Source organism: Candoia aspera, chromosome 12 (genome assembly GCF_035149785.1).
Source record: "Candoia aspera isolate rCanAsp1 chromosome 12, rCanAsp1.hap2, whole genome shotgun sequence".
Lineage (NCBI taxonomy): Eukaryota > Metazoa > Chordata > Lepidosauria > Squamata > Boidae > Candoia > Candoia aspera.
In genome coordinates this window covers 12,751,663-13,270,469 of record NC_086164.1, presented here as the reverse complement: position 1 = coordinate 13,270,469, position 518,807 = coordinate 12,751,663, and the positions used below count along the sequence as shown (strand labels likewise).

Sequence of the window (518,807 nt, the reverse complement as noted above, 5' to 3'; positions counted from 1 at the left end):
CCTAAAAACAACCAAGACTATGTAAAATGAGAGCAAGTATGCTATAGTAGTGAAGGTACTTGGAGCACAGAGTCCTATATTCAAATCCACACTCCTCCATGGAAGCTTCCTGGGTGACTTTGGGTCTCTTTGTCCAACCTACCAGAGGGGGTTGTTGTAGGGAAAAATAATGGAAGAGGGATTGCAGGATACAAATCAAATAAACAAATAGCATCAAAGGGAAACTTTACTCAGATCTGATCACCATTCATTAGCTGTATCAGCAATGCTTTCCTAATTATTGTAAACCACCCGGTGGTGATATAAATTAAACAAAAAAACAAACAAATAATATTTGTACAAATGTCATTCTGAACAGAAATACTGAGTATGGTTACATAAAGTGTTTGTATTTCTCCTTAAGATCATATATGCATTCAAAGGGGTTATTTGTATGTGTGTATGTAGACACACTCTTATTTTAACATGAAGAATTATTTCTCCTTGCCTTTCCTTTTGTCCTTCATTTATTCTTCTGTGTACATTTCTGGGGTTTTAATGTTTGTTTTTATGCCTCTGTGTGTGAAAACTAAATTTTTAAAAAATCACAATATGAATTGACTTAAAAGTGCCATTCAGGATAGAGCTACTTGGAAATCTCCTTGAAATTCCTGGGAGTAAAGTAGTTATACAACTGCTTATTGTTTAAAAAAAGAAAGAAATCAGCCAGGTCCTTTTCTGGCTGCTATGAACCGTTTATATCGACACTGAAATAAAATAGCTAGGTCTGTGTTATCTTACATTGAAGGACTAATATTTGGCAACTTAGGACAATAATCCCCATTTTAAAAAGATCGACATTTTTAAAAATCCGAAGGTTTAACAGCATGCTTAGTTCCACACTGGATCTGGTGGTACAGATTATAGCCTGTCTCTCTGTCAAAGACACCCAGCATTATTTATTACTTGGACAGGTGGCTATAGTATAGAGAAGAGAAACTTGCTCATCTGGTCCATGTGGGTTGTACGTTTGATTAAATGACTTTCAGAACTTCCTGAACGAGTAAAACAGAGGCAGTGTTTTACCAAAAGTGTGTCTGTGTGTGGTGCGCCTTCGAGTTAGAGTTACCTTCTGACAATTGCCTGCATTGGTCCCTGCAATTTTCTTGACAGGGTTTCAAAAGTGGTTTGCCCTTGCCTTCTTCTTCCTAGGGCTGAGGGAGGGGGACTGGCCCGAAGTCACCTATCTGGCTTCATGCCCAAGGTGGCACTAGAACTCATGGTCACCTGGTTATTAGGCTAGTGCCTTGACCACTGCACCCCACTGAGTCCCAGAAAATAGGAACAAGGTTATACATGATTTCTGGTACTTGGTTAGCATAACAGAGCTCTGTGTTCCACAGAGATATTGTCCCTTCAGATTAGTTGTTCTCGTGCAAAACCTGAAAGTGCCTTCATGCCTTCAGAATATCATGGAGGACAAGAGGAAAAGAAGCAACAAGAAGATGCTGGGACTGTCAATTATCCCTTCCCCCTTCTTGTGTAACATTGGCAAGAATGAAGGAACAATCTGGCACACCACATGGCTCAGGAGAAGATTCTCTCTCTCTCTTTGTTCAAAGTCAGTGATCATATTTGTAAATCTGGGTACAAACTACAGGCTGTTGTAGTGTTGTTGATCTGAATATATTGGGAAGAACTACATGTTTAATTCAACTAACATTAATACATCGTAACACTGCTATATGGTTCCAAATTGTGGGTGTTAAGAACTGCACACACAGCCATATTGTGAATGGCAAGATTTCTTTTCTAAGAGAATGCATAGCTATTTTGTCAGAAGCCTAGAAATTTAGACTCTTTCAGAACAATAAAATACATACATAAAGGGCTGGTTGAGTCAGACCTGGACATAACCATGCCATTTTCTTGGCAACAGCATGAAAAAGATTTATCAATGCATTCTGCCAAGATCTTCTTCTCAATTTCTCAGCTGAGCCTATAGGGCTGATATTTTCAGGTCGTCTGTCATCAAAGGACTAATTCAGGCCTGATCCTGAACCCAGAAGAGGTCAGGCAGGCACAGCTTCCTCATGGGACTCTAAAGAAAGGCACCATCCAGTCGATATTTGCAGAGGTTGGCTAAGTAACACCCCTGCCTAGCATAAAGTCACACAGCACTTCCAATTGTCTCCTTTTGTACTTTTTTTTATCAAAATCCCACCAAGTACCTTCCCAGACACATTGAAGAAATTAATCCTCCTGTAGTTCTTTCATTCCTTCTGGCTGTCTTTTCTTTATGCCTGGGAACAAAAAAAAAGTCATTTTTCCAATCAGTAGGCACAGATGTAGGCTTCACACACATGGTAAACAAGTCGCACAGCCACTCCATGAGCAAATTACATCCGTACAGTGTGTAACATCTTTCCTCTCACACCACATCTACCTGCAGCTTTACCATCTTTCAGCATTCTCACAGCATTTATGAGTTCCTTTTCAACATTTCTGTCTCAGTAACATTTCTAGCCTTCATTTCAATTCCACTCTTCAGCAGATCACTGTGGTTCCCATGACTTCATCACTTGGGAGTTATTCCAAATCATTTCATTTCATTCAGCGTTTAATTCCATGCATCCTGCTGAAGGATTCTTGTTTAGACTTTATCACCCAGTTGCTCAATTTTTTATTTCTACCAAAATTGCTCAGAATCTTCTCTTCCTCTTTTAATCTTAGCTGTTTCTTAGTTTCTTGGACTGTTTAGAATTCTCTTTTTCTCTATATGAATATTCCCATGATTTCATCACTTTGGAGTCATTCCAAATAATTTCATTTCATTTCATTCAGTGTTTAATTCCATGCATCCTGCTGGAGGCTTCTTGTTTAGACTTTATCACCCAGTTGCCCAATTTTTTATTCCTACCAAAATTGCTCAGAATCTTCTCTTCCTCTTTTAATCTTAGCTGTTTCTTAGTTTCTTGGACTATATAGAATTCTCTTTTGCTCTATATGAATGTACAATAACTTTTTCTCAGCCTCAATTTTTGCAGTAGCAATTCCCTTTTATACATTTTTCCTCATCCAATGCTTCTTTCACTTCATCATTCTACCAAACATCCTTTTCATACTTCCCATTAACAGAACTCAACATATTTCTGTGGCACTATGTAACATAATTCCTTTCACTCTATTCCAAGCATCTTCTGATTCTTGATTCCTTATGTCCACTTTCCATTCATTCTTTTGGGAAATATATATTTTCTGATACTTTTTCAAGAGCCCTCATAGTTTTCCCTTCCTCCAGTTATTATACTTTCACTCTGGTTCTTTCATGTCTTCCCTTTTCTACCATGTCTATCCCATCTATCCACTCTTTCCTTTTGGCATTTCCAAAAATGGGCTGTACCACATTCCGAATCATTCATCAATGTTGTATCCATCACTAATTCTCTCTATTTTTAATAATGAACAAATCAATCATGCTTTTACATTTATATTTATTACTTTGCCATGTGCACATATGAATAGAATTATGTTTAAATCTCATACAGACGCAGACCTTCTTCCAAGCAGATACTCACCAGTCACCATTCTTATTTATTCACCATGTTTATCCTTGGCTGGCTTAGTCTCTTAGTATTCTTTCAACTCATTCCCACTTACCCATTCAGATCAACTAACAGAATTTCCCATTCATTCAGAATGTTGCATCATTCACCCCCCCAAGCTCATCCACAGTTATTCTATAGCCATCATTCACCAAAATATAGCATGTCAGTATCACCAATTTATGGATCACTGCTTTCATCATCCCAATAACTTTGATGACATCAGTGAATACTTTCTGACATGCATTTTAACCCTTCGACTCATAACTAAACCTACATTTTCAAATCCCTGCATGTACCTATCAACTACATTCCATAAGATCAGGCCACCTTTATTCAGATTTACTGCATCCTTCCCCTTCATTTCATGAACATGCACGATGTAGTGCTTTATGGAAAGAAACCGGTCAATAGCTACCCATTTTACCCCCTTGCATTTCTTGATTTTATTCACCTCGTATTGTTTTATTGACGTTTGTTCTTGATACCAGCATCTAAGAGAGGTTTATATATTTTTTTCTGACTTGATGCTCTTTGATTTTCTGTGCTCTTTCTTCCAATGCATTCATTAGCCACCTTGCATTCACTCCAAGCATCAATATTTTAGCAATGACCCTTTCCTGTCACTAAATATTTATAGACATCACATGTACTGTATACCCAAGCCTTCTGCTATAAAGAAGTTATCAAAAACTCTTCAGTTCTAAGGCATCAGCAACTACATAAGGGACTCATTTCCTCAACAGGAAGAATGTCCATTTGGGGGCATTTATCCTTGCCCCTCTTCAAACAGGTAATCATAATTTTTGTGGCTAGTTGCAACATCAACCACCTAATGGTAATTTCCCCATTAAATCTTTTGCCACTGTTAATTCACTTGCATTCACATGATGGTCAGTCAGTTGCTACTTATCATACTATGTCCAACTCTTCTCATTCTTCAAATGGCTAGTTTGAGCCCTGGCCAGATTAGCAGGCCAGATGCTGGTCATTCTTCTTCTATCATTTCTCCTATTTTAATAGAAAATGGTCCTGCACCGTTAGGGCAGAATGGCTGTAGTTGATGACTGAACACAGAAACCTACAAAACAATGTTCTTTTTTCTCTCGGTTTCTTTAAGCCTAGAAGTAACAGGAGATAAGATCTATTTTGATGGGTCAATGAAAGAAGAAATCGGCCCAAACCAGTTCTACATCCTGGTTTTCTTTTGTTTCCCTGAAGCTGTGACTGTAGATGGAGAGAGACTCGAAAAAATGAAGACTGGCCAACAGATGTTATTCTAGTAGATGTCGAATGAAACATTATCCAGTATTGTCCAGCCCTCCAATGCTGTTTGGCCATCTTTGGATGCTATATTATTAACAGTCATTTTTTTAAAGTACTTGTACTACATAAAGAACAATTGTTCCATTAATTGCTTTTCTTTTCTACTGGGCAAAGTGAGAGATCTCTAAATTTTAGAGAGACTTATTGCTCTAACTGTCAACAAGTGTGACTTATCGCTCATATATCTTTTGAGATTTACGGGGAGTCTCTTCTAAAATAATCATAATTAATAACAGGGTAGCAGATTGTATCTCTGCAGCATCATGGTTTTGGAATGGAATGGTAGGTTTGCAAATGACTTTGTATGGTGGAGGGATCCAGTTGTGCGCTATGGGAGAAGAACCAAAGGGGAGACTTCTTATTAGGATGGGCTTTCTGGGCATATTAAGTGTTGTTATGGGCTGACTCGGATGACATTTCTGAGATTGAGGGCCATCTAAAAAATTGCTGAATTTGTTGAGCCAATGAATGGGAGACATTTCATGACGGACGAATTAGGGGCCAAGGACAAGATGGGCAGAAGAGCAGGAAAGAGAGAGAAGGAAATGAAATAGAACATTGTCTCCAGGCAAAAAATAACCAAACAATTGAACCTTGCAGCCCTGGCTGATGCCTTTTTGGTCCAAGACTGCAGGTCATTCATTTTAAAAATATAAAAATGAAATATTCTTTTGATTTCATGAGCAAAAGCTACTGCTGCAAGAACTGAGAAACCACACAGACTTTTCCAGCAAATCTGATTTCACAGCTTCCATTCCTCTGCATAATTTACCTCTGCTGCATTTCGTTTTTACCATGAAGGCCACTTCCAAAAGTTCTGCTCAGTTCCCCAGGAGGCCCAACTTGATTCATCAATTCTTTATTTGGACCACATTTTTTAGCTTCATCAGCTTTACTCTTAGTGATGTCACCAGTTAATGGACCTTTAATCCTCCCTTCAAATCTCGGGCTCTCACATTGATTTACAGTCACAGGACTTTCTACCCAGAATTCTTGTTAATGCTCTATTTCAGGAATGTGTACTTTTTCCAATAAAGCATTTAGGAAGTTATATGCATGTGGTTACCCCTGATTCTGTGCTAAATGGATCTTAAACATACACAGAAAGCTAAATGTGTTTAGCAGAGTTTCCTCCTATGGAATAACCATTAACAATTAATGCTGTGCAGCTATAGAGAAATCATAATTTAAAAGGAGATATTTAATGGAGGTCTTAACGGGTATTGGTGGAAGGGTCTGGCTGGGGTCAGGGTCTAGTACAGTTCTCTGGAGGGTTGAAACAGATCAGCAAGAGTTTCTGACTCTGATCATTCCTCATCATTAATTATTACTGAAAGGCATTCCCCATAAAAGTGCAATCCTATGCATGATTACTGAGAAGTCCAATCGTATTCAATAGTATTGTGGTGTAAATAACACAATTTGAATGGACAAACCTGAAACTAGAAGTGGCTTTTTGAAGGATAACACTGTGAATTCACTTCCAGTACAAAAACAAATGCTGAATGCTGAACTAGGATGGGCTTTCGGTCAAGTCCAGCAAGGATTTCCCTGTGTCTTCACTCTTATACCATATTGGAACACAATAAGCATTACATCAAAGCTATTTGGATCAGTGGGCATATGGTCAACCTAGGACACAAATAAATTTATAGGAACTATGAATAAAGAATGCTTTTCACACTCTAGGGGGAAAGTAGTGCCCGGGAAGCTTTGGATCTACGTTAGGGCTATACATTGCTTTGGATTCAAAACCAAAAGGTACTTTGGAGTGCAGGAGGTACTCACATAACGCCTATCCCAAACTCCTCCCTTTTTTGGGATCACATAGATTTCTGCTGCAGTACTTCACTATCCTGGAAAAAAAGACAATTTAAGGAGATGTGCACCTGGATGCTGTATGTCTGCTTCCATATGCCCCAGAGCAGTTTCTTGAAATCATATCCAAAATGCTGCACAACCGTGATCTACATTACAATAAGTCAGACTGTTGGCCATGTAGTCTAGTCTTGGCTGGCAGAAATTCTCCAGGGTTTCATGGCCAAACTTGATGATCATGTAAGTGCAACATCAAAGCCAAATGGTAGAGTGGGTAGCTGATAATTAAAAGGATCTGAGTCCCCATAGAGAGAAATTATATATTTCTTCTTGTGCGGCAATTTTTTTTTTAAAAAAAGAAAAACTTTTCTGAATCTGGCATCTGTTTTCCTGGACAATCCATTGTTGACACTAGTAAGGACTTCTTCGAAGTGTTAATGACAACTTTGAAGAAGAGATTTAACTCAAGAATGCAACAGGGAAAGAAAGGATTCTCTTTGTCGCACTTCCATGCCTCATGTAATGCGATTTTTCAAAAATCAACATAATCAACATTGGTTATTAGCATGCTGGTGTCCATCTTGTGTTTACACACACGCACACACACACACACTTATAATATAAAAGTCTTTATAATGTGCTACTCAGCCAACCCAGTGAAAATCATGAAATCTTGATTTTCATGTAAGTTGTGAAGCCGTTCTAAAGAGTAAAAGTCTTTCATGCAACAATTCACGAACTATTGTTTTTGACAGAGAAATCTTGCAAAAAGAAAATAGAAAGAAAGATTAAATGCAATTATCTTTTAAACTGATAGCATGTGTTTCATTTTTCATCTTGGAAATGATGGTCAAATTAATGGAGGATAGAAATATTCCTGGCTAGTAGAACATACTTGTTCTTGACTAATATCTTCCAAATCAAGGGAATCTTTGTAAATGTGAGGAAGGAGAAGAACAAGGGAAAACAAATTTCGCTGAAAATGTTTTAACCACTGTTACTGAACTTCTCCTAAACTTCACATGCATATGAAAGTATTGGATGTGTTTTCTGAAAATGGTCATTTCACTGGAGGTGGAAGAGACCCGGAACATGTGCACTCCATTAGATTTAAGAAACTTCAGCATCATGTAGATTGTAGAAATCCCATGGCAATAAAATCTAACTGTAACGTGTTTGCTAAAAGCAAACCATTAAAGAAGAATTACCTTCAAAAGTCTGCTCTCAGTTTAAGGAAAGTATCAGAATATCTTGTCCTTTTCTACCACAAATTCAACTGTAGTCTAAAGTACTGGCCATTTTTTTAACTGCAATACTGGCTTATACAAACCACTGATACTACATTGTAAGTATGGATGTTACCATCTGAATGTCATTGACTTCCAGCTATTTCCATGATTTTTAGAGCAAATAGCTACTCTGAAGATTTTAGTAAAACTTTGCTCTACAATTTTTTTGGGGGGGGGGGCGTGTTGCCAGCAAGATTTCTATTTCAAGAACAATAGCTTGGCAATTTCTATCAATCTTCCCATCTTAGTCATACCTTGATAACAGGCTAATCTCAGTTCCTTTCCATTCTTTTCTTGTTCATCCTGAATAGTACTTTCAATAAAACCTTACGCAAGCATAGAAAATGATTAAATGCCATCAGAACAATCTGTTCAGATAAAGTTGGTATAGAGCACAGCTCACTTAGTCAAAATTGTTCTCAGCAAGATAGCACCACCTTTGTGAGTTCCTCCATGCATGTCCAAAGATGCATTCCCATACCTACCAAGTACATATTTATTTGTTGCTATTTTCTTTATTTTATATTGCTCTTCCTTCTAGAGGAAAGAGCCTAGAGGAATACAAACCCACCAAAAAGCAAAACAAAAAAACTTCACAGAAAAATTAGATAAAAGCAGTAAAGAATATAATAAATTCCCATAAATTAAGACAATTAAACAATGGGAATACAATAATTTTAAAAGGCAGTCTAAAAATAGTCCAGCCCTGGGGGTGTTGTCACTCGGCAAAAGCTTTAAGTGATGTTTAAAGTGAGACAGGGCGGGATCCATTGTAATTCCCTTGAGAGGGAGTTCCATTGCTGGCCTCTGCACTGCCAGGTGGAACTAAGGTAAGAGAACTGGTGAAGCTTTCCCTATTAATTTTAGCTCATGGGTTGGGTGACATTGGAAGAGGCAGTCTTTTAAGGACTTGGGGCCAGAGCCATTTAGAACTTTAGGGACCAATGTCAACCCCTTGAACTGAGTCCAGTAGCAGTGCTTTCAGGACCAATGTTATGTGATTCCATTTGGCTACCCCACTTCACAAGCCCCAACTGTGATTTCCAGACCCACCTCAAAAGACAAACTACAGTGCAGAGTATACTGTTGTACTCCAGTCATTATGTTCTTAGGGAGTGGATCCCTGGAACTAAACTATCCCAAATCCAGGCAAAATCATTGTTGGTTCGCTAGTTGAAACTGGACATAGGTTGTCCATGCCACTGAAGCCACCCATGTCTATCCTGGAATAAAGGAGAGAACCGACAAGATGCTTTTTCCTTCAGAGGAACTGCTACTTCATCCAACCCAAACCACTTTTGACATCCAGGGCTTGGGGCCAATCTTTGCATAGCATGATGCTTCTCATTCAGGCCGCTGGCTCCAGGCCAATAGCAAATATATTGATGGCGTTTTCTGATTTAAGTGGAAAGAAAGAAAAATTAAGTATCAGTTACTTACTGTATCTGAATGTCACCAATACCGCTAAACCTCTAGGTTCCTCTTACATACATACCTACCTACACACATACATTAAATTTGTGCATGTACAGTACCTGTCTCTTTACTTAATTTTTCATAGTTTTTTTTTTTTTTGCATTTTCTATAGCTTTTTTCTCTATGCAGCTTGGATTTATGTTAATTTCATTGCTTGATAATATTTGTTAATCATAGTTCAATAAAAAGTTTAAAAAAGAAACTACCATTAAGCTATGGTGTCTCTGCTATATCAGTCTAGCCACTGATCTGTACATGATGAATCCATAGCTGAGAAGATTTGGCCTAGATTTCTCAAGGCAAACAATAGAAAAATCTCTTGATTTTTTTTAAAAAATCAGGAAAAAATATAAAATAAAGAACACAACATTAATCCTGTAGTTATTTTTATATCGACCATATATGTACCATAAGTTATCTATGAAATGTAAAATATATTTACCACAAAATATCTATGAATTTGCAGTAGCAAAGAAATTAAGTCCCTGGATATAAATGTATATGCTAATAAGATGTATACTATAAAACAGCAGTTGGGTTAAAATCTATAAAGCTAAGAGCTAAAAATGAATGAATCTATAATTCTAAAATCTATGAGACATTGTAAAATGTATTGACTTAACATAAATTGAATAACATGAAGCAATCTAGCCTTCGCTCTAACCCTAACAATAAAACTTTTAGAAACTAAATAAACTAACATTGATCCTGTATATATAAATTGTCCACTATTATGCTTCCAAAATGGCAAAAAGGGACTAAGAATGAGACCAATAATCCTTCAAATGGCTCCTCAGATCTCAGACAGTAATTCAGGAATGTAATTCATTCCATGTGGATCAATATGGAGAACAACAGTAGAGCATTTTTCTTTCACCACTGATATCAGACTTCCAACTGATCACAGCGATGAAACCAGTTTACACCTGAGGATCTATGTTCAACATTACATTTTGCAGCTTCAGAAATGGCTCAAGCTGATCTTGTTTGAAATTAAGAGTGGAAACTGTCCTAAAGCTGTGCCTTGTGCTGAAACTGAGTGCATAAAAGAGACACCATTCATCTCCTTCTTGTTCTGCTCTTAGCTCTCAGCTCTCAGCAAGGCATCCATAAGGGTTGGGCATGGTGAGCAAAGGATGAGCCACCTTTGACAACATCAATGTGCAAGTGCCACAACTAATCTACTTGTGTCAGACATCAGAGGAGGCAAGCCCATAATGGCAGCATTTGAGTCATGATCTCAACACAGTATGTGCTGTGGACAGAGCAGAGTGGTCTGGCCAACATGGTCTGGGTTTTGAAGCTAAGTTGGGTGAGGTCCAGTTAAAATTTGGATGGGCGACCACTATCTGATTGGACAGAAAATGAAAAGATGAAGGCAGTGGCACCCCACTTCAAGAAATCTGTATAGATGTATTTATGAGGTCACCAGAAATGCAGCTCAATTTAAAAGAGACTTCTTAACTTACTCCGTTCTTAGAGGCCACATCCAAAATAGCAATTACTTTTGTAGTGTATTTTTAAATAATGCCTTTTCTGCAGAGAACGACAGCTCTGTGAATCACAGTTGATATAATTGTATTCCTCCCACTACTGTGAATTGTTTAAAGCCCAGAAACTATACATCCAGTAAAGTGAAAGGAAAACAGGCATTTCCTGATTCTTTTCATCACTTTTAATTACTTGCCCTAAACTGGAAATGCTATGGGTGCAAGACAGTAAAAAAAAAAAAAAGATTAATAAAGACAGACGGGTTTTACAGTTTACGTGCTTCCTTTTTAATGAAAACAGGAAAGCGCTAAATAATCATCTTGCAGGTTGCCACACGTTACTGCTTTTTCTTGAATATCGGGTTTGAACTGTACTCTGTGTAGTTGAATGGAATGGCCTGAGAGAGATTTTTTTTCTTCTTTCCTTTTCTTTTTTTAAACTGAGCTTTATGGATTGAGGCACAAAGAAATATCATATCGTCCCTCCAAAATATCAGCTTATACCTAACACTTGAATTTGAAGGAGATGGAAAGATGAGCAATAAACAGCATTGCAAGTGGGGACACACCTAACAGTGGTTTGTTTAGATCAGGGTTTCTCAACCTTAGCAACTTGAAGATGTGTGGACTTCAACTCCCAGAATAGCAAGCTGGCTGGGGAATTCTGGAAATTGAAGTCCACACATCTTCAAGTTGTTGAAGTTGAGAAACCCTGATTTAGATTAACAGGTATATATTCATAAATGATAAGTGTGTTTACAGTGTGTTCAGAGCCACTTACAATTAGAAATGGAAAAGGTTGTTGTTCATTTGTTTAGTCGCTTCTGACTCTTCATGACTTCATGGACCAGCCCACGCCAGAGCTTCCTGTCGGTCGTCAACACCCCCAGCTCCCCCAGGGATGAGTCCGTCACCTCTAGAATATCGTCCATCCACCTTGCCCTTGGTCGGCCCCTCTTCCTTTTGCCCTCCACTCTCCCTAGCATCAGCATCTTCTCCAGGGTGTCCTGTCTTCTCATTATGTGGCCAAAGTATTTCAGTTTTGCCTTTAATATCATTCCCTCAAGTGAGCAGTCTGGCTTTATTTCCTGGAGGATGGACTGGTTTGATCTTCTTGCAGTCCAAGGCACTCTCAGAATTTTCCTCCAACACCACAGTTCAAAAGCATCGATCTTCCTTCTCTCAGCCTTCCTTATGGTCCAGCTCTCGCAGCCATATGTTACTACGGGGAACACCATTGCTTTAACTATGCGGACCTTTCTGTCAGTGTGCTCTTAACTATTTTATCGAGATTTGTCATTGCTCTTCTCCCAAGGATTAAGCATCTTCTGATTTCCTGACTGCAGTCAGCATCTGCAGTAATCTTCGCACCTAGAAATACAAAGTCTTTCACTGCTTCTACGTTTTCTCCCTCTATTTGCCAGTTATCAATCAAGCTGGTTGCCATAATCCTGGTTTTTTTGAGGTTTAGCTGCAAGCCAGCTTTTGCACTTTCTCCTTCACCTTCATCATAAGGCTCCTCAGTTCCTCTTCGCTTTCAGCCATCAAAGTGGTATCATCTGCATATCTGAGATAGTTAATGTTTCCTCCAGCGATTTTAACTCCAGCCTTGGATTCCTCAAGCCCAGCTTGTCGCATGATGTGTTCTGCGTACAAGTTGAATAGGTAGGGTGAGAGTATACAGCCCGGCCATACTCCTTTCTCAATCTTAAACCAGTCCGTTGTTCCGTGGTCTGTTCTTACTGTTGCTACTTGGTCGTTATACAGATTCCTCAGGAGGCATACAAGATGACTTGGTATCCCCATACCGTGCCACAATTTGTTATGGTCCACACAGTCAAAGGTTTCAGAATAGTCAATAAAACAGAAATAGATGTTTTTCTGAAACTCCCTGGCTTTTTCCATTATCCAGCGGATATTGGCAATTTGGTCCCTCGTTCCTCTACCTTTCCTAAACCCAGCTTGTACATCTGGCAATTCTCGCTCCATGAATTGCTGAAGTCTACCTTGCAGGATCTTGAGCATTACCTTACTGGCATGTGAAATGAGTGCCACTGTTCGATAGTTTGAACATTCTTTAGTGTTTCCCTTTTTTGGTATGGGCATATAAGTTGATTTTTTCCAATCTGATGGCCATTCTTGTGTTTTCCAAATTTGCTGGCATATAGCATGCATTACCTTGACAGCATCATCTTGCAAGATTTTGAACAGTTCAGCTGGGATGCCGTTGTCTCCTGCTGCCTTGTTATTAGCAATGCTTCTTAAGGCCCACTCAACCTCACTCTTCAGGATGTCTGGCTCTAGCTCACTGACCACACCGTCAAAGCTATCCCTGATATTGCTATCCTTCCTATACAGGTCTTCTGCATATTCTTGCCACTTTTCTTGATCTCTTCTTCTTCTGTTAGGTCCTTGCCATCTTTGTTTTTGATCATACCCATTTTGGCCTGGAATTTACCTCCAATGTTTCTAATTTTCTGGAAGAGGTCTCTTGTCCTTCCTATTTTATTGTCTTCTTCCACTTCCGTGCATTGCTTGTTTAAAAATAATTCCTTATCTCTTCTGGCTAACCTCTGGAATTTCGCATTGAATTGGGCATATCTCCCCCTATCACTGTTGCCTTTTGCTTTCCTTCTTTCTTGGGCTATTTCTAGTGTCTCAGCAGACAGCCATTTTGCCTTCTTGGTTTTCTCTTTCTTTGGGATGTATTTTGTTGCTGCCTCCTGAACAATGTTGCGAACTTCTGTCCATAGTTCTTCCAGGACCCTATCTACTAAGTCCAGTCCCTTAAATCTATTCTTCACCTCCACTGCATATTCCTTAGGAATATTAGTGAGCTCATATCTAGCTGATCTGTGGGTCTTCCCTAATCTCTTTAGTCTGATCCTAAATTGTGCAAGAAGAAGTTTGTGATCTGAAGTACAGTCAGCTCCAGGTCTTGTTTTTACCGACTGTATAGATGACCGCCACCTTTGGCTGCAAAGGATGTAGTCAATCTGATTTCGGTGTTGTCCATCTGGTGAAGTTCATGTATAAAGCCATCTCTTAGGTTGTTGGAAGAGAGTGTTTGTTATGCAGAGTGAGTTGTCTTGGCAAAATTCTATCAGCCTATGTCCTGCTTCGTTTTGTTCTCCCAGGCCATGCTTACCTGTAATTCCAGGTGTCATTTGACTGCCCACCTTAGCATTCCAGTCTCCCGTGATGAAAATAACATCTCTTTTAGGCGTGTTGTCCAGTAGGTGCTGCAGATCCTCATAGAACTGCTCTACTTCAGCTTCTTCAGCATCAGGTTGCCAACAACAAAATAAAGCAGCATCTGCGGGTACAAGCCTATGGCCTCTTAAGGAGTACAGGACCATTGGATCCGGTGGATTCTTCCTTTTGAAGTTAGAACTAGGATTCTGAACCCAGGAGAGTGAAACCCAACCTTAATACTCCACTCCCTGTCAGCTTCTAAGGTCAAGAAATGTTTTCTGAAATTGCAGGAAGGGTCATCAAGGTTGAGATGCACTGAAAGTTTGAAGCCCACCCACCCCCACTTCTTTTCCATGTTTCCAAGCTAGAAGGCACTGACCAGTTGTTTGCCTGATCTCAAAAGTTTTTCTCAAATTGCTTGTAGTGGAAGGGAAAACGTAACAAGTAAACAGTCAAGTACATAATTCATAATATTAATTATGAAGAGAATGGAGAATTGCAAATCTCATCTGCATCACACTGCATTGCAGGAGGGAAGATAATTAAAAAAAAAGATTTCAGCAATAATGTTAGAAAAGAGGATTTAAAGGTTGGGGTGCCATAAGACAAATGTCTCTGCCATCACCCACTTCATTTCCAAAGATGGAAGGACTAGGGAAGAGACCTTATGCTGTCTATAAGACAACAGCCATCTTTGCAGCAGTGGCATCCACAAGGAGTTGTCAAAAAAGTCAAGGTGGTGGCTTCGATCCCACAGTGGTGGCCTCCACTTTCACTCTGTTGGCTTCCCCTGCAGATCCTCTTCCATCCCTTTCTCAACCAGGGTTCCGTGGCACCCTAGGGTTCAGCGAGAGGTCACTAGGGGTTCCCTTAGAGATCACGATTTATTTAAAAAATTATTTCAAATTCCGGCAACCTCACATTAAAGAGGTAAGCTTCGTTCTTTATTTTCAGTTTAAGAACATTGTTAATGCATATAGACAGGCCTACCCATGAAACAAATATAATAATTTTGTAACTTCTGGGCTATATTTGAGCCTGAATGTGCAGGGGTTCCCCGAGGCCTGGAAAATATTTCAAGAGTTTCTCCACGGTCAAAAGGTTGAGAAAGGCTGTCCTAAACTGAATACCACCATGGTTTTATTTTTCTAGAGCAATCTTGGGAGAAATGATGAACAGCAGAGAATGTGAACAAGGAAAGGACTTTTTGCAAAAGCTCTAAGCATCTAGGCACCCTGTAAAGAAGTACTTCCTGTTATTTTCTCCCCACTTCATCCAAATAAATTTCACTGGATGCTCTGAACATTAGCATTCGAAGCCCCCCCCCCTTTGTCTATTCATCTTCTTTGAGTATGAGTACTTTATGATTTATGAACATCTGTACACGTCACGATTTGGTCCCACCCACCCTCTCCAAATTAAAGGCTTCTGCTTTCTAACCCTTTCTTTGTTCAGTCCTGGATTGTTCCAACTGTCTTTTCTGTGCTGAAGGGGAGCAATAACAAATCATGTACAATGGCACATGCAGGGTGGACAAGCAGGCTGTGTTCCTAGCCAGGCCTGCACAGAAGAGATAATTGAGATCCAGTAATAATGGGCCAGCCAGCCTGCAGTGCAGAAAAGAGATAAAAATTTGAGCAGATTGGGACAAGTCTGATTGTCCAATTACCTGTTTTCTTTAAAAGCTTAGTGTTACACGATAGCATTAATATCATTACTGCTGCTAATATTCTCTAGAATGTCAGTTGGCTGATTCACATGGGGCCTTAGACAATTGTTGTCTTCCATTTTTCATGGCCTTCTCGGGAAATTTATATCATGGAGATCTAAGTCTTATAGGTAAAGCCAATATATGCTCCCATATACTTAAACTATAAAATAATGGGGAAGGGGAGGGGAGGGGAGGGGAGGCAGGCAGGCAGGCAGGCAGGAAGGAAGGAAGGAAACAAGCTTTACTAACCAAACGCTGTAAGAAATAGAATCAATTCTACTGGTCCTGAAAAATTTTTTTTGCAGTCCTGAAATATTAGGATAAGCAATGCAATCCTGTAGTGTATGTGTTGTTTCAGAAGGAAATCCCACTGAGTGTTCCAAAGTTTACTTCTGATTAAGTAGGCAAGGGGTTGCAGCTTAGATTACTAACAGCCCAGTTTGGTACACCATCATTGTCCTGCAAAAATCTGGATGGCCACTAGATAGTATCAAGAGGTAGAGATTTCTATAGCTTTTTGCTGCAGTCTAAAAGTCATCTAGATTTTTGGATCCTGGATGGTGGTGTGGCCAAACTCAATGAAATGTGAATTTGGGCTAGTTTTATACTGTATGTTTGACCATTGGATACTTTCAGCATATTACATTCCGCACAAGTTGGGATGAATGTGCCATATGGCTGTTCCATGATGGATGACTGCATAGGGTGCTGCTTGACAAGACCAGGTTGGTTGGCAAGCCAGAAAAGAGGGTTGTAGAAAGGGGGCCCCACTTTTCAAAATGGATCCAGCCCAACCCATTTGTATTCAAGTCTGGGCTGGAATTTTGTGGAAAACAAGAACAATTCAGAAGTCCTGTTATGGCAATGCCCTGTTGTCAGCCCTTGTTTCAGCTCTGAGTCAGATTTAAAAGCTCCTCACAAAATTACCATGGCTTAATGGCATTATGTGTCATGCACATGACATTGCGAAGCATGTATGGCTGTAATAGGTGTGTGCATGTAGGCAAGTAATACAGAGAGATAAAAATGGAAACTATCTGACAAGGGTTCCAGCCATGGAATGGGTGGACTTATTTGGCAGCTTGGAAAAAAGTGGCAGAGTTGCAGCTTTGAGAGGCCCAGATTAATGACATTCTGAGTCAACGTAGCCTCTCAGCATGGGAAAACTAAGCAATAGATGAGGTCAGCTTGTATTTTATTGTGCAGCCTGGATGGGCAACAATCACGAGGCAGAAAGAAACAGAGAGAACAAATTTTAACAACAAGTGTCATTGAGCACAGAGCTCCCCGAGGTTGGCCTGATGAGCAGCTCATTTTGCTGCCTTTAGCAGAGCTCGAGTGATGTGAATTTCAAAGGACAAAGATCAAAATGTAACATTAAAATACAAGATTGGCTTTATTGTTTTTCCCCCTGGAAGAAGGGAATGGCAAACTGCTTCCATGTTGCTACAAGAAAACTGGACGGGCAGAAGTCAAGCTCAACTCAGGGGCATCTTCTACTCAACAGAGGTGGCACCTCTTAGCTAATCTTGGTACTAAGTAGGGCTAGGACTATTTAGTACTTGAGACCTATAAAAAATTCCAGGACGGAAGGCCAGATTGGGAAGTCAGTCAAAGCCTCCTGAAAGAAAGCAAAGGCCAAAAACTTCTGTATAGCTGCAAAACAGCAACAACCACCACCCTCTTCCAATGTCTATAAAGTTGAGTTCAGCTCAGAGGAGATGTCCTCTTTTTAATTATTTTATGTGATGCTGGATACAAACAATAATGATACAAGCAATACATACAATGTACCACAGTGTAATGGCCTGTGGGAATATCCTTGAGAAACAGGAGGAGGAAGAGCTGCAGCCAGGGCAACGGTCAGATTAGAGACATCTCATCCCACAGAAGGAATAGGGGTGTGGAAAGCATCTCAGAAGGGACCCTCCCTAGTTCTCTGGAAAGTAAAGGCAAGGGGAGAGATGTATTTTCAGGCTTGCAAGATTCTGTTACTGTAACCTTACAATAAAGATAGTATTAATAGTCATGGTTTCTTGTCTGGACTACACGTGGCTACACACAAACATGTATATGTATATGTATATGTATATGTATATGTATATGTATATGTATATGTATATGTATATGTATATGTATATGTATATGTATATGTATATGTATATGGTAGCAGGAACTCTTTTGGAACAAGAAAGCATCCACAGTGCAGTCATCTTAATAAACCCCAAGCTTTGCTATTGGGACTTGTTGGTTGGACTAACAAGCAGACTATTTCATATATACTTTCATCTGCTGTAAGCCCTGTGTAAGCCCAGCTGCTTGTGCTCCCTCACGTAAATAAAAATTCCAGGTAAAGATACCCTTGAGTCAAGCTCAACTTCCAGGAATTCCATGAATGCATCCATGGGGCTTTCTTGGCAATAGAACAGGATGCTTTTTGACTTCTCTATCCAGCCTATCACCATGGGGTTTGGGGTGGTTTCCCATCAAAGGATGAATCAGGCCTGCCCCTGCCTAGGTTTGATTTTTTTGGAGATCAGTCTGGTTGGCTAGATGGTGCCATCTGCTGTCTGACATGAATATATCACAATTAAAACAAAGGGGAAAAAAATCACAAAGTGAAACTAAAAAAATGCAGAACACCCAAGCCAACTGCAAGCTGTCCCAAAGAGCAAATAAATCAAATCAAATCTGTTGGCCTAAACACAAGGGGGAAGAGAGGCCCTTGCTTGATGCCAAAATGGACATCAGGGTAGAGACCAAGCAAGACTTTGTAAGGAATGAATGCTTAAGTTAGATTGCACTAGTAAAACAATATTTTCTCTGTAGGTTCAGGTGCCCTTAGACGGGAAAGGAAACTAAAAGCAGTCTTCATTAGGGTTGATTTGTGGACAGATTTCCTTATTTACACATATGTCTTTAAAAATCGCTTAGTCAATTTTAGTAACTGTATATCTTTTTTTAAAAAAAAGCTCCAAACAAATAGCATTCAATATGAACTAAACATTTTTTTAAATCATCCAAGACCACAATGCTCCAGAGACAATCTCCAAGAGACAGCACTAAGAACTATAAGAAAATTAATTAAAAGGTTTGTGTGTGTGTGTGTGTGTGTGTGTTTACGTAAGGTCTTGGTCTGGTGCCTAAAAGAATTACAGAAGAGGAACTAGTAGATCTCTCTGGGGTAGATTATCAAAGCTGGGGGCCACTGCACCTGCCCTACCTGCTTGAGAAGGTGCTTGAGACATGGCTTAGGCTGGAATAAAAGGAAGAAGGTGTTCTACATATAGATGTAGACACAATCCAGACATGTTTGCTGATATGAAAAGGCATCAAACTACATAGCTTGTAGCCAATAGTTTCATTTGGTTGGGCTGTTGGGTGACTGTCTAGGCTTTTGAGGATGAGAGGGAGCTCCAGAAGAATGACAGCCCCCTTCCTTGAACAGGGCGTTGGATGTTGACATGCCAGCAGACCTTCTTCGTAATAGGAATTCTCTCCTCCTAGAGACACATCTGGCCCTTACTTCTGTTTGTGTTTCAAAACTAGGTCAGAAGAGCCCTTTCCCAAGATCCCTTTGGCCTGAGCTAATTGGGGGGGGGGGCAGTATGATAAGTATGTATGATTATGTTTTTTGACAATCTCTTGTTTTCTCTCTCTCTCTTTTAATTGACTAACATTGTATTTAGATATTGGTTCACCACCCAGAGTCTTTTGAGATTGGAACAGGCTAGAAATCCTGTCAAATCAAGTCAAAAATAAAACATTAAATTGAGCAGGGGTTCTGCCTCTTACTCATCTTTCTCTTCTCTGCCCCAAAGACCCCCTGGGGAGACTGGGAGAGTGCATAGAGAGAGTCCTAGAAGGTGAGGGGGGTGGAGAAAGGAACAGCACCAGCATGGGAAGTGGGGACTAGGAAGGATTGGGGTTCCCACAAATGTATTGGGGGTCTCGAGAAAGCAGTGTCTAGAACTCCATAAGTTTTGGCAGAATCCATGTTTGAAGGATGATCCAGGGAACAAGTTGTCTTCTCTCCCACCAGACTGGTTTGTCATCTTTGTTCCTCCAGTTTTGTATGAAATCAACCTTCACCAGTGTCTCATCCAGTTAACTTATTCCAACAAGATGGCCAAATGATTTATCCCTTCCACCCCAATGGCAAACCATCCTAATGTATATTTGAGAATATCTGAAACATGACAGTGAAGATGAGATGTCAAATCGAATAAATATCTCAAAGACTGACTGTAAATATTTGCAATAAAACTAGCCAAGACAGACAATGAAGTTGATGATGTTCTTTACTGTTCTACAGATCTAGAGGCCAACTCATTGATAAAAGATTATCTGCTAATGATAATAATCAGCATTAAGATAATTTTAAAAATCCTTCTAAGGGTGAATGAGTAGCCAATTTAACTCCCCAGTAAAGTTAGGGGTGCATTGAACATGAGGACTTTTTCCAAACTAAAAAAGATAGTTACAGACAATCTGCAGCTTTCCAGATATTCCTGGATGGCAATTCCTTTTACATCTTACCATTGGCTCTGCTAGCCATGGTTCATGAACATTGGAATTCAAAAGCTTCTGGAAAGTTGTATACCCACCCCTGGCTTAGAAGGGATCTGGGCCTTCTAAGCCAAATGATGGGGCTACCTGCCACAGGGCCTATCCTGGGCCAATGCTGAGTACTCTGCTGCCCAAAGTGAAGGAGAAGATGCAGTCTTCCTTATCTCTCATTCCTACACTGGCAGGTGACTCTTTCTTAAAAGCTGACAACAAGGTTGTGCATCCGATTACAATAAATTTGCTTAAGTGGAGAACACACAATGCTGTCTTCTGCCCTTCAGTTGTTCCTGCCCTATGGGGGACCTGAAATGGCTGATTTCTTCTAACTAATGGTCAAGCTGGGCCCAAGATTCATGGTTCTCTTGATTTAAAAACCAAAACCATTAAGAGCTTTGCGGTCAGGAAGATGATTTTCTATGAATTTGATTAGGCAATAACTCAGCAGGTTCTATAAAACATGTTACCTGATTTGATTGTCTGAGTCATCTACTACTTTGCATTTGCCCTGTGGATCCCCTTCTTGCAATGCCTTTATTTTTCTGGCTTGTGACACACTGTGATTATTAAACATTGAGTGGGTGATGTTCCTGTTTCATAGCAAGTTGACTGAGTTCCTAGTCTCGGTTCGCATTGTATATCTTGGCTGGAAAACAAAAAGTTAATAGGCCCACAGTATGCTCCTAAATCCTTAAGCTTTGGAACAACCCGAAAAATAAATGAAATTGTTGTCCCTTTATTCCCTGGGATTCATATTATGCTTTAGTGACAGCCATAGCGTAATATATGCTGAGATCAATGACCAAACTCAAGTCACAGTCAGAAAAATAGCTTTGGGAAGAGTTCCAAATCGTACAGATGAAGCTGTAGTTTTCAGGGACAGAGCTAGAGAAACCAGAGTCTGGACAAGCCATACGGTATGACAAGGAGAAAGCCATTAGCATCTAGTGCTTAAGCAAGAAAGGAGGGACTTCCGGGGAAGAAACGGGGAACTGAAGACGACTCTGCTAAAAGCAGAGCTGACGACTGCAGCAGAATGAAGAGCCGGCAAAGAGAATGCCTCTTCATAATTCCTCTCTGGACAAGGAGAGGACTTGAGATCACCCACAAGTGCTCCAGACAGTTGCTCCTAGTGTGGAGACCACAGGACAGAGGTATCTGGTGGGTTTAGAGCTCTGGGAGATGAAGGAATAGGCATCTTGCTCAAACCACGGCTGGTGCCTTTAAGGGCACTGGGCTTGCATATTTCCCTTTCTAATCACTTTCCAAAACTGCTTGTTAACAACTTTTCAGATATTGGGAACCTTTGGATTGACAAGTCTAAAAACATGAAGGTAAGTTTCCTTCAATTCTTAATAAAAGAAGTTTTAAATACAAGTTTAAGGACTTAAAAAAATGTGGGTGGGGTGAGGTGGGGGGGAATAAACAGCAAAAGGGTGATTAGAACTTTGATTCTGGAAAGTTACAAATGGACTAAGGGTCCAGATGGATTTGAAATAAGATTTTGGAATTAATTATAAGAATCCTTCCCATGGGAAAATGCTGCTGTTTTGAATTCTTTAAAAAGAAAATAATACCTGCTCCCATAGATCAAGAACTTTTAATTTACCATCTATGCTTTGGAATAGATTACTTATTCAAGAACATTGTTTTATTGTATTTTAATTAGTATTTATTCTTGTTTTATTGTAAACCACCCAGAGTCACTCTTTGAGTGAGATGGGCAGTGACTAAATTTGAAATATAAATAAATAAATACAAAATAGTATGAGATTTTGAAGGTTGGACACTAGAGGTAACCAGAAGGAACTGAAGATTATAATTAAAGGAGAAGAACACTTAACTTTGACTTACTGATACAGAATGAAGCAAAATATTCTAACATTGGACATATTGAAGTATATCTTTGAGCAATGGATCCAGTCATTAATTTTAAAAATGTCTACCTCTATAGATAAACTGGGTTTAAAAGATGTTATGGAATGGGAATAAGTTTTATCAGACAAGATTGAGACTGATCTGAAAGTGGATTTAAAAATGACAAGCCACAAGAATGACATGGAAAAAGATGCTACACTGGACATACAAAAGAAACTGGCTGATGTCTTAATAACTAAAAGGGATATACAAATAACAAACCAAGAGAGTGTCCTAGATAATTTTCCTATATTTGATTTACAAAAGAGGTTTGTTAAAGCTTTGAGAATTTTGTGAGAAGGGACAAAGAAAAAAAGGAAATAAAAGTTCTAGGACATTTGAAGGGACTAAAGATCAAGATTGTTAAAAGTATAAAGAAGGAATATAAAGTTGGTTTATTTGATCAAGGTTAAAATAGATATGTTATGTCTGGTAATGCTTAATGGACATTTGCTTATCAGGATTGAAACAATGAGGCTTTAAGGATTTGTTTATAGATAAGAAATGGGATATGGGAAGAAGAGATCATTTGTTGTATTTTAAGAGAAGGTGATAAGTTACTAAAATTGTTTATACTTGTTCGGATGAAGGGGAAGTCATTTCTTTATATACTTTTCTTTTTCTTTACTGTATTCTTATTTATTTCTTTTCTATTCTCTTTCTATTTTTCTTTTCTGCACCTTCTATTTTTTTATTCTTTTTGTTATTTTTTTTTTAGTTTGTATTAGTTTTTTATATTTGCAATTGTAATTTTTAATAAAATTACTATTAATTTTAAAAAAAGCAAGGAAGTATGATGGGCTGGAAGCATCTACGAGCAGCAGAATCCAAAGAGAATTTGAGCCTGGAATTGGGAATAGATCAGGCTTTTCCTGAAGCCAGCTAAAGCAACCTTCTACCCAGGCCAGGTTCGTATCAGCTAGGCAGCAACTTTCAAAACTAAAACAAATAAACAAAACATAGACTTTGGTCCACTGGTAGACCACAGTCTTATCAGAGGCTAACCGCCTGGTGCCTGCTAATATTCTTGCACAGAATTTTGTGCTGCGTGTATGCTGGACAGATCCAGCAAGGCAGTAACCAAGAATGCATATTTAAAGATTTGAACCTAGAATCATAAAATGTAAGAGTTGGGAGGGAGCTCGGAGATTGAGTAGTTCAACCCCCTGCTCAATGCAAGAATCCCCTATGTTAGCCTCCCCAACAGATGATATCCATCCCCTGTTTAAACACCTCCAGTGAAGAAGAATCCGCCATCTTCACCATCACCGCTGTTGAACAGCTTGTATGTAAGCCTTACACAGAATCCAGTATGCTTGCTTTTAAAAATCTAAATGGAACAATGGTTCTATTACAGGTTCACATGTAATATTAAGCCATAATGGTGATTGTTTGATGTAGCAGGTTTGGGTGAACTCAGACAACTGCTATTTATTCAGCAAAGTGGAGCTTAGTGAAATGTGCAAAACCAGCTTATAAGCGCATGTGTGTGCTTTAACGTATAGATCCTGGAAGCCTATGGTTAGTTCAGACTTGACTTGAGGGCTTGGATATTGTATGAACAATTCAATTTTGTGAACCTATCTTGTGAAAGCTAACTCAGGAGAACACCAGGATCTAGGAAATCATGTGAGCCCCACTTGACCATTTACACTATCACCTGGTGTGGTCAGCCATTTTCTTTGACCAATCTATAGGTGTCAGTCCTATACTCTCTGCCTACCTTCCAGTATAAAAATTGTGCTGGGACAATTTCCCACAGCATCTTATAGACGGGTGGATAGATTTATTTCAAAGGAGCATTATGAAGGAAAATTGGATTATCCATTAACGTTATTATCCTTCAGATCTTCAGAAGAAGGGCTTGTTCCAAGATGAAATCAACCATGGAAACAAAGGTAAGTTTTCTGAGCAGTAGCTTGTCGAAAGAGGACACTGACTGGCTGAATCAAACAGTTGGCAGAATTAGAACAACAAGCAAAGGGATTTGTGCACAGGAAAGGAGCCTAAATTCAACAAGAAATATTTGGCAGAATTATTCCAACATGTTTATAGTACAGATGGGAATGTGTGCATGATTCACTCTCTGCACACAGCTCTTGCTCCTTTTTAGAACAGGAGGAGGAGGAGGAGGAGGAGGAGGGTCCTTTGTCAATATCATGGATAGGAATGGGCTTAAAATTAGATACTGAGAATGTGGCATTTGCCTATTTTATGTATTTGAAAGCATTTCCATGCACTTCTCTAACAAAGATACCCCCAATGGTTAATGATAGGAAGTATAATGGTTTACATCAGGGTTTCTCAACCAGGGCCCGGTGGTACCCTCGGGTTCTGCGAGAGGTCACTAGGGGTTCCCTGGGAGATCACGATTTATTTAAAAAATCATTTCAAATCCAGGCAACTTCACATTGAAGAGGTAATTTTCCTTCTTTATTTTTAGTTTAAGAATACTGTTAATACATATATATGGGCCTACCCAGGAAACGAATATCATAATTTTGTAGCTTCTGGCCTATTATTTGAGCCTGTACATGCAGGGGTTCCCTGAGGCCTGTAAAAAATATTTCAAGGGTTCCTCCAGGGTCAGAAAGTTGAGAAAGGCTGGTTTACATAGTATTCCCACATTACAAATATCTTCTTTATTCTGCTTACACCTTAAACAAAGCAAGCTTTTGTAAAATGAGTGCCAAATTTGTCCTAGGCAGCCTCTTGTGGAGTTGTATGCCAGGAATGGGTGGGGCCACCCTAACTGGACGTGCTGATACACTCTCACACAAATTGTCTACCCTCACATTTCTTCCCTCTGTGCAAATGCACATTCTTCTCTAGTCCTTCTCCACAAAGCTGGTTCACTGGAAAGCCATCTTTGTTCCCAACACCAACACCTTTGCTTTTCCTAAGTCCACAACAGACAAGTGACTGTTCCTCACCTTTTCTACCTCACAAGTTGTTGGCCCATGTGCTGTTGGCCCCTAAAGAAAGAGCGAGGATGTGATTTCATAGGATGGCCAGGAACATCCAGATGCCCATGGTTTTGCCTCCTTCATCACAGGCATTTAGCTTCTGAGCTTATTTATTTCCAGCTGCATACCCCATAATACAGCCTATCAGGCATCCATTTACAACAATTATATACAGTATAAAGGTTCAACGTATCTTGAACCTTCTGACAGTTTAATCAAAACCATCAAAACAGAGGGATGGAGAATTAAAACACTGATCTGGCAGTCAATGCACTATAATTTAACGGCGTTCCGAGTCGTCATGCCGGCCACATGACCACGGAGGAAGTGTCTTTGGACAAACGCCGGCTCTTCGGCTTAGAAACGGAGATGAGCACCGCCCCCTAGAGTCGGACACGACTGGACTTTACATCAAGGGAAACCTTTACCTTTACTATAAAGTATAGTATAAAGTATAGTATAAAGTATAGTATAAAGTATAGTGCATTGACTGCCAGATCAGTGTTTTAATTCTCCATCCCTCTGTTTTGATGGTTTTGATTAGACTGTCAGAAGGTTCAAGACGGATACGTTATATATAATTGTTGTAGTAAAAATGATATTTATACTATAATATAATGAGAGCCAGTTTGGTCTAGTGGTTAAGGTGTTGGGCTAGAAACCAGAAGGCTGTGAGTTCCAGTCCTGCCTTTGGCATGAAAGCCGGCTGGGTGACCCTGGGCCAGTCCCACTCTCTCAGCCCAGCCCACCTCACAGGGTTGTTGTTGTGGGGAAAATAGGAGGAGGAAGGACTATTAGGTATGTCCCCCACCTTGAGTTATTTATAAAAATAATAAAGGCGGGATAGAAAATAAATAAAATAATTTAGTAGTCCGTTTAGCCAAATATGAGATCATCTGTGTATGTGTGTGAGAGAGAGATATCATGCTCCAAAACATCCCCAGAAGGTGCAAGTTTTCCTGGGAAGGGAGTTCCATATGTGTAGTGCTGCTAAAGAAGAGCCTGCACGACCACCATTTTAAATTAACAAGAAGAGACAATGGACCTTCCTTAGTTTAATTTGTCCTGTGCATTATCACCTATATCAAAAATGAATCTATCTACAACTCTTTCCTGGAATCCTCTCATCCAGGCACTTATAGTTTCATCTTGCTTAGGTTTCCCAGGTCAGCCAAAATTGAATAGGTGTTGCTGCAGGTAGAAAATAGTGTGGTATGTAATGGTAGACCACCTCTTTGTTCCTCTTGAATCCCCTTTCATGGTAGACAGGTGAGAGCCAATTTGATGTAGTGGTTAAGGCACCAGGCTAGAAACGGGGAGACTGTGAGTTCTAGTCCCACTTTGGGCATGAAGCCAACTGGGTGACCTTGGGCCAGTCTCTCTCTCTCTCTCTCTCTCTCAGCCTTAGGAAGAAGAAGACAAGAGTAAACCACTTCTGAAAATGTTACTGAGAAAACTGCAGGGACTTGTCCAGGCAATCCCCAGGAGTCAAGACTGACTCGTAGACACCAAAAAAAAAAGGTGAGCCACATAAAAAGGGGAGTGGCTTTGAACAGGCAACCACCATCTTGACTTTTTGGAGCCCCCCCCCCCCCCCCCCACAGATGCCCCTGCATTCTGGCTCATAATTTATGGCATAGTCATCACAAGACATTTGGGAATTAAGGAAGGCTGCTCTGTCCATTCAATAGATGGGACAGTTTTCCAGCTTTGCATGTAAGACCCAAATCACCCCACGGTGATTTGTTTCTTTGTGGCTTCAGGTGAACAGCCATACGGCCGAACCCATAAACCAGGAAACTGAAAAGATTGGGTTAGGCAAATATGGGGATGCGACTTTTCAACCAGCTATTTTCATTCTTGTCTTGGTACTTCTTTGCCACCAGATGTCAGTACAATAGCATGAATTATACAGAGAACGAGTTTACACATTGCCTTTCCTTCTAAGAAAGAACTTCACCCCTTAAGAGGACAGGTTGTGCTGCCATTTCTACTTCGTTTTGCACAAGAAATGCCTTTCCAAGGCTTTTCACACATTCTCTATTTCTGAAAAGAATCATTAATTCCTAAGAACTCATTTTCTGACGTTTATTTTGTTAAACCACACCCAGCTACAGTAGCTAGCTAGGTGCTGGGCTTCTAAAGATGAAGACGCTTGCCTGCAAGGAAATTCAGACAAAGATACGGACTTCTATCCAACTAGATAATCTTCTAAGACTTACTGCAGGATCCTTCTCATAGCTCTCTTCTCTGTGAGCTGCCCGGGGAAGTTAACAGCAACACTCCACAAATTCACAATCTAAGTAAGAGCAGAAATAAAGAACAAAAGTATCAATTAGCCCATCCTGACACAGGGTTCCCAAATGTTTTGGGCTGAGGGACACATTTGGAATTTTGAGAGAGGTTCAGGATGTTCTCACAAAATGGGTACCAAGGGTAGGTTTGCCCATTTGTTAAATGATTGCTGCAAAGGACGTGGTTCATCAAGAGGAGACAGGAGACAAGCAGCCATCCACCACATTGTCAGTGCGGTAAAGATGCCCCCAAGTTGAGCTGAATTTGACTTCTATTGACTTGCATGGACTGCATCCATGTAAATTTCTTGACAAATTTCTTCCCATTTTCTGCATCCTCCTCCTCCTGTTGCCTTTCTTCTAGAAGATCAAGTAGGTTGGGCTGAACAGGTGACTGGCCCAAGGGCATCCAGTGGGGCTCCATGGCTGAGGGTGCACTTGAACCTGGGTCTCCCTGTTTTTGTACCACATTGGCTCCAGTCTATAGTTCTAGCATATCCTAGTGGTCTCCTTTTCAGAAAGGAACCAGGTTTGCTTGGTGTTTTTTTTCACCCCAAGATCAGCCAAGCACAGCTAAAGGCTACCAGCTTGTGGAATTTCAGTGTTCCCAACTGAGCTGGACATGCATGGACCCTTTGTTGTTCTGCCTTCTAGATACTACCTGGTTTACTCTCTCTAGAGCAGCGTTTCTCAACCTTGGCAACTTTAAAATGTGTGGACTTCAACTTCCAGAATTCCCTGGCCAGCAAGGTTGGCCGGGGAATTCTGGGAGTTGAAGCCCATGCATCTTAAAGTTGCCAAGGTTGAGAAACGCTGCTCTAGACACTTCAGCTCAGTATTCATGCACACCAGCAGGCTGCAAATAGCTCCATCAATACTGCAAACCTCACGTAGCATTAAAGATTCCAAGCTAGCTTTCCCTGATTCACCCTGGTGTTGATACTGCTAATTAACAGCTTGTCGAGACGGAGAACAGCAGCAAATGCAACTGTGGCACTAGCTCCATGTAGGACTTTCATCTCTGCCCAACATAAACAGCTCCAACTGGCAAGGATCCAGAGAGGCTAAAAGGACTGTTCTCCCTTGTGCTGATGAGCAAGCAGCAGAGAGGGTGAAGAAAGGGATTTTCAAAGAGAAGCAAAAGGCTTCTTTTGCATGGATTTTATTAACCTTTATTTTTTAAACAGGGGGGCGGGGTTATATCCTGTTCCCTTCTGTTCACGTGAAACCAGCTTAGATCAGATCTGCCTCAGATATGATGGATCAAGACAGTCCTAACCCACTCTCTTTTCTGTGCTGGCATGGCTGGCTGGCTTCCAGGAGGCAAATGAGAAAGCTGTAGATCTGCCACCGACTAGAGATAAGCAAGCTTGGGCTTTCTTTTAGCTGAAGCAAGACATCCTTTGAAAAAGTCCTTTTGCATCGTCTTTGAGGATAGACTCTGCTCAGAGCCCAAGAAGCAAAATGGGGATCCAGTCCAGTAAACAACCAATCAGGCAATGAATCCAAAGGAGAAGTCTGATGAAATCCAAGGTCCAAAGCTTGGCAATACGGGCGATTCACAGGCCAGTGCTGCCCAAAGGCAGTGGGCACGATCAAGAAGCCATGCTGAGCCTCCATCCAGGGCACAGCCTAGAGCAGGGTTTCTCAGCCAGAGTTCTGTGGAGTTCTGTGAGAGGTCATTAGGGTTTCTCTGGGAGATCATGATTTATTTCAAAAATTATTTCAAATTTGAGCAACTTCACATTAAAGAGGTTTCATTCTTTATCTTTAGTTTAAAAGCATTGTGAATGCATCTAGACAGGCCTACCCATGAAATGAGTATCATAATTTTGTAACTCGTGGCCTATATTTGAGCCTGAATGTGCAGGGGTTCCCCATGGCCTGAAAAATATTTCAAGGGTTCCTCCAGGGCCAAAAGGTTGGGAAAAGCTAGCCGTGACTCATCAAACATAGCTGCTCTCCTGTTAGGGTTCACACACTTTTTGGCTAGCTTCTCAGTGCTCCGATCCTGGGTCTTCAGGAAATGATTTTGCCCAGGATTAAAACTCAGGAGTCTAATAGCACCTTTCCAGGTTAACTAGTATTATTTTAAAAAGCATCAGCTGTTGTGAGCTGCTGTTCATTTCATCCAATGCATGGCTGGCTGCTCATGCACATATGCTCAGTATCCCCTAAATCTCCTCAAATATTGAATCCCAGACATAAGGTGGCAAAATTAGGATGATTTTGCTTACTGCTAAATTGCTATAACTCTTAAATTTGTATGTGCATTTGTGTGTGTGTGTGTGTGAGGGAGGGAGGGAGACAGAGATGACTGAAAAAAGGATTTTTTAATAAAGGAATAAAGGATTGAAAAAATCCCTTCAATAAAGGACTGAGCAAAGGATTTTTGTTTTTTTAGTTTTGCTACAGCCCAATGCTCAATTCCCCCTCATCAAAGGAAGGCCACATTTTGCGACGTCTTTTAATTGGCAAGATATTTGGGTAATTAAATCAGCAGGATAGGACACCTGTAGTCTGGAAATGAGTGATCAATAACCCTTCTTCAGCCACACAACTAAATTCTTTGCTACCTACATAACAACGGTTTTAGAAGCCATACAGAGAAAGAACTTCTATTAGCAATTTCTGTTTAAGTGAACTAGAAACATATGCTGTTTTCCAGATAACCTTTTCCTATAAATGTGCAGATGTCAAAGTTCATTTTTAGAGACTGCTGTGTCACTGATTTGGTGCCCAACAAATGAAAATTAAACAAACTTGTTAATATCCACTTGTAGAGCGGTATGGCTGAGCTCACACATGACGCTAAGCCAGGGTTTGGGTGTTACTGTTGTTGTTTTGTTTCTGACTAAGCTTTGGTAAAAAAAAAAAAAAGTCATAGCAGCCTAGCTTGCACATTACTGCTAAGCTTGGTTCACACATTATGCTAAGCAAAAACCAGACAAGCCACCTTATCACCTATTTCTATCTGCCAACCAGGCAATATTGGTACAAAGATGACAAATTCACTAAGATAAGTAATGCAGTCACTCCTCTTTTTAATAAATCATCATTATATTTATTAGAATGGAAGGCCTTGGGCATCATTTTAACCCATCCTAATTTAATTCTGCCTGGTTGATCCACAGTGCCTAAGTTCATATATTACAGCAAGCTATAAACCACGGTTTGAAAACCACATTGGGTGGATGTGCATGACACCCCAAAACAAAGTTGGTCTAGTGCGATGTGTGAACCAAGCCAACATGTACCAGCTAGTTTTGGCACAGAACAAGTAAGCAGAAGGCAAAATAGAGTTTGAATGCAAAGTAGGGGAGCTTATGTTACAACCCTTAGCATCGACTTTGAAAACATGAAATCTAGCTTAAGTAGCAGAGTAAACTCTTCTGAATTGATGGTTATGAATACAGAAACTGGAAACTTCATGTAGGAAATCAACTCACTTCTCCTTTATTGAATTTCTCCAGTCTTTCAGATCTGGTAGATGTAGAAAAATATCCTTGAATGCAGTAGACAAAGATAGCAAAGGTAGGTAGCCCTTCACGCTAACAAAGTTGACCTAACAGTTACAGGGTTGTAATAAACAACTCAGTTTATTAAGGGTCTGTCAAACTATAACTGGCATACTCAGAAAACAAAATGACAATTCCTGAAATTATTAAGAGCATGCATTTCAGTGTGGGTGCAATCTCCACCCCCCGCCCAGCCCCAGCCCTCCCCTAAAAAAAAAGGGGGAGGGGACAAACATAGTAAGAAAATTAATAGATGTATATACAGGATGGATATCTGCAGAACCCTTAATGAAGACAGGAAACTCTGAAAGTATCCATTAGCCCAAATCCAATATTCACATTTTATTTTTTCAAACCAAAATTCTCAAGCTATCTGTTGATAAGTTAAAAATCCTATGGCACAAAATTTTCACAAAAAAAGTTAAGGCAGAGACCAACAGTTCATATAAAAATAGCTGAATAGGTTTCTTATGAATAACCTTCTCTCTGTGTTCTGGATTTTGATAATACAAGATTATAAATATGCTATATGTGTATGCATGTGTGCATGTGAGTGCATATAATATATACACACACATACACAGATACAGACGCACACACAGAAACAAAATCAGTACAAATGGGTGGAATCCCTTTTTCCAATAAACCAAGATTGTATATCCTGGGTTACAATGGAGGTACTCAAGTTAAATATCCGTCATAGACTTCTTGTTACACATACCATTTACATAGTGTAAATCTGCAGTATAAATACTGAGTTTCACAGAGAAATTCAGCTTTAAATCATACTAAATTTACAAAACTCACCCAAGTTGGCCAAACAGACATTATGTTAATCACTTCAACTTCAGTGGCACGTTTTAGTAAACCTGCTTACATTTTAAAGAAACAAACAAACAGACAAAATACTAAAATTTTCCAAAGCTTCAACAAAAATTTAAATCAAGTGTTACCCTCCCCCAAAGCGGAGAACTTCCGAAGGAGAAGTTTCAGCTGAGGTCAGACAGACAGTTTAATTTTAGGATCATTTATAGAGCTGCCACCTTATAATTCACAATGAACTATTACAGTGTCTTCACGTTTGATCCAAAACTTTTTTTGGGGGGGGGCATTTATCTTGCTTTGAAATTATGTAACCTAGAAGCCATACCCCTGTTGAAAGGTTCACTTTTGGATATCTGACCACTCAAAAAAGCATTAAAGTATATTTTTCTTGTTACATGCTTCACTCTTTCCATGCCTTGACCAGAAGGTGAATTCTAGATCCTTTGACAGAAGACCATTGCAGCAATACAAAAGAAGCAGAAGAGGACAACAATCCTCTTCATTCATTCATTCATTCATTCATTCATTCATTCATTCATTCCTACTGAAAGCAGGTTTAATAGCTGGAAAATGCAGCAAATTGCCATTCCTCCAGCTACCCAAAGCTTTTTGAGCAGGTCTTCTGTGGTATGCTGTGCAAATGAAATAGTTTTTCTTATCTAGGTGCCTGATTCCCAACACTCTGCTAATGGAACAAGGAATCTTACACACACACACACACACCTCTCTCACCTGTCTCTTTAAAAACTCAGCATGTCATTATTATTATGCTACCATAAGCTACAATAGAAGGATAAGGAGTTGGATGCACTGTGCACTGGAACACCTTAAACTGAGTTCTTGCGTATATGGGGGAAAAAAATCCTACTGTGCAATGTTCTCCCATCAACCTCAGCCATGTTTGCCATATCCACTTAAATCAGCATGATTAGGAACTTATGTTCCTAGATTAGCAGTGTCAAGGAAGAACTGAATTGCCCTCTTTTCTAATCGAATCTGTGATTTCCAAGTCAGCTCTAGCCATAGCTTATTTAACCTCTCAATTGAAGACATTATCTGCGATGGGTTCACACAGCAAGCCATAAACCACAATTTGAAAATCACAGTGGCTGGGTTAACACAATGTAGACTTAGCATGAATATAGGTAGCCATGTGCTTTCTCCGTGGGACAGCAAGTCATTTTCCTGTTTCTTTCTAGGAAATGGTATCAATGTGTTCAACTTGTAAGTGCCCTTTAGAAGCATCTATCCTGAACCCTGTGCTCCAAATGTTTTAGAACTGGGAGTTAATTTGCTTTCTGGAAACTGTTCACTGCCTGAATACTTTTTTTTTAATGATGGAATACTACTGGGAAATTAAAAGGGTCATTAGAAAAAGGAAACACTATTAAAATATATATGTTTTTAATTGTTTTAGCCAATTATTACAATATTAAGCATCCTGTCCCTAAGAGGGACAAAAAAGTTCCCATTCCCCAAATGGCAGGCTGTGCAGACAGATTGCATAAAATGTGAATTTCTGTAGAACCACACTGAATGTTTCAATTGTCCTATGGTTGTTCTGATAAAAAGGTACATTTTTAAGCATGTTGGTAAGAGATAGCTTGTTTTGGGGATGGGCCAGTCAGGACCCAAGATGTAAGTGAAGCCAACTGTAAAAGCCAGAAATAGAAGTGGCAGAAAAAGCCACTTCCAGTTGAAGTATCAGCTATAAGATGACTAAAATGGATTGGTTTTAAACTTATTTGCCTAAGCAACTGGCACCTGCAGCGGAGAGATGCCTGTTGTAAAGCCATAGCTGGGCAATTCAAAGGTAGGGCCAATTCGGAAACTGATCCAGTGACTAGGATCCAATTAAGGCACATTCCTGTGGGGAACCTCAATAACTCCCATTCATTTCAATGGACATCTTGCAGGAATTTTCCCCAGTCAGCTGTACCTTTATTGGATAGTGTTTCTTTTTCATAAGGTCTTTCACACATGTATGTAAACACATCTGCCTGTCACAAGGACACATCAACTTTCTTTTGAACTACGTTGGGAGCTCTATGGATATGTTGCCATGTTTATTTGGCAACACTACAGATGGGCTTTGCCACAAGCTTTTTCCGACGTCCCACACACATAATCATCAATTACTTTCATATTGCTAACATTAGATTAGCCAAAAGAGCCAACCAGCCAACCAACCGATGACCATATTCAGGACAAAATGACCCATTCCCCCCTTCCTGAACTTGAAAATATCAAGTGGCTGGAAATTATTTGATACACCAAGAAGTCACATTATAGTCTAGTGCACATCCCAGGTTGAGTCATCCTGCAGAGGTAGCCTGTAAAATGTGTGTGTATATGTGTGTTTTAAGTACCGGGTAAATTAAATAATTCAGTAAAATATTTTGTATTCCAGATGTTATTTCGCTGAAGCTCTTTGTCTATAACATCCCAAATTTTTTTTCAAACAAAACAGCACTCAAAGTGATCTAAGGTTGAAGTTTGATGCCACCTGGCAATCAAGATGGGGATCTTCCAATGAAAAGAGAACATCAGAATTTATGCTACAAAAGAAGGGTAAGTAATGGAGTCTATTCCCACATATAGTTTCAGTGTTCATATATAGTTTCAGCCCTTTCCCTGAAAATACTACCTGGGTTAAAATATCTTGATCAATGGAGTGCTCACACACACACACAAGATGGACATTATGAAGTACAGCATGCCTTAGTGTTTGAATCCTCAACCCAGTGAATCATGGCCCATGAATGGATTGCAGCAGAGGTATCACCAGATGTCCTTTTGTTGTGTTGTTTTTAAAAAAAGGAAGGAAAAAAGGATAGTGAGAGGGTGAAAAAGAGGAAAAAGAAGCTCAATGTATTAGTACCAAAGAATCTGATTCTATTAAATGTATCTCCATTCAGTGCAATTGTTAAAGGATACATGAGCCTCATCTCCCTAAACTCCTGAGGCTTGAAAGCAGGATAAACAAGGAGTATGAAAGATTGTAAAGTTAAAAATGGGTCCTTACAGAAGGTTCTGGTTAAAAAGTGGTTCTTGGATTTGAAAAGAATAAAAGCTACAGTCCCAGTGGATATGGGCTAGCTAGTTCAAACATATGTGTTCAGCTGTTTTATTATAAACTGTTGTGAGAAGGTTTTGAAGGATGTCATAGAAACTATTTTAATACAAATAATAAATAAAATGCATATTCTCATCATCTGATGAGCCTTAACTCAAATGAACTTCCGCATCAGTGAGCCATCACAGCTCAGCAAGACGTGTCATATTCTCAAACCAACAATTTTCAAAAGCAAATATTTTCATTGCAGAGTCAGATCATACATTCGGCATCAAATGATGCGTAAGCATAAAAGAACCCAAGCCCCCCCCCCCCAAAAGTTTATATTTATAATTTGCAGAGTTATATTTAAATTACACTGGAGGCCAGGGATTTACTAGCTGGGTCATGCCTTTAAAAATCAAAATAAGGGACTTGATGTTGGTGCAAGGCAGATGGAGAGATACACAGCCAAAGTGCTGCACAAATTACTGATAAAATAATGACATTTTTCCAGTTCACCAAAGAGTTGCCTAAACAGTATACAAGCTTTCCACTGAACTTCTGGCACAGCTGCAAAACTGAAAGGCATCTTTATAGCTTCGGAATCTGGGCATCTACATCCGAGGTAGCTAAAGGCAAAAAAACAAGAACAAAAAAACCCAAACTTTTTAATGAAATAGCTTTTCGGTTCTTTCAAAACTCTGCTCACCTCGCATTTCCACCGAAACTCACATTTATATGATGTCTGGATTCCTGCTCTCTGGCTACGCATCAGAAAGCAAAAACAAGAAGTGCCTAGATAATCATGGAGGTCTTTATTATACCCCCTCTTCTCCCAGTGACCATCAGTTGCAGTGCGTTTGGTTAAGCAAACATTACTGCAATGGCACCTGAAACGACAGGTGCTTACCCTAAAAATAACTTGCAGTGCAATTCAGATCTGTACAGACCTTCTCCACAGCCTTCTTTCTCCATTATGACTGCCTTCTCATGCATCACCTCGGCCTTCCCACCTTTTACATTCAGGTTTAAAAAATGCATCTAGCGCCGACTCTTACTGCACACACGCTTCAAGCTACATTTTATGACTCCTAAAAACATGTTGCAATGCCACGTAATGCAGACATAATGCTCAACGTGGCAGTGAGCGTGGAACAGTGTCTTGAGAACCTGATTTCTTCCTTTCCTTAGTTTTATTGCTGCTACGTGTGCTATAAAAACACTGAGGGAACGCTTGCTGAAAACTCAGAAGCTAGAGGTGTGGCTTTTAATGAGCTTCCTAGTATTTGGAGGTAGGGAACATCAGTCTCCTCCTGACCCCGCTCCAGAAAGCAAACCAGAGTAGTAGTAAGAAAGAGGGAGCCATAGTTATCCCATGTAAAATAAATTTGCATAACTTATACGGGCCAAAATAATACAGCCTTCTTTGGCATAAGGTTTTGATTTCTCAGATGCAGAACAGGGCCCAACCCCGCCCCCTTTCCGTTTTTCCTTCACAGTATGTACATCGCTGCTCATAGCCGGGTACATTCGCTTCCACACAGAGCTGCAGTCAGACAGGGACCGACCCTAATTCCTCCTCCTCAAGATGTGGAAGTGCAAAACCCGCCCCTCATGACCATTACAGAGATCTTCTTGGGCTCAAGGGAGTTGCAGTCCTGCTTCCCCTGCGCTCTTCATTCTGAGACAACAAGTAGGAGGAGAGCAGAGATAAAATGCGGAAGGGAGGGAGGGAGGGAGGGAGGGAGGCAGTGACAGCTATGGCAAAGAAGCTATGAATTGGAATTTAGGAAGGAAGGAAGGAAGGAAGGAAGGAAGGAAGGAAGGAAGGAAGGAAGGAAGGAAGGAAGGAAGGAAGGAAGGAAGGAAGGAAGGAAGGAAGTGAGTGAGTGACAGCTACGGCAAAGAAGCTATGAATTGGAATTTAGGAAGGAAGGAAGGAAGGAAGGAAGGGAGTGAGTGACAGCTACGGCAAAGAAGCTATGAATTGGAATTTAGGAAGGAAGGAAGGAAGGAAGGAAGGAAGGAAGGAAGGAAGGAAGGAAGGAAGGAAGGAAGGAAGGAAGGAAGGGAGTGACAGCTACGGCAAAGAAGCTATGAATTGGAATTTAAGAGTAAGATACAAGAGGACTTTAAAAGAGGGAGGACAAATTTCTTACATAAGCAGTTTGCTTACCAATGTTTCCATAAAATGTAAAGACTGTGCCTTCTATGTCTGTGCTATGGAGCATCAATAGCATCTCTTGTTTATCTTACATTTTCATGAATGCAGCAGTGAGAGACCTTAAAGGCCACACTGAGGACAAATCATCCTGGAGAAAGTCTATCTATGCGGTTGCTAAGAGTCAACATGGACTTGACAAGCACCTAATCAATCAGTTAAATACTATCCCAAAGAACAAAGCATACAAATTGGTAAGTAACATTTTCATTATCCTATTTAAGACACAACATACATAAGTTTAGATCAAAATTCTAAAAATGTTTAAGATTAAAACAGACTCTGTTTCCAGCAGAAGTTGAAAAAGAGGACAATGGTCAAATTATGCACTGGACTCTGAGACGTTATTCTGAGCAGGATTTTGATGCACACGGCAAAGACGGAGAACTCCAATGTATTTGTCACCGAGTTCTGGTCTAATTGCCTAACAAATCAAACAAAGTAAATTTTAAGCCAGGATGCATAAATGTGTGGTACATTTGCTAAATCCTATCCAGAGCTAATTCATAAATTAGTGTTTGATTCCTGGCTGGTTTGTTTTAATTATCTTAACAGGTATATGGACTAAGCAGCTGTTCCCCATTACAATTCCAGAAGAATTTCCCCTTGGGGGGAATTTTCATCAAAATTTCTCACACCACTTATGAAGTTTTTCCTTCTCTTGAGTCACTATTTCCACCAAACACACTTGAAGGGGAAATTTAAATTACAAATCTTTTTATATTTCCATGAAATTTTTATATGAGGCTTGCTCATGGACCAGTAGCTTGTATGTAAGCCACAAGCATCTACCAGAACTTCAAACAAGAGTATGGATTATTCCTAGGATTATTATCACCAATCTCTACAGTGTACTAAAGGGGAATGCTGTGCTGCTGGAAATGGTTTTTCTGAACTGTGCACTTACAAGAGTCAACTGTTTTTTTGGGGGGGGGACATCCATCTGCTGATATACACAAAATAATTTATTAGAGCTAAGATAAATAGATTTGCTTTTTCAGTAATGAAAATATTCCAGGATATTTCATCATTCCAAAATGAAGAGAAGATACAATGGTTTGCTGCTATATACAGAAAAAGAAAAAGACCAATACTACTTTGTTTGATCCCTGGTTAGAATGATTATTGTTTGAATGAAGGCCCAAATTATCCCCGCTGATCTCTTGAAACCCATAATTTCCATTGATCAGTCCACCTACCTGAGAAGGAGAAAAGAACAAGAAAAGGCAAAATATCACACTGTAGGACTGACGGATAACATTAGGAAGGACTGTTGAATTATTAACATAATTGACTACTGTTCTTCCATTCTTGGTGCCCTCATTAAGTCAGGAGCTTATTATTAAGTTCATGTTATTATGAAGGTACCATCATCAAGATATAGCTGCTAGAAGCAGCTTTCAAGTAGCTTTCACATTTGTCAACAACAAAACTCTGAATTTGCAGATACTATCAAAAAGCACTCAATATACAATTGGCTTGCCTGCCTTCCCACCCTACTTCTTCCTTCATATTTAAGGATATTGGTTAACAAAATGTAATTGGTTCAAAACATACACATTAGACAAAGTATGCTGTGTTGTTTCCTTTGTCAAAAGATCACAAACTGTCCAAAGCATTTTTTTCTGATGAAGATGACAAGCTGAATGAGGTATCATCAGGTTCTGGAGATGTATGATTGAAATCCATCTCTTCCAATTCTGGAGGTAAATCTGCTAGAAGTGCCTGAATTAAAATAAAATATAAATAATAAAAAGTTGCCATTCATTCTTATGAGTTTGGGGTCCTACCACATCATGGCTTTCTAGATTAATGGGGGAACAGGGAAGGGAATGTTCATTTTCCACTCTTCAATCCCTATTTCTACTGAAATTCAGTTATTTATTTTTATACTGCATTAATCCAAATGGCTTACAGGAAAAACATCATCAACAATATATAGATTGGCATCCATTATTGATGGAGTAGTAACATATGATATTTATACCACTATGTTATTTCTTTAATAGAAATACCATATGATACTAATCCATTAATAATTAAATCCCATATTATTAGAACAAAAATAATAATTTATTAAATTTATACGCTGCCTGACCCTCAGCAACTCTGCACAGTTTACTAATTATTACAAACATTTAAAAACAGGTAACAATACAAGAAACACAAAACAAAGGAAGGAAGATGGCAGAGAAAAGAAGCCCAGATGGGACAAGGAAAGGGAAGAAAAGAGGCTTCAATCTTCAATTGCCCTCACCAAAGGCCTGGCCGAATATTTAATTTATTTAATTTCTATCCTGCCTTTATTATTTTTATAAATACCTCAAGGCAGCGAACATACCTAATACCCCTTCCTCCTCCTATTTTTCCCACAACACCCCTGTGAGGTGGGTTGGGCTGAGAGAGTGTGACTGGCCCAAGGTCACCTAGCTGGCTTTATGCCTAAGATGGGACTAGAACTCTCCGTCTCCTAGTTTCTAGCCCAGCACCTTAACCACTAGACCAAACTATTTATGTATTTATTTATTCACTTATTTTCTATAGCTGTCCATCTCAACAAGTGACTCTGGGAGGCTTACAATCATAAAAATTATACAACAGTTAAAATAATTAAAACAACTAAAAGTACAAAATAAATATATATAGTCACCAAGTAAACAATGCATGTATGTTAATATAGACAAGAAAGGGGGCCCTTAACACATTCAGGGCCCCAGGCCTGGGCACATAACCAGGTCTTCATGGCCTTGCGGAAAGCCAACAGGGTCGGGGTCATCCTGATCTCTGGAGGGAGAATGTTCCAGAGGGCAAGGGCTATGGCAGAAAAGGCACGTCTCCTGGTCCCCACCAGCTCACATTCCTTGGCTGACGGGATCCATAGCATACCCGACCTACCAGACTGAATTGGATGGGCAGAAACAACTGGGAGAAGACAGTCCCTTAGGAAACCCTGTCCCAAACCATGAAGGCTTTAAAGGTGACAACCAGCCCATTGAATTGCACCCGGAAGCACACTGGCAACCAATGCAGCTCATGTAGCAGTGGTGTTACATGCATCAAATACCTGACTCCATTTACTACCCATGCTCTTCAAGGCAGCTCCAAATGCTCTTCAAGGCAGCCCCATGTAGAGCGCATTGCAGTAATCCAGATGGGAGGTCCCGAGGGCATGAGTGACTGTGAGCAAAGCCTCTCAGTCCAGAAATGGGCGCAACTGGTGCAAAACTGAAGGTGTGCAAAGGCCCTCATAGCCACGGCTGCCACCTGCTCTTAAAGCAGGAGCTATGAGTCTACGAGGACACCCAGATTGTGCACTCGGTCCGTCTGGGGCAGTGCCACCCCATCCAGGACCAACAATGGAAAAACCTTGTCATCAGAAGGCCCACATACTCAAAGCCACTCAGTCTTGCTTGGGTTGAGTCAAAGCCTATTACACCCCATCTAGGCCCTTCAACCTCCAGGCACTGGGACAGGACATCCACGGCATCACTCGAGCAGTCCAGGATGGAGATATAAAGCTGGGTATCATTGGCATATTGATGATACCTCACCCCAAACTGTTGGGTCATCATTCCCATAGGCCTCATGTAGATGTTAGAATAGCCACGTCTTTCAGGGCCTTTTGAAATACTAATAGGGTGGGGGCTGTTGAAATCTCAGGAGGAATCTCATTCCAAAGTGCAGGCACTGTGACAGAAAAGCACCCTCCCAGGGTCCCAAAAGATGGTATTGTTTAATCGATGGAACCCACAGCGCACCAACCCTGCCAGATCTAACCAGCCGGGCAGATACTATGTGAGTCAGGTGGTCCCTCAAGTAACCAGGCCTTATCCCATGCCATTGTCTACCTCATATACAACCATTCCTCCCTTCACAGTCCCAAATCTCCTTGGCAGAGCCAGGTTTTTAATAACTTTCTAACTACTAGGAATGAATGTGCAGATCTTATATCCAGTGGTACAATGCTCCACAACAGGGGAGCCCTTGCAGAAAATGCTTGCTTCTAAGTGCCCTCCTTGCATGGGTTGGGAAACCTCAGCAGACATGCTGTGGGTGAGCAGATCCTGTTTGGAGCAAGCAGTCTTGCAGTTAACCAGGGCCTGAGCCATAAAGGACTTTAAAGGTGACAACCACCACCTACAAAAACCGACAGTCCATGCTGCTCTTGCAGTACTGAAGTTCTACATCTAGACAAGGCAGTTCTATTTAGCCATATTCTGCAGCAACTATCATTTTCAGATGGTCTTCAAGGGCAATCCCATATAAGATATGTCACAGTAATCCAGCTTTAAGGTGATGAGGGCATGATAATCAGAAACTCCTGCTCCAAGAATGGTGACAACTTGTGCATCAGGTAGTTGGACAAAAGCACCCACCCCACCGGCAGTTTCTACTTGGTGATCCAGCAAGAGCTACAGTCCTGGAGAACCACCAAGTTGCACCCTAGATCTTTGTGGGGGAGCATAACCCCATCAAGAGCTGCAGTTGATATTATCCTGGACTCAGTTAGCTTCTGAGACAGCAACCCTTCAGTCTTTCTGTAGCTCAGTCTCTACCTGTCTTTCACCAACCACATGGTTATGGTCTCCAAGTCAAAACTTCTACCTTGTTTCTTTGGGCACTATCACCAAGTGCTCTTCAGAAAACTTGGGATTGGCTACTCAGGAGCAATCCTATCAATGACCCTTGCTGCCTCCACATTCCAGAGGATGACAAGGATCCCAACAGACCTGCCATCCACACTGTTGGGACATTCCAAGGACCCTTGGAAAACCAGTGGAATCTATTACACATTCAGGGAAGGCCATTCAAATTGGCCCTACCTCCCTGCAGAAGTTGATGCACCCAGTTAACCCCATGGTCACCAGAAAGTTATCTGTCCATTTCAAGGCAATAATTTTTCATCTCCCCACTACCTGTTCACATCTCAAATGCTCCAAGGCATAAACTAGGTCTAATGTGTGTCCCCCACCGAAGGGAGAGGGACTCAGCCAAGAAGAGACAAAATGATGTTGAGAAATTGAATGATGTAAGAATGTTGTGCTGGTGCTGGCTCAGGGGTTACATTTCTGAAGTTTTTCATTACTGTTATAAAGCACATACTTCACAATCTCTGTCATCCACATTTAAAAAGCTCTATGTTAAAGGAATATTCACAGACAATACCATCTGTGTGGGCATGTTGATGTGCATAACATTAATTGCAGAGAGTTGCTCCTATCCAAAGTGAACAGGGAGACCCATCACGGTTACTAAAAGTCATTTGTGTCTTCACGCCAGAGGCCTTCAGTTCTTTTACACGTGGCCAAACGTTGCTTCCTCTTTGTTTAGCCTTACCTGCTGCTGTTCTTTATCATCTGTTTTGACAGCAAGTATCAAGCTTCTCGTGAAAGCCTGAAGTTCAAAATATTTCTGTTTTTGATGCTCCAGTTCACTTTCAACGAACCTTACTTCCTCATTCTAGAGGGAGAAAAAAGATCCATGTAACTCTCAGAACAATGTTTCATTTTGTAAGTGAGCTAAACTGTTTCCAAAGGTATCTCTCTTTTTTGTTTTGTTTTGTTTTGTTTCTTTTTAAACAGGAGCTCTATTTGCAAAGATGTGGGGAAAACTGAATGGAGTTTTATGCTTGGAAAAAGTCAGTATTAAAATAAAAACAGGCAATTTTCTTACAGTTTTGAGGTATAAAACACGTAGCTATTATTTTTATAATAAATTTATAAGTAGTTTACAAAAATATTCTCAAAACGAGAAACGGTAGATAAAAAAAATTAAAGCCAAGCTGCACGATCAAATTAAGCACCAAAATCTACAAGCAAAATGCAGCATGTGCATAACTATGTCCTCTTTTTTAAAACAACAGCACAAAGCTATTCAACTGGAATATTTTAGCAAACAACCGCAATTCAAGTCATGCCTTGAGCGTCTAATTATTGCAGTCTCCAAAAAGATGGCTTAACCAGACTTAACAGGAGCAGAATAGGGACAAGTAAATGATTCGTGGAGATGGATCAGATCTTTATAACCCCCCTGTTCTGTCAGGCTATAAAATAGGTAGTCTGATGAGCTTCTCTTACCTGTCCTGTCCCCCCATTTTTTTTTTTTTTTTTAAAATATGTGTGGGTATACACACATGGAAAAAAATACTAAGGAATAATAAGAGGTTGATCAAAATTCAGATGACAGAATAATGGCATTCCATCAGGATCTCTCTGTAACTACTGCCGTAAATAAGATATGAGAAATGGTAACTGCAATGTCTTCCTTGACTCCTTATCTCAAGAGAGCTTGGTCTAGACTCCCAGCCCTCCCAAGCTTTTGAAAAGCTTTGAAAAAAGATGACACCCAGACAAAATAGTGAAATAAGGGACTCCTTTCTCCCCATTTATGAGGATGAATTTGCAAAGTGGAACTCCATGGCATTTTTTTCTGAGCCAATATATTTTGAGAATGGAATGGATTTATGGCAGGGAACTTTCAACAATGGGCTGTGAGAGGATTGCTTTTCCATTCCACATTGGGCAGAAAAATATGTATAAATGTGTGTCTATGTAGGCATGCCTGTGCACTTGTCAGCCACCACAAAAAGGTCATAAAATCGGTTCGGATTCGCTTAATGACCGCTTTGCTTAACAGCCAAAATGCTGGCTCCAATTGTGGTCATTAAGTGAGGACTACCTGTACATCTGTTGCAACATTATATCCCATACCTATACAGAATTTTAAATTAAGTTTCTAAGAAATTCTTATTAAAATATTTATTTTATCATCAATAAAATGACATTCCTTCCACACATGCTTCATTTAATTTTGTCAATAAGGGATGATGAAGTTTTGATAATCAGCTTCTATTGTCACAGTTTTTTCAAACTGGATAATCTGCATAAACTACCTTATTTTTAAATTATATGCAATAAAATGTCTACCTTGAAAATGTCTTAATCATGGCAATGTTTGACCATCTTAACCTTCTTTCAGTTCATCTCTTCAGTTCCTAAGTCATAAATCAAAAGCTATTTCTTTTTTTTTTTCAAATGATTAAAATTCCTTCCAAATCTATGAAATTTACCATATTTGATTAGCAAGGATAAAGGTGATGCCTGTTTACCCGATTTTTCAACATCTAGAGGTAGAATGGTAAATTCCTGTTCCTATGGACAATGCAAATTCAGCTTTGAAGACAACAAACTACAATTGCAGCCATGATAAGTGAGCAACAAAATAGCATGTCAAACAAGGAAAGAACAACCCAGTTTTACACTGAGGTGCTGTCATGAGCACTGATGGCGAGCAGGAGGGGGCCCCTATCCAGGGGGGAAAACGCACACGCAGCTTAGAGGCTGTGAACTGTCATTCAAAGAGACACAGAACAGACCCACCTTGACTTTTGGGGTTTATCTGTCTGGGTTTTCCCACGCTCTTTCAGTTTGTTAGGATTTTCTGTCTAATGTAGCAGTAATAAAACACTAGAGACCTACTCCTCGTCTCGGCGTGGTTCCTGCTTGTTAGGACAGGTGCTTATAGTTATCCATTTTACTCTAGTAGTTCCCTGTAGTCCACCAACATAAGTACTTTTGTTTTTAAAAAATGGCAATTTAGAAGCTGTAGTTTTAGCATGTTAACACTGGTTTTAAATTGACATTCACCAGTTTCACTCTTTAATTTCCCTGATTTAAATGAGCTTCTCTTTCTTAATCCAGATATATACCTCTTTCCCACGTTTTGCAGTTAGAAAATACTCTTCCCACTAATTTCAACAACAAGAACTGGAAGAGGATAAGAACTCCATTTAAAAAGTTATAGACAATCTTAGATGTTAGCTCAGTTAACCAAGAATAGCTCTTTATCAAAATTCAACAATAACAAGTTTCTGTAGGTACCACATCACACCATTCAGATTGGTGGCAAGTGATATTAAAGAAAAATCACTTTCCTCACATTTTTATCCATCTGGCACTGTACTTTCTCTTAAAGCAGGGACCGTGAAGTTAAAAGATTTAACTACATACATATTGTCTTTTTTCAAAGACACTCCACTTACTTTAAACCTGGCAACCTTCTAGTATAATATGCATTCTATCTTGTAACATCAACTGCAAGCCAAGTTAAAAGTGATCCACCTCCAATTCTTATGTATAGATATAACCTTTGCAAATTTGGCAAAAAGCAGCATTTCTCATAGTTCCCAACTGCTTTTGCTTATATTGCATCAAAAGCAAACATTAGCCTATAATCCACAAGCTGCTGAAATTGGAACACTTCGTCTTAAAACCAAAACCAAAAACTCATCCGACTTCTAAAAATGTTTGCTCCAGCACCATCTGCCTGTAGTTATGTTCTCACAGTCCCTGGTTCATACTCAAGACTTTGCCCCTATATCAGGACAAGGAGGTGAAGCAGAAAAAAGATGGTTATCTTAAAAGGTCTTTGCTGTTTCATAATAGAACAGAAGGGCTATATGGTGTGATTTTTCTTCTAAAAAAACTCCTTTTACCCTCCACACCCTTGATAAATTTAACCAGTTTATTAGAAGTATTAGATGGTGTTACCAAGGGGGGTCACGAGACTTCAAATATTCTGATTTGATTAAAATGCAATCTCTGCTTAACACAAGAGAGTGGGAGTGAGAAAGAGAGATGGAGGGAGGGGGGAATAGTAAAACAAATTTGTCTCCAACCTCCCTTCTTGCTTTAGACAGACTGGAAAAAACAAGGGGGTGGATCTGTTTGAACAGCCAGTTCATCTGAACAACAGTCTGACCTCTTAGGATTGTCCTGCCTTCCCGATCTCTAACAGCAGAAGCAGCAGCACCTTGTGTTGGCCTGGACTAACGTTATCCTTCATGTTCTTAATTTAATTATTTGACCAAAGTTTGCATTTTAGATAGTGTTGGTTTTTCTGTTTAAGTATAAATGCAAGGCACTTACTTTGTAGTCCAGAAGAGAGCTCATTTGATCCACTTCAGAATTACTTATCATATCACTTTCTTCATCATCTATTATTTCTATTTTCTTAAAAGGAAAAAAAAAGCAAACGGTCTATTTCGTTTTTTTAAACCAAACATTTTAACACTCTCAGGACCTCATGCCTCCACGAAAGCTTTCCAAGATATCATATTCTAGGTTTTGATTTTTCCCTTTTTTCTCCAGGTCTGTGGCTCAACACAGAGCCCTTCAGTCCATCGTGCTTTCTGGTTTTAATTAAATAAGTTGATTTTAGGGAGCCTTCTTACCACATTATCTGAAGATACAGTAGTGTGGTCCTCTTCTTTGTGGCCAATGTCTTCATTTGGAAGAACTTCATTGTGTTCTTCTGCAGAAATAAACAGTTATGTAGTTCTAAGTAAAGTGTTGGTCTAAGGACTGTCAGTAAATCCACTATACCTCAGGAAGGAAAACATGTGCATTTCAGATAGTTACATTAACTTCTTACTTAAGTATAATCAAATTTGTCTATATAATTAATAGAGTTAATAACAAAACAAAAAAAACTAAAGGTTCTTGGAAGTTCTGTTTCTCTCAAGATAAATCATCCTGTTTTTCTTCTGAAATAGTAGTGCTAGAACTAACTCTTTTAGCCCAAGGTAGTGAGAAGAATAATGAATCATCATCCAGACACTGAGCACCTCTTTGCTTTAATGGTATTTCTAGTCTGGCCAGCAGATCATTTGTGCTCATGGAAATGGGTAGCAGCTGTGAAGCAACTTGAGTGTCTAGGACATGTTCTGCAGATTTCTGGTCCATCCACTGGTACTGACGTGGAGCTAGATTTCAAGCCTCACAATGGCCGAACAAGACCAGATTTGAAAGATACCCACTGCCAAAACTAACCATTTTTATCAACCTCAGGGATAAAGCTACAGATACAAGATCCTAGCAAACAAATGCTAAAAGTAGTTTGCCTGCCATTAAAAAATGATCAAGTAAAACATTATACTGATGCTATCAGAAAGACAGAGTACAATTATTCCCTTTCTTGGTGAGACCCTGGAAGTAAAGGGTACTAGTTCAACATAAGACTACCCTTGGATGAAACAAAATTTCTGGATCCATGTTATTCTGGGTCCAGTTCTAGAACAGCATTGGTCTTTCTCCCAGACCTTCTTTAACAGGAAATTAAAATTAATTCTCCTAGTTCTCTCAGTCATTTTTGATATCATCAATCATAGCATTTTCTAGAGTAACTCTGCAGATTAGTGAAGGGACATACTGCAATACAGAGGTTCTGTTTCTATTTATAGAACTAGAAATGTGGGTATATTACATGCTAGGTGCTATTACATATTCTGAGGACTTCTATGTGTACATCTGTGCCTACTTTTCGGAGTAAATAGAAAGTGTAAAAGAAAACATGCACTGAACGATCCAGACACCTTCTAAATGAAAGGCTCTGGTGCTTCTTAGATAGATGTCACTTTGTTTAACATAGCATTCCTAAAGTTAGTTATTTTCATTTCAAGAAATATCTCCCATCACTCCTATGAGTTATTATGCTGTGGGAATAAACCTAATCACGTACTGTGGCAATTAGTTGTTGTGTACAATCCAAGTTTCCTTTCATTGCCCAGTTAAAACAGCAGACATGGTGATAACTTTATAATAGACACAATCAGAACCAGAAAATTCTATAGCAGCATGTTGACACAGAAAACCTTTCTTCTTTTCAGAATCATCTGTATGAAAAACAGATTAGCCTCTTAATTGTCGTGAAGTTTCCCCAAATCCTCCCAAAGGCAGGTAACTGAACAGCTCATGACAAACAGCAATCCATTTCACATCCAGGAAGCATTCAACAGCAAAGTTGATGTAGCTTTGTATTTTAGGGGGTGCACGGAATCATCATCGGGGATATGTAAAAAATCAAATCTTTCAGTCCTTGTTCCCTAAGAAAACCCACTATTTATTCTGCAGCTGTGCATGTATTGATTAGAGCAGTGTTTCTCAGCCTCAGCAACTTTAAGATGTCTGGACTTCAACTCCCAGAATTCCCCAGCCAGCCACGTCCCCAAGCTGGCTGGGGAATTCTGGGACTTGAAGTCCAAACATCTTAAAGTTGCTGAGGCTGAGAAACACTGGATTAGAACGATCTTCTTGCTGTCTTTCCCTGATGGTTCCATTGTAAGCTTCAGAGCGCCAGAACCAATTAATATTAAGGAAGTTTCTCGCTAGAGCCGCAGAATATTCTATTTCTCAGTCCTCTTGCTGTTGGAGAGTTCTTTCACCTCAGGCGAAAAGAAGATTTGCAGATTTTAGCATCCCACTCAGCTTTCAGTTACTTCCAGCCAATTTTGTGTTGTTATCCTATTCTCTTTGTAACTGAAATTCTGACAGGCTCATCACAAGTTCTCAAATTCTCAGGTATTTTTACTCTTTTCCTCTCCAAGTTGTTTAAACAAAATGATGAGATCAAGCCTGGCATATCTATCTATCTAACCATTAATGTGCCCTAGAAACGGGCTATTTTTGAAGTTCCCAAGGCAAAGCCTTTGCCAATTTGCTCCAGTCAAAAGCACCAGGAGCAATTAGCTGAACTGTGAAGTCGGTGACATGTGAACCCATGTTCACTTTTAACAGGCACAGTTACTGCTGCTCTTGTATTTTAAAACACACTTCCAACATCATAACAGCCTGCCTCTATCCCTTGTTGGGTTGCTAAGAATGGGCTCTAACACTAAAGGATAATTTCAGCCATATTAAGGGATCAATGCCAGGTCATGATTCTGTGCTTCTCTTCTACTGAAAGATGAATTATCCTTTTATAGTCAGCCTGAAAAACAAAATTTAACTGGACTTGTGTTGTCCAAATGAGCAATGAAACATTCAGACAGGATGTATAAGCGATGTTATGTTGGGCAGACGCCCTGGCCCAAACTGACTTTTTAGCTAGGATTAAGGTCTAAAGGTGGAGAATTTCTTGACACCATCCCAAGTGTGAGGCACATCGCTGTGAGCTTGACCCATGGAAGCCTCTTTCTTGATTTATCACCAATGCTTTTGGAAGAAACATTACATTGCATCTTCAATTGCACCTTTGTCAACTTGGAGGAAATAAAGCAGAATACACAGATACACAGTATGTTACTATGCAGGAGAGTTCAGATAACAACACAACATTTAATCCAGGGAGATGCCTGAGCAATCATCCCTGACCTAAAAAAATAACTAGACAACTCATTCCCTGAAGATGCCACTATGCTTTGTGTTTTATAAATATGTGCAAAGGGTCTTGATCTCTCCGATTTCTCCGTATGTCATATAAACCTGATTTCAACTTTATACACACACACACACACACATTTCTGGCCAATTTTATATTCTCCATCTTGGTTTTCCAACTCTTTCTTTATTGTTGCTTATTTTTAGTTGGGGAAGGACAATCACTCAGCAGAAATAGATGTAATTAGCAGGGTGAAGATCCAAATTTCAATCTTGGCATCTCCAGGCAGGACTGAGAAATAAATAAATGGTGTCCAGTTTAGGAAAGGAAAAGTTGGAAAACTGAAGGGATAAGATAGAATGACCATCCTAGAAGTCATGGGTGATTGGCTAAAACATAAATGAAGTGTTCCATACTGTAAATCCTGAAGGCCCCATATCTTACAATATAATACCAAGGGCAGCTTTCAATACCTTGGGAGCTTCCTTCCGATAAGCAGATGGATACTTCATCATTCCTGTCATTATCATCTCCTATATCAGTCAAAGTATCATCTCCTGGAATGGGTACTGACTTATCACTGGAATCAGACTGACTTGAAAAAACAGCAGGGCCACCTCGAGGAGGAGGGACTTCAATTCCCATTAGACGATACTTTCGTCTCCGGTTTCCAATCCAAGTCTTGTAATAAGAAAACAGATATGGAAAATATTAGAAGTTATCACTGATCCCAAAGCTGGAAAATTAAGGAAGCCCCCAGGTTTCTAAATCTAGGAGATAGATTACAGTTTCCTAACACAAAGAAACTGTATATGTCTTTCCTAACACTAAGCAACAGGAAGAATTTCCACAAATATACAAGCCAAACCGTAGATAGCTAGAAGATTCATACATGGGTCAACATATGTCTTCTTCAGGGACAAAGAAAAAACATGAAAGCCATGGGGAATTTCTGTTGTTAAGGAAATAGGGTTGCAACCTCTTTACAATTTTCCCTATTAACATGAAATGGTTAGAATAGTGGTAGACATCCCTGTTGTCTTCTGGATTGATGTTTAAAGCTCCAAGTTGCCTAGGACCAAGACATATTAGAGGCTGCCTCTGCACATATAAAGATCTGTTAGTATCTTATTCTATTTCCCCTTACTATCTAAGGTTAAGTGGAGAACTATGCAGCATAGGACCATTCCTTACAAGTTGGTTGCAAGGGACATATGCCGAGCCTTTTAATTTTTAGACATTACAGCCAAGCTTTGAAACATTTCTAGACAATTACAGTGAATTGTCTGAATATTGCTGAAATGAAAAAGTGTGTCATGGAAGTTTAAATAAATGCAGTTAAGCTACATTGCCTTCATCTCAATAACATGCTTAACAATGTAATGCCCAATTTTCTGCATTGCTAACCCCAAAATATAGAGCCTCTGAAACTTGTACCATTTGAGACAACAATAAGGAATAGGATATCTAAAGGCACAGAATGCCTTGTCCTTTCTTCCATTACTGCAGTACTAGTACAAAATCACAATGCAACCTGCTCCATTTTAAATATTTAATTCAGAAGACCAACAACATAAACTGTATGTTAATCTTTTCTGTTTTTAGAAACAGTGAATTGCAGTTAAATACAGAGGCCTCCCAACAGATATAAGAATTCAAGCCATTTTCCAAAATAATTTCTTAAACATATAAAAGGAAACCTGCCTTGTTCCCAACTCCTTTGGAATGTGTATTCCATACTACTGCTTCCACTTTTAGGAAAAGGGGATGATTTTCCCCTTTTCAATTCATTCAAAACATGATTTTGACCAGAGTCACCAGGTTTTAAGTTCCTCTGTTTTATTCGTTATTTGAAAGCAATTCTACTAACTGCCATCTTTGCAAAGATTTTTCTTACAGTGTGTTTGACCTGTTTCACATGTGTACATCCCAAGCTGAACTACAATCACTGAAGAAGAAACTCACTTGCATTACTGAAGTTTCTTTGGAGATGTGTGGATGTTCTACATAAGGATTTGGAATCCAAGAGAAACTAAATGGAATTTCAACATATGTTCCCATTCCCCTCTTCTAATTTTATCACCTCTAATCCAATTATCTTTGGATGAAAAGTGGTTTACTTGTTGATTATAAATGAATGAATGAATGTATAAAATGTATTATATTGAAGTACTAGAATTAGAGGCTCCTTAATGGTAATTAACAGATCTGGCAAAGAAAGGGAGAGAAATACAGGGACACACATTTGGAAGGAATCAGATGGGAAAGGCTGTCCTAATTATATCTGATTTCTACACTGAAATACTGAAAAGTATGAATGGTATGTGCAGAGGATTATTTATTCTAAAAACCGGTCTTGATGTAGTATTAGATAGGGAAGGGGAGATAGAAGGATATAGAACACTCAGAGCTCTGAATATTCAATAAATGTTTTGGCGGGGAAGGTTTTATTTGGATTTCATTGATCTTTTAAAGATACTATTTTTAGGGATAAAATGCTGGTATACTGATTAAGTTGCTAGACCATAAAATGGCATATCTGTGTTCAAATTGCCACTCACATTCCCTTTCAGCTATCAACCCCACAGGTCAAGATAATGTCAGGATGGTGGACAGTCATATATGCCATCCTGAGGTCTTTGGTAGAAGGGCAAGATAAAAATGTCAAAATTAATCATGGTTAGCTTTTATAGAGAAATCTGACATTGTTCAAAGCCCTTCATACAAATACTGCCAATAATCTTTACAATATCCCTATAAAGTAAGTTAGCATAATTGCCCTTCCCCTTATATTGCAGATGAGCACCTAAATCTAAAAGAGTAGCAGTTTGCTTACTTAATGAATTAGTGTTTTTTTTAAAAAAATCTGTTCAATTGTGACCGATTTTCAGAGACTGCCTGGACAAGTCCCTGCAGTTTCCTTGGGAGGATTTTCAGAAGTGGTTAGCCATTGCCTCCTTCCCAGGGAGAAGCGACTGGTCCAAGGTCACCCAGCTGGGGCCAGAACTCAGGTCTCCTGGTTTCTGTCCCGGTGCCTTAACCACTACGCCAAACTGACTCTCAGTGAACTTGTAACTGAGTGGAAATTTGAGTAACTCATATTCTCACGAATCCTCAGCCTTTCCTCCCCTCACCATTGAGGACAATGTACAAAATCGTTATACCATATCCTCAACTCCCCAGGTTTTCAAGCAGAGTTTCCCAATCTGCCAACTGGCAAGGTGACTCGACTGAAGATGCCAGGCACTATACTTGGGACGCCAGACATGGAAAGCCTTGCCCCTGTCATTTTTTTCTTCTTTTGTGAGGTCAAAAGAAAAGAATACAAAACAAAACTCAGCTTTTCTACTACATGAAGAACTGAAAAACAACTGTTACTCCTTTTCAGCTTTCAAGAGTGCCCCCCTTAAAAAAAAAAAAAAAAAAGCTGATATAAATCCCAGCACAGCTGGCGTATCAGACATCTAACATATAGCACCAATCAATAAATGTCTCACCTAAGGCATTTCATCTATAAATAGACAGGAAACAGAGCACTTCCTAATGTGACCATTCATTATGTAACATGTGCAATCTATTTCAGTCTCTGCAATTCAAAAAGAAAACTTTCATCAAGGCTATTTTAGTTCCTACAAACAGAAATGAAAGGAACGGAAGTTTCTTACCCTCACTATTTCACAGTCAACATTTAACTCTGCAGCAACTGCTTCAATTTTCTCTCGGCAAACTGATCCAAGACTGGTCATGCCTTTGTCCCAATATTTCTTAAGGGTGGCTAAATCTCGGTCACTGAATTGTGTACGGTCCTGCAACTGTAAAACAAGCACATATCCTTTTTTTTTCCCTTAATGAAGGGTGAAAAAACAGACAAGGGTAGATAATGAAAACGAAGGTCTTCTCTTAGATATTCCAAAGTCAAACATCAAGTTCTACTATTTATTATATAGTCCAATCAACATTTTTGGTTTCTTTATACATTGGTTAAACAAATTACTCTAAACAAATAGGATGAGGTATAAAATTGAGAAGACTTGTTACAAATTAGCACAAATTTAGTCACTTGTACTGAATTAAAACGGTTGCATTTAGCTGCAAAGTTTTGCAATTTTCTTTTACCTTACAACACAGAACGCACATCTGTTTGGAAAAAGTGAAATAAGGTTGCATATTAGCTCCGTTACTTTTCAGTTTATATCTAAATCCAATAATTCAAGCACTTGCTGTTTCAGCCCATCAGCCAACCATTTTGGCTGATCATGCAATTCCAGCACTACTGTATGCCGATGCTGTAGTTATTATGTCTACTTCACATGTGGGAATGAGAAAAGCACTTAGGGCATTGGCTTTATTTTGCGCAGAACAAAAACTATCAATAAATTATCAGAAAACTAAAGTCTTAGTTTTTGCCTGACACTGTCATAAAATTCACAAATGGCAAATAAATGAGACTCAGATTGAACAGGTGCGCACCTATAAATATCTTGGAGTGCAGTTCCATGCTCCCTTATCCTGGAATGCTCATTTTCTTTATCGGGCAAGTGTCGCACAGCATACCGCTATTGTAAGATTTTACCATTCAAAAGTAGCCCATTTTATCCCTCCAGCTTGCAAGTTCTTTCAAGCTAAAGTAGTCCCTCAGCTTCTCTATGACTTCCAAATTTGCTCCTTTGTGAAGCTTAATATTATTGAAACCCTTTAAAATAAAATTAGAGCCATATTGATGGTTCCAAAAATCAACAAAAATGCCATCCCACATGTATTAACAGGCAGAGTTTTGTTGGATGCTAGAGCATGGTTTCTTCTTCTTACCTTCTGGCTAAAGTTAATTCTACTTCCTATAGGTTTAGCCCCATTAGTTTTTAGAGATTGTTTTAAATAATCATGGCTTTTAAAAAGCCTTAGATAAAAATCAATTGCGGGGCTTCTCTATGGAAAGCCTGTGCTCATTAGGCTTTGATAATGCTAGAACTGCCCTTAAACAATGAATTTGGGATATAGATCTCCAAACAAATTTAAGTAAGGGTTTTTTTTCAATCTGCTCAATCGTGTCGGAGACTGCCTGGACAAGTCCCTGCCTGGCAAGGCTTTTCAGAACTGGTTTGCCATTGCCTCCTTCCTAGGGCTGAGAGAAAGGGACTGGCACAAAGTCACCCAGCTGCCTTCGTGCCTAAGACGGGACTAGAACTCCCGGTCTCCCAGTTGGAAGTGCCTTAGCCACTAAACCAAACCAGCTCTCAAGTAAGATGCTACACCCCAGTATGTATCATTTTCTTCCAGAATGGTTTGTTCTAGCCTCCTATTTATCATCCGTTACAATTTTGAAATTTTGTAAGGCCTTCACCTTAGCCAGGTTGGATGCTTTGTCCTCAGCAGTCCTTTTTGGATGTTTTAAGTGTACTCCTATGCACCTTCGGTTATGTCCATGTGGTGATGGCTCAATCGAAACTCTAAGCCATATGCTACTATACTGTTCCTGTCCTAACAGTCAGAAATCACACTGAGACAAGGAGTAGGTCTCTAGTGTTTATTACTGCTACATAAAACAGAATCCTAACAAACTGAAGAAGCATGGGAAAAACCCAGACAGATAAACCCCAAAAGTTAAGGCGGGTCTGATCTGTGTCTCTTTGAATAGCTGCTTAATTCCTCAGTACTACGCATGCGTTTTCCCCCCTGGATAGAGGCCCCTTCCAGCTCACCATCAGTACTCATGACAGTTCCCTATATAAGGACTCTAGACAGACCCTTATATATCCGATCTTGAAGAAATTTCCAGGTAGGGAGTGTGATTTCTATCTAATGCTACTTCTTTTGGACAAGGACTCAAAAATATCCTCCCAAGACACCCAGTTTTGTTCTACCATCTGTACCATACACAGCACCGTTACTTAAGTCTGGAATTTCCTATAATAGTGTTTTATTTTGATTTATTTTAGTATCTTTGTTCTTAATCAACTTTAGATCCCATTATATTTATTGTTTTTCTATTATATATAGATATAGAAGGATGTAATACTGCTATTATTAGATATTTTGATTCTATCTGGCCTTAGGGCTGTAATAAAATTGAGAAAAAGTGAAAAGAAGTGGTTGTGCATGCACAAGCATGCAGAAATTGCTAAACACAGCTTACTAAAAGCCTGGAAGCCTGGAAAAAGAACATAGCCATGTTCCAGAAGGATGCCACAGTCAAATTCAAATGTATTTAACTACAGTCAATGATCAGCAAGGTAAAAAAAAGTTCAGAAGCAATAACTGAATACAACATATACAGTATAGCAGTGATATAAAAAAATAAGACTTAATTTTCCATTTTCAGCAAAAATCCATAATGGTTTTCCAGTCTTTTATAAGAAATGATGACTTCTGGATGTGATGATTGAAAAAGGACTGAATAAGGGGCTTTGTTATCCATCAAAAACTTCTGTTCCTGACCTATTAACTAAATGATGCTATAGCTATACCTATACCTATTTGGGAACCTCAAGACAATGTCATTATGGAAGCATTAATATTGAGCTTTATACCATTGTAAATGAAAGAGAACATGGATAGACAATTTTGGGGGGATACCTGTCACAGCTGGAATTTTGAGAGGATTATGTATTAAGGTTACATCTAGAAATGTACAGTGAGCTCAGAGTCTCTTGTTTGGGGTAACATGTAAACATTGTCAAAAACACCTATTTTTTGACAAAATGGCTGTAACTTGGTATTCACAAAATAGCTGCTGCAGGGATAATAACTTACTAGAAAACTCCCATTTACCCTTCTGGTATACAAGAAATAGTTAGTGAGAAATCCATCCATCCATCCATCCATCCATCCAGTTTTTACAACATAGTACCTCAGGATCATCCCCCTGAACCTGACAGGCAATAAATGATATGTAAATAATTTCTGCAATTCATGACCAGTAGATGTAGTGCTGTCCAGCAACCTAGATAACTTCTAAAAAGGGTCAGGAAATTATGTCAGTGCCCACATAACTAAACAAAGTATCTGAGAAATGAGAATACAAAGTCTTGGGGCAGGGAAGGGAAGGGCAGGGAAGGGAAGGATTCATACTTCACTCATGAGCTTCTCAGAAGCACCTAGCTAAACTTTGTTCAAAACCCAATGATTAGTCGAATCTTTGATTTTTACACAAAGATCCTTAGGATATTAAAAAACAGGATTACCATACTCTACCATACTCTCCCCCAACAATGAAAAATGAAATTTAGCTTTGTTACCACAAATCTTTGGATTGTATTGATGAGAACTGGATGGATTAGTATGCCATAATCCAACTCATTCATAGACAAAATTATGTTAGAGACAAGCTCACCTCTTTATTAGTGGACATCTGTATTTATTATGGAGCCATTTACATACCATGGTTTAAAGCGTTAAAAAACTTTGCTCTGGATCAATTTTCAGTATGAGTCATTTAAGAATGGCACCCAAGATTATTCTGGTCACAAAACCAACTTAGCTAGTACTTTGTTATCCTAGCATAACTGGAGACATTGACAAATTACTTTATTTCTTTTTGCAAAACTCATTTGAATACAATTTCCCTGTGCAAATGGAGATTATATAAAAGTCTAGAAATTGGTGCCATTTGTTAGATTACAGCTTCTGCAAACAGATTTAAAATGGCCTTGAAAGCAATTTTAATTGCATAGATTCAGGCTATTCAACATCACCACAAATTAATAGTAAGATAGTTAACCAACAACACTAAAAGAGGATTCTGTGCACTACTTCTTTTTTCTAGGATAGATTTAGAGTTATTGCAGAACTAAAAGATTCACAGCTTTCTGTTGTTCTTTCCTTTTGCTCTGTGCCTGATAGCCTTGATTTCATTTGCTTGAAATTAAATAAATGAGAAAGAAAAAGGAAAGACAAAACTATTTAAAAGCAGACAGAATTTAAGTTCAAAGTTTTTAATAGTTGGTTGAAATGGACTATAAATTGAGAATAGGAAGGTTTTACTTTGAGAGCCAACAATTAAAGCTGTCTTCATTATTCCTGGGATCAGCAATGCTCATCTTTTAAAAGATTTATTCTGTGTTTCCAAGGGGGCTGCCATGTTAGCTTATCCCTCACCAGGTTTTCCAGTTGCTCTTAATAATACCGCTTCATTAGTACAATTATTCACCAGCAGATTTTACTTTTCAGTTTTTATTATTGTGATGCCATCACTGAAACACAACAACAAAAACCATTGATTGATATAATTACCCTTAGTATTAAACTGATTCATAACAGTCAATGGACAGGATTTCAGGATAATCACAATGCATAGAGAATAACAACTTTAATTGACTACTGCCTGCATTGATAGCAAACCATCAAAAAATTTACAGAGCTGCAAATTAAAAATAATTCAAATTGGAATTATTACATGCAGTGTTCTTTGGAAAAATAATGAATACTTCTCATTGTTAGCTAAAATTTATTATAAACTACAGAGCTCTGTAGTATATAAATATACATAATAAGTAAACACCCAATCTTAACCTGTAGTTGGTCCAGTTTCACAAGATTTACTTACTGCTCTTTTCCTGGAACATCCAGTAATCCAAGGCACAGTAAGGTTTCCTGAAATCTGTGGAAAGTAAAAAATTACCACAAAGGCATATTTGCATAGCTACATAGCTACAGATGAAAGCAATACATAGCCATTTGAAGAACAGACTTAAATGGAAAACCTGTGGTGGATTATTTTAAGATGAACATAAACCATTTCTTTCTCTAAAGAACCTGATTCAGATAGAATCAATCATCATTTATTGGCTCTGGAACTTGCTGGATGCCCCTGGCTCTGAATTCTTGTAAATTCAGCTAAGGTTCTTTTTAAATTCTTTAACCTGTTTAAATGTTTCTCTAAACCAAAATATGAAGCCAAGATGTAATCTTGGCATCATATGCTTCTGAAGGATTTTTCAGAACTACCATTTCCAAATTCATGTGTCATCAGAATTGTATTAAAGGAATAACATATCTGAAAAGTCAGGAATTTAAGAGGAAAAGGGGGGAAATGGGCATATATTTTTATCTATCTATCTATCTATCTATCTATCTATCTATCTATCTATCTATCTATCAATCACATTTCTTTACCACCCATCTCGACAAATGACTCTGGGCGGTTTACAAACAAATTAAAAGAATAAAAGAGTAAAATATCGTTAAAACAGATTCATTTAAGAATATATAAATATATATAAATATAAAAATGTAAAATATAAAATATAAAGTCCAAGATGGTGAAGCAATGGTCTCAATAAAATTTCCCAGGGCCACATCAGGATGCCAACCACCCCCATGATTGACTATGCCCCCTCCCGCCGCAAGCGAGGTAGCACAACCAAGTCTTAATTCCCTTTTGGAAGGCCGGGAGTACATAAAGAGGAAAAAAAACAGAAAATTTCCCTTATTTCCTGAGGCGTCCAACTAACCAGGAAAGAGGGCTTGGAATGGTTGTGGAGACCTTAATTAAATATTTGGGGCTTTTAGCTTACTTTTGAGTGAGTAAAACTTGATATGAAAGAATACTAAATTATTCATGTTGTAAAAAAATGAACAGGGAGAGAATTTTCAAGCATGCTGTGGTCCTGCTAACGAATGCCAAACTATTAGTGCCCTACATTAGAAATATGCACACTTTCCATTTCAGATTTGTGGTTTATCCACTTGTATTTCTTTACTTGTACCTGATTTTCTTATGTGCACCACCTCTTTCTTAATATTCTTTCAAAATTTATAAGAATAAAATGTCAAAAAAGTTCAGTTCGTTCTTTATATTTTAAATTCAGGGTTCAAAAATTAGACTTTGCACAAAGAACAAGGTTGTTATTGATCTTAATTTCACAAAATAGGATAGGAAATATAGCATTTAAAAGACCTAGTTTTCCGAATCATAATCACGTAACTTTGGGAAACTGCCCAAAATCTCTTCTCTTTCTAGTTATGGAATCTAGAAGTCTGAGTTAAGTATCTACTCTAGGAAGGATAGCAGAAATCTGTATGGGGGAGCTTCTTTGTATAGACATAGTCTAACTCTGTCTTGTTATGGCAGCTTCTCCAACCTGGTGCCTTCCACATATATTGAGAATTCCCAGCCAAAAAGATTGCTTACAAGAATTTGGGAGAAGAATTTATTTCAGCAGGGGAAACTAAGAAAAATGGGGTGGTTTTGTACATAAATCCAATTTTACAGCCTAAATTGATATTCGGTGACAAACAAGGTAGATATATACAGTAGGAGCGGAAATGATATGGAATGCTGTAAAGATTATGGTGGTGGCTGTCTACACCCCTAATAATAACAAATCTACTTTTTTTTTTTTTAATGAACTAACAAATGAGCAAATTGAGATGAGGCTGTACGTTTATTGTATTCAAAAATTCTCATGATAAACAAATAAATAAATAAAACAAAGATTGCTTACGATGTAGCAATTCACTGCATACCAGTTTACTAGCTAGAGTTCTCCATTTACAATTTAAAAAAACAGAGGTGACGCGGTTCAAAGCCTAGGCATTGGAACTTAGGAAGAAAAGCAATTACCTGATAATTATTTTGGTTCTGCGATAGCCTTAGTTGATTGGATGCTGCAAAATGAGAAGAAATATTACTTCTTGATGGGTAAGAACTGCTATAGAGTGTACTGGATGTGCTATGCAACGAAGTCCGTGGAGGCAGGCGGTAGTCTCTATTATGATACAGGATATTGTCATGCAAGTTCCTTGAGTTCAGCATGTGTGAACCACAACTGACGCTTCTGCCTGATCCAGAAAAACCCGATCCTGGATTCTCGACTCTGAGGGATGTACCACTTAACCTAGAGTAATTCTGCATCTGGGCACCCATTGATGCCAACTCTTCCTCTCTAGCATATTCATCATCCACATCCCCGGTTTCCATGGCAATAGACAAACAACTGCCTTCTCCTGAAGAGGCCAGGGACTTTTCTCTGCTTCCGCCCAGTGACTGATCAGTAACAGCCAACGAAAAAACCTCTCGGATTTCCAAATTGTGGGTACTGCAGGAAGGATCTCTAATGTTAGACCTCTGTCCAGATGGCACGGAAGAAGCAAGGATGGGGTGTTCGGGCTTTTGCAACCTTTGGCACCCCACCTGATCCATTTTGTATGGTCGGTGACACAGCACAGGCTTTTGAGGTAACACCAATTCTGCAGTCTGAACTGAAGACCCACCATAGCTTTTCTTAGTGTGATTATAAATAGAATTTCCTGAATTCAGCACGCTCGTCTGCCTCGAGAGGATAATTGTTTTTTCTCCCAGGAAAAGCGAGGCATTTTTACAATGGGGTGCTTGCCGTGCCACAGCAATGTGCTGCCGCTGAAATTCAGGATCGTTTTTCCCAGCTGGCCTTGAAAGAGAATTTTTATGCAGATCACTCATCAATGAGTTGGTCTGTTTAGTGGATACCAGTCTGCCAGATGAAGCAGCTGGATTATAGATACCAGTTACTATGACATCGTTATTTGAGGAGGTCCATGATGACTGCTGACTCTGGGAACGGGCTATGCTGACCACATTTTGAACAGCCACTTCTGGAGGCATCGTCAGCGTGCTGGTGGCAGTTGCCGATGGACTTCCTCCAGAATCCACAACATTCTTACTGCTCATCTTTCTTCTTTTGTTTCCAACCCACGTCTGCAAACAAAAAGGAATCTGTAAGCTAAGAATCTAGTCTAAATTCAGATCAGAATTCGCACAAGAGCTTGTGCCATACAGAGCCTAAACAGATGGCCTGCACCTCTACCATTAATTCTCAGCTAGCTTTCCAGGTAGTGTTGATGCATTCCATGCTTGAACTATAAACTAGTAGCCAAGCAGCAATATCTCCTCCCAGCAGTCTTTTCTAACATATATTTAATTATTATTGTTGGTCACACAGTCAGCCAGATGTTTAGACCAGGTTTGGCATTTTTATCCACCCATCGAGTCCTTCCCAAGGACCTGGGATAGGCAGATGTTGTTTAATAATATTAAAGGTATCATCACAGGATGTAAGCTGTTCCAAATAAAGCTGCCTTTTGCAATTGACCAATGGGGATTTTGTCAATGCTGATGATGTTCAAGTGTTGTTGCTGTTGTTATTTCATGACAACAGCAACAACTTTACCAACAATTGTAATTATGTAATCTTAGAAGGCTTTTTGAAACAAGCATACTTTAACAAGCTTTCTGAAGGCCATAAGCACAGGAGCCACCTTTTGCCTTGGGGCAGGGGTGGGGGTGGGGACAAGTGTTCTACAGGAGGGGAGTTCCCACAAACAATGCCCAAAATTGTGTCCCTTCCCATTACATTTCACAATTGGTGGGGATTTTCAGCAAGCATTTACTCTCTAGGACTAGGCAAGCACAACCCATCTGGGAAAGGGGGTCTTATAAATACTCAGGCCCTGAATCGTATGTTTTATAGATGCAACCAGCAACCAGCACCTTGAATGACACTTCAGCATTTTTGTAAGCATTTATATCATTATGTCAAAAGCTTTACACACTTATCTCTGCAAACTAAAACTTTGTTTAAAGTTCTGAGAAAACAATAAAAATTGAAATTTTCAACACTTGACTTACCTATATGGGAATGAAAGACAGATAAGTAAATAATGCTCTGCTTTGATTAAGAATGCAAGAGCCAGTTTCATATAGTGGTTAAAGCACCAGGCTAGAAACTGGAAGACCATGAATTCTAGTCCTGCCTTAAGGCATGAAGCCCCCTGGGTGACCTTGGGCCAGTAGCTCTCTCTCAGCCCTAGGAAGAAAGCAATGACAAGCCAAGAAAATCTTGCCAAGAAAATTGCAGGGACTAGTCCAGGCAGTTGCCAAGAGTCAGCACTGACTCAAAGCCATCTTTAATATAAAATAATATTTTGATTAGGAACCTGGCCATTAGAGAAGTTATAATATCAAGGATTGCTTTATATATTGAGCTTTATATTAAATATTATTATTATATTATTTTAGAAACTGGAAGAAAAATAATCACTACAGAGATATCGATTGCACTAACTTCCTTAAATTTCAACTGGTTTATATGTAGAAATGTCACTCCATCCTATTTATTTTATGATTTCTCTACATAAAATGTTCATTAGCTAGTTTTACGTAACTGAGTACTTTCTATTGTTCTAAAAGTGCAAGTCACTGTTACAATCTAGTAAGCGTATAAATATCAGTGGCAATAATCAGCATGATATAATTCATGAAGATAAAACACTGTTTATTTTTTTAAACACTACCATAACTCAGTATATATTACAATTGTAGCTCAATCAATGATGGGACATAAGTTTCAAAGTTCTTTTGAGATAGGGGAAAGGAAATTTTATTTACTGTAGGATTTATTTTGTAGCGTAAGAGACATGTGTAGCCATTATCTTTCCTCAGAAATATACAGTTCTGGTATGAAGACTTTCCGTTCTGTATGCCATAGGATGCTCCTGATAAGTGAGTCTTATAATGTGGCAACCATTTCAAGGAGGATCCACTATGCAAAAGCATTTCTAGCCATAACATAAGGTCATTAGTTTAAAAGGTAAAACCAAAAATAAACGAAGGAAAACTTGAGACCTCCACTCCCCAGACCTAGCAAACACAGGAAAAGAGCCTTTAAAGTACTGTATCAAACTGTGTACGTGTGGTTAAGAAGGAATGACTAATATATTAAGCATGATTCTGAGTATATGCTGTAATTAAGAAGAAGGCATGTCCATGGCTGTGAGAATTGATTGAGGGTCCCAATAAGTATATAGCAGGGTTCTGGAGGGACAGGGGGAAAACCCATTAAATCAAATCAAATCAAACTTTATTATCATCATAGACCAGGGTTTCTCAACCAGGGTTCTGCGAGAGGTCACTAGGGGTTCCCTGGGAGATCACAGTTTATGTAAAAAATTGTTTCAAATTTGGGCAACTTTCATTCTTTATTTTTAGTTTAAGAACACTGTTAATGCATATAGACAGTCCTACCCATGAAACGAATATCATAATTTTGTAACTTCTGGCCTCTATTTGAGCCTGAATGTGTAGGGGTTCCCCGAGGCCTGGAAAATATTTCAAGGGTTCCTCCAGGGTCAAAAGGTTGAGAAAGGCTGTCATAGACCAATGTAAAAAAAATATTTGGAAAGAGCAGACAGGCAGAGGGGGAGATCTTTTGTTCTGGTCCTCAAAGCACCAAGAAGTCACCTGGTTCAGTTCCGTGACAAATGTTTCCTGGTGGAAATCAACCCTGATTCCTCAGCCTTCCCTTTGGCAAAAAGTATCACCACAAAGGCCCCAGCTCTACCCTTTCAATGGAGTCACAACAACACTGCTCTGCTATGACAGCCCACAGCTGCCGTTTAAAGAAAAGGAGATTGGTTGTTGTAAGAGGACCGGTCCTTCACCTAAAGAACCCTGGGGCCACAAGAAACAAACCAAGAAAATGTAACGCATAATATAAAACACAGTAGTTTCTAAGCAACTGGCTAGCAGGCACTAATAATTTTCTTCACAGCCCACAGAACAGATACAGAAAAACTTGGGAACTCACGTGTCAATTAACAAGTAAGAACTGTAAAATTCTTCTGCCAAATTGGTATGACCAAAAAAAGGCAAGGCACGAGGTCATCCCAATCTTATTACACATCCTGCCTTGTTCATAGAATTTTATGAGGATGCACAAGGATATGTTTCTTTTCCCATTGTTTTTTTTACATCCTGTTCTTATAACAAAAAAAAAAACAAAAAACAAAAAACCAGACTAAAACAGAGGGAAAGACGAAATTACACAGTCTCTTTTTATCGTTAGTTTAGAAGTCTTCTATCTAGAAATACTTCAGTTTTCTCTATTGTAGATTTTCTGGCGAGACTTCATTGCCACACAAACATTTTCTCAAGGTATTTGGTCCCTTTTTGCATAGGTAAGCGATACCAAATGAAGCCTGATAGTCACCAAGTATGCCAAACAGAAGGGTTATAATCACTGCATTCTGGTCATACTATCAGACTTAAACTTTCAGGGTTTTTTTAACCAGGCATCATTTAGGCTACACTTCATCAATCCGATGCTCTTCAGATGTGTCGAGACCAGCCAGCTTTGTTGCTAACTCTAAGAATGCCATCTCAAACTACAAAACCCTTCCTCTCCAAATCAGAACAAGAATTGCAAAGTTCTGATGCTAAAATGTTCCTCTCTGTCCTTCTTCCTGGCCTTAGAAAAGAGAAACAGACAGGTTTTGTGACAAGGAACACTCTCTGAAAACAATTGCCATCCCTCAGATTATGCTTGCCAACTAAATTTCAGCTACTGTTAAAAGTGTATCTAAATTAAATCATAGCATTTAACTAGGCTTGGAGCACATAATTGCATTAACGAGCAAGGCATTTTTCACACCTTTTGCAAAGGCAAACAAAATTTTGCCACCAAGCATCCATTCAACTGGAAACTAGTAGGTTTGTTATGAAGCCAATTATAACAACCCTACTTGCCTAATACAGGTGTTTATGAATGCAGTATGTTGTATTTATGCTTTAAACTTGCAGTTGTGCACCTACAATAATATAAGTGTTCCTTCCTTCCCAAGTTATAGTACATAGAATGGCTCTTCTGCATTTCATACCATTTGCTTAAAAAAAGAAATCAATGATCCAGACTAGAAATTTGACAACAAAGATAGAAAAGTCAGGTTTGCAACCAAAACTTCTGAACACACATTGTATTGAAGCACAGAGCTACTGATTTAACAGCTCCATGCCCTGTAGATAGGTAAGCAAACACTTGTGTCTGATAGACTGTTATGTAAATTTGAGCATGTAAGACCTCAGTACTTACCCTGACTACACTGAAGTCCAGCTTAGTTTCTTGGGCACACTGTAATATGAGCTGAAAGCAATTTTTACTCTGATTTGTCATTCCATTTTCATAGTAACGCTGCAATATCCTCTGTTGTTCTGCAGTAAATACAGAACGCAGATTCATCTAAAAATAAAAGAAGATACTCTGAAAATAGGAATAATTTAATACTTACAGGGTTTTTTTAAAAAAAAAGCAAGCTCCCATTTATCTTAAGAAATAGAAAAAAAAACTACAGTAAACTGAGTCTAATTTACTCTGGTTCCTCTGTGAATATTCTTAAATATAGTTTACAAACACTCAAAAACAAAATGAACCGGTAACTAGTTTACATCCAGGAATTAGTGTAGCTGAACACAAACAGAACTCCAACACTATTAAAATAATTAACAGGTTTGTTTCCAAGCGAAAAATAGGCTCTGTCTCTTCTCAGTAACACTCGAGAAAAAGCAAAAAATGGGACACTGGGTGAAGCTACAGACAGGGAGATCTTGGTTCTCCATTGTTTCCAGAAACACAGTTGACAGAGACAAGTGGAGCCTAGTTCAGTCTTCTGTTAGGTAAGCCTCTTTCATTGCCCCTGAAGAATGCTACGCAGGCTGAGACTAATCTGACTTGTAGTCCCAGGTATCTGGAAAGTTGCAAGTTGGAGAAGACTGGTATCTTCTGAGCTTATGGTCTGCTATCACTGAGCTCAAAGCACTTATTTTCACTGGAAGAAAGTAGAAACATAGAAGGGAGCTTTCTAACAAGCAAATTACTGTAGATCCTTGGTCTATCAGGAAAATTGGTAGGGATAGCAACTTCACAGCAACTTTGCCATGTATAATGCAGAATGAATGAATGTGTGTGTGTGTGTGTGTGTGTGTGTGTGTACAACTAGCCAACTACATTTTGGCCTAGCATACTGTATAGACCCACCACGCACCTAACTGTGGGTCAGTGTCCTGACAGTCAGGAATCACGCTGAGACGAGGAGTAGGTCTCTAGTGTTTATTACTGCTACATAAGACAGAAAATCCTAACAAACTGAAGAAGCGTGGGAAAACCCAGACAGATAAACCCCAGTGGTTAAGGCGGGTCTGATCTGTGTCTCTTTGAATGGCTGCTTAACTCCTCAGTACTACGCATGCGTTTTCCCCCCTGGATAGGGGCCCCCTCCTGCTCGCCATCAGTACTCATGACAGTCAGCATGTCATGAGAATATAGAAAAATAGGTTGGGTAAGTCATGGTGTGTAGACAAACACAAGCAATATCCTTTTCAGGAGAGATTTATTTTAAATTAAATAATGGATGACATGAAAGGTTTACAGAATTTACCAATACATAAGCAAATGAAGTAGATTTTTTACTCTGAGAGTTCACAGTTTCAAAATGAATTGGGAAGGGCAAAGAGGTTAGTGGCTCAAAATGAAGACGACCCTGGGACTAAACAATTATCTAGTTACTGGGTTTTGCTGTAGCTTGTTGTATAAAACCAGTTACTGTAGTTTGCAAACAGTACTTGACACTTTAGCATGAACTGAGCCAGCTTTGAATTGTCCAGTAACTTATAATTAAGCATATCAGGGCTTAGAGTGATGAGTTTATCCAACCCATGGCAAAACGTGACTTGTCACATCATATAGAGCAGTGTTTCTCAACCTTGGCAACTTGAAGGTGGGTGGACGTCAACTCCCAGAATTCCTGCTGGCTAGAGGATTCTGGGAGTTGAAGTCCACCCACCTTCAAGTTGCCATGGTTGAGAAACACTGATATAGAGGTTTTAATATTGTAACCTTTTCATGATTCATGTAATATTAAATAGATTCTTTCATGCAAACGTATTTTTCCTTAAAATTGCCACTGATCTTGGCTAAGAAATACTTCAATTTTGTTGGATATTCAATAGGACTTGGGCAACACAAGTTACTTCAGGAACAATACGGACATTGCCATCTTAGCAGTTGCTTCCCCTGTTTTCTGGGTTATGTGCTCATTTCCCTAATAACAAAGGGGTGAGCAAGATCCTAATCTGTATTTGTAAGTCAAGATGTAAGTTGTTCCTCTTGAAAACTCTTTATCAGTATATTGGAGTTATTAATCAGGATCTCAAAGGTACTTATTGATTCCATACTTTAAACAGAGAAACATCAAGTTTGATTGAAAAGTCAATAACTGAAATGAAGCAAACACTAATGAAAAAAACTTCCAATATAGTCAGTGAACAAAGAAAGGGTAAAAATCAATGGTAAAAACACTTCTGATAAAGGCATTCCAAGACTGCTAGTTAGCTTTTATTTCTAATATGTGATATATGCTATAATTCACCAAAGTAGACATTAACCCACAAATCACACTGAGACCCAATATTTTTGTGCTGAGTGATAACAAACAACTATCCTTACAGTCATTAACTTATTTTAAAACGAATTTTGTCACATAAGATGTACCCATAACAGACCCTAAAAGTGTGTTGTGTGCTTTTCTATTTCAGAAAGGTTGACTGCATCATCTAAATGACTTATACCTGTGCCAGCTGAACCCTGTCACTCCACAAGTAGCTTCTAGTACATATAAACTAATGGCACTATAAATCTCTTTATCTTTAAGGTGCCACAAGATGTGCGTTACGTGTACTGTGAAAAATGCAATTATACCTTTGTGCTTCTCTGGCCCTATTATACGCTCAGGTCCAGAAAATGCTTAAATTGGTTAGAACAACTCTGAGGACTTTTTTTCCTGAATATGATGCCAAAAACACAAGAAGTGGCACTTCAGTACAAGTGCCCTTCTAAAACAAAAGCTTGGGTTTAATTGAAAAACCGTATAAACATATAACCACTTGTAATTTTCATGCCACAAAACAACAAATAAATAGAGCATTCTACTACATATCCATATACCAACCACAGGATAAATAGCTGTAGGGTGGAGTTTTCCTGTACTAATGCCATAAAGGAAAACCCAACGGAGACACAAATAGTCAACTCAATGCAGCCAATCAGAACCAGTCACGTTCATACTGTATTTTATGAAATAACACATTTTGTTCCTTGCTGGCAAGTTTGTTTATTAATTCATCATATTTATTTATTTGTTGCAAAGAAGATACAAATACTGGTTCTGAAACAGTGAGTGATTCTGTAGCTGTTCTCAGAAATTTCTATAAGCTAACTTTTAATGGAAGACTGCCACCTAAAGTCAACAGAAATTGATTCTGGCCATACCATACTTTCCCCATAAACATATTACTCTATCATCTGCATTTATTTGCGGAAGGCATGAACAGAAAAACAACAAGGGAAATTACAACAAACTAAGTAACTAATATAAGCCTATATAGTAAGTTCAGGATATGAAACTAATAGAAGAAATGCTTGTTTGCAACCAACATTGTTAAGTTCCAAGTCTGAATCCTTCTACAAGTCTGTTATAAGTCTATTACCTACTTTTGGATTCTTCAATAAATTGAACAATCTGTTAGTTGGTCTCATATTAGATCACCTATTTTTGAATTCTTCAGTAAATCAGATAAATCTGTTAGTTGGTCTCATATTCTGCACCAAACTAAGTAGACTGACAGACAGCAAGCAAATAAATTGGGACCTTATATACATTCCACATCCACCATTTTAGGATGAAGGCTGCATTCCAAGTGGCTATTAACAGTTAAAATTAAAGCAAAATTAAAACAATGTTAACAATAAAATAGAAACAAGACTATTTTTTAAAAAAAATAGTAAAAGTAGAGAGACACTGTGGATACAAATACAAATAAATTTCCTACTTCACAGCTCCTGAAGCTTCCCAGTTCAAATGCGGCCACCTTTTTTTCTTGTCTCTACCATTGCAACAAAGAGTCTATTAGATCTTATAGTGTGTTTAGGCTGAAATGGGGTAAGCAATTTCTAAGATATCTAGATGTAAGCCCATGATAGGTTTGAAAGTCAGAACCAAAGCTCTAAATTGTGCCTTGGAAGAAACAAATATCCAGTGTAGCCCTCCCGACCTGTGAGCATGCATGAATATTCTCACCACTGCACTTTGGACCAAGTGCAATTTCTATAGACTCCCCAAGTACCGTGCATTATAATAATAAAATTTAGAGGAAATAAGAGGTTGCCGTGACCAAGTCTGATCCCTTCAGGAGCAGATTCAGTTGCAATACCAACCTAAGGTGAGCATAGGCTCTTTAGCTGCCCCCTGAACTTCCTGGTGCAAAGTTGTTTCCTGAAGCATCCCTAAACTGTGAACCTACTCTACTACACCACCCAAAACAGATTGCACCCTTATTTCAGAATCTCTCAGCCTTTCTCAGCCTTCTTTCCATGGAGGAACCCTTAAAATAATTTTCAGGTGTCAGGGCACCTCTGCATAAAACACATTGTATCTACAGCTTATGGTATTAAGTTTTCTTGGTCCTTTTTTCTTCAATCACAATCTCTCACAGAACCCCAGGGTTTCGTAGAACCCCAGCTGAGAAAGAAAACCAGCCTTTTGTCTAATTAGAAGGACCTTTGTTTTGACTGAATTAAGCTTCACCTTATTACCATTCATCCACTCTATTATTGTGCCAGATACGGATTCAGAACAAAAAAACAACTACTTTGGTAGATAAAAGAGAAACAAAGGCATGGATTATTTGCAATATAATAATATGAGAGCCAGTTTGATGTAGTGGTTAAACTGACAGCCAAGAAACCAGGAGACAGTGAGTTCTAGGTCTCCCTTAGGCACGAAAGCCAGCTGGGTGACTTTGGTCCAGTCACTCTCTCTCAGCCCAACCCACCTCACAAGGCTGTTGTTGTAGGAAAAATAGGAGGCAGGAGTATCAGGTATGTTTGCTGCCTTGAATTATATAGAAAAAGGGCAGGTTAAAATAATAATAATACAATAATAATAATAATAGTAATTGTAATTGTAATTGTAATTGTAATAATAATCCCAATTATCTTATTTCAGTATTTTAAATAGATGTTGAACAAAATGGAAGACTGAACTCTGAAGAACAAAGTAGGCAAACATATAAAGGGCTGAATTTGAAAAAAAAAAAACCCGCTCCCCAAGACATGAATTAGAGACAGTTCAAAATGGTATCTCCCAAACCCATTCCGTGTCAGGAGGCCAGGAAGGATATAAGGCTTGATAGTAGTGACAGTGGCTGACAGATTTATTAGAACCAACAGGAATGCAATTCTCCCATACAGCTGCCAGCTTCCAGAGTGACCAAAGCAATCTCAGGCCTGAAGCCTGATTAAAATTAGACTAGATGAATTACTACATAACAGATTTCATGACTTCAAAGCACTTTATATATAACCACGTAAGCAATCCATCACTATTATCTCCATATTGAAGATCATGGGCAAGTACTGTGCTGAAGCCACATCTCACTCCCTGAAGTTACTAAGCAACACTGTAATTCAAAGCATAGGTCTATAGAACATCAGCTTCAGCTAGATTAATATGGCAGCAAGAGTTCATTGTAATAAAAGTGTCTTTCCTCAAACTGACTTACATTGAAGTGTCCAGAAATATGCTAAGAGACAAACAGTTTTTTTAAAAAATCAGTGAATCCACAAAAGGCCCAGGGGCAGAATTTATGCGTGAGAACCTGCTCTTTCACCAAGAGCATAATTGCCCTGTTCCACTGTTTTCACAGACTGGCAACAAGGCTTCTTTTGATGTGACATCTTGCCCTGATATATTCCACAAAACTCATCTGCCTCTTACGCGTCTGCATTTGGAGCATCACATTAAATCCATTTTAATCTCACAGATACCTGTTTGCCCTTTTATGCTTGACAGGGACAGATTTTTTTTTTTAGCGTCCTTTCTTCTGCCGTGACCTACTCTGGATGCATGTGTTGAAGATGCAATATATTAGCTATATGAAAACTTACCAGTTTATCACACTGTGCTGATTATACATTACTGTTTTCATTTCAAACTGTGAATGAACCTCTAAAGATGCATCAGTTCAGACAACAATACAGAGGGCCTATTTCATACATTCCCTAGCGGGAAATGCAAGCTCACTGTTACATGTAAATTTTTAAACTAAGCAAAGCTGTTTTCCAAAACACCACAAGCCTCCAATGCTGCCATTTCAAACCACAGATCAGATCGGTTACTAATGTTGTAGGAGAAGACTAGTATGAAATAGTATGTTTCTCATTAGGGAAGGTATTACTCAATCACTTGATTCCTAGAGAGAGAGAATTACTACAGTAGCCTAGGTGTAGACCTTTGACACATTAACTGGCAGAAGCTCTGCTTGCATAATAGACTAATCCAGTGTTTTTCAACCTTGGAAATTTTAAGACGTGTGGACTTCAATTCCCAGAATCCCCCATCCAGCATGCTGGTGGGGAATTCTGGGAATTGAACTCCACCCACCTTCAAGTTGCCAAGGTTGAGAAACACTGCATTAATCCATGGCTTAACAAACCATGTTTGATTGAATGAAATCGCCTGCCTGGGTTCGTCCGACACCATGAACTATACAGAAAACCCTTTGATTGGGTTCATACCCTGAGCCAATAAACTGTATTCTCTTTTTCTTATCGCATTCTAGAGTATGATGCAGAGACCCCAAAAAAGTTTGACATTACTTTTAAAACTACAATATCCTATTTCGATATTAGTTAGCAGAGGAACTTCAGGCCAATGGCTCGCAAACTGTCAAAAAGCAAGAAAAAGCCACCTCGCTGCTTTTCCTCTCGCATTTCCTCTCGAACTCATGCTTTGAGGAGGTAATACGAGATTTGGCCAACCACTTTTCAAAAGAATAGGCTGCCCCGGACCAACACCAGGGGCATTTTGGACCTCGCCGGCCGCCTTCCCTCCCGCCCATTGCCCAAATCGACTTTACGTACGAGGGCGCACGTCCCAAAAGACGAAGGCACGTAAAGTGAGGGCAGTCTGGCGACGGGGCATCTTTCTGCGCAGGCGCAACCTTCCTCGCGCTCCAGCCGACAACCTCAGCGTCTCTTGCCGCAGACCGAGTGAGGCGAGCGGGGCGCATGCGCGTCCCGAGTTCTGCTCCGCGAGCTCCAGCCTTGAAGCCCCGAAACTCGTCGATTCTTTCTCTTTTTTCCTCTCCTTCGCCCCCGTCCCCGCCAAGCCGTCACCCGACGAGGGGCCGTTCTTCCAGTCCCACCCCCGGCAGAGCCTGGCGAGAAGGCCGCCCGCCAAGCCCTCCCCTCCCCCACCGCCGCCCCTCCCCCCTCCGGGGTCGCGCGCCCTCCCCCCTCCCCCTCCCCCTCCCCCTTCCCCCTAGCCCACCCCCTCCGCCGAACCCACCGTGCTCTGCGGGGCAGGCGGGGCTGCTACGGGGGGCCCCAGGGCTCCGAATTCAGCCGGTTTCGGCTGGGTCGGTCCCGGCGTCACACAATGAAATCAGCGCCTCCGATCATTAATTCTCATCATGATCGTGACGTCACCGCAGACAGCGGCCAATCGCCGCTCGAGATCAGCGCCGGCCGGGACAGTCTCTGCCCCCGCCTCTCAACCTCGGGGGGGAGAGGCGCTCGCGAGGAACAGCCCCGGCTCGGAAGGCGGGCGCGCGGAGGGACCAGGGGCGCGCGCGGCGGGAGGGGGGCGCGCGCGGGCAGGAACAGCAGCAGCAGCAGCCTCGGCGGCGGGGCCACCCTTGGCGGGCAGCAGCCAGCCTGGCCGGGAGGAGGGAGGGGCGGCGCGTTCCGGGAACCGCGGCGTGGGGCTCGAGGCCGCCCGGCTTGCCCGGGACTTGCGGGGGGGGGGGCGGCGCTCCATCCCGCCTCTCCGCTTCCCCGCAGGCGTGGTGTGGCGGGGGGTCCCCGGGGGGGGGGCTTCCCACCTGTTCCCGTTGGAAGGCCCGCGGTGGGGGGCGACCCGGGGCCCTCTTTGCAAGGGGAGGGAGCGAAGCTGCCCTGCAAGGACTTCGCGGCTGGGGGGGCCGTCTCCCCCGCGGTGGGCTGCTCGGACCAGCCCGGGAGCGGCTAGGAAAGAAAAAGCGGTCGAGCGCTGCAGCCGCGGCCCCGTCCGTCCGGTGCCGCGCAGGAGCCAAAGAGGCGGGGGGAGGAGAGAGCGCGAGCCTGTTTTGTGCAGGTTACCTGTGACCGGGACACGTCGCGGGCCCCTTCTCCAATTAGCAATTGCCAAGCTGGGGTGCTTCCGCAAAACTGCGGGGGGAGCGTTCCCAAAATTAGTTTTGCCGGTGTGCCGAGGGCCCGCCAGAGATTGCAAGCGCCTTCTCAGTTTGCACTTGTTACCTGTTAAGTTCGGTGCGGATTGCTGGAGGGTCAAAACCCGGGTGTCCTCAACAGAACAGCGGAAAAAGTCGCTCCCTGAACTAACGTTGCTGTCCCGCAGAGGCAGGTTACATTTGGGACAGATTGCAAATATCTTCTCTTTTAGCAGTTCTTAAAAAATCCATCCTGTTTGGCCAGATGGCTTGAAACCTTTTGACGTGTATAGTGATCATCATCATAACAAGTTTGTGCCTTCAAGTCAGTTTTGGCTCCTAGTGACTGTCTGGAAAAGCTTCTGGCTATATTTATTTATTTTATTTATATTTCAAATTTGGTCACTGCCCATCTCACTCAAAGAGCGACTCTGGGCAGTTTACAATAAAGCAAGAATAAATACTAGTTAAAATACAAGTTAAAATACAACAAAACAGTATTCTTAAATAAAAAATATAATCTGAGACAGATGTTAAAAAATTTCTTGATTTACAGGAGTGTCTTCAGGGTGCTAACCACCCCTAGGGTTGGATATTTATTTATTTATTTCAGATTTTGTCACCACCCATCTTGCACAAAGCAACTCCACACACACACACACACACCCCATCCATCTCATATATGTCATGTCTCATTTCATAGTCTTCCTCCTATTATGGTTGGGTTCCTCTAATTTGCCCTCACAATAAGATCTGGAGGACCAGCTGCATTGGAGTCCACTGGAGTTGAGCTACTAAAAAATTCAAATAAATAAATATAAATTGGGAGTTGCTGTTCAAGTAGCGGTTGCTTTCCCAATCAGTATTTAAGAACTTTTATCCCAAATTTACCCTACCTATTCAACTTGTATGCAGAACACATCATGCGACAAGCTGGCCTTGAGGAATCCAAGGCTGGAGTTAAAATCTCTGGAAGAAACATTAACAATCTCAGATACGCAGATGATGCCACTTTGATGGCTGAAAGTGAAGAGGAACTGAGGAGCCTTATGATGAAGGTGAAAGAAGAAAGTGCAAAAGCTGGCTTGCAGCTAAACCTCAAAAAAACCAAGATTATGGCAACCAGCTTGATTGATAACTGGCAAATAGAGGGAGAAAATGTAGAAGCAGTGAAAGACTTCGTATTCCTAGGTGCAAAGATTACTGCAGATGCTGACTGCAGTCAGGAAATCAGAAGACGCTTAATCCTTGGGAGAAGAGCAATGACAAATCTCAATAAAATAGTTAAGAGCAGAGACATCACACTGACAACAAAGGCCCGCATAGTTAAAGCAATGGTGTTCCCTGTAGTAACATATGGCTGCGAGAGCTGGACCATAAGGAAGGCTGAGAGAAGGAAGATCGATGCTTTTGAACTGTGGTGTTGGAGGAAAATTCTGAGAGTGCCTTGGACTGCAAGAAGATCAAACCAGTCCATCCTCCAGGAAATAAAGCCAGACTGCTCACTTGAGGGAATGATATTAAAGGCAAAACTGAAATACTTTGGCCACATAATGAGAAGACAGGACACCCTGGAGAAGATGCTGATGCTAGGGAGAGTGGAAGGCAAAAGGAAGAGGGGCCGACCGAGGGCAAGATGGATGGATGGTATTCTAGAGGTGACGGACTCGTCCCTGGGGGAGCTGGGAGTGTTGACGACTGACAGGAAGCTCTGGCGTGGGCTGGTCCATGAAGTCACGAGTCGGAAGCGACTAAACGAATAAACAACAAAATCCCAAATTTATATGAGGATCTTGCCTTGGGATGAAATAAAGCCCACGTACATTTACATACTGTACGTCTAAAATATAGGCAAGCGATTGGACTTGAATAATAAGAGCTTAGGAATTAGAAATAGGTGGGAGCGAAGTAGGCAGACATCAAATTAAAAATATTATTTCCTAATGTATTCCTCAGATTTTCATCAGATATCCATCACCTAGAGTAATGTGAGGATTTTTTCCCCAATAAATAAATAAATTATAAAGTATTAACATTCCTGAGATGCAACAAAATATTTTTAATATAATTATTGGTAGGGAAAATTGTTCTGTATTTATGCACACTTTTGTATGTGAAATGAATTGGAATTGTTCCTACGGCATACATCATAATTTATTTTGGTTATTTTTTTTTAGTCCATTTCTATCCCCAAAGGCATTTAAAGTGCCTCAGAATGTAATAAAGGCAGAATGCCATAAAACATACCTAAATGAATTAAATAAATATAGCAGTAATATCGAAAATGCACTCCGTTGCTCACGAAATGCAGTGTGCCGAACTAACAAGTTGGCCGAAAATCAAGGTGAACTTAAGGGGAAAAAGAAAACGCAGGATGCATTGTTCCCTGAATGTGCACTCAGAAGTAAATCTTAAGAGATCTTACAGCATCTATTTTTTAAAAAAAGAAATAGCACAGAGCTGAGAAAGCATTTCCTTTTGCCTGTCATTACTGTAATTCTAACCTGTGAGCCAAGTCCAGCTGCAAAAAATGATTTAAAATGTAATCGCTTTTGGTTTAAGAGAAGATAAAAAGTTCTCAGCACCTTAACCCTAAGTATTTCGTTCAGCACGTGAAGTTAAATCCCTGAGTACTTTTCACGAATCTCCAATTCTGACATGTAGAAATTTCAACTTGAGTCATTGAAGAACATGAGGTGTGTACGTCGCAGACAACACTTTTCTCACAAGGTGGCATTACCTGAAAATACGTTAAGATAATGGTTCAGGGAGGTTTTTATTATTATTATTTTGAGTTCTCAGTGGGGTTCTGTGTAACTTTAAAAGCATGCAAGTTCTTTGCCTAAAAAAATTAGGTCATTTTAAATTATAATCTAGTGCAGGAACACAATCTTTAGGAATTGAGGTCAACATCTTCTCCATCAAGATCAAAAGTAGGAGGACAGCTGTTTCTTTGGGATTCACTAAAACAGAGAATTCAAATATGCATACTCCCTCATTGGGAATATATGCAAATTAGTCTTCAGATAGAACTTATTAAGCAAGAAAATAGTTAAAGCAGCTTGGTTAATATCTCAAACTCATAACTGCAAGTATTTTGTGTCTGTGAGCATCCTCTGAATGCTTACATGGATGCATATAATTGCAGATTATACCGCTGTAAAATGGAACAGTCACAACCATTTCAAATGTTCATGTTAACTAGAGGTTAATAACATCTCTGAGAAATGTGAAAAGTAAACTTTATTCAGAGGACTGACATGATCAATAGAGAGTCTTGAAGAATAGGAAGCTATTCCAGCAATATGCCAAGAATGCTTTTCCCTAGTTTGGTGCCTTTCAGAAGTCCTGAGACTCAGAATATGGGAGAAGATAGGAGCCAAGGATGCCAGATTGGTATGTATATCAACTGTTTTGCAGAATGTAAGAGGACAAGTGGCCAAAAATAACCAGATTTCTTTAATTTATATGACCCAACTCCTGGTAACTTTGGGCAGTTTACAAATTGATAAAAATGTTTAAAAACAAGGAAAACAAAAAAAAGAGAACAATGATGGCAGAAGGAAATGGAGACAGGAGTAAATTAAAGCAACATGATCTTGACTGAGCTTCAAGTTTACTTACAGACTGAGCCTGAGAACAATGACGATGTGTCAAAAGTTTTGTGGACCACGTAAGTTTGAGGAGAGTTTTGTGGACTACGTAAGTTTGAGGAGAGATTTGTCTGAACAAACAGCCATTTCCCTTGAATGGGAGATAGGATGATAGGAGAAGAGTAGAAATAAAGATCTCACAGGAGTGGAAAAAAAGGGCGGATGGCCAGAAGGTGAGTCAGGAAGAAGTGTAGGAATTCAGAGGAGAAACTTTGAGAAGGCGGTGGCAAAGGATGTCAGATAAGGTTTCCTTGGTACCAAGAAAACAATTTGAAAAACAATGAATGGACTTGATTCACACATTGCAAATTGCATAAATCCATCAAGTTCTGCTCTTTAAAAGAGAACATTTACAGTTCAGAGGGTTAACAGGCATTTAGCAGATACTGATTACGGTGATAGAGTCCATTAAACAAAGTGTCCTATGTTGAATAATGTAAACTGAGCTAAAATTTGTAAACTGAGCTTTTCAGAATAATTGAAAAGGATAGTTTTTAATCAGCATCTATAGGGATTTATGTGCATAGAAGCTACTTGATGCTTTTACTGTCAGAACTATCATTATTTTTAAGTACATAATTACGTATCTTTTGTTAGCAATAATCTTACTATTTTAATAATTTTTGAGCAGCTGTCAATAGCCCAGAATTAGTACTCAACCCCTGGAATGTGTTGATAATGAATCCCTAAAATATAAAGAACCTAGAAGGCAAGGTGCTTGTGTCGTGATCATGATCTGTCATCTTGGTATAGCAGTGTTCCTGTTTGTTTATTGCAAGTTGCTGGAATGCTACCTCTGTCCCTGTTTCATGGTACGTTAGTTGAATTGCTTAATTTGCCCACTGCTTTGAAATTATTAAACATAAATCTACAATATACTTAGAAACTGATTGGTATAACATTTCACAAACAATATACTTTGGAAGGTATTATTTTTTAAATACTTTTTGAGATGAAACAAAAGAGATTGCGTAAAATAGCATGCCATCTCCTGGTAAAGCTGGCATTATCAAGTATTTAAAATAATGTAAGTTTCATTTTCATGCTGTAGTACTTGATCTGCCAACTTGCTCTTCTAAAATATTCTGTGTTAAATACTTTTTAAATATATTGCTTGTTACGAAAATTGGTAAAGCTTGCTTTTGCATAGATGGCATAACTAAACATTTGCATACATCCTGTTTTTAACATACCAAATTTTCAGTGAAACCTATTTTAAAAAATGTAAACCTGCTATTATATAAAAACAATTTTGCACAGCCCAATTACCAAGAGAACTTTTAATGAAGTCTATAAAAAAAATAATCTGGGAGGGAGGGTTTTTTGCTTTAACAACTTAACATGTTGAGGACATTTCTAAATGCTTTTTGACCTCCCCACCCAAAGGAATAAAGAATTGTTGATTTCCGTAGCTCTGGACCGTTATGGTTGCTACTCTAAGACTTGATGGACTCTGTCCTGATTCAATAGGAATTTTAGATTTGGAGTACCCCCCCCCCCATTTATGGACTAATAGATCCAATATCTGACCCATTTCCTTATAGAAAATAGTTTTAGATTACCCTATAGGAGCTTGGTTACAATTTTATGGAAAACATTTCAGCATTTGGAATTTGAAACAAGGTGCAATGAAAATCCAATTTTCCCAGTTTAAATAGTATCAGAAACAGTGGTTTCTGCTACTGAGTTCTGTAGAGATGGCTAGTGAAATGGATAGTGAATCTCAGAAGTTGAGATTCACTTCAACGTAGAGGTTGAGCTTGAAGAACTTGGCCACGTTTAGCTAAGAGAAGACTTAGTTTTTCAGACACAGAAAAGGCTGTCCCCAAAATCCTTTCTGTTGTCTCGCAGAGTGGAATTAGATCTAAAAGTCAAGTTGGCAGAGGAACCTAATCCCTAGAAATGGTGGCAAGTTCTTTTTCAGTGGCTGTTTTCACACAGGGCAAGACCTCATCCTTTAAGGAGTTAAATTGCCCCACTTCGACAGATATAGGGGTAAACCAGATGCCTTCCAATATACTTCCCTGCTGTGAACGATTTTCTGTTCTATTCAAATGTATTTGGAAAATGTCTGGCCAACAGAAAAATCAAGGTGTGTGTTAAATTTATTAAATATATTGTTATATGAACAGAGTCTATGGCAGGAGAATAGTTACTGAGCGTTTAGTGATAATTGCTTGCCTAGAGGAAACTACACTCAGCTTTTAAGCTAGCAGTTTTTAGGGGCTGTAAGTAAAACACACAGAGAGAGGGAGAGAGTTTGCCAAAAGAAGATTGCTCTTTACCAAAATCTGCTCTTTCTATTGTTAGAAGCTCATTGTAATACAATATTTGTGTTCACAAAGTCAGTTTCTGATGTGCCATTAATATCTTCGCAATAGCCATAAAGATGAGCTTTTGACAATGTGTTACCACATTATTTTCCTAATCTAATAACTGTGTCATCTTTTTTTTTAATTTGTAGCAGCAGACTCCCTTCACGCTGAGACATTTTTATCTTTTTACAGAAGGGATCTGTTTTGCTGTGCTTTTCCAGTTTCATGTCCAACACATTTTAGTTAGTACATTGTTCAGTTTGCCCTTTTCATGTCGATATGCTTTGGATTGCTTTAGAATGAGATGAAGCTTCTGGGCAAGGGGAAGAATTTTGGGAAAGGCCAGAAATTATGTAATTGCAGTTGCCTAGCCTGTTCTGAAATTAGGATGCAATTACTAGACAGCTTCCCCACCCCAAGAATTTTGGATAATTGGAACTTTTTTTTTTAGACTGGACAAAAACCTCTACCGCTTCTTCTGCAAATGGTTAGCAATTATTCATGAGCTGCAAAGGGAAAATTGGGATATCAATATAGACAAATTTAGAGATGTGCAAAGGCTTATAGAAAGCTAATAGCATGTAGTGTGTTTCAAGGAATGAGTGTTGCAAGAAGCAAAAAATGACTGTGTAAAAGCATGCTTCTGCTCACTTTGTTACATTTATTTTTCATATTTATATAGCCACCCATCTCACAGAACATGACTCTGGGTGGCATACAATAAAAACACATCATAAAACTAACAACAACAATTCTATAAGGGAGACCACCAATCGGGATTACTAGTGACAGAGTAGCAGAGAGTTGTTGTTATAGGCAGTACAGCCAACTCACTAATTCACCACTTCCTCAAGATCCCCAAGCTTGATGACACAACCATGTTTTAAGGGACTTCCGGAAGGATGACAGGGATGGGGCCAGTCTCACCTTGGGGCGAATGTTGCACCGAGTGGTGCCATGGCAGAAAAGACCCGTCTCCTGGGTCCCGCCAGGTGTAACTCCTTTACCCTGCAAGGCCAACATCAATCTTGCAAGGCTGAAAGTAGAATTCTCCCCCCTCACCACCCTGTCTCCTTTACAGCCCAAGAGAATGGGGGACTTAAATGTGTGTTAAAACAAGAGGTATATGTACAGTGATTCTACATCCTTTATTATAAAGGGCAGTCCTTTATTTCAGCAAGCTGTCCTTTAGATTTATTTAATTATTTTCTTGGTTTTGCTCTTGAATTTGCAAAGTTATAAACATCAACAATATATATATATATATATATATATATATATATATATATATATATATATATATATATATATATATATCTCCTTATGAACCTCTTTCAGATTTGACCCTTTTTCAGGTTTGTCCTTTTATTTTTTCCAAGAAAATATGCTCCCGGTCGGTATACGTGTTATAGAAGAACAAATGGATGCCGAATGAATGTGGAACAAACAAAAAAGCAATGGCCAGCCTGAAAGACGTGATGTGAGATTGTTTGGTGACAAAGAGAAAATAAATGAGAATTGGACTGCCCAACCAATGTATGAGGGATGAGTGAAGGGGTGTTGGCAAGACCCTTAGAAGGAGAGGTGAGAAGTAGATGAATCGGTACGAGGGCATGACAGAAAACCAAGGCCAGCCTTTGAAGTTGACGTGTAGTTGTCATGAGTGAGGATGGCGAGCAGGGGGCTCCCATCCAGGCTGTAAAGCACATGCGTAGCACGGAGGAATTAGGTGGCCATTCAAAGAGACACAGATCGGGCCCACCTTAGCCTTTGGGGTTTATATGTCTGGGTTTTTCCCACGCTTCTTCAGTTTGTTAGGATTTTCTGTCTTATGTAGCAGTAATAAAACACTAGAGACCTGTTCCTTGTCTCAGCGTGGTTCCTGGCTGTTAGGAGAGTAGCTGCTGTCATGCTTCAAGGAAGGGTGTTTCTCTCCCATTAACACGTGAAACACTCATCACTTCCACATCCTTTGTACGGGTGTGAGAGCAACTTGGACACAGCAACTTGTGATGTGAACAGTGCCATCAGTGGTACAGGAACATTAACATGTTTTGATTGTATTTTATATGTTTATGGTTTTAATTGTTAATTTTATTGTAAACCGCCCAGAGTCCCCCTTTTGGGGGAGATGGGCGGTGATAAAAATTTGAAAAACAAAACAAGCCAGAAACTTTCCAGATTATAAGTACATAAACCAATGTTTCTCAATCTTGGCCACTTTAAGATGTGTGGACTTCAACTCCCAGAATTCCCCAGCCAGCCAGCCTGGCTGTCTGGGGAATTCTGGGAGTTGAGGTTGACATATCTTAAAGTGGCAAAGGTTGAGAAACACTGACGTAAACACATAGTATTCTATAGTTTAAAAATGTAGTATGTGTTGGGGAAAAAGCTGATCAGAAAAAGCAAGGTGAACAAGGTAAGGACCAGAAAACAGCCTTTCCCCTTAAATATCCGAAGCACGGCATCAGTGAAGCTTCCTAGTACTGATGAATTTGCTTTCTTACTGCCTGCATTAGGGTAATTGTCTGGGCTTTACAATTAATGAAGACTAGCGGAGCGTATTGATTTAAACCCTCGCTGTCCCTCTGCCTCTGTTTCTGCCATCAGCTCTGATTCCATCACCCTTGAACTTTGAAAAGAAAGATGCTCACAAAAATGCTGGTAATGGCTATTATACCACCATAATTAGCTGTAACACTAAAAGCCACACCATATAAAAGGATTGGAAAAGGCAAGACAATACTGCAACAATAACATTTACAGCAAGGTAAATTCGCTCTTCTGAAACAGGGTATTGTGTCTTGGTATTTGGTAAATGCACCTGCTTTGGCAGTGCTTTAAATACCTCTCAAGGGCACAAACATCTCATATTTTAATCTGCATCTTGACAAATTACTGCATATTTTAATCTGCTGGGCACAACTACATGCCTCTTTTAAAAATATGATTCCATAGAACTTTCTAAAGCCAAGGAAACTATATTTAGTGAGTTGTGTGACCCACACACACACACACACACACGGGTCATAGGAAAATAAAGAACATTCGGTCTTCGGTCTGAAAGAAAATGTTTTCCCAACATTCTGTGCTGGGTTTGCAAGTAACCAAAAACCATGCATAAACAAGATGGAGTGTTTCATGAAATGTTAAGAGAATACTCTCAATCATTTACAGATAGTATTTCAGAAAACTATGGCTCAGTTCATACTGAATGAAACAACATTCTATATTTATGTTGGAGATGAAGGAAGCTGTGGATGAAGGGAAAATCCATCCATTCTCTGATGGCTTAATTCATTATTTATGCTAGATACTTTTGAAGCTGAATATATGTTCCTTGGATGATAGATATTTGTCCATTTGGCTTTTAGATCCATTTGACTTTTTTTCCCCAAGCTAAACATCCTCCCTTGGTCATGAAGAACATGTCAAAGGCTATGCCCCAGAAAGGAGCAGATGGGACTACAGCCAAAACTACATTTCATTTCATTTGCCTTTAATTAACCTTAAATGCCATTAAGGGGATTACTCCAGTCACATAGCATTTTCCATTCTGTCACGTTAAAGGAGGTAACCATTTCTGGAGGTTTCTGTCTCCTAAGCTTATTCCCATGCAGGTCTGGGACTCCAGATTTAAATGTGTTGTTATTTATTCTGCTATCTTAATTGTTGTATTTTCACTTTTTAGGGTGGGTGGCTTTTGTGTACTTTGGTAATTAGTGTGAGCCTGTTTATGAGGGAAAGCAAAGCAGAACTGACATTTGAATAGAAACAAAATATAAACAAACACTGCATTTATTAGGGCCTTGTAATTTATACAGGAAAGAGATGTGGATATTTTTGGTGGAGAGGACACATGTCCTTGTCTATAGACATGATCCATTGTAGTCTATGTCTAAAACAGCTGACGGAAAATTGTAGATGATCTGGAGTATAAGATGACATTTTGCTGTTCTAAAGCATCACAATCTACAGCCAGAGAAAGTGCCTTTTCTGGGAAAAACAGCACACCTGCAAATATTTGTGGTACAAGATAGAGATTGTGGACTCAGCCTTTTTTTATATTTAGATTGCTCTGTAGTATTCCCATGGGCTTTAACAAGAAACCAGGAACATTTGTATCTAAAGTTACAATCCCCTGCACACTTAACTGGCAATAAACCCCATTACTTTGAATTACAATCTTCAGAGTTAGCGTTTGTGAGTATCTATTGCAAATATCGTCAGATAAAATACAGGAATTTGACTTAAAGAAAGGTTGATTTTCCTTCTGTGTACACATTTCAACGCACCAAATATTCAAAAGTAGTACCTTTAGTTTTATAAATTAAAAGAATGCAACTAATGAATATATACAATTGTTTCCTATTTGTGAGCTGCAAAAATGTCCACATGTTGACAGGTGGTGTACCTTTGTGGAGGTTTGATATACTGCAGGCTCTGAGAGTTGATTTTGAAAAGCTCAGCAGGATAAGACATGATTAGTACATGAATGAGAGACAATCCAGAAATCTTAGGACTGTAGGTCAGACTGGGAAGTTGAAAAACAACAAACGTTCCATAATGTTGCTGAAAAAATCTGCATGGATACATTCACAACATCACCAAGAATCAATCTTAATTCAAAAGTAGACTTTACCTTAGAGCAAATGTAAAGCTGCTCAAGATGTACTGTGATTTTCCCCAAAACTGATAATTATTATTCCTGTAGTAATGGACAAAAAGTGAGTAATTCACTTAGAGATAACATCAGAGTAAGGCCGTAGGTCTTCCTGTCCTGTTTATAAAATTGGCTTTTGCTTAACCACATCTCTGGTTGCAACCCAATAGCATTCAGGTGAGAATTGAGTCCATTTCCATAGACTTATCTTCTCAATTTTAGGTTTCCGCCTTGGCTTGTTTTTCTTACGTGATATCAAATTGTAATTCAGCCTCCAGTTTTATGGTCATGTGTCTTACTTAACAGAAGACAATGTTCTATTTGAAGTACCAAGTAAACTAGGCCAGTTTAAAGATAGGAGGAGGAGAGGGGAGGGGGAGGAAAAAGAGAATAGGTGCCTTGGCCTTGCTCAACCAAAGTTAGAACCAGAACAGCAACAAATGTGGCTTATAGGTTACCTGATCATTATCTCCTCCACTACTTGAGATGTATTTCTATTTAAATAGTAAGTCAATATTTCTATATGTGAATGCATAAAAATCATTACATGCACCTTGTATTCATACCTGCCTTTTTTGTGATTTCGTTTTCAATGCCAAACTAGCCACATAAGCCTTTAGGAGTGTGATAAGCAAAGAGAATGGATGGGAATTGGCTACTACCTGGAAAGATCATCACAGCAAGACTAACTGTGTGTTCTTTCCAAGTGCTTGTGCGTCTGAGATTTGGTAGCATATTTCAGCGGATTTAGCAAAAGGACCAATACTGGTCAGAGAAGCCAAAACCTGCTCTAGTTCTCCAGTAATAGTCCAGAAAACCTTGATTGGTTCAGCCATGATCTCCAGAGCTGGTATCTCGTCACTGCAGCTTCATTTGTTTGGGATATTGAGGCAGGAACTTGGGCTGGTTTGAGCAGATGACCGCTGCTTAGGGCAGAAGTATGAACTGGGAAAAGAGCACAGGTTCTTCACTTAGCTCCCAATTGCTCAGCAGTAGATTGAGAGCACGCAGCACAGTAAAAGGTAGACAAATCATACCTAGGCTGCAGAAATATAGACACCCACTAGTAGGCAGCAAAGAATCAAGAGTTTTCTGTATCTCTTTCTTACTATCCAATGGATTTTTGCAGCCCAAATATGGTAGGCCTACAGTAAAGGAAGTGAGACCAGGTGCTGGAAGTTGATAAGAGTAGCCATTGGCAGGAAAGCAAGGAAGCCTAGAATCAATGGGATATGGTGAAGGAAAACAGAGCAGCAGAAATGCATGAAAAGGAACGTGGCTACAGGCATTGAGGCTGCCAGTGATCCCGGTGGAGCTGTTAGGAATAAACAGATTGTACCTAAGAAAGCAATGGAGGTGTATTAATTTGCAATAACGGAGTACTCAAAATTTGTAAGAGTTCTTGATTCTGGGAAATTGGTAGCTGTATCTCCCCTGAAAGAACTGGTACTTGTTGGTGCATGCTCTTACGTCCATATAGCACTTTAATAAGTCTCCTGTGCCCTGGCATACTGCAATACATTATTCACGAGGCTGCCAGTGAAGAGGACTTGGAAACTTCAACTAGCATAGAAAGAAATGATTTTAAATGAGCTACTTCATTCTGGGTTCATTTCCAGGTGCCATTTCCTTCTAAAGCAGCCTTTCTCAACCTTTTGACCCTGGAGGAACCCTTGAAATATTTTTCAGGCCTTGGGGAACCCCTGCACATTCCGGCTCAAATATAGGCCAGAATTTACAAAATTATAGTATTTGTTTCATGTGTAAGCCTGTAGATATGCACTAACTGTTATTAAACTAAAAATAAAGTTACCTCTTTAATGGGAAATTACCCATATTTGAAATAATTTTTTAAATAAATTGTGATCTCCCAGGAACCCTGAGTGACCTCTTGTAGAACCCGAGGGTGCCATGGAACCCTGGTTGAGAAACCCTGCTGTAAAGTATAAACTGGTACTTGCTTACCTAATCTTTGCAGAGAAAAGGCTAGCTAGGTGAAATCCTTGCAGAAAAAAATTGTGAGATCAAACTCCTTCCACCTCTGTGCAGGGCAGTTATTGGTTGCACATTTCTCAGCAAGAGATTCTCAGCAAGAAACAGCAAGTATATGTGCTAATCCTGAGCAGAGAGAGAAATCTCTCTGGTTTTACTGACACAGCAAACCTGGTGGGAGAACTTTGAATCCTTCTATTTGACAGTTCTCTATTTGAAAGGACTGCAACTCAGAAGGGAATGTTTGTGGGTATCCACAATTATGCAAGCTAAGAAGAAGCCATGTATTTCTTAAAATCTGTAAAAGACTATCTAGATAGCAATCTAGGTATGTGAATGAATGAGTGTTATTTTTGTTCCTAGTCTTACCCACTGAGCTATCACAAGGCAATCTTGGGCAAAGCAGACCTAGAACAGAACTTGACAATTTCTGATACCCGCCATGGTGCTGTTTTTGGATTTTCCTTCCATGGGTTGCTTGTCATTGCAGAGCAGTAGCAAGCTACTCATAGTTTATCAAAGTCGATCCAGCTTCAAAATTTCTCTGCTACAATCTGGTCATTTCCAGCCATATTGCATTTTAACTACCAGCACTCCCGTTCAACCTTATTCATGGATGGTGGGAGAACAGTAACCCTACACATCTAGTATGCCTGAAGACAGAGGGCAGAACCTCCTGAAACTGCAAAGCAACTTGAAACTAACCTCTTTAGTCTGATAAAGCATCTGGGTAGTTGGTGGGATTCACAGAGCTCAAAGTTGACTTTGTTCCTACTGAACTACAGTTACCTGCATTCTCTTCAAGAGAATCTGTGGATATGCTTATATAACACACTAATCCATGGCTAAATGAGCCCCCGATGGGAGGAGATGGGCGGGGACAAATAAAATAAATAAATGGAAATAAATCACTAGAGTTTGCACAAAGATTAGCATGCTCTATGAACACCAGTAGTGCTGTTAGTTTATTGTTCAGAGTTCTTACAAAACAAGAAAAGAGGGCTATTTGAATAAATGATGGTTCAGTTAACTAGGGATATCCAGGTAAGCTAAACACCCCCAGCTGTGGGCTGTTAAAATTATACTTCAAAAATGCTGATCATGTAAAGCCATATTTTGGCCCTAGATGGTAGAGTGTATCACACATGGCTGTATTCACAAACACACTAAACAATGGCTTTGAAACTGCTGATTAAGACATAATGGCTGGGTTTGCCTAACCATGGTTTGCAAACCACAACACCTGAAGTCATGCAACTCTCCAAGCTATAATATAGTTAGCTGGGCTTTAGCGTGCTGTGTGGACTTAGCCAGTTACAACATCTCCCAGGTTTCTTCTGAAACAGCTGCAGCTTACTCCATTTTGGAAAGCCAGAGAAATAGGACAATCAGGAGTAATGGGAAACAGCTTGAGTGCTAGTTCTTGTGATCAGGTGTTAATTGATGATAAATAATGACCTTTCTCTTTCAATACTGTAATCCAGGGTACTCAGTATAGTACCTATGTGGATTAGATTACTCACTGATAATTATGTACTTTGTGCCTGGCCATGCCTGCCTTGGTGGCTCCTGGACATGTACCCTTCAAATACAGTACTTTCAGAGTCTGAAGTGTTCCCTGTCCAAAGAGTTTGCTTATGTCTGCAGTGAATAAATCCATCTGCTGCTCCTGGTTGTTCCAGTTTCAGGTCTCCTGCTTCGCCTTCTACCCAGAGGTAAGCAGTTGAGCAATTGTTTCAATAACTGGAATTGCATGATTGATGCTTTACCCAATATAATATTTGTGTTGTGCTTGGTAGGATGTGGTATAAGGCTTCTGTTATAGAGATCACTGGCGAGGAAGGAGGGGGTGCCTTCCGGGGGGAGAACGCACTCACGGCGTAGAAGACCTTGGGCACCTGGCCAAGAAGGTCAGGCAGGACCTGCCTTAGAGTATCTGGGGTTTTGCCCTAAGAGCCTGCTAGTTTGGCAAGCTTCTGTCTATATGGTAGAAACAATAAAGACTAGAGCTTCATCCCTGGCTTAGCATAGTTTCTTCGCCTTATTCGTGACAGCTTTTGAGTATTAAAAATCTTTTATTGAAGGAGGAATCTTTTTTGTTCAAACCGCATACTGTATGCATCTGTGTCCCCTCTGTGCAGCACACTGTGATTTAAAGAAGATGAAAGAAATAGCTCCCACTGAACCCTAGCTGGAATGGACAGGGGAAGGTGAATTTGGGGTGGGGGGCTCTGCATTCTTTTCCTGGTCTTTAAAGTGCTGCTAACTTCACAGCTAAATATTCTATTATTATATTTTGGGCTTTGACCTGTGTGACTGTGAGGTTTGGAGGGTCTTCTGGGGAAAAAAGATGGCATATATGAATATTCCTGTACGCTAAGAAGAGTGGGCAGGTATTTTGGAGGGTTTCCTAGTAGGGTAAAATTTAGCTTCCATTTTTTTCTCTTTCCTTGTAAACTGCTCTGAGCCATAACTAATTAAATAGGCTGTGCTTACACAAGATGGCTGAAATCTGACTGGTGATTAGTTTGTGGTTTACCATGTCATGCAAACGTCCCATAAATGAATACGGTGATCTGTGGCTTTCCTAATGTTCAATTAATAGCCTTAAAAACGAGATGGGGCAGCAATCGAGATAAAGGGAGTTCTTTTATCTAGTTTCTGAACTATCAAGTTCACAAACATTGACTGGACAGTGGTTTTCACAGCATCTTCTCCTTGCCAGTAGCTTTGACCAACAACCCTGCCTTGCTTTCCTGCATGCTCTCATGATAACAGAGCTGTCAGCCACTTACTGCAAATGTGCCCATGTCTACATTATTTTAACAATAAGTAGCTTACTCATTGAGATGTCCTGAGTATGTGAGGAAGGAAACAGACATGATGGTAAGAAAATGCTGGCTGTGCTCAAGGCTTGGATAAATGGATCTGCAGGTTTGATATTTTTAGAGCGAGGGAGTGCCAGCTAAACCCTGATACTAAATCTTCTGTTCTTATGACAAGCCCTAAAAGGAACTGAACATTGATTATCCAGCTCTTGAGCATTTTTGCCCATTGCATTTCTCAAGAGCTTTTTGGAACCGAGGTCTTGTTAGCTTTTAAAAAACTGTAGCGTCAGTGGTGTAAATTTTCAGGGAATAAATTTCAAAACAAATATATCTGTAATAAACTTTCAAGAAAGCTTGAAAAACCTGTTCTTTTAACAAGAATTTTATTGTATTATATGTCAAAGTATAGTTAAAAATACAAAGAAAGCTTGAAAGAACTGTTTTGGTCCACATTTGCTTCTAACCCAAGCAGCATGCCGTTAAACCTAGCCATGTCCAAGAACCTTTAAATAGGTAGGAAAACATGGAGAATGGTGAGAAGCTGCATGCATACTATATTCAAAGTCAATTGGGGTAACAGTTACTCAAGACAGTGATTGGGTATCGCGTAACATGCTATGAGCCACTTTGCCACTTCACATGACTTGAAGTTCTTAGGGTTTATCCCACTTAGTTCCAGGATCCACATGATTTGCACTGCCCACACCCAGCTCTTATGGCAAAGCTTATCAATGCATGAAGTGATGAAGGGGTTTGTTTTTCAGCTGGCTGATGCTCATTTGGGCTGAAAGGGAGATGCTGGCGCAAGGCCAGCCAGATGGCTTCCATGACTAAGGAAGAACTAGAGCCTGGGTCTCCCCATTCCAAATCCAGCACCTTCACCACAACACCATGCTGGCTGTCACTCTGGTTCTGAGTAAGCCAGAATCAACAAATGATATTCTGGCTAAAGACAATAAAGCAATATTTTTCATTTATGCTCTCTGGTAGGTAAAGGTAAAGGTTTCCCTTTACGTAAAGTCCAGTCGCGTCCGACTCTAGGGGGCGGTGCTCATCTCCGTTTCTAAGCCTTGGAGCCGGCGTTGTCATAGACACTTCCGGGTCATGTGGCCAGCATGACGACACGGAACGCCGTTACCTTCCCGCCGAAGCGGTACCTATTGATCTCACATTTGCATGTTTTCAAACTGCTAGGTGAGCAGGAGCTGGGATTAACAACGGGAGCTCACCCCGCCGCGCGGTTTCGAACCGCCGACCTTCCGATCGGCAGCTCAGCGGTTTAACCCGCAGCGCCACCGCGTCCCTTATGCTCTCTGGAATAATTCCTAATAAAAATATTTGTAATTTTAATTCACCTTTTATTTTCAAAATTCCCTGAATGTTTTTAAAATATTTTTATTATTAATTTTTCAAGATATAATTAAGGCACATAATGCACTGACAAAATTCCCTGAATGTTTTTAAAATATTTTTATTATTAATTTTTCAAGATATAATTAAGGCACATAATGCACTGACAAAATTCCCTGAATGTTTTGATGTATTCAAAATTTTTGATTTTTTTTCCCTTGGCATGGCCACCACATAGGATAGAATGTTCCTTCTTTTTTATGGCATTTCTAGCATTTATTGTTATATGATTTGCCTATGTTGGCCATTGTCAATGGAGTTATATATTTAGAAAATATTTTATACCAAATTTCTCTAAAATTATAACTTGGAATAAATTTTATTCAATTTTTTCCATAAACCCATTGAGCACTGTAATTACATCTTTGAAATCTGCCATTTTATCATGCAATTTTTAAAAAATTGTTCTGTCCCTGTATTGTATTTCAGTAACAATGTATAGATATGACCTAATAAATAATCTTGGTTTTGCATAAGTGTTTCAAATTCTGTTGTCTTAAGGACCCTCCTTCATTTTTAAGGTTGCTTTTTATCTTTCCAGGTATTTGTAAATAAATCAACCATGGTAAATTCCTGCCTTCAATTTTTGCTGTGTCTTTAGTCTGTTTCCTGAGTGTATATGCACAATGTTGGCATATGTGATTAAATCTTTCTTACTGTAGTTTTCCTCAGAGTAAAAATCTCTCGATGCTAATTGCCAGACTTATTGTTGCTTTTAAAATATTCCACATTTTTAATAAACTTTGTTTTATAATATGTTCCTTCAGATTACTTTCTTTTTTTGTTTCTTTATACTGGAGATACCTATGAAGTCCATTAGCTAGGCCTTGTTTATTCGTTTAGTCGCTTCCGACTCTTCGTGACTTCATGGACCAGCCCACGCCAGAGCTTCCTGTCAGTTGTCAACACCCCCAGCTCCCCCAGGGACGAGTCCGTCACCTCTAGAATATCATCCATCCATCTTGCCCTTGGTCGGCCCCTCTTCCTTTTGCCTTCCACTCTCCCTAGCATCAGCATCTTCTCCAGGGTGTCCTGTCTTCTCATTAGGTGGCCAAAGTATTTCAGTTTTGCCTTTAATATCATTCCCTCAAGTGAGCAGTCTGGCTTTATTTCCTGGAGTATGGACTGGTTTGATCTTCTTGCAGTCCAAGGCACTCTCAGAATTTTCCTCCAACACCCCAGTTCAAAAGCATCTATCTTCCTTCTCTCAGCCTTCCTGATGATCCAGCTCTCGCAGCCATATGTTACTACAGGGAACACCATTGCTTTAACTATGCGGGCCTTCGTTGTCAGTGTGATGTCTCTGCTCTTAACTATTTTATCGAGATTTGTCATTGCTCTTCTCCCAAGGATTAAGCGTCTTCTGATTTCCTGACTGCAGTCAGCATCTGCAGTAATCTTCGCACCTAGAAATACAAAGTCTTTCACTGCTTCTACATTTTCTCCCTCTATTTGCCAGTTATCAATCAAGCTGGTTGCCATCTTGGTTTTTTTGAGGTTTAACTGCAAGCCAGCTTTTGCATTTTCTTCTTTCACCATCATAAGGCTCCTCAGTTCCTCTTTGCTTTCAGCCATCAAAGTGGTATCATCTGCATATCTGAGATTGTTAATGTTTCTTCCAGCGATTTTAACTCCAGCCTTGGATTCCTCAAGCCCAGCGTGTCGCATGATGTGTTCTGCATACAAGTTGAATAGGTAGGGTGAGAGTATACAGCCCTGCCGTACTCCTTTCCCAATCTTAAACCAGTCCGTTGTTCCATGGTCTGTTCTTACTGTTGCTACTTGGTCGTTATACAGATTCTTCAGGAGGCAGACAAGATGACTTGGTATCCCCATACCACTAAGAACTTGCCACAATTTGTTATGGTCCACACAGTCAAAGGCTTTAGAATAGTCAATAAAACAGAAATAGATGTTTTTCTGAAACTCCCTGGCTTTTTCCATTATCCAGCGGATATTGGCAATTTGGTCCCTAGTTCCTCTGCCTTTTCTAAACCCAGCTTGTACATCTGGCAATTCTCGCTCCATGAACTGCTGAAGTCTACCTTGCAGGATCTTGAGCATTACCTTACTGGCATGTGAAATGAGCGCCACTGTTCGATAGTTTGAACATTCTTTAGTGTTTCCCTTTTTTGGTATGGGCATATAAGTTGATTTTTTCCAATCTGATGGCCATTCCTGTGTTTTCCAAATTTGCTGGCATATAGCATGCATTACCTTGACAGCATCATCTTGCAAGATTTTGAACAGTTCAGCTGGGATGTCATCTCCTGCTGCCTTGTTATTAGCAATGTTTCTTAAGGCCCATTCAACCTCACTCTTCAGGATGTCTGGCTCTAGCTCACTGACCACACCATCAGAGCTATCCCCGATATTGTTATCCTTCCTATACAGGTCTTCTGCATATTCTTGCCACCTTTTCTTGATCTCTTCTTCTTCTGTTAGGTCCTTGCCATCTCTGTTTTTGATCATACCCATTTTGGCCTGGAATTTACCTCCGATGTTTCTAATTTTCTGGAAGAGGTCTCTTGTCCTTCCTATTCTATTGTCTTCTTCCATTTCCATGCATTGCTTGTTTAAAAATAATTCCTTATCTCTTCTGGCTAACCTCTGGAATTTCAATCCAGAGTTCTTCCAGGACCCTATCTACTGAGTCCAGTCCCATAAATCTATTCTTCACCTCCACTGCATTTTCCTTAGGAATATTAGTGAGCTCATATCTAGCTGATCTGTGGGTTTTCCCTAATCTCTTTAGTCTGATCCTAAATTGTGCAAGAAGAAGTTCGTGATCTGAACTACAGTCAGCTCTGGGTCTTGTTTTTACCGACTGTATAGATGTTCGCCACCTTGACTACATCCTTTGCAGCCAAATCTGATTTCGGTGTTGTTCATCGGGGGAAGTCCATGTATAAAGCTGTCTCTTAGGTTGTTGGAAGAGAGTGTTTGTTATGCAGAGTGAGTTGTCTTGGCAAAATTCAGCCTATGTCCTGCTTCGTTTTGTTCTCCTAGGCCATGCTTACCTGTAATTCCAGGTGTCATTTGACTGCCCACCTTAGCATTCCAGTCTCCTGTGATGAAAATAACATCTTTTAGGCGTATTGTCCAGTAGGTGCTGCAGATCCTCATAGAACTGCTCTACTTCAGCTTCTTCAGCATTTGTGGTTGGGGCGTATATTTGGATCACTGTGATGTTTGATGGTTTGCCCTGAATTCGAATTGAGATCATTCTGTCATTTTTTTGATTGTATCCAAGCACTGCTTTAGCCACTTTACTATTAATTATGAAGGCTACTCCATTTCTTCTGTGGTCCTCTTGTCCACAGTAGTAGATCTGGTGGTCATTTGATGTGAAGTGGCCCATTCCAGTCCATTTCAGTTCACTGACGCCCAGAATGTCTATCTTTAATCTTGACATCTCACCAATAACCACATCCAATTTGCCCTGGCTCATAGATCTTACATTCCAGGTTCCAATGACCTGTTGATCCTTAGAACATCGGATTCGCTGTTCACCACCAGCACCGTCGGCCGCTAGCCATCCTTTTGGCTTTGAGCTAGTTGCGTCGTCATGTCTGGGGCTAGTTGAACTCATCCTCTGTTCCTCCCCAGTAGCGTTTTGACCATCTTCTGACCTGGGGGTCTCGTCTTCCGATGGTATACCGACATGTCTCTGGTTGTACTGATCCATTTAGTTTTCACGGCAAGAATACTGGGGTGGGTTGCCATTACCTTCCCCAGGGATCGCATTTAGTCTGACCTCTCTGTCATGACCTTCCCGTCTTGGGTGGCCCTTCACAGTTTAGCTCATGGCATCATTGAGGTGCTCAAGCTCCAGCACCATGACAAGGTAACGATCCTTTGCTGAAGTTAGCTAGGCCTGCTCCTTCTATAATTGATGTTCTACTATTCCGAAATGTCATTTATTCGGTTATGCATAATAGACAAGTTCTCTAATACAAGGCAGTGTGCTCATCCATTTCTTTCCCTTGAATCTTGTAAGGTTTTGAATTTTACTTTTTTTTTATCCATATAAATCTATTTTAGTTCTGCAAATTTTTATCTGAAATTGGAATTGGTACACTTTGGAATAAGAAGTTCTTGTCATGTAAGGTTTACTTGTTTCCCATAAAGTTGTCTCTGATATCCCTGGAGTTGTATTTATTTGAAGCAGCATTTTAATTTCTCTTTACGTTTCTGCAACATTCCTTCTTGTATTAATGGGGTATCCTTCACCTCTCCATCTAAAGGGCATCTTTTTTCTCCTTGGAACCATAATATTAAGATTAGATCTGCCTATTTCATTGAGCAGATCTGTACTTCCTTAATAAAAGGTATGAGAGCCTTGGAGATCCAATACATATCGATTCTTAAATATGTTTGATGTTTGAGAAAAGCATGTAACTTCTTGGTGCTGGATTTTTTTAGTCTCCTGGCATCTGATGAAACTTTTCAACCCTTTTCACTGCCATAGACAGAGATTGCAACATCACATTTGGCCAAAATATATTTTGTTGTTGTTACTGTTGTTTTGGCTTCATCTGTTGTGCAATCCCAGCCATTGCATTTTCCAATCCATCATTGATGGTTTAATATGTACTGTGAATCTAGTCAAATGTACTTGGTAAAATAAACCCCAGATAAATGAACCATGGTTTAATATAATGTGAACCCAACTGGAGTTTATTGAATTATGGTTTTGCACATCATAGCTGCCCAAACCAATAAACTCTATTAGGGCTAAGTGCAATGTGCAAATCCAGTTATACAGATGGACTAGATTTAGGCAATCCACATATTCCAATTTTAAGTAGTTGTATTAGATTGTGCTGTCAGGTGTAATAGCTTACTCTTAGGACAATATTTTCATACTGGAAGTGTGTAGCACCAATATATATTCTAAACCACAAAACGCCTTCCAATACTGTAAATGCCTGGCTGCTATTCAAGACAAGAGTGTTAAGTTATATTTCCCTTCCCTAATGCACATATTTAATGGGGGTGAAGTCATCTCTTGTTCATCTTGGGTTGCTCTAACACAATCCCCTCTTTCCCATATAATCCACAATTACAGCATGTTCTATCAGGCGTTACACATTATCTTTGATGCCTAGGTTTCTCAGTGGCTGAACAATGCAGCCCTCTTATCTTCAACTCCATCATCTTCTTTATTAAGAGGCGAAAGATTCCAACTACAACATAGATATTGAAAGCCAAATGTTTTTCTTTTTTAATGCTAGAGGAAGGTGATTAGTCACTCAGGAACCTGAGCCTGGATCTGGATCTGGACTTCCCACAAAGATCCTGATGGGCTGTGGTCAAAAAAAGTCAAGATGACAGGCATGATGGTGTGATTGAGGCTCTCCCCAATTGTATGTGCATCAAACATAAAAAAGCAGGTGGAGCTTTGATCACATCATCATGGCCACCATCTTGACTGTCATGTGCGCCGTTTCAATGTATTTGATGCATCGTAACGTTTCGCATGTCATTAATTGGATGCGTGTTTCATTTGCCTAGGGAGGATAGGAACGATTATATTTTGGCTTTGCTTTGGAATGTGTTTGTCTTCTCTACTGCGCTCAAGGTTACGTTCCCAGGCTAGCAACTCTGACGATTGCTAGCACCTGTGCCGGGCGGGGCTGTTACGAGGGAGGCGGGATACGTTTGAAGCAAGGGTTTAAGTTTGTATTTGGCGCGCTTTTGCTCATTCTCAGCTTTCTCTGTATTTGCTTCTAGTACTCTAATAAATCAGATTTCATTTAGCATCCTCTTGTGAGTCTGAGTATTTGGGGCTGGGGCAATCATTACATAAAGCTGAGAATCTCAGTTCCTAACTCCGCTGGCCCCTGTCCAAGGAAGACAAGCGTCTAACTTGTGAGGGAGAGAGCCCGCGATGACCGAGCCCGAAATCGTGATGATGGAGGAAGGGGAACCGGACTCGACCGTGAGGCCGTCCGGCCGACCGTCCCAAGGAGGGGAGCTGTCCGCCATCAGAGAGGAGGCGAGCTCCGGGTCGGAGAGCGAAGCCGGGGGGCTGAAAACGGCCCCGGAGACCACCGTGAATTCTCCGGGTGAGCTGCTCACCTGGGATGAGACCCGAGGAGATGCCACAGCAGCGGGGGGCCCATCCTGGAGGCAGAGATACCCTTTATCCCCCAACGTGGTGCAGGTGCAGCCAACGGAGGGCTCACCCACTCCGGATCGAATCAGAGTGCTGGAGTCGAAAATGGATTCGTTGGAGGCTATTCTGAAACAGCTGAGCTTGGATGTAACCTCGATGCGAGAGCTCCGGGAAGAATCCAGCCAGAGGCATTCAACCCCTTCCTCCCAGGGGCTGACCCCGGAACGGCGACGGGTGGTGCGGAGGCGCGAAGGGGACCAGTCGGTCCAGATGGAAATCGCAGCAGCGCCCGGGCGATCGCCCCGGGGCCCCGTGCCGCTCCGAGTCAGGGAAGCACCAGCCGCGGCAGCCCCGGTGGTGGGGCGCAGCCCGGCGGGAGGCGGTATGCGAGACTTCCCTGTCAAGTTTGATGGGGACCCGACCAAACTCTCGTTCTTCCTGACTAATGCGAAAGCTTATATGGAAGAATGGGGGGGGGGGGTTTTCCAATCGGAGAAGGCAAGAATCATCACCATTGCCACCAAACTGAAGGGGAGGGCGGCAGACTGGTATGTCCAGATGTGCCAGTCGGAAGCGCCCGAACTGGAAAATCTCGAGGAGTTCCTCTGGGCGTTGAAGCAACACTTCGAGGACCCCTTAGCAAAGGAGAGAGCAAAGCGAGCCCTGAAGGAACTCAAGCAGGGGTTCCGATCAGTGGCCGATTATGCTTTGGAGTTTAAAGCGCTAGCTGGGAAGGTGGATGACTGGTCCCAAGCAACCATTATCGAGCTCTTCAAAGATGGCTTGAATACCGAGGTGCTGCGCTGGTCCCTGGGGAGGGACGACCCATACACGCTGTATGAGTGGATCCTGCTAGCCGGAAGGGCTGAACATGCCCAAGAGGTCTTTGCCCAGCGGAAGACCGTCAAGTCGGGGCGGGAGATGAAGCCCAGCCGCACATCGACCACCGGAGGAAAACCGGGACAGCGACCCTGGGACGAGGAGCGTGAGAAGCGGTATGCCAAAGGATTGTGCCTCAGATGCGGTAAGGAGGGGCATCGAGTGGCAGCATGCCCGAAGGCAAAGGTGGAGGAACGGCCCGGAAAACCGCCGGCGAAGTCCCCTGCGTTGCCGAGGAAACAGAAAGCTGCGGTGGCGGAGACCGAGGGAGACGATGTGATGTTCTACGAAATTGAAGGGGAGACCGAAATCCCGCAACCGGCGGGAAACGCCAGCCACCTGCTCTAAAGGGCGCCGCTGGGCAGGTGGTAGAAGACGGGCGCGAGCCTCCAGCGGTGAGTGGCACTTACCGCATACTCATGGTGAAATTGAAATTGGGTTCACAAGTCAAGACGGTGGAAGTATGGGCCATGATTGATTCGGGGTGTTCCCGGTGTCTGATGCACCCCGATGTGGTGGCGGCTTTGGAGCTCCCCACTTTTCCCCTACAAAGACCCATCGCATTTACTCAATTGGATGGGTCCATGGCAGGGGGCAAACCGGTCACCCACTTTACAGGGCGGGTAGCCTTGCAACTGGGCAGTCACCAGGAAGGGTTGTCTTTTGTCGTGGCTCCCGTAGGGGGCCCATTGGTGGTGTTGGGGGTACCATGGTTGGTGCAGCAAAACCCCCAAATAAACTGGGTCTACCGGACCATCACATTTAGGGATGGGTTTTATCAAGCGGCAGAGGGGAAGGGTGCCCCAGAGGAGATGGTGGGGGTTGCGGCAGCTGCGACTCCGCCTTACCCGGCCTCTCCTCTGGAGGGCTTGCCGGCCGAGTACAGGATGTTTGCTGATGTATTCGGTGAAAAGGAAGCTGACCAGTTGCCCCCCCATCGAAAGACGGACTGTGCCATAGAACTGCTGCCCAACACTCAATTGCCTAAACCAAAAATTTATTCCATGACGCAAAAGGAACTGACTTTGTTGAGGGAATTTGTGGACAAAAATTTGGCGCGCGGATTCATTGAGCTGGCGAATTCACCCGTGGGGGCGCCGGTTCTTTTCCGCCCAAAAAAGGATGGGACATTGAGACTTTGTACGGATTTCCGCGGATTAAATGCCGTCTCAATTTCCAACAAATATCCCTTGCCATTGATAAAGGACATGTTGTCACATCTGGCCAAAGGCAAGATTTTCTCTAAACTGGATTTAAGAGAAGCCTACTATCGTGTACGAATCAAGGAGGGTGATGAGTGGAAAACTGCATTCAATTGCCCGTTGGGAGCCTTCCAGTATAAGGTGTTGCCGTTTGGGTTGGCTGGGGCCCCTGGGGTATTTATGCAATTAATCAATGAAGTTTTGCATGAACATCTGTTTAAAGGTGTATTGGTGTATTTGGATGATGTATTGATTTATACGGAAACCATGAAAGAGCATGTAGCTCTGGTAAAGAAAGTCTTGTATAAACTCAGATCTGCTGAATTGTATGCAAAGCTATCCAAAGGTGCTTTTCATCAGACCCAAATTGACTACTTGGGGTATAGGATTTCTGATAAAGGTATAGAAATGGACCCGGCCAAGGTACAGGCTATCATGGACTGGGAGAGTCCCCGTACCCGCAGGCAACTTCAAAGTTTCTTGGGGTTCAGCAACTATTACAGATTATTCATAAGGGGGTTCGCTGAGATTGCCTTGCCCCTAACGGACCTGCTTCGAACGAAAGGGGTGGGAGATACTAGGCGAGTCAAGAATCCCGGAGCGTTGTTGAGGTGGACGCCTGCTTGTCAAACGGCGTTTGAGCGGCTAAAAGCAGCTTTCGTCAAAGAGCCCATTTTACAACACCCTGATCCTTCAAAGCCTTTTGTTGTACAGGCTGATGCCTCCGATTATTCTATTGGCGCATTGTTGATGCAAAAAGACGAGGCAGGATGCCTCAAGCCCTGTGCGTATTTATCCCGCAAGTTCTCCGAAACTGAGAGGCGTTGGCATGTTTGGGAAAAGGAGGCATTTGCAGTGAAAGCTGCATTAGAGGCTTGGCGGCATCTGTTGGAAGGGGCTAATCACCCCTTTGAGGTATGGACTGATCATAAAAACTTGGAGGCACTTAGTACCCCTCGAAAACTGAGCCCTAAACAGGTTCGTTGGGCTCAATTTTTCAATCGATTCAATTTTCAGTTCAAATTTATTCCAGGGAAAAAGAACTTCTTGGCTGATGCCTTGTCAAGGCAACCTCAAGACTCTGGGGCGGCGCCAGATGTGGTGAGCACCCTATGGTCGGCGCGCCAATTGGGCATGCAAGCTGTGACGCGTAGCCAAACGCGCGCGCAACAACCACCCACCACAAGCGCTGCTCAGCCAAGCTCTTTGTCAATTCCCTCCCAATTGCAACAAAAGTTTTTAAAGGAATTAAAAACGGATACTTGGTTGCTTGCGAATAAAGACAATGTTACTTTTGACAGAGGCTTCGCTTGGAAGTCCGACCGCCTCTACGTTCCTGAAAGCCTCCGAAAAGACGTGTTAACACGTTCACACGATGACAAACTCGCGGGTCACTTCGGGTTTGTAAAAACCTTGCACCTCGTTCGGAGGCAATTCTGGTGGCCCACATTACGTAAAGATGTCAAAGACTACATTGCTTCCTGCACTGTTTGTGCAATGTCCAAGCGCAAGGTGGGCAAGCCCCAGGGGCTGTTGCAGCCGGTAGCAGCCCCCTCTTCCCCTTGGGAAGAAATCTCCATGGATTTTATTGTAGAGCTGCCACCCAGCCAACGCAAAACGGTCATTTGGGTGGTCAAAGATTATTTCTCCAAACAAGCCCACTTTATTCCCTGCGTGTCCATTCCGTCAGCGCGTCAATTAGCCCGCCTATTCCTTGTACACGTGTACAGGCTACACGGATGTCCCTCCCGCTTGATTTCTGACAGAGGTACACAATTTACCTCTCAGTTTTGGCGGGCGTTTCTCAAGCTGTTAGGCACGAAGCAAGCCCTCTCCACGGCTTGGCATCCTCAAACGGACGGGGCCACTGAGGCGGTTAACTCCACTCTGGAGCAGTACCTGCGCGCTTTTGTGAATTATCAGCAGGACAATTGGGTAGACCTTCTACCATTTGCTGAAGTGGCTTACAACAATGCAGTGCATCAAAGCACTGGACAGACCCCGTTTCGGGTGGCTCTGGGTAAAGACTTTGTCCCTATCACTGATCTCCCACAACCTCCTGCAGGTGCAGTCACTACAGATGATTGGTCAACACAACTGGCTGACTCTTGGCCAATGATTCAAAATGCATTGGCTGATGCTCAAGCGGATTATAAATTGTATGCTGATCGGAAACGGGCCCCCCAGCCTGCATTCCAAGTTGGCGACTCAGTGTACCTTTCTACCAAGTTTATCAAGTCATCACAACCTTCCAAGAAACTTGCACCCAAGTTTGTGGGTCCTTTCCCAATTGTAGCTCAGATAAACCCTGTGACTTTTAAACTTGATTTGCCTCATAACCTGAAACGCTTACACCCTGTTTTTCATTGCAGCTTACTCAAACCGACTATTCCTTCTGATCGCTGGCATCGGCAACCTCCACCTCCCACTCCCATCATGATTGATGGTCAGCAACACTTTGAAGTTAAAGAAATTTTGGACTCTAGACGCCTTCGCAATACTTTGCAATATTTAGTTCGTTGGAAGCATTTCCCTCATCCTGAGTGGGTCGCTGCACCAGATGTAGCTTCCCCGGTTCTGGTGGCCCGTTTCCACTCCGCTTATCCCTCGAAACCGGGTCCCTAGGGGTATTTTAGGAGGGCGGTATGTCATGTGCGCCGTTTCAATGTATTTGATGCATCGTAACGTTTCGCATGTCATTAATTGGATGCGTGTTTCATTTGCCTAGGGAGGATGGGAACGATTATATTTTGGCTTTGCTTTGGAATGTGTTTGTCTTCTCTACTGCGCTCAAGGTTACGTTCCCAGGCTAGCAACTCTGACGATTGCTAGCACCTGTGCCGGGCGGGGCTGTTACGAGGGAGGCGGGATACGTTTGAAGCAAGGGTTTAAGTTTGTATTTGGCGCGCTTTTGCTCATTCTCAGCTTTCTCTGTATTTGCTTCTAGTACTCTAATAAATCAGATTTCATTTAGCATCCTCTTGTGAGTCTGAGTATTTGGGGCTGGGGCAATCATTACATTGACTTTTTTTGGCCTCATACAATGGACCCCCAACTTCCCAGTTTGCCTGTGATGTAATATCCAAATCCAAGAGCTGGTGTGGGGAGGAGCGGGGGCGGGGGGTGATCCTCCAGCTATTGCTTAATTCAGAATTCTGCCCAGGTTAAATTGGTGGATATCTGGATCTATAAACCGTGGAGTGTTGGCTGGGTTCACACAACATACTAAATCAGAATGAGGTGAACCTGTCTGAAGATACATGCTTTAATTCAGTGCTTCCCAAACTTCATTACCCAAAACCACTTATCAGAAAGTCCTTTTTACCCAATGTAGGTAAAACACTAAGTCAACTTAAATGTCCCTGTTGTGATTGGGTAATGCGTTCATGTGTTGTTACTCAAAGAAAAACCACATTTACCCAATTAGAGGTAATTTACCCAGGTTTGGGAAGCACTGCTTCAAGATGTGTGGACTTCAACTCCCAGAATTCCCCAGCCAACAAGTCCACACATTTTAAAGCATGCTGGCTGGGGAATTCTGGGAGTTGAAGCCCACACATCTTGAAGTTGCTAAGGTTGAGAAACGCTGCCTTATAGCAGTGTTGGCTTTCTGCTTCTCCCCTTTCTAAACTCTAGTACCAAAGCTTTCTTAAGGGAAGCTGTGGGGGTGAACCTGTCATCAAACTGAGACATACCTGTTCAAGTTTAGAGAAATATGGAAGCCTCTTTCTGCGCATAGGCTTTGCCTGGTGCAGTTCCCATGCCATGATGGTAGCAGGAAAAGCAGAAAGTGGTTCTGTTGCTTTTCAGTGGCACCTGTCTGTTAAAGGCAGTTGGCAGCTTGTTTTTCTTAATCTGAAGCCTATTTATATCTCATGTATATTATGTATATTATAATGCTAATGAGATTTGTGTATCCCACTAGGGAGGTACATCAAAGAATGCAGCAGAAGTTGGTTTATACAGTAATTTGCATTATATTAGCATATTTCAAAATTCATCAGATTTACATGCCTTTCTTGGGTTTGGGATGACATTGGGTGGTTTCAGGCTCAAAATCAGGCACTTTAGATGTTTAGAGCTGAGGAATGAGAGTTATTTACTTTCCCGTGAGAAGTGTAAGCACTAGGATCAAATCCTCCTCCACCCAGTTATAACCCATCTGATTATATTTTGGTGATAATACGGCCTCATCTTTTTTTAGTAGCTGAGCTAAAAATGTGTTCATTTTACAGACTGGAAGTGTGTTTAAAGCCAAGACCAGAAGCACATGAAATGAAAAACACAGATTTCTGCCTTCCCATTTGGAACTGTAGCATCCTTTTAAAAGAGAACATCACAAGCTCTGAAATTATGGTTTGATTTACAATTATTCCAGTCATTGCAATTAGGGGCAAAATTAGAAGGGAAGGTGGAACATCATAAAAAGAAAACCCAAACCAACCCAAGGAAAGCAACACATGCATAATGCTGACATTATGGTTCTTTATGCAGCTGTGTTGCTGTAGGTAGCTCCCTGATACAGAATTAAGGATGGCACTGAGCAGTAACAATGGGTTTTAAGATAAAAATGGCAGATGGGTCTTACTGATCTACTAAAAGAAATCCAGAGCACTAGTAGTTGAACATCTTTTGTTAGACCCATCAAAAGGGTTCCAGAGTAGCAAGGAATTTATATCGCATTGAATGCAGAAAATCCAATTAATCCACTTTCTAATGAAACCAAGTGTTTGGAGTGAGACCAGCTCCAGGTTCTCAGTGGTGTGTGAGCAAAAGGTGCTCAATAGTCAAAAAATAAAGCTGAGTCCTGCTTTGTCTCAACTAGGTTCTGAAGAAGTCATAACTGGCTGGGTTCATATATTACACTAGGCCATTACCCATGGTTTACAACCACAGTGGCTTGCTGGACAAACTCATCAAGCCAAATAGCTCTATTATGGCTTAGGGTGGTGTGGCAAACTTAACCACTATAAAGTTACAGCATCTTTTCTTTCTTATAGGGGCTTTTATGAAAAGAAGTGGGGGAGGAAAGGCAAGGAAGCTAAGGAAAAATATGTTGTAGTAGCAAACTGAACAAGCAAAAAGGTTTCTGGATAGAAAGACTGGAACTCACAGGTGGTTCTTGGTATTACTGCAAATTCTAAAATTTCTTTCGTAGATATAAAACTCAAGACCTCTCATAGGCCAATATCACCTGGAAAATGTGCTGTGGGACTTTGGGACTAGCTTGTTACTCAGTGAAGTGGCAAGAATATAAATACAACTAAATTATTTCAAGACACTTAATGCAAACAAGATGGTTGTCTGGCTGTAGCCAGGCATGAGAAATCTTGCTCAATGAAATATGACAGTGAAAGAGCCATTCAACTTTTCAAAGAAATTGGTTCTACAGGATTCCCACCCTCTGGTGACTGCAAAAGGCAATTTTTGGAAGAAATCTATTGATTATATGCATGCAGCCTAAGGCTGATGGCCATCATAACCACCATTGTCTTTGTTAAAGATCTCCAACTGCTTGAGCATGTCCTTTGTCTGACAGTCATAACAGTTGAAAATGTTATGTCAGGATAATGGACATTAGACTTGCCACATATGAAAATCATCATGCCATTAACAACACCAGACAATGAATTTGGGAATGCTGGTGGTGGTGGTGGAGGAAAAAGCTTTCTGCCTGTCTGTTATCAAAGTCCAACCTCCATCAGACTGAAGATAATGGAGCTATATGTCCAAGTCAATGTACATACTTGAGGATATCTCCTAATACCCCAGTCTCAGTAGGCAATTCACTGGCACCCCATAGAGTCTCTGCCACAGCTGGGTTCTCACAAGCATTTTTGGCACTTCCAAATGGTGTGCTTACACCTTGATTGTGCAAGGAATGTAATAATATGTGTACGGTTCCTTGGAAAATACTGAAAATGTAGGTGGAGAAGAGAATGTATCCCTGATGAGCAGAGATGTAGCTGGTGCTTACCAATTGCCAGTCAGTCTTTGGATGGTGGTTTTGGTGCTGAAGTCAGCGAGCAACAGAAGCATTTTCTGCGTGGACAGTTATACTTCGATTTGCCGGAGAAACAACATTGGACTATGGATCACTAGGATCCAAAGATTGTAGAGGATTATTTGTATTGTTTAACAATAAAAAGTACAAGTGCACAGATGAGCCTTTCTTGCCTAATTGGGTTGCCTTGGCCACTAGCCAAACCCACTTCAGTCCATCTTCTTTTGTGACCATATCTACTGGGTGATCTTCACACTGCCTTGGTTGTATTCCTCCAAAGGCTGCTCCCTATTGTGTAGAACCATCTGCGGTGATGTGCTGTGCAAGATCTATTTTTCAAGGTTGTAGAACTGATACCTTGTCTGTTCCTAAGGCATGTTTAGCCATGCTTAGTTAAACAGCATGGCATGGTCATATCAATGGCAGGAGACACAGAATCAGAAACTAACCAGATAAAGTGGACTTGTGCAACAAAGTCAGCTAAAATGGGATTGGCTATTTTGTGGTTCAGCATGTTATATGTACACTACCTCCCCCCCCCCCAAATGTTAAGCAGAATTTTTTAAAAAAACAGGGTACCTGTGAGTCACTGCTGAGTGCAGGATTGTTTAAGTACCAGAACTAAGTGCTACTCTCAATCCTTCCCCATAATATCCATTCCTGGTTACTTTAAGCTTTCTTCATTGACTGGTTTAATTCAAGATGTGAGTGAGATAAGACAAAGGTGGTAGTTGTTACAAAATCTTCTTGTGCCTCCAGTTTCTTTCCAGAATTATTTTTTTTTCAGCTTCACAGTCTACCCTACCTCTCCATCAATTGGTGCCAGGTGATCCTTTTAGACTTCTAGAGCTTGTTTACCTTTATACCAAAAACTACAGCCAAATATTAAAACCAGCTCCCAGAAACAGGCTCCCTTCTTTCAGAAAAGCTCAAGCCATTCACAGCATAAGAAAGAGCTCAGCCATATAGAAAGAGGAGAGCTGTGATTAGGAGACAAAAGCAGTTCTTCTGGACTTTTTAGCTTAGGCAGAAATCTCGCAAAGGACCAAACAGAAGTACCTAAAAAAAAGTGTGGTGTGGCAACTTGAAGATAAAAAGAAAAAATTATTCCTTTTATCACAACATTAGGTGATCCATTGAAACCAAATGTCTTTTTTTCCCCCCCCCTACACAGTGTATAAAGCTGTGAAATTTGCTTCCATCAGAAACAAGGATGGCCAGCAATTTAGATTATTTAAAAACACAAGTAGAACATTCATGGCAGATGGAGCTATCAGAGGCTTCTAATCCTAATTGCTATACGTGAGTGCTGTGCAATAACTTGGATTCAGTTCCAAAAAGGTGCTTTAGAGCATATGGGGCGCATGAACATAGCGTCTGTTGCAATTTCTCAGGAAAAGATACAACTTCTTTAAAGATCTGTAGACAGATGCTATGTTCACATCCCCATGTGCTCCAAAGCACCTTTTTATAATTGAATCCAAAGCACTGCACACTGTCTTTGTATCTGATTCATCAGCCTGTAATAGAGAGGAGGGAAGGAAAGAGACTTGGAGCCAAATCTAGCAGAACACTACAGAAATAGCATTTTACAGGCCTTGACATGTTACCTTTTGATGTGCATCTTCTCACAGTACTAAACACATTGGGCGTGGTGAGAGAAACGTACAAAGGATGAAGTGTCTGGCATTCACAAATGGCTTGTGCCTTCCTCAACCTCAGGTCCCCTGCCAGAGGCCTGGGAGTTTGAGGGTTCTGCACGGTATCTTAGCTGTTCCTAGCACTGCATCTTCTGGACAGAGAGCTCTGAGGTTGCTCCTGGGATCTGTTGGAGCCACTCTCCCAGCTTGGGGGTCACAGCCCCAAGTGCCCCTACCACCACTGGGACCACTTTGGCCTTCACTTTCCACATCCTGTCTAGTTCCTCCTTCAGGCCCTGGTACTTCTCCAGCTTCTCATAGGCCTTCTTCCTGATGTTGCTGTCACTTGGCACCACTACATCTATCACCACTGCTGTCTTCTGGTCATATGCACAACACAATATAAAAGTCAGGCCCATAGGCCAATCGCATTAAGTTTTCTTAATATTTTTTTTCAGATAAAATATTACTAAGGAATGTTCAAAGGTCATGAGTCAAATGAGTAAGGAAGTGCTTAGAAGAAAATGGCAGCCAATTTGAACATTTAATGTAATGTAAATAATAGTCTATGGGGCCTGAGTTTTGATAGACTCTGTGTGTGTGTGTGGAAAGAGAGAGAGAGACTACGGCATAAGTGTGCATATATATCCTGTGTGTGTGTGTGTCTCAGCCTTTGTACTGGAAGTTCCTACAGAATGTGTTTGATTTATGTCTTGCTATAGTTAGACACCTACTCCCCTGAGTTGAAGTGGCTGAAAATAAAATGTAGGTCTGCTATTTGGTTTGAAGGAGACTTCACAGTAGATCAGTAAATCTTTCTACAGAGAAGACTGGAAATGGAGGAAGGCAATCTTATTTCATTTTGACACTGGCCAAAATAAAACTTAGAAAAAAAGGACACACAGAAGCCTATGATGTGTCCTATAAAGTATGTAGTGTGCCTGTGGAAAGGATGGATACCTTGGTTTGCCCTTGGGCTTGTTCATAGTCTGATTTTGAGACAACAGACACCCACAGGTTGCTAGGCTATACTTAGATAAAAACTAATTCATATAGACCTCTTTTGAGCTTGGTACTTGCTAAAAGAATGATTAAACAATTCTGGAATCTACACCCAATTTGCAACAGTGGATTATGGATATGCTTTTGGTGAGATTTGAATTAGACTTTTGACTGCTGTGTTTGGTATTTTTGGAGTTACCTTTTTCTATATCATTTCAAGGCCTCCCCCCAGTTTTTAAAATTGTTAAGCCTATCAGTTTTGAGTTTACGTTGACCCTTTAATATTGTTTTTCTATTTATATTTTTGTTTAATTTAAAATAAGTATTTTCTCTCAAGTGTTGGGGTGTCTGTGTATAGATTTATATCTGCATCAAAAATAAGCAGGACATATAAAACTCATCAAGCTCTGCTTTCCTCATCAATGATTTGGCCAGTGATATATACCTTACAAAACTACTTTTCCCCTGCGAATAAGCCCAGTTAAGGGCTTCTGTATTATGCTGTCCAAGGTCCTGCAGGTTTTTTAGATATCTAAGTTCAGGCCTTGCTGTTCATTCTTCCATTCCTGAAGAATGTTGAAGTTATAGGTGGATTCTACAAGGCCCTGCAGATTCCTAACAGGCTTATGCTTTATTCAGACAGTGTTACGTTCCTCTTTTTTTTTAAGTGTTCGGAGCCCAAATTGGTCTGCAAGCAGGATCTATATTGAATGAATTACCAGGTGAAGAAATATTTGCTGAATTGATTCATTAAGACCTCTATACTATATGTTTCTAGTGTTCTATAGAATTTTATGGTTTTTAGATGGTAATCCTATATATTCTTCCATAAGAAGTTAACAGGACTAATTTCTTAATGGGCAAGTGTATGATTGTGGTGTTAAAAATATTGAATTTATTGTATGATCCAATGCTGTCCCAAAGGGAGCTGTTTCTGACTCCTCAACTGCTAGCCTTTCTCTTCCTTCTCTCTGTGATTGTTGTCCATATATTTGCTCCCTCTAAGCAAGGTGGCCACCTATGAATCATTAAAAACATTAGAAAGAGGACACAGATGGGCATAATATTTGTATGTGCTAATTTATGTACACAGGCTCCAGTTTAGAATGACTTACTATAATTTAAATAGAAATTCAATACAAATCAGAGTGACTTATGTCTTTGCCTACCCCTTCTGCCTAAGTGCTGATGATCGCTGGTGGCTAATTTCATGGTCATCGCTCCCCTTTCTTAAGGTTCTGTCTTTTGTCAATTCTTCAAATAGAGGACTGCTTTCTGTAAAAATGGGGCACATGATTACCATATTATGCAGCATGCAGATAAGGAGAACCAGAAGGGGAAGGAGTAGCTGCTTTATGTTTTATCCACCCTGTATTCCTTATGGGAATTGGTAGGGATAGGTCTACTGGAACAGAGCAAGCGTAACAAGCAGAAGTGATAAGTATATGGAGGGAGGCTCACCCAGGACATTTTCCAAATTCTCTGGTTGGATCGTCTTTCCAGTGGCTTGTAAACTAACCCATTTAAGTTATGATAAACACATTGTTCTTTGACTTCTGCTTTGGAAACATGCTCTGTCTGACCATCTCAGGGCTAGCTAGTAATAACAGCTTGGCAACATTTTCCTTTTTAAAAAGGGAATTTGCCAACAAAATAAATTGCTTGAGTCCAACTAGATATTATAGTGATGGACATCATAAGACATGAAGCCAAACCAAATTTTGTTTTATGCTCTCTCTAGAGTCAAATGGTAATATACTATAAATGCATGGCTTGCCCCATTTGGGTTACTAAAGAACACCTTCCTGGTATAACCCAGACAGGATTTGCAATCATGACAAGTAGGGCAGACTTATGTGGTTAGTACAATCCTTTTATGGGAAAGTGTTTCTGCTCTGTATCAAGAGCAGTACACCATTAGAATAATGTGTTCCATGTTAACTCATCTCTTTCATATTTTTCATTAATGCACATCACATCCAGTAATGGAGCTGGGATGAAGACATAAAACATTTCTTCACTGTGATTGGGTTCCCACATCATGCTAAATCATACATGATAGCTGAGCAACTCAATACCTGGGTTTGCACAGTATGTTGAGCCTAAGCCAAGCAAACCTCATTATAACTCCCCCACACAGGGTCCCCCGTGTAGGGGAGATGGGCGGTGGTAAAAATATGATAAATAACTTTATTTATAACAGTATAGACTCTATACTGACTAGCTCTGGTTTATTGGTGTTTCAGAAGGTTTCTACTGAGTGATGGCAGGCATTGAATCTGGAATTGCTTGCGTGCACATAGTCTCCTCAGCTACTAAGCTATAAGTGTACCCAGTCTATGCCACTGTATTGATCCTGTTAATGTGAACTATATTTAGGAGGAAGAACTATTGAGTGTTACCATTTGGTATGAACCTACTCTTGACTTAATCATTTATTTATTAAACTGATTGCCTGGCTTTCCTTCAAGAGCTTAAGATGGCAAATATAGTACTTCTGTAATTTTAAGTCCATAGCAACAACCCATAAGAGTTTTTTTGCTTTGCTCTGGATCTATAAGGATCAGTGACTTGTAGGAACCAGTTGAACTCCTTGTTGATGGGGTGGTGATGGTTTTGAAAGTTCCTGGTAAACTACCAACTGTTGCAACCATGTTCTTTCCCTTGGGCATTTTAACATGATCTGGCATGTACTGTATGCACCCAAGCTCTAGGATTCAAGGGTTGGTGGGGTTACTGTAGCCCTTATTCTGCAAATTTTTGTCATCTAAAGTGTGTGACGCGGTGGCGCTGCGGGTTAAACCGCTGAGCTGTCGATCGAAAGGTCGGCGGTTCAAAACCGCGCGGCGGGGTGAGCTCCCGTTGCTCGTCCCAGCTTCTGCACACCAAGCAGTTCGAAAACATGCAAATGTGAGTAGATTAATTGGTACCGCTTCGGCGGGAAGGTAACGGCGTTCCGTGAGTCATGCTGGCCACATGACCCGGAAGTGTCCTATGGACAACGCCGGCTCCAAGGCTTTGAAACGGAGATGAGCACCGCCCCCTAGAGTCGGACACGACTGGACTTTACGTCAAGGGAAACCTTTACCTTAAAGTGTGTGAAAACCGTTAGAGTTAACTTTATCAAAGTTTTTTCCAGCTTCTGTTCAAAAGTCTTCCTAATTATTTGCTTGAGCTAAACTACAAAATTCACTTCCATTGGTGGTTAAGTTTTAGTTTCCACCAACTTGATACCTTCTGTATGTCTGGGACTTCAACTCCATCACCCCCAGCCAATTTGGCCAATAACCAAGAAGACTGAGGATAGTGTAGGCAGTAGACACCTTATCTGGAGGACAATTGCTTTGCAGATGGATGGAATTGGCCTTCCCAGACACTCAGCACAGCAAGGCTAGATAAGAATCTTTACTGCATGCTAGGATAAAGCACCTTTAAACAGCTGATTGATCTGTCAACATAAGAATGCAGCCTCCTCTTACATTCACTGCAGTTTAAGCCTGATCCTTCTTTTAACCACCTTTCCTTTGATTTAATGGATTTTTTGGTTTGCACTTTTTGGCCTTGGAGTGGGGCAACAATGGGCTGTTTACATAACTAATATCTTTGCCCTGAGAAATGTCCCATAATGAAACTCCTCCATCTTCTTCCCCTTGCATCTTATGCAAACGTAACTGTTCTTCTCCATTTATTTTGGTCCATCAGTGGGCTGGTAAATGGGAACGTGTGGAGAAAAATTGAACCCTGAAAAAATTCTTGCTCAGTCGAGCAAGAAAAGGACCTTTCCCTCTGACCATTCCAGATGTTCAAAAACATTTTGGATGGGAGCCCTTTCATATATGAGGTCTGGGGCAATTGCCCTTAGTGCCCCAGTCAAAAACTCTGGCTTTAACATTTCCCCACGGAATTTGTAATCCTTTTTACACAATTTGGGTTAAGGTCCCCCAGAATCCCTGTTGTTGCTTCCTCAGCAGACAGTGTCTGGAGCCACCTTTATATGGTCCTATGCCGCATTGGCCACCTACGAAATACAGATGTGCCTCAGGGGAAAAGACAGGGAATGCAAATTCTCTGCCAGAAATAGCCATTCCATAAGTAGAAGTGATGCTCTGGTTCTTGGCAAGGGAGTTATCTTGTGACCACAGAGCTTGGACAATGAAAAGCAGATCATCTCAGGGCATGCACTTGCTTAAGCTCATGATGGGGAACATCTGTTCTGTGAAATAATGAGAATTCCCACAGGGCAGCGGGAACACACCTACTGAGGCAATGGCCCGAGTCCTCCAACTGCTCTTTTCAGATTAGCATTTTCTCTCCATTCCCAAAGTTTAGCTTCAGCCCCATTTGAAGATATGAACCCAATGAGTTTCAAAGGAATTAGAAAGCTGCTTCGTGTTTGAATCATGGGCTCCCTCTGGGCTTACTCCACGACAGTTCATGCCCAATGAGAGGGAAAGTGAGGGCTGACATCTTCCATCTGACAAGCCCTACGAAGGAGGACAATGGGGTCTGAACTGGGGAGGGACAGACATACAGGAGTCTGCTTTCTTGCCACTTAGCTTTCTGCATGTGACACTCTGACTTACACTATTAAAGATTCCAGTGACATGCTGCATTATTGGGACTATGGAGAGGCTCTGCATCTCTCCCTTTTGCCAGCTGCCACACGCTAGCATGCTTTCTTTGAATCCATCCGTGACATTCAGCATTTTTTGCTGCTAAACTGAGAGACAATCTGCTATCAAGTTCCAGTTAGCAATTGCATTCTATTTATATTCGCTCTCTGTCTCTGTCTTCCACCTCCCTCCTACCTTCCTTCTCAATCCATGATCTAAGCAAATAATAATAATAACAGTTTAAAAAAAGCAAACAAACCCGGCTCTTCAGGCTTGACAGAGAAGGGGGAAGAGAGTCTCATTGGCAGAAGTGTGCACTGTAATTTCATATTTGTGCCAGCCTTAATAAGTAGATCATTGGGTGTAGAGGGACTGCCTTTTTTGGGGTGGGGGGAGGTAAGTAAGTAGAGGCGTACTGCACCATTTCCTGATTCAGTGAGCTCCAGAGGGTTGCTGGCTGTGTGCGGCAGGGGAGGTGCTAGAACTGATCAGGCAGAATAATTTTATACATTACTGAATCAGTGCAGGAAGAACCTGGAGGGACAAAGCATCAACTCATCCTCGGACTGCATTGTGAAATCCTCACGCTGTCTTCTCCAGCCATGCTCTGAGACATTTGGGCATTTCCTTCACATCCCACCCACCCACCATTTCTCTCTCCCCCCCTTTTTTTTTCTTTCCTGCTCCCCACTTCTCTCCCCCACCCCTGGTCAGTTCCCCCCCTCCTCCTGGTGTGAATGACACCTTCTGATGATGGCCCTTGTTATGGAACCTATTAGCAAGTGGACGCCGAAACAAGTAGTGGATTGGATGAAAGGTAAGGATGTTGCTTACTGATTTCCTCTCCCTGGCTAACCTGGGCACTTGGAGCAGGAGGCATTGTTCGGCCCCAGTCCCTGGGTCCTTTTGGGTGTGTGTCGATTGCACGCAGAGTTTCTCTGCTTTTTGGAGGAGCGGGGGTGGGGTGGGGGAGACGGGCTTGCGTGCTGTCTCACACAAGTGAGCTGGCTGGGAGACACAGCTAAACAGAAAGGCATATTTGACTCTTCAAGGCTGAAAGTGCCTCTCGATTCTCTTGTCTGGGAACTAATGGAAGCGTGAGCACCGGACTGTTAGAGATACGGGGGTGCTTTCAGAATACAACTCCCCCCTCCCCTTTAGCCATTGCTTGGTGTAATCAGCCGCTGTGCAGGTGGTCCTCTTCCTCTCTGCGTGTCTTTTTGTTTTAAATGTCCTGATTAGCCTGTTAGTATGTCACAAACAGGTGACACAATGCAGCTAGTCCTATAAGGCTGCAGCTGTTGTCTAGTTTGGGAGGATTTTTTTTTCTTTTTTTAATGTGATGAAAGGATGGGCACCCTTGATTCCTAAATCACTGACACATTGCCTGTAGCCTGGCTTGTCTTTCCACCCATCCTGTGGCTTCTCTGTTGGAGACCGAGCCTCCTAGGTGACCAACGATCAGCACCATGGACAGTTCAGCCACGGCCATATATGGAGGGCGCGATGGAAACAGGAGAGGGAGCAGCTCAGAGGAGGCTTGCTAAGGGAACTCTTTGGGGCAACTTATCAGCAGGGGTGATGGATTCTCCCCACACTCCCACACTGCTCCCATACATTGTGTGCCGTTGCTGACAGACTAGTGTGAGGCAGCGTGGCTCCCCACCTTCCCTAGCTGCACTCTCGACAGGTGTAATTTTGACCAAGAGGCTTGGGAGTTGCTTGTTGCTGATCACGCAGTGAGCATCTCTCCACATCCAAGTAGAGCAATGGAAGAAAAGACGACTATAATATAGTTAAAAACATGTCCATCCTAAACAAGCAACTCTCTGCATTTCTGCCATGACTTTTTTTTTTTTTAATGTGCCCTCCGTGGGAAATTAATACACCTCTGTGAACTGTATGAAATCACACTGCATGCATTTGGGGTGTGTCGTGCTTCTTAGTACATGTGGCATGTTCTTTCACTTCCTATCCTATTATACCAAAAGGCCTTCAAGTTTGTAGGTGTCATTTTATTTTATCCAGTGTAAGCCTGGGGGTGGGTTTTCTGCTGGCATGAAATTGAAACGTACGAGAAGAAAGGACGGTGCAGTCATCTTCTGTTAAAAGAAAGATTAAAAAGTCTCCTTTGAGTCAAGATCAACTCCTGGTGACTTTATCACTGTGGCTGCATTATTCTGAGGGGAGTAATAAGGAAGTGGTTTGCCTTCTGGGATATCTTTTTTTTTTTCCTTCCCAGCTTCTGGGTTTTCTGGTGGTCTTCCACCCAGGTACTAATCAGATCCAACCCTGCTTAGGTTTTTGGAGATTAGCCACGGTTAACTAAGTGCTGCCATCTGCTGTGTTTTGCTTTTAGGATACTGTTGTCCAAAAGATCCAGTGTTCGCTCAATTCATGATATTTGTGTTGGATTTCAGTCTCCAGATAGCTTTTATAGCATGTCACAGGAATAAAGGAAAACTATGTCCAAGAGTGTTCAAAAATGCATTTCCTACTTCTACCTCCAACCTTCAACCCCCCCTGCATACAGAATTTCTCTAAGTGTTTCTGTCAGCAACATACTGTGGCAGGAATCTCCAACATACATCCCAAATGCATGGCTTCAATCTGTACCCTATCCCATTGGATTCAATATGTAGGGGGGAAAAACCCTTCACAAAGTTTGTTTCAAACTTTAATTTGGGAGGTGGGGTGTCATTATCCCAAACTAGGTCAGCCAGAAAAAAAAATCTGACAATTACTTGCTGCATAAGAGAACAAGACACAAATATATTATTGGGCATACAATTTCAGACCACATATGTGTGCTTACTTGGGAGTGAACTTGAGTAGATCAACAGATATGTGCTATTTCAGAGTAAATACATACAGAATTGCTCTGGAAGGTAGTTCACATTTGAGAAAGTCTTGCTAATATCTCCAAAGCTAACTCTGGGGAAAATGGAAATGTGGTCTTTTCATAGCACAGGGGATGGAATTGGAATGCTCCCCCTCTGCCAGCTAAATTTTCAATAAGAAATATTGCTTACATCTGGATCATGACTAAATGGTTGCATCTTTCTTTCCATTATTCACACTTGTGTATCAGAAAATCCACTACTGAGAGAGAATGTACAGGTTAATTATTTTGTCCCTAAGCGTGCAACAGGTTCATGGGGGCTGAGTGGGGTTAGCTAATAAATATAAAGCTTTCATTTCTGTATCCTAAGTGTTTGTCAGTGTATCAGGTAAAGTAGTTATTGAATTGATTTCAGTCCAGGGTCTGAATGCAGACTCTGCTGAATTCCTATACATTATATAAAATGAGTGTGGGAAATCTCTAGACCAAGGGTCACAGACTTTTGATTGGGAGACCCTGGACTTCCATCTAAGGTTTGTGGGGCCAGGTGAAAGAAGTGAATAGAGGTAGAATGAGATTGTTTACTTTTGAGTTAATATGATTGTTTTCTATGCATGTAATCCTGCCCCCCTTCTGCCATTTTACAAATTACAATTTTGTGGAAACTTTTAGATGAGTTTTAGGAACCAAACCCAAGGTTTGGGAGTGGGGGCTACAAGTTGGTAGAGATGAAAGCCCACCCTTGCCCTAGCATTCCTCCATGGCTTCTAAGTGTGGCTTCTGATCAGAATTTGGGCAAGGCGAAAAAGAAAAAAAGGCTTGGATGTGTGTGATTCAGCACCCTCCCTCCCTCCCTTCATAGAAAATTAATAGTAGCCCAATTTTTATACCCTGGTCTGTCCCCATTGCGTATAGCTTAGCCCCGAGGTTCTCCACAAAATATGGTGTCATCTTTGGAACTCTTTGTCTTCTGCATTTCTTATGTCATGAGAAACAAGGGAAATTCCTTGAGGCATTCTGAGTCGATTTTTCAAAACTCTCTTTTACATAATTGAAAAGGGAGTGTGCTGTTCAGCCAAGAAGAACTGCCTTCAGCAGTGGGCCTTTGAAAGGAGACAATCAGGCTGGCTTCATTTTAAAACCATTTTTGTGCTATTTTGACAATAAAATAATGAGGTTTTCCCATTAGCATTTGCACTGAAAGAGAATACAGCTTTTGACCGGATTGCTACAGGCAAAGAAGGAAGACCATTGGGTAAAACGTGATGTTTCCACTGAAATGTAATGCTTGGCCCCTTGTCCAAATTAGGGGAAAGACGTGGGCTTTTTGGCATTTTGGATCAAATTTGCCCTCAGTGATATCACTCAGCATCCCATAAAGGATTGGTTGCATTGACCTATGTGGCTTTATTTTGAGCTCTCCAGTGACACTGTCATAGTTTCATTTAAGGCAGAGCATTCTGATTAATTCCCCTTTACTTTGTCATATGAGGTGAGGTGATGAGGTAGAGCTTTAGTTGAAATGAAGCATTTTTATAAATGAATATTTGCAGAATCTAAGCAAGGGTTGGAAAACCTGTGGCTCAACTACCACTCTCAGCAGCACCAGACAGCACAACCGTTGGGCAGTGCCACTTGGGAGTTCAATTCATCAGCGTCTATACAGCTGACCTTCCCCAATCCTTGGATTTGATCTTCCCTTTCTTTATGAACCTTCTCCATTTCATCAAAATTGCAACTTTCAAACTGAACCAGTCATGCGGTGTTTCCGATTCAATTCCAAGAATGTGCTTCAGTGTGCACGACAGTGCTAATATAACTGTCTGTGGTGGATTTCAGTAATGCTGCTGGTTCTCAGGTAGGAGGGAGCACGTTCCGAGGAGGAGGACAAGATAAGAGGAGACACTGTCCAGGGGTGGGAAGTGGGAAGGCTAAGAGGTTCAGAATAGCCCCATCCTATGGTTATTTCCTTTTAGGTTAGAGTAGCTTTAGTCTGGCAAGATTCTGCCTATACCGTGTGAGCAAATAAAGAACTGATGTTTGACTGGACTGATTCCTCATCGTTCTTGGGCTGGGCCTGACACTGCCTGAATTCTTGGAAGCAGCGAAGCCTTTTCCCAGGATTGTGCAGTTGTTCTCTAGAGCTGCCATGTAAATCCTGGGTAAGGATGTGACCATTTTCAAGTGTGGCAGACCAGGTGCTGCATTTGCACTTGGGAAATGCTCCAAAGCCCCTTTATGGAGTTGAATCAGAAGCATTTGCAGTCCTACTGAACATCAGAATTGATTAATATTCTGTGCTACTCCTGTCCTAATGTGTCATTCATTTTAGAAAAATAGAAAATGGTGATCTTATCCAGGCAGTGGGGGAATTATTTTTTTAAACCAAGTATTTAGAATGCAAATTAGGCATCATCAGCCTTTCCCAACCTGCTCACTGTTGCAATCCATCACATCTGGAGCATGTGCTTGGAGAAATTCACCCCAGGCCTAGCCCTCTTGGCATTCATTGTTAAAGACTGAACAAGACTTAAACTTAACTATTTGTAGTTAACACTGTGCCAAAACAAGTCTTGCAGTTTCTCAAAAGTTGCCTTTTTTGTTCTTTATCACAAGGCCTCCTTGGCTCAAGGCATTTCCTAATCTAAAGCAAATAATCCAAGAAGGGGAATTACTTCAGGATGTCAGGAGGAGCTTCCTCACAGCACAAGCTGTTGACCAGTGAAGCAGACTGCCTCATGAAGTTGCTGAAGGTCTTCAAATGGAGGCTGGATGTGTCACCTATTAGCAATGCTCTAGTATAGTGTTTTTCAGCCTTAGCAACTTTAAGATGTGTGGACTTCAACTCCCAGAATTCCCCAGCCAGCATGCTGGCTGAAGAATTCTGGGAATCGAAGTCCACGCATCTTAAAGTTGCTAAGGCTGAGGAACACTGCTGGGTCTGAGTAGTTGGTTAGAACAGATGAACTCTAAGATTGCTTCCAATGTTACGATTCTATGTCTTGTGGTTCATCTGAAGTGTGAGGAGCTGGGAAGGCTGCAGTGTGCTGATTGGTGTGCACGGGTGTCCGATCTTCCATTGCACAATCTCCTACCTGAAGAAATGCAACGATGCCACCTTCTTCCCATTTGCAAGAAATCTTAAAAGCAACTTTTTAAAAATCAAAATGAATGAGAATCCATAGGGGAAAAAGCAGGTAAGAAGGTACTGTTTATTTCACTCAGCTCCATTGGTTTTGTAGTATCACCTGATTTGCTGGCTCAGGAGGCAGAGCTCTAATGCAAATGGCCTTCTTTCAAGCAGTCCCATGAGAAAAGGAAGAGCCATGGCCCAGGGGTACAGCATGTGCTTTTCATGCACAAACTCCTTGGTTCAAGGAAGAACTTTGCCTAAAATCCTAGAGAATGAGTACCACCAAGAATAGATAAGCATGGAGCTACATGGAGCACTGTTTGACTAGACATCAGCTTTATTTATCTATATAAACAACAGTAATTCCACAACGTGCTGTCGGAGCTGTATAGCTCATGATTTTCCTTTATGACTTTCCTATTTTCCTTTTCCGTTGGCAGCTATAAAAGCTGATTCTCATATTGATAAGAAGTCTGGTAGCTGTTTCCAAAAGAATTGGCAGGTGCAAACTGCCCTACCTTCCCCAAAAAGGGAAATCTTCTCCCCTTTACAACCCCAAAGCACAAGAAAGTTGAGCCAGAATCTTGCCAACTTAATTTGCCTATATATAGATTTCTCATTTGGACCTCGCGTACTTGCTGGACTTCTTCTGTTGAAACTTTAATCTTTTTGCTAACAAACTACTAATCAGAGTGCCAAGAAATTTGCTTTTGGGATTAATCATTTTTAGTCCAGATTGCTACAAGAAAAGTTTGACACCAACCCTGAGAATCTCAGAACAGCCAGTGTGGCTCATGGCATTTATGCTTGGATTTCCTCTTTTAAACAAACAAAAACCAGTCTCAATAACAGTCTGACCAGTTTCCACATTGCAGATAACCTATGAAGGCTGCAAGTAACCCTGCCAAACTGATTTTTAAAAAGAGATTTCCAAAGGTACTTTGTATTACTGAGTGCATCTTTTGTATATGCATGAGAAACAAAATTTCATAAAATATTCATAGGTAAGGATGAAGGGGGACCATAACAGGAGAAAAAAGGAAATGGATCATAAAGACCAAGCCAAAAACTGCTAACCTTTTTCTCCCTTATTTCAATTTCTCGAAGTTCCATGTACCTTCTAGCTCTTTTTAAGCAGCATTCCTATAAATCTTCTGTCAGCCCTACAAGGTAGAGCAGATCAGGAACCTAACTCCACAGGAAGATTAGAACTGTACTTTGTTGAGATAGGTTGTAGTAAGTCTTACCAGCTTCTGGATGGTTTCTCCAAGATCATCTCCACGGCTTCTTATACCTTTTTGCTCTCCTCCTTTCATTAGACTGAAAGTACTGTTTGGGGTCAAACAAAAAAGTACATTTGAGATAGCATTCTTAGTCTCTACTCAACAGGGTTTTTTAGAATTAAAAAAGAAGAGAATGGCACATGATCAAGCTTACAATTCATAACATGTCAGGGAAAACAGCATCGCCTTGTCCCTGGATTCTTGTCTGTTTCTCCAATGGTCTCCTAGTCTGGTCAGGACTATCTAAAGTCAGGAATTTTTCATCTCAAAAAGTTTCTCCAAAAGAAAGTGCCAGAGACAGGCAACAGACAGCTGAGGTCAAGGATCCAAAGACTTTGGATCATCAGCCCATCCATTCCTGGTGCAGGACCAAATCGAGATCACGGTTTGGTTTAAATTACTTGCAACAGGAGGGAGAATTTTTTTAAAAGCCCCAAATTGGACGGAGATACAAGTATCTGTGGTCTGTTTTGCAGTTGCTCCAAGGTCAGACCATTCTAGAGAGACCTTTGGATTGCTTTGCTCATACTGTCATTAATATGTACACACCTTAATTCCAATTTGGTGTCCTGAATAATTCATCAGCTATGTTCAGAAGGGACATGGAAACCTGTGTAGGGTGATGGATGACAATTGTTACTTCTAATCAAATGTTGTCATTGCTCTGTGGGCCTCTGTGGGCCATAGTTCCATTGCAATGCTTATCATTAGATGATCTTCCTTAAATCTTGCAAGTTGCTAAAAGTGGGGATAACATTTTCTCCCCTCCTGGCTAAAAATGTTACCATCTAAGTTTCTGTGTGTAACTGATAATACATCAGTTGTTATAATATTTTAAATTAGACTTAACACAGATGAACATTTGCATACCTACTCAGAAATAAGCTCCATTAATATTAAGTCTGTTTATTCTCAGGTAATTCAGCATAGGATTGCTAAAACTTTAATGTGTTGTATTGCTTTATGTAAAGCTAGCCAACCAGTTACAACAAATGATGGTTAAGCTAGTTATGCCTTAGCAAGATGCATGAAACCAGTCTTAAGGACATGGGAGGAAAGCTTAGCTCAGGTTCTACAAGCTAATAACATTTTGGGCTTGGTGGAGATTTTTCCTATCAACATTTTAGAATTGTTTTTCCACCAGTGTATTTGTAAAATTAAACACAGCAAATTACTGTAAGCCTTTAGTTATTGTCTTTCAAAGGAGATCATCACTTTGATGAGATGACTGATTTAGGATAAGATGCTGGAACGAATTGCACAGGAGGGCTGAAGAAATAAATCACAGGAAATGCCTTAATGAAGGACATGGAAGTTAAACAAGATTTATCTTGGGTTTACATGTTGCATTAAGCCATGTTTTCTGAGTAAGCCACTATGGATGTGTTCATATAAGAAGCTAAGGTATAAAAGTGGTTCTGCAAATCGAAATGGCTGAGTTCCACAATGACTTAGGCCAAACCCCAACAAAGCCACATTATGGCTTGGTGTAAGCATCACACCATGCCAGAGTGTATTGCATAGAGGACAATTTTCCTAATTACTCCTAGCTGTAATGGTTGCACGGAGCTTTCAAAGTCAAGAAATGGAATAGCTACAAGAAGATTTGAAAACAGCCTGATCCAGAGAAGCAGCAAGTGAAAAAGGTGGGCAGGAAAACATTACTGAGATCTAGCCAGTGCAAGAATAGACAGCTGGGTCTGACCAGATAGTAAATACAGCTCTCGGCTTTCATGCTGGAGCCTTGAATTGCTCACTACAAGGGACTGCTAATGTTGTGATCATCCAGTTCTTGGCTTGACTCCTAGCTAGTCTTGAAAAAGGGAAATACAGTAGGGGTTAGATGATTTGTCCTGTGGACTTATGCTGAGCTTCCTAGTCTGGTAGGGCAGAAGTGGAAATGAAACTCAATTCTAGAGAGACCTGAAAAGTGGTCCAGCAAAGCAACTTTTTCCTTGGAGTGGAGAATTCTGAAGGAAACAAGAATTTATTCCATTGGTGTTTTGTGGTGGGTTTTGAGTACTTTATCCTAGATATGGCTGGAAACACTTGGAGATGTAGTCCCAACTCATCTGGAGGACAGTAAATGTCAGGCTAGGAAAGCTAAATGAGAATGGTGCTCAAAGCAGTGCTCTTGCCCTGGTTCTACTAGTTGATTTCAAGCTAAGTCAGAATGTGGGTTGTTTGTTTTTCTGCAATGTCTGGTGTGAATCTAGTCACTTTGGTTTATAAGCTATCAGTTTTGCCATTGTGTGATTTGTAAACCAGGTTCTGTATAATATATTACTGTTTAACATACAGCTGCTGGAAGTAGATTAGACCAGAGAGACCTCTTTGGCCAGAAGTGTCTCGAAAAGTGACCAGTTTCCTAAGACAGAAAGACACATTTGCACACTATGTGCTCTGTTGCCAAAGGAGTACATGGAATGGCATGCAATAGAACACAAAGACGACTAAAGCCCCAAACTATAAAAGTAGATTTTCTACAAGAGGCAAGGGATTGCTAGAATCTCTGTAGACTTTACATTAAACGCGACTTGGCATCTTAATGGGTGGATTTATAAGTAATGCAAATAGCATCAGCTTCGGGGCAGAATTCAAGACGACAGGAAAAGAAGATTTGACCTGTTTATCTCCTGCTGCAGTCATGAGAAAAAACCTTTGGAAACAAACATTTGCTTTGAGGATCACATCCCCTTCCCCTTGACAATCCAAGATATGTATCTGGCTTCTCTGTTTCCCCAGTAGCTTTTAGCAACATCCAGCTGTTGGCAATGTTTATACAAGCGGATTCTTAAATGAAATATAGTTGTATTGACGTTGTGTTTATTTCACACTCCCATTTCTGAGATCTCTTTGTGAACTGTGGGCAGCTCACCTTCATCTTTTGCGGTTGGGAGAATGTAGACAAGTGAATGATCTTTTGTGTGACAACCCAACAGTTTCAATAAAACTGTGATGGCAACAAAATTAGTCGCAGTCCTCAGGAGTCAAGAAAGTGATTAAACAGCTGGGGTTGTGAATGTGTATCAGATCAGTTCCTTCTTAAATGCACCTTTTTGGTAATAGCTTCACACAGAGACATTTATTCCAAGTCAGGTTGATTGATAACAGTGTTTTTCCTGCCAAAGCTCTGGAGCTTCTGATAATGATGAATGTTCAAATGTAAGTGCTCTGTTTCAGAAACGTAACCTCGTTTTCCATCCTGAATTTAAAAAAAAATTTTTTTTCCCCACTTCTCTTTTACTCATTCCCACCTAGGCTGTGGCCATGAACCAAAATACAAGCAAATTCCATTGGAAAATTGATCATCTAGGCTGCATTGATCTTGTTCAGAATAATTATATGTTCTCAGCAGAAAGTCTTTCTGTAATATATAGTCCCTCATTTTCAAGATGGGTTATGATAAAGAAGAAGGCTACAACAAGCAAAGATGCTGATGACGTTCATCAGCTTATTGACATTCAGCTCACAGAGTTTTCTGGCAAACCCCTTTTCAGTCTCTCTGTTTTGACTCTCATCAAGTCAGTACCTGCTTTGTAGCAATGTGTCATAAAGGGAGACTCCCAGATCTGCAGAAAGCAATGCATAAAAATGGGAAAAGGTTATGAGAACCCAGCATAAATTTTATAATCCAGCTAAGAAGCCTTGTAGCTCTTAGCTGGGCATTCCTTTCTTCCTTGTTCTTTCAAGATAACACTTCACCACTTCTCTAAGGGCATATCAGCCCAAGAGATTGAAAGGGGCTTCACAGTCACTCCTTGTCTCTGAAAATCCTGGGATTGGTAGAGTTTCTTTTTAAAGGAAATGTAAGAACCTATGAAAAGGAAGCATCCCACTGACATTAGTTTCCATGATTCTCTGGAGATAATTCCATGACAAGATCGATAGACAAATTGGCTTTATACTGAACAGAACTGTCCTGAATTTCCATTTCCCATTAGGTTGTATTTCTCATTTTCAGTCTCTCTGAGATAATTATTCTTTAAATGCACATTCAAGGAAATGTGAAGCACAGCTGATAGCGTTATGCAGGGATGGAGAATCCCTGGCCTTTCAGGTGATGTTAGATACAAGTCCAAAGATCTCTCACCATTAGCCAGGCTGGCTGGGGTTGTTGGGAATTGTGGCTCATCAAATCTGGAGGATCACAGGTAAATCAGGACTTAATCCAAAGACAGAAGGAAGTTACAAGGGGAGACTATTGGTCCAGAATGATGTGAACTAGAGGCCTAAATGATGTTGGCATTTCTCATGTGGAGTTCTTCTTAGCCCTACATATCTTTCCTTAAGTGCTTGTCTACTCTCACCATATTTTGTGGGTGTGTATACATGTATCTATTCTCCAAAAGGCAAGGCCCCAAAATTGTGAGATCTAAACCAGAAGATCATTGTTAGTTTAATCCAGTCATAAAATAACAAATATTTTCCTTTAAAAAAGTAATTTAACACAATTGATACAATAGTGATATGATAGATAGAACAAAGAATTATATATGTGTGTATGTGATATGTGTATATATATATATATATATATATATATATATATATAATCAATCACAAATATATCAATCGTGATTGATGTAAAACTTTAAAAATCAATGTAATATTAATATTCAGCTAGCTCAGTCCTTTAATATATTATTCAATCTAGATCATATAGAAACTTACTATATGAAAATAACTGACAGTTGCCACCTTTAAGTGGCACATGAACAGGCCAGTTGTCTAACTTTGCTCTGAGCCATGGTTTGCTTAATCATGATTTATCAGATAAAGTACAATTGTTGCTTTGTCAACAGTTGCTTTTTTTTTCTCTGCTTCTCAGTCTCCAAATCAAAAATCAAATCATAACCAACATGATACCTTACTCCAGTGTACTTAAGTGGTGGGATAATATTTTGGCAAGATTATGATAGGCGTAGACAGAGCAGAATCCAGCATCTTCATATGATACCTGAGCTATTTTTAGGCTTTGTCATTTCTGCTGCAGCCTTTTTAGAGCATCCAAATCTCAGGAGGAGGAGGAGGAGGTGCAGCCAAATATGTGGGTCCTTGAAGCAGGCTGGTGGCTGCTTAAATTGAATGTCTCTAAAAATATTTTTCTCCAAACCAGTCTCTGCAGAATGAAGTTTATGACTCTCAGCAGAATGCCTTCCCCTCAAAATAAAGTTTAAATGTCACATTATGCCCCTTAAAATCAAGGCCCTGAACACTAGAACTCAGCAGTGGCATGAGGACCGTATCAGTGTAAAATAAACATTTATGCATGTGGAAGGCTTTCTTATATTGATGAGGTTCACACATTGCTGGTTAGCCCTGTTTTATTGAATAAGCTAGGACTAGGTGTGTATTCACAGGATGCTAAGCCAGTGTTCTCCAATCTCAGCAACTTTAAGATGGTTGAACTTCAACTCTCAGAATCTGCCTGGCTTGAGGTGCTGGACTGCATTGGACATCATCCTTCACTAGGCTTGGTCCAATGAGTTTTGGAAGTCAGTGATCACAGGAAAGCTCCTCATTGCCTAATGTAAATGCTCCATAATGTGCAAGTTCTGATTTTTATTTTAAAGATGGCTTTCAAGGGATGCATGTTGTGCAGCCTTGGTTAATCAGGATGATAGAGAAGCACAGCAGGACACAAGGGGCAATAGTCAAAGAGACCTCCATTCTTCTGTTTAGTGGTGTTGTATTAAAAAATGGAGTCTCTGTTGTAGCCATCACTAAATCCTAGAATAATTGAGACAGAAAATGGGCTTCTCTACCCAGGCTACCTTTGCCAGGGTTTGGGACAGTCATAAACAAGATCGTTAGCAAAGTCCGGAAGTCAAAAAACAGAATATTCTGTGCTGAAACACTCCCATGCCAGCAGGAAGGACTACATCATTTTAACCAAATGATTGGAGTTTGCTTACTTTAACAGGTAGTGACATCTATGGTGAGTTTACAACTAACCAGTCCTGACTCTGCATAAATTGCCCTGGAGAACATGTGTCACTGGAAGAATCAGCAAAGTGCTGAGAAGGATTATAAAGCTTCAGCTGCTTTGATATGTAGAACTGAGTTGTTTTTCTCCTTTCATCTAAATGTGATATTTAAGTACTTGTTGCTAAGTATTTCTTAGAGTGTCCAGAGAAGCAAGATCCTATCATCTACATGGGCAATTATGGAAATTAGGCTTAATTTTAATAAATTGAAGGTTCATGGTAAAGTATTTGGAACATCTAACAATCAAGACATTGGGTTCCTAACAGGATGCAGGAACCTCAAACAGACAGATTTTGGACTAGAAATAGAATTTATAGTGGACTGAAGAGTTTCACCTTCATGTTAATGATACTACCAAGGAGTATGTTCAGGTTCATGCATTAGGCAAAATTCAAATGTGATTTGTCTGGGTTTGCCTTAGTGTGTTGTATGAATCCATCAGATTGTGATATTGTCAACAAACCATGGTAAATGAAATCATGGCTTAGGATAATGTGTGAACTGGGTCATAGTACTTATGGGGCAGATTAAGGAAATGTCTGAATTCATCATTCTGTTTTCTCCCTGGATTAGCCTTTATTCTTTGGTAGGTGGAACTGATGTATTAGAAATTCTCAGTTAAAATTCCCCTCCCCAGTTTTCAGGTGTCGTAGAGAATGCCTACACAGATAATTTGCCATAACTTTGTGTCTTCTTCCTGCTTCAGTGTTAGAGATGCTTCTCTACGAATTGATCAAGTACTGCCCCCCCCCCCCCCAAAAAAGAGCAGCTGCGATCATATTATCAAGAATTTGTGTGATGTTTTAACGTGCTGGAGCTCAGATGTGCTTCTGCTACAAAAAAAGAATCTTGTGGAGAAATACGGTCACATTAAGGTTGCCTCTTTTATGTGTGTGCCGCATCAAAGATGCAAATGAACTGAAGGGATGGGACTGAAAGCAGTGGCAAGCTGCATATGCTCCAGGATTAATTTTAGAATTCTCCTTTAGCAAAAGAAAAAAAAAAGGGAATGGAACACAGGGTGGAGTGAAGCAAAAGATAATGATAATAGAAATAAAAGAGACAAATTCTATCCATATGGTAGATACGGCAGAGAGAAACTTAACTCAAATGATGTAAAGCTTATTATACTGAAGAAGTCCATCTATCCTTTTCTGCACCAGTCACAATCCCAGCAGCACATGGTATTTAACAGAAAAATCCAAACAGCATCAATAAAACAGCAATAATCATAAAATATACTAAACTACCATAACACATTACATCATCTAAAAATAGCAGAAGTACACAGGCTCTAAAAATTCATAACTTATTATAAAATAGTTGGGCATCAATCCTGAAAGCATAGATTCTTAGTGGGACAAAAACTTGAACATAAAAATAAGTTTTTAACTTCTTTGTAAAACCAACCAAGGAAGGAGCAGTCTGAAATTCTGGGGCGGAGAGAATTCCATAAAGCTGGGGCTGCCACCAGAAAGATCCTTGTCTTAGGTCCATGTGGCCCTTCCTCTTGAATAGCACCCACAATAACTCTTACAAAGATGAAGACCAAAGCTATTGGTTTAGAAGAAATGGGAAAAGTTCCTTCAGGAAGCAGGACCCTAATCATGGAAGGATTTGGATATCAGCAGAAGCCCCACGAATTTAACCTGGGCATCCATGGGCATCAGTGCAGGGGTGTCATGCTTCTATTAGGAACCACCAGCCAGAAGATCAGTGGCTGCATTTTGGACCACTGTGTTTCTAAGTTTCCTTCAGGACCATTCCCCACATGGCACAAATTTCAATTGTCTAATCAGGAGTTTATCACTGCATGGATAATGATGGCCAGGTCAGCTTTATCCAAGAAGGGACATAGTTGTTAAATTATCCACAGCTGGAACTAGGCACTACTTGCCACCTTGTTAACCGGAACACTCAAAGACAATACAAGGTATTGTGTGTACTTTCTCATTCAGGGGAATTGTAGTTTCATCTAGTGTAGATAAAATGCCTTCCATACACAGTGAGTCTCACTCATCCACCAGTCTTGATTCAGTTTTAACCTATTACATTTCTTCTACTCTGCACTATGGTCCAAGCCAGAACACACCAAGGAGCCTACCAGATGGAAAGGAGAATTAGACCTAGAAGTCATCTAGATGTCATCTAGAAAACAATACCCTAATCAAAGAACTACCAACAGGAAACAGTCAAGCAGTAAACAACAGCCTGATCAAGGAACTGCCAAGGAGAGAACAACACCCCCACCAACACCGGCAGGGCAAGCTACTGCATATAAACAGGGAGCAAACCCCATACACACTTGCACCGATGATGTTACCTAGTTGGGTAATGAAGCATCTGCAAGCAAACAACCAAGCTCAGAGAGCACCAAGGACTTCACGGTTCAACCCTGAGCTACATACATTCTTTCCTATTGGTAGATGTCATCCAGCCCCATACTCCCTGACAATCGCTGCCAGCGGCTTCATAAGCATAAAAGAGAGAATGGAAGCCCAAAACTATTACCTGGAACCCAACCTCAAAGTAGGAGCTGAATCATAGGAACCCTGTGCTCCAACCCCATGAGGTGGTCCAAAAGGATACCATGGCATCAAACACCACTGAAGTTCTAGGGACACAAGCAGGGACACCTTCTCCCTGCACATACAGTAGTTGTTACAAAGGGCAGAATCTAAGGATGGTTTCTTCCGTGGGGGAATATCGACCCCTACTTCAAACCAGCAGTGTCTCCCCTTGTTTGAGGGAGATAGATCAGATAGCATATCTCTCTCAGTTGATCCATCCCGGTTAGTATCTACCAAGAGGGAGCTAGACTTGAAAGGACCTTTATTCTTTGAAGGATCTTATTCACAGTGTAAGGGATTGCAACCTATAAAACAGCTGGGTGTTCTTAGATTATAATGAAGCTCAACAGAAAAGCTCCATTTAAAAAAAAATACTGGTTCATTCCTGAAGATGTTAATAAACCTTCTTCTGATGTTGCACTGAATAATACTGTAGCTCTCCAAAGCATCACATCTGTATTCTTTGATCTTGCTTTGAACTGTGCATGTGCAAAATAAGCAGCTATCAGTATCCTCCAAATGAAATAGCGACAGACCTCATGCTTTTGTGCCTTAACAACATTCTTAACATTCAGCACCGTGGCTGATTAAGCTTTTTTTCTAAGAGTGGAGAAATCTAGAACAGCTTTATCACTATGTGTTCGTCCATTGCAAGCTTCAGAGGAGTGGGTCTGATCAGCATGATGGCACAAAGGGCATTCTGGTCTTAGTGAAGGATGGGGCTTAGGCCTGCAGGTGCAAGCAGCCATATTGGCATTTGCTCAAAAAATAAAAACTGGTAAACACTGTAGAACATTGGTTCCAATGTTTGCATTCAGTTCAGAGGCATGTCTAATCCAGAGAAGAGAAGCAGAAGATTTTTCTTTTTTTTCCTTCCCTCCCTAATATTCATGATTCAGATTTGATTTTTACTGTGCAAGATCAGCACTGGAATTTCTCCAATGGTTCCTTATTTTCAGAAGGAGGCTTCTTTTCTTCTACCTCATCCTCAGGATGCTTGAGAGTTTCTTTTGGATTTCTTTGAATAGCGTTTTTCAGCTGAGTTTAAATGGAAAATGGAAATTGCCACTGTTGCCTTCTAGTGTTGTCTTGTCTCTCTTTCCATCTGGGTTCCACCATGTTCTGTTTCCTCAGGGTTTGAATCGGGAGAAGTCAAGCAAACTGGAAAAAAGTTTGTGTAATGAAAAATGAGCACACCCAAGAACATGCACCCTGGCCACTTCATCACACAAATATAAGGACACCACACTTCCCACCCCCTGTCCCCAAACATTTCACTGAAATTCTACACCTGTATGAAATTTCAAAAGCAAAATCTCTTCCATCAAACTGAGCGAACACAAATAGCAAAATAATACCTGGTATTCCATTTGACAAAAAGTAGCTTTTCCCAACCTGATGCTTTGCAGATCTGTTGGGTTACAACCCTTAGGATATTTGGGGATGATGGTAGTTGTAGCCTGATACTCATGGAAGGCTCTAGGTTCGGGAAGGATGGATGCAAGGTTTCTACCAGTTTTGACACAGGATTCACATTTAGCAATTGTGACGGAGATGTGAAGTGTTGTTTTCCAGGAGAAGTTGTTGATACTGCTTTTTGCATTGTCGTCATCATTGCAATCAACCCTCTCTTGATTATTTTCCACTGCCATCTGAAGATTTATCTATGGGGGGCAGGGGGACATTGTGCAAAAATGTGTACAAAGGAAATGTAGAGGCAGTATTGAAATGGGTGTTTATGCATTTCTTTAACATTTGGAGAAACTGCCAAATAGTGAGCTGATGACTGAGCAGCTGTGAAACTGACAGTTCAGAATTAGAGTGGCTGATCTTCCCATCTCGATTTGACTTCGGCTTTTCTTAGCAAAGTGCCAGCACTCTGGCCAACTTCACGATTGGTGTGATGGTTTCTCTGGTCTGCTATGTTACCAGCCCCCTGAGTTCGGTAAATGTCTGGGCTCACGTAGTATGCTAAAGGATACAAGGCTGTTTGAAATTGGAAAGGATGGGCAGCCAGGGAGCAGCTGGAAAGGTGTGTGACCCAAAACAGCCCAAATGGTAGTACCTTCTATCAGCCTGCAGCCAAAAGAAAGTTCAAAAGCATTGCTAAGAGAAATTCTCAAGCATGGAAGAAGTGAAGTGGAGAAACAGAAGCTTTCCTTCCCATCCCTGGTGGGTGGGTGAATGGATGGACTTTTAAAATTGATTAAGAAATGAAGCTCAGCAGAACTTTGTGTCCATAAGGCTACATTGTGGCATGAGCTTGGTAGACATCCCTCAACTCCCAGACACTCAGCTCATGAGCTGATTGCAGAAACCTCAGTTCCTGCAGTTTACTCACAAGGAGCACCTGTCTGGAGTGCAAGTGGACAATCTCATGATCTCTCCTTTATCCAGAGAGACTTGGCCAGTCAGAAACCACCATCAGGCCCCCAATCTTGCTGCAATGCCATCTCTTCTCTCTCAGAGACGTCTAGTTCACCATGAATCCTCACTGGAAGTCCTGCTTGGGGGGAGGGGGGACTTTTGAAAATTTGCAAAGCAGATTTTCATATATTGTTTACAAAAAGAAAAAAAGGAATAGGTATGAGAGAGGAAACATGGTTTCGTACCAATTTTGTATTCTGAACCCACTCACTTCAGCCCTGTCCACCACACGGCTCCCAAGAACAGAGACCTTGACAGGAAGAGGGGGGAAAAATACCCACCACTGATTTAGGGGGAAATGAAAGAGATAAACTCTATACTTTGACTTATCCAGGAATAGATCTGGCACGGTGCAAGATAAATAATTTTTCATTTTCTGTTGGCAGCCTATCTACTCTTAATGGTGAACTGTTAGAGTTCTAGCCTAATTGGTGGATGAGATTAATAGAACTGGTGAGCAAGTCCTGATCCAAATCTGTGTGTGGACAGTCGTTCCTGTTTTGGTACCCTCCTTTCCTTTCCCTTCCCTCCCTGTTTTCAGCTCGGCACGCTAATGGACCAATCATCCATGGCAATAGCCTGCTTGGACCCCATGCAGAGGGCTTTTCAGATTAGACCACTGGTTGCATGCAATTAGTAGGGGCAAGTGAGTTGGGTTCAATATAGTGCAAACATTTAATTGATTTGGAAACTCAGCCAGATTCGATGTGAACGCCTGAACTGACACAGACCAAATCTCCAAATTGAAGCTGATTTGATTTGGACTGACTGAAACCATTAAAATGGATGTGGCCACATGCAGAAAACATCCATATCACTCCAAACTCTCCCTAATCAGCCCAAATCAATTTGGAGCAGCGAATATCCGCAAAGGCCTAGTAATTAAGTTGATGGCAGGAATTCGGATCTTCCTGAGCACGTATGCACACATCACTAACGCTCTTTTTGCTCCCCTTTGCTGCCACGGTACTATCACTTCCAATCTGAGAAGACATCACAATATTCAAGGATGCAGTTAGGGATCCTGAGAATAGTTCTTATAGGTTGGCTGGTTGGTTTTTGTAGCTTGGCAAATCCAGCATGGCTGCTATCAGAAATAAAGCAGGTAAGTTGGAACTAGTGGTTTCCAGTAGAGGACTGTTTTAAGTGTAGATCAGATGCCTGCCAAGGCCATCAATAGAACAGTCAACTATCAGTTGACTTGAAAAGTTGAGAGGAAAAGATCTAGAGCTTCACCTCTGAAGCATGGACCTATACAGTACGGCAGTAGGCAGATCTTCTGTACGTATGGCTTTGTTCTTGTCTGCAGACATGGCACGTCATTTCTGAAAGCTTTCTGCCAAGAAAACCAATTCCAGGCTAAAGATTTACCTTTGAGCCTGGTGTGAAATCTGACAGCTGCCATGCAAGGAATACTCTGAATTAATCAGCTATCAAGGAGGGCCTCTAATGTGCTTAGCCTCACTGGTTTTCACAGGCTTTCTTAAGGTTCAGAAGGCTTGATTTCTACAGGACCTGGTCTGCCTGCCCGACCAGACGCAGCTCATCCTACATTATAAGCTTGAACATCTCAGCTGGATTGCTTTTATAGAGGACCCATTTGATATAGAACCGAGCTCTGATTCTCAAAATGATCTCAAGAAATAGGTCAAAGAATGCTTTTTGAAGATAGCAATCAGAAATAGTTCTAGCATGGTACCTCTTGGAGGTCTGCATGGTTTGGGGTGATCAGAATATCCTTCCTTTAAGATGGAATTAGCATCTTTGGATGGGGGGGGTCTGCATTTGGGGGGGAAGAAAAGGCTGCAAAAAGTGGGCAGTGGTGCAAAGCAAATGGAGTAAGGTTAAAATTCTCGGTGGGATCTCCAGGGTCTGGACGGATGTTTGTTTTCCTCTGTTAGGCCTATTTCAGAGTTTAAGCTACTAGTTTTGTATGCTGCTTCCCTCGCAATGGAGAGAAAGCACACCACTGATTTTTGGCACAGAGAGTCAGAAGGAATGCTGAAGAAAAATTCAAGGACAATGTCTGGCTTGGAGCTGTAGATTGGCAACCTCTGCTCCAGTATAGCTCTAGGAGACAATTTCCTGGGTAGGCTACTGCATCGTTGTTAAATGTGTGGGTTCGCCAGCTTGATTTGCCAGAAATAGAGCAGAGGGAAGTTGGCTGTCTATCCCCCCCTTTTTTTTTTTGCAGTTTGTTTCCATCAAGTCTGAATAACCTTCAGCCCCAACAACCAGACTGTTAATCGTTGGTAATAGCCCTTGTTTGAGCCATTCTGAACCCTTACATCAGGTGCAGGGAAGGTTTTGAGGCCAAAAGGCACACAGTTCATTATTTTTTTCCACACACAGGGCTCCAGAGAATAAAACAGTGACATCATGACGTCATGCGAGCACATGGAGGCCATTTTTCAAGGTGTTGGGGAAAGGCTAGACCATTTTAAAAGCGACCTTATGTTTGTAAAAAGCCAATTTGTAGGCTCACACATCTTGCTTTCATGCATTTCCTGGTAGGCATGCATTTCTTCTTTTTTTTTTGACCAAGTGCAAGTATGTATGTATGTCCAGGTAGTCCTCACTTAACGACCCCAATTGGGACCAGAATTTTGGTTGCTAAGTTATTAAGTGAATCTGACCCAATTTTTTGTGGTGGTCGTTAAGTGAATCGGCACAAGTGTTAAATGAACCACATGGTTGTTAAGTGAATCATGCAATTCCCCATTGATTTTGCTTGCCAGAAGCCAGCTGGGAAGGGTCACTTCATGCGAGATGGACGGTGATGAAATTTGAAATATAAAATAAATAAGGTTGCAAATTGAAATCATGTGACCATGGGATGCTGTGACTGTCACAAATGTGAACTGGCTGCCAAACACCCAACTCAGGATCACTGCAATGGTCATAAGTGTGAGGACCGGTTATAAGTCGTTTTTTCCAGCACTCTGTAAGTCTGAACCATCACTAAATGAATGGTTGTTAAGTGAGGACTACCTGTATGTATGTTCTTGATTTACTTCCCACCTTCTTTTCATACAACTGAAGATGGTGTACATCATGCTCCCTTCTCATAATTTCTTCACAGCAACAACCCTATGAGATGGGTTGGGCTGAGAGACTGGCCCAAGGCTACCCAGCCAGCTTCCATGCCTAAGGGAGGATTAGAACCCACAATCTCCTGGCTTCTAGTCCAGCACCATCACCACAGGGACTCCTTCACAATTTGCTGTTGACCTTCATAGTCATAGGTTCACCAATAATTCACACGTTATGTTAAGTTGATTGAATGAACCACCATTGGATGCATTTACCCAAGCATCACTTCTAAACCACTGACCTGGCTTTTCACAATACATTAAAGCAAAACCCATCCAATCATATTACGTGGTCCGTAAAGGACCCTCTCCTTGCTTTCAGAAGTGGAAACTCCTCCATAAATCCATCCTCAGATTTTCTGCACTTCGGATCTCCTTCTGTCGTTTACATTAGAGCTGCTGCCATTTCCGAATTCCGTGGACGTCCCAGGAGCACTGTGGATGCTGAAAGCATTTCTATCCATTAGACTTTTGCCCCGGTCCAAGATGCCTTGTTATAGAATAAAGCAATGCTTTTCTTCGAAAAGGTCTTTCATCTCAGCTGCTATAACAGAAGGAGGAATTCTCCACCGTGCACAAGAACAGCTTGATGCGGAACTGAAGTAGAGTCAGCTTCATGTAAAGAGGTCAAGCTTTCACAAAGCATCGCTATAGACTACCTAGACAATGCAAATGTATAGGAAGAATAGAACATTCCCATTTCTTTGTATCAGTGATGGTATGGGCCAGAGCTGAATCTGGTGATCTGGTGCGTGGGCGGGGGGTGGGGGGGGGAGCTCCGAACACCTGCAAAAGCCTTTTTTATGGTTCTGGAAGAGCTCTCTCTATTTATTTAAAAGTGAAGAGATACAAGCTCCCCACACAATAACAGGGCTCGTTTTATCCATTACGTTTCCACCTCCGGTATCTCTGTTAACTGGTCATTGACTCCGGTATTTCTCAGCCTTGGCATCCTGGCTGGGGGAATTCCAGGAGAGGAAGTCATTGCCAAGGGTGAGAAACACTGGTTTAGTGAATGCGCAGAAGGGGAATGTTTAGCTGGACTCGTTTCTTGGCTACTTCAGGAGACCCTGTGCACATCGGGTCGTAATGCTAGGGATCTGTATTCGTTTGCTGCCCATAGATAGGAGGCTAGTGACCTACATTTGTTTGTTAGTGTATCATACCCTTCCAGGGATCCATATTTGTTGGTCTGTAGCATAAGATGCTATTGATTTGCCCTTTTTGGTTTTTGCTGTGAAGCATAGACGTCATTTTCATTGCTGCTAGTGGGGAGCTGAACTATCTAAAGGGGGAAGCAGAATGAAGGACACATACAGAAATACAGATAGGCTGCATCGTCTGGCAACGATATCCACCACTACGTTGTAACTGTAAGGAAGCAAAGAAGCAAAGAAGCAACTCCAAATCCTTTCATCAAGAAAAATTTGAAGGCACTCTAAAGAAGAAGGGCTTTTCCCCGCTAAACCAGTGTTTCTCAACCTTGGCAACTTTAAGATGTGTGGCTGGGGAATTCTGGGAGTGGAAGTCCACACATCTTAAAGTTGTCAAGGTTGAGAAACACCGCCCTAAACTTTTCTGCAGAGGAAGAAAACTTCTGGCAAGCAAGGAGACTAATTTGGCACGGTGTTGATATTAACCTAGAACGACATCAGAAGCCTCATAGAAGCTTTCTACCTGGATGTGGTAAAAGATTATGATTGTGCATGAGAACACTAACTTCTGCAGGCAATTATCAAAGATTTCACTAATCTATATTAGTAAGAGGGGAGGGAGTGTCATGAGTACGGACGGAGAGCAGGGGGCTCCCATCCAGGCTGTAAAGCGCATGCGTAGCACTGAGGAATTAGGTAGCCATTCCAAGAGACACCGATCGGGCCCGCCTTAACCTTTGGGGTTTATATGTCTGGGTTTTTCCCACGCTGCTTTAGTTTGTTAGGATTTTCCTGTTATGTAGCAGCAATAAAACACTAGAGACCTGTTCCTTGTCTCAGCGTGGTTCCTGGCTGTTAGGACAGGAAGGGAAGATAAAGTAATTTCTAAAGAGGTGGGGGGGATGAAGAGGAATGCCAAAATTTAGCCAGCCAGAGAGAGAGGCAGATTCTAAGTAGGGAAAGTATTTGTATATATGAGAGAGAGAGATACAGAGCAAGACTTATCCATAAAGTGGTTTATTTGGCTTTAGCTTGGCAAGTTGGGTAAACCTAGCCAATTGTGGTTTGTTCAATAAACCAGAATTAAGCGAAGTATGCTTTGCTGCTATATATGAACTTGGTCAGTGAGTGAATACCCTTAGCCTTCGGGCACTGTAGAAGAGAAAATAAGCTATTCAACAGAGAACTCAGAAACAAATGAACTGGTGGAAATGGGCTGAAAGCATATGTTGAGCGCATTTTCTTCAAAGTCTAAGCCAGCCTTGCGGAATAAGTGCTAAAGGGTTTGAAATTCTCTCAGAGCATTTGCCATCTTGGAAAGAAAAGGTGTTTCATTTGCATATCAGTGGTGGGAACCCTTTTAAAAGCAAAGCCAAGCAAAATTGCAACAAACTTTTTAAAAAAAAAAATACATCTGGTAAAAGACAAAAAAGAGAAGTGGGATACCCCCCCCCCCCAGCTGTTACTGTATGTCCTAAAATATTGCCTTCACCATTTCTCCAAATAGGAAGGAAGGGTCTCTCCAGTTCTACTTCTGCACCTTGAAAATAGTTTTTATCCGTTTTATTTTGCTTTAATACCACCACACTCCTAAAGAACTCCTGGTAGTGAATGAGATAATGTGATAAAAGCTTCTGTAGTCATCTCCCAGTGGTGGGAAGTCTGTGACGCTCTAGATACTGCTGGACCACAACTTCCAACAACATCTACTACCAATCCTGTTGGCTGGGCCTGATGGAATTGAATTTCCACAACCTCTGGAGGGGCACGTTTCTCACCCCGCAAGAACCATGAAGGCGCTGCTGAATGAGCACAGTTAAAGGAGGAGGACCAGAAAATGAATAGGAGTTGGGATAATTTTTATCTGCTTGCTATGGACATAAATCTCTCCCCTCAGGCTTGACCTTAATCAGAGGCTCCTCAAATCTGTGTTCCTTTCAGTAAAATTTTAATCTCTCCTCCTGTCTAGGGTTGCTGACTTCTTCTACACACCAGGCATCAGGTAAAATAAATAAATATTCTGTTTGCTTGGGCTTTTAATTGGCTTTTTAGTAGTTTTCAAGCAGCACAGTGGTTTTAATTGGCTCTTGAGGATTTCACCGCAGTTGGAAAATGTTGCTTCTTTTATTTGTTTTGATTATTCGGCAGCGTTGGTGGTGTTTAAATATGTTGTGAGCCATCTTGGGAATTTCAGCTGCTACAGTAGGGTGATATAATGTTCAAGTATCTTGGCCCACCAGGCAGATGTCTAAGCCAGCATGGCAGCAGATTGGGATGGAATCTAGAGTTTGGATAGAACCTGGAAGAAACTTGGATATGGGGTTAATAGAAAAAGAAGATTAGATTATTGATTTTTTACAAAGCTAGCTTTGAAGCTTACCAACTTTTCAGATCAGATATTTGCTGCTTGCCAGAATGTCATTTAGCAGTTGGCTTGGAAAAAATACCAGCCAATTGGCATCCCTTGTTCCTCTTCCTTGTCTCTAAGCCTCACTCTGCAGGCTTCAGGATAATGATTATGGTCCCAAAGGAGAAGATCTATGCACATAATCTGAGCTTTCTGCACCGCCTTTGGCTGCTATCAATTCCCTGCAGGGCTACATTGTTCATGCTGAAAGAGTCACTTTGTGTCTGGTCCTCCTCAAAAGCTGCTCCTGATTAGAATGACTCTTAATGATTCTTTGTTTTAAGAAAAATATCTTTCTGGTTTTGGGGGTGTGCACGTGTGGTGGGCTGGTGTAATGGGCGGTAGGAATCACCTTGAGGAACAGGAGGAACAGGCAACAGTCAGATAAAGGAAATCCGAGTCTGGGGCAGAAATGTAATTTGAGAAAGCATCTCAGACATGACCCTTCCTCATTCTCAGGAAGATAAAGGGAGGAAGGGGGGATGCTCATTCAGACTTGCAAGATTTTGTTATTGTAACCTTATAATAAAAGTAGTATTATCATTCATAATTCTGGCTTCCTAATCTGGTCTGCCTTGAAGGGCTGACAGCTGGTGACCAGTAATGATAGTTTCAGAGGAACTTGGACTGTCACCAGGTCTGTTCTGTTTGGTTCACATTATAATGTGGAACGCCTTTCCCCCTGAGATCCAGCAGGACCAGAATAGTTGGCTCTTCCCACAAGCATTGGGGCAGAACATGGCTGGAGCCCATGAGGGCAGAACTTTGATGTGTGGGAGAGTGTTGCCCAGGGGAAGAGGAGTTTTTACTGTGGTTGTCTGTTTTTTCAAAATGTTTCTATTGCTTTGTGAGCTGCCCAGGGTTGTGGTTCATAATATGGGTGGCAATGGAAGTCTTTTAAATAATAAAGAAAGAAATTGCTTGATTTTTTTCATTCTTAACAGGGAGGGTACCTAAAAAGGATTTCAGGGAGTGTTGTGCCCCCCTCCCTCCATCCCTCCCTCTCTCTCTCTCTCTGTCACACACACACAATTTTCACAGAGATCTTATTCTGTGCAGAGGATAATCTGCCATGGGAATATCTAACAGGGCAGCACTCCATTCTAGCATGCATTCTGACTGAACATGAATGGCTGTTGGGAGTTGTAGGAACTCTGTTCTCCCAGTTCCATGAGATGATGTACACTGGGGATGCTCAAGCATCCTAACTGAAAGGAGACGGATGGGTCTTCCAAAGTCCTTGCCAAAGCCAGCCAGCTCTTGCTGAGTCTCCCTTGTTAGAGTAAAATAACTTAGAATGATGGCTGGATTGAATTCCCAGCCAGCAATGCTGTAGGCTCCCCTCATCTCAACTTTTGGAGCTGATGAACTTGTTGTCTGCTTCCATCGCTGACCCTACTCTATTGTGAGACTAATTATTACTAGTAACTAACCACCTTTCCCATCAGCGAGCCCATCTTACCTTACTGGAATAGGGTAAACTATTTCAGATTCCATGCAGCTTTGTCACTATCCTGTCAGCTCTGTCTCAGCTGCAGAACTGACTTTGTCCCTGATCTCTGGGATTCTTTGTAGCTCTATTGTCCTTACAAACAAGGTTGGTTTTGGTTTTGCCAGAGTTTGATTTGCTCCCATTTCTGACAACGATGAGTGCTCCTTCCAGATACAGCTTCTACTCCTATTGGGAACTGCATTTAGTCCTTTGGGGCTTTCAGGAAAAAGGTCATGTCAGTCCTATGAGGAAGAGCAGACCAAGAAACAGACACTGCAGGGATTCCAGAATGCTACTTGATTGTTTGTTTGTTTTTAAAAAACTTCATTAATTTTCAAAGGATAGTTAAAATATGAAATATAGAATACAGAAGAGATAGAATACAGAACTAAAAAAGGAGAAACTATAAAGATGCAGAAAGAGATAGAAAATATAGAAAGAAAGTGACTTCCGACTTTCTCCAACACAGATATAAAAGCATATTATACAAATATAATCTTTTACCATTAAGTTAACCTTAAGTAACATTGTTTCTATAAAATCAAACCATTTAATTCTCAAAACTCAAAACTCAAAATTTCATTTTTTTTTCAGATACAAGCAAATAGTCCAAAAGTGGTTTCCAAGTAGAAACAAATCCAGATGTGGTATTTTCTCTTATCCATGTTGTTAACTTGGCCATTTGTGCCAATTCCATTAATTTAACCATCCATTCTTCCATTGAGGGGATTTGTGAATCTTTCCATCTTTGTGTGTATAAAAGTCTTGCTGCTGTTATCATGTATAAAAGCAAAGTCCCATGCTGCTTCTCAAGCTGTTTCTCCATCAAACCGAAGAGGAACACTTTACTGTTGTAGAATATAACAGAATTTTGAAAGCCTGTCTAGATTTCTCACTGTCCCATCTTAAAAGCAAGGTGGGGTTATTCTGAGTTTCTTTCTCATGCTCCCTTCAATCTCTGGAGTCTGTAATCTCTTCTCCAAGTCCCCTCCTTTCACACCTTCTCTAAGGTCAGCTCTAAATTCCTTTTCAGGCCAAGATCTTTCTAATCAGCTTTTGGAGTTGGGCTAATGGGATACTGTGCTTTTACTAGCTTTGCTTGTATTTCATACGCTATTATCTCGAGCACTTTGAATGTTGAAAGGCATCTTGAGTGCCCTGTTGTAAAAAGCCAAAGCATAATTGAACCACTGATGATATGGACAGAGGGGGTCAAGAGAGTCCCAATAAGACTAGACGACAGTGGAAGTCAAGAGAGGTGATAAATTAGAGGAAAGGGACAGGAACGAATGAAGGTTTTCTGTTAAGGCAAAGAGGGAAGAACAGAAGCAGGATGGCTGGGATTTAGACTGAGAAGGAAATATGAACAGGCAAAGCTGGGTTTCCAGCCAGATCGCAGCCCTCTTGGGTACCTCTGTCCTATAAATGTTTAATGCTAATAACAGACAGCGGGAATAGAGCAGAAATGTTGGAAAGCAAAGCAATGGCAACAACCAGGCCACTTCCCTGCTGGAGTGTTTAGCATTGTGATGGGGGGAAGATCTGAAAATGTTTGCTTTTGGCTCATCACCGCCCAGAGATGCTGGTTGCAGAAGAAGAGAAAAAGAAGCATTTTCCAAATGGAACTCTTTGCTTTGTGCATAGATACACATGGTAGAGCAAAGGGGTGTGTGTGTCATATTGCTGTTTGGGGTTAGGTGCTCCCCAAAGGCACACCTGAGGTTAAAGGCCAGGGAGGAAACAGACCCCAAAAGTTGGGGGGTAGGGATTGAACTGAGAACTTGTAGCACATTTGGGGACTTAGGTTAAGGGTCTTATTAGGAATTGGGGAGGGGACCAGATTGAAGATTGTATTTGGCTCTCCATCTGCAGGTTGCTCACTTCCCCCCGTCCCCAGCATGCATGCCCACACGTACTCGTGCACACACCTACCCCTAGCCTTTGAAGGCTGCGCCGAAGGCAGATTCAGACATGGTTTGATTTACTTACTTAGAGCTGTTATCAGCTCTCCCTCCCTTAATAGTTAAGGATGGCTGACAAAGTATACAGAAAACTTTCATTAAAACAGTATTTAAACAGAACAGTTGTAAAACCCAAAAGCTAAAACTGTAGCATGAGAAGACCTGGGAAAATGCACTTGTGTCCTGGGTTATGATGAGGAGAGAATGGTTTTGATAGCTATGGCAATATCGGTCCCGCTACAGAGGAAACCTGTTGATCCGTGACAGAGCTTGTCAAAAGTGCCTGTTGTTGATCTTGGAGACTTGAGTAGATTGTATGTGGAATGTGCTTTGTGGATGTTTCTTTAGCTGGTGGAAGAGGCAACCCACTTGCTGGGTTAGGCATTAAAATGATTAACCTAAAAAGCCATCTGCCTCTTCAGCTCTCCAGCACACGCAGAAGCTTCATTCCAGTTATTGTTCTCCTTTTTATGCACGTCGTTTGACTGTCGTGATCCAGGCTGGGCAACCTTGTTTGGCCCGTGTATTTGTTTGCAATCTTGGTAGCACACTGCAGATGCTATCACAAACGGTTGGGACTTGTGCACTCACAAAATAACTTCCAGCGATAGAGTAAGGAGGTTCCAGAAGGTAGTTTCACCAACACTTCTCTTCCTTCCACAAGATGCTCCCTATCACTATCAATTACTTGTTCGGTGGGCAGATGAGCAAATTTCCAAAGAAATCACTGGTCTGCAATTACCATCCCCTCTGCTTTATGTTCTCTAAGAATACATCTGGAAGTTTATGGTGGGGCCCAGAGGTTTCCTCGCATACTGTATAAGGATGATGCTATAGTTTGATGCTTGCTCTGTACATGCCAACTTCTCATTTTTTAATTAAAAGGGTGTTTTGGATAATTCAAGGCAGGCAGGGCTGAGAGTCTGGCAGATGTGAAGTATCTCTTGCCTCTCCCTGATGACAACAAAAGGAAATGCACAGTTTTAATCCAAAACTTCCTCAAGCATCACAACATTTGGAGTACATCCAGGAGGAAAATGTGACGCCATATAAAGCAGATATAAAGAGAGACTGAAAATCCTCCATACAGTAAAGTTTAAAGACAGTGATCCTCTGCATTATTAGCTAGTATAAGCATGCATAATTGAGAATGAATTGTGAATTAACTCTCAGAGGACCTTCCCCAACCTGATGCCATTCCAGAAGAGTGTTATGATAGTTATCAGGCTGGCTGATTAAACATGCATGTGTTTGTAATCTATCATGTCTGGAGGGATCTAGGTTAACAAAAATCAATAAATAGGGTTAGATTAAAGAGGGTGAGGGGAAGTAACTGTTATGTCTATCACTGCATGCAGATTTACCCACAGATACATTAACCTTATTTACTTAGTAATTTTAATCAGCTAGCCCAGTTTCATGCCTTTACATAACACACTGAACCATAAGCTGGATTCACACTTGGCTGTGTGTCACACAAAGTAGTCATTCCATCATGCTGGCCATGGAAAATCCGAATTCCTATTAAATCACCAAAGTCATAGAGTAGTGTCTCCTAGCCTGACGCTTTCTAGGTGTTGAAGATCAACTTGCAGAATGGCCATTGGTCACAGCGGCTTAAAGTTTGGGGAGTTGTAGTTCCAGCACATCTAGAGAAATGGAGGCCTCATTTGATAGATCCCATGAAAAGGACTGTATTTCATCATTTCACCGACCTCAGGACATTATTTGAGATGACAACACTGGCCCCCAGATAATTGGATTTGAATGGCTTGTGGTGGGCTAGATTAGACTTTTTATTATTATTATTTTGGAAGGTAAAGTGCCTTCCTAAATTCAAATCAAGAGAAGACTCCAAAAATAATTTCAGAAAAAAGATGCCCCGTTTATAACAGGACATTATTCTATGTAACTTTATAAATAAAACAATGTCCAAAGTCAGGAGCTGTGATGCGAGAATTGAAAGTTCCCCAGTCCTGTTGCTTCATAGGGCTTTTATTGTTTTTCCTCTAATTTTTTAAAAATTATTTCCAGTTACATTCATGGGGGGAAAAAAAGAATGAAGGATTACTTCAGGCTTGGTGTATCCGTGTACATTTCTCACATTGCTTGGGGGAAGGAATGGCTTCCTCAATCTCATCTCTCCCTACATCGGCCTTGAATTTGTCTGATTAATTGATTGATTGATTGGGATGAAATTTGGTGATGAGAACAATTCTTGGCAGTTGTTAGTGAGCATTCTAAAACGGTCCCTTTGAGAAGGAGAAAATGTGCCAAATTGACGCAGCCTCTGACAGCTGGTGCAGACATATGGGGTTGGGGATCATTAGCTAATAGCTATGAAAACATAGCAAAACAAACATTTTTAATGAGAATGCTAATACTCCTTAAAGGTAATAAAAATCACCTTAAGGACCTACACATTCTGACCACGAACACTGCTGACACATGTCCTTATGTGCCACTTCAGAAATCCATTCCTGGTTTTTAAGAAATTTGTTACACATCAAAAGATAAGCATGTTTGTCTTGATCCATAGAACAACAACCCTATGGAGGTATGATATCTCTTAGGTTTTCAGGGTTGAAGATAAAGCTGGATTTAGTTCTTCCTAGTTCTCGTATAATATCTTAACCACACAACACGCTGTTTTCAGATTATGCACTTCTGATTTAGGGGAAAGCAACATTTCCAAATTATATCAGCTGGGGCCTAAGCTGACTCCCTGTTAGGATTGTAATAGAAAGCTGTCATTGATTTCTTTTTACACAATGTGCTCTGATATGGGGAAAAAAAAAAGACCTTCAGAGTTTCTGATGGGTCATTTCCAGCATCCTTTATCTTTGGCCTTGATGGCTGAAACTGTTAGGAACTGTTAATTCAGCACTGTGAAGAAGCCATACAGGCCTCAGCTGTCATTCTTTGCTAGAAAGGTTTGTGAAAACAGTATTTATTGTGGAAAGTTCTGTACAAAACAGCACTTATCTGGGAAATCTGCAAACCAAACAATAGCTTTGTGAATGGTCCATAAATAAATTTGGGAATATAAAATCAGTATATAAGGGTTTTTGTTTTTGTTTTTGTATGGCATAGCAGTTCGGTGTTCATGCTGCTTTTTCTTTCTAGGAAATCCTGGTGAGGTCCAGCAGCCAGATGCGTAGACTATTTAGCTGTGACAAGTCATGTTGCCCGGGGTGTACCACGAGGAGGCTAGTCTACGTTGCACCGAGCTGGGCTGAGAGCGAGGGACTGGCCCAAGGTCACCCAGCCGGCTTTCATGCCTAAGGCAGGACTAGAACTCACAGACTCCTGGTTTCTAGCCCAGCACCTTAACCACTAGACCAAACTGGCTCTCAGTATATAACTGAGGAAGATACATACAAAATGTCTAGCTGCATTTAAACAAAATATATGTTAGAAAATCTGGCCAGAAGAGAAGTACATAGATAAAAACAGGTTTAAATTGTAGGTAGCTAGGTCATCCTAGAGGGACGCGGTGGCGCTGCGGGTTAAACCGCTGAGCTGTCGATCGGAAGGTCGGCGGTTCGAAACCGCGCGGCAGGGTGAGCTCCCGTTGCTCGTCCCAGCTCCTGCTCACCTAGCAGTTCGAAAACATGCAAATGTGAGTAGATCAATAGGTACCGCTTCGGCGGGAAGGTAACGGCATTCCGAGTCGTCATGCTGGCCACATGACCCGGAAGTGTCTATGACAACGCCGGCTCCAAGGCTTAGAAACGGAGATGAGCACCGCCCCCTAGAGTCGGACTCGACTGGACTTTACGTCAAGGGAAACCTTTACCTTTACCTTAGGTCATCCTATGTGTTAGCCATGTTCAAGCACACTATTTAGGAGGAAAAACTAAGTGCTTTAAAAAGCACAATTACATGTCACACCTGGCATGCACATTTTTAGAACCAAAACTCTTAAATTCTGACCTCTCTCCCCAAATTAGAACATCCAGTATCAAAGCATTTGTTCACACCATAATAATTTAATTGGTTTCAGCAGCATCCAAGTTTCTGGATATATTGACAAGGGACACTTTGATACTACAGTACTTGGCTCAACTTGGACAATCATAGATGAGTTCACTTTGGGCAGTTTCCTCCTAAATAGTTCTGCAGCTGCTTCATTACCATATCTTATTTAGAGTACTTGAAGAAGATGAACACCAATGTGTTCTGCTTTCCACCTGCTAAGTTTCATTAATTCCTCTAAATATAGATGTATATATTTTAATGATTAATCATGTCCTTTTCAGATCAGATTCCCATAAGTGACAGCATCTAGTTGACTTTGGCTGACCTCAAAAGAGTGAAGCAGGGCCCAGCTAGTTATTACCTGGATGGGAGATCACTAGGAAATGCTTTGACTTCCTAGCCTAGCTGCATGTTAGATTGGGAAGTCAAATTTTAAAAAAGAAGAAGAAAGACCATAGCCAATCACTTTTACAGAGCTGCCAAGAAAACTGTGTAGTGCCTAGGAACTGGGCTCAACTCAAGGGTGTCTCTTTCGAATGTGGAATTACCTTGCTTGAAACACTGATTGCTGTTTTAAAAATGCTCTCTTTTTCTGTGCATCTGCGCACACATGTTAGTACAAAACCAATGCTTGCATGTGCTAAGACTAGTAGCATTATGCTTCTTGAGATAGAGCAGAAAAAGACTATTCTCACCTCCATAAAAGCTATCCAAAGAAGTCCAAATTATATCTGCCTGTCAAACAGAACGCCCCCCCCCCCCCGCTTCTCATTAGAAGAAAAACTTCATTTTCTTATGTATGAAAGATCACCCAACTCATTTTGCCTAATGATAGGGCTGGTCCTGATGACCTGGAATGAAATGCATTGAGATTGATAACAAAGCAAGGAAAATGAAAGGAAATATATTTTTTTTTCCTTCATCAGAAAATAGGCATTTGTTTCTGAAAAATGAATTTAATTTGGGTTTGAAAGAGTTGTTTCTATTATGTCTCCCACTGTCATTAGAAAATAGTGACATTAGTTGCTTTATTGATTTTTATTTTCCATAATTTAATTAGTACCATGCTGAAAATTTCTCCTACATTTGTTCTATGGTTCTCATTAAATCCTGTGATAGCGAATTTGCTTTAACATTTCTTTCAGCAGAATAGAGAATGTAGATGAAATTCTCATGAGCAGAATGTGGAGTTTTTATATTTATTTAATGCCAAGATGGCCAAGAACCATCCTGCTGTTCATTACACACTCTTCCCCCTAGAGGAACACAACTGCCTTGATTTCTATCCTTCAATTAAATCTCAGGGAATTCCATGAGGTTCTTCAGCCTGGAAAATGTAAGTAGACAAGGGGTTCAGAATGATGGAGAGATGTGTCAGAGGAAACAACATACAGGTAGTCCTTGCTTAACAACCACAATTGGGACCAGAATTTTGGTTTCTAAGTGAAGTGGTCATTAAGTGAATCCAACCTGATTTTATTACCTTTTTTGTGGTGGTCATTAAGTGAATCAAACAGTTCTCCATTGATTTTGCTTGCCAGAAGCTAGCTGGGAAGGTTGAAAATGGCAACCATGTGACCCCAGGATGCTGCAGTGATAATTAAAGTGAACTGGTTGCCAAGCACCCAAATTGTGATCATGTGACTGTAGGGACACTGTGACAGTCATAAGTGTGAGGACTGGCTGTAAGTCATTGTTTTCAGCACCATCACTATATGTCAGAACCATCACTAAATGAATGATGGTTAAGTGAGTACTACCTGTAAGCAGATGCTCCTTCTGCCGCGTCCAACAGTCAAGAAAACCCAGAAATACCTCCAAAAGAAGTTTAAAAGAAATTCTGAAGCACCCTGAACAAGGCAGAAGAGCAGCTGTTTATTTAACAGGGAAGAAACCTTTTGAGAAATTGCAAAGCAGATTTTGGCATCCTAGAAAATATATGAACCTGATGGAAATATAGGAACCTTTTTTTTCCCTTTTATTATTCACATTGAGAGGAAATGTCCAGCTAGGAAACTCAGTGACATTAGAGGTATCAACAGATTTTCAGATAGCTGATAGTTTCATGTTTATAAGATTCTGATTGGGCTAAAAAGGTACCAAGCAAGAAACTGGGAATTGCTAGCAATGCCTTCAGCTCCAAATCCCATGTGACTCAGCCAGGAATAGCACCCCAAAGGAATATGTGATATAAGAAGAGGTCTCCAGCGATGATGTGAATCCTAGTGGTGTTTTAATTTCATCTTGAATATCATTATTTTTTTAGACAAGGTGGTAGAACTACATATCAGGAGATACCCTAGGCCTTCAGGAAAGAATGCGCCAAGAAACATGATGGAAAAGAGAATATGTGTCATTAGAAAGCTGGCCACATGACCCGGAAAGTGTCTACGGACAACGCCAGCTCTAAGGCTTAGAAACGGAGATGAGCACCGCCCCCTAGAGTCGGACACGACTGGACTTTACGTCAAGGGAAACCTTTACCTTTACCTAGAAAGCTGCAGCAGGTTTTGGGTGTGCTTTGACAGGGATTTAAGTAGCATTATAGTTGGAGAGTGTAAAAATATTTACTGTAGCTACATAGTAATCTGATCTGCATATTGTGCTAAGCAATCACGACTGTTGTTTAACTTTGGCTTAGCATTTTGTGTGAGCTTAGCCATTGTGAATTGTAAACTACGGTTTCTGGTTTATCATGTGAATCTAGCTCATTGTTGTTTATTCAACTAACCATGACCAAGCCAACTATGATGTCGTTCAAGGGTTGATCCTTATATTGACATAAGAATATTTAAGTGGGGAAAACTAAACTATCTGTTTCAAGTTTTTTAGTCCAGCCTTCTCAATCTTGTGGCTTCCAGTTAAAGTGGGATGATAGCACCCCAGATTCTTATGACCTGCCATAATATTCTGGGACTTGTAATACCAATAACCTTAGTCTGTTCTTAGCCGAAAACTGGTTTATTTCTGTGTTATCAACCTCTTAAGAAGGCTGCTTATAAACACAGTATTTTGAAAATGGTACAAAACCAATTTGTAACAGTCAGTGCAGATTAGACCGAGCCGAAGTAAACAGATTTATTTTTAGAGAACCTGACTAGAAGAACTCATTGCTCTTTAAGAATGATCTGCATAGTTCTGCAAATGCTGTGAAAAGGGATTAAAACTATTGTGAAAATAAATCAGACTCTTGAAACTTTGACCAGGCATCTAATAATATCTGGATCACAAGACTGCTGCCTTTCCTTCTAGGCAAGCGTAGGCTCTAGGCTGAAATTAAACAGCTACTTCTTTTTTCCAGGAAGTTCTGAGTATTATAGAACAGTCCTTCTCTTATGGGGTGAAGACATTCAATTAAAGGCTCTCATTCTTTGATCTGGGAAGGTCTCTGAATGGAACTCATACTGATCTGAAAAGCCATGTGATGACGCGGCTCATTGATCAATCATTTTTTTCTTACCTTGTGAAGCAGCTTCCCTCTTCCAACACCATCATTGCAGCAGTAATTCCAATTATGGATTAACCCCCTTCTTGCAATGGGGAAGGTAGATAGTATCAACCATAGACCTAACGGCTTCAAATGGGAATGGGCTTCAGATGTCCAGGGAAGGGCGATCATTCCCAAAGACTCGTTTGTCAGAAGAAGGAATCATATTTTTTTAAAGCAACAATAATATCTTTAGTAACAGATTATTTAGAGGTTTTAGAGGTAGTAAGATTATTTAGAGGTTTCAGATGCAACTTTTCGCTTCTGCAAGTACCAGGCCCGTGGAGAGAGGGCAGTGATGCAAAGCAGCATTAGGATTTTCTCTCTTAAGACTTCAGGAGAAATATTCACCTTGCTGCTTTTAAAAATGACACTAAGCCTTCCTTGAGGCAGGTGTTACAGATTTTTGGTGTTTTCCTGCCCGCGTGGCAGGAAAACATAAAGCCTATTTGCAGCAGTTGGTGTCAGAAAGATTTTTGGGGGCAGGGAAAAAATAAAAACAAGGGAGCTTGAGGGCTGCTTACCTACTCCTGTTCCATAACTACCAACTAGCCACTTCCTGGAGCATCTGGTTCAAGGAATAAATTTCCAGTTTATTCCAGAAATTGGACTCTGCCAATTCCAACAAGTTACTGTTGGTAAAACCAGGATCTACCAATGGAAAAGAGGTTGGGGATCTTGGAAAATATACTCAGCAACCATTTGCAAGATTTTTTGAGCTGCAAAAAGGATAGTACACAACCGGTTTCCATTTCTAATATATATATGGACTAGAATTTTCCTTTGGAGATGCTCAGCTGGGAATTAAAGTGACGAGGGCCGCAAACATTTGATTTAGGTAGTCATAAGGGAGTCTCTAGCTGGGCAGGTATTCATTTCCTTGGTAAGGGCTTGCTGCAAGGTGGTGTGTGTGTGTGTGTGTGTGTTTGACAAGGCAGCCCAGCTAATTATACATCAGCACAGTCTTCTTTGCCTCCCATTTATGAAGTAGATGTATTTATTTTAAGAAGTACTGAGGTGGCACTTGAAAGTCAGAAGTCATGTACAGTACAGCTGCTGTCTCTATGGCTGACATTCATCTCTCTAGGATCTAGACAGTGTCATTGTTCAGCCAATTTACATATTAAAAAGGGACCTTGTCAAGTTGGAAATAAATCACAAGCTAGTAATAAAGTGTTTTCTCCCCAGTTCCTCTCCTTAGTTATCATCCACGCTCCCAGCTCAGAGATAGTAAATGAATTTCTGTAATCAGACATGCTATTCACTATATACATGAGGGACTTTCCTGTTGATATTTCTTTTCTCCTTGATGCATTAACCTTGCGAAGGACCTTCTTCTTCAGCTGTAATACAACCCAGCTTGTTCATTTTTTGTTCCCTTCTTCTGCCACATCCTCTGGGATCATGACCTAGGAAAACATTTTTGGTGATCCGTTGTTGTTGTCCCATTCCAAGTTCCTGTAAAAGAATTAATTTTCTGTAATCAGGGAAGGGACCGTGCCAGATGCAGCCTGATGGTCATTTATCTCAGTTTTCCCGGTTTTGGTTCCTGCAGACAGTGCTTGACTTGAAACCCATCATTTACAACCACTGCAACCAAGTCATGATGTACTCATTTCTGTTTCCATGGACTTTCCAAGCTGTCACATCTGTCATAATGGTTCATGCTTCTTCCCCCAAAATACTGTCCTTGGAGCTTCAGAATATTGGAATCCCACCATTTGTTAGTATGGCTTTAAAATAAGGAGGTTTTTTTTTTTAAATAAGAACTTTATTCAGTTTCAAAATATATAGTTAAAATACAATATAGAAAATAAAGGAAAGCAAGAAGGGATACAGATGAATCTGGAAGATGAACACATCAGGGAATGTATGATTAAATGGGCTAGGAACTTAGGATATAATATTATGCTGGAGCAGTGGGAAAATATGTGGAACAAAGGTTTGAAATTTATGCTGAATTATAAAATAAGGAGGTTTCAAGGTACAGGAAACCTTTGATAGGCTTAATACTTCTATTCTACTAAAGAAGGCAAACTCTCCCCGAAATCTAATTGCAGCCCTATCCCCTGTTATGAGATCCCTGACATACATTCTCTGCAAACCTGAGATACAGCCTTATCAGCCAGAACTGACCACCCCGGGCATGTCCGAATGTTACATGTTACGCCACTGCTGCGGGAGCTGCGTTGGCATCCAGTTCCTTTCGAGCTGCGATTCAAGGTGCTGGTTATCATCTTTAAAGCCCTAAATGGCACAGGGCCAGGATATTTGTGGGACCACCTTTCCCTGGGGATATCTGCCTCCTCCTCTAGACCTGGCAGGGCACACACCTTCCCTCAAATGTTGCCACCTAGCATGATGTGAAGCTGGAGCCCAGGGAAACTGTACAGTCATGATATGTATCTGCATGTGTGCTGTGTCTGGGGTGCTGGGTATGTTCTGTTTCTGGTAGTTTTTTATGCTTTTTATGACTTTTATTCTTTTATTCCTGTTGCGAGGCACCCAGGGCTATGTGACAGAAGATGGGTGGCCATGGAAATCTTTTAAATACATAAAGGAACAGATGGTGCCATTGTGTAGCTTGTACTTGTCTCTGTGGACCAGCATTCTGCGCGGAGCTGGGTTATGTGATCCCCAGCATTCAGTGCATTTCAGTTTCCCTGAAACCAAGGAGGTGGTCTTTTGTAAGGCCCTCTTCCTTTACAGCCTCGTCTCCCTTCACAGAGAGCTGCAAAGAGGCATGAGAATAGAGCCAATTGAAGGCTTTGTGCTCCTGAAGGTGCTGAATGGCAGGCCCACTGAACAAAGCTGCTTGGAGTGTCAGAGCAATTATAGCTACTCAGTCCTGGCAGTGATGCTGTAAAGTTTCAGGCAGGCATCTTTCCCAGCTCTCTTATTCGAGGAACGTCTTGCTTTTTGTCATCCAGCTATTCCAGGGATCATTAAACCAGCGACTGTATTCATAACTCAGAATTAGGTCTGAGCTTCATTTGCCGAAATGCTCTAAATAAAGATGGAGCTATGCAAAAAGGCTTCTCCCTGCCTCTAGTTTTATCATGAGGGATCATCTTAGTATTAGTTGACGGTGAACTCTCCCCCCACACCCCAATTAAAAAGGAGATTCTGAAAGCTTGGTGTCAGGAGTTTGGAAATGCAATTTCTTCCCTTGGTTTTGTTCCAGAAGTTTCTCAGAGGAAAATAGGTCCTCCTCTCAAAAGAACATACTTGAACCATACTGTGCTATTTGATAGTTTTCAAAGCACCTTGCATTGGTTCATTTAATTAAGTGTTGTCAAATCAGCCACAATCCGTTGGGTTCACACTTTACGACAAGCCATAAGCCATTTACGAACCATGTTACCTGGATTCATGCAAACTGCTAAGCCAGAACAAGCCAATGGCATGGTGAAGTCCAAGGTCTGAAATACACACACACACACGTCTACTTTTGCTAGTGAGTGTGTCTGTTTTCTTCTCCTCTCTTCCTCCTCCTTTCCTTAAATCTCCAAAGGGGCACCGTGCATGAGACCAATTCATACATTCTCTCTCTTTCCACCAGGAAATACAGACAGGGCAAAAATAAATCCTAATTCAGTCAGTAAGCTCATTAACTGTGCTGTGTTGATTCTGTTTAGAATAATTATACATTTAGCAGAAGGGTTTTCCTTAGCATGTAATTCTGCTAGCAGATTTCAAGCTGGTTCACAAAAAAGAAGGCTGGCACGAGAGGCACAAAAAATGCAGGAATGCTGATGAAGCATTTTGGTGGGTTCTTATTAATCACATCACCAAGTGTCTGGCAAATCCCTTTTTTAAAAATCACACTTCCTTTCCTCTGTGGCTTTTGGTTAAGGCGTGGCAGCTGCTTGGTCACCAATTGGCTCAGACAATGGAATCCCCACATTTTGCATCAGGTTCATGGCCAGCTCTGAATTTCCTATCTTTACCAGAGCAAGCTTTCCCTAATCTTATTTCCCTGTCTTTGCATCTGTCACCAAAGGGTGGGGTGTGGTGTTATTAAGCAGATAGACAGGCATGTTCTGAACTTTCTCTTGTCTGTATGCAGAACATTTTGCGGGTCAGCCATCATGGATTGACTGCTGTCATTCAAACCTAGTCTTCTGAAATGCTCAGCACTCTCTGCAAGCTATTCTACATATTGGTTCAGATAGATATTGAATTTAGAAGGAAATTGGACTTTTCTCCTCCTCCTCCTCCTCCCAGTTGCCTGATGGAAAGTGGGTCATTTAAGTATGAGGATGCCAGTCAAGAAGGTGGGGAGAAATCTCCACAAGGCTTCCAAGGTTTAGGTTGTAACACTGCATTGCTTTCACAGTCCAAGAGAAACTGTGATTCAGTCTTAGAACATTTCTTTGTATATAGAAGGTCCCAGCTACATGTCCAGTGAAAAGGACCAGATACAGTGGCTTCCAAGGGGGGACAAGGACAGGTCAAGAAGATCCAAACAGTATTGCAGTACTACAGTGAAAGCTCTGGTTTTTTTCCTGGAGGTTTTGTGTCGTTGCACAACTGCCCAAAAGCAGTGGAGCTGCAGAGATAGTTAAAATAATAAAACAATAACAGAAGAGAACCCTGGCTGAAAATTTGGAGAACTACTCCTGATGATAGTCAATAACATTGAGCCCCAACAGGAGGGTACAACTCTTGTGAAGCCAGGGGCTGTCAATTTATTAGAACTATTACTTTGGCTACAGGTAATTGCAGGGGTATGGCCAGTGATGTCATAATGTCCCAGGAATGGGTAAGCCCAAAATTTTCCACGTGGACTTTTGAAGTGTGTGATTTTTTTTTTAAAGTTAAAGGCATCTATTTCCCTCCTTTTAATACCCCCATGGGAAATTTTTTGGAGAGGGTATGGAGAGAAACAAGTGCTTAACCTCTGAAAGGCTTAATTCCCAAACTCCACCCCAAAAATAGACAGAGCACATTAGCACTGTCTACTCCAGAAGTGGTCTGGGATTACCTAGGTTATGGATTCTTAACCTTGGGAGTCCATGGATAGATTTTGGGGGTCTGTTAACTTGGAGAAATGCAACTTTATTTTCACTAAACTCTAACTGAAATGTAGCTTTGTATTCAATAATGTATGTAATTTATGGCCTCTAGAAAGAAGCACATATGTTACTATATTTCCTTATGGTTATTTTTAAATATTTTGATAACTCTATTTGAGTGTAATTGGTCTACTTTGTAAAATGAACTATAACTACATATTTTATGTATTTAAATCTCTTTTTCTGAGAAAGGATTCATTGGTTTCATCAGACACTCAAAGGGTCCATGGCTCAAAAATGTTAACAATCCCTAATCTAGGTAATCCAGATAGCTGCAGAAAGAGTGCTGTATGCTATGAATTGTATGCTAATAAATAAAGCAAAAATAAAAGACATCCATTTTTATGCTACCTCATCCATGACTCTAGGTGGTATATGTTCATGTGAGTATACAGTTGAGCCCACATTTAAAAAAAAACAAAACTCAGCCACAACCCCCACCCAGCATCGCCTCCAATTAAAGGATTCTTCCCTGCTCCAAATTTTTCTTGTAAAGCATCATTTGAACAGTTTCCCAAAAGTCATCCCTATAAGGTAGACTAGATGCCACGTAGGCCTAAATTTACTTTTTATTAGAATGGTTAAAGTAACAGAATCTTGCAAGTCTGAATGTGCTTCCCCTCCTCCCTCTTCTACCTGTCTGAAACATTTTGGTAAATTTCTCTATTTGTATGGCCTTAAGCCATGTTTAGCTGTTCGTTTCCTTGGTAAGAGATCTTCCCTCTCCCCAACAAGGTCATCGTCTATATAGTCTACACCAAATGACAACAGAGAGGGGACCGTTCCAGAGTGAGGGGGCCACAGCTGAGAAGTTCTGCTTCTAGACCCCCACACCCTTAACACTTGGGAGTGGGGCAATGTGTAGCATGCCCTCTCAGTGAGCACATTTGCTGTGGGGAGATTGTTCTTGGAGTAGATAGTCCTGAAAATAAGAGGTCTCAATCCATAAAGGGCTTTGCAAGGAACAGCCAGCAACCTGAACTGGACCCAGAGCCAATAGTTTGATCTGACATAGTATTGGCCACAAAGTGTGGTAAAGTCTATAAGCCCAAAGCTCAATCCAGTAAGACTCTGGACACGAGAAAACTTTTCTCCGTTTTATTTGGCACCAAGTGAAATGGGATTCCTCTCCCAAAAGAGGAACCCTGAACTTCTCAAAAACTAAACATTTTATTCCTTTTCAAGAAGGACTGGTTACAAGCAAAAAGCAATAACTGGATAATTTTTCACTGCAGTGGTCTCAGGTATCTCTCAGGTATGCATACATTTGTGCTTTTTCCTAATATAGTCATATTTTCTACTTCCTAAAAATAATCTCCACCTTAAGGCAGGAAATTACCTAATGGCAGGCGTAATTTTTACCATGCTAACAATCTGTCCGGTTACTTTCGGACAAGATATTTCTTATATGCGCATGCTTGCACTCTTTCCCCAAACTTACTGGCTCTGTTTCATTTCAACCTTGTTATCTTTTCTCAATACCATGCTCTATTCAGCATTATCCTAAACTGTCAAACATAAATCAGCATTCCTGTACCACTGTACCATCTTCTTTAGCAGACATCAAACAGGCCTCACAATTGCAGCACTGGCTTTTCCAATCACCACCTTCAATAGCATCCTCTAGACCAGCCTTTCTCAACCTTGTGACCCTGGAGGAACCCTTGAAATACTTTTCAGGCCTCGGGGAACCCCTGAACATTCAGGCACAAATGAGGGCCAGAAGTTACAAAATTATTATATTTGTTTCATGGGTAGGCCTGTATAGATGCACTAACAGTGTTCTTAAACTAAAAGTAAAGAATGAAACTTACGTCTTTAATGGGAAGTTGCCTGAATTTTAAATAATTTTTAAGTAAACTGTGATCACCCAGGGAACCCCTAGTGGCCTCTGGCAGAACCCTAGGGTGCCACAGAACCCTAGTTGAGAAACTTTGCCCTAGATACTCACGTCAGTTCTCTCTTCTTCAAAGCATGCAACATTTCCTCAAAAGCAAGGATGAATCATTTCAGAGGGTTGAGGTCCACATTTTTGTTTTTTGCTCCCACAACCAAGTGCAGCAGTGCGCAGGACATTGATATGGCCCTAGAGAAGGCAGGAATGGTATTTGTTTCTTCTTGCAACAGCTTCTCTGCTACTTTCTCAGTGTGTTGAAACTGAATTCCAAAATCAGCAATCTTCAGGTCCACTAGATTCTAGGCGCTTAACCACCATCTTCCACACGTTCAAATGCAGCAGAATTTTATATCTGCTTTACGACTTTCCTATTATTGTTCTTTCTTCAGTGGCACACATGGAGAGAGAAACAAAGGGGAAAGGGGGAAAGAAAAGGAATGGTGAATGTAAATCAGCTTCATCTTTTCTAATAGTATAGAAAATACCATGTTTATGTATCGAATTGAATTATCCATTCAGTTGCATCCAACCCTTGGTGATTCCATAAGCCAGCTTTCTCCATGATTTCTGATCTTGTACAGCTTCTTTCAGTTACTTTATATTTTGGGCTGCGTCTGCCTTGATTACATCCAACCAGTGCGTTCTTTGGTGTCCTCATCACCTCTTCCCACTGACCGTTCCAAGCATAACGTCCTTCTCCAACGATGTTGATCTCATGACATGACCAAAGTAACCAAGTCTAAGTTTTGTTATTTTTCCTTCTAGTGACATGTCCAGTTTTATGCACTTCAATACTTCATTATTTGTTATCTTTGCAGTCCAAGGAATGCGCAAGAGCCTCCTCCAGCACCATAGTTCAAACGAATCAATTTTCCTTCAGTCCAACCTTTTCATCATCCAACTTTCACAGCCATATGTAGTTATGGGGAACACGATAGTGCGGTCTAGTCTACACTTAGTCGTCAAGCTGACATCCTTGTTTTTCCAAATTTTATTCATACTCATCATTGCTGTGTGACCCAGCATGATTTGGCATTTAATTTCTTGGCTGCATTTGCCATTTTGATTGACCAGTGATCCTAAAAAGGTGAATTCTTCCATGCATTCCACCTCCTCTCCATCAATTACTATGTTGATGTTTCCATTCCTTGCAGTTGTCATGAGTTTGGTCTTTTTGATATTCAGAAAGAGGCCAAACTTCTCACTTTCTTCTTTGAGTCTCATGATTAGGTGCTTTCTGGGTCTCATGATTAGGCCTTCCTGGATTTCTGAGAGGATGTTTATGTATAGTCCTGGACAAAAGGATGTCCCTACATAGTTTCCCCTACTGGTTCTCATTCAGCTTAAGGAGTCAGTGTTTGCTTTCAAAATTTATTTCAAAGGAAGAAAATTCTCATGGGTGGAATGTGGTGTTCTTGCATTGATTTAATGACTAGGTAACCAAGGTGTGTGTGTGAATATCCTGTCTTTCATACTGCAATATATATATCTAGTAGTCTGTAACCTCCCCTGTTTCCTATGCTAATATTAAATCTCAAATGAAGTATCAGGTATAAACACCTGCCATGGAGCTTTCACAACAGTGGCATCACAGTTTCCTGCTAACAGGGAGCTTGCCTTGAAGAAACATGTAGAAATTATTCACTCAATTTCTTAACCCACAAATGTAGTGCAGAATTTCAAAAAATCATGGGTGTCCAATTCTGGCTATGGTGCTTTACACAGCCCAGGAGTAAATCCAATCCAATCCAATACTGTTGAATATTAATTAGATATGTATTGGATTGCACTATAATCCCTCCCTCATTTTTATCATTCAAGTGCTTTAATGTGTAGCATTAAAAGTACACATTAATGTAGCAACACTCCCCTGAATCCACAGTAATTTTTAGACTGTGTGATGGAATGTCTGGCAGACTCTGGAAACAATGAGGAAGGAGTATGGCCATTACAGAAAAGATTTCTTAGTCTAGGGGAAAGAAGAAGCATGTGAAAGAGACCCAGTAACTCTGCCTTAAATATCCTAGGTATAAATTGATCTGAAGAACTGTTTTGGTAGGCTTTCACAATCTTGTTACATTACTCTACTAGCAATAAAGATAAATCCAGAAATCTAAGTAGCTTTTGTTCCCTGAGTTTACCAACCTCAAACAGCTTGATCGAGCAGCATGTTGAGGCGGAATAGCCCCAAGAAGCCACTTTCTCCAAAAAAGGTCCTGATCAGGACTGTAGTCTGTCACTCTTCCAGATGCTGAAAACCCATCTCAATTTCCACATCTTTGCAGAGAACTGGACACATCTGGCTTGGACCCTGTCACTTTTCTTAGATAGCTTCCTCCAGAGTCTTTGCTTGTGCTGATGAAGGCTGGGTTAGTTCTCTGATTGGCTAAAGGCAGTTGACCCTGGAGTTCTTGATTCTAGAATCTCTGGCTCAATCAAGTCAGACAAATGTGGTATGAAGAACTTCCATGCATCTAACCCTATATTATTAATTATTATTATTCAAATTTAATTACCACCCATCTCCCCCAAAAGAGGGACTCTGGGCGGTTTACAATAAAATCAAACTACGGCCATAAACGTTAAAATCTCATAAAAATCAAACACATTACAATTATAAAATGCAATAAATAAATATAAAATCCAAGAGGCTATAAAATTCCAAGCTGGTGGGAGGGACTCTAGGGTGCAAGCCACCCCCAAGAATGGTTACCCACTTTCCCGCCCCAAGCGAGACGGCAGAATCAAGTCTTCAGGGCCTTTTGGAAGGTCAGGAGTGAAGGGGCTAATCTCACCTCTGGGGGCAAGATGTTCCAAAGGGCGGGGGCCACAGCAGAGAAGGCCTGCCTGCTGGACCCCGCCAGATGAAATTCTCTTACAGATGGGGTCCGTAACATGCCCTCTCTGCGTGATCAGGTGGAGCAGTCTGGTGTAATGGGGATGAAACGGTCCCTCAGATAACCTGGCCCCATGCCACGTAGGGCTTTAAAGGTGATAACCAACACCTTGAATTGGACCTGGAAGCAAACTGATACCCAGTGCAGCTCGCACAGCAACGGTGTTATATGTGCCAACCTACGGGCACCAAAAATGGCCCGTGCGGCTGCATTCTGGACCAGCTGAATCTTCCGGATACTCTTCAAGGGTAGTCCCATGTAGAGCTCAGTTATATATCAGTTATTACTGGAGTGTGTGTGAGAGAGAGGGAGAGAAACAGCCTGTTAATATTACAGGTTGCCAATCCAAGGCTCAACATTTAAAGAAGGCATCCAATTTTAGGGAAACTTCATTATCTGATTCTTAGTTTGGTCATATGGTAGTAATTAATTCCTTTTGACAATTGGTAGAGTCATCCTCACCTTATCCTCATAGACATTCTGATCTGTGGCAGAAATAATTATAGTTTCTACATAGATATGAATAACTGTGAAATGGAAAGACCTCAGAACACCTTTGGGTTACCAAAGGACTACCAGAAACATAAGTTGTTGATTGAATGATGGAACAATCAGTTGGTTTAAAGGCCTCTGACAGGCCAAAAAGTTACTCTGTGAAAAACTTACTGTGATTCTTTCACTAAAGGTTTGCAAACATCATGTGTACATATTAGCTGGGACATTCCGAATGCTGTGATATTTGCACAGTACATATTGTGACTCTCTAAATATCATTCTATTTATTTGCCTGGCTACAGTTTTATCCTACTGTGCTTGAATGGATAGCAAATATTTGACCGCAAAACTGGTGCCGAAAATATAAGCGATTCACATTTTCCGGCAGACCCTGGGATTGGCTACAGCTGCGATCCTATAAATATGTACTTGGAGTAAATTCTATTAAATTAGTGAGGCTTAAATCCAAGTAAATAAGCCCTGATCATGCAGTGCAGCTTCTCACTATTTCCAAGTTCTCCTCTTTGCTTGGCTGCAAAAGCCCAGCTTATCTGCTCATAAACTTGCAACATTTGCTGCTAGGTCCTGAGTATTGACATTCTGAATATTTAATCTCTCAGCACAATAAAAAAAAATGTTTATGAAGTGCCATCAACAAGCAAGGCACATGACAACTCGAATAAGCAAAGAAACCGAAAGATAGGTCTCTCCTCAATTTGAAGGTTTGCTAGTCTGAAAAAGAGTATCAGGATGATGTTGAAGATGGTTTGAATCTTTGAATTCCAAACCACAGGGACATGTTGGTGTTGCCTTATTGTCCATTTGCTGGTTTTTCAGGAGCATTCAGAAGGTTGGTGTGGGAAAACAACCCTTAGGGTCTATGGAACTTTGGTTGTTCTCCACTCTTTTGGCATTATATATTCATGCAAGTGGAACTTAATGTATTTATCATTTTGCAGTCAGAATCCTAGAGTTACAGAGTCAAGGACCTTGGAGATTATGTAGTCCAACTTAGCAGGATGTAACTTCAGCACTATCCATAGATGGTTGTCAAGCATCTTCTTAAAGAATTGCAGAGCTTACTGACACTCAGGACAATTTACCAATGTATACATGAATCTGCTTCCTAGAAATTTCAGCCCATTACCCTTGGCCTACCCTCTGGAGTGACACTGGGGGAAAAAGGCATTATACTTTACATGGCAACCCTTCAAGTAGCTAAAGGCAGCTATCATGTCTCCAATTAATCTTCTTTAACCCAGTTCTTCTCCAAGTCAAATCTTTTTTACATATCCCTCATAGGACTTGATGTTTGTCTTGTTCACTGGATGCACTCCAGCTTATCTGAGTCTATCAGGAATGGCAAACTTTTAGCTCTCCATAGACTGACTACAACTTTTCTGATCCTTTTCTTTAGGCCATGTTTTCTATGACTAATAGAACTCGGAGTTCAATAACAACAGGAAGACCACAGCTTTCATACTCTTAGTCTGAATCTTCTCAAAGTCATGCCTGTAGAATGATCGTATTACTCTAAAAAGATTATTAATATGAACAATACCCAATCACACACCAGATCTTATATGAGTAGCTGGCTTGTTTGGCATGACACATGCCATAAAATTGAATTTTTTAATATATGGAAATAATTTCTCAAGGGATTGGATATATGCCACATGGTGAATCCCATGCTGTTCCAGGATGTTGTACTTTGTTAATACATTTCAAATTACAATGGTAAGACAAGCGGCTCCAGAACGGTTGCTCAAATTCTCAGAAACTGTAAGAATTATGTGACTTAAGTAATAGAATGGTTAGTTTGAATAGAGTGCTAGGAGAAATTTTGTGATGACAAGGAATCTGACAAAAGAAGCATTTACTGTGGACAAGAATAAGCAACCTTGAGCATTTTAGTTGCTGAAATTCATCTTTCAGCCTCTGTCACTACTGGCCATGCTTTCCACAGATGGGGGAGTTATAGTTTGGCAAAATCAGGAATGTTATAGGTTACAATTGACTTAAGGCAACTGATAGGGATCACTTGAGAACTTCAAGCAAAGACTGACTAGGAGATGCCTTAAAGGTGGGTTTGTACAATAGACTAGGCTAAAATGAGTTGGATTTTAGTGGTTCAGCCTGTTATTGGAATCTACCCATTGTCTCAGCAAGTTGTATGAATGAAGGCAAACAATTGTTTCTTTCATTAGACACAGCACAGGAATTATATTTCATTAAGTTACACGTTTAGGTTAAATGTGCCATGTGAATATGGCCCAAAGGTTACATACAGGTTAGACTTCAAGCAAACAAAAAGAGAAAATGCACAATTTCAAGACACATTTATTGTGTTTGAGCCTATAAATGTTGGACCAGGGCCAGGGAGCTTCCCATCTCTACCAATGCAGTCATTTCTCAACCTCCCCTTTCTGGGGCTGATAAAATGGGAGCAGGGAGAACATCTGGAAGGAAAGGAGAGAAAGAAAGAAATATAATTTTTCATTGGCCTGAGAATCAATGCTCAGGAAAATCATCTGCTGCAAGCCTGATAAAAAGTCTATGAAAACGCTTCAGTAGGAAGATGCTACTAAGTGGAGTCTCTTCATGGTTTTGCCGGAGACTCTTAAAGAATTTAAATTAGCAAAGAACAGGGCAGTCAACTGGCTGATATTGCCACCTTCCCTTGCAGCCAAGCATGTGTGTGGGTTTCCAGTCTGCTCCACAAGGGAATAAATCCCATTTACAGCATCAGCCTCCTACTGCTGGCAAAGCAGCTGCACAAAACAAGAAGGACTATTAAAAAAAAATTCCATCCTCTATATATTTCAATCAAGCTTCCCATTTATTTAGGTGGCTCTTCTATGCCATTAACATTGTACTAGTCTCACTCATCACCGTCCGATTGGTCCTCTAAACGGGATGTTCATGCAAGAAATGCAGAATCTTCCTTTTAGTGAATGCAGACCCTTCCAGTGAGCAGATGAATGAATTCAGTTCAACTCCGTGCATTTGCGGTTGACTGAAACGCTGTGGAATGGTGGTACCTAATGGTTTAAGACAAGTATCTGAGATCTTAAAGCCTCATACACCCCCCATGCAAATCCTGAATGCCGTCCCCACAGTGCTACTGCTTTTAAGCAGAGCCACAGCATACCCTGCAAAAATTAATCGTCTCTTTCACTTTTAGTTAGCTAGTATAACTGCTTTAATTGTTAGATTTTAGTGGTGAAATCTTCGCAAAGTGCTTCGCACCTAGCACCATTAGGCAGCTACCTAAAGCGTAGCCATTTTCTCTCCCCCCACCCCAACCCCCATTGTATCCTGGGTCACTGGGAATGGATCAGAAACCTAATTACTATCCTCAGCATTCAGTGCTGCAAGCCAGTTGTTTGGAAAATGAAAACAGGAAAATGTACACATCATTTGCCAATAAAGTAAATGGAGGCAGGGATGCTGTGAACTGTGCTAGCTCAAGTCAACTCAGAGAGAAATAGGGGAATTTCTTAAGCAATGAAAGTAATATTGCTATTAGCTATAGGAATCTCCTTAATCCAAATCCTAATCACTTTTTGCTTGGAGATGTAAACATAGATGCCTAGTTAAGCATGCTTCTAATCTTTTTTTTTTTTTTTGGTTAATGCAAATATGCATTTTTTTCCAGATGCTTTAAAATGACATCCAGTTACATTTTATGGGTCTTTTAAGCACGCCAAATATTAAAATGCAGCCATTAACAATCTGTAAACAAATGCAGACCGGCGTCCAAAATCTTGGGAATAAAATGCGGCTTCTTCTGTCATGCTTTTGGGTACTCACTGATTTAGCATTTGGTTTTAGAAAATACAGGACGGCTGGGTTTTCACACTGCAGTAAGCCATAATGTGATTTGCTTGGCTTTGGCTTAGCAGACCAGGAGCTTGCAAACCATGATTTGTTGTTTAGTGAAGAACAAAAAGAAGGGAACCCACTTAACCAAAACCACAAAGTAAATGTAGTTCTGGGTAAGTTAAGACCAAGATAATCAAAATCAAGTAAGTGCATTGGCTGAGTCCAATATGCAGTCTGTTAGTTATGCTGCTTTTGACTACTGATGAAGGCTAATAAGCCAAAACACTTATAGTCAGCATTATATCTGTTAGGGAGCATTCCAGCTGCAATATTTGTCTCGGTTTATTGGTCTAGACATGTTGGCTGTTTTGGACCTTTTTATTGTTTTTGTTGTATTTTATGCATGCTTTTTAATTCCATACAAAATATTAGTAAATAGCATTGTATATTTTAACTTGTGGCCCACCATATTTATTTTTACTTGACCTTGTTGTTATTTCACTTATTGTTTAGTGAAGCCAGTCCATTTATTTAATACACCTTAGTTAAACAAACCATAGCTTAGGGTGATGTGTGAACTGAGTCACAAAATTTCAAGAGTATATTCTTAGACAGAAAAGTCTCTTCGAAGCTCATTGTCACTCAAATAGCTTAATGATAGGTCCCCACATTTTAGAATAATCTAAGAGATACTCTTTTATGTCTTTCACCACTATTGATCAATTGATTGGATTTATATTCTACCTTTTATTCAGGAACTTAAACGGGTACACAGAGTTCTCCTTTTTATTTCTCCCCAAAATAACAAGTCTGTGAGATAGGTTGGGATTAAAGAGTCTGGGCCAAAGTCAGCTACTGCAGTTGAAAGGGGACTTAGAACCTGGGCCTCCCTGCTTCTACTCCAACATTTTAACTACTATACTATACAGGATTTTTAAAAAAACACTACAAGTCAGTGCTGACTTCTGGCAACTGCCTGGACAAATCCCTGCAGTTTTCTTGGAAAGATTTTCAGAAGTAGTTTGTCCTTGTCTCCTCCTAGTGCTAAGAGAGAGGGACTGGCCCAAGGTCACTCAGCTGGCTTCATGCCTAAGGCAGGACAAGAACTCACGATTTCTAGCCTGGTGCCTTCACCACAACACCAAACTGACTGTCATACAGGATCTACTATACTATATCTACTATACTGGATTTTCCAAAGCCAGGTAAGAATATGAGTCCACAGAGTTTGCCACAGGCCTTTTTAAGAACCATATTTGGCACTGAATAGGAGTGAAGTTACTCAAATATCCTTTGGTGCCTGCCTTTCTGTCCCTGTCTTCTTTTGCAGCAAGAGGCTGGGACAATAGCTCTTAGGGACTAGGTAGTCCTCAACTTATGACCACAATTGGGACCAGAACATCTGTCACTAAGTAAGATGGTCTTAAGTGAGTCATGCCCAAGTTTCTGAACCTTTTTGCCACGGTCATTAAGAGAATCATATGGTTGTTAAGCGAATCCGGCTTCCCCCATTGACTTTGCTTGTCGGAAGGTTGCAAATGGCAATTCCATGATCCCTGGACACTGCAACCATCATAAATACATGGGGATTGTCAAGCGCTGCAATGGTGTATGCATGAGGACCAGTCATAAGTCACTTTTTTTCAGTGCCATCATAACTTCGAACGATCACTAAATAAATGGTCATAAGTTAAGGACTACCTGTAAAATAATAATAGTCCTGCCAGGATCATCTGCCCTTTGCTGTCTGTTGTCCTGACAGTTCCTTGCCTTTTGCTTCATAAAACAGAAACAAGAATCCAGATAGTCTAAATGCCTTTTTCTACTGCTTTAGCCAAGCCAAGACAGGAGACAGTGTTGATGGAAAATGTAGGGGTATTTATAGTTCTTCCTAAAATCTAGCTGTTAGGATTGTGTTCCTATAGATCCAGATCAAGAAAACAATGATGCTATCAGCAATTTTCTTTTGGGGGTGTGGAAGAATTGCTTTCTTTAAAACATGACATGAGTCTCCAGCATTTGATCCTTAGAGTATTCTATATCAATAGAATGAGCATACGGCAATACCTTAAGAGTTCTGGTCTAGAGTTCTATGTGAATTTCCCATTTAAGTTTCATAAGAGATCTGTTTTGTTCAGCACACCTCTGGGAATCTGTAAATGAGGCATAAAAAAGACATTCTTCCTCAGTGTTTAACTGTGTTATCTGACACTCAAAGATTGGAAATGAATGTATCTGTATTTTGTTCTGAAAGATGGCACATCCTGTATATTAACTATCGGGCACATTTTCTCTTAAAATACACAGCTTTTCCATATGCTTTGCACTGGAGAACTGCCCTGAAAAATTTGAAGAAGTAATTACAGGATCTTTGCACACCAGTTCATGTATTAGTTTAAGAGCTATGTATTAGATAATTCACACTAAAATGCAGGAAGGATTAATCCTCCCCACACCCAATACAGCAGTGTTTTGCTTCAGACCACAGGGGTCTCACAGTTTTCCTCTGCAAATCTGGCTAATCCTGAAACATCTAAGTCGCTTGCCACTACTTGTGCTAATGCATTCTCTAAGTTAATTACCCACTGCTTGATGAAGTCAACACTGCTTTAATTGGCAAACAAAATAAAACGTCTATATTTCTGTGTAAATCCGTGTAGTCGTTTCAGTGCTCAGAATCTGCATAATTGGAGGGGCTTTATCGAATGGAAGAGGAAAAGAGAGCTCCATTTGGAATAAGAAAGAAATTATCTGAATCAGATTGCTTGTGGCATCAAAATGCCAATCTCATTTGCTTGGAAATGGCTTCCTGTTTGTGATAGAATGAGAATAACCTGCCTGAAGAATCTAGTGAAAAGATGCACTTGGCCTGGATTGTAACAGTTTGTGAAATGGAAAGGAAATAATAAGGAATGAGAAAATGGGTAAGTAAATGTTCTCTGCCTGAACAATGGTGGTCCGTGCTTACGTTCAGCTAATGTGGATTATGACATATGTTGGTACAGTGGTGACAGTCAAGAAGACTCAGGAAGATGGGTTGTTTGCTTAATTGAGCTCATCATTTTCAGAACCTGGAGAGAAAATTCATATTCCATTTTTGTATATGATGCTAAATCTCAGTGGAAAAAACTAAGGTGTTATATTAGATCAGGACTTAGCACGGAGTAGGTATGCCACAGGCACTATCTCTGGGGAAAAAACAGAATAAATTGGAGCTCTTTATCTTAGCAAAAAGCAAAACTGGCAGGTAAGGTTTGATATAATTGAAGTGTGAATGATGGGGAAAAATGGATAGGTAGAAACCATAAGCGCTAGAACGCAGATGATCAAACAGGCCCTGAGCATTTTTATCCACAGAAAAGCAAGGTTTACATTTAAAGAATAAATAAAACTGACTGGAAACAGAATTAGGACAAACAAGTATTGCGGCAGCATTTAAATAATGGAGCTTGCGACAAGTAATAACTACTAGGTTGAAGAAGTGTAAAGCAAGTGGTCACGTTCACAGTTTTAATGGCTGTTGCTTACCATATCGGCCTATTTATTGATGTTATATACAGTAGATGGCTGCCTTGCCATTCCTCAAAATTTTCATCCCCTGTGAAAGAGATGTTTGGCTTTTCAAGTATATTCTCAGAGCGCCTAAGATTTTTTCTCAATTTCTTTTTGTTATTTTAGCTTTCCTGCCTTGTTGTTTCTAACATTGGGGGCCTCCTGGATATCCTCATTTCTGCACTTTCTGATATATTCCCTTGAATATTCAGTGGAAATGTGAGAAGCTGGATGGAGACTGTATGAGAAAAAGGATGCACTTTGGCCTCCTCCTCCTCCTCCTCCTCCTCCTCCTCCCATTCAGTTTTCTCTGATTCTTGGAGACTGCCTGGACAAATCCCTGCAGTTTTCCTGGCAAGGGTTTTCAGACGTGGTTTGCCATTGCCTCTTTCTTAGGGCTGAGCAAAAGGGACTGGCCCAAGGTCACCCAGGCTGGCTTTGTGCCTAAGGCAGGATTAGAACTCACAGTCTCCTAGTTTCTAGCCTAATGCCTTAACCCCTACACCAGACTAGCACTCTGGCCACTTCATTACTGAATATTTAAAAAGAACAATCTCTCTTTGAGAATTTCCCAACATTTTCTACTCCACTGGAAAAAAAAAATTCAAGGCAACTGCACTTTTGTCAGCTCATGTGAAAATTGGTTGGACTCTATCTGCATAGTGCTAATGTTTTCCTTCTAGAATGTAAAAAGTATGCTTCTGAAGCTCAGAGGAATGTGACTGGAAAGGTGCCCCCAACTTGTGAACTTCCCAGAGGCCTCCTGGTTGATCACTCAAGGAATAAAAAACTGGACCAGATAAGAATTTGGTCTGATGCAGCAGAGCTTGTTGACGGCTCTTGGTATCTGTCTAAACCAAAGTGATTCTTTTCCAAGCTTGATTCTCACAATCTCTCTAGCAAGGTTCATTGAGAGGGCTGAGATTACAAGAATTCCAACAACCAAACTATTTCCCATGCTAAACAATATATACCCAAAATATATTAGGACAGAGGATTTTGTGAACTGGGGTATTTCACTGATGACAAAGGAGATTGCAGGAGGTTGCTGAAGTAGCTGCCTCCTAAATTTTTAACAGTCTGAGAGCAAGCCATTAAACCCTAGTTCTGTTATTTATCTTTAATTTCAGTCCCTCTTTGGTAGATATATTGCTTCCTGGTATATGCTTGATGCTGCGTATTAATAGGATATCACTGCTTAATTGATATATTGTGATCATATGGATCTTTGTTGTTGTTTTTGCCTGCTTTGGAGGATCACCCTACAGTCATTCATGATGCCTAGGATGGTGTTTAGAATGTGGTGAAGTGAGAGGTCCCCTGTGCAAGCACCGAGTCATGTCTGACCCTTTGGGGGGATGCCGCTTTCGTGACACTTTCTTGGCAGGCTATAGAGCGGGGTGGTTTGCCACTGCCTTCCCCAGCCGTTGCCTTCCCCAGCAAGCGGGGTGCTCATTTTACCGACCTCGGAAGGATGGAAGGCTGAGTCGACCTGAGCCGGCTACCCAAGAGCGAATCCAGATTCCGGTGGGATCGAACTCAGGTCGCGGGGAGAGTTTCGGTTGCAATACTGCCGCCTGCCACTCTGCGCCACACGAGGCTCTTGTTTAGAATGTAGAAGTCTGCAATTTTATTTTTGCCTTGCATGTTTTATTTATTTACGTTTAAAGTCTCATCACTGCAACTCACAAAATTCTTGGCAGCAGAGTGTGTAATGAATAAATATAAATAAATCAAAGGTTCAATAGAATCTATTTTTAAAAAAAAAAAAAAAAGCTAAAAAAGTGGAATTAAGGAGATTGTAGCTTTCATGGAAATGAATGAAGTTTTGAGTCTGGGTATTAATAAGGAGGCAGCTAACTACCAGAGAACTTTGGAACTGCATAGGTTTCTTGAGCCCACTTGAATGGATTGCTCTCGGCTTCACTGAGAGCTGGTTGGCTTAATAAAATTCTTTACAAGAATGCAAGTGCCCGGTTGGCCAGGTGCAATCAAAAGAGTAATTTCTTATTCTACTGTGATGGAAGTGTGGAATGCTATACCAGTGTTTCTCAACCTTGGCCACTGTAAAATGTGTGGACTTCAACTCCCAGAATTCCCCAAGAATTGTCTCATCAATTTATAGAATGTTTCAAGACAGCCAGACCACTTCTATGTTTCCTCTCTATTATCAGTTAAGTTCTCAAGTATTTCAATATAACTGAATTGTGCCTTGCAGGGTGTCATGCTCCGTATGAGATAACAGTGGAAGCTAATCCATCTGGTTATATTTATTTATTTTATTTATTTATTAGTCAAATGTATATAGCTACCCATCTCATGGGAAGTGGTTGTATATGTGTCTTTAACAAAGTCACCATATTGATATATAGGGCTGTCTTCGTTTAGTCTGGCTGAAACAAATGTCTCTGGTCTCTGTAATAAAGTGTTCATTCATTCATAGGTGTCTTCTAAGATACTAAGAAAAATATATTATATTTTCTAATATATTGATCTGAGATCGCAACAAAACTAGGATCCAAATCTTACACACAACACTTCATTTTCAAATCTTGCACTCTGTTAATTGTGTTTACATAAGACAGCTTGTGTTTATGCAAGAATATGAAGAAACCAGACACCTTAAAAAAAAACTTATCGGGTTAATTATGTTTGAGTGGCACAGATATAAAATATCAATGGTGTAAGTGTCATGCAATTAAACATATGACGTTCTTTAAGAACCTTCTGAAGCTGTTTAATTACATGATAATTCTTAATATGTTGAAGTGGTTTGTGCATTTGAATTGTAATTAGCAATTTCTTCAAAAGTAACTTTCATAAGTGTTGGGCAAGCTACTTAGAAAATGTTGGAAGTGCTGAGAAGATTTATTACTTTCTATAAGAACAAATTATTGTAATGTTTAATTGTCTAGGAGCACAAACAATAGGCTATACAATATCTATGTAGCTGTTGAATCAGCTATACACCCTCTTCTCAATTTAAGTTTTTTTATTATTATTCTTTCCTGGATTTACTTATTTCTTATGTTTGCTAATTTACAGAGTTTATTAATTGCCTCAATCAGCTAGGATTCTAGGCTTCTTTTCTTATAACAGAGCAAGGCAATCAAATAGTTTTTATTGCAAGGTGGCACATATGTTTAGCAATGCTAGAAAATGTTCCCCTTGCATGATCACTTTCTTTACATAAGGTCTGATTGGGTGAGACAATCCAAAAAGGGAAAAAAAATGACTCAGGCTAAATCATAAACCTGGATTGTACCAAAAGAATTGAGAATAATCAACAATTTGGGACATTTGGAAAATAAGTTCTTAGTGAAGTTTTTAGCGTCTTGCTGAATAACAAAAGTAGAAACACGGGGGCAGCTGTCTGGGGGAGATTTATGCATGCATTTGCCAAATTGACTTTTTGACCTCTTGTGAGTCTCATAGAGTTCTCTTTTGGAATGGTCATTCTCTGTTGTAGAGCACATGGGGGAAAATTCATCTGGTCACCCAGGAGAATTGCTGAAGGTGTGTGTTAATCATATGGGTCTGGGATGGTCTGGACCAAGCTTTTTCAACCTGTTGACCCTGAAGGAGCCCTTGAAATATTTTCCAGGCCACAGGGAACCCTTGCACATTCAGGCTCAGATATAGGGCAGAAGGTACTAAATGATTATATTTATTTCATGTCTAGGCCTGCATATATGCATTAACAGTGTTCTTAAACTAAAAATAAAGAATGAAACTTACCTCTTTCATGTGAAGTTGCCCAAATTTGAAATATTTTTTTTTAATAAACCGTGATCTCCCAGAGAACTCCTAGTGAACTCTCGCGGAACCTGAGGGTGCCATGGAACCCTGGTTGAGAAACCCTGGTCTGGACAATAAGTAGTTCCTGATAGGTTTAACAGTACTAATTTTGTACTGTCTGCCTCCCACACTATCTCAGCCAAAGCACTGCAGAAGGAGGAACTTTCAGTACTAATTGTGAGCTGAATCAGCAAGTGTAGATTATTTTGTAGCCCAAAGTATTTCATCCACTTAGAGAAGGTTTAAGGCAAGTGTGCAAAATAGGTCCCTTTTGAAGTCACCGGGCCCCCCTTGATGTTTGGGTCCAAAACGTTTGACCCATTTTTTAGCCTGGGGAGGGGAAGTTTGGAGATTAAGTTATAGGGAGCAAAATGGATTAAGGCCTTTGAGGTGAAGAAGTGATGTCCCTGGTGTAGAATAAAAATCCATAACAGAGCAGTGGGAACTGAACTGTAGACCGAGCATGCTAAGTAATTATTGGGAAGGGGAAACAGAATAAAGCACCCTCTTTACAAATTGGCTTGGTTAGGGAGCGGTCCACATCCTGACACCGTGTTACAAATTTCACTTGTGTATGTAATTGCAAATTGCTTATTCATATAATGGCTGTTGGATGTGCTCTTTCTCATCTTTTCCCTGTTTCCTGCCAGGGTTCTGGAGTGTTTTTTTAACAAAAGCCATTGAATATTGAAGCAAAGACCAGTTATGTTAATAATTTAGACCTCTATAAAATTCCCAGTGAAAATGTGATACTGCTAATTATGACCTGTAGGAAGGGCACTGAACTTTTTGCTGTTTATTTCAAATTCGTTAAGTTCTTAAGCTTATAATTTTTTCTTTTGTTCAGAGTTGAAGGTAAACTCGCCCAATGAAGACTTTTCAAACTTGTCATTCCGAAGGTATGAGAGCCAGTTTGGTCTAGTGGTTAAGGTGCTGGGCTAGAAACCAGGAGTCTGTGGGTTCCAGTCCCACCTTAGGCATGAAAGCCGGGTGGGTGACCTTGGGCCAGTCCCTCGCTCTCAGCCCAGCTCAGTGCAATGTAGACTCACAGCTAAATAGTCTACACATCTGGCTGCTGGACCTCACAAGGATTTCCCAGAAAGGAAAAAAAAAGGAGCATGAACACCAAACTGCTATGCCATACGATTTAAAAAAAAAACACCCGAAGGTCTCTAATAGCTTTAAAATGGTTAATGGGCAGTTTCCAAAAGTGATTAGAAAGTGGGGTTTGACAACTTAGTGTCCTGTAAAAGGTTCTGCTGTGGTGGTGAGCAAGATGGCTGACCCCATTGTCTCCCAGCACTCAAAACAGTGGAAAACTATTGTCCTGAAGTCTCTTCACAAGGAACAGCTGTCTGGAGCACATGTGGGCGATCTCCCATCCTCTCCTTATCCAGACAGGTTCCAAGAAACTGGTCTACTCACCAGTTCCTTGGTCTTTTCCACAGTCTTCAGCTCCACTTTTGCTGAGCTTTCTTCAGTTCTCCATACCTCCCCCAGAAGTCAAGCCATCTTCAGTTCTCCATACTAAATAAGATTTTGATCTAAGAAAGTTATAAATGGATTAAGGATCCAGATAAATTTGGAATATTGACTTTTGCTATAAGATTTTAGAATTAATTATAAAAAAACAGTTTCTTGTGGGAAACAGACTTATTTGGGCTATCCTGGTTATTGTAGTCATAACTGTAATGAATGCCTATTCTAAAACACTCTCAGACTCGTGAGCAGGAATTCAAAGATGTCTGATTTATTAAAGAATAGTGTGCAGGATCACAAAGAAAGCTGAGAATGATGAAAGCGCGCCAAATTCAAACTAAAAACCCTCGGTGCAAATGAAATCCCTCCCCCCGTGGAATCTTCTCAAGTTCACAATCCCAGGTGCTCCTAACGGTTTCTGATGGTCTGCGGGAAAAGTCCTTGAACAGAGAAAATTACCCAAACGCATTCCATTGTACTGATTTCACCTACAGAGCTTGGCACAAGGTCTCACAGCAGCTCCCTCCCAAACAGAAACGTGCGTCAGCGCCATGGCATGTGAAACATTACGATGTACAGTGCACATTGAAACAGTGAACATGACAATAACAAAGATAAGTGATGATTTTAGAATCTGGACACTGGAGGGGATTAAGGATTCTAAGCAGAAGGGAAAAAAATACAAGCCTGTTCTTGATGTCAGTTAATACTGGGGCTTACAGAATGACACAAAATGCTATAACAATGGAAATATTAAAGGAGATCTTTGAAGAATGGACCCAGAAATTAGTGACTACAATATCAACACTATCAGTAATGATGTCTGATTCTATGGATGGACTGTGTCTAAACAATGTCAATGAAGGAATGACAGATGTGGAGTAAATTTTGTCTGACAAGACAGAGAAAGTACTGAAAGTGGAACTACAATGATAGGCCAAGAGAATGATTTGGAAAAGGATGCTTTGCTGGATATACAAAAGAAACTGGGTGCAGTTTAAAAAATTAAAAGGGAAATACAAATGATAAACGAAGAGAATGACCTGGAAAATGTTTTCTTATCGGATCTACAAAAGAGGCTTGTTGAAGCCTTGAAGAAATCCATGTGATAGAATAAAGAAGAATTGGAGAGAAATCAAATCCTATGACAACCTTTGATTGAATTAAAGATCAAGACTGTTAGAAGTAAAAGGATGGAATATAAAGTTGGTTTATTTGATCAAGGTTAAAATAATACATTTGTTTTTGCAAAGTTCCAGCAACCTTTATGGACTTTTTGCTGATACTAGGATTGAAAAGTTGTTGTTTTATGGATTTGCTTATAGATAAGGGATGGGATATGGAATAAAGAAATACCTGTTTGTAACCTTAGAGGAGTGAAGAGTTATTAAATTTGTTTATACTTGTTGTGATGAAGGTTGGAAGTCACTTCTTTATATATCTCTTTTCTTTTTCTTTTTTCTTTCTTTTTCCCTGCACTTTTTATTCTTTTCTTTTATTCTCTTTGCTTTCTCTAAGTTTAATGTGTATTAGTTTTTACCAATGTAATTAAAATTCTTAATAAAAATTATATTAAAAAAATAGAAAGGGCACTGAGGATTTTCAGAGTACATGTTTAATGGGGGAGATTGATATCTTTTTATTATAATTGGGGTAATGATATGTTATTGTTTCTTTCTGAGCAAGGTGTTCCATCTTTTATGAAACTGGGAAGTTGTTATGCATATATTTGTGTCTGTGTCTGAGTGTGAGTGTGAGTGTGAGAGAGAGAGAGAGATGGTAAGGTAACCTTCTCTTATCCAGGCCTCCCAGGTGATTTGAACTACAGTTCTCATTCCCAGACAGCATGAACATGCTGCCAATATACTACCACCAATACTCAAGGTGCTATGTAACCATCATTATTAGTAGCCATTGTTAAACCTATTCTCCACAAATGTCTTTAATCTTTTTATACAGATGGAAAATGCCAAAGCTGGCACTTCCATCCCTACTTCTCATGGTACCAAATTCTACTATTCATGTACCCACTGTGTGCAGAAGTAATTCCTTCTGACTTTTGGTTCACCATCCACACCTTCACTGTTCTAGAGGTCAGTGGTTTTCAAACTGCCATTCATGGGCAATTAATTTGGTAAGTAAGGATTCTGATTTGGGGGTGGGCAGATGGGAAGAATAATGACATTTGAGAAAGGTTATTTCTATTTGTCCTTCCTTCCTTCCTTCCTTCCTTCCTTCCTTCCTTCCTTCTTCTGTTTTTGGCCACTGTGTTTCTAAGACTTCCCTGAAAATATTAATGTCAGAGTTCCGTAGGGAAAAGTGCTCTCATAATACCCCGGAGGAAAAACAAAATTGTGCAGGCTAACCCCCACTGCACTAGAGTCCAACTGCTATGGATGACAAGGGTGAAGAGGAAGATGAACCGTCATGTTAATAGCAAGCAAACTGCTGAATTCCAATGTCTTATTGGGACTTCTGGTGTCAGTCTTTTCCACTAATAGGGACTGCTACAATTTGGGGCAATTGCTGTCCCAGCCCCAAGTATCTCATAAAGAGAATGAGCATGTTTTGAACTACAGTCAGTTTCATTCTTTCAGCTGCTGGTCTTCCTGTGGGCCTCAGTAGTGGTTGTGCAAAATCAGCCCGATCACTTCAGTATAAAAAGAGAGCTGGCTATGGAGATACGATAACATAGGGGTTAAGCAACTGCAAGTTCTAGACCCATGCAAAACTTCAGAAAGGTGTTTCAGCTGGAAAGTTTATGGGAAGGACCCCTTGAAGCTGCTTCAGGAAGCAGTGTGCCCTATTTTCTTCTGAAAGCCTAGAGACATAGAACTATTGCCTGTCCTCACCCTCCAAGCTTCAGTCAAGGCATCCAATACCCAGAAGAGGTTTCCAGTGGAAGCACTCATCAGCAGTGATAAGTGACATGAAGCACCTCAATAAGGCACCTTGGGTTCTCTCTTGGCCTTGTCAAAGTGAATTACGGCCATTTTGCACTCTTCTAGCTGTACCACTCCCATTCCAATTGCAGTAGGTTCCGGATACGATGTTCACTTTGCGCTCTTGTTTCCTCATTTTTTTCAAAACGTGAAGCTTCCTAACCCTGATGTGCTTTGAAGGCAGAACGTTTATTCATGGATCAACGGGTGGCATGGCTTGAGAGAAGATAACAGCCTTGCAAGTTTTTAATGCTGTCAGTTGAAGTTAGACTGAAGCAGGTTTTAAAGAAATCTTGGGAATGGATTCAGTAAGAAATTCAAGATCAAACAAAGGGCAAAATTACAGGGAGTGAATGGGAGGGGGGTCCTCCTCTTTCCCACACTTAGCATGCATTCACTGAAAACTGTTTAGTTTGTAGGTCAACACCATAAAGGTAAGGGTTAATTTTTAAAGGTATAATAAAAATTGGATTTGTGGCTGGGTCCATAGCTTATTCACTCTGACATAAACCCTCTTCATCTCAGTGGGATACTTGGTGGTAACCAGGCACAGATTGCAGCTCCAGAACTTAGGGTGGGATTTTTTTTTCCTCCTTGAAATGTTACTTTGTGGCATCACTGAACCAAACCAAAAGCATTGCTTTTACCTGACGAGGATCTGAAGTTCATCAAGTGTTGGGTAACTGAAAAATAGCCTTGCTACATCTACAGCAGAATATCATTCGTATGTGTGGGTGGGGGGGTGTAAATATATAAAAAGACAGGTAGGTTCCTATTACCTAAGTGATTTATGACTCTGCATAGCATCCCTTTAGCAAAAGAATGGATACAAGGTTATTTCCACCTGCTAAATTAGTAGAATTTAGAGAAGCTCTCTACCTTTTTCTTTTCTAAAAACCTCTTCCTGTTTTCTCATGCATCTATAAATAATTCCTCAGGGTAAAGCATATACAATCTGTGTTGCATGTTACTTTCAATACTACTCAGACCTTTTATACCACAAGCTATTCTTTCACCTTCTGGTTGCACTTTGGGTTTCAGGAAATGGCAAAGTAGTCAGAGTAACAACTCACACACATACCTGAACTTGTTTCCAATTGAAGGATGCTTTAATGGTTTTATTACTCCAGCTGAGTTGCTCATGATGTAGTGTTTTCTTCCAAAATTTCCTTCTGGAGCTGCAAAGTTACTTCTTGCAGATCTGGGGAAACTGGGCTTTGGAGTAGAGGCAAGTGTTTGCAGAAAAAATATTGTTTAAATTAGATGTTATTCTCCTCAGAACATTAAGTGTAGGGCCCTGTATCAATGGTCGCAGATCTTTGCTTTAAATATCTGTGGAAAGCTTTGGAGAATGGCTTTTTAATTTGCTGCCTTAAAAAGGATAATTTTGTAGACCAGGAGACCATTTACACACATATTATTATGCCATATTTTCCATATCTGTAGGGATGGAAAGTTATCTCCAGTTTTGCATCTATCTGCTTCAACCCATCCTATGTTTGCACTGCTTTGCAATTCTTTTAGAAGAATCCACATGAGAATTTGCATGTGTGTGTATATATGTATGTGTGTGTGTGTGTGTGTATCACACTTTAAAAGGCACATCGCTTTGCTTCTGAGATAAGGCTATATGGTGTAATTCAGAAAAGCTTGAGATCCAAAGTGTGGTTATGTTCTGAAGTGGACATGGGTTTAATCCAAAGGCTGAATTCCTTGAACATTCTGATTAGAAGGTTCTTTCTACCATCACAACTGATTTTCAGTAACTTAATTTCCACTTTGAAGTTCGTAGCCTCATATTTATTTTTCAAAGGCTGTTTTTGACATTAATATTGCAAGAAACAGAACATTAACAATTCACTGCCTTAACCTTTCTGGGTGAAGTGCTAGAATGAATAATCTTCCAATGATGTTGTCCCAATGCATATTTTGATAACATGACCAATGAAAAAGCAACTTCAGTTCAGGGCATCATCTCCAGCAAGAAACACATACTCCTTACTCTTTAATTTGCAACACAAATCACTCCGTTGCACCAGAAATGCAGAATTACGATTGATATGAAAGTCATCCTAGGGCATTACAAACTACCTTGTCTAGATCTGTGGCTCTCAGATAATATTTTGGAGAAGCTTAGTGTTCCTTGGAAATTTATTAGGCTGACCCTCATGGAAATAAATATTGGGGCACAATCTCCCTGGAAAGAGAGTTTACTATTGATCAGAAAAGAGGAGAAGATTTTCCCCTACCTGGCTCCCAGACTATGGAATATACAGTATTCCTTTGGGGTTTGCATTTAGCCCCCTGCAAATCTCTTTCTCCAGGCTTTTAATTGTTAATCAGGTTTAGTTTTAACTTGTTATCTTTTCTGTCTGAAAATTAATTGCTGCCTTGAATACTTGCTGGAGTGGGGCACAAGGCACATAAATAAAATTGATAATAGTTGAAAAGTGGCTCAAGGACTACATTGGTACTGATAGGAGGCAAACGTGGCCGGGGTCATGTCCCAGTTATGAGGAGGAACAGGATTTAATTGGGCAGGATTGGGAAATCTTTTAAAATTAACCTTCAGAAAAATTAGGGCTCATGGGTTTTAGGTGAATCTGTTTTGTTCTGTTTTCTTAAAATGGCAGGCAACGCTGCTGCTGGTTTTCAGCAACTGCAGTTGGAAAGACTTCTGGGCAGTTCTGTATGGGGCCCATGTGGGATGCCAACCTTCTTTTTCCTTTTTATAAGAACTTTATTCAATTTCAAAATATATAGTTAAAATACAATATAGGAAATGTAGGAAAGCAAGAAGACAGAGCTAAAAAAAGAAAAAAACTATAAAAGTGAAGAAACAAAAGATGGTTTCCAACTTCTCTAATACAGATACAAATACTATTTAAAATATAATCCCTTACCAGTAATTAAACCATATTAATATTATTTCTATCAATGCAAACCATTTAGTCACTAAAACCAACATTGGCCCAAATAGCAAAGTTAACAGCTTTAATAAGAGAGAATAGTGTCTCCAGATTTGTCTCTACTTAGCAACCACTACTTGCTTGTGAGGGATGCCAGCCTTCTGATGGGTAGGCCTGTATAGATGCATGAACACTGTTCTTAAACTAAAAATAAAGAATGAAACTTACCTCTTTAATGTGAGGTTGCCCAAATTTGATTTTTTTTTTTTTTAAATAAATTGTGATCTCCCAGGGAACCCCTAGTGACCTCTCATGGAAACCGAGGCTGCCAGAGAACCCTGGTTGAGAAACCCTGGCCTAAACTTTTGCTGAAAAAAGATAGATGAGCCACGTGAGAGCACCTTGACTCAGCCCATGGTTTTGAAATCAACTGCTGGGGGGCAGCACCTAAGCAACCTTAGCTGAGCCCCCAAAACTAAGCAGTGTGGATGTACTTCGTTGGGAGACTGTAATGGGCTATGAGACAGAAGGAAGAGTCGCAGCCTAGACAACGGTCTGATAAATGAAATCTGAGTCTAAAGGAGGGGTGGTGTGGAGAAAGTGTCTCAGAAGGGACCCTCCTTAGTTCTCTGGAAAGTAAAGGCAGAGTTGGGTGGGAAGCACTTTCAGACTTGCAAGATTCTGTTACTAACCTTAAAATATAGGTAGTGTTAGTACTCTTGGTTCTGGTTACCTGTCTGGACTACCTTGAAGGGCTGATAGAGACTGCCAACAAACCCTGAACTGCAGACTAGACTGGAAAGTCGAAAAACATTGTGGAAGGAAGAAACAGTGAACCACAGCCGTATGACCGCCCCGAACCCTCTATGGGTATGTCCATCATGTCACTGGAATCAGAGTTCAGTCAAAGGAGACTTGATCTCATAAATAAAATTAACTAAATCCTACAATCTGTTAGCTTAGAGATCCTAATACTAAAAATAAGAACACCTTACCTGCCTCATAACAGATGTGCCAGATTTTTTTCCCCCCCAAAGAAGGGGATGGGACATCATTGGGCAATAACATTCAGGGAATAAATAATTTCTCCCACAAGGTTGGTGACTTCTTATATTAATTAACTTCTCTGCTTTCTCTGCTCAATAAACTTCTAAGTGCTTCTTTGGATGGGCACTCAAGCAGCAACTCTTGATGTGATTCATATTTATGCCCGAAAGAGAAGAGGAAGCACAATAAAACTGATGGATCGTAATCGCCAGGAACCACAGATTTAATCATTGCTATAAAATGTCAGATTTTTGAATTGGAATGATTGCAGATTTCCCTGCTACCCCATGTTTTTTTCCCCTGAAGCAACTGAAATTGGAATGTCATCTTGCTGTCTATCAGGGAACTCAGTGCTTTGGGTTGCAAATTTTATCTATCCCAACCAGTACAGGCTTTCGATGACCACTACACTAAACAATGAAATCAGGGTCAGTGAAAAGTAAGAACATTTCTAAGTTCAGTTTCCTTCTATTCTTCAGGGGTGTGTTTTTCAGAACAGCTGCATGGGAAATTGGCATGTATTTCTTCATGTGCACTTTCTAAAATAAGAATTTTTATCAGCAGTTTTCCCTAATCCATTTTCAGGGCATTGTAACTTTCATTTGGGCTTCATATATGCACCTTGTAATACATGCTTTATTACAAAGTAACATAAAGTTTGGAAAACTGAATTTAGGGGATCCAGTGCATTTGGACTCTCCCATGGTTTTGGAATTGGATTTTTTTGTTTTTAACTCATCCTTCAAAAACCCACCTGCAGAGCATCTTCATTTGCAAAAATGTCCCTGGTTCCTCCTAAGACATTTTATGTTGTTGCATCTTTTAGCAACTTTTTTTAAAAAAAATCTTGCCATATTATAAGTGCCCCTGGTAACATGTGGATTTTTCTAAAGTATGAAATAAATCACAGCCATCTCTTAATACAATTGATACACTGCTATCCTCAAAATGGCTCTTGTGAGGCTTACAAAAGACATTTAAAACTTTCACAAAAATGACATTAAAATGTAACAGATCTAACATACAAAAGCTGAACCATTAAATACTTTTTGTGCCTTCTCCTAAAGTGTAGGAAGAAGGGGGTCACTTCAGTTTCCATGGCCATGTGTTCCATGCTACGGGTGCTTGAGGAAAGTTGAATCGATAGCATCCCTCAAAAGTACCAAGTGGCAGGAGTGATGATCTGTGAGTTTGGGTCAGACAATATGTCTACTAAGATCACAGAGAGATAGATTTGGAAGGATCTTCACTGCAAAATGCAGTTGCAACATTCCTATTAGTGATCCAGAGTCTGCTTAAGTCCTTTCAATGAATGAAAATCTGTCATCGCAGGAGACAGAGCTTCTCATCACCTTGAGTACTGCTCAGATGATATGAGTTGGAATCAAGCTAACTTCAGGACTCCATTTGCCCAGTATAATCAGCCCAACTACTTAGTCTTGCTGGGAGAAACAGCTGGTGGTTCCCTACTTACAGGAGGTGTGGGGGAATGCCACATGGGTGACTGCGGTTCTGCAGCAACCCTGCCCTCTGGCATGGCCTCTGGCTGCAACTCAGATTAACCCTCAACTTTGGCTGCCTTCTAGAAGTAAGTGAAGATAGAGGTCTTCTGTAGGGTGCTGGGACTTGACCTATACATTTTGGATTGCTTTTTTTAGAACTTCAGGTTGGTATGTTTCAGGTTTTATATGATTTGAACCAGACTGGGCATGTTTTAATGATTTTTGTATTCCTCTGAAGCCGCTGAGAGTCCCCGTGGGATTGTGGCAGGGTGTAAAATATAACTTCCTTCCTTCCTTCCTTCCTTCCTCTCTTCCTTCCTTCCTGTCTATCCATTTTTATCATGTCCCCAGTCCAAAACCGGCCCTGGCAACTGACATAACAAATACCACATCATTAAATGCTCGAAACGGTTGCTAATAAATATATTAGCTTTTCCATGAAAAAAGAATAAAAACACTTGTTACCTAATTTAAACTAAAATTCCAGTTCATACAAACACTTGTCAAAACGTGTAAGGACAGTATCTCTGGTGCACGTTTTTAAAAGATATTTCTTTATTAACTGTCAAGCATGTAGCAGTGCAAACTTCTTAATAACATAATGAACTAATAAAAAAGGTTGTTTGCTGCTGCAGTTTTGAGGCAATTATATTGCTAGTACCTTTTCTTCTGACATTCCTTTCTCCCCAGACCTTATTAAAACCTATATTTGGAAAGGCTTATTTGAATTGGTATAAATGAATGTCACCAGTTGGCTGGAGACCAAAGGAATATCCTGGAAAACAATATTCTTAACATGAGTCAACAATATTCATTAACTTGTCAAATGGAATAATTACATTGCCACTAAATATCTATAAAAAATGCAGTTCCTCATCTTCAAGTTGTACTATTAGATAACCATAGAGGGTTTAATTACTGAATAATAGTGTATTGCTAAATTCTTCCAAACATGTAAATGGGCAATACAGACCCCATTCTGCGCTAGGAAAATACAACACATGCACCCATAAAGGAAGAAGATGCAATTTTAGTTATAAAGCCCTCATCTGCATATTTCACAAGAGGGATGCTGGGGCAATTTGCAATTCAATTCAGTCTAGTGAAAAGCAGTAAACGATTAGCATAAAACAGACAAGTGGTCCTCCTGCTGGAATCAGCACCTCTGAATGGTTTCTGGGTCATAACTTAGTTTATACCTTCATGGACTCCTCCTCATCCTTTTTTCTCCTAGGTCTGTGATCCAGGTGAGACTAGTAGGTCTTAGAGCTTCCATTTTCACTGTCATCCATCCAAGCATGGTGGATCATTTAAATGGAGACTCTCCATAATCTGTTGCTGTAATGGGAGTGCGACTGCCCCCATAAAAGTCAATGGAGTCTTCTCATAGGGGAGTGGGGTTTACTAGAAGGTACTTGACTGAAGCTGCTTGAGTCTGCTGGGTGTGAAAGACGGGAAGGAAGCTGGAAGTGAATGGGAGAGCAGTCATAAAGAGACAGAGCATGAGTCAGTTGACAGCTTAGCCCAGGTGGAAGGAAACCTGGTGGTTTAGCCCTGGGTTTTAGCCCAGGTGGAAGGAAGAAGCATTTCAAATCAACAAGATTCCCCCTTAGTTAACTCACCATAAATTACAGTTGGAAATTTCTGGGATTCTAGCAGTAAAGATATCTTCTTAACATCTCTATAATCCTTGCTTACTTGATTTTGCCTAACTGCACAGGCCTGGACATTTGGCCTTCAGCGATTGTTGATTAGAGGTTAGAAGAGGGTTTCTCAACCTTGGCAACTTTAAAATGTGTGGACTTTGACACCCAGAATTCCCCAGCCAGCCATGCTGGCTGGGGAATTCTGTGAGTTGAAGTCAACACATCTTAAAGTTGCTAAGGTTGAGAAACCCTGGGTTAGAGAAATAGTTCTGTAGAAAATCTAAATCAGTGAGTAGCATCATATGGGAATAGACCATTATGTATTCATTATTGCTTATATCCCGCCTTTTTGCCCATATGGCACTTAAACAATTAAACTTGTTGAATTTATTTTGTTCTTTTCTTTGAATCTGAGCATCTACCAACTTGCACTAGGCAAAAGTGATGGACAAAGGCCTTGCCTGCAGAATTGAACAATAGGAGGCTGTATTTTTAATGCTGCTGAAACTAAGTACCTACTGTATATTTCATGCAAGAATCCTTTTTGGTTTACCTTATGAAACTTGCATGTAAGTTCCACTTCCATTTGTCCAAACAGCATGTTTGAGATGGGTCTGTACACTGACTTAAGCAGCAGGTGGCTTGTTTAGTTTGGCTTCGCAAATGCCATCACCAGAATTTACAAACCATCGCTTGTGGTTTATCTTGCTATGCAATCCCAGTTTCTTCAGTAAACTGTGAGTGACCAAACTAGAACTTAGAATCCACCAAGGGTTGGTCTAACATCAGGAGTGAAAGCAGAATTGGATTCTGCCCAACTCAAAAGATGATTTGAACAAGTGATGAGCCAGTCTAGCTAAGAAAGAAATAAAGAAAGATGTTGAATCCTGTCTTAAGTATACCCCACTGTAATGGTTGCCTATTCTAAAACACTATCAGGCTCATGAGCAGGAATTCAAAGATATTTGATTTATTAAAGAATAGTGTGCAGGATCACAAAGAAAGCTGAGAATGATGAAAGCGCGCCAAATTCAAACTAAAAACCCTTGGTGCAAGTGAAATCCCTCCCCCCGTGGAATCTTCTCAATTTCACAATCCCAGGTGCTCCTAACAGTTTCTGATGCTCTGCACGAAAAGTCCTTGAGCAGAGAAAATAACCCAAACATATTCCATTGTACTGATTTCACATACAGAGCTTGGTACAAGGTTTCACAGCAGCTCCCTCCCAAACAGAAACACGCATCAGCGCCATGGCATGTGAAACGTTATGATGTATAAACTACATTGAAACAGTGAACATGACACCCACTTGCCTTGGGATCCATTTTTAAAAAACAAATGTAAAGCTGCTAGCAATCCTGGGCTGTTGACATTATGGACTATATTGCCTGTTAGCCAATATTAATGCTGTCTTCCACAGTATCAAAGGTCCAGTTAAAACAGATTGATTGGGTTAAAACCAATCTAGGTACATTTGCTCTAGGGAACAATGGTTTCTAAACTGAATTAGTTATTCACATTGAGAACATAAAAGAAAAGCAAAGAGTAAATTTTTATCCTTCTGGGTGTTTAGGAATGAGTCAATGCACAATTTCGATAATGCTTGAGGCTGTTAATCAATAAATGACTATCTAGGAGATTGTCCATCTACCAGCCAATGAAAGGTGAAAGGTGTAACTAGATTGAATTTATGTGTGTCTTTCTTCAGGCTATAAAAGTATACCAGAAAGAATCCGAACAGTTTCTTATAGTGTTTGAACTTCCATCTCCTTTGGTATTTTTTCTTCCCCAATTTGACATTAGCAAAATAGCTCTCTTTCAAGACTGTCTCCAATCAGTGGTCAAATGATGGGTTTCTGTATCACAAAATCAATACACGTTTGTGAGACAGAGAATCACTGGAGCATATGTTCATTTGTGTTACTTACTTAAAAATCTCTGCTGGGGCTGTTCTTCCCAACGAGAATTGTATAGAAGCTACTGGTTTCTTAGAGATTCTTAGATGCCTCAAAACCTCTGTCTACAATACCTGATGGGATTGGGCAATGAGAACATTATGGGAAGAGGCTTGACTTTATGAGTGTGCCTTTGTGGTTGAGGAATTGGGTGCAAGAATCAAGCTTAGGTTTGTGAGATTTTGTGAAAGTTTTGTCGGTTTTGATCTGCTTTTGATCTGCACACTCAGAACTATGGCCTTCTAATTACTGGAGGTATTAAATCAAAGTATGCTGTCCTGGGGCCGCAAGATGACGTGTTGCTTCTGAGCAAAATCAAGTACACAATCTTCTCTGTAAGACTAAACTCACATTGTTAGTTTATCACCCAATTTATTGCTTGCAATGACTCTCATGCAATTACATCATATCCAGTAACCAAATCATGGGTCCATTTCAGAGTGCCACTCATACAGTGCTTTATATACAATAAAACTTTGAAGCAGAATATGAGCTGATGGTTATTAAATAAATGCAATCATTTTTCTTTCCATAAATATAAAGTGGAAAATAATATATGAACATCTGCATCCTTTCTCTTCTCTCAGATTGCTGAGGATGTATGTCTTTCTCTGCCACAGATATAATTCTACAAGTAAATGCTCTAAAAGTGTTTAAAAGTAGAGAGATTTGAATAGTGTCGATTTTGTTATAGGTGTTTCTGGGATAGTTCCTCTACTTCACTGAAATGCCTGCAAGCTTAAATCCCCATAACTATATTGAGAGCAAATCCTTTGCATGTGCTTTATTATGTATGTATTTAAATTCAGTCTTATCCTCTTTGGCAGAATGATATTCTGCTTCCCTGCTTCTTCAGGGAATTATTGAACCAGCTATAATTAGTAACACAACAGGAACAGATACACAAATTTGCTGCACCAGGGTTTTCCAGAGGACTTGCCCATGGCGGTTTTCTTTGCTTGGAAATTCTGCATAAATGGAGTTTGCACTTCATGGTAAACCATGGTTTGGCTAATCATGGCTTATTGAATAAAGCATATTTGGCTGGGTTTGTGCAGCACATTAAGCCCTAAACTGTGGTTTATTAAATACAGTGCTTGGATTTCTACATCCTGCTAAGCCAACAGCAACCAAATCACATTATGGCTTAGTTTGCATGCCACATATGCCCATGGTTAACCAAAGCAAAATTTGCTCAATTCAGTTTTCTGAGCTTACACAATGCAGAGCACCACCAATTATCCACAAGAGTTGGGTCTGCACAGCTGGTGGACATCTGAATTTTGCAGGCCATATATGTACAAGCTAAGTACAAGCACCCCTTATGACCTAGTATTGTGATTGAACTCAGCCTTTCTATGGTCTGACAAGTTCTTCTGATGTTCCAGGTGATAGCCTTGCAACCTGGTCTCCCTACTGTGTGCATCCAGCTATATAAAGCCTTTGGTTGGTGCGAATGCTGGACCTAATTTGCCACCGTGGCTCCAAGAAATGATCCTGACCTGAATCCAAGGGAGACTTCAGCTTTGAGCCTGAATTTCATATTTTGGATTCTTCCCCTTTTTTCAGGCAGAAATCAGGAAGCACAGACCTTGGATGATGTCAGCTTTCCCAGGTAGACCAGACAGGAAACATGACCAGATGAGTTAATTCTACTTTATTGTAAGGCTGCATTAACAGAATCTTGCAAGTCTGAAAGTACAAATCTCCCACCATCTCCTTTACAGCCTGAGAATCTAGGGAGGGTCCCTTCTGAGTTTCTTTCTCTTCCCGTTATGCAGCTGCGGGCTATGCCCCCTCTTCTCTGATCTTTCCCTAGGCAGTATCTACTTCCCCCATCTCCCAAGTTCATTCCCACATTCCATTACATGTTAAAGTAGGAAGATAGTCTCTGCAGCACCTCTGGCAGGAAAAGTAGTTTCAAAACCCAGCTGCTTCTTCCATTTCATGCTTTACCCAAGCTATAAAGCACTGGGTTTGGCCTTAGTGTTTTGTGCAAACTGCCAATTGTTGTTTGTTTGACAAATCATGGTTAAGGAAATACAACTCAATGTGATGCATCCCCTAAACTGTAACACCTCTTTCATTTGGAACCCTCTCAAAATTAAGATGCTGAACATTAGCTCAGAATTTTTGATCATTTGAAAATTAGGATCCGTGTCTATCCTTAGCTGTCAAAGATTGTAGCAGTGCAGAATAAATCAGTGTGGGTGGCTTCAAACAGAGTTAAAAAACCCCAAAATTGCTATGTCATAGATGCCTATTAGTGTTGCTATATATCCACTTTTAACTGTCTCAGACTTGCTGCTTTCATTGGTATTATCCAGCCATTAGTTGATAAGTTGTGCATGCATCTTTTAATTAACTTATTGTCTTTTACTGTTGGTTGTGGTAGGTGAACTAGCCTTTGGCTCCTCCCTAAAGAAATGAGTAACAATTATACACACAAGACAAGCAATTTGTACATCCTGTATATTTTTGTAGATAAGTCCATCTGCAGATAAGCCAAATGCAATTTTTGGGGTGTATTTTTGAACCTAAAGTTCTTCACTTATCCAGGAGTATATGTGGTAGCTGTCTGGGGAGAGATCTCTTTACAAATGTCTATTAAATATGAAATTATATTATTGCAGTGATTTATTACAGTTGCGATGACATCACACAAATGACCCAAATAACATCTATTTATGTCATTTGCAGGATGTCATGAAGAAGACATAAATCACTGCATAAATTTGGCCCATTGCATAAAAGTCCTAAATAGGTTTCATTATATTGGATATGAATTTGCAGAATGACTCTATTACATCTTCTGAAAAGCCATACTAAACCAGAATGAGTTTCCCCATTTTGCAAAGCTATTTATAAAAGTAATAAAGGTGGGATAAAAGGTTAAATAAAGAAAGAAAATATTGTTTGCTATGGTTTTAGCTTAGCATGTTGGGCGACCTAGCTAATGTGGTTTGTAAACTTGGCTTGATGTCTTAGCACAATGCAGAAGTTTAGCCAACAGTGGCTTGTTCAACAATCCATAGCTTAGTATGATGTTGGAATGCAGAAAAAAAAAACAGACATAAAAAATAGGGAACTCTTTCTAGACCTTCCACCGAACATAAATAACATTTGGCTCTGACAGGCCTTTGTCCAAGTAGGTGACCACCCACAGCCTTGGATGATCTTGAAAACTAAAGAAGATTGGTCTTGTTTAGTACTTGGATGGGGCACATTTTGGAATTCCAGGGCTGTTGACTGGACTGAGGACAAAAAAAATCCCACAAGGCAATGGGATACTATTTTCCAAGAAAACTGCATGGATGTGTCTATATAAGTCATCAGGAGCTGAGCTGGAGCTGGGGTAACTTGATTACTTAAAACACTTTTTAAAATATGGAGGTGAAGACCTACCTCCATTAAATTTAAAGGCAAAGTAATTTTCCCTTCTCCTGCATCTTGCTGTAGTAAGAATGTACCTGCATCAGGCCAAGTGGAATTAGCTTTCATCAAATGGTGATTTATTTTGAGGTTAATAGGACTCAGCAAGCCTATATTCTCCAGCAGAAGGCCTTTGCCTGAATTTAAACTGCATTTTCACTGTGAAGACATTTCAAATGACTTTTAAAAAATTGAATATGGATTAACGATTAGGGCTGATGATGCTAAGCACTCTTAATTAGAGGTGCATTCTATTAAAGTCAAAAAGATTTGCAAGATTTTTTTTTCAAAGGTGCATGTGTGTGCTTCATTAAATATTGTCTGTATTAACCTGTGTGTGTGTGTGTGCGCGTGCATCGTGTGTGCAGGCATGTGTACAGTTATTAACTGAAGATCATTTGGCCAAACAGTGCTGACAAGGAGATAAATACCTACAGAGGACATACCGATATGTTTTGCATCCTGGCAGAGTGCATTCAGAAGGGAAGTTTCTTCCAGTGGGCAAACTGAATTTTTGCTGGTCATTCTGACATTTTTTCTGTCTGTGAGGATTCTACTGGAATAACAAATGAACGTTGATCCCTGTTGATCCACAGCTGTTCTCACACACTCTAAACCAGTGTTTCTCAACCTTGGCAACTTGAAGATGCGTGGACTTCAACATGCTGGCTGGGGAATTCTGGGAACTGAAGTCCATGCATCTTCAAGTTGCCAAGGTTGAGAGACGCTGCTCTAAACCTATCCTGTGTGTGGCCCTCATCCTCTATTTTGGGCTGCCCTGTTGGCAGGCGAGCCACAGGTGCCAAGAACATCAAGTGGAACTTCTTGGGCTGAAAGGTTAGGGGTGGAACTGGGGACCCAAAATCCAGATCAGGGTCACATTTGTTTGGAAGATACATCTGCTAAAACCTCCTCCTCCTCCTTACTCAAAGTGAGAGGACAGAGAGGATAGAGAAGAAGTGGAGGATGTGGAGTTCCCAAAAATGTTTCCGGAGGAACGCCCTCTCCCCCAGAAGGCTTCTGCTCCAGGATTCCCTCATCCCTAGCAGCACCAGTGGTCCCCCAGTCCTCTTATTTTTTAAAATTATTTTTAATAACAGAAAAAAAGGACAAAACACAAAGATACATTCTATCTATCTGTCTGTCTGTCATTTATCTAAAACAGAACAAGTGCTTAAAAAATAAGTGGAAAAATGCAACAGAAAAAATAATAAAAAATATAAAGTATAGTATGTTGTTACAACAATAAGCAGTTACAATTCCATATAGATTTATCTAATGTAAGTGTGTGTGTGTGTGTGTGTGTGTGTGTATGTGTATGTGTTTTTTGTTGTTTATTCATTCAGTCGTTTCCGACTCTTCGTGACTTCATGGACCAGCCCACGTCAGAGCTTCCTGTCAGGCGTCAACACCCCCAGCTCCCCCAGGGATGAGTCCGTCACCTCTAGAATGTCAGCCATCCACCTTGCCCTTGGTCAGCCCCTCTTCCTTTTGCCCTCCACTCTCCCTAGCATCAGCATCTTCTCCAGGGTGTCCTGTCTTCTCATTGTGTGGCCAAAGTATTTCAGTTTTGCCTTGAATATCATTCCCTCAAGTGAGCAGTCTGGCTTTATTTCCTGGAGGATGGACTGGTTTGATCTTCTTGCAGTCCAAGGCACTCTCAGGATTTTCCTCCAACACCACAGTTCAAAAGCATCGATCTTCCTTCTCTCAGCCTTCCTTATGGTCCAGCTCTCGCAGCCATATGTTACTACGGGGAACACCATTGCTTTAACAATGCGGACCTTTGTTGTCAGTGTGATGTCTCTGCTCTTAACTATTTTATTGAGATTTGTCATTGCTCTTCTCCCAAGGATTAAGCGTCTTCTGATTTCCTGACTGCAGTCAGCATCTGCAGTAATCTTCACACCTAGAAATACAAAATCTTTCACTGCTTCTACATTTTCTCCCTCTATTTGCCAGTTATCGATCAAGCTGGTTGCCATAATCTTGGGTTTTTTGAGGTTTATTTGCAAGCCAACTTTTGCACTTTCTTCTTTCACCTTCATCATAAGGCTCCTCAGTTCCTCTTCGCTTTCAGCCATCAAAGTGGTATCATCTGCATATCTGAGATTGTTAATGTTTCTTCCAGCGATTTTAACTCCAGCCTTGGATTCCTCAAGCCCAGCATGTCGCATGATGTGTTCTGCGTACAAGTTGAATAGGTAGGGTGAGAGTATACAGCCCTGCCCTACTTCTTTCCCAATCTTAAACCAGTCCGTTGTTCCGTGGTCTGTTCTTTCTGTTGCTACTTGGTCGTTATACAGATTCTTCAGGAGGCAGACAAGATGACTTGGTATCCCCATACCACTAAGAACTTGCCACAATTTGTTATGGTCCACACAGTCAAAGGCTTTAGAATAGTCAATAAAACAGAAATAGATGTTTTTCTGAAACTCCCTGGCTTTTTCCATTATCCAGCAGATATTGGCAATTTGGTCCCTAGTTTCTCTGCCTTTTCTAAACCCAGCTTGTACATCTGGCAATTCTCGCTCCATGAATTGCTGAAGTCTACCTTGCAGGACCTTGAGCATTACCTTACTGGCATGTGAAATGAGTGCCACTGTTCGATAGTTTGAACATTCTTTAGTGTTTCCCTTTTTTGGTATGGGGATGTAAGTTGATTTTTTCCAATCTGATGGCCATTCCTGCGTTTTCCAAATTTGCTGGCATATAGCATGCATTACCTTGACAGCATCATCTTGCAAGATTTTGAACAGTTCAGCTGGGATGCCGTTGTCTCCTGCTGCCTTGTTATTAGCGATGCTTCTTAAGGCCCATTCAACCTCACTCTTCAGGATGTCTGGCTCTAGCTCACTGACCACACCGTCAAAGCTATCCCCGATATTGTTATCCTTCCTATACAGGTATTCCATATATTCTTGCCACCTTTTCTTGATCTCTTCTTCTTCTGTTAGGTCCTTGCCATCTTTGTTTTTGATCATACCCATTTTTCCCTGGAATTTACCTCCAATGTTTCTAATTTTCTGGAAGAGGTCTCTTGTCCTTCCTATTCTATTGTCTTCTTCCACTTCCGCGCATTGCTTGTTTAAAAATAATTCCTTATCTCTTCTGGCTAACCTCTGGAATTTTGCATTTAATTGGGCATTTCTCCCCCTATCACTGTTGCCTTTTGCTTTCCTTCTTTCTTGGGCTACCTGTAGTGTCTCAGCAGACAGCCACTTTGCCTTCTTGGTTTTCTCTTTCTTTGGGATGTATTTTGTTGCCGCCTCCTGAACAATGTTGCGAACTTCTGTCCAGAGTTCTTCCGGGACCCTATCTACTAAGTCCAGTCCCTTAAATCGATTCTTTACCTCCACTGCATATTCCTGAGGGATATTAGTGAGCTCATATCTAGCTGATCTGTGGGTCTTCCCTAATCTCTTTAGTCTGATCCTAAATTGTGCAAGAAGACGTTCGTGATCAGAACTACAGTCAGCTCCAGGTCTTGTTTTTACTGACTGTACAGATGTCCGCCACCTTTGGCTGCAAAGGATGTAGTCAATCTGATTTCGGTGTTGTCCATCTGGTGAAGTCCATGTATAAAGCCGTCTCTTAGGTTGTTGGAAGAGAGTGTTTGTTATGCAGAGTGAGTTGTCTTGGCAAAATTCTATCAGCCTATGTCCTGCTTCATTTTGTTCTCCCAGGCCATGCTTACCTGTAATTCCAGGTGTCATTTGACTGCCCACCTTAGCATTCCAGTCTCCCGTGATGAAAATAACATTTCTTTTAGGCGTGTTGTCCAGTAGGTGCTGCAGATCCTCATAGAACTGCTCTACTTCAGCTTCTTCAGCATCTGTGGTTGGGGCGTATATTTGGATCACTGTGATGTTAGATGGTTTGCCCTGAATTCGAATTGAGATCATTCTATCGTTTTTTGGATTGTATCCAAGCACTGCTTTAGCCACTTTACTATTAATTATGAAGGCTACTCCATTTCTTCTGTGGTCCTCTTGTCCACAGTAGTAGATCTGGTGGTCATTTGATGTGAAGTGGCCCATTCCAGTCCATTTCAGTTCGCTGATGCCCAAAATGTCTATCTTTAATCTTGACATCTCACCAATAACCACATCCAATTTGCCCTGGCTCATAGATCTTACATTCCAGGTTCCAATGGCCTGTTGATCCTTAGAACATCGGATTCGCTGTTCACCACCGGCACCGTTGGCCGCTAACCGTCCTTTCGGCTTTGAGCTAGCTGCGTCATCACATCTGGGGCTAGTTGAACTCATCCTCTGTTCCTCCCCAGTAGCGTTTTGACCATCTTCCGACCTGGGGGTCTCGTCTTCCGATGGTATACCAACATATCTCTGGTTGTACTGATCCATTGAGTTTTCATGGCAAGAATACTGGGGTTGGTTGCCATTACCTTCCCCAGGGATCGCATTTAGTCTGACCTCTCTGTCATGACCTTCCCGTCTTGGGTGGCCCTTCACAGTTTAGCTCATGGCATCATTGAGGTGCTCAAGCTCCAGCACCACGACAAGGTAACGATCCTTTGCTGAAGATGTGTATGTGTATATATATAAAATACAACTATCGTGCTTTTTCCTAACCTACTGTATTTTGTATAAATGAGTCCCATATAGATAATCTGCTCATTGGTGGCAAGTGTGATCAGGTCTTCGATCCATTGAATAAACGAGGCCATACATTTATCTTTCCATTGTTGCAATATTAGTCTTTCAGCCACAGTAAGGGAACGGAGAATCCATTTACGTTGTCCAATTGTCAAATTCCATGTACTAAGTATGTAATTCAATCAAGAGATACTTCCAGAATGAATTTTTTTCCTGCCAGCAAGTTGTTCACTCTGCTAAGAGGAAGACATATCACTGCTTCCAATGAACACCAGGCTGGTCTTGTCAATGCACAGAATTTCTCCCTTAGAATTTGAACCATAACAGCGAAGAGTAACACTGCTTACAGGATCACATATAAGGGCAAAAAAATGATTGAGCTTCACTCAAATGGAGCATCTCCAGGTCTTTTTCCCTTTACAAAGAGGGGAGAGCCTTTCTCTGTTTACTAAAGTGGGGCAAAACATGAAAAATTTGCTTTCTAAATGTCTAGGATCGGTCTGGGAAGCAGAATTTTTTTTTAAAAAAAGAGGCCATGTTTCTTTAATAAAATTACAGAGGCAATGCTAATTTGAATCAAAGTTACACTTCAGCCGCATGCTTTTAATTACTATTTTTAATTAATGGGTTGTTGCTGTGTAATTATGTGTGTATAACATTTGCAGAGGAAGATTGAGGCAGGCTTGAAATGGAGGCATTTGATCCAAGGGCCCTCTAAAAATAAATAAGTAAATGTGTGTTGCTATTTTTAAATCTATTCATCTAAAAGCAATTATTAGGGGCTATGAGAGTCAGGACTTTTTGTTTACAGTGGACTTGCAAATGGAGATGCACACCTATTATCACTGCCATTAGTTACAGACATAGGAGTCCCCTGCAAAAGTAACTTAAATGCAGCTATGATGAACGTGTCCACTCTTAAGAATGAAAGAAGAGGCCTGTGCAATTAACAGTCATGTGCAGCCAGTAAGTGGTGGCAGAAGCAAGGCTGATGGTCTTGCTGGAGTCATACAGAAAAGTGGCAGGGGGGAGGACACTGAACTAGGCACCTTCCCGCTGTGATAACTATGGAAGAACCACTGTTACCCCACAATTCTACCTAGGTTCTCCGGGGGGAGTACATACAGGTAATCCTCACTTAACGACCACAATTGGGACCAGAATTTTGATTGCTAAGTGAAGCAGTCATTAAGCAAATCTCACCCAATTTTATGACTTTTTTGTGGTGGTTGTTAAGCGAATCACCATGTGCATCAAGCGAACCATGTGGTCATTAAGCAATTCACGCAGTTTCCCATTGATTTTGCTTGCCAGAAGCTGGCCAGGAAGGTCAAAAATGGCAATCACGTGACCATGGGATGCTACAACAGTCAAAAATGTGAACCTGTTGCCAAGTGCTCAAATTGTGATCATGTGACCGCAGGGATGCTGCAATGGCCATAAGTGCAAGGACCAGTCGTAAGTTGTTTCTTTCAGCACCATCGTAAGTCTGAACCATCACTAAACAAATGGTTGTTAAGTGAGGACTACCTGTATCATAGCATTTCATATGCAGAGAACTCAACAAGTTGGAATTATAACTGGGATTGGGGTTTGCCTAAAATAAATAATCCCGCACTACATTCTTTCTGAGCAGGTTCTAGCAGTTGTGTTAAACCACTTGAAGGGTACAAAGCTGATTTTAACTTTAATTTCTAGGGGGAACAATATTTGAAGAAGCCACACTGTAGTGACTCATGGTTTGCTGCCAAATATGGAAGCATCATTGGCTATAAAAATGAGGCTGGGGAAGTCAAATGGATGACAGCGACTCTAAGCTAGAATATTAGACTAAGACTGCGGTGGAGAAATTTAGTTTCACGTAGATCTCCAGATGTGAAATTCCATGGGCTAGCTTACTGTAGATCGATTTCCACCTCAAACTAGCCTACAACATGGAATTATTGGATTTAGTGGTGTATGTGAAGCAGGCCACTGTAATTTCCTCAATTTACTCATAGTTAAAACAACGGTTACTTTAGCAGTGTGTGAACCAGGCCTATCTTTTGGCCAAACATCTTTGGAGAGTCATTGGGAGGGTCAAATAGTACAATAACTTACACGCCTCTGAGCTTCTAAAGGAAATGTGGAGTCGTAGTAAAGGTAAAGGTTTCCCTTGACGTAAAGTCCAGTCGAATCCGACTCTAGGGGGCGGTGCTCATCTCCGTTTCTAAGCCTTGGAGCCGGCGTTGTCATAGACACTTCCGGGTCATGTGGCCAGCATGACGACTCGGAACGCCGTTACCTTCCCGCCGAAGCGGTACCTATTGATCTACTCACATTTGCATGTTTTCGAACTGCTAGGTGAGCAGTTGTCCTAAATTAATTAATACTAGTGTCAAATAGGCAAATTTCTCTGTTGGCAGAGAAAAATCATATACTGTATAGCCCCAGATTAGGATATTATAGAGTTTTTATTAGCAGACAACTCCACTGAAATTTCTAAGAAAGATGCAAACTTTTGTTCTGCTGCAGTTGCCATCAGAAATTAATGGGTTTAAACTCATTTAAGCCTGCAGGGCCTGGGTGTTTGTGGGCTATAAAGATAGCAACCCGACACAATTTACTTTCTTAATATGTCTGTTTATACCCATATATAAAAACATTTTATTGTATCTTATTGGTTTTAACCTATCTACCTGTCCTTTTACCACATTTGTTCTCCTAATCCATTTTCTTTGTTTCCCAAATATTTTCTGTCTTGCCTTTTAATTTGGTCATTGCCTGTAAATTAATAAATCAATACACTCTTGTAACAAGCCAAGGAAAGGGAGATCTTTTCACTCAGTTCAGATGTTTTCAAGACTATGGACCAGTGTTTTCCAAAACTGGTAAGTTTAAGATGTGTAAACTTCAACTCCCAGAATTCCCAAGCCAGCTCTCAGTGTTGTCCTAAGCCTCCTCTGCTGTCCTAAGTCTTCCTCTGCCACATCCTGCTGCTTTATAGATTTCACATTGAGAATCCCGCCCTTAACCTCATCACCATTCTGCAGGAAAGGCATACTGATGCAATTCAAATCTGATCTGCCTTAGGCTGTTCAAATTAAAACCAAAAAAATCCATCTACCAGCAATGGCCTTTATGATCTGTAGATTGAAACTTGAAATAGGCCATAAAAAAATCAGGTTGTTTTTTTTTTTTGGAGACTCTCTATTCATTTACAGTTACAGCTTAATACATTTCCAGACTTCCTGCATCCTGTGAACAAGAAAAAAAGATGTTAAATAATTTAGGTGACAATAATGTAGGGCAGCTAGGCTTGTATGTGGATCCTTGGCTATCTCATTTGTTTAACCAATGCAGTCAGCAGAACAGCAGAACAGCAGCTTGACACTAAATATGAATCATTTCGTGCAGGGACTGAAAAATATTTCAGTCACAACTCAGTTAAATACTTTTGTTTTCCCACCAATTACCTGTTTCCTTCTCCGCTTTGTCTCAGCTCTCATTTTGAAGATATATACAAACATTGGGGTTTCCTACCTGCTTCTTGTTGAAGACTAATTGTATTTAATGCATTTAATACTGTTTGAACAAGTTATGAGGAATGTTTTATGCAATAATTCCTTTGTTTCCTTCCAACTATAAGAAAAGCCTGCCGTTCCCCAGTTAATTAGAATCTGTCCAGGAAATTATTTAAAATATCTCTCTTGCTAATAGTGCAAAACATTCATTATTTTCATTGCAGTACCTTCAGAAGTATTTAGCTGATAGGACATTACTCATGTTCTATCAACTAAATACTTCTGAAGGTACTGCAGTGAAAACAATGAATGTTTTGCTAAGCTATTTTCTACTTTTTTGAAGTATCAATGAGATCTTAATTCCTGCTGCATATTAAATAGTATGCTTTTAAAAATGGCTAGAAAAAAATAATAGTTTGCATGTAGATCTTTTCTCCTTAACCTATTTCACATAGACACATTAAGAAGGATGTCACCATCTCAACTTGAAAGGACTTTTCAAATCAGTCAAAAGTACTCTCAGAGTAAAATACTATATTTTATTTGAGATCTTGTACTGAATACGAATCAGAGCACACTGAAATGTCAGATTAAATTAATCTTTAAGACATCTATGAAATCTTCAACTTATGGAATTTTAAATGATGTGAACCTTGCTTAGGAAGGTGGAGATGTGAGCTGACTCACTAATCAAGGCTAGAATTCTGGGCTTTTCCCTTCTATCCAATCGTTGGGAGAGCCATTCATGTACATCCTCATAAACATATTTGGCTGCATGGGGGCATGGGGATCTCAAGGGGTCAAGGCAAAGGCAAACGATGAAACTAGCATTTCAGTGCATGCTCCACCCCTTTTGTATGTGCATTGTGAAACTGCAGACAGGTATGGTGGGGAAGAGCTTACATCTCAAGGGTGCCATGCTTTTGATCATTCTGACCAAACCATCATATTCTGTGGACACCTCTGTCTGGGTGTACAAACTGGTAGAAGCTTTGAGTTGCCTTTCCCTTCTGTTCTCAGCAGAAGTGGTGACCAAGGTCCATAAGACTTGATTGGTATGGAAAGCCACAGAGGACCTTGGAGAAACTATGCAGCAACAGTTACAAAAAGCACGTTTAAGTCCCAGGAATGAAAAACGCATGAGAAAGAATCTACAACTGACTGCACCTTAACTCCATGGGGTATAAGGGGGAGGGAAAGGAAAACACAGTCAGGCTTTCAAATTTCTATTACTGGGTGTATGTCTGTGTGTGCGTGTGTGTGTGCGCCTTCAAGTCAGTGTTGACTCCTGGCGACTGCCTGGACCAATCCCTGCCATTATCTTGTCAAGATTGGGGAAGTGGTTTGCCATTGCCTCCTTCCCAGGGCTGAGAGAGAGTGACTGGCCCAAGGCCACCCAGTTGGCTTTATGCCTAAGGTGGGACTAGAACTCATAGTCTCCTGGTTTCTATCCTGGTGCCTTAACCACTACACCAAACTGCTCTCTGTTACTATAGCCTACAGTATATTGATAAAGTAGAGTTCCAGCATTCCTCTGGAATCTGTTTCTTAACTTGATCTACCTTAAAGGACTGGCAGTTGGGTTAGTGCAGGGGCAGATAGCATGTGGCACTCCAGATGTTCCTGGGGACTCCAAGCAATCCTGTGAAACTCAGTTGACTTAGTGACTAAGTAGACCACAACTTGCTGTATGCAGATGATGTTTTCTCTGGAAGTGTCAGGACCAGACCAAGAAATGATGCTGTGCCAGTGTATTCCAACTCTAGTTCCTTACTGTTCTCCCTGAATAGAGAGAATCTTCCAGACTAAAGCTATCCTAACTAACCTAAGGGAAAATAACCTATGAGACTCTAGAGTAGGGCTACTCTAACTTTCTTTGTCCCTCTGCCAAGGCTTTCCAAACTGTAAGTCATCTTATCTCCCTGGAACGTGCTCTCTCCTTCCTGAGAACCAGCGGCAGCCTCAAAATCCATCACAGGAAGTTTAGATTGTTTGAGGGTAAAATTCAGACAGCCTTCCTGAGAATAGCGTGTAAAGTTTGATTATGCCATTAATACGTCTTCGGCTTTTTTTTTTCTGCCTCTTTCTTTTGCTTTGGAATGTTATTACTTCTGTCCCTGAACTTTTGCCAGCTGTTTCTAATTATAAGAAATATAAAAAGATGAATATTCAGAACTTAGTTTCATCTTATGCAGCCTTTTGAGAAAGGAGGCAAGCCCCAAGCCTTTCTAACATTACTGTGATATTCAGACATTCAGGTATTTTGCAAGCTGATAACCTTTATTAATCTCCTAGCAAACTGCTCATTATTGTGACCAAACTCACGATGGGCCTAAAGTAAGAAGTTGCAGAAATCCTTGAGAAAAGGTGGCAAGTTATCTGGACTGCATTGCTCCAGAGATGGCTGGAACCATGGAGTGATACTGTAGGGTGATCATGCATATATGGAGGAGAAACAGAATCATGCATTAGGCATAAGTTCTTGGTGCTCCTGAGTCTTGCACAGATGTTTAGAATCTCTGAAAGTGTATCCCTGGTTGAAAAGCAAAATTGCGTAATTGTCCTTGCTTCTGATTTTGTGTGTTCTTCTGAAAGTCTATGGACATGTTCTCTAACATGCCAAGAAACCCTTGCAATGCTTGATTTTAAATTCTAGCTTCTGCTCTTTGAAATTATGGCTGCTCCAGGTTTGGACGACTGCACTGTCTTGGGTTGGTCTCAAGCTTTGGGTAAAAGGCAACGCATCCAGAGGTGGAATGTGGAGATAAGATGGTAGCACAGACCCTTAACTACTAAAGGTGGATCATCATGTTTGCTGTTGAATTCTCACAGGATGCTAAGTCATGCTTTGTTGCCTGCCCTTTAATTTGCTAGGTTCACCCAATATGCTAAACCATAATTTGTTTGGATTTGTCGTAATAAATTATGAGAACCCACCTTCCCCAATCTGGCTCTTCCAAAATACATTGCTACACCTTGAAGCATGTGAAGACAGTCAGTCAGAACCCATCTGAATATGATATATTCATACATTTAATTTGCACATGTGTAAGGGTTTATTTAATCCAAGAGAAAGCAACCCAGTGCCATTAGTGGAGAGTGACATTTCTGAATTTGAATACCAAAGAATTATTGCACAGAGCAGTTGCCAGCCTGGTGAGCACTAAATTTGTACCATGGTCATAAGCAGTAAAAGGAACCAAGCCTCTACAAAATTAAGAATGGAGTCTAATAACCATGCAAAATAGAGCAAAATGAAAATAAATTATGAGCACAGAGTGCTGTTAATATCCATGAAATTAAGACTATGGGAAATCAGGGAAGGATTTGATGATGATCAAAATTCTTTGACCCATGGTTTGTGAATGCAATGTCCAGTAAATGAGAAAGTTTATTGGCATGGATGAAAAGACTAGAGTTAAAACTGCTGTAATTTTTTTAAGAAACAGAGCTCTTTTTTGTGAAAGAATTTTTAGTACTGGGGATGTTAAGTAGGAGTTATGGATATCCCTCTGTTACTGTGGTTCCCATTGCTATTTCTAAGCTAACATTGGATGGGATTTTACTCAAAGCTGGTTGTTGACCAGCTGGAGTACATTATTCAATTCTCAACATATAGATGAGCATTCAAAAGCTTCAGGCATATTCAAAGAGATTTTGTTCGCTTTTATCTCTTTGAATTATTTTGGAGAATAAGGTACAGATTAGTCATCTAAGATTTTTCTAGAATATCTGGAGAAGTCCTGGGTTGTACTACAGATTGGAGGTTGACTTTTGTTCAAGTCACATTTTGATCCAAATTTACCAAATTCATGTCAAGGCAATATGCAAACCATAATGCTGTTATCCTTCAATATTTGTTCTTGGAGTGTTGTGGTGAAGTTCTACAAACTAAACATACCAGAATACATGAAAATATGGAAATATTGATACTAACTTTTCAAATATCTACATTTAGAAACCAAAAGATGGAGTAGAACATTCTGAGAAAGAACTCCACTGCCAGTCAAAGGATTTGGTTCACACGACATGTTAAGCTATGCCTCATTTAACTATAGTACACTGGCTAAGCCACAGTTGGCTGTGTTTGCATAATGTACTAAGCCATAATACATAGCTTATAAACAACAGGGGATGGTTTATACAGCATATGAAGCTAAAAATGGAACAAACCAAATAATGGCTTAGCACAAGGTGGGAAAAACTTGAAGGACTGTGGGTTGTAGCTCAGTCTCTTAAACTTCCATGAGACTTTGTAGTTGCACTTCCAGTAAAGCATCCAATTTTCTGAGGTTTTGTGTAGCTTTTCAAGGGAGGGAATGGGAGGCCTTGGGGAAGCAAAGTGTTTCCATTCCTACTCTTTAACTAATCCTCCATGGCCCCAAATTTTGCTGCCAAATGACTTGATTTTAGCGGCATGGGTTTGGACTGATTGCCTCCCAGAGGCAAGCTCCATTTTTGTCCTTGTTTTTCACAAAAAGAAATGAAAAACAGTGCTGCTGGAAATCTGCCATTTTGTTGCTCAGTTCAGAAGTGTGATTCCTTTGGGGGGAGGGCAGTTGGAAAATGCTCATTCCCATGTGATGCCCAGCCCTGGTTTGGCACAAAACGCTTCCAACTCTTCTCCTGAAGGAAGGTGGTCCAGTAGTCTTTGGGAATGTTTCCCCATTGGTCTTTTGTTGTTGTTGTTGCTAAAACAACAAATATTCTTGTGGCTTCTTAAAGTCGGACATATTTACGCATTAACACATTGCATTAGCTTTCATGGAGCACAATCCACCATCTAATATCACTGCAATTATCATTATGGAATGTCTGCTTAAATTAAGCAGTCCCGTTGATTCTTTCCTTGCTCTTAGCAAAGTGATGACCCAAGATTGTCTCTATCTTATTTTCTTTGGACGATCTTGGGGAAGCTTTTTAAAAAGGCAGGCTGATTGAAGATAATTGATGTTGTTGTCCAGCACATCTGGAGGGCATTTGTTTAGGGAAAGCTGATATCAATCGTGGTGAATTTCAGAGGCTAAACTTCTTTGCTCACAGCCTGCCTGAAGAAGAGGCTTTGAGCTGCTTCTGAGCCAAGCCTTGTTAAATACCCCATGGCAGAGACACCCTTTATATTGGTCAGTGCCACTGTCAGTGGTTCACCGTCATCTTAAGCTGTTCTGTTATTAGAGATGGCTCTCAGTATTTGTGTGCCTGCTTGTCTTTGAGACTGTGCCAGAATGATTCACTGGCAGCATGCAAACATCCCAATAATCCATAAGGAGCAGCAAGCCAGGTTAGGAATCCCAAGCCATACAAATTTGAAGGAGGGAACAAGAAGAGCTTGAGCATAGTGTTTTCTATAAATTGTGTGTGCGTGTGCAAAGATATCTGTTGCTTAAAACAATAAATAGGCCAGCTCATCTCTTGAGAGGAGAAGCAGAATAGACATCGTGACTCCAGTAAAAAAGATTCATCAACACTGTTGGGCTGAGCAGCTTTTCAGTCCCACTCTCCCTTCAAGCTCATCTCATTTCTCACATCCCAAGAGAAGATGAAGGAAGGTTTTTTGTTTTTTTAAGAAAATGAATAAAGAAATAAATAATGCAACATGGTTTTGTAGGATGTGATCTGACACTAAAATGACTCTTTTGGATGGAAGCCATTTCAGATATTCATTTCGTTTCTGAATTCTCTCTGGTTCTGTAAATGCTTGGGTTCTTTTGAGTCACTCAGTGACATAGTAATTAGCAAGAGGGCAAATGAAGTAGACATTGTGCATTCTCACAACTGCACATAGGTTTTTACAAGGATCAAGGAATACCCATTCAATTATACAGTGGTCTGAAGAACCTACCTCTCTTTCGATATTTGAATAAGCATCCTATCACTGAGAGTCTCCAGAAATTTGATCTGCGTATACCATTCAACGGGTTTAATTTTCCATATTTTCTTTCTGTTCTAAAGTTAGATGAACTGACTCAAAAGTAAACATATTAATTGTATAGTATGATATTGTACTGTCAACAGTGAGACAGGTTTCAGAATTTGATAGGTAATCAACACACTGAAAACATGGCGTAGTTGATATGACATAGTGTTAAAACACTGATTAGATGAAGCAGCAGGACTGAGGTGTTATAAAATAATGATTAAACATGGAAAGAGAGAGAGAGAAAAATGAATAACCCGATGCTCCTTTTGTTTCTGGGATTCTAAGATGAATCCATTACCCACAGGTGTCTGTAGATTTCAGCCAACAGGGAAGTTTTTAAAAAAATCCATCTGCCTTCTTTTAATGCCCTCAGATCTGCTTTGGCCCCTGAAGACTGAGCTCACAGTATCTCTAGGAGATTTAAGGAGACCTTCATCACTTCCATCAGATCCTCGTGAATGTGTTTGCATCAAGTGCAAGGAAGAACAGAGCCAGACCATGACTCTTCTAGCAAAATTAGACACTCTCAATGTGTAGGAAATTCACACATGGAGGATTTATTCACAAACCATCGCAGTTATATGTGGACTTCTACATTTTTCTAAAAGTTGTGCTGTAGGACACAATTTAAAACATCATGTACAAACCTGCATATATTAGGGAACCGTGGTCACAACAACTGTGCGGATTAGAAGAAAATTAATATGAAAATACATCTAAGAAGATTATTCAGAAGAACCAGCATACTGCAAAATGCACATACAGAAAAATACATATAGAAGTGTATTTATCTTAGGGGAAAAAATACCAAAATGAGTGCAAAATTTCACATAGGTTTTCTTTTTTGTTTTGATTGTGTTCAGTTACCAAGCGATCTGGGAATGAGACACAGCAAAGGTGGAAAAAAAAGAAAAAAGAATTGGACGAGACAGAATCATCCAACCTTAAGCATGGAATGATTATCTGAGACATCTTCTTTAAAAAAAATCCTCATACCTCTTAGTATTCAATTGTCTGCTGGAGGATCTTTTTCAAAATCTTTCCATAAGATCTAAACCACTCCTTTAAAGAGTTTTACTCATAATTGCCTCTCAAGAGCTCTCTTTTTATGGTGACCTGGTCTTTTTCTGATACACAATACTTTTGTCTGCTCTTCAGGGGAAAAGAGAAGCTGTCTTTAAAAAAAAAAGTTTTTGATCTCAAAATTACTTTTGCGTTGATAGTTTCATAATGAAAAAGGTAATGGAAGGCTGTCCTTGAGTCCACCTGGACTATGAAGATTTCATCCATGCAAGTTTTCTGACTGGGTTGCAGAAATGAGTTGTCACTGCCTTCTGTTGGAATGGTCTTCCAATGTCCCACTCTAGGCGACAGCCATGGGAGTTCCAGGTGGCTCTCCCATCCAAGTACTACCTGGGCTAGCCTTGCTTAGCTTTGGAGATCATCCAAGGTTGGCTAGGTGCTACCACCCACTACAAAGCCCATGCCCATCCATCATATTGTGATCCCAATGCCTTCCTATGGTGAGTGCCTGGTTGTGGGGGCCAATTCCCACTAACTTGCTGAACCCCAAAGCTTGTATACAGCCCATCCTACTGCTCCTCCACTTTGCCTAAATTATACATTTTATCATATATTGTCTCTCAGGGAGTGACTATACTGCTTTGGTTTGAGAGAATTTGTGTCATCTGTGTTCATCTATTTTCCTGACTTAAGCAAAAAACCACGCTGAGACGAGGAGATTCTCTAATGTTTAATAACTGCTCTAATAGACAGAAAAATCCTACCAAACTGAAGGAGCATGGGAAACCCAGACAGATAAACCCAAAACTCAAGGCAGATCTGCTCTGAGTTTCTTTGAAGGACAGTTCAAAGCCTCTAAACTACGCATGTGTTTTCCCCCCTGGATAGGGGCCCCCTCTTGCTCACCATCCATACTCATGACATCTATATTAAAAGTCCTATTGCAATGTTAAGCAATAGTTTAGAGACAGCATCTTTTTTTCATGCATGTAACATAACAAGAAGGTTCCTGCTTCCCAGGATATCCATGGGCTCCTTTCTGAAAAAAGGGCGCTCTCTAGATGACCCCTTGTATCTCTCCTAGCTAAATCAAATGGCTTCTCTTGCAGTTTCTTTCAATAGTTCTCTCATTGTTTGAGTCTCTTGATTCAAAAGGGCTAAACTTGGAACCATTTTTTCCCATTGTTGCAATGGATGCCATTTATAAAAATGGCAAAAAGGAACTCCTGCAGAAATATGGCAAAGATGGGCCAAGGGACTTCTTCCTATTCATATTATGCAAACAATGTCTCCATAATAGATAAGATTATGAGGATGCATGTTTTTAAATTTAAAATAAAATCTGCATTGTTTTTTTAGCTTGGGGAGATAAAAGGAGTTTTCCTTTTTAATGTCTATTTGTATTACTTTTGCTTACTTCTATTACACTTCTAACATTCCTATTTTATTGTTACTGTTACTACTTCTACTTCTATTTTTTCTTTTGTTTCTCCTCTTCCCCATCTCCTCCTCCTCCAATCAGCCCTTTTATTCAAATGATTCTCAACATGCTTTACAACATCTTACAATAAATTTCCCCCCACCTCTCCAGGTTCGATCATTTGTAATTGGCCAGCGTAAGCTTTCAGTCTACAGCTGAGCTCTGTTGAGATCATGTTCTTGGAGGAACAGAAGGAAAGGCAAAGATTGCTTTGATCTTCCTCTAGCAATGACCAGGCTCAGACTGTTTCTTCTTGTGGCTGAAATGTCTCATTCCTCAGCATTACATGATGCGCTTGCATCTGTTTATAAAAATTGAGTCCAAGCAACATGTGCCTCATGTTTGGAGCCAGGTCAATTCAGCATCTTGCTTTGTTGTGGCTGGCAGTTGCAAGGGCAGTTTTCAGTGGGGATCAGAGGCTTTCCCCCTTCGATGTGCAATTTAAGAGAAAACTGAGTTTTGTCTCTGGTGCAGATGCTGCCTTGGTTTTCATGTGCAGCTTTCCTTGAATTTATGTGTCTCCAGCTAAGCCTGCACCAGTAACAGTAGCAGATGTCACCTCTCTTGGCTGTCTTCCTGCACAAATCCCTAGTCTGCTCTGCTCTTAGCATAAAACAGGAGCACCATCTTGAAAGGAAGATGAAAAAAACTCTCTTTCTTTAGAACTATTGTTTTATTCATATGCAAGCATATGCTGCTTTAATCAAAAATATGTATTTATCCAAGAAGTAGCCGGAGTGATAACAACATATCAAAATGCTAGCTGTTATATATATTTTTGTGAAGTGGGGAGAAAGAGAGAGATCTCAACCAAATCTGCAGAGCTTTAGTGCCTAAGCACAGAGCTGGAAATCCATTTTCTACATGCCCAATGGGGGACATATTGTTGCAGCACCAGAGCAGATCCCAGGCCCAATTAATCAAAGATTTTGGGGGTATTTGAATACCAACTGAGGTTTCCAGTAGTCACAGCCATTAAGAGCTGTGGTCTCCCTGTCTCTTGTACAACTGGAGAACAAGCTAAAAAGATTGCTGCACAAAGCACCTTGGATATAGAAGCACAGAAAGATATAGCCATGCTTAGTGAGGTTGGCACATTGAAATGGATGAGCTGCTACAAATGTACCTTTCAAACTGCTAAGTATTTAAACACAGAAATGCCTAAGCATCTTAGGGCAGTATTTACTCGAGCAAGACTCGAGCAGCTAGACACAATGGTTAAATATGGAAGATTTAACCAAGTCCCTTATAATGAACGTACTTGTATTTGTGGAGCTCCAGAGATAGAAGACATGTTATTTGAATGTCAATTGTGTAAGAAAGAGAGAGATCAGTGTCTAGGACTGCACATTAGATGAATGACCTATTGGGATCCCTATATTAAAACAACATGTTTCGTGTGTGGTCAGAACTCAAAAATTACATATAATACAGCCCTTTATTTGAACAAATCAGTACTGTTGAGATCTGCATATGTGAGTCTGATTGGGGTAAATTGTAGGCTGATACAGAAATACAATTTGCATTTTTATTCCTTTTCTTAATTTGTTTCTTTTATTCCTATATACAGTCTTATTAATGTTCTGTGTATTATACTCTGAACTTTGATATGGCCTAATGGCTAATCAATAATAAACTAATCTAATCTAATCAGTGGTCACAGCGGTGATTAATGTAGTTTTTGCAGGATCCCTGATATCCAGAACACTCCACTGTGATGTCCAAGCAGTATCAAAGGGATAATCTGAGCTGAAAACCGTTTAGGAGAAAAGGAGTTAAATTTGTAAATGAGGTTAGAGAGGCTTGATAAAATAAGCAGATTTATTTTCTGAATCAAGTAATTGTGCTTTTCAATGACATCACCAGTAGTTCCTATCAACCATTAAAACCATTTTCTCAGTTCATGCACTTAATTTCCCTACCTGTTGCCCAGCTAATGGAAATCAATATTAACGGTAATGTGCTCAAAAATGTTGGTGATTGCACCATTTGTCCATCCTCTTTCCTCTTCCTTTGCTGCCCTCCCAGACGGATGGTTGTTGAAGATTTTTAATGTGCTTTTTCTTTTCTAGAACAAAATTTGCTTTAAGCAAGAGATTAATCTCTTTTTGCTTGTAGTTTTCTTGTTATTCAGCTTGTGATTAATTTATTTAATTCTCAGCAGCATCAAGAGGCACATGGCAAGTGGAATGGAAGGATTGAAAATAGATGTAGTGCCCCCACCCACCCACTGGTGATATTCAGCAAATTCTGACACTCACCTCATTGCCAAATTCAATAGAAAGCAATTAACTCTGTTCTGAAGTTTGACATAAGAAGCTGAGTAATTCACCAGCTTGAGCAAATATTGTCATAAGTGCCTGCTACTGGATGGCCAGCTACAACATGCAATCTTCTGGTAATAATTTCCTCTGCTTTATTCAGTTGAGTTCAACAGTGTGTTGTGTCATGGCTTAAGGAGAGGTGGGAATTCTACAGCCTGGTTTTTGCTGAACTATAGGGTTAGGGTAAAAATAATAAATATTTCAGGTTGCAAACAGATTCATAGGCTTTGAATGCCCAACTTTTTTTTTTAATTGGAAAAGTTAAGTAGCAAAGTCGTTCTCCGAGGTAACCGAGAGATCAAAAGGAACTTTCATGGACTTTAGAACTCCCCTTCCATATTCTGGGAGGATGGCTAATACTAGGAGGAAAGAGAGGCGATTCAGAAAGGTCTGGGTGGACTTGAGCAGTGGGCTGAAATGAGTAGGATGAAATTTAACAGGGAAAAATGTAAAATTCTGCAACTGTACAGGTAAAATATAAGGCACAAAAATGTGATGGGGAAGACCTTGCTTGGCAGTATTACATGTGAAAGGGATCTGAATGTCCTTGTCAACCACAAGTTCAATGTGAGTCAGCAGTGGGATGCAGCCATTAAAGTAAATGCAAGTGCTGTCTTGAGCTGAGTTCAGATCATGGAAAGTAATTGTTCCACTGTACTTTGCCCTGCTCAGACCCCATTTGGAGAATTGTATTTCATTCTGGGCACTGTGGTTCAAAAAAGGACAGTGACAGTGACAGATTGGAGCAAGTTCAGAAGATGCCTACCAAGATGGCAAAGGGTTTGAAATCCATGGTTGTGTCCTGTTCAGACTATGAGGTGGCCAGACAGAATTATTATCAAAACTCTTTATTTAAAACAACTATTTACAACAGTAAAGTCCTGGTGAATAATTAAGGCAAGCAATTTCAATCAAGACAACCCAGGCAATGATGGATGAACAGGCAAGGCTGCAGGATCAGACTGTGGCGGAACAGCAAGGCACAATTCAGCTAACTCTCTAATTGAAGCTGTCAGGCTCACTGAAGCTATGGTGCATGGCAAGGCAGAAGCTGGAGGCAAGGTTCTGTGAGCTGGCATGCAGATAGGACTGGGCTGACACATGGAGGCTAGGCAAAGACTGGACTGGAACTTCTGGGCAAGGCTTGGCTCTGGAGGCTAAGCTTGGCTGGGCTGGAGAGTCTAGGCAAGGCTGCAGACTGGAAGCAAGGCTGGACTGGGCTGGAGAGTCTAGGCAAGGCTTGAATCTGGTAGCACACCTGAATCTCACTGGAGTGAAGCAACAAGGCTTGGAGCTGGATGTGAGGCTGCGCTCAGCAGGAACGGCAAGGAGAGGCTCGACTGGAGTGGCATGTGCAGAAGATGGTTCCGTGGTGGTAGAAGAGTTTGGTGTTGGTTCCACTCTGGCTGCAGGCAAGGCTTCCGACGCAGGTAATGGCTCTTCCACAAACGCTGTGGGCTCGAAGGATCAGTTGTCTCAGGCAGCTTGCTCCTTGCATGCCTGCCTTTTAAAGTGATCCCTTCCATGCCTTTGAGCTGCTTTCTGATTTGTACGCTTCTCAGCTCTCCTGTCTCAAATGCTGATTGAAGAATTCAAACCTCCCTCCAGAGTTTGTCCAATCCGTGTTTACAAATTCTCCCGTTCTGCTGAGTCACATCCTGGCTCAGCTTCTCCAAATCTCTCCTGGTGAGTTTTGGAGTCAAAAGTGGGCTCAAACCTCATAGGCTGAAGGATCTGGCCTACAGAAATGATGACTGAGGTGATAGCAGCCTTCAGCTATATGATGGCTGTCACACGGAATGGGGAATGGACTTATTCTCCATTGTTCCAGAGGAAGGACCAGAATCAATGGGTTAGTACTATGAGGAATCCAATTCATGCTAGACATAAGAAAGAACTGCCTGATCTGTCAGGGAGACTACCACATGAAAAGGTGAATTCTCCTTTGCTGAAGATCTTCAAACAGGCTGAATGGTTATCTGTCAAAGCTGCTCTAGTCCAGTGTTTCTCAGTAACTTTCGGACATGTGAGATTCTCAGTGTGAAATCTATAAAGCAGCAGGATATGGCAGAGGAACGCTTAGGACAATAGAGGAAGCTTAGGACAATATTGAGAGTTGGCTGGGGAATTCTGGGAGTTGAAGTCCACATATCCTGAAATTGCTGAGGCTGAGAAACACTGCTCTGGTGGATTCTGCAATGAGCAGAGGGTTGGACAAGGTGGCTTCTAAGGCCCCACCCAACACCATGATTCTTTTCTTCTTTGTGATTAGAGGAATTAGAGCCTCAGATAAATTTAGTTATGTAAAATCAGCTAATGGGTTTTTATCTGTGAGAAGACCTAACCACACAACCAGTCTTCATCATACTTCTGGTAGCCTCTTGCTAAAATTAACATACTGTACCCCTATAGTGGTTGCAGTAGGAGTTACCTTCTGTTTACGGGTTTCATTTGGAGCTGTCCAAGGTACTGCATTAGTGCCCACTGCAGTGGGGGGCAGGGGGATTTTCTCTGGAAGCTTAAGGAACCACTAAATGGGACAGGCATCAGATCCATCAGAAAGCTAGATAGGTCAATATTATTTGAATTCATCGTAAAAAAAGTACTGACAGGAGTACAGAGTGTGGGACATATTCTTACTTTTGGGATCAACACTTTTTATCTTTATTTTCCATCTCCAGGAGTCACAAAAGAATAGCCGGTGACATCGGATGAGGCTGAAAAAAAATATAATTTTGGGTTCTTTGGGGATGATTCTTGGGTTTCTTTGAAATAAGTGCATTACCTTTACTGTAGGTTTAATATATTTATTGTTATATGTTGTTCCTTTAAATATTGTGCAGAAAATCAATTTGCTGCTAAATTTCAGTAGCATAATCAGGATTTGTTCTGGGGTTGTAACAATGAAGGGGCCACCCTTGTCTTAAATGGACAAATGTTGGTCACATTTTTCTTTTGCCAGAAATAAATGCTAGCTTAGAATACTTTTCTCTGTGTACCTGTTTAAGAATGTTTTTGTGTGTGTCTTTCCAAAGTCAAGGGAGGAGGATCTTAAATGGGTCCTTAAGAAAAGTAGCCATGTCTATGTTGCAAGTTAATTGTTGCATATCCCAAAGTTTCCAGAGAGACGAGGACAAAGACTAGAGAGTCTTTTTTACGTCTACACACAAAAAACAGACGGAACTTCAACTGCATCACTGTGGCAGTCATCCTGACTTTTTAAACCATACCCTAATGATACACCTGGCCAGAAGTTTCAGTAAGGAGATTTGCCTGGATTAATAACTGATTGGCTTAAGCATCTTGTGGGATTGTGGCCGTTGCCAAAGTCCGACACCCAGAACAGTACGATTCCCATAATTTAAATGTCAGCGTTCCCTGCAAAACTCTAGCTATGATTTTGCAACTGGAAACATTATGAATGTTTAATTTGCTCAATTAATTGAAAGAAGTCACTAGATCTGATATTTGACACTATAGAAGAAAAATTAATAATACTAAGACATGATTAAGCAGGACACTTCTCATTTGGACCTCCTCTGTGTGTGAGTGTGTGTGTTTATATATACTTATCAGTTCATCAAAATCTGGCAACTTTTCTTTTTTATAATGAGGGACTGTATCTATCACATGTATGCACATTCCACTGAAACAAGCAGCAGGTTTTGAAAGCCCTTTATGATGCCTTATAAAAACATGCTTTGTACAGCTAATTATTTTTAAAACAAGAGACGGATAATGGCTGCTTGAGTGCACTTTGCATCAGCGTCTTTCGTTTTCACAAATTCAGCCTTTCTAGCCTTTCTCCTTTTGGGGCTGGGACAGCCTGTTTGGGGGTTTCAGTGCCTTTTGCAGAAAATCCTGTTAAGTGTTAATGAATTTCGAGTCTGGGGAGGAGAACCTTATCCCTCCCACAGAGAGAGAAGGAGGTGTTTTTCTTTATTGCTTTCTTTTGGTATTCTAAATGAAGAAACTGCTGATATCTTAGCACTGGAAATTGCCCTGGGTGAAGTCTTCCAGCAAATGCATTTCCTTTTTCCTTGGAAAGAAGGAAAGAAAGAAAGAAAGATCTTCGCATTACAGATGTTCATGAAACAAGAATGGAGGAAGCATGCAAATACATAGGCCATCAATTTCCTTAACTCAGTACAGTTGACACATGCAGTACTCTCTAGGGCTGAGTTAATACAATAACTTCAATATGATTCCTGGGTTAACCCATTTTCTGGGCTTGCACAACTCTCTAGGCCATGAAAAACCTAACCAAGATTAACAGTAACCAAGTTTAGCATGCTGTACAAATGCTAGGACAGCCTCGTGTGGCACAGGGTGGTAGGCGGCAGTATTGCAACTGAAACTCTCCCCACGACCCAAGTTCAATCCCACCGGAAGCTGGATTTGCTCTTGGGTAGCCGGCTCAGGTCAACTCAGCCTTCCATCCTTCCGAGGTTGGTAAAATGAGCACCCAGCTTGCTGGGGAAGGTGACGACTGGGGAAGGCAATGGCAAACCACCCCGCTCTATAGTCTGCCAAGAAAACGGCGCAAAAGCGGCGTCCCTCCTAAGGGTCAGACCTGACTCGGTGCTTGCACAGGGGACCTTTCATCTCATACACAAATGCTAGGTTTTCAGTTGACCTGCTTAAGCTTATTGTTGAACATAACCTAAGAGTTTTTTCAGATCTCTTTGGAATGCCTGACATTGAACCCATAACCTCTTGTAAATGTTCTACCATGGACCTATACCTTTCTCTAGTTTCCAGGTGTTTTCAGGGAAGTGTGGTCAACCTTAGGAACATAGGCTCCTCCTCCGATTTCCATATCTTCAAGGTCCTCCATAGGCATGGAGGACAAATGTCTACCATATCTTCAAAGTCCTCCATAGGCAGGGAGGAAAAATGTCTTTGCTTCACATTTTCACATAAATCTAGATTAAATTTACAGTTCCTGAAGCAAGCCCTGCACCAAAACTCAACTTTCCTTTGATATTTCTAGCAGAATATACTGGCAACACACTTGTGATATGACATAAATCACAAGTTCTATATTTTGTCAATTAGTTCTCTAAACAATAATGCCAAAATACATACTTTGAGGGAAAACATGCACTGAAATATGTTCATTACTGAAAATAACACAAGAATGTGTTACGCTAGAGGGAATTATCTTTAAAATATATAAATAAATATACTGTAATGGGCTAAATGGCATTCAGAAATGTATATATTTGGAGAAAGGAGCAGAAAAAATGCATGCAAAGATTTGCACAGAACTTTAAAAAAAGGCAAGTGAGCTGCAAATGGGACAGAACAAATTTAAGATTTATTAAGAGACTGCAAGAGAAATGGGTTTCTCCATCTTTAATTTAAACCAGAGTTGGCTGTCTATAGCTATCCCATGACGTAACGGACTATGAAAGTAACCTTGGAAAATAGGAGGAAGAACCATATAATGGATATTTATATTCTATATTTGTATCCTATATAAATGTGGATACAGGAAGCATCCTATTTATATTTGTGGTTTCTAGACGAAAGGGTAGACCCAGTTTTGGCATGAGCCGAGTCTCTTGATGACCAAATCATGTCATGCAGTTGTGTGAAATCTTGGTAGCACTCCATGGATGAGCAACTTCTTTTGAAGGCACTTGTTCACCCCAAAACTGACAAGCCATGGAGAAAAATAATGAAGCAGCCTGGCACTTTGCATACCAACTCATCCCCTGCCCCCCAAAATGGGGAGATATTTACTGCCAAGGAATAAGACAGGAAGCATGACCAGATGAGCTAATTCTACTTCATTGTAAGGCTACATTAACAGAATCTTGCAAGTACAAATCTCCCCCTGTCCCCTTTACCCCCCAAGAAACCAGGGAGGGTCCCTTCTGAGCCTCTTGCCCTGCCCACATTCCTGCTGTGGGCTAAGTTGCCTTTTATCTAACCATTCTCTTCGCCCTGTCTCCCAAGGTCATTCTCACTTACCATCACAGTGGCTTGTCCTTGCCAGTCAGGAAGGGACATTTCTCCCTCCTAACCTGCTTAGGAGAAAAGAGATAGTTACAGCTGGTTTATTGCTGAACAACTTTGCTGTATTTCCCCTAGTCTATGGGCACCATGCCATGCAGGCCTTTAAAGGTGACAACCAGCACTTTGAATTGTACCTGGAAGCTTACTAGTATGGTTGGTAGGGTGAATGTTTTTGGATTTCTTCTCTTTTGGCAAATGCTGTTCTTTTTATTTGATTGCTTTTTACCATTCCCACCCCCGCCCCCCTTTCTGCCTAGTCAATCTTGAGTTAGGCAGTTGAGAAATCTGATGAATGAACAGACAAAAAAGAACGAGGGCAAATGTCAGAGAAGATGTGTTCCAAGCTACACGTGGCTCTGGCCTTTCCCTTTCCTAACATGGTCTTCCACAGTAAAAAAAGGCAACACACCCTGCATTTGATGATATTTGCAAACAGATGCTAGACAATCGGGGAGCGAGTCCTTGCTTTATGAATGGTTGATGCTGAATTGCTTGGATCCCTTCTCATTTGTTACTGAATTTCCATGTGAAATCTGGACATTTTTGAAGGACTGTTTCAGCTACGTCTTGAATGCCAGTAAATGCAGGAGATTATGGGCCTGCCAAAACAGTGGTGGGATAATTGTTAGGTTTGCACTGGTTGCAGTGCATTGGCAGACACACAGGAGCCCTTCCAGTTGTCAGCCTGTATCATTGCTAGCTCAGGAGGCAATTGCATGATCCAAAGAAATCATAAAACAAAAACAAAAAAACAGGAGAGGATGTGCAACAAAGTGTCATTGTTTCCTATAGAAATAAAGCATCCTATAGAGATGATTGTGTCTGTCCTGAATCTATTGCAACTGTTAGAGATTGCTTGAGGCAACAGGAGGTGCAGAGAAAATCTATGTTCCCACTTCTATAGGCAGATCAGTGGAAAAACATAACCCCAGTGGACCTGTGTTTTCTCCATTTGAAAATATCTATTGGTAATTATAAGCTAAAAGTCTTCCCAATTCAGGTGTCTTCCAGATATATTGAGCATATGATGCCCAGGTGTCTTAGACAGCAAAGCCCAACCAAATTGTACTAAGATGGGGAAGGCTATTGTAACTGAAGCCTTACTTCCATGTTGTACAACAGGCCCTAAAGTAAAGCAGCAACATCATTATAAAGCACAGAAATGGTCAACCTGTGGTCCTCAGACTGTGTGTTGCCTTCAGATTCTATTTTTGTGGTCTACAGAGGCATCTCTGACAGTGGGAAATAGATAACCTAGTTTCCCATCCTTCTGAGATGTGACACATATGAAAACTCTAGTATAAATCCCCCAAAATACATATCAGGACTAAAAATAAGAACATCCCCCATGCAAACCTTGTCCATATGTGTGATGTGCACCCACGTGCAGCCCTCAGTTCTTTCCTCTCAACGTTATGTGCAGTCTGTGGTCACCCATGGTTGCCTGTCTCTGACCTAGTTATAGAGTCACACTGCAGTCAATTCCAAAACCACCCTGCTTAAACTGAGTCCAAGATCTACCCAACATCCTCAGCTTTCTTTTTTGCCCCTCAGTTGTGTGGTATATTTCAGACTACCGTCTATAAGTCTCCAAAGTCTTCAGAAATATAAGCCAGTACGTTGCCCATTGCAGACAGATTCATCCTGAGAGCTGTTCCATAGCTTTCTATTGTCTCAGTGCTCCCTGTCATATGATGTGACCGCCAAGTCTTCCAACAGTGACTCTTCTGTTCCTTCTATTGTCAGCTGCCATACTGTTTGAGCCATTAAGTAAATGCCTTCCAAAAAATACCCCAGGGAGCTGTAAATGAGCAGCCTTAGTCATAAAACCCACCAATTTTGCTTTTCATAATAGATGTCTCTGGCATAAAGGCATATTTAGATCAAACAGCTACACACAATTTCCTGATCAGCACATGGCATGCTTGCAAGATGAGTGCTCAGAAAGGGACTTGGGGAAAATTCCTTTTGAATATTTTAGTACAGCACCACTGTGGTGTTTAAAAAAACCTCTCTTCACCCGTGTTGTCTTCTCTCCTACTGCTTTCACATCTAGCATGCTTTATCAAGTTTTCTATGAGAGTTCTTTATAGAGATGGTGGCTTCTCATGCTAGCATTAAAACTGAGTGGTTAACATTTAGAGAGTTGCAATTCTAAAGAGTGTTATGTTCGTGTATGTCTGTCTGCTTGCATGATAGAGACAGACAGACAGACAGACAGACAGACAGACACACCCCAATACTTCACTTGACTCTTAGTGACTGTCTCAAGTTTTCTTGGTAGCATTTTTTGGAAGTGATTTGCCATTGCCTTGTTCCTGGGCTCAGCAAGCTTTGTTCATAAGGTGGGACTAGAATTCAGAGTCTCCCAGTTTCTAGTCTGGTGCACTTAACCACTACACCAACTGGCTCTAACACACACACACACATCAATGTGAGTGGTTATTGGAAGGCAGAGGGAGAATTCTTTTTCTCTTTGCTTTCTATATGTCTGCTCATTTTCAGCAATGGAAGACAATATTAAGAGATGTTGGTGATGATATCCTGGATTTATTTTCCTTCATAAAGCCTTCATACAGCATGCTGGCTGGGGAATTCTGGGGGTTGAAGTCCATGCATCTTAAAGTTGCCAAGGTTGAGAAACACTGCCTGGGAGAATAGCCTGGTCTTTAATAGCTCCCTGAACATCAGGGTGGGAACCATCTGGATCTCTGGGATTGAGTTTACACCCAAAGAAAAATGGATTCCTCGACACTCTTAGGTGTGGGCTACAGTTCTTCATTTCAGATGAGTGCAACATAAAAAGTACATAGCAATGCTGCAAGTAAATAAAAACAATAATCTTTACTGCATTCTTTTTGTAAAAAGGATCTGCTTTTCTCTCTTATCAAAACAAAAGTCTTCTAGTTCAAAAGGTGAACATTTTCTAGCTCCAGCCGAAGCTGCAGGGAACCAACTAAGAACTGTTCTTTCATTTCTAACTGGAGCTCCCACTGTCCCTGTCTTAAACTAGGGCTTGATGACTGCCTGCAGCAATACATTAAAAACTTTGAGAGAGAAAAGATCAATGGTGAGCAGCTGCTGCACATCACTCACCAGGAGCTGGAAGAATTGGGAGTCACTCGAATTGGCCACCAAGAGCTGATTCTAGAAGCGGTTGATCTTCTCTGTGCGTTGGTAAGTGGATCTTTGCTATGCTCTGAACTTTGCAGCAAGTACCTGGGAAGGGGAAGGGGAAGGGGAAGGGGAAGGGAAGGGAAGGGAAGGGAAGGCTGAGTTTACTGGATAGGGAAAGCAATACAATTCCAGAAAGATTCAGATGTGGGGAAATGCACCATGACCTCTTTACTGATCACAGCTAGCTCAAAGCTCGCTGCAACATAATTGTAGAGTCAGAATGGGAAGGAAGATGGATGGATGGATGGATGGATGGATGGATGATAGTTTATGGTCAACAACCAGCTTACAACTAAAATAGAACACAAAGACAAGACAATAAAAGACATATTTTACGGCCCAATAAGTGGCAAATGATGCTTGGAGAGGCATAAAATTTAGCAACTCTACAGATTATACTGTATCAAGATGGAGATCAGCTAATAGATCATACAGACAGCAGTCAGGCTCCCTGGCTGGAATTCTGTGAAGAATGGGATAAATCAGCTGAGCCCACCAATACAGATAAAAGGCACAATGAAACTTTATTTGACTCAACATTTCCTCAGCCTGTCCCACAAGGGCACAGAGATCACAAAAGACACATCCTATGCAATCTCCCCAATAGCATTGCAGAGCACAGAACATCAAGCCTTGCCAGAATGAGAACATTTTTATTTAAACCATTTGTACCTTCATTGATTGGTACATGTTCTGTGGAAGTGTGTGTGTGTGTGTGTGAATTGATTTTGTTGACATTTTATGTGCCTTTGGGTAAACATTTTTTTTAATTGCACTCTTGGTATCCTTTGTATGTTACTGCTGTTTAGTATATTTTAGTATTTGTTTTTTCTGTGATTGATAAGGGTTGCCTCCAACTTTAGCAATCCATGTGCTGGAAAGATGGGGTACCATGTCACAAATAAATTAAGCTCTCCACTCAAAAGCAAACTTACCACTTGGGCAACTAACTTGAAATACTGTGGTTAGGAATGCAAACATTGTTGGAGATCACAACTGAAACTGTGTTTTCACACAAGAGAAAAGTACATTTTTTATCAGAGATAGCATGATCCACTCCATTTTCTTTCTAGACAATTTCACCATTTGTTCTTTTAAATAAAATCTCCTAGGTTGTTGAAAACATAACCACAGTACATCTCCTTCCTGTTCGCAGTGAGGCACTCATACCATGTTGCTAAATTCAGTACAGCAGTGTTCAAACCCTGACATGAAATAACTCATAAGTCTCCATCGTATTCTTACAAAATTGGCATATTTTGTCAGATGTGAAACCTTTATATAGCGTGGTCTTTGTTTTCTCTTTGGCCTGTGCTGAATATTGCCAGCTTTCTGTTGGTAAAAATACTTATTTCAGGTTTGATCAAAAGGAGCATAAACCAGTCAAGTTCTTTTCAACAGATCTTCTCCCTCCTTACAGAGCTATTTCCAAAGCCTTGAAATTCTCACAAAAGAATCCTTTGCTTAAATGTGAAAAAAAATGCCCTTGAAAGAGTCTTTTGCTCTCTTCTCACTCAAGCTTCTCCTCAGAAGGGGATTGTTATGTATGTGTATGTTGGTGTGTGTCAAAGCAAAAGAAGATCTTTAGAAAATTTTCTGGCTTATGAAAGAGAATGTATAATATGTCAGGAAATGTAGACTTTTAGGGGACAATACACTATGAGCCAACTGTGCAAAAAGCAGCTCTTAAAACTAATTGTACAAATATGAATAGAAGTTACATTTTGCATTCTTCCTCTGCCTAATTTTATTCTTTTGTTGTTTGCTTGCTTGCTTGGAAAAAGGACCCCAATCCAAGAAACTATTTAAAAGGGATGAGTGTTTTCTCCATTTAGTCAATTTATAAGTCCTTCCTCCTCAAAAGGAAGATGCAAAACATAACTCGTAAGCTAAAGCTCACAAGACTTACATGATTTGCAAAAAGAATAATGTAACTTTAGGACTTACGAATTTGGTCAGTTCATACTGAAGTGCAAAGTAACAGGATTACGACCCCATCCCTTGAAAAACTCTGAACGCAGCCTGAGGTCCCACTCTGTCATGACATGGACTTTTGGTTAATGTTGTTGCCTAACCTACATACCTGTAATGTTGGCTAGGAAAAGATAGGTTGGGAGAGTTGGTTGACTGAACATTACTCTGAGGGAATTCATCCACTTGAGGAAACAGCATGCCAGGGAGAAAGCTAGAGTTGAGACAATAACCCAGTTCATTTATGGCATTAAGCCATAAGGTCATTTCTCAGGATTTGGCTTAATCTGTTCTGGTTTCTAATCGTGGTTTAGGACATGATGTTGTTGTGTTCAAACCCAGGCAATTTACAGCCAAGGTTGAAGAACCCCAGCTGACTACAAAGTCTGAATCCAATCACTTTGGCCATATCCCCAGGACACTTTAATCCTCCTGTATTTTTTTATGGATGCCTCAAGAAGATTGTTAGCTTTTTTGGAACTTAGAACCCACCTTCCCGTCTCTGTGTGACATGCTGAAACTCTGAAATGCCTTTGGAGTAAAGTTGAGATTCCACTCATGGGAACTGCATCATCTATCTTTCCCATTTTTCCTCTCACCATGCATATTTATGAGCCAAAAGAACAATTTGGCAGATCTTTTCAAACAATTGCTTTTTCCAGATGACTTTGACCTTGTAGCTCACTCTGAGTAAAGGCATTCATTCAGTTGTTGTTTTACATTATCCCAAGAACTTGGCTTCATTTCAAAAGCCAATTCTGTTTCATCATCCATGTAAGCTAGGCATCAAAGAAACTTGGTGGCTTTGTATCTCATTCCTTGATGGCCATGCAAGGATCATTTCTTCAAATGGTTTTCCTGAATGTCATCCAGGCTGCCTCCAATAATTTTGACAATATAGCAAGAAGAAAATACAGACCACAGGGGGATCTTCTGCTTTATAATCTGAGATAAAATAGGAGGAAGCTATAGTTAAGAAAGGAAATCATTATGCAAATCAAATCAGCATTTGGAGGACAAAGCCTGGGAAAGGTTGGATCATGGTTTAATTCATATATTTGCCAATCTAACTCCAGTCCATGCTTACTATTATAGACTATGATGTTGATTGGGGTTATTATGCATATGGCAATATATGTGCATATTTAGTTTAGCTTATCTTTGCTGGTTCTTCAATTAGAAATGTGGTTGCCCAATGCACTTATGAAGTTCATCTTTCCCAACATTCATTTTGCAGTCTTTTCAGTACCAGACATAGGCCATTTTACTTGAAAGCCTTTTAACCTTTGATGATTGGAAATTGCTTTTAATTGCTGTCTTTAGCCAGATGCTTATTGTTACTGCTTTCTTATTGTCATTGGCACATAGCCAGTCATTCTGAAAGCAAATCAAATTGAATGAGAGCAGTAAAAAAGAAGTGCAGAAGAATTTTTCAGCATAGTACAGAGAGAGAGAGATGGATGCATATGTCTCCATAAATATGCTTAAGGAAGTAATGGGGAGAAATTCATGCTTAAGTCAATCTATAGAAAAAGCACCACATGTTACTGTATATAAAGAAAAAAAATGAATTAATCTGTGAGTCATACATACTAGGGATGTGTAGACTGGCTCCAATCCAGTTCACATCTGTGATTCAATTGACAATTCATATAGATATTAAAAATTTAATTGATTTAGTTTAAAATTATAAACCAGTTCTGAGAGGTGATTTTATTTGGATATTTGATAGAACAGCCTCCAGACTGAATTTCCAAACTGAATTTCCTCTGCCCTTATCATGTTCATAATTTAAAACCTTATGACTATTAATATCTACATAGAAAATGCCATGGTATTCAAAGAAAAAATCAATTATATATGAAATAGGATTGATATTAAATTATCATCAGTTGAACTCAATCCTCAAAAACCTGTTCACACTGATGATTTGCCCAATCCTATCCCATCTCCATATTTTTTATTATTTAAAGTGGTTCAAGAATCATACCTATTAAAATTCCCAAGGAAATACAATAAAATATACCAAAATGATATTATAAATTAGCAAAGTCAACCATTGCAGATTATAAAAATGCTGTCATAAACTAAAATATCTGTATTATATCATGAAAACTATCTTAACATAACTTGAAAGTATGCCTGTTTATGTTTTTGAATGAACAATTATCACTAATATCTAAGTTGCTCTTTTATTCATGTTGTGGGAGGCAATACACATTAACCTCTTCATTTTTAACCCACCTCTACATCAAAATGTCTTCAATTCCAAGCTGTATTTTTCCTCCCTGTGGGGAGGAAAGAAGAGGACAGAGATGAGAGAGATAAGGAGGCTCCATTTCCAAAAACATGACTTCAATTCTGACCATAACTGAAGGGAAAAGATAAAGTCAAGTCTCCTTTGAGTTGAGCAAAATTGACCTCATAGATTTGTTACTGCAATTTCTTGGTTTAGTCTGAAAATAGTTTGCCATTTTCATGGCTTTTTTTTTTTTTTAAGTTTCCCAGTCTAGTCTCAGTCACAGATTTTTCTCATGAAACTCCAGGAAAGCAAAAGTTCAATGTTGAAAAAGCAGGATAGGAAGCATATTGACACTTTTGAACTCTGGTGTTGGATAAGACTCCTGAGAATACCATAGATAGCCAAGAAATTTAAAAAAAAATAGACTATGGAACAAATCAACCTAGAATTCTCACTTGAAGCACAAATGACCAGGTTCATATTATCATAATTTGGACAAATTATGTGAAGACCTAGTTCTCTGGAAAAGTCTATAATGCTTGGAAAGGTGGAAAGAAAGATAAGAAGAGGACAATCTGCATCAAGTGGACAGGCTCAATTACAGCAGCAATGGCTGTACACATTGGAAGACCTTAAGAATCAGGACAGATTGTCCTATCTATGTGGTCAACAACAATTTGATGGCACATAATCAGTATCTTCTAGAGCCTTCAGATGTTGTCATAGATTCCCATCTAAGAACAAAACATACTGGAACTTGTGTCCTATTTTAGAACAAAGAACCACACTGAGACAGTATCTTGGTCTTATTGTTTATTGTCCTATTCTAGTAGATAGAAAATCTGCCAACTGAAAGACCGTGGGAAACCCACCCAGATAAACCCAAAACTCAAGGCGGGTCTGCTCTGAGTTTCTTTGAAGGAAAGTTCAAAGCCTTTAAACTATGCATGCGCTTTTCCCCCTGGATAGGGGACCCCTCGTGCTCACCATCAGTATTCATGACAACTTGCTTGAGCTAAGTGTTGCCACCTACCTAGGCAATGGAAATGACATGAAGATCCAACTCACTGTATTCTTTCATTGATTGTTTGTAATTGTAACACATACTGAAGATATTTTGGCATTGAAGAGCATGGACTATGGAGAAAGATAAATGAATATAAGCCATGGAGTATATCTGTACCAAATTTCTAGTGGCAAAGCCTAGCTCAAGTTGTTTGTCAGTGTTACCTTGTGTACTCTATTTCTGCCCATGGCTCTACCAAGACTCAGACCGAGATGTTCTCTTCTCTTGCAGCTTCTCAAACTGGGCATGTTCTGTCAGTGAGCTGAGCAGTTATTAGTGCAAAGAGGGGCACTAACCCCTACACCAAACTTGCACCATCATCAAAATTCAATTACAAACCTTTCAGTAGATTTTCTTTTCATTTTTGCCTAGATAGCAATTCTTAAGGCCTGCAATGAGGTGAATGAAGTTTTGGAGGTTGAAGGACAAATTTAAAAAAGGGCAGGTTGAAAATCCTTCCTCATCCAGTCATATCATTTCATCATATTAATCCCCTGCTTCCATGCGGCTCTTAGCCAAGAAATGTATTTCATCTCCTGGATACAAGAACATTGTCTTTTTCTTCCCAGGTAAGACAGAGTACCTGGAGCAAAATTTTACTTTGGTTTTCAATGACTCGCTCATCAAGTCACCCTTGTGTGCTGGAGAAGAGAGCAAATTTTTATTAAGTCAAAAAGACTAGGAGCTGGAAATCTTCCACGAAAATCTGGTTGTGCCCCTTAGGTAGGTGAACTGTAATTTTCCCCATTAAAGATGGAGATCGTAGATTTTATTTGAGAAGATTAGGCAAAGCTTCATGCTATTGTCTGGGAAATATCCCGACAAGCATCAACATTCTTCATGTGACAGAAGCTCAGCATAAAACAGTTCTAGGAATCAGTAGGGAGGGAGCTGCCCTGAAGTAACAGTGCCAGTGTGACATCAGAGTAATTCTACAAGATGTTTTCCCTGCAAAAATAAAAGTGATAAGTTAAATTACGCAGAAGTGGATTTCTGTATTAAGACATTGTGAAAATTAGATCGCATTGGGTTCAATTGCTTCTTACTTGGATATCTTTATCTTCTGCCTATGGAGTAGATGATTATTATCATTACCCAATTAAAAACTGCTGTGGAATGACAAGGCTGATGGGGCATGAAAAACACCTGACATTGGAGGATTTCTTAACCAGCCTTTTTCCTGCTTATTTGACTTTTCTTTCCTTTTTACATCTCATTTAACAATGCAAGCAGTTGCATTTCACATTACTGTCACCTTATGTTTTGTTTTTGCTGAGGACTGCTGCTTGGCGTACCTGGGAGTAACTTTCCACATATCTTCATAGGAGGTTTTCAATTAGAGGCTGGAGAATGATCTGTCCATGCAGATTCATCCTGCATTGAAGATCCTTCATCAACTGGGGGTTTAAACAGATGGTCTTCAAGATTCTTCCTGACTCTGCGATTCAATGAAATCCTTTTAAAGAGAAGCCTTGGCTAATCTCCTCTGCCGCTTCCTCTAAGAAAATATATGGCATTAGAAAGCATCCTTAAATCATGTGCTGATGCATTTGGTAATGTGGACAGTAAGAACAACAAACCTTTAGGAAGATCCTAAAGAAAGGGTATTTCTCATATGCCAAGGCCAACTTGCATATTAATCAACAGATGTTGTTAGAAATTTCTAGAATAAGAATCTGCTTTTAAGATTCATCAGGACCAGGAAATACACTCAACAGTTAGGCATAGATGACCCAGGTGATTATTGGAGCATTAGTTTTGTTGTGGGAGTGATGTAGATTCTCAGTAGTGCATTTAGATAGTAGAACTGTGACTTTATTTGTACACAAATATTACTTCAACAGTGCCCCCAACCATTCTGTGATTTACAACTGCTTCTAGATTCTGAATATACTAAAGAAAAATGGAAGTCTGCTACTGCAATTAAAAAAATAAATCTGAACATATATAAGCTTAGTCATAGCACAATAGCCCTTCCAGATGACTGACTTAGTTTCCAAAATTGTCCTATTCTTGACAGAAGAAATATTTTGGAATCTTTTTTCCCCTTTATATGTTTTAAGAAATTTTCTCCCAAAATGCAAGTTCTTCAGGATAGTTTGCAATATGGTGGTGAGGTTTCTCAAGGTGCAGACCACAACTGTGTGTGCATTTGAGAGTGGGTAGGATGATGCAGGGGTGTGGTGGCTCAATGGTTAAGATGCCAGGCTTGTCGACCGGAAGGTTGCAAGTTCAGCGGTTCAAGACCTGAGTGCTGAGTGATGGAGTGAAGTCCCGCACTTGCCCCAGCTCTTGCCAACCTAGCAATTTGAAAGCATGCCAATGTGAGTAGATAAATAGGTACCGCTTCAGCAGGAAGGTAACAGCATTCCGTGACTGTCATGCCAGCCACATGTCCGCGGAAGTGTCTTCAGACAACGCTGGCTCTTCAGCCATGAAACAGAGATGAGCACGGCCCCCTAGTGTCAGACATGACTAACGGGAACCTTTACCTTTACCTTGCTAGTTTTACAGTGTTATTTAAAATACAAGCACTCACTTTAAATATGGTGAACTTTACATAATGATGAGTGAGGAGGTCGAGTCATTGGGAAAAAAAAAAATCATCATTCAACTGCACCTCTAGTGCCCTTTCCTTTTCATGGCATTGATTTCCTTGCTGAACAAAGAGTGTAACATTCTTAAAAGATCAAATTGCATCAAACCCAGTGGTGAAAAGGGCAGGAGAAATGCAAATTCTTGCTGATGGAAGAACTTTTGGGGACAGTTGATTGAAGTTTTCCATGCAACCTTAGCCATGGTTATCTCTGTATCACTTAAAAAAAAAATGAAATGGATTGTGCATGAAACAGTTCACACAATGAGCATCGTAAGTGCAAGAAACTTAGCAATATCAAATTACATTGACTCAGTCCAAAATTAAGACAAGGCAGCCAATCCATTGCCAACATTCCTAACCAACAATGCTATCCAATATTATCAATATTACATTAAGAGATCTAGCAGGGTGATTCCTTGAGCATAAAGAAAGAAAAATGAAGTGGAATAATGTGGTTCACTTAATTTTGGGCTTAGCTTAATGTTGAATCAAGACACTGTAGTTTGTAAATTGCAAGTTTGGTCTCGTATTGTTCCATATCTGAGGGTCTGTTTGTTTGTTTGTTTTTAGCAAGGATTTTAGGAGTTTTACTGAATTAGCTTTCATTGTTTCTCTCTTACTGTTAATTGTTCATTTTTAGCCAACAGTGGAATATTTACGTGTTGAAGCCAATTAAGATCACATTATAATCTTAATTGCTCTGATAATTTTCCTGCTTTGTGAACATCCCTAAATACACTTCTAGGAGGAAATAACACAGTTCCTTGTGAAGCAGCTTTAGATGTGTTTGCAGACCATCTCTTGAGTCCTTGGAGTCTTCCCCTTCTCAAGATCAGCTTGCAAGTCTCATTTCAAACATAAGAATGGTACCAAATTAACATAACAAAAAAGGTTGTGAGCAAAATAACTGTCCTTATCCTCTTCATGGAAATTTGTAGTAAAAGGTGAAAGTTTTATGCAATCTACAAAGAACCAGAGTATTATAGGTCAGTGTTGACTGGTACTGCCAAGGGTGGCATCACTCTTTACCTACATAGATAATACAGCATACATCCCAGATGTCTGTTCTAGAAATGACTGTGACACAGATGTGTAAATTTATTTATTTATTTATTTTCTATCCCTCCTTTATTATTTTTATAAATAACCCAAGGTGTTGAACATACCTAATACTCCTTCCTCCTCCTATTTTCCCCACAACAACAACCCTGTGAGATGAGTTGGGCTGAGAGAGAGGGACTGGCCCAAGGTCACCCAGCCGGCTTTCATGCCGAAGGCGGGACTAGAACTCTCCTACCAAGTCTGATTGGCTCTTGGGCTGAGAGAGAGGGACTGGCCCAGGGTCACCCAGCTGGCTTTCATGCCAAAGGCGGGACTAGAACTCTCCTACCAAGCCTGATTGGCTCTTGGGCTGAGAGAGAGGGACTGGCCCAGGGTCACCCAGCCAGCTTTCATGCCGAAGGCAGGACTAGAACTCTCCTACCAAGCCTGATTGGCTCTTGGGCTGAGAGAGAGGGACTGGCCCAGGGTTACCCAGCCGGCTTTCATGCCGAAGGTGGGACTAGAACTCAGAGTCTCCTGGTTTCCAGCCCGGAGCCTTAACCACTAGACCAAATCAATAAACTAGATACCAGACAGTTTTAATGAAGCTCTATGACTGACTATAACAAGAAAACACCATAGATGAGAACAGCCAGGAGAACTGTTTTAGAGAAACATCTACAATAGATCATTGAATGCATGAATGGGTGGATGGATGACTTTATTACTGGTCAGAGACTCAACAAGCATATCAAAATAAAAGAAAATGATCACTGACAGTGTTTTCATCCCATAGCTGAAAACTTTTGTTGTATTTGTGGATTTTAAGGCAGCATTTGATGCAACCTCCAGAGTCTAGTTATAGGGAAAATTTCATATTTCTACTATTGAAAAATGCTTGTGATGCTCATAGTAAGATGGAGCCAAGTTGGCCAGCTCTCCAACAGTTACAATTGTCCAGAGGGGAGAACAAGATTGTATCCTGGCACCATTGCTGTTATATAAATTCATTCATTACAACTTTACAAGTGTTAGATATGCATATTCTAAAGCTGTTCCATAAACAATGTAATATTCTCTTTACGAAGATGCTGTTGCTATGTTGTCACTAAACCGGCTTGGACTCAGGAACACTCTTAAGTCCCTTTCCCAATATTGTATGGAAGATTAGTTGTTATAAATGACCCCAAATTGTTTCAAATATCTCGAAGCAATTTTTCAATCATCTTGAAAGAAAACAGCTCAAATTAATTATGCCTCTTCTTTAGCCCCAAAGAATGTAGTAGACATTGTACGATATGACTACACACAGGGTGGAAATTTTCTCCAAGTTACTGTTAAATTATGCTTCACAAAATCAGTCACACAACTTTTACATAGACTGCCATCAGGCCCTTCCTCTAATTTTGGTCCTTAGGAGAAAGTAATGGGGTTTTTAAGATCCTGATCAGCCTTGAGACAAGAGGGTGGTCATTTAAAAACAGAAGCCAAGCTCAGTTGACTAAGAATTCACTTCATTCCAATGGTGCTGCTTCCATTAATAAAATTGATAGGTGTAGCTCTAATTGGTGAGGAAACATCACAAGAAAATTGTTCTTTCTCCAGAAATTCGGTTACTTTCTGGCTTCAAACAAGCTAAGGGGTTATTAAGCAGTGAAGATACAGAAATCAGAAACAATCTCAGTCAAACCACAAAAATTTACCAGCCCTTAAATGCTCCCCAGAAATGCAGGGTATCTATGCTCACTGCAAATATTGTTACGCATTCATCAGACCCTGTTTCAATGCCCTTCCCTTTGCAATTTTAGAGGGCAGGTAGGATATCTCACCTCTTCAAAGAACACCCCTGTGTGATGCAGAGAAAATTGAGTTGTGAGTTTTATCTGGAAGTCTGGACAAGACTAATTCCGCCCTTACTTTTTAAAAAATGACCAGGTCACCCTGAAGAATTTCATACTTTATTAATTTATGGGTAGAGACCAAGAGAACCAACTTTCTTATAAACTGTGTATTAGCAGATGGTCGTCTGGGGGCGGAGGGAGGAAGAGAGGTAACTACCACTGCAGTTTTCTGGGCAGCATTTTTCAGACATACCTTGCCATTGCCTGCTTCCCAGGGCTGGGAAGTACTATAACTAGCCCAAGGTCACCTTGGTGTCTAAGGCAGGACTAGAACTCACAGTCTCCTGGTTTCTAGGCTGATGCCTTAACTACCAAACCAAACTGGTTCTCAAGCAATATATTCAGTTGCAAAGTTCTGCTATTTGCCAGTGAGGATCCATCAGAATAGTATATCCTCATGAGGGTTTGGGATTATTTATACAAAGGGATAAAGTTTAATTAAGATTAGTTAAGACTGCATTATAAATAACGATGGATTTTTTAAAAAGGTGCATTGTTTACTTTTATTTATATTCTGCTCTGAGGTTGTAATAAAGTGCCTTAATGACTTCCTGTTGCCTACCACCACCATCGCATTTGCTGCAATGCCTGGCTTTTTACATTTCCCCCCTGGAAATGTATTCTCTACTGTTTGCATCAACACTGAAAGGCACTTAACATTTCCCCATGTTTTGTAAAAGGACCTCCAGTCTTGTCATTTTTATCAGAGGAGCAAAGGAAAAAAAATAGTGATAGATAACAATTTCCCATCTATTCTCTCACTTCCTGTCCAATGTGCTTTATTCTCAGTGCCGAAAACAACAAACACAACCCCACTTTGGGAAAAGAGGCCGCTTCACAATATTATCTATTGCAACAGACTTGGCATTGCTTATCCTGTCACGTGTCTGCGTGTCAGTGGCATCTTAGGGAAGAGACCCCCAAAACATGCAAACTGAAGCTCATAGTTCTGAGGCATCACAAGCTGTTTGATAAGGTCTTCTCCAACATTGAAGCCAACTCTGTGAAATCACCAACAAAGGACATTGGAGAGAAATTCTCAAACATCCTCAAAAATGGTCAAAAGAGAATCTCTTTCAAAGGCTTTTGAGAAATTGTAAAGTAGATATCAGGACATTATGGGGTCCAACCTCAGACTAAGCTGTAAGTCATTGTCTGTGGTAACTATTTTGGCAAATCTAAACAGAACAGCCACATGCTGGTTTAGTAAAACATGTGACTATCCTGTCTCTGAGTTCCTACACAAAGGTGTTTTGGGTTTTTTTTAAAGCAAAGTTTTGGTCCCCCCAAAAATTATTCAGTTCCCTAAATCCCTTGTTAGAATCTTCAAGACTTAGGCGGCTTTCTATTTAAAATCCGTTGGCTAATTCTGTGGTTTGAAATAGGTGCAAAATAAAAGCCAGGTTGACTCGCTTGCAGTGTTTTGCCTCTTTCTTTTCTTTAAATGTGTCCAATTTCTCTCTCGCTTTCAGAACTATGGCTTGGAGACTGAAAATCTGAGAACTCTTTCCCACAAGCTGAACGCTTCTGCCAAAAATCTTCAGAACTTCATCACAGGTAGAAGAAGGAGTGGTCATTATGATGGACGGGCCTCCCGGAGGCTGCCGAATGACTTCCTTACCTCTGTTGTTGACTTGATTGGTGCTGCCAAAAACTTGCTTGCCTGGTTAGACAGGTAATTAAGTTTGAACACTATTGGTTTTTTTTAAGGAGCAAATGCAGTCTGTTCACTTTCATTCTCTCCTCCTGTCTTCAGTTCAGTTTCTCCTTTACCATTTTTTTCATGACTGGTGAACATCTTTCAGTATATGGATGTTAGGATGGCCTGAACTTTTGAAGTTGGGGGCTACATTTGAAATCTTGATTGCATATTGAGGCTATTACATCTGCCATGGGAGAGTGGTTGGCCTGTTCACAAAATGGCTACTTTGGAAAGTTTAATAATCACAAAGGCCGAATTTTCCTGAATGCTTCTTACCACCCTCTTTATCTGCAGTGTCCACCTGCAGGGGTCAACAAGTCCAAATGTTAAGAATGATCATGCAATGATCATGCACCACTCCTTTTTGATATGTGTTGCAGTGGTGCCCACCATCTTGATTTTTATGACCCCCACCTGCAGATTACTCTTTTCGTTAGCCTTCTATTCCCTTCTGTGCTGTTCTGTTCATCCGTGTCCTTTCTGGGCTTTAGAGCACCCTCCCCAGTGGGTGAAGCAGTGAGTTGCAGCCCAGCTATCATTTTTATTTCCTAAGAAAGCTAATGTGGTTGGCACTTTGCTCCATGTCACCTTCATATATATTTCAAAATTCAAGGGAGTATTCCTAGGTACCTAGGCATCATGTTGGAAATCTTAGTTATATAATTTGGTGTCTTTTACAGTATCTACTGAGTAAAGTTTTACTTGATACAGAATTGGCTCCAGGCTGAGACAAACCTTCCAGGAAAACACTGTTCAATGAACCTTTCCAATATTACCAGGTATCCTTCACAGATCACCACCAGTAGAAACTAAGGAAATGTTATCTACTGAGTTAGATCAACCAGTCTTCCCAACCATGACAACTTCCAGCTATGGGGATTCAGCCAGCCTGACCATTGCTTAGAATTCTGGGACTTGAAGTTCACATTTTTGGAAGTTACCAAACTTTGGAAGTTACCAAATTTGGGAACACAGTTCCTTAGGCTAATACTATCATACCTGCTTGGTACTCTCTGAAGTTTGAGGATGGAATTTTTCCAATCTTAACTGGGAATGCTATGGATTGAACCATACATCTTTTGCATGCAATGCTTTCTCTGAAAAACGGTGGTGGTGGAGATTTACTGGATTTATAAGCTCTCCAATCACAGTTCCAAAGGTATGCAGCAGATGTATAATCAGAAGTGGATAGCTATGCATAAGTCATAGCTTAAAAATGCTAATGGTTCATTAGAGAGTGAGTTTGGTGTAGTGGTGAAGGCACCGGGCTAGAAACCAAGAGACCAGGAGTTCTAGTCCCACCTCAGGCACAAAGCCAGCTGGGTGACCTTGGGCCAGTGACTCCCTCTCAGCCCTAGGAAGAAGAAGGCAAGGGCAAAGCACTTCAGAAATCTTGCCAAGAAAACTGCAGGACTTGTCCAGGCAGTCACCGGGAGTCAACACTGACTCAAAGGCACAAAAAAAAAATATTAGTGCATGTGGGAAGTTTAAAGTAGCAGTTGGATTCCCAGAGTAACTCACTGCCACCAGAGAAGCCTGCTTCTGGAGAAATCTGTAAACATAGCTTTAGGAGACTGTTCAGGGAGCAGAACTTCAATAACTCCCTATGGATACTGTCCATAAACTCCATTTCGGGATTATGTTACAGGTTCACTTAACTTCAGCATGTCAGTTGAAACCAACAATGTCAGTGGAGGTAGAAATGGTTTCCTCCCTCCTTGAAAGATTGTTCAAATACTTTGCCATTAATTCTCTAGGTTGCCATCCATTCAACGCTGCCAATTTTGACTGCAGCTCCTTTTTTTATCCTTCCACAAATCACCTGGAAAGTGAGTAAGATGATGTCATTCTTCACTGTCCAATACAATCTCGTCTCCAGATTTGGATAAACAATATAGTAACCAATCAGATTTGATTAAGCCACAGGATGCAAAAGAGGGCAAATGAGAAAGAGGGCAAGTGATGGTCATTGAAGAAAACAGGCATTTTCAGAAGACGATCTGGAAGAGGTTTACTCCTTCACTCTGCAGCATTGCTGGAACAAAATTAACGTAACAGGATATTTTTAGCACCATGCAGCTTGAAACTGCAAATCCAGACAAACCTGAAGTGGACAGATTTATAGGCTACCCAGAAGCAGCAGTGGAGCTATCTTATCTGCTCTTCACCGGGGTTGATAAGCTGTAATTGATCGTGGAAGGGCAACTGCCATTTGTTAAATTGAACAGGAAAAGAACCAGACTTTTTCTTGGTAAGCAGGTCCTTCCCTGTCCACCTCGCCCTCCAAAAGTACTTGACTTAGCCAGGTTAGAGGCTTTAGCAGTTTTAAGGACTGATCCAGCTCAGGGCTCTGCATGAGTCTTTAAAAGGACTTTGGTTGGAACCAAACGGAAATTCTCTGCATGCTTTACATGCTGTAATTTCCAGGTGAGGTGGAATCCTGATAGTGAAGGGTGGTAACTGAATTCATGTTTCCTTGTTGCAGACAGTTGTTCTGGAAGCATGAGAACATGTCTTCATGCCAGCAGCCCAACGTAAGTCAGGAGGGGCTGCTCGCTGTTCCTCTAACGACAGCTTGCATACCCACCCCCAGGAAAACAACAACTGCAATAATAATTGATATCGTTTTAAAAATGGCACAAATGAGTGAAACGTTAAGAAAAAAATCAAAACAATGCTCAGAAGCCCATAGTTCTGATGTTTAACTAGAGTTGAAACAGCTGACCAAACATCAGCATTCCAGAAAAAGAGGTTAACATAGGAAGATCTATCAACTAAGATCCACGGGGTAGTAGCAGAAGACTTTTTATTGTAACCCAGGCCAGCTGCTATGAACATCTGCAACTGAACCTGAAGAAATCTGCCTAGTGAGTCAGAGTCGGCTGATTTTCACCTGGGAGTTCAGGCCTATGCTCAGTGCAATGTTGTAGAAGACAAAGATGAACTAGTTAAGGGGCTTTTCTGACCAACTTCTTGATGGTGATTATTTTGACGTATTTCTATTGACAATCTACCAAGTGGAACAAATCTCTACTCTCTAGGTTCATTCCTCATAGTTTGTTGACTAGGACATATTCTTTATAAAGCTTGTCTTATTACAGGAATTATCAGTGATAAATGAACTCAACTTTTAAAATTCTCTTTTTCATAGATCCCCATTTGTCAGCGTGACAGAATACTCGCTGCTGAAAAATAATATTGTTCAGCTCTGCCTAGAACTCACAACTATTGTTCAACAGGTAAGAGTGAATTCTTCTTCCACTAAATCACTCTTAAATTATTCCCATAGTGGAAGAACCAGGAGGTTCCCTTTCCTTCTAATTGATGTTAAATCAACTAAAGAAAAATTGGTCATTTATACATCAGAAGCAACCCAGAAAAAGTCATTATCCTGAAAGGCGGCCTACAAACCTTTTAAGTAAATCAAATGTATTGATTGGTCAAAGCAAAACATTTTCATGGGCTGAAGGGATGAGTCCAGGTGCATCTAATCTGATGTATGGAGTGGATCATAAGCTTCTTCCATCCAACTTTTCTGTTTTTTAAAAACATACATGTGAAAAAAACTATTTTTTTCCCATGCAACTTACATACTCTTCAATAGAGCAGTTTTTCTGTGCAACTTTGCTTAAGAGTCACATGTTTGATAATTCTGTACACACTAGTTACTTCTGGGGTGGCTGTCAAATGAAGAAAACCTCACACCTATCTTACAATAATTCCAAGTACTTGTTATTCAAATTATTCTTTTTTTCCCCCCAGGTTTTTGCCATGTACAACTTGTGGATTCTGAAATTCTGTGTTTCAGGCCTGACTACTTGCTCTAAATTGGAAACAGGTCATTTCAATTAGTTGAAAAGCACCTTTCTAACTGGAGAGGTCATTTAGTTATATATCTAATAATTGTTGATGGATGATCCTTTCATCATCTGAGTAAACGCCTGCCTTTTAATTTAAGTACTTACCCATTGAAATACTCTTTACCTAATCTTGCAGCAGGAATTCCATAAATCTGTGAAAAAGTATGTTGTTCATGTTCCGATTCTATGGCCTGTGTTTAAATGGAATGCACTTTTCCAAATTCTAATGCAGTAGGAGAAAAAGGGGTAGAGACTTCCTTTATCTATCCTCTTAGAAACTTCCATTACCTGTCGTCTTCCCAGTAACCTTTTCTGACTGTTGGAATTTAAATAAAACAATTCTATTGTTTAATTGACCATCTGCTACTTGAATTTTGGCTTCTTTCCAAATCCCTTGGATGCTACATTTATGCTATACACCTTGGCATAAAGCTCTCTAACCAAATACTGTTTTAAATTAGGTTGATGTGGAAAGCAAATAGTTTTTTTTTTTCTTTAGTTATGCAGTATGAATTTTAATCAGTCCTAGAAAAGAATGCTTTGGAAAATCAAGCAGAAATAGTTTTCTTCTTTAAAAGTAATTTATTTGGCTCTACAAAACGGGTGGGTGCCTGGGGAACTGAGCCTCCCTGTCACTCAGTAGAGGATATAGTTTCATCCATGGTTTAGTCCTTCGCGTCTTTAGTGAGCAGGCCAGAGAGCAGATGATGATTAATACAACTTCCTGATCTTTTAACTTTATTTTTTTATGTTTAATTGATTTTTTTACTGTAATCTCTTCATTTGATTGTTGTGAGCTGCCCAGAGTTGTTGAGAGTTGGGTGGCATACAAGTTTAATAAGTTATGGTTGATTGCACAGTCAGCCAGATGCTTAGATTGGATTTTTGTCCACCTACCAAGTCCTTCCTAAGGATCTGGGATAGACAGATGTTGTTGTTCAAAAATATTACAGGTATCATCGCTGGAGGTAAGCTGTTCCAAGTAAAGCTGCCTTTTGCAATTGACTTATGGTTATTTTGGTATTCAAGTGGTGCTCCAGATGTTTTGGAATTGCACCCAAAACGCCTATTACTATTGGTACGATCTTTGCTTTCTACTGCCACAGTTGTTCTATCTGCAGGTCTTTATATTTTTTATTTTCTCCAGTTCTTTCTCTTCTGTTCTGCTGTCTCCAGGCATTGCAATGTCCACTATCCAGACTTTTTGTCTTTCTTATCAACAGTCGTTAAGTCTGGGGTGTTGTGTGGCAGGTGCCTGTCTGTTTGGATTCTAAAGTCCCAGAGCACTTTGGCTTCTTCGTTTTCTATTCCTTTGTCTATTTTGTGGTCCCACCAGTTCTTGCTTGCAGGCAAGGGGTATTTCTGGCAGGTACTCCAGTGCACCATTGTTGCTGCTCTGTCATGCTGTTGTTTGCAATAAGTCTGTGAGATCTTCTTGCAGCAGCTAACTAGGTGGTCCACTGTTTCTTCAGCTTCTTTGCTGAGATGGCATCTGCTGCCATCTTCTCAATTCTGGCTTTATATGCCATTGTTCTTAAGGCCTGGTCTCGTGCAGCCAGAATTAGCCCCTCTGTCTCTTTCTTCACTTTTCTGCTTTTAGCCATTGCCAAGTCTTGTTGTTACCTGCTTTGCCTGCTAGTGTTTTATGTACTGGCCATGTAATCCTTTGCCTTGCCATGTCTCTTTTCCATTCTTCATTTGGTCTTTCTTATAGGCCAGCATGGTCTCTTTGGTGTTCAGTAAGCCTTCATGTGCATCTTCTTCACTGTCCTTCAGATATTCTTCCAATGCCCTTTTTCTTCTTCACTGTCTGGTGTACTTGCAACATTCCACGCCCACTTAAGCTCCTTGGTAAATAGAGTCTGTCCACATCACTGCATGGATGAAGGGCATGATTATTGTCATTATTTGTCTGGTCTCCCTATGCTGGGCTTCTTGTTCAGCTTCAGTCCAGTCCACTATTCCACCTGTGTATCTCATGACTGGAACTGCCCAGGTGTTAATCGCCTTGATGGTATTTCTGCCACTGACTTTGGACTCTAAGATCTTCTTCACTCTTCTGATGTATTCGCTACTAACCTTCTTTTTGACTTCAGTGTGCTTAATGTTGTCAGTCTGAAGGATTATTATTTTAATTAATTAATTAAGGGTTGTTGTTGTTGTTATATCAGTGCCTCAGAGATGATGGTGTCTGCAACTTCTCAATAGACTGCACATATTTTCCTTAACTCTTTCAGCCTGTGAAAGTCTTAGGATGCTGTTTCCCCCCTTTACTACATCTGGCTGTGGAATAAATGCCAAACTAGTTAACACAGTTAGTATGGGATTGCAAGAGAACACAGCAGCTGGCCCTAGATGACAGAAATTTCTCCAAGTTGAAGAGATGTATCATTAGCAGTGGTGGGAAACAGCAGAGCCAGTAGGTAGTTTTCAACTCTGGATTTAATGGTCCAATGGAGCCTGATCTTTAGAAGATAATGCCTATTACATTACTGATTTCCACACGTTCTTAATGATTCCACAACCATTTCAAGACTGCCTCATTCTGTGGAACAGAACCCTAGATGCCTGCACCTCCATTTTTCTTAGATGGTCTCATTAGCAGGAAAAGAAGAGGCAGAAGCAAGGGTAGCAGTTGAAATGAACTTGATGCCCCTTACACGGTTTTAGCTTTTGCAGGCTGCTAATGAGGAAGAAGGCTTTGAAGTAAGTAACATGGCAGTTGAGTCAGCTCTGTTTAAAAATAATTCTGCCACTATTCAAATTAACTCCACTGTTAAGTTTTACAGGGGCAGATTAATAACAACAACAGAAACCCAATATTTTCCCACAGTAAGCATCTATTTATATTTGAGGGCATAGTACTAAGGTGGAGTGAGAAGGAAATCATTGTGTGTCTGTGTGTGTAAAAAAGAACCAAAAACCAAAGGATAAATCAATGCATTTTTTTAAATAAAAAAAAAATCTCACCAGATGAAAGTTCATTATAGAGAATTGCTGTTGTGAGACTCAAAAGCCATCCAAAAAAGATCATGTATCAAAAATTGCTGTTTTGAAAGTCAAAAGCCATCTGAAAAAGATCTTCTACCAAAGATTTTTCTTTATAAAATGCATTTCCATTCAAAATACAAAAGATGAAGATTGAAGGTGTGGAGCGGTCGGGGGTAGGGGTGGGGGGGCTTTTAATTAGTTTGCTTCCACACAGCCAAGTTCAACATCCATATTTGATTGCCTCCTGGTCACTGTGCAATTATATCAGAGCTCATCTTCCTGTTAGAAGCCACCTGACTGTTTTAAAAAGCCTTTTAAAGGGGGGCAGGGAGAGTGATTGAACCTAAATAAGGAGCTGTAAGGAAATCTTGTACAGTGTTAGCCTTGAAGCAGATAAATTGGCACAAGGAAAATTTTGTATCACTGCTTGGGGAGACAAGTCATTTTCCCCATAATAACTGTATTTCTGGCAAAAAAAATTTACTGTAGGGAAGGAATGCCACCATTGGTTAAATTAAAAAAAAAGTGGGAGGGAGAGATTTGGTAGTTAAAGCATTGTTTCCATTTGACTCATCAGATAAAGAATATACTTGGTTCATTTGCTTTCCTGTTTATTTTGCTTTATTACTAGTATATGGACCCAGGGTGTGATCTATTTGCCTTTATTGGAGTTTCTGCATAATGGAAAAGTTAGGGATCTTATTTTATGTTAGGTAAATAATTCACCCAATTTAAGCCCAAAATTCAGTCTTTTATCCCACATTGTGCAGATATCCAAAGCAATAAAATGTAATGGTTTGTGTTGGATGATGGTGTCCCTTCCTCCTATCTACATGCTATGGAGAAGCAAAGTTGGATTTGCCCACATTATAAAGATGTCCCTGTGTCCCATCTCCACCATTTTTAGGTATCCAGGTCTGAGAGTGGTAGAATGGTACATGTAGAATACTTGGCAATTTTATATATACAAAGATATTGGAAGAATATAATTGTGTAGGAACATTGTTGGGAGACAATTGTAGTTGAAGACAACAATTTGCTGGAAGGTTCATTGATCTGTGAGGAAAGATGGAACACTGCATTCACACAGATTAACCCATGGTTTGATTTAAGCCACAATAATTTGGCTTAATTCACACACAACACCAATACATCATTTAAACATCATTTAAAAAGGACCAAGACTTGGTTCAGGCAGCATGTCAAGCCCAAAGCAAACCAACTACATTATGTCTTAGCATGGTGTTAAGAGCTAATGGGAAGCATAGTTCAGCACCATGGACAGGATGCAAAGATCCTAGTACATCTGAGCTTAGAAACTGCTTTTTCCTCCTAAGGAATGGAAAAACATGAGATGGCTGCCCTTGAGTGCAAAGCCATGTGAGCCATCTCTTTCCTAATAATTCTCATCAGCAGGTTCCTGGAATTGTGGGAAGTAGGACTGAGGGTCGTGAGGCCAACAGGATGGAAGCTCACATGATCCTGGTCAGCGCCTGCTATCTCTGAGATCATAGCTCAACCCTATTCCCCATTCAAGAGCTCCTAGATATTGATTTGGGATTTAGCTCCTCTTCTCCAATTCAATTTATTAAATATGTTATGGCAGCTCACACCATTAGACTCTGGGTGGCTTACAAAATGTAAAAAACAATTAAAACAGTTAAAACACACATAAACAGGCAGCCTGGACTACCACAACCAGAACAATAAAAGTACAAATATGACAAATCCCTGAAAATACATTAACAAACACATTAACCCTAGGCCTGGGAGCAGAGCCAGGTCTTACGGGTTTTCCAGAACCCCAGCAGAGTGGGTGCTGTCTGTATCTATGGGGCATCTGTCGTGGGGGCAGCAACAGAGAAGGCACACTTCCTTGGCCCCACAAAATGACAACATTTAATTGAAGGAATCTTGACTGCATCCACTCTATCCGAACATAGCAGGCTGGCAGAAACAATTGGAGATAGGCAGTTCCTCAGATAACCAGGCCCTATGCCTTCCAACTTGGTTGGCTTCCCTCCCTCTGGGCTCAGTCCACACATCATGCTGAACCATATTATGATTTGGGTTTTGGCTTAGTGTGATATATAAACCCAGCCATTGTTGTTTGCAAACCATGGATTATGGCTTTGTGCTGTCAGTGAACCTGGATAGAATGGTTTCATCAATCAACCATGGTTATAAAACCATGGCTTCATGTGTAGGGTGAATCCCACTATAGCATGGGATTCAGCCGATCATATCAAAATTTTAGATGTTAATACATGCAGGAACATCTCAGTTGGCCAACTTTATATATGATCAGAAATTAAATAAGGTTGGACCTGGTAGGTTATTACTTGGCTGGGAAATCAAGGAATTCTAGGCCAAGCTAGAAAGTAGAAAACATACCCATGAGAAAATAATTACTTCCTTATGCCATGTGTGATGCAGAACATTGGATTAGATGATGCCTTGGCCTGATCCATCCCTATCTAATGATACGTTCACTGATGATTCCCCATCATCAAGAGTCAGTATGATCATATCAAGTCTCTGAGATGAAGGTGAAGCAAAAGATGAAGAGTGGCTTGGAGAAACTGAAACTTAACTCTCTCTTTCAGCATTGAGCTTAACTCTTTAACCAAGAGCCAGTCCTATCTCCCAGCCTAGCCTACCTCATATGATGACTAATGGGAAAACCACCCTTTCCAATAGTGCTAAAAAAGGCAGGATTTAAAATAAAATTGATAGGCAATCAAGTCCGCATTTCACCTGATCTTCTATTTCCATCTCTCAGAACGAAGGGAAACAAACTGACAGAAATAGTTTTTCAGTAAATACACAATGGGTGAAATTGTGCATAAGTGATGCTGGCTGTCACTTTCTGGATCCAATTAAAGCATCAGAAAACGTGCCTTTGAGACAAAAATGAAAGCAGTAATGCCCTGAGCTTTTCTGACTAATGATTATGCTAATGTGCATCAAGATAATTCTACAGAAACTTTATTTTAAAGTGAAAGTTCTTGTGAGCTACGTCTGTCTTATTTTTCCCAACTCCCTTTGACCAAATGCCATTTGGAAAAGTTTTCTTTCTCCCCAGCCCCCAACCCCCCTTCATGTTTGGCTTCCTCACTAAGTTGACCTGCAAATCAGCGGAGGTTTACAGCTGCGCAAACAAAGCCAGATACACATTGCAGACATTTCTGCCTGTAGCTGATGTCTGACTTGTGTGTGTGTTTGTGCATGCATCCATGCGTGTGCACATGTTGGTGAGAGACAGCCCGAGGGGGAAACTGTAGCTAAGACCAATTTTAAAAACCAACAAGAATATATTGACAAGAGTGCCAGCCATGCATGGATCAGACGTGACCCTGTCTTAAAACAGAGTCCCTATGGACTTGCACTGCTTGTTTCATTCCAGTGGCATTTGTGCAGAAGATTCTCAAAGGCCTGTGTAAAATGGAGAACATGCTAATTTTCACAGTGATATCTGCCTGACTTAGAGCAGGAGTTGGGCATTTGGAGGCTCAAGTTTGCTGACAGACCACAGCCCTCTTCTGCAATAGACACTCCCCTCCCAGAGCTCTCTCTGGAAACAATTGTTGAACATTGACAAAAGGAATAGTGAAAGGGGTGTAGTGAAAGCAAAATGGTCTTTACATCCTCTTCCTCATCTTCCAAGCTTTACCTTCCGCCCAACACCATGGGAAAAAATTCAGAATCTTGGTCTCACCAACCTATACCTCAAGGACAGGCAGATGTGACCCAAAAATTGAAAAGTCCAGTGGTAGTACCTTTCACCATCACCAACCGCTTCTCTTTCCTGGAAACACAAAAGCAAACAGTAGACATGAAAACTAAATGGATCAGTACAACCAGAGATATGTCGGTATACCATCGGAAGATGAGACTCCAGGTCAGAAGATGGTCAAAATGCTACTGGGGAGGACGACTGACAGGAAGCTCTGGCGTGGGCTGGTCCATGAAGTCACAAAGAGTCAGAAGTGACTGAACGAATAAACAACAAAAGACAAGCATCAATGGGGTGCTTTAGTTGGTATTCAGGCACTGAGTAGGGATTTGGACTCTGCATCCTCAGAAACTGCTTCCAACCTTATCATTAAAAAAAGCAGACCTTGAGCACCCTGAATAAGAAGAAAAACAAGAAACCACTTTCCCAGGGAAAGAGAACTTTTGAGAAACTGCAGACAGGTTTCAGCAGTGCATTAATTCATGAAGAGCCAAACCCTGAAAATCGGGGCCAGCTGAACAGAAAGGACATCATCCTGATGGTGCATGAAACCAAAGATGGCCACAACCCAACCCCAACCCCCTTTCCAAAGTAACATGCATCATTAGAAAATTGGTGGGGGGGGAGGCTGTCTTCTAGATGCATAGGTCTCCCAGCCTTGGCTTCGAAGTTCATTTTCACCTCAAAGAAACAAGTCAGCCAAGTATACAGAGGCCTGACCCCTTTTGAAGGTATCAGTAGCTCTGGAGTTGGATTGCAGCCATTATGATAAAGTTCTACCACATTTTTTGTGGCTTCTTGTTGCAATCTAAACCTTTTCTTGGCCCATTCCAAAAGACTGAGGTTGTAACTGCCTCTTCTTTCAGGACGGTAGAGCTGTCACCATCTTTAATTAGTCTATGTATTGCATCTTGTGCTGGTGAATTTTTTTAAAAGTCTATTTACAAAAAAAAAACAACTGATGCCAATGTTAACCTCTTTTATAGTGTCAGGACTTGTGGTTAGCCATTGCCAAGTTTTGCTTGTCACTGAGTTTGTCTGCAGACAGCCCTGACTCATCTGAGCCAAACTGAGATTATTCTTACAAGGTAGAGAAAAATAGCCTTAAAAAGAAGCTAAGCGGTCTTACTGGTAGATCAAGGACAAAAGCAGGTTGGTGGTAGCCAACCTCTTTGGGCCAGTGCATAATCCTTTGAGAGGACTATGTGAGAGCTTTTACAGAATCGCTGTTTATTTAATAACCCCATGGCTGAGTAAGTAAATAAAGTGGTGGGGCTTCCCTGTGGCTAGAACTCAGCCAGTTATGTAAGAGTGAAGTACTTCCAGAAAAATTGGCGCAGTTGCTCCCTGACATCCTCTTGATACCTCCTTGCGAATTTAATTGAGCCTTGAGAAACCACGGAGCCTGCAGATGGCCAGAGAACATTTCCAATGAAAAACAGAAATCTCACCCCTGTTCCTCGGGCTGCTTGCAATTCAGGTAACTACAAGAAATCTGCCTCTCTGCCATGAAAATTCTTTGGAATTTCTCTTTGGCATGGAATGAATGGCAGCAATTTCTTTTCCCATCTAACTGAAAGGGAATGCAATGGTCAATACAAGTACTGAGGAAATGTGTAGCATAGCTCTCTGATAACACCAATGCGCATAAAATGTACACTCTTCAAGATGCCAGGGCCTTCCTGGATAAATCAACCTTGACCCTCTGAAGACTAAAGCAGAAACTAATTACTAATCATGAGAAAGGGTAGAACAGGATGTAGACTGTACTGGTTGAATGTTTACTCTAATTTACATGGCAGAAAAATATCTGATGTACAGATGTTTCACTGACATTATTTTTATGCAAGTTAAACTGTTTTTTTTTCCCCCAGTTTAACCTTCTTTAGTAATGGAAGTTAGAACTGAAAGAGTTTAACTGAACGTAATGAGCTGGCACAGGCTTTCTCTGTCTCTCTTGCCTTCTTTCCAGAACTTTCCAGAAAGTTCGAAATAATCTTGAAGATATTTTTGCATGCCATTAGCAGTGGCAGTTTTTTTCTAACCTAACTATCCTCTACAAACGTTGACTCCAAGTATTAGCCATTCTAATTGGGAATCATGAGAGTTGTAATCCCACATTAGCAGATTGTACCAGATTGGGGCATATTGATGGACTGTCATCTGAAGCTGAGTCACCTGCTATTTTTCAGGGAGCAGTTAATATAACTGAGCAGAGTAGATTTCTGTAGATGTTTAAGAGCTGTTCCTCTCCCCCTTCTCTTTTACAGGATTGCACAGTGTATGAAACAGAAAATAAAATTCTTCATGTGGTAAGTGTCTGGTGTGGCTCGGGGTGGGTGCGCATTGTGCTTTCTGCAGTCTACCTCATTGGAAATCATTATTTTGCAAATCAAGACTGTGCTGCTGTAGACATTTAGCTTCAAGGAAGACATACTGAATGCAGGGGATTGATTGCTGGCTTAATAAGCTTTAGAAGAGATTTTAAGGTACTTCTCAGATGTGGAAGCCCCATTAAAAAAGAGTTATTTAGCCAAAATGATGATAGTTATTCCTCTCACATTTTATTTATTTTCATTTATTTGGAATAATTTGGCCTGAGATTGCTATCCAAAAAATCAAGGCAACTAACCCAAATAGGAGACTAATGCAAACCTACATAGGGTGAAAATCTCCCTCATCTCCCTTGAGAAGTGGATAGGCTGGAGGGAGGAGCAATAAAAGGAAGGGTGGAGCTAAGGAAAGGGAGCTCCTCCCATCAGTCTAGAGAGAGAAGGGAGGGATTGTCCAAATTCTCTCTAGTCTGAGCCCAGAAACAAGAAATAGTTGTGCCTAAGCCTGAGAAGGGGGGGAGGAGGAGAAGAGTGGGCAAGAACCACCATAGTTACCCACACCCTGTCCAGTGCTGGGATGGAGTAGAGATGCTGCCCTACCCAAAGAAAACTGCCAAAGGAACCAGATCCTTGGTGGCATATTTTCAGGGTGCAGCTTTCTGCCTAAGAACCAGAGAAGATGCTGGCTAGTATGGCTGAAGGAACTGTGTGTGCATGGTTTTAAGGAAGCCATTTTAGACTCACTCATTGTTTGCAGTTGGGGAGATCTCAGAATTCTTTTTTGCAGGGGAAGGAAATCTCTGCAAAATTAACAACTCCATTTTGACCTCCTGTCTTTGTAGCCTCCCTTTATTAGGAAATGATGGCCATTTCTGAAAGAAGAGACCATGCCCAGTAGGGAAGAAAAATATATATACTCTCTTTATATTCTCCTGGACAGATAGTACTGTCTTTCCCCCTAATCTAATGCAACAGTGGGCAACACTTGATGCAACTAAGCTGTCTTATTTATAACAAGTGTCCCTTTGTGAACACTCAGGGTAGGTTATAAATCTATGCTGACTGCCAAGAAGCTCCAGATGAATTATTCTAATCCTGCCGCTATTTATATAATTTTTTTAAAAAAAATGTGGGGAAGCATAATGATAATTGTGATGGCCTTTCCTGTCAGAAATTCACAGAGGGCTTTTGTTTCATTAAAGATTATAATAGCAATTATGGTTAGACATTTATCATACCTGGAATGTCATTGATCAATGGCAACGAGAGCTTAATTTTCCTACAAAAGGGTCAGTGATCAGAGTTTCTGAATTTATCAGGATGCTATATATTATGTGAGTATGATCCTAGTCAAACAGATGCCCCTTCTATAGTCACTTTATTTTATGCTTTCCTGGGGTTGTCAGATTTACCTCCTTGTGGTCTAGACTGGAAAGAGTTAATTCAGGTAACAAGAATCTCAGGGCTCTAATTAATATATTAGAAGAAAAATTAAGGTTATGCCACAAGAATTCCAGCAAATACCCCGCTTACAAATGAGTCAACTATATATATGCAACCTAGGGCAGCAGAACCCTTGTATGTTTCCTTCTCATTTTTGATTTAGGGGGGCTAGAAGCTTGCCTGTTTTCTGAAGGCAGGCAGCTAGCATCAATTTCCTGTTTTAATAACTGTCAGCCCTTTTATCAGGGAGAGGCGTAACTCTTACATCAATGTTGAATATTCCATATTATATTTTTTATCACTACATGGAGATACGATTGGGTTACTTTGGGATGCTGATGAAGAGTTCAGAGGGTCAAGTTCTACTGGTTGGAACTTCCAGGCTGATTATGAACTGGGCCCAGATTTGGACAATGTTTGGGTTCATCTAGAAATTGGCTCATTAACTGCACTAAACCCAGCACCTGCCTAACCCCAAATATCACATCTCTGTCTTGTATTTTTCATGGAAATGTATCTTTCCATGAAAACTCAAAGGTGCCATGACACTTATTAGGCACCATAGTAGACTGGTTTAGACTGCAAGCGCAATGTGGTGGCAAAAGGAAATCAGATAGTTTAATCACAATCTAGTTATATGAAGATATGATAGTTAGAGATAAACCCAAAGTTATTAGGTAATTTGAGCCTAATCTGCATCTACTGTATCTATAAACTACTAAAACTCTTGTGTCTGTCTGATACTTTGTAACCTTCAACTGGGTGAAACAGTGCATCATAGGGCAACAATTTTTGAACCAAGGCACCTCAAATGGGCTAACTTACAGAATGCATCCAAAATCCTGGACCCATGACTTCCATGAAATAGAAATTTGGCAAATTTTATAAAATATTTTATGATGTAAAAATTATCATAAACATTTCATGACATAATACAAAATGTCATAAAACATTTCCTGTGGTCAACTCTTGATGTTTGACTTTGCTATACAGTTCAACATGGGCTACTTTCTAGGCAGATACATCTCTCCCTGAATTTTTAAGAACTTTTCCAGTACGTTAGAAGCTCTGCCATTTCTGAAGGCACTGAGGAATCTGGTAAGGAAATATCTCTGAAACGATGACCCAGCAGGTTATGGGTTGTCTAGTATAGCTTAATTTTGTACCTTTCCAAACTGCACTCAAAAAATCTTTCTTCTCATTATGTATGAATTTTCCTGCCCAAATTTAATACTTAAAGTACTGTTGGTCAAAGGCTAAACTTTCAACACTAAACTCTCAGTAAACAAATGAAGAGTGCAAAATGTTCATGCTGAACAAAGCAGTTTTGTGCTGTTTCATTGAAGTGACCTAGTGAGCAATTCTCTGCACAACATTCAGGAAGAAAAGGTGGACAGTGGAAAATGTCTAATGCATCAGTTCAACTTTGGACATATTAGCTGATACGACAAGAGGAAAGGTTTTCCTGAAATATTAGGAGAAACCGCTTGACAATAGGGCAGTTTGATACAGAACCAATTAATAGAAGTTTGCTGGGTTCTCCTTCGTTGGAAGTCTCCAAGAAGCAACGGATAGCTGTATTTGGTGCAGTGGAGAAGAATGTTCTGAACATCTCCAGGTAGGCTGGAAAAACTCCTGCTCAAATCCTGGAGAACCTCTAGCCACCTTCTGCTCAAACTTTGTCCTAAGTTCTAATGGGATTTCTGGCTTAACATGTGTGAAAGCAAAGTTTTGGGTCATGGGTATGATTTAATGGGATGTGTGAACCCAGCCTACTGTAATTTATTCAACAACAGCAACAATATGCCTAAGCATGATGTGAATCCACTGTATTAGAACAGTAAGGAGAACAAGGCATCTTCAACTGTGGAATAGATAGCCCAAGAAAATCATGAGCTGTTGAATGCATCAAAAATGAGGCTGAATCTGGACCAGCCCTGGATCAGCAGCACTATGGATAGGAGGGGGAATAGGACATCCAGAAAAATCAAAGACAGGATTATCCTAGCTAAAGAGTTGCTATTGTGTTTGTTCCAGCTGTTGGCTTCCTGGGAACATGCACATGTCCACTATGAGGAACAAGATGCTGAGCTGGATAGTCTTTTAGCTTTATCCAGGAGGGCAAAGGCATTGCATATAAGCCTAGCTTTAGTTGTTCATTTTTTAAGCATCACTCACTTGGCCCTATGAAAATTGCTCCTGGTGGTGCCTGCTTGATGGTTCCTCACTTAAATGAGTCTTCTAGGAAGGATAAGAGTGATGCATCAATTAGCATAATAGCAATGTTCAGAAAGTTATGCCCAGCACTTGGGATCCTGGATTGTGCAAATTACTCCATGCTTAGACAAATTTGATAAAGGCATTGGTGCTAGCTTCCTCAAACCTTATTCAGAAGACACTGCAAAAAGTAGAGCGGTGGGTTCACAAGAAGCTTTGGAAAGAACCAGAGAACCAACTGGGCAAACAGGGCTGGGCCTCCTATTAGGCCAAAAGAACCAGCTGACTTATTATGGATGCCATGAAAAGGTAGCAAACAGATGTTTCCATCATGCAATTTGAAGCACATATTTCTAAAGCATGTTTTGTAAAACAAGACACAATTGGCTGGATTCACCCATCACCCCAAGCCCCAAACCATAGGTTACAAACTGCAGGGGCTGGGTTTACACACTGCACTCAGAAAAAAACACAAAACAAGAAAGGCTTTGCATGTTGGAAAACCCAGTCATAATCAGGGAAGTGGAGGAAAAAAAACGTTTGTGAAATTTTCTGGTTCGGATAGGTGCATGCTGAGCAGATAATTTTTGGATGTGAGTCATTGTGCTTCCATTACAATGTTTTGTGCTGAATTCTTTCTCTCTCTCTTTTTCTCTCCTCCTTTTCCACAGTGTAAAACGCTGTCTGGTATCTGTGATCATATCATCTCTCTCTCATCAGATTCTCTGGTGTCTCAGTCAGCTCATCTTGAAGTTGTTCATCTTACCAGCATCATGCCCAGTGAAGGTTTGGTAAGCAGGAGTGAAGCAGAAGAAAATCAGATTTCTGAAAATGATTAAGATCATTAAAGGGGATAGCAGCCATGCCATAGGCATAATGAAGTAGCTGCTTCAGAAGGCAGATCAGGATGGGTAGCAAATTGAGGTCAAACTCTGTCATGAGTAAGGATGGCGAGCAGGGGGCTCCCACCCAGACTGTCAAGCGCATGCGTAGCACTGAGGAACTGTTCAGCCATTCAAAGAGACACAGATCGGGACCGCCTTAACCTTTGGGGTTTATATGGCTGGGTTTTCCCACGCTTCCTCAGTTTGTTAGGATTCTTGTTAAGTACCACTAATAAATATTAGAGACCAAGTCATTGTCTCAGTGTGTTTCCTGGTAGTCAGGACAAACTCAGATGCCAACACAACCAGGGATGGTTCTGCCCACTTCTAATGTCTTTATATAGACCAGGGTTTCTCAGCCAGGGTTCTGTGGCACACTCAGGTTCCACGAGAGTTCACTGGGGGCTCCCTGAGAGATCATGATTTATTTCAAATTTTATTTCAAATTCAGGCAACTTCACATTAAAGGGGTAAATTTCATTCTTTATTTTTAGTTTAAGAACACTGTCCATGCCTATCTGCAGGCCTACCCATGAAACAAATAGAATCATTTAGTACCTTCTGCCCTATATTTGAGCCTGACTGTGCGGGGGTCCCCTGAGGCCTGGAAAATATTTCAAGGGCTCCTCCAGGGTCAAAAGGCTGAGAAAGGCTGCTGTATACTATACCATATTGGCGGTGGCGATGTTTCCGGTACTGAGCTAGTGTGAAGTTCTGCTATGTCCATGAACATTCCATGTCGTCAGTGAAACATTCATTGTTTGGCTTCTATAGGAAGAAGACTTCACTGTTGTGATGGGATTAAAATTTGCATATCCTGTATTTAAAAAAAAAAATGCAGGGTAAGTTGTAGAATGACAAAATGATAGGGAAGGATCCCTGGAACTGGGAGCCTGAGATAATGCCCTGAAGTAGCATGGCTGGAGAAATGGAGTGGCATATGAATCCGATGGAAGATTGAATCATGTGGGAGAAGAAGATCAGAGGAAAGGCCGTTGAAACTGGCCAGGGAGTGATGGCTTTATAGTGCTGTTCTGCCTATGTCTAGTTGTCTATGTCTTTAAATGTTGCATAGAATATAGGATCCAGTCAAAGGGGAATTCAAATAATCATTGCAGAATTGCAACTTAACAATTCCCAGTTAGGAAACTGAGCCCAAAATCCAGAGGGAAAATGTAACCCTGAATGTCACCTGTCAATTTCTCCTTTCTAGATAGTTCTTTGTATGCAAGCTGTTTTTTGTTTGTTTTTTTGTTTGATTGGGCTCATGACAAAGCCAAAATACATACCATAGATTCAGAGTCAATTGCTGGTATGCTTAATACCTAAATGCATATTTGGCCAACTTTTGGCCCTTCCTCTTGGTTATATCCAAAGAGCCAACCCAATTCTGCTCCAACTATTTCCTTTCACCCATGTGAGATCCTGAATATAACACTTGGAAGGAGCAGATCTAACTCAACATTCATGCTTCTGTCCTCTTCCCAAGTCTGTTGGTTTTTTTGCTAAAATTATCTAAGTTATTGAAAGCAGGGTCTTGAGTCTGAGTTTAAAACTGGCCAGGCACAAATATTGCTTCTTTGGTCTTAGGTGAGCTAAGTCTAAAACCCACCTAATCAGAGATCCTTTTAACTCCATCTTGCTTTACTCTTCTTGTTTCTTCACCACAGCAATCTTCACTTCCCTGTGAAGGAAGCCATTAGGAAAAAAAATCTTAACCTAAAAATAGAACTCTGTTTCTCCAAGAGAGATTAACCCACCCATTGCCAAGACACTCAAGTGACCACGTAGGTTAATATTAGGAGACTTGCAGTTCATGAGTAGACCCAAGTTCTTCAAGGTGTAACCAAAGAGCATCCCTACATCCCTCTCTGATACCAGTACTGAAATAAGAGGATAATAATATCCCCTCACCTTAAAAGGGTACAATATTTTGGTGGACAGATGTTGTGGTGAAGTTGTTGCCAAAAACAGAAAAGTATATAAGCATCACAGAAAAAAAAATTGCTGTGTGAATTTCTCTGTTGTGTTCTATCTTTACACTTCCTACAATACTCAGCAAAGTTGAGGACTGTAGAATGTGTTGCTCTAGACACTCTGGGAAACTTAAAGGTGTTCTACCAGCCCCCTCTTGTAACCAAGTAAGGGTTTGTCAGTGTAGGAGAAGGGAGGGTGCACCTTACCAAAAGTCCTCTCAGTTGTGGGGCAAGTAAATGTCAGTATCGGAGCCCACAGTCTGTCACATTGCCTTGTGTTTTTTTTTAACTGAAGACATACTCAGGAGATTACAATTCACCTATTTTTATGGGGAGAATTTCATCATCTGTAAAATACAAAAATATGCTTTCAATTTCTGAAGGAACCCATCCCAATGGAGAACAAAAGGAATGATAGAAGGAACAGTCTAGAATTGACATAGGCCCTTTGCATCTGAATTACAGAAAAAAATGCCTAAAGAAAAATGCTTTATTATAACTAATCTCTGGGCATTGCACAACTCTGCTAGGGATTTCTGTCAATTTGGATTTAGCTAATCAGCCTGACAGTGCTCAGCTTTAACTATAAAGCACTATGAGTATTGTTTTAGTTTTTTCAGATGCAGTCCCCCAAGAAGTGGTATTCTTCCTTTTTAGTTCCCTCAGAAATCTTCAGTTACCATCACAACTCCTGATTTTCCATTTCTAGTTAAAAAAACAGTGGCAAATCTACAGAGAAAATTCATTTGAGTTGAGCAGCTCAGCATTGCAATTCCAAACCCCAAAATTTTATTTGTTCAACTAAAAAGTAGTCTGAGAACTACATGAACCTGACTTTGTATAAAATCTTTAGAATGTGCAAAAAGCTTTGCTGGATAAGATTAAGAGTCCATCTAGCCCAGAATTTAACAGTGGTCAGGAAGGTGAGTTTTGAGAATGGGCTTAGAGGAAATAGGAGAGTAGGTGGCAATGAATGAGGTGATCTGCGAAAGGGAAGCAAAGAAAATCAAGTAATTTCAGGGATCAGGAAGTGAATATCTGGCCAAAGATGGTGGAGTTGGATGACTGAAGATCACATGGTGTTTCAGCATATAAATGTAATGAGATGATTAGGAACAAGGTCATGAAAGCTGGGGAAAAGACATGGACTCTGTGCAGGATCTAGAGAAGACATGGAAGTCAAAGAAGGGATATAAAGAGTTGGCACAATAGCATCAGATTTACAGAATAGGGCAACAGAAACAACAGAGCATGTGCTTCTCCTGTGTCTGTATTATAGAGACATTTGTATTCGCCTCATCTCACCATTACGGTGTAAATACTCAAGCCGCATAGGACAATTCTACACCTCCCTGCTGCTGTCAGATATCATACCATGTTGCCAGGTTCTTGTGCTTAAAGCAGTGCTTAAACCTTGTCAGATGATGACCACTGCCATAAAGTAGACCTAATGAGCATCTTGTTCATCATACTAAAGTGCTCTGTAATTTGATAGATAAAGTCTTCCACATACTAACCTTTATGCTCCTCTACACCCATCTAATCTCCACCCACCCATTTTATATCACATACATACCACACAGAAACACACACACAATTTCTGTTTTATATCTTTAGCTTTTTATATTAGTAGACTCTGATGTATTTTCTATGCTTTTTAATCGATTATACTCCCACCCTACTTATGCTGGTCTATGACTGTAATAAAGAGTTGATCTGATACAAAATAGGAGATAATTTTAGCAAGAGAGGGTGAATGAATAGGAGAATGGTGAGACATAAGAGGGCAAGAGAGAATAATCTGACAGTAGTTAAGGTAAAAGATGAACAGAGGTGGGACAATATTTGGCAAGTTGCATTTCTTTTTATGTTTAATGGCCTTCTACCTTAGTTTTGGGCTTTCTCCTGCTCCAACATCTATACTGCTTCCTCTGACATATTATCAGGGGGGGGGAAGAGTCAATTGCACAAGACTGAACCTACAAATTCTTAAGCACTGAAGTGCCTAAAATATGAAGAACTTACTTTGACCTCATTCAGTTTCCAGCCAATATGGTTGTCAAAATCTCTCCTCTTTAAGAACAATTTCTGCAAGCAAATACATACTGTATATGCTTGCAGAAATGAAAATTCCCTTGTGATCATAGAAATGTCTCTCTTTCAGAAGGATGTTCTATTTTTGCTCTGCTGCACCATTTTGTCACTTCAGGAGAGCAGTTCCTATGTGAAATCCATTTGCATTAATGGGACTTGCACAGGAGCATTGTTTGGTGGATGGACTCTGTGGATTGCAACAAAATAGATTGGATTATGTGATTTGTAGACAAGGGCAGGCATGTTCTATTTCTGAGCAGAGGTTTGCACATTTGATCCTCCAAGTTCATGAACTGAATAGAATAACTCAGTGTTCTTGCTTGTTTCAAAGCTTTTGAAGGTACAGTGAAGGCTTTTTCCCCTCCTGCAACAAGAAAGAATTGCTCCTGAGCCAAGTGCATATAGAAACATTTCTTAAGAGAATTTGGGGGCAGCTTGAAATATGAAAGAGTGACTGATTTAATTATAACTAAAAATGCATGAAGCCAGACATTTGTAGTGGTGGCCCCAAAACTAATGAGAAGTGAATGCCATCTTTTCAGTTTTATTTGAATTAGTTTATATCTTCAAATATTCATCTAAGTCACATCACATCTTTGGATCTTCAAAGGGTTTTAGGTTTTTATAGCAGCTGAAGTAGTAATTAAACAGAAAGAAACCCACTGTTGACTGTGGACACAGGGAAGGGTGGATTCCAGAGGATGGTTTGCTTCCGAGGTGAAATCAGCCTAGAAGACAGGACCTTGGATAGCTCCAGATAGAAAATTGATTCCAATCAAATATTATTAGTTGAGAATAACTCCCTCAGTGGTCTTAGTAAGTTGCAACTTTGAAGCTAAATGAATGCCTTTGAATTAGTAACAATAAGGCAGCTTTCTCTGTTCTTGTTTCACTAGAATAGCCTTGCAACAACCTGTTTCCAATCAGGGATTCCAGTCTAGATTCCTGCTTAATTGAAGTATCAGGTGTTCCCTGACCTTCATTGAGCAACAGGTTACATCAAGCTGAAATCATACTAGATATTGTCTTGCTGGGATGGAGGGAGACCCAGCTTACTGGCAGAGTTTGTGTTTTACATGAAGAAGTCATAGGTTCAGTATTTGGCTTTTCTCAAAAGGACTGGCAAAATCTTCTGCTTAACCTGCTGGAAGAACCCAACTAGTCAGTGTCTACATTACCAGGCTAAATCGATCAGATGTTCTCTGATAAAGGCTGAGTTCACACAGTCCATGAAATCCTGGTGTATTGAGTTATTTTAATCTGTTCTTGTGAGAAAGTATAAGCGGTGCATTGTGGCTACTGTTGAGAATAGCATTGAGACATCCACTCTTATTCAGGGATGTAACAAGATAGGAATAAATTGCCTTTAGTTTACATTTTAATGAAACCTGACCACATTTTCTATTTCTTAAATAAACATGAATGGGATTGCAGCTATCCCTTGACATTTCTCTGAATTTTGCACTGCATCAAAATAAATAATGTAGCCCCCAAAAAAAATCCACCAAAACATTTGCCTTAGGGGAACTATATACAAGAAAGGATGGATAATTTAGATTATATGAAAATATATAGTTGAAGGAAGCTTGTTTTTTAAATATGCATGAGAAATACAAGCAAAAAGTAGATGCAACTGTTTGTGTCTGTAGAAACGTTTACTGTCTCTTGACTGAACTTCAAAGGTAAAGATAGATTTATCCATTCGTATTACTACACAGATAAGGCCCTCGCATTTCCTACAATCTTCCCTTCCATTTTTTCATATACCCCCATCTTGTCATATGGATGGATGCTTCACTAACAATAAATTAGAAACCTCCTGATGTGATCAGGACTGCCTGTGGCAGCTTTTTGCTCTTCTACCCCATAACAGATGGCAGCAGAGGAAAAAAAATATCCTGCACAGGTAATTCGTACAGTTCAGTCTGCCTGTCTGATTGAACATAATACGGAACGGTCCCTCAAGCAGAGTCTTCATGACACAGGAAGCAATAGATTTCCTTTAGTGTCAGTAGCTTCTTACCATGAAGGATAAACTAGCCCTCTGAGTATCCTCCTTAAAGTGAGTGCCACAAATGTTAAAGTAGATTCATGCACATGTGGTATTTCTGGATACAAGAGGGAAGACAAATAAGATTTTGTGCAAAGACCAGCAGAAATTTGCATTATCTGCTTTATTAGATTGGTAAAAACTGCTTCCGAGTTTCCTGTCCATCAAGGGTGTTTCTCATCAGAAGTCATGGGTTGAAAAGTGCCCTCCATGGGACATTATGTATAAAAGGAAGCCAACTGATCATTTGATGTGTCTGAATTCTGTCCCATCTCCTCCCTCCAAAAGTAGTGAATTCTCCACCAAGACTAATACCGCATGCATAAAGTGTGTTCTTCTCTAACCTCCGTGATTTTTACAAATCATGTAACAAGATGTCTTTCATTTGAAGTATAACTTCCATAAATCAATTATTAAATCAACCAAATCTGTGCTGCAAAATCCAACCTAACCACTAGATGGCAGCAAAAAAGATACAGAAAACTAACTCATTGATGCATCTAGTGGCCATTCAGATTTTTGCAGGCCAGATCTGTAGCCCTAATTTATAAGATGTAGCTGTTAAAAGGCCCTTAAGCTGAGTCCTCATGGAGAGTGAGACAATGTCAGTTGAAAAGAACACAAATCCCATAAATGGTTTTGTGTGGTGGGTGGGTTTTTTGGAGGGGGGAGGGAAGATCAGATCTGGGCATATTGCTGATATGAAGCTTAGAACCCCTCTAATCTTCAGAACCTACAGTTCAGGCACCTAATCTGAAGATACTCCACAGCTCCCAAGCCCCTGAGAATAGTGTCATCACTGAGTGATGGATCAATAACTAGTGGCCATTCAGATTTTTGCAGGCCAGATCTGGTAGCCCTAATTTATAAGATGTAGCTGTTAAAGGGCCCTTATGCTGAGTCCTCATGGAGAGTGAGGCAATGTCAGTTGAAAAGAACACAAATCCCATAAATGGTTTTGTGTGGTGGATCAATAACAACAGAGAAAAACAAGCCTGCAAGTGAGTAAACTTAGGACATTCTTCTGAGTAGGATATTTCTGAGCAAAGATGGAGTCCTCTGCTATACCTCTGCATAAATACCTTTTTTACTTTTTACTCCTATTTATATTTATTTATTAGAATAATTTTATATTTGTATATTCTATTTTACTGTGAGGTTGTTGTTTTAATCGATTATTGCAAACCGCCCAGAATCCCCCGATGGGAGGAGATGGGTGGGGACAAATTGAATAAATACATAAATAAATAAATACATGCTTTGGGCAGAAGGTAGCAAATTCTGAAAACAGTGTCTCCTGCAGCCCTCTTCATACTTCTACATCCAAAACTTTGCTTCAGTTGCTCACCTGAAGTCCTTAACCATGGCCTTTCCTTTCATCATGCTTTATGCCAGATATTATTGCTGGTTTTGTTTTACACTCTGGATTGGCTCTGGATGGGGCAAGTTGCTTTCCCTTTGCTTTATGGGCCTTGCAAATTGCCGATCTTGGCTTGCCAACCTATGCTGCAGAAGGGATCCTGCAAAAGGTGTGACCTCAGAACATCTGTTTTCAGCCAGAGGAAGAGTCAGAGGAGCAGTCTAGAAAACAGAAGAAAATAAGCCAAGCAAGTTAATTAAGATAGGTTTTTGACTTAGAGTCAAAATAATAAAGTGGGTTATAATCCAGGAAATCAGCACCAGGATCCAGACTAGGACGCAAAGGTAATGGGTATGTAAGTGTTGCTTCTAGCCTTGTGTGGTGCAGAGTGGTAGGCAGCAGTATTGCAGCTGAAACTCTCCCCACGACCCAAGTTCAATCCCAGCGGAAGCTGGATTCTTGGGTTTGATCCCAGCAGAAGCCTTCCATCCTTCCGAGGTTGGTAAAATGAGCACCCAGCTTGCTGGGGAAGGTGACGACTGGGGAAGGCAATGGCAAACCAGCCCGCTACAGTCTGCCAAGAAAACGTCGCGAAAGTGGCATCCCTCCAAAGGGTCAGACATGACTCAATGCTTGCACAGGGGACCTTTCACCTTTCAAGTGTTGCTTCCAGCACTGGGTTGGGCTTAAGCAGATACCAAAGGTCTAAACTTGCCACTCCATCCAGCCAACTCATATCACTTTGCTCAGGATGCAGAGCAACTTGGGGCCAACCAGGCATAGATCAGGCACTTCTGCATCTTCAGCCTTTTGATAGTGTTGTTGACCCCATGGGCTCAGTCATGGCTCCAAAGCATCTAGACTAGAGTCCATATCAGACCTGTGAATTCATAACCTCCAGTGTTTGTCCTGGTTTCTCTTCAGCCTCTGGGGATGGCAGATCTGAGGAAGCTAGGACAAGGAAGGCAAAGCTCTCTTTTGTTGCCAGTAACAGCCATCCAGGGCCTTGGTGCCTCTAATCCTGGATGAGGCACACAATCATCATGATTAAGAGCCACTCACAACAGTCATTCAGCAGCTCCTGAACTGGCTCATTTTGATGAAGCCCCATATAGGTGCAGCCTTTATGCCTCCACCTGTTGTTCCCATTTTTAAGACAAGTTTCAAAGGGCAGTGTTTTCTAAAGAGAAAATGGAGCTGAACTGTTTTCAGTGCAGAGAAGTACACCCAGCACTTATTCAAGGATGTTGAATAAAAATAGCACATAAATCTTCAACAGGATTTTTTTTTTAATGAGTTAGTGCTCTGTATGGGGTGTAAAGATGACAGAAGTAGGTTCTGGTGATAAAAAGTATTAGGGGAAAAAGTACTGGGATCTTCTTCATAATTTGAAGTTCTCCTTTTCTCCCTCTCTGCCAAAATCCATTGCATTTCACACTCAATAATATGGGCAGTATTAATCCCTAAGTTTTCTATTTGTGGATCAAGAGTGGGAAATAAAGACAGAACTTCATTCAGCTCTCTGATAGTGTCATGGTGGGCTCAGATTCCCTTTCTGGGTTGGAAATCCCCCAGCCTCAATATTAACAATTCCTTTGTTGAAACCACAGTTTGCAGATCATTATGCATGGCCCCCATTGTACTTAAGAAAATATTATTAAGTTGGGAAAACTTATCAGACTGGCTTCTAAACTTTTACAGGGTTTATGTGACTTAGGAAAAATGTTTGGTGGCCACAGAATGCTGAACGGTAATTGGGAAATGGTGGGAAAAACAGGGAAGACAGAATGGAATGGAGTATTTTAGAAAAGGGCTTGGATGGGTGGCTGGCTAGTATCCTTAACAGGAGCACTCCACACACCAGTCTTTGTTGCAGAAACCACTAGTTTATATGCTGTTTGTATTAATGATTTCTTATCTAATTCTTTTTTAGGGAATGTATATTAAGTCAACCTATGATGGACTACATGTTATCACTGGAACAACAGAAAATGTATGTTTCTTTATTTTTGTCATTTTGTTTGTCCTTCTTGTCTCTGTGCATTGAATATGATAGGTGTCTCCTGGGTATTGGACATGGACAGAAAATCCACTGTGAGATGCTTATTTCGGTCAGGCTTTAATAGAAAATGTCCTCATGATGGTTCATACAAAATAGATCAGATAAATTCCATAAGTATTTTGAATACTTTTATAGCAAATAGGTATCCAGATTCTGGATATATATATATAAAGTACAAACATGTACTTTACTCATTCCCAGAATTACCAGAGAATAAAAGGAATTTACAATGGAAAGGTGTATCCTAAAGTTTAGGTTATGTTGAATATGACCCTTGGCACCAGGAGATGTGTTGGGATTGGACCAGGTTATTTGTGAGATCACCTGTCCCCCATTGTTGCTGCCCACCCAACCAGGTCTAGCAGGGAGGGCATGTTCTAGGACCCTTCCATCAAAAACTGCTACCTTGTTGGACTAGCAGTCATGCTTTCTTATGGCTGCGCCTGCCATGTGGAACAGCATCTCCTCCAGAGATCCAGAGGGCCCTGACCCTGTTTGCCTTTCATAAGGTTCTGAAGAGCTGACTGTTCCCCCAGACATTTGGGTCAGGAGGTTAGGTGATCTCTGCTGGTGATATGGCTTGTTGTTTTGGGACTTGTTTTAAAAAGAGCATCATGGGTAATATGTTGTGGTGATGGTTTTAATCTTTGTTCACCGGCCAGTATTACTGCTGTGAGATGCGTAGCTCCATAAATCATATAAATAAATAATGAATAAATATTTCTGTGGTCTAAGGTTGGAAAATGGTAGGAAGAAGAATCACCCGGTTTTCTTGTTGGGTTCTCAGACATCCAAATCACAGCATCCCTTTTTTCTTCTTTAATTGCTCACTTGTTTAAATAAAACAAGCATGTGAACAGGCAGTTACAGGGAAGAATTTGACAACCAGGGCAGACCCTCTTCTGGGGAGTAAATTTGGTCATGTTGGTGCTAGTTACTAAAACCAGCACTGGGAGGTTGCCTCTACGCTGAATCGCAATGGGAAGTCACTGTGAATCTTCTTGAGCATTACGTGTCTTCTAAAACAAAAACAGTGGTTTAGAAAACCATGATGTTATGTTAAATGAGAGCCTCAGGTCAATGCTGAAAGATGATGAAAGCATGCCCTCAGAAGCAAAGATGGAAATAGATATATGCCAATGGTCAGGCTCATAGTTATGACCTAGTTCATAATTTCCCATTTAAGAAAGGAATAGATTGGTTTCTACCATGGAGTTCTAAGCCAGTGAACTCTGTTTGAAAGGAATGGTGGAAAAGTCACCCAGTAAAACCAACAACCAGAGAGGATTCCAAATGATCATGTATTATCTTTAAACCAGCAGATTACAGTGTGTCACTGGTCTTTTGTATCCAGAAAATCCCAGAGCAAAGACTACAGTGTTACATTGATCTTATATAGAATGTCGATCAAAGAGATTGGAGCACGTGTATGAATTAGTAAAAGACCTCGGCTGGGAAAGAATTACTTTGCAGCTGATAAGGATACAGGGTGAGGGGAAGGGAGACCCAGGTACCCTTGATGGGCCGAAAACATTACGGAGCCATTCCTTGAAAGGCAACATAGCAGCTTTGACGTACAAGGTGTACCAAGGCCCTAACTGTTGAGCTTTACTGCAGGGAGATAAGGAAACAGAGCAGCATGCATCCCTCCTTGAATCCTCTGCTTCCTTTTGGGGCACAATCTTTAGAACCAGTTAACCACTAAGAGGCATAGATTGGCAAAGTATAAATCCCATTCTTAAAGATTCTTAAAAGATGTTGCCCAAGAGATACAGCAAAGGCAATATACACTATACTACACTACACAGTGTGTGTATGTATGTATGTATGTGCGTGTGTCTGTGTATACACACACACACACACACACATACTATGTATATATACTATACAGCACTGTGTATGTACACACAAACACACACACACTATACTGCGCTACACACACAGACAGGCTGTACAGCACAGAACCCTCAAACTCCCAGGCTTCTAGTAGAGGACCTGAGGCTGAGGAAGACACAGACCACCCAGAGGGGTGAGAAGAGACTCTATAAATCTATATCTACAGTATATCAGCAAGTGTATGATGCTGTTATTGAGTCACATTATTAATTCAACCGGGGTTCTTGTTTCAACTCTCCCCAATGAAGTAAATTCTATCTTTTTGTCATTTCCTTCATTAAAATAGTTTACATCCACCACAAGTCTATTTTGGGGGGGTGGGCAGTCATTAGCTAGACAGAAAAGCAATGGCAGGGTCTGAATTCTCAGCCAATTCACACAACTCTAAGGCTAATCTAGATCTTGTGGCTTCTGTACCAGATCTGGGCTTGAAGTAACTTTATCTAGCCTCCAGGAGCTCAAATTTAATCAAAGTGTGTGTGTGTGTACATACACACACACACACACACACGTATATATTCCAGTTGCTTTACATGTAAGAAAAGAAAGAAAGAATAGAGTTTGTAATTCACCCAGACTCAATCTCTCTTGAGATTTATTATGGAGGATCTTTGCTATGTCCCATTGATAGCTTTCACCTTCAGCTATCTGGTAAATGGCTTTTATCCTCTGGTCATTTTTTTGCCTACTGAGCTGAAGTTACTCTGACAGTGCACTGAGTTTTATGTCTCTAATGCCTGTCATGTTGGATATTTTTAAGTGTTTCAGTCAGGGTGTTTTATTTTAAAACACGTTACAAGAGGCAATGAGAGATTACAGTGGCGGGGGAGGAAAAACACAGTAAATGCATTTTTAGTGTGAAATGTATAGCCAAAAAATCTAGACCTTGCACTCTGAATATAATAGAAATTGTTCATACTCGCATGGACTTCACCATCTTGATACATAATTCATTCTGTTTCTTGATGTCTCCAGCTGTTTGGAGATCTGAACACCTGGTGTTAAGTCTCTAAAGTCCTGTTTCAGCACATGGCTTCTATGATTTAACTTGGCATATAATCTGCATCTTTAACTGACTTAAGAAAGAGTTGGGGGGAAAAATTAAGCAGAGAGGCCTTGAAAAAGATGACATCGCTGGAATCTTTCCGTCGAAGACTTCCCCCCCCCTAAGGTGGCATCTATAAATCTTCCACCACCTTCTCATTGCTGCCATCATGGCCTACACGTTTATTTTCTTCTTCTGGGCCAGCCCCACCCAACACAGAGCATAAGGCAGTTTGAGAATGTTTCCCTTCTCAGTTTTGCCAGAGGTTAAAGACTAAAGTGGTGATGGGAGGCAAAGAGACGGGCAGAACAGTGAGTTAAAGAAGATGGAGAGAAGGCTTCAGAAGCCACCAGTACTCAGAAGAATCTCCACCACTGACCAGTGATACTGATCTCTGGAGCCAGCCCTCTATAAAGCAAAGGCCATAAAAATGTTCCCAAAATGCCTCCTTTAACAAAGTGTTTAGTTGTACCCAACTAGATACTGTTGATGTTCATAGATTTTTAACTTTTCAAATGAGCAATCACAAGAGTAAACTCAATTTTCTATTACTCTAGCATTATATATATATATATATTTTCTCTCTCTCCCTTCACCACCCAGTTTTCTACTCTATAATTTCATTTTAAGTGTTGTAAAATCCCATTCCAAAGACTCTAGTTTAATTAAGCATATTTGGACCCAGGAAGTTAAATGGGCTTATAAAATAGTGATAGGTAATTAGCATTAAGCTACAGAATAGTAGCTATCTAGAGATCATACAAGCCTATCTAGTTCAAGAATTCATTCCACCATTGCCAGATCTGAAAACTTCTAGCATACAACCCCACACTGAATGTGTTGAACAGAAAACTTTCAAGAGACTAAGGAGGCAGCAAGGAAAAGGTTTACATCTTAAGAGTTTGCATTTATTTATAGGAAATAAATGTTTCTAAAGGAGGCTGGCCTTTCTTTCTGGGTGGTGGGTGTCTTCTCTTCTTTCTCATTCATTCAGAACCACTATTAAGAACATTTGTTGAGGCCAACACACGTGTTGTGGTTCTTAAAGAATGGTTCAGGCAGTGCAGTTGACCACCTCAGTCTATAAATATTTGCACAACTATTTTAAACATGGGGTTCATTCCAACTCCATAGACTATCTGATACGAGTGCCAGACTGAAAAATTCTCCTGTACTGTTTCTATCACATCTCATCCAGTGTGAGGAAAGAGAGTTGGGCTTTGAAATTATTTCAAAGGAGAAGGGAACTGCTGTGAAATTCTCAAGGATGGGATGGGGTGTACTTGCTTCTCCTGAGTCACAAGGTGACCAAGGGATACATATGGAAGTTCTGTCTTTCATTTGAGAAATCTCTCCCCAGCAGTTTGCAATCTCCCAGACCATTTATTTTTTTTAATTAAATCTCAAGAGAATATCCTTCTAGTGGACTTTTTCGAAACTGAGAAATGTAGACAACCAGGGAAGGTTCAGAGTGATGCCAAGACATCAGCAGTAGCCCCCTCACCCACTCCAGCTGTACAATAAGATGGTTTCAAGAGTTATTTAAAAAAAATATTCTCAAGGACCTGAAAATAGCATAGAAAAACAGAAGCCAGATTTCAGTATAACATTATTCAATGTCTTATATAAAGATAGGAAAGATTATCCACATGGTTGTTTGTTTGTTTATTTATCAAATATATATGGCTGCCCACCTCACAAGAAAGTGACTCTGGCCAACGTACTACAGTTAATGAAGACATAAAATATATTAATTAAAATATAATAAATACATAAAAACAGTCATTATTAAAAATATAACACAATCATTATTAAAATATAAAACAACCAAAGGCACAGGAGAGAGTGAATATTAATTGCAATGATGGAGCCATCTTAGAATGTCATCGGTCCCTTGGGACCCCCAAGCCTGATGACATAGACAGGTCCTGAGGAACTTCCAGAACTTTAACAGGGAGGGGCCAACCTCACTTCAGGGGTGGGGGGGATGTTCTATAAGGCAGGCGCCATGGCAAAGAAGGCCCACCTCTTGGGACCCACCAAATGTAAGTCCCTAGCAGACGGGATGTTCAGCTTGCCCTCTCTGCCAGTTCTAATGGGACGGGCAGATGTAATTGGGGAGAGGTGGTTTCCTCAGTGGCGGTTGGTCCCTCAGATAATCCTAAGAACCCAACAAGGAGGCACCATCTACCATCTGAAGAAGGCAGCAATCAGTTCAAGGGAACCCCAGGGTTTGTAGAAGTAATTTGTAAAACAAGGGGAAAGATAATGCTATGGAGAAAGGGGTACCAAAACAGGAGAAAGGAATGGAAGGGCATCTCCTAGGGAAGGGTGTGGCAACTGGCAAAAGGGGTGGAGCCCCAAACACTAGACTTTTAGAGCAGATCTCACTTGGGGAAACAGGCTCCAATGTGTAAGGATGGCAAGGGAAAATAAGCTCCATTCAGAAGAATGAGAAGGAAGATTTCAGTTCCTTTTGCAATGTATACCTCTGGGTAGGCAAACTTTTTTGCAACTTTTGTGCCTGCCATTAAATTATTTTTAACAGCTTGAGGCAAGAGGCATAAGCCTGACCCATTGATCAGAAAGGGTGGGATTAGAAATCTTCATCCTTTTCTCCTTCAGGGGAGGGTTTAAGATAATTGTGTTAAGCCTCTTGGAGGCCTCACCCCCTGATTTTACTTGGGGCAGGCTGCCAAAATCAGGAAAAAAAATGTGCAATGGATACTTGGTGGCTTGCCCCTGAATTTCAATTGCCTAGATCAAATTCCATATATGGCTATACCAAAGGATACTCACTATTTGAAATTTAAAGCAAATGGGCTTATATTTTGTATCAAAAAGGATGGAGAAGAGTAAATCCAATCTTCCTTACCTTACTCTTATTAAACTGAAATGCTTTCAGAGTTCCCCCCACCCGTCTTTCCCTGTAGCTTATTTCCAGTGTAAGAGATGGGCTAGGAAAGACTGGAATAAAATAATCCCAGTTTAACAAGGCAAAATGGAAAAGGGACTTAGCTTTCATTGGCCTTGTGATATAACAACCCTATCCCCTTTGGGGATATGTATAGATATAGATATATAGATATAGATATAGATATACAGTAGAGCCAGTCTGATCTAGTGGTTAAGGTGCTAGACTAGAAACTGGGAGACTGTGAGTTCTAGTCCCACCATAGGCACGAAAGCCAGCTGGGTGACCCTGGGCCAGTCCCTCTCTCTCAGCCCAACTCACCTCACAGGGTTGTTGTTGTGGGGAAAAGAGGAGGAGGAAGGGGTATTAGGTATGTTTGCCGCCTTGAGTTATTTATAATAATAACAATAATAACAACAACAGCAACAACAATGGCGGGATAAATAAAATAAATAAAATAAATAAATATGTGCCTGGTTTGCTCCTTAGGAGACACACTGCAAATTCTTTAAGTTAAAGCAGAATAAAATGAAGACAGGAAAAATGGCTTTAACTGATGTGGTGGTGGTGGTGGTGGTGGTGATGATGATGATGATGATGATGATGATGGGATTTCTGATTCTTGGAGAATGTAAGACAGATGACAGTGGGCTGATGCTGTCTCTGCAGATGTCTCCTAAATCTGCCTAGGATACAGGGCAACCGTTATTCCAGTAGAGAAATGAAGCACACTCACTAATTTTATTACGATATTTATATCACTTGATATTTGGCACACGTGGGCACCCTCTCCCTCCCTTTCTCTTCTCCTTTATAATCATGGAATCTGTTTAAAAGGAAAGATCTATTTTAAACTGTGAGAGAGAGAAGGAGGGAGGGAGGATGGGTTTCCCCTATTCTGCAAGGAAAGAAATAAGCTCCCCAGTTCTGAGAAGGTGGGGAGTGAATAAAGGCAAAATCGAGCTGCTTGAATTTAATCAGACGAGCAGGTGAGGGGATGCCTTTGGCAGCTTTCCTGATGGAAAGCAGATTTAATGGACTGGCAGTGCAGGATGGAAGGAAGATACAACTTTAAGACTGGATTCATTTGGGTTCTCCATATCTCTGTGACTGCATTCACAAATGCCCCAAGCCCTACAGTGCTTTGTTTAGTTTTGGCTAAGGGTGGGACATGAACACATGTTTGGTCTGGTGTCTGGGGCAAAGGGTGCTTTTGTTTTTAGCCATGCTTTTATGGATTGCTGTGAGCCAGCTAGAATCATTATATGAGATAGGTGGCCATATAAGTCCTGTAAATAAATAATAACACAACCACTTCAGCTTTGTTAACCATGGTTTATGCTTCAGCATGTTATGTGGAGCCAGCCAATTGTGAGTTATTCATCCAATCACCATGGCTTAACATGACCTGTGAACCCACCCAAGCAGCTTCCCATATGCTGGGGAGCTAAGATGGTGTAGCATTATGGCTAAGGTAGCCAATCAGAGGCTGGATTCACATAATATGCTAAACTACCATGTGGCTTGTGTGGTTTTGGCTTAGCATATTATGTAGACCACTCATTGTGGTTTGTAACCCACAGTTTAGGGCTTAGCATCTTGAGTAACCTCAACAAATTGTGGCTGATTGATAAAACAAGGTAGACACAGTGCAAACCAGGCTGGGAAGTCCTTTTCTCTCTCCCATGAAGATACAAGGTGGACTTAAGCAGATTGTTCTTTGTCACACTCAGTCTCCACAGCAACAGAGAGGCTGTTACACTGACTTATACCTAGAGAACAGCCTCCACCCTGAGATGCAAATGATCCCAACCCTGTTGCCCTTCTGTAAGACCTTGAAACTTGGCATTGGGCCAGGATGTTAGATGAGCCAGTTTTGTGAGTGTTATATGAATTACTGTGGCTGACCTCAGATGTATTGCATTGGAGGGTGGGGGGCAGGGTATTTTTTTGTTTACTTGCATGTAATGCAGTGCAAGCTGCCCAGAGTCACACTATTTGAATTAGGCAGCCATATAAATTTATTAAATAAATAAACAAAACAAAGAATGTGATACCCTTTATATATCCAACACTCCCCCATGGAAATAAACATGGTCAGGGTTAAAATGAGACGTGGAAGGTCTCGCCTTCCAGAACTTCTCTGCTGAATTCTTTGTTCTCCATAGACATATTTCCACTAAAACCTAGATAGGAAGATAAATACAGCCAAGGAGAAGGAAAATGCTGTGTGTCCCCTAAAGTTTGTTGTGTTTGCTCCTGTCCTTGGCTGAGATATGCTATTTCTGCCCTGCTAAGGGAAGAGCAATTCTGAAACCCAAGGTCAGGCACTGAGTGTTGTTGAATGCTGTTGATGAGATGTGGAGGATGGGGAAGAGTTTTGGCAGTGGGACACATGGAGACTTTTAAAGAATGGGATGCAACCAGAAAAATGGCTACGGGTTACAGAATATAGCCATTGACCAAAAAGCAAATGAGCAAGTTTATTATATCCTCTCGCCCCTAAAGATGTTGTACCATCTTACTGTAGCTTCCTTTCCCCTTTTTCCCCCATGGCACATGGGCAAATCTATACAGATCAGTGAACTTCAGCCTCCTCCACTTTTATTCCCCAAGGATCCCTCTGGAGCCTGTGTGTAACCTAGAGGCACCCTTGGAAATAAAAAGGATGTTGAAGGGAAGCAACCTAATAACATTTGTATTTATTTATTTAGCATGGTGTTTACTTTGGTTTGCGCTGTGACTTTTCCCCCCCCCCACCATTATATTATTAGTGGTATTAATATTAGTCTCTAAAATAAATAGATGAATAAATAAATAACATCTGGTGGGATCTGCTGACCATTCTTGGAATATATAACGAACTGAGCTGTTATCTGTTATTGATGAAGGATGGAGAGAAGAGAAAAGATGCTGAGGAGAACAAAGGAACTCCGTAACAGAACCAGGAAAAGTGACTTCAGCTGTACATGAATATTCTCCGTTTGTGTGTTTCTATAGGTGGGGGTAGGAATATGAATCTCAGTCAGGAGAAAATTAAAACAATGTTACATTAAAAAAAAACTCATTAGAGTAACAACTACCAGGACCAATAGAATTAATAAAACCAACAAGTTGTAAAACAGTAAGATCTAGACAGCAACTAAGATGGGGCCAAATAGGGCAAAAAAGAAACTAAGGGGGAAAAAAACCAAATACCACAATCAATGCCAATTTTAATCCTTTAGTCAAGCTCAGTTTATCCTGGAAGAATATTTAAGCTTCATAAGAAATTCTGAATGATATGGTATTATCTTACTTTAAATCATACACATCTACCAGAAAATCCGCTCAACGTGACCAAATGCTAGCTGGGAATTATGCAGTGGCATCCCAAGACGTCCATAGGGCACCCAGGTGGAGGGGGTAGTATAGACAGTTTAATTGATAGTCACACCATAAGAAAGACATATAGATCTACTAAAATGAATTTAAAAAAACCCGAAAAGCTATTTCCTTGAAAAGCACACCAATATCTCAGAAACTATGCCTGCTGGACTTCAGATAAATTTATTATTTTCTGCAGCCTCCATAATTGCCCAATTCTGAACAATGTTGTAGAGTGTTGTGCCTCTTTTCTCGGCAGTTGAGAAACTGGAAAGAAATCAAGTTTCCTTTGCAGCTGATCCCATTGTTTGCCTCGGTGGTTAGTTCTTGTGTATGCTTTAGGGGACAGATTTAATTGAAATGTGAACATACAAAAAACCTTGCCCAAGTTGGGATTCTTTTGTTAGTTTGGGCTGTATGGTATTTTCTCCCAAAGAGCTCTTTTCTTTCTTCTTTTTAAAATTGTTGGCTTTTGAAGCATGCCTGCACTGGGTACCTAAGATGTTGCTTTTTGTTCATAGCCAGTTTATGTTCAGGTATTCTGCAGGAGGTTTCCTGACAACCTGACAACATTTGGTATAATTCTCCAAATATGTTACATTAAAAAAAAGCTTATTAGAGTAACAACTACCAGGACCAATAGAACTAATAAAACCAACAAGTTGTAAAACAGTAAGATCTAGTCCCACCCTTCTGAAGTTGCAATGTATTAGATCGTTTCCCCAGATCCAATAATATACGGAGGGCTGTAGCCAAAATTAATTGTATGGTATTGTGTTACAGATGTTCTTCACCTTTGAATGTTTGCTACAGAAGATAAAATACTTTATTAAGGGCAAAACAAAGAGAGGAATGGGGATGTAGAGAAGACACATGTCTTGTAAAATACATACATTCTGTTCTTTAATAAGAGAAATTTGTCCAAGAGTCAAGATGGTGACTTTGATTATGCAACTGAAGTATAGAAAAAGGAGCAGCTACTGTCTTGGTTTATTGATGTCCTCACTGGATACCCCAACTCCAACCCCCAACATTCCTAATTTTTAGGGTGCCAATTAAGCTAACATAAGGGAGTGGAAACCTACCACAGCTTGCAGCCTTATTTCTGCTCAGAACAGGCCGTGAAAAAACACAACATCAAAGAGATTTCATTCCTACTACTTCAGCCAATTGATTTGGCTTCTCTTTTGAAGGCATAATTGACCCCATCCAAGATGTAATTGAAAAATATATTAGGGGGAAAAAGCTAGGTCTGAGTCAAGAAATGGGATAGAGGGGGAGAGAACTTGAAAAACTGATATGAGATTTCCTAGCCTGAACTTTTACAGATTGTATGGGTTAAGTTGTACAAGCATATTCTCAGATTAAATATTGTTGGTGTAGAATTGATCCAGACAAGCAGATACCCCACTTGATTTCAATATATTGAAGACCTCTTTCCACATTTCTCTCATGTTGAGACCTGATGTTTGAAGCAAGAATGGGGTTAATGTCCAAATCTCATCACAGCAAAGCTATAGCCCCACCTCTTATAGTCATATGCTGGTTAGTTAGATAGTTGTCTGCCAAGGAAGTCCTCCATGCAAACAACTACTTGTCTAGAGTAGTTCAGTATAATTTGGGACACCCAGTTGAGTAGCTATCCCTTTTGACTGGACTCCTTCCATGTCAACATCTGTTGACATGTAGGTGTTCCTTTACCAACATTTCTTTCCAGATATGACTGGTTAAGAGTGACGGGCTGCAGAAGGAGAAATAAATCAAGACTGATTATTTCTTCCCCAGTTTGGGGGATGTTTATTTGTTTATTTATTTGAAGGCAATTTGATTAGTTCAACAGTAGTGTTGTGCCCAGTGATCAATTACAGCTCAACACAAACAACTAAAGCTCTTATATTCAGACTGATTATACTGTCTATGGTTTAGTAGTAGAGTGACAAAAACCTGAAGAATAGCATCTTTGAACCTTCATATTGTCAAGCTTCTTTCCCCCTTGCCCCTTTCTCTTGCCTTTAGTCTCCAGCAGACCAATGTAAGAAAATCCATGCAGGAGATGAGGTGATCCAGGTCAACCATCAAACAGTGGTGAGTACACTTTTCAGAAAACACCAAGTGGTCATTTGTTTTAATCGTCTCCTTTTACTGAGAAGGCTTAACGTACCACATGTGGTCATTTAATGTCTTTATATTCCATTTTCATTGTGAATTTGTTTGAACAGATGCCTATGTAAGAGAAGTCGAAATGTATGGTTTCATCTCTTATGCTGGAAAGGTAAATACACTGGGTTGGACTGAGACTTAGTCATGCTTATATTAGTTCCACTGATATCAAGGAGACCTATGCTGGACACTTGTTGGACACTTGCAACTTATTCCACTGATTTCAGAAGGTTAATGCTAAGCATCTTATGTTGTAACTATCCCTCTAATGTCATCCATAAATAGAAGGGAAGGTCGTAGCTCCACAGCAGACCCCTTGCAGTAGTGTTATTGAGCTGGTTCAGTCTGATTTATGTGAATTGGTTGCTTTAAAGGTTTGATGAAATTTAATCACCAGGGAAGAGGATGTGAGTTGGGAGATACCGGTTTGATGGTGCACTAACTCAGGAATGTTTCTGATTCCCAATTGACTGTAAGACCTTGGTGAGCATTTGATGCTGAAAGCCCCAAAAGCAAGAGTAAGGCAGCGGCTCCTCTTTTCTCCTGGGGATGATGCCCCAGCTGACATTCTAACAGGAAACCGAAGGGTAAGTTGCCCACTGTTCTTTTGGCCTGTTTCTCACCTCTGTGAAGCAGATGCACGTTGGAACTTGTTTTCCACTGACCTTCCTGAAGAAGGTGAAGAAGTATTCAGAAGTATAGGGGCAACTATGGGAAGGAAGAAGGCTACAGTTAGGCCTGCAGAGGAGAAAACTCATGCAGAGGAGAAAACTCTTGGTGGGGAAGTCTGGGTACCAAGGCATCCAGTGAGGGAGGATTTGGGTACCTTTTGCCCTCAAGAATGGAGAGGAAGCTACCTTTACCTGCAGTCCTACTGATCTTTTCCTCACTTTAAATCCCCTGGTATCTCATAGGGTCCTTCACCTGAGAAAACCTGGGCAAGGTTGGAATTATTGTCAGAACTGGTTGTTGACTAATTGAGATAGCACTGCTAGGCCCTTGATTTGCCCATGGATCATTTAACTTCAGTCTGTGGCATCTACAGCTCAAGCAATTAGATAAAAGGTAATTCACTTCTCTCCCTGAAACTCTGAGGAGCACATCAACAAGCTAAGCTAGTTCTGATGAACCCGTTTTTTGTGTTCTAGGCATGAATCAAAGTAGCACAACTGAAGGGCTATAGTTTATCCTTGTTTTTCATGCAGAAGATTTCAGGTTCAGTCCCTAGCATTTAGGTAGGACAGAGAAAAACCTGATATTGGAGATTTGCCAACAGTCAAGATAAAAAAAAAACATGGGCTAGATAAGTGTATGCCAATCTGGCAGCTTCTAGATGGATGGACTTCGGTTCTCCAATTCTCAGCAATAGCTGTGTTGACTGAGGAATTCTGGAAGTTGAGGTCCATGCTGTATCTCTGGAAGTCGCAACATGATCTCCTTTGCAGATCTGCCTTGACTATGGAATTCCTTGTCCAGAAAGACTGACCTAGTGCCAGTTTTGCTGAAATTTCACACAAGTGTCAGCTGTTCTTTGCTCCTGAGCTTTCAGTGGGTTGAAGTGTTTGCTTATGCTGCTCTTCTAGAGGTGTAGTGGTTTTATTATTTCACTGTTCTATTTATTGTTTTAGTGTCCAGAGGTTTTATTATTGATTTGAATTTGGGCTGCTTCTTATTGCTTTCTACTCTGTTGCCTTTTCCTCCATGTGGATCATTCTGCATTAATACAGTATGTTTTGGATGCCACCTTGCCAGTCTTTTTGTGAGGTTGAAAGGCAGGATAGAAACCATCCCAAAGCTAAACTGAAGCTAATGTGTTCTTTATCAGGGCAATGTTGGATTTGAGTAACACATGGCCATGGAATCTCAGTTTAGCTTTCTTTATTGTAAGACAAGCCAACAATGTAAGAATGTAAAGATGAACATGTTGGTCTTCCATCTGGCCCCATATTCTCTTTTCGGCAATGACCATCATTGAGGTATTGGAATGAATTTCAGAAACTATTTTTTTCAGTAGGAAAAGACCAGCAAATATACTTCTTGCCTTTGTTGATTTGGGATATGCATTCATAAATTGGTTACAGCATATGCCAACCTCCCCTCTGTAAATTGTTAAAATAAGAAAAAAAGCAAAAAAATATGCACGTTTGGAAACAGTTTTGCAAAGCATATATTTTTGTATGCCTTTTGCTCTAAAACATGCATTTTTCTACTAATTACCCTTTAGACCCAGTTGAGCAGCAATCAAAGAATAGCTAAGTACAGAACCACGTGCAGTTTTACAATGAATAAAAAACAAACTAATGAACTGCATCAGTGTCATTCTAATTATTAAAGAAACGGGAATTCAGAAGCAAATCTCGATTCATTTCCCATGTGTTACTCATTCAGCTGAGAGTATGTTTTTCATTGGGACGGGGGCAATGGGACTTCCGGCATTTGTGTGCATCGACAGAAGACGCCTGATGTTGGTCAAGGGCATCTTCTCTCTGGATAAAATGAACAAGTGTCCTGCAATCACTCACATTTTGGTAGCCTTCATATGGCATAAGACCAGTCACCATGAAGAAGGTGGTTGCCATGCAACTCTATGCGTGGCTGTGGATCAGAGACATCTATTCAAGTTGGTGAGACATCTCTCCAAAGAGACTTTTCAGGAAGACAAGTTTAATCTTCTCTATATAGGTGTAATGTACTATATCTATAGATAATATGGTACTATAGCCTGATTCTTATTTAGAATCTTCATATGACTTGTGCCCATGTACGCAACAGAGATGCGGATAAATACTATTTAATTAAAGGCATAATCCGGTAACAGCTAGAAAGTATAGCTTTGGTTGAAAAGGATTGTTGAAGAAGGCTTGATTCGTATCTGAGCAATGCATTGAAGGGAATATAGGCCATGCCACAATAAAATCTATTATCTGATTTATTTTTGATCAAACAACTTTAACACTGCCTCCAATTTAATCATGAAAACTTCTAATTTATTACATAAGTGCTTGTTTCTGGAGGTAGAAAGAGTTTGTAGAAAAATAAAAGCTTTTCTGTTCAGTGTTTGTTTCAAAAGTCAAAAATCAGCTTTGCCCTGGTTATTCATTTGAATACTCAATTTGTTTCTCAGAATGTCTGGATAGTATGACATTAAGAGATGGCTTTCACTGCACTTGGTGGTAATAAGATGCTTGTTTTCTGGACCAAATTATTCCTGTTTTGTTTTATTTTTCAAATGGGAAATCCTTGAACATCATCCAGATTTCAACCAGAGCAGATTTTATCTTAAGTATTGGCTTACTAGATAAATCAATCCTGTAATCCTCGATAGACCAGTGTCTATATCAGCATATCTGAAGATAATTCTAAGAGCTGACTCCAACCAATCTGTAGTACTATTACCAGTAATTACCAGTTCCAGATAGACAGACTTGCCCTGTTAGTTTGCATCAGTTGAGTCATATAACACATTTCTCCCTATTCTATCGCACAGGAATATGAATCTTGTCAAACACAGTGATATATCCCTATATTGTATGAGCAACTGTAGTAGAACCAATAAGAATGCAACAACTTAGATAAGGATCACCTGCTTTATATAAATTTGAGGTCTCTTATACCAGACATGGTGCTAAAGTTCACACAATACGTTTGATAAGATAAAGACCTAGCAGATGCATTGACAGAACATGATACGCTTGCTTAGTGTTAGCTTTGGTTAGGTAACATGAACCCAGCCCCTTCAGTTAGCTTATGGTTCAGTGTGAAAAGTGGGGGCTAATAATCACTTTTCTGCTTGCACAGTTGTAAGGCTCATAAATGGACAAGTGAGCATATGGTTTCTCAATGCCAAAAAGGACTTGGTGGGATCAACAGAGATCCCTGCAGGATGGAGTTCTACACCCAGAAAGCCTGTTTCTCATGCTGTTCAGACGTGCAGATACCAGTGTGAGGGCAGAGGTATAGAGAACAGTACTGGCCTAAATCTGATATTGTGGTAAAAAGATTTAGTAAGGAAGGATTCTCTTTACTTATTAAAAAAAAATGCTTTAACAATGCTTGAAGTCTCAAGGGAGAGCCAGTCTGGTGTAGTGGTTTAAGGCACCAGTCTAGAAACTGGGAGATCATGAGTTCTAGTCCTGCCTTAGGCACAATGCCAGCTGAGTAACTTTGAGCCAGTGTCTCAGAAGAAACTGGCAAACCATGTCTGATAATCTTGCCAAGAACATTGCATGGACTTGTCCAGGAAGTTGCCAGGAGTCAGTAATGACTTGAAGGCACACACACAGGGGGGGGGGAAAACCTTTAAGGAGGCTTGCATAAATCAGAATATCATGAAAATTCCTGCTGTCAGTCTAACAGTCTTAAAAGACATGAAGGCAAGGAAAGAAGATGGGAAAGGCAGAAGAAGAGTAACAAGTTGAGAAACCCATCCTTAAAACTTCTCATCTATTCTTCTGCAGTCCACTATATTGATTGCTATTGGGTGATGGCTGACAATAGATCAAAACCCACTGGTTTCTTAGTTGAGATGATGGATCAGTCATGCTTTGCTTTCCTCTTAATTCCTGGGGAATACGAATCAATCACAAATGCTCTTTTGAAATTCTATACCAGATTTCTGGTGGGAAAATTGGGTAGCTTTTTTCTCTGAATGTTTTCCCAACGAAGGTGAATATCTTCATCCCATTTCCCAGAATCAGGAATCTCCCTTAGTGATGCCAGTAGAACTACTATTGAGGAAAGAAAAATGAGATGAATTTCCTCCTGAAGCCTTCCCCTACATTTTAAAGGAAGTAGGAGGAGCCATGGTGGACACAAATCACTGGAGACACAATTGTGCAAAGAATGACCTTTTACACACAACCTTTAGTCAACTCACCACCAAATAAACCTACTTTACCCATGATAGTTTCTCCAACATTTGCTTCTCTTTTGGAAGAATTTCTGAAACAAATCATTTTCATCACACTGGGTAAAAAAAAAATCAGAGCAATTTTATCAACCTAGCAGTAGTTAAAATGGCTTCCCCTGAAAATATGAACTTCTAATAAATACATCCAAAATTAAAGCACTTAAAATAAAAAGACAGCAATGCTTACCTATATAACAACGAGGCCTAGTTTAGCTTTGTCTAGACCAGTTTTTCTCAACCTTGGCCATTTTAGATGTGTGGACTTCAACTCCCAGAATTCCCTGCTGGCTGGGGAATTCTGGGAGTTGAAGTCCACATGTCTTAAAATGTCCAAACTGTCTTGGTGAGAGTCCAACTATTGGTTCTGCAACAGTGGAAATAGTTCCCCTTTTTTTGGAAATGGTTTGCCATTGGCTGCCTCTGAATCTAATCAACAGCTCTTGACTTCTCAAGTAGTCTCCCATTCATGTATTAACCAGAGCCAATCCTGCTCAGCGTCTCAGATCAGTCAAAGTTGGTAAGAGAGTGACTGATCCAAGTCATCCAATAAGGGAAGATGATCCAGTGCCCTATAGCCCACTGACTTTCTCAATAAATCCAAAATATACTGCTGGTTTTTACTATAACATGAAAATATATTAACTTTTACCAAAGAATCATGCACATAATGTGTTTATGCTTTCCTGAACACAGATTGTAGTGGCCATTCATTACTCAGCATTAGCTGATAACAACCTTTAAATTCAGCTTTGACTTTGAAACCTCAATTAATCATCCCAAATTATGATAAACTTCTGGTCTGATAGCAAAGTTGTAAAGCCCACTTATAGTCACAGATATTATCTTTTATCATGAGTTACAAGATTCATCATAGAAATTATCCAGAAATTAATCCTCATATGCATATAAGTTTAATACAGCTTTACCTAGAATTCATGTTGTGTATCTGTCATGTAATCTAAATACTATTTTATTTATTTTCTGTTGGCATTTCAAGTGCAAGACTATTAGCAATCAGACCAAACTTTTCAGATCTTCAAAATTAACTTGTACATCTGTTGCCCAAATCAGATTTAAAAGTCTTCAGGACTGATGCTCCCCAGGAGCTTAACAATGGATGCATTGTTAGCAATGAATTTTGCTTACCTTGAACTAAGGCCCCCAAAGAAATATCAAGTTTACACATCACTTGGAGGTTGTGTTTCTAAAATTATTCACACATTATCAGAGCCAAGTTACAGTCCCTGCAGTGAGATCATATACCCCGGAAAGGAAATTCCAATTTCACTGAATTTGCATCTTTTCAAATTCAGGAAGTAATTAAATACCATAATCCCAGTATTCCTAACCCCAGAAATATTATCCAGCTAAAAATGCCTTCTGATTTTTAAAGATTATTCTTGAAAGCCACTCAATTCTGATGCAAATTCACAAAGAACATATATAAAGTGCAATAATGCATTGAGGGCCTTCTGATCTCTGCTGCCTTTATGCAGAATGACTTGAAGGTATTTAATATGCAATTCAATAATAGATTTTACTTTTCAAAATCCGGGGGGGGGGGACTTCTTTTAGGAGTGGACAAGGACAGCTACCAGTGGCAATGTATTTATTCAAATCTGTGAAATCCACAAAAAGGCAAATGTTAGAATCTGCCTTTTTAATGACATCCTTTTATACTACAGGTAGTCCTCACTTAACAACCACAAATGGAACTGGAATTTTGGTTGCTAAGCGAAGCAGTCATTAAGTGAATCTGACTCAATTTTAAAACCTTTTTTGTGGCAGTCATTAAGTGAACCACCATGGGTGTTAAGCGAACCAAGTGGTCATTAAGTAAATCATGTGGTTCTCCATTGATTTTGATAGCCAGAAGCTGGCCGGGATGGTAGAAAATGGTGATCACCTGACCATAGTATGCTGCAACGGTCATAAATACAAACCGGTTGTCAAGCACCCAAATCATGATCATGTGACTGAAGGGAGGCTGCAACAGTGTTAAGTGTGAGGACCGGTTGTAAGTCCTTTTTTTTCAGCACCATCATAAATCCGAACCATCGCTAAACAAATGGTTGTTAAGCGAAGACCATCTGTATGTTCTTGATCTCTTTCATTGTATAGCATCACAGATGTTAAATGGTAAAGTTCATAACTGCAGTTGTAGAGATACCATTCTGCTGCATTTTATTTGCTCTGATCACCCAGCTCCACAGAAAGTACAATACGCATTGTAGTAATACCTAATTGGGGGGGTGGAGGAATCATCTGCCCTGACATTTGAAGCAAATGTAACTTTAGCAAGGACAAGAGAATTGGCACCTTATTTACCCCTCCCCACTGGGATGATGCCATCACCCAGAGCAGTTTGAAAACGGCTTTCTAGGGAATCACTGGAACATGGGGCCCGTGGTGGGCAACCAGCAGGCACATTTCAGGGGCAATGCACAGGCAGGTGTCTTGCTTCAGGCCATGAGCCATTTGCAATACTCCAGGACACCTCAGAGCTGCCTTGATCTTGTTTTCTTGGAGTGCACAGAGGAAGCCACAGGTCTCAGATGCAATTTTTTCCCCATGAATTTGCTTTCTGAAAAACAGAACACTCTTTCATATTCAAGGTGAGCAAAAGGCCATTGTTAGCAGCAAATATTTGACTATAGAAATTTGCTTCTTCAAATAGTGTACCAACTGTGATTTTAGCTTAATAATAGTTACATTACCAAAGTAATGCAAAGCAGCTGCTACAGGTAATATAACAACTGCTGAAGGAGTCTCCAGCATGGGTTTTTTTTAATACATAATTTTTATTAAAGAATTTTTAAAAGAATAAAAGCAATACAAATTTTGAAAGAGAGAGGTAAGGGAAGGAAAGGAATGAGTAAGTGAAAAAAGGGGCAGTGAAAGAAATAAAAAAAGAGAAAGAAAAGAAAAAGTTATAAAGAAGCAGCTTCTGATCTTAGCAGAAGTTACCAGCACATTTATATTTTACCCTTTCTCTACTAAAGTTATGACATAATTTCCTTCTTTCCGCAATCTCCCCTTTCTAATCACCAAACCTATAAATCACAAGCTCATTTTTTTCTTTTTTCAGCAAAAAGTCCACAAGGGGTTTCCAGTCACTAATAAATGTAGTTATTATCCTTTCTCTAATCAAACAAGTCAATTTTGCCATCCCTGCTAATTCTGCCATCTTCACCAGCCAGTCCTCCATGGTGGGTACTAGCATGAATTTAATATCTTTTGATACATCTGCAGCTTTAAAATATTCAATATTACCTTTTTTTCTGGGCTATATTTGGGCTCATGGTGCCTACTGTCAACATAATAACAATATAATAATAATAATAATAATAATAATAATGATGTCTGGAATGACATTATGTATATTGCAGAAAGACTATGACTCTTTAGAGTTGACGGTCCCATTATTTATTTATTAATGGTCCGAGTTAGCCAGCCTAAGTTTACTTGAGACTGTGAATGTGTTGGTTTCTTTAAAAAAAAGAGCATGGCTTTATTTATTTATTATTTATTCATTTATTTTGCTTGTTTCAAACAAAAGCCCTTTCCTTCCGGTTTAGAACCTAAAAAAGTATGTCACATACAAAGGAAAAAAAAAAGGGGGATAGGAAAGGAGGAAAGGGAAAATGCTCTTGGTATTTCCATTCTTCTCCCAAGCAAGAGTTCAGATACCACGAAGAAATGGCTGCCAGCTAATTTGACAGTTGAGAAAAGCCAAAGCAGCTGGTCTAACAGAAGATGCAATGGATTTTTAATTTTAATGAAGGCCATTAAACTTTGACTCTAGTGAATTAACAGTTTCTTCAAGCAGCTTTCTCTTTTAACTGTATGTTGACTGTGCTGGAGGATTGCTATGCAGGAGATCCACCAGCTGAACCACACATTTTTTCCCAATGAAACCGTCTTAAAAGTTGAATTCCCATTTCAACATGCAATGTTCATATTAAACTTTAATAACCACTAGGCAACCCTGTGACCCGTTGGTCATCCTTTGAGAGAAGGTAGTGCAGTCTGATGAGACCCGAATGAGCATTACATTTTAGGCTGACCGTATTTTTTGTTTTGCCCCAGTGCTGGACGGTCCCATGATCATCTAAGAAGAGTATATATCATATATAGAAAAATAATTATAGTGGCAAATGAACTTCAACACCAAGTCAGTATTTACTTACCTAAACAGAGCAACAGAACTGGGCAGGCAAAAGAGCACTGGGAGCGGGAGCGACTTCTGACTTCTTGCCAGCTTCCCCATTGACTTTGTTTATGGGAAGCCGGCAGGGAGCATCGGAAGTCGTGATCAAGTGACTGCAGGGATGCTGCAGTGGCCCCAACTTTGCAAATAAAAGTGGTCTGAACATCGTGGAGATTTCAATTCTGCAGGAGTAATGGGTCCTGGGTTTTTTACACATCCTTTAAGTCAGCAGATTTGAGGTACCTTGATTCAGAAATTGTTGTGGTATAATGCAGGGTTCCTCAACCTTGGCAGCTCTAAGCTGTGCGGACTTCAACTCCCAGAATTCCCCAGCCAGCAAAGCTTTGCTGGCTGGGGAATTCTGGGAGTTGAAGTCCGCACAGCTTAGAGTTGCCAAGGTTGAGGAACCCTGGTATAATGCACCATTTGGGCTAACTTGAGGATACAAACAGACAAACATAACCACAATGAGAGTTTTAGTAGTATATAGATATATTCCTTCAAATTATACTGAATTAGCTTTGTACATGCCAGTTGCTGCATGTACAGTATATTATATGCTTTGTACTGGAGAGGTCATTGATCCCCCCAGTGGAAGAATGGCTGATTAAGTTATGGAAGCGTGCTTCAGTGTCTCGAATAGCTTTGTGTCTTAAAAGTAAATCTGACACGGATTGGAACTGGAAACCATTCCTGGACTTCAACTTAATACATGGATTTTTAGCCCATGCCAAATTTTGGGTTCTCTGTGTATACAGTATTTTAATTTTATGAGATATCAAAAGCAGAACAGGTTTTTACTAATATGGACTGAATTCATTATATCCAACAATTTCACAAGATACAAACATATGATTTTCTTTCATATTAATTTTATTTTCTATTCCCTCTTACTGGGTTTTTTTTTAGACTTCTTGATATCTCTCTTTAAAGGTCAATCAACATATAAAAAGGAACCCCACATATTTTTCACCCTATAAATCTACACTCATTATTGGGGGGTTGATTAGTGTTATCCACTCTAAGTGGCAGCTGGCTTGTGTGGATCCTCCATTTCAAATTTAATACAATTTAATTTAATTTAATTTAATTTAATTTAATTTAATTTAATTTAATTTAATTTAATTTAATATAACTGCAAGTGTCATTCTTGTTGCTGTTGTTTTGTCAGTCAACTTAATCCTCACCAACCCACCTTCCAGACTGCTAGAATTACACCCCTTAATCCTTCATAGTAGCATGCATTGCCCTCTAGAATTTCCCATTTTCTAATCACAGTAATAGAATTGGCTATTTATCATCTGAGATGGGAATTATGTAAAATACATGCTTCATTTCAGCCCCCAATCCATGAATACAGTTAATTACAAGGGCCTTTACCTCATACAAAATATTCCCAATCTCCATGATTGGCACCATTATTACCTTTCTGGCAACAGGTCATGATACTTTGGATCCTGCCAGGCCTTTTAATATATTAATATTATAACCTTGTTTATAGCAGAGAAGGTTTTCAACAAGCTTATTTTTGCTCCCGCTGCATTAGTTGTTTTTAAAATCAGTTTTAACCATTGATTTATTTTTATTATTTATTAATTGCAAATAAAAAATGGAGGGAAAAAAGAAATTTGGGATAACTGGTCTGTTCAAGTTTTGGACATTTTCTGAATCATTCAGATATATGAAAATGTTTCCTGTCTTACATGTATAGATAAGAGATTTAGCCTGTTTTTGTTTTAAATTTCCTTCTCTGACTAACAAAACTGCAAATGTTAGGTCATGATTTAGAGAAGAAAAGCTGTTGCTACTAATTACTATCTCAATCATCATCCCTATAACAAACATTGTTAGTACTTTCTTAGGCCAATGTGTAGGTTCCCAGATAAGGTAATGAAACTACACACTTGCACAGTTTAGAAGCATAAAAATAAATACAGCTTCCACTCACCATCTTCCTCTTTCCCTCCCCATATGAGTTTGCAATCCTTGTCTTTCAGTAGCCACACAATTCAAATATAATTGAGTCCCATTTGTCCAGTTCCTATTGAAAGTGGTTCCAGGTTGAAATTAGGTTGAAGACAACCGCCTTATAATTCCCACTTTGGCCCCATCATAGGTAGCAACTCATAAGGTTGCTCCTCAGTTGACACCTTGGACATTGTGGATGTTGGAGCCAGGCAAGGAAGCTAACCTAGCAATGCCAGCATTCAGAGAGATCATTCTGAGCAGCAGATGAGCTGCCCCAGCCTAGAGGGGCTATTATATCACTATCTTCCAGATAGCAATTAAGAATTTAAGTGGCCATCCTGGTTGTCCCACCCGTCCTGGAGTCCTCCACCTCCTGACTTTGACTATGCTTCCTAGATTCCTAAGAAAGCCTTGGTCAGCATGAATCCATGGCTGTGCCTCCTTCACCTGAATAGGACTCTGATGTCTTGTGATGCCAAGTGAGTATCACATTGGTAGAATTAAGCTTCTCTTTGGCATTCTTGCTGCTGTTCTTCTTGAGCATTTGGTGGTGAAAAGCAAAAATCCCTGAATGCTTGAAGTTGTCTTGGTGCAACCTTGGCCTGGAAAATGGTGTTTGGACATATCTCTATGCCATCTGCTTCCTTGTGGTTCTGCTTTGTGTTGAGAACCATCAAAGTCCTGCTCTCATGAAGAAGCTTTGTATGTTTGTAGCATCAAGGTACTGCTATGTCTTAACTTTGAAGGTGGCTACTGAAATGCTTTTGAAGGCAGTGCTGGTGTATATGCCTAATTTTTCATTCTCTGTCAAGAAATCCAGTCCATCATGACGTAATCTTTCTATTTTTGCCCAAATACAATACTCAGCAATATCATCAATAACATTTTAAGAGCTTTCCATTTCAGTCTACTGACACTTGGGACAGGATGGCCTCAATTATATATATTTTTAGTTTTTAATGACTCCTTCATTAAGGTTTCCTCTTAGAGCACTTTATCTTTGAGACATTAATTATTTAGCATTCTTCTGCAAGAAGGAGCTAGTGAAATTTGCCGAGGCTCTCAGTTTTTAACATTTATATCGAGCTTTCAAAAGTGCAGCTGGTTCTCCAGGTTGTGATTAAATGTCAGGAGAATGAGACTTTTTTCAGGACCTCACTTAAATGCAGAGATGAGAGGGAAATGGTTTAGAAATAAACCCCAGATTCATTTATATCCAAAGACATTTTCTAGGTTAAAAGAAATCATCTCAGAAATTATCAGGGTTATGCCTAGAGGAAGAGAAGAGAACTTATGTGAGCAAAGTCAGTATTGATAATTGTGTAGGAATGCGCTCACTGACTCAGAATCCTACTGTGTTCAGTGTGATTTTCTCCCTGGTAAAATATATTTAGGATTGTAATCCAATTCTAAATGAGGTTAAATCCATCACAAAAGGACTGGATGTAAACTTGGTCCTGCAGAATATTACGTTTCTTGTCAATAATAATTTTACAAAGCAAGGGCACCCTTTGTAGAGTTGTCTGCATCTGTGTGCATGTTTTCTCTCTCCTGTTTTAGACTACATCTTTATTTCTCAGGAACAGGGGTGTGCAACATCCCTGAAACATCTCCTTCCTTCTTTTATTGCTTTGACAGGGCAGCTTTTTCCATCTGGCCTTATTTTCTAAGGAATTTTTTTTCAAGTAAAATCTGTCTGACTGGAAGGAAGAATTGCACTTGGCTTTTTATAAGATAAAGAGACAAGGATTTCCTCCAGCTTTCTTTAACCTTTAAAAATCTCAGTGCATGTACAGCACAGCTAGGCTATTTTCAGAGCATCTTCTTTTCTTCTTTGGCACTTCCTAAAATGACCATTACTAGTCTGTTTTCAAAAGAATTTGCAGTGAATTTTTTTTTTCACATCCCTAGTTAGGAGCATCCGTATTTCCAGCCAGTTCACCAAATCTGTATACTGAATTCTGTAGATGTTCATGTCTTTCCCCTCAGTGGATCAGCCAGCTTCTACCAGATATTTGCATGGTGGAAATGGCATGGTATCATCAAACCATAGATATCCTGGTTCACCTAGGGAGTACATAAAACCTTCCTGACAAGGGAAGGAGGACTGAAACAAACACTTGAGAAGGCTAGAAGAAATGTCTTTAGATCTATTGTGGGTATGAGATGAGTCACTCAGAGAAGAAGTCACTTGTGTCCTTTCCCAAAAGGACCTCACATAAAGAAGTTGAAGGGAGCCAAGAAGGTTTCCTTGGAGCTGATCTACCAAAGCGTATTAGGTTTCTTATGATGGCTCAAATGTAACATCCAGTAGGCTAGCCAATAGTGTCGTTGTTGTTGTTAGTTGCCGTCGAGTTGTTTATGACTCATGGTGACCCTATGTATAACAGAATGAAATGCTGTTTGGTCTTGCACCATTTGCCTGACTGTTCCAATGTTTGCATTCATTGTTGTGGTAATTGTATCAATCCATCGCATTGAAGGTCTTCCTCTTTTCCGCTGGCCCTCGACATTACCAAACACAATGTCCTTTTTAAGTGATCGGTCTTTCCTGACAATGTGCCCAGAGTCTGAGAGTCAGCCTAGTTATCTTTGCCTCTAGGGAACATTCTGGTTGTATTTCTTCTAAAACTGATTTGTTTGTTCTTCTGGCAGTCCATGGTATTTTCAATAATCTTCAACACCACAATTCAAATGCATCGATTCTTCTATCTTCCTTTTTTAATGTCCAACTTTCACAGGCATATGTGGCAATTGAGAAGACCGTGGTGTGAGTCAGATGCACCTTTGTTTTTAAAGTGACGTCTTTACTTCTGAAAACTTTAGATAGGTCTTTGATGGCAGATTTTCCTAGCGCAATACGTCATTTGATTTCTTGTTTACTACTTCCCTTGGCATTGATCGTTGACCCGAGTAGAATGAAATTGTTGACAACTTCAATTTCTTCTCCATTTATTGTGACACTGTTTATTGGTCCATTTGTGAGAATCTTCGACTTCTTCACATTCAGGTGTAGTCCATATTGCTGACTACAATCTTTGATCTTCATCAGCAAGTACTTCAAGTCTTCTTCATTTCCAGCAAGCAAAGTTGTATCATCTGCATATCGCAGGTTGTTAATGAGTCTTCCACCAATTCTGATACCCTGTCTCGAATTATTTGTTCAGCATACATATTGAATAAGTAGGGTGATCGTATACAACCTTGCCACACACTTTTTCCTATTTTCCAATTTTTCCAATAGTAAGGTATCTCCTTTTCACCCAGAACAATCATTGGCATGCAAACTCAGATTGAGAGAGCATTGTCTGAAACAAAGATTAACTGGACCTCTGCTTACAACTGGCATCTTGCAGTTTGTAAAATGGAACCTGATGAATTAGGACCTCTTCCTGGGTTTCAAAGGCAATGTGAAATGCACAGACTATATAACTCACCTCTCAAGCTATATTTCAGTAGGAAAGGTACAACACTGACATGGGGAACAAGTATTAAAAGATATGGCATGTTGGGGTCCTAGTTCACATATCGTGTTAAGCCAAAGGTTTCTTTTAAATTTGATTGTCAGAATAAATGAAAATGACCTTTTTACAACTAATGCTAAGTCATGGTTTTACAAGCAAAATGGCTTAGTTCATGCATTGTGCTAAGCCAAAACCAAGCAAACCACCTTCTGATTCAACACAAAGTGTATATCCACCAGTGTCTTCTAAGTTCTGTAGCAGTTCCTGTACCACAAAATTAAGAGAAAGCTTAGTCACTATTGATATATTTAAAACTCACAAAAATTAAATAGTAAGCCAGAGATACAAATTCTCAGAGGTATAAGTTCCCAGGGGTGACTATTTCCTCAGTATTGGCAAGATTATTATGATCAAGCAATATATCATTCATCTACTAATAATGAATTCATGACACACGCTTGAATAGTCCAAAATGATACTAGTTGTGTGCTGTATAAGAAGAATTGTGTTGGGAGAACCTTGAAGTGTGAAGAAATATAGAGAAAAAAAACAACACCTGGACATAGTTTGGATTGTTGAAGGTCTAAAGATCTTCAGGATAGCAGGTTCCAGTCCTTTTCCTGAAAGGAAGACCCCCAAAGAAGCTCCATGAAAGACAAAGAACCTTTGGCCACCTAACTGTTAGGGAGGGACAATAAAATGAAGAAGGAACATATAATGGAACCCCATCCAAATACCGATCAGGGTTATCCACTGTAATTCTCTTTAGTTCAGTGTTTCTCAACCTTGGCAACTTTAAGATGTGTGGACTTCAACTCCCAGAATTCCCCAGCCAGCAACCCCCAGCAATTCTGGGAGTTGAAATCCACACATCTTAAAGTTGCCAAGGTTGAGAAACACTGAACTAAAGAGAATTACAGTGGAAAATCTGTGTTTTTCTTGCAAGGATCCCAGAGTGAGCTTTTAAGTCAGGCTAAGGAGCTGCTGCTTCTTCCACCCCACATCTTTCCCAACTCAACCACTTGAACTCTTCAGTGGTTCTTCCGGAAATGTTCCGTGAAGAGTATTAATAGAAAAAAAATACTCTCTTTTGTCTGCTTGATTGATATGTTCCAACTGTTTGTTCAACAGGTCTTTCAAAACGTTGTTTAAACATTGCATTCTGCAGGAAGATGGAATGTTTATTTATGAAAACAAAGCAAGGAGATCTTTTCCCATTATTGTAAATTTAAAGGGTCCCCCGTATGAGAAAGTAAAGAGGTGAATTTCTTTTTTAAAAAAATGCTTCAACACAGAATACCTCTAAGTTTCAAGGCAGAAAAGACATCCATGTGACCTTTGTGTGCATTACTGGAGCTTTGATTGCGAATAGTGTTATCACTTGCAATAACTTAACAGATTCAGTTCCCTCTCCGTGGACTTTTCCGTAGCTCAAATAAATGATGTTTTATCTTTAATTAAACACCTTGAAGAAATTGCACCAATATTATTCTGCAATATGCAAGCACACTTCACTTCTGCACCCTCCTCATTCCATTGCCCCCCTACCCCCAAGTAACAGATTCTATTACAACAGCAAGGATTCATTTTGTAATTATTCTGAAGCTGCTGCTTAGAAATCCTCTAGTGAAACAGACTGATCCTTCAGTAGAAAAGATAATTAAAAGCAATAATTCAGTTTGTTAGAGGGTATAAAAATTAGAACAGTACATCACTGTCTTTGCTTTTAAAAAGTAATTTTACTGCAATTGATTGTTTATCACAACAGTGCCCTATTTAAAAAATTAAAATAAGTAAATATTACCTTTTCTCTTAAAGAGAAAGGAACAAAGGGCTTAAAAGACATTGCAGAACTCTTACCAAGGGTTCTGTGATCTATGACATCTGTATTACGGCTGTGCGTGTTGTGAAAAGTATTTAAAAGAAGTCGGGCCTCCTCCTATTTGTTAAAGCAACCCATTCCCACCCTCCCCCAGGCTTCTACACAAATCTGAAATAAAGCTGTGGCTGCTTTAAGGAGTTGACCAGTAAATATTAATGCAAGTGTTAAAACAGCCACAGCTCTTTTCAGGTTAAAAAGGAGTTGCTGCTTTAATAAATAGCAGGGGGGGATTCTGATCATGTCTTACACATATAACACAGATGCAGACATCTGCACTCATCCAAATGATCATCAGGTGTAAGCAAAGACATACAGAACCCTAATCCTGTGTTCCCATCTGGTGGCCATCTGGATTTTTGCAACCCGAACCTGGCTGCCCTACACAATCCCTCTGTAATGTCAACTCAATCCTAGAGAATCCATTGTTCACCATATCAAAATAAAAGCAGCCATGATTTCAGAGAGCTAAATAAAGGGAGAGGGAAAACCACCTTTCAAAATTCCATTATGGGATTTCCCTTCAGGTTGGCTGGCAATTAAAGAATCTGGTAAATGCGTTGCGTGAAGACCCCAATGGAGTGATCTTAACGTTGAAGAAGCGACCTCAGAATACGCTTGTTTCTGCTCCTGCGCTGCTAAAGAACGTCAGGTGGAAACCCCTTGCTCTCCAGGTAAGATGGCATTGGGGGCTGTTTCTCTTTGTGGTAAACGCTGAAAGGTGCGTCAACCTGCTCTTGTTTTCTGTGTCTCGGGGGTCACTTTTGGCAGTCTTCATTAACTGCAGTGGAATGTGAGAATGACCTTGGAAAATGGGGGGGAGAGATGCCACTTAGGAAACAGTCAGATAAAGGAGGAAGGAGCCTGCAACAGCGTAACAGCCAAAGGGAGAAACTTAGAAAGGGCCCAGCCTAAGGATGGATGGTAAATAGGGACGGCCAGAGATTTGTACTTTCAGACTTGCAAGATTCTTTTAATGTAGCCTAACAATAAAGTAGAAGTAGCTCATCTGGTCCTCTTTCCTGCCTGGTTTACCTGGGAAGGCTGACATCAACAACGGAGTGTAAAGAAGCAACAATGGAAGGGTGGCTTGTGGCAGAGTTGTCGAACCACACACCATAAGCCATACACTGACAGAGCCTCTGAATGAACCATCCTTATCCCTATCTCAACATTTGAGTTAGGGGAGTTTGTTAATGAGCGTAAATTGGTAACTCTTTTATTTATTTATTCAATTTATATGGCCGCCCATCTCAGGTTGATGACTTTGGGCGGCTAACAATGTTAGAAGTATGAAAAGCAGAAAGACAGAAAAGACAAAACCAAAATACTATGTTGTACTACTGCCAATATTGTTTTCAAAATCAGGAAGAAGTGTAGTTGTGTGAGTGTGTGTATGTGTATTGGAGAAAAATGTGTGTAAATTAGAATAAAAGATGATGCTATTCACTTTTGGAGTGGGGCCCTCAGTGTGCTACTCAAGGGCTGGTTGGACCTCCAGGGAGGAAAAATTATACCCTACTTCCTTGTGAGTGTGTACATTCCCTCCTGTGCTTTCATCATTTAGAGTTTTCCTCTTTTTTGCTACTTTTCCCCAAAACTTTATTATTAGCAAGAGCCTACTAAATACCTGAAGAATGACTTATGACTGGACTGCTAACACATAGCAAAGTTAGCCATTTCCAGGCACTCTTTTCCAAGTTCAATAAAGAAAAAAATATTTTGGAACAGCCTTCACAAAAAATCATGTTCGTTATTCAGGAAAATGCAGGTGGGTATGTTTCTCAACTCCTGGGAAACTGAATGGAATTGGGCCTATCTGAGCCACTTTGAATTTGTCCTGAAACAAATGGGTACATGTGAAAAGCTCATCAAATGTTCCCATTTGCCAATATGCTTTACTTGAGATGAGTTTAGGGGAAGGGGGTGATTTTTTTCTGTGGTGGCTCTTGGTCCTGGGGGGCGGGAAATGTTGTCTCTTGTGGCCACTGTTTGCCATAATTTCATTTTTCTTAGAAGGCCTAGGACAAATACTCATCCAGAGACATTCTAGAGGGGTCACAGAACACCAGATGACTAGTAGATGGCAGCAAGGAATGCCACAAAATTCTAACCTTTTTCTGGTATCTTTGCAGCTCAAGTTTGGTATCCCTGATTCTAGGAGGTAACTTTCAAGTCCCAAATCCCTGATTCTAGGAGGTAACTTTAAAGTCCAACACTTTGTATAGAATTCACATGTGACTGTTGACCCTTCCCAAAACTTACACCACCATGATAAATATCTTGATTAGAATTATAGATACCACAGTGAACTCCCTGGGGCAGAGTTTTCCAACCTTGGCAACTTTCAGATGGGTGGACTTCAACTCCCAGCATTCCCCATGCTGGCTGGGGAATTCTGAGAGCTGAAGTCCACACATTTGAAAGTTGCCAAGGCTGGAAAACACTGCTGTAATGTAATGGTATGTGGGGATGACCTTGGGAGACAGGAGGGAGAGCCGCAGACTGGACAACCATCATGTAGAAGGTATCTCAGCCCACAGAAGGAAAAGGGGCATGGGAAACATTTCCAAAGGGTCCCTCTCTAGTTTTCTGGAGAGTAAAAGGAAAGGAGGGGAGAAGTACCTTCAGTCTTGGAAGAGTCTGTTCATGTAACCTAACGATAAAGATAGAGCTAGTACTCCTGGTTGGTGCTTCTTTTCTGGACTTCCTCGCTGAGCTAACACCTAGAGAGTTTCCCAGATATCCACTGATATCCAGTAAATGTGTTCACATTTTTTCTTTGATTTTGGGGTGCACTCACTGTATCCTAAAGTTTCTTCCATGCTTCCATGACTTGCTTATCTGAGCATGACCTCTTCTTTATAAATCCTGTTTGCAAGAGGCCATCTGAGGGATTAATAAGGCACTCCTTCGTTTAACTCAAAAGTAAGTCCCCGTGTGTGCAGGCGGGCATAGGATTTGCAACCCCAAATGGCTACAGTGAGATTTGAAGGTGAAAGAGTCTTCTTCCCATACCTAACCCCCAGTTCTATCAACTCCAGCAGTGACCTGGAAATTGAGTGCAGTACATTTTCTGTTAATCGTCCCTCAGAGAGGAGAAGGCATAAATCTAATGACTTTCTTTTCATATCTTTTTTTATTACTGGGATTTCAAACAGAGGGACAATACAATTACAAGCCCGGCATCTTCAACTATCTGCCCTTGGCCAACTGCTACTCATCCACTCTTTGTCTCTCAGGCAAAATCAATATTATCAAACCATATTATTCTTCATTTCCATCATATCACAGCCTCTTCTCTCTCCTCTTGCTTTCTAGCTATTCTGTTCAAGAAGAAATTTTAAATCCCTCTTGGACTTCACAGCCTGCTTACTTTCAGGTTTTGGGGCCAAAAGCTTATGAGTTTCACGACAAATATTATTTATTTGTCAGTATAAAACCCATCAAAGCTATCATGAATTGCAGTTGACTGCAAGGTTGCTATAGCATCCAGAACAATTTGGAATCAGAAGCTTTCAGGGGTTTGATAGAGACAGAATTGTAACTTTGAGACCTGCTTTCCCCAACTTGAAATTAAATACAGCACTCCAATCCAAGCTGTTTTTTATGTTTTTCTTTATATTACTCAACCATGACTTTATGGAAAGGTCACCCAATATTTGCCACCATTTTTTTCTGCACAGTGGCTCTAAATGATTCTAGATCTCAGGTCTGTACAGTGCAAGGCTCCAAGGTTCAACATAACCCCCACCCCAAAAAACTTTTCAAAGTAGCCACTTAACAGTCATTCTTTATGCGTGGGGAGAACATTATATTAGACATATCTAAGAACAGAATAGTTAGCTTCTGAAAAACAAGAAGTGATTGAGTTTTCAATTAATTAAATGATGAAACTCATTGTTACATTATTCAGTTGCATTTAACACAATGGTGGGAGCAATCATATTAACTCTGTTAATTAAATAAAGTATTAGTGAAATTTAAATATTAAATGAAATCAAATCGCATTTGCCGGGGCATAGCCTACTTCATCTGGGCCTCGCCTCCTTATGGAAAACACAAACTCTTGCACACCATTCAGAGGTCAAGTGAGGCCTTTGTCCTGAAAAATGTACACCCTTCTTCTAGCAGGCATCCAAAGATCTGTGTATCTTGGATGCAGTGAACTTGTAGCTCCAAATAGCAAGTTAGGAGAGCAGTGGAAATTTTGCCCAAGTTGCTGCTTCCTTCTGACTAAGGATTGGACCAGCCCTGGGAAAAATTGGGCAGGCCATGAAGCAGCTGCTCTGAATGGTGGGTCAGAAAGAGAGCAGGAGATGTAATTCACTACCCATTCCAACCCTGAAGCATCAGCTTCATACACCAAATGCCCTGGGAGCATTTGGAAAGGCCACGAAACAGCCAGTCTGGATTCTCAGATGCTTGGGCCAGTCTTGGGATGATTTGAGGACACCATTTAGGCACATCTTTGTTTAAAACAGAACCGAAAGGAGAGCTCCTGTTCTGTGGTTAAGAATCCTGGAAAGAACGTTCAGCCTTCCTTTGCCCACAGATCCACTTCACTGAAAGTGATTTGTGTAGTGAGTCTATGGCACGGGTTCTCTTTCTGCTGAATGACTGATTGTGATGACAACAGAACAGTGATAGTTGGATGAGCGGGGGAGAGTATATTTAGAGAGAAATATTTTCTCCTCGCATGAACTGGTTTGTCACTCATCAATTTTTGCGTTTCACGAGGGTATCTGACTGGGCACATGGGACTGCTTTAAGCACTGCCTGAGCCATTGCCAGTGAATAAACGGTGTTTTATACACTTGTAACTGTAAGGATGTAAATCTCATTGCCTCATATGTGTGTGTTTGGGGAGGGGATGAGGAATTTGATGCATCCAATGCAGGTCCACATTTCTACTCTCTCACATGTTGGCATCCCAAGAGAAGAGGGCTGTGGAGAGTTTCAGGTGAGAGGGGACTCTCCCATCCTTTGGAGAATCAATGCCTTGCTGAAATGGCCCCAGCACCGTGCCAGTCTCAAAGGACAGCTGGGGTCATCTAGTCAAAGACCTTGTGGTGATCAGATGAGGTAGACTAAGCACTGCCTTGGAGTCAGCTTTGCTCCTCCATTTCACGTGAGGCGTCACAAGGCCAAATGCAATTCTATTGTCCCGTGAAGTTGGCAGATGGCTTCAAAGTCATCAGTAATCCATGTTAGTGCCAAGCAAAGAAAGTCTCCTGGCATTTTTTGCTATCGGTTCTTTCATTTGGTGAAAGAGAATTTGCTTTCCAATGTTCTTTCAAAAGAGAAGGATTTGGAGAAATTCTCATGGGTGGGGAAATTCTTGCATTTACTGATCAGGGAACACCCTTGTCCTTATGTAGTGATGAGGTGACCATGGTTGTGTCTAAATACTCTCTGTCATTGCCCAATCCTCTCTCCAGGAGTCTGCAGCCACCCAGATTTCTCATGTCTCCATTAAATCCCATCGAGAGAAAACTCCTCCCTTGTTTCTGCTCCCCCCCCCCCCCCAGTAGTGCTGTTACTGCCACTGCTAAGGTCTGTCACTGGCAAATTATTAGAAGATCTTTCCTCCTTCTGGAGAGATTCCAAAAAATCATCTGCACCATTTCTCTGTCCAATTCATCAATATCTGGTGAATTTTGACAGGTTGTTTGTGCTCAGCTCTAATCCTTGGTGGCTTGTACTATGAGGCACCAGAACTTTGGTAGTCTATAGGGTAAAGTGATGCAAAGAACATGTAGGAATCCTGAGTTCTAAATACACACAAGCATACCCCTTAAGTCTAAACTCTGTCTTCCACATGTGGAACAATTACAATAAGATCCAGCAATTCTTTGGTAGCTGTTCACAGCCATTTAAAACCTTGCTCTCTTCAGATTTGTTGGACTCCAACATCCATCATCTGGCTGGAGGTGAAGTGCTTTGCTGTCCCACACATCTAAGGGAATTGTATTGGGAAAGGCTTACTTGAAATATACTGGCAAAGAAACTGAACCACAAATTGAAAAGTTCAGGGTTGAACCTTCCCATAGCCATTCTATTGAGCACTCCCCTTGCAAGATGTGATAAAAGTATCCCTGCAGAATTAGTGAATCAGAGGGCTACCAAATAATGAATATGAAGTTGTCTGAACATTCCAAAAGCATGCTTAGAATTGTTCAGTTTTATTACACATTTGCTGTTCAGCTGAAAGGAACGTTGGAGACCGTCTAGTCCAGGGTTTCTCAACCAGGGTTCTGTGGCACCCTAGGGTTCCATGAGAGGTCACTAGGGGTTCCCTGGGAGATCACAATTTATTTAAAAAATTACTTCAAATTCGGGCAACTTCACATTAAAGAGGTTTCATTCTTTATTTTTAGTATAAGAACCTGTTAATGTATATATACAGGCCTACCTATGAAACCAATATAATCATTTTGTAACTGCTGGCCTCTATTTGAGCCTGAATGTGCAGGGGTTCCCCAGGGCCTGAAAAATATTTCAAGGGTTCCTCCAGGATCAAAGGTTGACAAAGGCTGCTCTAGTCTGCCTGTCCTGCTCAATGCAAAATCTATGATGCAAGATACAATTCCTGCACCTCTGACAGATTTAGCCTTTCTTGAGCTTTTCTTAACATTTAACCGAAACCTCTTTCCCTGTCATTTCCATCCCTTGCTTCTAATTTTTACCTTTTCAGTATATCCACCCTATGTTCTCAGTGACCACTTTCAGTAATAGCCATTGATGCTTTAATTATGAGCAACAGCCTTACATGGGTGACCTGGACTGGAGATTCTGGGAAATAATGACTTGATGAAGGTTCACAAGAATCCCTCCTGGGGATCTCCCAGCATTTCCCACCAGTGCTTTGGCCTTGCCATAATACTCATGTAGCAGCAAAGGGCCATTAACCTCTGGCAGCACTTTTTTTTTGCTGATGTCATCAGCTTTTAATTAGAAAAAATGGCCATTATGTTAGGGTTACAGCCTTCACCCCTGGTGGGGCCGGCCTGAAGTGCGTGAGCTGTTTTTATCCTGGAGGACCAAAATAGATGCTTGACTAAATCTCTTTTCATACCATTTTAGTTGTGTTTTTGTCACAAAAGAAGTTGTTTTTGTTTTTCCCCTCATCACTGAATTGCTATTGCTGGGCAGACTTCATAGAAAAATACTCCTTAAAAATCATTCCACTGTGGTATGAGTATTTATAGTAAGGGGAATTGGCTACTTCATGGACAATTAGTGCTCACTCTGATTTTGGGAAAGTATAAAAGCAACAGATTCCAAATTCAAGATTTATACTTGAATATATGGTGTGGCAGAAATACGTTTCCAAATTAAACCCAGTTGGCTACAGATACGTAAGGGCTTATTCATTAGTTTCTTGAAATGCTCAATATTAAAGCCTATCCACGCATCCCTAAAATTAAAGGCAATTACTTTGGCCCTCTCTAACTCTGTTTCATGGAAGAAAATTAGATGGACAAAGGCCATCTTACTAGTCACAAAATGCCTAGTAAAATCTTGTATTCTGGCTTCTGTGTGTTCAGACTAACTCCCTACTGAGGATAGAGGGGCCCTGGGGAAATCTTGCATCATCCGTAGTACTGTTAACCTTGGAGGGCAGAGGGCAGAGGAGGCAGTGTTTCTCCTGCCATTAATTACAGTGCAAAGAAAGAATGGCAGCTGCAGTGGTGGATCTGAAGGAATTATGAAACTGAGACTTAGAAAAGTTCATGCTCTAGAGCAGTGTTCCTCAAACTTGGCAGCTTGAAGATATGTGGACTTCAACTCCCAGAATTCTTCAGCCACATCTTCAAGCTGCCAAGGTTGAGAAATACTGCCCTAGATGTTTTGAGATCAAGAGTTGTATTCTGCTTTGCCAAGTTTGGCAGCATCACTAGCATGGGCACGAACATCACAAAATATGAGTGGATTTTCACTGGACTTCTCAAGATTTCTTCAATTTCTTGGTTTCATTCCTTCACCCTCTTTCTGATCAGGTGATGAGGCATTAATCTCTGCTGCTAACAATAGGTTTAATTGACAATATCACATGATACTTTAAACCAAATCAAAGATTACTTAGGAGGCCCAAAATATTTCTCTAATTCTGTTTGCATAGAGGCAACCTTGCCCAACTGGAATCCTTTTTCCATGTGTTAGCCTAGAATTCCAATTATTCAAAGCTAGATTAGTTGTTAACATGTTGATTGGAAATTATGGAAATTTTGCTTCTGGAGAATGCTCCTATAGTGCAACTATTCCCTGTGGATTTCATTCCCTCTCACAAATTCTCCCAGCTCACTTTGTAATTAAAATTTACAAAATTTCTAATTACAAAATACAGCAAAAATATGCACGCATACTTTATATCTAGACCAAAAGGTAAACATATGACCAACATTCAGTTTATATTAAAGGAGTCCCCCTTTTAGGGGGAGATGGGCAGTGATAGAAATGTGAATAATAAATAAATAAATATCCTATTTAAAAATTGGGATATAAGCCTTCAAGGAAAGTTCAGGTCATCCACTGAGAAGAGGAAGAAGTGAATCAATCAATTTCCAGGCCATGTCAATTTCACCCCCTGCCAATGTAAATACATCCTATCTTGTTTCCACAATTTTTTAAAAATGCACAGAAATTCACCATTGAATATATCTTCACTGGCATTTTATAAAGGTGTGTTAGCATCATGTTTTTTTCTTTAAATTTCTTAGCTGGTTTCCTTTTGGAATGTGCAGTTCTAAACACATCCTAGGACATGCATCAGTATCAATCAGAAAAGTACCAATTCTAAAGGAGAATCGCCATCCAGATCAGCCCTTTGATTGGTGCCCCCTCCAAGTTAAGTGAAGTGGCTCCAAGGAAGAAGGTTTTCTTGACTGGGACCCCCACTTGTGGAATGCTCAGCCCTAGGAGCTACAATTGCCGTTACAATACTTTGTACAAAATGTACAATACATTTTTCTTTAGTCAAAATTTAAGAGTTCGTGATTCTAAGTAGTGTTTTTTTGTTTCTTTGTTGCTTCGTTTTGCTTTTGGTATCATGCTGCACATAATTCCATTTTATAGTTCCACTTCTTTTATTTTTCTTGTAATGCAGTTAGAAATGTTTAACAAACCAATTCGTGAAAACTTTTAACAATAATTCTTATTAATTGTGATTGAATAAATCCAATCCATGTGCTAATCCCAAAGTCCCCCCCCCTTCTAAATATCTTAAAGGAAGATCTGTTTGATTGTTTGAAAAGGTCCCTTTCAAAATTAATGCATGGTATTTATGCATCTCTACTAAAACCTTAATGTGACCAATCCCCTTTAGGCGCTGAGTTCCAATATTACATTACTGTATGAATGTCTATAAACTGGAGATGACTTCCACTTAAGCTTCATCTTGAGTCACAGTGTGTAAGAGCCACAAGCCAACTCCTGCCTTCCATTATTAAGTCTCTGTGCATAGATGTGTATGTGTGTGTATGTTGCATAAATAATATTATCTGGAGGAAAAGAATAATTTGCTTCTATTACAGCTGTCTCTTCTAAATAACTATGGGCTTCCAGTTAATAAATAGTCAAATGGAATATCTGTTGGAGAGACATTTTTGCTATTACCAATCCAGAAGGTGAGAGTTTCCAACATGAGAACTATGCCCTTTGGGACAATGCATCAATTTTATTGCAGAAGAAGAAACTGGGAGAAGAAACATACAGCTAGTTTATTTAGTGTTTTCTCTTTTTCTTTCTGCCTCCCCCATTCCAGCCTGTGATTCCAACCAGCCCAACCAGCAGCTTCACCACTCCAACCAGCACAATGGGTATGAATTCCAAAATGGACAACTCGACTCTGCAAGATGTTTTCATCCTCTCCCCTATGTCAGGACTCTATGGCCCCAGGTACACCTTGCCTGTGGCTGATAACCCTGGCTGTTTAGAATGATAACTCCTTCCTTGAGAACAGAATTAATGGGTTGTATTCAACCCTGGCTATCTGTAGAGTTGTTGAAGTCAATGAGACACAAGTCACCCTTAATGTATAACTTCATTTCAGTCCTATTGAGCATACAGCAGAACAGCCCTGCTGGATTAGGCCAAGATCCAGCTTAGTCAAACATGTTGTTTCTCAGCAGAGGCCATCTGGATCCCTCTGGAAAGCTCAAAACCAGGTAATGGAGACCTACGCTTCTCCTGCACTTGGTATTTGGAGGTATGCTACCCCCAACCTGGAGCTATCATTGAGGCTTTAAGGCCAATAATCCTTGATAGACTTGTCCTCCATGAATCCATATGCATTTAAAGCCAGTCAGGTTAGTGACTTAGTAACCATTACTGCACCTCAAGGATAAAAATGTAAGGATAGCCTTAAAGAGTCAGGCTGTAGCCCCATTATGGTCCAGCATTTTGTTTCTTCCACTGCCCAAACAGAAGCCCCTGAGATGTTCACAAACAACAGATAAAAGCCTACCTGTCTCCCACCTTGGCTCCCCTCCAGTGGGACAAGGTCTAGACTAGTATTTCTCAACCGTGGCAGCTTGACAATGTGAGGACTTCTACCAGGAGTTGAAGTCCACACATCGTCAAGCTGCCACGGCTGAGAAACACTGGTCTAGACAGACTGTTCAGTCCAGGGTTATTGTTTAAGCTCAAATTGCTGCATTCTCTGGACAAATGGACTTAGTTTCTTTCTCCCTTAACTCACCGCTTCCTTTGCTAGTCACCTGAGTTTCTGTGAAGTGTTGCTCTTAGCGGGAGATAGAGTGTGAACTTTTGATTGAGATGGGTTTTAAAGCTTTTTTCCCCTTTGGTTGAGTTTTCAGTATTGTTTTACTGGTTGAATCCCACTTTGAATCTATTGATTCACCAAGAGTTTTAAAATTATAATAGTGGTAGCTTTCACTGTAAGCCGATGCTGCAATGCCTTTCACATCTACAATTTTTAGAGGATATTTTAAAGTTATTGTAGCATTTAAGTTTTTTTTTTACTGATTATGAATGTTGCTCTTGTTTTAACAGAGTACAAACTGTTTGTAATTAATTCTGCTCTGGAATTGTTTTCAATAATAAAATGGGAGAGCAACCTTATCATCAAATTAAATACAATTAGTAGTAGGAATAAACTCCCTTAACATAGTCAACTAATGGCAACCTCTGGCTGAGCTGAAGCTGCTGGGAAAAAAAATACAGATGAGCCATTTCTTCACCAGGCCTTATGTTCAAGGACCAGTCTGTGATTCTGGCTTTCCAGTTGTGGGTTGCACTTTGCACTGAATGAAGGACCACTAGCAGACCCATGTGAGTTTTCCAGAAAATAAGAAATCATAGTGCAATTATCCATAGTGGGTGAAGGCAGTCGAAATGCTTTGGATTACAAGCCCAATCAACCCCAACTTGCAAGACCCATCATCCCTGACTATTAGTGATAGAAGCCAGTGTCCAGTGTCCATCATGGTTCTTTTCAATCCTATTCTTCAGACATTCCTCTGGATAAAGCATCTTCTGGGGTCTTGGTCATTCCTTGTAGGTGCTTTGGAGCAAAGTCATTTTCTTGTAGTGTGAATTTCTAGCAGATTAACCTCTTCTTCTTGTGCTGGTCCTCTTTCAGCCACTACAGCACAGCCTGGTCCATTTGCAGAAGGAATTTGTGGCCCCATAAGTCAAAATGCAGATTCTCTATGGCAGAAACACTCCTTTGCAATAGCAGTATGCTATTCCAGTATTGTTCTGTCTCTGATAAGTTTTGTCTTAAGTATACAACCGGATGTTGGGCTCCTATTTGAATCAGAACTAGCCCACTGCTTCTTCCTGACACAGAAGGTCAGACATTGTAGTCCAATCAACTGCAGGGACTCTAACAGGTTCTGCCCTGAACCTATGACAGGCACATTATCTGCATTTCTTTACAGGCTGGGAAATTATGGCCAGCTTCTTTGGTACCAACATTGCTCTTTCTCTCTTTTCTTCCTAGAGATGACATTGGAATTGTGTCCTGTGATGAAATCAGCAAATACGGGATTGGGAAATCTGGGATGAAAGGTTCTGAGTCTCCAAGCTACTTCTTGGAACAAGAAAGTGGAAAGTATTACACGTTAATCGAAGGCGAGGATTATCCCATGAGTTCTGATTATGAAAGAGGCAGAGTGACAGGTGTGCGGAGAAGAGATAAGACCCCCACGCATGGTAGGCTTGCTGGATTTGACCTTTCTGAATCCTTGTTTCTATATCATCTTTTTTTCAATCTGGAAGTGTTTAGTTATGCTGGGTCTGCAGCTCTTCCAGCCATCATAACTGTTGATCTGGTTGCCTGGGAATTATTGGAGGTTTCCCAGCATGTCTGCAGAACACTAGGTTGACACTCATAAGGTTTCAGACAGGAATCTTTCCTTGACTTCCTTGAAGATTCTGGAAATGGAATATGGAACCTTCTGAATATCAAGCTATTGTCTTCTTCCAGTCATTTCTGGGCAGAGGAGTGCTGACAAAGACCTGGCAAAGGATTTTCTTTATCCAAGGCCTTAAAGCAAAAGGTTTATATTTCTACTCTTCAACCCAAATATTGAGAAGTAGTAAGGGTGTCAGGCTGGGTCCATGGATGATTTGCAGTGCATTGGTGAGGATTGCAAAACTTAGAGGTGGATTTCTAGGATTCCTCCCAAGCCCTTAAATATGGTGCTGAAATGAAAGAAGCTTAAGGAAAATCAGAAGTGGATTGTAGTGTCAAAATTCTGGTTTTCAAGACAGATTCCTGAGCTTAGATTCGTTCAGTTCGGAGATGTGGGTCTTTTGTGCTAAGCTCCAGTTGGTGAGGTTAGAGGTTCTTGCGAAACACAAAGTAAATATCTCAAATTTTCCATCTCTGAATGTTAGAGATAGTAATCAGGAAACATGATGTGCTATCATGGGAATTTTCCCAGTTTCTCTGGATTTCTAAGAGGGCAAGGATAGAAAGGAATCGTTGGAGCATGAGGATCCAGTATCATAACACACCAAGCAAATGAGAATATATTTGTTCATGAGAATGCAACTATTTGAGCCTCTTATTTATTTATTTATTGGATTTATCCCTGCTGCAATCAGAGAGACTCTCAGAGGTTTACAATTTTCATCAGTACAAAGATTAAAATGTCCACAGTAAAAACAAATCAAACAAAATAATCAAATAACAAAACCAAGCATGCACCACACTATAACCAACAGTGTCCATATTTCAAAGGCTGTCTGACAAAGCTTCATTTTTTATGGCTTACAGAATGCCGAGAGCAGAGGATTTGGGTGGGGGCTATTTCAAAGTTTAGGGGCACCAAGCCTCACTTCCTTCCCTTTGCAGAACTGGGGGACCAATAGAAGGCTGTCCTGGCATGTATGCAATGGGCGGGTTGAGACCTGGTGAAGAAGGCAGTCCTGTAAGTACTGCCAGGTCATTTAGGCCTTGAAAGGTTAGAAGTAATACTTTGAATTGTACTCAGATGCAAATAGGGAACCAGTCCAGGGCCAGAGGTGTTAATATTCATGTTGATGTGTACAGCCAGTATTCATTCTGGGTCAGCTGAAGCTTCCTGGCAGTCTTCAAAGGCAGCCCCATATAGAAAGCATTGCATTAGTACAAACGGATGATGATCAGAGCATGAGTTATAATTACAAGGTCCTTGGGGTCTGGGTAGGACTGCAACTGATGCATCAACAAAGCTGAGCAAAGGCCTCCCTGGCCACGGCCTCTAACTTTGTTTTGGGCTGTAGCCATGGGACCAGGAGTACCCCAAGTGACAGATCTGCTGTTTCAGAGACAGTGCTAAGCTATCAAGAGACAACAACAGAAGCATTATAGATGCCTGATGAGCAAACAGCAGCTCCAACCTGGTTGGGATCAGTTTCAACCTCTTTTGCCTATCCAGACACTGGATCAAGACACTGATGGCCTTTCCTCTATCACCAGGGGTAGCAATGTACAGTTGGGTATTGCCCGCATACAGATTACAATCCTTGATGACTTTGTGTGGATGTTAAAAAGCAAGGAAGAAAGGATCGAGTTTCCACAAGGAAGAAACCATCTGGTTGATCTCTCCTTGTTGTCATCCCACCAACTAATACCACTTGCTGAAGGAGTGGAAGCACTGCAGAACAATGCCTCCAACATCCAAACCTTTCAGACAGCCCAGAACAACACCACAATACCATAATCAATGATATCTAAGGCTGCCAAGAAGTCCAAAAGAAGCAGGAAAGAAATGCTACTCCTACCCAGGTCTTGACGCAGGTCATCCACAAGAGCAACAAAGCCTTCTCCATCCTATGCCCAGGTCTGAAGAGTGCAAATAATATGTTTCCTCTACGGTGTGATGTAGCTGTACACAGACCATAGACTCAATAATCTTACCCTAAAGGGAAATATTTGCCAAACCCAGATAGATTTGGGAAGGGTCTTATGAGGAAGGGGCTATTCACAACCTCTTTCAGGCTGCTGGTATCATCCCTCCCAAAGTGAGGCACTGACTACCTTCTAGATCCAGTTTGTAACACCCCCACCAAACCTCTTAAGGAATCAGGAAGGAACAGGATCAAGCCCAGAAGTCACCAGGGATAACAGCTAGAGCATCCAATCCACTTCCTCATAGTCCACAGGCCAAAAACCATTCCTGGTAATGTGGCAAGATGTTGTCCTAGTCAACTCAATAGACTCTGCCCATGAAGAGTCAACACTTCAGCAAATCTGAGCACTTTTATCAACAAAATGCTGCACTAACCAGTCACAGCAGCAAGGTGGGAGTTGATAATCTCAATCTAAACCAATGGCCAACAGCCTGCTGATGCAGAATAAGAGAGAGAGATAATAGGCTTTTTCCTCCTTTATTGCCATGGTAGGGTCTCAAACTTGAACTTGATAGAGGCTCAAACCTTACCTGAGCTCAGTCAGACTTACTTTTCATCTTCCTCCACTGGTGCTTCAGGTGTCTCATCAGCTGCTTCATCTCCCAGAGTTTCTTTATAAAACAAGGAACTATCCAGCATCCCTATCCAGCATCAACCAAAAGAGAAAGATTCAGAAAATTGGTTCCAGTGTAAATAGAACTCACATTTGATACATAGCAGTTACTGGAATTTTTTTTGTAATGTCTTATTTTACAGCAATCAGAAGGTTTGCATCCTTGTCAGCCTGCTTATCTGGTCCAATCAAGCCTACAATTATATTTTCTTGGAAACAATATAGAAATATTGTCTTGTCGTCTTCCTGGATCATTTTCCAAATTCCCAGTTTAATCTACAGCTCTGTGATTTCCTGGCCATCCCAAATCCAACTATTAACAAGTTATTACTTAGCTCTGGAAGATCAGCCAAGGTCAGAGACCTTCTCCTGAGCTTCTGCAGGAAGAACAGGATGCAGATGCAACATATAAGTAAAAAAGTAATGAGGAAATAGAAGTATGTCTCCGTGTCTTTGGAGAAAACATCTGCATCTTCTCCTTTGGCAGATGTTAAAAAAGCTTGTAAGTAGGTCAAGTCCAAGGTGCTTTCAAAAGTACTGTATATAGTTGGATGCAAAGGAAATGCCCAATAGCTTACAATGCAGCTAATTCTGCTGGGAGCAGAGATTGCCACCAGCTAAACCTGAACAACAAAACTGCACTTAGTATTGGATATTTCTTGTAGAATAATGTAGAATAACTTGGTGTGTGCATGTGTCCTAAAACATTCAAAACCAGCCTTTGAAATGAGAATTGCCTCTCCTTTAAATCCTTTGAAGTGTGAATAACCAAAAGATCCTAACAGGTTAGACAGGAGAATTGTTTCTCCAACATACAATACAGATTCTAGCAACTATTTTAAAGCTTATGGATTTTTTCCCAGTCTTTTGCAAAGGAATTAGACTTGCAAGCTATATAAATATCCCACTGAAAGTTTTAGAAGTGGACGTGCAGGTAATATTTTCCCTGTGACACTCTATGGAAGTGAAAGTTGGACTTTGAAGAAGCAGGATAGAGAGAATATTGATGCTTTCAAATTTTGGTGTTGGAGGAGACTCTTGAGAATACCATGGATAGCCAAGGAAACAAAGAAATGGATCACAGAACAATCCAGAGTTGAGGCACAAATGACCAGGCTCAAATTATTGTATTTTTTATTATATTTGGACATATTATGTGGAGACACTTGAGGGAATGATATTAAAGGCAAAACTGAAATACTTTGGCCAAATAATGAGAAGACAGGACACCCTGGAGAAGATGCTGGTGCTAGGGAGAGTGGAAGGCAAAAGGAAGAGGGGCCGACCCAGGGCAAGGTGGATGGATGATATTCTAGAGGGTACGGACTCCTCCCTGGGGGAGCTGGGCGTGTTGACGACCGACAGGAAGCTCTGGCACGGGCTGGTCCATGAAGTCACAAAGAGTCGGAAGCAACTGAACGAATACACAACAATGTGGAGACCTAGCTCTCTTGAGAAGTTGATAATGCTGGGAAGGATGGAACAAAAGTAAAGAAGAGGACAGCCAGGACTCAGTTACAGTGCTGATGAGTAGGGCTGAGTTGGAGAGAGATCATCCTAGAGTTGGACTATTTATATGGTTGCTAAGAGTCGACATCAACTTGATGGCACATCAACTCAATCAAAAGGCATAGACATCTATTTCTAGCCAGGATGACAAAGAATGCATTGCAAGCTCTGCCCTCTCATACTCATGTCGTGACACATGTTTTGTCACTTGCCTCATTTGTGCCACCCCAGCAAGAGGCTTCACTGCCAGCTAGACAGGATTGAATGTTCTCAAAGAAGTAAGTTTGGTTTTAACATTTGAGAAGAAGGAGCGAGAGGGTGGGCAAAGCTGTCTTCTATCTTTTCCATATTTAAGGGCAAAGGCAAAAAAAAAAAATGCTCAAGTTTTCTCAAAACTCATTCCAGAGTGGTATTTGCCATATTTATGTGTCAATATGAAGGTGCTCCATTGTCTTCTAGAGTATTCTTAGGAATATCCCTACATCCAAATGCAGAATATCCAAGGGGAAATACATTTGGAAGCTACCAATCTGAGAAGACTATGAAGGAATATCACTAGAACTTATCCCTCCTTGTCCTAAAAAGTCACTATACTCCTGAAAATGGTGGAAGTCTTCTCTCTCCTACATACACACGCACAGACAAACAAGCACACTCACATGCAGATACAAATGATTAGTGTGCACCAGACTCCTGCTCAAAACTGAGTTTAACTGATGAGTCCAAGGTTTCTCCTACCTATCCCATATACTTTGGGAACTGAAAAATGCTGGGGTTTTGTTCCCTCAACGCACCAAGTTCCTTCTGCGATTTTAATACATTGCAGTATTAATAGTTGTTTCACAGGCTAACTGCTCAATGAAGGAGAGAGAAACAACCCATCCTCCTGAGATTTAGATATTATAAGAAAATGAAATGCAGTTTGAGAAGGCAAAAAAGTGAAATAATTGATAAACTACCTCTCTGTAGAGTATTCCACAGACAATACTGTTCTCCAAGTCTGCACTCCTATCATCCCAGTGATGATTTTATTTCAGTAACAAAAGCATGAGAGGTAGAATAGCTCAAGTAGTTAAAGCATCTAGAAACCCTTTAGCAATGGTCCAAACTCCATGAGTAACTCAACACTTAAGAGCAAGACAACACATAAAAGGCTATGCTGGATCAGGCCATGTGAACTACTCTTCACTGGGTTTTGTGGAACTGAGTTCCATAGTTTAGCTGTGCCCTCTGATGAAGCTATATTTCCTTTGGTCAGTCTCAAATTTCCAATTCTTCAGTCTCATTGGGTAACACCATATATAGTTCTATATATTTCCTTACCTTTACCGTAACTTGCTTACATTTTTTTCCAACCAAAGATGGCTCAGCCATTGTAATACTGCCTCATAAAGGAACTTTATCTCTCAAAGAGGAGTTCTCCAGCTTATTATTTTGGCCCTGTTATTCTACTGCAACTGTTTTAACTTTCCAGATTAATAGCTGTGACCTGTGATTTTTTTTTCAAAAGAAAAGACCTTTAGTTAATTTCCCAACTTAACACCACCTAGATTTTCTGACATCCCAGGTACCTCACCAGTACGGGGGTTCATGTCAGCTGTAGACAGGGATTCTGTGAGGTTGGGTTGTCATCCACAGGCATGTCATTACCTGCACAGGTAATTTCTTCCGTGATCAAAAAAAGAGAAAACAGGACATCACAGTAACAACCCCCCTTTATCCTCAAACTGTTAATCAATACCCAGATAAGTAAGGGATGGCATTGCATCAGCATAACAACAACCAATAATGATGTGTCAATCACATAAAAGCAATGATGCTCAACAGTGTAGCCCACCCAATTATATACAAGTTTGATAAGATGGGAACTATGTGTTCCACAACTAACCAACAGATCTTATTTCTCCAAGGAAATAGAACTGAAGGTTTTACCCAGTCATGCAGTAAAACATCTGCCAATGAAAAATGCCAAGCTCAAAGAACCCTACATCCTAGGACTCTAATCCTGAATCAAATATGTTATCTACCATCATCGTTTCTGAGCTTTCTCAGAAAAAGAATGGGATAAATGAAATGATTTTCCAAGACCTCTTACAGAATGGCCCATAATGTTTTGAGTCGTTCCAGAGGAAGCTCATTCATCAGACTTTTTATCTTTGATTCCATCATATGAATGGAATCAGAAATGCATTCTAAGATTTCTTGCACTGCATTTGCCTATGTGAATAAATATTCTCGACGCCCAAGGCCTACTCGCTTTCAAGGAAAACTGAAGTGCAGGAATAAAAGGGGGGTTGAGGAGAATCCTGACCATGTATTCTATGGGGCAGCCCTTTTGATGGCTTTCCTTTTCCAAACACCTGTGAGCAATGCAGTAGCTGTGGAAGTCTTGACTATCTCAAAAAGAAAGTTGGCATTTCTGTATGCATGCAGAACCATTATGCATCATGAGACTTGTTGAGCAGAAGGATTGTCTTCAAATCTGCTAATTTGTTCTGCTAGCTCAGGGCTATCAAGATGGCTTAAAATAAGAGGGCTCCCCAGTTCTGTCTGGATATGCTAAGGAGTGAACGCAAGACCTTTTGCTTGCCAGCCCTGATTTGTGCCACTTCTGTATTTCTGAAGCTGAGAACAAACCTTCTTGCATATTTAGCAATGTGAAGCTTCTGGAATCCAGATTTTATTTTGCTAAATCCCCACCACCACACACACTTTATGAATATGTCACTGATTATTGCAAAGTTCATTTTAATAAAGCAACCAGATAAATAAATTATAATTGCTCTCATCACACACCATAAGACCGCAATCAGAATAGGGGGGGAGGGGGGGGAATCAAAGCACCCTGAACTTTTCAGAATGCATAATGACATTCTGAATTAAGAATGTCTTATTTAATAGGTAAAAGAATCAGTGAATATGTCACAAATCAATAAACCGCCACTATTTATGTATTGCCATAGCTGCAGCTTGAAATCTGTAGGGGGCAGGGTTGCCCTCCCCTTCTCCTGCCTCCTTCCCCAGCATCACCTAATAAGGAGGCCTATCACAGTTACAGAAATGAGCTAATGGGATGGAAAGAAAAGGAAAAAGAAAAGTCTTGGTTCTATTCTGCTGTTTTTTCACTCTGGGATCCAGTGTTTGGTCATAACTCTGGGCCTTCTCATATAGATTCTGTCCATCTGACCTGGAGGGCCAGAGAGCATCCACTAAATATCCCCATCTAACAGGAAGTGCCGCAGGAGGGGTTCAATTAAGGACTTTCTTGGCTGCAGTTTCCATCCTATGGAATAACTGATTGTAGAGTCACAGACATCTGTCTACCTGTCTTGTCCATCTGCCTGCCTGCCTGCTCTTCCATCCATCCATCCATCCATCCATCCAACACTCACACTCAAGCTTTCTCTCTTTATTGTTATTTGTTATATTTCTGTCACCATAATCTTAATTGTACTGTGCCTCTTTTATTTCAATACCTGTGAACTGCCTAGAGTCCATAAGTCCATAAGGACTGGAGCAGTAGATTAATTGCAAGAATACGTAAATAACTCTATAGTGTCCAAAACAAACAGGCTTCAAAGCCAGGGAAAGGTTGGAATTTGCTCCACATTGCTGTATGCTTATGTGTTTTATATATAAACTGTGTGTTACAGGTGGAAGCAGACTCATAAACTGCGATGTATTTTTATGGATGCATTGAGATAGATAGATAATATTTATTTCAGTCAGTGACCAGATAAAAGAGAACATATATAAACTAAATACAGCAAAGACAAAACATCCTGTCTACATAGCCATCAGAAAATGGACGTGCTAAGATTACAGTAACGTACACTGATGAGGTTAGGAAAATGATCCCGCCTAGCTACTTTTATAGATCTGTATCTCTAGCTTCTTCCTGGTCTTCTCTGAAGAAAAAAACAATGCTGAAGCACACACTGGATATAGTGACAGCACAGATGTGAACCATTTGTATACATAAAATACCCTTGTTAAGGTTTTATATCATCTCCTTGGTTTCCCTCCCAAGACACCATCTACATCCCCAACATTCATCTACAAGCATGATTCATCTCTACAGATAACATTCAAACTCATCCCTTCCTTTGCTGCTGTCCATATGAGCATTTGAAGGATGGAACTGATCAGATTTTAAGCAGCAGCAGCAGAAGACCCATTCACACCTTGTCTTTCTTAAGGAGATCATAACAAACGTTTGAAGGAGTGCAGGGCCAACAATGTCATCTGCAATTTTTCTAAATATTCTCCTCCAAGGCAATGAAAATTCAATGCTTTGCAAAATATCTTTCAAAGGAGAACAGGCTGGTGAAATGTATAATGTGATGGATGTGAGCATGTGAGGCTATCCTTTATATTAGTTGTAATCAGTGGAAGTGCATAAGTCTTCTTCCTTTCACTGCATAACCATCTCTCCTTTTGGTTTTCTGATTTCTCAGGCTTCTATTCCAATATTTCTCAACCTTAGAACTTTAAGCTGTGTGGATTTCAGCTCCCAGAATTCCCCAGCCAGCAAGCTGAGAATTGAAGTCCACACAGCTTAAAGTTGCCAAGGATGAGAAACACTGTTCTATTCAATTCCAGGGACAAGTACTAGAGGTCTTTTTTGTAAAGGAAGATTTTTTAAAAGAAAGTTAGATTGTAGTATGATATTATGTTGCCTTGGCCTTCAAGGCTCTTGCAAGGTGATAATGGTTCCAAGGTCACCAACTGCAAACTGAAAGTAGAGCTATACTTCTAGTCCAGGCCTCGTTCAAGATAAGCCAACAAAGTTGATTAGCAGCTGCAGCTTAAAGGGCAAGGCAGAAAGTATTTGTCAGATCCAGCCAAGAGGTTAAGATTTCCAGGGAGATACAGCAAAGAAGTTGGGCTGTCAACAAAGTTCAAATTTATTACGGTCATTGACCAATGTTTTACACAAATCTAAAATAATAAAACACCAGAGGGAAATTAAGAAGGAAAGGAAAAAGTAAAGTAAGTCCATGAAATGTATAAAAAGGGTCTAAGTGCAGGCCTTGAGATATTAAAAAGAGAAAGGGCTGTCAACAAAAATTTTCCCAGTGTTAGAATACTCCAAGACAGAAGGTAAGATCCTGGAAGCTCCCAGTCTTTCCCTGGGCACAGCACAGCCATCAATTCTGATGATAAGAGCTTGGTACCTTGGGAACAGTGATGTCTATTAGATGTCTAAGGTGTCTTCCCAAGCAACTGAGCAACTCTACCTTTCTCCCCTTTTGTCTTTCCATCCTATAATGACAATGTTCATACAGGATGGATACAGACCCTTGGAGTAGAGTGAGAATGTCAAGAGTGTCCAGAATCAGGAGCAATGGAGCCTTTTCCAACCTCACCATTAAGTCTGGATCCTGGACTCTCAGGATCAGGTTTACCTGCTGTCTTATCCTGTCCTAAAGATGATGCTAGGGTTGACTTGTGCCAAGGCTGCCTTGTGTCCTGAACAGGAGATGCCCCAATGGAGGAACATATGCTGTTTTCTGTTTTACGGTTTGTCCATTACAGCACATTTTGAAAACTGCAAACATTTATTAATTGCACCCAGCAGATGTTTCTCCTCCTAATTTAACTTGAATCCCATCTTTCTAATAGACATAATCCTCCTTTTAATGGGTCTCAGTGTGTTAATTGGTTTCTCTTTGTACTTTTCACAGGTGATCTGAGACCAGTTTCTATGCCAACAGAGTATAGCTGGATAGGAGACTCAAAAGAGCAAAATATGTATAAGAGAGGTAGTCGTGGTGAGTGTGTTTATTCCCAAATTCAGGAAGTTAAAAGGACTCTATTTTCTTCATACTATCTCATCATTTCCTGTGAACCAAACATTCCAAATTCATCATGTCATTTTGCTTGGGCATTTATTAGCTGCATAAGGATGGTGCCATATCATTACAAACCATCTCTTGGCTCCAAAGATGGCATGGCCATCTCCTCAAGTGATCTAGTTTTTATCCAAGTCACCCAGAATGGTAACTTGAGCTGAAAGACTGTTTTCCAGCAAGAGGAATAAATGAATGGCCCTATATTTGGACTGTTTCTGATTTGCATGTAATTAGTCTTAATGTCATGCCAGCAAATTTCTGCAAATGAAAATTGCATTTATTTTTCTTCACAATCTTTCATAATGTGTATATTTTGCATTTTTCCTTCCTTAATATTCACGTTTTTGTATGATTTCCTAAAGTACATGAAAAGGTGGACCCATGTTTTTGGATGGAGAACTGCACTGCCGTGTTTAGACATGCACAAAGTCTGATGAATATGTGGATTCTAATCCACAGAGAAGTCTGAAAAATGGGGATTTGATGAATTCACTTAAAACGAGGGCCCTAACATAGTTCTCTGACATCCCTACCTCCTAAAGTTTGACTAAAAAAATGAACCCATTAACAAATGAAAAATGCCCAACGTTCTGTCCTTTCCTGCATGTTGTCCTTTCTGTATAGATCAGTTCTAATCCAGTGTCCTTCAAGTTCTTCAGAAGTTGTACCCAACCTCTTTAAATTCATGGTAACCTTTGCTTCAGGTGAAATTCAGTAGTGGTTCATTGATGTTATTATGAAGTTTTGGAGACTCTCAAGAGTAAGCAATCAATCCATCACTATGCTGCTGTTATTTCCCCAGGAAAAGGTCTGAAGTCAGGTATATTTTGTAATCATTGTGCTCTGCAAAGTTGGACTTAAAATGGATTGGGGTGCCCAAAACATAAAGTTCTAGACATGGTACTCACTTGTACTCTAGTGGCTTGCCTACCTTCTGACACTGGTTTCTAAGGTTTCTTCATTCTGTTTCCCAATTAGCATTTTTTTTTTAAAATCAGCATAGGGACAAAGATTGATCCCCCCTTTAGCTCTCACTTTCCTCTTTTTCTCCTTCTCTGCTCTGACAAAAGATTCTGAGAACTCACTCCTGCGATACCTGAGTGATGACAAGATCTTAGTGATCCAAGAAGAGCCATTGACTCAGAAAGATAACAAGCGGGATACAGGCCGGCGGTCAAGGAAGAAGGGCAAGAACAGTGGAAGTCCTAATTATCCTGTTAGCTCCTCTGTGTTGACCTCATCTACTAATGTACGGCTTGAACCTGGACAGCAGGATGTCCTAAATTTCTCCTTAGCTGAAAGCAACACCGTCCCCCTCTATCACGTAAGTTGTTTGATGCTCTTCATTAAAACTAAGAAAAACATTCGGCCTTTTTTATGTTGAAATTGACTCTTGGTGACTGCATGGGGTTTTCTCAGCAATGTTATGGAAGTGGTTTGTGTTGCTGTCTTCTGGGATTTTTTTTCCCCCAACATACTCTTGGGATATCTTAGTGGTCTCCCATCGAAGTTCTATCCAGGTCCTATTCTACTTGGTTTTGTTTTTTAAGATTGGCCAGTTAACTTCTGTGAAAAAAACAGATTAGGAAGGCAGAAAACATTATTTTTATCATTATTACTATTACGCTACTACTATTGTTTTACATATAGTTGGGTTCTTAAACCAAACTGTGTTCATTTACAAACTGCCTTGCAAATTCTGTGCATCTCTTCTCTTTCTTTTAATACTAAGTGTGTATTCTACAGCTTCATGCCAACTTGCGCTTTGCTAAGCTGAATGCAAATTAAGCCACCATTGTTTGTGAGGGTTTTATTTGAATTGCATGTAAGTGTATTCACTGATTTATAGATTTAAACCCTTTACATCCCCTTTTCAACCTCAAAGAGACTGCGAGATAAAAGTTTGCTTTAGTTTAAGTGGATGTATAATATTATTTCGTATTTACTTGAAAGGAAGACTACATTTTTCTCAAATTATTTACGTTTAAAATGAGAGGATTGTTTTGGATTAAGTGAGGAGAGAGTAAAGGAGAGAAACTGAGTTTCTCTCAGTAGAAACCAGGAGTCTGTGAGTTCTAGTCCCGCCTTAGGCATGAAAGCTGGCTCGGTGACCTTGGGCCAGTTCCTCCCTCTCAACCCAACTTGGTGCAACGTAGACTAGCCTCCTCGTGGTGCACCCCGGGCAACGTGACTTGTCACAGCTAAATAGTCTACACATCTGTCTGCTGGACCTCACAAGAATTTCCCAGCAAGAAAAAGCAGCATGAACACCGAACTGCTATGCCATACGATTTAAAAAAAAAACTGAGTATTGACTGTGAAGCAAGTATCTGGAGTTATGCCATACGCACTGACCTCACTGAAATTGTCAGGGGCATGTTTTAGCTGGGGGTGAGCTGAGTATTCTGGATTTAGGAGCCTCTATCTGTGGCTATTTTTTCACACCTATCTTCTTCCATCTGAGATACATCAGGAATGAGACCCCTAGGTGAAGACAGGAAGTACATTCTAGTGTAAATTTGGCACTCTGCAAAACCATTTTATTTTATTTTCCCATTCACTCCATGTATAAAGTAACATTACTTTTATTTTTATCCTTCTGAACTGCATTTACTTCATTTATACTTCTTGGTTTTCATTTTGCCACCTTTATTGCCATGGGGAGATTGAATCAGCTTGTAACTTGGGTGCTTTTCATCCGAAAGATGTGACCCTCACCCCCAATCTACTACCTTGCTGAATTTCAGAAAGACAAGTAGTGCCTCTTCACTTGTCTCCAACCTACTTTCTCCACAAGATAAAGGGTGGTGGTGATGGTGATGTGCCATCAAGTCGTTTTTGACTGCTAGTACCACAGAGATGATCTGTCCCTAACCTGATCTTTCAGGTCTTCCAATGGTGCATTCATCATCACTGTAACTAAGTCCCTCCACCTTGTTACTGGTTATCCTCTTCTCTTTCTTTCCACCTTTCTCAGCATTACAGCCTCTCAAAAGAGCTAGGTCTTTGCATAATGTATTCAAAGTAGGATAAGTTGAGCCTGGTCATTTGTGCCTCAAGTGAGAACTCTGGGTTGACTTGTTCGATGATCCATTTGTTTGTTTTCTTGGCTGTCCACAGAATTCTCAACCATCTTCTCCAACACCAATGTTCAAATGCATTAAAACTCTTTCCATCCTTATTTCAATGCTTTCTCTCATTCAGTTCCCTGTGAGCTGGATGCTGCATCCCAGCTCATGTAATCAGTGTTTTCGCTCTTATGCACAGCAAAGTGAACAAATAGACAATGAAAACAACAGCATTTCACTTGTTGTTCTATGCAGGGTTTGTGCATGTGTGTATCTGTGTGTGTGTGTCATTTTTGGTCTTGCATTAATTTTCAATATAAGAGTGAATCAAAGCAATGGGTCACATTTGTCCTTGAATGCTCACTCTAACATGAATTAAAGTGGCCAAGCTGTGAGCTTAGGAAAAAACTATAATCTATGTACTAATCTGAAGCAAGTTTCTGAGAGAGAGAAAGAAGAAAGAAGAAAGAAGAAAGAAGAAGGGAAGGGAAGGGAAGAAACAGTAACTTATGTTTGAAGCACCTCCAAAGGCAGGAAATTTACCATAAGGTACCACCACGGCGTTCCGAGTCGTCATGCTGGCCACATGACCCGGAAGTGTCTATGACAACGCCGGCTCCAAGGCTTAGAAACGGAGATGAGCACCGCCCCCTAGAGTCGGATTCGACTGGACTTTACGTCAAGGGAAACCTTTACCTTTACCTACCACCACGAAAAAGGCTTTTGCGCTAGTGTTCACCTCCTTTGCCCAAGCAGAACCCACCAAGGGTACCATGAGCAAGAACAGAAGAACCATTCCAACAGATGATTAAGCCTTGAATTGTTTAGAATCTTATAAGTAAGCATCAACAAATCCAGTCGTGCATAGTGCACCGTATGTCTAAAACTTTAAGGACCCTTTTTTTCTTTTCTTTCCTTTCCTTTCCTTTCCTTTCCTTTTCTTTTAAAGTTTCAGCATTCAGATCTTGATAGCATGAAGTGACCTAATCAATAATATATCTTTTGGTTCATTCTGCAAGCTGATCTGAGCTTGTTTTAAATCTCAAACCTGGTGCACTCTATCTCAAAGGCAGAATAACTGCTTTATTGTCCATGAGATAATGTGCTAGACCTTTCTAGGGTATTTTGCATGGAAGACTGACAGCTGTTGGGTATATTTTATTTTATTTTATATTATATTTTCATCCTGGTTAGGCCAACTGTAGCCATCTTCCCTCAGTCAGCAAAGAGTTGGAGTGGTAGGGAGATGTAATGGTATATAGGAAAGACCTTGGGAGACTGGACAACGAGGTGCTACCAAGGGAATGGTCAGATAAGAGACAGCAGAGCCTGCAGCTGCCTAGTGGGCTGGGCAAGAGGCTCAGAAGGGACCCTCCCTAGTTTCTTGGGCTGTAAAGGGAACAGGGGGAGAACTGCACTTTCAGACTTGTAAGATTCTGTCAATGTTGCTTTACAGTACAGTAAAATTAGCTCATGTGGCTGTGATTCCTGTTTGGTTTGCCCTGCGAGGCCGACAGGAGATACCGTTATGCAATGCAATGTGCATAATCACTCAGCCAGACTGTCACAACAGTGATGAAATCACATGATTGAAAGAAGACTAGAGAACTCACATTGCCCATTCAAACTTCGTTATTGCAGTTTACAAGCTTTGTGTAACGACTCTGTTGCAAATCATTGAAACCCCTGGTCTGGAGTTACGTAATAGTAATCTGTTTGCTAGAAAGATCTCTGCCTTTCAGTGGGTCTTGTAATAATGAGCATAGCCATTCCATACTCTTTGGCAGGGTGTATTGAATGGAAAATTATTAAATAAAAAGGTGCTAGTAATTTGTTCAGGGTTGCATTATTGTGCGTTAAGAAGAGTCCCGATGGATCAGGCCAAAGGTCCAGCAAATCTAGCATTCTGCATCAAAGAAGCTGGGTTCATGTGACATGTTAGCCAGGATTAAAATGGGTTTGTGTAGATTAGGGTTCAGTATATTTTGAGAGTCATTCACTCACTTCCAAGCATTCATAACCTGATAGACTTCATTTCTCCAGGTTTGTCTGCCAGGATCTGTAGTTCTGGGATTCTTGTAAGCTCATTTTTTGCTATCAGTGATAGGCAGCACCTAAAAGTCCATGGTCATTAATTTCAAGTGCCAACAATTTAGAGAGTAGGGTTTTTAAATTATTTATATATATATTACTTATATTAAATTAATTATATTAAATTTAATATATTACTTATATTAAATTTAAATTATTTATATATATTACTGCTGTAGAATAATGTAGATATTTTTATCGTAAGTTTTAGGCTAGGAGGATTTTATGAAGTAGCTTTACGTTTTTCATTGTTGATGGTTTTGCCTGCATCCATTTTACTGTGGTCTCGGATAGGTCTTGGATGGAGGTGGTAAAAAACGATGGGAAAAAATTAAAATTAAAACTAAATCCTGGCTAGTAATCTCGAGAATCTGATTCCAACCCAGTGATGTCTTCAGGGTGTGTATGTCAAAATCTGCAAGATAGTGAACATGTTCAAAGCCCCACCTCTTTTGTATGTGCAATGCAGGAACTTTGATCACAATGCCACAGCTACCATCTTGCAGATTTTGACCTGCCCTAGTGGATATCCATGTCCCAACCAATCTGCAAGGCAACTAGTTCGGATTTATGACAGGGATTGCTTGTTCCTATCTTTCAGACTTCAAGGCCTTTTCTGAGGGACAGCATCCCCAGGAAGTTTTATCTGTACTCTATCTGTAATGGTATGTGGGAATCGCCTTGGGAAACTTACAAGATTCTGATCATGCAATGTTACAATAAGGATAGAGTTAGTATAATGTCTGGGCTATCTCAAAGGGCTAATGTCAGTCTTGCAAGTCTGAAAGTATCCCTCCCATCCCTTACCTTTACTCTCCCCAAAACTAGGGAGGGTTCCTTCTGAGACACTTTCTCTAGCCTGCCCTTCTTTTGGGCTCAGATTTCATTTATCAGACCATTGTCTAGGATGCAGCTCTTCCTCCGATCTCCCAAGGTCATTCCCACATACCATGACAGTATCTATGTTGACAGTTTTAAAGTAACAAGCTAAGCCATCATGCAAAAGATAGCTCAGCCCACAGAAACAGAGGGGACATGGGAAGTGTTTCAGAAGGGACCCTCCCTAGTTTTGGGAGTAAAAGGAAAGGAGCAATACTTTCAGACTTGCAAGATTCTGTTAATGTTACCTTACAAGAAAGGTAGTGTTAGTACTCATGGTTGGTGCTTCTTGTCTGGACTACCTCAAAGGACAACATCAGTGGATCAAGTGATTGATTTTATATTCTATGATCAGTAGTTTTCCCAACAGGCATGTCCCAGTCCTAAGATTCTGATGGCAGTCAAGCTTCCACCACCCAGCTGGGTGTTGTGATGGTATGTGGGAATGATCTTGGGAAGCAGGAGGAATTGCTGCATCCTAGACAATGGTCTAATGAGTGAAATCTGTGTCTGAAGAAGGGGTAGGGGTGGAGAAAGCATCTCAGAAGGGACCCTCCCTAGTTTCTGGAGAGTAAAAATACAGACTTGCAAGTTTCTGTTACTGTACCTTACAATAAAGGTAGCATTAGCACTGATGGTCGGTGCTTCTTGTCTGAACTGCCTCAAAGGGGTGACATGGGGAGACTTCCACAAACTTTCCTCTTTCCTAGTGAAGGAATACTTCTACATCAACCTATAGGTTTATATAGCCACTTCTTGGGGGCAGGAGGTGTCATAGAATCACTGCCTATCACTTACATAGTAACTGATCTTCCAGTGGAATTCAGCAAGAGGTTCGTAAGATGCTTAGCAATAAGACATGCTTAGTAACAATGACTCAGATGCACAGGAAGTTTAGCTTTCTGTTAATGACCATATCAGTTACCATGTAACTTGAGTTGGTCGTATAAGTACTTGCACTAAAGGCTTTAAGCAAAACTGTCACTGTGAGTTAAGTTGCTTTATATAGATGGCAGTTACTAAGGGAAGTGTCTGCTCAAAAGGTCCCTTCTATTCCAGCAGAGTTTCTTTTCTTCCTTGGTTTGTTCACAGTGGGCCATGCTTGGAAATTACTGTTTTCATTTCAGCTGCAGCAAGAAATATACTCCAGGTAGCCAAAACTGGACAGATAACATAATGGGTAAATGCACCAAGGGAATAACATTTATAGCTGTTGGTTGTTAAGAATAGCCATTGAGTGTATTTGGAAAATCAGGGCTTCTCCCTTACATGGGAAGAAAGTTTAAAAAAGCAATTTAGCTGGCACACGGCATATAATGTCTAGTGACTGCCTCGTACAGCGACTGTTCAGTTACAATGGTGATGAAAAAGTAACTTGCAACCCATCCTCGCATTGATGACCTTCACAGGACTGTAAAGCCAAGGAAATCTGAAGTCAGATCATCAGCACAGTTTCACTTAGCAGCTGCTTTGCTTAATGACCGAGTTGCAGGTCCCAACTGTGATCGCTAAATGAAGACTACCTGTAATGGGTAACCATTTTATTGGTTTTCATTTCTGTCTACTCTGATTTGAGCTGTGTGTGTGTCTTTAATCTGCTCCCTGATCCATCTGATGAAAAAGGGAGTCAATTTAGGTTTGGTGTTTTGAATTGAGTGTTCAAAAAAGGGCAATGGAGATTATCAGAGGACTGGAAATAAAATTGTTTTAGGAAAAATGGAGAAAGCAGGGATGTTTAGCTTTGAGAAGAGAAGGGTGAGAGGGGAGACAATATCATTTCATGCTCCTGAAGCAGTTTCATTGCAATGGAAGCTAACACATAGCATACTAAGGCAAAACCAAGTCAACTAAAGCTTTTTCTTGTTCGGAAAAAGAGTACACATTTATTGACATTTTGGAGGAAGCACTCATGCAGACCATTCTTTTTCTCTATTATATATAAAATCTTTTTAAAAACCCAACCATTATGGGTGTGCTACAAGGTTATTTGAAGTACTGCCTGTTTATGGCACAAACTTTCAGCAGGAAGATTCAAGCAATGCAATGTAACATTCCCACATGAAATTCAATATAGTGACCATTAACCTGAGCCCCAACCCAACCCACTGTCATATGGTTTAATAGGATACGTCAGCCACGTCTCCAGCTTGTTCAGCAGACAGTCTTAAACAAGCCATAGTTTAGCACATTATGAGTATCAGTGTGTTGAGATTCACTTAAAAAGATACATGGAATGTATTTTTCCCCCTCTGAGACTGGGATCACACCCTAAGCCAATGATACTCAGGATGTATGTTATGTGAACCAGTCATTGTGGCTTGTAAACCAGTGGTTTCTGGTTGAGCACAAGAACCAGCTAATGATGTGTAAATTAACAAACCACAATAAATTAACTCCCAGCTTAGTTTGTTATGTGGACTCATCCTGGCCCTGTGGGACCATAATGTAAAATCTGGAACAATTGTAGCATTTTCAATACCTTCACAGTTGTGGAGTCCTTGGGGCTCTCTGAGCCTGGTTGTTTCCTTGCAGACGTTTCATTGCCAGACTAGGCAGCATCTTCAGTGCGAAAAGGGAGTGGGCTTTGCTCTCTGTTTACGTACAGTGGCTTGTGTTGGTGGGGGTCAATCAGGGCAAGCCACTGTACATAAACAGAGAGCAAACCCCACTCCCTTTTCACACTGAAGATGCTGCCTAATCTGGCAATGAAACGTCTGCAAGGAAACAGCCAGGCTCAGAGAGCGCCAAGGACTCTACAATTCAGCCCTGAGCTACAGATATTCTCTTTGATTGGTACCTTCACATTTTGCTTGTAGAATGAGTTAGAGGCACAACAGCATTTGGTTGAAATATTATGAAATATTATGACTGGAGAGTTGAGTCAAAAAGTGCTTCCTCTTGACAACCTGAAATGTTGCTGCATCTGCCTCCTTAGCTTTTACAGAAGAAATTTGAAGTGTACTTCTAATTTATATGAGCAATGGGTGTCATGAGGTTAAATACCCCTTTTGATTTCAGATCTGAGCAGAATGTGTTTGATCTGTAAATGACAGAAAGCTTCAGCTCACACGGGCAGGTAATTGCACTAAGGTAAAAGCAATGCCAGCTTTTTGAAGTCTGTCCTGGGAGATTAGAAGATCAAGGCAGATTCCCCTCTGACTTCATCCCGGTTCCTATCATCTGCATCTCAGGCATTAATTTTCAAAGGGGAAAATAGTTCAGACACACTTGCACGCTGATTAATACAAATACCAGAAACAGAGTAACTGAAGCAGGTTTGACAAAGGGATTTCGTCAGGTGCGCAAAAATAAGGTATCCGTTGTAGTTGACCAGGGCTGCAGACCCACACATCTGAGAGAGGGTGCTGCAAAATTTAGAGCTGCCACATCTTGTCTACAGAAATCAGTATAACCACTAAATGGCAGCAAAGGCAAAGAGAAAAATAATTCTTTGCTGCCATCTATTGCTCATTCAGATGTTTGCAGCCTGGATATTACAAGTAGTCTTCGACTTACTATCTCAAATGGGATCGGAATTTCCATCCTAAGTCCTTGCGGTCATAAATCAAGTCACCCATGACCAGACCTGATTTTATGACCATTTTTACAGTGGTCGTTAAGCAAATCCAGCTTCCCAAATGGGCTTTTTCACCAGAAAATGGCAAAAAGTCACAAAATGCAATCATGTGATCACGGAACACTGCAATTGGTCATAAATGAGTACCGACTGCCAAGCACCCAAAATGCGATGATGTGACCGAGGGGTGTGTGTGACATTTTGTGATGTTCGGAAGTGCTTTACAGCTCTTCCATTCCAAGGCCCCCGTTCCAAGGCTGTCATAACTTTGGACCATCATTAAACAAACGGTCACAAGCTGAAGACCACCTGGATAGCCCTAGCTGAGTTACTACATTTTGCCAGTTGCTAATTCAGGAATTCCATGGCCTGTGGGATGCATGGCTGTATGAGTCCCTATTCTGCAGCCAGATTCTTCTGCTCCCAAGTCGAATGACCAATGCTGCTCTTGATTTAAAAGCAAGAAGTAGTTGGTAATGCATTTCCCCTATTTCCTTTGTGTCACCCTTAGACTGAACAGGAGCTTTTATTTATTTTGTTGGACTTTTGGAAATTTAGAGGATTATAACAGGCAAAATGGGGCTGTACACCTTGCAGTTTGCTAAGGCATCCATTTAATCTCTGGAACCTCCTCTCCAAATGGCCCCTGTCAGCATCCACTATTGGACTGCGATGCTCAATATACGCTCCAGGTAAAGTGAGTTAGGCATCCCTGATACAAGGTTACCAGATATGGGCTGCAAAACTTCAGATAACCACCAGATGGCAATAAAGTAGTCTGTATCTCTTTTCTGACATCAAGTGGTTGTTCTAAAACTTCCAGCCCATGTATGGTAGCCCAGCCGGGAAAGCTTTTTGCGGACCAAAGGCACACAGCTTTCATAGGTTTTCAAAACAGCATATTCTAACTGTGATGACTGATGCATTAAATTAAATGCAACAGTTATTTGGTTCTGTATTTACCGGTTTTCATAAGATCCCAGCTCATCCCTAATCATTCTGTTGGCGCTTCCAGAACTGGTCAGTTGACTTACTGATGGGTTGCAAAATGTGCTGCTTTAATTAAAGTAAGCACCTCCAAATATCAGCTCTAATCTCCTTTTGGATTGATTGTATTGGTTCCTAATGGAATTGTAGAGCAGCTTTAGACAATCTGCATATAATCAAGGAAGACAAGTAATCCAAAGATAATTTCTTGTTCTTTACAATCATGTAATTATCATTGTTAACACTTGGAAGATAGATGCCTACCATCGTTGATGTCCTTCCACAGCAAATTTAAAGAATATTTTGTGCTTTAAGGTTATAATTTTAGGGCAATTGCTGTAGAGCTGTCAGTCTAGTTAGAGAAGCAGCTAAAGTCTTCTCCTTGCCCTGAAGCTGCGGAAGTAGACTGAGATGATATCTTCATACAAAACTCCAAGGTGTAGTTCTACCCCCAGTTGAATCTTTCAAGTTCTTTTTGTTTGCTTGTTTGTTTTTAAATCATATATATGTATATGAAGTACTGAGCTTTCAGTCATACAGTAATTTCAGTGTACAGATTACTGGATGGATACATTAAAAAACTGATATTTTGCTGCCAATTTCAGCACCACAATGTTGGATACTTGGAAGACATGAAAGTTATGCTAAGGGCAATAGTACAGGTAATCCTCGCTTAACAACCATTCGTTTAGTGATGGTTCGGACTTCTGACAGTAGTGGAAAAACCGACTTGCAGCCAGCCCTTGCACTTACAACCATTGCAGCATCCCACAGTCACGATTCGGGCACTTGGCAACCAGTTTGCATTTATGACCATTGCAGTGTTCCATGGTCATGCAATCGCCATTTTTGACCTTCCCAGCTGGCTTCTGGCAAGCAAAATCAATGGGGAACCACGTGATTTGCTTAACAACCACCTGGTTCACTTAACAGTGATCTGGTTAACAGCCACCGCAAGAAAGGTTGTAAAATAGGGTCAGATTCGCTTAATGACCACTTTGCTTAGCAACTGAAATTCCAGTCCAATTGTGGTCATTAAGCGAGGACTACCTGTATCTGTGGGAGGTGGGGTTCAAAATCAGCAAGAGAATGAATGGAGTGTTGTGACACAAGGCCCACTCCTTTTGTGCATGTGTTGACATCACATGAATGTTCAAGAGGCTGCACCTACCATCCAGACAATGTTGACACCCTACCCCCAGGAGAGACTGTTGCCCCAGCACAGTTTTTGTAGACACAGCTGGCTAGGGGCATACATGTGGTCCATGTGTCCTGGATTACCCACCCTGTTGTAGATGGTCATCTTCCTAAAGTTATTCCTTACCTGAGTGAAGCTTGTCATGTTTTATCTGAGATGGAATATGATCAGCAAGGGAGTTTTATCAGAGGTTACTCAATAGCCCAGGCACCTTATAGTTCTACCGTTCTCCTACAATGCATTCTGAGTTTCAGGATAAGCAATTTATTGAGCTGCAGATGTCGAAGTGGCATCTGTTTTCATCACTTGCTCCTTTCATGCAGTACAAAAACTGTGTCTCTCTCCATCCCTCTTGTTGTGGCTTTGAAAAGTACAGACCTTCCATCCTAAGCACTTTTTTTCCCTCCATCAAGTACCAGCTTCAGTGCCAGAAGGCTTAACTTATCTCTCTAGTTCAGTAAGCTGACACTAAACCCATCATAAAATACAAGAAGGATGAGCGCTCTTCTTTTCCTGGTGTGCATGCACTCAGCTAAAAATAAAAGCTCTCTGTCAGACCCTTTTCTCCACTCCTCCCCCATTGGTTTGGTTGTGGATACTAAGGAGGGACAGAGGTGACTAGAACAATGTTTCTGTAAGTAATGTGCATGCCCTGTTCTTGATTTCAAGGCTGAAAAGCAGAAAAGCCAGCCAGAACTTGAACAAGAACAAGGTCCCCCCGCTATCTTTACCTGTATCACCTAAAATATATTCACGCTCTCAACAAATCATTTATGAGATCATTTTTAACACAGGCCTCAAAGTCAAGGGGCTCACAAAGCGCTGTAACAGTTAAGCTTGCTAAAAGGAACCCCAGACATATCATGGGAAAGGCAAATAGAAGGAAACGGAAAAAGAGAAGTTATGGTCAGGAAAGTCGATGGAATGAGAACATATATAGTAAATATAGATCAGCTTGGGCATCAAGACTGTGTACGTAATCTTAAATATGTTAAATACTGCTGATTGTGATAACATATTTATGAGAACTGCAGAAGGAGCAGTTGGCAGAGCACCATATATGGAAGGAATGTGGTCCATGGGAAATATACTATAAAAAGTCTGCTGAGCTGTAAGGTGAACAGATACGTTTTGAGAGAGATCGCCTTGTGTCCTCCTCCTGCACAGAATAAAGTTCTGCTTCAGTCTCCACCTCGGTGTTTCTTTGGGCGTTTAGCACACCAGGATCGAGCCCAGATTTGGGCTGGGACATCAGAGAGAGAGAAAGAAGCAAGGAAGCTCAATTTAAAAGAAGTACCAGAGAGAGAGAGAGAGAGAGAGAGAGAGAGAGAGAGGAGGAGGAGGAGGAGGAGGAGGAGAAGGAGGAGATAGACAGATGAGAGATGAGAGAGAGAGATAATTGAGAGAGAGAGAGAGAGAGAGAGAGAGAGAAGGTAGAGAGAGAGATAATTGATAGATAGGTAATTGATAAAGATAGAAGATAGAAACAATTGAGAGAGAGATAGCAGATAGATAGATAGATAGATAGATAGATAGATAGATAGATAGATAGATAGATAGATAGAGGTAGAGAGATGGAGGTAGAGAGAGAGAGAGAGATAGCAGATAGAGATAGCAGATAGATAGATAGATAGATAGATAGATAGATAGATAGAGAGATAGAGAGATAGAGAGACAGAGAGACAGAGAGACAGAGAGAGAGAGATAGCAGATAGCAGATAGAGATAGATAGAGATACACACACTCTCTCTCTCTCACACACAAATATTTAGAGCAGCAAAAATATTTTGCCGCATTGGATGAATCCACACTGGCTGTTCTAAGATCTCTTAAATTCTAAGATCTCTAGAAAACCGTTGCTCACACATTGCAAAGCAACTACTCCCAGATTAGCCACAAAATACCTATAAGGGGAGGTATTAATTTCCAGGAAACAAGAAGCATGTAGAAATCTTTTTTTTGTCTTCCCCCATACTGTAGGAATGTGCAAATTAATTTCTAATTCTTTCTGTTATAGACCTCTATTTGTTGAGGGTGTTCATAACACTGACTTCAGTAGCTGCCTGTTGGGGGCTCCCATTTTATTTGCTCTGGGTGCATTCTGGGCCATGAAAAAGCTACCTGCCTCAAAAAAAGAGAGAGAGAGAGAGAAGCAGCACCACCAGTAACAAATATTTGGCAGCAAATCCCAACATTTTATCCCATTAGTTTAAAAACATACGAGTGTAAAGGCTTTCTAAACTTAAACCCCTGTGGCCCTTGTAGTTGGGATTTTTTAAAAAAAGATCCCATACATGAGATACTAACACCTTGATCAGCAAAATGCATTGGGACAGCCCAAACCCGCTTCCTGGCCACACATTGTTGGCTAACTATTGGAGCAGAGAAAAATAAGGTAATAACGAACAGTTAAAAAAAGAATGGGTCATCTGGGAAGACAATGAGAATGGCTGGAATCTTGAGTAGAAACCCATCTCACGTTGCACAAAATGTTGTTGTGAACATCATTTATTATCTGTAAAACTGCACTACAGCAACTAGTCCACATTCTCCTCTGGAAATAGTGGTATTTCCCAAAGGAGAAGCTTAATGAAATTCATTACTCCTATTAAGCACATTTCGCCCTGTCTCTCACCTTCCCTTTTGGGGAAAGGTGGTTGAGAAAGTGGTTGCGTTGCAGCTCCAGAGAATTTTGGAGGAAATGGATTATCTGGACCCTTTTCAGTCAGGTTTCAGGCCAGGATATGGGACGGAGACTGCATTGGTCGCACTTATGGATGACCTCTGGCAGGAGCGGGATGGAGGGAGTGCATCCATCCTGGCTCTCTTGGACCTCTCAGTGGCTTTCAATACCGTCAACCATGGTATCTTTCTGGGGCGGCTCAGGGGGTTGGGGGTGGGTGGGGTAGTTTTGCGCTGGTTCACCTCCTTCCTCCAGGGCAGTTCCCAATCGGTGGTGATAGGAGAGGAGAGATCTGGCCCTCGACCCCTCCTTTGTGGGGTGCTGCAGGGTTCGGTTCTCTCCCCTCTCCTATTTAACATCTACATGAATCCGCTGGGTGAGGTCATCCATCACCACGGGATGAGGTACCATCAATATGCTGATGATACCCAGTTATATATCTCCATCCCGGGTGAAGTAAGTGATGCAGTCTCCACCCTTTCCAGGTGCCTGGGGGCTGTGGGGGCCTGGATGGGGAACAACAGGCTTCAACTGAACCCTGGTAAGACAGAGTGGCTGTGGATTGATGGCTCCTTGGGTTCCAGGAAGTTGTCATCTTTGGTTCTGGATGGGGTGGCGCTGCCCCATTCGGAACCAGTGCAGAACCTGGGGGTCCTCCTGGACTCGCGACTCCAGCTCGAAGAGCAGGTGGCAGTCGCAGCCAGGAGGGCCTTTGCACATCTTCGGGTGGTGCGCCAGCTACGCCCATTCCTGGACCGAGATGCCCTCCGAACAGTCACTCATGCCCTTGTCATCTCCTATATAGACTACTGCAATGCACTCTACATGGGGCTACCCTTGAAAAGTAATTGAAAGCTTCAGCTGGTCCAGAATGCAGCTGCACGGAGAGTTATTGGGGCTGTAAAATCAGCCCATGTGACACCACTGTTATGCGAGCTGCATTGGGTACCAGTTTGCTTCCAGGTCCAATTCAAGGTGTTGGTTATCACCTTTAAAGCCCTACATGGCATGGGACCAGGCTACCTGCGGGACCGTCTCTTCCCCATAACATCGACCCGTCCCACCCAGTCAGGCAGGGAGGGCATGCTACGGACCCCATCAGCAAAGGAATTTCATCTAGCAGGGTCCAGGAGGTGAGCCTTCTCTGCAGTGGCGCCCGCCCTTTGGAACATCTTGCCCCCAGAGTTGAGACAGATTTCCTCACTCTTGGACTTCCGGAAGAAATGTAAGACCTGGTTCTGCCACCTTGCTTGGGAGGGGCAGAATGATAGCTCCACCTGGGGATGGCTGGTGCCATAGTACCCCTTAGTGATCCATCTCCAGTTGGATTTCATGTTTGCTTTTATGTTTTTAATGTAATTTTACATATTTTAATGTAATTTTTATCTGGCTATGTTTTAATGCTATTTATTGTAAACCGCCCAGAGTCCCCCATTGGGGGAGATGGGCAGTGATATAAATTTAATAAATAAATAAATAAATAATGTAAAACCAAGGGGGGGGAAACCCTTCATTTCTAGCAAGAATGGCAAAACTTCTAAATTGCTGCCTGACCTTTTGGTGAAAAAAGTAGTGGTTCTTGACATTAATTTTCTAGTTTGTCCAGTGTTGTACCACAGTTTCCAACCTGGGCATCTGGCCAATCCTGCATTAGTTAAATATCCCATTTGATGAAGCAAAGTTTACATCCTTAAAGCAATTTATGAAATCACTCCAAATGTTTTAATTTTAGGTTTCAGTTGCATGCTACTTCCTAAACATTTATTTAAATAAAATGGCTGTGTGTAATTATAAATTGTGTGTGTGTGTGTGCGTGTGTGTGTGTGTGTGCCTTTCTGTTGCTACTTGCATATAATATCTTCCCCTCTTCTCTCATGCTGTGTGGAATAAATGAAGCAATGGATAAGTATTCCTAACGGAATCATTAGTAGGAGATTCTGTAGCTTCATTTCACAGGCAGACAACAGAACCAGCGAAATGATAGATGAGAGATGGAGGGGTCTGGACCTCATCCAAACATCTTAAAAGTGGTACAAAAATGGTGTACCGTGGAGGGAAAGAGTTGTCAGGTTAGACTGGGGTACTTAACCTTTATTCTATCAGCTGCCTGTTACTATACCCATTCCGTTCCCAAATCTTGGATTCCTAGAATAAACCCCTTCCTAGCAGCACATTTATTGAGGATGGGGAAATAAGGTTTGGGGAAATGAGTGAAGCAGTAGGAAAGAAAATAGTGAAGCTCTCTTAATGCAGCAGAAGTTGTAACTTATTGGTTCAAAGTAGGATATATACTGTATTATGAATACTGGGTCTTCTCCCCTTCCTGTTCTGCCACAGCCCTTCTCTCCTATTTGGAAAATTGCTGTAGTAGTATTTTAGAGAGCCAGTTTGGTGTAGTGGTTAAGGCTAGAAATCAAGTTCCAATCCGTCCAGCCTTAGGCATGAAGCCAGCTGGGTGGCATTCAGCCAGTCCCTCTCTCAGCATGGATGTATTCATGAAGTTTCCAGAAGCTTGACTCCAAAGAGTCATTCTTCTAACATCTAATAGTTCTAACCTCTAGCAGGAAAATGCAAGGATTCTTAATAATCTAAAAAGCTGGGATTTTAAAAAAAAATCATATGGCTACTTAGTACAGAAAAGGGGAAATGAGAGAGAAAAACTAAAGCTTATTCATCCGCTTGACTTGAGCTGAACTGATGTCTCAAAGGCCCATATTAAGAGTCTATTCTAATTTTCCTGTAGAAAATACTAATTAGCCGTCCCGGAGACAGACCTCTTCCTTTCAGTGATGGAACCGATAGGCATTTGTCATTCCAGTCCACGCGTGAATCAATCTTGCTCAGGACAGGCATCTTGAAGAGTTGGCAGAGTGTAAATCATTTCCTCTGGTTAACTTAATTGTGACCAAGCTGCCAATTAAGGCCAGCTGCATTGAGATGATTTCTCTGCATCCCATATCATTCTTCAGCTTGGAAGAAAAAAGCACTGGCTTCCAGGGAGCTTCCTCCCAGGGATTTGTGCCCAGCATCAGATCTTCAGGGTTCAAGGGAGGTGATGTGGTAGATTCTAAATAACAACTATGGTTGTGTCTCTGAAGGGGGAGGTGATGTGGTAGATTTCGGCAGTTCTGGGAGCACATACTAAGGAGGTGGAAGAGATAAGTGGAGGCACAGTCCAGAAGACAGTGGTGGGAAAACAGAGGTTCAGGATAGCCCTGCCCTAGAGCCTTCCCAGGTTATTTCCCCTGTTATAGAAGGTGATGTTCTATAACAGTGTTTCTCAACCTGGGCAACTTGAAGATGTGTGGACTTCAACTCCCAGAATTCTGGGAGTTGAAGTCTACACATCTTCAAGTTGCCCAGGTTGAGAAACACTGTTCTAGAAAGTGGAAATAGGGTTCTTGCACTTACATCTGTTACAAGTTGGCCCACGGCAGCATGTGAATGTCCTGTGTTTCATGCTATAATCCTCTCTCTGAATTCTAATGGAAGACCTCAGCAGTAAAGTACTTCTGTGGGGCTTCTTTCAGATCAGGAAGAGGGGCAGCCTGGAATGCTGGAGAAGATATATATTATGGGGGAATGAACTACAGCACTGTCCCAGGAAAGTGAACTCAACCACTATCCAGTGACATTTTAACAACATTTAAATGCACTCTAAGAACAAGGTAGAGAAACAGAAGCTGCTTTGTGAAAAAACTTTCAAATACGTTTATATTATATCTCACCCTTTTTCTGAAAGCTCAAGATGGCAGATCAACCCTACTTTTATCCTCACAAGAACAAGTCTATGAGATGGATTTGAGCATTGAGAGGGAGCGGCTGGGCCAGAGTTACCCAGCTGCACTGGGACTTGAATTTGGGTTGAGCTGTAGGTCCACATTCATCTCTTTAACCGCTGTGCCAGACTGATCCGGCCTTTGGGAAATTAAGAGAGAGATTTAGGCATAGTGCTTGTTAGAAGCCAATTCATCTGTGTCCAGTAATTCTACAGGTAGATGCTTGCTTAAAATAAATAAGACTTTTGCCTCTGGCCAAAACCAACTTACAGCAACACAGACAGTTCTCCATGTATCCATCACTCAAATACAGTCTAGCTTCTGTAGCACTCGTATGTACGCACACGCACACGCACACAAACACATTTTTTCTTTCTCTTTTTTCGGCCTGATACTATTGGTCAGATTGACGGGTTTTGTTTAATTCTCACAACAAGAATAAACCAATCTAATTTTGGCAAAGTGGATCTTGTTCCTTAAGACAGGGAATATAAACATTTAAAACAAATGTATAGGTCAAGATAATACAACTGGAATTTGACATGAAATGTGCATGACTGTTACAGGCTTCATACTGTATCAGTTCTATTTAGAAATGGTAAAAAGAAGAATGTTCAAAATGTCTAGGTTTGTCAGAGAGAGCTAGAACAGAATTCTAATCTTGCCAAACTGGTGGCATGAGGATGGGGGGAGAGAGGTTGATTTGGGAGACTGAACTATGTCAAAAGACTAGATTTTCCAACTTGTTTTATCTTAACACAGAAAAAGAGTTCTTTCAGTAACCAGGTTTAGTATGTTGTGAAATGTAGCCAGAGCATTTCTATTTGTAACACTCATAAGACAATGTGCACCGAGATACAAATGAAAACTGAATATTTGAGGACAGAAAGGCAATTTGCGTTTTTGAAAAGTATATATTAAAAATAGTGGCATTAAAAAAACGAAAACAAATTGACATTAAAGAAAGCCATTTGGCATTGGACAGGACAGTAAGGCTGATCTTAGTGTTTATGCCTACCTCTAGTTTAATTGCCATAAAATCATTACCGTTGCTATATCACTGTTTTTGCTATTATCCTTATCCTAACTTTCTATTAATCTACGGAAGGGACCTATTGTTTAAACTGTAACTTACTGAAGGCATCAGTTATGCTACCACAATACATTCCACGTGCCCATGGAGGGTATGATACAATTCCATAACTCTATCTCATACCATATGAGGCAATACTGATTCATGGGCAAAGCAGCTGATGCTCACCTAAAAATTAGATTTGATTGACTTTTTGAACTTCATTTATAGGCCAAGATCAAATAACAATAACAACAAAAATTCCAAAATAAGAACAGGTAATCATGGGAAAGATAAGGAAAAAAATAAAAGTAAATAAGATATACAGTATAACATAGTGCTAAAACATCAAAATCCATATATAGTATAACACATACTGGCTGGGGAATTCTGGGAGTTGAAGTCCACACATCTTCAGGTTGCCATGGTTGAGAAACACTGGTATAGCAGGTAACAGAATATGGTTAACTTCTATTTTTTTTTTTTTAAATGCCTTAATTTTATACGGGGTGTCAGAAGGATCAACAGAATGGCATTAAGCATATTATAACAAAGGTTCTAAGATGCTGATTTAGTAGCAATAGCAATTGTCCAAAGCTCAGCTACCCTGTCAGCCAAGAGAAACCAAGTTTTCTCTTCATCAGTCCAGCCATAACAGTTTAACAGTAGCTGTTGCCGTTGTTCTTGTTGTTCTTAGCATTTGTCCCGTATGGTTGCAGGTCTGCTTGTTGTTGCACTGTGCTTCCCTAGTTGTTACAGCAAAGCATGATGCAATGAGGGGTTGTTATTTATTAACAGCTTGTTGCACAGCTTGACACCGATTTGGGCTGAGAGGGACTGCCAGACCTGAAGTTCCCTATTGAACTTCCATGGATGAGAGGGAACTAGAACCCAGGTCTCCCCAATCCTAGTGTAACACCTTCACCACTAGCCCACACTCACTATGGGGCTGAGAGGAAAGAACCGGCCCAAAGTCCCAAAGGGGACCTCTGTAGCTGAGGGGGGTCTAGAACATGGTCTCCCCCTTCCTAGTTGATCACCTTCACTGCTACCCCCACAGTGTTCTCAACAGTTTAACAGTAAAGGGGAGTGCAAATTGGCACGTGCATCTATATGGAAAAAACAATACAGTAAAACTGTGTTGACTAACAGTCACCCCATTTGACAGGGGCACAACAGATTGTATTAAGATGAGTAAAAGCATTTCCTTAAACTGATCCTTGACCAATCTGCGAAGAATTGGTGAGAAAAGGGGACAATAAGTCTGGATTTTAGGCTGACAGCCACACAGAATTCAGACGTGCTAGTTATCTTTGTCGCAGAGGGAAAGATCTTGGAATGGGCATTAGCTTAAATATCAAGTGTGATATCAGCCTATGCTTTCACAAAGCAGGGGAAGTCAAGATTCATCTACATGGTGAAAAGCAGGCCTCAAGAAAAGTAAAATCCAGACTTATTGTCCCTTTTTGTCACCAATTCTTTGCAGATTGGTCAAGGATAAGTTTAAGGCAATGCTCCTTTGTAAATAAGGTATACTTGCACATTGATCATGCTGGGGCAGCCGCATTAAGTGCTGGCTGGAAACATTGTGGCTGAACCAGAGCTACAGAGCTTTTATATCATCGGACATTATCTTGAAGATGTGGTGAGCAATGTAACCCTGAATCATCTCATGCTGGTACGTCAAGGAATGCACATCAGTAGGTGACCTCATGGGTTCTTCCTGTCCCAGCTGGCACCTGTTTTGCAAAGACTTCCTCTGTATTCTATGCAATGAGATAGGAAGTTGGGGCTCTCCAAAAACTGCTAAAGTGCATCTGCCAGCATCTCTCACTGTTGGCCTTGCTGATAAGGCTGAAAGTTGTAGGTTACTAAAATCTGGAGGGCCACCAGCACTACACTTCTGCAGTTTAACATTGCTACAAACTCTCTGCTTTACACCTGTTGCATCCTTTAAATTTTGCTACAATCCCAAGCCATGATGACCCAGTACAATGAGCCAATGCACCGACCCCCCACTGATGTTTACAATAACCACTGAACTGATTATTGTAGAGACAGATACAGTCCTCTTTTATAGGATTGTATCAAAGGACCCTCCACAGGAAGTTGTTTGGGTGCAGATGCAAACAGTTCAAAGTCTTCATAGCAAATGTGTCAGCTGCTAAGGAAAGATTACCTAGTCCCTTTGATCCCTAGACTGTTCTCCAATCACGCGGATGATAAATTTCCCTGGAGAAAGAGAGAAATCCTTTGAAAGTCAGTGACCTTGTTGGGCTTTGTGACCATTAACATACAAATGATTAAAATCAGCTACCACTGGCTAGGGTTTGAAAACTTTAATTGTATGATAAGTAATAATAATGATATGACCCCTGAAGCTTGTACGATAACATGGTACTGATGAAAATCATATTCTCAGCACATTTTTGCTTGTGAAAGGAGGCTGGATGTATGCCTCTGTCCTCGGAGATGTACTAGAGACATGACAAGAAGAATAATTAAGAAAAATGGAGACTTTAATGCTACAGCAGAATAGCTTCCTAGAGAAATCTTTCAGATCTACCCAGGTAAAGCAGCCTAGTAGGAAGATGAATGAGGAGGGTTAGCACCCAACTCAGATAGATACAGTACCACAAATTCCTACGTGGAGTATCCACAGTATTGAACAAGCATCTTTTTTTAGATGATTTCAGATTAGCACCAGAGCATTCCTGGAGCATACAAAGAGACTCTCATGGGCCAACAATGTTCTTCCATGGGCTCAAAGCATGGTGTGTCTACCAGAATTGTTCTATACGTGCCTGATGATGAAAGGAATGGACTTAAACTTGAGATCTGAAGTAGCACCATCCAAAAAATCAGTGAGGAAAACACTTCAGCTTCCCCAGGATACTCTATTATTGACCTACATGTGGTCATTTGTGGTAAAAGAGTGGGAAGAACAATTTCATCAAAACAACTGAGCTAGTCTTCCTCAAGTCTATTTCTTCTGGATGAAATAGAGTTCAAGTTTTCTTATCACAATTCATGTGCTAATAAGTTTACTGACACAAAAATATCTGCCATATCTATGAACATCTTTGTGCATGGCCACTGTTAAGAACGTTGTTATCATTATTGTTATTATCTGCACCTTCCATGTTTCACTGCCTCACTGACCTCACTTTTTCTTACTGCCTCTCTGCCCTATAGATATAGACTAGGAAAGGTCCTACCATAATAAATGTTTTTAGGGTAATCACAGTTTGTTTTCTGCCACAGACCAACATGTTTCTGAGATTAAATTTAAATAAAATGCAATATTTTATATTTTAGACTTTGCATTTGTCTTTTTTATATATTTATATTGAATTGTTTTAGTGTCTTGCTATTTTTTAGCATTTGTAAGCTGACCAGAGTCATTGTGTGCGAGATGGGCGGCAGAGAAATTTATGAATGAATGAATGAATGAATGAATGAATGAATGAATGAATGAATACGAATGTGTTAATTTAGAAATCAGTGAAAAACATCAGTCTTCCATTGTGCCTTACTGCTGAGCTGAAATCTCATCTGTTTCAAAAAGAAACTCCAGTTTGCAATTATAGCAAGTAAGAATGAACCCATTACATTTGCTCTTCTTGTTTTCAGAGGAAATTGAAATCAAACTTTAATTTCCTGCAACAGGTGCTACATTAGAACAAGAAAACTAGGGAGATGGTACTGTTGTCTTAGATGTCAGAATTTCCTTCCCTCCACCTCACGAAATAAGATTGGAAGTTTTTCTTCTACTAAAGTACTAAAAATACTTCCTTAATGCATTCTCTTTCCAGGAAGTCAATTTTGGGGCAATGGCTTTTAAAGCAAAGGTTAACATGGAGAGTTTCAAGCTGTCAAGGTTCCTTTAGGCAACCAGCGGATGGAAGTAAAATTGGACAAGCAATCATTCACTATGTTGTAGTTTCAGAGAACAAGATGAGAAAAAGCCATTGATTTATTTGGTAGGAATACAAAAATGGGGGACCGTTGATAGATTAAACTGTTGGTCCTGAGCTCTGAGCAATGAATGCAAAAAAGATATTTTATGGGCATTTTGCAAAGGGATGGCAAGATGGTGAGAGTGTCAAGTTGAGTTGCAAAGGGAGAGTTTTCTTTTTATGGAGATAAGGATATCATGGGCTATCAGACACCCTAGCAACCTGTTGTTTCCAGGTTCAGTTGCAATTGTTAAAGTAGAAAGGTGCTGGCTCACTAAATTCTTGCTTGTGACATCTATGGAAGAGACTGCTGCATTAAGTAGGCTTTTGACCCATGGTTCACCTTATGTTCTTATTGATAATGCTGTCCATTTATCTGAGGTAAGAAGTGCTCTTTGGCTTAGGTATCATTGAAATCAATCCAGTGGGCAGCTTCATAGTGTACTTCATCGATTTCTGCAATTTAGAGATGACAAGGGTGTTGGATGTTATTGTTCCTGAGTGGTCTCTTTTTGTTTTATTGAGGAATTCCAGAGATGAAGTAGTAGAAACAATGCCTACAGCACCAGCTGAGGATGGTGAGGAGCAAATATGATCAGACACACTGAAGCACCCAAGTTTGGTCCTACACTGTGGGGATAAAAGGAGCAGTATTTTTAGCTCTTATTGCATCATGAAGCTGTCATCTAAAGACCTTGTTTAAGATGGCCTGCTAGACAGATGACCTACCTGCAGGCTGATGTGAAATGTTTGCTAAATATTTTGCTGATAAAATCACTCATATTTGCTCAGGTTTCACATGGGCAGGTCCTGATGAAGTAACTAGGGCAACATCTGGCAATGTTAGCTCAGATTTGTTTGAGTTTATGAACTTCAAGAAAGTAGATATGCATTATTCCCATCATATACCACTCTTATTGCATTCTACAACCAATCTTTCACTCTATATTCATGCCAAAAATTCTATAATTCAAGTTTATTCACTTTATATCAGCACATCTGCATACTTCCTACCTGGTATAAAACTGCACTGTACTTCCTAAATGTTGTTCATTGTCACCTCTTGTACCCTTCCAGTAATAATTCTGTCAAGCATCATCCTAAGCACCTGGAACAAACTCATGCCCCTTTAGTTCTCACATTCACTCTTGCTACTTCCCCTTTGTATAGGGCAGTGTTTCTCAGCCTTGGCAACTTTAAGATGTGTGGACTTCAACTCCCAGAATGCTGGCTGGGGAATTCTGGGAGTTGAAGTCCACACATCTCAAAGTTGCCAATGCTGAGAAACACTGGTATAGGGGAATAATAATGGCATTCTTCAAATGGTCTCTCACATTCATTAAACAAGTCACACATCCATTCCATAAGCAAACCACATCCATATTTTCACATCTCACCAGCTACATCTTCAGCTTTACAATTTGACAACATTCTCACAGCATTCATGGCTTCCTGTTCATCAGTTTTTTTTTCTCAACATCAACATGTATTGCATTCATTTAAATTACACTCTTCAAAACATCACTGTAATTCTCATACAAACCTCTAATGTGCTCCGGGCTACATTCCTTCACTTTAGTTTCAGCCCTGATCATTTTTATCACTTCCTTACTGGTATTCCTCAACTCCAAGATCACGCCAACATTATTCAGATCAATTACATCCTTCCCCTTTCTCTAAGTTTCACAGACGTACAATGTATCTATTTCTCTTTCTTTTCCTTCATGTGTTAATTCATGCTCTTTATCATTGATTCCCCTTATATTCCAAGTCATAAGTTTCCATACACTGCAAATATCAGTGGATGGGCCTGTTGACATTGACATCTGTAAAAGGGAGAAGATGTAGACTTGATCACCAGCCTTAACCATATCCGTACTACATGCACCTGTTGGCCAGTTTGCCACAAGCCCAACCAAAGTCTAATTTTGCCATGCAAGCTAGGTCTTTTATCTAGGGACTACCTTATAAACCAGCATATTGTTCATATTCCAGCATCTTGGAGGTACACACATGGTACTGTCACAAACCCAGAACAGAGTATCTAAAACCTGTGAGTAATCCCTAGAGTCAAATGCACCATGGAGAGAGAATGAATATATAAAGCTGGCATCAGAGAGAAAGGGAGATGAAGGCATCCTAACCTGTAGTTTGCCTGTTGTGTGTTTAGAACCTCAAACTATAGTTCTTGTTGTAAATTATGGCTTTCACAACCTATTATTTGGCTGTGCTGAAATCTCCCTTGCAATTTCTCAAATGTTTTCATTCCCCGAGAAAGAGGCTTCTGTTTTTCTATCTTATTCTCAAAAGGCTTAAGAATTCCTCTCTAATTTATTTTATATATTTCTGAGTTTAACTGATTATTGGAGGTGGCTTGAGTGAGCTTCTGTTGGGGCTGTTGCTGTGTTTTTCTATTACTCTGAAGTGTTTTTGAAGCTACATTTAGTTATCTGGGGGGGTGGGGAAATCCCATGGGAGGAGTTTCACCATAGTGTCTTTTCCTGGAAATATTGGAAGGCGGGGAGTTTGCAGATGGCTGGAGAGGTGACTGTACAATAGAAGACAGGCCATTCGCTTGTATCCCTTAGCTACCTTGATATTAAAATCAGTGCATGAACTCCAGCAAGGTAGATTCACTAAAATTAACTTCTCTCTTGAAAAGAAAATCCGAAAGCAAGTTCTCATTCATCAAACCGATGGGGGTGGGGGTGAAATAGGAGAATTTTCTCAACTTGACTCTAGGCAAAATACCTGAATCAACTGTAGCTTTTAAAGAGCCTATTCTTAGCAGCTAGTAAGCAGGCCTAGAGAACAGCAGAGCCAGCTGCCTGTGCAGTAAATCTACAGCTGTTCCTGCACCACAGGGGATCAACATCTTCTAAGCTGCTTGAATCTAGGGAGCCAGTCAGTCCATAGTATAAATTCCTTCTTTTGCTGAGGCAGATATCTGCAAATTAATACAGCTCGTGAAGTGCAGATTAATGGTTGGGATGCAGGAAGTGCTCAGGCCATTAATATGTTATTAAGAGGTAATGTAAAAAAAAAAGAAAGAAAGAAAGGACGATCATGGTAACTCTGAAGGACACTTTCTCCCTAGGAGAAAGAAGGGCTGCCTTGTGATGAGGAGCAACCCAAAGCAAGTGAGGTTTGGTTTTGAAACTTCATTAATTAGATCCAAATTTCATAGAATTTGGTGAAGAATCTATTAGCAATCAAGTTAGATTGATATTCATCATCTCCACAACACAGCTCGCAGTGCAGAGTAATTAAATCTGATAACTACCATCTGATCATTTCCCCCCTTCCTCTCCCCACTTTTAATTCTGCAGGTTCTAAAAAAGAGGTATGATGTTTAAATATTCCTCACCAGCACGTATATCCCTGATGGTTTTAGGCTAACCTAGGGTGTGTTTCTCTAGATGTGTTAGGAAGAATTCATAGCTGAGTGGTAGAAGGTCCTTGATTTGTTCCCCAACATCTTCAGGTAGTCCTGAAAAATCCCTGCTTAAAACCCTGGAGAGTCTTCTACTTAGCATCAACAATGCTTTACTTAAATGGACCAAGGATCTGATTCATTATAACTTCTCATCTTCCTTCTGCTTAAACCCAAGAACAGCTTGGTTTTGGAAAATGGAAACTACTAATAAGCAGTTAAATTAAAGACAATTAAGCTAATAACATATCAAGATGCTGACAACCATTACCAGCATTTTGTGAAATATGGAGAGAGCTGATGAGTAATCTTCCTGGGGCCTCTATTAATGATAACTCTTTAAAATAGAATGTGAGCAATATTAAGAATTCCACATTAATCGACTGAATTCTGAATTTCTAATGCTGGTTTTTTTTTTTAAGAAAGGTCTTGAATTTTATATCACAGCAGATTTTAACGTGTTTAGGATGTAGTCCTATATGTACATACCTGAGTATCAGAGGTAGAGTCTCTCCAATCCAAGAAAGCAGATCTGAGACAATCTACTCTAAGGAAGTAGATACCAAGAATTCTACTTTGCAGTTCTCCACAATGCAGAGAGTTCAAGTCAACTGATGGTTAAGCAAAGGCAGGTTCATTCATGAAAAAAATGGTCACAACTTATGGCTTTCCCAGAAATAAGACCTTCCTTGCAAGTAGGAAAACTCCAAGGCCATCTGCTACACCTTGGATGGGATTCTGAATTTTCAGACTTAAAGCTCATCTTCACATCCTCACATCCTGCATGCTGGGGCATGATGAAACTTTCTAACCATTTTTGAGAGACAGGTCCTCATGATGTCCTTCATCTCACCCCCAACCTGCTTCTGAAGCAGCCTGGAACTATATTTAGTTGTTCCAGCTTGGCAGTGGTGTTTTCCTCCTCCTCCTGATATAAAACTTCCCTTGTGGACAATCTAGGGTGCTCTGGGGACAAGTCGGGATGAAGTCAGGGTCAGTGAACTGGGCGGCTCCAATTGGCCTGGATTGCATGCATGTGTGCGTATGTGTTGAGAAGATCATAAGGAAGGGAGAGCATGTGACATATATACATGCAGATGCAAATGTGGAATGGAGGTGGGAGAGAAAATAGACTTTTTTTCTAACCAGGAGTGATTCATAAGGAAATCAGCTTTTGGGGGGAGAAAAGACAGACAGTTCCAGAGGCATAATGCCACCAAGACCTCTGTGGTTCAAGTTTCTCTGCTTTGTATTCTAATCAGGAGATTGATAGTCCTATCAGAAGAGGCCATGATGAAAAATAAAAATTAAGACCTGAATCCCCAAACTCTCCCTCCACATATGCAAGAGAATTACTGCTGGATGGTTTTCCTGCCAGTAGGTGACCCTGGGTGGGAGGGGAAAGGATAGCAAGAAATCTACCAATTGCTTTCCTGAAACTACCCTATATTAAATTGTGTGAAGGCAGCAATACTGCTGGTCCTCATGGCTGAGATGCAAGAAAGGTCAGCTGAGTCAGCAATACAATTTATGGCAGTATACTTTCTTCCTAGCTCCTGGATGGTGGGAAAGCACATTAATGTGGCCATGAGGAAGAGCCCGCAAAAACCTTTTGTTCCACAATGCTGTTTGCTGGAACAACATCTGTTGACTAGATGTTTGTTCAGCTGGTTCAACCAGCAGCCTGTTCCTTGTTTGATTTTAGATACTACCATATAGAACTCTAGCCCATCTCGAAAAAGAGCTCTTGTTCAATTCTGCTTGTGGCTAGTAAACTCAATTTACAGTTCTGCATCTTCTGTTAAACTTGTTTACCATTTCATTGTCACCTTATCTCTCCCTTTGGAAAATGGACAGGCTTGGTGAATAAATTGAAAGCTTAATTTCCTCTTTCAAAGGTTTATAAAATCAGGTGAACTTGGAATATGTTTGTAATTACAGACTTTGGGGGGTGGGTTTCTGTGTTGTGTTGTTGTTGTGTCTTTTTTTTCCATTTTTTGAGTGGTGGGTTGTTCATTTTTAATTTATGTGTATTTGTTTGGGAATGGACTGTCTTGAATAATGTATTTACTTAAATAGAATTAATATTTTTTTAAAAAAACTTGTTTACCGTATAGATTCTGCTTTTCACCATTAAGGCCAAGATAGCTAACAATGTAATGGCAAATAAATCATTGGATAATTCTGCCACAGTTGCTTTTGTAACCTACCCACGGAAGGAAAGATCTGGGGCATACAGAATGTGTGTATGTGTGTGTACAAGAGAGAGAGATGATGCAGTGAAAGCCCTGGCTCTTTTTTACATATATCACACCAGTAAAGGATCAGTTGTGTAAATCACACAGTAAATCATACAGTTGTGGCCACTATCTTGATTTTTTTCAACCCCTGCACAGACACCACTGGGAAAGACAATCAAAATTTCTCTTGAATAATTGCAAAAAAATAATAATCTTTCCAAGTTAGGGCCCAACACTTCTCTGAATGTATTAAGCAGCCATATGCCCCAAATTAGAGGGAAAAAAATAATTGCAATGAGATTACAAATGTGAAGTTTATAATATGAAAGCATCAGAGTCTCTGTTCACTTGCTGTTGTCATTGCTAATGACTGATGTGCCAAAGTTCCAGACTGCAGATCTCAAATCATTCACACTTGTTAGCAATGTTTGCAAATAGACAAATGGTATGACAATTTTAGAGCATATCAGCTGGGCCTTCAAGCTGTTTGATTGGCTTCAAAGCTACGCCATTTTCCTGCATGCTTAACTTGTGAAGAATAAGCAAATGTCTCCTTTAGAAGTTTCAGATTCTACGTAGCTACAGAAAACTTTGCTACCTACCAAAATGCTTTCTCTGGCAAATTTTCCTGTCCCTGATTTCATCTACCAAACACCTTTCTCTCATTAACGCTACAGGAAGCATGCACCCAAATCCCAGAAAGGATATTGATGCACAAAACTTCATCCATATATAAATACACATGGAAAGTACCAAGAATATTCAAATGCTAAGTCACATCCAGGTCCTATCAAAATAACTGGGTGACTTTCTTAAGCCAGTGGAATATAAGTCTCCATTTAATAAATTATCCTTTTTCCTCTGTAACTGAAATGTTGTGAACTTTCTGTGGCATCAATAGAGCCTATGAGAACCTAGGCAATATTCCCTCCCCCCCAAAAACAGAAAAATATCCAGTCTTAATATTAAATTTCTATCTTCAATTATATTTACTACTATATTGACAAAGAATATGGCTCAGTGTTGATCTTTTTGCCCCGGTACAAGATGACTGATTAGGTGCTCCTAGCTATTTCTCATCCTAAGCAAATGCCCACCTCGCAGCTATAAAATAAATACAAACTCTAAGGAAGCCTATATGCAGGTTTCCTGAAATTGTCTTTCAGTTTGTTGCAATTCCATTGCTCTATGCTAGATTAAAAAGTAAGAAGGAACGGTGCTATCCTAAAGGATTTCCAGTCCAAGCTACCACTTTGGGAAAAAGAAATTCAGTAATGGTCTCATAAATGCATTCCACACTGCAACTTCAGAATTGGTTTTTAACTTTTAACACCGTTATCCAAAGGGAGTACAAGCATTTAGCTATCATTGCCTTTGAACTACCCAGCTGCTAATCGGAGTGGTTTCTATAACTTCAGTATTAATCACATTAGGAAACTTTTCTTTCCTGTACGTCGTCTTAAACCCCAAATGCTAAACGTCACTTCTTTTTTTTTCTTCTTCCCCTTCTTCCTTTCTGCAGAGAACAGGCGATTCAGTTGGCGGAGATTCTGAAAGGTAACCAACTCTTTGTTTCTTGACTCCTTAGACAGCTAATTAGGACTTTGTAAATCTGGGCCTCATTCTGGGTCCTTGAGAAACTTTGTACTTGCAAATCTGATCTCATTTGCCAAATCACTGCTGGGAAATAATTAAAGGGTTTCATGATCTCTCTGGACTTGAGGGTGGTTGCATAAGAATGAAAAGATGGCAAGAGAGAAATCATTATAGAAGGCCATGTAATATGAAAGCAGTTTTAAGACAGAACAAAAATCTGCAATTACAGAGTAAATGAACATTCATTTTCATTTTCGTTTTCTCTTCCTTGAATTTTTTTTTAAGTGTTTCTGTTTTCGGTGGGATAACTAAAGCAAGTCCCAATGCCTTCTTTGGGACTTGGTTTTGCTATGACTGTCATTGACCTTGACCTAATAAAATCAGTATCCCATTCAAACATGTTGGATTACACCTGGAATAGATTAGAAATGTTTTGCAATAATTTAAATCTATGGGAAGTTCAAGTCATGATTTGTTCTCAATGGGAACAACTATTGACTGACTCTGGATCCAACATCTACACAGATTTTTATAACATTCTGAAAATCTGGGGCAGGGCATTTCATTCAGGCAATCGGAGCATTTTGGTTGTTCTTATTACTGTGTTTGGATGCCATTTTATACTTCGTATTTTATATTTATATAATGCATTTGTTTTAGATTATTTAGTTGTCTTTCTGGTTTATTGCTGGCTTTTCTGTTCTATATCCTTCAGAGTCATATTGTCTGAGTTGGGCAGCCTTGTAAATTTAGTAAATAAATAAATTTAAAATTCTTAATTTAACTCCATGGAAATATTCTATACCTTATTTCTTTTTTTCATCCACAATATTTTTGGCCAGCTTAGCCATGTTTCCAATAGTCATGGGAGAAAAATCTTGATGCCAGCTGATGCACAGAAATGCCCACAGGTTTTCCATAAAACTATCACATATATATTCATTATGATTTCTATTACGTAAATGTTTATGTAACATAAGAAAGCTGGTTATCTAGTCCATAATGTCTGACATTCTATCAGGGTTGACTTGGGGTTTGTAACTCAAGTTTTCCAAAGAGCAGAGGAATTCTTGCAAAAATCATTTGCTTTTAACACGAGCTAGGAAAAACGTGTTGATGTGAACACAGGGAGATAGGGAGCATTTTATGAAATGGGGAAATATCCATTTTGTACCAGAAAATAGCAGTGCCAGTCACTAGCTTGCAGTCCAGGCCAGCAAGTGGGGCACTACCAATAATCACCCCCTTCTCCCAATTCTAGTTATCAGTGTCCTCTTCCCTATGGACTGATCCTTGAAGACCAGTAAGCATTCAGCAGTAATGTTTTCTTAGCATGAAGAAAACTACTGACCCTGTAAAATCCTGAGCTACATTAGGGATAATAAATATTTCAGAGTTGGTTGTGAGAAAGAAATAGTTCAATGTACAGTACATTTTAGAAAGAACCCATCTAATTCACAGTTCCTGAACTAGCACTCAAGCCAAGATGCTATTCGTCAGCATTCACCCGTGTCCAATTATTTTCAAAGCTGTTTGCTCATTTTAATTTTTTTTTTTAAAAAATGGCTCCATTAAGAAAAGTGTGCACCCAAATATAGTATACACATCGCTATATACCCAGCATATGAAGAGCATGCTACAATGATGTATATGTTATGCAAAACTACATTTTAAAAGAGCATGTATTAGGAAAAATGTGTGCAAATTTTCATGTAGACGTTTTATTCTTTCAAAAGCCACAAATAAGATCAAGTAAAGTTGAAGGCTGGAAAATAAGAAATAAGGCCACCCCCAACAGAGTCATACCTCTGTTCCTAGAATTGAGGCTGTATTTTTTTAATTCCTATACCAAACCACAGATACAGCTGTAGATAAAATGTTCTCATTAGATGTTTGAATGTTGTATTTATGGCTGTAGATTTATGATGCACAGGCTGCCGCATACTCAGAGAACATAGCTGAATTTTGCAATCATTGTTACTATTTCTGCTGGGAAATGCAACCTTCCACTGAGCTAACTTATTTGAAAAGGGAACTTACAGATTCTCTTGGGTGAAAAATGGTTTGATCTGTTTTCTCACCCATCCTTGCCTGCCATTGCAAATCCAGTCTGAATGTAGCAAAAGTATGGCAAAACCCAATTCCATGGACAGGTTGAATACTAGATCTCTGTCCCCCTCCCCCCCCATAATATGCTGAAAGACTATGTGAGGTTTGCACGAGAGACATTTTATGTTCCAGGGTTTTAAGTATTCAGAAGGTCTTGGCTTACATGACATGGCTCTCAAACCTATTCACAAAAGGGAGAGATCTATTAGCAATGATTGGCAGGCACAGGTGAATTTTGGTGGCCAGGAGCTTCATTTTAGCAAGGATGGGGGCTACACAAGGAAGGATAACGATGAAAGGGGGGAGGTTTTCTCATGTATGTGAGGCAGGCTGGATGTTCCTGATTTTGCAAGACGAGCTGTGATTAGAAGAATCATCATGCAGTATTTCACATCTGTTTTAGGGCTATAAAAGTTTCGTGTTTGGTTCCTATCAAAATGATGGGAAATCATGCCAGTGGTTTTGGGCGGTGATCATAGAGGGAATCTCAGAATGGTTCAGGGGTGGCACTTCTTACCAATAAGGATAGCCAATTTAGTAGACCCAACTGTGTTGGCTATCAGTTGCCATCAATTCCAGTTAGAATTATCTCTGGCAAGGGATTCCTGGATTTATCATTCAACACCTCTGGAGGGCGTCAGATGGTCTGCCATCATACTATGGAACCTCCTTACTCATTGGACAGCACTCAATACATGTTCCTACAGTAGCCACCATGAAACAGCAAGAGATGCAAGTCTAAGAGGGGGCAAGAGTTGAAAAAATAGGAATTTTTCTATTCCACTGAACATCTTGGAGTTGTGAAATGTTCAGGGAAGATCTATTGTACTATTAACATCTGATTAATTCCAGCTTTCCATATGTTGTAAAAGAAATCTGGATCTTTTCGAGATTGCAAATACATTCACTCTAGCTTCAGCATTTCCCCATGGACATGCCCAAAGAACTGACAGGACGTGTTTTATTTATTTCTGCAGGAGATTTCATTTACTGCCTACCTTCCATCTTGGCAAGATGTGAAAAATGAAATTTGAGGTTGATGTGTTTCGACTGTTTGCTTGTCCTTCAGAAAGCCTGGCCTTGCCACTCCTTTTAAATGAAATGCAGTCAATCCTAGGTCCATTAACGCAGAAAGAAAAGCATTTGGGATCGAATGCTGCCAGCATTATGTTGCTTCTTACTCCCAGTGTCAGAAGATGAAACAGGGGAAAAAATAGGCTGTGATGGATAGTTTGTCAGGCCAAGTTTTAGCTTTATGACTCTATCCAATTTCTTGTCAGGTTTAAGTTCTCCGAGGGAATAACTGAGCCTTGTGCATTTCTTCAGGCACTTAATCAGATAGAATGTTAGCAAAATGAGGAGAGGGCACAGAAGCAAAGGTGATTTGATAGCAAAGTCAGGAATTAGCTTCAGTAGGAAAGGAAAGATAGGCTAGATAAGCTACAACCAAATCAGATCCCCTTACCTTCTCATAACCCATATAGGGAGGCCAGTTGAAGTGGTAAGCCATCCCGTAGAGCTGCGGATCTTACTTAGGTGGGAAGCCTAATTAAGGATGGGCTGGAGCAAAATTTGCAGAAGCTTAAGAGATCACTGCCAAGGCTGGTGGCTGGCTGACCTTGAAAAAAGCTAAGAAGGTTGCACTAGTTACTATGTGGATGGGGCAGAGCACCAAGGCATCCCAGCATTTAAACTGCATTGAGAAGTTGAAAAAACTGCCCACAAAGAAGGCACTGGCAAGCCACTTCCATATTGTTGCCAGGAAACTGAAATGGACATCCCACTGAAGTCATTGGGAGTCATCAGGAGTCTTTACTTAAAGTTCCATTGAATAAAGTTCATCACCCCCCAAATTAGGCTGATTCTGCCCGTTTCAATTTTTATATGGTTAACTCCCCCCCAAAAAATTACTAAACCCTCCAAATAGGCCAGTTTTTGGTTCTGTCCATTCTAGTGATGTCACAGTGTCACTAGCCAGGTCCTGTGGATCCCTCGCAAGAAACAAATGAATAAACACTACAAAGTGCCCCCCCCGCCAAAAAAGGATTGCCCACCCCTTTCTTAGATACAGTGTGGCTGCTAGGCTGACCAGGCATCTCAGAATTATGCTAGAGAGTCCAGATTTTTAAAAGACCACCTGCTCTCCACTTCCACGATCTGGTGGCCTTGCTTTTTCTCCACCAACTTCATCTGCTATGCTTCTGTCTGCACTCCAGTAGAGCTACCATAAATGGGAAAATCCCAGTGCATCTTCAGGATCACTTTGCAGCCATCTGTTGATCCTCAGGATCTTTGGAGCCCAGACTGAGTAGCCTTTCTCTCCTGATATCTGGTGGGGGAAGGAAGCATGCGAGCAGGAAATGGGACAGACTTGGGTGGCTTTCAAGGCGTCTGCCTAGTGGCAAGGCAGTACAGTCTGGGTAGGCAGGAACTGGACAAGGAAAACTGCAGAATTCAGAAGCAAGCTTCCAAGCCTTTCTTCCTTGCCTTGGTGGCAGCCAATGCCAATTTTTAAAAATGTACCATCAGGATAGCTTACACTCCAATAGAAGAGAATCTCTGTAGCTCAGGGTTGAACTGTGGAGTCTTTGGTAGTTGTTAGGAGCACCTGGGAATGTGGGGTTGTACTGGATGCGAAGGAGGGGGTGGGCTGATGTTTGAAACGGAGCTATTTAGTTTGAGTTTAGGCGCGCTTTTCTCATTCTCAGCTTTTTACCTGTTTGCACCCTATTCTAAATAAACCCAGAACTTGAATTGTGATTTTGAGTCTGAGAGTTTTATTTGGATTAAGGCAATCATTACACCTAGTTGGGTAATGACATGTCTGCTAGCAGACAACCAAGCTCAGAGAGCACCAAGGACTCCATAGCTTATTCTGTTATTACTAGTTAGTTAATCAGCTAGTGATGGATGGATGGATGGATGGATGGATGGATGGATGGATGGATGGATAGATAGATAGATACTGTGTTTGTGTGTCTGTCTGAAAGAAAAGGGAAAGAGTAAACAAATAGAGAAAGTTGTCAGTGTATGTGAGATAGAAGTATCTGTGTTTGGAGGCAGGGAGAGCTGCCCAGGTTTGGGGTATCTACGCTTGCTCCAGAGGTTCAGACTAGAACTAATAGGATGAAACTTCAAGAATGTAGATACAGATTTGACATTAGGAGGAACTTCTTGGCAGTAAAAGCTGTCATTCAGTGGAATAGGTGATCCCAAGGAAGGGGGTTCTTCCCCTTCACTGGAGCTTTTCAAACAGAAGTGGGATTGTCATCTAATGGGGATGGTATAGCGAATCCTGCAGTGTGTAAGGGGTTGGGCTTGATGTCCTCTTAAGTCTCTTCCAAGTCTAGCATCCTATGACCTAACTTTACTCTTTATTACAGTATTATATTTTTTTTAGTTGGAGGTACATTTGGTGGGAATAAAGAATCGCTTTCATCACTGTCCTCTTTCTTAAGGTATTTCAGTGCCCACCTACCCCTGGTAGATGCAAACAGCAGCTTGGCTCCCCTTGCTAGCTATATCAGCCTGCTATTCCAAGCCTCTGAATCATTACAGCCAACAACAAGGCCAATCCTGGCAGCAATTTTCTTACAGTCTTAGTGTTACCCTTGTGATCAAAGTACATGTGCGCACCTTTCAGTCAGGCTGCTTGCCCTGGAGTGGTGACAAAAGTTTCTGGCTATCTTGTTCTTGACTTCCTACAGTCTTGTGTTATTTATTTAATGGGAATTGTAAATTACCTTCTCAAGGAGCTGTGGAGACAGAACAACCTCCGCCTGGGATTATGAATGAGGTTGAGGGGGCCCGCTGTGTTATTTAAATGAAACAAGTTATTTTATTCTTTCATTTCCACCCTAATTAGAACTGTGCAAATGGAAGAAACCAGGCATAGTAATTATGGAAATGTTTACCTTTATTGATGACTTCATGCATTTGTTGAAAGGACCGGAGTGTGTCACCGGGTAGATGCTCCAAGGAATGAGCAACAGTTGCCCACTTTGAACATAGCAGTCAGATCAGTGTTAGATTTTATTGGTAAGCATACTTTGGAAATGTATCTGATGCACATACACTGTCTCCCAATAGCTTCTTGCTATCAGCAATGTCTCTCATTTGATCTTGCACTGAAAAGCGTTCTTTTCCACGCAACAGAGCCATTGCAGTATAAGCAGAGATAGTGGGTCTGATGCGTTGATCCATCATAGCCAGCTGGAACCCTTTCAGTTGGACCAGGCAAGACATTGCCTATGGAAGAGAATATCTGTAGTTCAGGACTGAATTGTGGAGTTCTTGGTGCTCTCTGAGTTTGGTTGTTGGCTTGGAGACGTTTCATTACCCAACTAGGTAACATCATCAGTGCTAGTGAGTATGGGGTTCGCTCACTGTTTATATACAGTAGCTTGGCCTTCCAGTTTTGGTGGGGGTGTGGCTGTCTCCTTGATGGTTCCTTGATTAGATCGTTTTCTGCTTGATTTTTTGTCTGGTGTTGATCCCTGCTTGTTTCAGTGTTGGCTGCTGGAGGAGATGTGTTGTAGTCTTCTTGTTTCCTTCCTAGGTTTTTTATTGTCTCTTTTGAATGGTCTGTAAATGTGGTTGATCTCTATGTGTGTATTGATGGCTGATTTGTCTGAATGCCAAGCTTCCAGGAATTCCCTAGCATTTTTGGATTCCAGGACTATCATATTGGTCTACAAAAATCCAGATGACCATTAGCTGAGAGCAAAGAGATAGTTCTATACCTCTCTACTACTGTGTTGTGGTTTCTGGATTTTTGCAGGCCTGATGTAGCTTAGTTTATTAAAGTATACATTCATCAACCAAATACCAGCCTAGATATAATAGCCCTATTCTTCCTGCTCCATTACTTATCTTCCCCTTGCCATGGTGGGGTAACTCTGACCTTCACCTGCTTTGGCAAAAGGAAGAGCTGGCTCAGAGTCAATTCCCAGTTGGAAGGATCTCCTTTCCAGCTGTGTTCCCTCTAATGGGACATCTGTTGGTTGGAGTTCTACACTGTAGACATATCTACTGGGAACAAGAATCACAGTGTTGAGATCTGTGATGAGCAGTTGTCCTGCAGTGCAATTACTGATAAATTCCCACAGCAGCATGTCGCTCCACATTTGTGTGGGTAATTATAATGGCATGCAGCTCTGAAGCTAGTGGACAACTGCCAAAGAATATTGATTGCACAGGTCTGCCTGGAAATGGGTGGGTCAACACTACTGGAAGAAAACTGAAAGAGACCAATTTATATTATATACAAATTTGTGTCACATATTGCACTCAGCTATGAGGTGGGGAGCAATGGATGTTTTAAGTCCATCAGTTGCTTATACATGTAGTCCTTGACTTACAACCACAATAGGGACTGGAAAATTTGTCGTGAAGCAGTGTGGTCATTAAGCAAGGCATGATTTGACTGCACCCAATTTCACAACCTGTTTTGCCATGATTGTTAAGTGAATCATGCATTTCCCCATTGATTTTGCTTGTCAGAAGCCAGCTGGGAAGGTCACAAATGGTGATCATGTGACCTCGGGATGCTGCAACCGTTGTAAACACACACTGGTTGCCAAGTGCCCAAATTTGGAGGACCGTGGGGATGCTGCAATGGTCTTAAGTGTGAGGACCAGTCATAGGTCACTTTTTTCAGTGCCATCATACCTTGGAATGGTCACTAAATGAATGGTCATAAATTGAGGACTACCTGTAATCCAACAATCCCATCAATTGCTTGTAATCCAGTTTATGCCTTGGCATATTCTAAGGGCCAAAACAGTCATGGTTTATCCAATATTGCATAGCTAAGCCCACCATGATTTAGTATAAGTCATGAACCAGGCTGGACTGTTAAGAATAAAAGTGCCGTCTCTTAGCAGCAAGCAGGCAAGCTGAGTAGATCTACTGGTAAAAACTGGGTTTAAGAGGTAACAATGAAATGAAATTCATGAATACATTCATACAATATATAGTATACATACATATATTAGTGAAGGTCCCTGCATTTTACTTCAGGGACTTGATTTACTTAGCTAGTAGATATGAATAAATAAAAATATCGTAATAGGGTAAGTACACATGGCTTATCTTTACTTGTATGTACCATGGATCTCTGAAAAGATTAAACATAGGAATGTACTTGGCTAGGAAAGTCAATCTGAGAAGAGCTCACCCAATTGTATCCCATGAAAAAAAGACTCTTGACGGAATCAGGTCTTGTACAGAGCCCCTTCCTTCATTGTGCTACTGCCCATTGCCCAAATTCTCAATGTAACCATCTGCTTTCCAGGATGGGTTCACACAAACCATGCTAAGCCATAATGTGGTTTTCCTAACCTTGGTTTAGCACATTGCATGCATCCTGGTACAGTATGTACACAGTACACACAGTTTATCTAATAGACCTTGGTGAAGCAACCTGGCTTCTTAACATGGTCCATGCTACGATTCTACGACCAGCTACTGAACATCTGATTTAAATGGATGCCTTGAAGAAAGGACCCAAGAAGGTGACACCAGAGTAGCTTCTGTTCCAGCCACATTATCTATGAATTTTGGCCACCTGCCACTTTAATTGTCCCATGACTCCATGGCCAGGATAGGGTGGCTTTGTCCCCGAGATGCCACCTTAAGTCATTCTGCTGCACCAGCCATATTATGCCTTCTACTTCTAATGGTTATCACTTCTTTCTTGAAACCTATCTTTACTTCTTTAATCAACAGAACAGCATGAGTTTTTAAATCTGCTTGATGAAAACCTGATCCCCTTCTCCTTTGTTCAGCTAGGGATGCGCTGAATCTTTGGTCCTTTTGCTCTGCAGGCCTGAGCCCCAAAGCAGCAGGAAGTAGAGAGAGGTCCTTCCATCATAGCTGTCTTTTCCATGGATGTCTCAAACCACTGACCCTGAAAGCAGGCCTGGCTATGCCAAATCAGCAGCAAGCTGGCTCTCCTGCTATGGCCTGCTGCTTGTGCCAAAAATGCCAGCAAAAAAGAAAGGGGGGGAGAAAGCTAGGGGTTCTTTCTGCCTTGGCCTGCAGCTGTGCCCTGCGCTGAAACTCAAACTCAAAGACCAGCAGCTTTCCAGATTTGATATGTATCCTGAAATGGCTTCTGCTGTTTAGGTAGGAGATGTGGAGCCCTGCAGATGCTGTGAAATGAAGCATGTGGGAGCCGAATTTCAGAGTATTAAGTTCACGCGCACTGAGCACGTTGAGGGAATTCCATCACTGGACGGTGCGCAGTGTTGTTTTGCCTCTTATCGCTCCGTTTCAGGGGCTGGCCTTGAATAACAGCCTTACAAAAGGAAAACAAAAACTTTATCCACTCTGACTCTCTCATGTACAGCTTTATAAATCTCCACCATCTTTCTTCTCACATACTTTGTTTTTCTAAACTAAGTGACTAAATACATGTCCTGATGTATTTCCATTTCCCAAATGGCCTGATCTTTTCTCATTCCTCTGGCCCTTTGATCATTTTTTTTACCTGCATCATCTTTGGCTCGTGCTAAACCTTGTTTTTAGGTGGATGGACTAGAATCATGCCTCTGTTCACTCGCTTTTTGTTTTGTTTTTTCGTTTTTTTAAATCCGTTCAGTCATGTCTGATTCTCAGAGACTGCCTGGACAAGTCCCTGCAGTTTCCTTGGCAAGGTTTTTCAGGAGTGGTTTGCCATTGCCTCCTTCCTAGGGCTGAGAGAGAGTGACTGGCCCAAGGTCACCCAGCTGGCTTTGTGCCTAAGGCAGGACTAGAACTCCCGGTCTCCCAGTTTCTAGCCTGGTGCCTTAATCTCTACACCAAACTGGCTCTCTATTCACCCTGTAGATTTGAATAAAGGCATTACAGTGTTGGTAACTGATTCATCCCATGGAATCAGCCTTTTTCACAGCTGCCTCCACCTTCCGCTGAGGTTTTCGTGAAGGGATCCAACACACAAGGGCAAGATCCTTGCACCTTGGGAAAACCCTCAGCAACATAGGTCACTCCTTTTGTCCTCCTACATCCCTGCTGCTTTGTTTAAAGTGATGCTTTCATTGCTCATCCTGCTAAACTTTTATAGGTCCTGAATCTGCTTTATGCCACGCTGTGATTTGAAACTGCTCCAAACAGCCTCTCATAGTGCAAGGGCATTAAAATTGCAGAGTAACACACAAAAGCAGAATAACCTAATGTGTATAAGTGTGAATGAGAGAAGCGGGAGGGGAACTAGGTTCAAACAACATGCCTACCCTAAACCCAGGATAACAAAGTACAATTTCTGTTTTCTATATTCTATATTCCCTTCTGTTGGACTTTCTGACTTCAAATAGTATGTCATATCTTGATAAATCAAGATGCCCTGTTTCATACAATATGGTAAGACAACAGCTGAATTTTCCCTAAGACTGAACCACAAAATACCCAGCCCCATTTTTACCTAGCTTATCACATTGTACAAAGCCAGTATAGTTCTACACATTTGTTTAAAACTTATAGTTTCCATATTCTGATCTGCTCCCCATGTGGGAAAAGCATGACATGTGTAATTATTTTCGGACACAATCTGTAGTTACGGATGATTAGGCCAACTGACAATCTAAGAGCCAAGGACAGGGGGCTCTATACAGGAAAATAAAACAGCCATGTGATTTTCCTGCAAGAGTTCAGTTCTGTATTCTGGTTTCATGACACAGAATCAACCTTTGCCTGAACAGAATTTTGTCCAGATGGGCACTGATCGTAAAAAATGAGGAAAAGCATTGGAACTGACAAGTTTCAGATTAGTTAGGGCAATGCTTAGAATTAAGAGAAACACAGAGCACCAAGCCTTGATGGTATGAAAAATTTCAGCAACTTTCATAGAGGTGAGCAAAGTTCACACTTTGTGGCTCCCACATTTGTCCAACATTAGTCTGCCAAAATTTGACACTGAAATCATTAGTTTTCAGTGATGTAGATACACACATGCACTGAGATACATATGAAATAAGATTCAAACTGGGCATATTGAGTCTCTTTGAGGTTCAACACATCCATATCACCTACTTTAAGCATTCCCTAGCTTGTCAAAAATCAGAATAAAGAAATACCTGTAAAAATGGGGCACCTCAAAGTTTCTTCTTTTTAAGGGAAAAAAAAGCATGTAAAAGAAGATCTGGTGGAGGTTTCTAAAATGATTCATGCTATAAATAGAATCCGGGTCATCCATGAAATTGATTTGTAGGTAATCCAGATAAAATACATATTTCTGTGGCAGATAACTTAATGGTGGACAACTTGAACAACTGTAAAGAGGGGCTGACAAATTCTTGGGATGAAGATACTGGTGTCTGCTAATCACAGTGTGTGTCTATGAACGCCAAGATCCCAACAACATGCTCTGGACACCCATTACTAGATCATAACAATGGAAAAGAGCTGTTGCCTGTATCCTCCTTGTGAGATTAGCATTTGGGTGACCACAACTGGAAACAAAAGATACACAAATAGAGGCTCTAGAGGTCTTATTGTTGTACTGTCCACAAACCAGTGTTAGAATCAAGAGCTATTCCCCCCCCACAGAACTCTAAGTTCCATTGTTCTAAGGTTTCATTCAGTGGAGAATTAATGAATGGCTATATGGCTTTCAGATCTCACCACGCCTTTCTCCTCTTTCTGAACTTGAAGGAGTTCTAATTTCTACTTCCTATCATATCCATTTTTCTCTGACCAAGAGGCAAAAGTCACACCAAACTGTGAAAAAGAGAAAGGACTTGATGGCCCATTTCAACATATGCCTTATTTATTCACTAGTTTTATTATTGTGGGAATACTGAAATATTTACAGGATGCTTTTGGAATAGCAATGTGCTCTATCAGAATGGTTGTCTTTGCAGTTATAAAATGGGGAATGCATTATTTAAGAACCGGCTCCCTTTCTAAAGTTCTTGGAGGGTTCTCTGCCCATGTCTGATGAAAACCAACTCCTATTTCCTACCATTTTGAATTATGTACTTCATCAGCACCTGAAACTGGTGCTGAAACAGGGACCGGGTGATAACAAAAGTCAAGAGAATTCCAAACAGTGGGCACTTAATCATTCAGGTATTTACTGGGGACAGGTGAGAAATAGGGATGAGAAGATAGGCACCAGTTTGAATTGAATGATTATCTTTATTACGGACTCTTTCATTATTATTTCTCCGAATCTTATAAAGAAAAACACACCTTCTGCATCTCCTTCTGTTTCTCTATTCTCCCTATTCTACATTAACACATATTACAGGCATAGTGTCATGAGTACGGATGATGAGCAGGAGGGGGCCCCTATCCAGGGGGGAAAACACATGCTTAGTTTAGAGACTTTGAACTATCCTTCGAAGAAACCCAGAGCAGACCCACCTTGAGTTTTGGGGTTTATCTGTCTGGGTTTCCCACGATCCTTCAGTTTGGTTGGATTTCTATCTACTAGAGCAGTTAATAAACACTAGAGACTAATTCCTTGTCTCAGCATGGTTCTTTGCTTAAGTTAGGACACATAGTCATAAGCCACCTGTAATCTCAACATCCTACCATAATGGGTCTTCTATCAAGTTTCTGGAATCCAGACTGTCATTGTGGGTTGCCCTAAGGACAGAATATAAAGACTGTTATTAGCCCATAATATTCAGATTACATTTCTCCATAGGAATGTGATTTATTCTTACTGGAAAGTGCCCTGTGTAGAGCTGAAGGCAGCCTAGAGGGTTCAACTAGTGCAGAATGCCACCACTTAATGATTACTCCTCCTCTGTAAGATGTGCTATGATTCAGCTTGAGAGGTCCATCCAGCATTTTCAGAGCTGCAGTTTCTCTTGTTACTAATGATATACCTGTTCAACCAACACAGTAATTCACAGGGAGAATATCTGGTGGTTGCTAGGTATTGTTTGTTTCGTTTTGGTAGCACTGTATTTTGTTATCTTCAATTTTATTTTAGTCTTGTGAACCTCACTACAATTTCATATGAAGGGTAATCATAATGATATGATCATAAGGTGATAGTGATGATGAACAATGATGGTAGTGTCCAGGGGTTGAGAAGTAGAAGGTAAGAGGAAGGTGAGCTGCAAATCAACTGCAAGTTATACCAAACTGGTCAGTGACGGGATGTGTTTTAGAAACTTGCATTACGAAATTGTAATTGATCAGAACACAAGCCAGTAAAAACATGGGGTACAACACTTCTGAAGGGTGGGTGAAACTGGCTCATGTTGGAGAAGGGGCATAACTCAGTATGGAGCATGTCCTTATGACATAGTAGATTCCAGTTTCCACTTTTGCCTGTTCAACAGAGACTCACTCAAACCCTATGGACTTGCAGCCAACAATACCAAGCTAGACATGGTATGGTTTGACATTGGATGTGGAATTTGGTTCTTCTGTTTTTAACCAGGTCATGGACCTCCCAGTGATCCCTGACAGTTCTGCCACCTCCTATCTCCACCCCAGTCCCTCATAGCTGCATTAATGGAGACCAGCTTTGAGCATTGTCAACTCAGAACCCTGTCTGTACCCAATCATGCTTCTGAGGCTGATTTCCCCCCACCAACCCAGTCCATGTGTGGTGCTTTTCAAGCTAGAATCTGAAAGACTTTAAAGATCCACTTTCTAACAACCCATTTTTAAAGTAATTGAATGATTTCAGTGATTCTGTTCATCTACTTCTTGCCAAATGATTCTGAACTGCTTTCTGTTTATTGATCCTTTTGGGATAACCCTTGCATGAATGAGAGACATGCCAGGCAGCATAGTTCATAGAGCCAGCAGGTATCTCTGCAAGCTGTCACTGTAACCAATATAAATGGCATTTATTATCTATCCATATAAATGGCATTTATTACCCATCCAGATTGTATGTGCGTGTTTATGAACTCTTTTCTCCCCCTGCTCTCTCTGCAGGTATGTGAGCTCTGCTGTTGAGCGCCAAGGAGGTACAGCTATGAGAAAGGTAAATCCTCTACATCACCCTAGTCTCCTTAGAGAAAGAATTCACTGCTATGACCCACTGTATGGTTATCTCTGGATTTTTGAATGAATGAGTCAGTCTGGCAAATCTCCCTGGCTTTCATGTGAGGCCTATGCATTTCCTCAGTTTATTGCTAAAACAGTGGATTTGTGAGCCTTGCCACATCTTCAATACGTAAGACGTTCCTAGATGGATTTACTAGGCAAACACCTATTTAGTCAAGCACCTAGTCAACTGAGGAATTCAAATGGGATGAAGCTGGTCACCACAAAATAAGAGGTGGAGTGTTCTATTTTGCTCACAGCTCCAATTTGTTCACCATGACTTGACTTCATGTTGCTTATTATAGAAAAGCTGCAGTTCACACGGACTTGGTAACTGGTATGATCTGGCCAGGCAACTGAAGAGCAGAAGGAGATGGTGTTTGGTGTCCATCTGGTTGCCTTTGGGTAAATGTGCCCTGAAGTCAAGCATGAACCTCTGTTCAAGCCTGATGTACTAGCTGTGTGTGCAGTAACATTTTAAAAGAATCTTCAACTTCTCCATAAATGTCAAACTAGAGACCAGAGATGGGTCTAAAAATAAGATCCAACTTTGGTAAATAGAATAAAGATGGTGAAGGGCCTAGAGATTCAGTCCTGTGCAGAAGCAGTTTGGTATTCTTAGTCCTGAGAAGGAACAGTGAAGAAGCAAAATAAAATATTATTTAAAAAATAAGAGGCCAGCAACCTTTTCAGATGCTAGGTACCAGCATGTAATCTTTTGCAATGGCAGATGCACCAAAAATATTAAAAATTGCCAACACTCATTAGATGTTAGCAAACTCACCCCTGACAAGATGTCAAGATTCTTGCTGAAAATTTCATGTGCTTTGATACTCTCATAAGATTTCAGCCATTTTTCATCCCTTTTTAAAGGGGAAGAGGGGTTTACAGGTGCTATCCTGGAGACATCACAGGTGCTTAACATAGGAAGGGACAATGTTCCCAAACCCTCACTTAATAAGGCAGAATTGTTCTCGGTTTCTGCAGAGTGCAGGACCCAAAGCATGAGGTTAAATCTGCAAGAAGGATTTTGAGTAAACCTTAGAAAAAGCTTCTTGTTAGCCTGAGACAGGTGATGGGTACAAGCAGGCTGCCTTGGTGGGTTTGTCTTTTTAGATATGTTTCAACAGAAGCTTGTCAGAGGTGCTATAGGACTATATCTTCTGTTTCAGAAGGAAGTGGGTGTAGATTATCCTGGTGTAGGCTTTCATGGCTGGTATCTACTAGGCAGTGTTGGGCTTCAGGGTTTAGACATGGTCTTCAGGGTCTAGACCATGGTCACTAAACCATGAAGCCCAACACTGCCCAGTGGGTCTAGATTAGTTTTTGGGTTCCTTTCAAATGTATAATTCTCCAGTTCTCAATTCATTGAAAGGCACATTTTCACATATATTACTACCTCTGGTAGTACTCAAAATAGTAATAGACTTTGCTGACTAAGATTGAAAGATGAGTTTTTATAATTTGATTGTTGCTAAGGGATGGGAAATGGGAAGAGTCCTTTTTTTTTCTTTGCTTTTTTATTGAATTACTAGAGAAGGTGTTAAGTTATAGTGATTGTCTATACTTGTCTGGAGGGAAGGAGGGGGAGTCATCTTTTATATATCTTTTTTTCTTTTTTCTTTTTTTCTCTCTTTTGTCTATCTCTTTTTACTTCTTTTTCTTTTTTATATTTCTTGTAGTTTGTATTTGTGCTTTATCTTTGTCTTTTAAACTGGCAATAAAATGATTAAAAAAAGAAAAAAGAAAGGCACATTTGCAGCCCTACAAGTGAAAACGAGTGTGTGCAATGTGGTGACCAAGGGAAAAACCAAGGTAGGGAGTAATCGTTGCAAATCTGCAAGAATGTTGATGCAAGAAGCCCAAGTTGGCTCGATTTTGACAAGCATTAATAAAATTGAATTAAATACAAGACAATTTTAAAACACTCTGTCTTCCGCTTCTCAGTTTTCCCAGTGATTTGACACTCATCACTCAAAATGCTAGAAAACATTGTGAGGACAGATTTATCTCTTAGCGAGAAATCAGTAGACTACTGTTTATTAGGGATGTGTGAATCAATAAAATACCATGTGTTTTTTTACTGTGCACACTAATAAGGCAATATTCCAGTCTGGTAGATTTTTCTGTAATTAAAAAATATTTACAATGGTTTACATTTCTAAAGTTCGAAGCCTTTTATAGGTCTTCCACTAAATTGTGTCATTGTTTGATATAATTTGCTCAAGGAAATTTCTCAGAGGTGCAAATCAACTGGATTTTCTTCTTTGACATGAAGATTTCTTCCATGTAGCCTTTTTCTTAATTCAAATTCCCCTAATGTAAGCTCTCTTGAATATAACTATTGCTAATTTTGAGTAGCATACATTATTTACAAAAATATTCATATGCAGATTTTTGTTCAGATAAAAACATGTGAGCTACATTTTGAGTGGTAAGGTTCATGCCCCTGCAAAGTCCAGTTACCTCCAAATATTCATATTTGATCCCAGTGAAATCTATGGGGGGATTATTTTATAGCCCCCGGAATGTTACATAGCCTTTTGGTCTGGTTTGTGAAAACTGGTTGTTGAGTTGTCCCTCATATTACAACTAAGCACAAAAATCTCTCCTATTTTGCCTGGAGAAGCTGGTTTATTCAGACAGAGCAGGAGGAAAAACCTGGAGTGCTTCTGGCAGGAATTGGACTTTATTTTCAGAGGGAATGCCAGAGCTCTGATGGGATTGCATTCCAGTCTTTGTGAGCTACAAGCTTCTCCAGGCACAGTGGGGAAAAATATGAATTTATATCTTAGCTCTAGCTGTATTGAAAATACTGGGACCAAAGAGTTTTGGTTTAACTTCAGTCAAATCATATTAGTCAAAACAATTCCCTGAATTTGTGAAATAAAGGTGATGAGAAAAGTCACCTCTATTTTAAATTTTTGTGGTTTGTGACTTTCCAAAGTTTGAGAAGATCTCTCATTGGCATAGTTGTGCCACACTGGGTTTATACCTTTGTCCAAATAATGCCAGTTTTTTAAAGATGCATTGGTATGTCCTGATAATTAACTGCTTCAGTTCTTCTTCCTCTTCTTCTTCTTCCTCTTCCTCTTCAACATGATGGATTATTATTGGCGTGAAGCTGTTGCCCAATTAATACGATACCCCTGAATAGCCCTAGTGTTTAATTTTTTTCCCTTGGGTTTTTTTTTAAAAAGGGTGGGGAGGCAAGCGAGGTTTGTACTGTATTTGCTTTATTAAATTCTACTTTTATAAACCCATTTATTTATTCATATTATGTCATTCTTCTTTATTTTTAATTTTATTTCTTAAAATGGTGAAAAACAAAAGAAAATAGTCTACATTACTGTACATGATTGTACAGTAAAGAAGAAGAAAAAAACCTAAATACATGATACTAATTAAAATGAACTAATGTAACCAAAAAAAATCCCAACGGAAAGAAAGATCTGTAATATAAATATCTATATCAATTTAATTCAACTGTTAAGCTTATCATTAAATATAGACCATACAGCAGCACAGTGTGCCATCTTCTCATTTTTAGAGGATAGAGACTTTTCAAAAATACATAACAAAACTCATATCCTAGATCCATTCCCTAAAATCAGAAGAAGGAATTTCTCTCCAGTTATGCAGAAGTATACTCTTTGCTGTATCCAGGCTTGATAGAGCCAGACATCTTCCTGAGAGGACAAATTTCGTGTTTTAAGACTAATTTACATTCTTAATTATAATATTTCTTCCCAAATTTATTTTAACGTATGTATTGATTTAAAATCAAAACAATGTTAGAACACGACCAAATCATGTGAGTTAAAGAAGCTTCATTTCTTCCATCACCAATATAAGTCTAATATCCATCCCTTTTAAAACATTATTTGGGGTGGAACACAATAGACCTGGGTGTCATCCTCATTTTCCAACAAATACCTTTGGTAGAAAATTAGGATAATAAAGGCAGGATATAAAATAAAATAAAATAAAATAAAATAAAATAAAAATTTGAAAACAAATGTTTTCTTCCCAAATATCCTGCTGGGGGCTGGTTTCCCCCTGGTAACAGATCAATGTACCGGTGCTATTCTATCCTACCCCCTAACCCAGATCAAAAATATACCTCTCCTTTGAGTTATGGATCATAAACGTGTGTGTGGGAGGGAGGAAGAAAAAAATGAGCAACAGGAAGGGTGAACTGAAGAGTTTCAGCCCGTTCCAATATGGTACCAGCCCCCTCCAAATGACGCTGATGTTTAGGTGTTCCTCCCCCCACCCCACCTCTTTGGATTTGCTTGGTCGTGGCATTTCCTGCAGGCATAATGCAGAAGCTTCGGCAGATGTTGCTGCAAAGAATGTAAGCGGGTTCTGTGCTTTATTGCGAGCTGATGTTGCCACTTGCCAGCCCGTTAAGAATTCTATCTTCCTTTGGCCCTATTCTTCATGGAGCGAATGCAGGATAATTAGCCTGAACTTTACATGTTGTGAATAGGAGAGCTGGCAGTTTCAGTGCTTTGGGGGAGCACTCCCTTTCATTTTAAGCGGCTTTCTGACTAACTGAAAGGAACATCTCGCAGCAAAGTGTACCATTAGGTAAGCATTCAAGATTTCAAACGAGGCACACGCTTTGAAAAGCAGCTGCTTATAATGCTCATTTTTTTAATTAAAAAAAAAAACCTTTCAGTGGCTTCTGCCTGGGGATGACTAATCGGTTAGATCAGCGTGCAGATTTGTCATTTATCAGACCAGAACCAGCTTGCGTACAAAATCATGTGTTTGTTGTTACATCGTTGGGTGGATTATTCTCAATAGGAACCTTTTTCAGTGCCTTCGGGTTTCTCGTGGGCTGTAATAAATCGCAAAGGTTGTTTGGGATATCCATGTTTTTAGAATTAAGTATACTATTTGTTCAGAAGATTGGAAGGTGGTAACCTGGATTCCCAAGTCAACAGGTTGCTTAGAACAAGGGTCGCATTTCAAACTGAGCAAGAACTAATCTACCCAGTCTCTGACTTCCATAGAAACCTAGACAATTCTTAAAGCACAAGAGGCCTTTAGCTGAATTTCAAAAGCCCTCTGCAAGGAATTAGTTCTGACTCCTGACAAGAAAATCCTGTTTTTTGCACAGCAAAGGGGGAGGAGAAATGCAGATATCTGGAATTTATCTTAGTTATGAGGAAGATATAAGGGGGTAAAACTAGGAAAGTGGGAATCACTTCTCAAACCCCTCAAGAGTCATTATTTAAATATTTACCAGGAGTCTCCCACACAGGAAAAAGATGGCCAAAACTCCATTGACTCAAAAGAGAGAGGAAGATACCAAGGATGTAAACTGGGTCTGAGATGTTTATATATATGCTATGGAGCAGTCAGATCTTCTGAACACATAGGCCTTCTTTCTTATTTGCAATAAAATAACTATCCAGCAGTGTTGAGTTGACTGTTAGCTAGTTCCTAAATGTGGGATATAGTTTCTGGAGAGAAGGGATTTATAGCCCTGCCTACTTTGAAGTCTGACAGTAGCCGAGAAGTATGTTTGAGCGCTCACTCTCTCCCTGTACAGAGCCTTTTCGATTAAGTCTATGACCACACCTGGATCTAGGAGAATTCATTGCCTAAGATCCAGTTTAGGATGTTAAAGATATTATTCCTTTCCCCACTTGTACCTAACCACCGTTCAACACCATGCGTTGGCAACTTCTTTCTTCTGCTGTGTCTCTATGATGTTGCCTTCATCTCATCCCCAGCCCATGAGTAGACAGGCTCAAACTATCCTTAGCTACCCTAATGTTAAAGTAGCATTTAAAATTCCTTTTATTCCAAAGTCATCCAAGGGCAGCCTCAAGGTGGACCAGACCAGCTTGGCTTTGTCACTCACTATTTTGCAGGGAAGTCAAGGGCTTGGCAACAACTAAGAACAGAGGTAATAAAGTGGACAGCAAAGTTCATGCTGGTATTGTTTGGGATGAACTCAATATTAAGTGGGTGGAAAGTCCTATAATGTGGCAATAGCACAAGACTCTGAGATGTGCACTTTAGATTGGGAGTGAAAATGTTCTGGGTTGTTTCAAACTAGATCTTTTATCTTCATGACATCTTAGACAAGGAGTAACCAACCTTTTTCTGACTGAGGACACTATATTATTTTTTAATTCTTAATATACCAATAGTCCTTGCTTAACAACCACAATTGAGACTGGAATTTTGGTTGCTAAGTGAAGAGGTCATTAAGTGAATCTTACCCGATTTTACAACCTTTTCTGCAGTGGTCATTAAGTGAATGACCATGGTTGTTAAACAAACGATGTGGTCATTAAGCAAATTACGCAATTCCCCATTGATTTTGCTTGCCAGAAGCCAACCAGGAAGGTCAAACATAGCAATCACATGACCATGGGATGCTGCAATGGTCATAAAAGCAAACCGATTGCCAAGTGCCCAAATCATGATCACATGACTGTGGGGACACTGAGACGGTCTTATGTGCGAGGACCAGTCATAAGTTGGGTTTTTCAGCACCTTCATAAGTCTGAACCATCACTAAATGGATGGTCATTAAGTGAGGACTACCTGTATTATTATTTAGAACTAGTATGGCTTTAGGGACATCGACAGATGATCAACCAGTCCCTATTTGATACAGTGAGGGATCACCCAGGTTCTGAACCAGGAAAAAAAAGGGGCAGGAAACCCAGCAGAAATGGCCGTCAAATTTCCAGCATTTACATCATAGCTGCTTGGCTCCAACATAGTTGATACATTTCTACCTGTAGGGGAGTATGTTATGATATGCAAACCAAACCACAGGTGGACCCCAAAATGCCTGAGAAATCTTTATTGGTGACCAAACACATTTTGAACATAGTTCTCTTACAAGAGCAATCCACTTAGGTTGGCTATGCCACAATCCTAAACACATTAGATCACCAATGAATTTTTTCCAGGCTCTTTGGAGTCCACCTCCTCTGTTTGCGTTGGCTGTTAGCCAACATAATACTTAGCTTGACAAAGAGCCCAGCTGCAAAATGTCTACATAATTCAGTAAGTCTGAACCATCACTAAAAGATGGAAAGAGGAAAGCATCAATAATGGTGGACCGGTTGAGTTGCAAGAGGTATGGGAATACAAACCACAGGCTCACTATCTTGATTTGCAGGCATTGGGTACCAACCTACTATCTGCTGTGGTTAACTGACATCAAGAACACACATTCATAGTTTCATATGCTCCTCTTCCTGTTTCCTGTAGAAATCTGAAGCTGCGCATTCTATATGCCTGCGTGAAGCCCATTCAATCCAAGGGTTGAAGCTGTCCAGGGTTTTAAGGAAATGCTCTTTCTCACCAAGCCTGCATTTTTCTGCAATCCAGTTAACTGGCCACAGCAGGAAGAGAAGCTAGGCCCATGTACCAAACATCTGAACTACTGTATGCCTCTTCTGCTGTTCTATGCACTTGTATTCATTTTGCATGAATTCCAGCATCAGAAGCAAAATACAAAGCCAACTGCTCATTTCTCAATGAACGGGCTTGGATTCTTCCCCTTAAACGGTCTTTCTTAATTATCTTCTTTTGAACAATGCAAATCCATATGCTGTTCAGAGCACAGGGAGGGAAACAAGAAGAATGTGCCTGATTGACTCCTATTTTTAGGCATTTATCCCTTCTGCTTTTTGAATCTCTTCTGCTTCCCTGATCACCATCTTCACAGCCTTTCATTATGCCAGGGAGGGGTGAGTTTGCTGTTGTTTGAACAGATAGCATGATCTGCATTTTCTTCAGCTGAGTCTTAAGGGGCTTGAACTCTTGAGTGCCGATCCTTTGCACGCAAAGGAAACTAATATTCCAAGTGTGGTGTTTCTTCTGGATTATATCAGCTGAGGAATCTCCTTTGCAAAGATGTAGAGGAGTTGTAAGGCCAAAACTCCCAGAGTTGCCTTGCAATGTTTTGTGAGATCTTTTTCAAAATGTAAATAGTATTTTCCCCCTAACTACTCAGAAGAAGCTGTTTTTATTTGTAGTTCTACTGGAAACAGAGGTTCTGTGAACTCTGTAGAACTGAACGAAGTGGAATATACACATCTGGCCTATCTGGGAGCAGAACCTGGTTCCTCCAACACACCGATGTCTTTTCTGAATATCAACACCACCAGGGTCTCAATCACAGAAGGGCCTTTCCCAGTTCAGCTAAATGGATTCATTTACAGGTAGTCCTCGCTTAACAACCCTAACTGGGACTGGCAACTCCATTACTAAGCAAGTGGTCATTACGTGAAACATCACGTGACTGCACTGACTTATGACGGCAGTTCCAGCAGTCCCTGTTGCAGTCGTTAAGTGAATCACCTGTGGTCATGTCCCAAGAATGGGCCAGCTTCCCCATTGATGTTGCTTGTCATAAGCTGGCTGGGAAGGTCACAAATGGCAATCATGTGAGCACGGGATGCTGTGACCATTGTAAGTGTGAGGACTGGTCGTTAAGTCACTTTTTTCAGCACCATTGTAACTCTGAACAGTTGCTAAACGAATGGTCGTTAAGCAAGGACTAGCTGTAATTAAAGGGTAATTAGAGAAGCTCTTCAGGGTTGTCTTCTTCACTTCTTCCTTTTCTTTCCAGCCTTTAGATAAGCACCAGGTTGTTGGCCATTGCCATTTTAACTTAATGCAAACTATGGCCAGTCAGAAAGGTGGATGATATGACTTCATATAAGCCAGCTTTCAGTGATCTTACATAAACAAGCTTCACACATAAAACAATTCTCTGCCCCAGCCTCAGTGTAAGGTAGGAACAGCCAATCCATGGTTTTCAAACCACATTTTTAGAACTGGACTCTCCCAAGAACACATTGCTAAAGTTTGGCAGGAAATTGCCATTTTTAGCTGCATGCATTTGGAGTACTTTAAAAAAGAAAAGAAGAGGTAAAATAGATGGGATAACCCTTACAAACTGACTGTCATGTTCATCGTTTCGATGTGCCTGGCACAGCGTAACGGTTCGCATGCCAGAGTGCTGATGCGCGTTCCTAGCTGGGAGGGCGCTGCTGAGATACCTTGCACCAAGCGCTCTAGCTCTGTGCGCTAAGCAGGAATGTGTTTGGGTTATCTTTTTGTGTCAAGGTCTTTTTGCCCGTTGATCAGCAGAACTCGTTACGAGCACCTGGGAATGTGAATTTGAGACGGTTGAAGGGGGGGTGGGACTCTGTAACGGGGCTATTTAGTTTGATTTTAGGCGCGCTTTTCTCATTCTCAGCTTTCTTTGTGTTTGCACTCTATCCTTAATAAAACCAGAACTTAAACTTTGTTTTTGAGTCTGAGCAATTTATTGGGAAAGGCATTCATTACACTGACAAAAAGGGGGCCATACATTTCAGCTCTCCTCCTCCTGCGATATCCCTGGTTCACTCCTGTTCCTTTTGGTTCTTGGGGATCTAATTAAAACACATGCAGACTTCGGTCCGAAGAAACCTGTCTCCTCTTAGTTTTTAAGGATAGTATTGCTGTCTTGTCAAATTTGCAGCTCCGTCTTCTGACCCAGCCCAAGCTACTTCGTTAGCACTGATGGAGACATACAGCGAGTTTATATTGCTGAAACTGCCCACCCAGTTGCTATTTTTATCTCTAATTTCAGGCTGGACTGTCAAGAAAGATTCTTTCTGGCAAAACAGAACAGTGCATATGTGCAATATATTGGTTTTGCTTTCTGCTTGCTTGATGGAGCCAGAAGGATACTGTAAAATGTCTTCCCAAGCAGAAGGATCCTCAACTGCTCTAAAATATCTCACAAAGGCCCAGTGTTGTTGTTGTTTTGGTTTTGTTTTGTTTTGTTTTGTCTTGCTAATTGTTAAAATCTCTTTTCAGAGTCACATTAACTTTAATGGTTGGACTTCTTAAAGCAGCTACATCTTTTCTCAGGCTCACACAAAGCTTAAAAGAAGAGTAGCTGCTTTCATTAATAGCAGGACGGTGTTTGTAAAGTCTGAAGCGTTTCTTCTGAATCGTTTTGAAAATGCACTGAGCCCAAATATATATGGCCATGAACTTCCACAGGAGAACAGGAAATAATAACACAAAAAGGAGGAGGAGAGCTGTCATAGGGGCAGAAAGGAGCAACTAAAATGAACAAAGATTTGGAATATGTCCTTCAAAGCAAAAGCTGCATGAGGGTTTTTTTTAGGTTAGAAAGAAATCAGATTTTATTTTCTGAAATATCTCATGATCTTAAGCAAGTGGGTGAAGAGTTGTGATTTCTTCTTCCTCTTTTGTAACACTGTAGTTTGAGGTCATTCAGAACAGCAGATTCAGGACCTAGTCAAGTCATCCTTTTTACAAAGCTATATTTAATTCAAAGGCAACATACTCACAGGATAGACAGACAGACAGACAGATAGATAGATAGTTTGTGGATTTATTAGTCTTACAACCGTATCAACGAAAATAAAATAAAGGTGAAATACAAAGTGTGTTTCCAAGATAAAATAGGTAAAAGAAAATACAATAATAAAATGCATATGTGCTAGATACAAAGAATCAACATTCATATAAATACATCACCTTTACATGATACCCCAATCTATTCAATATTCTTAGCTGAACTGCCTTGTCTATAAACTTAGCAGTTCTGCTAACAATGTATACATTAGAGCCCAGGAGGAAATAGGACAACCTGCAGTTCAGGTCCCGGTGGGCTGCTCTTTCAAGTAGGGATTTAAAATATCTAAGCCTACAAGGTGCAAACAGTTGACAAACAAAACATGAGCAATATCTTCGATGACTGGGGCACCGCCTATACATGTCCTCTCATGATATGGCAAGTAATGGAAATGCCCATACTTGGCCATGGAATCCAGCTACTCAAATCTTGTTCTAGTATAAGCCCTTCTTAGGAATTGCATCAAACAGGTTGATACAAAATACATTGACAGATATTTGGAAAGCAGTTTTGTTCTTAGCAATCTCAGGATGGGGAGAACAGCCACCATCTTAGACAGATTTTAAAAGGTGGTCAGACCTATTCATGAAGGACAGGTCTTTTGATGGCAATGAAGGACCTTCTTTCCAGAAGCCAGAATGCCATCTATGGGCATACATCTTTGGGCATAAACACATGTATATGTTTGGTTATGCCCATAGATATAGCTCCAATCATCACTATAAAAAGTGATGGCACAGTTTCTGGCCATTTGGGGGTGAGGATGGGTAGAAGATAGGTATATACAGAGAGAGACACAAACACACAAAAGGAACTTCCCTCCACACTCACCGTCCAAGAAAGGAATAGGAGAAATGAAAAATCCTGGCCCTGCTCATTTATAGGAGATAGACCCACCATCGTTCCACCCATTATAGCTTAACTCAAATCTCCCACCAATAAAAAGTTGCCCATTCTTTTACTATGGCATGCCATAACTGGCAGCCTGGTTACAAGATCTCAACTGAAGCTTTGTTATTCGTTGATTTCTCATTCTTTAAAAAGATTCTTGGGACTAAGCTGGTGAGGTTCTTGATGAACAGTGTCATGAGATCTGCAACCAAGTCCTTGTAAGGGAGCTGTTGAACACACACTCAGTTTTTGGGCATTTCAGAATCAAGTGCTCAGTGTACTATGGAAACTGGATAGCAAATTCAAAATAAGACCAACTGTTGGATTTAATCCAGAGGTGGTGTTTTTATGTATGTTTCATGCATGTTTTGCTATTATGTTTATCTCTGCTATTTATTTTTTCCCCCTATGGCTGCTGACCCTGTAACTGAAAAAAAAGGAAAGTGATCTAATGGAAGTGAAGAAATGTTGAGCTTAGAGTTGACTGTCTCATTCTCTTTCTATCTAGTTCTGATTTACATAAAGCTATATATTACTGTGGAAGTTCTGGGGGGCTTTCCCTGATGGAAACTGAGAATATTGTGTAGGCTGCATTTATACAGATGAATACCTTTGCTTACTGATTATGATGTAACATTAAAGATTTCACTGGTGGGGAAGAGAAAAATAATAAAATAAGGTCTCTGGTAGCTGTTCTGGTGGCAAATTTCATGCTGAGGTTAGAAAAATAAGTGGAACACATACACTAGCTTCTAACTAATGCAAAAACATTTGTTAGGGGATGATGAAAAATAAGCAGACTTTCATCAGTTCATAAACGCTGTCATGTTTCAATCATGCTCATTGGCTAGGTGCTTGAAAGATGGGTGAGCCCTTGCTTCTCATCTAATGGATTTTTCTGGTACACCTCAAATATAATGCTCAGCGTTCAACTGCTGTCCTCCATCAGAAGCATTCCTTCCTTCAATGGCCAACATCTGCTCAAAGTTGATTCTGATTGCCATAATGGCCATGGGAAGGAGAAGACCTGTGTTAAATTTTGAAATACTTTTCTAGCTTCTAATTGCACCTGGTGTTATTGAATTGGTTATTAAATATAGTAGGTGACTTCCATTGCGGCCACGACTCAGCTACTTCGTTTAAATTATTCAATTAAACCAAACTTTTTAGTCGATCTCTTCTAACCCTCCAGGATGGTTTTCATTCAACCTGAATAAAAGCAGTTGAAAGGCAACTGTGGATTCATTTTTTGATCTCACTGAGGCTGAGCAGAGCTAGAATAACCATTCAAGAATGGGTATTGGTCTCCAGAAAGATAAGAGCATAGAGTGTCCTTTCCTTAGGAAGACTGAGGATAAGAGAGGCTTATAACCATCCAGCTAATTATTTAATCTACATTACATTTACCTTAGGACCAGTAGGTACTTTACTCTTGGCATTTCCACTGCTGGAATAAGAAGTTGGTAGAATCCCTACCAATTAACATGGTTCTTTGCATGTGTGCTATGAGAAATAGAATCGATGGGCATTACATTGATTTTCATTCTACAGGGTATTCCAACCCATTTTTTGTAGCAGGTAGCACCCCATCACCAGACCTAGCTGACCTCAGAATGTGCAAACTAGCTATCTCCAATATGGGAAAGGGACCAATAGTATAATTAAGTTTCGTCTATGACTATAACTGACATAGGGTACTCAACATGTTTCAGAGTTATTCAGATTGCCAAATATTCAGTTAGGAATTATCCTCTATAATTTGCTTACACTCCCTTCACTTCTTTTGATTTTAATATTTCTGCCTGAGCTTGGATTGTAATAACTTTTTATCTTCATGGTTTGTTTTTTTTAATCTGCTCAATTGTGTCTGATTCTCAGAGACTGCCTGGACAAGTCCCTGCAGTTTTCTTGGCAAGGTGTTTTCAGAAGTGGTTTGCCATTGCCTCCTTCCTAGGGCTGAGAGAAAGTGACTGGCCCAAGGACTGACCCAGCTGGTTTGTGCCTAAGGCAGGACTAGAAGTCACGGTCTCCCGGTTTCTAGCCTGATGCCTTAACCATGTACTGAGCCAGAAAGCCCATAATATTAAGGAGAAAGATCACCATAATTAAGGTCTACACCTTGAGGTCTGATGGTACATGTCAACAGAAAAAAGTGGTATGAACCATATCAGTACCATATCAGGGTGCCAACTTTGAACACTGTCTATTAAGAAGAATGCAACTTCCCTGACACTACAAAATCAGCACTCTGAGGATACAGGGTTCTACTGTAGCTCCAGCTTGGGTTAATTTTTCAGTTTGAGAAAATGTTGCTCATGGGGAATCCCTTGAAAATGGGATTCACTACTTATTAGAGTTGCTTAGTACTTTGGAAGGAGAAAAAAATGCTTCAGACCACAGGTGTGCACACATGGAGCACCTGTTGGTAACTCCTAAAAGAGGCATGCGCTTGTCTAGAATTGCACTGCAGCTCTGGAAGGCAGCTGTGCAATTCAGGAAGAAAACAGCAGTGCTTTAAAGAGTTGCTGGCAGATGCTACAATATATGAGCCACCTGTGTGTTCCAGAGTACCATTTTCCCTTCAGATTTGAAGCCCAGCACAGCCCTATTGTCTATAGCAGTGTTTCTCAACCTTGGCTGCTTTCAGATGTATGGACTTCAACTCCCAGAACTCCCCAGCCAGCCTTGCTGGCTGGGGATTTCTGGAAGTTGAAGTCCACACATCTGAAAGCTGCCAAGGTTGAGAAACCCTGGCCTACAGCCTGAAGATCTCAACTTCAGCTTTCTACCACTTTATTTTGCTGCTTTTTATAGACTAGGGTAGACGTATGTTCTAAAAAAATATATATGTGAATATTTTGTATATACCACATCTTGAGAAATTTCCTGTGTAGGTGTAGTCTGTTTTGTCCTGACCGATAACCAGAATGAATGAATCTCTTTTGCTTTCTACAGGAAGCTTACTTGGTTCCATCTCAGTTCTGCTTTAGTTTGCAAATTCCATTTTTAATGCTTGCACAGACATCCTTGTGCCATTTTTGTACCCAATATGCACGTGTTTGTGATCTCTTTCCCTAATATATGACATTTTGTATGTGATTTTCCTCAATGCATGCTTTCCCCAGTTTTGTATGCTTAAAAAAAAACCTTGGAAATTTTTATCCCAACATTTCAGGGCAAAAAGTGAAGTTCACAATATATATATATATATATTGATTTCTATAGCCGCCCATCTCAGCGAGTGACTCTGGGCAGCTTACAACAATAAAACTATAAAACAATTAAAACAATTACAATTAAAACAGTTAAAATATAAAATAAATACATAATAAATATACATGGCTGCCAAGCGAGCAATGCATGGATGTTAATACAGCCAAGAGATGGGACCATCCACACGCTCGAGGCCCCAGGCCCGGGCACAAAGCCAGGTCTTCACGGCCTTACGAAAGGCCAACAGGGTCGGGGACATCCTAATTTCTGGAGGGAGGATGTTCCAGAGGGCAGGCGCTACAGAGGAGAAGGCACGCCTTCTAGTTCCCACCAACCGACACTCCCTGGCTGATGGGACCTGCAGCATACCCAACCTACTAGATCAAATTGGACAGGCAGACACAACTGGGAGAAGGCGGTCCCTTAGGTAACCTAGCCCCAAGCCATGAAGGGCTTTAAAGGTGACAACCAGCACCTTGAATTGCACCCAGAAGCACACCGGCAACCAATGCAGCTCATGTAGTAGTGGTGTTACATGTGTCGAGTACCCGACACCATTTACTATCCATGCAGCTGCATTCTGCACCAGTTGAAGCTTCTGAATGCTCTTCAAGGGCAGCCCAATGTAGAGCCCCATGCAGAGCGCATTACAGTAGTCCAAATGGGAGGTCACGGGGGTATGAGTGACTGTGAGCAAAGTTAATATCCAGGAACTGTGAGCAAATTGGTATGTATTAAAGATGAACCAAACAGATTTCCTCATTATACTGATTGGGACACACCAGAAAGTAAGAATGTGGACAGCTCCAAACAGTCACCCTGTTCTTTCAAAGGTTCCCGGAGACATTATAATTCTCTAGATCTCAATTATCAACTCTAGTGATTGTTCCCATGGGTGATAGGCAACATCATCCTTTCTCTATGGTTTCTATGTTACTGCTGTCCTTGCAACTTTGAGAAGGTGGGAAGTAATTGGTGGGATGAAGCTCAATTTCTTGAAGAAAGTTGGCTTAGAAGGATTTGTTTATGGAGTTCCTGATTCTACTGTAGGTTCTAGCCTGTTATTCTCAGGTCAAAATAAGAAGAATGGGTCTTATCCCTGTTCTGAAGAATTGGCAATCAAAGACAATTCAATTCTTCATCCCTTTCCATGTCCAATTCTCTACTGCTCAAAGAAAGACCCCTGGAAAGAAAGCATGTATTCTATTGTACTCTGTGTGTGTGTGTGTGTGTGTGTGTGTATGTGTGTGTGTGTGTGTGTGTGATCAGCATAACCATTGGTTAAATAAATAAAGGCAAAAGTTTTAAGAAGTGGTGGTAAATCACAAGGGGAAATGATACTGATGCGTCGTTCACAGGGCAGGGCATTTTCTCCACAATGCTGTTGTTTAACTTGTTCTGTGATAGAAACTGATCAATGTTTTTTCTCTTGTCTTTCATTCCAGTCTTTTCACTATGCTTCCTTGAGAGTAAAGAGCAAAAAGTGGCCCAAAGGTAAATGGTTGGAAAAATTAAGGATTTAATAATATGACATTAAAGCCACAGTTGGACGGAAGTACAACATTGTATTCTCATTACAGTGTACTGGTCTGGTGGGCCAGGCCAAATCCACCAATGGGCACAATCACCCCTATCTCTCTCTGCTTTTCTCCAATCTGTTCTCTCTCTCTTTCTCCTTCTCCTTCTCCTCCTTCCCCTTCTCCTTCTCCTTCTCCCCTCCATCTCCTTCTCACATAAAAATGGCAGGGAGCTATAGGTGCACAGCTGTTGAAAGTGGCCCAGTAGGCACAAAATGCCATCTTTGCTATAAGAAAGTCTTGAGGAAATATATATGAATGAGCTGGGCACAGCAAATGAGTAATGGATAATTAAGGAACTTTGATAAACTGTAATGAACTGTGATCATTCTGATGCTCTTGTTTTCTCTGCTGAGACTTTCTCTTAAATTCTGGTTTAATTAGGACAGTAATGCCTAGCTTTCAATTCCTCCTATTTGTTTGTATCCCCACCCCCAAAATATATACACAGACACACAGGTCCATACGAGTCACATACATACAAATTACCAGTGTGCAGGGGTGCAGCTGACAAAAGTTTGGGGCAAAATGTTATATAATTGTATGCCTGATAGCAACAGTAAATTTTGCTGCTATACCTAACTGCTGTATGCTTAAGTTCCAGCCCACTGATAAAACACTGCACAAAATTTTTTTTTTGATGCAATCATATATATAGGCACATTGGTAGTATTTTATAATTAAATTTGTATCTTGAAGATTTAAAAACTTGAAAAGATTCACTTCTGAAAATAGTCTTTCAGATACCATGGTCTAGAATCATATGGGTCATAGCCAACACTTTGAATTGTGCCTGGTTACAATATTTTGAGTTGTGTATGTGTACAAACTGGTAACCAGCAATATGGGAATCAGGTATCTCCCTGTAACTTGTTTCCACTCATAGTGCAAGGTTTCTACATCCTCTTCAAGAGGGGGCTTTGTGGAATATATTGCAGTACTCCAAAATATTATCTGTAGATTGAGCTGACATCTCCAAAAACAAGCTCACAGTTGGTTCCCTAGTTTCAACAGTGCCAAAGCACTTTTGATTCACTACTATAACTAGGATGTCCAAGTACATGTCTGGATCCAGGAGACAGATTTTCTGGAAATGCTGGACTTATGTATTAAATGCTGGACTTACTTATTATACTAAAATATGGTTTACTTAACACTTGAGAGCCAGTTTGGTCTAGTGGTTAAGGTTCTGGGCTAGAAACCAGGAGTCTGTGAGTTCTAGTCCTGCCTTAGGCATGAAAGCCGACTGGGTGACTTCAGGCCAGTCACTTTCTCTCAGCCTGAGTTGGTGCAACGTAGACTAGCCTCCTCAAGGTGCACCCCAGGCAACGTGACTTTGTCACAGCTAAATAGTCTACACATCTGGCTGCTGGACCTCACAAGGATTTCCCAGCAAGAAAAAGCAGCATGAATACCAAACTACTATGCCATACGGTTAAAAAAAAAACTTAACGCTTTTAACAGATATTATTTTTTAAAAGATATTTAATTGTTTTATTAAATAAATCACAATTGACATTGTTCCCTCAACATACTAAGCTATAAACCATTGTTTACAAACCACAGTGGCCAGGTTCATGCAATGCACCAAACAGCATATTTTAGAACTATATGTAGCTCATTTTCTAAACCATTTTTCCCTGATATCCCTTTCTACTGATCTGGAGAACCTTCTCTCCATTCATGATAGAAATACTAGTGAAGAACTTGTACAGCTTCCTTGGTTTTCTATGGAAAGGAGAGATAAAGTCGGATGTCAACTGGTGCATTAGTAATATCAAACCTCCAGCCCATCTCAAATTCTGTCCAATGCCTCCGGTGATTTCAGAGTGTTAATTAGTACGTGGAACACTTCAGTTTTTAAATGCCAGTCAGAATAAGTCATTATCTGACAATTTCAGTAAACTCATCCTGTAATCTGTTTGAAAAGCACAAGGTTGTTCAAGAGTATCCTATTTTTTTTTTATTACAGACTTATATGTTCCTGAGTTGTTCTACAATTCACAGAATTCAGAATATCAGTTCCAAAGAAATAAACTTTTTAGAGCTTAGCTTTGGATTGTAGAGAAGAAAGAATCATAATTTAATAGGATCTAAACTCTTGACAGTGTTTCGCAGCTGTAGGACAAATATAATTAATATAACAATGTAAACCCAATTTTTCACACTGCACAGTCTAATGTTTTAATTAAATTTCCCCTCGGCTTTAAAGGAAAAGTGATATGAATATTACAAGAAATTCTGTTTCTGGTGATAAAGGAAAAAATGGCAAGAAAAAGGCAAAGTAGAATCTCTGAATTATCCAGTTGTTTTGGAATAATGAAAGTAAAGTCTTTTGATTTCCTTGAACTTAGCATTGCTCCCACAATGCCCAAATGCCTAACCTCAGATAAATAAATAGTAGTAGTAGTCTTTATTGAGGTCATTAACCAGCACAAGGAAATTAGTATTCAACTATCCAAACTATCCAAAACTAAATTGATAATATCAGGGTAATTAAGAAAAGTACATAATTTTGGCTAAAAGACAATATTAAATCAAAATATGCTAAGAGGTTTGCTCAGGCTACACATGTATACAACAGCACCACCAACGACAGGAAAAGATCAAAATTAGCAATCTGGGTAATATGAACTTTAAAATAGCAATATAAAATGCAAACACACACACACATACACACACACACACACACACAAATAATAAAATAATCCAGAAGGGATTTAAAAATTATAAACTTCTGTTACAGACCCCTGACAAACCTGGGAAGGATAGAGTATAATAGCTAACATGGTGAGAACACACCAAAGCATTAAAAAGAAGAAGTTAAAAAGTAGGCAACGGTTAATGCTGAGCCTGATCCGTTTCTGGCTATTCATACTCAGGCAGGTTCAGTAGGCTGCGCTGCACCTCACTGTACTCCCTTGCTTTGTTAAGAGAGAAAAAGAATGTGCAATATTGCACCCATTGGATGTATTTTCTTTATAGGAGGTTCTCTGAACAACAGCAGCCGACGGCGGATCTCATGTAAAGACTTGGGGCATGGTGATTGTGAGGGCTGGTTATGGAAGAAGAAGGATGCCAAAGGTTACTTCACCCAAAAGTGGAAAAAATACTGGTTTGTCCTGAAGGATTCTTCCCTCTACTGGTATACTAACCAAAATGTGAGTACCTGCCACAATTACAAGGAAGACGGAAACTGTAAACTGGGTAATGGAATTTGTTTGGACAAAGGGGGGAAGGGGAGAAGGCAGAGAACCTTCCAATAAATTAATAGCGGGGTCACCAGTCAGAATGTTTATGCAGACAAGGGATTGAGCTGGTAGATGAGGGATAAAGTGTCTTGTCAGACTTCTGCACCTAACACAGAACTGGGCTGCTAGAGAATGAAGCTGCCTCCCCTTCACCCAGTAAGAAATACAGTTTCAGTCCTTCCGCTGATGAAGGCTGTTGGCATGTGTGGACAGTCTGGAGATGTAGCATCTCCGTGACCCATGGATTGACTCAAGTTGATATTCAGCCACTGCACAGATGAAGTAATGTGAGGGTTGGGTGTATTGCCCATTTGTGTGTCTGTGTGTGGATGGATGGATGGATGGATGGATGGTAGATAAGTAGATAGGTAGATCCATCCCTGATACTCATGTTTTTCTATCGTTTTTTTTGAGAAGGAAGGAATTGGGAAACCAGGGGTGCTGAGCACAAGCCAAGCCAAGTGTGAATTTCACTGTCCAAACAATTTCAGAGTAAACTGGCTTCCCAAATGGCAATGCTGAGCTGGTTTACGGTAGCAATAAATCCATCAGGCTTATAGCAAAGTTGTAAATTCAGTCAAGCTTCACAGACATATCAGCAGGCACACCACGCAAGGAGCAGGAAAGGCAGGGAGGGAGAGACAATCTGAAGGCAAACTGAGTCAAATCCCAAGGAAGTCTTGGCAGCCAGGAATTTTAGAGCTGGAACCTTTACAGACCAACAAAGTTCTAACCACCTTCTCCAGTGCAAGTGGCTTGTTCAATATCAGCAGCCTCTCATATCACCTAAACAAAGCTGGTCCTGATCAGATCTGGCTTTCATCAGCAAGTTGCTCCTAAGTAGCCCTGTCAGGTCCAGCTATTCTTCAACACATCTCCCATGTAAACTGAACCAATGGAGGTCTGCCAGGGTCTCACATGTTGATTCCCACATGATCATTAAAAAAAATTATTTATTTTCTAACCCACCTTTATTATTTTTATAAATGACTCAAGACAGCGAACATACCTAATACTCCTTCCTCCTCCTCCTCTCCCCAGAACAACCCTGTGAGGTGGGTTGGGCTGAGAGAGAGGGACTGGCCCAAGGGCACCCAGCTGGCTTTCATGCCTAAGGAGGGACCAGAACTCACAGTCTCCTGGTTTCCAGCCCAGAACCTTAACCACTAGACCAAACTGGCTCTTTTTTTTAACTCTGTAAACTGCCCAGAGTCTATGTGAATGGGTGATAAAAATGTTTGCTAGTAAATAAATAAACAAGTTGGTCTGGGGTTTAAAAGATTACATTGCCTGACTAACATGATTGATAGTGATTACATTCATTCAGAGCGAGAGTAACAAAGTCAATTCTGAGTGAAGTCAGTGATTCCTGAAAAGAGGAAAGCTTTCAAGAGAATTCTGTCTATGCCACATAGATTCACGGTTTTTCTCAGTCAGAAAACAATTGAAAGGTTCCCATCAAGCTTTGACATCCTGGCTTTTTCTGATTTGTGTATTGAAAAAGACATGGCAGACTCATCTGCACGTCAGAGCAATAAATCAGTGAGCTTAAGTGCCTTTAATTCTGGTTTTGATTGTGCTCTAGGCTGCCAGAAAGTAACATTAAATCAGCTTCAAAAGTCATATTCCTCACACAGGACTGAAAGAAGCTATGGTTGCATATTCCTGCGCATAATTTGATTATTAATAGACTGAAAATTAGCCTCCTTTTTCTGAAAGGGCTCAGTATTTAAAGGTCATCTACAAACAGAGTTGGCATTAGCTTAGCATGCTCAGTGATCTGGCAACCTAATTATCTGTAATGGAATGGGGGTGTGGGACATCCTCTTCCAACCTTTTGCTCTATCTCAGTGGTATTTTCTCTTTTCTCTGGTCACAGGATGAAAAAGCAGAAGGATTCATCAGTTTACCAGAGTTCAGAATAGACCGAGCAGTCGAATGCAGAAGGAAACAGTAAGTACAAACCAAAGTCACCTACAAAGTAGAGATGGGAGTGAGTAACTTTCAGACCCAGCCAGTCTGTTTGTGTTTTCTGTAAAATTGTGTAATGCTGCTTTGGAGGTGCAATTCCAGGATTCTCTTTTCTTATATAAGAACTTTATTATTTTCAAAGTATATTTAAAATACGAAGTAAAACATATAGGAAAGATAGAGAATAAAACTAAAGAAAAAAGAAAAAAACTATAAAAGGGTCAATAGATGGAAAACAGGAACAGAAAGTGACTTTCAACTTTCTCCAATACAGACGTGAATACATTTACAAATATAATCTCTTATATTTACTTTACTTTATCACTAAAACCCAAGGACAAAATTTCATTTTTTCTACCACAAGTGAGTACTCTAAAAGTGGTAGCAACCAATTCCAGGATTCTCAAATTTGAAGGAGTTTTGAATTCAGCAGAAGCCCCTGTTGGAGGATGTGCTCCTGAATGTAAACACCTTTTCATAATAATGGAGTACTTTTAAAATCCTGCAATATTGTCAATGAAAAAAAAATGGCCGATCACCCTTGCAGATAGAGTCACTTAATGTGGGAACTTTAGCTACGGATCTCTACACAGTGCTGGTGATTCTTCTTTGTGATCCTGCTCTGTTTTGCCATCTGCCAAGTGTTGTTCAGATCTACTGTGCCAGTTATCCCTGACTTAGATGGACCACCTCTGCTGAAGCAAAGCAGCATCAGAGGGGAGTAAGATGGGGAAGAACTCCATGACTCCGTTTCTGTCTTTGACTGCTAAAACCGTGTAAATCGTCTGCAGCAGGGAAGGAGTGCTGTAAAAGAGCAAGCAAAAACTGCTGAAAGAAATAATTGTTATAAAAGAAAGAACTTCTGGGTACTGCCATCTCTGGGACACCGTCAGTGTGTGATGACAGTCACCAAATTCTTTCCAGCCTATCTGCAGCATGAAAATGGATGGAGAAAATGGGATCCAGTTCTCCCTAGTTACAGACTGAAATCGTTGGTTCCACTCTGCACAGTGCATTCAAACACAGGGATGTAGAAATTAATTCCCATGAGACCCACTTTCCTTTTTCCGTGTACTTCACCCTAAAGCCTTTTGAACACATGTTCCTATTTGCCACTCCGAGATGGTTTTTGGAAAAAAAAGCAACAAAAATTTACATTTATTCTTAAGTGCATCTCTCTGGGATGCATGCTTATTTGTACGAAGATTTTTGTAGAAGACTCATGTTGTGCTTAATTTTGGATTTGTGTGAGTAGAGTACTGCATCACAACATTTGGGGAAGTGTGGAATCCAGAGGATAGTTGTCTGGGAAATGGCAATTATGGGCATGAAAAGAAGGGAGTCAAATGCAATTCTCTGATATCTCTTGAGAAAATCCCTGGTTTGCTTCCCTGCTTCTTGCATCATTTGAAGCGGTTCATCTGAAGCCTTTTGTCGGAGAAAATCAACCCGAGCACCAGCACTTGCAACGTATGCCTAACTTGGCAATGCCAATATTTATAAATTCGATTTCTGATCTTAGCTGCCAATCAGACCAATGTGCTAGTGCACGTTAGAGTTATGGGCTGCAGAGTCCAGCATTTGAAGGGAACAGCCTCAGTCCATACTAATGCAAGCACCCAATCTTCCATGACAGAGTGCCTTTCAAATCAGTGTTTTGTCTCACTTCAGTTGATTGGTCTTGTCTGCCATCTAGCGGACAATGATTGCTGAAGTCCTTTCGAGACCTGCATTTTTATCATGGCCTATTCCTCAGGGTCATGGATCACAGTGATTCTAGTCCATTCCACTTCCACATCTAATGATTCACTCGTCTGTTCTTTCCCACTGTAATGGTTTGTGGGAATGACCTTGGGATACTGGAGGAAGAACCACAGACTAAACAACCCTAATGAAAAAATACCTCAGTCCACAGAAGGAGAGAAGGCGTGGGAAGTGTTTCAGAAAGGACCCTCCCTAGTTTTCCAGAGAGTAAAAGGAAAGGAGGGGAGAAGTACTTTCAGACTTGCAAGATTCTGTTAATGTAACCTTACAACAGAGTTAGTACTCTTATTTCTGCTTCTTGTCTGGACTACCTCAAACATCCATAGTGGTAACCTACCTTCCTTCCTTCCTTCCTTCCTTCCTTCCTTCCTCCCTCCCTCCCTCCCTCCCTCCCTCCCTTCCCTTCCCTTCCCTTCCCTTCCCCCCTTCCTTCCTCCCTTCTCCCTCCAGGTCCTGTTAAGAGGTTGGAAAGAATTCCAGAAGCCATGTGCTGAATGTCTTCCCACTCTTCTTTATTTCAGTATTCCATTCAAAGCCACTGGAAATGCTGTGCTTCTCTGCACAATTATGTGCTGTGTCTGAATCTCACATGAGGAGCATAACTTGGGGGTTGTCCCTGACTAAACACCTCCTATATCAGCAAGGAAGCTGTGCCCTATAGACCATGTGAAAATCTGTGCTTGCTGCCTCTGGGGGCACCAAAAGTTTGCTAATTGGGTACATAAATCCATGCTCTTATTGTCAGCCTTCAAGGTAGCCGAGACAAGGAAACCAAAAGCAGAAATACTAATTCTACCTTTACTGTAAGGTCATAGAAACAGAATCTTGCAAGTCTGAAAGTGCTTCCCCTCTGCCCTGCCTTTAGGTTCCAGAGAACTAGGGAGGGTCAGCTCTGAGATATTTTCTTCAGCCCCAATCCTGTTTTGGACTCAGACTTTTCTTATCAGACCACTGTCTAGGCAGCAGCTCTCCTTCTGTCTCCCAAGGTCATTCTCACATCCCATTACACTTACAGAACTGCCTCTTAGCCACTTTTCCCAAGTCAAGACCAGGCAAGATTTCTCTACCATGGGGCCAATTTTTTTCTGACTTCTTAGAACATATGAGGCATGAATTGTTAGAACAGGGCTGAATTGTTAATTTGGGGGGGTGGGGTGTCTTTATTTTTAATAATTTCAATTGGTATGCTTCTTGGAAGTTTGACACTTCTATATTCCTGGTTACTTTGTTTTAAAAGGTTGCATCCTATTTGCCATCAATGTTAGTGGTGCAATCTCTGGTTTCCTATCAAATTTCAGTGGTGAAAACATAGGAGATTCCAGGGCTTTCAAAAAAAAAAGACCCCATGGACCACAGTTTTTAGTAGGGGGAAAAAACTTAGGAAGGATGAAGAGCTTTACATCTTGAGCAGAAACTCCATGTCAAAGAAGGGAAAGTTGGGGTCATATCAATACAGCTCTCAAAATTCCACCTGGGATAACTAATGAGGAAAAACTCTGTCAATTGTATTTCAAAACACCTGGAGATACCTGGTCGCCACCAAATTCAAACAGTAACTTTGGAAAATCAGTAGAACTGAATCACTTGTTCTGATACTAGTAGAAGCCAAATATTCCTTTTTCTTCTCTGTCCTCTACTCGTAGTGCTTTCAAAGCTTGCCACCCCAAAATCAAGAGCTTCTACTTTGCAACTGATTGCCTGGAAGAAATGAATCGGTAAGTTGCATCGACATTCTGCATCGGGTGAAAATGATTCCCTCTGATACATGGTTGGGTGTAGAGCAGACGAATGGAAAGGTAATGCTCTTTTATCTTCAGATACTTGTGTTGAGATTCTGTTGTATGAACAGATACAACATGAATATTTTGCTGCCCTTGAAATCAGGACTGGATTAAGGATGTTGATCACAAAGCAGCACCCAGGAATATTTTTTCTGGGCTGCCTCCAAATGTATATCAAAGAGTTGTTGTGAAGTGGATAACCATGCAAGTTGTTTGAATGGAAGAATGAAGGAACGAATGAATGAGCAAGCAAGCCTGTGTCCAGGATCTGCCAGGACGCTCATATCTTTTGGCCTACAAACCTTGTCATCTTGGTGCTGGCTTTGCATGATGGATGTTGTAATCCAAGCACATCTGGAGGGCACCCGGTTGCCATCTAAACAGCTATGGAGTTTGCAAAGTTGCCATCTCTGGCCACTTAACTCAGGAGAGCATACTACAGTATGCAGTCCTCCAGACACTGCTAAACCTCATCTTTCAGCATCCCTCAGTAATGCCTAAGGCTGCTAGGAAATAACTAAAGCAACATCTCAAGGGCCATATTTTATGCCCCGATGCCTTAACTCTTTCAGTGATCCCTTACCAGGGATGGTCTATTTGTAGAGGGCTACATGTCCCTGCAAGTAATCTGTTGGGTGCTGTAAGTTAGTGGTGAGTGGACTTTAACAAAGGAGTGGACACTCAAAGAAGGTGAGGCCATTCAGTTCCTTTCTCCGATCCCTTTCTTTCTGACATCCTGTCTTCCTGACACGCCCTTTTCTTACTTTCTCCCTTCCTCTCCATTTGCTTGCAAAGAACTGTCAAAATTAATCCAGCGGCTGCAAGAAATTATTTTAAGGGTTGTATGTCACCTGTCCCTAATCAAAATAGACTTCAGTTGCTAGGGAGAATAAAATGAAAGGGCGGGGGATACCTTCCAGAATCTTGCCTCTGTTTCATCTGCATGCAGAACAGACTGCTGCTATTAAGGCCATCTCTCTTCTAATCCATCCACGTTTTGTCATATGTTCTCACAAGGGGCTGGCTCTTAATTTATAAGACGTGATTTGCAGGGAAGCAGCATTATCTTGGTAGGAATCCAAGTCATCTGAATGAAAATTGTGATGGGAGATCTGGAGCTCACTGTGCAGGCTGGTATACTTGATCTTCCGACTGCTGGATTCTTTCTGGCTGTTTGTTGTTGTTTTTAAAGACAGAACTTGCAAAATTTATGTCCTCATGTTGCTTTCTCAGATCTGAAGCAGCTCCCTCGTGTCCTGTGCCATGAATTAATCATGAAAATTAATACAGTTGACTCTCGTTTGTCTTGGTCACTTAGAGCCCCATAAAGTGATAAATTGTGCATTGTTGCAAATATGCTTGGAAAAGATAAAAAATTTCCTGACATATCACTCTTTATGTGCCTGAAGAAATGGAGAAAATTATGGGCATGTATTCATCAACTCACTCCCATTTTTTAAAACGGGTAGTTTTTTGGTAAATTATATTCCTTTATTAAGCTTTCAAAAGTCTTTAAATTTCATTAATAATTACATGATTAAAAGTAACCATCTTATTTTTAACCCACAGTGTCCTAACTAAATAGAATAAAGGTTCCTCCCACTAATTTTAAATTATATCCTGGCTACAAAAATCTAGACAATCACTAGAAAATAGCAAAGAGATACAGAAAAATCTTAACTGTTGCTAACATCTACTATTCACCTAAATTTTTGCAATCTAGAGCTAGTAGCTCTCCTTTTATAACAATAGTCAATTTGAAGCACTACAGAATAGAACAAATCATCTCTGGATGTTTTGGAAACCATTCATTCATTCATTCATTCATTCATTCATTCATTCATTCATTGGATTTATAAGGTCACCCAACTCAAGGAATGTAACTCTGGGCAGTGTACAACAGAAAATATGTTTTTCTCCTAATGTATTAAAATTAACAAAGTATCAATAGAGGTATAGTGTCAAGACCATGGGAAGTAATAGTATGCTTTATGCTGCACTTATCAAAGCACATCTGGAATGTTCTGGTCCCCACAATACAAAAAGGATGCTGGAAAGAGTGCAGAGAAGAGCAATAAATACGATGAAGGGCGTGGAGGCCAAGTCCTACAAAGAGTGGTTGAAGGAACTTGGTATGTTTACTCTAAAGAAGAGAAGAATTACGGGAGATTCAATTGCAGTCTTCCAATACATTAAGGGATGCCATAGGGCAGAAGGTACGGATTTAGTTCCTACAGAACCCAAGGGTAAGAGAAGAATCAATGGATGGAAGCTCTATGGCAGTGTTTCTGAACCTTGGCAACTTTAAGAAGTATGGACTTCATCTCCCAGAATTCTCATGCTTGCTGGAGAATTCTGGGAGTTGAAGGCTACACCTCTTAAAGTTGTCAAGGTTGAGAAACACTGCTTTATACAGAGAGAACCATACTTGAAATAAGGAGGAATATCCTGACTGTGAAAGCTATTAGGCAGCGGAACAGCCTGCCTCCTGAAGTGGTGGGTGCTCCATCACTAGAGGTTTTCAAGAAAAGACTGGACAGTCATTTGTCCAGAATGGTATGAGGATTCCTGCACTGGGCAGGGGGTTGAACTAGAAGACCTCCAATGTCCCTTTCAGCCCTATGATTCTAAATTCTAAATCATTTTACCTTTGATGAGGCTAGGTTTTAAGGCTTTGTGGCAATATCAGACAGTGTTAAAAATGGCCTGGAATTATGGAAACATACCATTGATAGGAATTGTCAAAAGCGAGAGAGAGCTTTTATTTTTCTTCTCAAAGTCCATTCACGTGTTGAACACATGCATATAAAAATTAATTATTATGCATCACTTCAGCTGTGAAGCCATCATCTTGGACTTGTTTTCTCTGTTGTTGGCTTGACAAACCTAAGCAGACACTGTGTGAAATGAGATTAGCAGAATCATGTCATATTATCAAATCAGAGAAAAATACTTAGAGAATATTCTGCAAGTGTCTTTGCTTTTCAAAAACGCTGCAACAGTAATGGACAAATTGCTATTCTGAGGGGAAGAATAAAACTCAACATGTGCATGTCAAATATTTCACCCCTAGATAGACACAGTCACAAGTAGGCACACACTCTTACACACATCTCTTTCTTTGCCTCCAGTTTTCACATTTTCTATTTCTTAGATTTCAGGTTTTAATTTTACTTTTCCCCATTTGGGCTTCAGAGCTATCAATCTGCAGCCAGCCCTCCAAATGTTGTTGTTGTTTATTTGTTTAGTCGCTTCCGACTCTTCGTGACTTCATGGACCAGCCCACGCCAGAGCTTCCTGTCGGTCGTCAACACCCCCAGCTCCCCCAGGGACGAGTCCGTCACCTCTAGAATATCATCCATCCATCTTGCCCTTGGTCGGCCCCTCTTCCTTTTGCCTTCCACTCTCCCCAGCATCAGCATCTTCTCCAGGGTGTCCTGTCTTCTCATTAGGTGGCCAAAGTATTTCAGTTTTGCCTTTAATATCATTCCCTCAAGTGAGCAGTCTGGCTTTATTTCCTGGAGGATGGACTGGTTGGATCTTCTTGCAGTCCAAGGCACTCTCAGAATTTTCCTCCAACACCACAGTTCAAAAGCATCGATCTTCCTTCGCTCAGCCTTCCTTATGGTCCAGCTCTCGCAGCCATATGTTACTACAGGGAACACCATTGCTTTAACTATGCGGGCCTTTGTTGTCAGTGTGATGTCTCTGCTCTTAACTATTTTATTGAGATTGGTCATTGCTCTTCTCCCAAGGATTAAGCGTCTTCTGATTTCCTGACTGCAGTCAGCATCTGCAGTAATCTTTGCACCTAGGAATACAAAGTCTTTCACTGCTTCTACATTTTCTCCCTCTATTTGCCAGTTATCAATCAAGCTGGTTGGCATAATCTTGGTTTTTGGGAGGTTTAGCTGCAAACCAGCTTTTGCACTTTCTTCTTTCACCTTCATCATAAGGCTCCTCAGTTCCTCTTCACTTTCAGCCATCAAAGTGGTATCATCTGCATATCTGAGATTGTTAATATTTCTTCCAGCGATTTTAACTCCAGCCTTGGATTCCTCAAGCCCAGCTTGTCGCATGATGTGTTCTGCATACAAGTTGAATAGGTAGGGTGAGAGTATACAGCCCTGCCGTACTCCTTTCCCAATCTTAAACCAGTCTGTTGTTCCGTGGTCTGTTCTTACTGTTGCTACTTGGTCGTTATACAGATTCTTCAGGAGGCATACAAGATGACTTGGTATCCCCATACCACTAAGAACTTGCCACAATTTGTTATGGTCCACACAGTCAAAGGCTTTAGAATAGTCAATAAAACAGAAATAGATGTTTTTCTGAAACTCCCTGGCTTTTTCCATTATCCAGCGGATATTGGCAATTTGGTCTCTAGTTCCTCTGCCTTTTCTAAACCCAGCTTGTACATCTGGCAATTCTCGCTCCATGAACTGCTGAAGTCTACCTTGCAGGATCTTGAGCATTACCTTACTGGCATGTGAAATGAGTGCCACTGTTCGATAGTTTGAACATTCTTTAGTGTTTCCCTTTTTTGGTATGGGGATATAAGTTGATTTTTTCCAGTCTGATGGCCATTCTTGTGTTTTCCAAATTTGCTGGCATATAGCATGCATTACCTTGACAGCATCATCTTGCAAGATTTTGAACAGTTCAGCTGGGATGCCGTCATCTCCTGTTGCCTTGTTATTAGCAATGCTTCTTAAGGCCCACTCAACCTCACTCTTCAGGATGTCTGGCTCTAGCTCACCGACCACACCGTCAAAGCTATCCCCGATATTGTTATCCTTCCTATACAGGTCTTCTGTATATTCTTGCCACCTTTTCTTGATCTCTTCTTCTTCTGTTAGGTCCTTGCCATCTTTGTTTTTGATCATACCCATTTTTGCCTGGAATTTACCTCGGACACTGCCTGGACAAGTCCCTGCAGTTTTCTTGGCAAGGTTTTTCAGAAGTGGTTTGCCATTGCCTCCTTCCTAGGGCTGAGAGAGAGTGACTGGCCCAAGGTCACCCAGCTGGCTTTGTGCCTAAGATGGGACTAGAACTCACAGTCTCTCGGTTTCTAGCCTGGTGCCTTAACCACTACATCAAATTGGCTCTCAGAACATACAATTTTAAAATCATCATCATGTTCAGCAACTCCAGAGGGCCAAAAGCTTCCTCTCACTGCATAATATAAGAAGTAAGAGAGTGTTTAAATCCAACAGAACCCATCTTTTTTTTTTTTAATCTTTCAATAGATGGATGAACCGGCTGGGTCTGGCTGCCATTGGTTATACACCTGATGACAAGGATATCCGGCCAGATGAAGGTGAGGCTCCTTTGATCGATGGTAAGATGCACAAAGAGAGGCATCTGAAAATATCCAACTTATCTGCAGCCTCTGCCTAACAAAGAATACATTTCAGTAGAAAATGCAAACCTCTTTTTAGCAGATTATTGGAGTGAAAGTGACCAGGAAGACGTTGACAGCTCCTTAAAGCAAGAGGGACCCATTGTGCTTTGTGACACCTACCACCGGACCCCCTCGGTAAGTGGAGCAAGTAATGAAACGCAGCCGCAGCCTCAGCCATCGCTTTCAAATCTTGCCCTGCCTTTTCTGTTTTGTCTCTCTTTCTGGATGTGTATTGAGAAGCTCCAAGCCAATGGCCAACTGAATGGCTCAGCTGCATCAAGACAATGCTGCTCACTGGGAGCACTTGGCTGTGCTCTGGATTCAGCAGGCTTGGCAGCAGATGAGCCATCCTGGGTCCTTGGTGGCCACCCAACCATTCCAACCCTGGCCCTGGGACACTGCAATAAACAAGCCCAACCAGCCCAATCTGTGTGCTGAATTAGCTGCTGGGAAACAAGGAGGAGCCCTACTCAAGTAAAACCATTCATATTTTAAACCATCTTTACTGTGCGGTTGATACATGCACTGCTCATATATCATTCTCAACCTGTGTTTCTGCGTGCAGATAGGACTTTTTCTATTTTTCTTTCAGATTTTTCTTCAGCCTGAATGATGTGATCCTCACACAGCCAGAACCAAAGACAGCATGACGGAGGCCACAGCATCACATGGGTGAAGCTCAGGCTGACTTTCACCCATGTGATTCTGTCCCATCCCCTGGGAAACAGGTTAAGCCCCTCCGTTTCCTTTTTTCCCCACTTTTTTTTTCTTGCCTCCCCTCTGCATTTTTAAAAGTCTGCATTTAAGTGAGGCATTTTTAGGCTGCATCAATAGAAACCTGCTCCATTCTGCTCTTGTCCAACCCCTTCAAAGTCCAGGGTCCCACTTCTGGATGGCACCATTTCAGAAGAATGGAGACAGTGAAACAGATCCAGAGGTCAGCAAGAGTGATAGGGGAAGAAGAGATATTGAGGACTAAGTCTGCTTACCCATAAGAATTGAGGATTGAGTAAGGTGTCATGCCAAAGACAACTACAATTTACTGTCCCTGAGTACAGGATATAGAAGGAATGTTAGGGGAAACTGCCAAGAAGTCCTAACAGTTTGGCCATGGATCCCGTGATCTAAAGAGTTGCTGAGCTGTGGGCCAACACTGCTGTAAGATTTCACTTTAGACTCCTATTATCCTTACCAATCTTGCGGTTCAACAAGTTGATCCAAGGCATTAGCAAAATGCCCCAAGTTTTTTACTCATGTAGAAAGCCATCAAGGCATGTCATGGAACTGGGCATTTCCATTGCTACTGCCCATCCTCATCATGATAATTCACATAGGTGGGAGGCTTTAAAGCAGCCTTGCTCAACCTGCTCCTCTCCAGGAGTATTGGAACTACACGCTCCAGAATTTCCAGCCAGTGTGGCCACTAAGATTCGGAGCATTGTAATCTCAAGATAACTGGAGGCCACCAGGTTGAGGAAGGCTACTTTAGATGTTCTGTCACCAACATGGAAGCAACTCTGTAAGAAACAGTAACAGCCTATTTAGGGAAAGGAAAGGGTTTACCCTGAAGATTATATCTTGTATTTTTCCAGTGTGTTTCTGTAATCGTATCCTATAATGGAACGTTTCAATTATTTTTAGATGAATTCTTCAAGTCCATTCCCTGAGCCCAAGCATGGCCGTCACTTCTCCAGTGAATCGACCTATTCCCATTCTTCTGCAGAAGAGTCCCGACAGGATCCAGCAGGGAATACACACTCTGCAGGAGGCAGTAGACCTCCCTACAGAGAACGACGTTCATGGCAGGATCTCATAGAGACTCCTCTGACCAGTTCAGGCCTCCATTTTCTCCAGACTGTTCCTACTGATTCAGACTATGTGAATGAGAGATTTGGGATGTCCCCAGAGAGGCGGCGACAAGCAACATTACCCGTCCAAAGACGCCACAACCATGATCAGGATGGTCCTTTCCCACTGGTCGAGTGCTACAAAGGTCAGAGTTCTCACCCCAGGCCCCAGAAGCAAAGAAGTCAAAGCCTTCCACGAAATCGGGACGTCCGAGTGAAAGGGCGCGTAAAAACTAGTGAGATCACTGAAGAGCGGTCAGAAGAGGAACTGGCTATAAAAAAGCAAAGTAACTTGTGTGAAAATGGTAAGAGGTTAAAGCAACTGGACTTCTGATAATGTTCGGGATGGAAGTGAGGAAGCTCAGTGATCAGACTTCTGCTGTTCATGCAGAAGGTTCCAGATTCAAAATATGGCAGAAGAACTATAAGAGGTCCCTATATAAGATCTTGAAGAGTTGCCACCAGCTAGAGTAGACATTTCTGGATTAGATGAGCTCACTAGTCAGCATGAAATGATTTCTGGTATTCATAAAAGCAGGATCATCTTCACTAACTGAGTCAACAAAATACCTGATAGAAACCACTTGAAAATTCCCTAGCACAGGGGTGGGGAACCTATGGCCATATTGCTGAACTACAGTTCCCAGCATGCCTTATCATGTTGGTCATGCTGGGCAGTCAGCAACATCTGGAGGGCCAAAAGTTCCCAGCTATCCTGGAAAGTTTTGAATAGACAGTAGGACCTTAAGACTAGATCTATATTTCATGGCACTGGCAATGACTTCAGATAGAATTTTGAAATTTATTAGGAGTCAGCTATGCCTTTGCAAGGCTATTGCTTGAGCCCATATTTCAGCCCCAGAGTTCACATAGGTTGGGAAATGGCTTTTAATTTTAGTTTTTATTTTTGCATTTCATTGGGATGATAACAGGTTCAGGGGAGAAAGAGATCCAGGTGCACAATAAAGTTTATGTCTTTTGCCTGTTTCCCTTCACTATCAATACGTAACTTCTAAAGGACGTTTGCTTTTCTTCAGAAAACATAGAACGAAGGAAGAGCACAGATGGTCTTCGTGAGCTCTACAAGTCTCTGGAGCAAGCCAGTTTGTCAGCATTTGGAGAGCAACGTCCTTCTACCAAGCAGGAATTCCGAAGGTCCTTCGTAAAGAGATGCAATAACCCTGTTATCAATGAAAAGTTGCATCGCATCAGAGTACTCAAAAGTACTTTAAAAGTAAGCATTCGTTCTTGCTGTAGTAGGATCAGCAGAAGGGGCTGTAGCTTGTTGTAGTAACAACTGAGAGTCTTTCTACTCCCCAATCAGAGGAATGTAGATAGGCCAATTCCAGCATCTCTAGATTCAAGCAAGAGAAGACCAATTTGACCCATGTATGTCCACAAGATCTTGCTGCTCTCATTAAAATGGTGAAAGCAGCATTTCTACCATCACACCACAAGTTCTGCCCCTTTTGGACATGGGTGCAACATCACAACACAAAGATGGAAAAGGGCGGGACTTGAGTACGATGACATAATGCTGCTTTCATCATTCTGCCTGCTTCCCCCACCCATTCCGCCTCAGGCACTGTTGATTTGACCCCAACTGGATCTAAATGCTTGCATTCAACTCATCCTTTTGTCCTTGCCTTGTCAACTTGATCTCATTCCTCTACTTTTTTCCACCCTGTTTTAGTTTGCAAGGCTGAAAGGAGGGTCTTTCACACCTTGATTTCAATCAGTTACCTTTAGAGATAATATCAAGTCAAAACTGAAGTGAAAAATTAAATGAATAATAATAAACAATAAATCACACATATCTCAAAAAGCTGATTAGATCATGTATCCTCAAAAATGTGATTAGCAGGAGAGCTCCTAATGCTACTATTAGTCACAAAGTGATCAAGCGATTACAACTTTTCCTCTTGAATGGATTCTTTTTTCTGCTAAGGTAGAGATGGAGAATGTCAGGTCGGCTACAAAATCAAGGCAACTTCTGAAATCCTTGTGAAATTCCACAAATGAGGCAGTGTAATTGCATAACTGAGAGCCAGTTTGGTGTGGTGGTTAAGGTATCAGGCTAGAAACCAGGAGACCATGAGTTCTGGTCCCACCTTAGGCACAAAGCCAGCTGGATGACCTTGGGCCAGTCACTCTCTCTGAGCCCTAGGAAGCAAGCAAGGGCAAAGCACTTCCAAAATCTTGCTAAGAAAACTGCAGGTAGTTGCCAGGAGTCAAGTGACACACACAGAAAATCCTGCATAATTAAAACCCAACCTGAAAATACCTTAAAATATCAGTGCAAATATTGTATCAGTATTTGATGCACTCAAAAGCAAAGCCAGTTGGAAAAGACTGTAAATTCAGTGTATAGAACACATGCTTTGCATATAGAAATTTCAGGTTCTGTTCTTAACCTTTCAGTGAAAAAGATCAGAAAAATGATGGGAAGTGCCTCTTTCTTCTTGAGACCTTGGAGAGCTTCTGATAGTCAAAGTAGACAATAGTACTCAAAAATATTTGTTGTATGTCTGGGACCAAGGCCAGAGATTGGGTGCTACCACAGAGAAGGTCTTATTTTAGATGACCTCTTATCATACTTGAAACGGGATAAACATGGAGCTCAGCCTTCCACACAATAGATTCTTAGTGAACTGAGAAGGCAGTTCTTGAAATATGAATCCCAAATTTGGAATTGGAATTTTAGATTAAAAATTAATGGAAATCCATCCAATTAAGGGACACGGTGGCGCCGCGGGTTAAACCGCTGAGCTGCTGAGCTTGCTGATTGGAAGGTTGGCGGTTTGAATCCGCGTGATGGGGTGAGCTCCTGTTGCTAGTCCCAGCTCCTGCCAACCTAGCAGTTCAAAAACATGCAAATGTGAGTAGATTAATAGGTACCGCTTTGGTGGGCAGGTAACAGCGTTCCGTTTAGTCATGCCGGCCACACGACCACGGAAGTGTCTATGGACAAACGCCGGCTCTTCAGCTTTGAAACGGAGATGAGCACCACCCCCTAGAGTCGGACACGACTGGACTTAATGTCAAGGGAAACCTTTACCTTTACCTACCATCCAATTAAGATATCCTTGATCTTACAATTTTTTAAAAATCCAAGCTTCCATCAGCAGTCTTACTCTTGCATTTTGCATCAATATAGCCTTGGGTGATCTTTAAAAACCCCAATAGAATCAGACCTGGTAAGTACAAGTAGTCCTTGCTTAGCAACAACAATTAGGACTGGCAACTCAGTCATTAAGTAAAGAGGTCACTAAGTGAAACTTATGATCTTATTGTACTTCAGCATTCCTTTGCTTTACAGACCTGCGAAGGTCGTAAATACAAGAATTGGTCGCAAAGTTACTTTTTCATCACGTCATAACTGCGAATGGTTGCTGTCCAAGGCAGCTGCTAAATGAGGTCTACTTGTACTATGTTTGCCAAAAAGCTACACAGAGTGTCCATGAAATGATCAGGATTCAATTATGACTTGAGTTTAAAAAAAGATAAGGAACAAGGGATTAGGAAAACCTATAGTTCTCCACGGGCATGGTTTTGGTTGGGGAAGGAAGGCAGGCAGGCAGGCAGGCAGGCAGGCAGGAAGTCACAGCCCAAGAACTTCTAGAGACACGTCTAACTTTCAAGAAGGGCCTGGCTTTGCATCTGAACTGTTGTCTTTTTGGACAGGCAAAGGAAGGAGATCTGGCCATGATCAACAACTTGCTTCACGAACCTAACTTGACGTCCAAGAAATTCAAAGAATGGAAAATAAAGAACTATGAGTTTTTTCTGGACATTTGTGAGTACAGTGGTGCTCTGAAAGCCCAGAATGGAGCTTCTGAACTTGCAATTACAGCCTCCTTGCTGACACACACACATTCCTTCATTGAAACCCACGTCTGACAGAACTGGGGGTTGTTGGAGGAGGGCTGGGGAACAGCCAGGGGCGCTCCATTGTGACAAAACACTGCACGCTGTGTAAATAATGTATCCAGCTATATTGTAAATAGATTGGATAAGAAATTAGTACCACCGGATGCCTACTGCATTGCATGATGAGACAGATTTATTTATTTTACCCCCCTTTTGGAATAATTTTGGGTTATTTCAATTCTGCTTTAGTAAGAAGCAGTGAAGAAGGGTTAACAGGCATAAAACAAAACAACACAAGACTGCAGTATATTTATAACACCAGAATACTTACCAGGACTAAAGGCCAGGAGTGTCATTGACAGGATTTTCTCTTTCTTTTATATACGTAGATATACTCTGTGTACTCGTATCTATGTATATAAAATGTAACATGAAAGCTGAGGTTTATTTTTTAAATATTCTGAGACATCCATCCTCATAAATTTCCCCCTCTCTTTTTTTTAAGAGTGGAAATTTTAACTATGAAAAAGAAAAAAAGAAAAAATCAATCACTCCTAGGGAAAGTGTATTTAACCTTTCAGCATGTCCAATAAGCGACTGGTTTTGTGAACATAAAGAATGCTTGGCAAAGTCTAGAAATGGAAAAATTAACCCCCCTTTTGGCGTGCCTTAAAACATACAGCATTTATCCAGGAAAACACCTTACTTTTCGTTTTGCCTCTCCTGGCACAAACGGTACATGCTGATCAAATGCTGTGCTATTTTTACAATACTGTGCCTGCTTTTCAGAGGATTGACCCAAGACACATGAGGGGGTGCGCGCGCACACACACCCGCACATTAATGTGACAGAGAAGAAATTAAAGTACAAAACCGTTTGGTAGCAGGATTGCAAAATGCAGCTCTGCTCACCTCTTGGCCATCACAAACAGGGGCCGAAAACACAATCCACCTTTCTGGAAACCGGTAGCTGTTCCAGATGTCAGCAATTTTCCACTGTGAATTTAAGGCCACAGACCTACAAGCTGCAAAATTCAGAGCCTGTCTTTTGCAGCCTCAAGACAGAATGACAAAAAAGGCCAGACTGAACACCACGGCTTTCTATATTTACACTGTGCTATGAATAAAGATCCTCAGATTTATGGTTTGAGAACTGTTGCAATAAAAGAAACCTAAATCCTGTTAAGGCATTATCACTGAACAGGGAATTTGGTGCCAGTAAGAGAGATGGGTTCTCCTAATCATTCCTGATCCCTGTGTCCCTGCCTTATTGGCAGGAATTTTGCACCATCGCCCGTCTCATGCTCATTCAAAGGCAAGTGGAAGTCTCTATGTGATCAGGAATAATAATAATAATAATGATAATGATAATAAGCAAATCTCTGTCCTCCAGATGTTGCTGGACTGCACAGCATCCTCCAAAACTGGAGCTCACCAACATCTGAAAGGCTGAACTAAAGGTCCATCCTAAAGGTTTCTACTCAACATTCAAGCAGGTATGAGTAGAAACCCCTTGCGTACCTCTCTGCCCAACATGGAGAAGGAGCAGGCCTTCAGAGCAGAACTGCTGCTACACAGAAGGATACTAGGTGCAGCGTTATCATTATTTATTTCCACATGATTCTGAGGATTAAAACTTCATTGGAAATATTCTGGACTATAGAGGTTACATAGCCGCAGATTGGGGCCTGCAGAATTAACCTGCCCAAGAAGCCTACCAAAGCCTTTCCAGAGAACTAGAATACTACCAAAACTAGTATGTTTTTAGAGTATTGGAATGCTACCATAAGCTAATCGGAGCATTATGGAAAACTTCCAGAAGCCCACCAGCAATCTAGATAAGTCTTAGTAAAAAGTCAACTGCTAATCATAGCAAAGGTGGGGCAAGTGGTGCCTGAGAGAGAAGACCGAAACTACTACCCAGATCAATAAAAAATATTCTAGCAATTGGTTGTTTATTGTCCCTTTTTAGTAGCCCCTTTCCTTTTCCCCAGATATGCTTCCAGAAATGGGGCCCATTCAGATCGGCTTATTGTAAGGCCAGGCCTAAAATATGCATTTTAGGCAACACAGAAGGATAAATTAAGGGAAGAAACATTAACTTTAGGAAAAAGTCCTTTGGTGTATATTTGTTTACAATGGCTCCTTTGTAAGCACCTAACTGCACCGTGCAATGACATGACTGCTACTTATTTAGGAAGGACCTACATCAAATTCCCTAGTCTACCCAGAAGAGCATTTGGGAGTGCAATGCCACAGGCATGCCAAATAAGCTTTTGCACCCCTTTGGCAAAGCAGGTAAACTGAAAGCATAGGAGAATTGCATCTCTCCCCTTGCCACCTTTATGTGTTTACCTAAAAGGGTATTTTCTAAACTGGGCAACTTCCAGATGCAGGGATATCAACTCCCAGAATTCCTCAAACAGCATGGCTATTGCTAAGAATTTGGGGTGTCAAAGACTGGACATCTGGAAGTTCTCCAGGTTGGGAAACACTGATCTAAACAGGGCATAGACTCTTGCAAGTCCTACCCCCAACTTGCAATTCTTAAAAAAAAGTTGCATCTTAATCCATGCTAATGTTTGGTATATATGCAAAGTAATCTCTAAATGCTTATGTTCCGGGGTGAGGGTGGGATGTCGCTTTCTGAGGCCCCAGGGCTACCTGCAGCCTTAGAAATCTTGGGAAAGCCTTGCAAACATTGCCAGTGGATTTCATTTTTAATAGGCCAGAAGCGGGAAAATGCTTTAAAACACTGCAAGTATATGTATAAATTGGGTTAATGATTGCCAGTGACATTTGGCACACTCGTGCCTCTGCCCTGGCCCCACCTCCTTTTATGAATGTGATCCTGGTGTGCCTCTTGAAAGCTGAGAATGGCCCTCAGCCTGATAAAACCCTGCTCACCTGATGCGGGTCTGGCATCAAGAGCGGGAAGGCCAGTGAAAGGCTGATGGGCTTGCTTCATCTCTCCTACCTGAGCACTGATTGCAGCCACTTGGCTAAAGTTGCTGCCAAGAGGATTTGCACACTCCAGAACTTCCACAGGTGAATTTAACAGCTAATATCTGTTTTCCAGTCACTTTTTAAAATGCATTTCATTCTTCACCCCGATGTCACTGCTTTCCAGTTCATTTATCGAGGCAGATATTCCTTCCGGCACGTATCCGTGGAATATTACTTTTCTACCACAGACCAGGAATGGACAACCTTTGCGAGTGTGGGTGTCACTCCAAGAGTCTATCAAAAGAGAGAAGCTGCACTGTAATGTAAGGAGCAGGGGTATCTCCAGGGCATGGTCAAAAAAGTCAAGAGGACAGCCATGTGATGCAGTCAAAGTTCAGAGCTTTGATGGCACCATTGCTGCCACCATCTTGACTTTTTTGACCATGCCCTGAGGGTATCCCTGGCACATGAAAAAGTATAATACCCTGATTAGAGAGTCAGAGCCAACATGTTCAAAGCATTTCTAGGGCCAAGCAGAACTCTGTTGGCCACGCTTAACCAGCTAAGTGAAATTAAAGCGTTGGCATGTATGTCTGCCCTGAAAGTTAAGCCTGGTTGGTTTTAACCTTGGTTTGCTTTTGGTTTGAGATTGTGGTTTCTGTCTTTTGTGGCATAGCTTGTGTTGAAACCCCAGGCTAATTTTTCACTTACTAGATCATGGATAAACCCCAAATGGGTTAATTTACTAACCAGGTTCAGCATGACGTGTGAACATAACCACTGAGGGGAGAGACTAAGGCCTCCAGAGAAAAAATAGCAGCTGCAACCATGGTATGGTGAGGCCAGATACCAGGGTCCCCCAGATAAAGACTTCTAGGATTTAAAGAGACAAAGTTGAAAGTATGTGAAATTTAAAAAGCAGCATATTTATAATTCCATGGTGAAGCTTGGACCTGATTTGACAAAACAATCTTTGTTCACTGAACCATTGTTTACTTAGTTGGAAACAAGCATTATGCCCATGGGTTTTACTCTTGCCCTTTCCTTCCCTGAGCACTTCAACTGTGGTTTATTAAACCAGAATAAACTGGTTTAGCTTACAATACTAGCTTTATTCAATTGGATGTACATCCCATTAGACAATGTCAATTACTTTGGAGTAGACAGATAAAAGCCTCTGTTGTAATCTATGTCTGCAAGCCAGGATATAGTGGCAGTTTGACATTCTGGTTTTGATATTCTGGTAATCTGTAATGCTAAAATCACAATAGGATTATAAAAGGAAAGTATGGGGTAATAAGCCACAAAGCTGCAGATGGGGAGGCAAAGATGGAGTTTATAGGCTCCAATCTCAGTGTGGTAAACCGTGGTTTACTACTGGTTTTACTATGTCCGAATCAGACCTTTGACTCTGTTTATTTAACAATTACTTTCCCAAAGACATTTTTATCTCGAAGAACTGCTTTTTGCTCTTAGAACAAGAAAACATCCACATTTTCAAGGCAAGTTTAAAGGCAGTATTTGCTACACTGGTGAGAACATATTCTGGTGCTTCCGAAGAAGATGGTGAGGCGACTTCGCCCAAAACAGTGTGCTTCCCAAGACATGTTGCCAAAGGTTTTTAAGTCCAGTAAGAACTATTGTTTTATTTTTGTTAGTCCTCCCCAAAGTCAATCGCGGTAAATCTATGCAGATCCGCCTGTTCTATGTAGTAGCTGTCCAATTTGGCCTCTCCTGATCTCAGATTTTGGCAGCTGGATAGATTCTGCTTCTGAGCATCCTCACTAACTTGTCTCTTTGTGTTAAGAGCCTATGTGTAATACGCTCACAATCAAAAAATTATTTTCTCTCTCTCTGAAAATGGCGGTTGCAATGTCCCTAGGGTCCCTGGACATGCATATCAATCTAAATTTAACCCTGGTAAGGTAAATGATCAGCATTTGAAAATATATACCCTATTAAACATATTTGCCATGTGTCCCTACCCAAGAATGAGAGGTCCCACTTTTGTCAAAGACCACAATGTTGCCATTATATTAAGAAACACCATACAGTGGATCAAGCCTAAGGCTGTTGCATTTGGTTCCCACTGAAATCAATGGTTTCCACAGAAGAGAATACCTGTAGCTCAGGGTTGAACTGTGGAGTTCTTGGTGATCCTTGAGCTCGGTTGCTAGCTTGCAGACGTTTCATGACCCAACTAGGTAGCATCATCAGTGCATGCCAGAGTGGGGTTTACTGCCAGTTGGGGGGGGGGGGTCTTCTTGTAGATTAGAGTATTGTTTTCTGCCTGATTGATTGTCTGGTGCTGATCCCTGCTTCTCTGGAGGGGATGTGTTGTATTTTGGTTTCCTTCTATTTTATTGTCTCTTCTGAATGGTGTTTAAATATAGTTTATCTCTATGTGTCTATTGATGGCTAGTTTAAGCCCAGGGATTTCAATGGGGAATCAAATGCAAATGATTAGAGATGCAGCATGGTGCTATTTCATCTGCAACCAGTCCCATCTTCTGGGCAAACATTTTAATCAAGAGCCGCATTCCCCTGATACTCTGGGTGCATCTGAAATGAACAGGGTGTGAGGGTAGAGCCCAAATGGATGAAGCTGCTTGATTTCTTTTTTCTGATATTTTGTTTCCTTCTTTTCCATCACACCCTTCTCTTTCATCTTTTCCCTCCTCAACCACCAGGCTGGCAGGGAAAGACAGACTGCCCTGAGTTCTTTCTAAGCCCTCTTGTGCTCTTGTTCAACTTTCATTCTTAATGATCTTCCAGTAGGGTACTCCTGAAGAGCTCCGGAATCACTTAAGTGTCGGACAAGAGTGGCAACAAATGAAACTGTTACATTTAAAAAAAAAAAAACTGGAAGAGGCATTCACTTTGCATGGAGCAGTTAAGGCCCAACATTGTGTGCAATGCTAGGGAGTGGTAGAGAACTAAGATAAAAGTTGGTTGTGTGTTTTGTCACATCACTGGAAGCAAACATGAAGCTCTCTGATTAGTAGACCTTTCTGTGTTCTCAGACAAGGAAACCTGAAGAGTTTAGTTAGCTACATGCGCACTCAACGATAAATCATACTGCATCTGATTTCAGTGGTCAAAGTCTTCTTCCAAAGGATCCTGGGAACTGTAGTTTTGTGAAGACTAATTATTCTGAGGTTGGATTCACTCATCACACTAAACCATGAATCCACACTAAACATGACTAGATTTGCACAACACACTCAGGCTGTGTTCCATGTACACCTAACATCCCGTTTTTTGTTTTTACTGTGTCTCCATGACACTGCATTCATCTTGCCCCCAGCCCAGGAGTAGGGACATATGTTTGAGTCATCCTTAGCTGCACCAGCATTAAAGTAGCATTTAATATTCCAAACTTCTCCAAGGATAGTCTTAAGGAGGCTAAAATGTGTTCGGCTTTGCAACCCATTACTTTAGAGGGGCTGGGGGAGAATAGGAATGCTGGTGAACAAGCCATTAACAATAGGAATGCAAATTGCATGCTAATGTGGCTTTCTACTTAGGCTGACCATACATCCCATTTTGAATGGGACAGTCCTGTTTTTTTAACATTTCCAGACAGCCCCGTCATTTTAATAAAAATGTCCATTTTGTCCCGTTTTCTTAAAAACCTTACTTAAAAATTTGAAAGTTCCCGTGAACCTGTCAGAAGGCAGTCTGACTTTGAGTGGAAGGAGGGGGAGCTCAGCAGAAACGGGGGGAAAAGCCGCAGAGCTCAACCCGGCAGGAAACCTAAAAAGAAAAAAACAGGATCAGCTGATAGGCGGTGATCAAAGGGTGAGCCAATTGGCTCCTGCCTTGAAAGGGCAGGAAGAAAAGAACGTAAAAGCACAGCCAGAGGAGGAATGGCTTGTTGGGGACAACCATTCACTAGACTCTCCAGCCCAGCCTTGCCTCTGGCAAATGAAGGAATCTGAGGATTCCCAGCCTGAGAAAACTGGAGAAGTTCCTGCCTGCCTACCCAGCCCTGCCCCGTTTTGCCATCCCAATGTCCCGTTTCTGTCTCAAGGAAATATGGTCAGCCTACTTCTACTATGTTAAGGATGGGTGGAGAGCACTACAGTTCAGTAGTGGGGAAAGCCCTAAGCCATGATCCATGGTTGAGAAGATGCTGGCTTCTTGCAACAAGCTATAAGCCCAACCAAACCAATCACTCAATTGCTTAGTGCAAGAGATGATCCACATTCGGGTTAGCCTGGTTCTTTGGGAAGAAGCCATGACAATTGAACAGATCTGTCCTGAAGGAGTGACTTGAAAGTTGCTGGGAAAAGGAAGAAAAATTGGGAAGGGATCTCTTTGCTAGAGCTGTGCAGGCTTCAAAAATGTCTGGGAAGCATTGCTTTGGACCTCTCAAGAGCCCAGCACCTCTCTGCTGTTCATGAACGCAGCCCAAGTTTTTTCAAACTTCCGTGCCTGCCTGAACAAAGATACCACTGCTTTAAAAGTCAAAGGGTTTTTTTTAAAGCAGCAGCATCCTTTATTCAGGCTTCATTGTCAAAGTGTGCGCAGCCTTCCTATCTGCACTGATAATAAGCATCCTTCAACATTTGACACTGAAGCTGTATTACAAGGACAATTTCTTTGTAACACCATTCCTTGCTGATCCATAGATAAACTTGTCTGATTTATTAAATCGCAAATCAATAAGATTTTTTTTACAAATAGAGAGCTTTTTAAACAATATAATGCTTAAATGTGTGAAAATGTATGACACCATTGTACTACAGCCCGCACTTTACTTGCATATGAGCTTTGAAATAGGCTGTAGTCTTTTTTTAGTTAGTTCAGGTGGTGAAGTAGCAACATGCTGGTACTAAATGTCTGTTCTCAAGCTGTAGTGTTAAAAATGTCTCAGGAGACCAACATCAGCATTTTAAAGAAAGTTGAAGGTGGTAAGAGAGAGACATGCTTTCACTGTGGTTTCTACACTGATTTCTTTTGTCCCATCCATCTTGGGCCAAAGAGAAAATTTCAGGCTAAAGCTATATCAGTCTGGGCTTATATACCACTGATATACTTACAGTATCTTCAGTAATTATGGTGCAACAGGGCCATACAACGTGTGGCCGTATTTTGATGGCCATATTTTGCTAGACCTCTAAACTGTGGTTAGGGACATAATTCTTTGCTTTAACTTTGATATCTAACTTGGCCAACAATGGTTTGATTCAGCCTTCTGAACAACTTGCAAATCACAGTTTGGCCCTATTTAGAAGGCTGTCTCAAACCACTGTTTCTTAGCTTGGATGTCCCAGCAAACCAAGCAAAAAGTAAGGAATTAGGCCTGCAAGAGACAAGATAAGGGAAAAGAACTTGGTTTTAACAGTAACTAAGAGTAGGGTCTCCACCCTGCCAATTATTCAAAGTATTTTTAAATGAAAATATGGTAATGGAAGAAGAAGAGAGTTTTTCTGTTAAAACATGGGTTGTATTAAATGTAAAGTTGTCTTCCTTAGGGTATATACAGTACATTTGACACTTAACATTTTCCAAACCACAGTATGAAAACAACAAGGAGAACAATGCATGTTTTTTTCCCCCCACCACCTTCAAACCTCTCTAAAATAATGACTGATTTCCTGCCAGCAAAAGATCAGATAAATGTCTTTGGGGCAGAGATCTTCTGTGTTAATGCTAGTGTCTCTTGATGGCTGTGCTAAGGGATCTCCATAGTCTTTCTTTTGTAAATACTGTAATGAACATTCTTACAATTTCCATAGCAATAGGAGGTTTTAAGCCAACCTTCCCTTGGACTGTTTTCAGACAACAACTAAACATTCTTGAGCACCTTGTATTTAAGAAAAAAATGGAGAACCAATGTTTTCTGAACATGAGGCAGCACTGTTATTAATCCCACTTTATGATGTGCTTGTTTATTTCTAAGTCTTTTGCCACTGATAAGTGTGTTATTCATAGACAGAATGTTTCCATCGGATGTAGCCTTCCCACAAGATGGAAGAACCAATGGAAGCTTTCGGTGATGGGGCATCTGTAAATGTGATGGTTATTCTTGACACCAACTCACCTGTCTGTTTCCCTAAGAAGCTCTGAAAGAGAATTCAAAAGGGGATAGTAAGTTATGAACCAGGGGAAAATCCACACGGTCCCATCACACCTTTCATTTTGCCTTGTTGTTTGAAAACATCTGCTCCGTCACTTCCCAGCTGTCACTTTCCCAGCCCCACTGAAAATGGAGACAACGTAACCCAGCACTTGTCTATTTTACAGTAACTCCCGTTGATCTCAATGGGGATTTGTTTCCATGTGTAAGTGACTATGGGATGGCAGTGTCAGACAGATAAAACTAAATTTCGACCTCTGGATAATCCAGATTGTTCTGTGTTTGTTTATGTTTTCCAAATTCACAAGGGTCTTTTTAATTATACTCGCTCTATGTCAAGAAGCAATCATCAACTTGTTCCTTTTGTTTTGTCTTTATTTGTTTCTTTGTTTTTAGGAAAAATGATATTTTTTGGTGTGTACTTGGCTGCATTTCTTTTTCTACCACAGATTAATGTCAACTTTTTGTGTGTCTACAATGAGAATTTATGAATGGACAATGAGAATTTATGAATGGAAAAAATTCACTGTGTGTTTTTCACTGGGCATATACCTCATGGTACATTGCACAGACGTGTAAGTTGCACTGCAACATTATAAAAGGAACATATTGCTCTTTTTTCAAAGATATTAACTTATTTAAAAATATATAGAGACTGTATATTATTGAAAAAGGACATTTATTCTTCCTAAATTGAAAAGTAACTTTTGTTTTGGGGAAAAGTTGTAAAACTTCAGTTGTACATTGGACTTCAATAAACGGAATTCTCTGCATTTGGAAGGTTTTTCTTTTCTTACTTAGCACTTTGTGTCCTTGAAGAAGGAAAACTGAGGCTTTATTCCTACAACCCATTTGTAATGCACTATTACACAGGCCTCTAGAAGATTTACGATTTTAATTTTAGTTCATATGTTAAATGGCCACGAAAGAAGTGTTCTGGCTATTGTTTACATACCAGCTGAAAAGTAAGATCATTACTTTAAACTGGACTTATTCCCAGATATAAATGCATTTAAAACCCAGGCAGAGCATCCACTGCAATTTTTTTCATACATTCCGCAGACACCTCTGGTCCCAGGTACGACCACAGAGAATCTCAGCCAATCAAATATAGACTGAAATATGTACAGGCTGTATTTCAACTTCATCACTTACTTGAAGGTAGACCGGCTTTCCCTCCACTCAAAATGATCCATAAATATTATCAGGATATATAAAACAATACAGATACTAAACCATTAGTGAATTTCTGTCATTCCTCAGTATGTTGCCCTTCAACATATTTGAGCAGAACAGGATGAAATCCAAAATTGCTTTTAATTTGCTTCCCAAGAGCCCAATGAGCAGTCCCAGATTTAGGCATAAACTAAACAAGTCACTGCTAAGGGCTTCACAATCCATAGGACTGCAAAAAAAATAACTTTTTTTTTTTTTGGCTTTTAGAATTTTATCTGGCTTTTTATGTGTACTGTAATCTAGGAGAGAGAAATTATGAGAGAGATCAAGCCAGCCAAAAAAAATTTTTTTTTAGATTTTATTATTTTTATAAATAACTCAAGGTGGCAAACATACCTAATACCCCTTCCTCCTCCTATTTTCCCCACAACAACAACCCTGCGAGGTGAGCTGGGCTGAGAGGGAGTGACTGGCCCAAGGTCAACCAGCCTGCTTTCGTGCCTAAGGCGGGACTAGAACTCTCATACCACGCCTGATTGGCTCTTGGGTTGAGAGAGAGGGACCGGCCCAAGGTCACCCAGCCAGCTTTCACGCCTAAGGTGGGACTAGAACTCATGGTCTCCTGGTTTCCAGCCTGGAGCCTTAACCACTAGACCAAATTGGCAAATGATAAATATGTTATCAGTAAATGCATTCATTTGAAAATCATTTGTATTTTTCACTTTAAATACCTTGCTATTAAATAATTAAAAGGCATAGATATGTTTTCAATTTTTTTTGTGGCAACCCAAGGTCCTGTTTTGGTACACATCTTCGTGAGACCTTCTGGTATAACGTTTTAACAAGGGGCCTCCCCACTTTATACAGCTTAGGGCCTCACCAACTCTAAGTCCTGCACTGTAAATGAGTAAGCTTTCAAACCTCTAAGATATTTCCTCTGCATCTATATAATCATGAACGTGTCTGAGTATCACAGTTTACAGTTGCTAATCCATTCGGAAGGAAGGTGAGAATTGTTAACTGTTACTCTGAACTGACTTTGGGACATGGTGAGCGCTGGAAGAGCACCAATTCAGAGAGAGGGCAGGTCTGATCATCACTTTCTTTCCAGCAGGACTACAGGTAGTCCTCAACTTATGACCATTCATTTAAGGACCATTCAAAGTTATGACAGTGCTGAAAAGTGACTTGCGACTGGTCCTTGTACTTATGACCATCGCAGCATCCCTGCAGTCCTGTGATCAAAATTCAGGCACTTGGCAACTGGCATGTACCATATTTACAACAGTTCAGAATCCTGGGGTCACATGATTGCCATTTGCGACCTTCCCAGGGGACTTCTGACAAGCAAAGTTAATGGGGGGAGCCAGATTCACTTAATAACCATGGTGACTTGCTTAACAACTGCTGCAAAAAATTGTAAAATTGAGCATGACTCACTTAACAACCACATCGCTTAGTGACTGAACTTCCAGTCCCAATTGTGGTTGTAAGTCGAGGACTACCTATAATCAATTTTCCAACCACTGAAGCCAGTTCTGCCACCTATTCGTGGCAGAGGAGCCCAATTAACAGTTTCAGGAGAACAAAGATTTCCTGGGCACAGCAGTGATGCCAAATGGTAGGCTATGCCATATGTGCATGTTAGTAAGGATAGAATTCTCTATTTTGTGGGGAAAGAACTGAGTTTTTCCTTTGTTTAATTGTTCAGTTGGGTCAAGCTTATGTTAAGTATACACCCACGCTCATGTTTCCCACCAAAAATGGCAGAAAACTGACATCAAAGAGCAGTTAGAGGGACTCAGGGGTCAACAAATGTCATACTTGTGAGCTATCCCTGGCAGCAATGAGCTGACTTAAAGGTAAAGGTAAAGGTTTCCCTTGACGTAAAGTCCAGTCGTGTCCGACTCTAGGGGGCGGTGCTCATCTCCGTTTCTAAGCCGAAGAGCTGGCGTTGTCCGTAGACACTTCCGGGTCATGTGGCCAGCATGACGACACGGAACGCCGTTACCTTCCCGCCGAAGCGGTACCTATTGATCTACTCACATTTGCATGTTTTCGAACTGCTAGGTGAGCAGGAGCTGGGACTAGCAACGGGAGCTCACCCCGCCGCGCGGTTTCGAACCGCCAACCTTCCGATCGGCAGCTCAGCGGTTTAACTCGCAGCGCCACCGCGTCCCTCTGACTTAGGTTGATCTTTAAAAGCTAAGCAGAATCAGACATGGTTGGTACTTGGATGGGAAACCACTAGGTAATTTCAGGACTGCAAGCTAGACTGGAAAGTGGAAAGAACGTCTTGGAAGATGGTAGCGGTAAATGACTTTGGTAGAGTTGCCAAGAAATCTCCACTGACATGCCAGAATTCATGAGTCAAGCTCAACTTAACCACTCTTGCTGTAGAACAGAAGTCTGTTCCTTCTTATCCATGTCCATCTTTATGGAGAATAATCTAGAACAGTGGTTCTCAAAGTGTGACCTCTTGGGGTTTCCAAGACTCTTTCATGGGGTCTGTGAACTTGAATAAATAAATATTTCAAAATCTCTGAGTTTTAATTTCTAAACCAGTAAATATCAATAGATATAACCCCCCAAAACCAAAGCTCTTTGGGGTCCTCAATCATTTTTAAGAACGTAAAGGGCTCCTGAGACCAAAATGTTTGAGAACTGCTGATTTAGAATAATAGTCTAAATTTGCAACAGCAGATTAAGAAGATAAAGGTTCTGAGGTGGTGGAAGAACAGACTATTCGTTCAGACTGGGGTGGGTGGGTGTTTGATTCTTTAATGCTTCCCTGTATAAAATAATAATAACAATCCCTGCCAATCTGCATTAACTTTCTGAAAAGGGGTGAATGGAATTGTGGTCTAAAGAACCTGGTGAGTACAGACTGAACAAATCTGCTTTTTCCTCTTCCTGACCATTCCTGCTTCCTTTACATAGCCATGCCAGCTCAAGGTCTGCCCCTGTTGGATTTCTGCCTGTCATGTAGCTTTGGGTTAAAGTTGGTGACTAAGCTGGTAGTTCCTAAATTTAGATCCCCAGGTGTTGGACTACAGCAGTGTTTCTTAAACTCTTTGCTCTCAGGACCCCTTCCCACCTCCCCTTCCCGCCTTTTAAAAATTATGGAGGACCCCAAAAGAGCTTTTGCTTGTATGGGTTACATTTCTGGATATTTACCATATTAAAAATTAAAACTGGTGCATTCGTAGAATATGCATTTATTGAATCATGTAAACATAACAATATTAATCACATTGGATATTAACCTAAATAACATATTTTTCATGAAAAACCCTATTTTTTTTAATAAATAAAAACGATCAGGAGAGGAGTGACATTGTTTTACATTTTTGCCAGTATCTTCAATATGTGGCAAATAATTTTGATTTCATGGACCACTGAGAGGGTTTTAGGGGACCCCCGGGGATCCTGGGGCCACACACTGGACTACAGCACCCATTACCTGCAGGAGCATGATGGGAACTGTAGTCTAACAAGGCTGAGAAACCAAGACAGGGAACCACCAATGGAACCCCTATTTGCTTTTATCCCAAATACCACGAACTGGGACTTTATTTTACCCCAGTGTTTTTCAAAGTTGGCAACTTTAGAGGTGTGGACTCCAACTCCCAGAATTCCTCGTGGCTGGGGAATTCTGGGAGTTGGAGTCCACACCTCTTAAAGTTGCCAACTTCGAAAAACACTGTTTTAGTCCTACAATGAAAAAAGAGCATCCGTCCTCGGGGCACCCCATATGCTCCCTTCTCGTTTCTTTTCAGTCCCCCAGAGGTTGAACCACGTTCTCTGGGGATCATGGGAGCTGTAGTCCTTCACTGGAAGCTCTGCCGCGAAGGCGGCGGGAAGGGAACTCCGGATGACGTCACTCTGACGCCACTTCTCCGCTCCACCAATGCTAAGCTAGCTTCCCTATTGCTCCGCCCCCTTCCGGGTTGGGCACCTCCCACGCGGCTCGAGGAAGAGGTGGAGCCAAAATGGCGGCCAAGGTGAGTGGCTCCGTCGCGCCTCTCCGGTCTCCATCTCCGGGGGCGGGCGAGGCTGCTGCAAACCCCTTTCTCTTCTTCTCGCCCTCGTTCGGGATCCCCGGGGGGCCTCCCAGCGTTAGGGGAGCCCTTTTCTGCTTTTCAACTGAAGGAGTGGCTCTGGACACCAGAGGGTGCCTGAGCATGTGCAGAATTCCCCTTTCCTGCGGGGTCCCTGAGTCAGCCAGTTGGGCCCCTTTCGGATCTTTTCTATCCCGCCAGCCACAAAGTTGGAAATTTCGCCTGGAAAAGAGGCACAAAGGGGTGTGGGGTGCGTGGAAAAGGCGAGTGGACTTCTGAGCATGTGCAGAGGGAGCAGCCCCGTGCCCTTGAGCAGCCCCCTCTTCAGGAGACTGAATGTGGTGGGGATGTGAAAGAAATATGAGTTGCCGGGCAATGAGGAAGGGTTGGAAAGCAAAATTATACCAGCAAAATGCAAGGTATAAAAAAATAAAAGCCATAAATTGAAACCAATGCAGATCTCATTGGTTTTAATGGACAATGAAAGCCCTACATCGTTGCTGCTCTTAAAAAAGACAGAATGGGGCCCAAATTAGAAAGACTGTACATTTCTCTAATTCTGCAGCCTGGAAGAATTAACTACTAATAATTCTGCAGCCTGGAAGCTGTACTGGAGAAAAACTGCTGTGGGACAAGAGTTTGGCAGTGGAAGCCCCTTCAGAAAAGCATCTGCACTTCTTAATACCTGCACGATTTCTTCATTTAAGGCAGTTTTTCAAACTTGGCAAACTTAAGATGTGTGGACTTCAACTCCTGGAATTTCTCAGTGTTGGCATGCTGGCTGGGGAATTCTGGGAGTTGAAGTCCACCCACCTTAAAGTTGCCAAGTTTGAAAAAAACTGATTTAAGGAGAGGAAGGATCCTTAAAGCTGTCTGAAAGCATATACGGATATAAAAACCAATCCCAACGCTTGGAATTGTGTGTGGTGAGCAATTAAAAAAAATCAAGAGCAGAACATGCAGTTTAGGCATGCTATGTCCATATCATCCCTTTCAACAAAAACGAGTCCGCTTTTATAATAAATAGTTTTCACTAACTTGCACCTCTCCAATATATTCAGTACAATTCTGATAGTAAAATTCTGATAGTACAGGAGCTACCATCTAATAGGTACCAGATTGCTTTTAAAATTTAGATTGCAATCTGTTTTGTGGATCAATTGCATCATATACATTTGGTGGAATGTAAGATGAGGCCATATGGCTATTGCATAAAAAGTACAATTCAGTGTGGATTCTCTAGAGTTTCAAATACTCGGTGTGGCCTCTCACAGCCAGTACTGATGATATAACACCATCATCCCTGAGTTTCTGTGTTAATTAGCACCTTGTCACTCTTAAGAGCTTTTTTCTGCAGTTTTTCTCTAGCCAGGCTATGTCTGTTTTGACAAGCCTGTAGCTGAGGGATCTTTTAATAATTCACATTTTATTATGCAGAAGTCAACTGTTGCTATCCTATATCCATTCCTTGTTGAGCTATGTGTCAAACTAAAACCCTATTTTGCTTATTTGTTTTGAAACTCAGAAAATTAGTATTGGGCATTTCTTGGATCAGTACTCCATGAGTTCATAGTTTCAGTGATAGGGTATGATCAGGATGCCGTCCTGTTTTTTTGAGTCCTCTGGATATTCTTTTCCTTTTGAACCTTTTCTCAAAGATGTCGTTTATCAGGTTATTTGTTTAAATGTTAGTCGTTTTCAGTTGCCGCTTATGTCTAACAGGTCATGATGTATATTTCAGGCATACAGACTTTTTTTTTTCTGGTGAAAGATGCATTCTCTTTGTAAATCACTTGGTTTCATGTCTGCAATGGCAAAAAAGAATCATGGGTTCCTTTAAATGCGTATCAGTCACAATGCTCACTACAAATGCTTCCAGAGCTTCTCAGGAATCTAGAATGAAATGACAGATCAAAAGTAAAATGCAGCTGATGTTGTAATACTTGTATGACATCCTTCAAGTTGCTGTTATTGACAACAGTAGAATAATAATGGGATGGTGCAGGCAATTTGGTGCCCATAGATACCTTGCTTCGCACCTTGCACTTTCACCAGATGTTGCTTTCCTGCTGGATGATTTTAATCAAAAAATAAAGGGGAAGCTGGTCTGCTCCAAAGCCAAGCACTACCTCTGGGTGTAGTTTTGATTTCTGAGAATGCCTCTGGTGTACATGGCATTTTTAGAAAATAAAAATGCTAAGTATCTGTAACTTTGTCAATAAGCTCCAGTCATTACATCACAATTGGCTAGAGCAGAAGTTCTCAACCTTGGCAACTTTAGGGTGTGTGGACTTCAACTCCCAGAATTCTCCAGCCAGTATGATGGCTGGAGAATTCTGGGAGTTGAAGCCCACACACCCTAAAGTTGCCAGGGCTGAGAAACACTGCCATAGAGCTTCCATCCATTGATTCTTCTCTTACCCTTGGGTTCTGTAGAAAATAAATCTGTACCTTCTGCCCTATGACATCCCTTCATGTACTGGAAGACTGAAATTGAATCTCCCCTAATTCTTCTCTTCTTTAGGCTAAACATACCAATTCTGGGAGTTTAAGTGCACGCATCTTAAAGTTGCCAAAGTTGAGAAACACTGGGCTAGAGGGAATATGAAGGGACAAACACAGGCCTATCTTGCCATAAATACCAGGGTGGTATGTATCTATATCATGGTGGGCATTTTGTAAACAGGCAGCACGCACATGCACCCACCAGCAGTCATTTTATGGGCTGGCCCACAACAAATGAAGACTCCTGCAAGTCAAGCTTAGATGACCATGTTGCTTTCTTAGCCAGCCCAGGAAAGTGGCTCATCAGTGATACTTTTCAGGATAGTCTTTGACCTCCCCGTCTAACCTACGGAATGATTTCAAAACAGGAAGTAAACTCTGTTACACTTCACAGCTTGCAACACCTCGGTGGTTGTCCCTAATTGTAATTTAAACATTGATAACTGAGGAACTTTATTTAATCATATCAACTTAATTTCGTCTAAGTGAGAGACAATTAAACTTAATCAAACAACCTCCGTTTTTATCCCGGCCTAAAATATGCCTCCTCCTCAGACAGGAGTTGGCCGAGTCATGTGATTTTAGTAGGATATTGTTTGAATCAATCTTTATTAAGATAATTGCTTTGAAATAATTGCTGGGCAGTGAAATGTATTACAGGAGCATTTTGTTCGTCACTGCCCAGTTGCTTTCAGTAGACATCCCAAAGCAATTAGTGTCGTTCCTGGACTGAGCTAATTCCAGCAGTACCTTGCCGCAGTTCCTAGCCCTGTAAATAACACTGAAATGTGTTATTAAAAAAAGAGTTGCTTGTGGAATACATGGGAGAGGGGAAAAAAACTTCACACAGTTTACCAAATCAATGTTGAAGTTTCCAAACTTGTTCCTAAGGAGCCCCCCCCAAAAGTCATTTTGCCCTAAAGTGGATGAAAATAAAGGCTTCTTTTTCCTACCGAGTGTTAATGTGTGGGTTGCCTTTTGATACTTGTGCTTAACACATCACTTGTGTAAACACTGTTTTGCAAGTCCTCTCTGACAACGGCGGAGGAGAAACCAGGAAGGACTAGTTCCTTGGACTCCTGTTCTTTGTCCCAGTGAGCTGTTGCTAAAGTGGAAAGTTCAGTCTTACTTTCTCTCATTTCTATGTTCAAATCAAAGCAGCTCTTGGGTTCCTTCACCCAAGGAAGGAAAATGCCTTTATGCATACAGAGCAAGTGGAGAGAGATGCCCGTTAAAGATGCCCACTGAAGAGCCAGTGTAATGTTGTGGTTAAGACGTTGGACTGGTCCTGAGGGGACCCAAAACTTGAACTTGAAAACTCCCTGGGTGATTTTGGGCTAGCCACTGTCTCACTTCAACCTACCTCGCTGAGGTATTGGGGGAAACATGATTAGGGACCACCAGGCGTGCTGCCTTAATCTCCTATATGAAAGCCAGATGTAACTCTAGCAAGTAAATAAATAAATAATGCCTTACCATCATATTCTTCCAGCATAGAAAAGGGGTCTTCCCATTAAAGCCAATGTACAGTCCTTCCTACCCTTCCTTTACCCCTTTTTTCTTCTTAAAACTTCACACAGCTGATCATCCCAGTGTCTCTCCAATCCATCCATGCCATTTTACATTTGTAATTTGACCCCCCCCTCCCCACTTTGCTTCAGAAGTCAGCTCCCTGCCCTGTTCTTCCAGCATGGTAAATGGGTTTTCCTTACTACTGTCCCTTTTTCTGCAGTAGCTAATTTCTTTGTGGGTGGCTCTATCATGCAGTGCACTTAACCAGGTCAGATGCATTTGCTCGATGGGCAAAGTGTGGCCCGTTTTAAACTTTGCTTTTTTGTGTGTTCATGGCTCATGGTCTTATCTGTGTCTTGCTGATTGTTTCATGCATTGCGCAAACTGGGAGAGGTGGTAACAAGATTAAGCACGTTGCATAAGGAACTACAGATATGGGAAGCATTAGTAGAGCCTGGATAGGGCTAGAGTGGAGCTAGTAGAATGCAACCACAAAGATGGAGTTGGCCACAATGATGCATGGCTCTGTCATTTTTCTACTTAAACTACTGCAACATACTGCTGTTCCTTGAAGAGTGTTCAGCAAGTGCAGTTAGCGCAACATACGGTGTTTGGCTTGCTTTCTCTTGCACAATACTTAATATTCCATGTGCAGTGCATCAGTTGCAAGGCTTCCAATCTAAACATCAGCGGTTCTTAAACTGGGTGTAATTGTCCCCAAGGGTAATGGAGCAATTTGTAATGGCTTGTTTATGAGTCAGGAATTCAGTTTGGGACTACTGCTGCTGAAATGCATGTGTAAAACAGGAGATTCTGGGGGCTGGGGGGTAGGGGGATAATGAAATTATCTGAGATCGGGAAAAGGGGTAATTGGGTCAAACAATTTAAGAACCACTGCTTTAACTGGTGGCTGTAAAAGTGTTAATGGTGCAGTCTAAAGCAGTGTTTTTCAAACTTGGCCACTCTAAGATGTGTGGACTTCAACTCCCAGAATTCCCCAGCCAGCGTGCCAACACTGAGAAATTCTGGGAGTTGAAGTCCACACATCTTAGAGTGGCCAAGTCCAAGTTTGAAAAACACTGGCCTAAAATAAAAATCTGGAAAAAGCTTCCTATCATATTAGTAGTATATCCCTTTACCCAAAGACATTAAATTGATGATAAAAAATGTTCCAAGTCTTTCCAGTGGCAACTTCCTGATTATAGGACCTTGTTTTTTGCAGGCTGAGATTAGACTCATCATTGTTTAATTGCCAGCAATCCCTCCACTAATAATTTTTGGACTTCTCTCATTTTGGCTAACTGGTTTTATTTTTACAGATAATTTTAGTTCTCTGTTTTAGTCCTTCCTTGCGTAATTGCAGTCCTCAATTGTAACATGAGACTAAGTTGGTTTCTTTACCTGCTATTGTAAAAGGGAGAAACAAGGAGAAGCAGTCAGCTTCCTAATCACATCATGGATAAGCCAGGATTCTTGCTTAAAGAGAGACGTGAGCAGGACAGTCTTCTTGGAGTTAGAATGAATGTTGAGGAACAAAAGCTGCCTTTGCTGCATTCAAGTTGTCCCTTGATTTCTCTTGATTTCTGCTCATGACACCAGGTCACCAAATTGGCAGCCCTTCCTACAGTTCTAGCAGGGACCTCCACTAATGTGTTTGCCGCAGCTGAAGAAGAACAGAAATCCCGCCGAATTAAAGTGCGTCAGGTAAGATTTGTAAGATCTCTGTGGGCCTCTCATTGTGTGGGGAAGCTTTTCGTCTGAAGGTTACATTTCAGGAAAAAGGGCCTGTATAGTAGCATGGAAAGTTGGAATTATGTTAAAACAAAAGGATAAAAGATTATGTGGAGTCCTTGGTGCTCTCTGAGGTTGGCTGTTTGCTTGCAGACGTTTCATTACCCGACTAGGTAACATCATCAGTGCGAGGGAGTGTGGGGTTTGCTCCCTGTTTACATACAGTAGTTTGCCCTGCCAGTCTTGGTGATGGCGTGGTTTTCTCCTTGGTAGTTCTAGAAGGAGAAAACTTTCTACCAAGGAGAAAACCACACCCTGGTTAAGGGCGAGGGACTGTATATAAGCAAGGAGCAAACCCCACACTCACTCACACTGATGATGCTACCTAGTCGGGTCATGAAACATCTGCAAGCAAACAGCCAAGCTCAGAGAGCACCAAGGACTCCACAGTTCAAGCCTGAGCTACAGAGATTCTCTTCTATAAAAGATTATGCATCACAGTCCGTTATATAGCACCCCAGAGAACAAAGTAGTAGAAAAGATAACCAAAAGTGAATATATAATATTTCCACCTGTTTGGTTTGGACAGGTAGAACTTTCCATCTGTTTGGTTTGGGTTGTCATGGTTTATGATCAAACAAAATATGATTTCATCCAGGCTTCCTTATTCTCTGCACATGGACTTCAACTCCCAGAATTTCCCAGCCAGCACTGGCTGTAGCTCAGAATTCTGGGAGATAAAATCCATACATCTAAAGATCAGGTGGGTTACCTCCATACAAGGATTTCACTCCTGCTTGGGAGAAGCTCTGAATCCCAGAGAGCTATGCTGGTACTGTTTCTCCTTGGGGGGAGCTCCTGCCCCACCCCACCTCCAAGCTCCAGGGTCTTCTTGGGAAAATGATGGCTTTGCAGCTCAACCACTCAGGAATTCTTTTTCCATGAAACCAGATAAATGTGCACAGTGGAAGGGGGGGGGGATGGCTTGCTAGCGATTTCTTTGATAGTGTGGACTTGATGGACTTTTGTTGACTCTAGAACCTGTAGCAGATCAGAGTGGGTCAGTGAGTGACATTCCATATTCCCAGGCTGGCAGTGAGGAAAACAGTGGATCACTTTGGGAAGGGTGGTGATATGGCAAAGCCCTTAATATGACCAGGTAGACAGGCAGCTTTGGGCATATCCTTTGAGCCACTGGATTGAAACAACCATGGCCACTGTGTTGTGGAGCCCCATTCCCATTCACTCTAGTCAACAACCTGATGGGCAATTTTAGTTGGATGGGAGCAAAGGAATACCACCGTTAAGATAAGAAGGGAGTCGTGGCTCTGTTTTCATTTGTTTCTGCAGGCAAGCCTATTGTCACCATCCCCTCCCTTCTCTGCAGCTTCCTATTTACAGTGCCCCACCTCTGGAATCACGCTATATTGATGAGAAGCCCAGCCGGCTGCAGACCGGGATTTCATCCCTAAGAAAGTCAACAGGTTATTACCTAAAGGGATGCAAGGTAAGAACACAAGCACGCTTCTACATTTGTTTGAGGAACAGAAGTAATATATTTCAGAAGATTAAGTCACAACCCTGAACAAGGAGAGAAAAAAGGCACCTCAGAAATCAAAATAGCCTGGGAGATGCGGACTAAATATACCTTGGTCGCAACTCTTAAAGATCATTTGGTTTTTGCACTTTAGAAGTTTCTCCCTTGGGAGTGGAGGCGTTCTCCAATAAGTCCCCACCGTAGTTTCCCCTGACTTTTTTTTTTTCCAGCCTAGCATTTTGCCTTCTTATTTTTGTGATATTCCTAAGCTTGCTGGGTAGTGACATCTTGTGGGGTGAACTCAAAATTATGTTTAGTGCAAGATTCTTACCTTGCTAAACTGTGATAGAAACTGTAATAAACTGTCATGCAGATGCATAGCATGGGGATGAGAGAGAGAGAAAATGTGTGTGTTGTTGATTACCATATGGTCATTGTTAATTGCTGAGAGCCTGGATTGTGGTATGAATAAATCTAATAAATTATGCATGCGCGCGCACACACACATACACACCCTGATGTCCAAAACAATAGGGAAGATTCTTACGAGTTTTTTTGTTGTTTATTTTTTGATTTTGTAAATCTTTGACTTTGCCGGCTGGAAATTCAGGGCATTGTGGTCCCCACACATCTGCATTAAGTGGCATTGCCTGCCCGTTCTGTCCATGGATCCCTGTGGGACAACAAGGGGGGCCAATGATTTGTGCATGCCAATGTCATCCCACAAAAGCTGCAACTTGCATCAGACCGAGGGGTGCAAATACATAAGGGCAGCCCTTATGTGAAGACACTTGTCATCCCATGTATGTATCATTTTCTAATTGCAAATCACTTACACTGGGGTAGGTTTACATATTACATAAAAGAAGAGTTGTTTTTTTTCAGCTCTTCCTTTCTATTAAGTTGCATTCATATTTGTCAATGGGATTTTTTTTTACATCGCTAGAAAATGGCCTTTTGTTTGTTTATACAGGACGCTTACCTCTTTGTCAAAAATGGAGTAATATCTTCAGTGAAGTTTGGAAAAGGTGGGTGTGTCAATAGAGCCCTTTGCACTTTGTTGTGCTTTGTGTACTTCTGTCAGCCTTGCGAGATAGTCCAGACAAGAAGCACACCCAAAAGTACCAGCCCTAACTTTATTGTAAGGTTACATTAAGAGAATCTTGCAAGTCTGAAAGTACATCTCTCCCCACCTCGCCTTTACAGTCCAAGAAACTAGGGAGGGTCCCTTCTGAGACGTTTGCCACACCCCCATTCCTTTTGGGGGCTCAGCGGCCTCTTATCTAACCATTGTCTAGGCTGCAGCTCTTCCTCCTGTCTCCCAGGATCATCCCCACGTGCCATTACAATTTCTGACCATGAAAATAAGAAATGAGATTAAGAGGAGGCATAGTGATAATCCAGTAAGAGCCAAGCATGACTGTTTCGCTGTCTTTAAGATGCGTATGTTTACCTGAAGAATCCACCCCCAGAATTCCTTCCCAAAGTTGGTGTGATTACAGTTTCAGGACTGACTGGAATAGTCCTAGCCAGGAAAGGTAAGATGATGCTTATTCTTACAATACTATAGTTATGGGGAAACAAAATACTCCAGATGACAAGCCAATCTTACTTATTTATTAGAGTGATCTCAGTTGCTATGTTCAGACAACTTTCTTAACCAGCAGGCCAGTGGTGTCTACAGGGCATAGTCAAAAAAGTCAAGATGGCAACTGTGATGGTGCGATGGAAGCTCTGCCCATTTTTTATGGGTGACATTAAAAAATGAGCAGAATTTGGATCATACTGCCCTGGCCTCCATCTTGACTTCTTTGACCATGCCCTGGGGACATCCCCGCTCCAAGCTAAATTAATCTTTTGACCAGCCCCAATACACTGAACCCTAAATTAACTAAATGACCTTTCTAGCTCATTATTGCGCACACTGATCTGCAGCTCCTTCAACCAGAAGCATACCCCCCTCTCTGGAATTATGCTACAGCTGCAGAGAAAGGCTGCACGTTCCCAGGAAAAGATGCAGATGCTTTAAAGGGTCGCCAGCACATGTTACAGGTGCAGCCACATGCTTCAAAGTACCATTTTGCTTCCAGATCCCAACCACTGCACAGCTACTGAATATTGAGTATATTGAATATCCTCAATTAACTGTTAAGTAGTAGACATTGGTTAGGTTTTAGTGGCTTAGCCTGACCAAACCTAGATAATTTGGCTGGTATATGGTTCCATGTACTGTGTAAACCTAGGAAAGTTGGTTAATTCTGTAATGAGTTAAGTGATTTTTGAGAACACAGGCGATGAGATGTCATGTTACAGTTAGTTATGCTCTGTATTGTCACTTGTGATTTGATTGTTTTTTGCAGGATCTAGATTCAAGAAAATTGCCTATCCCATGTGCCTTGGCTCACTAGGCATATCTCTTTGCTATCCAGCACAGTCAGTGGTTGTTGCGAAAGTAAGCTCCTTTTAAGGTTTATATTTATCATTTTTTTTATCAACATTTTCCTCCTTTGGTTAAAGAAGTTTGCTGCTAGTTGATGTTTTTAAACGTCAGGTTCAGAATTTCAGATAGATTGCCGTTCGAAATTATGAAATTTTTCTTCCGTTATCTGAATTACCCAATTTGTTAAAGAAGTAAGATCATCGCCTTGTTTCTGTTGCTCAGTCGTATCACATTTCTCAAATTAAACCAGGTTACAGGTGGCAAAGTTTATGCTGCAAGCCACAAAATGTATTCAGCAATAGGATCACTCTGGACAAAAAAATCCTCCGCAGAAGTCCCAGTTGCCCAGGACCAAGATACTCAGGTATGTCCTCTTCCAAAAAGCAAATGTTTTGGTACTTTTTAAAATACCCACATTTTGCGTGGGGGTAAAGGATAAAATTAACTGCATTAATGAGCTGTATTGCTCGTTATAAGGCAGAGAGGCCCTAAGAGTGGGGTTTAATGTTAGTTACCTGTACTGTGGAGTCCCTGGTGCTCTCTGAACTTGGCTGTTTGCTTGCAGACGTTTCATGACCCAACTAGGTAACACCATCAGTGCTGGTGAGCGTGCGGTTGGCTGCCTGTTTATATACAGTAGCTTGCCCTGCCCGTGTTGCTAGGGGTGTGGTTTGCTCCCTGGTAGAAAGTTTTCTCCTCCTAGAACCAGGAGAAAGTTTTCTCTTCCTAGAAACTAGGAGAAAGTTTTCTCTTTCTTTATCCTTTTGTTTTAATATAATTCCAGGTTTCCATGTGACTATACAAGTCCTTTTTTCCTGAAATGTAACCTTCAGAGGAAAAGCTTCCCTGTGCAGTGAGAAGCCCACAGAGATCTTACAAATCTTACCTGATGCACTTTAATTCATTTAATTATGTATAGTTTTGGTGGGTGTGTGGCTTTTTTCTTGGTAGTTCCTTGATTAGGGTATTGTATAAACCCTAAACAATGCCCTAATCAAGGCACTACCAAGGAGAAAGCCACACCCCTACCAACACTGGCAGGGCAAGCTACTGTATGTAAACAGGCAGCAAACCCCACAATCACTTACACTGATGATGTTACCTTGTTGGGTCATGAAACATCTACAAGCAAACGGCCAAGCTCAGAGAGCACCAGGAACTCCATGGTTCAACCCTGAGCTGCAGATATTCTCTCCTATTAGTAAAAACTTTTCCATTGTATCCAAAATCCACTAAACTGAGATCCCTTAAAACTGAGAGTTTTATGCATAGAAATGGAAACTCTCTTCTTCAGCTTCCCTAATTTAAACCTTTGTGGGAAGAAATCAAAGGGGAGAGAAGGAACTGGGATCGCCATGATATATCAAGCCTGAGACTTGAAAATAATCCTGGAAAAATTATTGTAAATGCACCGAGCAATCCCTCAGGGACTCAGCAAAGAGAAAAGATTTGCCTGTTTCATAGCTTGTTGCCAATTCTTTTTGCCACAAGTGACCAGATATGAAGCTGCTTTAAAATGTGGCCCAAGTCTCTCTCTTTCTCTTGCTGGCATTTGATGACTTCTAATAAGAATTCTGTGCTAAAGACCAAGCAGAAATATTTTGGCAAATGCTTTTATTGAGCACGCTTTTTAAAATCCCTCCATCATTGGAAGTTGCGCTGTTTAATTGAATAGATTGCCCGACCCATGCATCATTCTGGATATTCTATAATTCCGTCTCTTTTTCAAGTACAGGAAGCTTCAAGAATAACTCACAGCCTCCCAAAAGCCCAGAAGGCCTCCCTAGAGTCGGAGGACAAGGCAGAAACTTTGGAGGAACGGACCCAGAGAGGGAGAACAAACATGCACAGGGATTATGAGGCTTTGATGAGTGAAATGAAGGTGCCAAAGGTCAGATCAGGTGAGAGGTTCTAATTGCCATCATGGACTTTCCCAACCTGGTGCCTGCTATCTGGATATGTCATTCCCAAATTGGATTATTGTTATTGTAAACTTAAAAACTTAAGCACTTTTGGAAGGCAGCTGGTTAGTGAAGGCTGTATGAGACAGGATTTTTCTCTGTTAGGGCATTTTCTATTTGTATTTTTTCCCCAGAGTTCCTTCCTAACCTGGTCTAGCCTGAAGTGCTTGATGGTGGGCTGTGGGTGGTGAACTCTGTTGGGTAGCTAAGCTAGCAACTGAGCTCCTTCAGCATCTCAGAATGTTACTGACATTCCCACAATGTGTGAGAAATTAAAATGGTGGCTGTCAACCAGTACAGCTTGAAGTGCCAACAGGAGAGAAGGTAGGATGTGAGTGAGTGAGTGAGTGAGTGAGTGAGTGAATGAATCTTAACAGCCTCAGCCCTCCTAATTCCAGACATGCATATCCTAAGATCTTTGTGTATTTGGCAGATGTATTGAAGGCATCCAAGTTTAAAGCAGATTCCAGCCTTATGGACCATGGCCAAGCCAGCCCAGAAGATGCAGATCTGTATAGTAAGAGAAGCTAATATCCCCACACACACACTTTCCATCATGGGACTTTAAAAACAGGTGGAAGCACCATGCAATTTGCACTCATGGTCTGTGTGGTGATACCGAGTTACGTACTTTCTTACCTCCTGTTCTTCTGCCAATATTCTTGTCAATTCTTATCTTTTTGTTATTGCTACTGCATATTTTGGAATTGTTGAAAGCACAGTGGGTCTCGGTGTGAAAAGCAAAGGGTTTCTAAAGAGCATACCGCTGTTAAACTGGTAACTAATGTAAATAAGATAGAAGAATTCTCTGCTGCTTCTAATCAAAAGCTGGAATGACATTCAATATAGAGTATTCAAACCACATCTTGCTTTGCATTTCTTTCTCATCCATAGGCTACTTACAAACTGTTCCGTCTTACTAATCTGCAGAAAGATGAGGAACGGAGATACTTGGTTTACAGAGTTGGTCGTGGGACTTTTACCCACAAACTATATAGTTTTGTGTGCATGACTTTAATGAGTATAAACACACCACTACATTTCACATGCATATTATTTCACATAACCTCCTTTACAAAGAGGGTCGTTAGGCCATTTAGAGGTGGAACACCCACCATTTTGGACTAACGGAGCCTGACGTTTCTGGAGTAGGATTGATTGCTGAGCAATCTCGCGTTGCCAGAATGCCTGTCTAGGGGCACTCTCCCAAAGTCCTTTGGTTCTCTGTTGGTTGTGCAACCACAAGAGTACTTGCGTGCTGCCATTTCCCCAGCAGTGTCTTCCTGCAAAGTGATGCTTGGTTGATTATACAGTGATGAATGATCAGACCAGTTGTTTTCAACTAGTGTGAAGGATATAGGGTAGCAGCAGTGCTGGCCCTCAACACCTAGGCTGAGCACTGAAAGCAAAATAGAGAAAAAGGCTAAAACGTAGAAGTGAAACAAAGGCACTTACATCAGATGGCCATCTTAATTGGAACCCAAACCGACTCAGTTTAGGAGATCTAGTGGGAAAAAATTAACGTGATTTTTTCTGCTGGTGCTAAGATCTGACCTCAGTTGTCCAGGCAGCTCTACCACAGAAGCATCATTATCCAAGTCTAGTAATGGCTGAAGACATCAAGGTCCTGGTTCTTCTGGCACAGCATCTTATGGTCATGAATTGGCACAGGCGAAGTTCTTCTTCTCCTGGGAGGAAAGCCTGAGGCTTCCTGCCCAGAATATTTGTCCCACCTCCAGCTTGCTAAAACAATCAAGCGGTCTTAGCAATCCATGGAATGTCTTAATGACGGCAGTTGTGCTAGCCTGACCGACTAAGGCAGACAGGCAGGCAAGCACTCTTGCGCATTGTACCATCTCCACTCCTCCTTCAGCTTATAAGCGGCTCTTCATCTGACGCTGCTGGGATTTAGAGAAACCCAACACCTGTAACCTGCAGAAAGCCTTGACTACAAATTCTGGTTTCAACCCAGAACGCAAAGCATTCCAGGACGCAGGATATCAGAGAACCTCTGACTGGTTAAGGAGCTCCCAACGACCAGGAGAGCCCATATGATGGTGATGGGTGTCCTTATTAACCAAACATCGGGGTTCATGACATACCAACACAGCTCACAAATGGAAAAACACAAGGATCCAATGATGTATCAAACTACTGCCAGTCATAAAACAGGCAAGCTTCTTTTTAATTTCTGTTGCTAGTATTTGCCTGCTTTAGAACGACAGTTTTAGCTAGATGTTTCCTTGTGGCTGATGAGCTGATGGCACTCCACCTGGGGAGGGATACTTCCTTTTTATTCTCCAGCAGCCATTCTGACTAGATGTTCTTTATCAAATCGGAAGAGATGCCATCCCTCTTCGGTGGAAAGATCGGACGCCCCATGCCTCATATAGTACTCGATCGATGGCTTGTTCCAAACCACAACAAGAAAGTGCATGCAGCTACAGTTGGAATCGATCGCGATCTGTTCAGACATAAACGCAGCACAATTCAGCGGTGTCCACTACACCTCAAACCTCTACCAATAGAGCGTATTTTAAAATAGCCAAATTAGCCTGTTGCTTAAATTGGTACAGTAACAAAACTTAGAAAGAACAGTTTTCTTTACAATAGTCATTGCATTCACTTCAGAATTGCTTGTTCAACGCTGGAGGTCTATGTAACTCTACAGTTGTAGATTTGCACTATATCACTGAACCTTCTGTTCTTGAATTCTTTCGTCCTCTAAGCTGGTGATTCTCAACCTTGGCAACTTTAAGAGGCGTGGACTTCGATTCCCAGAATTCCCCAGCCAGTGCTGGCTGGGGAATTCTGGGAGTTGAAGTCCACGCCTCTTAAAGTTGCCATGGTTGAGAAACACTGCTCTAAGCTATTCGGACAAACCAGTTTGACCAGAATGAGATCAAGTCATTAAACGTTTTGTTAAGATTTGAATGTTAGTGTGTACATAAATAAATGCATTTTCACACATGCGGCTCTAGGATGTTGCATCTGGGCTACAATTTTTCTGTCTTAAGAAAAGCAATATTGCACATAAAAATTGTAAGTATAGAGGAATATTCAGCTATGAAACCCCCTGTTTGCAATCTAGGAATTCATAAGCAGTTTTGTCATTTTAGCTGCTGGTTGCACATAAGCTCAGAGATTCTACCTGCTAAGATTCTGGGCAGAGACAGCTGTGAGGGAGGTCAAAAGAGTCAACATGCTGGCCTCCATTGCCATCTTGACTTTTTTAACCCTAGAGACACCCCTGATGCTGTGGATCCTTTCTTTTGCGGCTTTGAAGAACACAGCCACTGATGGTCCACTAAATTAGTGTTGTCCCATCTCAGAAATGGCCGTTTTGACTGAGGGATGATGGAACTTTTAGCCAACAACTCAGCTGGAGGGAATCAATTTTGGGAAGGCTGCAGTAAGTCAGTTTTGACTTTTCTGTCAGCTCTTTAACAATAATTGAGTTGAGCATCAAAGGAAAATGATGACTATAACATTGAAAATATAACTTAAAGTATGAAATAGTTACTTACCTGACTTAAATTTTTTAAAAGTTCCGTTCCAATGCCCCAGCCTGTCAAAACACAGTTGAGAAACTCAGTTGTCTGAATTGGGAAATTTTCCCTTGTTTTGTTCTAACCCAATAGATGTAGACAAAGGCTTTATTCTACAGACCTCTATCAAAAGGTACTTAGCTGGTTTTTGTTTCAGATCTCTCGAAAGAAAAAAAGTGTCACTGCTCGGCTGTGTCTTTGAGCACTGATCCACAACAAAGGGGACTAATCTATTTTTTTTTTCTCCTACCACGCTGATAGAACAATAGGAGTGGCTGCATTTGCTCAACAAACCTATATTGGGTGCTAACGAATTCTTGGAGTCACCAAAATCTTTTGAACCTTAAGCTAATTAAATGAACTCGGATCACACAATGTGCTCAAAACCAGGTACAATTCACGAAGTTCGATATTTGGGTGCAAACACAGCCAATGTTTCTGAAATACGGCCACCTCTGCCATTGCTTGAGGAACTGATAGGTCACTTAGAAGTTGCTGACCTCCTAGCAGAGAGGCAGGGTGAGAGGGTCTGCTGTTTCTTTTCTCCTTCCTGACTTCCAGGATCCTCTCCCAAGCAGGGACTTGTCTCAGAACTGGATGCAAGGGGTCCTGCTTTACATATTCCACCCTTCTAGCCAAGAGAGAGTTCTGGACAATAAATACAGGGTGGGGATGTGAATGTGGATCCAAAGCTAACTCTTCTCCAAGCCTGCTGCGATACCCTAACTCCACATCATCATTCTGCCTTCTGCTTTCTGGCTGTGTTAGAAACAGCGGTAAGGAAACACAGAGGTTGCTTACCTCTATAGGCATCCATAACATAGAAATCTTCTAAGTATAACAGCTTGCCAATCCAAGGATCATAGGTGTAGTAATACATAGCAAAACCTACAATGCCAGCATCTGTGGAGAGAGAAGCATCGCTTTAAGGAATTACGTTCCCAGGGTACACACGGCAAGGCTATCAAGTGACTAAAGAAACTCCGTTTGGTTTCTTTCAATTCATTAACATAACTTAATATTAAAAGCTTTTGACAGAAGTCCTTCTTGGACAGATGTGGATGTATGAAGATTTGATGTAATGACTTAACCAAGAACTAACTGCATTGCTGTAAGGATAGCCTTCCATTAAAATGGACCCATCATCATCACCATCATCATCACCATCCTACCAAGTCATTACAGGTAGTCCTTGGTTAATGACCATTCATTTAGTGGCTTATGATGGTGCTGAAAAAAAGACTTTGAACCGTTCCTCGCACTAACGGCCATCGCAGCATCCTGCAGTCATATGATCGCCATTTTCAACCTTCCCAGCTGGCTTCTGGCAAGCAAAATCAATGAGGAACCATGTGATTCGCTTAACAGCCACATGGTTTGCTTAATAACCACAGTGATTTGCTTATCAACTGCCATAAGAAAGGTCATAAAATCAGATTGGATTTGCTTAATGACCACTTAGCAACTGAAATTCTGGTCCCAATTGTCATTAAGTGAGGACTGCCTGTACATTTTACTCTGAACTGGGAAACAGGCAAACATGGGGTAGGAGGTGTCAAGTCACGACAGCAGCTTCAATCACACCACTGGCATCTGGACTTTTTTGAGCACTCCCCCACAAATGCCTCTGCTTGCAAACAATTAAAATTTAGCCACACTCTGCAGGCCAAATTCTACATGATACCGGAGAGTAGCTATTTGATGTTGTCAGGCCCCTTGAGTCTGGTAAACTCAGGAAACAAGAACCAATTGGATTTCTGGAATAATCTTATTGATAGTAACAGATTCTTGAAAGCCTACAAAGCAATTCTGCAGCTTAACTTACACCTAGCGTAATTAAAGCAGAGTTAGTCTGAGTCCCCTTCTATTGCTTCCTCGCTGCTCTGGATTAAAGAATATTTTCTTTTAACAGTCATCCTCTGTTCCCAGGATCTGTTAGACATTCCATCAGAAGTGTCTTTTTTAAAAGTGCATGCACACAGACACACACACACACACACGCCCAATTAGTTTGGCAAAACAACGCTGGAGAATGTGATGTTTAACATCTTGCTGCACAGTGAAATTGAGCTCCTGCATTTATTTATTATTTCAGCGCTGCTCCTTCCCAAAGGAGCTCGGAACAATTTACAGGGGAATAAAAGCAATCTTCAATAAAGCCATCAAAGTCAAAACCAGCAATGCATAAAAATAACAAAATGGAACACTAAAACAAATTTGATTTTAAAAGAAAAAAAGAAAAAGTCTGAAAGACAATCCGGTGCTTAATATTTTTTTTAATCTGATAAATGGCTGGGCAAATAGGTATGTCTTCAGTTATTTTCTGAATCATAACAGTGAAGGGCCCAACCAAACATCTCTGGGGAGACTATTCCAGAATTGGGATGTTGCATGGGAAAGGCCCTACCTTCTGGCCACTAACTGCAAGCCACGCCCACCAGTGGGACCACAAGCAGGGCTTCCTCCCCGGTGGGCGTTACGGGTGGATGGTATACTTGAGGTTCCGTAATTTCTTTGGACACAAAGCATCTCAGTCCCCTCGAGAAGGACAGAAAGTTCAAGGGTATCGTGTTTCGGTACTTTTGCAAATACTGGGATTTCCCAAGAATTTTGGTAATTCCCCTTTTTTTAAAAATAATGCTCTTTTGATCATCTCCACTTGTTCCTTTGAACCCTCTCTGTTTACAACTGAAAAGAATGTACAGTAATTATCTCAAAAACAAAGTGGGAAAAGAATCTTTGTGTGATCTGTTTTTCACTAGAGAGTGGAATATTAATTGGAAGATGGGTTAGGAGGAAGAATTGTGTAATACAGTGTACCTTTCTAACAGCCCTTTAGTCTTGAATCCACCTGACCTCCAACTTCTACTTTGAAGTTCTTTAAAAAGTGTCTGGAGTTTCACAACACAATTCTCTATATATTTGGGGGGGGGGGTGTCTCCTTGGTAGTTCCTTGTTTAGGGTATTGGTTTTTTGCTTGATTGTCTATTTGACCAAGGAGAAAACCACACCCCTAGCAACACAGGCAGGGCAAGCTACAGTATATAAACAGGGAGCAAACCACACACTCACCAGCACTGATGGTGTTACCTAGTTGGGTCATGAAATGTCTGCAAGCCAACAACCAGGCTCAGAGAGCACCAAGGACTCCACCATTCAACCCTGAGCTACAGAGATTCTCTTCTAGTGATACGCAAATAATTGTTATGTTTGTAGGCAAGATGGTGGCTTTGGAGTAGAATGTGACTTGAGCTGAGACAGCAGGGAGGAGTCTTTTTGGTTAATCCGATTTTTAAAAAAAGTCTCACCTTTGGTCTTCCCCAGCTACAGTTCTGGAGTAAGCCAGAGAGGAGGAGACTATTGAATTTCTTGGATACTGCAAGCCACGAGTAGGTACTTTCCATCCTGCAAGGATGGTTGGACTCATTTCACCAGCTAAAATCATACCTTTTGGGCTTACCTAGCATTACATTTTCCGTTGATACCTCTGCTACTAAACACTGGAAAAAGGGATGTGATCCAAAACCATCTCGAAGTAAATCTGAAAATATTCAAGCCATTGAGTGAAGGGAGAAAAGTACTACATGACACACACGCACGCACGCACGCAATGTGCCGCCACCACTGGTCCCAGAGCAGACTCCCTTGGGCAGATTTTGTACGTTCCACCAGAATGGAGAAGAGGATCAACTCTCCAGAATTAAAACTATAGAGGGTGGTTAGGCTTTCTTTCCCAGGCAAGACAAGTAAAATACACATGCATTAAAGCATCTAAAGGCTATATATTAACTTTTAGGGCCTCTTTAATGACATGTATATTCTCAGGACACGCAAGTAACAGATCACTTGGTAAAATGATAGGAATTGTCCTCCAAGAATCCAAATAGAAATGTATGTATGCAGTTACCTAAATTATTAGGGAGTAAGGTAAGCTAGAACTGTCTACTTGCTATCTTATTTTGAATTATAGAGTGCGCCTCTTGTTTTTTAATACAGTTTTCTTTTTTGATTGTGAGATTGGAACAGGCACATGGAAGGAATGTAATCCTTGAGGCCAAGGGAAGATTTTAATCAGGACCACACAAGAATGAGAGAACACCCTTTTCAACACCCCCTAGGTGATCCTGCATCTTCAGAGGATTGTCTTGCTGTTTTCACTGCCCTAAGCTCCATGGACTGGACTAAGCTTGGCAGGTGACAGCACCTAGGTGTTCTTGGTTGATTCCCAAAAAGTTGAGTAGGATCAACCTGGTTGGTACTTGAATGGGAGATTGCCAGGTAAATTCCCAGGCTGTAAACTAGACTGGGACCTTCCAGGAAGAAGGCAAAGGGCAAACTACTTCAGAAGTTCCCGAGAGAGGAGGGGACAGGCACAAAACTTCCTTTTCCCCAAGTGGAGGATGAACCTTTCCAGTGTACAAAACAAAACCCTCCAAGCTGCTGTTTTACCTGTTTCTGTTATTTTTACTGCTTCAGGCATGTTTTCATAAGCAGCCAGTTCCTGCCAAGAGAAGAAACCAGAATGTCACCAGGATAAAGGAATACATTTTACTTGTTTGTTTAAATGCAGCAGCAGAGTAGCATTCGTAGTCTGGCAAAGGGCAGCCATGAAGGCAGGAATGATGGGAAGCCTTCTCACGGGGTAAAGAGGGGGCAGCCTACAAGGCCAGAGGGGAAGGGCTGGCCCCAGGGAGCCAATGAGTAGAGCAGCCATCGCCAAAGCCCTCTATCCATGCAACTGAAAGATCTCTTGCAGCTAAATAGTGTGTTAAATGGAAGAGAAGAGAAACCTAGCTATACCCAGATAAGCAGGGATTAACACCAGACAAACAAACAGAAAACAATACCCTGATCAAGGAACTACCAAGGAGACAAACAATCAAGTAGACAAACAATCCATTAAGTCAGAACACTTCCACAGAACTTTTGAAGTGTGATCTTGTCTATCCAGGATGGCAGTGGTGGTTTATTGTTATTTAAGGCCAGTGTTTCTCAACCTCAGCAACTTTTAGACGTTGCCAGTTGGGCAATTCTGGGAGTTGGAGTCCACCCATCTAAAAGTTGCTGAGATTGAGAAACCCTGTTTTAGGCTATTCTTTGATGAAATAAAATAGAAACTCTATTTCTGTTTTATTTTGCATCTGTTGTGAACTACCATGTGTCACTTCAGGTTCTGTGGTATACAAATCTAATAAACCAGTAAAAAAGACCCCTTGTCCCACACCATGCTTCAATACAGGTTTTCTAAAACAAAACATTCTTATCCGAACTTGAAGCAGCCGCAGGTTTTGGTGAGCGGAACTTATAACCAACCATTGGCCACAACTTTGGTAACATAGCCTTAAGAGAGCATGGAACATGGTTAAAGGCCATAAGGAACACAGTAAGAAGGCAGCGCGCACAGTCCCATCAAGCCACAAAAGTGCGTTAGGCACCATAGTAAAGGTAAAGGTTTCCCTTGACGTAAAGTCCAGTCGTGTCCGACTCTAGGGGGCGGTGCTCATCTCCGTTTCAAAGCCTTGGAGCCAGCGTTGTCCATAGGACACTTCCGGGTCATGTGGCCAGCATGACGACACGGAACGCCGTTACCTTCCCGCCGAAGCGGTACCTATTGATCTACTCACATTTGCATGTTTTCGAACTGCTAGGTGAGCAGGAGCTGGGACTAGCAACGGGAGCTCACCCCGCCGCGCGGTTTCGAACCGCCGACCTTCCGATCGACAGCTCAGCGGTTTAACCCGCAGCGCCACCGCGTCCCTTTGTTAGGCACCATAGGAATACATTTAAAGCCCAGATGCAGCTTCTTTGCTTTTGACTTTGGTGGCTGTATGACCCTAGCCATTGTCATTTATAGACCATAGTTTGAGGCTGAAAGTGATTGATGAAACCAGGTACCCTAGTCAAAACAAGCCCTGCCTTGGCCTGCTGGGCCAACCCACTCACTTTCATCCATGAGTTCTGCCTCTGCATCCTATGTTTATTGTACTTCTTAACAGTGGATAGGTTAGACCAGATTCGACCCCATATCTCCTCTCCCCTTGCCTCTTCTTACTTTGATGAGACGCAGGATTTCAGGGCAGTCCTGCGGCTCAGCTGGACGCACCCGGAAGCGATTCATGGAGTTGCCAATACCCGCCATAATGAGAGCTTGAAGCAGCAGGGTGGCTGTTCGCTTCCCACAAAGGGGCTTGAGCGCTGCTGGGCCTCTGCTTGGGCTGCTTCATTCACCATCTCAAAGACTGATGCTTGGACAAGGCAAGAAAAAGAAAAAGAAGACAAGAAGACGACTTCTTCCTTCACCACCACTCTCCCCCACCTCCTGTTTTCTCCTGCCTGTTTACAAAGGTGGAGATTGGAGATGTGATCTCTGTTTCAGGCCAGCTTCCATCTCAGCTTGTACTTCACTTGGAGGGTCACCCGACAGGCTCTGATCATGCAAAGAGTCACAATGGGACCAGCATCACAATATTCCACCTCTCCTCTCCTCATCTTCTTCCCTATAATCAATTATTAAGATGAGCTAAAAGGGGGAGGGAAGATCTCAAGGTCGGCCAACTCTGATTCTACTTTTCAACGTTCAAAATTTCAGATGGGGATTTATTAATTCACTTGTTAGTCTTTTTCGCCCCTCTTCTGAGAAACACACAGGTAGGTGGATGTCCCCAACAGGGGAAGGTAGGAAAAATGTACAAGGAGGCCATCTTCTTGGAATATGTCTTCACTTATCATTGGAAAAAAGAAACTCTAATAGAATGCCCACCCTGCACTTATCCTTGATTTGCGTAACCACCGTTTATTGAATAAGGCACAATTGGTTGGGTATGTTTAATATGCTGAAGTCTCACACAGTACTAAACAACCAGTTGCTTAGTGTGAGGAATGAACTGACCAAAGTTTGCCCCTCTCTTGGAAGTGATCTAAGACTCTGGTGTCTATTTAGGGACACACAAGCAGAGGATGTTTGAATGAATAGGGAAAGACAGCTTTAAAACAGACATGTTGGCATTTTAACAGGGTGATCCAAAAATAAAAACGATAGTAATGGTAAATGTAATAGTGACTATTTGTTTACCATGTGTGCGTGTTGTATCTTCTATTTTACGTTGGCCGGCTGTGCTAGATTCAAGCTGTAGATTCTTACTGATATAATGCCATTCTCCTGAAATTCACGAGCAACAGAGATCAGGGAGAATAGCTCTTTGTGATCTAAAACAGTAATTCTACATAAAATGACCACTTATATTATAGAAAAAATTACAGATGTATCTTTCTGACCGTTGGGTGTAAGTTATGGTTTAGGGATTTATACAATGCAGGAGGGTTTGAGTAAGTTTGCATCACTCATGGCAATGCCATGTTTTCCACTAATAATAGCTTGAAACAAACCAGTGGTTTATATTTTTAGTCCTGCAGAGTGCTGATGGCATAGAAGGTGCCCTTGTGCAGAATTTCACGAATCACCCCCATCCAAAAACCGTTTTTTAAAAATATTCCAGCCATGTGCATGCACATTCACCTGCCACTGAGGATTTTTTTTCAATCTTGCACCTAGTGCTCCCCCCCCCCATCATGTGGCGCACAATTTGCACACTGGGTTGCAGCGTTCTTGCCTTCAGTAGTCCCCTTTCTTGACTTCTTTGACTTAATATTCTAGTTTTTAGATACAGGGGGCTCTAGAGGCTGGATAAAATCTGTAAAACATCTCAGTCCGTTCAAAGATTCTCTCAAACCCCATGTATCACAAACCATGGTTTTCAAACTCACTCTGAAACATTTCCATTGATTAGTCACAATCATTGCCAGTTTTAGGCATTGTGCCAAAAGGTAGTTAGGCTTTTGAACACTAAACAATGAAGCATAACAACTGAACTTCTGTTTTTTATTCAGTGCATCTTCCAGTCCACATTTCCCACTGTTGCATTATTAGGTCTGCATAAACAAGTCAGGTGGCGTAGCTTTTCAGCAGGTGGGAGTGTCTGCAGGGAGGGTCAAAAAAGTCAAGAGGACAACTGTGATTGAAGCCCCGCCCCCTTTAAATGACGCATGTCGAAGGGGGTGGGGCTTCAGTAGCACAGTCACAGCCGCCATCTTGACCTTTTTGATCCCTCCCTGGGTGGAACCCCCTGGAAAGGGGTGCATTTTGTCACTTGGCATATTGCTGGGAGACTCCTGTTGTTTAAAGGGGAATTGAATGCCACAGAGAGATTGAAGATCCCTTGAATTGCCTAACAGGGTAGCTTTTAAAAGAATCCTTGCCAATGCAATGCAACTTTGTTTTTAATAAGAGAAACAGGTCCTTCAGAACATTGCACTTGTAGATAAGGAAAAAGAGTTCTGTATAATCATACTAATAGGCTTTGTAATCAATAATCCTTCTGCTGACATATTTGTTTTAAAAAGTTTCTAAATTACTGAATAGCTTCATCCAAACTATATAAATTGATTTCCTCAAACTCAAGTACATCAGTCAGGAGAAACAATAAAGGGAAATCTTCGTTCTTTTAAGAATGTTTGGGGTGTCTGAATGGCACCTTTGTTAAATCCTTCATCATGGTGGCATAGTTTGTAATTTTGGTTTGGGATTTTGTCTTCTGTATAGAGGGGTCCCTTCTGGGCATAATTTGATTCACCCTCTTCAATTGTATTCCCAGCTATCCTGTCACATCAAAATGTGGTAAGCCAACCTGGTTTGGGACCACTTCATGCAGGGTGAAGGAATAGCTCTCTCTCCCAGCATCCAACCCAGAGAGCACTCCTTGTCTGTCACCACACCAAACTGAAAAAAAAAGGAAGGAATTCCAGAAAAAGCACTAAACTGAAGTCTAAAAAGAGCTTGATTCTCAGGTGACATCAGTTCATTGTCAGGCTCCGTCTGAACACTCCTGTGCAAAACACTTGTGCAAAATTCAAAGTGGGTTTTGACAGATAGCTCTACTTGCTGGTCTAACCATCTGTCAAAACATGCCTTGTTCCTGGGACAAGGTCCCAGCTGACATTAAGGAACATAGTGGGTTGTTTTGTGCTGGCTGGGGATGTTTCACAGAAAAAGGAGATAAGCAAAGCCTAGGGAATTCATCAATCTCTGTCCTTAATGTGCCCTATATATCATAAATAAGGGCATCACCACTTGTTAGTATACTGCGGTAATCTGCTTTTCATGGATATTATCATCATCTACATATAACACATTTAGAAAATGTTGTGGCCCTGCTTCTAGTTATTTATTTATGCATCTAATTGCATGGATATAAAAACAGTCTTGGAACCAATCCAAGAGTCTTATCTTTAGAAAAGTTAATTAAAAACCAGACATGATGCTGTAAATGAGTCCAAAATCCATGACCCTTAGTCTTGTGTAAATCAGAATTGCTCAGGCTGATATGAGAACTTCAGAAAGCTGAAAAGGGATCAAGTCTCTCATTCCAATGGAAAGCCATCATGTTTGCATCCAGTCTTCACCTGCTATTACTTCTGCTGTTATCCATCTCTTGGCTGACTGCACAAGCTACAAATCGTAAGAAAACCTTGGGGATCTTTTTAGATAAGTTCTAGTTCTCAAGCTCCTGCAGATGTCAGAATCAAGGGGAATCCTTTGGAACTTGGCCTTTTTTAAAGAGGCGGATGCAATAGGACTAGGATTAAAATCTACGATCATTTATGGATCTGTTGGAAACTAAAGACCATAGACTGCAAGGGATGTGCTTACACAACACATTTACCTAGTTCAGTTAAAGACCTAGACTTAACATGCTGAACTTGGTTAGTTCCTTTGGAGCTTAGCATATTGTGCAAATCTAGTCTAGTAATGGATGGTTCAATGGATGGTGTGAACCTAAAAACGGATTAATTTAATAGCCAGCATGTAGTATGAAAGCAGACAGTGAGCCAACTTCCAGACAAAGATGGAAGATTGTGTCACACAAGATGCAAATTGTCCACTATTGTACTTTGTTCTTATTCAGATGTGGGGGACCGGATCAAAATCAGGATTGTAGACTCTCCAGGGTCATCCAGATCAGATTTGAAGTCCAAATATTGCTGGGGAAGGAGGGAGGATCAGAAATTTCTTCACTGACTCAAGAAAAATTTCAAGTTGAGCTCTTCCCCTCCAGAAGCCGAGCTTCTGTCTTTCTGTTGAGAGGGATCAGAAACATTCTTTGGTCCTATGACCATGTGAGTGTAGCCAAAGGCAGTAAGAACTTTTAGAATTCTGAGTTTAGATATTTCCAGAAAGAGATAATTCTGGCAAGAATTCAGCATATTCCACCCTATGTTTCAGGGCAGAAACATAATTATAAAAGTGAATTATTACTATTACTATTATTATTATTTTGAGAGAAGGATTTAAAATTAAATGAATGCCTTTAAGAAGCCTCATGGTCAGCTGTTAATCATACAAAGCACAATCCAACCCTTCCTTTCCCAGAAAAGAAAAAGTAATTTGTTGGTGATTTGGGAAAAGGGAAGATAAAAAGGAAAAAAACAGTTAATAAGCAGCTTTTTATTTTGTCGCTGAGGGTTAAACCGCTGAGCTGCTGAGCTTGCCGAGTGGAAGGTCAGCAGTTCGAATTTGCGTGACGGGGTGAGCTCCCGTTGCTAGTCCCAGCTCCTGCCAACCTAGCAGTTCGAAAACATGCAAACGTGAGTCGATTAATAGGTACTGCTTCAGCGGGCAGGTAACGGCGTTCCGTGTAGTCATGCCGGCCAGATGACCACGGAAGTGTCTACGGACAAACGCCGGCCCTTCAGCTTTGAAACGGAGATGAGCACCGCCCCCTAGAGTCGGACACGACTGGACTTAATGTCAAGGGGAACCTTTACCTAATAGAAAGTGACCAGACTCATATGCTGCAGTAAGTCACGGTTTAACTGTGGCTTGTTGAGTAAGCCCTGTTTGGCTGTTCTGGCACCAAAAAGTCCATCTAGTCCAACATTCATTATAATAGAAATGAAGTTGTCTTTCATTCTGCTAACCATGGCTTGCTGTACTGTTGAACAAGCCATACTTAGCTCTGTTCTCATACCCTGCTAAGCCATAACCATGGCTTAGGAAGGACAATGGTTGAGCTGACAATCTACCACATCAAAACTAACCAACCTATATGATGGTTAACACAATGCACAAACCCAGCCAGAGATCCATGTATTTGACCTGTGGAAATCCAGTGAGGACTTATGTGGCCCAATAGCTGAACTGAAACTTGTTTTATTTTCCAGCTGATTGCACCCATGTTGCAGACTTTGGTAACTGTGTAGGTGATACAAGCGGTTTTTGCCCCAAAGGGGTTGCCTGTGGTTGTAAAAATCAAATTCCCTATTGCAAGTAAGTTACTTCCTTGCTTTGAGGATCGGGGAGGGGAGCTCTACTTGCAAAGTCCACTCTCTTCTTAAAAGTCTCCAGACATGGAGAACCCACAACCTCCATGGGCAGACTGTTCCACTGTTGCGTAGACCTTACTACCATCATGAAGTTTTTCCTTCTCTTCAAACAAAATCTAGGTAGCTGCATCTTATATCTGTTATTCCCGGTCCTAGTTTCTGTGGCCTGGAAAAGCATTCTTGACTATCTTCCCTGTAGCTCCCTTTATGTACCTGAACATGGCTATCACTTCTCCCCTAAGTCTCCTTTTCTTTGTCTCACATCCAAAATTCCTTCAGCCTGTCCTTGTAGGGCATGTCCTCAAGCCCCTGAATCACCTTTGTTGCCCTCCCCTGAACCCTTGTTGATAAAGAAACCCGGACGGAATGTTTGAGGTTAATAAGGTTGACCTTCCCAAAGGCCCTGAAGACCTGGTTTTGCCGTCTTGCCTGGGGCGGGAAAGTGAATAACCATTCTTGGGGATGGCTCGCACCCTAGAGTCCCTCCCACCAGCCTGGATTTTACATCTCTCTTGGATTTTATTTATTTATTGTGTTTTATCATAATTGTTTTATGTGATTTTAATGTTTACGTTTTATGTGGGATTTTATTGTAAACCGCCCAGAGTCCCTCTTCTGGGGGAGATGGGCGGTGGCTAAATTTGAGTCATAAATAAATAAATAAAATAACTTGCAGATGTTACTTTAGAACAGCAAGGAAGCCCTTGAGTCAGATCCCATGATCAAAGGTTTCACAGAAACCCTTATCAGAGCATCTTCAGTCATTTCCTTCTCCCATGTTGCCAGATGGGAGAGGTGTGTGAAGTTGGAGTGTAAAGTGATTTATTATGGCTATTGAGGACATCAAGGACATGAGGTCAAGCTATGCCAGGAATACCATCTGGATGGGAGAGGGAGTGACATGTTTCACGGGAAAGGGGACTAACTAAGGGAATGTTTTAAGTTAGGTTTGAGCGGGAAATCTTTATTTGCAGCTTGCCTTCTGTACCGTTCATTACGCTTCATTAAAACAGTTAAAGGAATCCCAGCCTCCTGACTGTGATTGTGTGAATGCTCGAATGATCAGGTGCTGACACCTTGATTCTAACACCCAGCCCCAGGCTTGTTGGGTGGACCAGCACCCATATTCATGATACAGAGGTAGGCTATGCTTTGCAGGGAAAGCAGGTCAAAGCTTCTTAATTTTGGTCTCCTCCATGTCTATCTCTAGGTGTCCCTCTTACCGAAACAAATGGCAAGATTATTGGTACATGGGGCCCAAATGTGACTACCTTTGGAGCACTCTGGACTTGATTTTGGTGATCGTTGCTCCTGCAGTAGCATTGGCTATACTTGCCACCACCTTAATGAAGTGGGTTGGCTACTTTAAGAGCAAGCCGAAAGGAAGCCGGTGAGTAGATTTGGGGCAGAGAGAAAAAGACTTCTTCTGATCAAGGAAGGCTTCATTTCTAACACAAGAGATTTTCACCAAATTCCTCCCCCCGACCAATGAATGTATAGATAACACTGAACTAGAAGTTTCAAGCATCTCGATTAATAAAGAGGAAGCTTAGAGGCATCACAGAGCTAATGTTTATATAATACACTAAGCCATAGTTTGCCTAATTAAGATTTGTTCATCACCTTACAATTGGCTGGGATTACTCATTTTAATGGTCTATGAGCCTAGCCTGTTTTTCTCCTCATTAGTAGCATGTTACATTTCCACTTTTAATAATTCCTTTTTTAACAAATGATATTCTGATGAATTTTCAGGTATCAAGCAAGGCAACCAAAGCTTCCGGTGCCTGTCACCCCACACAGACCTCAACCCCAAGGAAATCTGGTAAGCAAATATATTTTAAATTTATTTCATTGTTGTTGTTATGGCTTTGGGTTACATTTGTTTTAATTTAAGAAGTTTTTAAAGGAATTTGTTTGTTTATTTGTTTATTTATTTGATGGAATGTTTTGCTTCTACAAAAAAGGGGGGGGCTGATACAGGTAGCCCTCACTAAATGACCACAAGTGGGACTGGAATTTTGGTTGCTAAGTGATATGGTCATTAAGTGAATCTGACCTGATTTTACAACCATTTTTGCAGTGGTCATTTAAGCAAATGATGTGGTTAAGTGAATCACATGGTTGTTAAGTGAATCATGCAGTTCCCATTGATTTTGCTTGCCGGAAGACGGCTGGGAAGGCTGAAAATGGCAATCATGTGACTGCGGAATGCTGTGATGGTCATAAGTGTGAACCATTGCCAAGTGCTTGAATCTTGATCACATGACTGCAGGGATGCTGGGAGAGTCGTAAGTGCAAGAACTGGTCACAAGTCAGGTTTTAGTGCCATCGTAAGTCTGAACTGTTGCTAAACGAATGATCATTAAGCAAGGACTACCTGTAGTTATTTTTAGAAATCTCTTGCATCATTTTTTTAACACCCCATCTACCTTCCAATGGAAATTGATATGGGACCTCTGATATACAAGGTGCAATTAATTCCTATTACTGATATTCCCAGAATTATGTGGAAAAGTTTGGTCTAGTGGTGAAGGCTCCAGGCTAGAATCCAGGAGGCTGTGAGTTCTAGTCCCTCCTTAGGCACAAAAGCCGGCCGGGTGACCCTGGGCCAGTCCCTCTCTCTCAGCCCAACCCACCTCACAGGGTTGTTGTTGTGGGGAAAAGAGGAGGGGGAAGGGGTATTACGTATGTTCAATGCCTTGAGTTATTTATAAAAATAATAAAGGCAGGATAAAAAATCTATAAAAAATGGCATAAATTTATGTTCAGTATATAAATACATTCAATACAAGGCAACTTGCAAAGTTACACAAGAACTTGAGGCTTTCAGATAATAGTGGGACTAAGAGGAACAGGATGAAGATAGAAACTCATTAGCTAATGATAAAAGATTGGTTGCAGCAGGGAAAGAACACTAATACTGCCACCGTATGCACTGTATATTACTCTGGAAGTATTTTCAAAGGTAAATATAATAGCAATCCAGGAACTGCCCAGAAACTACATCTGTCCTGGGTTTTGGCAGTGTTGCAGTAATAGTTTGTCACTGCCTCCGCTTTCTTCTATTTTTTCTTTAGCTCCCTGTCTTACCAGCAGCCTCTGAATTCCCAAGTGGTCCCCATCCAGGTCTTAAACAGGGCTGGCCTTGCTAAACTTCCAAAATAATTCACCTTTGACTAGTTGCTGCCACCTGCTGAAGCTATGAACTATCATCCAATGGCAAGCATAGATCTGGAACAGGGATCACTTTCTAGATGTTGTTAAAACTACAACTCTTCGCATCCTCTCCTTTAGCCATGCTGGCTACTCAGTGGTCGAGGAAGGGTTCACAAGAGGATGGAGAAACTGCATCACTCGCTTGTTCGTTTGTTCCTTCCTGGAACAGGATCTGAGCTTAGGAGACAACAAGGGGAAAGCATGAACTTGATTAAGGGAACAAGGAAGCCGAGAAGGACCAGGGTTAGAGAAGGCAACAGCTAGCAATGTCCCAAAAAGAAAGAGTCCAAAACCAATTAAAAAATAAGAGTTTAGGCTAGCAACCCTGAGAGTGCAGTTTTCTCCGAAGTAACACCCACCCTTTTGCATGCCAGTACAGCACATCCTTGCCTGTGAAAGAAAAATAAATAAATAACAAAGTTATGACAATGGGCTTCTTATAGAGAGAGGGAAGGAGGAAGGAAGGCATGGTTCATACAGGAAATGAAAATGTGGTAATAACTACCTGTGCAATGGGAACAGTGATTAGTAAGCTTTTAGAAGGTCAGCCTAAGGTACAGTGTCCAATTTTGATTCCATAATGATAGAGCCATGGTTGATTTTTTTCCAGTTTTGTTTTTCCTCCATCGACATAGGCCTGGATCAGTTTCTTTTTCATAAATATTGTATCTTGGAGTGCTTTTTTTTTCTATTAAAACAAAAACAAAATCAAAGCAATCTGCTTATTTCCCACTCCCGATTTTTCTTACACAGGATGGCCTGGCCAACGAAACGTTTTTATTTCCCAGACTCCAACAGCAGACCCCATTTCCTGAAAGATTCAGGTATGACAGCCCTGGATAAAGGTTTGTGTTTTCCATCATAGGGTTTGAATCCGGATTGTTAGCTTTCTTTCACACTCAGTAACATCAGTGGAGCTCATGTACTCACAACTAATTTTAAACATTTATTTCAGTGGATGGAAATCAAATATCATCTACTGAACTGGACTGAATCTGGACCATATATGCATGTGTGTGTGTGTGTGTGTAGCATAAACACACTATATAGACTGTGTGTTTGTGTATACACACACACATAATCCACACAAAGAGGAGCTATTTCACATTACTTTATTCCATCTACAGCATTGTGTCTGAGTCACTTCAAAGAAAAAGATTTATTATGAATTCAGCCTTACAGTAACTTCCACATTATGATCATAATGTATACAGTATGTGACAACTGCTCTCTTTTCAACTAAGCAGAGGAAATTAGTAACGGGGAAGTTTTTTGCTTGCTTGTCTGCTTTCATTTCCTGGCCAATACAGTAGATTAAGCCATAACATGGTTTGTTTGCATTTAGCTTAACATGTTGCATGAATGCAACCTCTGGTTGCATTCCTCAGGCTACAGACCGTCTCTGTATGTAAATAATGCTCAATTTTCTTATGACAGCTCCCCACCCCAGAATACTACTTCAATAACAGAAGAGGGATTCATGGTCCCATCTGCCCTAGTTGGCCGGAATAGCCACTGGGTGAATGAGATTCCAGACGCAGATTATGAGCAACAAAACCCATTTGCAGCTATGCCCATGAGACAGCTTTCGGTATGTCCAAATGTTGGTTATGAACAAAAATGGCATTTTTCAGGGTGTTCCTTGTATCAGTGGAAGCCACCTCTGCTTGCATGAGGGAAATTGACTTCAGTTTCCACTGATTCCTGCTTTAGCCCTGTCATAGTTTCCTAGCCCTCAGGAGTAGCTTTGAAAGAGCTACAATGAGAAGGAAGTAATTTTCATCATTGTGCAGACAGAACTTTGCCCATGGTTCCCTAGATCTCACTGCTACCACATGACCTTGTCTAGATACATTCAACCATTCAGATATACCCCAATAGATACCTATAAGGATCTAATCAACACTCCCAACTTGAACTATCAAAGAAAAGAAAAGCAATAGACAATCGGCCAGAGACTGGAATAAAGCAGATAGTGTGTCTAGACCTCCAACATAAAATAAACAAAACTTAATGGCTTTTGCATAGAGTCCATGACCATCCATGGCAGAAAGGTGGGTTACAAATTGAAGCAGTAATCATTAGTTATAATAGAAGAATAACCATAATCTTGTAAGAATTCAGCTAAGAACATGTGATTTATTTATTTATTTAGGACATTTACGTGACAGCCCCATTCAAACTTGGATGAGATTGCCAAAATGTAGGTTGTGAGGTTTCAGCCAACTGTAGTGGCTGAAGGTTTCAGCCAACTGTAGTGTGGTTGGCCCTTGTACTGCTGTGTCAGATTGAGCCTGGGTTGGACAAGGTTGCCATCATCTGGAATAAGCCAAAAGATTGTTTATAGTTAAATGGAAAAGTGTTCCCATGGCCAGCCTTTATGCAGGACCATGAGTTACTTGGCTTATTTATTTAAAGAGATTACATCCAATATTTAGGTTGAAAAGGCCACAAATGGACCTTGTGGATCCATCCACCCACCCATCCATCCTCTCCTTGTCTCTCCTGGCTATCAGAATGGAATAGACAGCCCACTTCCTTTCAGCTCTCAGAACAGAAAAAGATACAGATGTTCCATTATGTCATGCCTCTTGCTGGTCAATGTAACCTGTCCCTACTGAAATTCTACCAACTCATAAACCAGAGGGTCTCAACCTTTCCTATCTTAAGTCTCACCATCACTCTAAAGAAGAACCAGGCTCACACCAAGCTTGCTGGTCTTTTGTTTGTATATTTATCAGTTACAATGCATTCCAAGGATCTAAAAATGCAGTTACAATGTTGACTTTGCTATAAATGTAAAATGGAGGGAGAACTGAGGATAAAACAGTATTAGCCACTGGGAGCAGTCTTTTCCTAAGCCCTAATCAAGAAATACTTCCAAATAATGAGAGAGAGCTGACTAGTTCAAAATGTTATTTTACTTAGGCTCCAAAGCCCAACTTTTCAGAGGCCATTCCAAAGCCAGAGTCTAGGAAACACTCTGCTGAAATACTCAGCTCTCTTTGCAGAGAACTTGATTACCAGTTCTGACCTGCAAAACTTTAAGAGAACTGCTGGATGGCATAAAATAGTTCTGCTACATTTGCTGGCACCTAGTGATTGTTCAGATGTTTGCAGCCTGGATAACGCAGGCCTACTTTGCTTCAGTGTATCCAGCTGGAAATGGCTGATCTGCCCTCTTTCTCTTCTGCAGACTTTTCAACTGGGGTAGAGGAGTCAAACATCCTACTTACATGACTGCATAGTTGAGAAACACTGCCTTAAATGACTTTTAATCTTGATTTTCCTTTACAGAAACCTAAGACACCGATTCCTCTTCCCGATTATGGCAAGAACAGCTCCCAGCCAGTGAATGATCTCAAGGCTAAAATACCTTCTAGATTTTCCCACCCACAGTATATGTATAACTAACTTGTTGTGAAGATGGGAAAATGGGCATGTTAGTCCATGCCCATTTTCCCCAGCATGCTGGCTGGGGAATTCTGGGAGCTGAAGTCCACACATCTTAAAGTAGCCAAGTTTGAGAAACACTGGACTAAGATAACATCTTCCAAGCAGAAGACTCAACAGGTCCTTGCTTGATAGTGGTTACGTGAATATCCAGGATTAAGGATATTCCTGGATTATCCTTCCCCGTTTCAATATTTGATCAGTAGAGGATTGAGAGCAGCCCATAAGTAATGTTTGTCTTCCACCCTCAAAAACTGTAGCCTGTGAAGAATGCTTTGTGATGAATGCTTTGCTCGTCCATCCAGATTCAATCAGCTGATTGGCAGGAAAGAGAGCACCAATCTGGGGGAATGCAAGGGTTTGGATTGTACTGTCCCAAATCTGAGCAGTTCTCATTATTAAAATACTGCCATCTGATGAGCTACTCGAAACGATTTAAGGAGGCCACAAATAGCAAAAGAGATCTAGGAAGTGTCAATGAAATCCATAACTTGCCATCCTGGGGCCCAGATCCTCTCAAGAAGAAACAGTTGCTCAGTCTTCCTCCACGTAAGCAGCCTCCAGATTTGTGGACTTGAACTCCCAGAATTCCCCATCCAACACGGACATTGCTGAGAAACCTGGGAACTGAAGACTCTACTCCCAGAGTGGCCATGTGGGTAGAGCATCTATCTTGCCCACGGCCCTAGGTTTGACCCATTTCTAACAGAAGGCATCCAGTAGAAGATGATGGGTAAAAGTACTGCCTGAAGCCGAGTGTCACGGCCAGTAAGATGTAAACCGTGCTGGACTAGATTGACAAAGTATATAGTCGGACATCTCTCATGGCTCCTGTATCTAATGCGGCTGTGTTATTTTCTTAGGGCACCAACAATGTTTGCTTCCTCACTTCTGCACACAAGGAATGCAGAAATGCATTATACCCTACTTTTGCTATTGGCCATATTTACGCAATAATGTAACGAACATGAAAACTAAGTAGTGCCTTATGGCATAATAGGCTGTAAAATAAATACTTTTGTCCCTTGGCTGTCTCTCTCTCTCCCCCCCTCCCAGTTGTGGTCCTCAAAATCATCTTTGGCAGTTCCATTCCTACCCCCTTAAACGGTGAAGCGGATCATCATCTTTCCTAAAGGCCCGTTTAAAATGCTGGCCTTTTTTAATCTGACGGCAGTTGTCCACGTTGTGGGGCATATGCTCGTAAAAGCAAGCAAGGCAAACGAGAAATAGGACTGACACTCAACAGCTTAAAGAATAGCAGCTGTGCCTGGAAGAAAAGTGGTACTTTATTGTATTTTATTGCAATGATAATCCGATAGAGATCAGTGCTTGTTTACTGTTAGGGTAAGAAAAAAAGCTTAATGAAGAGTTAGTTTCAAAACTGGACTTCGGTCACTCCCTTTAGAAAAATAACCCTGAAGTAGAGGAAGAAATCATTGCAAAATTGCAAGCACGAATTTTTTTGCGCGTTTCTGAAGCACCCTCTCCCACCTCCGGGGATGTCTTAGCCTGGGACGATACCCACAGAGCCGCCCGTTTGTTTCGCGTGCACCGCCCTCCCCTCCTTTCTCCTCCCGCCGGGTCCCTTTCGCCCCTGGCTTTTGTTCGCCCGCTCTCCTTCTCCCCCCGCCCGTCCCTTCGACTCAGGGCAAGATCCCGGCCCCGCTGAGCTTCATTCACCTCCTCGCGCATGCTCCCACAAAGGCAACGGGGGGAGGCCGCCCAAAGGACGACGCGCCTGGGTGACGTGTTCCAGCCGCGGCTGTTCGCGAGGACAGCGAAGGGGGGACAGGGAGGGGGGGAGAGGGGGGAAGGGAGCGCGCGCGGGCGAGGGAGAAGGCCGCGCGCGCTCCCGCCCGCCTGCCGTTTCCTAGCCCGAGCCTGTGATTGGTGCAGGCCTCGGACCTGGCGGACCTCGAATGCCAGGCCCCGAAAACGGGCAGCCGAGGCGGCCGAGCGTCCTCCGGCCTCCACCCCCGCTCGGGCCCGAGCCCGCCCAGCGAAGGTGAGGATGTGGGGGGAATGGGGACGCCCAGCCGCTGGTCGCGGCGAGGCGAGATGCCGAAGAAAGCGCCTCAGCAAGACGGGAAGGCGCGGCGGCGGCGGGAGGGACAGGCGCCAGGCCGCTTAGGCCCCGGCCCAGGCCGCGCCCCGAGGCCTACTCCAGCTGTCCATCGCGGCCCGCTTTCTCCTCTCCAGGAACGGAATTCGTTTTACCTCAGCCCGGGCGCCGCTCGGGGTGCCGACGGCCCGCCGGGGGATTAGTGCTGGTGGTGGCGCCTCCGCCGCCGCCTTGTCCGGCCCGGGCGCGACAGCCGGCCAGAAAATGGCGGCGCGCAAGATGGCGGCGGAGACCGGCCGCCGCCCCCCCCGCGGGCGCCTCTCCCCCCTCCGCCGCCGTTGCCGCCGCCCCGCCTCTCTCGGCGCGGGCTCCGACGAAGCCCCCCCCAGCGCGCCGCCGCCCAAGCCCCCCGCCCAGGCCCCCCCCGCGACGGCTTCCGGAGAGGCGGGTGGGGAACGCCGCGGCGGGGGACCCGCCCGCGCCGCCCCGCAGCGCTGCAGCCGCCTCCGAGCGGGCGGGCAGCCGAGCCGGCGCCGCCGCCACTTCCCGGGGAGCGCCCGTCTGGCTCCGGCCCCCGCGCGCCGCCGGCTTCCCTGCCCGCCCTCGGCCGCGCCACACCGCCCCGGGGAAGGATGGGTACAACCCCACCCCTTTTGCCCGACTCGGGCTGCAAAGCGCCGCTTTTTTGTTTGCTCATCACGGGCGCTGATTGGAAGCGAGAGGAAGAGGAGGGTGGCGTGGCGCTCGCGCGCGCGCGCTCTCCCCGCCCGCCTGCCCGGCGCGCGCGCGCTCCCGCGGGGTGGGGGAGCTTTACGGGCGGGCGGTGGGGGAGAGCGGGGGCAGCCCGTCCGCTCTACGCACGCGCGGTCCCGAGCACTCTTTGTAGCGCGCCCCCCTCGCAGAGAAGGCCGGCCCGGCTGGCCGTTCGCTGGCTGCTCAGTCGCTCCGCAGGGGGGAGCAGCCCTCCTGCCGCCCCGCGAAGCCCATGCGCCGCTTAAGACTCCCCCGAGCCCCGGGTTGAAGCCGAGGGACTTGTTCCTTCGACCCCCCGGGGCAGGGTTGAAAAGCCCCTCCGCGCCCCCCCCGGCATCCCTTCCCCCGGGGAGGAAGAAGGGCTGCTCTAGGTGGCCAAGGAAGCTAGGGCTCGCGTTTCCCCGGCGGGGTGCGGAATAAACCCTTAATGGGGGGACACCGAGTCAGTTACACCGGGAGCCTAATGGAGAGGCAGGAGCGTATGGGCGCCAAATTGTTCCATTTATTTTCGAGGGTGCGGTCTGGAGCATACACACTTTTTTTTTCCTATTATAAAATTTGGAACAATGGTTTAGCATGCAGGGCTGTTTAATCAATGGATTTGGAACAATGGTTTAGCATGCAGGGTGAAGAGGGCCAGTGGAGCAAAGCCATGCTGCTCAGACCCGACCTACTGGCTAATTGGTGGCAGCCCTGCCTAGTTACCCCTTTTTCTGGAACTCTGCAGTGGCAGTATAGATACAGCCAGACACAGTCACAGATGCAAAGGTCCTTTCCAAAAGCCAGCTGGATGCCTCAGAGCTCAACCACTTTAACTGTGGGGATGCTGTCTCCCCCAGTTAGGCACTCCATATACTTTATAGTAGTTTGTGCCTTCTTTCAGTTAATTATGTTCTCTTGTAGAATTTTAATACCTTGATGTGGAGAGAAGTTTTACCTATTCTGGCTGTGAACACCACTTACAGATGTATATTCCTAACTGGACTTTTATGCATGTTCAGTCAAGATCTAGGCTAGAATGAGTCCCCATGCATTTTTCTTCCAAAGAAAACAGTATACCTGCAGTTCAAGAATTCTTGCTTTGATTTGATGAACAATCCAGTCTTCCAGAATCTCACGCTTATTGGTGCAGTCCTGAGCTATCCTAGATTAACAGAACTAACAGTCCACACTTCTGCAGATAACCACAAACACGCATTGGAAGATCTGGGAAGAAATTAGTATATACAGCAAGACAGAGTGTAAGCAAACTTATGATAATTTATAGCTTAAAGCTGCTTATGCAAAATCATGCACTATAGCCCATACACAGATGCCAGTTGATGGAATTTATGTATGTATGCCTAAATTTTACATGTCAGGTAAGATCGCCACATAAGATAAAAGCTTGAGTTGATAGTGGTGAGGTGTGTGCTACACCTTTTCTTCAAGACTGTTTATTAGAAGTTGGCTTCATTCAAGCATGCTAATACATACCACCAGGCTTTTGGTGGTCACAGCTATAAATTTGAATATTGCAATGCTTTCCTTAAAAATTTTAAGTATACAAGGACTTGTCTTTATATACCACTCTGTTTTCCTGGACATACAGAGCAACTTTGGCAGACAAATAGTCATGAGGCCCAAGTAGTAAATCCCTATATTTGCCAATATGCCTGAGTAATAAAAGCAGGCCTTTGGTTGTTATATTCTGAAAAACAGAAATTTGGGTTGGATTTGACAATATGAATAACAATTGTTACCTAAAAATCTTTAAAATGTCACTGCAGAAATGTCAGCGTGTTACCTTGTTTTAGGCTTCAATCTTATGTTCACTTACCTGGATGTAAGCCCATTGAATAAATTGAGTTTATTTTTAGGATTTAATTATAAAACATTTCACAGCATAGTAATAAATATCTTGTATAAAATTAATTGCATAATTTGCAAATAATTTAAATAGCAGCTGGATCTACTGTCATATCCTTTAATTGTTCTGTTAATTTTCACTCCTGATTTAGAATTTTGGTAACTATGGAGAACCTTATGCTCCTGTGTTTGCATTGAATTTGCACAGAACAAGACAATTTAATAAGACATTTTATGTGGCATTAATGCAACTAGTAATTTCTATATAATTTCCTTTTCAGTTTGTGAATGAGCCTCAATGATTATGGATCCAGGTGGTGGAAGTCTTGGTTTGCAGACACAGGAATCCAAAATGCCTCACACTATGATTATGCAGGATTTTGGTAAAAACAATACAATGCTCTCACAAAATTATTATTGGCTAAAGTATTTGCTTATTAGTTGCACTATATTGTCAATGAATAATCCACAGCATGGGTGCCAAAACTAGTATGGGGAATAGGAATTTAGATTTTTGGATGGCTCATGGGGCTCACTTCCTGCTGCCTCTCCTGTGCTGCACTGTGATTAGCTGCGTGCTTCAGTCAGTTACAAACAAAACCACATCCAGGTGTGGAGGATGTATAGTGCCCACAAAAGAAATCCTTGCTCTGAATTTGACAATAAGGTGACCAAATAATTATTGTAAATAATATCACCATATTAAATTTCTGAAATCAGTTGAATTGGAATATACCAAACTTGGTACCAGAAGACAGGTAACATGAGTATTTAAAATTCTTAGTCCAGCCTATAGACCTGTTTTTTCCTGGTGGACTAGTCGGGTCCCAACAATTATGTGAATATTTCCATCCAGCTGCAGAATTCTGTTACTACATCTTTTTAAAATTAATGATAAATATACTAGAAGGCTGGAGAGTACTTCAGATAACTGTATTCCAGAAGATGCTGATGCTAGGGAGAGTGGAAGGCAAAAGGAAGAGGAGCCGACTCAGGGCAAGATGGATGGGTGATATCCAACTCGACCTTGGGGGAGCTGGGGGTGGCAGTGACCAACCGGAAGCTCTAGCGTGGGCTGGTCCATGAAGTCACAAAGAGTCAGAAGCGACTGAACAGATAAAACAATAGCTTCATTTCTTGTATTATGAAATATCAAAACAAGTATTAATACGCTTCCTCTTTCATTATCGTGTTACAGTGGCTGGAATGGCTGGTACTGCTCATATTGATGGAGATCATATTGTTGTGTCAGTCCCTGAAGCTGTACTGGTTTCAGATGTTGTCACAGATGATGGGATAACACTTGATCATGGCTTAGCAGCTGAAGTTGTCCAAGGACCTGATATCATAACTGAAACTGACGTTGTTACCGAAGGAGTGATTGTTCCTGAATCTGTATTGGAAGCAGATGTTGCCATTGAAGAAGGATTAGATACCAGTGATCATGTTTTAACTTCAGACTTAATAACGGAAACTGTTAGAGTTCCTGATCAAGTTTTTGTGGCTGATCTTGTTACGGGTCCTGATGGACATTTGGAACATGTGGTGCAAGATTCTGTATCAGGACCTGACTCTCCCACAATGGTATCAGAAGAAGTTCTTGTGACGAATTCAGATCCCGAAACTGTGATTCAAGCAGCTGCCGCTGTTCCTGGCTCCACTGTTACTATCAAGACTGAAGATGACGATGATGGCAAGAGCACGTCTGAAGACTATTTAATGATATCTTGTAAGTGAAGTAAAGATATATATGAAATTAACTTCTCAGACTAGAAGTGATTTAACAATGAGAGACGTGATTGTATAGAAGTACTGTGTTTGGCTGTTTCACGTTAAGGAAGACATTGTAAAGGAGTTAAGCGAAACTACGTGGTAAGAGAAATGTGGAAGAAACTGGAAATGTGTAGGCTAAAACAGCTCTAAGCCTCAGCATGCGTATATTGTCTCAGCTGAGCATAATGGGCGTAGTTCTTCCTTGGGCTGATTGCTTTTATTAGCTTCCACTTGAATTCCTCCTTTTCAACCCTCAACTGTATTTTACAAGTATGTTGGGTATTCCAATTAACTTAAAAACTTTGGTTAAAAGTAATTTCAGATGGCTATAAAAGTAACTGTGGTTGACCTCAAAATAGCTAAATATGCTTAATGCTAAAAAGGGAAGAAGAGGGTCATGGGGGCCAGGAGGAAAGAAGGATGAGAAAAGAGGTGTATCAAATCTCTTTGCCACGATTAAAATCAGCATGGAAATTAATTTCTTTTTAAATATGCCAAGAAAATGTTAGGAAAAAAATGTGCACCTCATGCTGCTGCTAAGTTGCTTCTCGTTTCAAGTTAAATGCATTTATTTAGCAATCTATTGTCTATTTATTTTAGTTGTTATTTGTTAATCAATTTATAGTCCACCACAATCCCAAAAGACTCAGTGGTTTTCAAGATAAAATGCACAATAAAAACTATGTACTAAAAATACACAAATAAATGGTCTGCAAGCCAATTAAAACACAGAATAAAATTAAATGAATATGGTATCATGGCCCAAATGCTCTCTGGAAGAGCTTGGTTTTGAGTTGCTCCTGGAAGGCAACTGGAGTGGGAGCCAACTAGATGTTCACGGTGAGGACATTCTAAACGATCAGTGCTGCCATAGAAAAGCAGGCAAAGCTGGTCATAGCCTCTCACCCCACCTCTGGCTTTAGTCTCCGCATGCTGTTCTCCTAGGACTGTGAGTCCAGAGGGACTCCCAACTTGCTCATTCGTGGTAGTGACACCCGCGTTCGGAGATTTGTTAGTAAACCACCAGGGAATCGATGGTTGATACCTAATACAAGCCTATTCATGAACATTTCCATTACGATTCAGGTATGTGAAAAAAAAAATAATTTTAGCTATTCAGGTTTCATTGAAAATGAAAATTGAGAAACTACTATGGAATTTTATTTCAAATAAGTATCAAACATATTACTGTGACTTGTTCGTTTATGAGGCTGTTTCTACCTTCAGTATGATTAGATCAACATAATGGTCAATAACATGCCAAATAAATTTAGAAAATAAACTAGCCTATGTTGTAATATGGTATCATTCTTCAGGTTTTTAATTGTCATAGTTGCTTAATTACTGCCGAACTATAGATGAATGATTTGGAAGTTGTATCTTCCTTCTCTGCCCTCAGGAGTGGGCATGTGGGAAGCACTAATATAACCATATTATTGCTTAACCATTTTAGGGTTAAATATGATCTACAGGGAATGTGTTTCTGTATTAAAGAATGAAAATTGTGATAAATTGAGGACTATTCCAGCAAAATATTTCATTCTGCTTGAGCATAATCTATCGACAGTACATGTTTAATTGCCTAGTATTTTATAGAAATAGGTATTTTACATATTATATAGAAATTACTTTTCTTCCTAAAAGTGAAGTGCTCTAAGTAGTTAATTTGTCATAACGATAATTTCTTTTCATCTTCAGTCAAAAGAGTTCATGGTAAGGACATAACATTCTGCATGAACATGAAACAGTGAAAAATCTGTGCAATTGTATCATGACAAATCTGATTGATTTTGAAGTAAATAGAATATTTTTCCAAATAAAATATATTAATCTATTTGAAAAGAAAGGGTTTAAAAGGCTACATTTTATAAACTCTTACCTAAAGGGTTGGACTAGATGATCTTGGGGGTCCCTTCCAGCTCTGCAATTCTGCAGTTTTATGATCTGGCATTTATAGTGACCAACGGCAGGAATTCAAGAAAAGTAAAAAGAGAGTGTACAAGAAAACATGTCACACAAAACATAAAACACCCTCCTTTGTTTTTGTTTTTCAGGTTTGTGATGTTCAGACACCCACAGTGGATTGCTAGCTTTTGAGCCATAGGATGATACTGCATGCACATGCTGGTGATCCTATACCCACTACAGAGCCACACTGGAGCTGTCCTTTAGGGATAAGGTAATATTCCACCACCACCTCCTTTTAAGCATCTGTTACAGTATAGCAGGGGTGGGCAACTTTTTCTCGGCACTGAGCCATTTCCCCCCGCTCCCCGGCTGGTCTTGCCTTCGCCCAATTGGATCCCACTGCCTTTAATCATGTCAGTCTAACCCTATGGCAAGGTGGTGGAGTATCTTGCTACCAGTCCAGTGCATAGAGTTACAGTGTGGTTTCTGGCCACGTACGCTGCAGCTCAGAAATGGACCATAAAACGAGTGGTTGGGCTACATTTGACATGTTGGCCAAAAGTTATTCACCCCTGCAATACAGCATTGCATAGTCTGCTGCAACTATAAGTACAATGCTATTCTGTTCCCTTCTGAGAGAGCAATTAGGAAAGTCAGATTTCTTTTAAAAAATTGCACAGCTATGAATGATGGCATGTATCTCACGGTTTCCATGGTGGGTGTGATATCACCAGCATAGTGCATGCTGAGACATCACATGAATTGGGAGCTGGCAATCCACAATGAATCTGAACATCTCACACCTGGAAACAGCTAAGAAAGGTAAGTTAGAGGTGGTAAAGATTTTTTTATAATTTTTGTTTGTCAATAGATATTCCTTCGTACATAAATACCTTTGTAGAAAATTATTCCTTATAATTGCCTGGGTTGTGAACAAATTAATAGAACTTTAATAACCTAAGGAAAGAAGTTTTAAATAATCGGGTTTTGTTTTTTTTTCATTTTGCTTGGTTTTATGTGCGGTCAGAAAGTAATATTCTGGAATTAAAATTTGAAATTTCTGGTAAGAAGAAGTTTGGAGTTAAATAATATTTTTTCTTAACTTATCCCATAGGTTTACAATTCTTATGTTAAAGTCTGTAAATTGTCTTTCTTTTTTTCATTAACAGAAAGTTGTTAAATCAAGGTGGGAAAAAGCATTGATGTATGTGTTGTGGGTGCGGTCTAGCTTGTATGCATTTAATTCTGGACTCCCTTGAATAAATGGTGTATAAATGTTTATCATATCATCATATTTATTTAATTTTATCCCGCCTTTATTATTTTTATAAATAACTAGAACTCACAGTCTCCTGGTTTCTAGCGCAGCACCTTAACTACTAGACCCAAGTGGCTCTCTTTATAAGTAAAAAATAAATAAAAATAAAATATGCAGTTAACTTATATTTAACAGATATCAAGCTAGAGATTAAAGGTACGGTGCGCTACTGCAGTATTCATATGTAAAAGCATTATTGACAAATACAGTACGTTTATAGTGATTTATAACCATTTTTATTTGCAGCGTTTTCCCCAGTACTATAGCATTTATTCCAGTATATTTTTCCAACATTTTCCTGTAGCCATATGGATTAGATGCATACTTTATAAAAAGTAAACTTTCAGCAATGATCAGAGACTGTGAATCTGGAAAGTGTATTTTCTTTCCATGTTTTATCTATAGTTATAATAAAAGTGAGTCATAACTAAAATAAAGTTGAAATCATTGCATTTTGTTAAATCATGCTAGCGTTATGTTCCTGTTATACTGAGAACTTTCAGTGTTAAAGAATTTTATTTAACAAGTATTGTTCACTGCAATGCACTGCACCCCTGAAGCCTTGAAGTTTTATATTATCCATTGCAATATTTCTGCTGCTGCCTTTTAGGCATGAGATTAATGATATTTAACAGATAAGTTTTGGAAAAATATATTTTAAGAGGTAAGGTTTTCCTCATGTCTTAAATACTGCAGTTTATACTAACATACGTTGTAGCCGGAGTTTTTATTTTGGTTGAAATTTTTCAGGGTCTTTGTTAACATAAGGATTATTCTTTCCAATAAGCCAGAATTTGAAACTAGGCTTTATAATTTGTGTATGAATCTTGACTTATCAGAATAATGGTAAGCTGGAATTCAGATGAAGTCGTAATGTTGATCTTTCCCATCCTTTTCAATTTCTGGTAAATTTAACTGTTCCTTTTTGAGGGAGAAACAAATGGGAGTGATTAGACAATTGTGCAGCATGAGACCTGCTCACGAATTGTATACCAGGAGTCTGGAGACTTTACTTTAGTGTTTTACAGTCATTGGCATACCTTACAAACCTTAAAAAGAACCTTGTTCTCTGTTAGTTTTATGAATAAAATTAAAGCAGTGGCTATGAATTTGCACAATTGGTTTATTATTCTTCAAACAGGGTACATAGAAAAATCAACTGAAACCCTGGAAGAAGGGAACTATCACAATACAATAGAGAAGTCACTTCCATTACCTTCCAAAATGACATATGTTTGTGTATGTTATTTCTCTTTCTCATTTCTTTTTACTACATCTTCAGTTTGTTGAATCTAATAGGTGCTTCATTGTTTGGCCTGCAGCATTTGCGCATTAATATTTAATGTTTAGATTATGCAAAGAATTGTTGCAACTTTTTACATCTTTCTGTGCACTCCCAGCTAAATAAATAAATAAAAATGTAACATTTCAAAGGCAAGAAGTTACTCCAGAAAAAGAATACTTTTTTTTGTAGCGATCTAGGCTTAAATGTTTTGGAGGGTCACATCACAAAGGACCGCTTGAAACTTTGTGATGGCTACTTTGCTATGGAATTTGGTGTGACCCTTTCCGCTGTTCTGAGTATGTATGTGAATGAGGAAAAGGTGTTTATGCCAACTAACTTGGCAGGTATGCCTTCTCTGTGTGCATCCACTTGCCAGAAAGTCAGCGAGAGCCTCAGAAAAACCAGACTGAGCTTTCAAGAGACAGAGAAGTATTTGAAAGAACCCCCTTCTCTGTGCTGGTAGCATAAACCATCTCTTCTGTCAGCACATAATGGCACACACCAGAGGAACTGTCCCAAAGGCAGTCCCTGCTGCTAGCCCACTTGTGAGTTAGCTTTCCTATTAAAATAACAGGTTTGTTACCTGTATATAAATCTACCAGTCCAGCATTTCCCTTCAATCTCAGCATGCAAGCTATTTGTGTTAATGTTGTCTGTGTGACCTGATAGGGAGGAAGAAAGATCCGTTTCCCTCTGTGAGATGGCCTTTTGCAAATTCAGATGTGTAGTTGCACGGGCCAAATGAGTTGAATTTTATTAGGGTTTTTAAAAATTCATTAAAAAAACACCAGCAACACTGAGTTCAGCCATAAGTTTAATTTTGCAACGGTTAACAGTAGCAGTACTGATAAATCTTTTTACAAAGTTAAGTGATTAGCTTTTTTATTTCTATTTAGTTCTGTTTTCAGTAGCTCCAGCATTGTTCTGACCAGTTCACAGACTTCTGAAATACAAGTTCATCAGTGACACCAAAAACTGCAGCAGTTTTAGCAGGTATCATTAAATGACATCTAGCACAGGCAATATGGGCACACATAAAGCAAAGATGCACTGTTATATTCATGTATTGTTTGTGTGTATAAAAGCAAGAAATTATATATGGTTTGCTTGCTTCCCTGAAAGAACTAACACCTCGAAAGGGGATCAGCTTCTAGCTGACTATTGCATGGAAGTGCAACCTTGGACAACCCTTTCCAGCTTCCACAAAGTGAATTATACTAAAATTGCTTAAGATAAACCACATGGGTCTTGTGGTGCTGTTATTAGTGCTAAAAGGAAGCTCTGATGATGATGGTGAGCGTAGAAGAAAGTCTAAAACAATAGTCAAAAAATGAAGAGCAGGGCCTGTGCATGCTTCCTTTCTCCAGTATCAACATATTCTTACTCTCCCCACCCCCAAGAGTTTACTTCAGTCCCTTCAGCTTTATTTCTGGATCATTCTGAAACAAGAGACACTTATTTGGAAATGGTTAACATACTTTGATTAAGAAAGAACTCTAAATATTCCCGTCCATAATTAACATTAGTTTGACATAAACCTAACTGATTAAGGGGAAGGGATTTCCATGCAAGAAAGGAGTGTTGAAAGGATTGAATAAATAATTGCTTTCTGACCCCCTAATGAAAATAGACCTGTCCAAGGGCTTGTCATGCAGTTCACTCACAATTTCAGTGTTCTGCATCAGTCATGATTTCATCCTGTGGAGTACCTTATTTTGGAAAGGAAGCTGTATCTGTGTGAATAAATACTAATACTTTATTTGAAATGTCGAAGATCTTTCAAAGATCAAGATGAATTTCCTAAAATGATAACATGGGTATCCCTCGCTTCTCGTATGTTCTAAAATGGGGAAAAAAAGAGCAATAAAAACGCAAAATACCCATGCCTTGTTTAATTGCTTAATCAGACATTATGATATTGAAGATATATTTCAACAGTGCACTTCCTGATTCTTTCTGGGGGTGAAATTAATTATTTTGATTTACTAAAATAATAAATTAACAAGTTACAATGAATATGTTTATACCATGTGCAACCTTCAGAAATTAAACAAGTGCAGAGTGATTGGTGTGCATGCCAGCTTCTAATGCAGTCATGTTGATACTTGCATAAAGGAGCTAAGATTCTTGGACAGTATTGTTCTGCTTCACATTCTACTTCAAACGTAACGGCAGTTCTTATTTATTTTTTTAGTGGATGACGTTGGGGAAAAATTAGACCATATCGGAAACACCCCCCTAAAAATCAGCACTGAGGTTTCCCATGGTGACGTATCTAAAGATGATGGGTTTGGTTCTGAAGTTATTAAAGTTTACATATTTAAAGCCGAAGCTGAGGATGATGTTGAAATAGGTACGTATCTCAAACTTACGTTCATGGGTCTGTCCATAAATGTTAAATAAAATATATCTGCCAACCTTCATGAAGTAAATCTTTCTTTATAATGAATCCAGTTAAATTAGAGCTTCCATCAAGGCAATTTAAAGTAAATGGACTCTTAATCAAACCAGAGCATAAAAGCTGTGCCCATGGATTTCAAACTACATGAATGTCCCGTTCTCCCACAACCCCCCAGCATCTCATGCACTTCTACAGCCTTACTGTTTTCCCAAGACTTAAAAGGCTACCTTTATTATTTTTATCTTCCTGCCAAATGTTCAGCTTATAAATTTGTCATACTACTTACAGACTGAGATTGCCTTGGTGTGTGATCTGCTCTCCCTAAAAAAATGCGTTGGTTTCTGTTATGCCCAAACACAGAAGAAAAACAGTAACATTTTACTGTTCCTATTAAAATTCTATCAGGTGGAAATTACTTTTTTCTATTCAAGGTGGAACAGAGATTGTAACAGAGAGTGACTTTCATAATGGACATTCTGTAACTGGAGTTCTGGAGCAAGGCAGTGTTGGTAGAGTTCAACGAGAGAAGATGGTTTATATGGCCGTTAAGGATTCTTCCCAAGAAGATGAAGATATTAGTAAGGACAACATTTCATTTTTGTTTTATTAAGTATATAATTTTGTAATTCCTCTAATGTAAATTTGGTTGGGTTTTACCTCTGAATTATTAAGTGATTATTCTAAGTTTCAGAAGGTAGAAATTAACAAGCCAACAAGCTGCTTCATCTCTCCCACCTCTAAATACTCAAGTCGCCAATTTTGCATGTAGAAAGAGTCATGTACACTTTTACACAACCTTTAATCCAAGCAGTTGCGAAACCCATTTTGACAAAGCTGTGGTCAAGTATTACGTTGCCTAATCAATTGACTTTGGTCTGCTTTGCACTTGTGAATAGCAGAAAATAACATTGGCATGTGTTGGCAATCCCAGATGCATTTTGTGAAATGTTGGAAAATAAGTATGTTGTTCAACGTGTACCAATGATAATACTTCCATGAATGCTTCACCAGTTGTCAGTATTCATTGTTTTTATTTTGCTTTTCTAATTTACCTAAAGCTATGTTAATGTCAATGTTAGTGTCAATAATTTCTGATTTAATAGTTATTCTGGATTAAGGATTGCATCAAATTTTACTTGTCTGTTCAGTATTTAAAATACATTAAAACCAGTGAGAAGCAAGATAACAGCATAAAACAATCACCAAGATATCTAAAAGTATTGTCTCTGTAACTTTCATTTCTTTTTTGAAAAAAAATTCACCCATTTTTAAAATTAAATATCTAAGCCTTATGACTGTTTCTATTTCAGATTTTACTTTAGCCATGTAACTTACTGGATAGATAAGCTAATGAAGAGCAAAATTTATTGACTTGCATTACAGTATTGTAAAGTGTAGATAAGATAATTTATATGAATTGTTTGAACACTGAGCATTCTAAGTGCTATATAAATAACTGTATTTTAAAAACTGCATAATTTTTTATGATGGTGAGTGAATTAAAAACACTCACTTTATTAAGGTATTTTTCTACTTAGGAATTACACTTAGCTTCTCCTCTCCAATATAAAACCATAGTGTAATTTTAAGCAGATCTGTTTAAAAGCATTTTTGGTTTTGGTTTTTAAAATGTTTTTAAATACGCATCGAGTAGAATCCTTAATAATAGAGTAGAGGAGGATTTGATTCAGAACAATTTTGTATTGTGATTTATTGCATACAGATCTAGATAGTGGGTTTAGTAGATGTTAACTGAGCAAGGATGAATTAGTTGCAGAAATAGAATCATTAATTTAGCCTCCTTTAAAATCAAATCTAGGCTGTGCTGAAATAGCAGATGAAGTTTACATGGAGGTAATTGTTGGTGAAGAGGAAGCCACGTCACTTCCTGATGCACAGCTCGAAGACTCTGGTGTGAATAAAACTTTTGTTCCGGTTGCATGGGCTGCTGCTTATGGTAGGATGCTAGATTCTCTTTATGACAGTCCCTTCTCCTCACTCAAGTTACTACTTCTGTAGCCTTGCTCATCTCGTAGGGTTTACTCATCTCTTTCTGCCTGAAGTAAAGTCTCCTTCAAGCCAAAGCTGACTCTTGGTGACTGAGAGAGGATTTCTGAAATGATATCTTTCAGTTTACTACTTGGAGGCCCCCTACTTTTGCTCAAACTACACATTTTGTAATGCATACTTAAATTTTCTAAATATAATTTCAGACAGTGATTAATTCCCCAGTTTCTTTTGATTCCTTGAAGACCTTCTTTCCTCTTTTCATATAAAATCATAAAAGCAACTGAACTTACCTGCTATAATTATAAGATATTAATAAAGAGGCTTGGAATGCAGAATATTGCCTGTTAAATAACCAGCTCTTCAATCTGCCCTACCACAACAAGGTGCTAATAGATTTTGCTGGACAGGCCATGTCATTCTGAAATTTCTTTTCAGTTCTTTTAGTCCTTTTGGTATCTGCTTTAATCTGTATATGCTTTTGCTCAGTCAACCTCATAAAGGACTGAAGTGAAAAGAGGAGGAAGACTTGCTTAAGGAACAATGGATGGACACATCTGTGTTCTTATGAGCAACAGATCATTCAGAGCATATTTCAGTTAAGATGTCTAGTTAAAAACAATCTCAGTTGAAACTGCTGGAGAAACAACATTGTCAGTACCTTGGGAGCTCTGTCAGAGTAGGTGATACTGGCTATGGGGGCCAGTGATCTGGTATGTGTGTCTGTGTGTGCGCGCGCACACACAAACATTTTATGAAAGAGAGACTGGACATCGCTAGGCAGGTTTGTTTAATTCATACACTGGCTTCTGCTTACATAGCAAGTATTTTTTATGATAGTATAAATTGAATATTTGAAGGCTAATTGCTGCTGCTTTGTCTGCCTGATAAAATAATGTTAATTGTATACAATGGGTTCTTGGACATCAAAGCATATTTGTAAATTTTACTTGGAAGCAACAGGCAGTAAGCTTTGTTATTAAATAGAAGATTTTATGTGATTATGTTTTGGTTTTGGTTGGGACTCTTTTGAGTGTTTACAAAAGAAAATTCTGGCAATTAGTAAAAACAGTTACTCATTGTTTTCTCTTTCAACTATTTCACAATATCCGTGCACAAACTATTTGTTTGCTATGTGCAAACCCTACTAATCTGTTTCTCTTCTGGACCAAAGTGATCCAGTCAACCATTCTAATGGCAGTCGGGCAGTGTTCCAGAGGTCAGCCTTCTGAATCGGAGGGGCCCATATTGCTCTGATTATAACAGGCCCATTTGGGGGTTGGACTATGTCCAGAGCACCAGAAATCACTTCATATTTTTCAAGGATTAGCTTCAGAAAACTGCTGATGAGCATGCTCCAGAAGAGAAACAGAACACAATGAAGTTCTTTGGAATGTTCTGTTCCCAGAACAATAGGTTTTGCACATCCCCACCATTTGTGAATTAAATCACTAAACTGCTCATTTCCTTAGGGGATGATAGAAGACTTCCCAGGAAATATGAAGACTGTCAAACACCAGGTAAGAAGATGAAGCATTATTCTACCCTTGGTATGAACAGAGCTCCCTCCGCAGTATAATACAGAGCAGTCTATGAATTTTAGAATAACTCAAAATTAAATTTGAAAAGGAGGAAAGGATATTGATACATAGAAATGCTACTCAAATAAAGCTATGGAGAATTGCAATCATTGGTGCAATTTATTACCAGGTAATAAATATGAGAACGGGACTTTATATGAGTAAAATATTCATTTTCCTGCTCTTCAGCTGAGAAAACTCCCAGAACATAAAGTAAACATAAGCGATAATAAACTATTGCTTTCTACGTGATGCAGTAAAGAGACGTTTGAAGTGCTTCTGGGGTCCTAGCATCATGAAGCAGAGTCCCATCGCAAGCCAAAGGCATAATAAATGCTTTCAGCTTTATTTTCCTAAATCAGGTGTCCTAAAGCATTCATTTGCAACGTTTTGATGTTATCTTCCATACCAGGAACAAACTTGGATGCAAGATTAGAGAACAAGAATGGTAATACAACTCAGTATCTGCAGATTTGTGATAGCATTAATACAAACAGATTGCTTAAGCAGAAGACCAAGAAAAGGAGAAGAGGTGAAGCGCGACAGTGGCAGACAGGTAAAACAGCCTTCTAATAAGTTATTACCCAATTAAATTAACCTTTTAAGGTTATTAACCTTTCTATTTCTGCTGGGAATTTTTTGGCAAAAAACGACTACTCTGTTTTGTACAGTCTCTTGGTTACTTGCTTGTATCTTCTTCCAAGCAAGTTTTGGAATCTACCTGGTGTAATCTACCACCAGTTGCTTTTGGGTAAGAACTAGTTTTCATGTCTGGAGACTCCCTCTTGGCGGATATAACTACTACATGTGTGGCTTGATTATAAGCCGTGTTTTCCTCCCTCATGTTTTTTTCCCTAGACTTTGAACCATCTCACCTGATGAGATGTTCTTGAAAACTTGGAAGTGTACAATTTTTATAAATTTTATTGGCCAAACCAAAGTACTGTTTCAAGGTAGACTTTGGATTTAAGTCAGAGGTGATTTCCATATAATACCCTTTCATTTGGTAAGCCAGTAATAGCTGTCATCCTGGTAAGTTAACATAGGAGGAAGTACAATATATATAAATGAAAAACAAAACATAACAAGTGTTTTAAAAAGTGTGAAAAATACAACAGAAAAAGTAAAGTAAAAATAAGAGAGATATGTTTCTTTGTGTATTTTTTTGTTTCTTTGTTTCTTTTTCTGTTACTATTTTAAAACGCAATAAAAAATTAATAAAAAAAAAACATAGGAGGAAGTACGTGGTGTTGGAAATGACCAAGAGGCAATTCATAAAGGTCTTTTCCTGTTCTGTACATACCAAGCCATCATTGAAGTATGTTTATTGTTCATTCCTGATAGCAGAAATAGAAGGCTGAACAAACCTGAGCTTTTTAAACAGCTTGTTTAGGAGCATTTATGATCCAATCATGTTGCAAATGAAAGAACAAAACATGCACCTTCTGATATCTATAGTAGGTGTGCCCAATTATTTAGAAATTATCACTTTATTATTGAAAATACAATACATATTGAATAGATGTATAATTTTAGATCATAAGCAGTTATATTTATTAATGTGTAGAAAAATATTTTAGAAATTCAAGAGATTTATCTTTTCTTGAATGTTTAATGAGTCCAGCAGCAGTTGAAACAGGCAAGATGGCGGTCATAGTATCACAATCCACACTGATATTGCAAGCTCTTACAAAAGGATAGGGCCTTGGCCACGATGCTGTGACTGCTGCCCTACTTGTTTGGATCCTTCATGGACACTCCAAATTGAATTAACAATTCTTTATGTCAAATATTAGAGTCATAATACACTGTGTCCATTGTGGAGTGGGAAAAGGATATAAATAACCACTCAGTTATAAAAAATTAACTCGATAAAGATTGAAGAAGATAGGTAAAGTAGTATTTGTTTTTCGGGAATTTGAAAAAGTAATTACTGGGTGGAAATGTTAATAGATCTTGATTGTTTAAATTTTCATTTTCAAAAGTTTGTTCCGAAATGTAAACCATACATCATCTCAGTAAAGGCTTAGAGCTGGGGATGTGCTGAATTGTTTAGCCGAGTGAGTTACTGGTAACATTTGCAACATGTATAACTATATAGAGCTATAGTTTAAAAAGTGACTCTTAGAATATTGTCAATTTTTATAAGGATTTTAATTATCACTTTTTGCAGTCTAGCACATACTTTTCCTGGGACTAAGTCTCATTTAATTCACTAGCATATTTACTTCTGAGTAGTTATATACAGGTTTGCATTGTCAGCTGTTGAACGATGTGCTTTAAGTTGATGCTGCGTTCTGTTTAGCTTCAAAATAGCTTAAACATAATTTACTTCATAATTCTTTCTGTTTATTTGAAACAGCTGTTATAATAGGCCCCGATGGACAGCCCTTAACAGTCTACCCTTGTCACATATGTGGGAAAAAATTTAAGTCCAGGGGATTCTTGAAAAGGCATATGAAAAACCACCCAGACCACATGATTAAGAAGAAGTATCAGTGCACGGACTGTGACTTTACGACTAACAAGAAAGTCAGCTTCCATAATCACCTGGAAAGCCATAAGCTTATCAACAAAGGTGACAAAACGCACGAATTCACAGAGTACACCAGGCGCTACAGAGAGGCGAGCCCACTGAGCTCAAACAAACTGATCCTGCGGGATAAGGAACCGAAGTTGCACAAGTGCAAATATTGTGACTACGAGACTGCCGAGCAAGGCCTGCTGAACAGGCACCTGCTCGCGGTTCACAGCAAGAACTTTCCCCACGTTTGCGTGGAGTGTGGGAAGGGGTTCCGCCACCCGTCGGAGCTCAAAAAGCACATGAGGACCCACACGGGGGAGAAGCCTTACCAGTGCCAGCACTGCGTCTTCCGCTGTGCAGACCAGTCCAACCTGAAGACGCACATCAAAACCAAGCACGGGCCTGACCTGCCCTTCAAATGCGAACACTGTCCGCAGGCCTTCACGGACGAGAAGGAGCTTCAGCAGCACACAGAGCTCTTCCAGGGGCACAAGACCCACCAGTGCCCGCACTGCGACCACAAGAGCACCAACTCCAGTGACCTGAAGCGGCACGTCATCTCCGTCCACACGAAAGACTTCCCTCACAAGTGTGAGGTTTGCGAGAAAGGGTTCCACCGCCCGTCGGAGCTTAAGAAGCACAGCGAAACCCACAAAGGTAAGAAGGTGCACCAGTGTCGGCACTGTGATTTTAAAACTTCAGACCCTTTTGTACTCAGCGGGCACATCCTCTCAGTCCACACCAAGGACTTGCCTTTTAAGTGCAAGCGCTGCAAGCGGGGGTTTCGGCAGCAGATGGAGCTGAAGAAGCACATGAAGGCCCACAGCGGAAGGAAAGTCTACCAGTGCCAGTATTGCGAGTACAGCACCACGGACGCGTCCGGCTTCAAGCGGCACGTCATATCGATACACACGAAAGACTACCCTCACAGGTGCGAGTACTGCAAAAAGGGCTTCCGGCGGCCCTCCGAGAAGAACCAGCACATAATGAGGCACCACAAGGAGGCCCTCGCGTAGCGGCCGGGCCGGGGAAGGCGATGCGGCAGGCCGGTTGGGGAAGAAAACTCCCGTGGACTGTTTCTCCTGGTTTCAAAGCTTGATCTTAAGTCATAACTTTGCATTCTTTGTATTAAAAGTCTTAAAAGCGTTAGGGTTGGCTGGGCATCTCGTACCCCTATGGTGGTTGCTTATCAGAACCGAAAGCGCGCGACGAAGGCCGAGAGGTGAAGGGACGCCTGAGAAGCTGCAGGAAGGGTCTCTGAGTGTCTTGCTAGGAAGCGTTACACATTATTAATAAGCTAAAGAAATATTAAGGCCATTTCCGTAAGCCCTTTATCAATAACGCCATTTGTCACCTTAACGAAAACCAGGGACAGAAGTTCTTTCGAAGGGTTTGCGAGAACAAATACACCATATGCAGTTTTGGGCAGTGAAGCAAGAGAGAAGTCAGTCACGCGGTCCTTACATTTTTTTTATTTTTTATTTTTAATTGCGCTGGGACAGAGTATTCGAGAACGGGTCGAATTTTAAGATCGGTCTTTTTTTGTTTGTTTTGTTTTTAAATTTTAAAGCAATCATAACATTTCATAAGTACACCTTGTTTTCCCCACGTGTTTAAATTTAACAAGCAATTTCCAAAGTTTTATTTCAGAGCTGCTAACCTATTTTTATTGCAGGATGTCGTGTTGAAAATACAGCATTATGTTTCTGAGATCACAGGTTTGGTGCTAGGGACAGAGACACGTATGTACATAATTTCCCCTTTTGCCTGAAACTACAGTTGAATGTTTCATATGGCACATGACATGATTAAAACTTAACTTTTGACCAAGATTTTTTAAAAAGGGGGGGGGGAATGATGGATGCAGTTATTGGGCACTGTTCTTTTTCTTCTCACTTCACAGCCGTCCTTGAGAGAGAGTATCACGATAGAAAGAAGTCAGCCGTTGGAAATTCCTAGTGAATCTTTCACAAGCAGTGTTTCTGGCAAGTTAGGATCCATGGTCCTGGCTTGCCATTAATTTTTTAAAAAAAATCAGTATAGAAATGGAAATTGCACCTTTTAAAGGATTCATATGAAACACACACCATGCTATAAACTCGCATTCTCAACCTGTACGGAAGTTATGTATGCAGTATTTAACCAGAACAGTAAGCCGCCACTAGAGGTCAGACATGGGTCTTCAGTTTACAGTGTATACATTTGAAATATGCATCCCTTTAAACAATGCTTTGTGTTAGCATGCTGCAAATCAAAATGGCGCTTAATATAACAAGCTGGTCTAGGGCTATTTAATAATTTAAAAAATCTGTTCATAAATGTTATACATGTGTCCTTTTTTAAAAACTTATATTTTAAGTTGCTTCATGTTTGCACACAGCTGTTCACACGATGAATTGTAATTTTAATTCATTCATGCTACTATATTGTGGCTTTGTGTTTCAGATAATGTTCATACTTTGTTTTTGCACCAGATGAGAATCAGTTCCTTGAGAATAAATTTTTTTTATATATATATTTCCAACCTTCAGAAAGTTAACTTTGGGAAACCTTAGGAAACTACTTGTGTTTTATGTGGCTGTAAAAATGATGTACACGCTGTAAAATAAGATTGTCACTGTTATGTGGGATTATTATTTCAAAATGTGTTACTCATTGTAATGAGCATACAATAAAATGCATCTCTTGCACTCCAAACTCAAGAACCTTTATATTCCTTTCTCATGCTGATAAAATTTATGTATTTAGATTTCTGGTTTACTGTGATTGTCGTTACACAAAAGCACAAGAAAAACCTGCCTTCAGATTTCTTTTAAATGCAAAACAACCCTGTTCATTTAATTTCAGCTGCATGAAACAATTGTTTATTAAATCTGCAGTAACTGAGAATTGTGCCAGGGGCATTTATTTTAAAATAGCAGCACTAGTACAACAGTGGCCTCGTAGAAAAATTCCAAGCATTTGGCATGTATCTCCTTGTATGGCTTTTTGGTGCTGGTGGGGAGGGCGAGATGCTAAAAGCCAAGTATTCCAACCATGAGGCCCATCTGGCAGATTACATGCAAAACTGGGAAATGTGTTGATTTTGTCATAAAATTTAAAAGCACGTCTGATTTAAACTGAATTTACACTTCAAGTTTAAACTGTCACTTAAACTCAGGCATGATAAATAAGTGGTATAGAAATATGCTTTGGGATCTGTAAAATTTGTTGGTTTTCCCAGCACTTTTCATAATCTTGAAATTCCTGAATGACTTGATTGCCCCTCCCATCAGTTAATTATAAATAATAATACAACCAGTTTGTTCTAGTGGTTAAGGCCCCAGGCTAGAAACCAGGAGACTGTTTGTAAAATTGCTGTTAACTCACAGGACACACTACCAAGAATCGTGCAGCTTGTTCCATGCGCTTGCCCAAAGCGTTAACGCTTAAGCTCTTGCCAGTGATTTGTATAGCTGGGCTACCAAATGTGGGCTGTAGTCCTTCAGATGACTGCTAGATGGCAGGAGAGAGAGGGCCAACCAAATCTGTATGTACCAGGTTGTGTAGCGCTAGTTAAAATGGTTAACAGCAGGTAAGGATTAGGGTGGGTGAGAAAATTACTTGCCCCTTATGTAATCGTTTCAAAAGCCAAAAAAGGCTTCCCAGGTTTTTTCTTTTCTTTTTCAAAAAAAGGCAACTCTACTAGTTTATGTATTTATTTTGGAAATTTATAAGGCCACCAATCCTACAATAACACACATTGTGTGTATAATCCTAACAGTTAACATCCAGTTTTATTTACACGGCAGCAGCCTAAAGAAACAGGAGATCTAAACCATCTAGTTTAGAAATGTTTATTTATTTAACTAAGAGTCAAGCATGTTCTTGTAGATTATCACAGATTTATTAAAGATTGTCCATGTCAATTCCAAAATGCCCTTCACCCAGTGGAACAAAAGGGGAAAAAGAGTGCCACAGCCACAAAGCAGAGCCTTACAAGAAAACCCACTGGCATTTTATTAACTGCAAAACCAGCTCTTGTTTAAAACATTGTAACCATAACATTCTTCTGTGCAATACTGAGAAATGGTTGAGACTATGTTGAGAACAGCCAAGTACGCTTCACTAATTCTCACCCATTTCAAATTCAACTTTGTCCTTTTGCATTTATTACTTCAATTGATTTCCCAACTTTCAGCAATACAACATATCAAGGAAGCCAAAGAGAGATGTGAATCTCAACACATTTATTCTGGCAAGTCAGAAAATAACGATAATTCCAAGTACTGTCAAATAAGGCTTTTCTTTTACACCGAGGCTTGTCTATGCCTTTGTCTTTAAATGGGCCTACCTTAGCTATGGCTACTCAAGACATATTTATGTCACCATTGTGAGCTGGTGCTTAAATAGATTTAGCTGCCTAAGAAAATGTCCACATGAGAGCTGATATGATTTATACATTGTGAATTTTAACTGAACCACGTTCTAATTTCAGTTACTTCGAAATCACATTAACAGAAGCCCAGAGTTTATTTTCTATTTCTTCAAAGCTATCTAAAAATGCATCTTGTATGTAGACCCAACGTGAAATGTAAATCTCAATGGGAATTGCTCCTAAGGAAGCTGGCACAGAACTGCAGCCTTTGAGCAGCTGACTGAAGTTTCAGATTTTCTGTGTGGTGGTGTTGTTGTTGTTATGGTTCATCTCACAGTCAGCCAGATGTTTAGACTGGATTTGGCATTTTTGTCCACCTATCGAGTCCTTCCTAAGGATCTGGGTTAGGCTGATGTTGTATAATAATAATAATAAATATTAAATACATAATAATATGTATCTAATATTTTTTATTTGGGTGTGTGTGTGTGTGTTTTTAAAGAATGTCATTAAACAAAAAGCAGATGTTTCCCAGGTCAAGGGATGGCATATGAAATAAACCTCTTAAGTGCAAAATAGGAAATAAAGTAACATCAAAAGCTGACTCATACATCTAAAAGCCATCATTGGTCACAACATTCAATAATAGTTTAGGATAGACTTATTCCTGAGAAATGATTTGTCTTGAGAGACGACAGTATAAGAACACAGCCTCATTGCTCCTTATCAATTCCCCTGTCCAAAAGTCCTGTCTGTGGCAAGATCTAACACAGCTTATAAGAGTCATACTGTAAGTAGGAGCTGCTTTATTTCTGTATTTTAGGCTTCACCAGGCTTCATAGATCTGTGCTGCAGAGGTAAAGAATTTTCTATGTCTTTCTCCTACCATGTAGTATTCTACAAAACTTCTCAAGTCCGTGACTGGTAGCCTTCCGCCCCTCAGTCTTGAAGCAAGTCTAAGCAGTTATGTCAACGTTAGCTGCACCACCAATAATGTGGTGTCACAAAACACGATGCTCTTTTGGGTAGACAGGTAATTGCAAGCTGTTTGGCATCAAATCCTAAGTCCAATTTTGAGACAGTGTCGTAGACATCTTTCTATGACCCCACTTCACCCTATTTTCATTTACAAATATGCTGCCGACAGAAAGCTAGTTGACTCTACAAGCCATCAAGAATAAGCAAGCATGTTGCATCTATACACAGCAGAATCTGACACGTATCTCCTTCAGCTGTGTCGTCTATTCTCCATCCCTCATTACTGTCTTCCTAAGTGGGAAGTGTGTCTTCCCCAGCCCTAGCTGGAAGGCAGTGCGGTGCGACCTAAACTTCTTGCTTGTGATGATGTGAATCCATGGTAATAACCATCTCAACACAGATACAAGCACAACTTTCAAATCTCAAACCCAATTTTCAACTTCATGCTGAAACAGTCCATAAGCGTTATCTGATTTTCTCTGGACAACATACAGCTCTTAACAAAGTGCAATAACAAAATTGCCTTTCTAATCAATTCTCCCTCCATTCCCCACATATTAGATTTTAGCTTCATACAACAAGTCAAAGCTTAGAAACAAATTGGCTATATTCAATCCAAACTTGCCTGTTCAAGATTTGACCCATCATCCAATGCAGGGACTACAGCAATAACAAAATCTAACCCTACACCCAAGTGCTACCAACTAGGTGCTTTAACTAAAGTTACTAACTGTGTCTGGTTTCCAAAAGGCAGAAACTGCTAGTAAGAAATATATGTATGTATGTATGTATGTATGTATGTACGTATGTACATATGTATATGTATATAAGAAAAGTATATTTGTCAAATAATTTTTTACTGCCTTCATTAATAGGCTGTGTTGGAAGTAATCTTAACATTTCTAGATAATATTGGTAATAGATTGAACATTTCCAGAAAGGAAAAACATTTATTCAGTAATTATTGGTCTCTGCAAACTGAAGCATCAGGCAGGTATTGGATATATTCTAAGATTCTCAGATCTTTGGAGTCAAAAGGGAGAAGACATGGGCTCAGCTAATACACACATGATTTCTGAATGCCCCAGCCCATGTTTCTTCCCAACACACACACACACACACACACACACACACACACAGAGTTCTTCAGTTGACCAGTTCAGCTTGAAGGTAGAAAACCACTGGTTTGAGTAACTTGTTCAAATGCTGCGTTGTGTGTGCTTTAACAATGCCTTCCAACCCTGACTGATAACAAAATTATTTCAGACTTTAAGTATTAAATGAGGGGGGTGGGGATGGGGGAGCAGAAAATAATGTAACAATATTTATTTTTATGTAGACTCTTCTCATCAGCCATAACTTGTCCAGCAGACTTGCTCATTCTTGAAAGAAGCCAGCAGTTCCTTAATTAGAAGGAAACAATTCCTGTTGCAAAAGAAGTAAGACATGTTACTCATCTCCACATCTTTGCTAAAATATGCCAAGAGATACATTACTATTTATCCTGAGCTCTTTGGTTTTGTCCAGCTAATGTAAGGAGTTGGCCTTTAACACCAAATAGCACTTACTAAAAACATTAAGGTTTCCCGACTAATCTGCAACATGCTATTTCGCCATTGCCTTAGGTAGCATGAGTTCGAGAACCAAGGATTGCTTTCGTAGCATTTTCTGCACAAGTGAATTTTCTCATTGGGGATATCTACTATAGGATGTGAAGATGGAAAATTCTTCAGCCTGCCTCTGATACCTTGAAATATTCAACACTTTTTAGCATTCTGAACACTTTGTTGAGGCTGTAGGTGTAGCAAATACCTTATCTGGCTACGAATTCCAAATAGTGCAATGCTCTGTTTCCATCTTGTCACAACCCAGCCAATGAAATGCAGGCAGAAAACCACTGTTCAGGAATAATATATCCTGTATTGTACTTATGTTGGCTTATATCCTGCTTTTCTGCCAACGAGGCACTCATAGGATTGAGTTGTATCCAAGGAGCAAAATACCATTATGCAACTAAAGTTATTTTGAAATTACTCCTTCTATGTAGCCTTAATTTCATTATTGCCCCACTATCTCCCATCTATTAAAACCCTAAGACTCAGATCCTGAAGCCCCTGCATGTCTAATTCAACATGGGAAGACATTCTGCCAGAGCCAGTTTGGTCTAGTGGTTAAGGCAAGGGGACCAGGAGTCTGTGAGTTCTAGTCCCGCCTTAGGCACGAAAGCCGGCTGGGTGACCTTGGGCCAGTTCCTCTCTCTCAGCCCAACCCACCTCACAGGGTGGTGGTTGTGGGGAAAATACGAGGAGGAAGCAGTATTAGGTATGTTTGCCACCTTGAGTTATTTATAAAAATAATAAAGGCAGGATAGGAAATAAATAAAATAAAGGAGTTACCTGCTTCCACCTTTCTCCAGTTTTTTCAATCACAATAGTCTGTGATTCCCTGACAGGTGATGTAACTTTGTAGTCATCTGACAATAGGCCAAGGATGGGGTACTGATTCCTGAATCTGGCAGGTGAAAAGCAGTTATCAACGATGACATTGAACGAGACCTTACATGGCATAATTCCATTCTTTAAAGTAGGACAGGACTATCATCTACCTATTGCAATAATTGCCACCATTAGATTGAGGAGCTGGTTGGTGTAGTGGTCAAGGCACCTGCCTAGAAACCAGGAGACCGTGAGTTCTAGTCCCACCTTGGGCACGAAGCCAGCTGGGTGACCTTGGCCAGTCACTCTTTCTCAGCCCTAGGAAGCAGGCAATGGCAAACCACTTCTGAAATCTTGCCAAGAAAACTGCAGGGACAGGGCCAGGCAGTCACCAGGAGTCAAAAACTGACTTGAAGCATGTGCACACACACACAAACACACACGATTGTAGAAAGATTCTAGGCCGCCCTATTTTTAAAAAACTCCAGTTTTGCAGAGTTCGATCTGATTAAATATAATTTTAGTTATCTACATTTAGAAGGAACAGGAAGATACATATGGCAGAAAAATTCCTGCACTGTGTCCATTCATTTTTTTTTCTTTTGATTTATTTCAGTCTTTCCTTTTTTTAAATTTTCATTTTCACCAGCTGGTTGGGAGACCACATTGAATGTTAATTATGATAAAATTACGATAAAATATCCTCCTGTTTGGGGGAGATGGGTGGTGATAGAAATTTGAAAAATAAATAAAATAAAAAGTGGTGAAACATTTTCTATTTTAATCTCTCGTATGCAATATAGTTGTCAATCTTAGCTAAGATATACCTCAGAGGGCAGTTACCGTGGTTTGACCTTAGGCCAGTCCCTCTCTCTCAGGTCAACTCACCTCACAGGGTTGTTGTTGTGGAGAAAATAGGAGGAGGAAGGAGTATTAGGTATGTTCGCTGCCTTGAGTTATTTACAATAATAATAAAGGCGGGATAGAACATTAAATAAATAAACAAATAATTGCTTTCCCAAAAAAAGTTATTCTGTATACTTTGTTCTCAATTAAGTTTATTTCTCAGTAAGTTTTAGTTTTTGCTGTTTTGTTATGGCCAAATGTCATTCTGTATTTGTTTTTAATTCTGTTGGCTTCTTGTGTGCTGATCAGGGCAGAAAGACTGGTACCAAGAAAATGAATACACTTGGGGTAGGTTTTAAAAAGAAAACACATTAAATAAATAGAAGAAGTGAAAAAGTATTGTATTACAGCAGTGTTTCTCATCCTCAGCAACTTTAAGATGTGGGGACTTCAACTCCCAGAATTCCCCAGCCAGCTGGGAGTTGAAGTCCACGCATCTCAAGGTTGCTGAGGATGAGAAACACTGCATTACCGCTTAATGCACCAGAACATGTGAATGAAGCTAATTCTGTATGTCATTCCCATTAATTCAGAGGTTGCATGATATAGAATTCATTCAGATAGAGCATTCAACAAGTCTCAGAGTAACCACCATTCAAATCCTCATTCAACTTGGATAATAATTAACCAGAATATTTTAAAACTGAATGGTTGCATTTGCCTAAGATAGTTTATTTAAATCTTTCTTTCTCTTTGGGTGGCTTAGATGTTGTCCAAATCCATCCCATTTGGTTAGTTTAGGATTTAATATATTGCAAATTCAAAAAAAGGGTTAATTCAGTATACACCTCTAAGGAAGTCATGTGAACACAGGCCACAGTGTTACTTTGAACACCTTTTTATGTGTGCATAAATGAAGCAAGCAGCAGATTATATTGAAAGCACCAGGAAGACCTGGGAAATTTGAAATGCTTATTTGCAGTGGACTCCTGTTTTCATCCAGCCACAAGCATTTAAAAGCCAAAATCACTGGTAAGTTTCCTTGGAAGCTGCTTCCAAGTCACAGGGAGTCAAAGTCTGTTTACTTTCTCCAACTTCCTTTTCTATAAAGTTTCTGGCAAGCCCAAAGTAATTTCACATATCCTAAGCAAATGCAACCTAAACACAACTTAAAAGCTGGTTCACACAACCTGGTCATCTAGAATAACATTGGTTGAGTATTTTCCAAGACAGTAAGAACACAGCCTGATTCTTAGCAACTTGCATGAGTCAGACCATCATGTTAAACCATTATGTAGGTTTTCATTGTGCAGGCATGGCACCTTATAAGAACACAGCAATTGAGTTTCTGTAACTTAGGTTCAGGCTGCATCTTTGTAAGGCCAGCCATGTTGTTCTTCCCCCATCTTTGGACTGTAAGCTTCTTATGGGCAGAAACCTGTTCTTCTAACTTGCCACAGGGGAAAACACAAACAGTAACAAGCAGTTGCCCACAATAGCTTTACTTTTTTGTGATGATGGTCTTTGTGAATTGATTGGTTAGATTTTCCTGCCTCAGTCTGAAGACTTCCTGAAAGATTTAAAAAAAAACATTTCAGGCAAAAAGACGTCATCACATGTAGACTATTCAACATTTCAAATCCTACAGTTCCTTTAGGAATCCAGAGAATTCCTAATGCTGATGAGGTTTGCTGGAAATAAGGTCCCTAGGAAAGGAGACGTAAATTAAAGAGTAACTAGGGTGAAATTCTGAGCTCCACTCATGGAGAGCAAGCCTCCCTGAGCATCCCAATAGCTAGGCAGACAGTTGGGAGAACTCTGTGGGATTGAGAAAGGGATACAGTTGGCTTCTTGGTGTTTCCTGAACTTGTTTTCCTGCAGACTTTTCATTACCAAGTGAGGTAACATCATCAGTGCAGGGGGAGGGAAGTTTTGTTGGCTGTTTATATACAGTAACCTGCCTTGCCAGTCTTGGTTGGGGTGTGTTTATTCCTTGATGGTTCCTTGATTCGGGATAAAGGCTGTGCAAGCCAGCAACCTGATCCAACCCTCATTGCAGCACTACTTACCTCCTCCTGCCGCTTGATACAAGCCTCCCTCTCTTCCAGCTTCAGGATCAACTCCTGCACTTTCATCTGAAGGTCAGCGTCGCTCCCTTGCTTTCTTGAGAAATCCTTCTGGAATTCGGACAACTGGGACTATGGCAGCAACAAAGCATGTATTAGCAAGTGCTCAAGAGACAACTCTGCCATTCCTAGATAGGCCTTGGAGTGAAGTTCAATCCCTGATGGATGTAACTATGCAGTTTTCCTGGTAAGAGTGTAGGAGGAGTTTACCACCATCTTATTCTGGACTGTTTTGTAACCTCCCAAGCTATTCTCCCCCTCTGGGATGTTCTGGTGGTCTCCCATCCAACTATTCAACCCAGCCTAGGTTCCAGGCCCAGACAAGGCCAACCAGGCACCATCACCTGTTGAGGCCCCAGCTCTGCAGAACAGAGATGGCTTAAGAGAGAGCCAAGCAATAAGGCACCTTCGATAAGGAAGCCAACTTACCCGCAGACAGCGGATCTCTCGGTCTTTATCCTCTCTGAGTTGATTGATCATCTCCACGTAGCGGCTGGAGAGTTCATCCGTGGTGGTCTGGCCCAGAGGATTGGTGGAAGTCTGAGCAGAGGAAATATTTTAGCTTCTGCCATTAAAAAACCACTAACAATTCTTTAAAGCAACCTCCCCATAATGGGCCTTATTTATTGTAAGGATTAATTTTCATTCATTCATTCAGCCATTCCCCCACCCACCCACTCACCCACCTACTGTCAGCCCCACCAGGTAGACCAGACCAGGAAATCAACTCCACAGGAAGACTAGGACAACCTTAATTGAGAATGGCTATCATAATAGAATCTTGCATGTCTGATTGTGCTGTGAATGAATGAGGAGTCTGCCTGAACCTCTTTCAAATATTACCTCGTTTCCCAGGGTTTAAAAAATGTTTCACCCCACTTTTGCCTAGGTAACAGTTCTTGCATATTTCCATTGAAATCATCTTCCTTACTCTTTACACCTACCTAACTCAGGGTGCACCAGACAGGGTACATAAGCCATCTCCCCTCATTTTATTCCCAGAACAGACTTGTGAGACAGGACAGGCTAAGAAAAGCTGGTCCTAAGTCCCCAAGAATGATTAAGGCATCAGGCTAGAAACTGGGAGACTGTGAGCTCAATCTCGCCTTAGGCACAAAGCCAGCTGGGTGACCTTGGGCCAGTCCCTCTCTCTCAGCCCTAGGAAGGAGGCAATGGCCAACCACTTCTGAAATCTTGCCAAGAAAACTGCAGGGACTGATCCAGGCAGTCCCCAAGAATCGGACACAATTGAATGGATTAAATAAAAGAAGTCCCCAATGAACTACATGGCAAAGAGGGCACTCCAATCTTAGAGCCCCTGCTGCTAGTCCAGCATCTTATCTACTAACCCAACTGCATTATCTTACACTGATCCAAATAACTCAGTGCAGTTTACGTTGAGTGACAGTCACTGTCCAAAATCTTTGCTAATGTCTGTTTTTCAATGGGTATCTAATTAATTGAATCATGATTCAAAAATTAAATTTACTTATGTTCATATATGTTCCTTCCCCCAGGTGCTTTTTCAGAGTACAACCTCCTATGTGCAACTTACTGAAAAAGAGTGGCCATCATATTTAATTCCCCGTAACTCCCCATAACAATGCTACTTCTGGATGCAAGGGACACTTGGAGGGACCAGAATGCTGCCATGAGGAAAACCATTTGGGGGACAGGATGGTGTTCTCTCACTTGCCCCTTTTTTACTGTGTTCCTCCTTTCCATTTTCAAGGGTAGCCCTTGGAATTCCAAGCATCAGCTGAGAACTAACCAAAGGAAAGACAGGGGGCCAGTTTACCTGGAGTCTCAAGTTCTGGATTTCCTGCTCCAAGGCTTGTTTGCTGTATTCCAAGTCTTTCAGCCGGAATTCCCGCTCACTGTCGTTGTGACGGAAAGAGAGGAGCTGTTCTTCCAGGGAACGGCACTTCAGAGTGTATTCACGGAGGGCTTGCTGCAAACACAGCACAGCCAGAAGGAAGCAGTCTTAGGTGACTTTGCCAGCTGGGAGAAGCTAATTCCTTATGGTTTAGCTCAATGCCCTTTCTGTACTTCACAATGCCCCCCTACCATTTTGGGCCACCGTTCCTACGTGCTTGTCACCTTTGAAAATACTGATCGACCATCCTATTGTACATGGATTTTGAATAAGCAGGATAGAAAGAATACTGACATTTTTTAACTTTTGTGTTGAAGAAGAGTCCTGAGAATACCGTGCACAGTCCAGAAAACAAACCAGTGGATCATTGAACAAATCAACCCAGAGATCTCACTGGAAGCACAAATGTCCAGGTTCAAGTTATCCTACTGTGGACACATTATGCCTCTGGAGAAGGCTCTAAGGCTGGGAAAGGTATAAGGAAAGAGAAGAAGAGGTCAACCAGCAGCAAGGTGAAGGGACTCCATTAAGGTGGTGATGCATGCACCACTGGAAGATCTGAAGAACCAAGTTAGAGCCAGATCCTCCTGGAGAAAATATATGTGGTTGCTAAGAGTCAACACCAACTTGATGGCAAATAATCAATATTGTACACGTTGTTCATACATCACACTAAGCCACCTTTAACTGTGGTCACTGAATAAGCCACAATTACCTAGATATACACGTAAGCCATAAAGCAAGACATGATGGCTACATTTGCCCAACAAAGCAGTTTTCTTCATACAAGATTTTTTTTCTCCTCTTATAACAGGAATAGGAAACATTTAACCAGTCTAACCTAACCTGCTGGTTGTATTTTTCTATTCTTCCCCCTTCCAACCTTCTCTTTTTTCCTTGGAATTTGATGTTCTCTCTTGACATTTTAGAAGAACATTTTGGTATTAGATCAACTGATAGGTCAATACAAAAATTGAACATTTGGACAAGAAAACAGTTTAAATCAGGGAGCACCATTTGGTACCACAAAGTGTGCCCACTCACCTGCTGCTGATGATTATTCTCTCGCACAGATGCCAAAAGCATCTCATATTCTTTTACTTGAGTTTCTTTGAAAGCCAGATCTTTCTCAAGCAGCATCTTGTCCATTTCCAGCTTCTGTAAAAACCCCAAGACAGTCTATTAAAAATACCCTATATGCTACATATAAACATACGTACTTACATACATACATACATATTTTTTTCTCATGGTGTACAAGGAGAAAGTACATTTCCAATCTAAAAAAAAGTGATGCTTGGATCTCCAAAGGCATGTTGAACCATAAAGTCAGTCCTAAAATATGCCTTTATTGTTTTGCAACACATTGACACTCAAAGCTAAACTTGCATCTCCTGATCTTAACTGGAAGAGAGGCAGAATTTCATGAATTAAAAGCCTGTAAGCTGTTGAAAAATAAGCATAGAGAAAATGAATAAAGGTACAAATCAGTGATTCCAATGCAGCTACAAACAATACAAAACACCTCTAATTAAAAATGTCCCAAGTTCATAAGATTCTCTCCCAACCTCACTGGACAAATACTGACACCTGTCCTGACCAACCATTTGAGAAGTGTTCCAACTCAAAACATTTTGAATATGAAATCTGTTGCACATCACAACTAAGTCAAGTCACCTCTTATCCATGGTTTGGTCTCAAAGGATGCTTTCAGATGTCCCATGAAAAAAGTAACGGAAAGCTGACTTACAATCTTTGAGAAATAGTGACAGACACAACCTTTGTTTCCACCATCCAAGAAAGTATCAGATATTTCTACCCAGAATTTGTATGCATGTCGATCAAAATCAAGAGGAGTTTCAAAAACAGGCAGTGACAAGAGGAAGATCCTGAAAATCTGAAGTCGCTTTATGAACCCTGGCCCTAGATCACAAGTGCCAAACGGGTGCAGCTTTCCCCATTCCGGCCTCCTCCAGATGTGTTTGAAATGTAATTTCCAACCAGCATGTCCCAACACATCTGGAAGGCACCAGTTCAGGGAAGGCTGACTGATACACCTGGGCACATCCCAACCAACAGAACTACGCACCCCTAAGTCATCCTGCAGATGGAGAAGTTCCTCTCGAAGGCCGTTGAAGGTAGCAAGGACAAGCCGCATCGATTTATCAGCTGTTACTCTCATCTAGGAAAGGTGGAAAGCAAAACAGACATTTTAGGATGGTTTTGGAGCAGCAAGATTTTAATGCAAAATCAAGCACAGGTTCAAGCATGCAACTGAGCTGTAGAGTTACAAGACCATTCAAATCCTCAAATCGCTCCAATGCCCTGTTGGTGAGAAATGGCCAGATGGAAATCTAGGAGAAATAGCATCAGTCTCCCACCATAACGTATCTACGGTTGCCCTTAATAGTGCTCCATTATACCACAAGGAATAGGAGGCAATATGGATCAGCTTTGGACCCAGTACATATTTACAGCAACTTTGGATTCAAAAATGTGACACCTCTATTCCAACCTTGTGAGTACCACCCTGGGACATGTTATTTGCTGCAACAGTTTAAGATATTATTTCATTTATCTTGGACTTTTTGTTCTTTTAATACCTCCTTTCATCAATATTAGTTTTTTACTGCATATTTTCTAATCATATAATTGCTATTCATCAACAGGGAATCTATCATAGGAAGGGCAGTAAGTAAATATGTAAACTACATCAATATTGTTTGTAAGTGTGTAGGGCTCTGGGCAAAATGGCTTCATAACATGAAATCAAACACAATTCCCATTGATTTCCACAAATTTCTTTACAACTCCCTACCTCCAGAAGGTAACGGATCTGCTGTTTTGTTGATTCCGAAAGCCCTTTAGGAATCAAGCTCTCAATATCCTCTGTCTATTGAAAACAAAACAAGAAATAGAATGCATATTATCAGAAGTGCTGTTATGGGTTAATCCAGTGTTTCTCAACCTTAGCAACTTGAAGATGTGTCAACTTCAACTCCCTGGCTGGCTGGGGAATTCTGGGAGTTGAACTCCACACATCTTCAAGTTGCTAAGGTTGAGAAACACTGCTTTACGGTCTGCTGAGTGTTCAAAATATTTAGAAGTAGGCCTGTTAAAATCAGGCTACTTGTTTGGGATCCAAATCTTCCGTGGTGGCACATTTGGGGATGAGAATCTTCCATGGCAAACAATTCTAAGAGCCACTATAAAACGGGGAGGGGGGGGGAACCCTACCATTTGTGTTAAGACCAGCATAATTTTCACTTGGGCAAGTTAAGACCAGTCTTATGCTATTACTTTTGGGTTTTTAACCAGAGTTAAAGACAGTTAACCATAGTTTGTTTATTAATGCACAAAGCCAGGGTATTCTTATTATTCTGGAAAGCTTTGGGCACTTACCTCATTCAGAAATTCCAGTTTGTATCTTCTATAAGAGAAATACAAGAAAACATTAGCACCATCGTTCACCTATCCACGGAGCACATTATAATTATTACTACTATTATCACGGTAATTCTTTCATTCTGACTTGGTTGATGAAGGCATATTCTAAGTTGCCTTTCAAAAAAATAGTGTTTTGCTTCTAGAATATAAAATGTAAATAATTAGATGAAATGCACATCCAAAAATAAGCACATCCCTCCAGTGCAGATCAACCTGTAGTCCAACTGGTGGCACCCCTCAGTGGAACACTGATGGCCCCTCTTTTATGGCTAAGAAAGTTGCGTGAACCCAGGCAACTGTGATTTATTCAGCAAACCATGACTAAGTTATGGTTTAGCATGACCTGGGAATTCAGTGCGTAGCAGATGTATACAGGTGGTCCTTGTTTAACAACCATTTGTTCAGCGACTGTTCAAACTTGCAACAGCGCTGAACGAGTGGTACTTACAACCGGTCCACAAAGTTCCGGCTGTCGCAGCTTCCCTGTAGTCACATGATCGCAATCGGAGTGCTTAGCAACCAGCCAGGATTTCCAACCATTGCAGGGTCCACATGATCATCATTTGCGACCTTCCCTGCCAGCTTCCCACATGCAAAGTCAGTGGGGAAGCTGGCAGGAAGTCAGAAGATGCTATTATGTGAGGTCCTCACTTAACGATGGTAGCCGGGGATTGCTGGCACTGCAGTCGCTAAGCAATGCAGCTGTGTGACACTGCACTTTACGACTGCATCGCTTAGCGACAGAAATTCTGGCATTAACTGAGGACTATCTGTAAATGAAAAACAGGAATGTTGCCACAACACACTCCTAATAGGGGGACAGGGATTATGTGGCTGTTCACAGAAATGAGCAACAATGCTTTAAGATAGTTTAAGGTTTCCCAAACCCCATTCAATCAACCCCATTTCTCATACGCAAGCAGCACTATGAAGACTGCTGCAAAACAAACGGTGGCGGCCTGCTGTTCAGGCATGCAGCTCTCCTTCCCTCCCAAGCAGGCAGGGCTGCCAGGCATTCCCCAAATTCTGAGCGTGCTGCCGCTAGGATGGGGCGGCCTCTACCTTCCGCCCAGCTTCTCGATGTGCTGGAGCAAACAGCTGTGCAGGTCGTTGCTCTTGCGGTGCAGCTCTGCAAGCAGCTCGCCGAAGTATCGGCAGTCCAGCTGGTCATTCATCTGCTGGGTGCTCTTTACCTAACAGGAGGTCATAAAGGACGTCATTAGAGGGGCCACACGCATGGGCCATGAACAACGTTCAACCCTTAGCGCGCAAATTGCTGATTTGGAGCCCTGCTCCAGTTCTTGACTGCACACTGCATTATTTGCTGTGCTGAATCTCCTGGACACACCAATCAAGTTTATCTCTCCAATGCCCTTATACTCTGCATTACCCATCAATAAACTGCATAAGCTTCTGCAGCAGCATTGCCAGATTTCTTCTTGCTGCCAGCGACCCTCTGCACTAAGCTGGAACTTGGTTTGCTTGCTTTCGGTTGAATGTGTGGTGTGAAGCCAGTCAGGGGGGGTTATAAACCATGATTAATGGCTTAAGATGTAGAGCAAGTCCGGCTTTTCAATAGAGCATGCTCAAACAAACCATAACTTTGCAAACCCAGCGGCCAGGCTGCTTGAGTGGAAAGTCAAACCAGAGCAATGTGTTACCCACTGAAAAGTTGGCACAGCTTTGAGATCTTCCTGCAATGGTTTAACCCATCATGGCTTATTTGTAACTTAATGCAAAAGGGTTGAAGTTGGGCTAAGATGAAGGAAGTGTACACTTAGCTACACCGTCTGTAAGATTTCAAGTACTAAATGTCATTTTTCTGAATGACCTGCCCCATTTTAATTTCTCTCAAGAACTCCCACTTCAGCTTCCAGCAAAAGATACTCAAAACACTCTGAATTGGTAAAGTTCCTAGTTTGAAACTGGCACATCCAAATTCAAAGGATGTGTCAAGATAATGGTTGGATGCGTTCCCGACTCAAAACAACCCTGGTTCAGGCTTGGAATACTGGTTTCAATCTCAAAAGACATCCCGTCAGGATAGAATCGCCTTTTCCAAAATTGAAATACTGTACATTTTCCACTTGCAAGGATGTTTGTTTGCAATTTACAGCATCTAATGCCCAGCAAACAACCCAAAGTGGGATATTTCAAGCTTTCCTAAACTGGAGCTTTCCAATGGACTGGACTTCAATTTCCAGAATCCCTGGCCTTTCACCATGCAGGGTTCTCAGTGATTTTGAGTGTTAAAACCAGAACATCCAGAGGCCCCTAGATAAGAGAATGCTGATATAGTCCATTCTGTCCCAAGAATCAATATGGGATTAATATTCACAGGAGTTTGGCAAGCAGGGAAGGACTTCTTTTCAAAATCATGAGTAGTTTTTTCCCTCTAATTCTCATCAGTTCTAAGATTTGAGTTTAAACTTAGGAAAAACAAAAAAATGTGTAAAAACGCAAATGCTCTGAAAACTCAGGCACTTCTTTTTTAAAAAAAATAAATTTTATTAAAACTTAAAGAGAACATAAAAACTAACACCAACTAATAGAAGAAAGAAGAAAGAAGAAAGAAGAAAGAAGAAAGAAGGGAGGGAGGGAGGGGAGGGAAAAAACAAAATTGCAATGCTAAAGAATAAAAAGAAATAGAAAGCAGCAGCTTCTGATTTTTTCTGCAGCAAATGTTAAGTATGATTACAAAATTATATCAGGCACTTTTGGGGGAAAAAATGGACCTGGTCAGTCCAAAACTTCATTGTTACAGCTAAACAGCACAAAGCCATTTATATTAGCTCCCCTTATTATTTTTCTTTCCATTGGTTCTTCACTCTCTTAAAGAAGAACAAGGGTTTGACATAAGCCACAGCTTTTTCTTAGATTTCTCACAATGTGCCTCCAGCTTCTCAAGGCATGGCAAAAAAGATGTGGCTGCTGTTTGCATAATTAGAATTCAACCTTCTTCTTTTTCCCAAGCACTCCACCTAAAATTATTTTGTTTCATAACTTGTGGTGAACAAGGAATGAATTTTCCTGCTGAGGCTTCTGCAAAATTGCCTGCCTTTTGCTAGAGGCAAACACAGGCACACTTGCTGATCTAACTCCTGATAACTTCAGCGCAAAAGCATTCTTTCCCGCCAGGCTGGGTGTTGGCCAGGTTGCAACTTTAGCAAAATGGTTCAGAAAACAGATCAGTCTGGTTATGCTGTAAACTAGCAGCCATTTCATCTGCAAAGGGTGGATCTTTATTCAGCCAAGAGGACTACTCCATGCACAAGAGTCCTGAGTTGGACAGCTGAGTTAAATGGAGCAGAAAATACCCACTTAAAAACCAGTATTTCTCAAACTTGGCAACTTTAAGATGTGTGGACTTCAACTCCCAGATTTATGGCTGGCTGGGGAAATCTTGAAGTCCACACATCTTAAAGTTGCCAAGTTTGAGAAACACCCATCAACAGATTAATGCTTACCAGTTCACACTTTATTACTTTATTAATGCTGCCCCTTCCAACGTCATTGGCACAGGCAGGAGTGGAGTTACAGGCATTGCCCGTGGTTTGGCACTGGGGGACCACCTGGACTCGTTCCACTGGCTGGCTGACTTGGCAATAGTCAGTCTGGTTTTGCTGGAGGGCATATTGGTACTGCTTCTCCTAAGAGAAAGAGAATTCCTTGAAAGTTCACATCTCATGTTCATACCCTTCCCATTAATAATCCAGTTAGTGTTGGGAAACTGAACACTAAAATGCAGATGCTGCGGGTGAGTGTCAAAAACGAATGGAGAGGGTGGCCACGGCCACACCGGAAGTCCCTTCCCTTTTCCTGTGTGTCGTGATAAAGGTAAAAGTGGGTGGGCTTCAGATAGGCATGCCCATCTTGACTTTTTTGACCCCCCCAGTAGAGACCCCTGAGGTTTAAATAAGAATTTTCAAGTCAAGTTATACAAATAAAACTTAAAAACAAACAATTTGAAGTCTAGACCTGTCCAGGTTAGGGTCTGTGAATGTTCTTTGAGAACTGAAGTTTGACACTGAAAATCTTTTACAGCAGTGTCTCTTAGCCTTGGCAGCTTGAAGATGTGTGGACTTCAACTCCCAGAATTCCCCAGCCAGCACCCTGAATGGGGAATTCTGGGAGTTGAAGTCCACACATCTTCAAGCTGCCAAGGTTGATAAAACGCCGCTTAACAGAGAAGCTTTCATCTCGGAATTCCCTGCCAAGGAACATTTACTCCAAGGTAAGCCCTGTGTGTGATGAATCATGAATTCAGATAAATTTCAGCTTTAAGCAGTTCTGAAGTTGACTTTGACCTTACAGACCTACTGTGTTTTGTTTACATACTGCAGCTCGTTTGCCTACTGTGGTTTGTAAACAAACCTAGGGACGCACAACTAATAGCTGAGCATGCCCTGTGTGAACTCAGCCAGCTATGCCTCGTCTAAGAAAGCAGCGGGCTCAACTCAGTGCAGACACAACTTTATGGACAAGATGAAGCAACTCTCCAAACTGGGCTCTCTAGCCAGATCTCCATTTCTCTTTCTTTCCAGGAAATCTGCCCCCTTCCTGTTTCTTTTTACAGCAGGTTGGAAACAAAGAACTTGTGTTTTGCAGGTTATCATATTACAAGCCATCTGCTTGCAAACCTCTGAGATCCATCTTGCAAAAGGAGTGCTTGGCAACTGGAGAATGTCCACAAAGGGCCGTTTTTAGTAGGCTGCACAGCGATCCAGATTCAGAAGGAAAAACTGATTTGGAGTACAGGGAGGCAGGCACACAGTTCCTGCAGAGAACCCTAAAACCAAACCCATCTTTACCCAGGATCACGCTGCAGCTGTGAAGCCCAACTGCGTGAACCCAGGGAAGCACTCCGTTGCTCTCAGGTATTCCTGAGAGGGGCTGCATCCATGCCCACACAATCCCAATCACATTTTGCATTTTGAATATTTAGATTTCTCCATTACAAAAATGTTTGCTGAGTTTGTCTGCCCTTGGGACTTTTGCATGGATTTCTACAAAATCCCATCCATGAAGCTAATCTTGGATGCCAAAGAATAGCAGCCTGATGGAGTTGGAAAGGACCACCAGGATCAATTCTCTGCAATATGCAGGAAAACCAGCTAAACCACCTTTGAGAGGCAGCTGCCGAGCCTCTTTCTCAAAACCTCCAGAAAACTTGTAGTCAACCCAGATGCAACATTTTTTTCCACCTCTGTAGTGACAGGAACAAGCCTGTGGTCACAGAATCCGTGGCTGAATGTCAAGACCCCCCAGCTTAATGTTGCTGGTCCTGTTCATTCTGATGGCCCATGCTAGATGTTCCTTTCCAACCGTGTGCTGCTCCACAAAGTGCCCTAAGAAATTCTACCTGGCTTTGCACCAGATTTGCAGCTCCCCAAACTGCTGATTTAGGCCTCTAGCTGAGTTTCCAGCCTTGGTCTAGCTTTCCATTCTGATCAGCTCCCTCCAAGCAGCTTGGCCAGTCTCATCTTCACCGAGATTTTGCAGGAAGAGAAGGCACTATTAAGAATGTCTAGTTTTCACATAGCTAATGCCTTTGGCTTCCTCGATCACCTGTCCTACCCCTTCCTCAACACACAGACTTGTAAACTGATCTTAAAATGCCTCTCCGGCTTGTCTGAGCCTCTGAAAAGGGGACGCTTTGGAACTTTATACACACAGAGAGATTGGGCAATGTAAAATAACACTCCATATTCATTTGCTTCAAAAGGGCCCTGTGGCTGTTGAATTGATAGCTTCGCTGCAGCGTCCAGCTTTTGTGCAACTGGCTAAGCAATTCCTTTTCATCTGTCCTCGAGATCAAATGACAACAGGTGCTTGGGTCCAAAGGTGCAAACCTCCATGGGAAGACAGAGAGAAACAAAGCCACCAAAGGGCTCGCACAAGCTAAAGATGACTCTGTCCTCATGGGTTCTTGGACTCCCCCACGCAGTAGTCAAGCTAAAACGTCAGAACGCTGGTTTCTCTTTAAAACAAAAAAAAAGAAGAGAAGCGGGTGGGGGCAGGGGAATCTCTTACCTCCTCTGGCTTTAGCAGCTCATATTTTCTTATTGTCTTTTCATAGATCACATTACTTCCTCCTCTCAGAAGTGGAGAAAGTGGCTCCTGTAATTATCAAAACAATCCCATGTTTATATACAGGCTCCTCTGGGCTGCAAAGCATCCAACTTTACAAAGTGGGGTTGGCTGAAACCCCACTTTTCCTATGACTGAGGAAAACTGCAGGCATGGACTGTCTGTTCCTACCTGATCCACACACACCACATCCCTCTCAGGAGTCTCAGTGAATAAACAATCAGAAATGGATTAAGAACAAAGGGTGTCTTTTTTTTCAAGCCAAGAGCCAAATTCCAAAAAAACAGGCAAGGTCAGGTCAAGAATTCAGTTAAGTAAATATTAAGATAACTTCCCCTGGACCATCCATCTTCACACTCCCCTCTTCCCAACCTTTAAACTAAATTGTTCATCTCCAGTTTACTCTCCTGGCTCCTTTGGAGAGAGGACTTCAGAGGCCAAATGGAAGACTAGGAGACTGATGTGACCCATGTGCTATATAGTATGGATACTGTCTTTGTATTCTTCCTAGATAAATCCCAGCATATGAAAGGGGCAATAACCTAGGATTTCAGGTTCAGAGAAGCATCGTTTAGCTCTCAGTGCCAGTGGGTTGAAGAAACAAATGTGCACACAATGTATTCACAATGTGTGAGGATCAACTAGAATTTGACCTGATCGGTCCATACGGAGCCTGTTATTCTAAGTGTGGTGGCATGAAGGATCCTCCAAATGTTTTCTGCTTCTAATGTTTGGTGAATGTAAGATCAAGTCTTCAAACCAATCTATGAGCTTGAAATAATTCCACTCTCCTTCCAAGTGTGTGTGTGTGTGCAATTGTAAATTTCTACATGCAAGTAACTCAAATAACTTTATTACAATAGAAGAGAATATTGGTAGCTCAGGGTTGAATGGTGGAGTCCTTGGTGCTCTCTAAGCTTGGTTATTTGCTTGCAGATGTTTCATTACCCAACTAAGTAACATCATCAGTGCACAGCTAATATTACTAGTTGGGCATTGAAACATCTGCAAGCAAACCATCAAGCTCAGAGAGCACCATGAACTCCATGACTTTATTACAGCCGTAAGGCCAGAAAAAAAGAAGTATGCCTGCAAGTATATATGCACATAGGCCCATTTATACCTAAACACCCATACATAAATACTTAAATCTACTTCCAACATCTTATGCCCAATGCCACTGTAACAGCAGTAAAACTTTGCTACCTTCTCAGGATTCTCCAATATAATCCTTCTTACACTGCTCTGGGAGTAAGGAGACAATTTCAAGGCTGGAGATGCCACTTCCTGTAAGAAAGCAAAAGCATCCTTAGCCTTATTTGAAGATAAGCATAATCTGGTATTGTTTTGTTAGAGAGGGAAATCAAAACAGAGCAGAAGAATGTTGACCACCACGAAGTTCCATTCTTCAGCAGAATGGTTAGACAGACTCCTTGGCTATCTAGATATTGCCGAACTACATCTCCCAAATCCTTCTCTATTGATCACTGCTGGCTGGGTCTGTTGGGGACTGTGATTCTTCGTAGACGGAGATGTTCTGCCTACATTGGAATTCTGAATGGGTCCCAGCCAACTAAGTATCCACAGGAGTTTGCCTGTCATGAGCACTGATGGTGAGCAGGAGGGGGCCCCTATCCAGGGGGGGAAACGCATGCGTAGTAGCGAGAATTTGAGCTGTCATTCAAAGAGACACAGAACGGACCCGCCTTGACTTTTGGGGTTTATCTGTATGGGTTTTCCCACGCTTCTTCAGTTCGTTAGGATTTTCTGTCTCCTGTAGCAGTAATAAAACACTAGAGACTTATTCCTCATCTCGGCATGGTTCCTGCTTGTTAGGACATTGCCATATTCAACCTGATGCTTTCCAGATGTATTGGATTTCAATTCCCACAATCCCCTAAGGTTCAGGTTGGGGGATTATGGGAGCTGGAGTCCTACCAAATGGAGAGGATCAAGTTGGGGAATGCCTTAAGTAGGTAACAGGCTACATAAATAATCTAACAAGTCTGACATTGTGCTACTTGTAACAGAGATTTACCCACTAGCAAATTAATCCATTAAATGGATTCCTTAAAACATTACCATACCTCCCTGTGTATCATTTCTTGCAGCCTTTCACTGCCTACCTAGGGAACGTGATGAAAATCTGTTGACATAACCAGAAAATGGGAACTGCATTCCCAAAGCAAATTATGAGACTTGTTAAGACAAAGTTGCAGATCATGTGACTTTAGGTGGAGTTGATTTCATTGCTAAAACTGTTTGGCAGTAAACTAGCTGATGAGATTGACAACACAACTGGACCACATGGGAAGTTCTGACAAACAACCAGTCTCAAGACTACTGCTTTTAGAAAGGATTTTCAAAATTTCCCTATAAGCTTGCATGAAAATCAATTCCATGTTGGGATTCCTTCACTGGAAACAATTCTACCATTAACTATTCCATGGAAAAACTGGTTTTCTCAATGTACTATAATAAAATCAGGGGATCAGTGTTAAGTATTTGCTTGTTTTGCAGAGATGTAAAGAATACACAAATGTGAATACTTTGGGGATTATCTCTATAGATGAGAAGGAGTCATCTAAAAGGAAGGTACTGTCAACAGAAGATCAAGAGTTTAGAGGTTATTTATTTAAAAGATTTATATGGCTGCCCATCTTAAGCAACTCTGGGTGGCTCACCACAACAATAAAACCAATAACTATATTGGTCACTCTCTCTCAGCCCAACCCACTTCACAGGGCTGCTGTTGTGGGGAAAACAGGAGGAGGAGGAAGTATTAGGTACGTTCGCCACCTTGAGTTCTTTATCATAAATAAATCCATAATAAAATCCAGTTTGGTGTAGTGGTGAAGGCACCAGGCTAGAAACCAGGAGTCTGAGAGTTCTAGTCCCGCCTTAGGCATGAAAGCCAGCTGGGTGACCTTGGGCCAGTCACTCTCTCTCAGCCCAAGAGCCAATCAGGTGTGGTAGGAGAGTTCTAGTCCCGCCTTAGGCATGAAAGCTGGCTGGGTGACCTTGGGCCAGTCCCTCTCTCTCAGCCCAAGAGCCAATCAGGTATGGTAGGGGAGTTCTGGTCCCACCTTAGGCATGAAAGCCAGCTGGGTGACCTTGGGCCAGTCCCTCTCTCTCAGCCCAAGAGCCAATCAGGTGTGGTAGGAGAGTTCTAGTCCCGCCTTAGGCATGAAAGCCGGCTGGGTGACCTTGGGCCAGTCCCTCTCTCTCAGCCCAAGAGCCAATCAGGCGTGGTAGGAGAGTTCTAGTCCCACCTTAGGCACAAAAGCCAGCTGGGTGACCTTGGGCCAGTCCCTCTCTCTCAGCCCAACCCACCTCACAGGGTGGTTGTTGTGGGGAAAATAGGAGGAGGAAGGAGTATTAGGTATGTTCGCCGCCTTGAGTTTTTTATAAAAATAATAAATGCAGGATGGTAAATAAATAAATAAATACAACACAATAATAAAACAGTACAAATAATAAAACAATAGATCAAAACTTTGCACCTAAATGTCCCCTTGGGATGTCCTGTAGCAAGTTCCAGTTGTAATAAACCATAGCAAACATTGCCTTTAATAACACTTTTGAATAAATCGTGCCCTAAATAATGTTTGATTGCCACTATTCATTTTGCTCTTCAAAGCATTTTTTAAACGAGCCACCTTTTGCTCATCTATTGCATACGTATTATGGGTGGAAGACCTTTTTACCCTCTATTAGGTAAAAAGGAATTCAAAGTAGGTCAATGGATCTCACGCAAGAATACTTCTCTTTCTTTCTATGCGAAATGCCTGGAGGGACTTCTCAGGCTACTTGCAATAATACTCTAGATGAATCAGGGCAAAGGCTCAGTGTAGAAAAGACACTGTCTCTCAGTGCCAATTATTATAAATTAGAAAATCCCAGTGTTAAAACTTGCTGCTGAATTGACACACAGCAATGCAGATGTCTTCCCCGTTCCTCCCACGGTGTGTTGAATTGTGATAATAAAAGCAAAAGTTAATCTAAATGGGGAAAAACAGGAAGAAGATGCCAGAGGAGATATCTATGGGAGACAACATAGCTCAATAGCAAAAGTCAGGCTTCCACGCCTTGCTACTTTCAACGAATCAGGCTTTAGATGTATTTATTTATTTTATTTTATTTATTCATACTTCAAATCTATTCACCGCCCATCTCACTCAAGGAGCGATGCTGGAACCAATGTGTTTGAAGACCTGGAGAACACTGATAGGCCATGGAAGAGTAGATAATCTAGGCTCCCATGAATAAATCAGTTTCCTGAATTACTTACTTGGAAGCACACCTCACTCTGTATTCACTCCCTAGCGTGCAGATTAGGTAATCTGATGTTGGATATTTTAGACTCAACACTCATCAGCTCCATCAAGCATGTTCAATGGCAAGGTTCTACAGCTTTAAGCTTCCAGTGGACATCAAATTGTTTCCCCCCGCCTTACCAAGTCTGTGACAATTGCTGCCTAAGAAGCGGGCAATTGTGCCCAGCTAAAAATTATGAATTATAAAAATTGTAACTTTCCATTTACGTCTTGAGTTTTTCCTTTAATTAAAAGATGGCAGCATTTATGTTAGCAGAATATACTGGATCTCTATCTCGATCCCTCCAAATCTGCTGCCAAAGTTAATAACACAACTAACAATAAGATGGGTCAACAAATGGACAAAATGGTTTGATTCTTCCAGCCAGAATCCTAGCTGCTCTGGATTAGCTTGAACTCACACTTCTTAGACCTTTGTTTCTCTTATTACCTTACCCCATTACTCCTTCTACCGTCTGGTATCTAAAATTAGATGTAATTTAAGTTAAAAAGGGTAGCATTCCATAGAAAACTAATTTAATTCAGTAACTGGTTTAAGGTATTGCAGTGGACTCAAAAAAAGTCTAATCACAGTCAGAAAAAATGGCAAGAGATATTAACCAATTCCTTCAGTTTCTTGGGGCACAACTAGAACACAGAGAAAATGCCAAGTTAGTGCCAAGCGATCACAAAAATGTCTACTGCAGGAGAGAACCCATTAAAATCAAAATAATCACAAAGACTTTGTGGACAAACTGCTCTGTCTTACCCAGCCAGGTACTAAAATGACCATTTTGGTCAGTTCTTTCAGACAGCTGCCCAGGAAGAAGTAAAAAGCATGACATTCTGTTCAAGAACAGCAGGTTTTTGCTATTTTCATTGTGGAAGCAAGACAGTATGGAAGGATGGATCCGAGACTCATTCCTGCTCCTTCTAATTCCTCCCATCTTCAGTGTGGTTGGGCCCCTATCAAGAGCAAAACCCTGGCAGCACAGCGAACATCACCGAGTATCCCTTGGCCACAAATCTGCTTCACCTAGCCACTGCATCTTACTACCACATCCACTTCTTTGCACCGGTGGTGGGAAGGGTGAACAAATGAATGAGGAGCAGCTGCAGAAGGTGGCCCACTATTTTCTTGTCCCTCACCTGACCCAGATGCAGGTGGTTGCAACTGACAAGGAACATCAGTTGGTTGACAATAATGGGAAGGAAGCAGTGGGGTTACACTAAAAGAAATGAAGGTACAGAAGACTTTTTAGGACAACTATCACCCCAAATCTGGTGGCACCACTAATTGGTAGTTCAGCCAGTAGAGGACAATCCATAAATCAAGAAAAAATGCAAGATCTCAGTCTTTGCTTTTCTGCTCTAAAGCTGGCCAAATTTCCAACAGCCATCTTAGAATCTGATAGGACCAGAACAGAAGAAGGTTCATTTATCTTCTCAAGGCAACTCTTCTCCAGCAGATTCTCAGACTTGTCTAAACCACACCCTGCAGCCTCAGGGGCCTGGAACGTACATAACTCATGTATGTATTTTCCAGTTTAAGCACAGTAAACTAAAAAAAAAAAAAATGAATTGGCCTGGTCCTGGCCTACAAACTCATATTGTTGCTGACAGTGAAAGAAGGTATGGAGTGGAATCAAAGACTGATCTTTCAAGACTTATTAAGGATGATTTTCCTAATCCTACAGAGAATAAGATACTTTAAAAAAAACCCACGAGTATTACTTTTAACTAGGATGGCTATTGGTTGATGCAAGTAAGATGGCACAGATTCTGCAGAACTGGCCAAGTCTTATATCCCAGGCAGGGCAGAGATCCAGGTTTCATTTAATTGGCACGTGTCAGAACATAGCAACACAGCCTGTAAAGTTAATGAAATCAGATGCAACAGTGCAGCCACACCAGCTTGATCCACATCTAAAATGGGATTCAGCGGTCAGTTTTCTTCCAGAAAAATAGCACATGTGTGTGATCGGGGATTGATGGTAGAGAGGGGAATGCAACTCATCTTTCTGTTGGAAAATACAAGACTCCATTTCCCATTTTAGACACAGAAAGAGCAGAATCACAAAATAATTATGATCTCTACCACCCAGAGTCACATCAATAGGACCACAAAGAACAGCTGGCTAAGAACCATGCCAACACACATCTCACAGATCATGGATATTCCAAATGTAAAGCCAAGTCTTCCTTGAGCGAAGCTCAGCTCCTGATGACCACATGGACCTACCTCTGCAGTTTTCTTGGAAATATTACAGAAAGGGCTTGCTATTGTCTTCTTCGGGTAGCCTTTTTTCCTACTTTCCAGGCTAACTTTAATCACTAAGACTTCCACACGGTCTCCTATCCAAGTACTAACGAAGTTCAACCCAACTTAGCTTCGTCAACCTCAGCCAAGATCAGCTAGTGCTGTCATCTCTATGACTGGTCTGCTAATGCCTCCTTCTGGGAGGTTGACGTTGATGATGATTTTACTTCCCAGTCTAGACTGTAGCCCCAGAATTTCCTTTTGGACTTGTATCCAAGTACACAAGCCAAGGTCAGCCAAGTCCCAGCACCAGATGAGATTCCAACCCTAGGAAACAAATTATGAAGACTTTGAGGGCGAATGCGACATAATGCTATACAGAGTTAACTGAAAAATTCTATGATGAGAAAGCCTGCATGAAAACATATTCAAAAAATATTATTCCTTTGTGTATGAATTATTCAAACACAGAAGCAATTCAAAGGTGCTGAGTTGAGAGACCCAATCCCTCTTTTTTTTAACCTTTCTTTTTAAAGCACACATTTACCTTTTCATTGCTTCTGATAGCTTTGGTTTCAAAATGGATTTTACATTTATTGTCCAGCACCAAAGAGAACTTGCTAGATAGCAACGCAAGATGTTCAGATGCATAAATGAAGTAAGTAACATCTGTGCAAACCAAATGTCTATTTGGAATGAACTTCCCAAGCTGCTAACATTCATATGGCATTTCAAGATGTTTCTGGATTGGACTTCCTAGAATGCAAGGGATCTTGAGAGGTAATGGGCACATTGTGATTCTTCCTGATTCCAAAGCAATCAGTTCAAACTTCACAGATGATTCTTCGCCCTTCCAGAAGCCTGCTTAGCAGGAAAATAATACTCCTTCGAGTTAAACTTGACTCCTGGTGATTTTTTGGCAACAATGCAGATGCAGTTTAGCATTGGGAATATCCTTCACCTTCTCCATCTAGCAACAACTTTGGTATTCCCTGGTGGTCTTCCATTGAAATATTAACCCTATGCAACCCGGCTTAGTGCTTCTGAGCCAGCCAAGTGCTTCCACTTGCTGAGGAAATGATATAAAAGAAAGGTGCCCCTCCCATGGGCTTCAGCTCCACCTAAAGTCCTCTGGACTTTAGCCCTATTCAGGTAACTGAGCAGAAAACACTCTTCCCCATTTCCACTGTAAAAGTTCTCCATGTAAATCATCCAAAAGTAGAAAAAGGAGATCAAAATATCCAATTTCCGAATTCAAGAAACTATAAGGCCCTGGCACACAATCATTCCACCTTTTCATGCCAACTGACTTTCAGCAGTGGCTGCATCACAAATTGCAAATATCAAGGAGGAAATGCCCCCCTCAACCAGCCTCCAAACATGTTGATCTCTGCAAACCAAAACATTTCCCCTTCCCAGAATCTGGAATGATGTTACATCAGCAAGGAGATGGGGAATTCGTTTATCCCTCACAATATTCATTTTTAAATAATCGCTAAAATCTCTGCCCTTCAAATAAATAAATAAATAAACACCACCCTAGATCCTCATTTGTCCCTTTTCTTCTTGACAGGCTACTTTCCACTGGTAAAATTTCAAATCCAGGAAATATCTGAACATGGAGCTTTCTCCTCGCTTTCCCAAGAGGATACTGTCCAAAGAGAACTTTGCTATATGATATCTCCAAATCCATAAAAACCCTAAGTTAAATAGTAATATAACAAAATGAGGAACATTAAAAGCAAGGAAACCAACTTACCTATTTTCAGACAGGCTTTTCTGGTATTTCCAGCTCCATAGCATCATGAAGGCGTTTGTTTTAATGCCCTCCAGGCATGACCTGGCTGAATAGTTACCAGTCCTACTTCTCTCTGGGCACAGGTCAGGATGGTCCCTTCCCATCCCCACCCAGTCCCAGCAAGTGGTTCTTTGCAGCAATTCAAGAAGCAGATGATGCCAACAGTGTTTGATGGGAGGAGCTGAAGAAAGCTTCACTTGAAACCTGAATAGTAACACAATCAATCTCTCACAGTAGGATTGACAGCAAGCTACATGTTCAGGAGATGGGAGGTGGGAGTTCTGGGAGTTGAAGTCCATGCCTCTTAAAGCTGCCAAGTTTGAGAAACACTGCTCTATACAGGTAGTCCTCGCTTAGCGACCACAATTGGGACAGGAATTTTGGTCACTAAGCGATGTGGCTGCTAAGCAAATCCGACCCAATTTTATGACCATTTTTGTGGCAGTTGTTAAGCAAATCACATGGTCATTAAGTGAACCACATGGTCATTAAGCAAATCATGTGGTTTCCCATTAATTCCGCTTGCTGGAAGCTGGCTAGGTCAAAAATGGCAGTCATGTGACCATGGGGATTCTGCGACAGACATAAGTGCAAGGACCAGTGACAAGTCAAGGTTTTAGTGCTGTTCTAAGTCTGAACCATTGCTAAGCGAATGGTCATTAAGCATTCTCCATTCAGGAATGCAAGAAATCTTAAGCTTCAAAGTAGAAACAAGACAAAGTTCTTCACATATTTTCACAGGGGTGGCCTGTGTTTGCATTATACCAAATTGCATTTAAAACCCAGCTCCCAAATTCTAAACTTGCTGGATAGTTTTTTCTTAAATGAACTACTGTCGCCAAAACATTCCTGGTTCTACTGCTTTCCCTTTCAGTTATCTTTATCTTTATAAATACAGTGCATATCTCTTAATTTCACTGCTAAAACAATGTTGCTCTTTCACTGCTCTTGGCATTCTTCTCCAATTTGGCTCTTTATAACGCAACACTGGTTAGTAGCCTTGGGGGTATTGTAGCAAAAAATGTGGATATAAGCTCTTAATTAATCAATCATTGATTAATGTGAGATACTCAAGCTAAGCATTCTTTGTTAGTCTGCCTAGCAAAGAAGTGAGTGCTAATTCAGAGTAATAATTCCATTTTTAAAAGCAAAAGTCTGCACCCAACAGCAAAAAGAAAAACCTTTGGAAAAAAAACCCCTTCAAACTGAAAGTAAAAAAGGCCTTAATTTGGAGATTCAGTACTAGGCTGCCATTTTGTTAAAGTTCATTGTCTCTCATTAAATCTAACTACCACCAGATTAACAGATTAACTACTGTTAAACCACCACCAGATTAACATGCAATTATGTAACCACCAAACATAAATGCCATTAATTTCAGTGACTCGGAACAATGGCTGTAGTGGATACTGAATTCAGAGGCAGGCTTGCTAAGATGCCACAAGAGAAGTAAAGTAGAACATTGTTCTCCCATTTTCTCTTTTGAAGAAGTAACAGACTTGACCCACACCTCATTCTCTGCACCTTTTGCGTGTGCCAAACTTCACAATTCTACATATAAGACTCTTTTATTTACTTGTTCTAGCTACACTCTACATTTCCTCCAATTTCATCTCCACAATGGCCCTACCAGATGAGTTGGGGTCCAAGAAAGCAACTGGCCCCAAATCACCCAGTGAAATCTAATGCTAAGCAAAGCTTTCCACCTGGCCCTCCCTTGTCTTATCCAACTCTACTTTGTGTGGCTGAAATTCTGCACACGGTTTTTAAGGGTGGTAGAATTTGTTCTGAATTGACCTGTATAGGATTACGGTGTGACCTTCTTAACAAAAAAGCCACATTCCTGTATTCTTTGACCCGAGAGCACTTTGGAGCAAGAATGCAGGGCAATCAATAATCACAAATAAATGACAAAGAGATAGCCAGTTTGGAACTTCAGGTATGTTAGAAAACTAATGAACATTTACTGGTATCCAAGGAAGGGATCTGATTACAAAAATGTTTATGCTGTAAAAAACATGTTCATCTTCAAGACACTACAAGATGTTTTGGCTGGATTTGAAATTCCTAAATTGACACAGAAGAGAGCCGTTGCGCTTTTGCTCCATTCAAAGGAGGACCCAAATCAGGAAACGTTTCTAACAGCCAGAGTTTATCTGAAATGGTTAGCAATTTGGAGCAAGTCAACAGATAAAGCAACAGTCCGAAATCAGCTTAGCCCAGCGCCATAAAGCCTAGTTTCCTATCTGGGGTGAAAGAGGAACAGACAACTAATCTCAAACACAGACCAGTGTGTTTACTTGCTTTATTTTTACAGTTTTCATCATTTGATAAGTTAAAGTAACAGAAATAGAAAACAATACCACTATGGTAATCCAATAAAAAAGAAAAGAAAAAAGAACAATGATAAACTAAGAAAAGAGAAAGAAAGAAGAAAGAAAGAAGGGGGGGGGAGAGAGAAGGTCCCTGTAGCAAGAATTAATATTTAAGACTTCAGTTATATATTAAATGTGTGTGGTCTAGATTGAATAACAAATTAAAAGCTGAGCTTGCTCTATACACATGGGGGGGGCGGGATGACAAAACTGATCTGGCACCATCGCAACACAAGCAAGAAAGAGGTGAAGCTTGCAACATGGCTTTTATCATTTTCACAGAAGCCTTTGATCCCACAGACGCCTGTGTAGAGACCAGTGTTTCTCAACCTTAGCAACTTTAAGCTGTGTGGACTTCAACTCCCAGAATTCCCCAGCCAGCAATACTGAGTCTAGTTGAGAAACACTGGTAGAGACTAATATGTCTAAGTGGGACTTGTTTCATGGCTTCTTGACTTGCTGGCACAGAGAAGAGCAGATGGGCTGCAAAACTCTCAGTTTATTAAGAAGCTACAATTATATTCTTTTTCCTCTTACGCAGAAAAGTTATAAACAGAAGGAATGTAACAGGAGTGATAACAAAAGTTAAAGCAATGCATGTTTCAGTGACAAATTCCAGCTGCAACCCTCAGAACACTGACTAGGGGGCATGGGCCTCTCCCTTCAGCGCATCCTACTGCTGAATCGACCCACAAATGCTCCCAACGAGCCAAAAATGTACTGTAAAGCACAGTGTTCCTTAACCTTAGCAAATTTAAGGTATGTGGACTTCAACTCCCAGAATCCCCCATGCTGGCTGGGGAATTCTGGTTGTTGAAGTCCTCCCATCTTAAAGTTGCCACGGTTGAGAAACACTGGTAAAGCACAACTGGCAAAGAGCACAATACCTAGGTTCACACCACCTCTGTGCCAAAAACAAACAAGCCACATCATGGCTTAAGGCAGCCCATCAACCTAGCCTAAGAAAACACTGCAAAACAGGAAAACAGTGCCATTTTTCAAATATTGTTAGCTGCCCAGAGTCATGCATTTGAGATGGGAGGCCATATAAATTGAAACAAACCAAGTGTTGCATATTGTCAGATATTTCATGGCTCACAAACAACTGCTACAAAAAAGCTTCTGGAATATTAAGCCTATTGAATAGGAAAGATTGCTACTCACAACTCCCCCCACCCCACCCCCCAGTAGATCCAATGTCCAGTGCTAACTGGTCCCTGAAGTGCTCTTTGGAAACATTTGCAACAAGTTTTTATTCATGCATGGCTTATGTGGGGCGGATTCTCTTCTGATCCCCAGCAAGCGACTCTGAACAGACTTTTCTTCCTTGGATCCATCAGGCCGAGTGGAATATTGATTTATTTAGCTGCTGGGGGGGGGGCAAAACTCGCTTCTCTACCACTGATTCACATACAAGATTATCCAGGGACAGAGATCATCTGAACATACATTCCTCTCTGTGGTTAATCATCTCTCCGCAGGGAATTGTTCTGTTTTTGCAATGCAGCAGCTAGGAACCACTGATGGTCCTACCGTTGCAAGGAAACAGAAAAAGGGGGCAAAGGAGCGAAGAATGAATTGCAATTAGACAGAGCCGGAGAGGGAACCCTAGGCTCCTACATCCTTATATTTTTTTTGCTCACTGTACCAACCCGAACTTCTTCGTTATCCATTATTCTGCCAGGAGGTCAAGATGCCCTACATTAGTCTTGGTCCTGGTCAAATCCCACCCTGGCTTCCGGTGGCAAAATACTAAGGACCTGTGTGCTTTGTCCCACGTTCCAATCCTTTAACAATGAAGATGGAGATAAATTAACTCTTCACCTCCCTTATAAAAGAAAACAAAAACGGGGCGGATTGTGGCTCAACTCACTTGGAGACACATCCCCGGCCAACTTGAGGCTGGGAAAAAAACAATTGCCCCAAATGATCCCAGAATTACATAATAATAATATTAATAATGGTAACAGTCCACCTCTTTAATAACCAAAGGAAAGCAGCAATTGTTCTTTTACTGAGATTTCTTCAGAGCTTATAACCACTGCGTGCTTCTGCCATTCCCTCCTTTGTTACTATTCCAATCCTCTATAATTCGATAGTCATAGAGCCAGAAAGACTCAGGGGCATCACTATGCAGCAAATCACATATCCACCCTACTTGGACTGCAGGGAGGTCAAAAAAGTCAACATGGCAGCCACAATCACGCAATCATTTTTTACATGCTTCAGTCGCATGGCCGTGGCTGCCATGCTAACTTTTCTGACCTCCCTCCCTGCAAATGTTTCTCTCAGTGGGACTTCATTCTGCCTGGATGCACATCCAAGTGCACCATTATAGCAGGACTTTCTCATCTATCACGTATTTCTTCTTTCAACCCAGCCTACCTCACAGGGTTGTTCTGGGGAAAAACAGGAGGAGGAAGCACTCTGTACGCCGACTCGGCCTCTTGAATGATAGGGACGATATAAATCTATTAACTGAATATTCCAAAAGGCATAATTTCCCCATCATCAAAAAGCAGAGCTACAGCACCCAACCAGAACAGAAGCCTCAACATCTAACCTTTATCTGACAGTCCAAACGTGGTTTCCTGAGCTGTTTACATGCACATCGCCAAGGAGACTCTTTTGAAACCAAGCATGGATTTAAGCCAAGACAGAAACATGATTTTTTTTTTAAACCTGCTATTTCCAACCATTATTCAAATTCCAGATTTACTTTGTTTCTACTGGCTGGTCTTTAAACTTCATAAATTCATAATTTTGTTATATGAACTGAGATTTGTGCATTTTATATTGCAAACCGATGCAGAAAGAGGGAATTCTATGAGAAGATGGTTAAGAAATGTTGAACCATTACAATCTCTCTCATTCACACCAGCTTGCTCTCACAACACTATACCTCTTTAAAAACAACACAATTCCATCATAAGCAAAATTATACCACCTTTGTTCCATAAAAACCATCTAGAAATTTGTATTTTTCTGTATATTTGTTTGTTTTGCAGGCTTCTGGCCCTAATAACATTGTATCTCTCTATTTCATCTAGAAATTAATCTTAAGAGGAATAAATGCAATTTGCTCATGATTTCTATACACACTTTCAGTGTTGTATGTGTACTGTTAATGATTTTTGTTTTATTCGTGTTTTTAATCCAGTTTACAGTCTTTAGGAGGTACGCCTTTCAGAGTCAACTGAGATTGGAATATAAGGGCAGTAAATAAAAATTAAAGAAAGCAAGTCCAATAAATGCTCAAGGTAAGCAAATATACATTACAGGTATAGTGTATCTATTTCACACACAGAGAAAGGGCATCAAATATGAGGAGGACGCTTTCTGCTTCAGCCAAAGGCATATTGGACTTTTGAGCGGAAGAGTAAACAATCTTTAAGGAACTAAGGGTATGTTTAGCCAAACAGCGCTGTTAGAGAGCTTGCAAAAAAGTCACACAGGTAAAGTTTCATTCTCATGCTCCCTGGCCCCAAATTATCGAACGCTTTCTTATCACACCCAGCTGTGTTTGCCAAAGGTGATAGAGACAGAGGACCGTAACGCTCGGGAATATGTTTCAATCGGATCCATCCCCGCGGATTGGGTGGCCAGGACGCAGATGCCCGGCTGCTTTGAAAAAAGACGCTCGGGCGCCCCACGCTTCGCCCGTGAACTCTGCCTGGGGAAAGGCCTTTCGAGGACAGGGGAAGCTCAGTCCAGCGACCCCCATCCCTGCCAAAAAAGGGGGCACTTGATGGAGAGTAACTACCCAGCCCCTTCCTCCTCGGGGCCATTCCACCCTGGCAGCGGGGGCATGGTCTGCGCGCAACGTGCGAAAGGGGCGCTCTCCAGGTGAGAGCAAAGAGGAAGCGAGGAGGCTCGGGGGGGAGGAGCGGGAGGGGGAGACCCCCTTACCTGCAGCGGCGGGTCGCTGCTCCAGATCACGTGCTGGTAGCCCGGGCCGGCGTCGAAGGGGGAGCCCGTCCGGGGCGAGCAGTCGCTGGGCGGGTCCAGCAGCGGCACCCGCTTCCCGCCGGGGCTGCTGTAGGTGCGGACGCGCTCGTAGACCACGCTGCCGCCGTTGCAGGCGTCCTGCGGCGGGAAGGGCTCCGGGCAGGCCTGGCCCAGCAGCGGCAGCGGCGCGGGCCGGCTCTGGCGGGCGCGGGGCAGCGTGGCGGGCAGCGGCGCCGGGTCGGCCGGCCCGCCCGGCTCGAACCAGGGCCGCGAGGGGGGCGGCGGCGGCGGCGGCGGCGCCGGGCAGTAGGAGCGGGGCGGCGAGGGGGCGGCGTACTGCGGGCGGGCGCCCCAGGGGGGCGGCACCGGCGCCGGCTGGACCTGCTGCTGGACGCCGAACATGCTGGCGGGCGCGGGCTGGCACTGGCCGGGCGTTGCGCCGGGCGGGAGGGAGGTTAGGCAGCGGGGCGCCGCCCAGCGCCTCACCTGCCTGCCTGTCGCGCCAGCGAATCGGGGAGCGGCGGGCGGGGCGCTGCCGGCTACCGGCGAACCCGGGCGGGACTGAGGGCAGGCGCTCCGGCGGCTGCAAAGCTCCGGGCGACCTCCAGAGAGGAGCTTCCTAACTTCTTGCCATCTCACCTGCCTTTAGGGTAATCTTGTGTGTGTGTGTGTGTGTGTGTGTCTGTGTGAATTTGGTTAAAAGTTTTGCAAAGAACATAAAAACTAACACAAACTCCTAATAAGGAGTGAAAGAAAAAAAGCGAAAGTGCAGAAAGAAAGAAAGAAAGAAAAAGAAATAGAAGCCGCTTCCGATTTTCTTTGGAGCAAACAAAAGTACAGTTACGAAAGTATCATTTCCTCCAGGATTAACCCCCCCCCACAAAAAGCTCACTTTTTTCTATTACCCAATTAGGGTAATCTTAATGCGCGCACCTCCCGCTAACCATCCCAACACCACAAGGAACACAAATGGAGAATGAAAACAAGACAACGAAACTCCGGGAAAGGTGGGTCGAGTGGAACCAGGCAACGCAAAGGTTTCTCACAGCTCCCCGCGACTCGGTCTGCGCCCCCATAGGGGAGGGACACCCCACCCCTCCGCTAGATGGGTCGAGGTCCGGGGGAAAAATCCGTGCGCGCCACTCCCAGGCAGAAGCGAAGCGCCGCCTCTTGCGGGTCTAGAGGTGGGCGCGCGCAGAGAGCGATCGATAATTCTCTGTGCTCTATTCTGCCAATAGGGTTTACCTTCAGGATATCCGTTTTAAATCAGCTGTCCCTCTGCTATTTAGGATGCGGCTGATAACCGTCCCGGGGCTGGGGTCTCCCTTAAACTTTTTTTTGGGGGGGGGGGCGAGAGTCAAAATGCAGCAAGGGCCTCCCGCACCAAGGAACTGGGATTTTACATTGTTTTCCCCATGTTTTGGTGTAGGGTCTTTTAAAAGTGTCTTTAAACATCATCAAGCCTGTTCTAGTGCTTGTACTGTAGTGTACTTTGGCCAACATCTGATATGAGATACTGGATTAAATGGGCCTTTGGGCCAAAGATGAAATAATTACCCTTTTACAGTATTCCATAACCCTGTTGCACCACTCATTGTCTCATCTTCAGGCTACAGGTAGTCTTTGCTTAATGACCACAATTGGGACTGGAATTTCAGTTGCTAAGCGAAGTGGTCATTAAGTGAATCCAACCTGATTTTATGACCTTTTCTGTGGTGGTCATTAAGGGAATCACTGTGGGTGTTAAGCAAACCCTGTGGTTGTTAAGTAAATCACACAGTTCCCCACTGATTTTGCTTGCCAGAAGCCAGCTGGGAAGGTTGAAAATGGCAATTACGTGACCACGGGACACCATGGCAGTCATAAGTGTGAGGACCAGTCGTAAGTCATTTTTTTCAGCACCATGCTGGCTGGGGAATTCTGGGAGTTGAAGTCCACACATCTTAAAGTTGCCAAGTTTTAGAAACATTGCACGATTACCCTGATGAATAATTTAGGGGACCCTGGAAGCTTGCAGTGTCTTGTGGCATTTTGGTTGGTCTTAAAAAAGTTGTGTTCAACTGTCAGAAAGACTTTTTCTCTTCCTCCCTGTCTGGTATGGTCCAGGATTAATCAGTCTGTTTTTGGAGGCCTCCCATCATCCATTTCAAGACAGGACAGCACAAGCTGAGGCAGATGCCAACTCAGCTGCTGTAAGGATTGTCTCCAGAAGAGGAAAACTATTACTTAAATGAGTAATCATCTTAAGGCTGTTTGCCACTTAAGTTAAACATCACTAAATTATTTAGTTTTTGAACCAGCTTCACCCGCTTCCTTTTCCTGCTACTACTGTTTGCGGCGTAATACTGGGCATGCCATTCAGACCCAAGGGGGGCTCTTTTGCTGCCCTAAAATTGGGCATTCTTGCCCCTCAAATTCTTTGAAGTCCTCCCTCCATCAAAAATGACTGCATTTTTGGTGCACTCCAGTTGCTGCAGTGAAGCCAGCAGCCTTCGATTCTACTCAACAGTAGAATCTGTTAACTCTTCCTATAGAACCCGATGGTACCCCAAATTCTGCAACCATTGATCAACATCTCAGTTCCCCAGCCCTTATATGAATCTGGGTATTTTGCAAATTCTTTATTTTCCAGCTAGGGGTAATATACAGGGCTATAATAACAGTGCCAACATCACAAACTGACATTATAAATGACGCCACAGTTGAGTTACTATTTTTCAGGAACTTAACTACCACCTTTAAACACTGTTGTGGGGTGGAGACATGGAAACTGTGATCAGTCTTCAAGAAGGCAAGAAAAGATGTTGGAATAATGGATTTCTTTGGGTTAGAATTAAGGTGGGTTTAGTAGGTTGGTTAAAATGTTCAACTGGCATCAGGGAGACCCAAGTCAGGAAATACAGCTGTTTTTATACAAAAACATTTCAGATGTTTTAATACAAAAAAGTTCAAGTGGGTGGAGTTGATTTCCTGTTGACATCTCCATGAAGTGGATAGAATGATTCCCTTTTCCATATATAATGGGGAAAAAGACATTTGCATTTCCATATATAATGGAGAAAAAGACATTTGCAAAAAGGACGTACTGTTCCAACCTGTATAGAGTCCCTTTGTGAATGGAAAAACCACCTGTTTTATCTGGCCACAGGCATTCTGGCTGCTAGATTCATGCATCACACTAAACTGTGGTTCACTTAACCATAGCTTGCTGAATCAACCACAATCGGCTGAGTCTGCATAACACCCTACACCACAAACCAGAGTTTGCAAATGGCTGTGTGTTCATAAGACTACTTGGAACCGCAACTGGTCCAGAGGGCAATGACCCGGCTTCTCGCTGGCACCCGCCATCAACAACATATCACTGTACTTTGCTTGGCATGCCATTTAAATCCCAGTGATGACCCTTTGGAGAAGGAGCCAAGAAAGACATCCAACCTCTTTTATTCTGTTCATTTTATGCTGACACCTGCCACGAATTGTTAACTCCACATTTAAGCACGTTCCCTGGTGGTTCCGATCAGTTTTATTTACAACTCCTACTTTCAGACTCAAGTGATTCTATCATGTAATATGTAGAAGCCAAATTCTATCAAGTAATATGTAAGACGCACTTCAGTTTGATTTATATGCTTGCCCAATTAATTAACCAATATTAGATTTACTGTATGTACACAGTGTGTTTTATGGACTGCTCAATGGCCATAATAAACAATCTCCTTTATTTGCTGTTCTTTGGGGCCTCCAGGGGTGCTGGCTTTAACCTACATGTCTGCATTATCCAGCCAGAATTGTCCCAACCAACAAGCTCATCTCAGCAGAAAATTCTGCTGACACCCACTTCCAAAACGTTTTGGGTACCATTGCCAGGGAGCTGTTTTTCCCTTGCAGTGCCAACCCTCTGGAACAGCCTCCCGTGGATTGCAGGTTTCCTCCTCCTTGACAACCTTCAGGAAACAGCTAAACACAGAGGCTCCTCTGTACGGCTTTTCCTTAGGGTGGAGATGCTACCAGCTTCTTCCTGATGTTTCACACATTAAATGCTTTATTTCTGGACCTACCCTGGATATTTAATTTGTTTTGAGTTCGGTTGAAGAGTACGTTTTATTATTCCTTTCTGTGGATAGTTTATGCTTTTGCTGTGAAGAACTGAGAGTCAGTTTGTTAAAATGTGGGGGGGAGGGGAGGGAAGGGAAAGAGAGAGAGTGAGAGGGAAGGGAAGCATGGGGGAGGGAAGGGACGAGTGGAGGAGGAGGGAGGGAGGGAGGAAAAAATGAACTAGGGAAGGGAAGGGAAGGAGAGGGGAAGAAGGAAGAAGGGGGAAGAAGAGGGAAGGGTTAGGGGTAGGGTTATACTGTGGACAAAGTATATTGAAACACTCCAGGGTTTTAAATGTCTGTGAGGCATTGTGTACAGAAATGTACTGCTGACACCTGGCATTCTTACAGTTGTGGAGTCCCTGGTGCTCTCTGAGCCTGGTTGTTTGCTTGCAGACATTTCATTACTCGGCTAGGTAGCATCATCAGTACTGGTGAGTGTGCAGTTTGCTCTCTGCTTATATAGAGTAGCTTGCCTGCCAGTGTTGCTGGGGGTGCGGTTTTCCCAAGGAGAAATGATCAAATGATCAAGCAGAAAACAATACCCTAATCAAGGAACTACCAACGAGAAAACCACATGCACACACCCAACACTGGCAGGGCAAGCCACTGTATATAAACAGGGAGCAGACCCCACACTCACTTGCACTGATGATGTACCTAGTTGGGTCATGAAACGTCTGCAAGCAAACAGCCAAGCTCAGAGAGCACCAGGGACTCCATGGTTCAACCCTGAGCTACAGAAATTCTCTTCTGTTGATTCTTATGGTTGTTGGATGGGAAAGAAAAGCATCAACAGCCCTGTTCATCTGCTTTTTACCAGTCCAGACACCCATCCACATTACCTGAAAGTCTGAACCTTAAGGAAATACAGGCATGTTTCTAAAACTGGGTGAACAACCTGAAGCCCCAAGGATAGACAGTCTTCCAGGGGTGTCTGGAAGTCAAGATAGCAGCCATGACAGTGTGATCAAAGCTCTGCCTGGTTTTTGTGTCTGTTACATATACAGACACCCTTAAAGACACCCCTGCAGTCTTCCTGTTACAAATTGCTGCTGATATGTAATTTAATTGTGACCAAAAAGGTAACCCTTTATGTCTGAGTAAATGTGAAGTCATCATCAAAAATTCTTTATGAGTCCAGTAACAGGCATTCAACAATGCTGGGATTAATGTTAGAGTGTTTAATTAATTTGCTAAATTTAAGACTACAATTATTTCTTCTTCTGAAGTTGTGAATCAATTTAAATTAAATGACTTAAGTCCAAAGACTGCAGGAAGATCTCTAGAGCCTTGTTAAAAGTTGTCACTGATTCATAAATTTAGATGAGGCAGAACAGAAAAACAAACATATTGGGCAGTGTTTCTCAACCTTGGCAACTTTAAGAGGTCTGGACTTCAACTCTGGGGAATTCTGGTAGTTGAAGTCCACACCTCTTCAAGTTGCCATGGTTGAGAAACACTGATACAGGGAGTAGTCCTATTGTGCTTAATTAATTATTGAAATGCTATTTGAATGAGACAAACTCAACTTTTGTTTGTTTGTTTGTCCTGGCCCCAGGAATTTCTTTGTTCTGGCTTCTTGGTTGGAAATTCCAGCCCTACATACATTTATTTTTAAACAATTTATATGGTTGCCCATCTTACCAAAGGAACTCTGGGCAGTGAACAGAGAAAAAAACCCATCACAGATGTAAAGAATTATCTAAATCACTTAAAAGAAAAACCAAGTCAAAGCCCCTATACAAAAACCCATGGTCCTTAGCCCTAATTTGGGTGCCATGTTGGGCTGGAAACTTGGCCCAAGTTTTCTAGGTGAAAAGTGAGATAGTTGTTTGAGTGAGTGGGTGGCAAAGTATAATTAAAACTCACCAGAAGAAAATGGAGGGCTTTAAGAGCCAAGAATCAGAGTCCATCTATTTAGAGGCATTCCATTTTGCAGATACTCATCATTGATCATCACCATCTTCAATTACAGGAAGGCAGATCCCAGCTGAATGTTAGGCAACGCTTTGTAGTAGTAAGATGTCAACAATGGAGCCAAACATTGATGGGAGTTGTGAACTCCTTTTTGTTGTGCTCAAGCTAATGCTGGAAATCCACTGTATCTGTTATGGATGTTCTAATTTGGATTCCTGTGCTGAGCGAGGGTTGGACTTCCTGATTAAGGGTGTATATCAATCTAGTGATCAGTTAAAGGATCACTGCCCAGATGTACATGCCTGAATGTTAAAGTCATACTTAAAAGTTTTGGATATTGCTCCATTTGGCCCAGTTGTTGATACCAATAGCTTCCCAGGTTTCAGGCAGGTAAGGATCTGGAACTTTCTTCATGTGAAGCAAAGTGTTTAACCATCATGCTATAGTCTCTCCTCCATCTTGAGAACATCAGCAGTTCTAATCTAATTAATAATAAGGTATCTTCTCAGATCTACTGTATATAAAGTCTGTTTCATTTACCAAAGTGTTGAAGATTCTATTGTGGCTTCCCCCAATTCCTTTATTGTAAATCTATTTATAATCAGCAAAGCAACATGTTAAATCTATGCATATCCAATAAACACAGTAAAAAAAAACCTTTTTGGATGAATTGACAGAGATCAGTTTCCAAACTAAGAGGAAACTTAGATTGAAATGAACGCCACACTTCCTTTTGGGGAGGCCTTGTTTTGTGAAATTGTGTAGCGGGAGATCGTTCAGCAGGAGACACAGGAACCAAAAGGAGGCATGGCTGTTAATTGAAACATTATGTTGTGGTTTTTCCTGATTAAAGTATACATGATCTTATGTTTCTTTCAGTAATAAAAAGAAGGTATTGAATAAATAGAAGGTTTTAATTAATGTCTCTGATTGGAAGCAGGCTGTAACGAAAGGAATATAACTGATACTTAACGTGTGACTCAAACCAAACCAAAATTTGGTTTGCATATACTATATGCATTTATTAAATTACCAACCACAGGTTTTGGCTTAACAAGCTGTGAAAACTGGGCCAATTGTGAATTTATTTAATTGTGGCTGGGTTTACACATTGCACTCGGCCATAAATTTCTTAACCATGGCTTCCTGAATATGCCACCATTTGCTATCTTCACATTGCATGTTAAACCATAAACAAATGAACCATATTATGACTTCCTGTGATGTGGAGGTTATTAAGCCTTTATATCTGAATAAATGTGAAGTCATCATCAAAAATTCTTTATGAGTCCAGTAACAGGCATTCAACAAAAACCCTGGTGAAGCTATGGCAGGCCAGAAGTAGCCCATAACTTGGAATTTGTATACACCTGTACACTAAGATTTCTGCTTTGAGATGTGTCCTTCATCTCAGCCAACAAAATGCCCACCAGTGGGCTTGGCCAGAGAGAAACAGAACAATATTGTATTCCTGGTGGTTTTCCAAAAAGATGTTGAATTAAATAGATGTTGAATGTGATTCAAAATGTGATTCGGTCTATCAAAGGTGTTCTTTCATGACAGTGAGCAGATACCTGGATGCAATGGTTGACACGTATCATTGTACTTTCAAAACTATCAGAAGAACTGTCTGGCATTTGAAGAACGAAATTCCTTTCAAAATAAAGTTTGACAAATATCTTCTCCCCACCCACAAATGCAAGAGAAAAGTGTTTTTAAAAATGCAATGCAGCAAGATAGAAAAGATGAGAACAAACTGGCCAATGTGACAAGCTAAAGAGATTAATTCTTCATAATTATTCTTTGACCTCACCACCAGTGGAGTGTGATCTGCAACTCAGCCAGGCCAAAAGCTAAAACAAATAGTTGTTCTTTAAACAAAACAAACAAAAAGAGATAAATTAATAAAATTTTAAAAGGGGGGAGAAGAAAGAAAACTGCATATAATTCCAAGGTTCTTTTTTTCAGTTGATAGTTTACTCAATTACAGCTGCCAAGAAGTCAGTCTTGAAGAAAGCGGGTTGTGAAAGCTCTCACCTAAAGTCATTGTCCCACTTGAAGGCAGGGATAAATCCAGGCATTTTCCAGAGGGGGAAAAATGGCACAAGGATTAAGCAATCTGCCTCCAACCTGAACTTCAAGCTGCAACCCTATTCCTGGTTCACAGATCCCACCAAACCCAGATTGGTTTGTGTGATTTCAGCTTCATGTGTTGGACTCCTTCTGCTATGGTGGTTGTAAAACCAGGTTTATAGCTTAGCATATCATCTGATCACAGCTAATTGTAATTTATTCAGTAAATCATGGTTAAACAAGCTATAGCAGAAGGGAACTCAGTAAATGCTAGGGCCAAAAGGAGGTAATAGCATAACAGCTGAGGAACCAGAGGCTAGCTTCACACACCACCCTATTAACCATCACTGATTAATACCCCAGACTGACAAATGATCCAAAGAATGAATTCCAGAAGTTGCATACCATACAATTTTAGACAGCTACCTTGTTTTATTCCCAGGAAAAGACTGGTTTGGCTTTAGTTGCAGACTCCAAAAGAAATAATTGTATAATTGAAAGTCAAACTGGTTTCACAGAAAATCCACCCACCTGGGATCAAAGAACTATGCACCAGCATCATAGCAAGAGCATTAAAAAAGGCCTACACCTTTATATAAGGAATGCTCATTGATTTCTACCTTGTAAAATAAATCACCTTAAATCCTGAGATGAAAGGGTGCTTATGCAGCATCGAAATGCAAACCTAATTTGCTCAGCTGCCATAACAATGGCTAGTAATTGGCCTGACAAGGGTTCTGCTACTGCTGTACGCTGGGATGCCCATCAAAAGCATTTCATCACCTTGCCTGGGAAGTGTCCAAATGATGGGCTGGTTTTTGTTGGTTTTGCTCAGGTGCCTCGACCTGTTTGCTAGGCAAACGGGTGTGTGCAATCTGGGAGAGGAAACGCTGTGCTCCCCAGTCACAGATGCCAGGCAGCCCCTGGTGGGAGTGGGAGGACTGGAAACGCATAGTGTCTGTATTCATAAATCACACTGAGCCTTCATATGGTTTGTCTGGGTTGGGCTCAGCACTGTGTGTGGTTTAGGGCTTATCGTTGTGTGAACCAGGCTGCCATCACTTTCAAAACTAGCACTCAGTGTGACGTGATAACCCAAAGATAATTGGAGATGTGTCCTTTTTAAAACGTGGAACCTGCTTATTCTATATTCTAAGCCTTGGTGTAGAAGAAGATTCCCAAGAATACCATGGACAGCCAAGAAAACAAACCAGTGGATCACTGAATAAATCAATCCAGAGTTCTCATTCATGACACACATGCCCAGGCTCAAATTATTCTACTTTGGACACGTTATGCAAAGACCCAGCTCCCTGGAGAAGGCGCTAATGCTGGGATAAGTGGAAGGAAAGAGAAGAGGACAACCAGCAGCAAGGTGGATGGACTCAGTAACAATGGTGATGAGTCCACTGTTGGAATAGCTGAAGAACCAGGTTAAGGTCAGATCATCATGGAGAAAATCTATCTGTGTGGTCGCTATGAGTCAATGACAACTTGGTGGCACGTAATCAAGCAAGCAAGCAAGCAAGCCTTGATGAACATATTACACTAAAACATAGCCTTGTTTGTCCAGTATTTGCTTATGATGTGTGAGCCCAACCAATGTAGTTTGTAAGGTAGGGATTATGGCTTAACGCACTACGTGAATGCAACCAAACTGTGGCTCATGAGCAAACCGTGCCGTAATATTCTGTGTGTGAACCCAATTACAGAGAGATACCTAGCAACACTTTTCCAAAGGATCAGAGTCCATTCTTATCTTTCAACTACCTCAACTGGCATGGCCCTGAAGAGATCCAACCACTCCATTGCTCATGTTAAACAGCCAGGTCCTGAATCATTAAAATGACTTGGTGCAACTCATTTTTTGAAAAAGTATGAGCAATGGTTGTTAGCATTATACATTATCCCGGTGGTCAGTGTCCTCACAGATGTGTGCAAAGAACAGCAATAAGCAACACTGAAGCTGGCCAACCAATTCCTTGGAGGTCAAAAGGCAACGTTTTGGTTTTCACAGGGAAAAAAAGAACAGGGACATCTGCTCAGCTGACACCTGCATCTTTTCTGCAGGATGGAGTGCTGCAATTTTAATTTGCTGGCATTCTGTTCTGCTGACTCAAATTTCTGGCCTATCCCACCTCCCATCCCTGAATATGGAGCCTGCACTGAGCTGGTTTTAGTGGGTTTGTTAAACACCGAGCTTCCCCCAAGTTTGCTGATATTTGCCTCTTGTCCCTGGGCATCTCATTTGGATTACATAAGAAGCTTCTCCCCCCATGCCCCCTCCCTTCTTCTTTTGCTTCTTTGCAGATTTGGAGCAGTTTAAAGGTGGGGAAGGAATTCCTCCTCTGCTCACCCGTAAAACTACTCCTGAACACCTGTATCGAGTGAAAAATTGCACCAGTAAAAGGAAGCCATTTGGCAGCTGAAATTTGGTGGCACAATTTTGGGATAATTTGAAGGCTGCAAACAGGGTGCTGGGGGGTCAATAGCACTGCAAGCTGTCTTTGCTCATGCAATTTAATCCTTCTAGATTCATTCATTCATTCATTCATAACTTGCATAGTGACATTCATAACATGCATAACTTGCATTCATTCATTCATTCATTCATTCATTCATTCGTTCATTCATAACTTGCAACCCATCAAGACTGCTGATGGTTGACAAAGTTCTATACACACAAAACATCCACAATAAAATACCTAAAATTGCTATGGTAAATTAAGAATAAAGCACCATGGTAAACAGAATTAAGATAAATGTAAAAATCATGTAATAGCCCAAAAGTCATAACCTCGTGGTACATTCAAAGCAAGACGACATCAGTCAATCCACAAACATTCTACAGAACAGCCCACTCTTCATTTCTTCTGAAGTGAAGTCACACCAGTCCCAGCTGGGAGGCGTTCCAAACAGCAAGCAGTGCTACGGAAAAGCAGAGCTTCCAGGCCTCAATGCCCCCGCTTCATGGAAATGGGATACTACTCACAGGGTCTCCCAGGATAACCTCCATTCAGCCGGAGATTAGAGTCTTGCAGATATGTAAGTACCAGGTTATATAAGGCTTTAGGTTCTTTTAAATGACAACCATTCAGGTATTATGCTTTTGAACTTTGGTTTTGGAGAAGATGCCTGAGAATTCTGTGGACAGCCAAGAAAACAAACCAATGGATCTTTTAACAAATCAACCCGAAGTTCTCACTTGAGACACAAATGACCAGGCTCAAATTATCCTACTTCAGACACATTATGCAAAGACCCAGCTCTCTGGAAAAGGTTCTAATGCTGGGATAAGTGGAAGGAAGGAGAAGAAGAGGATGGCCAGCATCACAGTGGACGGACTCATTTACAGTGGCAATGGGTGCACTGTTGGAAGTCCTGAAGGACCAAGTTGGGGACAGATTGTCCTGGAGAAGGTCTATCTTTGTGGCTGCTAAGAGTCAACACTTGATAGCACATAATCAGTCAGTCAGTCATTCACATACTGGAAAAGTGCTTTGATCATCCCTATCCCATCTTTCTCACAATTTCCTTTCATTTTTCCAGATAATCTTTACGTGAACTATCTACTTCAGGATCTAAAACCATACATTACGTGTACAGTTGCCAAATTCTGTGTTTCTGCAATGAAAATAAGACAAAACCAGACAAAGAAATAACTCCCTTTTTTAAAATAGTACTTCTAAATTTGAAATACCTTAATTAATAAATCGTCAGGGGATATATATTTTTACTTTTATTTTATAATTCCTAATGTTCTAGGTGCACACCACTAAGGTAACAAATGTATTAATATAGTAATAACAGAGAGAATGCCATGTAATTATGCGATATACCTTATTAGTTGGTAGTATGTTATTGTATTCCTTAGATTTTGCTGGTTATTGGCCGAATAAATATGATTTGATTTCATTTTTCCATGTTCTTAACTGTCTCCATTGCTCTCCTGCAAACTATTCCACTCTGTTTGAAAGTTATAGAACTATGGTAACAGTAGTGCTCCTGTCCCCCATACTCCTCTCTCATGAAAATGATGTCCTCCAAATTACTCAAGATAATGTGGTGTAAGACTTGCAATCACAGCGTTAGATGATTCTGTTTATTTTCTTAGTATTAGATTTTTTTTTTCAAGTATAAAAAAAGGCTCAACATCTTTTTTGTGCATGCATGTATGCACACAAACACACACAGTCAGAGCCATTACAAATTGCATTTCACAAATTATCCTCTAGGGACTTAGTTCTGTCAGTGAGATCAATTTTTGATTATGGTCCCCCAGAATCATCTTGCTTTAGTGTTCCTCAATGAAGAGACAACATTTGAGACAATAGTAATTATATCATTTCCTACGCTTAAAAAAACGTAGCATTTCAATCAAAAGGGTAGTTATCGTCTTCTCCTTTTGTTTCCACTGTAATAATTGAATTTTAAAAATTACATGATATCAAACAAGTAAATGAACCAAAAGTAATAACCATTTGATATAAAAGCAACATAGCATAAAATGTGCAAAAGGGGGGAGAAATGACCACTTACTGCAAATAAAATATGGCACAGGATAATATAACTGGGAAATTTAAATTTAATTTTGCACTTGAAATCTTTTAGCACCAAATTAAATGGCTTTTTTCTGCTTCTGATTTTCAGCAAAAACAAAAATGTATAGACTAGCACTTGGCAGGTTCACAATGAAGTCCTTGAAAAAGATATTCAGACACCATGTTGTGTCCATGTCCGCAAAGATCAGAATCATACAAACAATGGTTTTCCCTGTGAACCTCTATGGAAGCAAAGGTTTATAGTTCAGTGTGCTGTGCAAATCCAGAAAACTGGTTTGAGTTAATCATGGATAATGGACTTTGAAGAAGCAGGATAGAAAGAGCATCGACACTTTTGAATTTTGGTGTTGAAGAAGACTCCTGAAAATACTTGGGTAGCCAAGAAAACAAACCAATGGATCATTGAACCTATCCATTCAGATTTCTCACTTGAGGCACATATGACCAAGGTGGTTGGACTGGAATGCAGCAGTAATGGGTGCTCTGTTGGAAGCTCTCTAGGGCACGGTTGGGGACAGATCAACCTAGTCTATGCAGTCACTAAAAGTTGACACAAACTTGATGGCACATCATCAGCCAATCAATAATACTTTTTAAAAAGCCTTTGGTAATGGAACATTCCTGACTAATGAAACAAAGTTTAAGGCAGATCTGGACTTTACATACAAAGTAAATTATCTTCCTCTCCCTTAAATCACCCCTTGATTTATCCATCACATTTTTCATTTCCTGCTAGGCCCTGTTGAGGAGTGGAGAAAATATCCAATGACATCACAGTGCAAGGATTTTGATTCATCCTCTTGCCACAAAGAGAGAGGAGAATTTGATACTGTTTGGGGTCGTTGTCGAAAGTCAAGCATGAAGAGGTTACCCTGTTCTTAGCTTAAAATCCTACTTAACAAATTCTTCTAGCTAAAGTTCTAAGAATGCCTGTTAACTTCTCATTCTCCTCTAGCTTTGAGTGGCTGCTTAGGCATTGTGAAAGACCTGGCAATGCCCCGCTGTAAAAAAGAGGCAAAATATGGTACCTGTTTGTACAAATTAACACATTAATTTATGTGTATGGATGTTAATTTAGAAACGCAATAGTTCACACCATAACATAATGCATGACTTTGACTCAAGCTATTTACAGCTCTGCCTACTTCCTCCATTTTTTCCTCCATGGTTTGCTCATCAGTGGGGCAATTTTTCCATGTCTTGCAACATTTGATATCAGCAACCAACTTGGCTTTCTCTGTGATAAGGACTGTGTTATGAAACAAATTGCCACTGGTGACTGAAGAAACCCGCCTCCATATTACAGTTTAGGAGAATGTGCAGAGCAGATTTGCTTTCCTGGGTTGTTTGATGCTACTGTTTTGGCTCCAGTGTTTTAGATGTTTTTGAACAGATGTTAATGCTCTTACTGTACCTATTTTACTCAGTGGAACGTGAGTAAATGTATTAATGTACACACCCAACAACTCATAGGTGTTAACTTGAAGCACATCCCATTCTGTTTGGCGGAACGCACTCTCTCATAAACATGGACAGAATTCCTGCCTGCCTGCCTGCTTTTTAATTTTGCAAACAGTAAAAAACCAAAAATGAAGGAAAAAATAAATAATTCCATGTGTTACAAAGAAAAAAACCTTAAAAACAGGCACAAAAACATAAAGAGCACATATTCATGAATACTTATACATATATAAAAATGGCAGCAATGTTTCATTATAAGTGTCCCTAGGTAATCTCCATTGGTAAATAATGCATACAGGTAGTCCTCATTTAACAACCATTCGTTAGTGACAGTTTGGACTTACAACAGCACAAAAAGCCCACTTGCAACTGGTCCTCACACTTACAACCATTGCAGTCACATGATCATGATTTGGGTGCTTGACAACCAGTTCACATTTATGACCATGGCAGCATCCCCGTGATCACATGATCGCCACTGTCAACCTTTCTGGCCAGCTTCTGGGAAGCAAAATCAGTGGGGAACTGCATGATTTGCTTAACGACCACATGGTTTGTTTAATGCCCATGGTGATTCGCTTAAAAACTGCCGTAAAAAAGGTTGTAAAATTGGGTCAGATTCACTTAATGACCATTTCACTTAGCAACCAAAATTCTGGTCCCAATTGTGGTTGTTAAGTGAGGACTACCTATTCATTTAACCCAGCCATTCATTACCTAGCCATAGCTCATTATCAGTGGTTCTGGAAACACACAAGCACGCTAACTGGGTCAAGAGCCACCCACTTCCTCCAGTCCTATTGAGTACCCCAGTGAATCCCTGTGCTATGAGAATTCCTTATGTCAGTGGTCCTTCCCCATTGGGCACGTAATCAGCAGTAGGCATGATCTGAGCACTGCAGCCAGTCATGGTGCCAGCCTTAGCAGCAGACCAGACAGGAAGCACAACCAGATGAGCTAATTCTACTTTATTGTAAAGCTACATCGACAGAATCTCTCAAGTCTGAAAGTACAATTCTCCCCCCATCTCCTTTACAGCCTGAGAAACTAGGGAGGGTCCCTTCTAAGCCTCTAAGCCTATTGCCCCGCCCACTATCCAGCTGCGGGCTATGCCGTCTTTTATCTGACCATTCCCTAGGCAGCATGTCTGGCCCAGTCTCCCAAGGTCATTCCCACTTACCATTACACATGGTTTAGGAAGTACATTCTACAGCTGACAGGTTTTGAGATCCTAATGGAGTGCTTTCTACTTTTCCATTTTGTTTCCTTGAAGGACCAATAGGGCCATGCCTCACAGTCCATTAAAAGTTGGAGTTCACCCCATGCAGATGATTGGCAGAGGGCTGCCCAATTGATTACTGCTCTGGTAAAGTTTTGACTTAAAACTGCCCCTTACCTGTTAACATTTCTGACAGCTTTAGTGTCTTCATACAATAGGCTACAATACTGTATGTTGTTGACTAGGTTAAGTATGTTGTGTGAATGCTGTAAAGAACTGGTTTTGTCAGCAGGTTTGGGATGGGAGGGGGAATAATTACACCTGGGGATGGCTAGTGCCATAAACTGATTTTGAGGGGCCTATTACACTCAAGGACTGATTAAGACCTTTTTGCCATTTCGATTTTATTATAGTTGTATTTTTATTGTATTTTGTATTGGAATGGTTTTGAATTTTAATCCTGTTTTATTGTATGCCACCCAGAGTCCCCCCATGGGGGGGAGATGGGCGGTGAATAAATTTAATTAATTAATTAATAAAATACCTACACTTGTATACAGGAACAGACAGATTGACACGAAATGGGGAGTCCTTAGGATGAGCTTCTCAGGTGGATTCCGTATCACACAGGGCTGGCCAGCCAATCTTCAGCCACCTCAACTGATGGACTCAGGCATTCTGTTTTCTCCCACACATAACAAGCAGTGCATGATGTGCTACAAGAAAAGCAAGGGAATTATTTCTACACTGTTTCTCACATTTCACCAATGCTATGTAGTTGACAAATCTGGGTTGTTCTTGGAATGGTGCCTATAGAAACTCAAGAGCAAAGCGTTTGCTGTGTGTGTGTGTGTGTGTGTGTGTGTGTGTATGTATATATATATTTAGGGACCTGTTGCAACTGGTCCTTGGCTCCTGAAGAATGCCTTGCCCTATCAAAACCACACATTACCCATAAATTAGATCTGGTCTTAGTCACTCTAGCTTTACCCCCAACGCTTTGGGAATTGGAATGAAATACAAGAGTAGAAAAAACAAGGAAAGATAGACAAGGGAGAAGAGAGAACTTGCACATAACACTGCTAGCCAATCCTCTTCCCAGCCTTTCCCAGCTTCTCCAGACCCTAAATATCCCCTAAAGTGGATCCATATTGCTTAATAAGTGAGATTACTGTATCACTAAAAGCAGCCTCTCTTTGCTGAATAAGATTACCCAGTTGCTTGCCAGTGGATGAGACAGCCCCAAAGTCCTTGTCATATTGGGTTTATTTACAAACATAGCAGCAAAGATGCCTTGTGAGGCGGCTGGTCTGCTATTACATCATCCTAGGTTTCCCAAAGAGACAACCCCTTCTGTGTCCTCCAGAGATGAGTTCAGCTGGGGGCATGTTTTCTCTTCTCTCTTGCCAGTGCTACCCCAAATCAGGGCCACAACTGGGTGGGACAAGCGGGGCGTGTGCCCCGGGTGCCACACTGGGTGGGGCGCCAAAATGAGCGCTAGGGGGTGCCAAAATGGGCATGGAATCCATGTTTGCCCCAGATGACACAGACCCTAGTTGCAGCCCTGCCCCAAATAATTGCTTTTGACATCCCTCAAGGGCTTTATCTTGGTCACGCATGTGTGTTAGGATGGGATGATCCATCCTTCCTATTCAGATGGGTCTCTCCTTCAAAGCACCAGATGGGCCCCAAGGGATCAGCAGAACATCGCCAGATGACCAGTTCCTATATTCCTATCTGTGCTGGGTCATTAGAGTAACAGAAGAATAGAAGAGTTGTGTTGCTCTATCATGCTTAACCATGTTTGGTTTAACCCTTGTTTGTTGAACAAGCCACATTAAATAAACAGTCATAAGTTGAGGATTACCAGTAAACCAAAATGGCTGGGTTTGCACAAGGCACTAAGCTAAAAATGAACAAACCACTTGAGATCTTAGCATGAGAAGTTGAACCCAGACACTATTTTTTTTACAATTCTCTCTTTTCCATTGTCAAGAGAAAGAAAAATCCACCCATGATAAGAAAGGCTACAAAAAACAATGCCCAACAAGGATGGTTGACCTAGAACAGCCACCCTGCTTTCTAGAAGGCTTGGACCACAGTTCCCAGAATTTCCAGCTAGCATTTCCAATGTAGCTGCCATTTTGAAACTTAACTAGGTTTTCCTTTGAATGGAAAGCCACCTAGTACCCATCCTACAAGCCACACAGAGTTGGTTGGGACATAAATAAAAAAAAATGAGTAACTAGGCAAGGTTTAGATTGATTGTGTATCATCACTGGCCATTTAGTGGCTCACTGCATGCTATAATCCAGAATTCTTGGGAATGTCTACAAAATTGATTTATGCTTCTTTTCAGCCCATGTTCTCTGGAATGATGAGCAACAGACAGATAATTATAATTAGGGCTCTTTAAAAAAATCCTAAAGTGGGGACAATTAAAAACCAACTTACTATGAACTAAAACTAATTTGCAGGTGGATTATAAAAAAGGTAAAGTCCATATAAAACGTACAATGAACTAAATGTGATTTACAATTACTGTAGACTATAAATCCCCTTTTCAAAATCCTTCATATTTTTAAAACTATAGAACAGGAAAAAAAAAGAATAGGATATTAATGCCTCACTGGTAGTCTTTGTCCAGATTTTAAAGTTTAGCTGGTACCTTAATTTCAAACTGCTTTAATATGTTTTTTTTTAAAGGAAGCAATATAGAAATGTTTTAATTAAAATAAAAATAGGGTCTTGTTAGTACTTGGATGGGAGTGCGCCAGTTAATACCCTAGCCTGCCTCTCTTTCCTTCTCCAAAGTAAAAACAATAGATTATATACTTTCTCTACCTACCTATCTTTGGAAACCACAACCCATGTTCATACTGGTCTCAAGAAAATTACTAGGATGTATCCATGAAGACAACAGAAATTAAGCCCAACTTGCTTTTAATGAGCCTTTAACACACTGGAACAGTAAATGCAACTGCGTTGGGAAAAATATACCTTTTATCTAATACTGAAATTGCCTGAGGTTCATTATCAGTTGTAACCAACATGTCCTCTGCTGGGTCATACAAATGTGGCTTATTCAAGAGGGCTGTTTCAACGGACTGTAGCTTCCTGGCAGGTACCAAAAAGAGAAGGAACTCTCTCTTGGCAACCGACCCTGGTGGATAGATCTTGGGTTGTAGTAGAACATACTGATAAGATCTGACTTGCTTTATTATCCCTGATTCAGTCTAGTTTTGATTTTCTTGGCTTGCAGAAGATCTCTTATTGCTCAGGCAGAAGTGCTTCCTAAGCACTTGATCTCTTCAGCTGTAAAGACCTGGGACTAAGCTACTCCCCCCACCCATGGGAAGAAAGGGGCAGATGGTTGACTTGCAAATCTGTATCACAACATGTATATCAGATATACAAGACTGCCATCCACCATTTGTAACACCAGAACATTACACTGAAATCACATTCCTGCCACCATCCCCTTAGGGAATGCAGTTGTGGGAAGGGAAGGAACTCCATTAGGACTCATGAAGAGCCAGTGCCAAGTGGGATGGGCAAAGAGAAATCTCGGCTCAGCAGGTTCTAAGGCCCAGGGTGAGGCTGGATAATGTTGACACTGAATCCAAGACATCCAAATTTCTGGAACAAGGAGAGCTGGGAATCACAGCTGGTCAGGTGCCATTCTCTCTGTGTAAACGTATGACTCAGAGCACTCAACTGGCTTCCTCTAACAACATAAATCAAAGCATAAAGTTGAGGTACATTCTTAGGCAAGTTGCAGCTTATTATCCTCTTTGATCTTTAAAGTGTTGTGCTGAGAGTAACATATACACAATTTTTCCTTTCTAAAAGATGGTCTGCAGAGGTATTTCTCAGTCTTTGAGCAGGAAGAGTCTCATTCCTGGTGATAGTTCCTTCTGCAAGGAGCCAGCATGCATTCTTGTGTGTATGTATGTGTTTTGCACAGAACAGCTTCACTGTTTTAATTAATTTCATCTTACTATTGTTTTTATAACTCGTCCTTTGTCAGTCAATCTCATAATATAAATAAAAACAGGAAAATAAAACAGCACAACAACATAGAGGAACAACAGCATGATGTTATCAAGATCCAAAAACATGGTTAGAAAACCAGGTCTTCACTGGGTGCCTGGATGAAGTTTGGGATGGTGCCAGTAAGGCGTTCCTTATTCTATAAAATACCATTCCTAATGAACCACCCTTACCTCCAAGAAGATCTTAATACTTAGGCAGCGATACATAAAGAGAGGTTCCATCAAATATCCATGCAAATATTTGCAAGCAAATATCAAATATGCAAATATACTTTTCTGTTCTTTGGAAAATTTGCTTTACCATGATGGTTTGGACAAGGAGCCGCAAACTTCCACTGGTCTTCAGTACACAACCTTTCCAGCTAATGTATAATCTCCTTTTGGAGGGGGGCAGCAGTAATATTACTATCCATTTTCAGAGCATATTTTGGTATTAATATTACTATTATGACATTACATTCATATCCAATAGAAGAGAATCTCTGTAGCTCAGGCTTGAACGGTGGAGTCCCTGGTGCTCTCTGAGCCTGGTTGTTGGCTTGCAGATGTTTCATTACCCAACTAGGTAACATCATCAGTGCCAGTGAGTGTGGGGTTTGCTCTCTGTTTATATACAGTAGCTGTATATACAGTAGTATATATTGCCTGTATCTACAATAGCTTGCCTCATAGAGATAAACCATATTTACAAACCATCCAAGAGACAATTAAAAAAAAGCTAGGAAGGAAACAAAAGGACCAGAACGCATCCTGTCCAGCAACCAACATCCAGATAAGCAGGGATTAACACCAGACAAACGATCAAGCAGAAAACAATATCCTAATCAAGGAACCACCAAGGAGAAATCCACACCCCCACCAACACTGGCAGTGCGACCTACTGTATATAAGCAGGGAGCAAATCCCACACTCACTTGCACTGATGATGTTACCTTGTAATGAAACATCTGCAAGCAAATAACCAAGTTCAGAGAGCACCAAGGACTCCACGTTACATTCAGATTTTGCCTTTTTCTAAGGCGCTTATAAAGTATCTTCCTTGGTTTTACCTTCACACTGTAACCTTGTGAGGTAGATTGGACTGATCATCTTTCAGCCCAAAGTCACCCAGTGAGCTCAGGGTCCTGTTGCCCCCCAAACTTGTTCTCTCCTGTCCTAGAATGGCAGCTTCACAGCTACCCGACACTGACTGTGAATACGGTAATTAAGCTGTATTAACCTAGTTAACAGTTGAATGCATTGTGTGAAGCCGGTTCTCAAGTTACTTTGTTATAGTTACAAAAGAAACTGTCACAGAATCATCTTCTTCTTAAGTCATTCAGCTGCATCACAGTATGGAACATATCACAGAATGTTTCTGGATAAAAAGGAATAATCAGAAATGACAGTAGCATTACCGAGAGGATCTTTGTTTAATCCAGTTTGGAATGTAAAACTGTTTTTTTTTCTCTGGCATGGCCACAGGAATAAGCCAGTAATATTTCTTAATCCATCTGATAAGGAAGAACTTCCTTACAGTGAGTATTGTAGAGAAATACACAGCACACCCTTGAAGCTTGTTGAAACTAATGGGGCCCGCTGCCGAACACTGAGAGCTTGGTTTCCAGAAAACCATAACCACATGGTGAAATTTAGCACATAAGTAAATCCAGAGAACTGGGGATCCCTAGCTAAAACTTTTGAAAGAAGTGTGTGAAATGTTCGTCCCTTTCCACCTCTCTGAAGTTGAATATCCCAACAAAGTTTCCACTGGGGTGTGTGCATGAATTTCCCCCTTCTCTGTAATTGCTTCCTTGCCCTTGCCTACTTTCTTTGATCCCCAAGTATCTCAGTTCTTGGTTGCCACCCAGCATTACCTCTTCCTTCATCTGTAGCATGTGGGGTGGGCTACCAATTTAAACGTAATATGGTTGAGACCAACCATTCAATTTGCAAAACGTATTGAGCTTTGACCAAATGGTCTTCTTCAGCTGGAGGACACTTGGAAAAACAGACTTGCAAAGAGGTCTTCTCCAAAGTGCTGGTATGATTTAGTAGCTCCATCAAAGAAAATGAAAAAATTGCACAGCCACTCGCCCATTCTTCTAGATTCCTCTCTGCTATTGTCACAAACAATAGTAAAACTCGAAAGTTTTATTTTCATCTGAGTTGCCAGAACAAGGAGGCTTGATCCATAACATTCTGGCAGATGGTGGCTCTGCTCCTGCTCTGAATAAAGAAGAAGGAACTTAGGTCTACCTTTCCTTGCCTTCCCATTCCATCATAACATTGTTAAGGAACTTTCTAGAAGAACTTTGTCTGGAAAGCAGGACATTTCTGACTCTTTGAAGACCTCGTTGAAGAGGGCCATTCCTCATTCATCTAAAGAATTAATACTGGGATGGAATGAGGAAAAGAGACTATAATCCATTGTGTTGCCTGCCATATGGAATTGCAATGGGGCTGACAGGGACAATCTTCCCCCTTAGATTTAGTTGGCCTCAGTCCTGCCAGCCTTCTGGAAGGTCCTGAAGATCTGGCTTTCCCCCCAGGCATTGGGGCTTGGATGCTAGTGGGGATGGCGTATGTGTGTTGTTTTATTCAGTTAGAGAATTCTTAAGAGGCTCTCAACTGGACTTTTTAAGAATGCTTTTTGTATGTTTACTAAGTTTTACTTTTTGTTTGCTACCCAAAGTAACATCAGTTAAGATGGGTGGCCATATAAATTTGTTTAATAGCAATATTAATTAATTAATTCATTCATTCATTCATAGCAAGAGGCAGGAGTGTCCACAGAGTACAGTAAAAAAAGTTAGGATGGCAGCCCCAATGGTGTAATCAAATCTCTGCCTATTTTTATGTGCTACACACATAAAAAATGAGCAAAGCTTTGGCTGCCATCTTGCAGACACCCCTGGCAAGAGGAGTTCCATGCTTGGTTGAGGGACGAAGGGCTTGCAACCAAATTAATCTAATGTTGAGTTGGCCCCATGGTGGCTTTCTAGCATCATCAAGGGAGGGGAGGAAAAAAGGATTGAGTGGCACATGAAAGAGACTCATGCCATGCCTATGGGAGGGACAGAGCTAGATCAAAATGGCAGAGGTACACCCCCAGAAGTGGGAGGGAAGGAATAAGCAGGAAACCACAAGCACCCAAACCAGGCTCCCAGTTGCCACATGCTACTGTATATGCTGAACAAGTTTCATAAGTCTCCAGTGGAAAGCAAAGGTGGCTGTAGGCTGTAGTGGTTGGAAAAGTAGTTTTAATTCCTCCTTAACTGATCTAAACTTCTGCTCCGTTGACAAGGGTGGTGCCTCCAAGAGAGACAGTTGGGGAGGCAACCTTAAGTGTCAGATCTTTCAGATATGTAGGATTCTCTTCCCTGCCCAAAATTTGGGGTCAGTGGGGGTCAATATCCTTCCTTGTCTAAGCAGGAGACCATGATAAACTACTCAGCACAGCTGTCTGTTTCATCGGTTCATATTTGCAATTACTTTAAACCAAACCCAACCCAAAAAGTGTTCTCCAACCATAATTAAGTCTTGTCTTCTATGTACAGAAAGATGTAAGGTATCTCAAGGAGTGCCACCTCCAGATTCTTCATGATAGAAGATGGATTCACAGAACAGGTTTGGCACTCTTAATCAGAAGCACACTTCAGCTGATGATTTTGTCTCAGATCAGACAGCTGCCAATCCAGGTCTCCACCAAAGACAATATAGGAAGCAGCCCTGTAGCGCATCAAAATCTTAGTCCATCTAGGGCAGAGTTTCAGGCAGGGCTTCTTCTCAGCATCACCTAGTGATAGCAGGACTCAAACCTGAGAACAGCCTGAATGCAAAGCATGAATTCTTCCCTTCAGCTCAGTTCTTCCCAAAGATAGATCAGCTTGTCTTTTCTGACTTTCTCATTCCCAAAAGTTAGAAATCTCTTTTAAGCAAAAAGTGTGCAGGTCTTTCTACCCAGAGTACAGAGCTGACCAAATTCTAAAACCCAGGTTAGAGACAGGGCATGTCCTACCTTCGCAAATCTTGTTCCAAGTCCCGCAAGGCAGAGTGAAAATTATTTCAAAGATTGCTTTAGCAAAGATTAAATATACATGTAAGCTCATGTTCCTGATTATTCTCACAAGTCAGACAAATTAATATTTCAATGTTCATAGAGTTCAACCAGGATTGACACAAGATTGACCTAGACATGATGGGATAAATAGTACTGACTATTGCCCAGTCTGAAAGTAGCTACTTATATATACCAAATTCTGCTGCCATTGTAAGCAATTCTCTTATTATATCATATCACAGCATTATTAAAGGATGGTCAACAAGCATCTATTATTTCTCTTCTTCCTTAGGTCGAGTATTGAGAAAATATCAATTGCTGATGTTCTACCATGACATGGGAACTAAAAGGCCTATTGAAAATATAACTCCAAAACCTGAGTCTTGGCATCAGAGTCTGAGACTCTGGACTTTATGGTGCTTCCAGCTATGAGTATCTTCAGTTGTCAAGCAGTTTGAGAATCTAGACCAATGTTTCTCAACCTTGGCAGCTTTAAGATGGGTGGACTTCAACTCCTAGAATTCCCCAGCCAGCAGGGGTGGCTGGCTGGGGAATTCTGGGACTTGAAGTCCACCCATCTTAAAGTTGCCAAAGTTGAGAAACCATTGTCTAGACCATAGTTAGGAGGAGCTGGAGGCATCAAAAATGAGGCTCAGGAGAACATTACCATTTCTACTTGTTCAAGACACAAAGTGCTGATCTGGTCCTTGAGGCTAAAATTTTCCCATCCCTGCATTACAGCAGAAATGGCCATTCAAGGGAGGGGAGGGCATCTTTATTTATTGCAAATATGTCAGTTTTTGTTTTCTGACTCAAGTTTTCATAAAAACATGCTGCTGATCTTTTACACGAATGGAGAAGGATATTCTGGGGGCTAGAAAGACAGAGGGTTTCATATTGCTGAACCCCGCCCTGAAAGTCATGTTGGTTAGGTTTTAATCCTAGCTGCTAATTTTTTTCTTCTTCCCAACAGTATTATACTTTAATTAGCTTTCTCAGATCTCATCTTGTCTAGCTGGTGGTCTGATGGTTAAGCAAGATGCTCTGCATATGCCAAGAGCTAGGATTTTTTGGCAGCTCAGCATGAAGGAAAGGGCTACAGGGTGTGTTTAATGAAAATGAGGGCTAGCTGGCAGAACAGAAAGATAAACATCTGCATGGATCAAACAATTGTGGGATCAAAAGAGAAGGTAAGCCCAAATACGAGAAAACACCCAATAATTGGAATAGTAGCTGAGCTAAGGGGTCACAGAATTTTGTAACCCCTTTTTTTGTTAAATAAATCACCTTAATTTTTGTAATATATCAGCTTCATTTGTGGTTTGGATTTTAATTTCAGTACTTTTATAAAAGTTTTTAAAAGTTTTATAAAACTGATATTAAGTGAGAGCCAGTTTGGTGTAGTGGTTAAAGCACCAGGCTAGAAACTGGGAGACCAGGAGTTCTAGTCCCACCTTAGGCACAAAGCCAGCTGGGTGACCTTGGGCCAATCACTCTCTCTCAGCCCTAGGAAGGAGGCAAGGGCAAGCCACTTCTGAAATCATGCCCAACAAACTGCAGGGACTTGTCCAGGCAGTCACCAGGAGTCAAGACTGACTCAAAGACACCCCCCCCCTCCTTTTATACAGCAGTTCTCTTCTCAAAAGCTGCATATAAAAGTCTGCATGTGTGCCTTATACATATAATGAATGTGGACATAAGGAAACAAAATAACTAAAATGAGGAAAAATGCACCTAAAATTGGGGAAAAGTTTTGCACAAAGGTATTAATTGGAGTTGACTGCGCATCTCTTAAAAGTTGAACACAAATCCTTAATTTTAACTCTCAGAACTGAAACTCAGATTTCCTCAAGTCGCAAAAGCAATATCTGCTGTCTAGGTTTGCTTAAGCTGAGTTCCCCAACCTGGTGCCCTCCTGCGTGGAGCAGCTTTCAAATTAGCCTCTGCTTAATATTCTAAATGAAGAATATAAACTGACAAGCACAGGAGGATACAACCAGAGACAGTCACAATTCCTGGCAAGTGCTAAAAAGTAGTAATCGTAATGGGAAGTTATGTTTTGAATATACCACCGACCATATTCCAAAGAGTGGGTTAAAGATAGGAAGGCCACGCATCCTCCCCTCTTTAATACAACCTACTTTTTAAAGTCAGAAACAGCCATGTAAGCAGAGGGATGATGTCTGAAAATTAGGAAAACAGCTCCCTCTGCTGGACTGTTTCTTTGTTTTCAAAAGGTCCTTTGTATATTGTCAAAATTACTGTTTAAACAGTATTTAAGATCCATTTCTTTGTTTTCCAGTCATTTATTTACCAATGGTATTAGCACTCCATATCTCCTCCAATAAAATCCGTCCCATATGTTCCAACTGCTACTGGTCCTCTGTGTTACAGTTAGTTGGACTCCTGGTGACTCCATGGACAAATATCCACCTTCTTGACCCATCTCCGTGGATATCCCATTGTTCTTCCAAAGACAGTCCTGTAATCTCTTTGATACCACCCTATTCTAGACCCTTATCTTCATTCTTCCATCTTATCAGCAAGACTGACCCAACCGGGAGCTCCTGCTGGCACTGCTGTCAGGATCGCTGAAGCTCCTGAGCCCTTCCACCATGCCAACATTATTAGATTTTTATCTCACCTTTTAAAAAAATTTGGCCAACTCAAGATGGCGAACATACTTTCTATTTTCCCAACAACAACCCTCTGGGATGGTTGAGCTGAGAGAGTGGCTGGTCCAAAAAGTGTCTACCAAATTGTGGTCCCCTGGAAGGATTTGTTAAAACACTGTCTCCGTTCTGCTATCTTACAAAGATCTGGCTGCCTTTCAACTAGCTGTCCAAGCTTCCATCTACCAGCTTCTTGCCAATGAACTACATCTTCAGGGAGTAAATGGTACAAATAAACATGCCAAAGCTATTCTGTTACAACCAGTGTGAAACTAAATGAAATATGGAATTTCACACTTACTTTTTTAAAAAATATAGAATATAATATAGAATATATGTTTCCAAGGAAATAAAGGAACTTGTTATATGCAGGTTTCACAAAACTCTACTACAGGACAGGATTTTATGGCAGCAATGGATGCAACCTGACTAGGCCTACTAGGTTTATGCTTTACAAAATGTGTATCTTTTTATTATATCTTGCTTTGTTTTGTTTTATTGTATCCTACTGTGGCTGATGCCTACGCTTTGATTTGGTCAACTGACTAACCAATAAAGTATACTGTGATTGCTACTCAGTTACAAAATGTGATGAAGTTATGAAAATAGGCAGGAAGGTTTCGATTTGCACCTGTGAAACGCGGATGGGTCTGCCTTTGTTTTATGGCAGAAGTGCAAAATCTGGGGTACAGCTGGCCCCTCGAAGCCCTTTAAAAAGTGGCCATTGAACTGTAACTTTTAAAGGGACAGAAGGAGCAATTCATTAAATATCCATTTAATTGATCTAATCCTTTCTTTTAGTTGACATGATTTGTATTTACTTATTTTTTTTAAAACCCTGGCCTCATCAACTTCTTGGAACGCAACTCCTGGCATCACTGCTTAGTCAATAAGTCTGGGTTTAAAGTACCTTTTTGTTTTGTTTTATTTAGTTACTTTATACCTACACAATTAACAAGACAGTCTTTAATCTTAAAGAAAAAGAAAATTTAAAAAAACTAAAATATAAACTAACAATGCAAACTAAGAAAAATAAAGAAAAAAATCGACCTTCTGTTTTACATTTAGCAATAGTCACCACTTTACTAATAAATTCACTATTATAATATGAACAGTATAAAATATTATGGTAAGGTCTCACAAAATCTCTGCCATAGTAACACATATTGCCGCATCCATTGGCTAGTGGAAAATATTGCCTTTTCCAAAACAGATAGATCACACATTTCCACAACCATTCTGTCATGACCTCGTTGCAAGGCACAAAGAGCCTCACAACGTAGATCATGATCATCAAGGAATAGAGGAAGAAGATAATTAAACCAGGGATTAAAACAAGCACCCAAAGCACCCACACCCATGGGCCCATATACAGCTGAAAAGAAGGACATCGGATGAGCAGAGATAAGCCGCACCTGGTGCCCTGGAGGACACAGAAGAATCGAGAGGACAAGAGAAGACACCGGGAAAATGCCCATGCAGCCATCAAGGATCCCATCAAGAGGGATTGGGACAATAAAGGGTAGAGGAGCCCGGAGCCCTACAAGAGGGTATAAAAGGGGCACCTCCACACCACACCCCCCGTTCCCATTTTTCGTTCTGTCAGCCACCATTCCAATAAACCAGAAATCCTTAATACCCATTAAGTGAGTCTGTGTCTTATTGCGAAGCGAGTCTGACCCTGACACATTCCCTGGCAGTACTGTGTTAATAGTACTAGTAGCAGCAGTAGTAATTTATGTAAATTTGCCATTCAAAATAAGAATGCAGGAAGATTCTATTCCATTAAAAACTATGAGTGGACATGCTGAGGTCCATCAGATTTTCAAGCTGATTCAGGCACTAGATTCTGCCTGAAGAAGTGATTGGATTGAAGTTTCGAACTGAAGTTTTGGCACAGACCTTTTTTTAATTTCCCAGCAGAGGTCACTATAAAGCAATAGTGGCTTGATCCCAAACAGAAACTCAGATTCAGGGCTTATGATGGGAAAGAGAATAAATACGTTTGAAGAGGATCGATATTCATCTGAGAGGAGGTGCAATTTAAGGGATTGCTACTAAGAATATTTTGATTTTTTCCCCTTTTTTCTTTCTTTTTTTTCCAAAAGAGGCTTTCCTTGAGAAATGTTTGGAAAAATTAGATCCTCTGATTCTAAACCAAGATAATCAGATGCTTCTCTCACCAGCTTTAGGAAGTTACCTTCTGTCAGGTGAAGCAGAAATGAATAAAGTCTTTTTAGGATTATCTCCAATTGGCTTGCCTGAAAAAAATCAGAATCTCAGAATCTCTCTTCTGATCTAATACATGAGGACCAATTTTGACATGACCTCCCAAACCCTTCTGTATTTATGTAAGGCGCCTGGAGCCCTTTCTGACCCCAACGGCCAAAAATGGGCATCTTAGCCTCTTGCTATTTGAAGATATGAAACACAAACATGACACAGTAGAAGCCCTGAAGGAGATCACAAGTGGTCTGTCTTAGGCAGCTCCAGGAAAGGGACAGCAGAACAAAATACTGTAATTGGGAACTGGTTTCAAATCTTCCCACGCAGCTTAATATCCTTTTTATCTTATTCTGACACCATCCAAGGGCAACCTCAAGATGGGTAAAAATTGTTTGGCTTTGTCACCCTTCCCTTGGAGGGAACTTGGGTAACTGAAAATGATGAGGAACAGAGGGACAGGACGAAGAAGCACAAACATTCCCATCTATTTTCTGCTGACTCAAGGACATGTGGAAGTAACTTCTTAGATAAGGATCCATCATCTCTTCTGGTGTGTTTCTCTCCCTTGCTGGATAGGGCTGCAGGGCCAACATGTATGGGGGCTGCCAGGGTGGGAGGAACTGTGTTCCATGAAGCCATGCTGAACTGCATGATGGGAATCTCCATCCCCCAGCTGTCTTAGCCCTGGCTGTCAGTGCTAAGGATGGATGATGTTCAGTGAATAAGGCAGCTATTCAATAGTTCTTTTCATCTTCCTTGTTTGGTGTGCAGTCTCCAAGCCTTATCATCCACTCCTCGCCCTGGCTGTAGAACCATTCATTTCATCGCTGCATTTTGAAGAATGCTTCTTATCACCCCGGAGCTGACATCTCCCTCGCATTAATGAGTTCCCCCTTGTCCAGATGCAATATTCATTTGAGCCAGAATTTGCAGATGGAGGAGCTGAGAGTCTGGAAACACATTTTGGATCTGGGAACCCTACATCCCAACAGACTTGGGGAGATCTGAACCTAGGAACAATTTGGGTTGGGTTCAGGCTCTATGCCTTCTTCTAAAAATGTGTCCTTTCTTCCAGTTCTTGGTGACTTGTCTAGAAACATAGATGGAAATGGCTGAGAAGCTGATTTTAGGTAAACATTAGGAGAAAATCTCTCTAATGGAACAGCTGTTTGAGAGTGGAATAGATGGTCTTTGAAAACAACAGGCTCCCTTCCATTGGTGGTCTTCAATTAGAAGTTGAAGATGTTGCATGCTGTGGTCTTGTATTGGACAAAGGGTTGGGCTAGATGGCCTCTTCCTCCTCCCAGATTCCCATTCATGCCTTTGATTCAATGCCAGGGCTTACACAGTGCCTTAGCTTTTGCCTTTCAATGTCTGCATTTCCTGTGACCAAAGGTTGACATGGATTCTTCCTTTGCATCAGGAGAGGATCATCAAACCTAAGTTTTCATCGCACAGGAGGGGATTATCACACCTAAGCCAGAGTGTGATTTGGTTCTTTTTGAGATGGCTTGTTGTGTGAATCCAGCCCTTATGTTTTGTAAATTGTAGTTTTAGAATTGAACATTTTCTATGAACCCAGCCAATTGTGGTTTATTCATCAAAGAGTTACAAGGACTACCCATATGGGTGGAGACCTTTCAATCCTCCTTAAACATCCAGATGCAATTAGTTTGCATCTGCAGTTTTCAAAGAACATTTTCAAGTGTTTTCTTCACTTTAATTTTAAAACAGCAGTCATAGCCAGTTTACTAGGGCACTATTGTATTCCATAATATGTATTTCATTTAAGAATGCAGGCATAATAGCCTTGCAACATGATGTGAAACATAAACATATTTAATACTTGAGTACAACCATGTATAAATATATGTATATGTATTTGTGTGAGCGTGCAGGGGAGTGAAGCGACATCATGCCAGTCATGTCACTGCACAAAGTTATGTAATTTGCATCAGTTACATTGTGATGAATGCAAATGATATCATGGGTATCATTTGCGTGATGATGTCATAAGGCAAATGACATCATCATGGCTTCCTAGGGACATTATGTACTGTATATTTGCATTAGCCACCTGATGGTATCTGAGCGGCACACCTAAAAAAATCAAGGGAGCTGGAATCAATTTTTAGCAGTCACACATCTGTAACTTAAGCATTTAGA

General features: G+C 40.8%; 6 protein-coding genes across 11 annotated transcripts; 3 read left to right on the top strand and 3 right to left on the bottom strand.

Moving 5' to 3' along the window:
- Positions 1-37,445: 37,445 nt before the first annotated feature.
- Positions 37,446-72,668, bottom strand: HDX (highly divergent homeobox). The gene is made up of 10 exons (XM_063313497.1): positions 72,562-72,668; positions 65,253-65,399; positions 59,972-61,084; positions 57,953-58,006; positions 53,076-53,222; positions 49,884-50,091; positions 46,487-46,566; positions 46,182-46,265; positions 42,592-42,714; positions 37,446-38,979 (listed from the first exon to the last, which is right to left on the bottom strand). The coding sequence occupies exons 2-10, from the start codon at positions 65,397-65,399 to the stop codon at positions 38,854-38,856; spliced, it is 2,082 nt and encodes a 693-aa protein (XP_063169567.1). The 5' UTR covers positions 72,562-72,668; the 3' UTR covers positions 37,446-38,853.
- Positions 72,669-112,495: 39,827 nt separating this feature from the next.
- LOC134504464 (connector enhancer of kinase suppressor of ras 2-like) lies at positions 112,496-385,632 on the top strand. Its single transcript, XM_063313693.1, has 24 exons — positions 112,496-112,562; positions 213,923-214,086; positions 226,379-226,581; positions 229,760-229,847; positions 239,466-239,507; positions 243,860-243,979; positions 253,486-253,545; positions 264,852-264,920; positions 281,953-282,099; positions 291,192-291,325; positions 293,394-293,605; positions 303,602-303,688; positions 304,840-305,093; positions 334,258-334,292; positions 348,345-348,393; positions 364,431-364,479; positions 367,548-367,723; positions 369,693-369,766; positions 373,192-373,263; positions 378,579-378,649; positions 378,771-378,868; positions 380,375-380,885; positions 381,618-381,814; positions 384,265-385,632. The coding sequence occupies exons 1-24, from the start codon at positions 112,496-112,498 to the stop codon at positions 384,478-384,480; spliced, it is 3,195 nt and encodes a 1,064-aa protein (XP_063169763.1). The 3' UTR covers positions 384,481-385,632.
- A 12,978-nt stretch (positions 385,633-398,610) lies between these two features.
- APOOL (apolipoprotein O like) lies at positions 398,611-411,268 on the top strand. Its single transcript, XM_063313702.1, has 9 exons — positions 398,611-398,661; positions 404,335-404,439; positions 405,854-405,973; positions 406,977-407,031; positions 407,443-407,541; positions 408,364-408,455; positions 408,694-408,807; positions 410,179-410,344; positions 410,838-411,268. The coding sequence occupies exons 1-9, from the start codon at positions 398,650-398,652 to the stop codon at positions 410,933-410,935; spliced, it is 861 nt and encodes a 286-aa protein (XP_063169772.1). The 5' UTR covers positions 398,611-398,649; the 3' UTR covers positions 410,936-411,268.
- Positions 411,269-412,550: 1,282 nt separating this feature from the next.
- SATL1 (spermidine/spermine N1-acetyl transferase like 1) lies at positions 412,551-434,264 on the bottom strand. 3 transcript variants are annotated; one of them, XM_063313705.1, is made up of 7 exons: positions 434,221-434,264; positions 428,910-428,940; positions 418,402-418,453; positions 417,413-417,493; positions 414,754-414,855; positions 413,932-413,972; positions 412,551-412,868 (listed from the first exon to the last, which is right to left on the bottom strand). In XM_063313705.1, exons 3-7 carry the CDS (start codon positions 418,430-418,432, stop codon positions 412,698-412,700), a joined length of 426 nt encoding a protein of 141 aa, XP_063169775.1. In that variant the 5' UTR covers positions 418,433-418,453; positions 428,910-428,940; positions 434,221-434,264; the 3' UTR covers positions 412,551-412,697. The 3 variants fall into 3 exon arrangements, with proteins under 3 accessions (XP_063169775.1, XP_063169774.1, XP_063169773.1); XM_063313704.1 differs by lacking the exon at positions 428,910-428,940; XM_063313703.1 differs by lacking the exons at positions 428,910-428,940; positions 434,221-434,264 and adding an exon at positions 420,005-420,258.
- On the top strand, positions 433,800-453,305 carry ZNF711 (zinc finger protein 711). 4 transcript variants are annotated; one of them, XM_063313694.1, is made up of 9 exons: positions 433,800-434,008; positions 436,948-437,049; positions 437,865-438,395; positions 445,145-445,303; positions 445,783-445,929; positions 447,171-447,308; positions 448,831-448,878; positions 449,351-449,494; positions 451,301-453,305. In XM_063313694.1, exons 2-9 carry the CDS (start codon positions 436,965-436,967, stop codon positions 452,476-452,478), a joined length of 2,430 nt encoding a protein of 809 aa, XP_063169764.1. In that variant the 5' UTR covers positions 433,800-434,008; positions 436,948-436,964; the 3' UTR covers positions 452,479-453,305. The 4 variants fall into 4 exon arrangements, with proteins under 4 accessions (XP_063169764.1, XP_063169766.1, XP_063169765.1 ...); XM_063313695.1 differs by lacking the exon at positions 433,800-434,008 and adding an exon at positions 435,565-436,059; XM_063313696.1 differs by lacking the exon at positions 447,171-447,308.
- A 2,021-nt stretch (positions 453,306-455,326) lies between these two features.
- On the bottom strand, positions 455,327-488,725 carry POF1B (POF1B actin binding protein). Its single transcript, XM_063313701.1, has 15 exons — positions 488,276-488,725; positions 474,824-474,904; positions 473,561-473,647; positions 470,995-471,177; positions 468,590-468,720; positions 467,483-467,510; positions 466,899-466,973; positions 466,170-466,262; positions 465,125-465,238; positions 464,003-464,155; positions 462,634-462,744; positions 462,148-462,276; positions 461,584-461,648; positions 459,194-459,308; positions 455,327-458,222 (listed from the first exon to the last, which is right to left on the bottom strand). The coding sequence occupies exons 1-15, from the start codon at positions 488,714-488,716 to the stop codon at positions 458,202-458,204; spliced, it is 1,827 nt and encodes a 608-aa protein (XP_063169771.1). The 5' UTR covers positions 488,717-488,725; the 3' UTR covers positions 455,327-458,201.
- Positions 488,726-518,807: the final 30,082 nt, after the last annotated feature.

Excerpts from the sequence above, each read along its gene's own strand:
- HDX (XM_063313497.1), bottom strand. The coding sequence starts at position 65,399 with ATGAATCTGCGTTCTGTATTTACTGCAGAACAACAGAGGATATTGCAG. Across the intron at positions 46,567-49,883 it reads ATCGGAAGGAAGCTCCCAAG|AAGAACACAATGAAGTTCTT; the intron begins GTATTGAAAGCT and ends TTATTTCTGCAG. Across the intron at positions 38,980-42,591 it reads ATGATAAAGAACAGCAGCAG|GCACTTCTAGCAGATTTACC; the intron begins GTAAGGCTAAAC and ends ATTTTAATTCAG.
- LOC134504464 (XM_063313693.1), top strand. The coding sequence starts at position 112,496 with ATGATGGCCCTTGTTATGGAACCTATTAGCAAGTGGACGCCGAAACAA. Across the intron at positions 348,394-364,430 it reads GAGGTACAGCTATGAGAAAG|TCTTTTCACTATGCTTCCTT; the intron begins GTAAATCCTCTA and ends CTTTCATTCCAG. Across the intron at positions 378,869-380,374 it reads CCTACCACCGGACCCCCTCG|ATGAATTCTTCAAGTCCATT; the intron begins GTAAGTGGAGCA and ends AATTATTTTTAG.
- APOOL (XM_063313702.1), top strand. Across the intron at positions 404,440-405,853 it reads GCCGAATTAAAGTGCGTCAG|CTTCCTATTTACAGTGCCCC; the intron begins GTAAGATTTGTA and ends CCTTCTCTGCAG. Across the intron at positions 407,542-408,363 it reads AATAGTCCTAGCCAGGAAAG|GATCTAGATTCAAGAAAATT; the intron begins GTAAGATGATGC and ends TGTTTTTTGCAG.
- SATL1 (XM_063313703.1), bottom strand. The coding sequence starts at position 420,091 with ATGGCGGGTATTGGCAACTCCATGAATCGCTTCCGGGTGCGTCCAGCT. Across the intron at positions 414,856-417,412 it reads AACGGAAAATGTAATGCTAG|ATGCTGGCATTGTAGGTTTT; the intron begins GTAAGCCCAAAA and ends CTCTCTCCACAG. Across the intron at positions 413,973-414,753 it reads TGTTATGGATGCCTATAGAG|GCTGGGGCATTGGAACGGAA; the intron begins GTAAGCAACCTC and ends GTGTTTTGACAG.
- ZNF711 (XM_063313694.1), top strand. The coding sequence starts at position 436,965 with ATGATTATGGATCCAGGTGGTGGAAGTCTTGGTTTGCAGACACAGGAA. Across the intron at positions 437,050-437,864 it reads TATGATTATGCAGGATTTTG|TGGCTGGAATGGCTGGTACT; the intron begins GTAAAAACAATA and ends ATCGTGTTACAG. Across the intron at positions 449,495-451,300 it reads AGCGCGACAGTGGCAGACAG|CTGTTATAATAGGCCCCGAT; the intron begins GTAAAACAGCCT and ends TATTTGAAACAG.
- POF1B (XM_063313701.1), bottom strand. The coding sequence starts at position 488,716 with ATGTTCGGCGTCCAGCAGCAGGTCCAGCCGGCGCCGGTGCCGCCCCCC. Across the intron at positions 471,178-473,560 it reads AGCTGCTAAAGCCAGAGGAG|GAGAAGCAGTACCAATATGC; the intron begins GTAAGAGATTCC and ends TCTTTCTCTTAG. Across the intron at positions 461,649-462,147 it reads GTATCAAGCGGCAGGAGGAG|GAAGTCTTCAGACTGAGGCA; the intron begins GTAAGTAGTGCT and ends TAAATCTTTCAG.